Source organism: Pongo pygmaeus, chromosome 11, assembly GCF_028885625.2.
Source record: "Pongo pygmaeus isolate AG05252 chromosome 11, NHGRI_mPonPyg2-v2.0_pri, whole genome shotgun sequence".
Classification (NCBI taxonomy): Eukaryota; Metazoa; Chordata; class Mammalia; order Primates; family Hominidae; genus Pongo; species Pongo pygmaeus.
This window is the reverse complement of record NC_072384.2, coordinates 127431216-128007931: the sequence shown is the minus strand read 5'-3', so window position 1 is coordinate 128007931 and position 576716 is coordinate 127431216. Positions and strand designations below refer to the sequence as shown.

Below are 576716 nucleotides of genomic sequence, written 5' to 3'. Positions count from 1 at the left end.
AGAGAAGACTCCCATAAAGTGAATAGGAGTAGGAGTCAAAGACATTCATTCCTCTATTCCTTCGCTCCTCTGCAGGGAGAAATCCTACTTCGCATGGTTACTAGGGAGAATGCCTCACTCTAACTCATTTCTGTCTGGGTGGGAGCAGTGCCAACAGAAATAAGAGGTGGGTTTCAGGGGCTCTGGCCTTGATAGGCATATGTCATCCCACCTGGGGAGTCCAGTGTAAGGTCTTGTTGGTTTCTTTATTCCATAATAGTTGATATGCAAACTAGATTAGGCACTGAGAAATGCTTCTGTGTAGCCGGGCGCAGTGGCTCATGCCTGTAATCCCAGCACTTTGGGAGGCTGAGGCGGGCAGATCACTTGAAGTCAGGAGTTCGAGACCAGACTGGCCAACATGGCGAAACCCCGTCTCTACTAAAAATACAAAATTAGCTGGACGTGGTGGCACACACCTGTAATCCCAGCTACTTGAGAGGATGAGGCTTGAGAATCTCTTGAACCCGGGAGGCGGATGTTTCAGTGAGCTGAGATGGTGCCACTGCATGACAGCCTGGGTGACAGAGCAAGACTCCGTCTCAAAAAAAAAAAGAAAGAAAATAAGAAATGCTTCTGTGTAATGGAACTTCTGTTTGGGGAGCAACAGGTAAAAATAAAACCCTAGGAAATCCCCAGGTCTCTCTCAACGGGTTTGAGGTTAAGAGTTGGCAGGTTGGTTTCGCCTCTGCTTGCCTGTGGGCAGAAAACCAAATGAATCAAAAGGCACCCAGAATGGAATAACTAGCACCTTAAGATGACACCAGGAAACCTTGAGGGTTACGCAGGCCCTCGGGATCTAAGCAAACAATATGACTAATTTGTCTGTACCCTAGACTTAGCTGCCTGTCTTCCACACTTGTGGCTCTCCTGAAAGAGCAGGAATGGCTGTGTTGAGTTGTTGCCCTGCAAGGTTGGACTTGAATAAAATTCAAAACACTTCACATCTTTGGGACTTAATAATTTTTCTGAAGTAAGCTCCATACACTTTCTCCTGTATAGTCAATGGGAGGGAATAAGGAAGAAAGAGATATGTCTCCCTCCAAGAACCCAGACAACATTGCGTAGCATTAATAGACCCAAACAAAAGGATTCCCCTTCTTTCTCCAGAATCCCTCTTCAGCTGCACAGCTTGCAGCCACGAGAAGGTGAGTCTCTGTTGTGGAGAGAGACACATTTGGCTGACTAGGGGTACCGAGAATTGTCAACCTACAAATAAAGAATTCAGTCGGAAATTGTTAAACTCAGAAAAGCAGTTGAGAAATTAGTAAGGGTGTTACTACGTTAAGATTTAAAGAGCTGGCCAGGCACGGTGGCTCACACCTATAATCTCAGCACTTTGGGAGGTCAAGGTGAGTGGATCTCAGGTGACCTGAGGTCAGGAGTTCGAGACCAGCCTGCCCAATGTGGTGAAACCCCATCTCTACTAAAAATACAAAAATTAGCCAAGTGTGGTGGCACATGCCTGTAATCCCAACTATTCAGGAGGCTGAAGCAGGAGAATCGCTTGAACCTGGGAAGCAGAGGTTGCAGTGAGCTGAGATTGTGCCACTGCACTCCAGCCTGGGTGACAGAGCAAGAGTCCATCTCAAAAAAAAGAAAAAAAAAATTAAAGAGCAAAGCAAGGCATGTGCCTGTAGTGCCAGCTACTCTGGAGGCTGACATGGGAGGATGGTTTGAGCCCAAGAGTTTGAGACCAGCCTGTGCAATATAGCAAGACCCTATCTCTAAAACAAAATTAAATTTAAATTTAAAAATATTTATGGAGCTGAGGGTTTTTAGCAGCATTTTACCAACTTACAAGTTCTTACAATTTAGCAGCTCCAACACAGGCAGAGGGCAGATGCACAAGAATCGCTGCCACTCACGAGGCTGAGGAGAATTTCAACACTGGTATGCATCTATCTATTCCTGAGGCCAATCCCTTAGCAAGGAAATCAGACACTTCTTTCAGATGCCTAAAAGTATCAAACACAAATATTTATGCATCCAGGTATTAAAATTCATCAAAGGACCTTTCAAGTCGTTATACCAGCTGCTGTTGTTCTGTTCAACCCTAAGTTTCAGGAGCTTAACAAGTGTGTCCCAGACCCAGCCAATTCCCTAGACCACCTAATGTACCCCCAATGGCCAAATGTCCCCTCTTGGGGTGTGGCCAGTGAGATTCTCAACTAACTTTTCTTCTCTATCTTAATAACACAAGACCTTCTATCCCTCCATTTTTTTTTTTTTTTGAGATGAATCTCACTCTGTCGCCCAGGCTGGAGTGCAGTGGTGTGATCTCGGCTCACTGCAACCCCCGCCTCCCGGTTCAAGCCAGTCTCCTGCCTCAGCCTCCCGAGTAGCTGGGATTACAGGTGTGTGCCATCATGCCCGGCTAATATTTGTATTTTTAGTAGAGATGGGGTTTCACCATGTTGACCAGACTGGTCTGGAACTCCTGACCTCAGGTGATCTGCCTGATGTAATCCCAGCCTCCCAAAGTGCTGGGATTACAGGTGTGAGCCACCGTGCCCGGCCGTATTCTTCCAGTTTTAAGATCTGAGGCCCTTATCTTAATTTCAAAGGGAAATGACTAAGAGGTATAACTCAAGAAAGATGAGCTGAATGTTAAGGGACAAGAAACATCAGACTCCAGAGTATCCACAATGCTTCCAGAAGGATTCTAAGTCCAGTCACATTTCTGTTAGAGTGCTCTAACAAAAAGTCAACAAATTATCTAGTCTAGAATCAGGGCTTCAATTGGACCGACCATTCAATACATTGAATATATGTGTGTGTGTGTATATATATATATATATATATATATGCTTTCTTTCTCTCTTTTTTTTTTTTTTTCTTTTTTCTTTTCTTGAGATAGAGTCTCACTCTGTCACCCAGGCTGGAGTGCAATGGCATGATCTCGGCTCACTGCAACCTCTGCCTCCAGGGTTCAAGCGATTCTCCTGCCTCAGCCTCCCAAGTAGCTGGGATTACAGGCATGCACCACCAAGTCCGCCTCATTGCCTTGCTAATTTTGTATTTTTAATAGGGACAGGGTTTTGCCATGTTGGCCAGGCTTGTCTCGAACTCCTGACCTCAAGTCATCCTCCCGCCTCATCCTCCCAACATGCTGAGATTATAGGTGTGAGCCACCATGCCTGGCCACATTGAGTATATTTTAATGTATATTTAATATATTGCTTTTCGGAACTTACCTAGATTTATAAATTTTAAAAAGGTGCTCTCAAAAGGCATATGAAGACTATCTCTGCTAATTTATACAGAGACAGTCTCTAGAAAGATGTAAACCACTCATACCCAGGGTTGCCTCTGTTGAGAAGAACTGGGTGCCTGGGGAATGGAGGGGAAGAGAGTATGGAGTTTTTTCCATTTGTATGAAACTTTTGACTTTTGTACTGTGTGTATGTATTACCTACTCAAAAGTAAGTAATTTTTTTTTTCTTTGAGATGGAGTCTTGCTCTGTTGCCCAGGCTGGAGTGCAATGGCGTGATCTTGGCTCACTGCAACTTCCACCTCCCGGGTTAAAGAGATTCTCCTACCTCAGCCTCCCTAGTAGCTGGGATTATAGGAGTGTGCCACCACCATGCCCAGCTAATTTTTGTATTTTTAGTACAGACGGGGTTTCACCATGTTGGCCAGGCTGGTCTTGAACTCCTGACCTCTGGTCATCCACCTGCCTCGGTCTCCCAAAGTGCTGGGATTACAGGCTTGAACCACCGTGCCTGGCAAAAATAGGCAATTTTTAAATTATATGTGAAGAAAAATCTGTAAATGTTTTTGTCATAACCCCCCACCCCCAACCCACCACCACCATTTTTTTCCTGTAAAAATTTTTTCAAGGCCTGAGGAAAATGATGAATTAAACTTTTCCTGACAGGAAAGACAACATCTGAAAATTCTGCCTGATGGATAGAGAGAAGCATCCTGGCAAGAGACACGGAGCTGACAGATGAAGAGATGCACGTCTGACAGAATTGGGACTATTCACCCAAAGTGAGACAAAGCAAAATGCCAAGCACATTGAGAATCTCTTCCTCCTTACTGTCAACGGATTCACCTAATCAAAGCACCTTTTAGTCACTACATCCAATTTCTATCCTCATCCAACACATGGTGGGGTCTTTTTCTCGTTTCTTCTGAGTTGACACACACAAAACCCAAGAGTCCCACTTTTGGCGAGGAACGTGTTGCTGTCAGCTTGCATTTGTTACCGCACATTGGTTCCCCGTGTCCCAGTAATGACCCCCTGTAAAGGCCATTGGGCCAGAGAATTGCAAGATCCAGCGAGGCGGTGGGAATTACAGGAAAGGATTAACGGCAGAACAGCCTGTTGCGACAGCGAAAAACAGCCCCAGGACAGGGGCGTGCTCCCATCTGACAGACGGAAGTGTGCCAGGGTTTATATATGAGGTCACAGCAAGAAAGCTATTTTTGCTGTGCCCTCTGACCTTCTGTAGAAGGTGAGCCCCAAGATGCCTATGATACACCCCAGACTTTTGCAGGCTGCCCTGACTCAAGAGGGAAGAGCAGATGCTGACTAGTGCAGGGTCCTGTAGAGTTTGGGAATCCATCATTCACAGCAGGATGAAAGGATTTTCATGGGTGTTGCCATCTACTGGGTACGTGTGTTGGCGGCGGGGAGTCATTTACTAAGCAGATGCAGCCTTTCTGTTCCTCCTTCCTCAAACTCTAATTTAAAAAATAGCTAGTCCGGGCACAGTGGCTCATGCCTGTAATCCCAGCACTTTGGGAGGCCAAAATGGGAGGATCTCTTGAGCTCAGGAATTTGAGACCAGCCCAGGCAACATAACGAAATCCTGTCTCTACAAAAAATCCAAAGATTAGTTGGGCGTGGTTGTGAGCACCTGTAGTCCCAGCTACTTGGGGGACTGAGGTGGAAGGATCACTTGAGCCCAAGAGGTTGAGGCTGCAGTGAGCTGTGACTGCACCACTGATCTCCAGCCTGGGCAACAGAGTGAGACCTGTCTCAAAAAAAAAAAAAAAAAATCTAATGGCCAAGTAGGCTTTAGAATTCTAAAAAGCTGGCAGTGAAAGGAAACATGGTGCTATTGGCAGAGATTTGAAGTAGCAGTGGTCTCCCACAAAAGTGCTATGATGTACGGAGACTTAGAGGGGTGATAGTGTAACCCTGGCTAAAAAGATTGGGAAGGTTCCATGGAAGAGGGGCTGAGCATTGTTCAATTTGTTGAGTAAACCCAAAAAACAGTGCACTGAGATCAGGCCAAGTTACAGACATCTCTGTGGCAAACACTAAACACTTTTATCACCCCCTTTACATTTGGTAGAAGATTGTTGGAATCACCACTCTCCACAAACAGTCAGAAAAACGAACCAGATGGCATCTCTAAAAAAATGTGGCCCACAGCCATGAATGTGTGACTTGCATTCTCTTTCAGAATAAGAAAAGATGATGTAGACACTGCTGGTTTGGACTGGCTCAGAGAGAAAAGAAACAAATAGATGGGAGTACGTGCCAAGGGTCACTGATTCTTCCAGAGGGCAGCGGCCTCGGCTGTCTTACTCAAGGCTGAATTCTTAGCCCCTACAAGACTCATGCCTGGCATGTAACAAGTGCACAGCCAGTTTTCCTCCAATGAATGAGGGGCTTTCTCAGAATAAAGTTTTTGTAATCAGAGACCAAGACAGCCACTGATTCTCTGCAGCCTTGAAGTCTGTCTTTTCTGAGTATCCAGACAGAGGACAAGTCTTGATTATAACGATCATTAGCCTAGAGTCCTGCCCAGTTCAGAACTCAAGGATAAGAATCCCCACCAAGCTCCTGCCAAGCTGTCTCCACACTCTGACATCACATCCTGCCTCTTTGATTAGGTTTCACAGTAAATTTTGCCCCTCCCAAACACACTTTGTTAATCTTTTTTAGGTCTGGGATTTCAGCCAAAAATTCCTGAAGGATGAATTCCTTTTCCTCGGCCAGGTTGACATTTGAGCACATATCGCCCTCTTGTGTCTACGACACATTTGGCAACATAGTTTCCCGCAGCTGCTAATGCACACAGCAGATTGAAGCCTTGTTAACATCCCTTAAGCCTGCAGACCTCAGTACAAGGCGGAGGGAGAACAAACGCACCAATTTTCCCAGAATAGTTAAGAACATCCAGAAGAATCCAGAATTTGTGAAGGTGGTACTGGTAACTACCCAACCCAGAGCTTTGAAAGTTAAAAAATGTATAAGGCACCATAAAATTCATATTCAAGAGCTCACAGTCAGAAAATGTTTACCTTCTAAAAGAGCTGGACGTTTTCCGTAAAACGAAAGTTGGACTATACAATAGATACATGAAGATGTCCTCCTAGCATTTTCATATTTGACCTATTGACTTTTGAATCACCATTCATATCCTCTTCAATGTTGCCCATCCACACACCCACACCCACATAAGCCATGTGTGTAAATATGCCCATCTGCAGGTTTTCTGTTCTCAATGACAATTTCAGACTGCTCGGCTTGCTCCTACACCTTCTTATGGAGATACAAGAACTTTGGATCTCTGGCCTCTGTCAGTCCTCGTTCCTCCATCCCTGTAAGCAGGTGCAAGGCGTGTTTCTGGCACAGTCCACCAAACTCCTGAATCTGAAGCTCCCACAGTCACTGACCCAAGTGTGGCCTGGATGAGACTGGTGGCCCAAGCCTCTATTATGCTGTTTTTTTTTTTGTTGTTATTTGTTTGTTTGTTTTGAAATGGAGTCTTGCTCTGTCACCTAGGCTGGAGGCCAGTGGCGCAATCTCGGCTCACTACAGCCTCTGCCTCCAGGGTTCAAGCAATTCTCCTGCCTCAGCCTCCCTAGTAGCTGGGACTACAGGTGCGCGCCACTACACTCGGCTAATTTTTGTATTGTTTGTAGAGACGGGGTTTCACCATGTTGGCCAGGATGGTCTTGATCTCCTGACCTCATGATCTGCCCGCCTTGGCCTCCCAAAGTGCTGGGATTTCAGGTGTGAGCCACCATGCCCAGCCTTATACTGGTTTTTAAAGCAAAGAGACTAGAATAAAAGATACTTTCACATTGACACTATAAAAATCGTCCTTTGAACACTTAGTTATGTATTGTTCTGGGTTAGGTAGTATAGATAAAGACATACTTTGCCCAGTAGGAAGGGACTCTCTTCATCTACGTACATTTTATGCCTCTATCTCTCATACAGGTGGACCTTACCTTCTGAAAACTGCCATCAGGGTCTCTGCAGGAGGCCCTGGCTGTGATAAATGTGCATCTGTAGAGTGCACAACCTGAACATCCTTACCAAGAAGCCCTGACCAATATCTTCCTGCCTAAAGAGTGCCAATGCTGAGAGTATGCCTTTAAAACCCCATTTTGGCCATTTCTCAAGAAGTAAGTGAGACTTGTACTTCCCTATCTCCCCTTAAGGGGAGTTCCCAGTGCATTAGTGGTAGAGCTCTCCCTAAGGACTTTTGTGTGCATTTCCACCCTCTGCTATTCTAGGTGCATCCTGTTTTTAATGGGGCATAATCCCTTACCTCAAAAGAGCAAAGCTCCACTGGCAAACCTCTAGACCACGTTAGTGATCAGCAAGTAAGGGGGACATTTGGTGCAGCATCACATTTCTGACATCCGTTCATGCTTTTTATGTCTGACTCTGTCATCTCTGCTAAAAGAGGCCTCTCTTTTTATTTCCTTTTTTTCTTCTAGTTAATTTTTTTTTTTTTTTTTTTTTTTGTAGACGGGGCCTAGTGGTCTTCCCAGGCTGGTTTCAGACTCAAGGGATATTCCCACCTCAGCCTCCCAAACTGTTGGGATTACAGGCGTGAGCCACTGGGTCCGGTCCTCTTTTTTTTTTTTTTTTTTTTTGAGACGGAGTCTGGCTCTGCCGCCCAGGCTGGAGTGTGGTGGCGCAATCTCGGCTCACTGCAGGCTCCGCCTCCTGGATTCACACCATTCTCCTGCCTCACCCGCTCGAGTAGCTGGGACTACAGGCTCCCACCACCATGCCCGGCTAATTTTTTGTATTTTTAGTAGAGACGGGGTTTCACCGTGTTAGCCAGGATGGTCTTGATCTCCTGACCTCGTGATCCGCCCGCCTTGGCCTCCCAAAGTGCTGGGATTACAGGTGTGAGCCACTGCGCCCGGCTCCGGCCCTCTTTTTTCTTCTCTTATTCCAATATCACACACCAAAGAACACTCGGTCCAGCAGCAGGAAATAAATCTGACCCTTGCCTCTAAGGTCTTTCTTTGATCGCAGCAGTGTTCATCTTTGTCTAACTGTAGCATAGGAGGAATATGATTTGCTCTGACCTAAATTATTTTCATACATTTTTTTCTGATTTCCCATTAAATTGAGGCTAAGGGTAAAGGTCAGGGCCCCCTTGGTTTCTTGGTTTTGGATTGTAAAAGAGATTAGATTAAAAACATAAAATCTCTGCCGGGTGCGGTGACTCACGCCTATAATCCCAGCACTTTGGGAGGCCGAGGCGGGCAGATCACCAGGTCAGGAGATCAAGACCACCCTGGCTAACACGGTGAAACCCCGTCTCTACTAAAAATACAAAAAATTAGCCAGGCGTGGTGGCGGGCGCCTGTAATCCCAGCTACTCCGGAGGCTGAGGCAGGAGAATGGCGTGAACCCGGGAGGCGGAGCTTGCAGTGAGCCGAGATTGCGCCACTGCACTCCAGCCTGGGCAACAGAGAGAGACTCCTTATCAAAAAAAAAAAAAAAAAAAAAAAAAAAAAAAAAAAAAAATTCCATGAAATCTCACTGAGTTGTCTCCAGGCTAGTTCCTACACTGTGGAGCACCCAATTGGATCAGTGTGATTGGCGTTTCCAAGTGATTCCGAAGACACTTGCCTTTGTCTGGGGCATGAGAGTGGGTTCTTCTTGAGTGGAGAGAGAAGTCTATCTAAACATAACCGGCAGTCACTTGCTTCCATTCTAGTCTGGATCCTATCACAACATCAAAACTAAATCCAGTCCGAACTGACCTGCCCTCCACCCCCTTCCTGGGTTTCCGCCCACGACCCCGGCTCACCTCTTGCGACTCCAGAAGAGGCTCCTCCTCCTTGTTCCTTTTCTGGGTCCCAGGGCCAACATTCCAACAGCCTATTTGACATCTCTATGTAGATGATTCACAGGTACTTCCAGTTCTGTAGATGACTCACAGGTACTTCCAATTCAACCTGACTGAACCTTTTAAAAAATATATTTCTTTCTTTCTTTCTTTCTTTTGAGATGGAGTTTTGCCCTTGTCACCCAGACTGGAGTGCAGTGGAACGGACTCAGTTCACCCACAACCTCTGCCTACCAGGTTCAAGCGATTCTCCTGCCTCAGCCTCCCAAGTAGCTGGGATTACAGGTGCCCGCCACCACGCCCGGCTAATTTTTGTAATTTTAGTAGAGACGGGATTTCACCATGTTGGCCAGCCTGGTCTCGAACTCCTGACCTCAAGTGATTCACCTGCCTCAGCCGCCCAAAGTGCTGGGATTACAGACGTGAGCCACCGTGCCCGGCTGACCTGATTGAACTTAAGTTACAACCCTGCTTCAACCCAAACAACCCAGCAACCAAGCTGCTCCTCCGACCACCTGGTCACTCAGACCAGAACCTGGAGCAATTTTTGATTGTTCCCCTCCCTCACTTTCCTTGTCCAATCAGTTGTTAAGTCCTTTCTAAATATATGTCAAATCCATCACTTCTTTCTGAAACCACCTTTGCAAAATTAAGACTGAGACAGTGAAAGAGATCTAACTTAACCAGCTCCATCTTGCTTCTAACCTCCAAGCTGTCCTTGTTCATTCCTGGGCATAGGCTGAACTAACTTTGGGAGAAATTTAGTTTATAGCTTCAACAAAGATGGTAACAGCTCTTTCCCAAAACAGACCTCTTTCTTGTCTGGGGACTAGACTGCCTTTGTAGGACTAACATTAGCCACAAGATTAGAAATTATGGTTTAGGAGTCATGCAGCTGGAGGCTAAATTGCTCCAAGGATCAGTACTTGAAATATTTTGCAGACCTGCACTTGATGGATCATCTGGCACCATCCAGATCAATAAACTGGCTCATCTGATCTGGGCCCCCCACCTAGGAACTGACTCAGCGCAAGAAGACAGCTTCCACTCTCTATGATTTCATCCCTGACCAATCAGTACTCCTGGCTCACTGGCTTCCTCCCACCCACCAAGTTATCCTTAAACATTCTGCTTCCCGAATGCTAGGGGAGACTGATTTGAGTAATAATAAAACTCTAATCTCCTGCTCAGCCGGCTTTGTGTGAATTACTGTTTATCTATTGCAATTCACCTGTCTTGATGAATTAGCTCTATCTGGGCAGCGGGCAAAGTAAACCCTGTGGGTGGTTTACATTTCCACCTCCATTGCCACATCTAGATCCAGCATCACCACCCCTCTGCCTATTATAGCAGCTTCCTCCCTGGTCTCCCCGTCTTCATGTTCATCCTTTTCCAATCCCCTTCCACACTGCAGCAAAGGAAGCCCTCACTCTCCCACTTAAAGCATAGTCACTCAATCCAGGGGAAAGTCCAGAGTTACCTGCAAGTCCTACATTGCTGGGCAAGACCTGCCTCCCTCATTCCCGAAGCCTCCTTGTAAGCAATTCCCCCTTCTGTCTTCACAGCCCACATGCTCTGGCTTCCTTCCGATTCTTGGAATTCCAGGACGCCCTCCTCCCTCAGCACCACTGCACTTGTTCTAGTCTTTCTCTGGAATGTTCTTGTTCCCCTACCTTCATGGCCAGCTCCTATTCAGACTTCAACTCTTAGCCATGTTCTCTGAGCACACCTTCCCCACCCCACACACTAGGTCAAGACCCCTCTGCTATAATCTTCTCCTTCACAACACCTTTAACCATTATAACCAGGATATAGGTTTTGTTCTTCATAACCACAACTGTCTTCCAAGAAGGATGAAATCTATACAGTTTTCAATTATTTTTTTGGAACCAGAGTCTGGCTCGGTTGCCCAGGCTGGAGTGCAGTGGTGCGATCTCTGCTTACTGCAACCTCCACCTCCCGGGTTCAAGCAATTCTCATGCCTCAGCCTCCCAGGTAGCTGGGACTACAGGCATGTGCCACCACGCCCAGCTAATTTTTCTATTTTTAGTAGAGATGGGGTGTCACCATGTTGGCCAGGCTGGTCTCAAACTCCTGACCTCAAGTGATCCACCCACTTCAGCCTCTCAAAGTGCTGGGATTCCAGGCATTAGCCACTGTGCCCGGCCTGAAACCTATACAATTGAAGGAACTTTTGGCTGCTCAACATCTTAAGGAGTCTCATTGTGAAAATTTATGGGAAAACTAAAATGTTCTAGCAAATACAGCAGCAGGAAAACAACAACAGCAACAGCAATACTGGAATTCTTGGAGCAATCCCAGAATCAGGAGTGAAGCGGGGAGGTGGGCTGGGTGCTGTGGGATTGAAAGCTATAGAGAGGTCTCAAGTGGGGTGACTGGAAAGGACTTTGGAAGAACAGAGTTAACATTTAAAACAGAGAGTTCAGGCCGGGCATGGTGGCTTGCGCTTGTAATCCCAGCACTTCGGGAGGCCGAGGCGGGTGGATCACCTGAGGTCAGGAGTTCGAGACCAGCCCGGCCAACGTGGCGAAGCCCCGTCTCTACTAAAATACAAAAATTATCCAGGAGTGGTGGTGCATGCCTATAATCCCAGCTACTTGGAAGGCTGGGTTGAGGCAGGAGACACGATTGCTTGAACTGGGAGGCAGAGGTTGCAGTGAGTTGAGATCATGCTCCTGCACTCCAGCCTGGGCGACAGAGCAAGACTCATTCTGAAATAATAATAATAATAGTAATAGTAATAAAATAGAGAGTTTTATTTACTCAGGACTCTGTAAAAGATCCACTTGTCTATATGAAAGACCTATTACTGGGTAAGTCAATTCATTAAACTTGAGGCCATGAAAAATTTTTCTTCCAAGGAACACGAACATATTTGTCAAGAGAAATGTCTGTAGCAGCTGACAAGATCAAGACAGGATCTGGAGTGGTGGATCTGCTGTATCTGACTGCCCCACCTGCAAGGGTCCACCACAGCAGATATGGGGGCAAAGAGGAGCACCTAACAAGAAGTGAGAGAAAGAGCGGGGGATGACGAGGAAGGGACCAGGATGAAGAGGGAAGGCAGGCTGGGCTCCTGCCTGTGCTCCTTTTTCCTCAGAAAGAGCTGGGCCCCAGGCTCAGAGCAAAAGCTGTGGATAGCACCTTGGAAATTCCCCAAAGTCAATCATTAGCTGACAAGCCATACAATATTCCCAAAGAGGTGCAATTAAAAGTTATTTATTGGCCAGGCGTGGTGGCTATTTATAGGCCAGAACTTTGAGAGGCCAAGGCGGGCGGATCACCTGAAATCAGGAGTTCCAGACCAGCCTGGCTAACATGGTGAAACCCCATCTCTACTAAAAATACAAAAAATTAGCCGGGCGTGGTGGCGGGTTCCTGTAATCCCAGCTACTTGGAGGCTGAGGCAGGAGACTCCCTTGAGCTCGGGAGGCGGAGGTTGCAATGAGCCGAGATCATGCCACTGTACTCCAGCCTGGGCGACAGAGCAAGACTCCGTGTCAAAAAAGAAAAATAAATAAAATAAAAAAGACATTTATAGCTGATCAATATCTTCCCAGGTGCACCCAGACGGGATAAACTCTAGGCCCATGACAAGACCAATGACAGCATCGTTGAGGTGAGGCCTCCACCTCTCCCCTGCACCAAGACTGGCAGCTGCTCCACTGGCTTCTGGATCTCTGTTTTCATCAGCTTTTGGAAATCCTCCCTGAATGATAACAGTAAATATTTGTTCAATTAAGAAATAAAGTTTTCATTCTAATCAATCAAGTAAGCCATAAAACAGTTTAAAGGAAGTTAAGCCTACAGAGCAGAGTTATAAACTTTTCCTGTAAAGGGTCAGGTTATAAATCTCAGACTTGGCAGCCATCTACCCACTGTCTCTGATACATATCTTTCCTTTTCTTTCTCCTCGTTTTCTTTTCTTTTCTTTTCTTTTTTCCTTCCTTCCTTCCTTCCTTCCTTCCTTTCTTTCCTTCTTTCCTTCCTTCTTTCTTTTTTTTTTTTTTGCACAGCCCTTTAACAACATAAAAACCACTCTGAGCTCAGGAACAGGTAAAAACCAGACAAAGGGCAGATTGACCTGTGGACTGTAGTTCACTGACCTGACCCCTGCTTTAGAATACAGAGAAATAGTGATATTAAGATGAGCTCACACTTTTTGAGTTCTTGTTATATGCCATGCTCTTAATTTCTGTGCCTACCAATAGTTTGTAATACTCTCTCTTCAGAAATGTATAATAGCAGGTCTTGAAAGATAATCCTGTGGGTCTCTTAGGACCACCATAAGTGTATGTGAAAGTTTCATTTGTGGACCACCATTGAACAAAGTCTCCTGAGAACATACAGGGAGGAATGCAAAATTCACTCTTCTGACGGTGGGTCTATTATGCTTTGTCCATCATTGAAATTCACTTATAAATAATTTTACTGCCTGTAGAAGTCGGAACAAACTCTCCTAGACCTGGGGGTTGAGAGGACATGATCTTTATTGTGTTTCTACTATGGGCCAGGCCCTGTTCTGAGGGCAGGGACCAAAGCTGTGAGTGCAGGGACCACAGCTGTTGGTTCAAGAGAGCATGTGTGAGTCAGGGACCACCGTTGTTGGTTCAGGAGTGCATCCGTGAGTGCAGGGACCAGAGCTGTTGGTTCAGGAATGCATCTGTGAAAGCAGGGACCACAGCTGTTGGTACGGGGGTGCTTCTATCTGTATAATGTCTACAAATATGAGTACAGGGACCACAGTTGTGAGTGCAGGGTCTACAGCTGTGAGAACAGGGACAACAGATGTGAGGGGTTTGCTATCACTGCAATTATATACAGTAAGACAAAACAGAAAATAAGCAAGTGAATACATATGCTTATTTCAGGTACTAACAAATGGTGAGAGATGATACAGTCTTAGTGAGTATCTGGACAAGGGGAAGGAGGATGGGATTGAAGACCTCTGGAAAGAATGGATGTGATGATAAGGGAACAGCTTCTGGAAGGTGTGTGGCAAGAGCACTGAAGTAAAAAGAACAATTTTGTGTATTGGTCTATTCCCCCCATCCCCTTCCACCTCTCCCCTGCACCAGAAGCTAGAATTCTACCCCAGGGCCTAGAATCCTGGAATCTGAGTTTCTGATACCCCAGTGCTCTGGAGGCAGGGTACATTCTGCTCCCGAGACGTGGAGGTGTGTTAGGCGAGCAAGTACAGTGCAGATGAGTGTATGGGCTTTGGCAAAGGCATGACTTGGCGTTTTCTGTGCTGGTCATGTGGTTTCTCTGCTCCTCAGCAGAGAGTTCCTCCATTTTCCTGATGTTCCTGATTCCCTGGTGAGGCTAACAGCAACCATTGATTCCAGTCCTTTCATGTGCTTACATCACAGTCTCCAAATTAAATTCTTCTTTTCTTCAAAAACAGTTTCTGGAGGGGCATTTTTTTTCTGTTTCAAACCTGACTGATACAGCAAGTGCAAAGTCCTAAGGTGGGATTTTTTTTTTTTTTTTTTTTGAGACGGGGTCTTCCTCTGTCTCATAGGCTGGAATGCAGAGGCACAATCATAGCTCACTGCAGCCTCCAACTCCTGGGCTCAAGTGATCCTCCTACCTCAGCCTCCTGAGTAGCTGGGACTGTAGTTCTGCCACCATGCCTGGCTAATATTTTTTATTTTTGTAGAGACAAGTTCTCACTATGTTGCCCAGGCTGGTCTCAAACTCCTGGCTTCGAGCAGTCCTTCCACCCTGGCCTCCCAAAGTGCTGGGATTACAGGTATGAACCCCCCACTGCTGGCATGCCATACATTTATTGGAGCATGAGAAGGCTGGCCATGCCAGAGCAGGAAGAAAATGGTGAGTGAGTGGGAAAATTGAAACCAGAGGTCAACAAAAGCCACTGCTCCACCTATGACTGATGAAGGGCCACATAAATCATCTTAAGGGGTCTGGATTTTATTCTGGAAGTTCTGGAAACGCACCGAGGGGCTTAAGGTGGGGGAAGGAATTGAACAGGAAAGGGGAGAAATGAGCAAGACTGGAAAGATGAAACAGAACTAAGGAAGTATAAATAATTTATAATAAGGCCGGGCATGGTGGCTCACACCTGTAATCCCAGCACTTTAAGAGGCCGAAGCGGGTGGATCACTTGAGGTCGGAAGTTCAAGACCAGCCTGGCCAACATGGCTGGACATGGTGGCACACACCTATAATCCCAGCTACTTGAGAGCCTGAGGCAGAAGAATCACTTGAAACCGGGAGGTAGAAGTTGCGGTGAGCCGAGATCACACCACTGCACTCCAGACTGGGTGATAGAGCGAGACTCCGTCTCAAAATAATAATAATACATAATAATAAAATAATAAAGCTTACAATAACATGTTCTGGAAAAGAAAATAATGGCTAAAAGGTGACTTGATAACCATCAGCCAGCACTTGAAGGGCTACTTGATTTCTTATGTTTACTAGGTGTTTTCTATCAAATCTGAAGATAAAGGAGGACCAGCTTCAACCTATAGAAGCATTCAGCTTAGCTACATAGAAAAAAAAAAAATTCCTAACTGCAGAAAGAGGTTAAATAATTCCTTTTCTTGAGACCCTGTCACCCAGCCTGGAGTGTAGTAGTACAATCATGGCTCACTGAAGCTTTGAATTCCTGGGCTCAAGCAATCCACCCACCTCACTTTCCTAAGTAGCTGGGGCTCCCAGAAGCACATCACCACACTCAGCTGATTTTTAAATTTTTTGTAAAGACAGGGTCTCACTCTGTTGCCCAGGCAGGCTGTTGAACTCCTGGCTTCAAGCAATCCTTTTGCTTCAGTCCTTGAGACTTTAAGGATAAGATAGACAACTGTGGAGTGTACCTAGCATTTGGATACACATGATTATGGATAATTCGGTCTCATTTCTATATTCACTGTATGAGAAAGTGACCTTGATTCTAATGCCATATGTTGATTACCCTCTATGTGTTCAGAAAGTCTAGTTTCCTCAAAACACACACATAATATGCAGTCTTCATGTTAAGAAAACATAAAGTTTGGAAATGATGTAACTTATAACTTTATCATAAGTACTTATAACTTTGTCATAAGTACACTATGAACTGCATTAACAATGATGAGGTTATTCATCTATTTCCAGTAATAGAGTATTAAATAATCATTTACTGAACATGTGATGCATCTGTGGCAGGAATATGGGCAATGGAATCCATAGGCAGGAAATGATAAAGGGAACCAGGCAGCCACGACAAGCTATAACAGCAACCCCTCCCACTGACTCAGGTACTAAGCTGGCCAGGTCCAGGTATCAGCCTCAAGATAATCACAGTGATGTCACAGAAGCAGGATATGGGACATGATCTCCAATGCCCCTCGTCTGTCAGCTGTGGGCCCAGAGGGTGGCTGGCCCTTTCCAATCAGTCCCAGTCAGGGTATGGTTCTAATATGGTTTGGGTCTGTGTCCCCGCCCAAATTTCCTGTTGAATTGTAATCCCTAATGTTGGAGGCAGGGCCTGGTAGGAGGAGCTTGGATCATGGGGATGGTTTCTCACGAATGGTTTAGTGCCATCCCACTAGTGTTGTTCTTGCGATAGAGTTCTCAGGAGACCTGGCTGTTTAAACGTCTCTCTTCCTTCTTCTCTGGCCATCTAAGATGAGCCTACTTACCCTTTGCCTTCTGCCATAACTGTAAGTTTCCTGAGGCCTCCCCTGAAGCTGAGCAGATGCCAGAATCATACTTTCTGTACAGCCTGCAGAACTGTGAGCCAATTAAACCTCTCTTCTTTATAAATTATCCAGTATCTGGTATTTGTGTTTTTTCCTTATTTTTTTAAATTTTATTTTATTTTATTTTGGGATGGTTCTCACTCTGTCACCCAGGCTGGAGTGCAGTGGCACGATCTTGGCTCACTGTAACCTCGGCCTCCCAGGTTCAAGTGATTCTCCTGCCTCAGCCTCCCAAGTAGCTGGGATTACAGGCACATGCCACCACGCCCAGCTAATTTTTGTATTTTTAGTAGAGACGGGCTTTCACCATTTTGGCCAGGCTGGTCTCGAACTCCTGACCTCAGGTGATCCTCCCACCTCGGCCTCCCAAAGTGCTGGGACTATAGGCATAAGCCACCATGCCTGGCCTCTCTTTTTTTTAAATAGGCAAGGAAGGCATTTCTTTGCAGCAGTGTGAGAATGGACTAATATATTGTCTCTCACCTGGAGTTGTGAAGGGTGGAGCCTGAGGAAGAGATAGAGGATTTTTGCTTTCAGAGTGGAAGCCTGCAAAGCAAACTGAAAACTGGACCTCAGGTCCTGTGGCCCAATGGAGCAAGAGGCCAAGGTACAGGAGAGAGGGCTGAGAAACAAAAAGTGGAACAAGCAAAATAGAAAGTGGGCTTGCAAAATGCCACAGGTGTAGGCAGTGCCCTCTCTGGCTTTATGCAGGGGATGGACAGAGCCTGCTCCCTGGGATCACCAAGACCTGGCCTAAAACCTCAGCTCTAAGTCACCACTTGGGAAGCCTTGAGGAAAGCATTCAAACTCTTTGAGTATCAGTATCTTCATTTTCAAGAAGGAATACTGGAGGTCTTCATTATCCAAGGACCATTGGTACAGGTTTTAAAAAAAGAAAAACTTGAAGTGACTCGAAAGAGGAACTACAGTTTGAGATTAAATAATTCAGGAGTGTTTTGATTACAATCCTAGCTTTAAAAATGAAACTCAAAATTATAAATAGAAATCATTTTGTTTCATAGTTGAGAAAAACATAGGTTATCATTACAACAATGTGCTGATTTTTAGAACAAAGAATGACTCAGATTTACTTGCAGGGCACTGGCATAGTTTTCCCGACAGCATTCTCACGCTGGAGGACTTCATCCGTTTTCCTAAGGGTCTCTCCTGATGCTTTCACATGCAAAGAATTCTCTTTCCATGATGTGGCATCCTCGTGTCAATACATTTCATACGAGAACAGATAGGGAATGAACAAATATAATTGTTTTCCATTTTAATTTACTTTTAACTTTACATAGGTTTTAAAAAATTATAGAAATCATTTTTATTCCTGGCGATATGGTAGACTAGATATCTTAAAAAGCCTTCCGTTTCCACAAAACATTTAGGAATTCGGGATAAAATAGAACAAACACCCCTTTAAGTGTAGAGCTGGCTCAGAATAAAGGCAGCTCCCAGAAGAAACGGAAAAGGGCCACAAGCTAGAAGCTGCAGCTGCCTTGGGCTGGGCAAGGGCAGAACTGCAGCAGAGACATCTGCAGAAAGTGCCGAGCTGCAAAAGGCCCCCAGAGCTCCAAGGAGGGCTTGGAAAAAAATCCACCATGACAAAGTGAGATATTCAGTATGTCTGCTGCAGCCTGTGGTGGTGGGTATATGGTAAGGAAGTGGGAGATTTGCAGAAACATCGTTTGCTATGTATGTTTTCAGATATACACACACACACACATATACATAGCCATATTCAAATGAGTTTATATGGTTCTGCAACTTCTTTTTATTTCCTTTTCCTTTGTCTTTGAGATCTTTTGCACTACATGATTTGTCTCATTTTTTAAAAAGCTGTATAATAGCATATATTATGGATATGATTTCATTTGAAATTACAAAAAAAACCACTTTATACTTTCAATTTTCCTTACTTTGCTGACATTTATGGGTGATTTTTCTGTTTCCTGCAATGAGTGTGGAAGCTTCAAGGGGGAGGCATTTGTGTTGAGTTTTTTCACTGAGATATCCCATATGCTTAGAAAAGTGCTTATCGTCTGGGCCCAGTGGCTCATGCCTGTAATCCCAGCACTTTGGGAGGCCGAGGTGGGTGGATCATTTGAGGTCAGGAGTTCGAGAGCAGCCTGGCCAACATGGTGAAACCCCGTCTCTACTACAAATATAAAAATTAGCTGGGCATGGTGGCACATGCCTGGAGTCCCAGCTACTCTCCTCAGGAGGCTGAGGCAGGAGAATCGCTTGAACCTGGGAAGCAGAGGTTGCAGTAAGCCAAGATCACACCACTGCACTCCAGCATGGGCAACAGAGTGAGACTGTCTCCGAAAAAAAGAAAGAAAAGTGCTTATCACATAGTAGACTCTCAGTAAATATTTGCTGAATGAATTGAATGAATAAGCTGTACTTGAACCCATCCCCCCAGTGACTTGTGAGTTTGTGTGACTCTAAACAACACTGCAAACGTTGTCATGCACTGCCACATGCACAAAACCGCAGTCAAACATCCAAGTCTAAACTATGGTGGTCACTAGATGAAAAGCTGTATGGAAAATAACTTCTGCTGAGAAACAAGCAAGACAACTTGCTAGTTGGTTCGTGGTTATTTATTGCAGATACATAATACATGACTATTAGAATTGCTGCTCAGATGTCTTCCAGGAAGTTTCAATATTGCTCTGCCGCCGAGAGTGCATGGGACTCCAAAACAGCCCCACTTTCGCTTTCCTTTTGCTGTCGCCCTAGTTCATGTCCTTCCCAAAGAAGCATATTCCTTTTTCCTGTGGGATAAAGAAGGTAGAGAGGCCGGGAGCGGTGGCTCACACCTGTAATCCCAGAACTTTGGGAGGCAGAGGCAGGTGGATCACTTGAGGTAAGGAGTTTGAGACCAGCTTGGCCAACAGGGCGAAACCGTGTCTCTACTAAAAATTCAAAAATTAGCTGGGCCTGGTGGCGAGCACCTGTAATCCCACCTACTCGGGAGGCTGAGGCAGGAGAATTGCTTGAACCCAGGAGGCAGAGGTTGCAGTGAGCCGAGATCATGCCACTGAACTCCAGCCTCAGCGCAGAAAGACTCTGTCTCAAAAAAAAAAATTTAGAGAAAGTAAGCTCTTGGCTACTTCTCTTTCTTTTATTGCTTGAAGTTGAGCCTATGGGCAGAGCTGAGCATTTTGGAGAGATGGGAAATAATAAATGCCAAGATTCATGTGGAATTCAGATGGAAGTCAGCATTCCATAAATTAAAATAAATGTTTATTTTCAGTCAGGCAACGAAATGTGGAATGTGACATCAGATCAAAAGAATGACCACATAATAGAGACACAAGACCTGAAGGAGCTTTCGTTTGTTTGTTTTTTGTAAGCCGTGTAATGAGAGGGACCTGCACAAGCCAAACCCCTGGAGGGGGCTACTTTGCACCCGCTGTGCATTTTCCTAATTCACCATGACTCCCCTTCCAATTTCACATTCAAGAACATTTCCCCAACGGTATCCTACCTATAGCATCCCACGAACAACAGAAGGAAAGGCCAGATATCTCATTTTAAAGAATGTGCTCTCTTTTATCTTAATATTGTTCTTCCTCAGGTGATTTGGGGAAGGACAATAATCAGTTCCCCACACCACACAACCCCCCCTTTTTTTTTTCAAGACAGTCTTGCTCTGTTGCCCAGGCTGGAGTGCAGCGGCATCATCTCGGCTCACTGGAACCCCCGCCTCCCGAGTTCAAGCGATTCTCATGCCTCAGTCTCCCAAGTAGCTGGGATTACAGGTGCCTGCTGTCATGCCCGGCTAATTTTTGTATTTTTAGTAGAGACGGGGTTTCACCATATTGGCCAGCCTGGTCTCGAACGCCTAACCTCAAGTGATCCGCCCCCCTCGGCCTCCCAAAGTTCTGGGATTATAGGCGTGAGACACTGCGCTGGCCTGTTCCCTTTTTCTAAGGGCAGTGGCACCTCCTTACAAAAGTTAGATTTGAAATGGTCCTACCCAGACCCTACCTCCTATCCAATGACTGAAGGGAAATAGCGTCTCGAGGTTTCCCTCCTAGAAGGTGTGGTTTTGAGCATCCTAACAGACTTCCCTGCAGGAAGAACAGCTCCCCTGCTCCATGAGCTATTGGGATTTCCTCCCCTCTGTCTAAGTTGGCAGTGATTCCAGTCCCCCGGGGAAAAACACAAACACAAACATCTGAGAGCAGCTTTTGAGCCTCCTTCCTAACTGGCCTCATCTATCACAAGGCTCCTCCCTCCCCACTGTACTCCAGGTCCACCACCACACCAGTGTGTGTCCTGAGCATGCCCTGCTCTCTGAGCTGCTGGGTCATTGCATGCCTGGGCTCGGATGCCCTCCATTTTTGTTAGCACGTAGGCCTAGCCCCATCATTTGCAGGACTGAGATTTGAGTACAAAGGGAAGCCTATAGACGGGATGTTCAAATATTTAAAAGTGATGGATCATGTTACCGACTTTTAAATAAAATGTATTCTATGCTTCCGCCTTGTCAAATACACTTCATAACAACTAAATGAAAAACAATGTGTAGGCCCGGCACGGTGGTTCATGCCTGTAATCCTGTCAGTGTCACTCAAACCAGAGCGACTCCATTTTGAGTGAGAGCTGAAAAATGAGGCCGGAACTTGCTGGGCTGCATTTCCAGAAAGTTAGGCATTCCGAGCCTCTAGATGTTTATGGTTAAGGGAACAAATTAATAATGTTTACTCAACAGACCCAGACTTAGGAGTGTCTAGATATCCCAATATCTGGAGAACAAAAGCATTCCTAATTTTGCTTTAAAGATAATATTATAGATTCTTGCAAAATACAGTAATTGAGAAAATTAATCCTTTATCACAAACCCTTATAGCAGAGCACATCTCCCCATATACACCAGTACTGTACCTAGGGTGGACGTGTTCCTCCTCTTACTTTCAGGAACGTCCTACTCTGTCTATGGAGTAGCCGTTCTTTCACCACTTTACTCTCTTAATAAACTTGTTTTTACATTGCACTGCGGACTCGCCCTGAATTCTTTCTTGCAAGAGATCCGAAAACCTTCTCTTGGGGTCTAGATCGGGACCCCTTTCCTGTAACAATCCCAGCACTTTGGGAGGCCAAGGCCGGTGGATCACTTGAGGTCAGGAGCTCCAGACCAGCCTGACCAACATGGCAAAAACCCGCCTTTACTAAAAATACGAAAGTTAGCCAGGCGTGGTGGTCAGCACCTGTAATTCCAGCTACTCAGGAGGCTGAGACAAGAGAATCGTTTGAACCCGGAAATTGGAGGTTGCAGTGAGCCGAGATGGCACCATTGCATTCCAACCTGGGTGACAGAGCAAGACTCTGTCTCAAAAAAAAAAAAAAAAAAAAGAAAAGAAAAGAAAAAGAAAAACAGTATGTAAATCTGTGGTTTTGGGCAAAATATCAAAGACGGCTGAATTTAATCACTATTGTATTATGGCTAGATGTTCTGCTAATGGAGCAGGATGTTCAGATGAATAATAAAATAGAAATATACATAATTCATAAATCATTTATTTGTTTCAGAATATTTTTCTTACTGTCATTTCAGCAAAATTCTTAAATATTTATAAATAAAGAATTTAAAAATAATCTGTATTCTATTGACAGTGATTTAAAAGATTAAAAACAAAATGTTACAGTATTCTAACTATAAAATTTCAATATATCCCATCCCTGTTTGAGACATCAGCGTTTACAGATAACCTTTGTTGAGTGTTTAGCATGTGGCAGGCACATACTAAAGTGTTTTCCTTGCATTAGTGTATCTAATCTTCATAATTACAAAATAGGTGTCATTGTTATCCCCATCTTATAGCTGAGGCAACTGAGGTTCAGGGATAAAGTAATACAATTGCCTGGGGTCACCTCCCAAAAAATCTGAATAGATTTTTATTAAGAGAACAAAATAAAGTTAAAAGTAACAAACTTAAAAGTATTTTTCACATCCTTAAGAGTTAACTTTCTTTAAAAAAAGTCTCCAAAATTTTTTTAAATTCTTGAAATTTAAAGACATTAAAAGGCAAAATTCAAATTATAAAAAACGAACATCCAAGTTTTAAATAAAATTATTTAAAGGGAACTTCAATATTTATTGGCTCTTTAAACATGTAAGTGTATTTAAGAAAGTATATTATGAAAGTAAAATTATTAACAAGTCTGGTGTTTAATGTCCATTTATTGCCAACATAAAGAATCAGCCTATTTCATGCATGCTATATTTAGACCTACATGTAAACAAATCTAAGAAAAATACGAATTGTTTCATGGTGCAAACATTGCTCAGTGACGGCGTGCAATTTTTGTAAACACCACATGAGCACGTCAGGACCTCCAACAATGGGGCAGAACACAATGAGCAAGAAACTGGATTCTTGCCACTACTTACTGGAAATATTTTATGACACAAGAATATTGTTTAGTCATGCTGAGAAGAAGGATTTGACAAGTTAACCCATCTTTTCTCTTACTTAGGTATTTTCCAACAAATTCTTGTCACACTTTGAAGGAATCAATCCACAAACCTCTATGGCATGGAGAAGCTGGCAGCCCTTGTTTTGAAGTCGTGGGGCAAGAGACATGAAGAAGCAGGTCCCTGAGTGGTACTAGTCCCAGCTGCACATATTTAGGCTTCTGGCCTAAGCTCTGGGTCCTAAGTGGTGGGGGTGGTTTAGGGCTTGCGTTTTTTGCATAGATTTATTTTTTTGTACTCTTGTGATATGTGGGATACTAAAGTGCAGGTCCCAGGGCTGGGCCTAGATCTTGCCTAGATCTGAGGTTGGTACTGGGTGCATGGAAAACTCCTGTGATTATGATTATGATTATTATATTTGAGACAGAGTCTCACTCTGTCGCCCAGGCTGGAGTGCAGTGGTGTGATCTCGGCTCACTGCAGCCTCCGCTTCCTGGGTTCAAGTGATTCTCCTGCCTCAGCCTCCTGAGTAGCTGGGACTACAAGCACGCGTCACCATGCCCAGCTAAGTTTTTGTATTTTTAGTAGAGACGGAATTTCACCATGTTAGTCAGGATGGTCTCGATTTCCTGACCTCGTGACCCACCTGCCTTGGCCTCCCAAAGTGCTGGGATTACAGGCGTGAGCCACCGTGCCAAGCACAAGTTTTTCTAATACCGTTAACACTGTTCTCATTTGAATTAACTAGGTAGTTTTGATTTGTTGTTTAAAATGTTACATGTCATTCTAGAGTGACAAGCACAAACATGGTTCAGATTCTTATAAAAGGATCTAGATATTCTAGAGAAAGTTTTCTCCGTACCATTTAAATGAGATCATGGTGGTGGCTATGGTGAACTCTCTTGCTCAATAGCCATTTCCATGTCCCTCTAGTATTTGCTTTTTTTCCATATAGCAGAGGCTGAGATGATTAGAAATTACATGGCACAGAATTCTCTGCATCTGGGATCTGGATATTGCAAGAATTAGATCAACCCCTGAGGGGTATAAAAGGCAGAAATGAGGTGAAGGTCATTTTCCTCCACCTTTTATCTGTTGTTGCTGATAAGGAAGATTAGGGTGGAGGAGTTGAGTTTTCTGCACTGCAGCAATGTTCCTGGGTCCAGATAGCATCATGCAAGTTAATAACCAGTTGCAGAGGCAGCTGTAGTCAGCTGGGCACCCACCACCCTGCCCAGCTAATTTTTGTATTAGCTGGGCGTGGTGGTGGGTGCCTGTAATCCCAGCTACTTGGGAGGCTGAGGCAGGAGAATCACTTGAGCCCAGGAGGCGGAGGTAAATTCAGTGTTGTAGCATTCAATTACTAACCTGGGGTGTGCAGGGTGGTGATGACAACAGCGGCAATAGTTCCTGGACTGCAGCCGTACTGGGGTGTTTGTGAACTTAATCGTTCCAGAGGTGGCTTCTTGATGTCCCTGCCTTTTTTCTTTACAGAGTCTCGCTCTTGTTGCCCAGGCTGGAGTGCAGTGGCGTGATCTTGGCTCACTGCAACCTCCGCCTTCCGGGTTCAAGTGATTCTCCTGCCTCAGACTCCCAAGCAGCTGGGATTACAGGCGTCTGCCACCACACCCGGCCAATTTTTGTATTTTTAATAGAGACAGGGTTTCACCGTGTTGGCCAGGCTGGTCTCAAACTCCTAACCTCAGGTGATCCACCCACCTCAGCCTCCCAAAGTGCTGGGATTACAGGCTTTAGCCACAGTGCTCAGCCTTCCCTGCCTTTTTGGCTACTGCAGAGACAGCGGCATCTCCCGGGGCCAGTTCAGCAGTCAGGACCCGTGAAGCGTTTCTGCAGATAAGTCTAGAGGCTGCTTTTCTAGCCCTTCCAGCAATTTTGTACACATGATTCTCCCATTACATTTCTTCCCAATTCCATAGCTGGAATTTCAGTTTTCTGCAACTAACTGACACTAGTCTATGAAACGCCCTTCTATCTTTTATACCAAATTCTAGCCACGCTCCAAAGCTGTGTGGAATCCTGGCTCCCAGCCCTTCTTGATGTAATCTTCTTTTTTCTGAACTCTGAGGCTTTTGCTGTTTTGGCATGCCATGTGACAAGTTATTTGCATACTTTTCTATCCTTGGTTTTAGCAACTTTTAGTTTTAGCTTTTTTGGTTGCAGAAAAATAGAAACCCACTAAAAACAATATAAAAGGATAATAATATAGAGGCATCTCACAGAAAACAAAGACAGAGTCTGCAGTCAGTTTTCATAGGGTAGAAATTAAGATGTAAAATGCCATTGAGAAACCAAGCAGTCACCCTTTCTCTACCACCCTCTAAAGCTGTGTGGTCTCCTTCCTCCTCTTCCTGCATATTTCTCCTCTCTGTCTCTCCTCCTTCTGTTTGTATAGATTGGTTTCTCTGTTTCTCCCAGCAGCGTTAATGAATTCATTGTATTGTATTGTATTTTTATTATTTTTATTTATTTTTCTTTTTCTAGAGAAGGGTCTCACTCTGTTGTTCAGGCTGGAGTGCAGTGACATGATCATAGCTCACTACAACCTCCAACTTCTGGGCTCAAGCAATCCTTCTGCCTCAGCCTCTTGAGTAGGTGGGGATTTAGGTATGTGCCACCATACCCGGCTAAATATTTTTGTGGACATGGGGTCTCCAGGCTGGTCTCAAACTCCTCACCTCAGATGATTCTCTCACCTCAGCCTCCCAAATCACTGCCATTACAGGCATAAGCCACCGTGCCTGGCTGTTATTTTTATTTTTTGTAGGGATGGGATCTTGCTATGTTGCCCCAGCTGGTCTTGAACTCCTGGCCTCAAGCACTCCTCCCACCTCAACCTCCCAAGTAGCTGGGATTATAGGTGTGAGCCACCATGCCTGGTTAAGCTCATGAATTTAAATGTGGTAGAGACTTCTAGTTGCCTACCCAATACCCTTGGTCTCATTCTTCTCCCCAGTTTTAACTGGGCACAGATCACTTGGAATAAATACTACCTTTCCCATGCTGCTACGTGGCTACATTCTAGGCAATGAGATGAGATGGCTCTTCAAAAGAAAGAGGGTGAGCCTTTCTCTTCCTTGATCCTTCTTGTTTTATTTATTTTTTCTTCTTCTCTTCCTTTATCTTTCTGAGTGGGGAGCAGATATAATGGTTGGAGCTATGGTTGCCACATTTTGAACATGAGAATGAAGAGACCAAATGAAGAGATGCACTGAAAAGATCTCTGAGGAAGTGGAGCTCCCACTCCGACTCATGAGTACTGTATTAGTCTGTTCTCACGCTGCTAATAAAGACATACCTGAGACTGGGTAATTTATAAAGGAAAGAGGTTTAATTGACTCACAGTTCCACATGGCTGGGGAGGCCTCAGGAAACTTTCAGTCATGGTGGAAGAGGAAGCAAACACATTCTTCTTCACGTGGCAGCAGCAAGGAGAAGAATAAGCAAAAGGGGGAAAGCCCCTTATAAAACCATCAGATCTCGTGAGAACTCACTCACTATCAGGAGAACAGCAGCAGAGGGGTATCCACCCCCAAGATTCAATTACCTCCCACCAGGTCCCTCCCACGACACATGAGTATCATGGGAACTACAATTCAAGATGAAATTTGGATGGGGACATGGCCAAACCACATCAAGTACTTACCTCCTGACTTTGTGAATAACTTTCTATCTTAAGCCATTTTTATTTTAAATTTCTTTGTGTGTGCAACTAAGCTTAATCTTAACAGATACACATGCCCTCCCATTTCATGCATACTAGGGAATAACTAGTTTCTCTTGGTTTCAATTCCAAGCTCCTAGAGAGATTGGAAGAGCTTAGCTTCTGTATCTACCGGTATTCCAATCAACAACGGCCACGGGAGGAAATTTCCATAACACAAATGGGATACAGAGGATCTATGCATGTAAGTTATGGGGGGTTGTTTTTACAGAAACAGGCATGTGTGTTGGGCAGATGCTAAAAAGTGGTCATCATTCTCCTCTTCAGTTATAAGCTAATTCTCTTTTCAGCTTTATACTGAAATATCTTCCCCTTCATCACATACGGATTAAATTTCTACATTTTTACAGAATTCTTCAGATACTTCCTTTTAGCCACAAATGTAAGGAGTACCAAACCCGAGTGGAACTATGTTATGCCCACTAGCAAAAGCATGCGGCTTACTCAGTTTTGGTCAAATGGCAAAGACTCTGGAAATCAGACACTTGATTCTCATAGTCAGGTGGAGTCCAACCGATCCAGTTCCCTACATATAAAATGATTACATAAACAGTTCTTCAATTCAACATTTTATGAAGACAGCAAAAAGATTTGAAATGGCACAACTCACATTCTAAGGTAAGTAACTACCACCTCCCACTCATTCAAGTCAGTAATAAATATATAATTTATGTATTATAATATAGAGTTATAGAATGATATAATTTATATGACTTAGTGGGAGGGTAAATTTTAGTTGTTAATTTTTATAAAATAAAAAATATATATTTTTTAGAATATTATATAATTGTAGTAGAAATCTCAACCATGCAGAAGTATATAAACCATACAATGGAAGTGTCTCCTGTCTCTCAACCCAGTTGTATTCTTTCAGTTATTCTCGGTGTTTTGTGTGTTGTGTTGATAGGTGGGTGTTTTTTGTTTTTGTTTTAAGATGGAGTCTCACTCTATTGCCCAGGCTGGAGTTCAGTGGCGTGATCTTGGCTCACTGCAACTACTGCCTTCTGGGTTCAAGTGATTCTCCTGCCTCAGTCTCCCGAGTAGCTGGGATTACAGGCACCTGCCACCACACCCAGCTAATTTTTTTGTATTTTTAGTAGAGACAGGGTTTTGCCGTATTGGCCAGGCTGGTCTCCAACTCCTGGGCTCAAGTGATCCTCCCACTTCGCCCTCCCAAAATGCTGGGATTACAGGGGTGAGCCATCATGCCCGGCCTATAGGTGGATTATTTTTAATCCTTTCATACAAATCCTTTCATACAAAAGATTTCACATTTCACTGGGGTCCAGTAACTGGACCCCAAGTCTGGAGCTAATGTTTTGGTGTCCATTACCAGGCATGCCCCTTGTACCAGGCTGTGTGCCCCCTCCACGCTGCTGCAGGGTGGAGCGCTGCTCCCTAAGCCTACTACACCCGAGCTTTTGGCCCACACTGACTGCACTGCTGCATACATTATCTCACCATTCTGAACAGCACTCACTGAATCTATGCTCTGGGCTGAGCGGGGGATTACACAGAAGCAGAAGGAAGGCGCTGTAGAGATTAGAACTGCCTAATGTCCCAATCTTTTCTCCTAGACATATTGGTTTGTATTTCCACCCACTTGAACTCATGCATAACTGAGTGACTTTTTTGGCCAATGAAATGTGAACAGAAGTGATGTGGGTCGCTTCTGGGCAGAAACATATAGATCCAGTATGTGGCTCACCACATTTTTGTACGCTGCCTCTGTAACTGTGGAAGCCTGGATCAAGAAGCTGCCTCTGCCAGTCTAGGTCTAGGTCTAGGTCTTTCAGTAACTACCATGACCCTATTTAGATCAGGATGGTCAGTTAGCATAAGCAAGAACTTTTGTATTGTTTTTGTTTTTTGAGACGGAGTCTTGCTCTGTCACCCAGGCTGGAGTGCAGTGGTACAATCTCGGCTCATGGCAACCTCCACCTCCCAGGTTCAAGTGATTCTCCGGCCTCAGCCTCCCAAGTAGCTGGGATCACAGGTGTGTGCCACCACGCTTGGCTACTTTTTGTTTTTTTAGTACAGATGGGGGTTTTGCCATGTTGGCCAGACTGATCTCGAACTCCTGACCTCAGGTGATCCTCTCGCTTTGGCCTCCCAAAGTGCTGAGATTACAGGCGTGAGCCACCGCAGCTTGCCAGAACTTTTGTATTTTAAAGCCTATCCCAACTGACAGTCTTTTCTCGAGGAGCTCACAAGCTAGTAGGGAGGAAATGTGGAACCACAGTCTAGAGATGTAAAGTACTGCACATGGCCAAGTAAGTGTTGAAGGGCTTAAATAAAATATGATAATCTCCTTATCCAATCTCTCTCCTATTGCTATCTTTCAGTCTGGTAGCATTAGCCAAAGCTCTCACATGTCTTAGGTGGGCTATCTCTAAATGGGTTAGTCTGCAACACTGGAATAATATGACATAAACATTTTATTTTGTGTATGTGAGCATATGGCTTGAAATAAACTCTAATATTTGCAGCAGAGAAAATACTTTTCTCCGCATCTCATACATGTTCATTTTCTTGTTGAACAATTTCAAAATAAGAAACTTCCATAGCTGGTAATAATATCAATAGAACAGGAAAATATAGTTTAGCTGGATATTTTTGTTTTTACTTTTTAGAAGCCATACTAATAAAGGAGTATATTAAAGGAGCTTATCATAAGCCTATCTTCTTGCACAAATTTATCTCATAGATTTTTTTTCCGCTTTCCTTCCTTCATCCCATAATATAGAATTATTTTCTCATTTCTCATCATAGTCGTCATAATAATGTCCTACCCTATTGGACTCCGAACTATTTTCCACTATTCATTTTTTATTAGCGTTAAATTTTAACCAGAAGATTGGGATAAAAGGCAACATAGTACCATGCAAGAATAGCCACTTTGACAACGTTTCTAACTGAGCCAGGGGTGACCATGACCTGCTGCGAAGGATGGACATCCTGCAATGGATTCAGCCTGCTGGTTCTACTGCTGTTAGGAGTGGTTCTCAATGCGATACCTCTAATTGTCAGCTTAGTTGAGGAAGACCAATTTTCTCAAAACCCCATCTCTTGCTTTGAGTGGTGGTTCCCAGGAATTATAGGAGCAGGTCTGATGGTGAGTAATATTTATTTGACTTGATGTGGAGAAGGGCCTGCCTATTTCACCAAAATCCTAAAAGCTATCTTTCAGTCTTGCAGTTAACTATGTCTTGGCTTATGATAAAATCTGGAGCAGTGGTATGGCATTAATTTATATTGGTCATCAGTGAAAAATGGTAATTTAAATGAAGTACACTATGTGGTATAGGATAGAGAGCTGGGCAAAAAAATAAATACATTGATAGAAGTTGGCTGGGTTATTATCTCTTACATTTCTGCACAGGTAGGGCTGCTCTTCCAAGCTTTATGGTTAGAGTTAGGGGCCTTCTGAATTAATTCCTTCAACTTTCCATTGCTCCATACCAGTCTCTAAGTATTTACAGAAAATGCAATAGGAGTGAGAGGTTGCTTAATAGGGATGAGTAGAAACATTCCCATGTATGATGACTAGCCTGGGTGATGGTAATTACGAGGCATGAATGCTGCATTGCCTGTACCTGAAGGGAGTTGGGCTAAGAGACACGGACTTAAAATCCTGGGTCTCTGGCCTCAAGGAATTTTTGACTCAGCTATTATATAGATCCTAGGACATCAAGCTTGTTGAATAGTATGGTGATTGTTACTAGGTCTACCTTTGTTGAAATCTGCAGTAGAGCAGTGCAGGATGGAACTCCTGAATATAACTGACGTGAATCACCTGAGGCACTTGCAATAGTTAGATTTATGGATTTTCTCCTGAAAATTCTGGGTGCAGTAGGCCTGGGTAGGACGCATTTGTATAGGGAAAACTGCTTTCAAATCTGGCAGAATACCTCAGCTATGGTTCTGCCTCCCATATACCACTGCAAGCAAATCATTTATCCTATGGTTTTGTTTCCATACGTGTAAAATGGGGATGTGGATGTTGAAGTTGATAATTCAGCATCCAAGAGGCTTGTTTTTGTTTGTTATGCCACTAGGGGGTTTAGTTAGTGCCAAATAAATGAGTGTGTGCGTGTGTGTGTGTGTGTGTATAAGACAGAGAGAGAGAGAGAGAGAGAGTAAGCCGTAAGGACTGATATTATCAGTGTTTTAGAGATAATAAAACACGGAGGTGATTTTTTTAACTTTTTTTAACTTTTCAGTTCAGAGGTACATGTGCAGGTTTATTACATACGTAAACATGTATCTTGGGGGCTTGTTGTACAGATTATTTCATCACCCAGCTATTAAGCCTACTACCCATTAGTTATTTTGCCTGATCTTCTCCCTCCTCCCACCCTCCACTCTCCACCCTCCAACAGGCCCCAGTGTGTGTTGTTCCCTTTTATGTGCTCATGTGTTCTCATCATTTACCTCCTGCTTACAAGTGAGAACATGAGGTTTTTGGTTTTCTGTTCATGTGTTAGTTTGTTAAGGATAATGGCCTCCAGCTCCATCCATGTGCCTGCAAAGGTCGTGATCTCATTCCTTTTTTATGGCTGTGGAGGTGATTTTTAAAGAATCAGGACATAGTTTTCTACTTGAATCACTGATTCTGAATTATGATCAGTTACTGCTGCTGGTCTTATCCCCAGATTTACAAAAACACTCTTCCTTTACCATCACAAAGAATCTGTTCTCTGCTTTAGGTAGAAAGATCTAATTAAAGAAAAAGCTTTTGGAAAGTTTTGGGCTATTTCTTCACACTGCCGTGAATGCTCTCTTCCAGGCTGAGAGACAGAAAACACATTGCAACTCAACAGCATGAAGCAACCGTACATCCGTGTGTCTGTTTTCTTCCCTGTAGAAGGCTTCTCTCTACTTGAGTAGTAGAAGCCTCCTTTGCATTTGCTTACACCAGAAGCCAGGAGCAGCTGGCTGAGCATAACTTAACGATAGCAATTTCCATGAAGCTCCTAGAAGTTCCTGAGTTAAGACAATCCGCTTAGAATAACACATGCAGCTTTAGATATAAATTGGCTCTGCCACAAATCCCATGAGATTAAAAAAAAATGTATTAGCATTAAAGGAGTCTGAGGTGGCGATGACACATACCTACATCTCCTGTATTCTTCCTGTTAGGATGGTGGTGAGTGTGGCGGGGAGAGAAGAGAAAGAGAAAGGCAGAGACAGACAGGACATAAATGCTCATTTATTGGCCATCTGCCAAGGGCCGTCTACTGGGTTCATACATTACCTTGTTATCTCATTTAGTTTCCATAATAATGTGTGTATTTATTATCACTTGTATTTTATAGGCCAGCACACAGAAAGTTAGGAACGTTAACAAGGTCACCTAATGGATGTGAAATTCCAGATATATCTGACGTCAAAACTCTGTTTTTCCACCAGTGCTAGTACCATAGTCCTCAACACCTGTCTCAGGGCTGCCAGAGGTGAAAGATATAATCTATAAATTAATCCATAAAGTCAAGTGACCAGGAAACTGAGTCACAGAAAGATTATAGAAACTCGTGGAACAGTTTCAGAGAATCTGAACGTCCTTGTTCTACAGCTAAGTTTACTTTATTACCCTCAGTAAGTATTATCAAAGATATCAACACCAGACTATCTCTATTATTCAGTATTATTGAATGTCATTAAAGCATCAGACAAGTCTTTGAAAAGTCCAATATGAACTTTATAGACAGAGGCTATGCCCACAAGCAAACAGGTGGGTGGTAAAAAGGGCTCAGACTACAGGTATATTTTCATGATCCTCAGATAGATAGAGAATGTGGAAGAAAGTGTTTTTCAAAGGGATTTATTAATATGTCCTTTATAACATCCATGAAAATACTCACTAGTTCAAAATACTGAGCTTTCAATATACTTGTAACTACACAAAAAAGTTAATAGAGAAGAAATCACTGCCTGTGATAAGCACTTTGGTCATAGTTCTTGAAATCTTTCCAGAATTACTGTAGTGTTTCAAATTAGTATTGTTACCAAAAATGGGATTTTGCAGGAAGTAGATAATTATACAAACTGTGGAATTCATTATTGATTACATCATGAAATATATTCATTTTATGGCTTCATGACTTACTTAAAACGGAGGTGGACTTTTCATCTTCTAAAACCATGACTAAGTAAAAATGTGATGTACTTAATTATCTTTAACTTTAGATGGAAAAATCAATACAAATGTTATTTGTTCGAGTATTTTTAAAAAGATCTCAAAGTGTTTCCTTGAAAACATATAAACAGAAAGGCCATTTTATTTTATATGAGGTTAATTGTGAGCCTGATCTTAATCATGTTTATTCATTGAGTTCACTTATTAGATAATAGTAACTCATCAAAGTCAGTTATTGAAGTCTTAATGGAGAACAAATTGTTGAAAGCTGGCCAGGCACAGTGGCTCATGTCTGTAATCCCAGCACTTTAGGAGGCCAAGGCGGGCAGATCACGAGGTCAGGAGATCGAGACCGTCCTGGCTAACACGGTGAAACCCCGTCTCTACTAAAAATACAAAAAATTAGCCAGGCGTGGTGGTGGGCACCTGTAGTCCCAGCTACTCAGGAGGCTGAGGCAAGGGAATGGCGTGAACCCGGGAGGTGGAGATTGCAGTGAGCCGAGATCGCGCCACTGTACTCCAGCCTGGGTGACAGAGCAAGATTCCGTCTCAAAAGAAAAAAAAAATGTTGAAAGTTAAACAGATGAGAGGATATTATGCATGACAAACATTTGTAAAATATACTTTTGTGGGTTTTTTGTTTTTGTTTTTGTTTTTTGGTCATTGTTTTTGAGACAAGGTCATGCTCTGTCACCCAAGCTAGAATGCAGTGCTGTGAGCACAACTCACTGCATCCTCAACCTCCTGGGATCAAGTGATCCTCCCACTTCAGCCTCCTAAGTAGCTGGGACTATAGGCATGCACCACTATGCCCAGCTTACCTTAAAAATTTTTTTTGGCCAGGTGTGGTGGCTTATGCCTGTAATCCCAGCACCTTGAGAGGCTGAGGTGGGTGGATCACCTGAGGGCAGGAGTTTGAGACCAGCCTGGCCAACATGGAGAAACCCGTTTCTATTAAAAAATACAAAAATTAGCCAGGCATGGTGGTACATGCCTGTAATCCCAGCTACTCGGGAGGCTGAGGCAGGAGAATCACTTGAACCCAGAGGCAGAAGTTGTAGAGAGCCAGGATTGTGCTGCTGCACTCCAGCCTAGGTGACAGAGTGAGACTCTGTCTCAAAATTTTTTTCTTTTTTTTGTAGATAGGGTCTCACTATATTGCCCAGGTTGGGGTCAAACTCCTGGGCTCAAGCAAGCCTCCTGTCTTGGCCTCCCAAAGTGCCAGAATTACAGGCATGAGCCACCATGCCTGGCTGCAAAATATAGTTTTGATATTTGTAATGAGCTATGACTTTGTGTGTTACTCTCATGTTCAAGTTCTTAGAGGACTCCCAAAAGTCTGAATTTCATCACAGAATTTTTAATGGTCTGAAGTTTTTCTACACTTCATTTGTAAAATCATGTAACTTCTAAAACTAAATACAATTAGGGGTGTCTGTAAGAAAAAATGAACAACATTACTTTCCTTTTTAAAAACAAAAGACTAGCAAGACTTAATTTTACAAAAACTTAGGCATTCAAATATGCTTAGGAAATGAAGAGAAAGTGTGTTCTCATAATTACTAATTTTGGCAGGAGATTATCTGGAAAATTTATATATAATTCAGACACACACACACACCATTCACAGTTTTAGTATCTGTCTAAAGAGCCCCTCCAATTTCCGGAGCTCTGAATGGGAAAGTGGTTGAAACCACAGTGAGTTGTCAAATTACCAGTAACAGCATTACAAAGATGTGTTAACACGCCTTGAAGTCAGTGAGGTGGTGACTTATACACTGTAAGTAATTGTCCCTTTATAAAACCCCTTTGTAAGGGAATCATGAAAGTAAATATTTAGCAACTCTGAAATAAACGTATCTTCAAGAAAGTTAGCAGAGTTCAGTCTGCATCAACAAGGAAAATAGAACAATTTATCCATTTAAGTTGTAATGTCAATCCACTTTTTTTTTTTTTTTTTTTTTTAGACAGGGTCTCACTTTGTCATCTAGGCTGGAGTAAACTGGCACTTTCTTTTAAAAGAATAATTAATTTTCTAAATCTGTAGCTGGCAAATTGTAAATATTCAGCGAATATTTTAGGTTTACAAACCAGCCTCTTCCACATATTTTTTTTTTTTTTTTTTTTTTGAGACAGAGTCTTGCTCTGTCACCAGGCTCCTGGAGTGCAGTGGCGCGATCTTGGCTCACTGCAACCTCCGCCTCCCGGGTTCAAGCGAGTCCTCTGCCTCAGGCTCCCTGGTAGCTGGGACTACAGGCACATGCCACCAAGCCCGGCTAATTTTTTATATTTTAGTAGAGATGGGGTTTCACCATGTTGGCCAGGATGGTCTCGATCTCCTTACCTTGTGATCCGCCCACCTTGGCCTCCCAAAGTGCTGGGATTATAGGCGTGAGCCACCACGCCCAGCCTCTTCCACACAATTTAACTCTACTGTTAGTGCACAAAAGTAGCCATAGACAATAGGTAAATAAATGGATGTGACTGTGTTCCAATAAAACTTTATTTACAAGAAAGAGGTGGTGGGCCATAGTTTGCCAGTTCCCATTCTAAATGATTTGTCCTGTAAGCTCAAAAGGCAGTACAGCTTATGTGTACAATAAAAGATGTTTAGTGCATGAATACTGATACCTATTTGGGAGCTAAAATTTCTTTTCCCTTTTCTTCTGGGCTTTCAGCTATGCGCCAAGGTGGCTGGGCAGCCATATACACATGTGGCCTCTAAATAAGAAGGGTGGTGGTGTTCAAGGCAATGTGTAAGCAAAGCTTGATAATAACACAAAGTGACATGGAGGCAGTACATCATCAGATGGAGTGAGGTTTTTAGGAAAGCTGCCTTGTAAAGAGGCATAAACTTTAAACCTGTGCTGAAAGAATAAAGGCAGATGTGGCCTTAGATAAATGAATCAGAGAGGGAGTAATTGGAATGACAATGAGATGGGCAAGAGTGAAGGCAGCAAGGAAGATGAGAATGAACAAACTCTAGGTAGGAATAGGGGAGAATTGTAAGACTTGAGTCAGTGTGGAATAGGGATTAAGAGTCCCGGCTGAGCACAGAGGCTCACCTGTAATCTCAACACTTTAGGAGGCCGAGGCTATCACTTGAGCCCAGGAGTTTGAGACCAGCCTGGGCAACATGGCAAAATCCCCGTCTCTACAAAAAAATGCCCCCCAGAATAAATTAAAAATAATGGGGTGTGATGGCGTGCACCTGTAGTCCCAACGACTCAGGAGGCTGAGGTGGGAGGATCGCTTGAGCCCTGGATGGTGAGGCTGCAGTGAACCGTGATCATGCCACTGCACGTCAGCCTGGGTGACAGAGTGAGACCCTGTCTCAAAAAAACAAAACAAAACAAAACAAAAAACTATCTGGGCTCTGCACCCCAAATGACTAGTTTCTTTTTGTTGTTGTTTGTTTGTTTGTTTGAGACAGAGTCTTTCTCTGTCGCCAGGCTGGAGTGCAGTGGCGTGATCTCAGCTAACTGCAACCTCCGTCTCCCAGGTTCAAGTGATTCTCCTGCCTCAGCCTCCTGAGTAGCTGGGGCTACAGGTGTGCACCACCACACCCAGCTAATTTTTGTATTTTTAGTAGAGATGGGGTTTCCTCATGTTGGCCAGGCTGTCTCTATCTCCTGACCTCGTGATCCACCCACCTCGGCCTCCCAAAGTGCTGGGATTACAGACGTGAGCCACTGCGCCCGGCCAAATGACTAGTTTTGAATCCCAACCCTTCTACTAAGAAAGTAGAAGGACAATTTGAGTAATTTGTCTAAGAAAGACAAATTACTCAAACTTTCTATGCCTCAGTTTTCTCATTGGTAAAATGGGAATAATAATAGCACCTACCTCATAGGATTATGATGAGGATGGAATAAACTAAGGCACGTAAAGTGCCTGTAACAGTGCCTGGCATGTAGTCAGAGCTCGGGAAAATGTTAGAGAATGAGAGTAAAAGGAGAGAGAAAAACCACTCAAGGGCTGCTGTGCTGAGATGGCAAAAAAAACCTACGCCTAAAATTTCTCAAGTGGAAGGAAATAATTACATTCCACCCTTCAATGATACAAAACTCCTTCCAGTAAGAATTTCTAGTCATAGCTACTGCCTAGATATACTAAAAATTGAAACCCAAGTCCTGAGAATATGGTGTTCTTTCTTACAGCTTTCCTTGGCAACATGTATTTCCCTGAAGACAGAATGCGATCTATAGATTTCTGAGCATCAATGTATAAAGTGAGATCATTACATATCATGGATCTAGGAAGAGAAAGGAGAACATGGAACCAAAAATAATTCTCAAATATAAGTTTGGGGAAACCAGTAAGATAGCTGGGATCCTGGGAAAAGAAAGGCTAGTGGGAGTGGGTGGTGACAGAATGATTCGTTCCCAACTGCCAAGCAAACAAAACCATCAATTTCTTTTTTGCAGGTTTGCCAGAATAATTCATACAATTTCTGGGAAATTGGTTCAGGCGTGATGGTGCACATCTTTAGTCCCAGCACTTTAGGGGCACAAGGCAGGAGGTTTTCTTGAGGTCAGGAGTTCAGGACCAGTCTGGGCAACAGAGTGAGATCTTGCTTCTACAAAAATGTTTTTAAAATTAGCCAGGTGTGGTGGCCTACACCTGTGGTCCTAGCTACTCAGGAGGCTAAGGCAGGAGGATTATTTGAGCCCAGGAGTTCAAGGCTACAGTGAGCTATGCTCGTATCACTGCACTCCGGCTTGGGTAACAGAGCGAGACCCCTACTCTTTAAACAAACAAACAACAGAGTTTGGATAATGCAGCCAATTCTTTCAGAAACATTTCTTCCAAAAATAATGTATAAATAAGTCATCCTAATCTATTTAAAATCCAGTTCTCTGCAGATGACTCAGAGTGAACTAAGAATGTAGATAGAAGACTTCAAAACTCCTGTCTTAAATTCCCCCGTTCCCGCCGCCACTTTTAATCTTTCTGGTTGAAACTGGGATGACAAGGTTCACAAAACCACGGATATTGCCAAATTCCCTTTTTGTTCTTTGAGCCTTGATTTGCCACAACTGGTGGTAAACGGAAGGTGAAGATTACTATTTTTTCTTCTGATGAGAAGTAATAATACTCATCTTTCCTGTTGATGTCATTTCCAGGCCATTCCAGCAACAACAATGTCCTTGACGGCAAGAAAAAGAGCATGCTGCAACAACAGAACCGGAGTAAGTATGGAGCAGTCGGCAGGGAAGCAGAAGTGCATGAACAGTTATTGCTACCTAAGCAAAGCCACACTGAGTCACTCACATCTACCGAATCACAGTGGGGCTCCACTGACGAAGCCACAGCCTTAGAAACATGCTATTTTCATTTATTTATTTAGAGACAGGGTCTTGCTCTGTTGCTGAGACTGGAGTGCAGTGGTGCGATCTCGGTTCACTGCAACCTCTGCCTCCCGGGATCAAGCTATTCTCCTGCCTCAGCCTCCTGAATAGCTGGGACTACAGGTGCACACCGTCACGCCCAGCTAATTTTTGTATTTTTAGTAGAGATGGGAGTTTCAATGTGTTGGTCAGGCTGGTCTCAAACTCCTGACCTCGAGTGATCTGCCTGCCTTGGCCTCCCAAAGTGCTGGGATTACAGGTTTGAGCCACTGTGCCTGGCCTGAAACATGCTATTTAGGATGATTATATAGAAGTAGAAAAAGTGAGAAGGGTTTTTTTGTCCTACAAACATTTAGAGTCGGCCTTCTGTCCCTTCCTCAGTCTTCGGTGGATTGTCCTTTCCTCAATCTAAAGGTTTTCAAAGAAAGGAGATTTATAAGTCACGTCCACAGCTGCAATCAATTTCATAATACTCAGGTGTGATATTTTTGTGGCGTATGTAAAATACTCAGGGAAAATGTACTCAGTTCTCTCATGCAATGACAGACTGGTTTGCTAGGATTAGAATGACAATTGCTCTTATCCAGTTAAATTAAAGGAGCTGCCAGGTTTTTTTTTCCCCCAAAACATTTAATGCCTACCCACTATGTATACAGTCATAACGAAGTTAAAAGTAAATTAAGATTCATTAACCTGTGTGTCACTCTGCTCAGAACACTTTCAGATATGCTATTTCATTTAATTCTCTCAAAATCCTTAAGCGGGAAAAAGTAAGATGTGTGTTTTATTGACGAAGGAACGGATGCTCAGAGAAAGTAAATAATTTGCCAGTGTAGCACACTAGTAAGTGGATTTTTATCCAAACCCGCTGGAGCACCCCACAATTCACAGTCTTTATACCATGAACATGGCTATTAAGCAACATAAGGGCTCATAATTCCCTGTGGAAGGGGTAGATTGACAGCAAGCAGTCACAGTAGATCTGCTTGGCTGAGCTTGAGCTTTCAAAGCGATGGTTCTCAGATGGATGGGAACATTCGGCTGGGCACGGTGGCTCACGGCACTTTGGGAGGTTGAGGTGGGAGGATCACCTGAGGTCTGGAATTCGAGACCAGCCTGGCCAACATGGTGAAACCCCATCTCTACTGAAAATACAAAAATTAGCTGGGCGCGGTGGCCCATGCCTGTAATCCCAGATACTCAGGAGGCTGATGCAGGAGAATCGCTTGGACCCAGGAGGCAAAGGTTGCAGCGAGCCGAGATCATATCACTGCACTTCAGCCTCGGCAACAGATGAGTAAGACTCTGTCAAAAAAAAAAAAAAAAAAAAAAGACAGGTGGGGATGTTAGAATCATCTAAAGAGATTTAAAATACCAGCGCCTGGGTGGCCCCCAGAGATTCTGCATCAGTATTTTTCAAAAGCACTCAAGATAATTCAGCCAGGGGTTAGAACCACTGCTTAAAAAAAAACAAAACAAAAACAGATATTTCTATCCATAATGGAAGATTCATATTTTAAAAAATTACCCTTTTTCTGACATTTGGTATTTATCTAGGATTACAATAATTATGCTAATTAGTTCTAGTCTATTTTTTCTCTGAATATATTTTAGGTATTCAATAAACACCAATTTTCAGTCTCCCTTCCCTGTCACTTTTCGTTGTAAACGATAATAATTTGGAATTTGACTTTGTATCTTTTCTATATGGTGCTCACAACCTTCTTGACATCCTGAGACATTTCTGAATTCCTGAAATCAAAAATATCAAAACATTTATATAGGCTTTTCCTATAGGTGTATCCTCTAAGAATTGGCGTTTAAGTCGTATCTGGTGTCTTTGAAGCCTAGATAAGACCAAAACATGAGACAAGTGGCAAAGGCTACATCTTGGGAGGAAGGGAAAGGGTTGACCAAGGCTTGTCCCCTATTTTAACTGTTCTTTGCTTCTTCCCTTTTTCCAGTTCTTATTTTTGCTTCTGAATACAAAATGGTTTTGCTGAATCGTTTAAGTGAATCCCCTTTAGGGGAAATACAGATGCCTGGAATCACTTTCTAAAGCCAGGCCTTTTGTAGCAATGAGAACTCAAAGATAATATGGCCAGGTGCGGTGGCTCACGCCTGTAATCCCAGCACTTTGGGAGGCTGAGATGGGCACATCACTTGAGTTCAGGAGTTTGAAACCAGCCTGGCCAACATGGTGAGACCCTGTCTCTACTAAACATACAAAAAATAAAAAATAAAAAAATTAGCCAGGTGTGGTGGCGGGCATCTGTAATCCCAGCTACTTGGGAGGCTGAGGCAGGAGAATTTCTTGAACCCAGGAGGCAGAGGTTACGATGAGCCCAGACAGCGCCACTGCACTCTATCCTGGGAAACAAAAAAAGGCTCTGTCTCAAAAAAAAAATTATATATATATATATAAATAATAGATGGCAGCCGGGCGTGGTGGCTCACGCCTGTAATCCCAGCACTTTGGGAGGCTGAGGTGGGCGGATCACAAGGTCAGGAGATGGAGACCATCCTGGCTAACGTGGTGAAACCCCATCTCTACTAAAAATACAAAAAATTAGCCCGGCATGGTGGAGGGCGCCTGTAGTCCCAGCTACTCAGGAGGCTGAGGCAGGAGAATGGCGTGAACCCGGGAGGCAGAGTTTGCAGTGAACCGAGATTGCGCCACTGCACTCCAGCCTGGGTGACAGAGCGAGACTCCGTCTCAAAAAAAAAAAAAAAATAATAATAATAATAGATGGCTAAAAATAAACACCATGGCACTTCTTGATGAGTAAATTTAAGTAACTGCACAAGTCACAGTAGCATAGAAGAATGAGGATTTGAAGTAGTCTCCAAATCCATCATTCTGAACTTTTGGCTGGAAGAATAGTGATTAAAGTGTTTCCCAGCTGTGAGAGCCTGACAAGTTTTGTCCATCTCCATGATACACAGTTTTCTCATCTATAAAATGGAAATAATAATAGTATCCATCTCTTGGGGTTATGAAAAGAATTAAATGAGATGATATATGTAAAGTACAACATTCCTCAACACAACTCTATAGGGTAGCCACCTTATTCTGCACTCATAAAAGGCAGGTCTCAAGAATACAACACACAAATCCTGTGGGAGCTGCATTATTCCAGCAAAGGAAAAGAAAATGCTTTCCCTCGCTTCATTTCTGCTGATTTTGAAATAATCATCAGTGACTAACAACTTCACTGAAACAATACAAAAGTTTCCTTCTTTTTTTTTCTTTTAGAGATGGGATCTCACTATGTTGCCCAGGCTAGTCTTGAACTCCTGGGCTCAAGCAGTCTGCCCTCCTTGGCCTCCCAAAGTGCTGGGATTACAGGCATGAGCCACTGTGCCTGGCCTAAGAGCTTATTTTTGGAAAAACAAACACGAACTTTCATTCAGTTTCCTATGCCAAATTCCATGCCTTCTTCTGCTCTCATGACTGACTCATGAAATAAAGATGTATGCAATCTTTCTAACACAGTGGCTGTCAACCAGAGGGTTATTTTACCCACCCACCTCCACCCCAAGAGGATATTTGGCAATGTCTGGAGACATTTTTGTTTGTCAGAACTGAGCTGGAGGTGGCAAGGGGTGGGGGGGTGATATTGGCATCTAGTGGATAGAGATGCGGGATGCTGCTAAATATCCTATACTGCACAGGAAAGGCCCCACAGCAAAGTGTGCAAATATCATTGGTGCTGAGGTTGGGAAGTCCTGTTCTAACTCTATGCTGTTGACTGATCACTGCAGGATGTGGCCACTGGTCACTTAAAGCATCAGGGCCAAATTCACTTAAAGCATCAGGGCCAAACGCTTGGGAGCCAAGAAACCAGACATGAAGATAAAGGTAGTTAAGATCCAGTCAAGATTCTATGAAGTAGGAAGTACATAAAACAGGGAGGAACTAGATCTCAGTGGTCAGAATTAACAGATGAGGCTCAGGAATATGAAAGTTGAGATTTTTCAGAGACAGTGACAAGCCAAACCATCTTTTTTTTTTTTTTTTTTTTTTTTTGACAGACTCTTGCTCTGTCACCTGGCAGGAGTGCAATGGCACGATCTTGGATGACTGCCTCCCGGGTTCAAGTGATTCTCCTGCCTTAGCCTCCCAAGTAGCTGGGATCACAGGCACCCACCACCAAGCCCGGCTAATTTTTTGTATTTTTAGTAGAGAAGGGGTTTCGCCATGTTGGCCAGGCTGGTCTTGAACTCCTGACTTCAGGTGATCCACCCACCTTGGCCTCCCAAAGTGCTGGGATTACAGGTGTGAGCCACCGCACCCAGCCCCAACCATCTTTTAGTGAGCGTAATCAAATAGCAGAGCCTGCCCTCTGCCTTTTTGTATCATTCACACCTAATCAAACTGTGATCTTAAGATCCAGGATTTTAGGGTGACTGGATTAAAAAAAGACTGTATATGCTCCTGAAGCTTGAAACAGATCAAGAACATGTAATAATATGTGCAAATGGCTCTATTTTATTTTTCAGATGGTTCTTTCATCACTTTTCAGTGTAATCACAGTCATTGGTGCTCTGTATTGCATGCTGATATCCATCCAGGCTCTCTTAAAAGGTCCTCTCATGTGTAATTCTCCAGGCAACAGTAATGCCAATTGTGAATTTTCATTGAAAAACATCAGGTAAGTAACTTGATTTTCACAGGCTTACTGTCTCACACAGTTGAACTAGTTTGATTAGACCAATGCAGTACTGAAACAATGCCATGTTTTTATTTGATGCAACTGCCGGGACAGATTCTTAGGAATTTTAGTACATTAACGCCAGGTAGCACAACTCCACATCAAAATGGAGGAATCATTAGATTTACAGTGCTCTAAAAGGACTTTTAGATATTGTCTAAAAGGATTAGTTGATCTCAAATGGCTTATGCTTGTCTTTCAAAAATCTACAGTTACATATGTGTATGTATATTAAAAAATTATGCAAATATACACCAGAAACTTAACTTTCATCCTTGGAGAGTGGAAATAGGGGATTCCCTGGAGAGTGAAGAGAACATTTACTGTCTACACTTCTGAATTAATTAAATTTGTAAACCATGAGCAAATATTACATTTACAATTTAAAAAATTTAATAAAAACACAATAAATAAAATGCAGAGCCTTGCCTGTAAGCCTAAATGAAACACCGCAACCAATGGATTCATACAGACATGCTATAAATATACTGTATGCATGGGAATGAATCCAAAATTTAAGTCATGTAATAAATAATACTGGAGAGTTACATGTACTTAATAAGTGGCTCATTTTAGTCTTTTAAGATCATTCTGTGACTGAATCTAGACATAATTTGTAAAAACTGGAAGAAAAAAACTGTCTAATCCATTAGCTCTCTGTATAGCTGCTCAGTTTAGCAAATAACCAGAATTTACTTTTGTAGTTAAGTACAAAAAATTGTTTTTTTCTCCTTTTCCCTTACCTTGCTAAATTAAAAAAGAAAGTCCCTCAAATTTTGTGTAGCATATTTGTTTTGAATCAAAACCCAAGGAAGGCCAGGCACAGTGGCTCACGCCTGTAATCCCAGCACTTTAGGAGACCAAGGCAGGTGGATTGCTTGAGGTCAGGAGTTTGAGATCAGCCTGGCCAACATGGTGAAACTGCATCACTACTAAAAATACAAAAATTAGCCAGGCGTGGTGGCACGTGCCTCTAGTCCCAGCTACTCAAGAGGCTGAGGTGGGAGAAGTGCTGGAATCCAGGAGGCAGAGGTTGCAATGAGCCAAGATCAAGCCACTGCACTCCAGTCTGGGTGACAGAGTGAGACTCTGTCTCAAAAACAAACAAAGCCAAGGAAAGTCTCCTTACTAATAGACTTGAAGTAAAGGGTTAAAGATTTCTACCACAGATGCTATGCACATTAAATCCCCAGGGAATGATAACAGCCCACAATGTACCAGGCACCAGGCTAAGCTCTGCAGATAACAGCACTCAGATATTCTCAGCCTAGTTGGGGAGATGGGCTAGGCTAGCAAAGTTACAAGAGAGTGATCCTTGGCTTGCTACACATTTCACAAAACACTCACATTCCATGTGCTGAAAATACTGTTGTTTTCCCAGGTTGAATGTCAGTTGCTGATATCCAGCAATGCAAACTCCCTGAGAACATTCCATTTTACTCTACAGTAAACAAACAAAAAATCATCTTGAGATAGATGTGTTAGGGCTAAAAGTTTCTCATTTTCCACAGCCCCATAAAGAACAGGCACATATCACTTTAATCAGACATATTTAATCAGTAAAAATTGTACATCTGGTTGAAGAACGGACGCCACACTGCAGTTCTGCACTAAGAACTGAGCTCATTTAATGGGGGGTAGGGGAGGCTCCTTAGTTTTTATATCTAGCAAGTAGAAGAGTATCTGAATAAATAAAATAAATAGGTTGAACCACGAAAAACTGTTGACATTCAACTATTTCTGACATCCCCAAACAGCAATTTCATACCGTTCAACCTAAAAGATGTACCACAGAGATGCTTGTTAAATGATGGGCTATATAAGTAATAAAAGTTTTGTAACTAGTAGAGTATACGGACACATGCTCAGAAACCCTGATCTGTCAGTTCTGGGCACAGTATTTCAAAAGTACATTCTGTTTCACTAGTTCTTTTATGTGCACAATGCTATATTCCTTTGGTCAGGGATATTTCTGAATATCTGATTTTTATCTTTTGTTTTTCAGCGACATTCATCCAGAATCCTTCAACTTCCAGTGGTTTTTCAATGACTCTTGTGCACCTCCTACTGGTTTCAATAAACCCACCAGTAACGACACCATGGCGAGTGGCTGGAGAGCATCTAGTTTCCACTTCGATTCTGAAGAAAACAAACATAGGCTTATCCACTTCTCAGTATTTTTAGGTCTGTTGCTTGTTGGAATTCTGGAGGTCCTGTTTGGGCTCAGTCAGATAGTCATTGGTTTCCTTGGCTGTCTGTGTGGAGTCTCTAAGCGAAGAAGTCAAATTGTGTAGTTTAATGGGAATAAAATGTAACTATCAGTAGTCTGAATAATTTAAGAAGTACACTTGTTTTCAAAGTCATCTTTGAGATGATTTAAAAAATCAACCTTTCACATAGAAAGCATGTTGTAAATGCATCACACTCTCATATTGGTGGTTGATTTGGGAAAGGTGGAGAGAATTTTCAGTTAGTTTTGTATCGTACTATTCAAAGTTTTTACCTCTTCATTGTGTGTAGAGAAAGGAGAAGGAAAGGAGGATGAGAAGGAATGGAAGTCATCCTGAAAATAAAAGTATAGGACTTTTTTTTTTTTTTTTTTTTTTTTTTTTTGAGGCAGGGACTACAGGCGTGTGCCACTATGCCAAGCTAATTTTTGTATTTTTAGTAGAGATGGGGTTTTTCCACATTGCCCAGGCTGGTCTCGAACTCCTGGACTCAAGTGATCTGCCTGCCTCAGCCTCCTAAAGTGCTGCGATTACAGGCGTGAGCCATCGCACCCAAAGTACGGGACCTTTTTATTGTATTTATTTAAAGAATAAATATATAACCTGAATGCAATCAAGTCTTTTAGATCTAATTCTCAGCTTGCAGGGAACACTAGGACAAATCCAAGAAGTGGGTCAGTAGGCACAGAATGGCCCCCATTTTCAACAGGAAAATGTTATAGAATAAAAATATTTTTGAGGGAACTGTTCTAGGTTAAGAGAATAGAGGCATGTTTCAGCTAAACACATGTAAACTTTGTCAGAGATAATTGGGAGGATCATGTAGAAGAATTGGATTATTGTTAATTTTGGTAGGTCTCATAATGGTTTATAGTATAAAGGCTGATTACCCCTTATCCAAAATGATTAAGATCAGAAGTGTTTTGGCTTTCACATTTTTTTGGATTTTGGAATTTTGCCTAATGAGACATCTTGGGGATGGGATGCAAGTCTAACCACAAAATTCACTTATGTCTCATACACACTTTAAACACCTGGCCTGAAGGTAATTTCACACAATATTTTAAATAACTTTGTGCATGAAACACAATTTTGACTGCATTTTGACTGCAACTCATCACATGAGGTCAGGTATGGAATTTCCCACTTGTGGTGTTATGTTAGTGGCTCAAAAAGTTTTGGATCTCGGAGCATTCTGGATTTTGAATTTTTGGATTAGGGATGCTCAACCTGTGTACAGAAATGTCCTCATTTTTAAAAAAAGAAATGCATATTTATATGTTTTAAAAATACTTCAACCAAAAGCAATGGGAAGATATTTACTGTTATATTTAGGTGATAGGTACATGGCAATTCATTATACTCTTTTATTTTCCTATGTTTACATTTTTCATTAATTAAAAAACAATAACTAGAAAAACCCAAGTCTTTCAAAAGCTATTTTCTATATGTGCCAATCTTTAAAAAACAGGATAACAAGTATATTTATCACATTAAAATGTTGTAAAACAACAAAGCTAAAAATCTAAAATTTTCTGAATATTTCTATATTTCAATTGTTTATGTTTATTGGGCTTAAGGTTATAGAAATAATTTGCTGTACCTATATTATAGCTGCCTAAATAAATTTAGTAACATCGAGAGCTTATAAGCCTTTTTTTCTGAACATTTACTATATAAAAAAATTCTCCCTACACTCCTACAAATACTTACTTGTCCTTAAGGCCTAGCTTAAATATCTCCTACTTGAGGAAGCCTTCCCAGTGCTCATGATCCAATAAACCAAGTTAGCACTTACCCAAGCCTCTATTATCATTCCTGTCATAATGTAACATACATGTGTTTGTACGTCCATCACTATAGTATTTAGGAGCACCGGAACCACGTTCATCAGTCCTCTCCTCTTCAAGTCCTTAGCAAGGCCTCTCATTTCTCCACCCCCAGCCCCATTCCTACCCCCACCTGCCTTATCTCTGGCAGCACTCTTTATCCTTGACTTCAGCACAAATACCACTTTTTCAGAGAGGCTATTCCTAACCATCTAATGAAAACTAGGTTTTCCTTTACTCTTTTACCATGCTTTCATCTACAGCATTTATCACAATGATGATTGCATTTTCCTTTGTGCTTGCTTCTTAAATTTCACTGTCCCCCATTAGACTATAAGCTCCAGGGGTACAGGAACATGTTTATTCCCTCCTGGTATAAACAGTACTTAGTACAGTGCCTGGTACAAAGCAGAAACATTGTATTTAGTTGAATGAATTAATGAATCCTATCTTCAGTACCCAGCTTTCAGCGAAGACTTGATACTTATTCAATGAATTGTCAAACTGCTAATGGTCATGTAATTAAAACAAAAATAAGACAGCTCACTGTACTCTAGTGAACAAGGGTCAGCAATGGTGCTTACAAATTTTCTCATCACCCCCCAAAGTATTTATGCCATGTACTTTCCCCAAAATGTGACTTCATTAATTCAGCCAGTGACCAGGGTATCCTTACATCAATGAGTAAATATAAAAACTTTATTGGAATAGCATGTTAGCAGCACTGAACAGGGCATGGTGCAGAAGGTTTCCAAAACAAGTTTAGCATGAAGGATGCCATATGCTGTTGCCAACAACTAGAACACGGTGACTAAAGACACAGTTGTGAATGTCCAGCACAACCTAGGGCCTGCAACTATGTTCAGTGATGACAATAAACAAGGTGGTAACTTGGAAGGAATCCCTATGTCAAGTGAGAAAAAAAATGTCTGACCTCCTTATATATGTAAAAAATATACCTTCAGAGTCCATCAGTAAGCTGGAAGAAGTGGATGTTGAAGTTTTTAACATCGATGATGGGTCTCCAGTTGTTCATCAACCCATGGTGAAATAGCTGAATGGTTCCTAATCAAAGGTGATCATAATAGTGAAGACATTAACATTGCAGAAAAAGTGCCTACAGATTATACGGTGAAAATATGTGATGGGCTTCTTGAAGGACTAGAGCCGTGTGTATTCAAAACAGAACAAGAAATCACGTCAGTTTATAAAATCAAAGAGCAGTTTCTCAGACAAAAACATTGTTCATGAGGTAGATGACTCTGGAAGAAATATTTTAAAAAGCCACTGAGGAGAATGCCTCGTCTCTACAGGATCCACTTCTTAGCCTCTCAACTGCTTCTCATGTTTCTTCTCACCGAAAAAAATAGTGTCCAGTAATCTTTACTCCAACAGCACCACTGGTGGGGACAGGAAACCTGCCGTGGCTGTTGCTGGTTGCGGCTGTTGTCTAATAGCTGGTGCAGGTATCTGGTGATGCCCCTGTGCTGCTTAGTTACTTGAACGCAGTTTTTTCACTGTATTAATAGTGTGTCATTTTTTAATGTTAAGTATTTATGTGTGAAAAAGTGTTAAGAAAAAATGACTGTTTATTGGCAGCATATATACTCAGAGTCAGGAATGATGGTGATGGCAAAAAACCCGACTGTCCACATGCACGGCTGAGATACCACTGTGACATCTTTGCTTTTTGCTTTCTGATGGTTCAGCATACACAAACTTTGTTTCATACACAAAATTTGAAATATTGTATAAAATTATCTTTAGGTTATGTGTATAGGGTATGTATGAAATATAAATGAATTTCATGTTTAGGCTTGGGTCCCATCCTCAAGACATCTCATTATGTATATGTAAATACTTGAAAATCTGAAAAACTCTGAAATTCAAAACACTTCTGGTCCAAAGAATTTTGGATAAGGGCTGGGCAATCAGTATAGTTAAGGAGCTGGAAACACACATTCATGCAGGAAAGGAAGGAAAAAGGAAAGCTCTCTTGAAAATATACTACTTCTATGATGCTATCCCCTCAAAGTGTAAACAAGCTGCACATACTTCAACCACAATTACTAGAAGTGGGGAGAGGGGGGCACTTTCAGTAGTGCAACAATAACGTATTTGCTATACTTAGTTGTATGATACGACTTTGGCTCCTGACTGTATCCATTTCTCCCTCTATCACCTGCACCTGGAATATTTTCTTCTTCTTTCTCTGCTTGTTGAAAGGCTCAGCTCAAATATCTGGTTATACTAACCAGGAATGAATTTGTTCCTCTCAACTCCAAAATATATTTCAACAGTAATTAACAATTTTTAGTGGAAGTACACAGGTGTTTAATAGAGATCCTAACTTTGAAGTTAGAGAGATTCAAGCTTTTCTACTTCTAGATATGTGACAAGGTCAGGTAAGGCAGGTTTCTTGGTTGTCCCCTTTTGCATGGTAAACAGAGTTTTCATTCACCGTCTGTTGGGGTCCTAGCTTCATTCACGAGTCTCCTGTTACAGTTGTTGCCTGCCTGAGGTAGGGAATTCGATCTTCTACCCCTTGCACAATCATTAAGGAAGAAAGCTCCAAGTGTCCATTCTTTGGTAAGAATCATGAGGGAAAAAAACGGCTTCTGCACTTCTCAGTATTCCTGCTTTTATTTCATTTTTTGACCTTTGTGGAATCCTTTTCATGCCCGTTTATCAAAAGATACTAACCTTATCCATCATTTTTCATCATTTTTGTGATTTCAGTTTGGAGGATAACCACAGAAATTACCTTCTGGTATACATAAATCTAGAATTAATATAGTTGCATCATTACCAAAAGTCAGAAAACTTCTAAGTACACAGAAGAATCTTTGTCTTGATATTATTTTAGAGGGATAAGAAGTGAGAACAGAAATGTTAAATCTAACTCTATCCAAGGAATTTCCTCAACTGCCTTTCCCCAAACTCCCTGCCTTGGAAGACCAAAGATGTGTGGAGAATGTTGTACCTAACTGAATTCTACCCATTTCTGAACCAAAAATAGGGAAATGTAAGTTTTGAGAGCTAAAACTGTCTAGCACTTGGCTTCACTTGGTTTAATTCTTTTGAGATTTAAATTTTTAGTTTTTTTTTGAGACGGAGTTTGGCTCTGTCACTGAGGCTGGAGTGCAGTGGCATGATCTCAGCTTACTGCAACCTCTGCATTTTGGGTTCAAGTGATTCTCCTGCCTCAGCCTCCCGAGTAGCTGGGATTACAGCTATTGCCACCATGCCTGCCACCACACCTGGCTAATTTTTGTATTTTTGGTAGAGATGGGGTTTCACTGTATTGGCCAGGCTGGTCTTGAACTCCTGACTTCAAGTGATCCACCCACCTAGGCCTCCCAAAGTGTTAGGATTACGGGCGTGAGCCACCACACACAGCCTTAAGATTTAAATTCACCAGTATATATAATTAGCAAATAAATACTGCCATGAAAAAAGTATATACAACTCTGGCTGGGTGCAGTGGCTGTAATCCCAGCACTTTGGGAGGCTGAGGCAGGTGGATCACCTGAGGTCAGGAGTTCGAGACCAGCCTGGCCAACATGGTGAAACCCTGTATCTACTAAAAATACAAAAATGAGTTGGGTGTGGTGGCCAGTGCCTGTAATCCCAGCTACTCTGGAGGCTGAGGCAGAAGGATCACTTGAACCTGGGAGGTGGAGGTTGCAGTGAGCTGAGATCATGCCACGGGACTCCAGCATCAGCAACAGAGCGAGACTCCATCTCAAAAAAAAAAAGTATACACAACTCAAGGTATTTAAACCCGAACCACTTCATAGATATTATAAATTAGAAAACCACCTACAATGCAACCAACAGCCACCACTACCAGGATGAAGGTCTGAAAGGAAGCACAGCAAGTTCTTGCTACCTACCATGTCATTAATTGTATTACTTGCTCCTGAGACGGGAAGACTCATATAAGGTAATATGATACAAAATGTAGCTGATTGCACAAATGATGAAATAAAATCCTTCAACAGACAAATACTGCTTTGGTTGACAGTTTATTAAATACACTACATTTGTACCTTATTCTGTAGTTTTTTAAATTGTTCACACATGAACTGAGTAAAAACGTACTTTATAGAAAACCAAGTGCAAAACTAAAATGAAAGAATGCACATATTGCACACATATGAAACTGCTGGAATGTTAGAAATTAATCTGTACAAGTACCTAATGAAGAAGGTTATGAAATATTAGGTGGTTCGAGTTTCTTAAATCTGGCACCGGACCATGACTTTGAAAGTGTTAATGTTGATGCAAAAATGTCTATTAACAAAACTGCTTAACACTGTTTGAGAAACAGGACAAAATAATTGTTTTTCTTTCACAGACACTTTTCTGAATCAATTCTCTACAGACTCTCTCCCATTCAGAATCAGTTGGGTGGACTGATGAGGCAAAAAATAAATTCCTTTTAAAAAACAAAACTGGAGCCTATTTACAAAACATGCAAAGGGAGAATTTTAAGCAGGTGTTACTGCAGAACTGCTCAAACGTGAATACAGCTGAGTGACAGAATATACCTTTACTTCTACAAATATAGGTCCCTTCCTCCAGACTTTCTAGAAGAAATACATTTTCAGGGTGTGGACTATAAAATGGCATACAATGCAGAGACAGAAACAAAGAAGTTTGCAAATCTTTTATATTTCCAGCTGTTGAGACAATATTTTTGAGGGCTGATGTTACCTCTAGCGGCGAAACCAGAGCCAGCTATTAAGCAGCCAGAAAGCTACAGTAATTGAATACATGACCATTTCTCTTTTAGCACGTTCTTTGTTCTCCTCTTCCAGAAGTTGTAGACGTCTATTTAGTTTGATTATCTAAGTGAAAAACAAACACACAAAAAATATAATATAGAGGCTTTAATGAATAGAGTAATCAGATTCTTATAAAGTAAGTAGTATAATAATTTGTCAACAAAAGTATTATTACAAACATGGAAAGTTTCATTTGGAGCAAAATAAACACAACTACACATAGAAAAACATGTCATTCATGACAGCTTAAATTCACTTAAACATCCTTTCCTTTTCCCTTCTTCAGATTTCTGAGTTAGGAAGGGTGTATTTCCTTCCTAACCTGATTACACAGTGAGGTGAGGAAGCTGTTACCTACTGTTATTCTGGCAGAAAAGACTCAGTATGCATTTTGGCAGGCTTACCACAGCAGAAAGAATACGGGACTCCTTCCCCTTTCTATGCCTCTCCTATGAACTTCTTGTCACTCAACCTCAGTTGTTCATCTTGAACCTGGCGTAACTGCCTTCTCTGTCCACCTCTGAGTTACTGAGACAATCCAATAACCTACTGTAGGGGGCTTTGGAATATGGCACCCAAACCCTTCAGGCCTGAAGGCTAATTCCCCAGCTGCTGGAAATGCTGCTGACTGACAGTACCACCCTTCCTGTTAGCCCTTACTGTGAAAAGCCCAGGGCTGAACAACCGCCTGCTTAAGCTTGTGTTCTCCTACTGATCTTCACCTAAAAATATCTTATTTAATCCAATTTCCCTCTATATCTATTTGGCATACACACAATGAGAAAACCAACTAAGCCTTCTTCACATGTGTGTATGTCTGTGTGATACTCAAGGCTGTGGGAGTACATATTAAAAAATACGCATGTGCAACTGCAGTTCTAAGAAAGGATTTATTACAGAATACAAGAAATACGTATGCAGGGATGCTGTGCAAGCTGCAAGGAGCAGTTTCCAAAATGGAGTTATTAAACACAGTAACAAAGGTTCCAAAGTGATTGTTCCACATTTCAAAAAGCCAAACAAGCAACTGAGGACTGTACTGGTTTGCTAAAGATTCTTTGTTATCAGTCAGAATTACAGGAATCTATCTTGGTAATACCATTTTATGGTCATCAAAACATGTAAATGGTAGTTTAATATATTTTTAATCAAAATGAGAAAATAATTATGGCTTACTAGTTTGATAGATAAAATAGTTCAATTCATGGGTCCCACAGGAGAGAAAATGATAAAATGTTGAGAACTATCACTTTAAAATATTGTATGAATATAACTGAGAAATATATCTTATTTGGTACACTAAATACCTGTCGTCTTAGTGAAGCTGCATCTACAACAGTCAGGTCATCTGACGTTCCTTCAGTGGTTGTATCTATATTTGAAATGCCATACCTGCAGATAAGAGATAGAAATACAAATGAATAGTAAAGTAGAACTCAGAGTAACTGGCACGCCACGTCATGCTTTGTGTAATGCCCAAAGTAGTATTCAGAAAACTGGTACCTAATAATATGAATTACTAAAATATTTTACCACCTGAATTTGTACTAATAAAGCAAAGAAAAAAGCTTAAAATGACAACTGTCTACAATATTGAAAAAGGGCACTAAAAACTGGAGAATGAGAAAAAAATCCTGACTAAAGAAACAAATAGAAAATTCTCAAGCCAGAAGGATTGGCGATGCTAAAAAGGGTCCCTGGCTGAAAAGGTTTGAGAACTGCCACTTAGGATAGAACGAAATATAATTCTTACACAAACTTATGTAAGCCCACAGGCACAGACTTACTAGCAGGGAACACAAAGTAGACTAACTCTAACTAAAAAAAGAAAGACTCATCACCTCTTCTCATTGCCTCTTGTCTTGCCATTTTTATTTTTTACTTCTTGTCTTTTTTTTTTTTTTTTTGAGACAGAGTTTCACTTTTGTTGCCCAGGCTGGAGTGCAATGGCGCAATCTCGGCTCGTTGCAACCTCCACCTCCGGGGTTCAAGTGATTCTCCTGCCTCAGCCTCCCAAGTAGCTGGGATTACAGGCACCCGCCACCAGGCCCGGCTAATTTTTGTACTTTTAGTGGAGACGGGGTTTCACCATTTTGGCCAGGCTGGTCTCAAACTCCTGACCTCAGGTGATCCACCCGCCTCAGCCTCCCAAAGTGCTAGGGATTACAGGCCTGAGCAACCACGCCCGGCCTATTCTTTACTTCTTATTTCCAATTACTTATGCTCTACTGTGTTCTCCCGCAGAAACAATTATAAAATCTCCTGAATACATCTTGCCACTACATTTAGCTCCAGAATTGGCCCAATAATGAATAAAATGCTGTGTATAAAATAATACTGAAAAATCACTAAGACAAAATCCAGAGAAAGCATATTAAAAAAGTACTTTTGTTCCAAGGTAGTTACTTCTAAAGGGGCACTAATTTTTAGGTGAATGATACTAAACTTCTGAAAAACAAAGACAAATGCCATTCCTCTTCTTTGCCTGGATTTCCACATTTTAAAATTTAGTTTAATTAACAGCTTCATTGAGATACAACTTATATAACCACACAATTCACCTCACATGTATTTTATATCCTAAATGGTTATTTTAGTAAAATGGCATAGTACATTTTCTAAATGAGCAGAATATAAATAAACTAAATTAAAAGTTACTCCTGTGTAGTCCACAGGATCAGCACATGGATCATCTATTCTAATATCTATCCCGGCAAGTCCCCACTACAAAAAGCACATACCCACACAAAAGGATATGAAGCAGAATTATACTTTTCATCCAGACATGTTAAAGACAAGTCTACTCAGAAAATCCTTTTGTTTTAAATATTGTTAAAAGTAATAAAAATACTTTATAAAGTATGCAAAAAACCTTAAACAATAGATGGTGTGTACTGACTCTAGATAATCTACAACCATCTCCAAATATTCCTTCTATGGCTAAATTATCCTGCTTTCTCATTAACTGTCCCCTTATTTCATGAGAACACAGTAAACAACCTGGAGCACTTAGGGTAATTATACCAGTTAGAGAAGTAAACTTCTAAGTTAGTAGATGCTGGAACTATGGGTTTACAAATGATTACTGGAAAAAATAAAGGTTGAAGATTCCCTTTTCCGTCACTTCATCCTCAAAATAAAACTCTTCTCTTTCTCTGAGGCCACACAACAGATGAATAATTAGGAAAAAAATCAAACAGAAGCAATTGTTAAAGGGATCTGAACTGAACATAGAGAATGAAGTGCTCTATGAAAGTGATTACTCACAATTTATATCCTGAATTAACTAAGGTTTAGGTATCTGAAAAGGAAATCTCGATTTGCAAAGAAATATAAGGATATGACAAAAGATTTTACCTATATAATTCAATTTAAAACAAAAATATGTTACTTTACATTGTGTTTTAAACAAAAACCTGTATTTATTAGAACTAAAAAACTCTAATGCTAAGTTAGACCAGTAGCTGAAAATACTCTGACAGAAAGATAAAAGATCACAAATTTAGAGAAAAATATAAGGGCAAATGACAATGAACTGAACTAAGATTGCAAAAAGAAACAAGTCAGCAGAGTGGTAAGGGATTATCACAGGCGCGCTTTTCAATTCCTCCAACATGAATTCAGTTTTAATGAGCAGCTAATGTTTCCCTTTTCTCTTGCTTCAATGAATGTACCAACTTCTTCTAAGCACAGAAATGATGCTGCCAGTTTTAAATCTACTGCTACAGATAATACATTTCTGCTTAAATAAAACTGACTGAAAAAATTATACGGTAATAGCATCTGTGAATACCAACGAGTTTTTGATTTTGTTTTTCTAGACTATGGGAAAACTAAATGGGGATTTTGGCACTTAAGAACTGCATGTATCTGTATGTGCCATTCTGCCAGCCCCTGTGTGTATCAGGAAGAAAGGAACACTCAACCTACGCGTGTCTCAAGTGTAAAAAGGGCAAAAACAAGAGAGAAGGCCTTAAATCAACAGATGATAAAAATGCTTAAAACTAAATTTCCTTTCTAAATATGTGCCTTCCCAAACCGTGGAGTTGTTAATGCTGATTTCTCCCAACTTAAGATGATGCCTTACAAACAAAGACAGGTTTGTTCACACACTAAAAGCGACATTCCAGATAATTAACAACTTAAAAGGAAATGCTGGGCACAATTCAGGTAACTATTAAAATGATGTACATAAAATAAGATTTAAGACTTTTTTCTGTTTTAGCATGTAAATTATTATAAACCACCTATAAACTATTAACACTGCACTAAAATAAAATAGCTGTTCACATCATACCATAATTATTAAACATTTTCCCTCATACTAATTGGCCAAATGTCATGACTGATTATTCATTGTTCTTAGAGAGAAGCAAGATGTACTCATCGAGGAAAGCTGTAGAAAGAAGTTCACCTACAAACACAGGCATGGCTATGACATGCATCACGCCCTGCAACACACAAATTCCGCCGACCATTTACCCTGGTAATTACGAAGTCTCAAAATTTACCTGACGTTGTCATGATGAGGATTAGAAGTGGCGGCAGCAGACCCACCACGCAACACAGGTCTAAGGCAGGTTTTTGCAGGAGAAGGCACAAGACAGAATCAGGAAACAGAGAAGTAATAAAATAAAAGCAAAAACAAGACAAATAAATGTCAAATAGGATTATATTGTATATTTCAATACAATATAATATCTCTCAACTACTTTAAAAAATCCTTGTCTCATGTGTCCTCCATTTTACCATTTTCATAAGCTCAACATTACTATTGATCAAAGAAACAAAGGGAATCTATATTTACACGACAAAACAGCACCAACATATAAAATATTTTCTTGGTGCTTTACTTTATGAAATTTAAGACAGAGGACAACTCTGCTTAAAAAGTGTAATTCCTTTCTTCTAGCTGGAAAAAAAAAATCACTAGCACCTTTAAAAGCGTATCAGGACCTGGTTAGCTGCACCGGTATGACCATAGTTGCTCATCTGGTAACAGCTGTCTCAAAAACTGTATTCATAAATTTCAAGAAACTCCATTTCCCACACTTCTTCCCTCCCACCTCATTAATTTTGAGTAGTGCCTGATGTCTCATTGCAGCTGTGTCTCATTCAAACTCTCAGCTCTCCAGAGTGAAAATGCAAGCCTCCACTCGGCAGCTGAGATTAGGAGACGTGCTAGAGCACATTACAGGAAGTGCAATCCACAATTTGAGTCTGATCTTGAGACAACCAGGAGTGACATACAGGGCTGCTGGAAATGAAGACTAAAGTGCACTGGGAAACTTGGTGGGGATTTCCACTCATTCTCAGTATATACTTTGGCGCTAGAGGACAGTTAGCTTTCTACTTTGATAAGCAGTAACCTTTCCAATAAGTTTTATCTTTTAAAATCAGAACACAAAAGCTTCTACGTGTTCACTGGTCAATTCCCCCTAAAACAATCAGCAATATTTACTAAGCAGAGAAAGGAGACTGGAGTATTGGATCCATATAAAGATTTGAAGAATTATTAAATCCTATTTTGGATATCTCATTCTCTAAGTAACTGATCGGGTTTTACCTGAATTTAAGTATCAAGACAATAATTATATAATGGTAAATGTTTAATACCAAATGCACTAATTTTTTCTGTAAGTTGGCACAGCTGGGGATTTTTGACTACAACACAAATCATCATTTTCTGATAATTCATGTAAGAAAACTCTAATGTTTAACTTCTACATGTCTTAAAGGTACTACCAGTGCTTAAAGAAATTTCTGGAGCCTAGATGATAAAGGATTCAGAGACTTTTTGGGGAAACACGTTTGACTTTTATTTTACTGGCTAAAAAACATGGAGCAATCACATATGTTTGAGACAGGTCTTTAACTCATCTCATCCTACTAACATATTTACTCTGTGGCATTAGGAAACCTGTTATTTAACTACAAGCTTAAATTACACTAACATGAAAATGGTTAACTAAATGAAGCTATCACTGTGTGCTTCCTAAAGCTTTTTAAAATGCACACAGTATGTTCAAATGGGTCTGTCATATTCAACATATTCCACCACAGAGATTTCCCTTTTATAACGCAGAGCCAGAAAATAATACAGTTACCTTTCACAACGTATTTCATTTTGTCTTCTCACACTGGCAATTGATACATATAATATAAAAGTAAATTAGACAGGTATGTGGCAAAGTTAGAAACTTCATTCAAGTACCACTTTCTACCATAAGTATGATTTAATACATAAAATCTTCTCAACAGTATGTTTTGTAGAGTGGCAAAAGGGAAAGAAATCCAAGGCTACCACTAAGCTCCACCATTAACTTGTGTACTGACGTTTTTTGAGTAAATATGCTTTGACGTAATAGAACAAGTGTTTCTTTGCTATAAAAATGTAATCTGCTACAGAAAATAAACAGTTTAATTGGGGATCAGGAATTATACATTATTTTAAAGAGAAAAATTATAAATAACAAACATTGTATCCACTGCAACTCTGGATTTCTAGGTCTTCCAAGTTGTATATTTATACGGATACTTGCCAAAAATATAAATTATTCATACATTGGTTTCTTATTCTATTCACTCAAAGCTGGTACAATCTGTTAAGGAAAAACTGTATAAAAATAATCAAGCCCCTCCTAAAAATAAGAGCTAAGCATGACTCATCTATCAATATTTAAATAATGTTCTTACACAGGAACTAAGTTTCTTTTTTAAGATGCTAATATTTTACATTGTAAAATGAGGTACATAGCTCTAACAGACATAGGGAGAGACGGGCATTTTCTAACCAGTTAAGGACCAAATCATAATAGTATTTTAATTTCTGCTGCACCTGAGCAAATGACATACCTGGTGCTTTGGTAAATTTTCAGTATATCAGTTTTCCAAATGTGTAACACTCACCTGTGTAAATAAACTTTTCTAACATGTACCTAGGATTTAACTTGGTTTTCACGTTGAGCTTGGTTTAGATCATCTACACTCTTGTAAGAAAAAAATATATGGTACACAAAACTTTTGACAGCATCCTTTCAAATGTAAACTGAACACAGTTCTTATGTCAAGGAATTGTGAATCTGCATTATTTCATAGTGATAAAGCAAGCAGAAAGCTTTTTTCTTTTTCTGCCAAATAGTTATAGTTTAAATTAACTACACCTAATGTGATGGCATATGACCAAAGATAAGGTATTGCATTAGCATAATAGCCAAGAGTAATAAAATAGAAAAGAAAAAATCATCTACAGAGCAAGGAACATAGAAGCACTTAAAATTTTATAAGCAGTATTATTTTATAATCATGCAAGCAGAACATTATCCAAATTTCACATTCCTATTACTTATATCTGAAAAGTCATGCCAGATACTTCTCACAAAGGAAATAAAAACTGATTTGGCACTTAAAATTCTGATAAAATCTTGCTCAACACTGAGATCCTAAGTGAATACAACTTTAAAAAATCCTTTCAATACTGAAAGCGTCAATAATACTGATGAGAATCTAACCCTCCAGGCTCCAAGGTAACAACTAATGCTACAGATCTAGGAGCAAAGCATTATTAATATAACTCCTTCATGAACTTTTAAAAACTTACTGAAATGAATGAGAAAAGAGAATTCCTTCCCAGAAAAGGGATTTTAGAGTTATCAATTCATCACAATGTAAAAAAGTGAAATAAAATTTCACTTAAAGTCCAAAAATATTTTTCATTATTAAAAAAATACAAAGTTTATACTAATGCGATTTTTGATTTTATACATTTGACTCTGAGGCACAATTTTTTTCCATTATGGAGGAAAAAATCCGTATTTTTATAAGTTCCACATTATTGCAATGAACTGTGTGAGGCACAATTTTTTTCCATTATGGAGGAAAAAATCCATATTTTTGTAAGTTCCACATTATTGCAATGAACTGTGTATATGCTGGTAGGGGGGAGTTGGGACAAATAATTTTTTTTTCTTTTTTTACTTTTTGGGACATATAATTTTAATGTACTGTGACTTTGCCATCTAGCTATTATTACTTTTTATACAAGATTTGGAAATATCTCTCATTCAGATATTTTAAATGTAATAGCATTTGATATGATATACTCACACCTAATAATCTGGTCTCCACTAAAGACTTACTGTAATTAAAAAGTTAAACAAGTTAGCTGATGGACAATAAATCTGTTTTAAGGAGGGAAGAGAAAACACAGGCCCTTGTAAATATTAGTTCTTAACTGCCAGCTACTTTATATGCAATATCGTTTGAAAGATCTCCTACCATACTAAATAAAGAATTGGAGGCCATTATCCCTATATTATAATTAAAGGTGGGGGAGGGGAGAAGATCCTCACAAGAATTCAGAAAGCTAGATATTATTATCCTTCCTCTCTATTTTTCAACAGAAGAGAAAAGTGAGGCCAAAAGAAGCTAAGCAATTTGTTCAAGGCCATCATGCAGCTATGCAGTGGGGTGGATCCGGGTTAATTCTGACTGACTCCCTGAATCCATGCTTTTTGTTCTGAACCTTGCTGCTTCTTACAGCTTCCCAATAGTCCAAGAATGTCTTTGAAGCTTCAAAAAGCATAAAAGGGAGTCTAAACCCTTGGCGAAAAACAAACAAAACACATCTATACATATACATGTATATGTAATTCCCCTCCCCACACCCTCATGCCATGAGCTTTCTTTTTAAGCTCTTCTTAGTGCAGCTTTCAGTCCTTGGGCCCAAATGCATAGCACTAGGTCAACTCTGGGAAGGCTCAGAAAGGCCCTGGATTCAACAATGATAAGTAGCATGGACAGGTGCTTGTGAAGTATGGTGACACACCCAGGGCCTGTGTAAGGACTACAAGCACTCAATAAGAAAAAGTTTGTCCAGTGCAAGTCAGAAGTCATATTCATTCCTAAGGTAAGAAACAGGATTTATTAGAAGGGCTAGCTTAATTTATTGTGAAATTCTTCAAAATGCAAAAAGTAACAATTAAATAATCATGAAAATTCAAACCCTGACTACCAGAAGCCACTAGATAAATGTTCAGAGTTGAAATGAAATTGACTCTATTTTTCCCACACTATGCCAAAAAAGCTCCCCGAATTTCCTTTAAAACATTACGTAGTAATAAAGCGAGGACAAAAAGTACTTGAGATAACCGCAAAAAAATTATTTGTATGAATAAGTCTAAGTATACTACTGATGATTTTACTTGGAGATGTTCAAAAGTGAGATAAATTATCAACACTGAAAAATATCAGTATTATCAAAAAGATGATAGCACCTGGAATTTTCAAAACAAGCCTAGAAATCCGTAGCTGAGAGGAAAGGAAAAAAGTGTCCTGGCAGCTGCGCTGACATCACCTCCTCAGATTTGCTTTATCAATCCAATCATATTAGTAGCATAAATGATTACATCAAAAGACTGACTAACGAGGACTAGTAAGCTTCAGTCTAACACTCAACCCAATGGGACGGGGCCCCCTGGCATATCCCCAAGTGGAATCAAGTACTTAGAATAGGCTAGAAAAGCCTTTGAAAAAAATCACTACACTTTCTATGTATACTCTCCCTGACAGAAGGAAAGCTAATGTAATCTTGTGAAATGTGAATTTTGGACAATAATTTCAAATTAAAAGAAAGTAAAGCAAGCTGTTTCAAACCATTGCATCTTAGAAAGAGGCTAGAAGGTAAAAACAGAAAAGAAAGACACCACAGTCCACTAAACAAGAGGCCAAAAAAATATGCAACAAAGCTGTCAAGAGTCACGGATGGCCAATCACCTGCGATTTTCATCCAGCACATCCAAGATCTGCTGGTATGCCCTACGAGTAGAAGACTGGATAAGCGACAAAATGCCACGAGCAGAGGAAAGATTAGCTCCATCTTCAGGTAACATATGGGGAGGACAGACCCGAGCCTGTTGTGGCGATGGTGTCACACTGTTTACACAAGCACAGCAAATGAAGAGAAAAACACTCAAGTCAGATTTTTATAAAACTTCAGCTGAGCAGTCTTTATCTTAGTTTTCTTAGTGTTCTTGCCCCTCTTTCCCACCCTTCACTTTCCCTGCAAGAAAACAGTCAAAGAATAAACATTTTGAATTGTTTTCAAAAACTAGCTACAAGGCAGCACTTATAACTTTGTAACCCTAAACATCAAAATAAATAAACTGAATATGAAAGAACTGTAGAGAGGGAAGAGAACTACAGCAATGAATGTGTTCAACCCTCCCATTGGAGAAGCAGCATTCTTTACTTCGTGTTTATATTCCAATTCAATAAACCAAACTTCTAAGAAACAACACTGCTGTCGACTTACGGATGATTAGAAGAGTAGGACAGGGAATTCTCACATACAGATGTCAAAGTTTAAACACACGAATCAAAAGTGATTCCATAAAAACACCATTTCAAATACTTCGTACAGCCAATGAAGCAAGTTGAAGTTTATGACGAGTAAATGACACTGATTTAAGGATGAATTAGTCTTAGAAAATGGTAACAAAGCATTTTGATTGTTTAATTATAGTAAGCATATGTTCTCTAGTTAAATGACTAAAGCATAAAAATATTCCCGAATCTGTGAATACAGCACAAGAAGGCAAGGACACTTCTTAAATTCTCAATGGCTGATAACCATTTCTGGGCTTCTTAGTGACAATAATCTTAATCGTTCTTTCATGTGTGGGCTGAGATTCACAATTTCATTTGACTCCCCTGCCAGTGCTTTCTGAAAGCTGAATGAACCAATTCTTATGGTTCTAACCTAAACTCTTAAGATCTGTGTCAGTATTTTCAGGGAGCTGTTTAATGTTACAGCATGATTATCTATTGTGAGGTATTTAACTGACATACAGATTACAACAGTGGAATGAGGGCTCAACATTCTCAACATCAAGGCAAAACTAACATCAGGCTAAACGTCATCCAATGTGTATTACATCTGAAAGAATAAAAACAAAGCAGATGGTAAACAATTGAAAAAAGAAAATCTCTTATTTTGACTGTGTAATCTTTTCTAACAGCATGTATTTGTTTGGAAACTACAAAATAAGTGGGATAATTTTTTGACAGGATAGTTACAGTCATCTGATATTATTCCCAGAGTCCCAGAAAATTAAAAAACAAAATCTCCTCCACAGTTTTATGAATAACTTTGAATGGCTTGGTGATCCAAAGAGAGAAGTACCATAATATGAAAACCATGTTTTTCAAAGACTACTTAAAAGATCTAAGCCAAATCTTAACATATAAAGCAACTAATCTATCAAGCCTGATTCACCATAGGATTTAGGCCTAATGGTGTCAAGATAAACTCAAATTTTCAGATGCAGTCTCATGACTAGTGACCTTAAATGTCCGTTCAGAGACTGGCAATCTCTGGGAATACATATAAGCCAACATTATCTACTGATCCATGGTAATTGGCAAAACCCATACCAGGCATTCCAGAAGGGTAAAAACAAACAAACAAACAAAAACATCCTATCTGTGAAACAAAACTATATGTTAGTCTTACACTCAGAATTCTCTTTAGGCAGCACTGGGAAAACCTGAAGCTCTTACCGCTTGTGAGAATTAAAAAATGGCCAGTTCTGCATCAACATAAACAAACAATCCATCTTACACTCTTCTTGACAGAGCAGCCAGCGTAACTGCCTAAATTCACTCAAGTTTTAAAGGACAAATCTGTACTTTGTCTTTGCATTTGGGGGTTTAAATTGAACACTTCGTGTATCATTCTGTATTGATAAATAAACCAGCTATATATTAACATATTAAAGGCTACAATAATCAATATTTAGAATTATAATCTTGGGGCAACAGTATGAATGAACTAAACTCAAATCCATGAAAAAAACTTAATGGATTTTGGCCCATTAAAAATTAAAATAAAAGAAGGGTTACTTCCTCTAAGAGAAATCCTTTTGCCAGAAACAAACAATAATGAATTGTTTATTTAAACTGTAAAAGTACAAGTATTTTCTGTCCATATATAGGAAATTAGGAGGTCATCTTATAAAATAGTCAAACATAAACTTACTTCAGACTAACTGCAAAGAGTTCCTAAGATGGAATGCAGAAGGTTGGATTCTAAAACAATCTATAAGATCTCTCTCAATTCTAAGATTTTACGATCACATGAAATTGGAATACAATGAGAAAAAACCTTACATGATCCTCAGTGATAATTTAATATGAAAAATACTTATGTAGAAAGATAAAAGATGAAATTAAGTAATTAAGTTCTTATCAATACTAGTAAAGATATTTATTTCCTCAAAAACCAGCATCAAAAACATAACTTGAGGTTCTAGTTGTTTCTCAAAAGAAATTAACATTTCAAAGATTAGTAAAAAATTTAGCTTTTCATTCATGTGTATGGCAATCCTCCATAAACAGCAAAAACAAAATCGGGAGTATTTTTTTTTTAATTGATGACTACTTTTGCCAGTGTTGTATAGATTAAATGTCCTTGTTTGGTAACATTTAATTCCATCTACAGATGAAATGAGTCACCATAAGATCGCCAAAACTACATTAGTAATTAGAGGCAATAAATAATTTAGCAATTTTCTTTTCTTTTTAAAACTTTAAGCAGTCTTGTTGGTCTTTTTTACAAATAAATGTAAAAACAAAAAAGAACAAGCTCCATTTTAGCAATCAGTTTGAAAGGAGCTAAAATGTACTCCACAGGTATCAACTGTGGAGGGAAACAGCGCTTTCATCTCCGTCCACTCATGGACCCAACCAAGGTTTAGTGACTTTCTGTTTCTGTTGTTTTGACAAGTGAACTATTGTGGAAAATAAAAAAGTAAACATCCTGCAAAAGCACTGAGAAGATTAAGTAAATGGCATTATATATATTAGTAATTTAATAAAAATGCACTTTGATAAACTGATTCCAGTGACATTATAAAATAGCAAAGTCTCAACATTGCCTTTTTAAAAGAAAAGATTAGAAAATTTTGAAGAAAGCACTGACGTTTACCATGCTTCATTAGTAATAGCTCTACCTCATGCTTACATGAAATCTTATCACATAAGAATTACGTAAACAACACCAGGGCTGGGCGCAGTGGCTCATGCCTATAATCCCAGCACTTTGGGAGGCCAAGGTAGGCAGATCACTTGAGGTCAGGAGTTTAAGACCAGCCTGGCCAGTATGATGAAACCCTGTCTCTACTAAAAATACAAAAGTTAGCCGAGCATGGTGGCATGTGCCTGCAGTCTCAGCTACTCGGGAGACTGGGGCAGGAGAATTGCTTGAACCCGGGAGGCAGAGGTTGCAGTGAACTGAGATCACGCCATTGCACTCCAGCCTGCAAGTCATAGTGAGACTCCGTCTCAAAAGAAAAAAACAAAACAACCACCAAAAAAACACCAGCCAATTGTCAGAACTAAAATTTAAATAAAAATTTACTTGGCATAACTATGTCATTATTAAAAGTAAGTTCAAAGTCAAGTACCTCTTTGAGTTTTCATAGGAATAATGTTTCTCAACCTGTCAATTTAACCTCTTCGGTGAGTTATCACTCTTCCAAAAAAATAGGGTAAAACAATAAAGAGAAAAAATTTTCACTAAAACACAAATATATTAATTTCTCTTGGAATTTTAAATACAGAGGAAATTTTAATATATTGCCATTATCTATGGCAACTGAATAGTTCCTGGAAGCATAATAATAGAACCAGAATAAGAGGAAAACTGTTGGCTATCGGTGTAGTTTCTTCTGCGGCTTAAGAAGTGTATTAGCTATTGAATACTTGTATTATATACCAAAACGTTCTGCTTCATGAGTGAGTCATTCTCATACCTTATTTTGTCACATGGAAAGAGTGGGTTTAATAATAGCAAAAAAAATGCTTCCAAGCATCGTTTTCATCTACGGGATTATAAAATAAATGACAAACCACACTTATGCTCCATTCTCCTTCAGAAACAAGATAGAAGAAGAAAAGACAGTGTTCTGAAATTAAAAAAAAAAAAAAATTGGGATCACTGAACCAGGTGAAGTTGAATCTGTCGAGAACTATTATGCCAATCAAAGCAAAATAAACAAAAAAGGATGCTTGGTCCTTATGTGCATATTATATTTCATGTTCCTTTCACCAACACATGCAAAATCATATACAACTTCCTTAGTTGGTCTAGTTATTTTTTTCCTTAATAAAGCATATAATGACAGTTTGAGAAATCCTGAAACAGAGGTACTAAAAAGCCAAACAGGAAGATAATTAGGATAGCATATGTCAATTACCTGGTGAATAGATTAGTATTAACATAATCCTTCAAAATCAAAACAACTACTTGTCAAAAGCAGAGCAGATAAAATCTTACGTGTACTCCGGTGCAGAAATCGGTGCCTGGAACCTTGAAATTTTATTTCTTGGGGCAGAATCTGATCTGTGCCACCTTAAATAATAATTATGCTTCTTTTACATATTCAGCTTTTATAACACAAAGAAAAAGCTAGATCTGATTTTACTGTTTAGAATTCACTTTTGCGCTAATAGCTGACCACAATCTTATTGCCTCTTCAAAGTAATTAAGAAAACAAAGGCTAGTGCTCCTGCTCTCATACCCGTTTGCACTTTTATTCTTAAAGCCATGGAATAAAATAAAGTGGAGACAGGCAAAGTTTCATGCACTATGATGCACAACAATTTCATGTTACAAAGAAAACACTAAAGTAGGTAAAGACAGTAAGAGTTTAATAATTATTTTAAGAGAGGTATTATACCAATTGTTTTTTCCTCACTACATTAACAACACTGAATAATATGTTCATTATACAAAATTCTAAAGTTAGTAAGATGTAGATTCTTAAAGATGAATTGTAAATTATAAAATTAACAACAGTAGGAAAAGAAAGGGCAAAGTCACATTATCAACAAAGTACATATATAACATGGTAATATACTTTACAACCATAACGAAAAATATGGTTAAGCAATGTTAAGTGTTTCACTGTGAAAATGTATAAAGATTCATACTTTTACTATCAAAAATGAGATTTTCAGTTTTACTAAAAATTTAGAAAATGTCATTAAAGCAACTTAAAGAAAAAAAGAAAATCAAGTATTAGTTAATACTGTAAATCTTTTCTGTTATGAGGAACTTATGTTATTGGGTAAATGCAAAAATATCTATACCATCTACTCTAAGTTATACTTCACTGGACTGGTTTTCATACATAATAAAGGGGTTTCCTTTCTCTTCAGTTGAATGCAGCTATCAATAATACACACTTTGGGAGAAAAAATAAGAGTGGTGCTCTATTACGATAATCTTGTTTTTATTAATGTAAAATGTCGAAGTAGCTAAGAACCTAAATAGTAAGCCACATCTTTATAAAGTGGAAAAGCTTACTAGAAATCTTTGTTGCCTTAGGATAATGTTACAAAAAGAATATAATTAAAGCTCTTGAGTGTATATTTAATCACTCTAAAGCAGATCAAGAAGCCACCTTAGCCATAAATGATACAGCCTCTTTACCGTTTGTGTAATACATTTGGAAATAGTCTAGAAAAAATGGATTTCATGGGCCTGCTGACATCACTGCTAACCAGATACCTTTAGGGAAAACACAATAAAAAAATTTCATATTACTAATGGCTGAATCTTGCAGTAAGCATTCCCTGAAGGAGATACATATTCATTTTTACCTACTCTCTTCCTACACAGCCTTTCAGAATAATTTTAACTACCTTAGGAGATACTTCAATATTCTACAAGAAATCAGAGCAGTTTTAGTTCTCTTTTCACCTAACACAAGAGAATGGAATTTCAATAAGGCAAGCAAATAATTTATATAGAAGTTAGAACTTCCTTGTTCTTTCAAAGCAAGGATTTGAAAAAAAAAAAACCTCTCTCTACCTTGAATATCAATGACCCTAACCCCATCAAAACCCCTTCTGCACCCCAATACTCTTTAGAGAGGTCCAAACTAGAGATTAATATGCTATAATATAAATCACTGTATTGTCCTCTAGTTATTTTGTAAATAAAATTAAATGCTTTGCTTCTATCTAGATTTGCTAGCTCTCAGAAGAGATGTATCATCTCCTGATTCTTTCAGTTTCCACAGAAGCTTACATGATGCTTGCCATCACATGTGGTTCATGAGTTCACGAACATTGGCCAAAACATTAATGAGGAAGAAATATTAATCTATATAATCTATTTAAAAAGCCACTACTGACAATGACTTTCTGATTAAAATTCTGATCAGTTTTCAAGGAACATTTTGTTGTAAAAATCCATTAACTTTAATAAAAAAGTAAAAAAGCACTAACATTAATAATCTTGTGGTAGCTTTAAGATCAGAATTTGATAATACAACCAAATGAAAAAGAAAGGTTTAAACAAATAGTCTTTTAAACAACATACTTGTATGTTTTGAAAATGAAAAGGACCAAAAAATTCAATGAATCATAAGGGAGAAAGCTAAAAAATACTTCTGGAAAGAAAAAAAATCTACTTGTCTTGCTAGACTGTTTAACACAGCTCATTAGAAGCAAAACTGCAAAGGACCAGTTCACCATCTTATGATAACTTAATTAGCAAATCACACCACACAGGAAAGGATAAGGTTACTGAAAAATTCTCAGGACCAACAAAATGGCCAGATTTTAAGATTACAAAAAGTATTACAAAAATATAAAATTGATGTAAAACAAATTTTAAAAACTACACGAAGTAATTATTTAGAGAAACATGGGTACAGAAAATATCCTGAGAAAACTTACAAGAGAGATAAAATGCTAGTGCTTCTACTCACAGAGAATCATTTCTGACCAGCTGTCCATTTTGGCGAACAGCATTTTCACTCATAGACCGCTCTCTTTTTACTCTGCCAACTGCTCGGATCTGTTAAGGCACAAAGAGAGGGAAGGAAATAGAAATATTCTTAGTAGCCTAGTAGCTGCTTAGCATCAAAAGAACCTCGATACAAGGCTACTCAAAAAATTTACAACCAACTAAGAAAAGGCAACCAAGAATTGCTGCCAGGCAGTGTATTACTGACAGACTTGCCTTAAAAACAAAACAAGACACACACACATACACCCTACTTACTATAATGCAGATAAACAGGAATGCCTATTTACTTTAAGAACACTACTCTAGTTTCTTTTTAAGTATCAATTTTACTTGGTACAATTATTATTTGTTTAATCTTATGCTATATACTTATTTATAAGAACAATTTGTAAAAGTGTTTACAGGCACATACAGGAAACGGAGAGTATCTGTATTATAAATAAACGTTCCTGGCTTCTAGGGTTGTAACAAATTAAGATTTGGTTGAATATTTGAAAACTAGACTAAAAATGTATCTAGCTTAATGGTTTTGGCATTCCAGAATGGCTGCAATCTCTAATCCCACATGCTCTTCTTACGAAATGTATCTTTGACCTTCTTTCATTAAGAGACAGGATCTATTTCTTTCCCTTGAAATTCAGAGGGCTGGTGATGCCTATAGAAATGATGCAAAGTGACTTCTGAGGCTAGGTCATAACAGTACAGCTTCTGCCTTTCTTTCCCCAGGTTGTTCATATTTGGAAGAATGGCAGCATGATACAAGGAAGGCCAAGTAGTCACACAGTGAGGCCATGTGTAAGTGCACCTGCCGACAACCCTAATGGAGGTCCCAGACAACAGCTAGTACCAAGTGACACGTGAGTGAGCAAACCTTCAGATAACTGAAGCTCCAGCTGTTGAGTTATCCTTAGCCTTTGAGACTTCCTAGCTTAGGCCCCAGACATTGAAGAACAGAAACAAGCTTTTCCCTTCACGGCAACTGCAAATACCTAACCCACAGAATGCATGAGCAAAACATAGGCTTGTTTGTTTTAAGCCACTAAGTTTAAGATGATTAGTTACATAGAAATGGATAACTAGAACAGTGATAATCATTAACTTTTCTGCTTATTTAAAAATACCTTTTTTTTTTTTTTTTGAGATAGGATCTTGCTCTGTCACCCAGGCTGGAGTGCAGTCGCATGCTCATGGCTCGCTGCAGCCTCAGCCTCCTGAGCTCAAGTGATCCTTCCATTTCAGCTTCTGAAGTAGCTGGGACTACAGGCACACACCACCGCACCTGGCTAATTTTTGTATTTTGTAGAGATGGGGGTTTTGCCATGTTGCCTAGGCTAGTCTTAAACTCCTGAGCTCAAGTGTTCTGCCCACCTTGGCCTCCCAAAACAAAGTGTTGGGATTACAGGTGTGAGCCACCGTGCCCAACAAAAATACTTAAAAAAAAAAACAAACAAAAAACCGCCCACTAAAATAGCCATGGCAACATTATGGTTTTTTTGTTTGTTTGTTTTTTTGAGACAGGGTCTTGTTCTGTCGCCCAGCCTGCAGTGCAGTGGCACAATCTCGGCTTGACTCACTGCAAACTCTGCCTCCCGGGTTCAAGCAATTCTCCTGCCTCGGCCTCCTGAGTAGCTGGGATTACAGGTGTGTGCCACCACGCCTTGCTCATTTTTGTATTTTCAGTAGAGACGGGGTTTCACCATGTTGGCCAGGCTGGTCTCGAACTCCTGATCTCATGATCTGCCTGACTCAGCCTCCCAAAGTGCTAGGATTACAGGCGTGAGCCACTGTGCCCGGCCGACATTATGGTTTTTTTTTTTTTTTTTTTTTTTTGAGGCAGAGTCTCGCTCTGTCGTCCAGGCTGGAATGCAGTGGTGCGATCTCGGCTCACTGCAAGCTCCGCCTCCCGAGTTCCCGCCATTCTCCTGCCTCAGCCTCCTGAGTAGCTGGGACTACAGGTGCCCGCCACCATGCCTGGCTAATTCTTTGTATTTTTAGTAGAGACGGCGTTTCACCGTGTTAGCCAGGATGGTCTCGATCTCCTGACCTTGTGATCCACCCACCTCGGCCTCCCAAAGTGCTGGGATTACAGGTGTGAGCCACTACGCCCGGCCACTATGGTTTTTAAAAAATTAAACTTTATAGTAAAAAACAAATAGTGTGTGAATTAAAGGACTTGAAAATTAAGATTTTCAAAATATCAATCAATATTTATTGATGTTTTTGGTTGGGCACAGTGGCTCACACCTGTAATCCCAGGTGGATGTTTTTCTTCTTTTTCTTTTTTTTTTTTTTTTTGAGACAGAGTGTCACTCTGTTCCCCAGGCTGGAGTGCAATGGTGCTATTTCAGCTCACTGCAACCTACACCTCCTGGGTTCAAGCAATTCTCATGCCTTAGCCTCCCGAGTAGCTGGGATTACAGGTGCATGCCATCTCGCCCAGATAATTTTTGTATTTTTAGTACAGACGGGGTTTCACCATTTTGGCCAGGCTGGTCTTGAATTCGTAACCTCAAGTGATCCACCCACCTTGGCCTCCCAAAGTACTGGGATTACAGGTGTGAACCACCATGCCAGGCCTGGATGTTTGTTTTGTTTCAATCTGAGATTTTTTTTTTTTTTCCAGATAGGGTCTCATTGTGTTGCCCAGGATGGAGTGCAGTGGCACGATCTTGGCTTACTGCAATCTCTGCCTCACGGGTTCAAGAGATTTTCATGCCTTAACCTCCTGAGTAGTTGAGATTACAGGTACACACCACCAAGGCCAGCTAATTTTTGTATTTTTTGGTAGAGATGGGGTTTCACCATGTTGGCCAGGCTTGGTGATCTCTTGACCTCAAGAGATCCACCCACTTCGGCCTCCCAAAGTGCTGGGATTACAAATGTGAGCCACTGTGCCTGGCCTCAATGCAAAATTTTAAAATGTCTTTCAGAATCATCCTTCAGTGATTATGCACTTACTTTTATTCATCCCTGAGGCTGAGAAATAGTCTCCTAGGTTCTAGCAGCTTCCTGGAAGTTGGGTCATAGGGTCTAGTGCTACACAGTTATATAACATGTAGCACTAGACACTTTGCATGCCTGCATACAATTCTCCTTTAATATGCTTACACCCCAAGTTAAATTTGATTGTTCATAAATTCCTGGGTAAGTAAATGTCCTCTAGGCTTTTTGATGGCTGATTCTCTCAATCTGTTCAAAGCCCACCTCTTCTTCAGGAATCTACTCAGAGCCTTAGTGTTTTTCCTCTATACTCATCCCCATTTTCTGTGGGACTTTTATGCAGAAGGGGGAAAGGTACAAATTATCAATGTAGACTGAACAGTTGGGATAAATATCTTCCCTCCCCAACATGTTCGCTGTCCAAAGTTTAAAATCACGAATCATGGGGAAAACAGTTAAGCCAGTGACTGCGGATTTTGGGAAGGACACATAGCCCAATTTGTCAGGAGTGACGAGACCACGCTTGTGCTAAGAGGGCCATAAAACTGTAGCTGTACAAAGAATGCAAGTGTACATCTCTGAATTTTCCATGCATGAAATGTGTATACATATATACAATCCAGCTTTTCGTCTTCTCTCCAGACTTTCGCTCCATTCTGCTCATTGCAGTCCCAGCTCCTTTCCAGAAGTGATGAGGAAGGAAAAAGAGCTCAAGAAACCATCACCAAACTGTGATCAGACCCATATTCATGAAGTTCTTGATTTTCTAAGCTTCCACAGGACCCTTTTAAATATTCACTGAGTCCCTGGGAGCCCTTCTGCATTTGTTTTAGGATATGTCATATAGCTATGGTTTTTTGCTTCACATCCTTAGTGTTGTCATATCAATTGAACTGGGCACCAATAACCATCTGCTACTTCTTTACCATAGAATTACAGGTCTAGGGCCTTCTGCTAGACATTCATGGCTTTTGTGTATCCTTCAGATTCTCAGGCTGCTGCTTTCTAAGTATCATCTGTGTTAAGGGTGGATCTAGCTAGATATTTCTTCTCCTCCAGCTCTGACTGTACACTTTGGACATAACTGCTGTAGAATTTGGCATCCTGCAGAAGATGCCATTTTATGGCTTCTGTATAAAGCTGGCATGGCTTGGGGATAGCTCCATTTCTGAAACCACTCAATGCCTTTACTCTTCTCTTCCAAAATCAGGTCAGATTTTATATATGACAACTGATTTTGCTCCTTTCAGATTAATTCCTAACTATTGACAATTCTTGTGTATATCTGGGGTTCAGTGCTCTTCCAAAGATTTATTATACGAATGAATAGTATTCTCGTACTTCTCCTCTTTGAAGTAAGAGATGCCAACTTGGGCAAAAGCTTTTACTCTCTCTCTTTAGACCAGTCCATTTTTTTCTTCCAACTTCAATGGACTTCTCACAAAGCTCTTAGGGTTTATTGTGGCTGATTTTTTCAAAGCACATCACGGCTTGATTGATAGGATATAACGGCAGAGTTCACATCTTTTGACTTAGTCACATTGTTCAAGGCTGTGTCAAATCTTACAGGCAGCATTTTCCAACTCTTTCTTTACAGTTCTTCCTTCTGGTTCTCTGGAAGGTCCTTCCCCACTGACTCCAGTTTGTATTCCTTTTTGAGAAGAGGTGGTAATGTCAGTGTTACAGCTTCTTTCTCCTCATTCACACTGCCCAGTCTACTGTAGGAACACTGAAAACTGTCACGACTTGGGCATTTTGTATTTCATGCCCAGATCACATGGTTTATTGAACAGTTGCTTTGTTAGTTCCCGGCAGACAGAATCACCAATCAATGGTCTTATCTTAGAGTTGATTTCCAAATATTGGTGGAGATTAGGCATATTGAAAGTGTTTGTCAACTTCCTGTCTTCCAGCCAAGCCTCAGATTTTTAAACCCTCTTTGAGCTAAGGGATTATTTATGTTATGTTTTAAGCCCTCCTCAAGGGCTCACCTGGATTCTTTAAGCCAGTTTAAGAACTCGGGTACAATTGCTTTCTACAAATTTATCCCTTGCATCAATCAGGCTTTCAGACAACAATTTTATAGGCTTCCTCATAAGCCTTCTCCTGGTAGTCTCCTTTCTTGAGATAGGTCGGTGGTTTTCAGTAGGGGGTGATCTTGCCCTGTAGAGAACATTTGGCAATGTCTGGAGGTATTTTCTTTTTTATTTTAAAACACACATAACATATACAATTTTAACCATTTAACTGTACAATTCAGTGGCATTTAGTACACTCACAATGTTGTGTAATCATTACTATCTAGTTCCAGAATATTTTCATCAGCCCAAAAGGAAACCCCATACTGATTAAGCAGTCACTCTCAATTCCCCTCTCCTCTAACCCCCTGGCAACCACTGCTCTGTATCCTGTCTTCATTCATTTGGCCACTCTGGATATTTCATGTAAGTAGAAAAATGCAATACATGGCCTTTGCTGTCTGGCTTCCTAAACTTTACATGTTTTCAAGGTTCATCCATGTTGTGGCATGTATCAGTACCTTTTCTTTTTTTTTTTGAGAGACAGAGTCTGGCTCTGTTGCCCAGACTGGAGTGCAGTGGCGCAATCTCGGTTCATTGCTACCTCCGCCTCCCGGGGTTCAAGTGATTCTCCTGCCTCCGCCTCCGGAGTACCTGGGATTACAGGCGTCCACACCACCATGCCCGGCTAATTTTTGTATTTTTAGTAGAGACAGGGTCTCACCATGTTGGCCAGGCTGGTCTTGAACTCCTGACCTCAAGTGATCTGCCCACCTCAGCCTCCCAAAGTGCTGGGATTGCAGGCATGAACCACCGCACCCAACCAGTACCTGATTTTTTTATGGCTGAATAAGAGTTACTATATGGCTAGATCATGTTTTGCTTATCCATTCATCAGCTGATGGACATTTTACTTGTTTCCACCTTTTTGCTATTACAGACATTTTTGGATATCATGACTTGGAAGATGGTAATGACATCTTGTAGATAGAGATCACAAATGTTGCAAACATTCTACAGTGCAAAAAGATAGCTCTCACCACAACAAGGAATTTTCCAGTCCAAAATGCCAATAGTGCTGAGGTAGAGCACTATTGCTCTACCTCATTCTGGCATCCATTGCAGAACGATTACTACAGAGCAAATGTTCTGGGGATCTCACTTTATCGATTCTGAGTAACACCTGAATGAATCATCAATGTTATCAGCACTCAGGGCCTTATTGCTTCTCTATTTCAGTTGATTTCTAGAAGCTACTAGAACCCTGGCTCCCTTACCCCTTCCTCCCTTGCTCACTGCAGCTGAGTGCTTCTTGAAGGCTACTGGACCCTTCTATAAGCTTGTATAAACTTGAAGTCCAAACCATCATCTTTGCTTTCAATAGGCAGCTGGTATTAATCTCAGAAACTCCTCTTTCATTTTAGCATCTGGCTCCTGCCACAGGATTTTAACTCTTTCCTAACAATAACATTTATACATATTGAGCTTTTAACATGAATTAGAACATGCATTATTACATTTAATTCTCCTAATAATCTTATGCACTTGGCATTACTCTTATCTTTATTTCAGAGATAAGCCCTAGAACTGTTAAATAACTTGCCAAAGTTATGTGGTTAGTAAATGGCAAAGTAGGTCTTCAAAATTAGGTCTAATCCTCACATAAACTTTTTTACCCCAGTGTTATACACTCTGGACATCTATTACATTTGACTAAATATCACAATTAATGCAGGAATGAACCCCGTAGAGTCTTAAAGCCTGGGTCTACTGAGGGAAATCTCGACAAACTTTCTTCACTCACTCTTAAAATAATCACTCAGGGAATTGCTTGGGTTGCTTTCAATCAGGAGGAGCAGAAAGACCAAAAGAAAAACCCAAAGAATACAATAAGGAGCCTTTCTTTCCTGGCAAAATCGTCACTGTAAGACAATTATTTTCACAGGTATAATTCCCAAAGAACTTTGGGGAGTTAGAAAGCTGGGCCTCAAACTGGCAGCACACTGGATACTTTTGTTTTATGTAACCATCTTGGTAACTTTCATTATTTTCTGCTATTAAAGAATTTTATATCTTCTGCATGTGTTGATGTCTTTCCCTCACTCATATCATTGTCCTGCTGAAACCAGACAGACAGCAAACTTTTTGAATGCAGGAACTATGCCTCATTAACTCCTATACTGCATATAGTATCTCCGAGATAGAAGTTAAAATATGTTTGTTAAATAATACAATTCTGCAAGTATCTTAGAGCCTTTCTGTCATATAAAGGCTCAGATTTAGTGCTTTTCACCAAACAAATACCTAGAATATCCAAACTAACTGTGAGCATATTACCTCAATTATGTCAGCAGAAACTTACAATCTAAGAACCTAATCCTAGAAAATTGCATTGCCCTAGACAGTATGGGTGCTTTACCCTCTTTGGAAAGGATTACATGCAAAATGAAACCAGACACAAGCAGTACCATTATTAATAAAAACATGTTTGCACATTGCCTTATACTAGCTTCGTGACAACATGTTAGAAGTTCAGAAGCTATATGAAAAAGATGTAACTCCAGAAATCATCACGGCAAAGAACCTTCAAAGGTTAGCTGTAAGTCAATGGCAAAGGCAGGATTCGAACTGTTACTAACACCTTGTTAGTCTACACTGCTACATTTAGGTCAACTGGCATATTAACGTGATGCAATATAGTAGCTAACTCAGTAGGAACTTTTAATCAAGTAGCGAGAATGGGTAGTGTCAAGCGAAAAAGGGCTTTCTTTGCCCTGTTTGCTAGACTGATTTTATAACAAAGTGATACATTTACTTTTTATTGCTAAACTTCCCAACATTTTCTTATTATTTAATAAGTAACACCTACCCATAAAGGCTCTTTTTTCAAACCACAGGAACTTAATAATACTTTCCACAAAATTTACATTTTCCTAAAACATAACATTCAAATTTTAGAAACAGCATAGTAATTTATTTGGCACATTTGTAAATTAGAATTATTAGTAATGTTCCATATGGAAAGCTTTCATGACATATTGCTAAAGATATTGTAAAGCCTCTTCACTCTTCTCTTTTACCTTTGTCTACATTGTTTCAAATTCCAGTGATATTAAAGTTCTACTTACTTCTTCATTTTGAGGGGTTGTAGGAGGTCTTTCTAAATCCAGAAAATCTAGTGGTCTTTCACTCAGCGTAAGTACACGAGGTGGTGTTTTCAGTGCCAGGGATTTAAAGGGAGTTGACTGAATAAGGTCAAGATCCGCTGGTCTTGAAAATGAAACATCTTCATTATTTCCTAGGAGTTTTCAAGAAAAGAGACAAAGAAGAGAAAAGCGGGAGGTTTTTTAAAAAGACAGTGATTTTTGTTCAAATGTATTTACCTTCTTCTGCTTTTGAATTATACCTCCCAATAAGCATTAGTTTCTTTCAAAATATGCTTCCAGCGTATTGACATTTCACTAATATTTATCACTGTCATACAGAAATAAGAAATTATGCAATGCACAATATATGACCAAAAAACTGATATCTAGAATATATAAAACTCTTACAACACCCAATTTTTTAAACTGACAAAACATTTGAATAGATACTTCACAACGAATATATATAAATGGCCAAAAAGCACATGAGCAGATGTTCAAAATTATTAATAATCAGGGAAATAGAATTAACATCGCAAGATGGCACTACACACCCACTCAAACAGCTAAAATTAAAAAGACTGACAATACAAAATGTTGGCAGGGATGTGGAGCAACTGTAACTCATTCATCACTGATGGAATGTGACATAGTACAAGAATTTGGAAAACAGTTTAGCAGTTTTTCAAAGTTGAAAATAACTTGCGATATATAATCCAGCAATTTCACTCCTAAAGATATGAAAACATATGTCCTCACACAGACTTGAACCCGAATATTCACAGTGGCTTTAATCCTAACAGCTTCAAACAAAAAGCTCAATGAATGAAGATGAAGGAAAAACAAATTATGGTGTATCCAAACTGAAATATTACTCAGTAATAAAACTGAATGAACAACTGATATATGCAACAACAGAAGAATCTCAAAAACATTACACTGAACAAAAGAAGACAGATAAGAGTATATACTCTATGATTCCATTTACATGAAACTCTAGGAAAGACAAATCTAGTATCTGGCTATAGAAAGGAGATCATGGTTGCCTAGAGTTGAGGGGTAGGGACTGAGTGAGAAAGAGGCACAAAGGAACATTGTAGAGTAACAAAAATGGTCTCTATTTGGACTGTGGTGGTGGTTATATGGGTGTTCACTTTTGTCAAAACTCATCAAGTACACACTTAAAAATGTATACATTTTATGTGTGTAAAACCTCAATAATTAGTTGAATTACTAAAAAATACAGACTATATTTTCTATTACTAAATTACTAAAATTACTATTTTGTACTATTTGTACTATTACTAAAATTACTATTTTGTATTACTAATTACTAAAAAATACAGACTATGGTTGAAATTCAGACTATAATAATGGATAGAAATTTCAAAAGTATAAAGTTGCATTTTCCAACTCCTTTTCTAAATAACATTTAAAAAAAGTCAAAAGTTTTCATAGAAACATATGAAACAAAGATTTAACTGGCAATCTTCTAAGTAAAGGTGAAATACCTGCTACAACAATCCTCTCCGGAACTTGCATTATCACGCTAGCATTTGGAACTCCTTCTTGGAATCCTTGTTCCAGGTCAGCGTTTGGCGGTGCTACTTTTAACTTTTCTGGGACCCTCATTCGCTGACTAATGCCTTCAGTATATTCCATTTCGTACTGAATTCGACTAATTTCTGCCATCTCAGCAGCAGTGGGAGAAGGAAATGCTGCCCCGCTCACCCTGTGGGAGAAAAATTTAAAGACAGGGCTGACTGTTAAAATGTCAGTCTCCCCTACGTAGTGAAGTTAGAAGACAATACCTTATAGAAAGAGCGAAAGGAAATTTCTCATTTGCAAGTACTGAACACATACAAAGCAAAAATAAAAGATGAAAGAAAACGTCTTCCTTAACAAAATGCCTTCTTAATTATCAGCTGAAATTGTACCTTGAGGATATTGCTTAGGACCAAATTTTTAAAATTATTATAGAATTACAACACAGATGTGTACGTACACATACACACACACTCTTTCTCTGCGTAAATAAATATGCATGCTGCTTGTAACTAAAAAAATGCCTGCAATAAAATTTAAACTTAAATTTCCTCATCAATTTGAGGGAAAGCTGCTTGGACTTTAAAAATATAAAATTAAAAATTACTGTCATGCATGAAAAAATAAAACCTTTAAATGACAAATGCATCTGTTATTCAAAACCTTTAAATGACAGATGCATAATATTAACTCTGAATTTACTAAAAAAGAAGATGCAACTCCCTGAAAATCACATCATACAAATTAAAACTTCTCCTAATGACTGAGATGCAATGAATACCAGATTTAGAATTTGTAATAATAAATCCTCATGTGTGTATTCATTTTTGGAGGGATTGAAAGTCTTACACTATTAATTTGTATTTAATATCATATTTACGTGTGTATTTTTTTTAATGCAGTAGAAAGAATGTTGCCGCCAATACAAAAGCTGATAAAAATGTAAAAGAGCATGGTTAGCCTACAGCAGTAAGCTTTAAAGCCATTGTCTCTCAAACCTATAATACCAGCTCAACTGAATAAAATTTCACTGACCTTCCTAGTGATGTGTCACTGCTTGTTCCTTTACTCATTTAAATACAGTAAATACACGTCTATAATAGCTATTAAAATACTGCTGCCCTGCAGTTCAGTTTACTTTACACAACAATTCCCCTACACATTTGAACTTTTTTTGGAGGTGTACATAACAACACGGACACTGCTTTTCCAGCTGTAAAAAAGAAAGAATAAAAATCAGTATTTCAACAATTCATTTCATAAGAAAACTATGAATAAAAGTAAATATCTATGTAAAATGACTTTTGGATTTGAACATGGCTTAGGGCTTGATTTGAGAAACCAATTGTCAAATCTATCCTAAGAAGAGTTTTTCTATACCTCGAAAATCATAAAGACAGTTTTAAGCACAGTCACTGTCTTATGATTTTGCAAATAGGATACAGAGAAGCTGTATCAAATGTATATACAAATGTGAAGTCAGATTCGAAGAAAACAATACTGTCATAAAACTCCTCTAATCATTATACTCCAAAGGGGAAAAATCCTTTTTTAAGACTAAGCCCAAATGAATAAATCATGAAGGGAATACAAAGGGCAAAAAGTAAATGTAACTGAGGCAGCCTACATATTTGACGTGTAATGGTTTCTTTAAATAAATTTCAAAATTTAGTGTAAACTTGAAATGGAAATTACACTAAATTTTCAGCAAAGACACTATATATAAATTAAGGGCATAAAAAGTTAGACAGTATACATGACTTTACCATGGCTAAGGTATTTCCTAAACTCCATGCTGGAGACATAGCCCCATCCTAAGCCCCCGCCTCACTGAGATGCCTAGGAGAGCTCTTAGAGGTTGCTCAGGATGCTCAGCCCCAGCAACTGGTTTGACTATGACTGCTAACTCACATCTTTTATTCTTTATCAAAAAGTCTCTGGGGACATAGATCTTTAAGGATTTGGCATGCAGACAATTTAAAGACTAAGAAAGTAAGCCAAAAGTGACAATTTTTACTCACAAACGTGTACCAACTACTGCTTGCTATTTGGCACTATCTGCTTCTGTGCTTCATATTAAATCCTTTAACTTGCTTCAATGTGCATGTGCTGGATTGAGAGCCACTTTTGTCCCTGGGGAAGAAAAACAGGGGCTAATTGAGAAACTAGATGATACCACTACTAGGGATTCATTACTGGAAATTCTCCAAATAGTAACAGTCACAAAGATGCACAACCTGACATCAAGAGACCAGTGAGAGAATAAAGAAAGAAAAAAATTAAGCTTACCACCAATCTTAGTTCCACAGATGGGGTCCTACGACTGACTATTCATTAGTTAAGGCAATATAAAAGACTAGCTCTGTCATTGTTTCTGATTTGTATTTAGAAAAATATGGCAGATGAAAAATACGTAAGTTTAAATGAATCTAATACTTATGTGTATATATATGCATATAGGTACACATATATGTTAAAGAGGAACAAATGAATTGGTTAAATTTTTTTTTTTCGTCACCCAGGCTAGATTGCAATGGAGCAATCACTGCTCACTGCAGCCTTGATCTCAGGGGCTCAAGTGATCCTCCTACCTCAGCTTCCTGAATAGCTGGGACTACAGGCATATGCCACCACAACCAGCTAATTTTTGTATTTTTTGTAGAGACAGGGTCTTACTATGTTGTTCAGGCTGATCTCAAACTCCTAGGCTCAAGAAATCCTCCGGCCTTGGTCTCCCAAAGTGCTGGGATTATAGGTGTGAGCCACCGTGCCCGGCCTGTTTAAATTTTCATTCACTTACAATGTTAAAATTTTGAACCAGTAATGCATGTACTCGGTACAAAGTATACAAGCTACACAGAGAAAAGGAAGTGTCCCACTTCCAATCCTATCCTTAACCACCCAGGTTCCCACAGGCAACCTTTATAATCAATTTTTTGCATCATTCTAGACGAGATGCTCTTCTAATACTTGCGTGTATCTCAAGCATAGCAAAAGCTCATATTCAGAACTAACACTGAAAAGAGCTACCTCAAAAAGATTATAGCCTTTGGCCATTATAAATTGAAGTTTTATAATAATAAACGAGAAGCAAGTGGCTAGAACCTCAGTATCTCCTTGAAATGTGCTTTCTCTGCATTCCATTCATTGCATTTCAGTCTTCTTATGAACTTTCTAGTAGTACATCTCGTAAGTCTCACTAGTATATTTCATTCTATAGCAACATCTTTTCTTACGAGAATCTCTGAGTTTGTAAAAAACTATTGACTTAGAAAATAAAGGTGGATGCTGAAACGCCAACTTCTGGAAAAAGCCAAATTCTCCTGTAGCTAAACTACTTAAATTTAAAAAGTAACTGCAACTTTTCTACTAAGATTTAACACTGTACTATCCCAATTATTGGGTTTTCTGCTTAAAACCATCAAAATCTGACTTTTTCTCCCTCGTTAGATTGTGGCATTTCTGATAATATCTTTTGGCAATAAATAAACTTCTCATTTGGTGTTGATATGTTAATTCCAGAAGTTTTGTAACTTAGAATCCAGTAAGCAACCAGTACGTGATGCTGTTATATAACATAACAAACGAGGCAAAATCTCTCTTAGACTCACAGGTGATTTCAGATTTCTACTTTCTAAGCCCAGTGGTTCCCAAACACCAGTAACTAACTTGCCAACTTCATGGTTTTTTCTTTTCCCATATTCACAGAGTGCATTAACTTTTTGCTACAGTTAATTTTTTTAACTCGACTTTTTAAAATCAAAAAAGTATTGTAAAAGAAAATTTTGTATCACTATCTTAAACCATGGCTGTACATATATAAATACAGATTGCAAAAACATCCTATTACAAAAAAATCCTCATCCACATACCGCCTAGAGTCAAGTCACATGTCACTAGCGGAAAGTGTATACCAATTTTGGGACACAATGATTCCAGCCCAACTTTCTCATTTTCAGCATTAGAACACTGGAACCCAGAAAGCCTCGGAAGTCACCGAAACAACTTGAGTCAAACTGACTGTGGTTGCAAATGTTTATGTACTTTTCAAAAACAAACATACAAACAAAAACAAACCAAAAAAAAACCCTCCAGTTCTTTATCACCTACTGTGTGGACCTAGCTCACATAGATGGGCCGCTCTGCACACCCTGTTTCAGTTCTCTTTCAAAGAAACTATATTTAAAAAGTCACTGCAAACTTTGAAAACTATATATTAATGAACTTTAAAATAATGTTATGAACCCACAGAAAAGTTTCAATACCAGAAGAGAGGAGAGCGAAGACTAAAGTTTGCAATTCTGAGAGGAGGCAGCTCTATCAGACAGGAAGGGAGAGAACACAATTTCCTTTTGGAAAGAATAGCAAAACCAATATACAAGCCTTTGAAACCAAAAGATAGCAGGTCCCCCAAGCAATTTAATTGCATGGGAAAAGACTACTAAGTATAACTAAATCGTCCTAATTTTCCTAAGGGTTTTTCTTTTGGGATCTCATTAGCCAACGGAATTGAGGCAGAAAAAATGTTTTTCACGCAAGGAGAGAAAACATTCATGATCATTCTAAGTCTCTCGGTGGATGAGAGGCCTGAATACAAATGGTTCTATATTTGGGCAGAAGGGCCAGAAACCTTTTTTTTTTCCCCCCCTTTAATGTTCTTCAGTGAAAACATGTCACTTTTGAAAGGGTGCTCTTCCCTCGAGAATGCCCTTTGCTTCTAACTTTGTGGGAGGTAGACAGGGGTGTTCTTTTACAATAGTAATAATAATAGCACACGTCCTGCAGGGGAAAGTCAGAAGCTCGGCGGAACAGGAACCGCAGCTTTCCTCCGGCTTCCCACCTCCTGGAAGGAAACCCGAGAGCAACTGCCTGCAGCCACATCTGCGAGCAAGGATGCTCACAGACGGACAGGGTGGCCCGCAGCCACCCGCGATGCCACAACCGGGGCTTCCAACAAGGCCCTTCTTTTCCAAAATGTACTTGCCACAAAACAACACAAAAACCTCCTTTTAAACAAGGCAGGTTTAAGGTCATCCTGTAAGGTGTCAGGGCCTTGGCAGGGAACGATGAGTGAAGACCTGCAAAGCCCGGCGTTCACGCTCATGGGACTCCCGCTGCTTCCCAAATCCCTATTTTCCAGTCGGAAAAGTCCGGGTTAATCCACAAAAGGAGACGCCGAACCACAAAGGGTGAAGAGGTTCGCCCAAAAACACCTGCAGAAGGCGCTTCTCTCCCTCGCTCTCCTCGGGGACTCAAGGTCCCGGGGCGGAGGAAAGACCAGGGTTGAAGGCAAGAGGCCCGGGGACAGGACTTGGGTCAGGGAGACACTACCGGGGGGCCGGGGCCACCGCGGGTCCCTGTTGGCCGGAGGGTCTCGGCGGCGGCGATAGGCCTGGCAGCCAGCTCGGGCGGCAGGTCGCGGGTCGGGAAGACGTCAGCACTCACCCCTGGGCCCACAGGAGGGTCCCGGCGAGGACCGCCGCCCTCTGGCTCCCGGGGCGCTCGAGTAGGCGCTCTCCGAGGCGGTTGGCTGAGAGCACGGAGGCGCCCAGGGACAGCACCGGCGGAGCGGCCCGCAGAGGGCCAGGGCAGAAGCGCGAAAGGCCCGGGATGGCCCCTTCAGGGAGCCGTAGCGGAAGAGTGTTCGTGGTCATGTGACGCGGAAAAGGGCGGACGCGCGGCCCACGCTCTGGAACCGGTCCACGGTAAGCGATGCGCAGACATCTTTGTTGTGGGCGAAAAGAGGTGACCGTAGGTGACGGCTCTTGGGGTTAAGTTTAATTCACACTTCGGCTTTATTAGATTTTGTAATCTTTAAGAACTTGGTGTTTGCAAGGTAAACCTTTGGTAGCCAGTTAAAATAACTTTTTCAGGACCATCTGCATCAAAATTTCTATGCTGTGAGGCTTAGGAATCCTCATATGTAAATCAGCTCCGCCAGTGATTCCATGAGTTCCAATTTGATACTTCTTAAGCCCTCAGATGATCAGACCTTGTCTTCCATGAGAATTCCAGGAGAGGAGAAGTTAAGTTTCGCAGTAGTAGCATTTTTAGCTTTGGGAGAGCACTCTCTGCTTCTGAACACCCAACCACAGACTCTTCCCCCAGGAAGCTGTTGCTTAGAGCAAGGGGAAAAATGGTACCCTGCTTGTCAGTATGGGAATGTACTGAAGCCAAATAATGGAATGTTTTATATGCCTTGGTTTTCACAAACACCTAAAGGTGTACACATGACTTATGTACTCCCCTACGATCTAATTGATATTCTAGAGATGTTACCATTCTTCAAAATGATTTGGGAAGCCCTCTGAATTGCGTTCTTGGGTTTCTTAACACTGGTGTAGGGAAAGTGAAATATTTCCTCTTCCCTCTTGGGGTCTTGGCTGGGCCTAAGAATTAAACTGATGTTGAGGAAAAGAGTCAAACTCTGTAAAATATTTTTAGAGATTTATTCTGAGCCAAATATGAGTGACCATGGCCCGTGACAGAGCCCTCAGGAGGTCCTGAGAACGTGTGTCCAAGGTGGTTGGGGCACAGCTTGGTTTTATATATTTTAGGGAGGCATGAGACATCAATCAAATACATTTAAGAAATACATTGGTTTGGTTCAGAAAGGTGGGACAACTCAAAGCAGGGGCTTCCACGCTGTAGGTAAATTTAAATATTTTCTGGTTGACATTTGAAGACCTAGGACCCATAGAAAGGAAATGTTGAGGTTAAAATAAAAGATTGTGGAGACCAAGGTTCTTTTGAAGTCTTATAGTGGCTGCCCTTAGAGACAATGGATGACAAATGTTTCCTATTCAGATCTTTAAAAGGTGCTAGACTCTTACGTAATCTCTTTAGGATTGGGAGGACCTGGAAGAAAGTGATCTAGCTATGTTAATAGAAATTCTATGTAGATGCAGATTTTCCCCCAACAAAGGACAGCTTTGCAGAGCCATTTCAAGGTACGTCAAAAACTAAAAAAAAGGTTTGGGGTAAAATATTTTGATTTTGTTTCTTGTCTCGTTATGCCAGTGTCAGATTGGAAAGTAAGTCACAATATATAGGGTTAAATAAAACCCATCTGCTGAGAATTTATGGATTGTAGGGCATGAATCCCTAGACCCGTTAGCAATTTGAGCAAGATTAAAAAAAAATCAGAGCTTAGTCTCCACTGACGTAAAATAGAGACATAAAACATAACAGGAGGAAAGTATACAAACTTTATTTAGTAATTTTTACATTTACATTGGAGCCTTCCCTAGAAAAATGGAGACCCAAATTAACAGTTGGACCCTAAGTGCTTTTTGAGTGTCCATTTTTCCAGGGAAGGCTAAAAAGAGTAGTAAATTGTGAAAATGTGAGAAAACAAACAGATTTGGGTTAGTGCAGTTAATGCAGAAGTGACTAAGAAGATAAAGGTTGTTGTAACAAAGTGAAAACAAAAATTGGTAAGTTTGTGCAGATACAGCTCAGCTTTGACTCTGTGTCTCTGGTGTTGAGAACATCTCCCTTCCTCCTTATACAGGGAGGGCACCTTTCACATGGAAGTTTTATCTTCTGCTTTCAGGAAGGAAAAAGGAAAGCCACAGTGCACTTTTTGCATTTGCTTTTTTTTTTTTTTTTAAGTGCCTTTGACTCAAAAATAATCTTTATGCCAAAGTGCCATATTTTGGGTTGGCGTATCCTACTATTGACAGAACAGAAGCACTGCCATTTTAAAGTGTCCCTTTACATCCACCTAATCCAACCCAAAAACCACCTAAATCCAACCCAAAGGGCATCAGCCTAATGGCTAATGTCAGCATGACCATAAACCACAAATGACACCTCTGACCAGAAACATTCCAACCCTAAGATAAACCCTCTCCCACCAGACACATGCCAGCCCCAAGATAACCTTTCCTCTGACCGAGCGAAGGTAACCCCTCCCCTCTGACCAGAGACATTCCAACTACGTAATAAACTTCTCCTCCAAGCAGAAATATTCCAAGCCTATGATAAGCTCTCTCACCCTAAACCCTTAAATACTGTTAGTCTGTAAGAGAGAATGCTCCTGACCGAAATTGGCCAGAAGCCCCTCTCAGGTTTATTCTCCAAAATAAACCTATTTTTGACTGTTGAGCCACTTTTTGTGTTTCTCTCTTCTTTCTTTGATTCTTACAACTACCCTACAGAGACAAATAAGCCTTTAAGAATAGATTGATTTTAGGAATAATAAGTCATTCCAAGTCAATCTTTGGCGGGAAGATAGAGATCAAGTTGGGAGATCATGTATTAGGTTGGTTCTGAGGACTAAGCTCTGATTTTTTTATCTTACCCAAATTCTTATCTAAGGGGTTTGGGGAGTCATGTCCTCCAAACCATATATGCACATCAGATGGGTTTTATTTAACCCTGTATATTGTGACTTACTTTCCAATCTGACTCTGGCATAACAAGGAAGAAAATCAAAATATTTTACCCCAAAATATATTTCCTTGCCCTACCTTGAAATTGTCCTGCAAAGTCTCTTGTGGGAAAAATCCACATTCTGTAGAGAATCTGCTTTCCCCTTTGTTTTCCTTCCTTCTTTGTCTGGAATTGGTGGGTTCTTGGTCTCGCTGACTTCAAGAATGAAGCCACGAACACTCGCTGTGAGCGTTACAGTTCTTAAAGATGGTGTGTCCGGAGTTTGTTCCTTCAGATGTTCAGATGTGTCTGGAGTTTCTTCCTTCTGGTGGGCTTGTGGTCTTGCTGGCTTCAGGAGTGAAGCTGCAGACCTTCGCAATGAGTGTTACAGCTGTTAAAGGTGGCATGTCTGGAGTTGTTCATTCCTCCTGTCCAAAGTTATTTGTCCCTCCCGGTGGGTTTGTGGTCTTGCTTGCTTCAGGAGTGAAGCTGCAGAGTTTTGCGGTGAGTGTTACATCTCATAAAGGCGGCGTGGACCCAAAGAGTAAGCAGCAGCAAGATTTATTGCAAAGAGCAAAAGAACAAAGGTCCTACAGCGTGGAAGGGGACCCAACCTGGTTGCTACTGTTGGCTCTGGCAGCCTGCTTTTATTCCTTTATCTGGCCCCACCCACATCCTGCTGATTGGTCCATTTTACAGAGAGCTGATTGGTCCATTTTACAGAGAGCTGATTGGTCTGTTTTACAGAGAGCTGTTTGGTTCTTTTTGACAGGGAGCTGATTGGTGCATTTACAATCCCTGAGCTAGAGACAGAGTGCTGATTGGTGCATTTACAATCCTCCAGCTAGACATAAAAGTTCTCCAAGTCCCCACCAGATTACTAGACACAGAGCACTGATTGGTGCGTTTACAAACCTTTAGCTAGACACAGAGTGCTGATTGATGCATTTACAATCCTCTAGCTAGATGTAAAAGTTCTCCAAGTCCTGAATAGATTAGCTAGACACAGAGCACTGATTGGTGCGTTTACAAACCTTTAGCTACACACAGAGTGCTTATTGGTGCATTTACAATCCCTGAGCTAGACACAGAGTGCTGATAGGTGCATTTATAATCCTTTAGCTAGACACAAAAGTTCTCCAAGTCCTCACTAGATTAGCTAGACAGAGAGCACTGATTGGTGTGTTTACAAACCTTGAGCTAGACACAGAGTGCTGATTGGTGCATTTACTGTCCTCTAGCTAGATGTGAAAGTTCTCCAAGACCTCATCTGACTCTAGAGTCCAGCTGGCTTTGCCCAGTGGATCCCGTGCCGGGGCTGCAGGCAGAGCTGCCCGCCAGTCCCGTGCTGCGCACCTGCACACCTCAGCCCTTGGGCAGTCGATGGGACCAGGTGCTGTGGAGCAGGGGGCGGTGCCCATCGGGGAGGCTCAGGCTGTGTGGGAGCCCATGGTGGGGGAGGCTCAGGCTGTGCAGGAGCCCATGGTGGGGGCGGCTCGGGCATGGTGAGCTGCAGGGTCCCGAGCCCTGCCCTGTGGGGAGGTGGCTGAGGCCCGGTGAGAATTCAAAAGTGGGGTGGGTGGGCCGGCAGTGCTGGGGGACCCAGCGCACCCTCTGCAGCTGCTGGCCTGAGTGCTAAACCCCTCACTGCCTGGGGCTGGTGGTGCTGGCTGGCCACTTCCAGTGCGGGGCCCACCAAGCCCGCGCCCACCTGGAACTTGTGCTGGCCTGCGAGCACCACATGCAGCCCTGGTTCCCACCCGCGCCTCTCCTCCCACACCTCCCCGCAAGCCGAGGGAGTTGGCTCCGGCCTCGACCAGCCCAAAGAGGGGCTCCCACAGTGCAGCGGCGGGCCGAAGGGCTCCTCAAGCGTGGCCTGAGCGGATGCCGAGGCCGAGGAGGCGCTGACAGCGAGGGCTGCTAACACGTTGTCACCTCTCACTTCCTTTCCAGATCTAGGAGGTAATCAGCTAAGAGCCAGGCACCCTTTTAGTTCCGACAAGAAACAAAATTTTACAACCTACTCTCTCTCTAAAGTCTGCTGAGAGCTTCCTCTGCACAATAAAACTGGGTCTTCACAGTCCTTTATCTTAACCTGAACATTTCCTTTCTATGGATCCCAGGTCTTCAGATAAACTCAGCCAATTGTCAACCAGAAAATGTTTAAATTTACCTATAGCCTGGAAGCCCCTACTTTGAGTTGTCCCGCCTTTCTGAACCAAACCAATGTATTTCTTAAATGTATTTGATTGATGTCTCATGCCTCCCTAAAATATGTAAAGCCAAGCTGCACCCTGACCACCTTGGGCACATGTTCTCAGGACCTCCTGAAGGCTGTGTCACGGGCCATGGTCACTCATATTTGGCTCAAAATAAATCTCTAAAAATATTTTATGGAGTTTGACTTTTTTCATCAACAGTGCAAAGGTAATTGCAGTTTGCCATTACTGTCAATGGGAAAAATCACAATTACTTTTGCAGCAACCTATAATTGTAACCTTTAAAACCTTTAGAAATGATGTTCCGCCTGCTTCACTAACCTTTCCACTTCTTAATTACTTACAATTTGGCTTTTAATCCTGTACTCCCCTCAAAGAAAAACATTTTGAAATAACTTTCAAATAAAGATTGTGATCCAATTACCAAACCCGATGTCTTCTTCCATAAACCTCATTGTCCTTTATCTTCCTGCATCATTTGGTTTTTGTTAAATTAAATGAGACAGTGTTCCTCAAAGTACCTAACACTGTCTAGTAGACAATTCTCAGAGAAAAGGCGTTTTCTCTTCCTTATGTGGGAACTCTACTCCCTCATTTTGTGTAATATATATTTATATTTAGTATATATACAATGAATATGTATTCATTGCAATATATATTTCTTTTTTCACCATTAATGTGGACATTCCTGTCTTATGATTTAATCCATCATTGACTGTTTTTGCAACCATGGTTGCCTCAAATCCTTTGTTGGAAAGGGTGCTATATAAATCTAAGTTATCTCATCCATCTAGTCTTATCCTGTTGCACTGGTTCTAGCCAGTTCTACTTAAGTGTCCCCTTGGAGCTTTGATCCCAGCAGGGTTTCCAACTCAGATTTTTTCTACTCTTCTCACTCCAGATACCATCTTCTGAATTCCTTTTTTTTCAGTTAATGGCCAAGTTATTTCCCCAGTCATCAGGGTTCAAAGACTGAAGTTATCTTTCACTGTCACCCAAGTCCCACGTGATGGTTAATTTTAGGTGTCAACTTGACTGTATTAAAGGGTACCCAGATAGTTGGTAAAGCTTTATTTCTGGGTATGCCTGTGAGGGTGTTGCTGGAAGAGATTGACATTTTAATCAGGGGGTTGAGTAAGGAAGATCTGCCCTTACCAATGTGGGCAGGCACCATCCAATCAGCTGAGGGCCCGTATAGAACAAAAAGGCAGAGGCAAGACAAATTTGCTCTCTCTCTTCTGGAGCTGGGACACTTCTCTTGCCCTTGAACATGAGATATCCAGATTCTCCAGTCTTTGAACTCCAGGACTTGCACGAGTGGTGCCCACCTTCTCAGGCCTTCAAACTTGAACTCAGCCATGTTACCAGTTTTTCTGGTTCTCCAGCTTGTGGATAGCATATTGTGGGATGTTTCAGCCTCCACAATTGCATGAGCTAGTATCCCTTCTCATAGATCTATCTATCTTTCTTTCCACACATACCTTTTTTTTTTTTTTTTGAGACAGAGTTTCACTTTTGTCACCCAGGCTGGAGTACAACAGAGTGATCTCAGCTCACTGCAACCTCTGCCTCCTGGGTTCAAGCAATTCTCCTGCCTCGGCCTCCTGAGTAGCTGGGATTACAGGCACCCACCACCACGCCCAGCTAATTTTGTGTGTGTGTGTGTGTGTGTGTGTGTGTATTTTTAGTAGAGATGGGGTTTCACCATGCTGGCCAGGCTAGTCTTGGACTCCTGACCTCAGGTGATCCACCCGCATCGGCCTCCCAAAGTGCTGGGATCACAGGCGTGAGCCACCACACCCGGCCACACCATCCTTTCTTTCTTTTTTTTTTTTTTATTCAACTTTTATTTTAGATTCAAGGGGTAAGTGTGCAGGTTTGTTACATGGGTATGTTGTGTGATGCTGAGGTTTAGGGTATGAATGTTCTTGTCACTCAGATAGTGAGCATAGTACCCACTAGGTAGTTTCTCAGCACTTGCCCCCATCCCTCTCACCCACGTCTAGTAGTTCCTAGTGTCTGTTTTTGCCGTCTTTATGTCCATGTGTACCCAATGCTTAGCTCCCACTTCTAAGTGAGAACATGTGGTGTTTGGTTTTCTACATCTGTGTTAATTCACTTAGGATAATTGTCCATCTGCATCAATGTTGCTGCAAAGGACATCATTTCTTCCTTTTTTATGGCTGTGTAGTATTCCATGGTGTGTATGTACCATAGTTTCTTTAATCCACCATTGATGGGCGCCTTGGTTGATTCCCTGTCCTTGCTATTGTGAATAGTGCTGTGATGAACATGTGTCTTTTTGGTAAAATGGTTTATTTTCCCTAGTATCCTTCATCCTTTAGATTCTCCTTCTTCAATGCCAGCTTTCTGCTTTATCCATTCTTTTCCTACTCCTAGATGATCAGCCATCATCTGGGCTGTTATCCTTTTAACTGGCCTCCTCATCCCCAATATTTTTATTTCTCCAATTCTTCTTCGACATTGGGTCTACATAGAACCTATGTTTACAGATTGTGGCATCTCAAATATGAAGCCCCAGTTTCAAAGGAAATTGATGATTTATAGTTATTTTCCAATTCAAAAGTTCATAACAGCAATCCAGTAATTTTTAAAAAACATTTGAAACTATAAAATAGCCTAGCAAGTACAATATATTAAATATTGGATCTTCCAGGTTATTGTTTATATGGTAATTCCACTCTTTTGCTCAAAATCTTCACTGACTCTCTAGTAGCAATCAATGAAGTACAAGTGCAACCTGGTATTCTAAACCCTGCCCAACATGGTCTTAACCTCCTGCCATGCTGCTTTATTTACCACTCTGTATGTATATAAATATATATCATATATTCTTGGCCATTAATTGTTCCCTGAGATTGCCTCATCTTTTTCTAACTACTTAGCTTCATCCATGCTATTTCTGCCACGTGGAATGCCACCCTGCTTCTGACCATCTTCTGCTTCTTGAAATCCTAACTGCCCTTAAAGGACCACTGAAAATATCCCTCTTTTTATGAATTCTTTCCTGAGGCATCCAACTTTTGAACCAGTATTGTTGTCCCTTAGAGCACTTAATCATGTTCTGTCTAGTATTAAAGTTATCCATGTATTTGTCTTATTTTCCCCTACCAGACTGTAAACTCTATGCTTGAGACCAAGGTCTGTGTCTCACTCATCTAAGTATATGCTGTGGAGCCAAACATATTGTAGGTCTACAACAAGCCAAGCATATTGTAGGTCTTGGATATAGAATAATGAGACCTAGCTCCTTGTTTGGCTCAAAAATTGGAATTGAAGATATTATAATTCCAAAGCAATCATTCTAAAAATGTTTTGAGCAGTTAGTATTTTTAGAAAAAGCATGGAGTCTGCAAAATCCTAGGAAGGATCATATTTATCTAAATATTTAAGTTTAGCCTGGTTGTTAAAAACCAATTACATTTTCCTCTGTGTTTGCTTATCTGTTAATTTCTAATAGGTAGAGCTGGGATTAGGGTGAGATGAGTTAGATGCCAATGGCACAAATTGAAGGAGGCAATCACTTTTTTGTCAGTCTCCTGCCAATAGATTACTAAGAATCCATTAGGGCTTAATCAAAATTTTTCTTCCCAAACGAGCTTATAAGTAGAGAATGTGCTCAAACACAGCATTCATTGTTTGACATACTCGAAGTAAAAGTAAGTTCATTGAAAAGGATTAGTACTTTTTTACTCAAAGTCTTTTCAAATTAGATTTTTTTGGCCCACCTATGACAATAGGTGACAGTGTTTCTGAAGTATTTATGTGAGCAACAGTTTTCTTGGTCTTCTTAGAATTATTACCTCAGATCACTATTCATTCCATTTCTTCCCTTGATTATATCATTATTGCCATTTAATGCAGCCTGAAAGTTCCTTCTCTATGATATTTCATATTTTGCATGTATATGTATTTTAAGACAGAGTCTCACTCTGTTGCCCAGGCTGGAGTGCAGTGGCGCGACCTTGGCTCACTGCAACCTTTGTCTCCCGGGTTCAAGCGATTCCTCTGCCTCAGCCTCCCAAGTAGCTGGGATTACAGTGTCCGCCACCATGCCCAGCTAATTTTTGTATTTTTAGTAGAGATGGGGTTTCACCATGTTGGCCAGGCTGGTCTCGAACTCATGACCTCAAGTGACCCACCCACCTAGGCCTCCCAAAGTGCTGGGATTACAGCCACAAGCCACCATGCCCAGCCTATATTTTGCATATTAAAAACCTTTTTCTTTACCAACTCTCCACATCTGAAATTTTATGAATTGTTTTCCTTGAATAAGGAGTATTTGTATTATAAATGGTAAACATGTATCAAAATATATGACCCATAATTTCTGTAATCTATATGCTTTTCTTAGTGATTTGTAAAGACTCCTTAAATACCTCAATAGAAAAATAAGCAAAGATATGATTAGGCCCTTCACAGGAAAACAGGCAATCATCAGAATACTTCTTTAATTAAAAAAAAAACACTAATTAAAAGTGACAAATATTCTGCCTCACTGCAATGAGATAGGCAAAGATGTAAAAAAAATCAATATTCTGTATTGGTAAATTAATAGGGAAATGAGTGTTTTCATTACATGGTTGACACAGCTGAAAATTCTAGCAACCTTTCTGGAGAGCATTTTTGTATATATATCAAAAGCCTAAGATTGTGTGAGACCTTTGACTGTATAGTGTTCCTTCTAGAGATTTATCTTGAAGAAATAATTGGACAAACTTGTGGTGACATAGGTACACTATGTCTATAATATAACTCAATTAAATGTCTGTCAATTGGGGATTTATTATCTTAGGTTATAAACCCATACAATGAACTGTGGTGCAAATGATGATTAATTCTTGTCTGTTGGTGTGAAAATATGCCCACTTTGTATTAAGTTTTTAAAAACCTGGTGACAAAAAAGGCCGGGTGTGGTGGCTCACACCTGTAATCTCAGCACTTTGGGAGGCTGAGGCGGGTGGATCATGAGGTCAGGAGATCGAGACCATCCTGGCTAACACGGTGAAACCCCGTCTCTACTAAAAATATAAAAAGTTAGCCAGGCGTGGTGGCGAGCGCCTGTAGTCCCAGCTACTCAGGAGGCTGAGGCAGGAGAATGGCGTGAACCCGGGAAGCAGAGGTTGCAGTGAGCCAAGATCATGCCATTGCACTCCAGCCTGGGCGACAAAGTAAGACTTCATCTCAAAAAAAAAAAAAAAAAAAAAAAAAATCCTAGTGACAAAATAGCATACTTTTATCTCATTTTTGTTTAAAAATAGATTTATCACTTATCTTGGATGGGAGCGAGGATTAGATCATGGCCATTTTTATATTCTTCTTCATAACTTCTGTATTGTCTATTCTTTTTACAGTGAACATCTGTTATTCTTACAATCCAAAAAAATTTATTTCCATTTTGATAAAAAAGGACCAGCTCCAATTTAAAAAATGTTTATTCTTAGGCAATACAATAAAATAATATTTTAGATATAATTACAGACATATTAGTACATTAAAATATTATAATCTTGTCAGGATATAACAATATAAAATATTCAATATATTTTAAATATATTTCATTTGGTTATAGAGTAAATATTAAATTAAGTTTAGTAGCAGTAAGTTACATTTGATACATAGAAAATCTTTGTAAGTTAGCCATCAAATTCAAATGTAAGCATTTTAATACTTTCATAAATAAGTTACTTAATAATGTTTATCTTGCCGAAAGACTTCTGAGAAATCTGTTATTTTAGCACACTGTGAAATTCCAAAGTTGAAGCCCCAATTTTAAAGAAACAGTTTACATTTTATCTGTAATATTTAATCTTCATAATTGTATAAGCTACTCATAAGCTAAGTTATCTGGAAAATAATGCACATGAGCTATAATTTAGTGCTAAGTAAAGTCTTAGAAGTGCGACTGAACAGCTGTTAATATGGCTTCATTGGAATTTCAGGTTTTAGCATCACTTGTCTTCCTCAGAAGTTAAATACTGGTAAGAGGGCATGAGAAGATGGAGGCCTGAGTGGAGGCCAGCAGTTTGACATTAGCACCAGTCTAGGGCTTTTACTTATGAGTAAAAGTAGATAACCTTAGAGTCACCTTTAGAGTCACCTGTGAGTTTGAACTTTAAAAAGAGGCACGGATGGAGCAGTTGTAGCCAGCCGTACTGGGTAACTGCCTGTAGAGTTGTTGCTTGGGTATTTGTCTAGAACAGGTTTTCTCAGTATTTAGAGTACATCAGAATCATGTGGTGGGCTTGGTAAAACATAGATATTTCGGGCCCTCCCCCAAGAGTTTCTGATTCTGTAGGTCTGGAGTGGTCCCTAGAATCTGCATCTGTGACAAGTTCCCAGATGATGCTGATACTGCTCTTCCAGGGACCACACTTTGAGAACTACTGGCCTACAGAGGGTTTGTAGAGATTAGCTAGCTCTATATGCCGCTATAGTACACTTGGGACAATAAGACATTTTTAAAGCAGAAAAACTTATTTGTTAAGTGAATCTAAATAAGTGAAATGCTGCACATCTTAGTTTAGATGTAAAAATGGCTTGACAACAAACACATGAGCAGTGAAGGATGTAAACCATGTGAGCCATGGCCATAGTCTGTGCTGTCCTCTGGGTCACGTTTTTCACTTACAAAGCAATTGAGATTGAAGCAGTAGCCTGCATTTAAATATCAGCACTACCAACTCCACCTAGGTAGATCAAGAAGCATCTTCAAAGCTTTATCTCTTTGTGTCTGGACTCTAAGACTCATCAAATAGTGTTATCATCAAGTATAACACTAGTTTAATGTTTTGTAGATGTTGGTTTTTCTGCTATTATTCAGACCTTATCTTCTCTTAGCTTTTCTAAGAGAAACTAGAAGCCCTGGGTTTCCCTAGGCATAGACCTTATTTTTAACCCTTACTTGGGCCTGCTGAATTATCATGATGAAATATAACAGCAGTGAAAAGGAAGAAAAAACTAGAGGGGAGGGAAGCTACTTGTATATGTATGTGAGATTCTTAACAGAGCAATAAGTTACTTTTTCTGGGATATTAGATCAGAAACAAGTCTCTTTTTTCTCTTAGCATCTCTGTAGGTTAGTACAGTGCCTGGGACATGCTTGGTGCTGAATAACATGATTGTTAAGTTGAATTAAGTAACCTTGGGAATGTGTCAACACATTGAAAAGCAGGTTTTAAGACATACAGTGGCCAAATTATACAGTTTGATACATTAAGATTTTTAAACAATGGACTCTTTAAATATGGTTTGTAAGAATATATAACATAAAAAGTCTTGCTTTTTTTTTTTTTTACAAAGGAAGAATTAGAGAAGTAACAAAGGAATAAATCTGTAAAACCTAGAGTGATGACATATTCAGAGCAATGAAAAAATAGATTCCGAGTCTGATAAACCAACAAATGCCTTAAGTTCTTTCATGGATTATTGAACTGCTCCCTTACATAAGGTATACACCAACATTTATGGAATGAGGATAAAGTGCACATTTCATAAGTAGTATTCTTGTTATTTGTGTGGGTATGCTGGTAAAAGAGAAGTTAAAGTTATACATATTTCATAGTATGTATATAACAATATCATTTTAAAACTAATTCACTAAGGGGGAAATTTTATACGCTTTGAATACAAGCAGACTTTAGAGCTACAGTGAAATGAATTCAATAAACAAACAAAAAAGTCTTTAAAACCCAACAAAACAAAACCATACAGTATTTCCAAAGGTATTATGGTTCCATCAGGGAATCCCCGTTTTGCCCTTAGCAGTGGGCATGTTTGAAACAGTCCTGGAAAATCCATGAATCTCAGTTCAGTTCTGTGTTCCATCAGGCCTTACGGTCCTCAGCAGGTCTGAAAGTCCAGTTCTATACACGATGCTCCAGGATACCACTTGCCCCCTTCTCTTCCCCTACCCAGGGTCTGAAGTTTCAGGAAAGGGTAGCGGGGCAATCAAACACTGATTTAGCCTCCCTGAGTCTTAAAGACAGGAAGAAGACAAATGTGGGAATCCAGTGGGCCAAATATTTCATAACTTGTAGCATTCAAACTTCATACAATCACGGTAGTGACAGTGCCTTGGATGTAAGTGGAATAGGTTTTTGGTGATATTTTATGAATAGTTGCTGCTTTGCCACAGAGAACTTTGAAACAGCACAGATTAGAGACCCAGATCACAGAACTGACTTGAAAGAACTGCTTTGTTTTGTGGGGAAACAAATTGAAACTTTGTACTAAGTCATCATGGAGCAATATTGTTTGGTTAAAGACAAATACCTAAATAAAAGCATGTTCTGTCATTACTTTGTTCTTTAGGATGAAAAATAGCAGTTCTGCTGTCTTTTTTAGCTTCAGTGTCTTTTCTTCATGCACACCTGACAGCGACTTATTATTTTTTCTAATTCCCCAGCTTTCACAGTTGATGGTATAGGCTTTCTGAAATAAAAACAAACCAAAAAAATCTCATTTATTTATGCATAAAAGGGAATTTTTGCTGAGTTTGAGTTTTATTAATTAATATTGTTGCTATTTTGAAATTTATTACAGGGTCGGGCGTGGTGGCTCACGCCTGTAATCCCAGCACTTTGGGAGGCTGAGGTGGGAGGATAAATTGAGGTCAGGAGTTTCAGACCAGCCTGGCCAACATGGTGAAACCCAATCTCTACTAAAAATACAAAAATGAGATGGGTGTTGTGGCATACGCCTGTAATCCCAGCTACTCGGGAGGCTGAGGCAGGAGAATCACTTAAACCTGGGAAGTGGAGGTTCTAGTGAGCCCAGGTCATGCCACTGCACTCCAGCCTGGGCAACAGAGCAAGACTCCATCTCAAGAAAAAAAAAAAAAAAGAGAGAAATTTATTATATTAATGGACTATTTCTCTTTATGGAAGAAGTATATTTCTGAAAAGGTATATATGGTGGCATTTTATAATTTTAGTCATATTTCAGCAGCATTAAAGAAACACAGGCCTTGATGAAAACTTACAGATCCTCTTTTTGGTAATAAAAACTACTCCCACCCTTTAAGTTGTCCACATTATTCACAAATCTTTCAATACAGTAAATTCAGATGAGAGATCATTTTGTGATTGTATCAAGTAATTTACTATAAATTTGTATACAAATGTTAAATGTGTTTAGTGATGACAAAACCCATATTTTGTCTTTATTGGCACAGTAGTACAAAATCATGGCTACTCGTTGACTCAAGAGCACAGGCAACCTTTGAATAGTTCTGCAATTGAGTCAGCAGATTAAGCTTGATGGTGAATAGTTACCTGAACATTCTTTCTGGGTTTAATGAAGCCAGCCAGAAACTGTAGGAATTTGAATAGTAGTTGCACGTTCCTCTTCCATGACATTCTAGAAATGGGCTGGCTCGGAATTCTTCCAGGCAGGAGCCAGGGGAGGCCAGTGCTTGCCCGGTGCCCTCAGAACCTGCACTTGTGAACTACCACAATTTAAAAAATCTGAATAAACACTCTGTCCATTGGGGTTCAAATTTTCAATTCTCTACTTTTTTTTTTTTTTTTTGAATAAATGGGCAGCTGTGAGTAAAGAAAGGGGAGGAATGATCATGAGCGATGCTACAGATTAGAAATAACCACCTATGTGGCCAGGCGCGGTGACTCACACCTGTAATCCCAGCTCGCTCTTTGGGAGGCCTAGGCGGGCAGATCACTTGAGGTCAGGAGTTTGAGGCCAGCCTGGCCAACATAGTGAAATCATGTCTGTACTAAAAATACAAAAAGTAGCCGGCATGGTGGCATGTGCCTGTAGTCCAAGCTACTCAGGAGGCTGAGGCAAGAGAATTGCTTGAACCCTGGAGGCAGAGATTGCAGTGAGCCAAGATTGCACCACTGCACTCCAGCCTGGGTGACAGAGGGAGATTCTGTCTCAAGAGAAAAAGAAAAAGAAAAAAGAAAGAACCACCTGTGTGCAGCTATACAGTTATCACAGTCACACATGGCCAATCCATAAACTTCTTCACTAGCATTTACATCTGAAAGCTTTTTCTTTAAAAGACTGTTTTTCTTTGCTTTTATCTCCATATGAATGTCAAAAAGGGCACAGATTTTGGAGCAGATAGACCTGGGTTCAGATCCTAGCTTTTCCACTAAATAGTTGTAAGACCTTGGGGAAAGTACTTCATTCTTATTTGTAAAACTGTAAATGATAGAAATTACCTATCAGCGTTTTCATAAAAATTACAGAGAATGTATATAAAGCAGTTATCTTATAAAAAATAGTCATTCCAGGCTGGGTGCAGTGACTCATGCCTGTAATCCCAGCACTTTGGGAAGGCTGAGTTGGGCAGATCACTGGAGGTCAGGAGTTTGAGACCAGCCTGGGCAATATGGTGAAACCCTGTCTCTACTAAAAAAATAAAACAAACAAAAAACCAAAAATACAAAAATTAGCTGGGCATGGTAGCACGGACCTGTAATCTCAGCTACTCAGCAGGCCAAGGCAGGAGAATCACTTGAACCCTGGAGGCGGAGGTTGCAGTGAGCCAAAATCACTCCACTGCACTCCAGCCTGGGTGACAGAGCAAGACTCTGTCTCAAAAGATAAAAATAATAATAAAAAGAGGCATTCCATTATCAATAAAAGGCAGCTACTATTCACCTAAATTTCATAATAGAATTTGGAGGTAATCCCCTCCTGAGAAGTCTTTTTTAATACTCCATTATTTACCAAAAGTAAAAAAAAAAGTCTATTTGTAGATTTTCAAGGAAATGTCTATGGCATGTTGCACACACGGACAGCAGGCAGCATTGACCCTGGGAACCACATTTTACCCAGCACAATGTAACATTCTACAGGTAGTCTTTACTATAAACCTCCTGTTCCTTTTCTCCTCACCATGATGAATGAAAATCCTTTCCAGAGAGAAATCCAGCCGTGAGGACATGGAGGAATGTCAGTGCTTTGGCTGTGAACGGCTATGGCGATCGCAGGACCTTCACAAACAGTGCATCTGTAACATGAAACAAAGACTATGGTGGCATCGCCACTTTCTGCACTGTGATGTGCTGCCTTACATTCCATTACAAGGGAAGTGATTCACTTGGTCCCATTGTAAAACTAGGGGATTGGATTTTTACCTGCTTATGTAAGGCTCAAGGGCCCTGCCAGTAATGGGAGCCATGTCCATTGGCATCAGAGCTGGTGTTGACAGCCAGTATGAATAATCATTTCGAGATGCGAAATTACATACATCATTGACATTGCAGAATAAGAATGGCATTGTGGTAAATCGCTGCAGGCAGCTGCCAAGAGTTCCTAATGAAACATCAGACTGAGTATCACTTTCAGTAAGTTAAAGTTATTTTCAGCATCATTACTAGAGAGAAGCTAATTTAAATGTAACCTGCAGCAAAAGCTGGACAAAGACAACACAAAAGAGTTATCTGCAAAGTGTAGTATTGAAAAGTTTTCATACTGATAGAAATCAAAGATCCAATAGGCAAACAAATCTTGTTTCTCCCACCTTTAATACTTCCTGTGGCTCTTTCTAATCGATTTAGAACATGGGGGCTAGCATAGGTCAGTTGGGATAGTGTTTTTGCTTCAAAGTATTCCCACTTATTCATATGTACATAATAGCTAATAACCAAATAAAGGTTTGGAAAAGCAGTTGTTTGTGAGATTAAAAAGCAAACGGGTGGGCTGGGCATGGTGGCTCACGCCTGTAATCCCAGCACTTTGGGAGGCTGAGGAGGGAGGACTGCTTGAGCTCAAGAGTTTGAGACAAACCTTAACAACATAGCCAGACCTCATCTCTACTGAAAATCAAAAAAATTAGCTGGGTATAGTGGCGTGTGCCTGTAGTCCCAGCCATTTGGGAGTCTGAAGTGGGAGGATGGCTTGAGCCTGGGATGTTGAGGCTGCAGTGAGCTGTGATTGCACCACTGCACTCCAGCCTGGGTGATGAAAGTGAGACCCTGTCTGAAAAAAGAAAAAGAAAAAGTGCCAAAAAGATAAATGCAGACAGGTGGTTTAGGGGGTTTTAGGGGCAAATTGTTTGCACTGAATGGGAGGAGCTAGGCTGGCGTTCCTGAGCTAGGCTCCTTCAAGCATTTTACATTCCAGAATGAAAATTAGACAGGCCAGTGTTGTTTTATTTGCCCTCTTTAAAATGTGTCAGGAGACACTCAAGGTTGTTTACACTTAACTTCAGAGGGAAGCATCCTAGGCTATAAAGATTTACAATCTGCATGTGGAACAGCACAACTGGCAGCTGGGACTGGGTCATTACCAAGGTCTTGTCCGTGGGCTCGTTGATTTCCTTGTACAAAAAGAAAAGAAAACCCGCTGTAGAGTGGCACTGTCCCCTCTGGACATGAAGGAATTGCTGTGGTTTGACTGTGTCGGGTGAAGACAAAGCCTCTCGTTGTCCAGGTTGCAGGTGATCCACTGTCTCCACGTTTTCCTTTCAAACCTGGCAATCCATCTGATCCAGGTGGTCCTTCAAAAAACACATTCTAAACGTTGCAACACACACAAACGTCTTAAACTCGTTTTTTCAAAGTACTAATTTAAATATATGTATATATATGTTGAGCCCCATATATTGAAAGAAATCCTAGAGAAGAGTGGCTTATAAAAATGGCCAAACAGTATTATTAAATGTTGAGCAGTTTATCACACAGTGCCTCTTCTTATCAATGTTTGTGTGTATTTGATGCGTTTTTTGAGATCAAGTCTTTATCTTTGAATTCCTCTGTGAGGCCTGGCACAGTGGCCTGTCTGCATCTGGTAGGTCTTATGTATGTTTTTTATGAATAAACGAATGAATCCTCCTACAATGTGATGGGGGGAAAATCAAATATCTACAACTTAGTCTATTCAAGTAGATAATAAAAATTACTTATGGTTTTGATAAATACACAAATTATTGCAACATTGTCTACAATAAACAATTGCAGAAAACATTGAAAGCTCTTTTTAAAGATTCAAACTTCAAGAAACTTTTGATCAATTTGTAAGTCAAGTAAGAAGAGAAGGCTTTTTTTTTTTTTTACTGTAATAAGGGTTAGTTTCTTTTATTTATATGAGTTAAAAACAAAGTAAATGGTTTCTGTACATTTTTCTCTCTGTGGAGAAAAACTTTCTATACGTTGGAGTATGGAGTTGGACAAGGCTAATCCACACTTGTCATGTTCTAGATGAGGACCAGTGAGCTATCCTCTCTTCCATTCCTCTTGAACTTCCTTCTCCTTTCTTTCATTGAACGGCTATTATTTATGGTATTGGCATTGGCTACCACTTCCTCACCCCCATCCATTTCTGCTGCCACTGTATCCTGACTCCCTCCCCAACCAGACTTGGGCCATGGTTCTCTAGGGTCCTAAGGAATCACAGAGAAAACAGCGACAGTTAGACTTTGGGCCTACATCATCACAGGAATTAGTTTTGTTGCCCACAAACATCCATGCCCCTGGGAGTCAGGCAGGGTCACAGTTTAGTCCTAACTCAGAAGTCAGGACTTTCCTCAGAAATTTGTAAAAGCCCCAATATTATATATTTTTTTCAATTTTCTCTGAATTCTGCCCACTCTTGTCTCCTCCAGGGACCTTGAGTGGTTTTTTTGAAATTAAAAATAGGCCACATCCAAATTCTCTGGTCTGATGTCTTACTTGAAAAATCCAAGTTGCCGTGGTTTTAATATATTGGGGAGACACATTTTTCTCTTTTCCTAACCCCTGCCCTCATTCAGAGGGGACTGTAGTTGGCCCCAAACAAAAGATATCTCCTGATCTCTGCACAGGAATTTAAAAGTGATTAGCTGAGCAGGGCAGGAACTGGAAGTGAGCTTTTATACAAATGTGTGATATCCAAGGCATTTCTGTATCTCCAAGAAAGGGGCCAGGACCGTCAGTTTATGCCAGTGCAGTTTGACTCTTAGATCCCTTTGTCATTCTTGTGAGGACTCCATAGCATTGAACTGTCTACTTGCTAATTAATTCTCAACAAAATTTATATTGCAGTGCCCTTGCTCTTGCTGTTGCCCCATTCTTAGGGCATTAAAGCCTTGGTCATTAAAATTTTTAAATTAATAGAATTATTAATAAGAATGGTTTATCACTTCAAAAACCACACTTTAAGGAAAGTTGAATGATTAATAGCACTGTACTGTGCACCCATGACAATATTAAATCGTATGTAATTATGCAATTGGTATTATAATATTAACATCATATTTGAATTTTTAAAAATTTAAGTCTACAGTCTTTGCCATTTTAATATAGTAGATCTGAGCATGATATATGTCAGTAAATTCAGAAAGCACATTTAGAATTTTTTCTTGCTTTAACAAAGTCAGCAATCCTAAAAATAGAAGATTTGGACATCGAGGTAGTTTCTAGAAGAGTGCTTTGAAACATTTGCAGAAGGTAGATGTTGATCCAGGTATCAAACTGACACATACAGCATATGTTCAGAAAAAACACTATATTTAAGAGGCCCCTTTTCAGGATATGCATGAATTGTTGAATTCTATTCAAGAATGGCTTTTTTTTTTTTTTTTTTTTTTTTTTTTTGAGACAGAGTCTCTCTCTGTTACCCAGGTTGGAGTGTGGTGGTGTGATCTTGGCTCCCTGCAACCTCCACCTCCCAGGTTCAAGCGATTCTCCTTCCTCAGCCTCCCAAGTAGCTGGGATTACAGGCACCTGCCACTATGAAGAATGGCATTTTTAAAAGATGGCTTTCTTAAAAAAGGATACTAAGTTGCTCTTCTACTCATACCAAGGTAATATTTTTCTAGCTACCTACTTATGTACCACTCCTATAAATAATAATTATTAACTGACAACTCCTATAAGTTATTAAAAACAGGTATTGGCCTTTTTGAAAGAAGAATACCCATAGGACTTATTAGTTCTATTTGTCCTCGGGCTAAACTGTGCATCAGTTTGGAGCCCATCTGACCAGCTAAGAGGCCGGAAAAATACTGTGTTCCAAAAATTCTTGATTCTCATCTTCCAAATGAACATTTGATCCTTGGCCTTTTGTCTGATCTGAACAACATAAACTCAAAGGCCTAGATAACTCATATAGTCACCCACTCGAACAAGACTTCTCTGTACGTTGAAATAGCACTTCTTCAGTGAGGAAACAAGCTGGGGGTTTACCTGGCTCTCCTTTAGAACCTTTGTTGCCTTTTTCTCCAGCTGGTCCAGGAGTTCCTGGTTTTCCATCCTTGCCTGGCTTACCTCTTGGCCCACAGGGTCCTAGGCAAAAACCAACATTGTATTGCATTTTATCATACAGGATGAAAGGTAAGGTGGCCAACCATCCCATTAACCCAGGACTTTCTCAGTTTCAGGAATGAAAGTCCTGCATCCTGGGAAGATCCTCAGTCCTGGGCAAGCTAGGATGATTAGTCACCTAACTTGTTAGCCCCACTTCCCAGAAAACAAGACTCTTGAAAATGAACTATGAGGATACTAAATGCAGCAGTTTAAAATTGTGCTGCAATTTTGATTTATGTTCCTCCAGAATTCACTATGTCCCTGAATTGATCAAACTAATAAGTAATATCTTTATCTCCCAGGTGATTCAGACAAACTTAAGGTATAATCATTCCATTCAGAAGCCTATTACGATATGCTGTGCTTATGTAGAGGGGTTAGTTCAATTTCCAAACACCAGTATTTTGAAAAGATTTCTAAATCATTTTTTCCTAATACTTTGCTGTACAAAGTGTTAGAAAAGTATAAATTCACAGAACTCAGGTATATTCGGACAATCATTTAGAAATAGAGCCCAAGACTGACAGTTGTCAGAGGAGATAGACATACCTTTACCTTAATAAAAAATAATAAAAAAAACATGCTGCCCTAAAGTGTATTTGTTCAAGTTATACTATGTACAACCGCTTTCAATAGATTCCAAGGTCTTTTATTTGCTGGTCAAGGGTAAAATGAGCTCAATCCTAAGACTGATTGTGAAAACCACTATCATGTTCAACATTTTCTGTGAAGTTGTATCAGCTGTTTCCAAAGTAGTTTACAGGTATTTTGGTTCAACCACTTCCTAGTGATCCAAGTCAATGCTGCCAGTCCCACACCTAGGTTTCCAGGTGGCCCTGGTGGCCCAGGTTCTCCCTGCATCCCTGGTTCTCCAGGTGTGCCAGGTGGCCCTGGGCTTCCTGGAAGGGAGATAATCTTAAGTGTGCCAGGGTCTCCACGTATACCTGTTGACATAAACATAAGAAGAAGATGATGGCTTCACGGATGCATTACCTTTCTTCATTGAGAGCAATAGTAAGGACATTTATTTACCAGGTGGTCCTTTTGGCCCAATTGGTCCTGGAGGTCCAATGGATCCTAGAAATCCAGGATTACCCTTTTCTCCTAAAAACAAACAAACAAACAAAAACACAATGTGATTCCACTTAGATCAATGGGTTTCCTAGTTCTTCAGGTTGATGATTGACTCTAAGGACAAATACTAGAAGTGTGCCTGGAGGCTCTGTCCCATGGGTTCTGTCACAAGGGCTACAATTTCATTTTGTTCACATAGGTTTTGGCATGTCACTGGGACCCAGTAGGTCATGCTTAATGAGTCTGTAAAGAAATATATTCCAGAAGTAGGCATTAAGAACTTGTATTTTAACATTGAAGGGGAAGGGTCCCTAAGAGTCCACTTTTTGAGTTCAGAAACCAATTTGATATTTACGGTAAGATACAAAGTCACATTAAAACCTGTTTTACCATGTGGTGAATTATATTGCTTGGTTGTTATAGTTACTTACTTTCTCAGCTTATTACTCTAGCTTTACTAATAGCCTAGAGTTAGTTATGTTAGGAGTTCTCTTCAGCACATAGAGAATATTAGCTTTGATGTGAGCTAATAAAGTGGTAAGATTTCTCTTCCAATCACGGTCTTTTACACAAATAAAAGAAGGTTACCAAGAGCCATTGATTTGGAGAATACTCTATTTTAAAGAATCTTGAAATAGTGTAGTGGAGCCTTCCTACTTCACTCATATTGAGGTCCTATTTGTACTAACCCCAGCTGTCTGTACTTCAGCAAACACTTGTGTGCCCTAAAATATGAATTGAGGTTATTGTATTTGCGTATAAAGAGCAATGCACAAAAACAGTACCTGTCACGCCTGGAAACCCCTGGAATCCAGGATCACCTCTAAGTCCTGGAAGACCTGGAGTACCTGGTGCTCCCTATATTTCAAATAAAAGGAGCAGAACCAAAACAAATTTTTAAAATCACTAAATTCACATCAGGTTTTAAAAAATGCAAATAGGGTATAATATTATGTTGGGTGAGAATAAGCTGAAGTTAGCAGACATCATTTTTATCTTTCAATCAAGACTGTAACTCCTCTGGCCACTTAGAACCTTTCCTTAGGACTATCATTTTAAAAGTAAAATAAAAGCTTCCCTTAAGCCCAAGAGCAAACATACCTTCTAATGTTGGTGTATGTTGTTTTAGTATTGGATTCAACTGGATATTCTGTGTCCTAAATGGAGTAGCCCAGTACTGCCAGAATAATTTTTTTTTTTTTTTTTTTGGAGACAAGAGTCTTGTTTTGTTGCCCAGACTGGAGTGCAGTAGCATGATCTTGGCTTGCTGCAACCTCTCCTTCCCACATTCAAGTAATTCTCATGCCTCAGCCTCCCAAGTAGCTGGGAATATAGGCATGCACCACCACACCTGGCTAATTTTTGTATTTTGAGTAGAGACAGGGTTTCACCATGTTGGCCCATCTGGTCTCGACCTCCTGACCTCAAATGATCTGCCCACCTCGGCCTCCCAAAGTGCTGGGATTATAGTAGTGAGCTACTGTGCCGGGCCCAGAATGAAAATTATAATCTGTATTTATAATTGTTGCAAAGACAACAAAACCGTTGTTGAGTTACAGCACCCAAGCATCATTCTAACTAAGCCAGCAGAGCCATAAATTACTCTTGATCATGATGGTAGGAGAAGTGATGTCCAGGGATGGGAGTGTACAGGAGTTGTCAAGAGATGGTATTTGACAGGCATATTTGACAAGGATGCAATAATCTAAGCGGGAAGGAGGTGCTCTCTTCTTGTGGGGCTCACACGAACTGGTCTTATACTCAGGAGATGCTCAAGCAAAGCCATAGAAGGAGGGAGGAGGGAGCAGGGCTTCTGAAAAGAGCTATTTGTCAAAATGTATGCTAAATCTACTTTCATACTGTCCATATGAATTGAGATAATGCTATTACCTGAGAATAATGGTCTTTGAAGGTCATGAAATTGCCAAGAATAAAACTGGCTTTGAACCAGCTATCTTTGGAGCAAGAAGACCAAAGAAGGAACCATCTGATTGCTTGGATAAAGTGTTGTTAAAAAAGGAGAGAGAGAAAACAGAACCATCTGGCCAAGGACTTGCTGGCTTCTGATGTCTGCCTGTTCTCTTGAGGCTAAGGTAACTATGAAAAAGGGCATGTTGCCAGGGTTATCCCTGGCAGCAGGAGGGAGCTGTTAAAGGCCCCAGGCCAGTTGAGACACCCATCAAGAAATATCTTTCAACTGTAAGTGTAGAAGCCTATGAATGACCACGAAATCACCAGAGGAGTTAAGTAAGATCATGTTTCCAAACCAAGCTTTATACATCCTAGTGTCCTTGGAAGGTCTTTAGATGTAACCATGGATCAAACTGGCAACTTTCAAAGCATCATGGAGAACATGAGAGACACCTACAGACTGAAGATGGGCAAATATGTAATTTTTCAAAAAAAAAAAAAACTTTTAAAGTTAGATTCTGGAAATCAAATACCAAGAGCGATTCCTAACAATGAGCTATGGCAAAGTACCTCATTACGCATCACTGATGAGGTTAGTAGAGGACAAAATGAGTTATACCATAAATGTTCTGTATTTACATATGAATTGTCAATGTATTTACATTGACAATTTACAGGGTAGAGAGAGCTGTGCCATGTGCCATGGTAGCTCTCTCTACCATATTTTTGTGGACAAAATGGCTGCTGCATAGAGCAACAAGGATAGATTTAAAGCTTGGTGAATAGCCACATCCAAAGGCAGTTCATTAAGGGATTAATTCCAGCTGGTAGAGGGCAAACTCTGGGCACAAAGGGCTGCTTTGTAAGTGTTTCTTGGATCAGCAAGTGATGTCCTCCCTCTTCTTAGTCTAGAAAACCAGACCTCCATTACCTGCCTCCTGCTTAGCCCTCCAGACTCCTCCCAAGGTGTCCTCATTCCTACCTCAGCTCCAGTGATAGAGTTGTGTGTGTGTCACTCACACACACCCATTGTCATTTTGCTTAGAAAGCTCCTTTCCTCCACCGGACCCATATCCCTGCTTTTCCTATTTTCTTGGATAACTCCTATGTATCTTTCAAGACTCAGGCCAGGAATCAATCTCCTCGGGGAGGGACCTTTCCTGAGCACCTTCCCTCTACAGTCTGGATTAAATACCCTTCCTCTGTGTCCCCACAGCCCCCTGCATTCTTCCTACCACACGGTGTGAAAATGGCCGTCTCTGTGTCTATCACCCTCACCTTATTGTGGGCTCCTCTACGGCAAAGGACTGTAGCTTTTTGTTTTTCTATCCATTGGTACAGAGTAGACACTCAGTTATGATCCCTGAATCACATTCATCTATTCAACATCTGTCTCCAAGGACTTGATATAAACAGAGGGGTCAGCTTGTCTAATACGCTGCTAAGAGAAAGCTAGGGACGACGGCTGTGGTGTTGAGAGAGAGAGTATGAATTGAGAGGTTGCAGGCTGGGTACACAGGCTTAAATGAATAAGATGATGTCTAAGATTGATAAATGTAAAAGTTCTACACTTAAGTCCCAAATAAACATCAACAACAACAAGCTAGGCAAGAAATAATGGAGAAAACTTAGTAGCAGTTCATGAGGAAAAGGCCCATGGGCTTTAGTTGATTACAAGCACAATGTGCAGACAGGCAGGTCAGCCCAATGGCCCAAGTGGAATTTTAGGTCTGATTCCTAAAATGGTGTAGTTCCGGACAGTAGACCCTTCTGTCCTTTAGCCACTCACTGGGGTATTGACTTCTTACTTCTGGAGGGCGTTCATTCCAGAGGCTATATTTTTTAGGGTGATACTGACAAACTAGGGTGCATTCAGTATAGAGGCAAGGCTGATAAATGGTTAAACTGAATTTGAAAGAACCAAGTATTTATCCAGGAATAAAATAATTGGAAAGAAATGGCAGTTATTTAGAAACATTGGCAGGCATCTGGGGGGCAGAAAATGAATAGGCATTTACAGGGGAATGCAGAAAACTTCAGAAGCACATAAGTAGAGGAAAAAGTGACAACGTCATTTAGAGTGATTCTGAACTCCCAGCTGCTTTTTGAAGATTCAATCACTGGACTTGTTCAGGGTCTAAATAAGCAAGGATCTGGAATGCTGTAGAGGTGAGTCCCATACAGACCAAAGTTTTGGAGGCCTCTTAGAGGCCAAATCATTCCAACTCTGAAGATTTTTTGATTTTCAGAAACTTCTGGACTGTGTTCCCTTAGGCACACTGCACAGATGCATCAGAAATTGTAAATTTTTGCTGCCTCCAGGCCCATCTGATCTGGCAATTAATTTATAAGAGTATAATAGTACTCTTGTACTAACGATAAGTCAATGTTGATGATATGGTTTGGCTGTGTCCACACCCAAATCTCATCTTGAATTGTAGTTCCTATAATCCCCACATGTCCTGGGAAGGACCCAGTGGGAGGTAATTGAATCATGGGGGTGGTTTCCCCCATGCCATTCTCATGGTAGTGAGTGAGTTCTCATGAGATCTCATGGTTTTGTTTGTTTGTTTGTTTGTTTGTTTTGATGGAGTCTCACTCTGTCACCCAGGCCGGAGTGCAGTGGTGCTATCTCGGCTCACTGCAAGCTCCGCCTCCCGGGTTCACGCCATTCTCCTGCCTCAGCCTCCTGAGTAGCTGGGACTACAGGCACCCGCCACCGCGCCCGGCTAATTTTTTGTATTTTTAGTAGAGATGGGGTTTCACCGTGTCAGCCAGGATGGTCTCGATCTCCTGACCTCATGATCTGCCCGCCTCCACCTCCCAAAGTGCTGGGATTACAGGCGTGAGCCACCGCGCCCGGCCGATCTGATGGTTTTATAAGGGGCTTCCCCTTTTGCTTGGCACTCATTCTCTCTCCTGTTGCAGTGTGAAGAGGTGCCTTCTGCCATGATTATTTTTTGAGGTCTCCCCAGCCATGCAGAATTGTGTCAATTAAACCTCTTTTCTTTATAAATTACTCAGTCTCGGGTATGTCTTTATTAACAGCATGAGAATGGGCTAATACAGTTAACAACATCAACAATATACGATATAATGTACAATATAAAAATAATTATAAGTTGATATTGAATTAATAATGAGTCAAAATAATTATCCATACTCACCAGATGACCTGGTGGTCCCATGTCTCCTACAGTTCCAGGTGGACCTTTCGGGCCAGGGTGGCCCATAGACCCTTTGTCTCCTTTTATGCCTATTACGTGACTCCCTGGAGGTCCAGGGGGACCAGGCTCACCTGAATTCATGAAAAGTCTGTTAGTACTGCCAGCCAGGGAGCTTGGAAGGTTCTATCTATCAGTGATTGTTTCTAATGAAGTATAAACCCTTCACTTAGCATTACCACAAACATTCTTTCCCCTGGGGCATGTGATGGGATTGTGGTAAAGACAGGATGAGATGATGCCAGCGAGGCACCTGGCACTCACCAGCAGGATCTACTTCTCCCCAGTTAGGGTCTGTTACAGCAGGGTCTGTGCCTGCTTCCCTAGAGCCTAGCCCAGCTCTAGGGATTCAACAAATAGAGTTGAATGAATGCATCACTGTCTTTTAGGCTAATTATTTTTTTTTTGATACAGTTTTGTTCTGTTGCCCAGGCTGGAGTGCAGTGGCGCAATCTCAGCTCACTGCAGCCTCTGCCTCCCAGGTTTAAGCGGTTCTCCTATCTCAGCCTCCTGAGTTGCTGGTATTACAGGCATGCACCACCAAGCAAGACTAGCTAATTTTTGTATTTCTAGTAGAGACAGGGTTTCACCATGTTGGCCAGGCTAGTCTTGAACTCCTGACCTCAAGTGATCCATCTGCCTTGGCCTACCAAAGTGCTGGGATTACAGGTGTGAGCCACTGCGTCCAGCCAGGCTTGTTAATTTATTAACTATGCATCCCTCAAACAGGCTACCTTGCCTTGACAACTGCTGGGTGTGGGAACCACGGGTAGTGGGGGAATGGAGATGACCACAGGGAAAGAAGAAGCAACAAGGTAACATGAGGAGGAGGAGGTTGAAAACTTTTGAGGTCAAACATGATTTTTGTTATTTTATGCTATTTAAAAGTAAACCTTTTACCTGGGCTTCCTCTTGAGCCTGGTGGACCATGATTTCCTTTCTGGCCAGGGATCATTGCACCGGGCAGACCTGGTGGCCCTGGGAATCCTTCTATGCCTGTGGGCCCTCGAGGCCCAGCATCTCCCGTGACCCCTTTTCTGCCTGGGAGGCCAGGAAAACCTGGGGCTCCCCTGTCTCCTTTGGCTCCTGCAAAGAAGAAGGCTTAACAAGTTTCTTTAATGCCCGTATGGTTGGGTTAGAGTTCTTGGCTATCTTTAATAATGTAGGTACTTTGCTTAAAAGTGTTCAGATTCAGAATATATATTTCTAAAATATATATTTTATAATATATTGCTGGTAAATGCAATATAGAGCTACAAAAACTGAGTTGAGACTCAGTCTGTCTCCAACTAGCTGTCAGATCTTGGCAAAGTCACTTCAGATTTACTTACTATTACAAATTTTGATTTTCTTATTTTAAAAAATGAAGGTAATACCTGTTCTAGCTAATTCTTTCAGATCAAGTGAGATAACATACAGACATAAAAGCATGGTGTAAGTTCTAAAGTGTTATATAAATATAAGACAGTTATTATCAGCTGATGAACTTAGTCATGTTGACATTGTTAAATCACTGATAATTCATTAGAGTATAAGAAGCTAAACTGCGTAGCAGTGATGTGTGCATTTGAAGTATTATCCAGCTAAACCCAGACAAAGGAGCAACAAAATTGCAGTCTTTATTTTGTCCTTTAGTTAACTTCCCCACACATCCCCCATAATAGGAATACTAGCGGCAGGAGGTTTGGATTTACCAAAGACCCCCCAAAAAGGTCACAAGTTAATACTAATATTTTTCATCTTAGAAAACCTTCAAGAAATTGTGCTTTGACATTCATGAATAAAAATATTGTGTGAATTGCAAATAATGTCTCCCTCTTCTCTTCCATCTCTGTGTTATTCTGGAAGCAGTAAATGGCATGAAAACAGAAGATAGATGTGCAGAAGGAGAGGGAGAAGGAGAGGGAGGCTAATAGCTCAGGGGAGGGCTTGGGGAGTTATTACATACTAAAGACTTATAATGAAAATAAAATGGATGAATATTGACGATCTAGCCCTATGTCTATTCACTTCCTTTAGCTTTTTAATGCCTGTAATTTATGCTTTTAAAAGAAAGTGCTTAGATGACTTCAGTTCACTCCAAGCTTTGTAATACTGTATTTGCATGGCAATGACCTGAAGCACCAAGATAGCTTGGATTATATATTTCATGTTCATTAAAATGATTACATGCTCTGCAATATGATTTCTTTTTAGGATTTGGGAGAATGAACTAATTAAAAGGATTCATACCTTCCAAGTCTCAATGAACTCTTCTCGATATTTAGTTATCCTAGAGGGATTGAGGTGCATAATCATTCACTTACATAATTAGGCTATTTGTTAGTTTTAAGGCTTCTAAACCTAAGGTATGATCATTTTTTATACCAAATTTTATTTCCAGTTAAAAGCTAGTGTTCTCATTCCAAATGGTTAAACTGTGAGTCAGCCTGGGAACATGAAGAGCAACTCTCCTTTTGACCACAATTCTAAAGCTACACTGTGGAACAGGAAGAGCCTTCGTGCTCATTGGGAAAGGAGAGGTCTGAGAGATGTGGGAAGACTGAGCTCAACCAAAAGAACAATCAAACCAGTAAGAAACAAATGAGAGAGAACAGCTCTTGTCTACTTTTATACTTTAACTGTTTTGTCAAGAGGTGGTTCCTGCCCGACTGAGTTTCTCATTGGCATCCAGCTGCTCTTTGCTGGTTCGCATGAGCATCAATAGCTAGGGCCCTTCAGTGTGCTAGGCCTCTTTGCTAATGAAATGCTCCCATTCATAGGACGCGTGGCTGAGATGGGTCAATTAAATGTGCAAACAATCTGATTTTTCTCCTGGGAGGTTTGACTAGAAGATGGAAAAGAGTTAAAAGAAGCTGTTTATCTTGTAAAGCACTGACGTGCGAAATCCAGACTTGCGGCCTGCCAAACAAAAAACTTGTAAATACTCTGAATGACATGTTCAGTAAACTGCCATGTCTGAGATGTTGAGACACTCTCTGGGTTGCCTTTAATAAACAATAGCATGGACCGCAAGCTGGATCTGGGAGTTGGAATCAGACCTGTGAAGATACAGGTGGGAAAGGATTCGGATTACTCCTGTGTCTCAGAACAGCAGGGACAGATGCTCACTGAGAACCCATTAGTTCCACCTTCACCTTTTAGGAGGTGGTATCTTTAAACCATGCTAACAACAGCAAGACATATACAGAAGAATCCTTTTTACTTTTCAAGACTTTCTTAGTAGGAAATTCCAAAATTGAATCACAGTTTCTAATTCATTCCATTTGTTGTGATGGTAATAATTAAACATTTTAAATTGAAGACCAAGATGAAAAATATCCTGTATTACTATTGGAACATCTTTAATTCACTAGGTTAAGCTTACTTTATATTTCAAGCATATTCAACTGCTTTCTCTCCTTGAAAATGTGTACATTAGGACAGGGAAGAACTGCTTACCTTGAGCACCAGGGTTCCCTCTTGGGCCTGGAGGGGCCCCCAATAAACCTGAAAGATATAATCTTGGCATGTTAATAGTTGGTCAATTTCATTACATTATATGTCTATGACAAAAGTTTAGTACACACCGAAAACATGTTAAAGATAATCAGTTCTATCAGAGAAAGATCTTTGGAGCAGCAAAGGATTACACTGTTACTAAAGATTCTATCCAAAATAAAACTAACGGATCATAAGATAATGAGCAAGTTGTACCCGTTTCTCCCTTTTCTCCGGCTGGACCAGGAATTCCATCACGTCCTTGGTCACCTCTTATACCCATTGGTCCAGGAGATCCTGGGAATCCTGGAAGACCTGAAAAAATAAAAAAACCCAAAAACCCCAAACTATGGTATACAAAAAGAGGATTTATTTCTTGCCAGTGGCCTAATGGGAATACCAGGGAGATGTGTGGAATTGTGTTAAACAGGCTATTTTTCAGAACTGTAGCTATGTGAAGCTATGTTCCCAGGAAAAACCACGTGCAGATTACTACTATCATGAGGATTATCAGTTTGGAATAGGTTGCCAAATATTTGAATTAAATAGAAATGTCTAACCCCATTTTTTTTTTGCATTTTTGTCTGGATACTGAGTAACTAGGAGCTACCTTCTATAGAGTAGTAGGTTTACAGAAATCCAAACCTCAGGAGAAAATGTGCCTCCCACATGAAAAGGAAAAAGAGAAAGTACAAAAATGAAACCTGGAGGGCCTCTGATTCCTGGAGGGCCCAGGAAGCCTTTGATTCCTTTAAAACCCAAATCACCATGAGGACCTGGCTTTCCTGGAAATGAAGAGAGGGGAAGGAAGAAAAAAGATCACCAAAAGATAAATGATTACAACAGTAACTGAAACAGTCTGTTTTTATAGTCAACCATGCTCACGCTGGCCTTAAGGAAGCTCTCTTGTTGCAAGGTCACCCCATGGTTTTGTCCAGGCTGCTATTTTCCTGGAGAACCACTGCAGAGATGTGTCTAATCACTTTCAAAGATGTGTGTACACCAACCACAAGCACCACTCAATATGCAATTTTATTTTAATTGAGAGTTAAATGCAAATTTCAATGCAAATTTACCTGTATTTTTGAACAGGTAGTTTATTGTATTTAAGTAAGACCTGAATCTGCAACCCAATAGTTTCACAGTTGTTTTTAATAAAACAAAACCCTAAACTTGAATTGTAAGCTAATAAGCCAGAAAGCCAAAATTCAATCCAGAAATGGGTTCGAAAAAGAGTCACAGCACAGTGTTGTAGTTTGAATTGTGTTGTCCCCAAATTCATATGCTGAAGTCCTAACCTTCAGTACTTCGGAACGTGACTCTGTATTTGGGGATAGGGCTGGTAAAAAGGTAATTAAATTAAAATGAGGTCAGTAGGGTGGGCCCTAATCCAATGTGAGTGGTGTCTTTATAAGAAGATTTAGACACTTGGAAAACACTGGAAGAAGATAGCCATCCAGAAGCCAAGAACAGGGGCCCCACAAGAAACCAACGCTGCCGACAGCTTGATCACAGACTCGGAGCTGCTGGAACTGTGAGAAAATAAACATCTGTAGTTTAAGCCACCTAATCGCTTCTTGGCTAAAATCAAGTGTAGTTTAAGCCACCTAGTCTGTGGAATTCACTGTGGAAGCCTGGACAAACTAATACAAACATGACGATTGTACAATGGCTAACATTTTGTATCCTTGGGCTGAATTTGTTGAGGCAGTTCTTCAAAAGTGTTTTTTATAGGAACATATTTTTATATTTCAGTCCAAATGGGCTGATTAGTAAAATTGGACTCTCTTAATGAATTCTCTTAGTGTGTTAGAATTTGAAGTTCAAAGTTGAATAAAAGCAACTGCAGCATAAAAGTATAAATAGCTTTCTGTTTACCACAATGATTTCAGGAGGGCTATACTCTGAGTAATGCTTCCAGCTTTTAGAATTGTAAACCCAAGCCTTACCTGGGAGGCCAGGACTTCCAGGACTTCCAGGGGCTCCCTCAGGTCCAGCAGGCCCCAAATGTCCAGGTGGGCCAGGTTGCCCCATTTCTCCTTTCTTTCCCATATCACCCGGCAGTCCTGGATCCCCCTTAAATGTAGTCAAATACCTTTAAAATTCTCATATAAGCAGGATATGTGGTTAGAATTCAGCATAAACTTTATTCACTAATTTTTTTATTCATTCGTCGATTCATATTTAATATCTCCTGTCTGTCAGCACTGTGATAGGTGCTGGGAATAAGATGGCCACATGGTTTATGGGGCCCAGTGCAAAATGAAAATGCAGCTTCCCTTAAAACTTTTTAAAGCGTATATGTGCCACATTTTCTTAATCCAGTCTATCGTTGTTGGACATTTGGGTTGGTTCCAAGTCTTTGCTATTGTGAATAGTGCCGCAATAAACATACGTGTGCATGTGTCTTTATAGCAGCATGATTTATAATCCTTTGGGCATATACCCAGTAATGGGATAGCTGTGGTATATATTGAATATGTACAGCTTTTTACATGCAAATCATCCCTCATTAAAGTGGCTTACCAAAAAAAAAAAAAAAAAAAACTTTTTAAAGCGAATTTCAAGACAGCAACAGCATAGCATCAGACCAAGTGTGGAGGCCCTTCTTAGCACAGGACCTCTGTGACTGCACTGGTAGCATACCCAGGAAGCCGGCTTTTACCAGGATATAATGGTAACCTATATAGATTTATGACATACACAGTCCCTGCCTTCATGGAGCTTCAGAGACCAGTAAGGAGACAGATATTAAATAATCACACAAATATATAATTACAAATTGTGATGAGTAGCTGGGAGTAAGAAAGAAATAGACTAAATAAAGATGTATCCTACAAATACTATGCATGCAAATATGTCAATCACATGCTTTATAAACCTTCCAATGATTTAATGTTCATTAAATCTTCACTTCAGTTTTATGACAAACCAGAACATATAGGTTTGATAAAGATTTACAAAATTTCTATGGTAGCCAATTAAAATATACTACTCTGTTACTCTCATTTGCTGACAAGATAAAACCAGCTCATTTTGTGTTGAATGCACAGTTCTAAAAATTTATTCTGGTGGTTACCTGTGAAAACTTTAAATCTAAATGAAACTACCAGTTAACTGAATGTGAAGTCAAATAGGATTTTTCGTTGAGCAAATATCTCAGTGGAAGCAATCTCAGGTTTTCTGAGGACTTAATCTAAATATAAAGAACAAAGACATTTGTCTGTGCTCCAAGTAATAAACAGTTGCTTTCTTGGGTATGTGTAGTGTCTAAATTTTTTTCTTGTTTTAGCATTTACTACTGGAGACTATAGCTGGTGGAAATATACAGGAAAGGTGGTATTTTATTGTCTCCAAAAAGAGGGAGAAGTTTCCCTAATAATTTTTATATGTTGGAGTCGTATACTGTTGAAAATCTAAAAATCTAAATCAGAAAAATAGACTCTCCCCTACAAAAACATTTTCAAACATTTTGCGTTTAGTTTCAAAAGGTTGCTGTGCTTCTTGGGATCCCATAGATTTTCCCAGTGGTCCATGGAATCCCATGTTAGTAACCTCTGCTTATAGGAACTTCTATTAATCGTTCTCTAGTGGTCTATCTCTGGCTTTTAGCATGAGAGCTGTACTCAGAAAATTGGGAAGAGAGTAAACCTAAGAAAGCAGCCGAGCCCTATTGAAACGTCTGGTTGCTGCTTTGTATAATACAGTAGTAAGGGCTTTAACATCCAACCTCAGTTTGACAAAGCACAAACACTGAAAACACTGAAACAAGATTAAGTATTTCCATTCCATTACACAGAAAAAGTTCTAAAACAAGAAAGATAAATGTATGTATCTTAGGATTTTGTTCATTTTCTAATGATGCTGTAAAGTTATTTTATTTTGTATCTTTTGTTAGTCTTAGTAAGACAAGTGTTTTTTATTAGAAGGTTTGGAAATTTATTTTTCTAAGTCTGCATGAGATGAGTACAGCAGAAATGGGCCACTTTGTATCACAAGAAAAAACCCACTGTCCCATCTGATTATATGGGCCTGTAATCACTGCCTTCTTCTGGCAGCACACCTAAATTTCAGGGACAGTGTGAGAAATTCCTTGGTGACTGAAAGAGGCTTTCAGAAGTTGACAGCTCTGTGACAGACAAGCATCCTCAGTTGTGGAGATAGGATTTTAATAATCCAAATAACTGTCTGAAAGTATAGTAATAGTTTCAATTTTCTCTGCCCACACTGAATCTGGGTACTTGTTGATATTTTTCAAGGCACTCACTCTACCACCGAAATGTAAATATTTCAGTAGCCTATATACCGTTGGTCCCGGTGGTCCTGGCCTTGTACCTTCTGAATAACCTGGCTCTCCCTTATCTCCCTGGAGACCGTGAATACCTGGGAGGCCTGGTCTTCCTGCTCGACCTGGGAATCCCAGAGTTCCCCTTTTTCCTTTAGAACCTGAAATTAGGGGGAAAACATTGAGTAAAATAGATAAACATGAGGATCTTGAAGTTTTCTACTTTTCACTTTTGCATAAGCTTTCTCCCAAGAATGGCTTTTTCAGAATTGCAAATGCATCAGGTAGTTAAAATGGATGATTATTATATAACATCGATATTTATTTTGTTCTCACCCATTTTCTAGTTGCACACTGTATATTTGTCTAATAGCAACTCTGTTTTTTTTGTTGTTACTGGTTTTTTTTTGAGATGGAGTCTCACTCTGTCGCCCAGGCTGGAGTGCAGTGGCGTGATCTCAGCTCACTGCAACCTCCACCTCTTGGGTTCAAGCGATTCTCCTGCCTCAGCCTCCCGAGTAGCTGGGACTACAGGCGTGTGCCACCACGCCCAGCTATTTTTTTTGTATTTTTAGTAGAGGTGGGGTTTCGCCATGTTGGCCAGACTGCTCTCAAACTCCTGACCTCAGGTGATCCGCTTGCCTCGGCTTCCCAAAGTGCTGGGATTACAGGCATGAGCCACCGTGCCCGGCCCCGCAAATCTAGTTTTTTAATACAAGCTTTCTACCAAGTGGAAAACCAAAACAGTACACAACACAGAAAATCTGGAGTCCTCACCCATCATGAGCTTGTGGGCTCATAACATGCATTACCTGGCATGCCCCTGTTCCCCATGCTTCCTGGTATACCACGCAGTCCTAGTTCTCCAGGATTCCCAGTGCTGCCCAAATCTCCTCTGGGGCCTTGAGAACAAATAAATAGTTATTGCCCTGCACAGTTCCTTGACAAAGTATGTGTTTAACAAATACTTGTTGCTTGCATGCGTGAATGAATTCAGAACAGCCAGACCAACTGGTTTAAGCACTTGTCTAGCTGTCCTTTTTCCTTCAAATAAGAGGGAACTAGGGACCCAGAACATGTAAAACTAAAGAAAGTTAGATTCTTGTTAGCAGACCTGGGTTTCAAACACTAAAATCATCCTAGGACCAACACCAGCGGGAAAAAGTAGGCTCCTGCAACCATATGGTAATATATTTCCAACTGCATCCTGAAGTGTTATTGCCATGTAATATATTTTGTCACTGAGGTGGTTGTAGGAATGGTGGGATAGTTTAATTATTTAAAAATTATTTTGTAAACTCAGTTACTTGTTTTAAAAAAGAAAGATGCAAACCTGAAAACTTCTAAGGCATTCTCTAATTTTCATCTCTGATATGTGATATAGTGATAAATTATAATTTATGATACATATCAGCAATTTCAGAATGAAATTTTGAGGACAAAATGGAACTATTTGTAGGTTAATATATGTTAGTTAACGACACACCAACTATCAACACCTTCTTGTTAGTTAATTTAGTAGCAAATTTCTGCTGGAACACTATCAGAACAGAATTGATATTTAAACCCAGTAAGCCTAGAAACAACTTTTATTACTTTTGATGTAGGAAAGTGTAAAATGTGATATTTTTCTATTTGAGAATCAGCTGTACCTGGTGGTCCTGCTGGTCCAGGTAGTCCTTTGAGGCCTTTTAAACCTGGCATCCCTGGAATGCCTCTGTTTCCTTTCTCACCTGGATTTCCTGTGAATCCTAAAGTTAGAAACCAGGTATTAACAAGAAAATCAGCCGGGTGTGGTGGCAGGTGCCTGTAATCCCAGCTACGTGGGAGGCTGAGGCAGGAAAATCACTTGAACCTGGGAGACAGAGGTTGAAGTGAGCTGAGATCGCGCCACTGCACTCCGGCCTGGGCGACAGAGTGAGACTCCATCTCAAAAAAACTCCCCAAAACAAAAAACCAGGTATCAAAAATGCATGTTAAAATTTTGTCAGACCCATCCACATCCTGGTTTAAACCGATGGCATATTATTGTAGTACAGCATAGCATATATGTTAAGAGCATGGGTGGATTTGGGCTTCTATCTTTTAAAGAAGAGGATTAAATGAAACAATATGTGTCAAGCATTAGCAAAGTGCCTGGCATAAGTTATTCCTCAATGAACACTAGCAATGATCTTAATATGTACTCTTTAAAACAACATTTTAAGAATTAGCAGCCTAAATACCTCTTCATTTTTTAATAGTAAAAAGTTTTATCCACTACAGTATTCTCATCTAGATGATTCTATTCTCAATCCATGTATTAAAATTATAATTTATAAAGTATTAGGTAAGTCAAAGGCCAGAATCACAGTGTCAATCAGTTAATAACACTTGGATTTGAATCCAGTTCTGCACAGCTGGAAAGCTCATACACGTCCCAGGAAACCATTCTACTTTCCCTAAAACATGACTTTGACCATACTCTTCTCCTGTTCATAAACAGTCATTGGGCCAGGTGCAGTGGCTCACGCCTGTAATCCCAGCACTTTGGGAGGCTGAGGTGGGTGGATCATTTGAGGTCAGGAGTTCGAGACCAGCCTGGCCAACATGGTGAAACCCCATCTCTACTAAAAATATAAAAAGTAGCTGGCTTGGTGGCACACACCTGTAATCCCAGCTACTTGGGAGGCTGAGGCAAGAGAATCACTTGAACCTAGGAGGTGGAGGTTGCAGTGAGCTGAGATCACACCATTACACTCCAGCCGGGGTGACAGAGTGAGACTCCGTTTCAAAATAAATAAATAGTCACTGGATCTCTATTACCTGCAGAGTAAATTGCAAACTCCTTCGGCAGCATGAAGCATTCTGCAATCTGTCTATGGCCTGCCTTTGTGCTTTTTCTCAAGCAGATTCACTCCCCTTGGCTCTTTTCCTGCATATGTACTTATTCATTCACATATGTTGGAGCATCTAATTAATAAATAGGTTTCGTGCTGAGCACCGGAGAGATACATCATCATGTTCTCTTTCCCCAAGTTTTTAGTGTTTAACTGGGGAGACAGCCAAGTAAACAAATAATTATCATCCAGGCAGATAAACTCTATACTAGAGTTGGGCACAACATGCTACAGGGAAGAATTTCTGGAAGAGGTGGTATTTTTTAGTTCAGTCTTGAAGACCAAATGAAAACTAATTGGGTGAAGAAGGTCTGGAATGAGACAGGATTCCCAGACAGTAAAATAGCATGTAGAAAGGAGTGATGAATATCAGGGAGTTAGATTGTTTTGTTTTACAACCTTCGTTTTTTCCTTTTATGTCATTGATTGCAATCTAAAAAGATACATAATGTTTAGTCTGTTTGTTTACTTCAGTTTTTTAGGGGTTGGCAAAATACAGCTTTCAGGCTGAATTTGGCTTGGTTTTGTATGGCTTTAGAGTTAAAGATGAATTTTACATTTTTTTTGAGACAGAGTCTCGCTTTGTCACCACGCTGGAGTGCAGTGGCACAATCTCGGCTCACTGCAACCTCCGCCTCCCAGTGATTCTCCTACCTCAGCCTCCCAAGTAGCTGGGATTACAGGCATGTGCCACCACACCCAGGTAATTTTTGTATTTTTAGTAGAGTCGGGGTTTCACTATGTTGGCCAGGATGGTCTCGATCTCTTGACCTCATGATCCACCTGCCTCGGCCTCCCAAAGTGCTGGGATTACAGGTGTGAACCACCACGCCCGGTGGTTTTTACATTTTTAAAAGGTTGTTAAAAACAAAAGCAAAGAAGAATATGCAACAGGGACCATATGTGAGCCACAAAGCGTAAGATACTTACTACCTAGCCTAAATGGAAAATGTTTATGGACCCATTATGTCTCTTTCCCCCACTAAACCGTAACTTTCATCATGACTAGGAAACTAAAGTCTGCTTTGTTCACCTCTATATAATCAAGACATAGCAAAATGCCTAGTCCATAGGTATTATTAAGTAAAAGGTAATTACTGAGTACATAAATGTCATGTGGCTGGAGAGACAGGCCAAGTGCGAGTGGTGAATAAACTTATATGTCAGTCTAAGAAGTTTCACTTCTCAAAGCACAGGGAGCCTTGGAAAGATTTTAAGCCAAGAATTTTATTTGTTCATCTGAATCTTATTCAACATTTAAGTCCTCTTTCATGGAGGTTTCACTGACTATCTTAGTTGCTGTATTTTCTACTTCCCTCAACTCCTACAGAGCTCTGGCAGCACAGTGAGGAGGCCAAGAGTGAGGCCCATCTCTGCCATTTCCTATCAGAGTGACATTGGGCAAGTAACTTGACCTCCCTATTTCCCCATATGTAAAATGGGATGATTGCAATAGTAGTACCTACTCCTAGGGTTATGTATTTATTTATTTTTTGAGACAGAGCCTCACTCTGTTGCCCAGGTTGGAGTGCAGTGGCACAATCTCAGCTCATTGCAACCTCTGCCTCCCAGGTTCTAGCGATTCTCCTGCCTCAGCCTCCTGACTAGCTGGAATTACAGGCTCCCCCTGCCCCCGGCTAATTTTTGTATTTTTAGTAGAGACGGGGTTTTGCCATGTTGGCCGGGCTGGTCTCGAACTCCTGACCTCAGGTAATCCACCCACCTTGGCCTCCCAAAATACTGGGATTACAGACGTGAGCCACCGTGCCCAGCCTACTCCTAGGGTTATTGTGAGGATTAAATGAGTCAATAGTTGTAAAACTTGGAACAGTACCTGCACATGGTAAATGCTACTTAGGTCGTTGTTAAATAATATAGCATACTAATTTGCACCTTGCATTCTTTATTATCTTTTTCTACATATGCCTAAGTCTGCCATGCAGCCTCCTTGTGGAGAGGATAGTGACTTGTTATTGTGCTTCTCTATATATTCAATATCTCTTCCACATTTGAAGTGAATAGCTTTAAGTCAGAAATTCAGATTTAGAAAAAAAAATGGATCATATTGAAATTAGGGAGGCCTAGATACAGGTTCTTTTTTTCTTGTTCTTCTTCAATCTGTGTCTCTTGGTTATGCATTTGAAAAGCCTAAAGAAAACATACAGAACATCCTCGATGCATACTCTACTTAGGGTGAGTAAAAGAGTTTTGTTGGAAGCATAGAAATAGCCCCATAGCATGTGTCCTTCTGTACTTTACAAAAGGAATTCTTCAATTGCAAATTAGTACCCACTGTGCATTTGTACTGTGAGCGCCAAATTTCTGCTTATGTAGGCAGAGATATGCTATTCATATTTTTTCCAAAATGTTTCTAACACTACTTAAATAATCTAAAATAGTCTAGTGAAGTGGTGTCTATGCAGACAGTTTATGAGGACTGGAGATTGGTGCCAGCATTTTTTTTTTTTTTCATATCTTGGCTTAGACTAGTCCTAGCAGAGTTTTATAAAAGTCACATTACTTTCTTTTTCATTGCTAAAAATGAAATGCAATATTCTTGTTGTACCAGAACTAAAGTGTCTCTTCAACACCAGGTTAGATGAGGACTATGTACATAGAAGGCCTTTACTTCCTAACTTGCCAGTTAGTCAGGCTTTATATTGTGATCTACAGCACCCTGTGCAGAATAATTTTTTTTTTTTAGGTTTGGCAGTACATATGAAAGTTTGTTACATCCTTATGTGCCACGCATATAAATATTTGTTGAATACAGTCTCATTTCTCAAAAGCCATTTCAAATATCTCAAAACTTAACATGGTTTTGCAACTACAAACACATTTTTATTTTTTCCTTTCTTGCTATGATACATTTTTCTTTTATTCCTTTCCTGCTATGAGAGTCTGATCTGCAAATATAATATTTTACCCAGCAGTTCTCTGTTTTTCTAAAGTTGCTTGGGATTACATTTGGTCAAGAAGAGCCCAAGGGAGGGCTTCTGAAAATTTGGTTTTATATTGGTTGTATTGATCATATCATGAAAACTGCCATAAAAAGGGCCCAAATAACTTGAAATAATGTGAATGGGTTTGAATTTTAGCCTAGTAGCCACATCTAACAACAGTCTTTCTAAAGGGTTAAATTTTCATTGAAGCATTTCTTTTTAGTAATTATTCTCCAAAGGATTTTGAACAGGAGAAGAAGTTTTTAGATGGAATCAGAAAATATTATTCTGGTAGTTTACAGAATAAAGTTGAATTTGAGATGGAGGTTTCAACATCAGCCAGAAAAGTTTTCTAATGTGGAATTTTTTTAAGGGTTTAATTTTCCCCATACTTGGCAAAGAGGGAGTTTTGAGGCTTATAATTTAAAAACTGACTGCTAAGGATTTAAATATAGCAAATCAAAATTCAGAATTAACTTAGGAATAAAAATGTTACGCATCGAGGAGGCAACATATCATGGAAGGTGACTCAGTTCTAGTGCCTGCTCAGCCACCAACTGGCTGTGTGATGGGCAGGTAACTAAACACTGGCCCTCACTGTCCTTATTTGTCAACTAAAGGGATTTGCCTGGATAATTTATTAGCCCGAGAATCAGCTCTGATGTCGTCCTGATTCCAAACAAGCAATTCTTTACCTTTGAGACCTGGTTCTCCTTTGTCCCCTATTACGTGGGATATCTCAGAAGGCCCGGGATTTCCTTTATCTCCTTGTTCCCCCTTGGCTCCTGGGGTTCCTCTATGGCCTTTTACTCCTGGAATTCCAGGGCTCCCTGAAAGACAGGAGTAATAACATCAGGTCCTTAATCCTTCAAGTAGTTCATAGGGATTAAAAAGTTGGCAGTGTTTACGATAAAACAGAACAAATCAAACAAAAAAGGCTAACAGTGCTGAGAACTTGATAAATAGTTTTCCCAGGCAGGCAGCCTCATAAGGGTAGTGGTGTAAGCCTACAGAAAACAGGATTCCCTTCAAATGGAAAAAAGGAACACAGAAAACAGCAAAATCAAATACTGTTGCTCTCTCAGAACGATTTTCCTCTCCAAAGAAACATAACTTTTTTTGCTACAAAATAAATGAACATTGTTTATGCTTCCTGCTATTTAGAAAGACACTCCATCACTTACCCCTCTGCCCTGGCATGCCTGGGTTCCCAGGGGGCCCCGGAGGACCAATGGCTCCAGGAAAGCCCATCATCCCAATCACTCCATCTTCACCTATGGAAACAAATTAACACAAAGCAGCATATGTTGTACAGAGTGAGAAAAGCAAAATATTCCACATACTAAAATAAATTATACTTAGAAGTAGAGATTGGGAGTTGAAAAAAAGGCCTCTGTACATAGTACAATTACTGTATTAGTCTAGGAGATGGGTTGGTAAATGGTCTTTTAAACTCATCTATGTGGAAGTGATTGATAGCAAATCATATTCATGGATGAGGATGGAATATGTGGAAGTTTTGGAGCATTCCATCCTCCCAGCCCCTGACCAGTCACTTTCTATTCTATCCCCTCACTTTATTTTCTTCATAACACTTGTCTCAAATTGAACTTAGATTTTAAATATTTCTATTATTGCTCCTCTACTATGAGAAGGGGAGACTTGTCCACTGACTGATGGGTCTCTAGGGCCTAGAAGAATGCTGGCATGTGATAGTAGCCCAGTAAGATGAATGAAACGATAATGTGTCAATTAAGTTGTTTTAGGCTCTTTTCTGGAGGGGAGATCAGTGAGGTCCTTATGCCATGAGGGAACAGAATATTCTCCCCAAACATATAAACAAACATAGCCATGAAATTAAAACAATTATACAGAAATATGATGAACAACTCTATGGCAACAAATCAGATAACTTAGATAAAATGGACAAGTTTCTAGAGAAACAGAATACCAAAACTGACTCCAGAAGAAATAGAAAACCTGAATATACCTATAAGAAGTGAAGAGATTGAATTAGTCATTTAGAGACTTCCCACAAAGAAATGCCCTGACCCAGATAACTTCACTGGTGAATTCTACCAAATGTTTAAAGAGCATCAATTCTTCACAAACTGTTCCAGAAAATACAAGAGGAGGAAACACTTCCCAGCTTGTTCCATCAGACCAGCATTACTCTGACACCAAAACCAAAGATATCACAAGAACACTACAGACCAATATCCCTTCTCAATATAAATGCAAAAATTCTCAACAAAATACTAGCAAACATATTATAGTAGTCATATATAAAAAGGATTACACAGCAAAAATAGCCACATTCGGGGTAATTGTTCATCCTGCCACCACCATTTCCCTGCACCATGGCCCCTGGTTTCTTACAAATAATTTAGAAGGAAAACCTTATATTAAGTAAAAGCATAGAGTCAAAAGCGTATGCCTATGTACAATTGACAGAGCCACCTTAAGAGGAAGAGGAAACAAGAAGAAAAATAGAAACACAAAAAAGGATACCTGGTGGCCCTAAAATTCCCGGATTTCCTGGATATCCTTTTTGACCCGGTGGTCCCATCTCGCCTTGATGACCTGGCATTCCTGGTGATCCAGTTTCTCCAGGAAATCCTGATCTATCCAAGCCTGGAATTCCTGGGTCTCCCTTTGACCCTGTTTTACCTATTCTGCCTGTGTATGAATAAATGAATGAATGAATGAATTAACCCACAAATGCTTTCCCTTACTAACTTCAGAAACATATATACATTTTTAAGATGGAGTCTCCCTCTGTCTTCCAGGCTGGATTATAGTGGTGCAATCTCGGCTCACTGCAACCTCTGCCTCCCTGGTTCAAGTGATTCTCCTGCCTCAGCCTCCCAAGTAGCTGGGACTACAGGCATGCACCATAATGCCTGGCTAATTTTTGTATTTTTAGTAGAGATGGGATTTTGCCACGTTGGCCAGGCTTGTCTCGGACTCCTGACCTCAAGTGATCCGCCTGCCTCGGACTCCCAAAGTGCTGGGATTACAGGCATGAGCCACTGCGCCCGGCCACTTTAGAAATATTTTATGGCTGTAAATATTTAGCTTTGTGATTCGGGGTAACTGCACACTTACGCATGCGTGCGTGTGTGTGTGTGTGTGTATGTATGTATTTAATGTCCCCTCTGTAAAATTTCTGAGCTCCCTTCTGGCTCTAACATTCTCTGCTCCAATGACTCATGCAGTAATACAAGTGTAGTCTTTATATCTATTTTCTAGTCCTGCAGACACATTCTGGGTCTGCACCTTATGAGTGTTGCTCATTCTGTATCCTGCAGAAGACATACAGAGCTGTTCACATAGAAGTAAGCCACTGGACGCCTCTGGAAACAATAATAATACCACTGTAACAGTTAAGGTCTTGGTCAAAAATTTATTTGTGAATATATAAGCAGTATGATAGACCACAGACATTAACTGATTTCTAAATAAAGTTTTCCAGGAACAGTTCATCAGATCTGATGGAGAGGATCCAAAAACATAAAGTAAGTTTTCCATCATCTGGAACATCTAGCCTGCATCATTTAGATTTATTTTCATGTTTTTTCTTTTATATTGTGTGTAAAACAATCAACTATATATTTTAGTTTATAAGTTTTTAAACTGGTATCATTGCATACATTTACCCTATTTTAATAATAAGGATAAATTTACCACTTTAATATATTTATGAAAGTATTAAAAGTAAAATATTTTCTGGGAATTTAATATGTATATAAATATATGTAAACACACCAATCTCTGTCTTCAGCATTCATATTTTTCTTGCATAAAAGACACAAAGCAACTCACTATATTAACTTCAGGTTTCTTCTTTTATAGGTGGTGCGCACTACTGTGTGCAACAAACCCATGACAGCAAGGTTTACACTTCTGAACTATTTCTCATTGAACAGTGGTCAGGACTTGTTGCTGGACAGTTCCCATGTTAAGCAGCAAAGCACAGAGCAGGAGTCTCATGTCTCCTGCCCTTCTGGTGGCCAGTTTTGAGGCCCTCCTCCTACCTTGTTGCCCTTTCAATCCATTTAAGCCTGGAAGTCCTTGGGCTCCCCTGGGACCCTCTATGCACCTTCCTGGGGGTCCTTGTTCTCCAGGTGGTCCAGGCTGCCCTGGATCTCCTGCAAAAGAAAGCACAAGTATATACCCAGGTGCTAGAACTTAAGGTCTTGGTATTGCTGTACCAATCATTCTTCTGTTAATTTTTTTTCCACCTAAATCAGATCTATATTTACTACCATTAATATGCCTTTTCTAGAGGGCACTCATTAAAAAAGAAGGAAGGAAGAAGGAAAGAAGGAAGAAAGGTAGGGCAGGAACATTGGATGGGAAAATAATTAGGCTCCACAGATTCTATTTCTTGAACTAGAAGTTTTATTTGAGAATTCTTCATCCCTAGAACACCTTCACATTCAGTTTGCTGCATTTTAGCAGAGCTCACAGTGGAGAAAAGTAATGACATTTGCTATTGTACCTCGTGGTCCATCAAGCCCTTCATTTCCTGGAGTTCCAGGGAGACCTGGAAGTCCAGGGAGTCCAATTTCTCCATGTTCCCCAGAATTGCCTCTTTCTCCTGGAAAACCTGGTGTTCCTGGTCCTCCAGGCATGGCTACTGCTGGTTCTCCCTATAGCACAGAAATTGTGTTATTACTATATAGTGCTTCCAAATCTTCACTGATAATTGACTGGTCTCTGTTATGGAGGCTGTAAGTCCCTGTTGCACAGCCACCACCATGCCATCAACTTTCCTTTTTGAGCTCTAGTTGCTGACTTTTCTATAAGATTATGTTTAATAATACTTCAGGACATGTAGCCTCCACTTTTTCAGAAGACTGTGGGATTGTCTGCAAAGAGAAAAATCTAGATGTTTTTACTTTTGATAGTTTTTCTCATAGCTAACCACATTTCTTTCTAGAGTTGTCCCATTTTAAATACTCTGAGTGTTTATGAAACCATTAAAGATGATATCAAGATGAAATCTGCATTCTGACACCTTATGTTTTCCTTTCTAAAATGGAAGATGATCCAGAGAAACATTAAAAAAGTTTAATATCTTCATCATCTACAAATATATTGATAATTTCTACATCTAGAGTGCTCTGCCAGGTAGGTGCATACAAACTGGCCAATTAATGGTTACCTGCCCTCTCTTCTGTGACAGTTTGAATTTTTGCATACCTTGGTTCCTGGGAGGCCTGGCTTTCCAGGTAACCCAGGCTCTCCCATTTTTCCAGGACAACCCAGTGATCCTTTTGTACCCGGAAAACCTTGGTCTCCTACAGAGAAAAAACAGTAAACATTGTTGTAGGATTAGTCTTATTGAAATATTCTGAGCAGTAACTCTCTTATCTCTCAACCAGCTAGAGATGCTTTTATGAAAATTTAAATGATAATAAAACCAACGGATAAATTAGCAATTTTTTAAAAGTTCCAAATCAAATTACATTGGTTCCCATTTGAAAAAATAACTTTCTCTATTTTGTTGTTTAGTAGGGCTATGATTTTGATTCAGCAATTCTTCAAACCACTGATGCTGGTTGACCATTTGACTTTGTTTTTGAAGTATTTTTTACATACAGTGTACAGGTAAGTGGATTTTTATATATGGATATATTCATGTAAGCATGACCTAGATTAAAATACAGAGCTTTTGACCAGGCACGATGGCTCACACCTGTAATCCCAGCACTTTGGGAGGCCAAGGTGGGTGGATCACCTGAGGTCAGGAGTTCAAGACTAGCCTGACCAACATGGAGAAACCCCGTCTCTACTAAAAATACAAAAAAAAAAAAAAAAAATTAGCCAGGCATGGTGGCGCATGCCTGTAATCCCAGCTACTTGGGAGGCTGAGGCGGGACAATCGCTTGAACCCAGGAGGCAGAGGTTGCGGTGAGCTGAGATAGTGCCAATCACACTCCAGCCTGGGCAACAAAAGCGAAACTTCGTCTCAAAAAAAAAAAAAAAAAGATATAGAACTTTTTCAGCACCCCGGGTAGCCTTTCTCAACAGGGGTTGCTTAAGAGAATTTCAAATCTTAATGCCCTATAGCATCCATTGCATGCAAGGAATTAACTTCTTATGCATTTATAGTAGATGAGAAAGGGGTCAACACAGTTTCTGTGTTCTCTGGTTCAGAAAAGGAAGCCATGGTGAAGCAAGGCTGCATTCAGAGAGTTCCTTCATACCCTAATTTGACCAATATTTAATTTGCAGTTAGTTCATGGGATTCATTAGGTTTAATTGTGAAATTGTAAATCTCCACTTTCAAGGAGTTCTTGGGCTAGTTCTGATTCCCATAGTCAATAGTCTTCTTCCAGAGAGTCAATACCTAGAGTAACAAAGTAGGGATGTAATTTATTAATGCAGGGTCCAAGAAGAATGAAGTACAAATGTGAGCCAGGCTCCCTTACTTCACAGATCATTAGGAAGAAAACCAAGAAATTGGACTCAAAGCCATTCTTGAGACTCCATGAGAAATGTGATTATGTTTTCCATTTCAAATACTCATAAATTGAAATCAATATTCTCATATTTGGGCAAAATTAATGTATAATAAACACTGATGACATACTAATCCAAGAGCTGAAACACCAAAACAAGGATGCTATTTTTGACAAACATTTTAAATAATATTGTAACAAACATGAAATTGTCATAAAACTTGCAGTTCTATTTGAGAATCCAGGGACTCAGGTTACTCATATGCCATCCTGGACAGGACTTTCATGTACTTGTCAGTGGGCAGGCTTATGTGATTGTGTGAGCTCTCAGCGTCTAGATTTTTTTTGGAGTGTTTCCTCTTTGAGGGGAAACAGCATTTTTTTCCTAAAGGAAAATAAGTTCCGTAATTTATTTTGGAGTGTATGGGAAAATCAGCTATTTGTGATTTAATAGTTCCTTTCTTATTAAAAAAAAAAAAAGAAATGTATACATGTAAAAGGTGCAGGCATTCACTGAGAAGTATAAAAAATGTCTTTAAAATCCAACAATCAAGATTCACTATTACCATTTTGGTGAATTTCCTTCTAGTTGTTTTCTCTGTGTTTTTAAAAATACAGTTAATTCACCTAACATTATTATAAGATTTTTTTCCATTTATGGCTCTTGGAAAACTTTTTTTTTTTTTTGAGACAGAGTCTTGCACCTCAGCCTCCTGAGTAGCTGGGATTACAGGCACACGCCACCACACCCGGCTAATGTTTGTATTTTTAATAGAGACGGGGTTTCACCATGTTGGCCAGGCTGGTCTCGAACTCCTGACCTCAAGTGATCTGCCTGCCTTGGCCTCCCAAAGTGCCGGGATTACAGGCGTGAGCCACTGCGCCTGGCCAGAAAACATTTTAAAGAGTATTATGGATATTTCCTATTTTACTCATTTTATATCTTATATCCTATTTATATCTTTATATTATATTTTACTCATTTTATTTATACATATGAACATCTTCTAAATATCCACAACAAACTTTGTGTTTGAAAAAATTTTAAATTTACCTTTAGGTCCAGGAGGCCCAGGAAATCCAATTCCTGGAATTCCTGGTTCACCATCAGGCCCTGGAAGACCAGGATCTCCACATTTCCCCAGGGATCCAGGGATACCTTAGAAACAAATACACATATGCATCTCCACATCAGCAACTTTCCTTCATCTTGTTTTAAAAGAAAATGTCTAAGTTCTCTGTGTCGTCCTATCCCTTTTGCACATTAAGATTTTTTTTTCTTTTGATGGAGTTTCGGTCTGTCGCCCAGGCTGGAGTGCAGTGGCGCAATCTCAGCTCATTGCAAGCTCCGCCTCCTGGGTTCACGCCATTCTCCCGCCTCAGCCTCCCGAGTAGCTGGGACCACAGATGCCCACGACCACGCCCGGCTAATTTTTTGTATTTTTAGTAGAGACGAGGTTTCACCGTGTTAGCCAGGCTGGCCTCGAACTCCTGACCTCGTGATCCGCCTGCCTCGGCCTCCCAAAGTGCTGGGATTACAGGCGTGAGCCACCGTGCCCGGCCAAGAAAAAATTTTTAACACAACCCCAATCATATGCTCCCCTCCCTGTCCCTATCCAATGGACTAATCTTTAGGAACTGCAAAGAATTTTGTCAATATAATTTAATTCCTAGCAGGAAATATTCTAGATGTCTTGAACTATGTAAGTCTCCCTCCATGCATGCAAAACTCAGTTTTAGATCACGTTGGCAAAGACAATCAGTTTTCAAATGAAGATGCTATGGAAAATATCCTGATGAATTGCCAGTGGGCAAACATCACTTGCTCTCCCACTAAAACTCCATAAAGATTTTTCTGCTCTAAAATTCGTCTTAAGTAGTTACATAGGTTCTCTTCTGGAACCTTTATATTAGAAGTACCAGTGAGAATAATTTGGATAACCTCAGAGAACTACAGCAAGTCCCCAGCCTGCTTGCTTATCAGGTAAGACACTGCCCTGTGCTCTCTTTTGGAGTCAATGAATACATTTTTTTCCTTATAATGGGGACAGTATTTTTCCAAGAGAGTCAGGGTGTTGTGTGTGTCTAATGCCATGCACCAGATTTGGCAGAGGGTACTTACCAGGTGGACCTTGGGGGCCAGGATGGCCAGGGGGCCCTGGAGGTCCTGGTAGGCCTGGAACTGGTGTTGAAACACTGAGCTCTCCCCTAGGGCCTTAAGGAAATTTGTGGTCATAAGATTGGGGTATGTATTGAAGCTTGTCTTAGATGATAGGGGAAAATACAATTATAAAGGGTTTATAAACATATCCCAAAGAAAATAAAAAATAACCTCTGTTTTCACAGGCTTCAAAACTAGCTTAAGGATGACCAGCCCATAGAAGCTTTCTTATTGAATCAACAAATATATTATAAGTTTAGACAATTGTCTAAACTTTGTTTTAACCCGTTTCCTGTTTACTCTGAGATAACTCACAGATGACAGTCCTAACTTTACCCCCTTACATTAGGATTAGAGACAAGTTCTGTTTAGAAATAACTCCAAGAACAGTTATTGTATTTTATTTCACACTGAAAATCAGATTTGCTTCAGCCTCAAAGAATGTGTTTATGTAAAATTAAATGAGTGCTGGCAGCGAGCTGCACTTTTTTTTTTTTTTTCTAAAAAAGAAATTAATAGCCCAACATGCTGGTCTATTGAAAAGAGCCTATTCCAAAAAATTGATAATATGGAATTAAGTTTAAACGTTGGTGAATACTGATAGGATACTTATTTATTGGGTGGCTAGTTTCCACAGGAAGGCTGTTGAACAAAGCAGTAAGTTTTGATATGGGCAAGGCTGACATGGGTTTGTGAACTTGGACACTTTTCTTAACCTCTCTGATAAGTTCCTCATCTGTCGCAGGGGAAAAAATGCCTACCTAGCAGATAAGGACATGAGATAATATTCTGACCACAGTGGGCAAACATTAAAAACATGTTTAGTGATAAGTGTTGTCTATATAGTCATTTATTTATAGAAAAAATAGGTTTACAGTATGTGATGGGACAATTTTGATAATAATATGTTTTATGACAATGGAGTCCTTTAGTAAAGATTCACACTTAGAAGTAACAGAAGAGGCCGGGTGTGGTGGTTCACACCTGTAATCCCAGCACTTTGGGAGACCAAGGCGGGTGGATCACTTGAGGTCAGGAGTTCAAGACCAACCTGGCCAACATAGTAAAATCCCGTCTCTACTAAAAATACAAAAATTAATCAGGCGTGGTGGTGTGTGCCTGTAATCCCAGCTACTCAGGAGGCTGAGGCACAAGAATCCCTTGAATCCAGGAGGTATAGGTTGCAGTGAGCCGAGATCACGCCACTGCACTCCAGCCTGGGTGGCAGAGCAAGACTCCATCTCAAACAACAACAACAACAACAGAGCATTTGGTGATGGATTAGAACAGGGCTAAATAAACTTTTGCTGTAAAGGGCCAGATAGTAAGAAATTTAGGCTTTGTGATTCAAATCTACTCAACTACTCAATTCTGCCATTGTAGCATAAAAGCAGCCAGAGACAGTACATACAGGAGTGCAGCTGTGTTCCAAGAAACTTTATTTATGGATACTCTAATTTGAATTTCATATAATTTTCATGCATCACAAAATATCATTAAACATTTTTTTCTATCATTTGAAAATGTGAAAACCATTCTTAGCTTAAGGATCATACAAAATCAGGCAGTGGGCTGGACTTGGACTGTGGGCTGGACTTGGACTGTGGTCCACCACCATTTGCTAGTACCTGGATTAGAACAGCAGCCTCCTTCGGCCGGGCGTGGTGGCTCATGCCTGTAATCCTAGCACTTTGGGGGCTTAGGCAGGTGGATCACCTGAGGTCAGGAGTTCAAGACCAGCCTGGCCAACATGGTGAAACCCCATCTCTACTAAAAATACAAAAAATAGCCTGACGTGGTGGCAGGTGCCTGTAATCCTAGCTACTTGGGAGGATGAGACAGGAGAGTCACTTGAACTTGGGAGGCGGAGGTTGCAGTGAGCCAAGATTGCGCCATTGCACTCCAGCCTGGGCGACAGAGCAAGACTCCATCCCAGAAAAAAACAAAACAAAACAAAACAAAAAACAAAAAAACTCAGCAGCCTCCAAATTAAGGTGCAGATAAACATAAATATTTGTTTATTTAATATATAGAGAAAGTCATAAAATAAGATTTACATACATGTGTGGACAGAAATGGTGCATACATTTATAACATATAATGTAAGGTTGTGCACTCAAAAAGTTTTACCGATGAGGGAAGACACTATAAAATGATTTAGAGGTTTACGGGGTCTCACCCTTTAAAGTGATTTTATTTATTTATTTATTTATTTATTTATTTATTTTTGAGACAGTGTCTCAGTCTGTTGCCCAGGCTGGAATGCAGTAGCATGATCTCGGCTCACCGCAACCTCCACCTTCTAGGTTCAAGCGATTCTCCTACCTCAGCCTTCCAAATAGCTGGGACTGTGGGTATGTGCCACCATGCTCAGTTAATTTTTGTATTTTTAGTAGAGATGGGGGTTCACAATGTTGACCAGGCTGGTCTTGAACTCCTCACCTCAAGCGATCTGCCCACCTTGGCCTCCCAAAGTGCTGAGATTACAGGTGTGAGTCACTGTGCCCAGCTGAAAGTGATTTTAGAAGTAAAACATGACCATGGTGGCATTATTTGCTCAAAACTGTCAGTAGCATGCTATTCTGACCTTCAGCCACACTCCTGAATCCAGAACTACGGCCAGTATATGTATATCCCAAAAGTTACCTGGACTTTTAAACTATTATCAGACCATTTTCCTTCATTTGTCTTAGATATTTTAAAGTTTTATTTGTAACCTGCCTATTGAGTTATGGATCAAAATCAACAAATTTGTGGCTGGGCACAGTGGCTCATGCCTGTAATCCTAGCATTTTGGGAGGCTGAAGCAAGGATTGTTTGGGGTTGGGAGTTGGAAACCAGCCTGGACAACACAGCAAGATCCTGTCTCTACAAAAAATAAAAATAAAATATAAATTAGCTGGTCATGGTGACACGCGCCTGTAGCCCCAGCTGCTCGGGAGACCAGGCAGGAGGATCTATTAAGCCCAGAAGTTTGAGGATGCAGTAAACTATAATTATGCCACTGCACTCTAGCCTGGGCAACAGAGTGAGACCCTGTCTCTAAAAAAACACAAAAAACAAATTTGCAATAACACTAAGATCTATTCATTTCATATATATATATATATATATATATATATGTCATAGATATAGAATATGCTAGGAAATTTCAGTTGAATTGCCCAGTAATGGAGAAAAAATGAGTTTTCTTTAACATACCCTACATATTCTTTCCTGGTATCTGTGAGTTGACATATTCTATTCGTTAGAAGCAAGTTTCTATATTTTCCTTAGTCTTGGAGAAGCTTCGTTAGCTCTAGAAACCATCAACCCACTCCATCGGAAAACAGGACTGGAAAGAAAACTAACCAACCGGCTTCTCCGGGTGGTCCAGGGTCTCCAGGAGCTCCTTGCGTGCCCTGAGGACCAGGTTCTCCTTGGGGTCCGTAGCCAGGTGGTCCAGCTGGTCCTGTAGGTCCTGGGGACCCAGGGGAGCCAGGATCCCCTGGAGGACCTTGGTCCCCCTTCTCACCACTCAGAGCCTGTGACAACAGGAATGTGTTTGAATCGTGCTTCATTCCAGTATCTTCTTCCACAACAGGTTAATCATCCTCCAAATGTGAATACCAGTTAGGCTGTCATTGAGATCTTAAATTAAAAGCATTTGGCATTTGATGAGAATTATTACTAAAATAAGAGCACTGCAGGTTTCTGCCGTTTTGTGTCCTTTGGAGTTTAGCAACATTTTTTGAACTAGGAACTGTCTTGAGTCCCACTTGAGATATCTTACAATGACGGGTCTCCCATATGGTAATAGCCACTAAAACTATATTCAAATTGACCAATAGTTCAAATGACTTTAGCAGTGATATTCATGATAATGTTACATTTCTGAAATAAAATGAGCACAGCAAACCTTTATTTCTGGTTTCACCAGGTATTTTCATGGCAAAGGGGATTTCCTACCTCTATTTTCTCTCATAAACTGTCTAGTTTTTAAATTTTCTTATGCTATAACCTTGAAAATGATTTGTAGATTTAAAAGAAGTTGAATTTGACAAAATAATTTAAGCACTCTTCCTTCCCAACATGGCCCTCCAAAATAAATTTGACTCAATTTTTCATTGTTCAATATAATCAGATGGCTAAGTGGTCTGTCTCCTTTTTTAATGACAGGGTGTAAGACTCAACAAATCACCACCTTGATTTTTCTCTCATTTACTTTATGGAGCATCTTTACCAGAACTTATAAAGAAAAATTAGTGAGATGCAAGTAGGGACATCATACAAATGTTCTTAATACTAGACCAACAAAATTCTGGCACTGTCACTTTATAAGCATAACCACCACAAAGTGAACAGCCTGGGACTTGGCCAAGGCAGGGTTTGAGAACTGCTGGCCCCAGAGAAGCTGCGAGCCAAAAAGGGTTTTGTAGTCAGAAGCATTTAGGAAAGACCAGATAGCTTATCTTCATGTGGAAGACTCACAGTTCATATTCTGATATTAAAGGGTCTGTAAATGAATCTTTAAATTTGTTTACCAAGTTTCTCCAAACCTCTTTGAGGTAAGATCTGTTTTACTGGATAACACAGGTTAGCCCTGGGAGAAACTGGTATTTCATAGAATAGTTTGGGCAGCATCCCTTGCAAACCTCTTGTAAATACATTATGATGACAGGTGCTCACCCTCTCACTCTATGACATTTTAAAATAAATCTTAGGGCTGGATGCAGTAGCTCACACCTGTAATCCCAGCACTTTGGGAGGCCGAGGTGGGCGGATCACCTGAGGTCAGGAGTTCCAAACCAGCATGGCCAACATGGTGAAACCCTGTCTCTACTGAAAATACAAAATTAGCTGGGTGTGGTGGCGCATGCCTGTAATCCCAGCTACTCAGGAGGCTGAGGTGGGAGAATCGCTTGAACCTGGGAGATGGAGGTTGCAGTGAGCTGGGATTGTGCCATTGCACTCCAGCTTGGGCAACAAGAGCAAAACTCCATCTCAAAAAAAAAAAAAAAAAAAGATCTTGGTAGGTATTACCTCAATTAAATATGTGAGAAATTCTTTCATGAAAAGGGATTAAATTTCCATAAAATTAAATAAATGACAAAACATTTAATCTCTTTATATGACTACCATACCCTTAAATATGCTGTCTTCTTATGCATTTGTTTAAAAATATGGACATTACTCCAAAATATTTACTAAACTTTCCACTATACATCATTTTCTGAACTTTTCCATAGACTCATTTGATACAAATATGGAACTGTAATTTGTGTATGAGATGGGGTCATTATCAATATAGAATTTTGATTGGTTGAAATCGCTGAATGCTACCTATTTATTCTGTCAAAATACTGTAACTATTTGCTTGGGTTATTCCTGCTAATTTGAAGATGCTTCATTCTGCAGTTAGAGCGATGAACTGTGCTGAGCAGCCAACCATTTTTGGAAAAGAAATCACTTTATCTCTTAACTTCAGAGTACTTCATTTATAGGGAGGGTAAAGTTGCTAAATACCAACCAGTTCGCCTTTAGGTCCTGGTAATCCTTTCACTCCCGGAGTTCCAGGAATTCCATCCAAGCCCTTTCTCCCAGGTTGGCCTCTGAGCCCCGGGTCACCTGGGGCACCCACTTGCCCCTCAGGCTGAAGTGTTTCACCTTTTTCTCCTTTAAGTCCTGGGTCACCCTGGGCACCTGGGAAACCCTAGGGTAGTACACAAATGAATCTGCATTGTATTTTGTTAGAATTCTTCTTGTGTCAATCTTAAAAACAGTGTGGACAAGAACTTTTCAATTTTAACATGAATTTTTTCAACACACTCTTTGGTCCACAACTATTATTTCAAGCATTTTGTTTGTTTTGCTTTGTTGTTAACTTCCAAAACTGAAAAATAATTCAGTTAGATAGTATAATTCAAAACAATACACACAATAATATAATTCAATACCATAGAACAATCACCATAATTCAGGTTATGTTTGAATGTTGGTAAATTTTAACAAGCCTCTCTGAATAATTCAATCTAAGTATATTTATCTATAACTTTTTGATTCACTATGACAGTCAAGATTCTAATTTTTAGCAGACTTATTGAGGTATAATTTACATACCATAAAATTTCTCCTTTATAAGAGTACAATTCAATGATTTTTAGTAAATTTATAGAATTATGCCACAATTCATCACAATCGTGTTCAAACATCTCCATCACTCTCCCAAATTCCCTCAAACCTATTTGCAATGAACCTTTGTTCCCACTGTCAGCCCTAGGCAACCACTAATCTGCTTTCTGTTTCTGATACCATTTCAAACTGTTTATAAATTCATTGACTCATTCACTTAATCAGTCACAGATTTATTCATTTAATCAACAGGTATCTATTAAATGCCTACTGTTTGCAAGGCACCAAACTGATAAGTGTGTTGCAACCATATTTCTAGAGTGTGCAATTTTTCAAATTGAAGCTAAAGATTTAAAAACATGAAATCTTACTGGAAATCCTGGAAGACCTGTATTTCCTGGGGACCCTGGGCTTCCTTTCAAGCCAGCTGCACCTTGTCTTCCTGCAAATCAACAAATTATTAACTAACTCCTCATTGAATGCCAACTCTAAGTAGACAGGGTAATACAATGTATGAAGAAAATAGAGTGTTTTCTTGTGGGGAAAGAAAGACAACTTCTATCATAAAACATAAATGCAATAAGAGAATGGGAGTAAATAACAGAACAAGACATCATGTAAAAAGTAACTCAGATCTTAGCTTCTTAAAATTTTATCTTCATAATTTTAAGAATATATTTTTATTTTTTGAGTATATATTACTTTTAAAAGTAATATATGCTCATTACAAGAAAATTATGCAGAAAGAAGAGACTAAAAATCACCTATATATCTACTACTAGAAGATAATATTTGCCAAAGTTTAATGTAAATTAATGATACATTTTTATATCCATAAGCGCATAGGACTCATAGACACACTATTTTGGAATTATAGTATACATATGTCAATAAGTATGAATTTATAGCTTCATTTTAAATGGCTGCATGCTGCCTATTGTGTTGGCGAGCCATCATTTATTTAGCTAAATGCTGTTTTTAGACATTTAGACATTAGGTAGACATTTTTCAACTTTTAGCTGTTGTAAACAATGCTTTGAAAAATGTCTCTGGGTATTTAGCTCTCCAAATTTATCCAATTATTTCCTTTATAATAAATTTTTAAAAGTATAATAGCAGAGCCAAATGGTCGCTTTTCTAAGGTTTTGAATGTCTCTTGCCAAATTGCATTTTATTGTACAATTTTATACTTCCCATAGGTATTTAAATATCTCTGTCAAGATGATCCCTTTAAATGACTTTCTGGGTGGGTCTTTGGTCAGTTAATCAACACATATTTATTCAGATTCTATTTTTTGCAAGATATTGAGCTGGGGTGTCTTTTTATAGTGATCCAAACCATTTTACTGCTTACATATCTTCTTTGAGCTGCACCTGGATAGGCCAAATGTAGAGAAACTATGGAAAATGCAACAATGCAATGAGTGATCAGCGTCAGTGAGCTGCTCACCTGCTCACCTTGAGCCAAAGAGGAGACTCAAGGAGAGTATAGGAAAATAATGATTTTTTATCTTTTATTATTTTTCCTCCTTATTTCCCTCCTTCATTTTCTTCCTTTTGGTTTTTGTTTTAATAGAACATTTCCCCTGGGTATTTGGATACTGAACAGGAGTAACATGAGGAACAGCTCCTACCTCCCCTCTGCCTCTTCCCTCACAAGCCTGTGAGTCAGGGCAGGGGCAGCCACTGAAAGTAGCAGAGGCCTTCTTAAAGGAGTAGTGAGTGGGATCTGAGGGGACAAAGGATCCCTGCCCAAGTGCATGTCATCCAATCATCCAGTGGCTGCCCACAGTGTCCACGGCTGCCACCATTAGTCTTTCATCTTAGGATTGAGACCCTATGCCAATGCAAATGGCTACTGGACGGTGATCATGTATAATATTCCCTATCCAGGTTGCCAGGTAGACCTTTGGATTAACTCCCCAAAAGCAGCCCCCTAGGAGACAGGCGACAGCACCGAAGTCAGGGGATGCAGGCGTGGAGGGTAAGAGCACGCTTGAGGATTTAAGTTCAGTCTCTACCACATTATTAGCTATGCCACCTGATGCCTCAGCTTCCTCATCTGTCAAATGGGGTTAATTATAACACCAACCTCTAGGGTTGATGTGAGAAATAAAGGAATGGAGGCACATAAGACCCTTAGAACAGTGCCCCCAACACACAGGCCAAGGGCTCTGTAACTTCAATTCTTAATGGTTAATGATACATAATTTGATGACATTGTCTGAAGACCAAGGTGCTGGTGGCAGAGTCAGGACTGTGGGTGGTAGCAAGGGAGAGACAGGCTCTGTGTAGACAGGGGAGTGGCACAAGGGGCAGAGGAACCCAGTCAATAAACAGAGATGTTTTGTACTTCAAAGTTTTGCCCATAGGCAGTTCCGTAACTGAAGACGGGGAGGTCAAAAGCAGAGGTGGTGACAGCCAGGAGTAACCGCGTGGTGCGGAGAGTCCTGGCTTGGCACAGAGTTGTCAAGAGAAGGCTTGTGAATCATCCTTTATTTAAGCCTCAGGATACTGGCTATAAAATGTTTTTTTTTTTTTTTTCTTTTCAAAATTTGACTTAGTGGCTAATTTTTTTTTTTTTAAAAACACCATGAGATTTTAAATAAAAATTCCAATTCCTTTCTTCTCATGAAAACTTGGAAGATTTATTAATGCAGGGCCTGACATGTTGCACAGTAACAATGGGCTGGAGCCGAGCGCCCGCTGGCCCATTCAAATGTGCCCTCAGTTTGTTTACTGCAGTTCTGCAACTCTCTTGTCCCCAGCACTGAGGATGTTGCAATTTTTTAAATAGCAGTTGCATCCTTAAGAAGAAAGTGAAATACCGCATTTTTCTATGACTCTTTTAAAAGTAGGAACATGAAAAAATGGACTGAGTAGGGTTGTGTCTTTTGAGAAAAAAAGGGAGAGCATATTTCTTCATGGAAGAGAAAGAGGGTGTGTGTTTCATGCAGCTGCTTCACTGCCTTCAGTTAACTGCTGTTCTCTTGTAGGACTCTGTGTTGACAATTCCTGCCTAACACAATACTTTGCTAGGGGTCAGCAACTAAAATGGAACAGGGAAAAATACCAGCTTTTCTTGGATTTTGGCTGACTTTATGTTAATAGAATATATGTTTTTGAAACTCTCCCTCCAAGTTCATCTAAACCACGTTGTGACATCCACCAATATAATGCCTTTATTTTCTTGCAGTGTATTCTTTTGTACTTGCAAAAACACTTGCATGCAAATTGTTTGTACCTGGGATTCCTTTTACACCATGTAACCCTGGCAATCCTGGGAGACCGGGAGGCCCTGGGATATAAGGGCACTGTGTACACAGGAGGCCTGGTTCTCCTGCAATGAGAGTATACTAGCATTACTTATAAAGCTACATCGAGTCCTCAGAAAGAACAAATATTTTCCAACCACACTGTCATTTATTACATTTAAACATTTTTATGTAGTGAAAATTATCTAGGACATTATACATATTAATTTAAAAATTCATGTATTATAGATCTGCTTACTTTAATGTTCTGAGCTATACAGTTCTTCTGAAAGGGAAAATTCCAAGAGTCTAACATAAAACATCTATTTCAGTGTTTCTTTCCTTGCATGCAGGCGAAAACTCACATTTTAGGGATATCCAGCAATTTATTGCATGGGTGCCAAATAAATTATTGATTTACAGATAAATGAATACTTTTAGCTAAGGGAAAAGAAGTCATCACTGACTGGTAGCTATTTGGGATCATTGTTATCTCAGGAGGAAAAATCAGTGATAATAATGACGATGAAAAAGGCTTATCCTAATACAACATTATTGATTGAACCAACCTTTGGGCCCGTCAACTCCTGGGATTCCTGGAGACCCTAGATAGCCTGGCAGTCCACGATCTCCAGGTGGACCCTTGCGAAAAACAATACCACCTATAAAAATACAGCACCAAAGACAATTTTTTATTAGTGTTTTTTTCAATTTAGCAAGTATTGTAATATATGTATTATTTAAAATGCATCTCTCTCATCTTTGTATTGGAAGTCTAGTCTTTAGAAGTTTATCTGCAACTGAGAAAGCATGGTGACCAGCTCTTCCCTTCATATTACATAGATGTGGTATTTTTAAGGTAGTTGATCTTTGAAAGCTCATTGTATAATTTTTTTTGTCACAGAATCAACCTGTTTTATCTTACTTAGTTGTTTCCAATTATTCCAAGTTGATATGGTTTGGCTGTGTCCCCAAATCTCATCTTGAATTGTAGTTCTATAATCCCCATGTGTCATGAAAGGGACCTGGTGGAAGGTAATTTAATCATGGGGGCGGTTACCCTCATGCTGTTCTTGTGATAGTGAATGAGTGCTTATGAGATCTGATGGTTTTATAAGGGGCTTTTCCCCATTTTGCTCAGCACTTCTCCTTGTTGCCATCCTGTGAAGAAGGACATATTTGCTTCTCCTTCTGCCACGAGTGTAAGTTTACTGAGGCCTCCCCAGCCGTGCTGAACTGTGAGTCAATTAAACCTCTTTCCTTTATAAATTACCCAGTCTCGGGTATGTCTTTATTAGCAACATGAGAACGGACTAACACACAGACAATCCCTTTAGCATCTTGAGGCAAAGGATCAACTCTTATTCTGGGTATTTTTGTATACATCGTATTTTCCTGATATACTGTAGATGCTTAATATATATTGAGTAAAAGAAAAATGGATTCTGACTCAGGATATCAACTGTTTTCTCTTTGTTGCTTGTCCACATCAATTGAGTTGTCCTTAAAGCAGGTCTCTAAGAAAGCTCTTTTCAGCTTCCACATTATCTGCTACTGTAATGTTGCAATGAGCAGCTATTTCTCTTAAACTGGTTAATTATGTTCAGTAATATAATTTTTGGCTTTGTCATTTCCATTACAGGTTGAAGGCAATGGTGATGAAAGTAAATATTTAAAAACAGTACCATAGCTGTCCCAAATTTAAGAAAAACAAGGTACCACTGGAAACATTAAATTTCATTAGAACACAGAAGAATGACCATTTTGTGATCAGTTTTCTGCATCTTTAAAATGCCTGGAAGGTCATCTTTAAATGGTACAATCTGATAAAAGTTTAATACTTATTGTAGACTTATATGAATACTTCTACATTCATACATTTTTGTATACTTATACATTTTCATATTCAATGAATGCTTAATTCAAAAAATATTTGAGTATCTGCAGTGTTCCCCATGCTACATACTGAGCTTAAACGGTCAAAAAGACACAGTCTTTGACCTCAAAATACTTTGATTCTTGTAAGAAAAACGGACAAAGACAAAGATAAGGCAATGTGAAAACTTCTACAGTTGGAATAATCTTGGAGGTTACAGGATGTGGACTCACTGAAAGCTTTCTGCTGGACTTGAACTTGAAGCTGCAGTCTGAAGGACAGACGGGTGTTGCTTAGAGAAGGGAAATTAGGAAGCAAAGACCCCTGGACAGAGTGTAGCAGGCACAGAGGGAGCATGACACCTCCGGGAGAGAGCCGCAAGCACCTAGGCCCAGATCCCAGCTTTAGCTTCATTAGCCCTGTGAACTCTGTATGTCAGCCTTGACATAGAAAAAAAGAGGATACTAAACCTCCATCTTAAAAGAGACTTGGAAGAAGCTGGGATTATAGGCACACCACCACACCTGGACCTAGAAAAGGTATGTTAAAATATAAAGTGTGATCTATATGTTCGTGAGGACCTATTGTACCTATGAGCCAACACAGAATGCTAAGTGGCTCTGTAGAGGGATGCGAAGGAAAGGCTCCCTGTGTCAGAACCTCTGAGCACCACTTCAAGTCCATTGGGCCACACCTCTGTCATCTCTGACCCCTTTACCTCATAGCATGTTGCCTTACACCCATGCGGCACACCTCTGGCCTACTGTCCTGGGGCTTCCCTGCTGATGCCAAGGCGTGGGACTTCCTGGGAACCATGCAGACACAGCCTGGAAGTGGGAGGATGGGAGGTGGGGGGCTGCTCCTCTCTTGGGGGGAAATCTTTGACCCATGGGAACTAGGAGCAAATGGATAAATTCTTGCCTCTTTCTCCCCTGGCACAGGCTTCTTAGAAGATAATCTCCAGGGCTGAACAGGCAGTTGCATCTGGTCAAGGCCAACTTGATAGCCACCCATCCTTCCCCGCGTCACTCTGTTTGTCCCTGCCTCCTGCTCTGCTCTCTGGGAAACTCAGGCTAAGACTTTGCTGCATTTGTTGAGTAGTCATTGCATCAGTTTCTTTCATAGACAGTTAGTGAAATGAAGACCATCGGAAAGGTAACTCATAAAAACCACACAGTCTGATGGCTAAGCTGTGAGGAGGGTTTGTTGCTCCTGGTTTGCACACATCTGTCATTTGATGCTATACACAAAAGGGGTCCCCTTCCACATCTTTACCTGGTGGTCCTGGAGGTCCCGGTGATCCTGGAAGGCCTGGTGAACCAGGACAACCTGGGGACCCAGGAGTCCCCATGGCATCCTTTCCTGGGAGGCCTCGTTCCCCTTTACTTCCTTTCAAGCCTGGCCATCCAGGGGCTCCTCTGAGGCCAGGCCTTGAAGATCCTTGGAGAAAATAATCATTTCTTGTATTTTACATTTTTTCCTGATTAATACAAATTTATTTTTTAATTGCAAGTGATATAATTTTATTTATAAAAATTGCACAATGTAGAGGTACATAACACATATAAAATAAAAAAGTGAATATCCTTGCTTTTTTCATCTGTGGCCTTGTTAAATAACCACAGTACAGCAAAGTGGAGAACATTCCATTCCCACGAGAAAATTTATTACAAGAAACTGAAACAGAGTTTGGGATGCACTGTAGTCTTTTTATCTAAAAGGAAGTGAGGAATACTTCCATATATGCTACTTTGTAGATATTTTTTTATTAGAGACTAGAGGATGCCCCCAGTGCCCAAAATGAGAAAGAGAGAAAGTTGTTAAGTGGACTTTATTCCTGCCAGTGTCTTACACATAAAAGGGTGTGATGGGGGATAGACATCTCCTGGGAAAGGAGCCGTGCCTGGTGGTACAAACCCCACCCTAATCTTAAAATGGTGAGGATGTGAGGAGGGGACAGTCTCAAATTTCTGTCCCACAAACAGTTTATTAAGAAGAGAGATGCCACCAGCAAAGGGCTGAGAAACCAGCTGGGGTAATATCTGATTATGTCCTATTATTTGAACACAAAGACAAAATCTTCTGATTGACATCCGTTTCAGAGCTTTGTATTTTTTTAATCATATTTTACTTTGGCATATTATATTTGTACTAATTTATGGGGTACATGTAAGATTTTGCTACATGTATCGAATGTGTAGTGTAATGATCATGTCAGGGTATTTTTGAGTATCTATGACCCAAGTATTTATCATTTCTGTGTTGAGTACATTTCATGTCCTGTCTTCCAGTTAATTTGAAATATACAATACATTGTTGTTAACTATAGTCACCCTACTGTGCTATCAAACATTAGACTTTATTCCTTCTATCTAACTGTATGCTTGTACCCATTAACCTCTTCACCCCTAAGTCCATCAAAAAAACTCTTAGAACCGATAAACAAATTCAGTAAAATTGCAGGACATGACATCAACATACAAAAACCAGTAGCATTTTTTATGCACCGATAATGAAATAGCCAAAAAAGAAATCAAGAAGGCAATCCATTTGCAGTAGCCACATACACACAATAAAATACCTAAGAATACATTTAACCAACAAGATGAAAGATCCCTGCAAGGAAAACTATAAAACACTGGTGAAAGAAATTGAAGAGGACACAAACAAATGGAAAGACATCCCATGCTCATGGATCAGAAGAACTAATCTAGTTAAAATGACCATACTACCCAAAGCAATCTACAGATTCAATGCAATCCCTATCAAGATACCAATGCCATTTTTCACAGAAACAGAAAAAACACTCCTAAAATTCTTCTGGAATTAGAGCTTTGTAATTTTCCACTCATTGGCTTCTTAAAGGAGCCTGTTTTTTGTTTGTTTGTTTGTTTTTGTTTGTTTGTTTTTTACTTAGGGGCCTGGCAGGGGGAAGGAGGTCTTCCTTAATGTCAGAGCTCTAAAATATCTTTTTGCCCCATTCTAACTGTAAGAGATATCTACTATTAACAGTTTGAGGTATATCTTTCCATGCATATTCAGGTACATATAATATTTATCCATTTCTGTATCTATTTTTTAAATAATGGAATTATAGTATACTTATAGTTCTGCAGTCTGCTTTGTTGATTAATTTTCAAAATTATGAAGTAGTATAATATACAACATCATATAGAGAAAAATATGATTGGTGGCAGGGCACTTGCCCAGTAGTTTATCAAATTTTGCTCTTTTTTCTTAGTTTTGTTTTCGTTAAAAAGAACACACTACAGTTATACTTGATGAGTACCTGTGGGCCATCCCTGATCCAACTCTTTTTCCTCTCTCAAAAGGTAAACACTCTAATGAGTCACAGATGAAAGTTTAGAACTTTACAGAAAAAGTATAATGTAGGTATCCTTATGCAACTTGTGATATGTTATGAAAACTATCATTTTCAACCAACCTCATTACCATGACATTGTTTTCTACTTCTGTACCTCCTCTGAGTTTCAAGGCCCCTGCTCATACTCCAAAGTCACTGTAAAAATCCTGTACAATAAGGCTTTTACAAATAGTTAAAACGGCTGAGAAGAGAAAAAGAGCATTTCTGTATCAGTTTGTATCAGCTCCACTCCTTCTTCCACTGTAAATTGCAAAGATGACAATTTAAGAAGCTGAAAACACTGTTCTATTTTATTTTGAGATGGAGTTTCACTGTTGCCCAGGCTGGAGTGCAGTGGTGCCATCTCAGCTCACTGCAACCTCCGCATCCCAGGTTCAAGTGATTCTGCTGCCTCAGCCTCCCGACTAGCTGGAATTACAGGCATACACCACCATGCCCAGCTAATTTTTTTGTATTTTTAGTAGAGACGGGTTTTGCCATGTTTGCCAGGCTGGTCTCGAACTCCTGACCTCAGGTGATCCACCTGCCTTGGTCTCCCAAAGTGCTGGGATTACAGGCGTGAGCCATTGAACCTAGCCTGGAAACACTTTTAGATCAGTTAATGAAACATTTGTCTTGTGTAAAGAATGCAAACTTAATAGAGGACAGCTTATTTTCCTTTGTAATAGCATTTCTATTTGTACTCCAAGAAACATGGACCTACCAGGACTTCCAGGAACTCCGGGGGGACCACTGGGACCTGGGAATATATAACATAAATCAATTGCTTAGAAAGATATAAATGCTATCCCATCCACTTTTGAAATCTTGGGTGACAATATAATGATAGTTAATAATACAGAGTTTTCATATTTTTTTCCTACTCTCACCTAGACAAATATTAGAAATTTTCACTTATTTAGACAAGAGAAAACTAATCTTAGAAATCTAACACTGAAAAGTAAATCATGCCACCATTATCATTTTCACGTAATTCAGCAGAGATTTACTAAGAGCCTTCTCTGTGTTCAGCACTTTGCTGGAAGTGTAGACGCCAGAAAATCAAACAGTGCTGAAACATCCAGGATAGCAGTTTGTCTTGGTGTTCCATCTTAGATTGCTTCCACCTGTAATATCCTGGGGGTTATAATTCCTTTATATATACATGTGAGTGATTTACAGTAAGTGTACCAGATTTTAAAGAAAATCTATATCAATGTCTGTATTCATCTGTCCTTTTATTTAAATACACTGGGAAATTTTATTCTTTTAAGTAAAATTTTCCTTTGAAATCTTCTTCATATCAATAATTTGTCTAGATCAGTGGCTCCCAGTCCTGGCTGCATGTTGGACTAGTCCAGGGAGTTTTTCCAATCTTTCAGTGTCCAGAGCCCTCCTCCAGACAATGAAATCAGAATCACAGGGTGGGACCTTGACGAGGCCATTATAGAAGTTCCCAGGGTTTTCAATATGTAGACAGAGATGAGAGTGATTGGCCTAGAACTTTTGGATTTCTCCAAAGTGATACAGTATAAGTACATGTGACAATAATTCATGTCATCAAAGACAGATCATTGTTCCAAGAGTCAGGAAACCAGGGTTTCAGTTCCCCCTTGCAAATCTCTGTGAGTTTGTTTGTGGTCTCCATTTTTCCCTTCGTAATCCCACTGAGATTGCCAATGCCTTGCACTCCCTCCTCCTGCCCTCCAGCAAATGTTTCCATGACAGACTTGAACTTTATGCTTTGCTACATAAAGATAATTTAATTACCTTCCTGGTATACCACCTATGAAATAAAAATATGAAGAGTAGGGGACATCAAAAAATAACACCTCTATGAAAATGAAGAGATCTCCATTCCCTTTCCTCGCCCATGTCAATTCCATAAGCACATGCTATTTATTACCTTGAAAGAAAGCCAGAAATATGTTCAGCAAGTGCTTTGGGAAGAAATTTATTCTTACCTTGTGGGCCACGAGCTCCTCTGGGCCCTGGTGGGCCTGGAGTGCCTTCATCTCCCTTTTCCTGGTGTGTGTCATAATATTCTGTCTTAGAGGAGAAAGAAACAAATACAGAGAAAGGATAGCTATTTATGGACAGCTCACCAAGCATCATTACTTCAGTTTCTTCATTTTGGCCCAAAGATGGCTTCCTTATGTTCCTGAATTCATAGGTTTACATGTTAGCAGGTATATGATAGTCATGCAAATGTAGGTGGAAAAATTTAAATAAGTAGACCTTTGTGGTATCACAGTATCAGATATTTTATGGGCTTTCAATTAGAAATACATTTTATGATGTGACTCAGGTTACACACCCACATTTATATGTACACATTCATACATACCTATGTATGTGTGTATATGTATAGAAAAATTAAAGTTTCACAAAATAATGACTTATTATTACAACATATGATCAACTCTGATACTTTTTATTCTATTCTACTTCACTTTTCAAAAATGCTGGTCCCGGTGGACTGAACTTATTTCCATTCTGGAAGTGTATGGAACCCACACATCAAAAAATACTGTATTTATTGTTTCTTTAATTTCCAGGGAACCCTTGACCTGCAAGAATCGAGGAATATTGTTTCTGACATGCTCAGTGGACCTACTGCTGGTGTCCTTAACCATTTCCTTCCTAAGTGGAACTTCTTTTGAGGTTAGTAGAAGCTGCAAACAGAGTTATATGGAATTGAATCTAAGAAAATACACAGTGAGGAGTGCTAAGAATTCCTCTGAAATGTAATGAAAAGGTAGATTTCATTTAGCATTCAGTATATTTATCTTGAAGGAAAAAAGGTGGAAATATCAAAAGTTTAAAAAAAAAAAACCCTCTTTGCTTTTTCATATGCTAGATGGATCAATTACTTTGTTGACTTATTTAACAAGAGCCTTGTGGTTAAGCAATATATATAAAATCACAAAAGTATTATATTAATAATATAACATAATAATGTCCACCATGAAATCTGTAATGATATGCGTGCACCTACCAAGTGTTGGGCACAGTGCTAAGTGATTTCACAAAATAGTTATTTAATCTTCCTGGCAACTCCACTAAAGTATTTTGGGACTGCTATAGTTTGAATGTGCCCCCTCCAAAATTCAGGTGTTATCAATGTGATAGAAGTAAGAGGTAGGGTCTGTAGGAGGTGATTAGGCCATGAGGGTTTCTCCCTCATTAATGGGATTAAGGCCCTATTAAAAGAGGCTTTGAGCAGCCTCAGGTCAGCTTGCCCTTCTGCTTTCTTCCACGTGAGAATGCAGCCAAAAGAGCCCTCACCAGACCAAGGGCCAGCATCTTGATTTTGGACTTCCCAGCCTCTAGAACTGTGAAAATAAATTTCTGTTCTTTACAAATTACTCAGTCTCAGGTATTCTATTGTAGCAGCACAGAACAGACTAAGACAGGGGCTCTATGCACCCAGATCATTTGCTTTCAGTGTAAAGATGCAGATTTCCAGGCCCCACTCCAATTCCTGAGTTACATTACTGAGCATGGGGATCTGAGAACTGCATTTTTAACAGGACACCCTTTCCCCTCATGACCCTTTTGCCACCATGTGCCATTTGGTTTAACCTGCATGACCATTCATGGCAGCCTTGCTTGGCACAAAACTGAATGTGAGAACCACTGTTTTTTGAGGTAGGAGATGAATGGACACCAGCACTCAGAGTCCGGGTCCCCTTTCTCCTTTTCTTCAGCTGCAGAGTCACAGAATATAAAATGTGGCTGCTCTGCAGTTAGGAGCTGACATGAAATACATGTCCACTGGGAAGGGGAGCACTGCCTGCTACCCAGAGCTTGGGCTGGAATGATTGCTTTTTGCTGACCATATATTAAACCCATAGCTTAGCTTCCTCTAAGGAGTTGTCATAACTCGGGCCCAGGTGGAGGGGAGGAGAAGCTGACTTCTTCATCCCTTGTTGCCTCACTGTCCTCCTTTACCCTGAAGGTGCAGGATCACCTTGGGCCTGGGCTGCTTAGACAAAGCTTTTCTTGTCTTCCATAGCCCAGCATGGGCATCACTAGTGCCTTCCAGGGACCAAATAGAAATATTTACCCATGGTCAAAGGGACAAATAGTGACCAGCTATTTTATGCCCTGGTTTGATAACAAGGTACATGTTACAATCTCTCTCACACAGTTAATGAGAGACACTGATTCAAAATTTCCTTGCTACTTTAAAGAACTTGATCAAACATAGCATTGATATTGTCTTTAATCACACTTACTGGACCACGAAATCCTGGAAGGCCAATGTCCCCTTTCTGTCCCTACAGAGAAAGACAATTACAAATTGTGAATATGGTCACCCAAAGTATTTACATATGAAAAGCAAGATGTACAGTTAAAATGAGCAATAGATTGATGTTTAGATGTCATGTACAAACCAAATTAAAGTTAAAGGGACATTGACTTTAAATTATTTTCCTGGAGAGCCCATATCTGGGTAAGGATTCCCATCTACAAGGTTGTACAGAAGTAGTTATTGCCCTGGTGGTTCTCCAGGTTTCTTTCACAACACCATCTGCAATGCTTGTTCATGTTCATTGCACGTTCCTGTGTTCTCACCCAGGTTAGAGGCACAGGAATATCAGACAGTGGCGTGTATGCATTTCCAAGTGTCCCAGCTGTAACCAACCCCCTTTCCTTCAAGAAAGCATTTCAGAATTCTACTGGAAGTGATACTATTAAAGGGTAAATCTTGATTCTGCACATATACCTACATATATAGCCATGTGCCACATAACAATGTTTGGGTCAATGATGGACTGTGTATATGATAGTGGTCTCATAAAATTATAATATCATATTTTTACTACACATTTTCTATGTTTAGATATACAAATGCCCACCTTTGTGTTACAATTGCCTACATTATTCAGTAAAGTAACGTGCTGTGCAGGTTTGTAGCCCAGGAGCAACAGTCTCTGCCATCTAGGTTTGTGTGAGTACACTCTATGATGTTCACACAATGACAAAATCACCTAATGATGCATTTCTCAGGACATATCCCTATCTTGAAGCAACACATGACTACACATGATTTGAAAATGTTTGTAACATATTGTCATAAGGGAAGAATACAGTTCACAACTAATTGATCACAACCTTTCAATGTATCATGACTCAGATTGAGACTCGTGAACTCTAGCCTATGCTTGATCTCAAATAACCAAAAACTTCCTACAGTTGTAGGATTTTTTCAACCTCTTCCTCGTGGGAAGCTTCACTCTCACTGGTCCTAAGTCAGACAGCTTCAAGTACACAGTACAAGTTTAATACCTTTTCCTCAAGAACACCCTTCAAATGTTTAAGTAAAGTTGCCACATCTCTCTTTTCTTCTTAACAGACCGAGGGTATTTGAATGAAGTCTGTTATTGTAATTCCTTGTACTAAGGTCCAGGGTTGTAGATAAAAGTAAAAGCATAGGCAAAATCCAACCTATTAAAATAGGATATTAGGGAGAGGATTACCTTAATGCCATCTTCACCCGTTATCCCAGGGAAACCCCTGTTGCCCTTGACTCCCTAAAGAAAAGAACAAAAGGAAATGGGTCAGAAGACACAGGAGCCAACTGCTTCTGGGGGAGCAGGTGCAATTTGAACTCCTCTGAAACAGAAGAATGTGCTCAGATGATCTCTCTTCACAATGGAGATGTAAAACTATGATTCCCAAATGCAGTTTTTAAAAGCTGTAAGCTTTTTGTTTGTTTATAACTATTTAGTGACTTTAAAAAAATCCTTCTTCAGCTAGTAGGACTGACATTTTTACTACCTCCGTGGGCCAAATCAAGTCTATACCTCACTTCCAGGGAAGCCAGGAACACCATCTTTTCCGGGTTTTCCCTACAGGAAAAACAAATCAAAAACATGAAATTTAATAAATATGGCTAACTTTACAAATATGGAAATCTTAAGTGATATGATCATCTCCTCTTGACCTCAGGCATAAAAAGTCTGAGTAAAGATCTTCACCCAGGTGTTAGAAGGAAAAACTATTAACCACAGAATACACAATGGCCCTCTCTTTCCAGGGAAAGCAGAAGCCAGTCAGAATGGGAAACTGGAGAAAGTCAGAGAAGGAAGGAAGGACATTAACAGCCAAACTTAAATTAGAGCTGATGCTGTTCATCTTAAACTTGGAAGGGAAAAAAAACACATACACTGGGCAGAGAAGTAAATAAGGAAGCCCAGAAAAAGGAAGGTATTCACAGTCCATTTATTTGAAATATTGGTAATTCCTTGGACCCCAGGTGTGCCTATATTTAAATATATATATAAAAGGTATAGTGTGGTATCTCAACCGGCAGTTTGGATTGACTTTTATGGTATTTGCCCTTCCTGGTAAAATGTAAAAATCATGTTCATTGAATATTTTTTCTTAGGCCAAAAAATACATTCTTTGCTTATGTATAATTTTTGTAGATTTTACTTTTCCAAATGTATAACTTTTAGATATTTAACACAATATGTGGATTTAAATCTTTCTAAAATGGATCTGGGTGGGGTAGTGGGGGCACCTGCTGCTTCTGTTTTTCCAGCCGCCCACTTCTGGTCACAGATTGCCCTATTTCCTTTGTGAGGGCTGCTCTTCCCTCCCTCTGGGTGATTCTGATGGCACTGCCAGTCTCAGTAGCCCACGGCCCCACTGGCCTGGCCAATCATGGTACCCTTTTCTCTTGGTCACAGCCTTTTTTCCAGAGTGAGACGTATGACCAAGCTGGGCCAATGAGATGAATTCCCTGGGATTTTATAAATGGACACAGGGAGAAAGATGCTCTCTTTCTCCTCTAATGCCATTAGCCTGAAGTTGTCTGCTGCAGGGTAGCTCTTTCTCCCCATCTCCCCTGACATGGGAGATCATCTGCCAGAGGAGAGAATGAGGCTGATATGCAGAGAGAAGCAGAAGTGAGATGGAGAGGGAGTCCTGCCCTTGTGTTTTCAGGCTCTGAAGTCCTTGAACCCTGTTTTAGCCTTAACGTCTTAAATACTTGAGGAAGTAAATCCTGCCTCCCAAATCTTAAAGAACAGAAATTTTTAGCTTGAGCTAGTTTGAGTTGGGCATCTTGTTCCTGTAACCTAAAGAGTCCCAAGTCCTGACTAATCAAAACTGCACATGACACCGAATTTCCAAATTTACCTGTGGGCCAGGGTCTCCAGGAGCACCCTTTTCAGATCCATATGATTCTCCAGGCAGTCCCTGTATTAATTAGAGCTATGTCAAGTTTTATGAATTACTGATTTTTTTACTTACATTGATTTTTATTAATTTGTCCCTTTTGGTTATTCTGCCATTTAAAAACATGTTTAAGTGCTGAGCCATCTAAGAGAGAAATCTTATTGATGAATAGTAATTAAAAAACAGATGCCAAAAAAGCTGATGCTGAAGATAAGTCATAAGATGGGCGGTATTGGGTGCATGTACAACAGTGCAAGGATTTCAGCTAGGAGTGGCTGTAAAATAACTCTACTGTATTCATGCTCTCTGCGGTCAAATGTTATTGTATTTTAGCCAATATTAAGACTTAAAAGCAATAGCTTCTCTGCCTGTGGAGTAGCCATTCTTTTATTCCTTTACTTTCTTAAAAAAAAACAACTTAAGACAAAACACACATCAAACTAAATACTAAGGCTCTGCTTTATGTGTTATGGGGACAATATAACTTTAAATAACCTACTGAGGGTCCAGGAGGTCCAGGCTCGCCCATTGCTCCCTTGTCTCCCTTTTCCCCCTTGAGGTCCTGCCAAAGAAACAGTTCAACTTGTTTCAAATGGATGAAATGACATTTCACTGATTCAACAGTGGGACAAATCCTCTATCTGTTCAATAAACTGGGTTTACAAACTGTGAATGTGCCTCATGTTAACACAACCCAATACACCTTCCATTTCTCACATTTCAAATTTTATACTTGCGAACTCACGAACTCACTGAAACTACCTGCAAACTTTTTTTTTAAGTATCTTTTTTTTTTTTTTTTTGAAATGAAGTCTCACTCTGTTGCCCAAGCTGGAGCTTCAGATCTTCCGTGTGTAATATTTCCAGGATTTATGAATAAAGGACGGTAAGGAATAAATACTGGAGGTTCTGGCTGGCTGAGGGAGCTGGGCTGAGCTGGGCTTAGGTAACAAGAGCTTGTAAAAGAGGTACAAGGTCACAAGGACTTCGTCCTAGACACGGTAAGGCACAACACTAATCATAAAATTGCAGAGTTACCGTTCTGTTATCTGGGCCAGTTAGGGTCACAATAACTGTTCCTGGTGGTCCCGGGGGTCCTGTTAACCCTTTCACACCCTAAAGACAAAAACACTCAGGAGTGAGAAAATAAACAACAGCATCAACATTTCAATGTTACTACGTTTGAAAGGTCTACTTTTCCCCTCTAGTGCTTATACGGGAAGACAGAACAAATGAAGGCCCATCAATTTCAGCTTGGCCAGTAAGTAAACGGTATAGGCTGATATGCTCCGGGACATAAAATATCTTGCCTGCTAATAAAACATAGTATTTAAATTACCCGCTCTCCTTTATGTCCTATCACTCTTTCACCCATGTGACCCTGTAAGAAAACACAAAACCAAATTATTTTATAAAAATAAATTCGAATAAACAGTCTAAACCCATCAAAGTTCCAATATTTGTAACTGAGCATTTATATTTTAACTTTCATTTTAGAATGATAAATTATTTTAGCTATTTCTTAGAGAAGAGCATTGATATGTTTCTTTTAAAGGAGGAGCTCTTGAGGTGCAGAAAGCTTAAGGGATTTACCTAACATGGCAAATGCTGACACGCAGTGGTGTGGGGGAGGGAAAGGAGCCCAGCTCAGAGCATATTTTTCTGGCTCTGCATCAGCCAGTTTTAATCCCACTGGCTGGCTACTTAACTTCCTGATACGCTTGTTTTCTTGTTTTAAAAATAAGAATGGGTAGCTGCATTTCAGGATTCTGAAATTCAATACTTAATAGAGAATCTACGAATAGAATTCCAGCTACCCGACTTCACTAGTAATTTAGTGACATGAGTCTAATGCGAATAGTTTCTTCACTAATGATGGCTGATCCATCATTTCAACTAATATCTGCTTGCTTTTTCACCACTGAGTATGCAGATCTTCCCCTTGTTAGACCAAAGCTAGATCAAAACACTTTAAACCTCAGCTCTGCCATGTACTGTCCATTGGACAATTCACTTAACCAGAACCTATCCATCTCTCAGGGTGCATGCATGCGTGCGTGTGTGTGTGTGTTTGTGCATTTGTGTGTATCAATGAGATAATAAATATGAAAGTATCTTGGAAAATACCTCTTATAAAAGGCTACCTGAGCCAGGCGCAGTGTCTCACGCCTGTAATTCCAGCACTTTGGGAGGCTGAGGCGGGTGGAACACCTGAGGTTGGGAGTTCAAGACCAGCCTGGCCAACACGGTAAGACCGTGTCTCTACCAAAAATACAAAAATATTAGCTGGGAGTGGTGATGCACGCCTGTAATTCCACTTACTCGGGAGGCTGAGGCAGGAGAATTGCTTGAACCCAGGAGGTGGAGGTTGCAGTGAGCCAAGATCGCACCACTGCACTCCAGCCTGGGCAACAGAGTGAGACTCCGTCTCAAAAGAAAGAAAGAAAGAAAGAAATAATAAAATAAAAGGCTACCTGATAGTAGGAGATACTGTGTTTAGGACTAATTTCCTGTTGGGGCTCAGCCTCACTCAACATTTTTATAATTAAACTAACAGTTGCACTTCTGTTTTTTTGTTTTGTTTTGTTTTTGGTTTTGGTTTTTTTTGTTGTTGTTGTTTTGAGATGGAGCCTCTTTCTCTCACCCAGACTGCAGTGCAGTGGTGCTATCTTGGCTCACTGCAAACTCTGACTCTCGAGTTCAAGTGATTTTCCTGCCTCAGCCCCCTGAGTAGCTGGGATTACAGGCATGCACCACCATGCCCGGCTAATTTTTGTATTTTTAGTAGAGACAGGGTTTCATCATGTTGGCCAGGCTGGCCTCGAACTCCTGACCTCAAGTGATCCACCCGCCTCGGCCTTCCAAAGTGCTGGGATTACAGGCATGAGCCAATATGCCTGGCCTGGTCTTAACAGAAATGCATGCAAGACCCTGTGTAATGAGCACACAAATAGTCGTCTTTTACTTACTAGCATAAGACCAGGTTGGCTTTGTGAAGCAGCACGCTACAAAAACTCAGAGGATAATGTGCTGTGTGAGATGATCAGAAATGGAAAACCTGTGGATTAAGAATCCTTGCCTTTTTCCTGTTAAGTAGCTTCTCATAAATTGAATTAAGACTCTTTGTATCAGGGATCAAGGTACTGAAATGCAAGGAGAAAAGAGGTGAGAGCAGCTAGCCATGCTCTTCCCTGCTAGGAATCCTTGTGAGTTCCAGAGAGGTGCCTAACAGTGACCCACATGAAGAAGCAGACCAGGTTTGGCTTTGAGATTGAGTAGGGTGTGCTAGCTGTTACATCATATGAACTGTAGTCTACCTTAGGTCCTCTAGGTCCCATGGCTCCTGGAAAGCCCTAGAAAAATCCACAAATGAAAATCACAGCAGGAAATGCATCCAACCAGAAAAATTCTTTTAATAACTTTTTAATAATAAATAATGAATCTATTAGTTGACAGAGTCTGTAGCAAGGATTACTTGATACTCACAAAGAATCCCGGAGGACCAGGTGGGCCAACAGGCCCAGGAAAACCTGGAGGGCCTGGCAAACCCTTGAAATTGAGAGAAGAATAAGAGTAAGTTTAAATTTACTTCTCACTTAATAACAATGTCCATTAATTAAATGCATTAAAATATTTTAATAAAATCAGAAGAGCATAACACCTCCCTTTTCAGTGGCTGCAGCTAATGATAACAAACATCAAAAAGTGTTGCCATGTGTAACAGGCTGGCAGGACCATCTGGACGATAACGTTTCTAAAATGACCAAAGTAGTTGCTTTACTTCAGACGTTTCAAAATTTTGCTTTTCTCTTTCTTCCCACCTCTTTTCTTCTCCCTTTTCCTTTCTCTCTCTCATTTTGGCCAAGCATGCTCCTACGTTAGGGCCTGCCACCTGCTCTCCTTCTGTCTAGAATCCCCTTTTCCCAGGTATCTGTATGACTCACTCCCCTTTCCTTTTCTTGTCTTTATGCAATTGTCATCCTTTCCATAAAGCCTTCCTGCTTATCCAAAGTTGTAACCCACCTTCCAACCCAGACACTTCGTATCCTGCTTTCGTGCATTATTTTTAGCATTTATTACTCATACACCATAGAGTTACTCATTTACACTTTTTTGTCTCCCCCATGAGAATATGAGCTCTATGAAGGCCATATATATATGTATGTTTTAAGAGACTGGGTCTCGCTATGTTGCCCAGGCTGGCCTATAACTAGGCTCAAGAGACTTTCCCGTCTCAGCTTTCCCAAGTAGCTGGGACTACAGGCACATGCCACCATCCCTGGTTCATAAAAATTTTAAATATCTATCTATCTATCTATCCATCTATCTATCTATCATCTATCTGTCTATCTATTTTTTTGAGACAGAGTCTCATTCTGTCCTCAGGCTGGAGTACAGTGGTGCGATCTCTGCTCACTGCAGCCTCTGCCTCCCAGGTTCAAGTGATTCTTCTGCCTAAGCCTCCCAAGTGGCTGGGACTACAGGCGCATGCCACCACACCTGGCTAATTTTTGTATCTTTAGTAGAGATGGAGTTTCACCATGTTGGCCAGGCTGATCTCAAACTCCTGACCTCAAGTGATCCTCCTGCCTTGGCCTCCCAAAGTGCTGGGATTACAGGTGTGAGCCACCGTGCCCAGCCTTAAATCTATATTTTGGCTGATTTGTGCCCTGCAGTATTCCTAGAGCCTAGAAATAGCCCCTAGCATGTAATTGGCAGGTAAAAAATATTTCTTGTATAATAGTATGTACCATCATTATATCTTCAGCATCATCACAATGACTAATACATAGATGATAATCAATACACATTTAAAGAATGTATCAATATCTCAGATTACTATTATCTCTTCTTCCTGGATCCCCTGACTTCAGCATCTGGACTCTTAAATGTTTTCTGAGCAAAAAAGCGAGAGCCGCCGTATCTTGCATCTCTTCTCAGAAGCCTATAATAGCTCCTAATTGCATCATTCTGCATTTTTTGCAGCTCCTAATCTAACTTCACATCCTCAGTTGGGATGGCTCACCATACAGGATTTCAACAGCCTCAACTCAAACTCACTTAGGCAAATATCCCATCTCTACTGAGGAATTTCTACATATAATTCTGAACTAAGTTAAAATAATTCTGGTTAATTGGCTGGGCGTGTTGGCTCATGCATGTAATCCCAGCACTTTGGGAGGCTGAAGTTGGTGGATCACCTGAAGTCAGGAGCTCAAGACCAGCCTGGCCAACATGGTGAAACCCCATCTCTACTAAAAATACAAAAATTAGCAGGGCATGGTGGCCCACGCCTGTAGTCCCAGTTATTCAGGAGGCTGAGGCAGGAGAATTGCTTGAATCCGGGAGGTGGAGGTTGCAGTGACCCAAGATTGCACCACTGCACTCCAGCCTGGGCGATAGAGCCAGACTCCTTCTTAAAAAAAAAAAAAATGTGCATATACACATGTATATATATACATATATATGCATATATAACTAGTTAATTTTGGTTATATATAATTATAACCTGAAAGTTAGCACTTGTGGTTTAGGTCTATGAAATGGTCTTTTCGAATCACAAAGTAAAGCACACGCAGCACCAAAGGCAGTTGTGTCTCTTTCTATCCCTTTTGGATCATACTCAGGCTACATACATATAAATCAGAAAAGCAAACACTTCAACTGGAGAGAGTTGCATTTAAATAAAAACCTTTCTTTTCTTTATTATCTCAACTTCAACTGGAGAGAGTTGCATTTAAATAAAAACCTTTTATTTATCATTATGCAAATTTTAAAATAGGGCTGTTATTTAAAATTACAGATTTAAATGATATTCAATGTGTGATACAAATCTACCCTTATTTTCAACAAATACAAATTAAGTGGAACATAACTATTCCTGTTAGATTCAGGCAAGCTTGGTGACTGAGAGTGAAGAAGAGGATGAAAAACATACTCAAATCATCTTTGCATATCAGCATCGTGTAGTTTTCCAGAATAGGGTGAAAGCTTTAGAATGAAATGAGGCCAGATATGTAAATAGAATAAATAGGAATTTATATTTAAAATCTTCTTAAGAGAGTGAGAGGGACCTATGGGGGAAAAGAGAGATAGAGGAAAGAGAGGTGAAAAGAGAGAGAGAGTGAAAAACTGAGAATAATAGGGACCTTCTCTGAAGTGCTGTACCTGGGGTCCTGGAGCCCCTGGCAACCCGGGGTCGCCTTTTGCATCAAGTTCTATATCTTCTCCTTTAGCAGGAGCACCCTTGAAAATGAAGAAGTTCATCAAACATCATCAATGTTATATTTTAAAAACCCCTTCAAGTGCTTATTCAAAGTTATACTTCTTCAAAGATGAAAGTGCTTTTCAAGATATATACTCAGAGAAATGATTTATGATTTTGTAATTATTCTATTGTGAAGAATTCAAAGCATTTTCATATTTTCTAAAATCAAAAATTTACAGTGGGCCCAGTACAGTGGTGCATGCCTGTAATCCCAGCACTTTGGGAGATCAAAACGGGCAGATCATCTGAGGTCAGGAGTTCAAGACTAGCCTGGCCAACATGGCAAAACCCCATTTCTACTAAAAATACAAGAATTAGCTGGGCGTGGTGGCATGCATCTGTAATCCCAGTTACTTGGGAGACTGAGACAGAAGAAACGCTTGAGCCCAGGAGGTGGAGGTTGCAGTGAGCTGAGATCGTGCCACTGCACTCCAGCCTGGGCAACAGAGCAAGACTCCGTCTCAAAAAAAAAAAATTTACAGTGGAAAGAAGAAAGACGCAGGGGTAATAAATCATTTCCCAAGATACCAAAAATAGTGACAATTCCTGCCCTAGAATGTGGGGCCCTGAGCGTGAGGTCAGTTTTCTTCTCCAAGACCCTATTTCTTTCAACAATGATACAAAACCTGTATCCTTAGGACTCTTTATGACAAGAGCCAGAAGGAGCTATTTAATAGGAATAAATATCATGTCCCAATTATTATTGTTTCTGAATGATTAAGGTCTGGATTATGAAATCTTATTTGTAATGACTTAAGTCTCATTATTTAATAGAAGTCCTTTTCATATGTACAGTTAGAGATTTTCAGTGATAGCATTCCACCAGTGACTTACCTTTTGTCCTTTCAAACCAGCAGCACCCTAGGAAAAAAGCAACCTGTGAACAACTAGAGGAAAATCAAACGCACACACTCCTACTCGGTCTGCTCTGCCCTCTCTGCTATTGTGCATCCTTTCCCCACCATACACCTCTACGGGCTTACAAAGCAAAGTCTTCCCTTAATCTTTTACCTCCCACCATATTGTCCTGTCTCTCCTTCGTCTCACCTGTGAACTTCCCATTTTGTTCATTTCCCACCCATTCCTCAGTTCCAAATCTGCCCCCTGCTCCATCCTGCCATGGAATTGTCCCTTGCTAAGGTCAGATGTGATATTGATGTTGCTAAAACCAATGCCAACATGTCAATACTCCTCTGACTGGACTTTGCAGCAGCATCCAGCAGCTGTCTGCCACTCCCTTCTACTACAATAGGTCTTTCCTGGGCCTCTATAATACACCCCTGCTGGTTTTCTTTCTCCCACCAGGGCCACTCCTCCTTTACATGATCATTGTCCTTGATCTCAACATCACTGCTGGAGCTAAGTCTCAGTTCTAAGCCCCTTTTCTCCTCACTCTGACTCCGTGAGTCACCACCAGCTGGGACCTCTTCTCTGAGTGAATCCAGGTACCTCTCATGCATCTCCACTTGGATGTCTCAAAAGCAAAACAAAGTCTCAACGTCTAACCCTACACTCATGATGCATGTATTCACCCATTCCCTAACTATTAGTTGAATGTCTACTACGGCTACCCCAGACTTCCCTAAAGTCATGACAGATTTGTGTATACGGCCATATGGAGCAGACCACTGTTATTTATACTTTATGTCTTTGATGGGGAATTAGGCATGAAAACCTACCGGGATCCCTGGGTAGCCCAGTGTCCCTGGGAGTCCTGGAAACCCCTGCTCACCCTAAAAGACATACAAAGTTTGTTATTATTCTTAGTTGTTCTAGAAGAGCCTATTCAGATATTTTTCCTGTTTCTCGCTTCCAACCTTGCAATGGTAAATCTAGACAAAGTAACCCGAATTCCTTATGGCTACTGGGTCATGAGGCTGAAGACCAAAAAACCATTATCTTAATTAAAAACAGGATTAGAATACTGTTTCTCAAATTGTGCATAAATGGCAAAGTCTAATTGCGCCAAGAACTTTTTAATTGCTGTTTCCTTCAAACTTGAGTAATTAGTTCATTCATGGCCACCATTCTGGAGAAAAGGAGAGCTCAGTTCGAAAACAAAAGGAGGTGAGTGAACACTGAAAAGCTCAGTCATTCCTTCCCCAAAACTAATTCTGCACTCAAAGCTTTGGTTTCTGATTTATATACACAGCCTCAGATGAAAACAACCAGTTGAGCTCCAAGTTTTCTTTCTGTGGGAGAACTTTCCTTAAAAGACAATTAGAAAGCAAGGAATGCGAAGAAAGAAAATGGGAAGTTTCCTGCCTCCAAATTATGCTGTTGGTTCTGGCCTAAAGGAATGTTTCAAGGGAAGCCTGTCTGCCTTTCATTGCCATTTCACCTTGATTTAATCATTCAGCAAAGCATTTATTAATCATCTTCTGTGCGAAAAGTACTTACCTTAGAACCATTGCATCCTGGTACACCGACAAGTCCATAAGGCCCAGTATTGCCTGGGGTGCCCTGGAAGAAGAACAAGTCTCAATGAGGAGGGTCATCCCAAGAAAGAGCACTGAATCCAAGGGAAAAGATGGACTGATTTAAATAGCTCTTGAAATATAAATGATCGTTTAAATGGTTAAGTAGTAAATGTACATTGTGGTTTTACATATAATTTCAGTAGCAACAAACTAAACAGGCTGACTGATATGAAGACTTATCAAATGAGATGTGGATATTTCAAATAAAGCAAATGCCTTTTATCCATAAAATAAAAGAGTCCCTTAACATGCTGTTTTAAGCTGGGGAGAAAGGAAGGGAAAAAGAAGGGGAAAGTATGCACAGATGCAACTATTTTATTATTCTGTGCTATTAAATACAATCATTTCATTCTACCCTGTCCTATGCTATTCTATCAGCTTGTAACATAGAGTTTCCTTCAGCACCTATGGGGGTCAGTTCCAGGACCCCTATGAGTACCAAAATCCACAGATACTCAAGTCTCTTATATAAAATGGTATAGTATTTGCACATAACCTATACGTATCCTCCTGTATGCTTAAAGTCATTTCTAGATTACTTATAATACCTAATATGATGTGAATTCTATGTAAATAGTTGTTATACTGTAATGGTTTTTAAGTTTGTACAATTTTTATTGTTATTTTTTAAAAATATTTTTGATCTACAGTTGGTTGGTTGAATCCATGGATGTGGAATCAATGGATATGGAGGGCCGGCTTACCATATAATTTACTAATTATCCTACCCTATCCTATCCTGTCCTGCTTGTATTTCAGGAAGTTCATTTTGACTCATATGTCACATAAATCCACACACTAATATAATATACCATCCTAAGGTGCTATTTTCTTCATGTAACAAATGCATCAGAACACATTTTCTTGCATGACTGTTTTAACATCTTTATTAAAATGAGCTTACTTTTAAATTCTCTAGCTACGGATTTTTCCCATTACTTACTGGAAGTCCAGGAGAACCGGAAAATCCTGGCAATCCAGTTATTCCCTGAAGACATAGAAAAAAGGAGGGGGTGGCAAAAAAAGACTTAAAAAATCTTCAATCTATAAACATAAATTTATTTACCATTGCAATAGTCTTTTTCCTCCACTATAACTGGAAATAGCTCGAAACGATTGGGAAAACAAATACTAAAGGTTTAACAAACTTTTGTAAATCTCACATTTATGTAGCTCTTAAAAAGATATCATTAAGATTATTTTTGGCTTTTTTGGATAGATTACTAAGGTACAATTTGCATGCAATGAAGTGCTCCAATCTTTTGAGAACCGCTTAACTGAACAGTTTAACGAATGTTGACCTACATGCAGTTTTATATACCATCATCTCATCAGACACAGAGCATCCTTATCACTCCAGAGGTTCCTTCATGGCCTTTCTTGGTCGGTTTAGCACTTGCCCCTAATGTGGTAACCACTCCTTTGACATCTACCATTACAGATTAGTTTTACCTGTTCTTGAACTTCATCTGTGGAACCATACACAGTGTACTCCTTTCTGACATTTGTATAACTCTTACGGTGAAATGCTGATCTTTTAACGATCAGGATGGACTGGTTGGACTACTAACCCTTACACCTTTGGAACCCGTGAGTCCTGGAAGTCCTGGAAAGCCCTAGATTCAAGTGAAAAAAGAAAAAGTAAACACTCTGAAAATTATTTGGCACTAAGAAACCCATACATCAAACCCAGTCTTAGTCACATGCCAAGCTATTTTGCCCTTCTGATTATTTCATTGTTAATAAGATTCAATTGCTTGCTTATTTCATTGCAGCTAAATTGTTTATCAGAAAAGACAAAAATTCATTCAAACCTTTGCTACTCAAAGTGGGGTTTGGGACCTGCAGCATTAGCATTACCTGGAAGCTTATTAGAAATGTGGAATCTTAGATCTGCCTCACCTCCCAGGCTATTGACCGAGAATCTGCATGTTTAACATGATTCTTTAGTGATTTTTGTGCACATTAAAGTCTGTGTAAAAGTCCTAATTAGCCTCACAGCTGCTGAGGTCTGATAAAAATGAATGACATAACTACAATTGTGGATGAGAATGGCAGCCAGTATTTCAGTGCACAAGAAACACTCTATTAACAAAATGTGCCTGACATGTACAAGGAAATATATAGCCAAGTAAGGACTGCCTGAACCAGAGATAAACTTGCTTTGGGCATGTAATGCATTCAGTTTCAACGTCCTATTTCTTGGAGAATAACCTTAAATGGTGACTGTTTCAGCTAGGCCACGTGGTGTGAAAGTTTCATTGTCCAAAAGCCATTTTCATCATTCCAGAGAGTTTCAGTATGTTTTGATTTTTAATTTTATTGTTATTATTTGAGAAAAGGGTTGTTACAGAATCCTCTGAGATTGCACTGTCAAGGCCAAAGTCAGTCTCTCCCATCTATGGTGGAATTCCGGGGTGCATGGCTGTGTTCAAGGCCATTCCCCTTCCCTACAGAATTCTATTCATGTGATGCTGAGAGCAGAAGGTTTTACTTTCTCATTGTAAACTTTTTTCATGCAGAAAACATTTAAAATTAAGATAGAAATCTTGTAAATCTAAAACATCTTTTTGGTCAGGTTTTAGTATTCTCTAACTGTCTGCCTTTGATTGTATTATCTTTTGTAGCTATTCATATGTATCTGTAAGCCTTACATGCTTTAAAATATGAATCTATGACAACATGGTACTCAGGTTTTCTGGATTAATCTTCTGCAATGCCTGCACTCACGTAACCCATACTAAGTGCCATGTGTTTATGACTATTTTAATGAATTTCAGCATCTCTAAAGAAATGCTGAAGCGAATGAAACAGAGTAGGCTATAGATAACAATTTTTTTAAAAAAAGGAATTGGCATTAGGCTGATCTAAGTCCAGGGTTGAAGTGGCAAACTTGTTCTACCAATAGAAATGGAAGAAAACCTGGGTCCATGCCTTAGAGGAAGTCAGTGTTCAGTTTCTGCCCAGAATCTGAATGACTTTTTCAAAATTAGGATCAGAAGAAGGAGAAATGGACAAAAAGAACACATACATGAATATGGTAGACAGGGAAATGGCAGGAAAACAGCAAGATTTTGCATTTTACTTGTAAGCTGTGGGTGTGGTTTCAAGAGTTTGATTCTGGTATCATGTATGTGACATAAGAAATGCATATTTGTTCTGTGCCTTTGGTTCCTGACACAGAGCTCCTAAAACCCTTATAATATTCTGAGTGACAGGGGAGTAACGAACATCTTTTGTTCTAATATTTGGTGTTTGACCTCACTTGGAATATGCTGGATGATAGAAGTGTCTTTTGTTCTAAGGAGGCAACTCTTGGTGGGCTCCCAGATGGGGGTTGGTCATCAGAAAGACCAAGCCATGATTAGAAGCTTGAAACTTTCAGCTCCAGCTGCACCCTTCAGTGAGGGAAGCGGAGCTGGAGATTGAGTTTATAATTGATCCTGCCCACATGATGATACCTCCATAAGAATCCCTGAAGCATGGTGTTCAGAGAGCTTCTGGGTTGGTGAACATTCACGTTCCAAGGCGGTAATGCACCTTAAGTCCATGGCGACAGAAGCTCCTGCACTTGGGACCCTTCTGGACCTTCTCCTGTGTATCTCTTCATCTCTCGTTCATATCCCTTATAATAAACTGGTAAATGTTCCCACGAGTTCTGTGAGGCTCTTTAGCAAATTATCAAAGCGGAGGAGGAGGTCATGGGAACCCCTGATTTATTTGTAGCCAAGTTGGACAGAATTATGGGTAACTGAGGACCCACTACTTATGACTAGTCCTGAAGTGGGGACAGTCTTATGGGACTGAGCCCTTACCCTATGAGGTCTGCACTAACCCCAGGTATTTAATGTCATAACTGAGCTGTTGGGTACCCAGTTGGCATCCAGAGAGTTGGAGAATTGTTTGGTTTGAGGAAAATCCCACACACAATGAGTTTCAAACCAGGTTTGAACTCTGATTTTGCTTCCTGTGAGCTGCGTGACCCAGGAAAAATTACTCAAGTGCTCTGTGTCCGTTTTCTCATCCATGTAGTGGAGGTAATGACGGGAACTACGTTATAAATCACCACAGTCATGATTTGTGGGATTGATGTGAGAAGTAAATGAGATCCAGGGAGAAATAGATGGCCCAATGACTGGCACAGAGTACATATGCAGTAGGTTGGCTTTGGCTTTGATTATCATTTAGATATTCTGTACATGATTCTAGTACGTATATATGTTTTTTTTTTTTTTTTGACAGGGTCTCGCTCTGTTACCCAGGCTGGAGTGCAGTAGCATGATCATGGCTCACTGCAGCCTCTGCCTCCGGGGCTCAAGCAATCCTCCCACCTCAGCCTCCTGAGTAGCTGAGACCACAGACATATGCCACCACGCCTGGCTAATTTTTGTATTTTTGGTAGAAACTAGGTCTCCTTATGTTGCCCAGGTTGACCTCAAACTCCTGGGCTCAAGTGATCCTCCTGCCTCAGCCTCCCAGAGCAATGGGATTATAGGCATGAGCCACTGTGTCTGGCCTCTAATACATATTCTAATATATTATGAAATTTGTAAAAGACCTTGTATAGATCAATTATAATTATTTTTCATAGCTCATTAGTTGCTTTATAGCTTGCTGGAGGTCAGTAGTAAGGGGATTGAATGTGTGGGTGCGTGAGAAGCCAGGCTTAAGTCTAGCTAATGTCCACAGCAGGAAAGAATACTCAGCAAATCCAGTGGTTATTCAGTTATTTAGTAAATCCTCAGTATTTATTTAAACAAAGCCCTTTGCTGTATCACAGACTTTAGGATAAGAATGTGTGATGAGTGTGAAGGGTCGTAGACTCTGGATGTTTAAGGGACCAGAAGGAAAAGAGAAACCCATGAAGGAAGGGAAAGATAGAGAGACAGCAGAAATACAGAAACAAAGACAGACAAGTGTTCAAGGAGGGGAGAGCGATCCACATAATTTGAAACTAAGCAGAGGGGTTCAGGTCAGATTAAGACACAAAATTATGTATTGGCATTGGCCACTTGAAGGTCATTGGTGATCTTTGCTGGAGTGTTTTCAGAGGACAGGTGGTAGAAGGCAAATTATTGCTAAGGATTGAATAGTAGATGAACTACAGGCAGCATGTTTGACTATTCTTTTAAGAAGTTTGACAGAGAAAGGAAAGTCAGGGAGAAGATGGCAATCCTTTGGTCACAAGACCTAAAAGATGGAGAGGAAGTTTTGTATTATCATGGGAAAATATTTGCATGTTTAAGAACTGAAAGAGAAAAGCCAATAACAAAAGAAAAGCTGGAATGTCCGGAGAGAGGGGAGGCACCTCGTGGAACAAGAAATCCCAAGGATGAGGCACAGGTGGTTGGACAGGTCTTGAATAGAAGCGAAAAGAGCTCTGATTTTTCATTGTAGGAGGAATAGAGGTAGGAACAGATGCAGATGCAGACACTGTAGGTTAGGGAGAGAGATGAATTGGAGCCACAGACTTGAAGCTAATGATGATCATTTGCAATAGTCTTGGAACAGGTTGTGGTTCTATGTGGCCCGCTAATACTGGGGACCAGGAGTTCACCATGCACCTAGCAGTTGGCTAAGATGTGGAATTCTCTCCAGGTTTGCAACAGCCCAGGAGGTAGGCAGGAAGAGGGTTAGGTGGGTTGGGGATTTTCCAAGCTTGCAGGATGACATACCTTGGGTCCCTGTGGTCCAGGTAAGCCTTCAGGACCTGTGAATCCTTTCTGGCCAGGAGAACCGGGGGGTCCAGGAAAGCCTTTCTCCCCCTGTTAAAACCAAAACGAGGTGAGAAACACACAGAACAGCAACTACCCAACAATAAACACACCAATAACCATTATGTTCTCTTGTTTATGACTTCATGATGACTCTTTGCATATGTTTTCCTTGGATTAAAAAAAATCATAATTAGCACTCAGGAGTGACTACATAGGTAACCGGAAAGCTACCAGTCGTTAGTATTTGTCTACAGGCTTGAAAGTGGTGGCTCTTGGTCTTGTAGAAACTTGACTTTCCCCCAAATGGTAGGGCTATGTAGAGCAGAGCTTAAGGGAGACGGAATAAAAAATGAAAGGGAAAGCCCAGGTAGAAGCATCAAGGTTAGTGGAGTGTTTGTTGTGGGATGGAGAGACAGTGAGGGTCAGGTGCAAGAAGGTGTCTGGGGAGTGTGCATAATTACTACATAGCTTGAAAGAACGCCACCAGGCAGGTTATGAGTCTCAGCCCTTTCTTTAACACAGGAGTTAGTAATTTAATCTGCTATTCGTGTAGGAGATGCAGGAGAGGTAGCAAGGTGGCATAACCAAAAAGGTGTGAGCTCAGTAATATTTTAGAAGGAGTCGGATAATATTAGGGGAAAGTACCTAGTAAAAGTGAGTGAAAGTACTTTAAGCCCAAGGCTTGACATGGTTCTACCAACAAATAATTTTCCCATGGATGAGTATCTTGGAATTACGTTTGTCCCTCAGTGTCGGTGGGGGATTGGTTCCAGGACCATCCCCCCAACACAAAAACCTGTGGATTCTTAAGTCCCTTATACAAAATGGCATAGTATTTGCATATAACCTAGAACATCCTTCCATATACTTTAAATCTCTAGGTGACTTATAATACCTAATACAATGCAAATGCTTTGCAAATAGTTGTTATAGTGCATTTTTTATTTGTATTATCTTTTATTGTTGTATTGTTATTTTTTATTATATCCCCCCAAGAATTTTCAGTATGCCATTGGTTGATTCTGAGGATTCAGAAACCGTGGATAAGGAGGGCCGACTCTACTCTTCAACAGTAAAGGCCACCGGCTGATTTGGTTAATTGGGTCAATTTAGTTACACAATTGGCAAATTAAAATAAAAAAGAACAAGTCAGCTATTTTACATTGTGTGTGTGCACACACACTCAATAAGAAGAGAAATAAAAGAATGTGCTAGACCCCTCTCGCTACTCAGTTACTTTCATACACCCTAGAATAGCATCTTGCAAATAGTAGAAACTCAATAAATGCTTCTTGAATGCAAGGAGAATCACAGATAAAGTGCTTCTCAGTGGGAACCTGAATTTTAATACATTCACAGATTCAAGAAAAAAACCTAAGTCCAACTACATGTGAATTATGAAATAATTTAAAATATTATTATTATAATTAGCATACACATTATATAGAAATTAGTTTAGATAAAGAGCTTAAATATATTCTTAAAATATTTTAAAATAGTCATCCTTCAATATTGTTAAACAATTAATTAGTGTCTCTGAGGAAAGGGTTTGGTAAACAAAGAAAAAAACTTTAGTTCTGCCTCTATCTTAATTATCACAAATTGCAAGTTAATGGAGCGAATTAATGAGATTTCACGGCATTCCTTTTTTTCTTGAATTCTGCAATGGAGCTACTTCCCTCTGCTAAGTTTTGCCTCAACCAGTGTGCTGCTGTGGGATTTCTCCACCAGGGGGCGAACTTGAACCAATGCTGCAGGACAAAAATCTGTCAATTTCAATGTTTATTTTCTGTCAAAGTGAATGAATCAAATCGTTTTCAGTTCTCTTATGTCAGCAACATTGTAAATAGTGTATACATATGGAGGCTTGTCATAAACTTTCTTTTTCTTTTTCTTATTTGCTACTTATTCTTTAGAGACCAAGAGAGTTGTAATTTAATTGCCATTGTATATACAAGGTATCTGAAGCTTCCTAGATGACTTTTTTTTTCTTTTTTTTTTAGGTTAATGTTTATATACAATTACTTTAACATTGGATTTGGGAAATGGAACAACATGCTGTTGATCTTTCTGCTACTGATGAAAGAAGAAGGTGAGTTTTTACCTGCTAGAGCTTTACAGTGTAAACAAGCAGTATTAGGTTTTGTTTTTACCTTCTCCCCTTTGGCCCCATCACAGAAGCACTGGCCTTTGTCTTTACAGACACAGCCCTAGGAAGAGGGAAAGAGAAAGGGTTTTGTTTAGAAACAGCTGAATAAATCCCAACGGGCAGGGTAAAAGCAAATGCATTTCTCTGTTCTTCGAGTATTGGACACTATCCGTTAGGAGCCAGGTGACCTTGTAGCAATATATCAATAGAAATACATCAATATATGAATAGCAATAAAGCAGAAAACTGAGACATGTTGCATAAGGGAGAAATGTCGGATAAGAATACATCATTTGTATTGTACTTGGGAATTTTAAGTGTTAAAGTAATGGCCGTTTTTGCCATTACTTTTAATTACCTTTGTACCAACCTAATAACTTATATATGGAAACAACAATGCTATCCTTTTTTTCAGGATAATATCTAATTGAATCATAAGAAATTGCTGCTGTCATAGTTAAAAAGTGGTCAAATACTGGCAAATTCTTAGGTTCTACATAATGTTCATATATGTATATGTGTATATACGTATAATGTATACATGTATATGTACCTCTTATGTAGAACACAATGTATTTGTTTAGTGCCATTACTTGGACGATTTTTTGCCATTACTTTCAATGGCAAAAGCCACAATAACTTTTGCACCAACCTTACATATATTTGTATAGATTAATATGCAATATATTCCATAGGTGATATTAAGGTTTGATTTAAATAATGTTTAAGACTGAGAAGAGGATCAATACCCATTATGCATCTTTAAGGAGAATAAACTAACTAATTAATGCTAGTATCAGAATGTTCTTTCTTTTTTTTTATTCTCAAATATTTTGAACAACAGAATGTTCTTTCTTATAAAACCAAAACCAAAACAAAAAATTCAGCTGTGAGTTAGACATACCTTATCCTACCTAACTAGTCACTGTGACACACTTACCCCCCAGCCCTCACACCTATGCACATTCCAGCTCCAATGGACATCAAATTTTTAAAAATTTTCTCTGCCAGCAGAGGAACAAATAAAGAAATAGTTTCAAATAATAGACTTAAAATGTGTTTTGGCTGGGCACAGTGGCTCATGACTATAATCCCAGCACTTTGGGAGGCCGAGGCAGGCAGGTCACTTGAGATCAGGAGTTTGAGACCAACCTGGCCAACCTGATGAAACCCCGTCTCAACTAAAAAATATAAAAATCAGCCGGGTGTGGTGGTGGGCTGCTGTAATTCCAGCTACTCCAGAGGCTGATGCAGGAGAATGTCTTGAACCCGGGAGGCGGAGGTTGCAGTGAGCTGAGATCATGCCACTGCACTCCAGCCAGGGTGAAAGAGTGAGACTCTATCTCAAAAAAAAAAAAAAAAAAAAAAGTGTTTTGATATATATGCTACATATTGTATGGTTAAACATTAATTCTTTGCTTTATTATTTTTTCTTCAGGTTAATATTAACTGAAAATTAATTTGCTTTCTCCAGAAAATATGTTGATAGCAGAGGCCAGGCACATCTAGGAGATATACTGGATGGTTAGTAGGAAAAATAAAAAAAGAAATGCTAGATATTCCTAAGGTGGAGAATTCTACTTATGCAACAAAAACAAAAAAACCCACACAAACAAGAGTATCTTTAACTGAATATCTTTCCTTAGTCTTGGGCAGTAGGCCTTGCTGTCATTCCAGGAAGGGAGCGCACAGTAATTTTGAGACATTCATGATTTGTCACTCATCATGTTTATATACATTGTAATTTATAGGAATGGAAAGTAACTACTGGGTATCTACCCAGAGGAAAATAAGTCATTATATGAAAAATACACTTGCACACTCATATTTTTAACAGGACTATTCGCAATTGCAAAAATCTGGAACCAGCCCAGATGCCCATCAATCAATGAGTGGATAAAGACAATGTGGTATATATACCATAGAATACTACTCAGCCATAAAAAGGAATGAAATAGGCTGGGCACGGTGGCTCACGCCTGCAATCCCAGCACTTTGGGAGGCCAGGTGGGCGGATCACCTGAGGTCAGGAGTTCAAGACTAGCCTGGCCAACATGGCAAAACCTCGTCTCTACTAAAAATACAAAAATTAGCCAGGTGTGGTGGCAGCCATCTGTAATCTCAGCTATTCGGGAAGCTGAGGCAGGAAAATCACTTGAACCTGGAAGGCGGAGATTGCAGTGAGCCAAGATCGCGCCATTGCACTCAAGCCTGGGTGACAAGAGCAAAACTCCATTAAAAAAAAAAAAAAAAGGAATGAAATAATGGCATTCGCGGCAACCTGGACGGAATTGGAGACCATTATTCTAAGTGAAGTAACTCAGGAATAGAAAACCAAACGTTGCATATTCTCACTTAGAAGTGGGAGCTAAGCTATGAGTACGCAAAGGCATAAGTGATACAATGGACTTTGGGGGAAGTGTAAAAGGGGTGAGGGATTAAAGACTACACACTGGGTACAGTGTACACTGTTTGGGTGATGGGTGCATCAAAATCTCAGAAATCACCACTGAAGAACTTATCCATGTAACCAAACACCACCTGTTCCCCAATAACCTATTGAAATAAATAAAGAGAAAGTAACCGACTGAGAAGGAAATTCTATAGTCTCCTCAAAGTTGCATATTTCATATTTCTAGAAGACTAACTCATTGCAATTTTCTTCCCAGATATTTGGGATCGTGAAGTTGTGTCTTGACTTTATGAGTTTAATCTTGTCTTTCTGGGTTTTTAAATTCTAATGCTCATTTCAATCACATCTTTTAAGTATATTCTACTAAAACTCAAAGTGTGGATTCCCAGACAGCAGCATCTCCTGGAGACTTGTCAGAAATGCAAGTCCTCAGAAATGCAAGTCCCCAGTGCCCCCTCCCACACCCGAGCATGCTACTCCCTCACAGCATCTGGAAGAGGCAGCAGGGCCTCCGAAAGGAAAGCCTGAGTCCTATACCCAAGGGTACAAGATACTGGGTAAGGAAGCTCAACCTGGGCATGGACCTTGGGCTCAAGTGTGCATGGATGAAGCTGGCCACTGTTTTCAAATGGGCAATGATCACCTCTGATTCTTCTGCCTCCCAGATGCCACACAACACCTGGATTCTGAGCCTCTAGGGCTAGAGGGAAGAAGAGCAGATTGGCAGTTCTCTAATCTGTGAGAAGGTGTGGGGGCCTTGAGACAGGCTTAATTTTATTTCTTGGAGTAAGAGTCATGTTCACCATATGCTACTGGAAATCTTTTGGTCTTAGCTTAAGCAAGTGTTTGTTGATCTTCTCCAGACTAGACTGGCCCCCTTTGCCAATACACTCCCATTGAGCCTCTGCAGTTAGATATTCAATGCCTATTTTTTCTGATGACTGTTTGTCCCAGGAGAGAAGGAATTGTGCAGTCATATTCACACTGGTATCTTTGGCATATAAGATGTCCTAAACAAGTGTTTATGGATTGACTGGATGAATCAATGGATGGACAGCTGGTTTATTTGCATCCAATTTGAAGGCATATGAATTGCATGGCTATTTGATGGGGTGCCATGATGCAGATATTTTCTGTATGTATGAATTATGAATAACTATGATCAAAATGGCAAAAAATGGAACCAGAGGCTTTGGCTATTTTAACACATGTTAAAATTAACACAAGGCTAATTATTTGTTAGTTGCTTGGATTAAAAGAAATTCTTTTGGAAAAAGTTTAAACCCAACCCTCAGAAAAGCTGACAAACAGTACCGGAAACACTGATATCTCCTCCCACCTAAGTTCACCAACTATTAAATTGTCCCACCTACTCCATCTCTCTGTCTGTCTCTCCTTCTCTCTTTCTCTCTCTCCACACACACATACACCACTTTCCCCCCAAATCATTCAAAAGTAGACTGCACACAACATGACACTGTACCCCAAATACTTCTGTATGCCTCTCCCCCATCCAATTACAACCCTTATCCCCAAAACTAAGAAATCAATGTTGATACAGTAACTTCAGGATACCAGTTTTTAAATTAGATCTTCAGCCTTATACAAGGTCCTCAATGACCATAGAAAATGGAAAACTGCTTGATTTTTAGCAAATCCATCATTTTGTGCCAGAGATTTTGTCAGTGCTCTCACCCGCAATCAGCACCTGAGGCTTGATGTCAACAAGTGGCTCTCACAGTGGCAAGAATCCGTAGGACCCACCCGGGTGCTTAGCAGTCAGGTGTGAGGCTCTGATGTGAGTGTGCTGTTCCCATGAGTCCTCCCTGCCTGGTGTCTGCCTTCCCGTCACCACCTGCCACCATGAGGTGCCTCCTTTGTTGTCATCAAAATCACAGTTCTTGATTTTTTCTTTTTGATATTGTCCCTTAGTTTGGGTCTTGAACTTTTAGTGGTAAAATACTTCGTTTTTGTTGTATTTGGTTAGTTTGCACATTAAGGTAGAATTTCTATTTGATAGTTGAGTACCAGCTTATTAGCTAATTGAAAAAGTTGAAGAGTCGAAAACAAACAAACAGAAACATGAACACTAGTTAACTTAAAATATATAAATGCTCATGAATTCTGTAATCTAGTGAGATAGGGTCCAGGTTGTTCCTTTGGGAATGGGTCTGCTGTTTAGAGTTCAGTGGCATCATTCCTGCTAAATCACACCCACAGTGCACCATCAACAAATTCCAGTTTTAGAATTTTTTTTTTTCTTTTTTTTTTTTTTTTTTAACAGGCCAATTGCTTGTAGGGGCCAGGCATGGTGGCTCACTCCTGTAATCCCAGCACTTTGGGAGGCAGTGGCTGGTGGATCACTGGAGGTCAGGAGTTTGAGACCAGCCTGGCCAACAACGTGAAACCCTGTCTCTACTAAAAATACAAAAATTAGCAGGGTTTGGTGGTGCATGCCTGTAACCTCAGCTACTCAGGAGGCTGAGGCATGAGAATTGCTTGAACCCAGGAGGCTGAGGTTGTAGTTAGCTGAGATTGTGCCACTGCACTCCAGCCTGGGTGACAGAGCTAGACTCTGTCTCAAAAAAATAAAAAGTAAACAAATAAAATAAAAAATATAAAAGATGCTTGTGGAACAATCTGACTATAGAGTCCTTCTGGATATTAATCCATATTTTTCTCTAACTCTTTAAGTGCTAGCTCAGCCACATGTAATTGAATAGTTTTTCTCTTAATTTCATTTTATCAAATCTTTCAACCTTATTTTTACATAAACAAATGTCTTTTTATGCATTCATATTTAATCACTTAGTTATTTAATATTTAATTAAATTACTTCATTAAAATAGTAATTCTAACCATCAGGAATTAGAGTGAAATAGCTAATTTAAAACCATCTGGTCAAAAAATGGGCAAAAGATTTGAATAGACATTTCTCAAAACAAGACATACAGATAGCAAACAGGCATATGAAAAGGTGCTCAACGTCACTGATCATCATAGAAATGCAAATGAAAACTACACCGAGATATCATCTCGCCACAGTTAAAATGGCTTATATCCAAATGACAGTCAATAACAAATGCTGGAAAGGAAGCAGAGAAAAGGGAACCCTTGTACACTGTTTGTGGGAATGTAAATTAGTACAACCACCATGGAGAACAGTGTGGAGGTTCCTCATAAAACTAAAAATTGCACTACCATATGATCCAGCAATCCCACTATTGGGTATCTATTCAAAAGAGAGGAAATCAGTGTATCGAAGAGATATCTGCACTCCCATGTTTGTTGTAGCACTGTTTACAATAGCTAAGGTTTGGTAAAAGGTGAAAGATTTTTGCAATCTGAAGAGAAAACAGAGTATACTATAGCTAAGATTTGGAAGCAATCTATGTGTCCATCAACAGACGAATGGATAAAGGAAATGTGGTACATATACACAATGGAGTACTATACAGCCACAAAAAAGAAGATCAAGTCATTTGCAACAACATGGATGGAACTGGAGATCACTATGTTAAATGAAATAAACCAGGAACAGAAAGACAAACATTGTATATTCTCACTTATGTGTGAGATCTAAAAATCAAATCAACTGAACTCATGGACATAAAGACTAGAAGAATGGTTACCAGAGGCTTAGAGGGGTAGTGAAGGGTTGGATGGGAGGTGGAATGATTAATGGGTACAAAAAAAAAATAGAATGAATAAGACTATTTAGTAGCACAGTAGGGTGATTATAGTCAATAATAACTTAATTGTGTATTTTAAAATAAAGAATGCAGCCAGGCACAAGGGTTCATGCCTGTAATCTCAGCACATTGGGAGGCCAAGGCAGGTGGATCGCTTGAGATCAGAAGTTCGAGACCAGCCTGGGCAACATGGAGAAACCCCATCTCTACAAAGAAACAAAAACAAAAACAAAATTTAGCTGGACATGGTGGTGCACACCTGTAGTCTCAGCTACTCAGAGGGCTGAGATGGGAGGATTGCTTGAACCCAGGAGGCAGAGATTGTAGTGAGCCAAGATCATGCCATTGCACTCCAGCCTGGGCAACAGAGTGAGACCCTGTCTCAGAAAAAAAAAGTAATTGGATTCTTTGTAACTAAAGGGATAAATGCTTGAGGGGATGGATACCCCATTCTTATGATGTGCTTATTTCACATTGCATGCCTGTATTGAAACATCTCATGTACCCCATAAATAGATATACCTACTATGTGGCCACAAAAAATGTTTAAATAATATAAAAAATAAAAGAAAACTGATTGGTGTAGCAGACATGTGCTGGTATACTAGGGGGACACCTCCAGCTCTGAGCTGCTATTGCACAGAGGTATGGAGAATTCTGGTCCATCCAGCAGTCAGATAAATGAAGAGCCATTGTGAAAGGCTTGACTGTACTCTCTTGTTGACTGTACATATCTCAGATGATATGGCAGACATGTACCAGTTATACATGTCTGCCATATCATCTACTTGCCTGTGGTCTGCCCTGCAGATGAGGCTCCAGAGCCAGGTCTAGAGCTGTGTTTCTATGCCTGAGTTAGTGGAACTGCTCCAAAATAATTCCAGCTTTAATTCTCAGTTAAATTGGCAAGGCGTGGCTTGCCCGTGCAGCTGCATAATTAAGCTGACTAGGACTTCAGAGCACATGACAATGTTGCTGACATGTAGATGCTGCACCTGATTGTGTGAACTCAAAATTATAGTTAGGGCTGCTCTCTGGCTGCTGTTCAGCTGCTGCTGTAGAAACAAGCCCTGCCTGTATGATATTGCAGAGACCCCAGCACAGGGGCACTTGAATACTTTTGGATGGTGATGACAGTAGCTCAAGACTCAAGATATTAATTTCTCTCACTAATGCTGTTTTTTCTTAAATACATTTTCAATTAGCAAATGTTTCAATAATTCAAAAATTCAAAGGGATTATTAATTAAAAAGATACAGAGTCCATATTTTTATTCTTACTGATTTTAATCCATCTACATTGTTGGACCTGTTTTTTTGAGACACTATGGTTACTTTAATAGTAATAACCCATTCATTACTATTCAACTGTTAAATCACTTAAAAAACCAGGATGGCCAAAGGCTAACTATTAAGGAAGCATAACTAATGGATATTTCTTAAGCAACATTTTTATGATTTTTCTCCTTTCAACAATAAATTACCCCATAGTTTCCTCATATCTTAATGGAATACAAAATCATTTGTCATGAACAGAAAGCTCTTAATAATAATATTATGACTTTTAAACCCCCTCCCACCATCAGGAAATGACCTGAGATTACATGGTGTTTTAGCACTTTTGAATATTAAGTAGTTAAACTTGTGGAAATCATTCTTTTTCACAGTTGCATTTATGTTTTACGGCCTTACTTAAAATGCAAAATAAACTTTCATTGTAGAGAATCCAAAAAGGTTTGGAATTCCAGAAATCATAGGCCATGTATGTATGGACCTACTGAATATATACGGACCCATCTATGTAGAGTCTACTCCCAGCATTGTAGCTACAAACTGGAGCTTTGGGAAATTTCTTTCTTTTTTTTTTTTTTTTGACGGAGTCTCGCTCTGTTGCCCAGGCTGGAATGCAGTGGCGCGGTCTCGGCTCACTGCAAGCTCCACCTCCCGAGTTCACGCCATTCTCCTGCCTCAGTCTCCCGAGTAGCTGGGACTACAGGCGCCCGCCACCACGCCCGGCTAATTTTTTGTATTTTTTTTAGTAGAGACGGGGTGTCACCGTGTTAGCCAGGATGGTCTCGATCTCCTGACCTCGTGATCCACCCACCTCGGCCTCCCACAGTGCTGGGATTACAGGCGTGAGCCACCGCGCCTGGCCGGGAAATTTCTTAATCTTTCCAAGTTCCCCCATCTGTCAAGGGAGATATTAGGATGTACCTTGCCGTGTTTTTCTAAGGAGTTGAGATGCTGTCACTAGCATGCCTGGTACCCTGCACTCCATAAGGACTCAGTCATTGGGGCCTCCCCTCTCTCTTTTTTGGCTACAAGATCCCAAGCCAAAGGACATCCACAACTATTGTTTGATCCTTTCTTCCATCAGTCTGCACTAGCCACCTTCCTCCTTGACATTTCCTCTTGAAGTCCCTTGTCCAGTGCCAAAGAACTAGTGTTGAATCTAAGAGCAAGGGTGAGAGACTGCTGTTATCTATCTCTAACAAACAACAAATGAATTAACTCGTATTTGTTAATAGTATTATTACAGTACACTGACTATATTGGTTGATTCACCAAATATCATTTGCCTAAGAGCACAGACACATTACAATGTTTTATTTAACAAAATATTGATTAGAGACCCCAATGGTACTTGATGCTCATCCAAGAAAGGTGCCAGATCAAATATATTACACAAAGGCAGCAAGCCTTCCAGGAGTGCAGATGAATTGGGTCTCACACTCTTCTCTTGATCTCAATTCTCGCAGTGCCCGTGTGCCACCCATGTCTCACCTGCACATCGCTTTCTCTTATGAGGCAACGTGGTACAGGGTGAAGGGCACCAGTTCCAGAGACAGACTTCCTGGGTCTAAATCCCAGCTCTGCCACCTCACCTCTGTGAGTCTAGGCAGTCTCAGGTGACTCGGTTTCCACATCTGTGAAATGGGGTCAGATTGGTTAGCACAGGTAAGCCCTTAGAAGAGTTCATAGGATACACTGAGGGCTGTAAACTGTAGGCTGTTACTAACTCATTGACTTGATAAGGATCGTTAGGTGCTCCTGAGTTGAGGGTTTATCACTTTCCCTAAACTGCAGGTGGGAACTGTGTCTCACAATTCTTTATATCTCCCTAGCACTGTAAACAATTATCTTTTTACCCTTAAAACTCATGAAGGATCTCATTAAACACATCCATTTTTATTGTTTATTAAAAGGACCAGGAAATATGCACATGCATTCTTATTAATAGACCAGAACATAATTTCCAAATAATCTTGACTATTTCTCTCTCTACTGTCAACAGCCAGCATGCTCATTCCTGTGCATGCTGGTGAAACACACGTGGCCTGCCCTGCCTTTCTCCAATCTCTTTCCCGCAGCCCAGCTCAGCCCAGCCTGGTTTAATAGCAGGGAGAGTTGGCACTGTTCACAGCTGGTTAACACCCTACTGAGCAGGTCTGTTGATTTTGCATTATGATTACTGACCCTGCCAGTCCCTCTGCCCAGCCAATAGCCTGAGGGGAAAGTTTTTGTGTGTGAAAAGAAGAGCTGACCAAGTATAGCCAAACCGTGCCAGACAGACACCACGAGGTATCCTCTGCAGGGCCGCCTCTGTCCGTGTCTGCCTTAAGCAACCAACCATGTGCCCTGGCAGCATGCCCTCCAGTGAAGGAGGATGACACCCATGGACTGCTTTGTGGGATGCCCCCGCCTGCCCCGCCCTGAAGCTGCTGTCACCACCCTTGGACATCACAGAAATCTCACTGCAGCTGCCACTTCTTATCCCTCAACTCCTGTCCAGAGACACATCACTCGTCTAGACATCTAAGCCAGCCACCCGTTTTTGATTTTCTGGATGACAGCAAGCATACAGATTACTAACTCTGACAAAGAAGGTACAATGAGAGCTCTCTGGTACATTTGAGAATAAACAATATGGTAAGAAAATTTTGCCCATCTTATGCAATGCAGAGAATGGTAGGTATACCTATAATCATGAACTCCAGGTTCCTTTTTTCTTTCTTTTCTTTTTCCCCCCAAAAGGTTTTGAATGCAGAAAGACTGAGAAACCTTCGCTATTCATGTGAGAAAAATAGGCTCCACAGGATCCCTTGATCAGGATAGTAGTGATCAGCACTGTAATGATCTGACTGTATGTTTTGAGCACTTTCAGTGCTGGCTGTCTTGTATTATCTCATTATATCTTACAACAATTCTGTAAGGGAGATACTATTATAAGCTCCATCTGATAGATGAGAAAACTAGGATTTTGAGAGGCTGAGGATAGTAAGGAACACTGGGAGTGAGGATCTGAATTCAGGTGAGACAGTCTGACCCAGGGTCGGTCATATTCTCAGGTGCAGTGTTGCATTTCTTCTTCTTCTTTTTTTTTTTTTTTTTTTTTGAGATGGAGTCTCGCTCTGTCACCCAGGCTGGAGTGCAGTGATGCAATATTGGCTGACTGCAACCTCCACCTCCCAGGTTCAAATGATTCTCCAGTAGAGATGGGGTTTCATCATGTTGGCCAGGCTGGTCTCGAACTCCTGAGCTCAAGTGATCCACCCACCTCGGCCTCCCAAAGTGCTGGGATTACAGGCGTGAGCCACCGTGCCCGGCCTGTATTTCATTATTGATGGGCTCTGCTGGCCACAAGGCACTGGGGAAAGAGGGTTATGTTTCTCCCCCTCTCACCCTATCACGGTGCCCCTCATGATGGGATGTAAAATCCCAGTGATAAACATAACTTGGTAGCTCATGAAATTAGCTGTATAATGCAGGAGTTGGCAGACAGCAGCTTGCAGGCCAAATCTAGCCGTCTGCCTGTTTCCATCTGGCCTATGAGCTAAGACTGGTTTTTATATTTTTCATGGTTGAAACAAAATCAAGAGAGAAATAACATTTTGTAATGTGAAAATTACATAAACTTCAAATCTCAATGTCCGTAAGTTTGCATTTCATCAATACAAATTTTGTGGATATTTATTTTCTCTCTTGTTATATAGGTATCTGCATAGTAGCCTTCATTTTGCCTCTTGGCTTGCAAAGCCTAAAATATTTACTACGTGGCTCTTTATGGGAAAAGCTTGGTGATTCCTGGTGCAAATTATCTTCATTATATTTTTTCTATGGCAATATAAAAATTGCATTAAAAATTAAGATAGAGGCCAGGTGCGGTGGCTCATGCCTATAATCTCAGCACTTTGGGAGGCCGAGGCAGGTAGATCACCTGAGGTCAGGAGTTCAAGGCCAGCCTGGCCGACTGGGGGAAACCCCATCTCTACTAAAAATACAAAAATTAGTTTGGCATGTTGTTGAGTGCCTGTAATCCCAGCTACTTGGGTGGCTGTGGCAGGAGAATTCCTTGAACCTAGTAGGCGAAGGTTGCAGTAAGCAGAGATTGTACCACTGTACTCCAGCCTGGGCAACAGAGCAAGACTCCGTCTAAAAAAAAAAATTAAGGTAGAAATTTAAAGAAGAGATCAGCTGTGAGTTCCAGTGAGAGATGGTCTTCTACCTTGGAATGGCAGACTGGGACCTCCTCTTCTTTCTGTCCCCCCACCCCCATGTGCTTCCCCTTCTCCCACTGGGCTTGGGGGACACAGGGAATACAATTTGGGGACTGGAAGAGCCCAGCAGATCCTCTAGTCCAAAAGTTCTTCATGTTTTGAACTTCACAGGGCAATAAAATAAATGTGTCTTAAAAGGAAGACAAACAGAAGACTGTCTTAGTGATATTTTTCAATATAAGAGCAATGACCACCTCCAAACACAAACAAACCAACACAATCTCCCACCTCCCAAACCACAGCAGACCTCTCATCTACTGTCCTCATATTCCAGAGAAAAATTAAGATACCATAAAGCAAGTAAAATGCCCACAGAATAAAAGATGTTCCTGGCTGGGCATGGTGGCTCACGCCTGTAATCCCAGCACTTTGAGAAGCCAAAGTGGGTGGATTACTTGAAGTCAGGAGTTCAAGACCACCCTGGCCAACATGGTGAAACCCCGTCTCTACTAAAAATACAAAAGTTAGCCGGGCATGGTGGAGTGTGCTTATAGTCCTAGCTACTCGGGTGGCTAAGGCAAGAGAATTGCTTCAACCTGGGAGGTGGAGGTTGCAGCGAGCAGAGATTACACCACTGCACTCCAGTCTGGGAGACAGGGTGAGATCTGTCTCAAAAAAAAAAAAAAAAAAAAAAGATGTTCCCTTAAAATGGGAACTTGACAAAAAGCTCCCATTTTAATTGATTAAAAAAAAAATCTCTATCTTGTTCTCATTTTTCTCATTTGCTTTGGCCTGGTGCAACCCTCTACTGGGAAGCACTAAATTAGCCACACCCGCCTCCACTCTCTCTTGTTGGTCACTCTTTGCTTTGTCACCGGCTGCTGCAGGGTCTTCTGTCTGAGAGGTGAAAGTAAGTTAATCTTATCGAGAGACATGATGCTAATGGGTTAATTTTTAAAAATCCACCTGGGAACTGACACATTTTTCAGAAAATATTACCTCTTAAAACAAACAAATAAATAAGACAGAAAGCTGCCACCAGTGCCACAAGTGATGGAAAATTCGAGCTGCAGGCTGGCAGGTGGAGACGCATATTAAGGCGGATGGGACTTCTTAGGTCATATGCCTGGTTTGTCTATTCATAGGACCCTTAAAAAAAAATCTTCGAAAATGTTATTTACAAAACCAAAGTTTAGGCCAGGTGGCTCACACCTGTTATCCTAGCATTTTGGGAGGCCAAGGTGAGAGGATTACTTGAGCCCAGGAGTTGGAGACCAGCCGGGGCAACATAGTGGGACCCTGTCTCTATAAAGAAATTAGCCAGGTGTGGTGGCACAAGCTTGTAGTTCCAGCTACTCGGGACGCTGAGGCGGGAGGATCGCTGGAGCTCAGGAGGTTGAGGCCACAGTGAGCCGTAATCGCCCCACAGCACTCCAGCCTGGGTGACAGAGTGAAACCCTGTCAAAAACAAAAACAAAACAAAACAAAACTAGATTATTTTTTCTAAAAATAAAAATTAACAACAAAAAATTCATTCAGAGCAATAAAAAGACAGTTCATCTCAAAAATAGAAATTTAAAGTCCCATAATTTATTAATTGTTTTCTCAAACTATAATCATTCATCTTTTTTTTTTTCTTTGAGATGGAGTTTCACTTTTGTTGCCCAGGCTGGAGTGCAATGGCATGATCTCGGCTCACTGCAACCTCCGCCTCCTGGGTTCAAGCGGTTCTCCTACTTCAGCCTCCTGACTAGCTGGGATTACAGGCACCCACCACCACACCTGGCTAATTTTTTATATTTTTAGTAGAGACGGGGTTTCACCATGTTGGACAGGCTGGTCTTGAACTCCTGACCTCAGGCGATCCACCCGCCTCGGCCTCCCAAAGTGCTGGGATTACAGGCATGAGCCATCACACCCAGCAGCATTCATTTTAAGTAATGTTTTTTGTTTGTTTGTTTGTTTTTTCAGTTTGGAAAACTACTAACTTAGTTTTTACTTCCTGGTAGGAAAAAACAAAGTCAGAATAAACATAGGAAAATTTTAAAGAACAATGGTTGAAACATTTGATGAAGAAAGCTTAGTGCTGACAGTTATCTGCAGACACAGGGAAAACCCAGAGGTCACCTGCGCTTCCACTGGCTGATGGTGGGAGAGCTACACTCTCTATTGTTTTAAGTAATAGAATATTAAGATTGTAAAATGCCTTAAAGTTCATCTGTCTCATAGTCATTACTCCAAGGTCAGTCCAGATCTTATTTGGAATCTGGAACTTCTAATTTTCCCTTGGACAGATGAGCTGACTGTGTTCGGAGTGATTGCGTGCAAACTTTAAAGCACAGAGGCTCTGCTGCATGTTAACTTTTCTGCCCAGTGGTCTGGCCTGCTTGGAGTATCAGAGCCCACACCTAAGGGCTTTGTCTCGGAGGAGCTCATCATGGAGAAGAGTAACTTCTTAGGGCTGGCTTATTTGCTCACTGCTATACAAAACATCTTCTCCCTATAAGTGGAGGACAATAGACACTATCTAATTAATACTTTGATTGGGGCTGGATATAAGTGAGATAAATCATGACTATAACTCTCTGTAAAGGATAAGGAGAAAATCTGATACCAGAATTTGCTTGCTTTATTTATTTATTTATTTATTTGAGACAGAGTCTCATTCTGTCACCCAGGTTGGCGTGCAGTGGCATGATCTCAGCTCACTGGCACCTCCACCTTCCAGGTTCAAGAGATTCTCCTGTCACAGTTTCCCAAGTAGCTGGGATTACAACCACGCCCGGCTAAGTTTTCTTTTGTATTTTTAGTAGCGTCGGGGGGGGGTCTCACCATGTTGGTCAGGCTGGTCTCGAACTTCTGACCTCAGGGGATCCACCCACCTCGGCCTCCTGAAGTGCTGGGATTATAGGCATGAGCCACTGTGCCTGGCCTGAATTTGCCTTCTAAAGTATATGATGTAAATGTTTGGGATATTTTTTCCCCGTTTGTTATGAGTAACACACTTTCTTGATAGTATCAGTTCACATCAAATTGTGATTAGGAAAACTATCTCTGTATAGTTTCATGATATTCCAACAGAACCTTAGGACAGTGGTTCTCAACTTTTCATGCATACGACTTATTTGAAGTCTTTAGTAACCTTACTTTTTCCCTCGAGATCCTATCCTCAGTGAGCAGGTCTGAGGCCTAGAATCGGTACTTAAAACAAGCAGCCTGGGGGGGGCTCAGTTTCAGGGGTTCCCCAGACCACACCCTGAGAACTTCCTTAGCATATCAAGTATTAAGAAGGAACTAAGATTCATCCCCAGAACTTTTATACCAATCTCTTTGATATTTATGAAATAAAACAGCAGTTATTTGTAGAAATACAGGATAGTTGAGATTAATGATCAATCCTAAATAAATTCCCCAAATTAGATGATGTTACTTGGTTGATTAAAAGTATTTAGACCTGGCCATCTGTGCTGAGTCTGAACTCCTGGTCATGGTGTAGGAGGCTCTCTGTATTCTGTGTCCCCTATATCCCTAGCAGAGAGGCCACTGGCCCCCATGGGGCTGCCGGTGTGATTCCTGCCCACTGAGACCGTCTGCTTTCTTTCAGATTCCTGTGCTTTTCCACATGGTTTTTTGGCCTGACATGCCCACTTCTCACTGCCTCTGACCTTGCTTGGCTGAGTTTTGCTGATTCCAGAGCAGTTCAAAGTTACCTCTCTTGGAAGACTACCTCCCTCAACCCGCAAGGTGGTTAGTTGCTCCCTCATTTGTTTTGTGCATAACTGACTTGTAACGCATACCTAATTGCACTGTAATTATTTGTTTACATGCCTTCTCCACCACCCCACAAAGTTTCTCATAGGAAGCCACATCTTACTCATCTCTACATTCCTAGGAGGGGGGACTAGTTCACAGTGTCGGGGAGAGGAAACTGTCCTCTTAGTTGCCTCCTGTGACTTCAAGGGCCCATTTGATGATAACAGGACACCCTCTGGACAAAGCCTGCATGTGGGTGTTGACCTGAGAACAGGCGAAGAAATGTATAACTTTCACTACGTATAAAATGAACATGAATCAGGCAGAACAGAAACAGTGCCAGAAAAGGAAAATGTGCAAGGAAGCTTGAAAGATAGCAAGCTCAGGGGCAGGGGGCTGAAGGACTGCAGGAGCAAGATTGGGCACTGTGTGTCAAGGGTGCTTAAGGAGCCTTTTATTATTATTATTATTATCATTATTATTATTACTTGAGACAGTGTCGCCCTATGTTGTCCAGGCTGGTCTCAAACTCCTAGGCTCAAGCAATCCTCCCACCTCAGCCTCCTAAGTAGGTGGGACTACAAGCTACTTAGGTGCACCACTGCACCTGGCTTAAGGAGCCTTTTAAACACAAGGATGCTGAGTTAAGTGATCTACTGTGCTCAGTGATAGGATGGGAGGCTTTCTCACCCTAAAAGCCATTTTCCCGCAGTCACTTTTTTTTTTCCTAATGTCCAACTTCAAATTTATATTCAAATCTAGAAGTGGTATCATCTATTCATTCATTCAAAAAACATTTATTATGTACTGTTGCACCAGCCACTATTCTAGATACAGGGGACACGGTAGCTTATGTTCTAACAGGGGGAAGAAAACAATAGATAAGATAAATATAAAATATATGTATAATACACACATGTTAACTAATTATAATTGCCAAGAAAAATTAATGCAGGAAAGAAAGAAATGAAATGTCAGGGGTGGGTTGTAAACGTTTAGATAACATGGCCATGAAAGGGCTCACCTGAGGAGGTGACTTTTGGAATAAAGACTTGAAGGAAGGAGGGGAGGCAGCGACTGGGTTGCATAGACACAGTCGGATTTATGAAGATTTGTGGTTTTTCCAGATGGATTTGATCAAGCAAGAGAGCTGAGGATGAATGCAAAAAAAAAAAAAAGTGGTCATGATGGCTCCTTGACCATGAAATAAAGGTCATCAGTGCTCCTGGAAACTCCAGGAGCACAGAGACAGCGACAAAGCAATGGATAAAGGAATTGTGGGTACCAGTGAGGTGGAAGGATTATGGGATTTGGAGTCCTAGGGACAAAGATGGAAAGACTGGAGGGTGCTTGGAGAGGAACTGTGATTGGTAATGTCAAGATCAAGAGTACTGTCTTGCAGGGGAACAAGTGACAGAGGTCAAGAAGAAGATGAGACCACTGCAATGGTAATTTCATGATATGTACAGGTGTTGATAATTCCTTTGTGCTGGACAAGGTAAAACAAAGAGGGGTGATGACTTTGAAATGTGCTTAATAAAAAATTCCAGCAATAACATCTGTCTGCAACTCACTGGACAAAGGCATCTGCTCCTCAGAGCATCTGACATCTTTTCTGATAACATGAAGATAAAATCATTATCCATTCTGAGTTATAGGACTCTCCACTGACACATAAAAATTTTAAACTATTCTCCATATATATGGAAAGGTATCAAGAATAATGTAACAAATACTCCTGCAGCTACCACCCAGCTCAGAAATAGCACATTATCAATATAGTTGAAATTTCCTGTGTTATCTCTGAATCTTCAATACAGTTTGTCATATAAAACTGCCTTATGGCCAGGCGTGGTGGCTCATGCTTGTAATCCCAGCACTTTGGGAGTCTGAGGTAGGGATCACTTGAGGCTAAGAATTTGAGACCAGCCTGTGCAACGTAGTGAGACCCTGTCTCTACAAAAAAATAAATAAAATAAATTAGCTGTGCATGGTGGTGAGTGCCTGCAGGTCCAGCTACTCCAGAGGCTGGGTGGGAGGATTGCTGAAGCCCAGGAGTTGGAGGCTGCAGTTGGCTCCACCATTGCACTCCAGCCTGTGCAGTGGAGCAAGACTCTGTCTCTGGTTGGGCACAGTGGCTCACGCCTGCAATCCCAGCACTTTGGGAGGCCAAGGCAGGTGGATCACTCGAGATCAGTAGTTTGAGACCAGCCTGGCCAACATGGAGAAACCCCGTCTCTAATAAAATTACAAAAATTAGCTGGGCATGGTGGCAGGCACCTGTAATCGCAGCTACTTGGGAGGCTAAGGCAGGATAATCATGTGAACCCGGGAGGCAGAGGCCGAAGTGAGCCGAGATTGCGCCACTGCACTCCAGCCTGGATGACAGAGTGAGACTCTGTCTCAGGAAAAAAAAAAAAAAAAGACTTTGTCTCGGAAACACACACACACACACACACACACACACACACAACCCGCCTTATTAAACAAGAAGCTCTGGTCCATTAATGGAAGAATCATTGTGGAAACTGAGATGTGGGTAAGATTCAAATCTTCAGCAAGTACAGAAAATCAGAAGAAAATGCAGGCCCCAGGGAAGGTGAACAAATCTTGGGGCAGAATTTGGACTTCCTACAGGTCGAGATGGTATTCAAGGAATTTCATGTAGTTTTAAACCTCAAAGGACAGGATACCTCTAGACAGCACTGGGGTTACAATTGCAAACAGAAGATGCTCAATACATACTGACTATATGAAAAGTAAATCACAGAGTACTATATACATAACATAGGTGATAGGTGTAAATTATTTAACTATATAAAATATATAACTGTGGTAAAAACAAGAAAAGAAGATTAAAAATTAAACCGGGAAAATGTCAAGGATACAAGACTGCTTCACGGCACTAAAAACAGACTACAGGGAGATAAGCATGTAAATACAATGACAGCTGGAGTGAGACGTCATACAAAAATAAATAAGAAAATGTCAGCTACATCTCTGGGAAAACAAACCTTTGGATATTTTAGACATTTTGATGATTGACTGAGTTTTTCTTCTCATCCAGATGACTAATACCAAGTAAATAAAATCTTAGAAGCAGATAGGCAAGAAAGCCAAGGGGGAATTAACAAAAGTCTTTAGGATTGGCTCTGCAAAAACAACCCACCCTGCTGGCACAGTGTGTAGTGTCATAAGTGGAAAGGGCTCTAAGAGAAGGGTGAGTGCAGGAGCCAGGTGGCAGAGCAAATGGAAAAGCCAAAGATGGGAGAGAAATAATGGGACTGAGGGGCCTGGCGTGGTGGCTCACGCCTGTAATCCCAGCACTTTGGGAGGCTGAGGCTGGCAGATCACCTGAGTTTGGGAGTTCAAGACCAGCCTGACCAACATGGAAAAACCTCCGTCTCTACTTAAAAAAACAAAAAATTAGCCGGGCGTGGTGGTGCATGCCTGCAATCCCAGCTACTTGGGAGGCCGAGGCAGGAGAATCACTTGAGCCTGGGAGGTGGAGGTTGCAGTGAGCCATGATTGTGCCATTGCACTCCGGCCTGGGGGACAGAGCGAGACTGTCTAAAAAAAAAAAAAATAATAATAATAATAATGGGACTGAGGATAGAGACTTCATGTTAGGCTATTTTATTGTAGATTGGAAGACAACAAATTCCACACAATGGCAACATCTGTTTTGTAGAAATACAAAAGGATATGAAAAAAGAATTTTTATTAATTCTGCTTTTTAGAACCAAAATACAAATAGACAAATATAAAATAATTTAGAATGCAAAACAATTGAAATTCAGGTCACAAGATTTCTAAACGTTAAGCATCAGATATCTTTTATAAGTTTCCAAGATGATTCTATTTCCACCTTTCCTAATATGTGCTTTACTTTTCTTTTAATATTAAAAATATGTTTTTCTTGTTGCTAAAGTAGAGTTTGATTGTTCAAGTTGGATCAACAGAGCAGGCATCTTGATAGCTTGCTTCACTGTTAGTTTTGGAAGGAAGACTACAGAAACAACAACAAAAGTGCATTTAAATTAGTTTTCCTAAGACAGAGATGGAATCATTATCATATCCTAATAAAAAATGCAGTATTTTCACATGACATTTTTTCTTTTCTTCTTTTGGGACAGAGTCTCGCTCTCTCACCCAGGCTGGAGTGCAGTGGCACAATCTCCACTCACTGCAAGCTCCTCCTCCCGGGTTCACGCCATTCTCCTGCCTCAGCCTCCTGAATAGCTGGGACTACAGGTGCCCACCACCACGCCCGGCTAATTTTTTGTATCTTTAGTAGAGATGGGATTTCACCGTGTTAGCCAGGATGGTCTTGATCTCCTGACCTCATGATCCACCCGCCTCGGCCTCCCAAAGTGCTGCGATTACAGGCGTGAGCCACTGCGCCCGGTCCACACGACATTTTTTCAAATGAGCAGTCACATTCAGAAAACCTTAAAAAGGGGTTTAGCTATTTAAAATAACTATATGTATATATATAGTTATTTTATATATAGTTATATATAGTTATAACTATATATAACTATATAGAAATAGTTATAAAACGTTTAGAAAACCTTAAAAAGGGGTTTAGCTATTAAGGCAAATTTAAAATAGCTATATATATATAGTTATTTTATATATAGTTATATATAGTTATAACTATCTATATAACTATATATAGTTGTATGGAGTTTGAATGTGTATTTTAATGGAAGAATCTGACTCTTAAAGCAATGCTGAGAGTATCTTCTGCCCTTGTACCAGCACTGTCTTGTTTGCAGAAGCATTTTGTAAAACAGAACAAGCAAAACCAGTAATGTCCAGAATAATGTTAACTGTAAGTCCTCCAAATTTCATTACTTTTTCTCCAAAGAAAAATATTTAGACCCCATTACAGGTGATGGTAACCAAGAATTCTGTATGAGCACATTTTTCTTGAACAGTTATCATTACTATTGAATTCAGTTGCTGAAACCACACATTTTACTTCCAAATTTTCACATGATAAATAAACTGCTAGATGGCATATTGATAATTTTGCAATTTATGGCTTCCCTGGAGAAAGGGAGAGATATTTTAACAAACTCACCATCCTATAGTGATGGTACATCATGCGTTATTTTGTTCTGCTCAATATCAGCTTTTTCTATAGCCCAAATCTATAAACTGTGGCTATTGGTACAAACAGTCAAACAAAACAGGACTACAGTCAGGATAACACTGTGGCTAAAATATGTCTTTGTTAACAAGCACATACTGCTGCTTGGTGAAGAATGTGCTTACAAATTGTTTGCTTACTAAAGAAGCAAGGTGGTACAAGTCCATGTAGATAGGTAAGGTCCCTGATATGGTTTGGCTGTGTCCCCACCCAAATCTCATCTTGAATTGTAGCTCCCATAATTCCCACATGTTGTGGGAGAGAGTCAGTAGGAGATAACTGAATCATGGGGCGGTTCCCCCATACTGTTCTCATGGTAGTGAATAAGTCTCATGAGATCTGCTGGTTTTATAAGGGGAAACCCCTTCCGGTTGGTCCTCATTCTCTCTTGTATGCCACCATGTAAGACATGCCTTTCACCATCTGCCATGATAGTGAGGCCTCCCCAGCCATGTGGAGCTGTGAGTCCATTAAACTTCTTTTTCTTTATAAATTACCCAGTCTTGCTATATCTTTATCAGCAGTGCGAGAATAGACTAATACAGTCACTAAAGCATATACAATTATTAAACAGGATACCATTTGGACACAGGATTTTGGGAAACATGAGAGTCTATAGAAGTACAATTTCTAGATAACTGAAGTTTACCATTAAAACCCAAACTCTGACCATCTGTGATTGTATGACAGGCTCTGCTGCCTTGTAAACAGACTGAAAGTGACATAATCCTCCTTTCCTGAACAATATTGCTGTCACTGTGAACACTTTTGGGCCCTAAGGGATTCCTGGTACATAACTGATACTTAAGAAATATTTGTTGAGTGATGCTATTGCATACATAGAGATATTTATTTGCATTTATATCATTTAATTGCAGGATGGTATATGGTTTTGATTTTTAAGTATGTTTTTTTTTTTGGAGGGAGATTCTTTTTGTGGTATTAGGCTCTCTACCTTCCTTTCTTTCTACTGCTGCTTCCTTACCTATAGCTCTCTCTGATACCTCTTCTGTATTTCTAATTGTTTAATATATGCTACTAATTAAGAAATCAGTAACTAAAACTTGATTGAATTACTTATAAATTCAGAATAAAGAGATGCAGTAAGGTCTGAGGGCCTCAACTACAAATGAAGTGCAGAATCTTTGTAGTATTGTCCTGGTTTTTGTTTATCTTCTAGATAAATGAAATTGATAGGCAAGGGTGGTGTTTATATACCCAGTCAGTACATTTTACAATAAAATACACACGGTCATATTTTAAACATCCTCTGATTTTAAAAAATTTAATTGTGGAAGAAGGCACCTTGCCAAATTTACCTTCTTAGCCATTTTTTAGTGTGCAGGTCATTGGTGTTAAGTACATTCACATTGTTGCACAATTAATCTCCAGAATTCTTTTTATCTTGTAAAACTGAAACTTTGTACCTATTAAGCAGCAATCTCTCATTCTCTCCTCCCTCCAGCCCCTGACAAACACGACTCTGTATTCTGTTTCTATGAATTTGACTACTGTAGGTACTAAATACAAATGGAATCGTGCAGTATTTGTCTTTTTGTCACTTGCTTCTTTCACTTAGCATAAGGAACTCAAGGTTCATCTATGTTGTAGCATGTAAACACCCTCTTATTTGTTTCATCCTAAGGAAAATTTTTAATATCAAAAGGGTAGTACAAACATCTATTAGTGAAAGCTAAGACTATGATACGCTGCCTGCACCTATGATGCTAGGGAAAACCGAGGGAGGATAAATCTGCACATAAAACAAGCACATAGGCCTGGCGCAGTGGCTCACCCCTGTAACCCCAACACTTTGGGAGGCCGAGGCGGGTGGATCACCTGAGGTCAGGAGTTTGAGACAAGCCTGGCCAACATGGTGAAACCCCATCTCTGCTAAAAATACAAAAATTAGTTTGGCATGGTGGTGGGCACCTGTAATCCCAGCTACTCGGGAGGCTGAGGCAAGAGAATTGCTTGAACCCAGGAGGCAGAGGTTGCAGTGAGCCAAGATCATGCCACCACACTCCAGCCTGGGCGACAGAGTGAGACTCTGTGAAAAACAAAACAAAACAAAACAAAACAAAACAAAACAAAACAAAAACAACAATATGGAGGTGGTTATATATATCGTGCCATATCAATACAGTGGAATATTATGGCAGCTCATAAAAACATGAGACAGATTTATATGATCATATTTTTGTAAGAACCTATATATGCACAGAAATTCTGGAAGTAAATACATAGAATGATTAAAAATGGTTACTCTGGGGATTATGGTGATTTTCCTATTTGACTTTATACTTTTTTGAATTGCTTAAAAAATTTTGCTTGTCCATTATTTCATAATGAGGGAAAAACAATAATGACTTTTCATTTAAAGAAAAAAAGGAAATGATGATGATGAGACTGGTAGGCAGGCTCTTGACCTATCCACAAAAAAGAAAAATAAAAATGCATTGCTAGAAAAGTCTATGTTTTAGGTTTAGTTGATTTTAATTTCTGATTTTAATCCCACATTCTAAGCCTAGTAAACAAACCAAAAAGTATCCAATATACGTTTCAGACATTCAAGAATGAGTCAGTCCGAAGACAAATATTTTCAGAAACACTTTTCATTTTTGTGGAGTTGGTAAGTAGTGCCCTTTGCAGCCCTAAGGTAATAATGTGATAAGAAAGTTCTTAAACCAGACACCCAGACTGTCAAGCCCTAGGAGTTTATGAGAAGGCTCTTCAAAATATGGGACACAAAATAAATGACAAGGAGGTTAACAATATCCAGCTGACCGTATTTCAAAGGACTAGGTAGCGATTCTCAAGTTCTCCACACACAAATCTTTGAAATTGTTTTCATTTGACACAGCTAGTGCCTATAATTCACAATGGACAGGTATTTGAAGAATGGAAAGCCAGTAACATGCCCAGAGATAGCAATAGGACCTGTGAAGTGTTTTAATAGGCTCTGGCCTAAGGAATAAAAACATGTAAAAAGATAAAACTGTAGGCACACTCTATAGTGATTTGGATTTAAAGCAAAAAATATAGAAAAGGTTATGATGCTAAGCTGTTATGAAAATGCAACTTCATTTGTGATGTTTAAGATACAAACAACATGTTTAAATCAGAGAATATACAAATGACAAAATTCACATCAAAGAAGGCTTCTCTATATAGAACACAGGAAAAATTAATAGCATGTCTGATATACTCAGTTATAATATACTTGGGTTTGAAGGCTCTCTAAGAATAACTCAACAATGACTTTTAATCTTTAAATGGAGAAAAGGTATAATATATATAAATAACCTTATTTCCTCAGAATGCATATTTAGACTCTACACAGACATTGTACCTTATCAAATTACTGAGAATTTTTGTATCAATGATCATTCTTAATTTTGTGATTTAGTACCAAGAAGTTCCTGAGGCATAACAGACTTTTCAATATGTGGAGGATAAAATGAAGTGGACTCCAATTTACTTCAGCTATCTTCAGAACTAATCCTCAAATGCATACCATATAGCATTAGTTTGTTTCTGGGAACACAATTTCACCTCTGCTGGTTCCTAATATGCATTGTAATATTTGATCTGTAATTTTCTTTATATGTACGGTGTTTTTTCTTTTTCTTTTCTTTTTTTTTTTTTTTTTCTGAGACAGAGTTTTGCTCTGTCGCCCAGGCTGGTGTGCAATGGTGTGATCTCGGCTCACTGCAAGCTCTGTCTTCCGGGTTCATGCCATTCTCCTGCCTCAGCCTCCCGAGTAGCTGGGTTTACTGGCACTTGCCACCATTCCTGGCTAATTTTTGTATTTTTGGTAGAGACGGGGTTTCACCATGTTGACCAGACTGGTCTCCATCTCCTGACCTCGTGATCTGCCCACCTTGGCCTCCCAAAGTGCTGGGATTACAGGCATAAGCCACCGCACCTGGCCATTTATATGTATGTTTTTAATCGTCAAAAAAGCAGAAACAAGAATGTGTATCTCTTACATATGGTTTAGAGCCTGGGTTGAAAACTACAGCCTACAGGGAAATCTAGTCCACCCCACTGTTTTTGCAGGACCCTTGAGCCAATAATGGCTTTACATTTTTAGATGTAAAAGGAATATTGGTCTTTCCAGGGGAACAGTGGCTAGAAGAATTGAGGACCTTGCCTCTTAGCCCACAAAACCTAAGATATTTACTCTTTTACTCTCCAAAAAAGTCATCAAACACCTAGTATAGAATAGAAAAAATTGGAACAGAGAGCAAAGAGGCTTGAGTTTTTCAGACTGTGTGACCTTGGGCTGGTTAAGTACCCTCTCTGGATCTCCACACTCTTATACATGTGGTCTCTTTTAATTTAATTCCAGTTTATGTTTCAGCCTACGCTTCAGCTATTTAAGGCATCCTAAGAAACTTAATTTTCACTGTACCCTAAAATAGCACTGTGACCTTGATTTGCCTTGGAGGAAGCCAAGTTGGGTCAGGATGAAAGGAAGTAGCTATTATGTTTACAAGGTTTTAAATGTCAAACCAAAAAGTCTGACCAAAACAGGTTTGTTTATGAATGGCCAAGGCTATTATTGAGTCAAGAGCAAGGGTCTTTAGTTTGGCTTTAAGGGTTTAGTGCAAGGGTCTTTAGTTTGGCTTTAAGCAGGTTTATAGTCTCCAACTAGTCAAGAAAGGCAATGTTGTGTCTTGACTTTGAAACCTCTCAACTGCTTTCATTAAATCATGGGTGTTCACCCTACATTGTGGCCTCAGAGTGAGAGCTAAGAATGTTCTTTTTGCTGTAAGACAAGAGGAATAACGTGCACTGGGGATGTCCAAGAGTCATAAAAAATGTAAAGCACCCTTCTAAAATGTATTTGGAAGTGCAATGGGAGGGACCCAGGAGGGAGCTTGCCCTTCTAGATTCCAGCACTTACAGTATAAAATTATAGTAATTAAGATACTGTGGTGGTGTTGTACAGATGGACAAATGTACCAATGGAACAGCATAGAGAACCCAGAAATGGGTCTTCCATATATAGAAACCTCATATATGGCAGACCTGGCACTACAGATTCCTGGGGAAAGGACAGTTAAAGAGGCTGAGTGCATTGATCATTCATATAGAAAACAATGCAAAGCTTCTCTAACTCATAAAAGTTCAATGCCAAATGGACTAAGGACTCAAATGAAAAAGGCAACGTTTTAAAACCTTTAGGGGGAAGTTTCAGAGGGTATCTTTATGACCTTGGGGTAGGGAAAGATATCATTAAAAAGATGCAAAAACATAAACTATAAAGGAAAAGATGGATAAATTCTACTATACTAAAATTTAAGAATTTGTTTCTCAAAAGATATCATAGTTTACAAACTGATGTATTTGCAATATCTATAACTAACAAAGAATTAGTGCCCAAGAATCAATAAGAAAAAGACAAAAAAAAAAAAAAAACAAAAACAGAAAAGATACGTGCACTCATTTTTCAGAAGAGGATACACAAACAATCCATAAACATATAAACACATGCTCAATGTCATGAGTATTCAGAAAAACTGCACATTTAACCCAAACTCAGGTATGCCTTCACGCACATCATTTTGGCAAAAGCTAAAAGTGGGTTCCAGACTGGCAAAAATCAAGTCTGGCCGGGCACGGTGGCTCATGCCTGTAATCCTAGCACTTTGGGAGGCTGAGGCAGGCAGATCACCTGAGGTCAGTGAGGTCAGGAGTTCAAGACCAGCCTGGTTAACATGGTGAAACCCCGTCTCTACTAAAAATAAAAAAATTAGCTGGGCATGGTGGCACACCCCTGTAATCCCAGCTACTTGGGAGGCTGAGGCAGGAGAATTGCTTGAACCTGGGAGGCGGAGGTTGCAGTGAGCCGAGATTGCACCACTGCACTCCAGCCTGGGCAACAGAGCAAGACCCTGTCTCAATAAATAAATAAATAAATAAATAAATAAATAAATAAAAATCAAGTCTGACAGCACCAAATGTTAGTGAAGGCGAGGAGAAACCAGAATGCCTATGTCCTCCAGGTAAGATTGTGAATTGATTTCCAGCATGAATGTAGCACTTGCTAATAAACATAAACGTATATGCATCCCCAAACTTACAGCAATTCCACCCTGGTATATTCCCTGGAGAAACCCTGACATACTTGCATCAGGACAAATGTGCAAATGTGTTCACAGCGGCTTTGTGATAGTAAAAACTGAGAAACCCCATGCATGCCCCAATGGTAGAATGGAAAAACAAATTTTGTTACATTCATAGGATGGGATGTTATACAGCAGTGAAAATGAATAAACTACAGCTTTATGGGGCTGGGTGCAGTGTCACACACTTGTAATCCCTGTACTTTGGGAGGCCGAGGTGGGCGGATCACGAGGTCAAGAGATCGAGACCGTCCTGGCCAACATGGTAAAACCCAGTCTCTACTAAAAATACAAAAAATAGGAGGGTGTGGTGTCATGTGCCTGTAGTCCCAGCTACTCAGGAGGCTGAGGCAGGAGAATCGCTTGAACCTGGGAGGCAGAGGTTGCAGTGAGCCGAGATCGCACCACTGCACTCCAGCCTGGGCGACAGAGTGACTCTGTCTCAAACAAAAATGAAAACGAAAACAAAACAAAAACAAAAAAACTACAGCTTTATAACTAACATGGAAGATGAAAATAAACACACGTACACTGAAAAAGTAAGTCACAACAAATGCATGCAGTATGATTCCATTTTTATAGAGTTCCCCCCAAACAGGTGAAACTAATATATGACTAAGTATTTATGGGGAGACACTGCAAAGAAAAATAAGAAAATAGGTAACATGAAAGTCTGAATTGCATTTGGTGGTGGGGCGGCTGTGAAAAGGGAATGCAGTTGTGGTAGATTACACTGGAGTTTTACTGCTTCTGTTCTCTATCTTAACGCTGTGTGCACCTGCGTGCATGCGTGCATGTGTACATGTGTACTTGAGTGTTTATTTTGTATTCTTTTTTTTTTTTTTGAGATGGAGTCTCACTCTGTCACCCAGGCTGGTGTGCAGTGGTTCGGTCTCGGCTCTCTGCAACCTCCGCCTCTCGGGTTCAAACGATTCTCCTGTCTCAGCTTCCTGAATAGCTGGGACTACAGGCGTGTGCCACCACACCTAATTTTTTATTTTTAGTAGAGATGGGGTTTCACCATGTTGGCCAGGCTGGTCTTGAACTTCTGACCTCAGGTGATTTGCCTGCATCGGCCTCCCAAAGTGCTGGGATTACAGGTGTGAGCCACCATGCCCAGCCTATTTTGTATTCTTTACACTGTGCATATATAATATGTACATCATTTCATGGATGTTGTACTTTATAATGTAGGATAGCTTTGCAATGCTTGTTAAAGACACCTACAAAGATGCTTTGGAGCCTCTGTCCTGTTTCTGCAACAATATTTAACATCAGTTAAGGTTTGGTTCAACAATGTCCCAAAGGTAGTTAGACTCATAAATAACACAGATAGCTTTTACTATGTGCCTGGCACTGTATTAAGAACTTTACTTACAGGAACTCATTAGATCTTTACAATCTTATAAGTGTGTTGTATTATTATTCCCAATTTACAGACAAGAAAGCTAAGCAAAAAAAAAAAAAAAAAAAAGAAAAGAAAAGAAAAAAAAATTCAATAACTTGCCTAACATTCCAATTATCCAGTTCATTTCATCAGGCATTTGAGAGTTGGTCAGAACACATCCATATAAAAAGAAACTGAACAGGACAGAGTAAAGGTCCCATCTTTTTTGTTTGTTTGTTTGTTTTTGAGATGGAGTTTTGCTCTTATTGCCCAGGCTGGAGCGCAATGGCACGATCTCAGCTTCCTGCAACCTCTGCCTCCCAGGTTCAAGTGATTCTCCTGCATCAACCTCCAGAGTAGCTGGGATTATAGGCACCTACCACCACACTCGGCTAATTTTTTGTATTTTTAGTAGAGATGGGGTTTCACCATATTGGCCAGGCTGGTCTCGAACTCCTGATTTCAGGTGATCTACCCACCTCAGCCTCCCAAAGTGCTGGGATTACAGGTGTGAGTCACTGCGCCCAGCCTAGGTCCCATCTTTTAATGTTCTAACACAGAGGAGGTGGAGTTCCCAGAAGACTGGGACACAGAGGCTTCACAGAAGACATGGGGCTAGAACTGTGTTAACAGAGATAGCAGGATTCAAAACAAAGAATCCGTTGGGGAATATATACCAGGCAGGGAGGATGACAAACAAAGTCCAGAAGTAAAAGGTTCAGGCCTGCTGAGGACCTAAGGCCACTAGGCCAGTCTGGCTGGAGTGAAGGGAGCAAGAAGGGACGTTCTAGATGATCCACTGGAAAAGCAGATGCATCTGAATTGGACCATCTAGAACCAGCTGGACGCAACATAGGCCACATACTCTTAGGGAATCCCCGAGATTATCCTGGGATGACCTTCCAAGTACCCCTGTTTGGAACAGGAATTAACATTGTGCTGGTGATGTATGACTATAGTTGGCAGAGCCACTTTTTCTCAAGTCATGTTTTGTGTCGTTCAAAAACATCTGGCTTAGGCAAAAAATGAGGTTCCAAAAGTTTGCTTGTAATGCTTCCCTTTCCTTCTGCTTTCCCTTGGGAATTCCTCAACTTGTATTCTCTTCCCTTTCTTTCTTCCTTCTTCCTCTTGCCATTTAAGATAAAAATTCCATGAAAACTTCAGGAAAATTTTAACATATTTGAAATATTTGCACACAGCATAATTTTGTTTCTCTCCCTCCTCTATTTCTTTCTTTGTTTTTTGCTTCTCTTTCTAGAACTTTGTACTTACCTCCTTCTATATATGCGTGTGTGTGTGTGTGTGTGTGTGTGTGTGTGTCTAACTGCCCAGTGGGTTCACCTTGCTTGCTGCCTAGACAAAACTGATTTATCCAGATAGGGGAATTGCAATGGAGAAAGAGTAATTCATGCAGAGCCAGCTGTGCAGGAGATGGGATATTTATCATTACTCAACTCAGTCTCCCCAAGCATTTGGGGATCAGAGTTTTTAAAGATAGTTTGGCAGGTAGGGTCTTGGGAAGTGGGGAGAGCTGACTGGTCAGGTTGGAGATGGAATCTTCAGGGGTTGGAGTTAGGTTTTCTTAATGTCTTCTGTTCCTGAGTGCGTTGGTACAACTGGGTTGGGCCAGATTACAGGTCTGGGTGGGGTTAGCTGATCCACTGAGTGCAGGGTCTACAAAATGTCTCAAGCACTGATCTTAGGTTTTACAATAATGATGTTACCCCCAGGAGCAATTTGGGGAGGTTCAGACTCTTGAAGTCAGAAGCCGCATGACCCTGAAACTGTAATTTCTAATCTTGTAGCTAATTTGTTAGTCCTGCAAAGGCAAACGGGTCCCCAGGCAAGAAGGGGGTCTTTTTGGGAGAGGGCTGTTATCAATTTTGTTTCAGAGTCAAACTATGAACTGAATTCCTTCCCAAAGTTAGTTCGGCCTATGCCCAGGAATGAACAAGGACAGCTTAAGGGTTAGAAGCAAAATAGAGTTGGTTAAGTTTGATTTATTTCACTGTCATAATTTCCTCAGTTATAATTTTTGCAAAGGTGGTTTCGTGTGTGTGTGTGGTGGGCGGGGGGTGAGAGAGAGTAACCAATACTCCAATTTTTCTAAGAAGAGAATGCATTACTATTTTTTAATTATTTTTCTTCTCTTTTCTCCATTTCTCCCTATTCACCACTTTCTACTTAGCCCCTTCAATTATAACCCTTTACCTCCCCTTCACCAGACACTCCCTACAGGGCAAGTTTATCCAACTATGGGCTTAGAAGCTCCAGAGCAGAACTCTCCCCCACCAGGGGACTGCTTTGAGAGATAACACTCAATTTACAATCCAAAGTATGCCTGCTGTGAAACTCTGTCTCACCTGGAGAGTTTTTGGCCACATTTACAACCTATTTCTGCCTATGAAGACACCAGCTCCAATGCCCGGTAGATAAGGCACCAAAGTGCGTATGTGAACCCCTAACTAGTCACTTCTGCTGCTGCAAACCCCCCTGCCCTTTAAAAGCACCTGCTTTCTGTTCCAAAAGCGAAGCAGTACCCTTAAGGTGGGAAGCCTGTACTGTACTCCTTCCCGTAAGCTAGGTTTAGAATAAAAAGTCACTTTAATTATACCAAACCACATTCTTGTTAACTGGATTCTGCAAGCAGTGGGCCACTGAACCTGTGTTTCAGCTACGAGAGAGAGGAGCGAGAATGTAGGCAAATAAACAAGAAGTGAAGAAGAGATAAATATTTGGAAGATACATTTATTTTTATGTTATACTAAAATGCATTTTTTAAGTGTGTGTTTTATTTTTAATGTGGTGACTAGGTATTCCATTTCTGTGGGGTTACTAACTTTCTTGTTTTCCTAGAACTCTTTTTCTAAGGCACCGAGAAGTTCTCTTAGTTTAGAAACCTGGAATGAAAGGCAAGAGATGACGAGTGGAAAGGGTTAGGGGTGCCTTTTCTGGGCTCTGGCTTGGAGGGTAGGACAGGGCCCCCTCATTCACAGACCTGCTCTTCCTAGCCCAGGACTCAGGATTTCCTCTGGAGTACATATCAGAGCCCTCCTCTTCCACTCCAGGATGTCTCCTGGGCTTCCTCTTAACCACAAAAGTGGTGACACAGTACAAGTATGCAGTGCAAGTGCTTTGTAGCAGTTAGGGGTCTGGGTTTGAATCTCTGTTCCATTACTTTCTAGATGAGCAAACAAACCTGAGTTTCAATTTCTTCATCTAGGAAATGGGGTGATGATAAAGAATACTTCCTTATGGGTTGGTATGAGGCTTAGCTAAGACATGTAAACCTGCATATGAGTGTGTGTCAGTGATTTTCATCATTATTGCTACACTGCGATCAAGCCCAAGCTTCTCAAACCTCCACGTGCACACAAATCACCTGTGAGCCTTTTTAAGACAGAGATTCGGACTCATTAGGTCTGGGGCAGGGCCTGAGAGTCTGCATTTCTGACAAGTTCTCAGGTGATACATACCTCTTGGTATGAGGTCATGGGCCGAATTTGGAAGGATCCAGCCATTTCCTCCTACTCTTCAGTGTTCCCACAGTAACTCACTTTTTGCTGCTCAGCTGGCTCTCTTCCTGCTGTCCTTCCTTCCCTCTCCTCAGTTCCCACCTGAGTCTATCAAAATCTCATTCAATCTTCAGAACCAAAGTCTAAGATGATTTTTCAATTTTTCTGAGAACTTCCTTGCACATTAGAATCACCTGAGGGGGCGGGCCACAGTGGCTCAGGCCTGTAATCCCAGCACTATGGGAGACCAAGGCAGGTGGATCACTTGAGGTCAGGAGTTCGAGACCAGCCTGGCCAACATGGTGAAACCCCGTCTCTACTAAAAATACAAAAATTAGCCGGATGTGGTGGCAGGTGCCTGTAATCTCAGCTACTCAGGAGGCCGAGGGAGGAGAGTAGTTTGAACCCAGTTGGTGGAGGCTGCAGTGAGCTGAGATTGCACCACTGTACTTCAGCCTGGGCAACAGAGTGAGACTCCATCTCAAAAAAAAAAATCACCTGGGGGAACTCTTAAAAACCCTAATGCCCAGGCTACACCCCAGACGTGTTGAATCAAAACCCCAGTCATCAGTATTTTTGCAAGTTTCCCAGATGATTTTCCTTGTAGAGTCCAGAGTGAGAACCATTGCCCTAAAGCCTCAGCTAAGCTGCTCTTGATCTCCCCAGATACGATGCATCAACTTGCCAAGACACTGCTCTTATGACATTTGGCATCATGCTGCTTTATTTAGTGGCATGGGTCCTTGTCTTTTTATACCTAAGAAAACAGAAGTTCCTTGAAAGTGGAGACTGTCTTAATAATATTTAAAGCTCAGGAAATGTTTAAGACAGTATTTTGAACTTAGTAGATTTCAAAAAAAAAAATTTGTTGAATTAAGTTGTATAGTCATATGGGTTTTAAGCATTGTGGGAAGGAATGTAATACTATTATTGATAAATATTTTTGAAGTTATTTACTTGTTTCTGTGTTATTTTAATTTAATCAATTATAATTTTAGCTATAAATATTATCAAGAAAATGCTTACATGTCTGGGATCATGTACAATTATAAAAATAATTTCTAATATAAAATATTCATCCTATAACTATGAGATATTATAGAAGCATTGTATGTCTCAAGGCATTGAAAGCAAATTCTATGTTATAAACATATCATAATGTTTGTGCCTTGCAGAGATTGGCAATCTGGAACAACATACTCTTATTATTGATCTTTATCAAAAGTTAATTTATTTTATTTGATAGAACATTGCATATACACTATTTCATATACAACCTAATATTTTGAAATATGTATACATTATGGGCTAGCCAAAATGAGCTGAATAACATATGCATAACCTCACACAACCTCATAACATTTTTTGTAGTCTTTATTTTTAATATACAGATAAGATTATTTTAAACTATGAAATAAAAGAATATATCAGCTCTTGGAATTTCAAGATTGTATATAGAAGTATGCTAATTTCTTTGTAAAGTAACCACATTTACATTTCTCTCTAAAGAAACTTCTGCTCCTTATTTGCAATATAATCAAATGTTTCCATAATTTTCACTTACCCATTGTAAAAGATGAATGGAAAAGACATACGAATCCTGTTTTTCATCACTGCTGTTGCACCTGCACACAACTTCATGTATTATGTATGTGCCCATGCATATGACCAGTCATTAGTCATGTACATTGGAAACATTAAACATTTGGAAGATTGTGATTATGTGTGCACACATATTCACAAACACACTTGACATTACAGGTTTTGTTCTGAGGATCCAGATACACAGTAAAGGAACATTTTAGGTTTCCCTGACTAAATATGGAAGCTACGCATGAAGGGCTTAAGAGCTAAAGTGTGGCTGAGGCAAATCTGGGGATAGAATTTGAAAATCCCTGGCTACTTGGTAGTTGTGTCCAGCTCGGCAATTGTTGGCTAATAAGATTAAGCTAAGACAGAGGCATTCGGAAGGAAAATGCCAACAAGGAATTCTGTTAGCCTGTCTTTAGAATCCCAGACAATCTGTCCTGCTGAGCCATCATTTGCATGGGTCCCTTTGTATATGGTGGAGTCTAACCCTGAGCATCATCAGAAAGGTTAAGCAATGTTTGTGAGAGTCACTGGCAGAACTATAGTAAAGGATAAGTGTGAAGCCTAAAAAGAGAAGAAAAAATAGTGAGAACATAAGATAAAGAGAAAAAAACAGAAGGAAATGAAGAAAAGAGAGCAATAGAAGCAGTATCAGGTGGCAGCTAAAAGTAGCAGCTTAGATGTATTGAATGCTCATATGACAGACATTGTTCTAAGTACATTATTTCTAATAACTTATTTAATCCTTATTGCATATTACAAATGAGAAAACTGAGGCACAGAAAGACTAGGTAATTTTCTTAAAGTTACCCAGTTAGTAAATGCTGGATCTTGGATTCTTGGAGTTGAATCCAGGTAATTTAGGTCTACTATGAATTATTAAGATGCCACTTAATATTAGTGCTGTTCATTGAATGTAAGCACCATACTATAAAGGTTCTTATCATTTTTTCCACTTCTGCATCCCCAGATTCTATCTAGGCTGAATGTTAGTCAATGAATATTTATTAAGCCCTGGTACTGGTCTGGGAGCTGGGAATCCAGCAATTGACATTAGACAAAATTCTCATGCTCAAGAGGCTTATAATTTAGGGGAATGGGCTTGATATGTGGTAAATATTTGTGGATTATTATTGCTGAAAATAAAACTAACTAGGAGATAATAAATGACTTTGCTACTGTAGCATTAATACATGCATACCAGCATTATCAGTTCACTCCAGGTAGTCAACTTTGGATACCAAAATAAGACAGCCATGATTATTTAGGGCTTCAAGAAACACCTGTAGTTGGAAATGGTAACATTTGATAGGAAGAACAATGAAACATGGAAAAAGGCATGGGAACAGCCACAAGGAAAATACAGACAAGTGTAAATTACATAGCTCTCCGAATACAGGTGAATTGCATACCACAGGCAAGCTAGAACTGGTGTGCTCTTATAATATTGACACCCTACAATGTTACAATACATTCAAAACATCAAGTTCTAATGAACCTGTACTTAATAGTATATAATAGCAAGAATAATTCTGGAAGGGAATTCTGCACCTGGATTTTTGTGTTGCTAACCAACCTTGAAATCAAACTGCTAAACAGGGCTTAGTGTACTGGAAAATCATTTGAAGTCCTTTTACCAGCATTCAGGTTAATGGTTAAAGGTTGGTGTTTAAATTGTACTATAGTTTCCATTTAATACTTTAGTTAATAATACATCATTCCATGGTGTTTGAAAAATACATCAAAACAAGTAACAGCAAATTAGACAAATGCTTCATTTGGGATCAGGAGGTGCTTAGAAAAAAATAAATCTGGCTATCCATTTCCAATAGACAAGAGTAATTAATTTCAATAGGAGAAACACAAACAGTTGAAATGCTTGAGTCCCATAGATGGTTTTAAATCTCTCGTTCCATTCAGAATCCTTTCTGTTTTACAGTTGAAAAGGATTTGGTAGTTTCTGATTGGTGTCTATAGTGACATCAGGTATTTCTCAGTTTTTAGAATGAACTACTTGTTTCTCTAAACACACGACCCCACACCTTGGATTTCACAGTCTATTGAAATCAAGGTCAACTGGAAACGAATACATTGCTACTATTCTTCTTTCTGCGCCTTCAGACCTTAACAAAAACCATTGACTGAGAGGACAGTGGCAAATACAATGTAAGCCTGGGATGTGACAAATTTGCCTTTTCTACCCACAATGTAATGGGCTTTTGCATTTTGCTTTTTGATTCCACCTAACTATGTCAACTCCTATTAAACTACTGTTAAAATTTTAACAACAGAGGAATTTTTTTCCTCCTTAGTGGAAAAGTTTCAGGTCCTAAAACTATTCATGAACTTGTAAATAAGACCATTTTTCTCACAGAAAATCTCCTCTTGCTTTTTACACAGATGCTAAGTAAATACTGTTCAGCTTTTACTATCTTGATTCTTTCTTCTTGAGCTGATTAGCTGTAAAAAGAGAGTCATTAAGGTAACATAATCTAATAAGAATAAATGTATTTGTTAAAACCAAACTTTTTAAAGATACTTAAGGCACATCATTATTATATTAAAATTAAATGTGAAGAATATAATTTCTAATCTAAACTTAATTTAAGAAGAACACTTCTTCCCATTTTCTTGAATGTTTAAAAATTTTCCTAATAACATTTTGGAATAAATGCAAAGCAAAACCAAACAAAACATAAGCAGAGAGTTGAGGAGATCTGACATTTGTAATTGAACATTTCATTGTAATTGAACATGTAATTGTTCAATTGTAATTGTACATGTAATTGAACATGTAAATGAAGCCATAAACTTTAACGTAAATTAACATCATGTTACTCATGACAGAAACAAGTTTACAAGTACAAATCACAGACAACTAAGATGCTTGCTTTTGGAGTCTGTGCATAAGTTTCTAGAATTTGCAATTGAGACCCAAAACATTTTAGCCCTGCTTGTACTGCTGAAGAGTCAGCTATGAATGGCTTTGTGAGTCTGGGCAGATTTTTGAGTCCTGCCTCCAATGCACACTAGAAACATGCATCAGCGCCTTCCTTGTTTTCTAAAATAGGGCAACTATTAAATCTACATGCATTCTTTAGGCATCAACTATGTGCTATAGCTGTACTTGGGACAATGGAAAATTTGTGTGGGCTGGCCTTATGCAGAACAGAAGTGAGATGAGAGCCAATAATTGAACAATCAAGAGTTGAAACTCTGCGTAGAACCAGCATGACGTGGGACAATGGGGAAGAGTGTGGTGCTTTGGGTTGCTGGCACCCAGGAAAGACTTTGTGAATGCAGTGGATGTTCAAGAATGTTCTAATGGAAGGTCAGTGTAGATTAAAGGAAAAAAGTCCCTTTCTTCGAATTGTGTCTACACATACACACTATGTAAAGATACAAACTTCGTTCCTGTTCTTTCTTTTCCATCTACATCCAGATCACAAAAAGAAATATCATAAGATGGTGAGGTGACAGTCAGGCTCTGCCAGCATTCAGCTGTGCACCTGGGAAAAGCTTCAGTCTTTCTGGTCTTCAGCTTTCTTAGATTGGGCAAAGCTATCTCTATGTTTTTTTCTACTTCTAGCTTTCTGTGATTAGGTCAAACCATACATGTCTACAGAATGTGGTACCTTCTAGACTGTGAATAAACATGCAGTATAATTTATGAGTTAACATATATAAAGATAAGCTCTTGCTGCAGCCTTCCTATTAACATTGGGAGGCATGACCCATCCTTCAGACTAGTTTTTTGTTTGTTTGTTTGTTTTTACATTTTTATATGCACAAGAACTATGCATGTTAAAAGCACAAACCCTTCTGAACTTGCCCTTCTCCCAACAACCTGTCTTCATTCTGATTCATTGAATTGGGGCTGGGGCCACAGATATGAATGTTTAGTCTGGTCTGGGCCCAAGAATCTCAATATTTAAGATCTCAGGTGATTCTGATGCTTGTGGGTTATGGACGACAATGCAGAAACACTAAAGTAAGGGATTAATCCTGACCTTGGGTCATTTCTCAAGCTGAAGACTTTCAGGGACTTTAGGAAAATTTCAAATCAATCTCTTTGGAATGCTTCAGATTAGAGACAAATCCCTTAGGTCTGTTTGATCCAGTCGTAGTTGCAGACTGAATGAGCCGAAGTGAACTACAACAGGGCATTGATTACCTGGTTATATTTAAATCTCTAAAATACTTATTTTCTAGGATGATAGTATGCCAGGGGCAAGAATTTTCAGAGGTAAAGATTGCCAAGTAGTATCAGAGATAGAAACGACCCAATCCTGGGGGAGGAATGGGGGTGAAATAGACAAGGAAATTCATGACTAACTCTGCTATAAAACTACAGAGGTTGCAATTACACAGGTAAATCCTCCGGAAGAAAGTGGAATTTTTCTTGTGATAAACATCTCACTCAAAGGCCCCTTGCCATGCTTACCAACCTTCACTTACTGGTAATACGTTCCTCTGAGCCTAACCTGAATTTTTTCATTCTTCAATTCAGTTTGCTCCTAATCTGTCCTTAGGAGTGAAAACAGCTGTTACTCTGCCCTGGAAAATAAACCAACAAAAAGAAAAAAATATTTTATATACTTGGAAAATATTAAGATATAACCCTTCAGCTAGGTCATTTTATTTTCAAGTGTTGTATGCACTATTTTGAGTCTCCTGTGAACATTCTTATATTTTTAGAGAGGGATATCCCTGCTCAAGGCCACATCCTTACTCTCGACCAGCTTGGATGCAATGATGGGTTGATGGCGGGTAGGATATTAAGTCCTACATCCCCTGCCCTAATTCCTGTGACTCAGCAGAGCCATCTCAGTTGCTGCCATTTCTAATTAATTCACCTCCCTTTCCAGCCATCCTTCACTTCATCCTGCCTCTAAAAGGATCTTCTTAAGTACAAATCTCTGTTGATTCCCTGCTAAAAACCCTATACTGCTTCCCCATTGCCTTCAATACAAAATTGAAATGATTTTTAATTGTCAAAATTTAAATAAATAAAAGAGGGTCTTTCATAAATATGGAATACCTTTTCCTTTTCTACAGGCTCTTCTCTCTCAACTTGTTAAAACTTACCTCACTGTAACAGATAGACAATTGGCTTTGAAACTTTTAAAACCTACCACCATGATGGGAATTCCTTGAGGTCAGGGAATTTTTTTCCCATTCATTTTCATTTCTCCAGCAGTAGTACATGGTATGGAGTGTTTGTTAGATGAATACATTTTTAAAAAAAGACTGGACGAATAAAGAAATTATTTAACGTGATTGTCTAAAAACGTGTCTAACCATGCTTCATTTGAAGTGATGACATAAATAAGGTATTTATAACAATATATTCAACTTAATTTTGTTCATTTGACACACAGCTTTATTGACAGAATGGTTTATGTTCTTCATAAACAATATACTGTATTTGAATTTTTAAATAAGTATTGCTACAATTTGGAAAATCGGCATTTGAGGTTAAGAACCTGGTTCTAATCAGACTCTGATGGCCATTCACAAATCCAAGCTTGATTAAATCTTGATACAGAAACAAATATCCTGGCTCCAGTCTTTGGTTTCAATGGCACGAGTGGTTACAATCATGAAGTTAGCTGCCTCCACTATCACTTACAGAAGATGACCCACATAGATAGCTGAGAACTGAATTAAATCTATTCCAACCAAGAGAAAAATGCAACAGTCCTTAGAGCAACAAGCTGGCAAGCGCGGCCTTGCTAAGAGGGAAGAGTCGAACAGTGGCCACTTCCAAGGGATTTGGCATTTTGACTGTTCTTCACCTCTGCGTAAACACGATTTCCACAACTTACAGAGAAGGCAGGAGAAGCAATATATTGGAGGGGTCACCCCAGAGTTCTAGAGCGAGACTGCCAGGCTGACTGCCCAGTTCTACCACTCACTAACCTTGAGACACACCTTACACATTACTTCTCCTCTCTGCCATTTCCTTGTTAGTGAAATGAGATAATTGTTGTAACCTACCTCATGGAGATGTGGGGGAACCCTCACCACCATGCCTGGCACAAAACAGTGGGCTCAGAGAGTATTAACTACTATGCTTATCCTCCTGTTTCCATTTCCACTTTTCCAAGATAGGTGTGTATGTGTTGTGAGAAATGACTGGAAGTTTTCCCAAATGCTTTCTGGTAACCTTAGGGATAAGGTTATGTCTTTCTCTTTTGATATAAACATGGTCAATTTTATAAATACAAGTGTTCAACAACTTTGCATTTCTGGAATACTACTACTTGGTCTTGGTGATTTTTTTTTAAGTATACAGTTATGTGTTACTTAAAATGAAGATATATTCTGAGAAATGTGTCATTAGACAATTTTGTCATTGTGCAAACATCATAGAGTGTACTCATACAAACCTAGATGTATAGCCTACAGTATTAGTCTGTTTTCAGGCTGCTGATAAGGACATACTCGATGGCACACACCTGTAATCCCAGCTATTCAGGATGCTGAGGCAGGAGAATTGCTTAAACCCAGGGAGGTGGAGGTTGCAGCGAGCTGAGATTGTGCCACGGCACTCCAGCCTGGGTGACAGAGCGAGACTCCATCACACACACACAAAAAATACCTGAAACTGGGTAATTTATAAAGAAAAAGAGGTTTAATTTAATGGATCAACAGTTCCAAGTGGCTGGGGAGACCTCACAATCATGGCGGAAGGCTAAAGGCACAGTCTTACATGGCAGCAGGCAAAAGAAAGCTTGTGTACGGAAACTCCCCTTTCTAAAACCATCAGATCTGGTGAGACTCACTCACTACCATGAGAACACCATGATAAATACCTATCCCCCACGATTCAATCGCCTCCCATTGGGTCCCTTTCACAACATGTGGGAATTATGGGAGGAGCTACAATTCAAGATGAGATTTGGGTGGGGACACATTCAAACCACATGACCTACTATACGCTTAGGCTATATAGTATACCTGCAGTCTGAAACAAACACATAAATAGATAACTGTGTTTTATATATTACCTACAACTATATGTAGGTTTATTGGTTCAGATCAAAAGTACATAACAGATGTGATTCCTAGGCTATAAACCTGTATATTGTAGGCAATTGTAACACAATTGTGTTTGTATATCTAAACATAGAAAAGATAGGGTAAAAATACAACATAAAAGATAAAAACGGCTGGGCGCAGTGGCTCACGCCTGTAATCCCAGCACTTTGGGAGGCCAAGGCAGGCGGATCACGAGGTCAGGAGATCGAGACCATCCTGGCTAACACGGTGAAACCCCGTCTCTACTAAAAATACAAAAAATTAGCCAGGCATGGTGGCAGGTGCCTGTAGTCCCAGCTACTCGGGAGGCTGAGGCAGGAGAATCGCTTGAACCTGGGAGGCGGAGCTTGCAGTGAGCTGAGATCACACCACTGCACTCCAGCCTGGGTGACAGAGCGAGACTCCGTCTCAAAAAAAAAAAAAAAAAAAAAAAAAAAAGATAAAAATATGGTACACCTATATAGGGTGTTTTTCATGAATGAAGCTTGTAGGACTGGAAGTTGCTATGGGTGAGTCAGTGAGTGAGTGGTGAGTGAATGTGAAGGCCCAGGACGCTATCGTCCACTCCTGTAGACTTTATACACACTGTACACTTAGGCTACCCTACATTTATAAAAACTAATTTTCTCCCTTCAATAATAAATTAATCTGAGCTCACTATAACTTTTTTACTTTATAAATTTTAATTTTTAAAACGTTTTGATTCCTCTGTAATAACAGCCTAAACCACAAACACATGGTACAGCTGTACAGAAATATTTTCTTTCTCTTTATCCTTATTCTATAAGCTTTTTTCTATTTTTAAATTATTTATTTATTTATTAACTTTTTAAGCTTTTTTTGTTAAGAACACAGACACAAACACACACATTAGCCTAGGCCTATACACAGTCAGGATCACCAATGTTACTGTCTTCCACCTCCACCTCTTGTTCCATTGGAAGGTCTTTAGGGCAATAATGCATGGAGCTGTCACCTCCTATGATAAAAATGTCTTCTTCTGGATATCTCCTGAAGGACCTGCCTAAGGCTGTTCTACAGCACACACACACACACACACACACACACACACACACACACACACACACACACACACACACATATATGTGGCATAGGCTCTAAAATAATAATAAAAATATATTATGGTAAACAAATTAGTAAAATATTTATCATCATTATCAAGTGTTATGTACTGTACATAACTGCACGTGCTAGACTTTTACACAACTGGCAGGGCAGTAGCTTTGTTTACACTAGCATTACCATAAACAGGAGAAATGCATTGCACTGTGGCATTGGGACTGCTATACATCACTACTCTATAGGAGTTTTCAGCTTCATTATAATCTTACGGGCCACCATTGTACATGTGGGGTGTGTCTTTGTTTGAAACATCGTTATTCAATTGAGTTTTTATTTTATTGTTTTATGTTATTTTGCTAATGCTTTTTCAAGATTTTTTTGTCAGAATACCTACATGATTTGGGATTATGATTTTATTTTTCTGCCTTATGTTGCTCAAGTTCAAAATCTATTCATAATGACTTGTAAAATAACAAAAATGGAAACAAAATGTTAGGACCCCATCATTTTTCTCTATGCACCAGAACTGTTGAATAGCCTAACAGTCATTTCTGGACATAATGAAAAAAATTCACTTATAACAATTTTAGGGTAGGAATTTCCTCAAAGGGTAATTAATAGAAAATTTTCTTTTTTTCCCCAAGATTACTGGATTATTTAGACTTTCTATCTCTTAATTTTGGTAATATGTACTCTAATGGGAAATCATTTAAGTTCATTCATGTTTTCAAATTCATTAGCATGGCAGGTGCAAATTATTTTTACTTTTGCCTGTATGTGTCTCTTCCATATTCTCATTTTGTGTATCAGTGGTTTTTCTATTTTTCTTTGATTAGAAGAGCTAGTATTTTTCTATTTTCAAGTATTTTCCAAACACTTAGCCACAATATTTATGAATTTACAGCATTTCTACTTTCTTTTGTATTCACTTCTTTTTACGTTTTTGCTTAATTTCCCCCTTTGATTTAATTTTTTATATTTGAATTTAAGAAAATTTTTTTGAGTTGATTGCATACTGCATTTATCTTCTTTATTTTATTAAGAATGTGCTCACAGCAATGCCAGATAATTTTCACTCCTCCTTCCAGGCCTGCTCCTTGTCTTAAGGGGCTGACCATGAGGACCACAGAAAGGGGCTCCCACAAGGGGGTCCTGAGCTTTTAGGCTTCTGGCAAAAGATCAGAGAGAGGGAAGGAGCAGAGTGAGGTCAAGGCCTCTACTTTCCTGGCTCCCTCCATGCAGGGTTACCTTGAGCAACTGGTGCCTCCCTCACAGCCCCTCACCCTTCATGATTATGGCCAACTCAATACCACTCTCTTTCTTAGATCCAGGAAAGGGAGTAGTAGTGGAAACAATTTGACTGTTGAACTATCTCAGACGGTTTACCTGAACATCACCTTTGTAAACAGTGTCTCTATAAATAAACTGTTCTCAAATTATCTAATTGTGAGTGTGTCATAGGTTTCTTATTGGGATGCTGATGATATAACAGGTATGCATTTTCTTCAGAAGACTCTTTGGAACATAACCCATAGGACCCTCCCTCCCTCCCTCCCTCCCTCCCTCCCTCCCTTCCTCCCTCCCTCCCTCCCTCCCTCCCTTCCTCCCTTCCTCCCTTCCTCCCTTCCTCCCTTCCTCCCTCCCTCCCTTCCTTCCTTCTTTCCTTCCCTTCTCCTTCTCCTTCTCCTCTCCTTCTCCTTCTCTCTCCTTCCTTCCTCTCTCCTTCCTTCCCTTCTCCTCTCCTTCTCTCCCCTCCCTCCCTCCCTCCCTCCTTCCTTCCTTCTCTTCCTCCCTTCCTTCCTTCCTTTCTTTTTTTGTCTCACTCTGTCACCAGGCTGGAGTGCACTGGCGCGATCTTGGCTCACTGCAACTTCAGTCTCCCTGGTTCAAGAGATTCTCCTGCCTCAACCTCCCAAGTAGCTGGGATTACAGGCATGCACAACCATGCCTGGCTAATTTTTGTATTTTTGGTAGAAACGGGGTTTCATCATGTTGGCCAGGATGGTCTCCATCTCCTGACCTTGTGATCTGCCCACCTCGGCCTCCCCAAGTGCTAGGATTACAGGCGTGAGCCGCCGTGCCCAGCCAGGATTTTATTTCTAATCTTTGCATCATCAATATTTATTTAAACATCCCATCATTGTGATCTTGAGTCCTTCCTTAAACTAAGAGTTATTTAGGAAAAAGATTTCAAATGCATAGGTAGGCTTTTTGTTGTCGTTGTTTTAAATTTTATTGCATTGTAAACAGATTTTGATTCTTCATCCAATTCCACAAGTTTATCTAATTTGTAGAATTCCTTCATTGTTTCTTTGTGGTCAAATTATGGTCCATTTTTATAAATATTCTATGAGCACTGGGAATGAAGATATACCCTTGTAGGGAGGAGATGCACTTAGTCATATCAGGTAAAACTTTTTAATTGCATTATTCAGTTTCTCTAAATTAGTGCACCTCAAAGCATGAGTCTCAGTTTCTTACCTATGACAAGGTAAATATAGAAATTGAAAGTAAGCATTTAGAAAGCTTAGAGTGATTTGATAGAGCGATTTTATGCTGATTAAAATAAAATATTTGGACTTATATTTTATATCTTTTAATTTCATTTTCTTTTAATTTATTCTTATATTTTAAGAAAGTATTGGCTCACAATATAATGGAAATGTGAAAACAAAACAAAACTTTCTTCACTATAGAAAGTTTGAGAAACACTGTTCCAAACTCTTATTTGGGTTGACTCGATTTGTCAAGGATTGTTCATTCATGATTCACTCTCACTCCCCAGGGGACAATGAAACCTCTCTCCCTGCCCTCCAGGCCACCCCTAACCTTCTCCCCACCCTTCACTACAACAACTACCACAAGCACACACTGAGCAAAGTCCCAAGGGACACTTGCAGAGATTGAGGACTTGCGGCACATGAGACCGTCAAGTGATTTCCATACAACCACCATTGTGGTGGGGTTTGAAGACTTTCAAAGTCCCAATACCAAGGGTGGGACAGGGGTTCACATTTATGTATACAGTATCATTTGATTCCACAATTAGCTGAGATGAAAAGAGGGTAGATGAGGAAACTGAAACCTGGGGTTGGTTTTCATCCTGCCCTGGTCAGGTTCTGGGGAAAATGAAATGAGCAAGTCAAATATGATAGTGTGTGCTAAACCACATCTAACATTTCAAAGCATTATGTGCACATGAAGAAATTAAATATTTAATAAAATGGTAGGGGAGAAAGACAACAACCAGACACAAACTTAGCCTTCTTCACAATTGTATAACTAGGTTTAGACAAGCTGTTCAAGACAAAATAGATAGTCAGAACCTGGAGTAATAATTGTTTGGGATTAATTAACCATCTGTTTTTCAATGACATTTTGCAACTGGGTGGTATAATTACCATTTATACTCTGTGTCAAAAGCAAAGAGAGATAAAAATGAATACTTGAGCACAGAGAGATAAAAATGAATGCTTGAATTTAGCGCAAATTCTTCCTTTTAAAAGATTTGCTTTAGAGATGAAGAAATTCACTGTACACATTCACGGTTAGAGAAATTTAAGGAAATATGAATTTCTTTCCTTCAATAATTTTTTTCCCCTTTCCACAATTCTCAAGTGTCTGTTTTTGATAAGGGCACTGCTCTTGAAGAAATTGCCAAATTTATTCCAAGGTCTTTGTGTTCTGTAAGAGAATCTGTAATATTCTAATTTCTTCTTGTTATTAGCGTTCCAGAAACTAATTATGAAAAAAATCTTTATTTTTAGCCTTCATAATTACAAAAATAAGAAAATGATTTTCATTTAAGGTAACCTGAGATATTCTCAGTAGTTGTAAACACAGTTGTCTTTTATTAGAATAAAGTTTCTTGCAGGCCATAATGTAAAATTTCAGCTACATCTGTCTCCAAGATGAGTTATTTGGCCGACTTTGAAATCTGATCATCCTGATTTGCTGAGTCACTGTAATCTCCCATTGCAGCCCCTTGGCACGTTCTTTGAATCCTTGATGCGGGGAATGGCCAACAGGGGAGCTCCATAAATGCACCGTGGATGGAGCCATTCAACATTTGTATGTGGCTGGTAAAGAGTGATTTTGTGAACTGCTTTTCAAAACACTTCTTAGCTTTCTTTATTGTACTTCCTGCCCCCTCACCCACTTAAATTTTTTGTTTTTGCATAAAGTCTGAATTCAGAAAATAGGTCTTTTGTATATGCCAACAGTCTTAAACTTTTGCATCCTTTACAAAAAAATAAAAATCCATTTCTGGGAATGTGTACAAGGAAAGTACTTCCAAATCAAGCAGAGTGTCATCGGCATGATCGTAGCAGTATTACTTATAATAATAAAAATTGTTATTCCCCAAGTATCCAATAACAGCAAAGTGGTTGAGAAAATTTAAATGTTAAAAATTGTTTCCATGGCCATATACATATTATTTATGTAGCCTATTTTTAAGAGAAAAAAGACATAAAATTTCATATATAATAACCTTTACATCTATTTTTAAAAAAATTCTATACATAATAGAATTGCTAGAAGAAGATGCTAAAAACATTAATGATATTGTCCTTAAGTAGTAAACTATGATTTGCTTTTTTCGTTTTAACTTTTCAGAATTTTGCATTTTCATTAGTTATGACATATTACTGTTACCCAGTCTGGAGTGCAGTGGCGTGGTCTTGGCTCACTGAAACCTTCACCTCTTGGTGTCAAGCGATCCTCCCACATCAGCCTTCTGAGTAGCTGGGACTACAGGCATGTGCCACCAGGCCTGACTAACTTTTTAATTTTTTCTAGAGATGAGGTTTCACCATGTTGGCCAGGCTGCTCTCAAACTCCTGAGCTCAAGCAATCTGCCTGCCTCGGCCTCCCCAAAGTGCTGGGATTAGAGCCATGATGCCCAGACTACCTATTACTAACAGAAAATAATTAATACAGTTTGTTTTAATTAGTGATACATTTCAACCTCAAAGAATATACAAAGTCCCTCTTCTGTTACATATTTTGATCTGAAATAATAAACTGATATGTATATTTTCCTAGATAATATATAAAACCTATCTATTTATGTGTTTGTTTCAAACTGTAGAAGTGTTTCCATTTTAGTTCCTCAGGAATGGGTACAGACTGTTGTGAGAAGCATCATGCATGTCCATATTTTAAAAGGGAGTCAGGATCTGCAAGAAATGGAATTCGAGGCATGTTTGCAGAGCCAGCAGAGGAAATATAGTATCATGGAGCAGGCACGCCAAGATGGCAATAAGGGAGAAGCATCACTCTCTTGAGTTACCTCCAGCTCTTGAGGGACCTGCATGTGCCTTGCATTTAAAAAATGAAAATTGATCTCAATGTATTCTTGTTCGATGAATCTTTCAACTCATTTATGAATAGTGACTGCAGCTAAGATGCATCAGGGAATGTGCTGAATGCAGGGGATGTTTGCTTTTTTTTCTTTTTTTTTCCACATGACATTCTTCCTTTCTCTTGGTAGAAGCACATCCATCTCCCTAGCCACTGTGATGGCTTTAGAGCATGCAACTCCAAAGTTTTTCTCTGACGATTTCTGGGAAAGGAAACTTCCTGATTTGGGGGGAAGAATTACTGGTAGAAATGGCTTGTCTTCATAGCAGACATAACACAGAGAAGTATATGACTGAGACCACGAGGGAAAGCAATCTTAGGATGAAGCACACATCATGTGAAGACAAGGGGCGAAGGATACCTGGTCTTTGATGATATCTTTGAAATGCTAGGTCCAGCCTCACCTGAAACCTCCATGACTTCTAAATTTTTAAATTATGGAAGCAAATAAATATATGTAAAATGGTTTACTCTATTTTGAATGGAGAGTTTTAGGTTACTTACAATTTCAAGCCTGCAAATTAGTACTCTCGGTTATTTAGGTCTTACTTGATAAAAGAAATGCATACTAATATAGTGAAATGGACAGGTTTTTTACTGATACTAACTTGTAATACGAATGTAGCACAAGTCTCTGGGTGAGCAGTTCTTTGATGCTAAATTTGGGAGGGTGCAGAGTCATCTATCAGTCATCACCACATCATGTTGATTAGACCAAAAAACTCACAGATCTGCTTGCTTCTTTCCACCCTCTTGGTCATTGTGTTTCTTTTGGCCACCTCCTTTTCTCACGGGGATCACCGCCACACCTTGCCTCTGCTTCTCCGTGTTCTCCCCACCTCCTCTCTTGCTCACCTGTAATCCATTTCCCACACCACAACCAGGGTCTCTTTCCAAAGCACAAATCTCATGATGTTTCTGATCTGCTCAAGATTTTTCTGTGCTCTCCATTCCTCTAAGGATCAAGGTAAAACTCCTTCTTATGACCCTACAGGATGGAGCCCTGCCTGTCTCCCCAGCTCCCTTTTCCTTCCTCCTCTGGCCTCTCTCCCTCCAGACACTCACCTTCTCTCTGGTGCTCAAACAGAATCCCAAGCCAACATGGGCTGTTTTCTGTATATGGAAGAGTCTCTCCTCCCATCCTTCCTGGCTGGATTTCAGTCTCAGTGTGGACATCATTTTCTCTGGGAAGAGTTTTCTGACACCCTTCTATATGCTCCTTTGGCAGGCATTCTCTGTCACTGCATCCCTGTCCTATCATGTGACATTAAAATTGCCCATTTCTTGGTCCATAACTCTTACTATACTGGAAGCTGTGAGGACAGGTCCATCATGCTCAGTCTCATGTCTTCAGCCATAACACAGCACCTAGCACACAGTAAGTGCCTTATAAATATTTGTTGAATGAGTTAATGAATTAGGAAATGATATGGCAAGCCCAACACATAATACCATATACATGTCAGTGAAAAAGTTATATTCTGCTTGCATATATATGTGTCTAATTCAGAAAGTTATTTATTTGGTAGTGTAGCACATTTAAGTGAAAATGGTTCCTGTTTTAAACAAGTTAAAAACATTTCATTTGGGTTTTGATTCCATGAGTCACAGAACCTGAGCCAGTTTTCTAAGCAAACTGCTGTAACTCTGTTACGTGAGATGGAGTGGGGGAGAAGTGCTTTAAAAATAGCTGACCTGACCGGATATCCCTCTCGGTGGCCTGGGTTATGTAAAAGTATTTTGTGTTAAGCCAATGACTCACAATGGCTCGCTGAGCCTTGAAAAGACTATCTGGGGTCCTTTTGCAGTGTTAAATATCTGCTTATAAAAGGATCAGACTAAAACTCTCCTAGAAAAAAGGATACAATGTCCAAATGTTACCACTTTCTAACTCCAGATACTTAAAAAGAATTCTGATGTTGATACTAAAAGTGATTTTTTTTTTTTTTTTTTACAAAGTCCTTTAACAATTTAGTGAAGAAGCCAGGATTCCTCTAAATAAGAGTTGCTAGATTTGGGTTTAACATACTTTTCTACTGGAGTAGAACAATCAGATAATATCTGGAGTTACTAACATTTATTTTAATTTTTTTAAAGTAGTAGTTCGGGGATGTCGTTCTTCTAGCCCTCATAAAAACAAAACAGTGGGGGCTGCTATTTGTTTGTTATAAACTATATTCTTCGGTACAGCTGACTGGACCAAAGCAGGCAAGTCTACTGTGCTATGATATGCCCTGACTCAACAGCTCTATCAAGACAAAGATGAAGTGATCAGCTGGACCAATCCTATTCCCTCTGGAGAATGGGGCATTAGATGCTTGGTAGTGGGAATGGAAGCTGAGATAAACAGAGAGAAGGTAGAAGGCAGACAATCTGGAAGGAGAAGACATGAATGAATAGAAACCATGATGTGGAAGCTGAGTAGGCAGAAACCATGAGCTAGGACATATATGGGTTGGTTGTCTGGAGCAGGAATGGTAGAACTTCTACTGCGTTGCTATAATTCGCACTGTTGAAGGGCCAATGGGCCAATGAGGTCAATAAGCCTGCATATTCCTAAAATAACTTCCATTATCTATGAGACCTGCCTCAAGAACTAAATTCCTATTTATCCTATTGTTAAGGGTGTATACTTACAGAAAACTCAATTTCTTGGGTCTTTGCCCCAACCTTCGTCCCTTTCAAGAAACCCCATCCAGATGTATATGTGCAAACCAGCCCATGGAGCCATTTGGATCATACACAGCTCATCCCTGCTGCTGTACTTCTCCCCTGCCATGATCACACCATCAAAGTCAATTTCTACTCAAAGGCATCCCTGGAGCAACCATTCTCTTCTTAGTCAGAACTGTGTGATTATCAGCATCTCCCCATCCTCACCCTCATCCTCCCTCCAATTTTCTGTTTGCAGAAGACCCAGTCCAGCAACTTTGTAAGTCAATATCCGAAAGGTTGCTGGAATCTAGATTCATGAAGAAGATGGAAAAATTACTCTATTATCCTGAGTAGGGTGCTTTAAACTTTTAAAGACAGTGTGTCTTCCTGCATACAAAGATAGAAGAAATGAATTACTGTTCATCATGTATGCTAAAAAATCTGGAAAATCTCTAATGAGTGAGGAGAACACCATTGAGAGGAGCTGTTTCAACTAACTCTTTTCTAAATGAATGTTCCAGGAAGCAGATCAGTGCCCTTATTAAAGAGTCCCAAGGGAGCTTGCTCACTCCTTCCACCACGTGAGGACACAATGAGAAAGTGTTATCTATGAACCAGGAAACAGGCCCTCACCAGACACCAAATCTGCCGGTGCCTTGATATTACAATTCCCAGCCTCCAGAATTGTGAGAAACAAATGTCTGTTATTTATAAGCCACTGAATTTATGATGTTTTACTAGAGCAACCTAAACAGACTAAGACCAAAACCTTTTCTATTCTTCACCTGTCCTGAAACAAGAACATTTAATGTGATAGAATACCCCCTCAAAAACAGATGATCCACACTCTGCCTCATGGCATCCCAATCCTATTAACATCTACAGATGGTGGAGCCCACTTACCCGCTTAATAAAACCAAACTCAGCATCCTCCAAGGTTGGCCTAAGGGAAGAACTTCCTCGTGAAGAGGACACTGGCTGAACTTTGTAACTCTAATTTCAAGTCAACCAAATTCAAACTCCTTTTGTGCTGCTCTCACTATTAGCTGTTCCCCACACTAGCCTGGCCTCGGGAGAGCAGAGATGATGATGCCACTGTCAACACCGGCCTTGTGCAGCAAGGGTGACAGCAGAGTCTCCCCTTAATTCCCAGTGGGACACCCAAGACAATAGTGTCATCATAAGCCTCATTATTGGACAGTCATCATTATCACACCAGCACAACAGCTGTTTGATTTTTATTTTCTTGGTTTCTTTGACTTCTTATTATGTAATGCGCGTTATCTCATTCAACAGTGCTGTGATAGAGGGCATGATAGAAGCCTGAACGTATCCGAAAAATCAAACCAAATCAAATAATCTCCCATTCTCCAACCACCACCCCAAGGGTGGGGGGCAAATCTTTAGAAACAGAAGGCGTGACTAACACACAACCAGCTATTCTAGTTAACAAATTACAGTCCACTTTCATGCTGTTGAGTTCTCCTTCCCTGTAGGAGATGCTGACTCCTTCATTATCTGGACACTTCCAGTAGCCCATGGGTCTGGAATTCCAGGTCCAAAAGGGTGATGCCCAGAGAGAGGCAGGCGTTCCCTCTTCTTCCTCAGTCTGAGGCAATGTTTCCACATGAGAGTTCAAAGGACCATTTGCATCAGAATGAACTGAGATGTTACAACTGCAGGTTTCCAGGCCACACCACAGACTTATTGAGCCAGAATCCCTGGGGATTTTGCCAGGAAATCTGCATTTTCAAATACGCTCCCTCTCATGCACACTGAAGTTTGAAAACCAGTAGTCTAAGGCTTTCCTTCTGAATTTCAGTTCTCTTTTTACTTCTTCCCTATTGACAAGGAATGTTTTCTCTCTTCTGTGGGGATTACAATTACACCAAATAGCTACATGGTGATGGGAGTAGGGGAAAATCAGTGGACTATATAACAAATTAAATAGATATTCTCTTTATATATGAAGATGAACACACTATCTTAAATCTACATTTGTCATTGCTTTTTTAGTAGTAATGACTAGCTTACCTATGTTCAAGAGCAAGAACAACGTGTACAATTGCCCTTCTTCTCGTACAGCTAAAAGGTAACTGGTCCATATAGTGATTTTATCGGATCTTGGCATGTTGTCTAGCAGCACTGTGCACTCACACTTGGGGTAACTGACAAAAGCCCTGTGTCAAAGCACCTCAAACCACCCATCCTTTGTTTGATCAGACCTTGCACTTGGCCAGAAACTTTTTGCTTTTTACAATTTGGCCAACTGAATCCACTCCTAAGAAAAGAATTGCACCCTAATGCCAAAAGTCCAGTGAGGGCCGGGCGTGGTGGCTCACGCCTGCAATCCCAGCACTTTGGGAGGCTGAAGTGGCAGATCACGAGGTCAGGAGATCGAGACCATCCTGGCTAACACAGTGAAACCCCATCTCTACTAAAAACACAAAAAATTAGCCGGGCGTATGGCGGACGCCTGTAGTCCCAGCTATTCGGGAGGCTGACAGGAGAATGGCATGAACCCGGGAGGCAGAGCTTGCAGTGAGCCGAGATTCCACCACTGCACTCCAGCCTGGGTGACAGAGTGAGACTCCGTCTCAAAAAAAAAAAAAAAAAAAAAAAAAAAAAAAAAGTCCAGTGAGGCAGCCATGCAAAGGAGGGGTCAAGAATGTATACACAAGTTTAGAGAGAATTTTTCTAAAATGCACATAGTAAAAAAAAGATGAGTCTTTCTATATATTTAAAATGCTCTATTTGGTTTATCTGGTTCGGGTATGAACTTTAAGCATAATCAAATTTTGTTGTTATGTTTTATTAACTTGATACCTCACTATTTTATAATTTGAGTAATTTGAAACAGTAAAGTAACATTTTAAGTTATTCCTGGTGGAAAAGGAAACATGATCCCCAAAAAAGTAAAAGGATATATTAATAATGAAAGACTTGGAGTGAATACCAAAATGTAGTAGCATAGCAAAAATATTGACCAGATCTTTTTTGGTACAAAAAATAAGAATTACCACTTTTTGAGGGGCATCAATGAGCAAGGCAGAAGCTGAAACCAAGCTGGCACTCAAGGTCACCTAAGGACTGATATTTCAATAGTTATCATTTCTTTTAGAGACTGATTGAGTCAATCTTAATTTTAACAGGGCTGACACTCATATGTCTGCAAAAGTTGAAGTGCCTCACAGTTTGCTGATAAGCAATAATTAACCAGCAACTCAGTCTCCACATTCCCTTGTCCATCTTGGGTAACTGCCAGATGAGTTTCCTAGCCAGGGTTCACCTATGTGCACTTGCTGGTCTCCATTTGTTGATCCTGAGGGTACTTCTCTCCTCACTTGTTCATATAAGAGGCTTCTTGGCTGAGGTAGAAGGTTGCTGAACCACCAGTTCTGCTGGCCAGACTACTGTCTGGATTCCTGATGTCTTGCCAGGGTTTTGAGGTGGCAAGCAACAGAAATGATTTAGGCTAATGCAATGATCAAAAAGGAATTTGTTGGAATGACATGGGTGCAGCACATAGAAATTGAAGAAAAGTTAAATAAACACAACTCAGAAAAAAACAGCCCCAGGGCTGTTGTGAGAATCAAGGTACAAGAACTGACGGAGAGTTTTTGCAAGGCACTGCTGTCAGGATGAATGACCTCCCTGCACTCTCAGTTGAAGATTTAAATTCCTGGGAGAGGGCACTTGACTGGCTTGGCTTAGGTCCTGTGCCCAATCTTTTGACTAAGGGACTGACAAGTAAGGAGGAGAGGGTAGTTCTCTCAAGTGAAATTGATGTGCTACAACCAGAAGTAGGAAAGAATAATTGTCAGGGGAAAGTAGCAGACATCCATGTCACTCTGTTTTCTGGTGTCCATGACTTCCATAAGCCTGCCTGTTGACCTTGGACGTACTATCTCATCTTGGTTTGGAGTCCTTTTGGCCAAGTTTGGTAACTCCACCAAGTTTGAGTCAATCTTCTACCTGTATGCCCCCTAATGCCTGGTCTAACCTAAAGTCTTAAGTCAAATGCAATTCCAGTGAGCCCTCTGATTTGTATTTTCCTCGTTTCCACCCACCACTTTGTTCTGGTCTCTGGTTCTGGTCTGCACTGCTCCTTGGGACTTTTACATATCCCTGAGCACCATTTCTTTTTTCTAATTTATTTTTCAAAATGGGAATTAATCATCCCTTAGTTTTATTCTAACTCATAGCTTGTTCCTCCTTCTCCCAGAAGCCCCAGAGTGAGAGTGTGGGAGGTCATCTCTTATGGGACATGGTTTGCCATGGTGGCCATGAAGAACGTAATCATTTTCAATTTGCTTATAGAGTGAGGAACTACCATTCTGCTTTTAGAAACAAAAAGTACTGTCCTTCTTTACTTTGAATAAACAGGAAAATTAGAGGCCAAAAAGAGCTTATAACAACATAGATCAGCCCACTCTATTTAGATCAATTCAATGATTTATCCAATTGAAAAAGCGAAAAAGCATAGCAGTTTCACATGTAAAAACAAGTCTGACTTCGGGGAAGCTTCTCTAAATGCTGCTTTGTGAAGGTGAACTTTATTAAAACAGACTCCTAAGTAAATCATTTACAGTATGTTAGTAGATATTAGAGTAGTTCGTATTAGTTTTCTGGTTTTATATCAGAACATATTAAACACATTACAAATGTTAATTTGTGTCAATAATTCTTGAATTGGATATATGTGTGATAGCTCAAGAGGGGTTTGATTGATATTCTGTTTCAATAGAGGCTGATTAAAATTGTTAACATTTTTCCCCAATAATTGTGGGTGTTAAGGCCTTTATTACAGATGTTTTTTTCATTATATTTGCTTCTGAGATAATAATATAGCTATCATATAATCTATTTCTGAGATTATAATGCACTATAATGTTTATCAAGCTACTGCTCAACTTGATATAAGGAAGTCAATTTAGTTTTAATTTTGATGCATGGTTTAAGCCAGATCAGCCTTTAAGAAACCTAGAAAAAAGTCTAATAGATTTTATTCACAAATATCCCCTGCTGGGAGGTCATTAAAAATGAAAGAGAGAATCAGGAGGGGATGGGATGAGTAGAGTGGTCTAGAAAAAGAGGACATTGCTCTTTGATGCACTGACTCAAAATTGTCTTCCAATGATTGAATGATCTTGAGCCAATGTGCATGTTTTATGGTGTTCACGAATGGGAGGTCGCTGAACCCACCTCATTCCAGATTCACAGCTGTCGTGAGTGGGCAAAGGGGCACAGAAGTGGTGAGCTGACTGTGGCTGGAGGCTTTAAATCTATCAAACATTTGGCTGACTCCTGGCCTATAAACAGGAAAACAACTGGTAAATTCCATGTTTATTTGTGGCCAAAATATTCCTGTGGTTCATTTTTGGTAAGAACTGAGACAAATCAATGGGGAATCAGTAGGTTATTCTAGAAGTAATGCTGAGAAAATTGGCTATTTGGGGGAAATTTTTAAAAATTAGATCTTCAATTTATGGGAAATCATATTTTAGATTAAATAAGAAAAGATAGATATATATCAAAATGTTAATTCTAGTTATATTTACAAGATAGAATTTAGGGTGATTTTATTTATGTTTTTGCTCATTAGGATTAAAACTGTGTCTATTATTTGGAAAGGAGAACTTGCAGTATAAAAAAATTATACCCATTACTCTAATTAATAATTCTACTATATGTCCGTTATGAAAAAATCAGATATGTAGGCAAAAATCATCATAGCCTTGTTAAAAATATAAAAACTTTAGGTTAGATTATGGTATATAAACATCATAGAATATTATGCATTCATTTTTAAGGGATATGTACTGATGTGAGAAAATACAATATAATGTCAAAAAAGCCGGATACGTAATACCATATGCCATATGATCTCACTTTTATGCAAATATACCAAAATATTCTCACTGGTTATCCCCAGGTTCTAATACGAGGAGTTATTTTTGTTTTATAGTTTTATCTATATATCTCAAATATTCACAAATGACATGCATTACATGTATAGTTAGGGAAAAAAAGATCCATGTATAAAGAATAGTTATGTTCAATCCAGTAATTAGTTGCAGTGACTTCATTTTGAAACTTCACAAGGATTCATCCTCTGAAGGATATTTCAAGAGTTTCTGTAAAAGAGTGAATCACACATAAGTGCTCAGTAAATGTGCACAGAACGAATTTACACTGCGGACCCCGATGCTGCCAACTACGCATTAATGGAATTTGAGGGAGGCTGTGTACCAAAGCTGGTTCCACGCCTTCTCTTTTAGATACATATCAAAGAGTTCTCTATTTTAAAGACAAGAAAGGCAGAAATTATTAATATTAAATGTTACCCAGAAATATTTCCATACCAGGTATTTTTTCTCTATTAATAGGTATTTTCATTGAGGTATCTGATAAAGTCATCACAAAAGTGAAGTCATCACTGGCTGAGTTTTAGCGTCAGTATTTACACAGGATGGTGTAAGGTAAATACTCTGTTCATTTTTTAATCGGGATAGTCCTAAGGGAGGATGCCATTTGTGCTGATGTTTCAAATAATGTTATTAGAAAATACCAGCAGCAAAGAATGCACTGAATAATATTTTCAAAAACAAGAAACTCCTTAATGCATTCCAGGAAGTTGATACTAGGTCACAAAATAAAAGGAGAATTAAATGAGTATAAAAAACATTTGGACTATTGCTTTTCTGATATTGAATCTCATTCCTGTCTCAGTAATACTTGGCATTTGTGGAATGCTTGACTGTGTGTAAAATGTGCGATTGTATTATTTCAGGAGATAGGAGGGGAAGATTTTATGTGCCACATCTTGTGATTCAGGAAACAGAACCTGAATTTGAATTTGAGTGGCCTTGGAATTTTAGTGACTTGCCCAAAACTGTCACAACAGTGTCTTTCTTCTGGACCATGATGAAGGGTTCTTACTGCTGCCGGGCACTGCCTCTTTTAGATCCCAGGGTGCCTCAGATGTCCTTGCCTGCATGACTGCCCTTGTAGGGTGTGGGGATGCTGCTCATTCAGGTCACATGGGCTCTGAATGTTCCGTCTCTGAAAGGCCTGAGCAGGTCACAGCGAGTAGAAGCTCTGAACGGTTTCGTGGGCACAGTCCCAGGCACAGACACTACTCAATAAATACCCATCTCAGTCTTCTGCCTTTCTGCAGCAATTAGAGAGCACTGGCACCTGCGTGGGACACGCAGTCTTGCTTCCAATCAGTTGGAACCTCATCTCATAAGATTTCAGAGGCTGCCCTGTGCTCAGTTTTTATTGCTTTTTGGAAAGGATTGCTGATCTGCTTTTGCGTAAGATGGCAAAATAAGAATCTAGTCCATGCCTCTAAAGCTTGAAGCACTGCTACTAATCGGTGACAAGGGCTTGATCTGGGGCATAAACTAGAAGACAGTAAAATCACCACCCAGTAACTCTACTTGTTGCTTTCTGAATTCATTACCAACAGTTTTAAGCACTTTACTTTGAAGATAAACTGTTTTCAAGCCACTGAAATCTTACTGTAATACTTTCTGGCTCTGTTGCACTTACACATTTGCTTAATATAATGCCTGCAAGTTCACTGTTCAGTACATTTATCAATCTTATTCCTCCTCTCAACTCCACTCAAAGTTTGCTTTTCCATATTTACCTTGTTATAGCATGCATAATTTTACTATTATTCTCTGCACACGTATCTAAGCCCCTCACTTGATTGCATACTCCATGAGGACAGAAGGGACCACATGAGTTTTATCTCCCTTTGTTCCCAGCATGTAGCACTGTACCCACCACATGGTAAGATATGGAAAAGTATTTGGTGCATTGTTGAATGAATGAATGAAACATTCAATATTTTGTCCCAAAATAATGTTTCATTCTTCTGTCAAAGGATTAAAGAACTACTAATTATTTATTGACTTTTTAGTTTTGGTATCTAATAAAATACCAAGTGTGATGTCAAAAGCTGGAACCACAAAGATGGATGAGACGTGAAAACTATCTTCAAGGAGTTGAGTAAGGGAAGCAACATGGAAGTAGGTTAAACTATTTTTAGATTGCCGTCAAGTAATATTTCAGTAAATAAAAGTAATTAATTGATGCTTTTTTTAAGTCTCATGAAGCATTCATCGTTGATAACCAAAGTATTTTAAAACTCAAATTTATCTCATATATTACTTAATTACTTAAATGGTAAATACAGTGGCATCTAACAATCATTTTTAATTATCTGTGAAGTTTTTGGTTGGAAAGGGCCGTGGCCAGGCACGATGTCTCATGCCTGTAAACCCAGCACTTTGGGAGGCTGAGGCCGGCCTATCACTTGAGCCCAGGAGTTCAAGACTAGCCTGGGCAAAATAGAGAAACCCCAGTCTACAAAAAATACACAAATTAGCCAGGTGTGGTGGCATGCATCTGTAGTCCCAGCTACTTGGAAGGCTGAGGAGGGAGGACTGCTTGAGCCTGAAAGGTCGAGGCTGCAGTGAACCAAGATTGCACCACTGAACTCTAGCCTGGGCCTCAGAGTGAGGCCCTGTCTCAAAATAATAATAATAATGATTTTTTTTTAAAAAAAGGAAAAGGCTCTACCAAATATCCTTATAACCAGAAATCCCAATTATAAGCCCACTTTCTCCACTAACTTGATAAACATCATTGGATCAGTCTCTCACCTATAAATCAAGAATGACACCCAGCACTTTGGGAGGCTGAGGTGGGTGGGTCACCTGAGGTTGGGAGTTCGACACTAGCCTGGCCAACATGGTGAAACCCTGTCTCTACTAAAAATACAAAAAAAAAAAAAAAATTAGCTGGATGTGGTGATGTGTGCCTGTAATCCCAGCTACTTGGGAGGCTGAGGCATGAGAATTGCTTGAACCTGGGAGGCAGAAGTTGCAGTGAGCCGAGATGGTACCACTGCACTCCAGCATGGGCGACAGAGTGACTCTGTCTCAAAAAAAAAAAAAAAAAAAAAAAAATGACATTACCTCATCATCTAAATCAGACATTTGGTAAGAAAGCATCTGCATACATAAGCATTTAAAATATGATTTTAATAAATGTCAGAGTGTATGGAACTCTATATATACTATACACAAATTTCTTTTATCTTTTCTTTTTCTTTTTTTTTTTGATACAGGATCTCACTCTGAGGCCCAGGCTGGAGTGCAGTGGTGTGCTCTCAGCTCACTGTAGTCTCCACTATGCGGGGCTCAAGCGATCCTCCCACCTCAGCCTCCTGAGTAGCTGAGACTACAGGCACATGCCACCATGCCTGGCTAATTTTTTCAATTTTTGTTAGAGAGAGGTCTCATTACATTACCCAGGCTGATGTTGAACTCCTAGGCCTGGGTAATATAGTGAACTTTTAGCCCTGGCCTGCCAAAGGGCTGAGATTCCAGGTGTGAGTCAGCATACCCAGCCCGATTTTCTTTTTCCTTCTTCACAATTTCATGAATAGAAGATTTGTTCTTACTGTAGATCTCAGCAACCTCAGCATACAATTTTTCCCTTTCCTTATTAAGTTGAGAACTTCCACTTTTTCACTTAAAGGATGCACTTTATGGCTTTTCTTTGGCATTTCCCAATGGCCAACATTCCAAGTCTTGTGTTTGGAATGATTGCTAAGTAAAATAAGAGCTATTTGAACACAAGCATTGCGATACTGTGACAGTCACTCTGATAACCCAGAGGGCACTCAGTGACTTGCGGGCAGGGAGCATAGACAGTGTGGATCTGCTGGAAAAAGGGATGATTCACGCCCCAGTGGGACACAGCAGGATGGTGTGAGATTTCATCATGCTACTCAGAACGGCGCACAATTTAAAACTTATGAATCGTTTATTTCTGAAATTTTCTGCTGAATATTTTGGAACCCATTGACCACAGGTAACTAAACCCTCAAATAGCAAAACAGAAGATAAGGAAGGACTACTGTATTTCTAAATACATAATTGGAAACGATCAAAATGTTCAATAAGAGGGCATTACTTAAATAACTTATGGTACCAATCTACAATAAAGTTCTCTATAGACATTTAAAAATTATATTTAGAAAAATAGGCCAGGCGCGGTGGCTTAAGCCTGTAATCCCAGCACTTTGGGAGGCCGAGGCGGGCGGATCACGAGGTCAGGAGATCGAGACCATCCTGGCTAACACAGTGAAACCCTGTCTCTACTAAAAATACAAAAAAAAAAAAAAAAAAAAATTAGCCGGGTGTGGTGGCAGGCGCCTGTAGTTCCAGCTACTCAGGAGGCTGAGGCAGGAGAATGGTGTGAACCCAGGAGGTGGAGCTTGCAGTGAGCCTAGATGGCACCACTGCACTCCAGCCTGGGCGACAGAGCAAGACTCCATCTCAAAAAAAAAAAAGAAAGAAAGAAAGAAAGAAAAACAAATGACACAAAAATTTTCACCAGTCTGTTATTAGGAGGAAAAAGCAGAGTGGGGGAAAAAAATATCTGGAAGGAAACAGACTAACATGTTAGCAGTAATCCTCTTTGGGTAATATGATTATAAATAGTTTTAATTTTTATGTTTCTTTTCGTACTTGTAGACATTTTCCAAATTTTGTGCAACACATATAACTTTTTTTTTAAAGCCAGCATGCAAATTCTTTAGCTTTCCCAATATCAGCGTAAACAAACAGCATAAAATTATCCTATCATCCTGGTTCAACAAAGAAAATAAATATCTGGCCTTGTTGCCTTGGGTCTCTCCAGACAAACTTGGTCATTTGATACAGAGAAAGAATATTGCAGATTTGCCAACTTCCCACTTGTGGAACTTTTTTCCTTGAGAAGTTCATGTAACAACCAAAATATCCCGGTGGGAAAAAAATCCAATGACCTGACTGTTTTGTCTACATAACGACAAATCTCTCAAAGTTTCTAAATACACTTGAACTCATTTTTAAACACTGGGATCACTTCTCTAAGAAACCAGTTTGGAGAGACAATCTAATTAACAAACATGGATCTTAAAGATTAAACATGGAAAACTCCTAACTTACCCTAAAACTACTGCTAGAAAATTAAAAGATTTTTATATGGCTGTGTTTCAAATAGCTCTGAAGGTTACAAGTTTTAAAGTCATGATCTCACTGCAATAATTAATACCAAAATGCTGAGAATATATTATTTAAATATACGTGTGTGCAAATATACGTACACACTCATGTCATACATATACAATACCAACCATGTTATGTGGAAATATATATTTTTATACCCTAGGAAGATTCAAGAAACATTTTTGATAGTCTGATATTGTATGTACTAAGCACTAGAAGTGGGGTGGATTTTTAACCTTCCATATGTATACATAAATAATTATCAAATTAATGGCACCAAATCAATTAACCAGGACAGACTGAGCAATTGCCATGTTGATCTAGACTGGTTCTCTTCCCCTCCTCTTTATCTGAGGAGCTCCTCACTTCTTCCAGATCCTTAACTGGGTTTCATTTTTCTCTGTGCTAAAGTCCTCTCTGGCCTGGTCCTGTGTCAGGTGGGATAAGGACTCTTGGGCCTAGCTTGGCATTCTTGCTCTGGGCTTCACAGCCACATTTGGCAAATTCACACCTATCCCAATGAGATTGAAGAAAGACAGGCAGAGATATGTCAACAGGAATGAAAGAAGAATGTTTCCATCACACCATTTTATATGTGGGCTGATTCCCAAACCACACTGTCATTTCATTACTAATGCAAATGTCTTGGGAATAGCATAAAAACACTGCATTATATCTCTTTTGCTAAAATTTTGATTTGTTAAACGTAAACATTAAAATTATACCATAGGCAGCCATGTAGAGGCCTGTGGACTTATTGCACCCTATTCATCCAGCAATGCTCAACCCTCAATTAGCATAACCATGACAGACCCACCTCCTCTGTGGTACCCTGACTCCCTTGTCCCACCCCCCACCTCACCTGTAGCAAAATACTCAGCATGTTCCTTCAGGGCCAGGAATTCCCTTTGTGATCAGCAAATAAACTCAGCTTTTAAAATTTCATGTTATTTCTTTATTTCAAAAGCTCTGTTGGTCTTGGTTTTTTTAGTTTCATTTTTTGAGATGCAGTCTCGCTCTGTCGCCCAGGCTAGAATGCAATGGCGCGATCTCAGCTCACTGCAACTTCCGCCTCCCAGGTTCAAGCGATTCTCCTGCCTTGGCCTCCTGAGTAGCTGGGGTTACAGGCGCCCTCCACAATGCCTGGCTAATTTTGTATTTTTAGTAGAGACGGGGTGTCACCATTTTGGCCAGGCTAGTTTCGAACTCCTGACCTCAGGTGATCCGCCCACCTTGGCCTCCCAAAGTGCTGGGATTACAGGGGTGAGCCACTATGCCTGGCCTGGTTTTATTCTTTGACAACGCAGGAGTGGTAAAACGGGCAGCGACTGGCCTCTCTCCACTTCTGAGAGGCCCTGTCCTGGACCACATCCGTCAGTGCTTCACAAGGTTGTCATCATGTCCAGCCTCAGTCTGCTTCCCTGATCACCTCTACCTAATGTTAGAAAGTCTCCTTCTCCATCACCACATCCCGTCCTCTCCTGCAGCACCACAATCTGATGTTACACATTTGTCTCTTCACTGGGCTGCTGGCTTCTAACTCCATCATGGCTGGGGATTCAGACTATTTTGTTTACCAATGAGTCCCAGCACCTAGCCCAGTGCCTATGTCTTCTATCCTAGCATCTGGCATTGAATAGTAATGATAATAAAATAATAGTCGCTAGGCCGGGTGCGGGGGCTCACACCTGTAATCCCAACACTTTGGGAGGTCAAGGCGGGTGGATCACTTCGGGTCAGGAGTTCAAGACCAGCCTGGCCAACATGGTGAGACCCCGTCTTTTTTAAATTTAGAAAAATTAGCCGGGCGTAGTGACAGATGCCCGTAATCCCAGCTACTCGGGAGGCTGAGGCAGGAGGATCGCTTGAGCCTGGGAGGTGGAGCTTGCAGTGAGTGGAGATTGCGCCACTGCACTCCAACCTGGGTGACAGAGCAAGACTCCATCTCAAAATAATAGTAATAATAATAATAATAATAATAATCACTAGACTAAAAACGCTAGATATGCATTCTGTACCAGGCACTATATGGAGCACTTCTGTCTGCTATAAATATGCTGTCATCATTTTCAGACAAGAAAAAGAGAGACCTTTTTGGAATTTACTTGGCCAATGTAATACTAAACCTCTTACCTGTCTGGATGCTGGTGATAATTTGATTTCTAGTTTAAAATGAAAGGCAAGGTGTGGTGTGTTGGTTTTCAATATATTCCCCTTGCCCCATTCCTTTTTCCAATTATTTTCTGTTTTGTGATGTGTTTTCAATTTTTCCTGTACATAACTTACAAAATTACAATGCTTGTCAAATTACAATGCTAATTTGTATAGATTTAAACATTGCAGCCAAGGCTAACTATCTTAATTTTCTGGAGAAAAAGATGCACAGATATTTAGGCACAACTCAGCCTGATTTTTTGCCTTCAATTAAAGTGTTTCATTTTGACAAGTATTTATTTCTTATGGGAAATAATCAGACAAAGTCTATTCTCGCCACAGAATGACATGGACTGTATTACCTCCTCTCCTCTGGATGCCACTTACATAGACACATGCTGTCCAGGACAGTGGCTATGTATGGCTATAGATGCTTGAAAATGTGGCTCATTTGAATTGAGATGTTCTGGAAGTAAGTACAAAATACACACCAGACCTTGAAGACTTAATAGGAAAAAAAAGTCTGTAAAATATCTCATTAATGTTTTCAATAGTGATTACATATTAAAATGATAACATTACAGATGTATTGGTATAAATAAAACATATTAAAATTAGTTTCATCCATCTCTATTTTTTAATGTGGCTACTAGAAAATACTAAATTTAAAATGACATATAAGGCTTGTAGTCATGGCTCACATTATATTTCTATTGTATAGCATGGACACAGATGTTTACCCGAAGTTTTGTAGGTGTGTGATGTTGAAAACTATCGCAGTAATACAATTTAATTTAGTCTCGGTTAGGAAACGGACCTGAAATCGGAGGCCCTAATTAGCATTTACATGAGGAACACCTGGAAGAATGGAAAGGCTGACATGGCTACCTTGAGAAAACCAGAGCCAGGGACTTACATTTTGGGAGATCAACGTGGAACCTGGAGTAAGGTGCTTTCTTACCAGATTTGTACTTATTTCGTCACCATAAAGTGAAGCTTCTGTCTAATCCTTTTTGCTAAGAAGAGCAAAGAGTTTTCTGTTGTATTGAAAGGTTTTTATTAATAGTTCCTAATTCCCACTGATGTCTAACACTGAGAATTTTTATTATAGAAATGACATTAAAACTAACATTTTAAACTGTGATTGTCACAGGTTAAGTTTACCCACCGAGCTTCCTTTGCTTCATTTAGTAGCTTTGCTCTAACTCATTTTTTCAGTTAAAGAGTTTTAAGGCCTTCTTTATGTTTGTAATACATCTTGAGACCAGGGGCAGAATGTTACGGACTGAAAGTTTCTGTCCCTCTAAATTCCTAGGTTGAAGCTGTAAGCATAGGGTAATGGTCTTTGGAAGTGGGGCCTCTGAAGGTAATTAGGTTTAGATGAGGTCACGAGGGTGGGGTCTTCATGATGGGATCTGTGCCCTTATCAGAAGAAACCGGGCCAGGCACTGTGCCTCATGCCTGTAATCCCAGCCCTTTGGGAGGCAGAGGCGGGTGGATCACTTGAGGTCAGGAGTCTGAGATCAGCCTGGCCAACATGGTGAAACCCCATCTCTACTAAAAATACAAAAATTAGCTGGGTGTGGCGGCCTGTGCCTGAAGTCCCAGCTACTGGAAAGGGTGAGGCAGGAGAATTGCTTGAATCCGGGAGGCAGAGGTTGCAGTGAACCAAGATAGTGCCACTGCACTTTAGCCTGGGCAACAGAGCAAGACTCCATTCTAGAAAAAAAAAAAAAAAAAAAAAAGAAGACAAAGAAGAAGATGATGATGAAGAAGAGGAAGAGGAAGACGACGAAGACAAAGAAGAAGGAGAAGAAGAAGAAACCAGAGCAGTAGCTCTCTCTCTCTCTTTCTCCCCACCCACCCCTGCCGAACTACCTTGTGAGGATATAATGAGAGGTCAGCAGTCTGCAAGCCAGAAAGAGGGCCCTTACCAGCACCCAGACATTTTGTTACTGTAGGTAGCTAGTCAGGCATGAGCAGGGCAGGAGAGGGCCCCCGCCTCACCAGGAATTTCAGGCAACTATCATATGATGGTCAGGCGGTTGTTGAACAGTCTTTGTAAAGTAACAATTGAGGATTGCAGCCAGTGCCAGGGAAAGGCAGTCTCCCAAGAAATGAAAACACCTGAAGGTGGTGAGCAGCATCTTCCCGATAAGATCTCAGGAATTGGGAGAGTGGGCTCCAGCATGCACATTAAGAGGCAAAATGGCGGCGTTTAACTGGTATACGACCTTCCAGGGACATTCCACCGGTAAAGGAAGAATGCCTCAAGTAAACAGGCATACAACGCCAGTGAACACACTGCGCATGCTCCCCTCTGAAGTGCTGGCAGGCCACTGCGCATGCGGACAGCCCACCCCAAGGGGAGAATCAGGAGAGAAGGGACACTAGACCCCAGAAGTATGCCAACGTATAAAACCCTAAGTTAAAGGTGAAACGAGGCACTTGCCTTTCAAGTTGCCCGCTTGGCCCTCTTCCAAGTGTACTTTCCTTCCTTTCATTCCTGCTTTAAAGCTTTCTAATAAACTTTCACTCCTGCTCTAAAACTTGCCTTGGTCTCTCCTTCTGCCTTCTGCCCCTCAGTTGAATTCTTTCTTCTGAGGAGGCAAGAACTGAGGTTTCTGCAGACCCACACGGATTCACCACCAGTAACAATTTGGGGCCCCGATCTTGGACTTTCCAGCCTCCAGAACTGTGAGAAATAAGTACCTGTTTAAGCCGCTCAGTCTATGGTATTTTGTGATGGCAGCCCAAGCAGACTAAGACAGACGCCAACAGCTTCATTCCAGAAAACAACGCACATGTGGATTTCGTTCCATCATACACATCAGTTATTTAAGATCTCAACTTTCCTGTTTAGAGGTGTCAGCAAACATATGGCCATAGTGTATACGTCTTAGGTGGACTCTCACAGGCGCCCACTCCTGTGTTAGCTACATTTATACCCTGAGCATGGCACTAGGAATTTACATACGCTATCTCAAACTGTGTGAATCTACGTACATAAAGTTCAGAACAGGCAGAACCAAAATACAGCACTTGGAATAAGTATTTAGATGATAAAGTCATTTTAAAAAGCGAGGAAATGATTATTAGAAGTCAGATTCTAGTTTCTTTCGGGGAAAAGAAAGGGGATTGTGGCTGAGACAGATGCAAGGGTGACTTCTGGGTGCTAGCAGTGTGCTGATCCTTGACCCGAATGGTCTTTATGTGGGTATTCAGCTAATAAGCCATTAAATGCTACATTTGTTAATTCACTTTTCCATATTTGTGCCACATTTAATAATAGTATATGTTTTAAGAAAAGCCATTTTGACTAGACTTTATCCCACAGCAATAAAAGGATGGTTAAATATTTTAAAAATAAATTAATTTGCTACCGTGACTAAAGAATATATAATTTTCTTAAAATAGATAAAGATGAAATAAATGATAACATTAACATCCAGTCATTAAGTAGAACAATGACAATAATATTAGGGAGTGAAACTGCCTAAACTGATGAGGAGAATTATTAAAACGCTACAGAAAAAATCATAATAAAATGTTAAAAATATTTCCTTTAACTTCAGTAATGAAACAAAAATATATACTATTACTGCTTTTATTTAGCATTGCCCTGAAGTGCTGGTGATATGGTTTGGCTGTGTCCCCACCCAAATCTCATCTTGAATTGTAGCTCCCATAATTCCCATGTGTTGTGGGAGGGACTCGGGAGACAGTTGAGTCATGGGGGTGGTTTCTTGTGGTAGTGAATAAGGCTCATGAGATCTGATGTTTTATAAGGGTTTTCCCCTTTCACTTGGCTCTTTCCCTCTTGCCTGCCACCATGTAAGATGTCCCTTGCTCTTTTGCCATGATTCTGAGGCCTCCCCAGCCACGTGGAACTGTGAGTCCATTAAACCTCTTTTTCTTCATAAATTATCGAGTCTTGGGTATGTCATTACCAGTAGCATGAAAACAGACTAATACAGCTGGTCAGCACAGTAATACAAGGGAAAAAAGGCATAAAGATTAGAAAGGAAGAAAAACTATTCACAGACAATGTGACTAGTTACATAAAAAAATCTAAGGGTATCTACAAACTGTTAGAAATAATAAGAAAATTCAACATATTGCTTGACCCAACATCAAAAATTAAAAATCAGTAGCATTTCTGTGTACCATCCATGTGTTTATACTTCAACAACAAGCAGTTAACCTACCTATATGTTCAGTGCAATACCAATTAACATCCCACAGGAATCTTTGATGGACCTTTGACATGCAGATGCTAAAATTCAGCCAGAAGAGCAAAGAGGAAAGAATACCTGTCATAAATTTAAAGAATATAATAACAGGGATAACTGTTCTATCTTTTACTTGTCCTACCAGACATAGATTTAATATAAACATAGTGATCAAAACAGTGTGGTATTGGTGGAGGGACAAAAAAAAATTGTACCAATGGAATAGAGAGTTTACAAATAGACCCACATATGAATGGTATACATGTTTGCAGCTATAACACTGCAAAACATTGAAGGAAAGAATATACTATTTGATTTAAAATGTTGGGACGATTTGTCATCTACATGGAAAAAGATAAAGTAGATCTCATAAGTAGAAAATAATTCCAGGATTAAGAGATCTAACTGTAAAAGAGTTAAACTATGAAACTTTTTTTAAAATGTAGGAGAACATTCCTACAGTCCCAGGAAAGGAAAAAAAATTTTTGACAGGGTAAAAAAGACAAAATGTCAAAACAAAATCAGTTTGAGATTATAGTGAAAACAGTATTATACATTAAGTCACCAATAACTCAAAGATAAACCAAAGACTGGAATAAAATATTTGCTATACACTTTGATGACAAAAGTTTTGTATCCAAATATATAAATAACTTCTAATTAATTAGCAAGAAAAAGGCAAAGTTCACAATAGAGAAACAGGCAGAAAGCTGTACTATGCAGTTCACACTGAGGGAAATATAAATGGCCAATTAAAAAAGAAAAAAGTTTACAAACTCACTAGTCAAAACAAGATCTCATTTCACACCATCAACATCTAAGCACACCAAGCTTTGCCAAAGACATAGGGAAACAGGCACTCTGGTACGTTATTGGTACAACCCTTTTGCAGATGAACTTGTCAATTCCTAATATATTTAAATTTGTTTTCTCTATGAACCACTTAGGAATTAAATTCTAGTTGTCACAATGGTGCATATACCAAAATATGCATTGCAACTTTATAAAATGAAAATATAAAGACAAGCTTACTTTGTTTAGGGAGATGGAAAAATGAACCTACTTTATATAACTAGATACTATGCGGCAGCTATTACTACAAATACATCATATCTATATGTACCAACATGGATAAAATCCAAAAACATAATATGGAGTGATAAAAGCAAGCTCCAATAGATACGTATAATGTGAAACTATTTATTACATTTGAAAGACCACAAAACAGTAATGCTTACTTTTTATGGAGAACACACACACACACACTACAAAACTGTGCAGGGAAATTACATACATAAACTTTTTGGGATAAAAGAGGGTGTAAAGAATGTTTGTATGACTTTCTGTATTCAGATTTTTTTTTCCTAAAGGTAGAAATCTGAGAACAAACAATTCAAAGTATATTAATACTTGCTTAATCTCAGGGATAGATAAGTTGGTGTCTGTTGCATTACTTTTTGTTTTCTAATTTAACTGAAAGTGCTTAAATTTGAAAATGAAGTCCTGTGAGAAAGCATCCTCCCCAAATGTAGGTGTTTTTCAACTTTTGATATTTGCTTCTCATATTGCTGCCCTGTCTGGAATGCTAAGGCAAGAAGAAGGATAAACCATGATATCTTGATGTGTGAACATCACCTTATCCAGAAATCAAAGACGGGGCTTTCTATACCTCCACTCCCAGCTCTATTGCCTGAGACAACAACAAGGTGCCTCCCTGTTTCAAGTGGGTGAGCTGGGCCCTGACAGCTATAAAACCTGGGGATGCACTGGGCAGCCAGCCTGGAACTGGATGCCTGTGCAAAGTAGCAGAGGTATTTCATTCTGGGCACATCAGTTCAAATTGTGTGGGTGGACAGTTCCACCCTATCTAAACAAACAGCATGTAGAGTCAACACCACTGCTGTTTCCCTGTTTTGAGAAATGTGAAAGTAAAACTGAAGAAATTTAGTGTGAAACACATCCTTAACTAGAGTAGAACAAAAATAATAAAATATAATGGCTCCAAAGTTACATTTAGCTCTCACTTGTACGTTGTTTGGCCCACACTATGTTTTTGTAAAGTTTTGGCTTAGTTGCTAATATTTAGAATTTGAGAAGTTTCTAATAAAAACTGGATTCCCAACTTCTCTCTTGAAGTGAAGCTGGCACAATTGGGCTTGAATTCCAGCATGCTAACAACTAGGCTCTGCAGATTGTCTGTTACCCCATTGCCTTACTCCTTACTTCACCTGCTGGTCTCATTGGGGTCTCAACTCTCTCATTTTGCAGATGAGAAAACTGAGGCTCAGAGTGGTCAACAGCCTTGCCCAACAGCAGAGTTTCTCTGTGAAGGGAGCCATGTTGGTTCACGTTGCCCAATTATCAGTGAATGTTGTGATTCCTTTTTCTACAAGATTAAGGCACATTTCATAATTTTACTGGCATATTTTCTCTCTAACCCAGCAGGTACACTGGAAATGATAATCCTGAAAACTTTTTAATGAAAGACTTACTTCAAGTGATGAGAAAAACAATACAAATGGATTAATTTCAGCAAGAAGTCACCAAGATCTGGCCAAACTCAAAACAGAAAAGTTTACATGTAAAAATAATAAAGGAATGTAACAACAGAATTGAAAATGGTATAACTAGAGTTTGCATGGTCCCCAAGCATTACTTTTTCAGGCTGATCCTTACACAAGTACAATTCTTCCACCCCTTCCCAATCTCACTCCTGTTCTTCTAAATTCAGAAACATGTGCAAACCCTGCTCTGGATCTCTTCTCCAGGCTTCCCCACAAAATACATTTCCTTTAGGATTTTGCTTTTTTGGATTTATTTGTCCCAGTTAAAGCTGGTAGAGGATCCCCACTGACTTGCATGAGTTTTATCTATCATGCCTGGTAGCATTTAAATACCTGGGCTGGGAATTCCTAATGTATGCAAAGTGCATTTTTGTTAGAACCAGCTACACAAACAGATTACACGGATTACAAATGTCCTTTAGAATGTGAAACAGTGAATAACCTAAATGTAAACTGATAGGGAAATGGTTCAATTAACTTTGGCATATTGTGAAATACTGTGCAACAAAGCAAAAAGAAAAACAGGAAGATCTTAAATACTGCCATGGACTGGTCTACAGGCTGCAAAGGAATACAGCACAGTATCATTACATTAAAAAGCCAACAAAAACATACATATATGTTTGTGGGTTCATATGTGTGTGTGTGTAAATTCATGGACAATGTTTGGAAAACAACATCAAACATGAAAGTGGTAAAAGTGGATACCTCTTGGAAGACAGGGAAATGGGGAGAGGTATGGGGGTGTCAGAGAGGGCTTTAGTTTCACCTATAATGTCTGCAATGTCTTCATTTAATTCAAGTAGGAAAAATTTGGATTGTATGTGACCATAGATTCTAAAATTCTTTTCATGTAACATATATAAATATTTCTGTGACCGTTAATTTCCAATCATAATCTCAATGATAACATTTGTAAAAACATCTGCTCATCCTTGGAAATGAAATTTCCTATGCCACGTTATCACCCAAAACAACTTTTTAAAGTGTAAAAATAACAAGTATCTGAAAAGTTAAAGTTTACTTTCACAAGGTAAGATCAAGTGAGTCAACTCTAGAAGGCACAATCGTTTCGAGGACAATCAATTTCTATTTAATGGCAAAGAATAAGAAATATGGGATGGATTTAAATAAATCCAGTTGCACTCAAATTCCAAGTCAAAAATCAAATCAAAGTGTCAGATTGCTTAATTGATTCTAACCTGAGTTCGATTTCTAAGGTGTTCTTAATTTTTCAGTGATAGCACTTGCTTTTCCCAACAATAGCAAAGGATAACTGGAGGACAAGTTTTGCAAGGAAGAAACTGAGCCCCAGAGAGGTCAGGGTTTAGTGTGACGTCCCAGCTAGGAAGTAGCGGCTGGGACTCCCTGCAGGTGTCTCCTGCCAGCCCTCTGTGCGCTGGGCCAAGCTGCTTGATTTGATTCACCAGCGTGACGCCGTGCATCTCCACATCCGGTGTTCTCACGTATCATCCCTGGCGATTATCTATGTGTCTATTTTTTAATTTACTGACCTCTGGAGGCCTGTCCCCGCCATCCCTGACTCCTAGGCACTGGACAAGCCCCCTCCTCGCCTCTTTCCCCAGCCCCGCGCATTCCACCTGTTCCAGGGCATCCCCGCTTGCTCCCTTCCGCACGCTGCCTGTCCCGGGACCTGCGTGAAGCCTGCAGCCCCGCCACTAGCGCGGCAGCCGCTCCACTACCGCGCCGCTGCGGGTGGGGCCAGCGTGTCCCCCGGACGCGTGGAGGGGGGATGGAAGTGCGGGGGTGGGGGTCGCGCAGCCCCCACTCACCTTGCTGGCTGCGGGCGCCGCCGCCAGGAGCACCAGCAGGAGCGGCAGTAGGAGCACCTGCGGCCTGGGGGCCGTCCGGGGGCTCATGGTGGGCGCGCGCTCAGAGCCTGGGCGAGTCCGGGGACCCGCAGGTTCTCAGGCCACCGCGTCTCCTGCGCAGCGCGGCTCTGGGAGCCCGGCTGGAAAGCTCGCCTCGCCACTCGGCCGGGGCGGGTTTTGTAGGGCTCGGTCGCACTGTTCGTCCCTCCCCACCCAGGCTTTTTGGTTGTGGCTCCAAGGGAGGAAAGACGTGGCTCAGGTCCCGCCCTCATACCCCCGTCCCTCCCAACTTACCAGGCAGTGTCCCTTCTACCCGGGCATCGTGCCCAGGAGGCGAGAAAGGGCTGGGCGCCTGAGGGGCAGGTGGGCGCGGATCCAGGGTAAGGGGTTAAGGAGGTGATGCTCCCAAGGTCCGGGGGCCCAGGCGGGGAAGTGGGGTGCGGGTCGGAGGTGGGGAGTTTGGGGGTGTGCAGTGGGGAGGTGGCTGCGCAGGGTGGAGGGAGTGGCCAGCGGCCCTGCCCAGATTAAGCGGGAGGCGCGCCGGGAGTCTGCACTCGGGAGGCCTCGCTTGCTCCCCGCGCCCGCGGCGGTCCGCGTTCCCCGCCTCCAGCCCGCCTCCAACTTGCTGCCGCCGGGCTTGGCTGCGAGAGCGCCGCGAAGAGGCAGCGGGGCGCGGGTGGATTGGGGCTGGAGGTGCGCCTCCCGTGGGCGGGCAAGGTGGCGTCCCCACAGGTAAGGCGCTCATAGGTGGGGCAACCGCTGTCCCAGGGCCCCGGCACCTGCCTGGGAGGGGCAGTGGAGGGAGCATGGCATTCAAGGGGTGGTGGCGGGCCCGGCTGGGGAGTTGTGGCCCTGGGGTCACCAGAGGAGAGCGCGTCTGGCTCCTGGGTTTGTCTGCCTGGGCTTTAACTGGGTGCTGTGTGTTTTGATTAATTTGGAGGCTCGAGTTACCGGCCTGGCAGTCGGGGCACTCCAAAATGCCAAGAGAAAGAGGCAGCTGAGGGGAAAGAGAAAGCCCATCTTATTCTCCGCTGAGTTGAACTGCTTTTCAGGTCAAATCTTATCTGCGGAAATGCAGGGCAAAACAAGACTCAGCTCTGGTCAGGGTGCGCTCTTCCTGGGGGTGGCCTGCGATGCAAATGTGCCAGGGCACCGTCCTCCAGCAGGCTCTCTCCGTTTCCTGTGCCACAGACCACACTGGCTCTGGTAAAGCAATTAGACTCTTTCTCAGAAGAATGTTGTGAAATGCATAAAATACAATTAAATCAGAATCAGTTTTATTGGAATGCAATTATGGAAGTCCTCAAGTCGTGATATAGTAACTAATACAGGTGCATCATCATTATTGCATTAAATAGCTTGATTTAACAGCAGGCCGATTAAGCAACAGTAATGTCAAAGTAGTGATGACTGCAAATGGTATTTTGGGATAATAGCCCAAACTGAAATGTGACATGAAAATACCAGTGGGTGCAAATTATCAAGAACTGCCAATACTACTGTGCTCTGTTGCCTGTGCTCATAAGGGAAGGACATGTTGAACTTCTGTGACATGTTACTAAAAATAAAGATGCAACTTATTTTCCTATATGAGTTTCCTATACAGATCACCTGAATTCCATCCTCAGGTTAAGAATCTTTGCTTTGGAACAGTGTTGCTGATATTTGCTGCAGTTGGTTTCAGACACCAAGTATGATCATGCAGTTGGTTACCGATTGTAGGGAACCACTTGCTTGCAGTTAAATTTGGGATCTATCGGTATCTTAGATCTTTGTAGCCATGCAGGTAGGCAAAACCCTAACAGTGAATGAAGACACTCCTCCCGTTCCTTTTATTTTGACTATAGCATGAATCTTACAGTCTTCTTTCTGTTTTTTATGCCAGTGATTCTCAACTATCGTTGTGCATTAGAATCTTTGGGAGGATCAAACAATGTTGCTACCCAGACCATTCCAAGCCAATTTTATCAGACTCTCTGGCTGTTTTAAAATTTCCTGTACATTCCCATGCACAATCAAGTATGAGAGCTCCTGTTTTCACGAATATGTGAAAATTTCACGCACATGTTGAATTAGGATATATTCTTAGTAGAATAATAAAAAGCACATATATTAAACTCTTCATTACAACTTGGGAACACTGCGGAATTTATGACCATATCGCAGATGTTGCCGTGTGGTATACAGTAGCTTCTTTCCATTGGTAGGGAAGGTTCTTCTGGAAACTTCTGCCACTCTTGTGGAATGAAACAGCAGGTGTTCTGTTGATGAAGTGACAGTGTCCAAGAGTTCTGAGAGTCACATGATTATCTTTCACAAACTGACAGTATTTCATTTTAAAGAGTACAAACAAAAAAATCTCAATGCTAATGTTAAATGCTTCTTCTCTTTGCCAAATTCCAGAAGATTCCTCAATTTGAATTTTAATTGCCTTTTCCTGAAACCAAGTCATTTTGTTGGAGGACTAGACTTGGTTTTATCAATTTTGGAACAGGAAGTAGCAGTCAACTGCAAGTCATTTCTGTTGCAGATACAGAGCCGGAAAGAAACTTGTGATGTAAATACAGCCAGAAAGAGGCAATGCTGGAGAGCTTGACCTCTGGAGTAGACTCTGGAGTTTTGAATCCTTTCCATACTTACTAGTGTGACCTAACCTCTCTGGGCTGGAGTCTTCTCTCTATAAAATAGACATACTCACCGTACCCACCTCAGGGAGTTTTTGGAATCTAATAAGCTAGCAAAAACCCTTTGTGCAGGATCTTCACACAATAGTCACATAGTGAAATTTGATTCTTTTTTTGTACAGAGGAAAATAGGTGGCCCTGATGAGAAATGGTGGCATGTGGTAGAGATGCTCTTCTGAGCTCAGTACTAAAACAGCAGGAGGCAAGCATAGCCTGTGAACTCCTTTGAGGTTAATACACTTCCAAGGCCTCTAAAACCTTGCCTTGGCATCCCTTGGGACCAGCAGCATTGGCCTCTCTGGGAGCTTGTTGGAAATGTAGAGTCTCAGGTCTCACTGTGGATCCACTGAATCAGATCCCACATTCACCAAGATCTCCAGGTGATTCGTATGCACCTGGTACTTAAAACTCTGGGAAGTTGCTTATCTAAAAGCCACATTTAACCACCCATTCCCCACCTGCCACCTTTAGAACAGTGTTTGACAGGCTCACCTGTCAAACATAAACAGGTGGTGTTAATTAACTGGAAGGCTTGATTGTTAAAAAAATTGTCTTTGGGTCAAGAGAGTTGATTTTTCACAGTTGGTTCTTTAAATGTAAAACAGCAAGAGGAAAGGAGGATGGTTCTTTTTGTACATTCAAAGGACACAGAGGTCTCTATTTTTTTACTTTGATGCCATGTAGGAGTTTTAAACAAAATGAATGGTTATTGTCTTTGACAAGTCCTATGTAATTTGTTATCACGGTATCATGTCCGTTTTCTACACAATGTTTAAATAGTTGTGTCTGCTTCACTGCGTTTCAATGTAAGCCCCATTAGGGCAGGGGCCATTTTTGTGTTCTTTACTAATGTTGAATGAATGAATAAGGCTGTTACTGCTTCCTGAATGAATTAATGAAAGCACAAATGAAGTTGAATGACTTGTCAAATTCACCCAGCATTCACACTTAGTCTGGTTTCTTCCTAAGTTCATGATCTACCTCTAGCTTTCATTGCAGAGGGACGTGCCTCTGCTTTTAATGAGATACGAGATACACCTCTTATGCTGCCCATAGCTGCTTCATTAATCTTGTTTTATTTCATCTCCCCTCTTAGCCATCCTTTTTCTCTCAAGAACTTTCTCTTTTCCACACCTCTAAAACAATTAGGCTCTTGGGTGCTTTTAGAATCTGAGTGATTACCAACTCATGTCATTTCTTGCCATTGCATCTCTGGACTCCTTCTCTGCTTCTCTAAGATCATGGCTCCTGCCTTGCACTATCATCTGTGGATTATGGTAGCTATCTAGCTAGTTTTCTGTCCTGCAGGCTTTCTACTCTGAAACTAATCTTCTATGTAATTATCAGAGTTACCAATTAAAATTGCACATTATGCTAGCAAGGACAGGTGACTTTAGAGGCAGTTACAAACAATCCCCCCAATCCAGAGGCTTATCATTATGGAAGCTTTCTCATCATTTCTACTACATGTTCATTACAGGACATGGGGAGTTGGGAGTGGGGTGGGGGTCCTCTAGTTTATTGTAGCCACTCAGGAACCTCCTGGAAATTCCCTCAACATCTTCTCTAATCACTTCAGAAGGGGAAGAGAATGTGCTAAACTAAAACTACCCTTCAACCTTCCTCCTAGATGTGACACAGGCTACTTCTACTCACATTTCACTGGCTAAGTGGATCATGTGATGATGCTTTATTCTGTAAGGGGCAGGGAAATGAAATCTACCACATGCCTGGAAAGAGTGGGAAACAGGTGGTAAATGTCAGTAATACTCATCACACACATTGTGCCACTTGTTTGTTTAAAAGCTTCCAGAAGTTCCCCTTTAACTTCACAACGGATTTCACATTTCTTGGAATAGAATAGTGTGGTCTCAAGTCAACTTTTTTGTTTTATCTCTTGTGTCATCCCAAGCTTTTTATGATTTCTCTGGTTCACTATACAGACTTCCTCATCTCACACCTTCATATTTACTATTGCCTCTGCTCACAGGGACCTCCTCCTTAGTCTGTCTTCTACAACTACCTGTACTTTAAGATCTAGGTCAAGGATTAAAGAGCATGGTCTCTGTGAACACCTTTGTCCAGAACTTTATTATATAGCACAGAAATAATGTGTGTTGATTTATTGTTCTATATTACAAAGCCTTTGAGGGAAGGCTCAGAGATTGTTTGTTAAGTGTATTAGTCTGTTCTCATACGGCTATGAAGAATCACCTGAAACTGGGTAATTTATAAAGAAAAGAGGCTTAATTGACTCACAATTCTGCATGGCTGGGGAGGCCTCAGGAAATTTACAGTTATGGTGGAAGGCACCTATTCACAGGGCAGCAGGAGAGAGAATGAGTGCTGAGCGAAGGGGGAAGCCCCTTATAAAACCATCAGATCTCATGAGAACTCACTCAGTATCATGAGAACAGCATGTGGGAAACCACCCCCATGATTCAATTACCTCCCACTGGGTCCCTGCCATGACACATGGGGATTATGGGATTAGAATTCAAGATGAGATTTAGGTGGGGACACAAAGTCAAACCATATCATTAGGGAATTTAAAAAGTACATTTCTTGAGGTATAATCTATGTTCCATAAATTGCATCCACTTAAAGCATGGAATTGAAAAAGTTTTACCGATGCATCCACCCTGTGAAACCACCACTGCCCATCAAACTACAGTATTTTTCTATCACTCCCAGAAGTTTCTTTCTGCCTCTTTGCTATCCATCCCTCTTTCCACACCCCATCCTCAGACCACTACTGATCTGCTTTCTGTCACTGTAGACTTCATTTTAGTTGGCGTTTTCTAGAATTTTGTGTTGATGGAATTACACCGTGTATACTGTCTTACATCTGGCTTCTCTGATTCTGCATAGCAATATTCAGATGCATCCGTGTTGTGTGGATTAGGAGTTTGTTATTTTCTATTGCTGAATAGTATTCCATTGTGTGGAGATCACACTTTGAAAAAAAATCCATTTGCCTATTTTTGGGCATTTGGATTGTTTCTAGTTTGGGGCTACTACAAATCAAGCTACTATGAATATTTTTCTACAAGTCTTTCTGTGGGCATGCATTTTCATTTCTCTCAAGTAAATACCTAGGAATGAAATGGTTGGGTCATATGGTAGATGTACATTTAATTATAAAAGAAATAGTTTTCCAAAGTAGTTTTATTCTACCTTCTCAATGCAAGGTAGAATATAATGCATAGGAGTTCCAGTTGCTCCATATATTTATTTTGCTGTTAATTTTTTAATTTTAGCCATCCTAATGTTTATACAGAGGTATCCCAGAGTGGTTTGCATTTCTCCAATAACTAACGATGTTGAATATCTTTTAATGTACTTATTGAACATTCATGTAGCTTCTTTTGTGAAGTGCCTATTCAAATCTTTTTTCCACTTAAAATTTGGCTTTTTATCTTCTTATTATTGAATCATAAGAGTTATTTATATATTGTGGATACAAGATCAATGTTAGATACAAGTATCGTGAGTATTTTCTCCCATTCTGAGAATTGTCTTTTCATTTTCTTATTATTTTTAATAAGCAAAAGTGTTTTTTTGATGGAATATAATTTATAATTTTTTTCTTTTGTGATTTGTGCTTTTCTTGTTACCTGAGAACTCTATACCTAGGCCAAAATTGAAGAAACTTTCTCCTATGTTTTCTTCATGTGTAGTATTGTTACTTTTACCTCAGTGATCTCTTTTAAGTTAATTTCTGGGTATGGTATGAGATAAGGATTCATTAAATATTTTTTCCATGTGAATATCCAGTTGTTTTGGCACCAGTTGTTGAAAAGACCTTTTTCCCCCACTAAATTGCCATGGCACCTTTGTGAAAAATCAATCAATCATCATGTTTGAGTCTTTTTGTTCCATTTATCTACATGTCTATTCATCCACCATCATTCTTATGACTGTAGTTTTTTAGCAAGACTAGTGTAAGTCCTTCAACTTTGTTGCTTTTCATAGAAATTGCTTAGGCTATTCTAGGTCATTTGCATCTATATATATATGGATTTTATTCGTTAATATTATGTTAAGGAGAGTCATGTTTATATTCACAAGATATATTGATGTAGTTTTCCTGTAATGTCTTTGTCAGTTTTGGTATCTGAATTTGCTAGCCTCATCAAATAAGTTGGCCAGCATTCTCTTTTTTTTATATTCAGAAAGAGTATATAAAAAAACTGGTATTATTTCTTCATTAAATATTTGATAGAATTCACTAGTAAAGCCAACTAGCCCTGAAGTTTTCTTTGGGGAAGGTTTTTACTTACAAAATTCATTAATTATAAATTTAATTGCTATAGGGCCATTTAAATTTTCTATTGTTTCTTGTGTCAGTTTTGATAATTGATGTCTTTCACAAAATTATTTATTTCCTCTACATTGTTAAATTTATTGACATATAATTATAAGAAGATTATCTTTTTAATCCCCTTTGTCATTTGATACTGTCATAATGTCATTTTTAATATTCCCAAGTTTTCAGATTTATCAATTGTATGCAGAACCAACTACCAACGTTGGGTTTCATTGATTTTTCTCTACTGTTTGAATGCTTTCTCTTTTGTTAATTTCCTCTTTAATATTTATTATTTTCTTCATTTTGCTTCAGGTTTAATTTGTTCTTTTCCTAGTTTTCTAAGATAGAAGCTTAGGTAATTGATTCTTTATTTTTTTTCTTTTCTAATAGGAACTTTTATACCTAGAAGATCCTTTTCTGCACTGGGTTAGTTGCATCCTGTAAATTTGGATATGTTATGTTTTTATTATCATTCAGCTCAAAACATTTTCTGATTTCTTGACTCATGGGTTATTTGGAAGTGTGCTGTTTAATTTCCAAATATTTGGGACTTTCCTAGATGGCTTACCATTGAATTCTAGTGTAATTCTCTGCAAGATTTCAGTTTTTTGAAATGTGTTGAAACTTGTTTTATAATCCAGCACATGATCTATCTTGGTGGATATGCCATGTTCGCTTGAAAAGAATATATACTATGATGGCTTGGTATAGTGTCCTAGTATGTATTAAATTAAGTAAAGATGGTTGATAGTGTTGTTCAGATCTTCTGTGTCTTAACTGGTATTATACTTTGTTCTATCAATAACCAAGAGAAGATTATTAGTTCCTAACTATATTTTAGGATTTGTCTATTTTTTCCTTCAATTTTGCAGTTTTTCCTTCATCTAATTTGAAGTTCTGTTGTTAAGCACATATATTAATACTTATAGCTTTCTGCAATATTAATTTTTAAATCATTATCAAGGGTCACTGCCTATCCTGAAGTCTTTTTTATGTGCTGTTAATATATCCATTATAGGTTTCTTATGCTGACTGTTTGTGGTATATCTTTTTCCAGTCTTTTATTCTCAGAGTGAATTTATGCTGACTGTGATTCTACCTAGAATTGTTCTTCTGTATATCTCCTTCTAAGTAACTGAAAAATTTATCCCTTGTAATTTTTCTCTCCTGATGTTTAAAAGATACTTTATAAGGTACTGTCATAGCTTATTCCTTTTTTTTCCCTCATTTCCCCAGATCTTCCTTCCTTCCTAAATCAAGTCTTGTCTGCTTTCTGGGGTCTGCCTGGTGTGCCCTGGTTTTCACTTTTTTTTTTTTTTTTTTAAAGACAGGTTTCACTCTGTCACCTAGGTTGGCTGCAGTGGTGTGATCTCCACTCACAGCAACCTCTGCCTCCTGGGCTCAAGCGATTCTCCCACCTCAGCCTCCCACATAGCTGAGACTACAGGCACGTGCAGCCCAGCTGGCTAATTTTTTTTTTTTTTTGATAGAGATGTGGTTTCACCATGTTGCCCAAGCTGGTCTCAAACTCCTGGGCTCAAGTGATCCATCCACCTTGGCACTCCAAAGTGCTGGGATTGCAGGTGTGAGTCACCACGCCTGGCCGGATTTTTATGTTTATTGCTTTTTCCCAATATATTGTGAGCTCTTTTTTTTTTCTCCATGGCAGATTAGAAAGGAAGGAAAGAAACATTTATTGAGCTGCTCCTACATGCCAGGCATTGCGGTAGGCACCAAGTCCTACTCATTTAAGTCCGTTAGGTATTAATTTACACACTGAGAAATCAGGTGTTCGCAGGGGCTACAAACTTGCTAAGGATTACATGGTGAAGTGTAATTTTTAGTTGCATAATTAATTAATTACTTATATGATGGGAGTCATCAAGATCTGAACACAAATCTTATTAACTTCAAAGCTCTACTTTTATTCACTAACCATGAGCACACAGATAGCAATGGAGGGAGGCAGATGGTTTCCATGGAGGGGAAGTGGCAGCAGAGGTGAGAAGTCATCGAAAGCAAATGCTAGCCTCACATTGTATTTGGGAGTGGGCCCTGCCTAGTGGAATTGTTGAGTATTACCGCTGGAGTTCACCCCCAAGGCAATTCTGGGAGGTTTGAAAGGTCCAGAGAATTCAGATAGAGTCTCCAGCCCTACTTAGGGGGAAAATCATAAAGCAAAACAAATGTGGGGGATTAGTGGTTTTGGCAAGAGACTTGACAATACTCTGAATCAAGATGTCATTCTTAACTTGGAGGCAAAGGGCTCCTCTGATTTGGAAAGTCAGTTGTATAATTTTGGAACATGTATTACCTTCGTGTGGTTCCGAGAAGTGACATTATTATGGTTGCTGTCAAATTTTCTGTTGATATTGGGAGGAGACCTCAAGGGGAAAATGATAATAAAAGCCTATATTGCCAGATGGTGGGTGAACTGAGATCTGGTCCAATTGCACTAGAAAACTCAACTCCAGTGTCAACTGAAGACTCTGCAGCAGTCTCAAACAGTTCAGCTGAATCTGGAGGGAAGGAAAGGTGGGGGTAGGCTTGGCCATAGTCCAGCACATTCTGATCAAGTTGGAACTCCGAGTCATTCTCAAGAATTTAGTTGAGTAATTGTCCAGTTTCCCTTGCTGCTTCTCAGAAAACATGAAGCTCCATCCACATTCCGGTGGTCCATGGACCACACAGACTCATGACCCACTTTGAAAACCTTGGGATGTGGGATGAGAGTGACTGTTTTGCTAAAGAGCTCAAACCAACCTAAATTCTTTGAAAGTCTGAAGGTAGGGTCAACCCCAAAAGGTGGGATTTTAGAAAGAGCAAAACCAAGTAACCAGCTTGTATGTTGGGAAATGGTTAGGTTGACTCTGAACAGAAAAAAATGTAGCCCTCCAAAGGAAGTGTCCAGGTGGATGGAGGTGAATAGGACATGTCATTCTATTTCTGGGAACACTTTCATGACCTCTGAGATCCTTTGCTTATTTCTCTACAAAAGCTGAATATTCGAGAATTCTATTTTAGAAAGAGAAATGTATATAGAAACAGGTGTTCAAGCAGTCACAAAAATTATTTCAGAAAGAGAGTATTCAGATGGCTCAGCGTCAAAAGGCCAAAAAAGAAAGTATGTGCAATCATTAAGTTAGTAGTAAATTATTTTACTGAACCAATAAAAAATTATCATTAAACAGAAATCAAAGATTTAATGTTACTTTGGAAGAGGAGAAAACATTTTTATACTTCTGTTACCTTTCTGTGACCGGAAGCATCCAATACTCAGTGTTCTGTTTATCTGGTCCCCCAATCTTAGACATTCTCCTCCCCCATTCGATGAGAACCCCAGCAGGGTGTATTTGTTTTCAAGATTGGGTTGCTGAGAAAATAAATTCCCTGTGGTAGAGATAATGATTTGGAAGATCTCAGATCTTGTTCCCAAACCTGTCATTTGGAAAGCATTGGGCAGAGACTCATAAGAAGTCCCAGGGGAACTGGAGTTCAGGAATTTTCATAAAGGAGTGAAGTGGGGAGAAAAAAGGCTCATGGAGTTAGAGGAGGATAACAAAATGGTATTTGCTCAATGTACATGCTGGAAATTACTGCCACTGGGAAAGAGGTTGTGGATCTTGCTTGGGTTGGTGAGCAAGGTGGACGTCAAAGGCCCAGGGTGCTTATGTTCCATTTCCCTCTTGGAAGAGAGGAGGAGGAGGAGGAGGAAGTGAGCTGCTTCCTGTGGTGGTGGAGCTTTGGACCCAGCTGTGAAGGGTGGGGCCGTGCCTTCTGTCCAACTGGGCTGCAGAGGTCAGTTTGCTCAAGTAAATTGACTATAAGACTTTATGTCAGGAATGGGGCAGCTCTCAGGAGTAAGCTGATCATTTATCCTTTCATGAAACCATCTGTCCTTCTCTTTTCACATTTTCCTCTTTTGAAACAGGTTTTTATGCTTACTCAGTGTGTCCGTTTTCTCTATATTCAGTTTTGCCCTTCACTTTGGCCTGCCTCAGCCATCTAATGTCCAATTCTACCTCAGGGTATCTCCTGATGCATTTTTCTTTCTTCATCTCTCTCTTTCTCTCCTCTCTCGGTTTCCTAGTTTCAACTCTCCTAAAGGAGTGATCCACATTCTGTCTGTACCATCCTCATCCCAGAGTCAGTTCTCTGTCACTCAGCCAAGTTCTGAGTTGGGCTGCTTTGGGTCAGTGGCTTATCTCGAGCCTTTCCGTGTGGCTGGGGAGACAAAATCAGGTGATAGAAAACCTGGCCATGCCTCCACATAGCTGAGCTGAAAGTGGGGCTCTGACACAACTGTAGAGAATGCTCCCTTCTTGAGAATAACAGCAAAATACAGCATGCCCTTTAAAAGGCACAGCACCTCTGCAGAAGTTTCCTGTAGAGGGAATCTTCTAAAACTGTTGTCTGCAATGTTAGCGCTATAACACTTTGGCTTGTTGCTGTTACGATATGTTTTGGCTGTGTCTCCACCCAAACCTCATTTTGAATTGTAGCTCCCATAATTCCCAAGTCTTCTGAGATGGACCCAGTGGGAGATAATTGAATCAATGGGGTGATTTGCCCCATACTGTTCTTGTGGTGGTGAATAAGTCTCATGAGATCTGGTGATTTTATGAGGGATTTTCCCTTTCGCTTGGCTGTCATTCTCTCTTGCCTGCCGCCATGTAAGATATAACTTTGCTCCTCATTCACCTTCCATCATGATTGTGAGGCCTCCCTAGCCATGTGGAACTGTGAGCCAATTAACTCCTTTCCTTTACAAATCACCCAGTCTCAGGTGTGTATTTATTAGCAGTGTGAGAACAGACTAAATACAAGTTATGTGTTTTTTGTGATAGTGATAGACTCGAACAGAAACACATTGCTTCATCTATTCCCACATGATGACACCTATTCATTCGTGAGAAGGTAGATGAGTGGAATGCTCTTCTGAGTGATGGGGTATTTTTGTTTGGTGCAGTCAAAAGCTTTGTTGAAACAAAATATTTTGTGCTCTTAACACAGGTGGTTGCAACAAAGAAAACCCTCTTAGATTGTTGTGGACAACATGTGGCTGCACTTTGCAAACTGCAAAGCACCAGGCACACTGCTGTTTACAGTGTCAGGCCAACAGCAAGATGGAGGCTCTGCTCAGCTGTGATCTAGCAGTTGCATCTTAGGCAGGAGAACAGTCATAGAAGTCTCTGCAACTCTTCTGTGGCTGGTTTTAAGGCCTGCTTCTGGTGAAACAGTGGAAAGGGCAGTTTTTAACCTTTAGCAGCTCATTCAAGACAGAGATCTTCAAACTGAAGTACATGGACCCTTGGGAGACAAAACGATTCTCAGGAGTTATGCAAGCAACTTGGAAAATTCACTAAAGGATTCCATTTCCAGATTCTCAATTGTCATGTATATCCTTTTGTAGAATTGCTCTATCCAAAAATGGGTGTTTCTTCCAAGTTTTCACTTCCTCTTTCACAATTGCCCTGCCTTTCAAAAGGAAGGCAACCCCTCAACCACCAATTTTTCCCAAATATTACCACCCTGCTTTGTCCCAGGGTGTAAGAACTGTCTGGGGGCTGAATGAGGGCCAGTGCATTGGCTGTTGTCAAGAACAGGAACCTACCAGCTCCACAACTCCTGGGTCAGGGTGTTTCCAACTTTTTGCTTTCATCATAATGGAGGGAGGACTTGTCAGCCTGGAAATCATTCAAATTAATTCTAGATGATAAATTAGTATCTCGCTCTTGGTATATATGTTAGTTTATTCAGGCTGCTACAACAAAATACCTAAGACTGGGTGATTTATGAACAACAGAGGTTTATTGCCCACAGTGCTGAAGGCTGGGAAGTGCAAGGCCAAGGCACCAGCAGATTCAGTGTCTGGTGCGGGCTGCTTTCTGCTTTACAGATGGTGCCTTCTGGCTGCATCCTCACATGGTGGAAGGAAGGGGCAAACAAGCTCTCTCAGTCTCTTCTGTAAGGGCACTCACCTCATTCTGGAGGGCTCAATCCTCAAGACCTAATTGCGTCCCAGATGCCTCATCTCTTAATACCAACACATTGGAGGTTAAGTCGCAACACACGAATTGGGGGTGCAGGACACAAACATTCAGACCATGGCAGTTTACTACTCAGAGGAAGTTAAAAGAATTGAGTGACATTTGTGTAGCACATTTTTTTCATTCACAACTTCTTGTTTATATTGAATAAATTTTATTAGTACCTACCGTTTTGGAAACTAAAATGGAATAGGATTGTTGCTAAACCTGTCTCATTTCAGTAGAAAGTATCATTGATCTTGAGCTAAATAAGCTAATAAGAAATAAAAAGGCCCAATTCATTCACTAACAACTACATTTCCCACAAAATTTTACTTTCGATATTCGGTAATTGTTTATCAAGATTAAAATTTATGTTTTTGATGAATTATATACTACTAATAATTATAATGAAAGCCAATTTTGGAAAAAATTTTAAGAATTAGAGACTTATAATCATAAGTATTTTGTTGCAGAGAAATATAATAGTGTGATCAATATATTATTTTCAAGTATGGAAATACATTGCATTAGGATATATGTGGGGGAATGGAATGGAAATACGAATTTAAAAAATAGCAATGTAAAATTCCTGTTAAAGAGCTTGTGTGCATATATTTTAAGCTGATGCTGGTAAAAATCAGACTGCTGTGACATTATGATTTATTGGATGCATCTAAAATAATGCTGCAGTAGTTTTATTTTAAAGGTCATCATTTATAATACTCCAGAAATTACATTCTTTGTAGCTATTAAAAGAGAAGATGAAAGTTTTAAGATGTTAAAAAAAGGAGGGCTGATATGGTTTGGCTCTGTGTCCCCACCCAAATCTCACCTTGAATTGTAAGAATCTCCACATGTCAAGGGTGGGACCAGGTGGAGATAATTGAATCATGGAGGTGGTTTCCCCTATGCCGTTCTCATGACACTGAGTGAGCTCTCAGGAGATTTGATGGTTATATAAGGGGCTTACCCCTTTGCTCAGTACTCCTGTCTCCTGCTGCCCTGTGAAGAGGTGCCTTCTGCTATGATTGTAAATTTCCTGAGGCCTCCCCAACCATGCGGAAATGTGAATCAATTAATCTCCTCTTTTCTTTATAAATTACCCAGTCTCAGGTACTTCTTCATAGCAGCTTGAAAGTGCGTAGTTTAAAAATTTTTATTATAAGATAATTCTTACAGTAAGAGAATTCTTAGTAGAAGAGCAGAGAAGTCCAAAGGTAGCTAAGCTGGAGTGTCACCAGGGAGAAGGGACACATACTGGAGTTAACAAACCGGTTCTGCCACTTACTAGCCTTGTGACTTTGCATAATTACTTAAATTGATTCACTTTTTTTCCTGCACAATGAAAATATTAATTTCCTTACTAAATCATGGTAAGAATTAAGTGACTTGATATCCTACAAGTGATCAAAGGGTCAGTTTCTCTCCACTTTTCCCAAGGCCAGTTATCCCTCATTCTTCCTTCTTTCACGCCCTCACTTATAGTCAAAGTTAGTCTCCTTTCATATCCCCTATTAAACATACTTGATTTATATTCAGAAGGTCCCAAAGTATCTTCTATATGTTCATTTACCAAACCAATATATATTGAGAACTTAATACATTCCAGGCACTATGATGGCACTGGGGATACATCTGTGAATAAAAAAAGACAAAATCGCTATTGTCATAGAGATTATATGGTAACCAAGGACATGTGATGAGAATGCATTGGCTACTCCCAGTGTTCTTTCATTGTTTTGGCTAGTGAGAGACCAGTTATGTTTCTGCAAATTGGCCCATCCATCTGTTGTCTGTCCATCCATCCATCCATCCATCCATCCATCCATCCATCCAATTAAAATGTACTGAGAAACTCCTAGGTGTTAGGACCATAATCAGGCCTTCTTTCTCTGGAACGTGACCACAACAACACTCCATTTTAATAAAATTCTCCTCTGTACAACCTTTATCACAATACATGTGAATTTTATTTGTATCATATATTTTGGGATTAAAATGTAAATACCTCTGATTTTTCTTTAATTTTTGACTGTGTTTCCTATTTGTTAAAAAATATCAAATGCAATTTAAGTATTCAAACAATTTGCGTTTTCCTTCCAAAACAAGAATTTGTTTTTATTGAGATGTGCTTTAGACAAGCTTGTCCAACCTGCCTTATTTTGTTGTTGTTCTATTTTGTTTTGTTTTAGGCTTTTAGCAGCCTGAAACCATGATTTTTAGTTTCTGTCTCTAGTGATAAGCAGGAAAGAGAGATGAGGAAGGGGCTTTACTGGCCCAACCAGAAACGAAAACCAGGAACCTATGACTGAATTCTCTCCCTTGGGCACCCCTGAGTTTATAACTAAAACAAATTTAAAATTATGGATTTAGGGGTAGGAAAAGATGTGGGTGTTCAAAGTGATTCGGTTTCTGCTTGAAACTTTATTATAGAATGTTGTTCTACCACTTACTTGGGAAACAAGTCTTCCACACATACAGCATTGAATTAATTTACTCAGATTTTACCTAGAAATTTAAAAATAGTTGGTAATGGCCAGGTGTGGTGGCTCATGCCTGTAATCTCAGCACTTTGGGAGGCTGAGGTGGGCTGATCACCTGAGGTCAGGAGTTCAAGACCAGCCCGGCCAATATGGCTTAACCCCGTCTCTACTAAAAATAAAAAATAAATAAATACATAAAAATTAGCCAGGTGTGGTGGCACACCAGCTACTCAGGAGGTTGAGGCAGGAGAATCGTTTGAACCCAGGAGGCAGAGGCAGCAGTGAGCCGAGATCGCGGCATTGCACTCCAGCCTGGACAATAAGAGCAAAATCCCCGTCTCAGAAAAAAAAAAAAAAAAAAAGTTGGTAACATTGATCATTCCTGGTTTCCTTCTCTCTACCTAATTCTCATAGAGACAGGTCTTTTAAAGAAGCCAAAGTTTTTTAAATGATATGTTTCAATTATTTGAGCCAAATATATCTTTTATCAAAGTAAAGACTTCTTTGAGTCAAGTTTTAAAATATTTTTTCTATTTTATATTGATAAAATTAAATTTTATCTCAATAAAAATATAATTCACAAGATAAAATAAAATTCGGCATTTTAACTTTTTTAAAGTTTACTATTCAGAGGTTTTTAGTATATTCATAATGTTGTGCAGCCATAACCACTGCAATTATATCATCCCAGAAAGAAACTCTGTACCTCCCAATTCTTTCCTCTCCCAAACCTTGACAACTATCAATCAATTGCCTATCTATCTGTATGGATTTCCTACTCTGGACTTTTTATATACATAGAATCATAAAATATGTGGCTTCTTTCACTTGGCACAATGTTGTCGAGATTCATTCATGCGGCAGCACATATCAGCACTTCATTCATTTTCATGGCTGAATAATACTCCATTGTATGGATATACCATATTTTCCTTATTTATTCACCCACTGATGGACATGTGGGTTGTGTTCACCTTCTGGATGTTATGAATATGCTTCCATGAATAGTCATGTGCAAGTTTATGTGTGAACATGTGTTTTCAATTATTTTGGGCATATGCCCAGGAGTAGAATTGCTAGATCATATAGTAACTCTATGTTTAACTTTTTGAGGAACTGCCAAAATATTTTTCACAGAGGTTGTATCATTTTACATAAAAATACTTTTATATGTATTTGCTCTATGTGTACAAATATACAAAACTCTATATTTGTATACTAGAAGTTTCCTTTTCTAGTTTCATAAAGTAAAAGAAGGATTTGAGTGAATTTTAACTTGGATGTTCAAGGGAAAAAATTAAACAGAAGAAAATTCCACATAGCAAAATGAAGCAATTATTTATAAATATATAAAAATATATTTTATATTTAAAAATATATATTTTAAAAATATAATATATACACATAATTTTTCCATTTATCAAAAATATATTCATGTTATAGAAAGGGTTTGAAGATTTTTTATTTCTGAAGATAAAAACTGATATTTATTTGGTTTCACCATCACTAAGGAAAGATTGTTGAAGTTACCCTTTAGAAAACATTTCCATAACTATAAAAAAGAAAGTAATTATTTTCAACATTATAATGCATGCTGTGTTTTAAGTGATATATTTATATCTAACAGGAACAGACTTTGACCCAGAGCACAGAACCTTACTTGTCAACTAGAACCTTCTGGAAGAGAAGACTGGCAGAATATTTTTTAAGTACTAAGACGTGCGTGTGATGTGGTCTCTGCACATAGTACTAATGAGGTACTCCTTCGGATTGACCAAGTCCTTGGCCACAGGTCCCTGGTGAGTTTCCTCAGTGTGATTGCCTGCTTTTGTTTAGTAATTTCTACTCAATGTTTGTTCTATGGATGTAAATCATCTGAATGCTTAATATGTCAAAAAGCCAAATCATTCCAGAAAGCTAAAGGTATGTCTGCCATTTCGTGACTCATTTTTATTATTGAACACCAACCCTCTCAATTTTCCCTGAAATGCACCCACATAATCACCAAATGGGAAGTTGCACAAGGAAAGGCCCCAGATTCTTGCTCGCTTACTCACTAGGTTTGAATAGCAAAAGACTTATATGCCCAAAGTTTCAGGGTCCCTATAACTAGAAGACTTAGGACAGACTACTTCACAAGTACAGATTAATAACACCCCCAGCCCCCCACAGATGTCCACATCTTAATCTCTGGAATCTGTGAAAATGTTATGTTACATGGCAAGATGGCAAGGGGTAATTAAAGCTACACATAGAATTATGGTTCCTAATCAGCTGACATTGAGATAGAGGAGTTGACGTGAGCCTGACTATCTGGATGGGCCCAATATAATGACAAGCATCCTTGGAAGTGAAGGAGAGAAGCAGGAGAGCAGTCGGAGAAGGAGCTTTGACTACAAAAACAGAGGCCAGCGGGATGCAGCAAGAGAGATGCAACTGGCCATTGCTGGCTTTGAAGGGCGAAGGGGACCAGGAACCAAGGAATGTGGGCAGCCTCTAGAATGTAGAGAAGGCAAGGAATCAGATTCTCCCCGGGGACCTCCAGAAGGAATACAGCTCTGCCAACACCTTGGTTCTTGGCAGTCAGACCCATTTCAGACTTCTGACCTCCAGAACCGTAAGATAGTATATATGCATTGTTTTAAGCCTCTGAGTGTGTGGTAACGTATGACAGCAGCAATAGGAAAACAGGAAACCAATATGAGATTGTTCAACGAGACTCAAAATGACATTGGGAGTTAACACAGGGAAATGTTAAATAGTGAAAAAATACAAAAAGTTCTGAGGATGATGAACAAGCAATTATGTGGAGTGAAAGAAGCGAAGGTGGTGGGAAGGAATACAGTCCAGTCTTAACTGATTTGGAGTGGACGTAGAAGAAATGGAAAGGAATCTTAATTGTGGATTTTTTTTAAAGAAAAAAAAAGGAATGATCTTATTTTTTAATATCTACAGTGGCAGAAAGAACAAGTCCAGTGCAGGATAAAGAGACTACGAAGGATCTTCGGACCTGGCCCGAGCTGGCAGGGCCATTCTGTCTGCGATCTTTGGAGCATATTGTCCAACTTTTCTAAGTCTGTTTGCTCTTGTATAAAAGGTTTAAGAAACATGCTGTGCCTACAATCCTTGATGAGATTATATAGAGAGAAGCGACAATTGCTATAAAATGCAACATATCCTATTTAAAAATGTCCAGTGATAATAACTCATTTAACAAGCAAGAGTTGTAAATACATATTCAACCTGATTTAAAGCAGTTGATTCCCAGTGTTTAACACCTCCTTTATATTTTTCTATTTATTTATTTGGTTACTACAATGAAAAGCCAACCTGGCTTGTATTGGAATTATCATGAAAACAGCTGGGGAGAGAGGGAATTTAGTGTGGGAGCCATTAAGTATGGGCTGGACCCAGTTACTCATCTTCCAGATCCACAGCTCTGTAAACATCTGTAGTGTCTGTTGGCATCTCAGCAAAAGAGGAAGAAGTAGAGGGTGGAGAACAAAGGCTCACTTAGGACGTGAGGTTTTAGAGAGGAGAAGGCTCTACAGAGAATGAAAGAACAAGGATGGCAGATAAATCACAGCCCAGAACTGAGCCCCAGTTCTCCTACCATCCTTTGGAATGGTGTGACCTGAAGTTCTAACCACAGCTGTTTTAAGCATTAAATAAGATGATGGATCCAGAAGCTGTTTGACAAATATAAGGTCTAGAAAATATATGCAAACGTTTAATGGGTGTTTTGTTTTGTTGTTTTGAGACAGAGCCTCACTCTGTTACTCAGGCTGGAGTGCAGTGGCACGATCTCGGCTCACTGCAATCTCTGCCTTCCAGGTTCAAGTGATTCTCCTATCTCAGCCTCCGGAGTAGCTGGGATTACAGACATGCGCCACCATGCCCAGCTAATTTTTGTATTTTAGTAGAGATGGGGTTTCGTCATGTTGGCCAGGCTGGTCTTGAACTCCTGACCTCAGGCAATCCGCCCACCTCGGCCTCCCAAAGTTCTGGGATTACAAGCCTGAGCCACCACGCTTGGCCTTTTAGTGGTCTTTTAAAATTGCATATGTCCTCTGTTAAAATTTGTTTGTAATAATGAAGTTACCCCAGTTGGATTTCTGCCTCACTTATAAGGCCCTGGACTACATAACTTTTCCCTAAATATTCCATATTATTTCCTTTTTTCTCCAAACCATCCTCCCAGTCCAGTTAGGTTTCCTTCCACCTTCCCTCCTTCTAGTTGCTTCCACTAAATGGCATTTGGGATACACTGGTCTCGGCAATGTGTATGTCTGAACAAAGCTGCCTCCTTCCCTCTCTCCTGCAGTTTTCATTCTGAGAATCATCTTCTTTCACTCGTCTGTCCCTCCAGGTCTCACTTTCAGAGGGTCCTCACAGTCCCCAGCACAATGAGGACCACACAAGGGGTTCAACACACACTTCTTGGCTGATTAAAAAGAGGAAAGGCAATGATGGCAGCCAGAGAGAGGAAAGCATGGATCTTGTCACTGATGACAAGTCGGCTAGTAGGAGCAGCCTCATAGAAATAAAAAGTAGCTTTCTGGAATTAATTCCTTTACTCTTTTCCTTTTTAATTTGTTTCACATGAAAAGAAACTGTTTAAATTAATCTGCATTTTTGTTTTTCTGTAGGTCACTTATACTCATTCTCTTTTCTGTACAATATGTATATGGGGTAAGTACATTCACTAGCTCTGGTTGCATTGTGAAAATTCACTTTATAGAATGCATAATTTTTGTTATACTTTCAAAGAAATCACCCTCTGGGACTCAGTTTTCTTACCTGTAAAATGGAGAATAGGACTAAATAAACTCTAAGATTTCTTTTATATTGTATAGTCAAGACTGCTTTCTCAATTGCCTAGGTATTGGGAATTTCTTTATTTTAATATGAACATAACCCTTTCTTTAAAAGTTTTTTTTTGGAGGCAGTCAAGAGGCAGCTGGGCCATTTCAAGATTAAATCAAGAAATACAAGAATAATTTGAACATTTTAGCTCAGAAGAAAAATAAGACCAGAACATTCTGTAATAAGCTATCTTTCTTCTGCTTCCTCACTGAAGAATCCCAGTCATTAAACTCACCCTCAGATGTGTCTGGGAAATCCCACTGTGGCCTGCCTGCAACTCAGGTTGATCTTGAGACAACTGACTTGGTTTAAATCACTCTAGTGAACACATCCCTATCTGTTCATACTCTCCACCTTGGATTTACCCAATGCAATTTCAGTGAGCCAAGTTATTGTAGGTCTTTTCAAAGCAAATCAAAGTGCAAAATCACCTTCTGTTCTCCTTTTCCTACGAGTTGGGAGCAGAAAACACCTGTGTCAAAGAATGAGGAGCCAGTGGTTCTTGGCTCTGCCAAAGATTCATTTCTTAACTTATATAAGACTCAGTTATCTCCTGTATTGAGTAGGGATGATAAGACTTGCCCAACTTTGTTGACATGCATTTGAGAGCACCACCTGAAATAATGAGTGGAAACAATACTGTGATATATACATGTCACAGTATATAGAAAAAATAGAAAATAGAAAAATACATGTAAATAGTACATGTGTTTCTCTTACCTGATTTTTAAAAGTTTATTTTTGTGTTATATTCTTTTTCCTGTTATAAAAGTCTGCAGAGTCCTAGATTTGCTTTTTTTAAAATATTGCATACAAGTAAATATAATTTCTGAATCAAAGATTTTTCTATCCCAGGCTTTCTACCAGCTTGTGGTGTGCAGAGTCTAGAGATTGCACACAGGGAGTGGCCATGCTATCGTTGGGTTTTAAAGGTAGCAGTACAAATTGATGCAGTGTCTGTGGGAAGCAATTCGGTATTACCCATCCGGATTTTGAATGCGTGTACCTAAATGCGTGTACCTATTGACACAGGAGTGTGTCTTTTTGGAATTTGTCATACATGTTTATTCTGATTCATGCATATTGATAAATATGCCCAAGAATACTAATTTCAGGATAGTGTTCGGTATAGACAGAAGGGAGCTCCGTAAATTTCCTTCAACAACAACTGGTACGTGGTCTGATGGATAGGCATATGTATTACTTTGGAATGATTTTGAAGACTTTCAATTATGTGAAAACAGCAAAATATAGAGCAATCCACCATTTGGATAAAGATAAAACAAGTGCAAATCACCAAAAGTGTGTTTGTACACATCTATGCATGTGTGCCCATGTGCTTATCTGCCTCGGGGTGTGTGTGTGTGTGTGTGTGTGAATGAGGTCATTGTATGAATATGCTTATTAATGCCCAGACACTTATTTGAAAAAAATTATCCTATATAGGAGGGAACTTGGGGCCAGTGTTGAAAGAGGGCATTTCTTTTCCTGTTATACTCTTTGGCACCATTTGAATTTTTAAAATTATGTGCCTATATTATTTGTTTTTGAAAAAAGAAGATGGAATTACAAGTATAAGATAGTAGTAACTTCTTTGTTTGAACTTTTTTTTTTTTTTTTTTTTTTTTTTTCTGTGTGTGTGTGTGAGACAGGGTCTCACTCTGTCACCCAGGCTGGAGTGTAGTGGCACGAGCTCAGCTCACTGCCACCTCTGCCTCCCAGTTCAAGTGATTCTCCCACCTAAGCCTCCTGAGTAGCTGGGATTCCAGGCATGAGCCATCACACCTGGATAATTTTTTTGTTATTTTTAGTAGAGATGGGGTTTCACCATGTTGGCCAGGCTGGTCTTGAACTCCTGGCTTCAAGTGATCTGCCAGCCTTGCCCTCCCAAAGTGCTGGGATTACAGGCATGAGCCACCGCAGCCAGGCTTTGAACTTTTCTATGTGACAAATATATGTTTAACAATATCTGAGATAAGACAGGTACTGACTTTTCCTTTTCTCTCTTTGAAGAAGAGTAACACTAGTTTCCGAGAGTGTGAATGTATTCCCAGTGAATGTGGTTCATACTTTGAATGTTTAATTGTCTGAAATGTTGTGTTTATCTTTTAAAATGAATTTATGCAATCTATTTTTGAGGTGCAGACCTCTATAAATTCACCCTCCTCTTTTAAATGTTTATTGGGGAATGTTTACATAGAATAACTTTGCAGAGGCTAAAATCACCTCTTGCTTTTTCCTTTTACTGATCCAAGTCAAAGCTTGATATGTGACTAGACTATTCCTGTTTTTTTTTTTTTTTTTTGAATCTACTAATCTATTTTAAACTGATTCTTTCCTGAAACATAGTTTTGCTGCAAACATCTCAGTGATGTTTGGCAAAAATAAGCAAAGAAATAATAATAACAAACTTGCCCTTATTATCAAGCCATCTAATCAACTGACCTTATTTTTTTTCCTCTAGTTGTTTTGATATTTCAGTGAACACATAGTAATGAAACCCAACCTTAAATGAACCCAAGTATTCAGTCTAGTTACTTTAAGTGCTTTCATGCTGTCCTGACCTGGGCCCGGGCATTTAATTTTTTTTTAACCTTATCAGGGTGTTTAACTTAGTATTTCTGCATTTATAGATAACAACATTACTCAAAACTCAAGAGGCATATATTTCTGAAACTTCAAATACATTTTTAAACTTAAACTATCTAATCGCTTGACTCTCGTCAAGCTTCAAATTCTTGTATGCTTTTAATGATCCATGAGAATATTGTTTACAAAGATGTCTTTTTAAAATTAGTGCTTAAAGATATTTTCTTTTGGATTGTGTCTGAGCATATTTTTCTCCAAAAAATAAGCCTAAACTGTGTGAGTGAGAAGAAAAATAATATATGCTGATTAGACCCTTTTTCCTCCCATACACATATACCTGTTCATATATATGTATATATACATGAATATTCACATATACACATATATATTCATATGCATTCACACATATATGTCTTCCATGGGACTATAAATATTAGTTTTATTGTTTTATGTTTTCCCATCATACAATAGTCTAAAGGCTTGAGTTTACAGCCTTAAGTTTAAAAAGGTTGATCAATCATAAAATTGTACGGCCAATGTATAAATGTTGCAATGATGGCTAGGCCAGATCATGAGCCAGGCAAACCTTTTCTCTGACGCTTTCTTGATATTCCTATCCATGCCCTTGGGTCCTAGCACCTAGAGGTGCTTTGTCCACTACACAGGGGCCTAAACCACCACTCCCTCCCCACTGGCAGGCCCAGCCTGGGAATGCACGCTCAGTGCTCATGTTCATTGCAGGGGCATCGTGGTGATTGCTGTTAAGGGATCTGCTTATGGAAATAGTACTCTGGGACTATGCTTTTGTATGGAAGTGGATGATGACTCTAGATATAGGTGATTAGGATTCATGAGAACAAGGAGCTGATTCTTCCCAAAGGGCGTGTGTGTGTGTGTGTGTGTGTGTGTGTGTGTGTGTGTGTGTGTGTGTGTGTGATGCTCTAAAGAGGGTGTTGGAAAGTTTGCTAAAAGTGGGGAAAAGGTCCAAATTATTCAAGTTCAGGAGTTTCTGTTTGAGAAACACATTAGAGAAACCATCTTGGAGTCTCAGCAAATTGTAGGAAGAACAATTTTAATTTTAAGCTCAAGGATGGGACAGAAGAATTGTCCTACGAAGGACAGTTTGATGAGGGAGGAGATACACTGTAGCTGATCTTGAAGATAAAGCAAAACAGGCCCCGAAAAAAAACAAGCTTTTCATTTAAACTAGACTCCATTGTCTATGCATGGATTGCCTAACCACATAGTTTACACTCTAAGACTGTTCACAACTTAATAAATTAAGTCTTACCAAAAGGGAGAAATTGCAGAAGATTCCAGTTAAAGCCAAATGACTTTAGAAGGATACTTATTTTCCTTCAGCATCCTCAGTTTTGGAAGCTTCTTGCTCATATAATCAACCCTCCTTATTATTAAGCTACTGTGTAAGTTATTCATCTTTTTATATATCATGATTAGTCTTTTCTTCTCATGGAGTCAAAGGTAAACCAAGAGTACTTGTTATAATGTATGTGTTATTCACCTAGTTAAACGATGAGTACTGATATACTAAATAAGATGCTTCACTTTCCAGAGTGGAAAGAAATACGTTGGTCCTTGCGGAGGAAGAGATTGCTCTGTTTGCCACTGTGTTCCTGAAAAGGGGTCTCGGGTAAGTGATGTAAAAACTGACATGGGCAGCATTCCTGAATTTTGAGAACTTGTGAATATTTAATATAAAGTAATCCCAGATTCTTGGCAAATTTTAGTCCTCGATAATGTTTATGTATTTCACAGCCGATGTTTTTCACATTCTAATAGCAATCTCAATTATATTAGACAGTCTGGGCTTAGAAGACAGACTAGGAAGCTGCGATTCACCCATTGTTTTATACGACACTAGTCTTGTGAATTGCCCTATGGAGGAAGGGTCCTGGTGTGAAATGGTACATACTGGGTCACCATCCTGAAATATGGCATTTTAAAGGCTCTGAGAAGTACTGAAGTTGGTAGAAAAAAATCCAAGTTTGTTTGGTCTTTCCAGACAGTTGACCATAGGACTCTTTCTTGGATTGTCGCTATTGAAACAAGTGGCACAGTGTTCTAATGAAGCGATAGCTGTATTTTTTGTATGCTTATTATGTGCCAGGCACTGTTCTATGAGTTTAAAATGCTTCTGCTCATTGACTTCTCATAAGAACCTTCTTAGGATACCACGTTTGCAGTGCAGGAGACCGAAGCCCAGGAAAGTCAGTGTCTTGCTCAAGTCCACCCAGAACAGCCGCATTGATGACCACGCTAGATCCTCTGTTCTGCAAAGCCAAGAACCTCTTTTGTTACCGTCTGTCAGGTCTCTTGAACATTTGTTAACGTCTCCCTCACGTTCTGATAGCAGCCCACTAATTCATTTGTGATAAAGTATTAGATCAAACAATTCTTTAATTACAATTACTCCCACAATCTCACAAGAAAGTAGTGTGGTATAGAAGTTTGGGACAATTTTTGAGTCAGATCAATGATTCTTTTGAAATGTGTCCTCATCCATTCTCGCTGCTGTAACAGAATACCATAGACTGGGTGGCTTACGAGAAATTTATTTCTCACAGTCCAGGAGGGTGGGAACCTCAAGAACAAGGTGCTGGCAGATCCAGTGTCTTGCTGAAGGCCTGCTTCCTGGTGTGCAGATGGTGTCTTCTCATTGTATCCTCATATGTGGAGAGAAAGAGCACTCTGGGGTCCCATTTATAAGGGCATTCATCCAATTCATGATGACTCCGCTCTGATTAATTACCTCCCAAAGACCCCAGCTCCTCCTACTATCACCTTGGGGGTTAGAATTTCAACATATGAATTTTGGGGGCCACAAACATTCAGTCTGTAACAGTGTTCAAGTCAATCGTAGGGGGCTGTGCATGACATTCAAAAAGCACAGTACAGTAAAGAGGAGTCTACAAGGACACAAAACACTACCTTCCTGAGAGAAGGGACGACATATTTCTCTCATGGTATTGCTTCATTTTTACACAGCAGGTGTGCAATGGGTTCCTTTGTTGGCCTATTTTACTGGGAGCAGCTACCTTATTGAGCATAAGTTATGACAAATCCACTGATGCTTAAACTGCTTTGTTCCTTCTTCAGTACATCAAAAATTTTGTTCATCAGAATTTATCTTGAGTTTTTCTTTTTTTTTTTTTTTTGTTTTGAGACAGAGTCTCACTCTGTCACCCAGGCTGGAGTGCGGTGGCTCGATCTCGGCTCACTGCAAGCTCCGCCTCTCAGGTTCACGCCATTCTCCTGCCTCAGCCTCTTCAGTAGCTGGGACTACAGGCACCCGCCACCATGCCCAGCTCATTTTTGTATTTTTAGTAGAGACAGGATTTCACCATGTTAGCCAGGATGGTCTCGATCTCCTGACCTCGTGATCCGCCCGCCTCAGCCTCCCAAAGTGCTGGGATTACAGACGTGAGCCACTGCGCCAGGCCAGAGCTTTTTCTTTTCTATTCTTTTTCTTTTTTAGACAGGGTCTCACTCTGTCACCCAGACTGGAGTGCAGTGGCGTGATCTTGGCTCACTGCAGCCTCAAACTCTTGGGCTCAAGTGAGCCTCCCACCTCCACCTCCCAAGTGGCTGGGCCTACAGGCACATGCCACTACACTAGGCTAATTATTTTTTTGATTATTATTATTATTATTTTTTTTTTTTGTAGAGGTGGGCTCTTGCTGTGGTTCTCAGGCTGGTCTCAAACTCCTGGCTTCAAGTGATCCTCCCTCCTTGGCTTCCCAAAGTCCTGGGATTACAGGCATGAACCACTGTGTGCAGCCAGTCTTGAGCCACTTCCATAATATAATTTTAAAAGTGAAGCCTCAAGAAAACAAAGTCCTTAGCTTTTTTGTGTAAATGTGCACGTTATATAGAAAAAAAGCCTGGCTTTTTTGTGAGGTTATTAATGTAAATATACCAAGATCGTACAAATGCAAAAAGGAAAAAAGACCTCAGTGCCTCTAAATTTTATGACTTTGAGCTTCAGGACCAAGATAAATAGATTTGATCAGCCCTGTGGCAAGAAAGAGATGAGCCGACCCCAAAACGAAGAGGACCAGTTGCTTTGATAAAGGCACCTCAGTGGGTCTCCCAATGTGAATGAGGCTGAGAGTTGTTTTAGCAGAAAAGGGGATGCTACTGGGTTCCAGCAAGTAGAGGCCAGAAGTGCTGTTCAGCATCTTACAATGCATAGGACAGTCCCCACACCAAAGAATTATCCATCCCAAATGCCAACTGTGCCAAGATTGAGAAGCCATGTTCTAATCTCACCTCTGCTCTGTGATGCAAGTATTATTATTTCCACCCTTCAGAGCAAAGAAACTAAATTCCCAACAGTTCTAAATAATTTGCTAGGATGCGGGAGAGCCAGGAATCACACCCAGGTGTCTGGCTTCAACCCCAGCATTTGCTCCATGATTGTGGAAAGATCATTACACAAAGGTACCAACTGCTGGGTTGTAGCATCACTTTGTAAACTTGGGTTGCCACTTGACTCTGACCAAGCCTGGGTTTCCTTGCGTGTACCCACATTGGTCCTTCTCTTCCATGTCCTTGGGCTGTTAAACAAGCACAAGGCATTGCATGTGTAGATGGTACACTTTCCACCCTCTAAGCAGTCTCTGGATAAGGAAGGCTCCCGGTCCTGAGCGGCACTCTGCTGTGTGTGTCTCTGTGTCTGTGTGGTCAAGGAGAGCTGTGTGTGCCACGACAGGGAGCCTCTGGTCTTCCTGAAATGAATGGGTTTTCCATGGGAAGGATGCAAGTCGCTGTGACATCTTCCAGCTGAGGATTTGGGAGTGTGGCTTGTGCATAATGGAAGGTGGTTTGGGAAGGCAGCACCCTCAAGTCCTCAGCAGCCGACCAACCTTCTGAGCTGCAGTGACAGCTCACGGGGGGACTATCAGAATAGGAATACACCAAATTCCTGAGGCTTGAGGGATCTGTCTGAGGCTGCACAGCCCTCGAGTGGCATAGCGGGCTATTCCTAAGAAGGAAAGTGTTCCTCTCTTATAGGTTAATGCCTGTAGTAGTAGTAGGTAGTAGTAGGTAGTAGTTTCATCAAACCCCACATCAAAACTGCTATGTCTAAAGCAATCGTTGACAGACAAGGCTGGTTCTGTGCTGAAGAACAGCCATGGTTCGCAGTGTAACTAGAGAGGAGAGCTAGAGTTAGAGGTGGAGATGGAACGATCTAAGGTGGAGAACCAAAGGGGGCCTCCTTAGATGTCTACAGAATAAAGTCCAGCCCCATCACCGTACTGCTGGAGGCTCACAGTCTAGCCCCAGCATGAGTTTTCATCTGTAATCCCCGTTACTGCCCCTTTGACCCTTTCCAGCTGCAGCAGTTGGGCCACTCATTCACTCTTGAAGATAATCTGAATATTTCCACTTCTCTGCCCTTTTCTGAATGCCTTCCCACTTGCACTCTGCCTCTGTCTTTCCTGTTCTTCTCAAAGGAGCTCAGTGGAGACACCAAACCACAAGGCCTTTCTGCTCATCACAGCCAGCGTCGATGTCTCCCTGTCAGAGCACCCTCACAGGCTGCTTACCTGCTTCTCTTTTGCTGTACTTGTCCTGCCCTGCCCTGTAGCTCTGGCTGGATTTGAGTGTGAATGTGCCTGACTTTATTGATTAGATTGCAAGCATACACTTCTTGAAGGTGGTCATGAGAACACAAGTAAAGCATTGATCCTGACTCCTGACCCATTGTAGACACCCTTGAAATATAGTTTGCCTACCTTCACTTCTCCCTTTTGTAAACTGGGGGTCATTTTTTGTACTTTGAGATTATTACAGTAGATAGCACACAACAGGCAGTTAATACACATAAATTAAGAAACTAAAATTCTTCAGGGGCCGGGCATGGTGGTTCATGCCTATAATCCTAGCACCCTGGGAGGCTGAGGTGGGCGGAGCACCTGAGGTCAGGAGTTCCAGACCAGCCTGGCCAACATGGTGAAGCCCCATCTCTACTAAAAATACAAAGAATTAGCAGGGCGTGGTGACAGGTGCCTGTAATCCCAGCTATCTGGAAGGCTGAGGCAGGAGAATTGCTTGAACCCATGAGGTGGAGGTTGCAGTGAGCTGAGATTTCACCATGGCACTTCAGTCTGGGTGACAAGAGTAAAACTCTGTCTCAAAAGAAAAAAAAATAGATTCCAGCCTGGACAGGATTTGGGAGCTGAGCTGGTGGTCAGGCCAGCATGCAGGGGCTCTGTAGGGGGATCTCCCATACCCAAGAGATGAGGGGGACAGAATTAGTGGGGAGTCTCTTCCCCAACCCTAGACTTTCTCCCCACACACTAGCATTTAAGCCTGTTATGAAATGAATAATCTCACATAGTTCAAATTCCCTTGTGAATTTCAGGTAGGATCAGAAATAAGCACTTTGAGCAGCAGCAACAAATAAGAGGGTTGCAGCTCTTGAATCTTTTAAGGTACAGTGGCACCCTGGTAAGAGCTCCAGGCTGAGGGGAGGAGACTGGAGCTTACCTCCTTGATCTTTTTCAGGTTCAGAGCCCTCACCTGGGACATGAGAATTTTTTGTCCTAGATGGGGCTGGTTGGTCCCTCTAGGCTCTAGCAGCCCATGGTTCTGTGATGTGGGGCGTGGGTTTTCACATATGACAGCTATTTACTTGGTTTCCCAAATGACTTGTGACCAGGCCCTAACATTTCCCTGAACCTCACTATGGCCCGTCTTTAAGGGTGTGAATGAGGTATATCAGGCAGGATTTTCTATTATTCCTTATCAGTTTCAAGGGAGGAAGCTCTCTGTGTATAATGGTGGGCTCCTTGCAGTGAAAATTACACGTCCTTACAAATTAGAATGAGGACCTTTTATAAGTTATACTTTAGTAACAAGGATGATAATAAAGACACTGTCCACAGTTTTTCCCCATATTGTTTTCTATTCAAGGGAGTATAACAATTGTGAAATTAACAAAATCTTATGATGTGGTGGTTTTACAAACACGGAGGTCAAATGACTTAAAGGTCAAGAATTGTCTTAGTCTTTTTGGTTTGAAAACCAAGATCAAACATGAGTGAGTCATTCTTTCTTCTGAGAATTTCAAATCACTAAAAAACTGCAAGTATTTTCCCTGCGATCTCATTCACTCATCCCTTATACTCCTAAGAGCTTGCATTCCATGATAAAAATGGAATTTACTTGGGAAATTTTAATTACTGTTAACATTTTTCATTTCATTGAATTACTTGCACTCGAAGTTCTAGAACTCAGTCTCATTATCACTCACACAGCTGTGTTTTAGGACATTTTCTACCTGTAGCCTGATACATGGTTCGGAACAATAATTTTTGTGTCCCCAAAGTTCACTTAAGTCAATTGTGTTCCATTTTGATGTAAACAAGCTCCAGTGACAATTGGAAGTTGGCAAAGGTGGTCTTTTTTCAACCCCTGAGTTTGTTGGGTTTGCTTTTTTGTTCTTCTTGCTGTATCTTCCTCCTCCAAGAACTCTCCGGCTCATTTTGTCACTACTGGAGAATTCCCTGGTAAATGAAGTCCCTGTCAGAGGTGGCAGACTCAGATGTCCTTGGGGAACAGCTGGTGACCTGAATGTGGTAATGGGGAGAGGACGCGCTCAGGACGGGGCTACTAGGAGCTGGACGGTGCATTTGTCATTTAAAGGCATCAGAATTCAGAATTTTTAAAAAACTCAGTGCCTAGCAATTAAACACACTCCCCAGTAAAATTCAGCTCACCAGCTTCCAGTTTATAATTTGGGCTTAGCTTGTTAAAGTATCCCCCCATGTCAAGAACAGGAACTTTGATTTCTGAAGAATAGAAAACTTGCAAAAGTTAAAAGCTGAATCTTCAGCTATAGGATGATCTGTGTAGGTACTTGAGTAAGGATTTTTTTCTTTTTTTAATTCTTTTTCTTTTTTTTTTTTTTTGAGATGGAGTCTCTCTTGTCCAGGCTGGAGTGTCGTGGCGCTATCTCAGCTCAATGCAACCTCTGCCTCCTGGGTTCAAGCAATTCTCCTGCCTCAGCCTCCCAAGTAGCTGGGATTACAGGCACCCCCACCGTGCTTGGCTAATTTTTGTATTTTTAGTAGAGATGGGATTTTGCCATGTTGGCCAGGCTGGTCTCAAACTCCTGACCTCAGGTGATCCGCCCACCTCAGCCTCCCAAAGTGCTGGGATTACAGGCGTGAGCCACCACGCCTGGCCTTGAGTAAGGATTTCTGGACAGGGTTTGGGAGGCCTAGAGAGTAAGGAAGGATCCCTGCCTATCATTTAATACTATTTGGCCTATTAATAAATTATAGTGGTAGAAGTAGCAGCAGCAGCTGATGTCTACATGAGAAAATAACTCCAACTAACTAACATCATTTCAGTAGGCTGAGAAATATCTCTTTAAATCCAGCATCCGTGCATGAGAAAAGAGAGAAAAGAACCTTTCATCTGCCTACTACACTGTAGAATGTATTACCTATTTTCCAAACAGACCAAGTCTACGTATAGAGCTAACATAACAAGACTTTCCCCTGGGAATCCTAGTTGTGGTTTGGGTCTGAAGGCAGGTTTGGGCACATCTGCCCTGGTCAGTCACCTCATTAACTTGTCAGTGATTTGCAACAGGGCCTTTGGTCTCCTTATGTGGAGTTCAATTCCATAGCAACAACTGCCAAACTGTGTGACCCAGCATGACCCAGGCCAGGCTGGGTGCAGAGCTCAGCAAATGTGGGGCCACACTGAACTTGTTATTGGCAAGAAATAAGGGCTAGCGATACAGGTGCACTCAAAAGCAGGGCACAGTTTGGGGGAAATACTCTACTATATAGGAAAATAGAAAGCACTTAGTATAAGAATACCTCTTTAGTACAAATGTAACGTCTGACTAATTAGCTAAGATGAGGAATTATAATGGTTTTAGGAAATAGAAGTAAATTTCTCCTTTCAAACAACCATATTCAATAATTTGCCAAGAAATCCACAAACAGCTGTCTCCAAGGTGCTTATTTCTCTATAACACAATCTTTTTTTTTGTTTTGTTTTTGTTTTTGTTTTTAGACGGAGTCTTGCTCTGTCGCCAGGCTGGAGTGCAGTGGTGCAATCTCTGCTCACTGCAACCTCCACCTCCTGCGTTCAAGCGATTCTCCTGCCTCAGCCTCCCAAGTAGCTGGGATTACAGGCACATACCACCATGCCCGGCTAATTTTTGTATTTTTAGTAGAGCCGGGGTTTCACCATGTTGACTAGGCTGGTCTTGAATTCCTGGCCTCAAGAGATCTGCCCATGTCGGCCTCCCAAAGTGCTGGGATTACAGGCATGAGCCACTGCACTTGGCCTCTATCACACAATCTTAACTGCAACAAATAATAATACCAATAATAATAGCTTTCCATTCATTTGGCAAGTAACCATTGAGCACTTGCCACATGCCAGGCATCCAACCAGGCCATGGAGGCCTCAGTCATAAAGAAGAAAGTCCCTGCAGCCTGGAGCTCAGAGCCAAACCAAGAGACAGACAAGACTCCCCTCCGGCCACTGTTTCTGGCTGCCTGACGAGCGCCAGGCACTGTTCGAGGTGCTCAGGTCACATCAGGGAAAAGACGAGACAAAAAATCCTTGCTCCCTCCCCAGGTGGACAATTTGGTGCTCTGGCTTGCTTTGCATGGGAGCATATGGGGATCAGGGCACAGGCAGATGTGGGTTAGCATTTGAGCTTGAACCGGGTGGAATTAGAACTCTCCTAGCCACAGTCTGGAGGAGGAGCCTTCTTCAGTTGCTATGGCTATGTAACAAATGACCATATACGTGGTGGCTTAATACAACAGAAGTGTATTCTCTAGAGGCCAGAAGTCCAAAAGCAAGCTGCTGGCACTGCCAGGCTCCCTCCACGGCTCTGGGGGAGAACCTGCTCCTCGCCTCCTTCCACTCCTTGTGGTGTCAGCAGTCCTTGGCATTTCTTGATTCCTGGCGGCCTCACTCCAGTCTCTGCCTCTGTCTTCACGTCACCTGCTCCTCTGTGTGTCCACATCAATCTCCCTCTGCGTCCTCCTTATAAAGGTGCATGTAGTAGCATTTAGGGCCCACCTAAATCACCCAGGAGAAACTCTTCAGCTTAAGACCCTTCACTTTATCAGGTCTTTTGCTGTCTAAGGCAATAGTCACAGGCTCTGGGCTTAAGACATGTCGTATCTTTTTTTGTGGCGCCATTCAGCTCCCTACAAGTGTTCAGACAAAGGGAACAGCCTCCTCTCGGGCCCTGAAGTGGGAAGGAGACAGGCTGGCATGTTTGAGGGACTGAAACGTGACTAGAGAGAGGTTTGATCACAGTGGGTAAGGAACCCGGCAGCATGCAATGCAGCTTAAAAAGCAGACAGGGGCAGGGTATGTTGGCTCATGCCTGTAATCCCAGCACTTTGGGAGGCCAAGGTGGGTGGATCATGAGGTCAGGAGTTCAAGACCAGCCTGGCTAACATGGCGAAACCTTGTCTCTACTAAAAAAATACAAAAATCAGCTGGGCATGGTGGCGGGTGCCTGTAATCCCAGCTACTGGGGAGGCTGAGGCAGAGAATTGCTTGAACCTGGGAGGCGGAGGCTGCAGTGGGCTGAGATCGCGCCACTGCACTCCAGCCTGGGTGACAGAGTGTGACTCCATCTTAAAAAAAAAAAAAAAAAAAAGAAAGAAAAGAAAAACAAAAAAAAGCAGACAGGTTTTCCTGCGTAATAAGAAATTTTTGAAAGATTTTTAAGAAGGGAAGAAGCAGATTGGATTTATGTTATAAGATGATCTGGTGCTGTTTGGAGAATGTGGCTGGTGGCAGGTAGGTAATGTTAGGGAAAACCTGTTACAAGGCTGCTGCAGTCATGCAGGTGGGAAGTCTTGGTGGCTTAGCGAGGGGGTGAGTGTGGAGGGTAGGGAAGTGGATGGGAGGTGGACATATTTGGGAGGCAGACTTGATAGGAATGAGGAGACTCACCTGGTGCAGTTGGGGCAGGAAGTTAGAGGCATGCGGGACTCCCATGAGAGGTGTAAGCTGCTGTGTAGACAGTGGTGCATGCTCAGGAAGCATGTTTCAGGGGCGATCATGAGTCCAGGTTTGGACTTGCAGCCCTTGTGGTCAGTTGGATATGTGACTGGCGCTCAGAAAGAAAGGTCTGGGTTAGGGAGGGACACGGAGGGATTGTCTGACTGTGGGTGAAGTTGACCCCTTGGAAATGGATGCTTTGGCTGGAGAGAAAGTGACAAGAAGCCAGGGCAGCCCCAAAGAGCTCTGGGGGAGACTCCAAACAGGAGGAAGAGGGGGCCACAAGACACAGGTGGGAGCAAATCAAGGCAAGGCCAAGGGGCAGGGATGCTGGAGAACAAGGCAGACAAGAAGGAGGGAGAGTCGACTGGATTAGAGTTCATCAGGGAGCTCACCAGGAGCCCTTAGCCTTGTTTAGGCCCCACAGCAGATGCAGATGCCATATTTTAAATCGGGAAAACCCTTCTCCAGTGGCCTGGAGTAAGGGGTGACCTTGTTGTTCAGTGGCAAAGCCACGTCTCCTGGTTCTCAGTGCAGAGTTCTTCCCACTACACCATGCTGCCTCTTAAGAACAAGTGAAAATCTCGAATGAGTGTTACTCCAGGCTAAATTCCTCAGTTTACCCCTATTTCATTGTGAACAAATGCAGTTACTTTAAGGTATAAGAAAACAGTCTGCCACTGCAGTCCAGTCTCTGGATTGTCTACTGTTGATAACACCTTTTGTTATTTATTTTGATAACTCTTCCTGATACCCAACGGGCCTTTTTTCCTGCAATAGGGGAGGCCCCTGGAGGCACTGCCAAAGCATTTGTGAATGATGTTGTAGTGTCACCCAGTGGCTGACTGGTTGAATTACAATCAAGCCTTAAAAAGGAGGAAAGCATTAGAAAAGAAGGGAATGATAATAATAATGGATTAAGAATAATGAGACTCATAAAAAGGATGAATATATTTAAAAGAATGTTTATTTGTTAATTTTAATTGTGAAAGTTTTAATTGATCATGTAATCCATGAGTATATGTTTAGAATTTATACTGTGCAAGACAGTGGCCAAGATGCTGGGGTGGAAATAAAAACGTACATGGATCCCTGGCTACAAAAACTGTACCAGAGGCCGGGCGCAGTGGCTCAGGCTTGTAATCCTAGCATTTGGGGAGGCTGAGGGGGGCGGATCACTTGAAGTCGGGAGTTTGAGACCAGTCTGGCCAACATGGCTAAACCCCATCTCTGCTAAAAATACAAAAATTAGCCAGGCGTGGTGGCCGCCTGTAATCCCAGCTACTTGGGAGGCTGAGGCAGGAGAATTGCTTGAACTGGTAGGCAGAGGTTGCAGTGAGCTGAGATTGCACCACTGTACTCCAGCCTGGGTGACAGAGTGAGACTCTGTCTCAAAAAAAAAAGTATACTAGAAGACATCACCCCAAGCAGATATTAAGCAAAGTAGCATGCGCAAGGCAATAATGAAAGATAGGTGATGACGTTATTTAGTCATTAATTATTTTAGGGTAGATGTGGTAGTTTGGAGGGGAGTGAAATTGATGAGGACTACGGTTAAATGGAAGCAGAAACCTTGAAGTCAGAACTGGACAGCCTCAGGTCCTTTGTCTCATGTCTTTGAGTCTCAGCTTCCTCCTTTGGGAATGAGGTCGTAGGTACAGGGATGACTTTCCGCTTTACAGGGTGGTAAGGATTCCATGAGAAGAATGTATTAACACACTGTCATGTTGTGTCTAGATTTGTACATGGTGGCAGTTATTACTGCTACTGTTATGATTATTATATTTTTGGTGGAGGGATGGCAGAATTTGAGCTACAGGTAAAGAAAGGCTACTCTGACCTCACGGAAACAAGTGTGATTGGGGCAGAGGGTGGGGGTGTGGAAACTGCAGGGAATAAGGTTGGCGGGTGTGTGGAAAGGAGATTGTCCCCATTGGAGGTGTTGGTGAAAGCAATGACACCAGGAAAGGGGCGACTGAAGAAGATTCATTGACGGTTGCATGGGGCAGTGGGGAGAAGATCAGGGTTAAGGAGACGAGAGATACTGGTGCTTGTGGAACCCGTGCGAGAGATGACAAGACCATAGGCAGGTGCTTGGCAGTGGGAGGAAGGTAAGATGGGAGCATGAGATTTGGATTTTGGTTCAAAGCGAGATGTGATCAACTTGGTCATGAGAAGGATATGGAGAATGAGGGAAAGGGCTGACAAGGCTGGCAGCTGGATGGCGAGCTTAGATGATGCCAGGAACAGAGTTACTCTCTTCAGTGACAGGGAAGGAGGAGGCAGAGGGCTGAGCTCAGCTTTGACCCAATGTGTGAGATGAATTAACAGGAGAAGAGGATGCAAGAAAGTTTCTAGAAAACAGTTGGGGATATAGGATAGGACCAGAAAGTTAAATTTGAGAACCACAAAAAATAGAGGTCTTCAATTAATTCAATTAATAACATTGTGTCCTGAAGAAATTTTATAAAAGAACATTGAGTATATCTGGATAGATTGTTTTTAAGTGTAAAAATAAGAAGAGGCTTGAAGGGATTGAAATGTCACTCCAGGCATGGCATGAGCGTGATTTAGTGGATGAACCCTCCATTGTGCTAGGCTCAGGCTCAGGTAGGAGGAAGAGGAGAGGTTTAGGTGAGAGACTGACTTGTCCAGGTGTGAATTTGAGCTTGCTAGGTGTGAGAGCCTGAATAAGTTACAGCTTCCTTCATCTACATGGGGATCATAGCCTACATTTTTCAGTGTGCTGGTTGCATTAAATAAGGTAAGGTATGGAGCATGCCAGCCACATAATCCATAACCAAGCCTAATAAATACATTCCTTCCCCTTCCTGTGACATTTTTGATGATCAGCATCATGGTCTTAGAGTTCAAGGGTGATTTGGAAAATCTGTATAATTAGAATAACAAAAGCATCTTTCTCGTTTGTTCGGTTATTCGTTTAATTATACTTTGCACTGATTTAACTTCTGGCTGAGAAAGAGCAGGAAGTCATGGCAGAAAAAGTGTGGCTGTACATATATTTGTAGTTGTTTATTTGTAGTGTTTCTCCTAGTGCTTCTACTGATAAAATGACAAACGATTTCTTAGATTTTTGTTATTCCCCATATGTTTCGGTCCCTGGGGCAACCAGATCATTGCCAGCCAAAAAGGCTGATTTGAAGATTTTGGTTTTTGAAAAGTACAGTACATATCCTCTTATCTTTTGGTCTCTTTTACTAAGTTGTTACGAAATAAAAGTAATTTTATCTTAGCCCTGTTCAAGAGACATTCTAGACTTAGGCAACTGACAAGGGACAAAATCCTAAAGGAATGCCCTGGCCTCAGAAGACAGGGAGGCTGGCGATTCTGTGTCTGCTCTCATCTCCTTCATCCTTTATTTGTACAGCTGGCCCGAGAGCCTACTGCTGCTCTAGGGAGGCGCAAATAACAGGTTTGATGACACGGTGTCAATTTGGCCTTTGAACCAAAAGAAAGAAAGAAAGAGATGATCTAGTGGCTTCACATGGCATGCCAAAGTTTCCTCAGCTGTCAAGCTGATTGTCATTTCTGGATTCACTGGCTCTGTCTTCTGACTTCACCGTCTCACACTGAAATTCAGAAGCTGCAGAGGCAGTTGCGTGCGCACGGTAGCCAAAAAAACCCAGGGGTGCTGTGCATCTGAAAGCCAGTCATTCCACTGGGTGGTTTTTCTCTTTTTGCTAGACTGAATCTGGCACAGCAACTTGTTTTATAGCAGATTATTGTTGGTGGTGGAGAGTGCAGGGTTAGGACTGGGTGAAATATTTCTTTAAAGATTTTTTTTTAATGATGCAAAATTCATGTGATATTTAATGATTCTCTAGTTATAAAAATGTCTTTTATGGGCCTGCTACTTATGTCTATTTGTCCTGAAGTGAATTCTATTATAACCTCATGAAAAAGTAAGCCTACATATTTACTTGTAAGCACAAGTTCTTTTACTGACCCGTTCTTTTACATGAAACAATTTAAAGAAAATAGAATTATTCTCTGTATGCTGTGAATAAATTATTTACTCAAATTAGGTGAACTAACAAATGACTATTTCAAAGATTGGTGTTTGGGAAATTTTGGTGAGCAGCTTTCTGACAGATTTTGTGCTGTTTATTCAAGGTTTAATGTATTTCCTTTAAAAATTTATCATGTAGCAAAATACTTATTAAAATACGAAAAAACTGCACTAAATACAAAATCACAAAGTCTTAATGGTTGTAAAAAAGGAGAAATTTATGTTAGTTTTTCCACTTGCAAAGTAGGAGTAATAGTTGCCGTTGCATGTGTTTGAAATAAAGGCATAACAACACCTACATTATAGCTCAACAGCAAAAAACACCAACATCCCTGTTATTCAGAGTCATTGCTCATGGTGTGAAGTTGTACTCTGCACAGTTTGCTGTGGAATCATTGCCATTTTGCATAATTACTGTTAACCAACGTTCTAGGAATGACAATTCAGAGACATAAGACAGCATTTACACTTATCCCTTTGCATCCATGAGGAATTGGTTCCAGTTCCCCTGTGGATACCAAAATCCATGGATACTCAGGTCCCTGATACGAAATTGCGTAGTATCTGCATAGAACCTATGCACATCCTCCCAAATACTATAAATCATTTCTAGGTTATTCAGAATTCTATGTAAATGCTATGTACAGTATACAGTTATACTGTATTTTAAAATTTTTAATTTTTGTTGTATTGTTCTTTTCTGTTGATTGATTTTTAATTGATTTTTAAATATTTTCCATCTGGATCAGTTGAGTCCTCAGAACGGAAGCCAGGGATGTGGAGGGCCGCTTGTCTTGCCTTGGGGTAGAAGTGGGCCACCTTATTATTTTATGAAGTGTTCGTTGTTCTCTGCCTTTCTTACCGTCATGACTTTGGGCACTTAGACTCGGCCTTCCCCTCCAGGAGCAGAGGTTGGGTAGCTGTGGGTTTGGGAGGGACAGACAAGTGAAGAGAGTATGGTAGTCACGGGTGAGAGTGTTACTGCAGAGGCACCTTGGAGAGGCATCTCCTTCTCCAGAACAGGGGCAGGAGATCAGGGGAATCTTTACACTGGAGCCTTGAGAGATGCATCAGCCAGAGGCAGAGAGGGGGCGCTCCCGGCACAGGATAGCCTGTGCAAACGCTGTGAAAGAAAAGAGGTTGTTTAGAAATCTGGTGCAGGGAGGCCAGAGTGGCGGGCTGGGAGGAGGGAGGAGATGGTGACAGAGAGGGGTTAGCATCCTTCAATAATGCAAATAACAATTCCCTGCTTTACTTTGTTTTTCCCCCAAAGTATTTTATATGGGCAGGGTGCAGTGGCTCATGCCTGTAATCCCAGCACTTTGGGAGGCCAAGGCGGGAGGGTCACTTGAGGTCAGGAGTTTGAGATCAGCCTGGCCACACAGTGAAACCCAGTCTCTACTAAAAATACAAAAATTAGATGGGTGTGATGGCGCGCGCCTGTGGTCCCAGCTACGGGGGAGGCTGAGGCAGTAGAATCGCTTGAATCTGGGAGGCAGAGGTTGCAGTGAGCTGAGATCACACCACTGCACTCCAGCCTGGGAGAATGAGTGAGACTCCATCTCAAGAAAAAAAAAACAAAAAAAATAAAGTATTTTATATGGCATTTTCTCAAATCAGCACACATTTCTATACTAAATGGAGTTTTATTATTCTTACTGTTGTGTTAAACATTTCCACTCCTTTTTTTCCCTTCTGCAAACTTCCCATTAGCTCACTGGATTCAGTATTGCATGCCTAAAATGAAACACATTAAAGAGATTTATAGTCAGTTAATCGGCTGTCTCTTTTTCAGTTACCCTTTTACATTAAAGCATGCATTTTGGTATGTATCTAAATAATACATTACTGTAAAGTACTGCATTCACAAAAGATAATTTGGGGAAGTTTATGTATAAATTGCATGCAAGATGAAAAGATAATTCCCAAACTTAATGAAAAAGCATTTATTTCCTGAATTTTGTATGTAGAAAACAAGGGAGCTTTTAAATTATGTTAATTAATCTTATTTCAACACAGGTTAGACAGAAAGGTGCTCTGAAGTCATTGTTTGTTTTTACTTTTAGATTGTAGTTTAGAATTTGCGCAGTTACCTATTGTAAGTTGATAAGCCCCCACAATGCCCCAAATGGTTTGTGCTCACATAATTACACTTTGTATTTTATTGTTGTCTTTTTCATAATACATATTTATGTATTTAAGTTTCCTTTAAAATTCTAAGCTTTTAGCATTTATATGGATACTCAATAAATAGTAGCTATTTAACAATGATGAATGAGCATGAAGAAAAGGGAAAATGCATATAAAATATAGTTTTGATTTGTAAAATTTAGGCAGATGTTAAAGGTTGTCAATCATGTTTGTTGAGTTAATGACTTAATGGTGAACAAGAAGTGGTAATTAATCTTTACTATAAAGTCACTTCTGCTGATGGTAAGATGTACACAAAGTATGAGGTTGGTGAAAAAGTTAATTGCGGTCTTTGCCATTGCTTTTAAAAGGCAAAAACCACAATTAGTTTTGCACCAACCTCATAGAATGTAAAATTGCCCTGGCTTGTGTTTTCACTTCTGAGACATGCAGTTTCTTTTATGTCCTAGAAATGTTCATTTATAAACATCTATTTAGGGAAAGTGTCTGTTCTTTTGTTTCTCTACTGGTGGGATTGTATGACATACTATTTTGTGCCTTGTTTTTCTCTTTAACAATTATCCATTTATAATAATAGTAATATATAATAACAGTAGTTAGCATTTGTTATGCCAGGCACTATGCTAAACGCCATTACATGCATTATTCTTTTTATGCTCATAAGCCATTGACAGATAAAGACGCCGAGGAACAGAGAGGTTAAGAAACATACCCAAGGCCACATAGCCAGTCAGTGTGGTCCTGGGCTTCAAACCCAGGAGGCTGACGCATAGCCTGGGTGCTCAGTCCCTCTGTTTCTCCCTCATGAGCATGGGGAGGATGTTCTATGTCGGCCTGGACAGATGGACTTTGCTGGTGGCTTGCACGTGCTGTTGGGGTCCCACACGTCTTCCTCAGACCTATTGTTTCTGTGCTTGGGCTCTGGGGGACTTCAGCTGCTGGCATCTGCATCTGTCAGGGCTTTTTTCGAAGCCCCAGAGGCTCAGTTGGCAGGCACTTCATACCCATCACTGGGGCCCTCAGCCAAGGAGATAAATACCCCCACTCCCTTCCCCTAGGGTGGGATAACACTAAGATGTGGGCTCCCCTCAGGGTTAAGTCCCAGGTACCCACAGCGTAACTGACCTGAAACTGCCCCTTTCTTGGCTGCCTTCATTTCCCTGGGTCGCGCTCTGTTCCTGACTTGCACCTCCTTCACTTCTCAAATGGAGAAGTTGGTCTCATTGACTTCTTGTCCTCTGTGTTGCTCCTGGAGCACCCCAATGAAGTCAGACTTGAGGGGTTTCGCTGTTTGAAGGCACCCTAATTTATTCACTGAGTCTCAGGTTGGTGCCTCTCCCGTGGATTTCCAGTTTCTCTTGCTATTGCATATAACACTGTGGTGAATGTTCTTGCACTATTTTTATGGGGCTCCTGCCCCATCTCCCTCCTGGTGTCTGGGCCTGGCCAAGGCCAGCAGCACTATCTAAAGTGACATCCCAGCCGGGCACGGTGGCTTACACCTGTAATTCCAGCATTTTGGGAAGCTGAAGGCAAGCGGATCACCTGAGGTCAGGAGTTCGAGACCAGCCTGGCCAACATAGTGAAACCCAGTCTCTACTAAAAATACAAAAATTACCCAGGTGTGGTGGCATGCAACTGTAATCCCAGCTACTCAGGAGGCTGAGGTGGGAGGATCACTTGAACCCGGGAGGTGGAGGCTGCCATGAGCTGAGATCACACCACTGCACTCCAGCCTGGGAAACAGAGTGAGACCCTGTCTCAAAAATAATCATAATAATAATAAATAAAAATAAACAAAGTGACACCCCAAGTGTGGATCAGGACCAGGTGGGTCTTGGTTACCGTTTCTTCCCGTCAAGGTGCTCTCTGACCTTCTACCCAATGTGGGGTTGACCACATGAGGAGCTCTGGCCTTCATGCTATGGGATTGTCTGGAGCCCTTTGGTTGAGCCCTGGTTTTGGAGGGTGGCTGCCTAGCAGAACACTTCCATTTGCCCATGAAGCATTTCCTTCATGGGATTGCATGACATTGGGTTGCCGCAGTAGGGCTGGCATGCTGATTTCGGGTGACTCCAGTTTTTATTATAGATGGGACTCTGCAAGAAATATTTTGCTCAGGGCCCTGCACTCCCAAGAGGTAACCCTGTATTAGCCCTGGAGACCTAAGACATCTGATCTGAGCAGATATCTCCTAAATCCTGCCAAGCTTTTCTGTCCATATATCAAGACTTACTTGCTTATTTAATGCAGTCATCCATGCTGTTTTGTGAAGCAAGAAGTTATAAAATAATTTTTCTTAAATCTTTGCAAAAACTTTGAGAGGTATGAAATATTGCAAGTCGAACTCTTGACCTCAGGTGATCCGCCCGCCTCGGCCTCCCAGAGTGCTGGGATTACAGGTGTGAGCCACCGCACCTGGTCGGGATGTCACTTTAGATGGTGCTGCTGGCCTTGGCCAGGCCCAGACCCCAGAAGGGAGACGGGGCAGGGCCCTGAGGCATAGGTTCTGAGGTAGGAGGCCCCATGAAGCTTCTTCGCTTAAAAGAAGAGGTGGCTTTTCATTCATGGAAAGTTGGATTACATAAATTTAATGTGACATGGAGACTAATTCCAAAATATGACTAAGAAATTAGACAAAAGTAGCCAAAAAAGAAATGTTGTCCTTCAAAAGGGCAGGCAAATCATTAGTTATTTGAAGTAAATAAAAGATCTGGCAGTTTCCCTTACTCTATTTGTGTCACAAACATAAAGGTAAATACAACTTTGATTTTTTAGTTTCTTGCTTCATTAAAAAGCCCAAGATCTCTAAATTTGATTGACAGAATCAAAATAGTAAGACAACTATAATCAGTTGATATATGTGTTTCTGTGCACACACATACACACATATTGCACACATACATACATACATATACACATGTGCAGTAATTGAAATTTATCATATAGCTTAATTCAGATTGAAAAGGGCAATGCCACTATTTCTTATGTTTTAATTAAATCAATCATTTTCTTTTCTTGTCTTGTCTTTCCTTTTCCTTTTCTCTTTTCTTGTCTTTCTTTTCTTTTTCTGAGATAGGGTCTGTCTCTGTCACCCAGGCTGTAGTGCAGTGGTGCAATCAGCTCACTGCAACCTCTGCTTCCCAGGCTCAAGTGATTCTCCACCTCAGCCTCCCGAATAGTTGGGACTACAGGCGCACGCCACCATGCCCAGCTAATTTTTGTATTTTCTGTAGAGATAGGGGGTCTCACTTTGTTGCCCAGGCTGGTCTTGAATTCCTGAGCTCGAGTGAACCTCGTGTCTCGGCCTCCCAAAGTGCTGGGATTACAGGTGTGAGCCACCAACTCCAGCCATTTGTTTCTATTATTAGAGTTGTGCAAATCTAATTTCCAAGTCTTCTGTAGGCCTGAATGACTATATGTTTGTGTTAGAAGACAGTAATTAAGAATTGCACCCCCATTTCTTTTTAATCTTCCTTCTCAGGGTCCACCAGGACCACCAGGGCCACAGGGTCCAATTGGACCCCTGGGAGCCCCAGGACCCATTGGGCTTTCAGGAGAGAAAGGAATGAGAGGGGACCGCGGCCCTCCTGGAGCAGCAGGGGACAAAGGAGATAAGGTAAGCCACATCTTATGTGGAGATTCACATGAACCACTCACCAGCACTACTGCACTGTTTTTTGTTTTTGTTTTTTTTAGACAGTCTTGCTCTGTCACTCAGGCTAGAATGCAGTGGTGGGATCTCAGCTCACTGCAGCCTTCGCCTCCCAGGTTCAAGCGATCCTCCCACTTCAGCCTCCCAAGTAGCTGGGATTACAGGCGCATGCCACCATGTCCAGCTAATTATTGTATTTTTTAGTAAAGATGGGGTTTCACCATATTGGCCAGGCTGGTCTCAAACTCCTGACCTCAAGTGATCTGCCTGCCTCGGTCTCCCAAAGTGCTGTAATTACAGGCGTTAGCCACTGTGCCTGGCCAGCACTGGAGTTTTATAACCATGAGTAGTTTATACTTGAACCTTATAATAAATGAAGTCCCTGAACTCCTCTGCAATAATTCATCCTCATTCTTGGCCCCTTTCCAGAGGAGCATGCCCTTCTGGACCTTTAAATACATGTGTGTACCCAGTGAGAAGTTACATTGTTTCATGGCTTTTTAAAAAACCTACATGACATTAATTATATGAATCACACTGAGTTTTCTCTTTTCACTCAACAATATGTCTTAGAGACCATTCCTTATCAGGCTATGTAGATTGAACTTATTCCTGAAAAAACATTGTATAATATGCCATAGTATGAATAAAACTATAGTTTATTCCCTGTTGATGAGCACTTGAGATTCTATCCCAACTTTGGGTAGTGCAGACGTGCAAAAATAATCCTATCAATTGCATGTGTTCACAGTTAAGGGTTTGTTACTCTAGGATCGAGACTCTGAGTGTTAGATTTCTGTTCACAGCATGTTAAATGATTTACTTAAATCAGTACTGCTAGGTTGTTTTCCCAAGTACAAAAGAAAAACGCAAGAATTGATTCTTCAGTGTTGGCTTTTAGACTCATCAATGTAAAAAATAGGTGACAATGACTGCTCAGCATGTTTAAAGCTGAGTAATTAATTGTTAATATTTTCAAGTAAATCAGCTTATTAATTTAGAAATTTTTATCTCTTTGTTTTATTTTCTGGGATTTTAGGGTCCAACTGGTGTTCCTGGATTTCCAGGTTTAGATGGCATACCTGTAAGTATCCCTAAATTTTCTCCACTTTTTTTAAAAAGGCAGAAGTACTCATCAAAATCCTTAAAACCACATGTATATATACATAAAATATATATTTATAGAAACCACAAGATATATATTATATATAGCAAATATTTGCTATATATACCACAAGCACCATAATATATATATATCTTTCACCATAATATATATCTACATATATAAAAGATATATATTAGATATACAAGATATAGAATACATTAGGTTGGTGCAAAAGTAATTGCGGTTTTTGCTGTTACGTTCAATCCCCCACAATTACTTTTGCACCAAATATATTGTATATATAAGATATATATAGTATGTACACTATACAATATGTATCTTATATTTTACATATATAAAATCTACAGTATATATGATATATATCTTATATCTTACATATATTTTATATAGTATATATCTTATATCTTACATATAGTTTATATATCATAATATCTGTTAATTATGTATTATATAACATAAAATATGGTGCAAGATATATATAATATATATGTTATGGTGCATAGTATATATTATACATAGCAAACTCTTTTTATATTTTCTCATTTTAGTACATGAAAGGGTGTTTACATTTAAATTTTGTACAATAACTCCCAGAGCAAAACACTTTACTTGGAAAGCAACGTTTTCAAACAGGTTAGAGAAAAAATTCCAAAATATGAGCTAGGTATACTTGTTATGTCAAGTACAATGTTCTTGAAATTAATGCATACTCATAAGGAATGTTTTTATTTGCTGATGAGTCCTAATATTTGTAGTAAGCTTAATACTCTCATTTCTCATATGAAAATGGAATGGAAAAAAAAAAGAGGTATGGAGGGGCTTTGTAGTTCATTATAGTATTTCTAAGAATTTTAAGGATGGTCCCCTCCTCAATTTCCCAGAGTACTGCAAACTAAATTAGTTTAAATTTGTTATCTTAAAAAAAATTTAGGTTTTATTTTTACATGCTACATAGCCTTTTGGGGTAGAGAGAAAGTTTCACAGAACTAAACAGTAAATGTGTGAATCACAATTGCCATAATTTGAGTATTCATATTGCATAAACTTTATGTTATGATATTTTTGCAAAAATGCTTCACTTATAATTTTGTTTTCTGCAGGGGCACCCAGGGCCTCCTGGACCCAGAGGCAAACCTGGCATGAGTGGCCACAATGGCTCAAGAGGTGACCCAGGGTTTCTAGGAGGAAGAGGAGCTCTTGGCCCAGGAGGCCCCCCAGTAAGACACCCACAGCTCATCTTAACAGGAATCTTAAGTGAACAGGCTCTATGGTGGAACAGGCTTGATATATTCAAGAAACAGAGTTAATACAAGTGTGCCTGGAGCATTGTCAACAAATGGGAGTGGCTGGGGGATAAGGACAGAGAGATAGGCAGGACTTAGAATATGCAGGACTTTGTGGATGATGGAAGGAGGCTAGATTTTCTCATCCATGTTAGGTAAAGGCACTGGATGGTTTTAAGGAAGGAAGCAACATGATCTGATTGATGTTTCATTAAGATGTCTCTGGCTGCTGTGAAGAGAACAGATAGTAGGGAAATAGAAGCAGAGAGACCAGATAGCAAAATGTAAATTGTTTATCTTTCAGGGTTAATTGCAGAAACATAAACCTACTAGGTATTTTGAATAGAAAGGAATCTGATACAGGGAGTCTGGCACTTATTGTAATAGTTGGAATAGTAAAACTTAGGACCACACGAGACCACTGATTTCAAAAGTTCACAGCTAGCTGAGATCCAGAGTCAGGAAGCTGTAACTGCACTGTAACCACTGCCTGTCACCCCATGTCTAGACACTAGCAAACAACACTCAAGTTTCTGCTTTCCTGCTTGGCAGCAACAACAGACCAGGAAGAGAATCTCTTCCAAACTTCTGCCTTCCACATCTCCTAGGTGGAACCTAATTCACATCCAGCTATAAAGGAGTCTGAGCAATGCAGTTTTTATCTTTCTAGCCCCTGTAATGCAAGAAAATACATTAGAAAAGATTCAGAATGGATGTCCAGCAACAGTTGATAGTATCCAGCAGTTGGGGGAAAACTTACGGCTCTTGGCTTTTTCTTTTTTCTTCAGAATTTTGGACTTTTATTTAAACACAACTAGAGCAAGAGCTACCCCCCATATTCCCTTTCTTTCTCTCTTTTTCTTTTTCTCACTTAAATAAAGATCAGAGATCATTTGACCTTTCCAAATTGTTTTTCTGTGATTTTTTTTTTTTAGCATTTCTCCCTTCCTTAATTAAATATCATTTCACAAGTTTCTTTCTAGAAAGTTTTCTTAGCATGACCACTATAATCATTCATTCTGCTGTCATTCATGAGTCTTCCTTTTGCTCCAGATCCTAGAGCAACTGATCTGAACACTAAACTCAAAAAGAATTTTCCATACTCACATTTTTTCTTCTGGTATCAAATAAGAACAACCACCACCTTTCATTGTTAAGTTTTTCAACCATCCTTTACTTTCAAACTCAGCCATTTGAAAACTCAAGTGCAGTCTGGTGAATGCACATTTATTAAGCTCCTCAAATCAGGCCAAACCTCATTCTACAGATTCATGAGCATTCAAGAGAGCAAGGGTTCTCAGTTTTAGCTTTAACATAGCATGTAGTACCGGCCACAATCCTGAAGTTTGTCATAACGGTCTCTTTGCAAAGCAACCAACTTCCCCTTGACTCATTTACTATACAGACACCCCTCACTTTGCACAGTAAAGTAAGAATGACCAGGCAAGCTAAAAACCACACAAAGAAACCTTATCAACTGATGAGAAAATTACTATTGTCCCACGACCTTTAAAATGTTTTGTTAAAACATTAGAAACTTTGCCAGTTATAAATATATAAGGAAATGAAAGAACTAAATATTTATTTAATATACTGTAATTTGAAACATTGAGAACCAAGGTGTTTTATTTCTTTGTAAAAACTTATCAAGAGTAGTTTCAACAGTACTTGCCTTTTTCTCATCATGTAACTTGTGATACTAAAGGAATATGTCTTTTATGTTTTGATGAAGTATGATACTCCTTTCTAAGTTTGGATCTGTTTCCAGTGTTGTGAAGTATCTCTAAGGTTTCCTTTAATATGAAGTTTTCATCTGTGTCACTTTACCTAGGACGCTGTCATCCTTTTCATCACAAGCACTTTCCTGGTTTGTCTTTACTAAGTTCCTCTGGCTGCAAATATAGTCTCTCAAATGACAACAATATCATTATTCCCATGATCAGCTATTTCTTCTATAACTCCACTTATGTTTTATTTGAATTTCATTTCCAGCATTACCATTTTCATTTCTTTGCTTCATTTTCATCATTATTGGCCAATTTCCTCTTCCAACTATCCATTTTTGTAAAATGTTATTTGGGTTTATTGCTGGGATAAGGAGGCAAGCCAGCTACAAGCTTTGCTGTCTGTGTCTGTGTGTGTGCTCTGAATAATACGTGTGCAGGGGCCAATCACAGACAGACTTTGACAGAAATCATTGAAACTGACCCATTAGTCTCATAGATGTTCTTTGGATCAACATAGAAATGGATCCTTCTGATCTTAAAGTTTGAAACCTATGTGTTTTATCTGAGTTCCTTCCTCAGGAGAGGACACCCAGGCCTCTCAAAAAGTATCAAAGAACTGAAACTCACCAGATCATGGCATCCAGACAATGAGATGCCAGACCCCTGATTTTGTTTCCTTACCTAGGTCCTGTTTTCCAATACATTGTTACATTTCTTCCCTGCTATGTGAACCCCTAATTTTAGTCAGTCCAGGAGATGGATTTGAGACTGATCTCCCATCTCCTCAGCTGCAGCACCCAATTAAAGCCTTCTTCCTTGGCAGTAGTGGTCCTCTCAGTCACTGACTTTCTTTGCAACATGTTTTGGTAACATCATGTGATCATGCAGTAATCACAATTCACATCTGTTATTTATATAGCAATTTGTGGGCTGAGAGGATAGCAATTAAGTTTGTACGTTATGCAAGTACTCAGTTAATATACAATGGTGACTGAAATTTGAACCATGTTGTTGGAGAACTGGTGTTGTTTAATTTAACTATGAAACTGAAATTCATTCAGACTGGAACTGTGCAAAGCCAAAACTGCAGATACTACCAAATCTGATTTCTCAAGTAAATTGTTGATGCAATTTAACCTTCTGCTGTTAAATATCTCCCATCAGAAGCCAAGTGAAGCACTCCTCTAAGAGAGATTAACTTTGAAATATGTATATCTTTCATATGAGCTTGATATAGAAAGATGGTAGGATTTTTATGTGGTAACCAAGAGAAGATATATTAAGAATTGAAGTAGGGGCCAGGCGCGGTGGCTCACGCCTGTAATCCCAGCACTTTGGGAGGCCGAGGCGGGTGGATCCCGAGGTCAGGAGATTGAGACCATCCTGGCTAACATGGTGAAACCCCGTCTATACTAAAAAATACAAAAAAATTAGCCGGGCACGGTGGTGGGTGCCTGTAGTCCCAGCTACTCGGGAGGCTGAGGCAAGAGAATGGCAGGAACCCAGGAGGCAGAGTTTGCAGTGAGCAGAGATCGCGCCACTGCACTCCAGCCTGGGAGACAGAGCGAGACTCTGTCTCAAAAAAAAAGAATTGAAGTAGGATATTAAGATGTTAAGTAGGAAAACCTTGGGGAGGGGGGAGAATACACTGAGGTATTTCATTCACTTTAAAAAAATATCCTAAGCAAACTAGCAACTATATACAAAAACCTTCTGAAAGGAACATGTTATGTTTTTTAAAATAATTCTTAGGCCTATTTTGAATACAAGTACTGAAATGGATAAAATCTCTCTCTGTATATATATACGTTTTACTGTTTCTAGGGCATAGATTAACAATTGCAAAATTAGTTATTTGTAGGAAAAATGCATGTGTTTTATATTGTGAGGAAATACGAAAATTTTCTGCTAAATAGCTATATATGAGTAGATATTCTGTCTTAGAAGATTCCTTAACAGATCTTAACTGAATATGGAGTAAATATATGTGAGAACCTTAGGGTGATAATAATATGGAAGAGGATAAAGAAATGTCTGCTTGTTAATCATGTCAATAATGGTAATTTTAACTGATGAGTAATATTTTATATAGAAAAGAAAATACTGAAATGGTAATATGCTATTTTCCTCTTAAGTACATAAATATTTTATTTTCAGGGCCATCCTGGGGAAAAGGGAGAAAAAGGAAATTCAGTGTTCATTTTAGGTGCCATTAAAGGTATTCAGGTAAGTATTATGATCATGATTGGTTAAAAGATTTTTTTTTTTTCCCAAATAGGTAAGCCCATGCAGGAAATACTCAGACAGGATTTTTCTTCAAAATGTCCCTGAATACACCAATTTTTATCATTACCTTGACCCTCAGGGATGGCATCATACTTTTGTGTGAAGGCACTGGCTTTAGTTGCCAGTAAAATTCCAGCACTGCAAAATTCCAGTACCTCTGAACTAGTCAGAACTGCAAGGGATGTATTTATTTCAAGGTTTCTCAACTCCTGACATTTTGGGCCACATATTCATTTGGTGTGGGGCTGACTTGTGCATTATAGGATGTTGAGCAGCATCCCTGGCCTCTGGCCTCTACTCATTAGATGCCAGTAGCATCCCCTACCTCTGAACTCCCCAAAGCGTATATCCAGACATTACCAAATGTCCCCTGGGGGGAAATCACCCCAGTGGAGGACCACTGATTTATTTGTAATTAAAACATTGTAATATTAGTGCTTGCCATCCAGTACAGTAAAAGTCACCATTATTGAACTTGAAAATGATGTAAACCTTATAGCACTTTGCTTGATACATTTAATGGTGTTGTGTTTTCAGCAGGGAGTGATGTACAATTGTTCAGAAATAAACTCATGAGTGACCACCTCATCTCTCAGATGAGAGGCCATGGATGAGTGATAGGGATCAGTGGAAATGATGCATTAACAGGAAAATACAGCCCATTTTCAAGATGTGTGGTCATTTCTTTTAAGGAAGAATATTCTGCAGCAATTAGATAGAACTAGTCCTAGATTGCTTCTATCAGACCCTAGGTTCTGTGCCACCCAGAATGGACACACCTAAGCAGTGATCCCTTTAGTGAGCTCACCATTTATGTGTGTAGCTTCTGTGCCTATTTGTCTTTCTTAAACAGCAAGAACAATGGGTTTGTTTATAGCTTAAGTGATATATTAATAAACTAAACGTCAACAGCAGGGTCATTATAGGAACCAGTATGGTGTATTGGAAGGAGAGAACTGAGGCTTACTCTCCACTGTGACTTTAAACAACTCCCTTAACCTCCTCAGTCTCATGTTCGTTATTTTGTGAAAGAAGATTAAAATAATATTTACCCTGCCCCTTTCTTAGTGTTGTTAAGACTGTTATAATAATTTATATTGCAGCACACTGTAAATGGTAATGTCCCATATCATATTAGTTATAGTGAGCATTTTTTTGTAATTGTGGTAATAGAGAACGTGTGACATACAAAGGGGGATGAATATAGAGAATTCCTTATCTTAAAGGGAAACAGAAGATCCCTAATAAAAATGATCTGTAGATCAATAACCCTTGAGTGACAATGCTCTTGAGAGTCTATATCCACTTTATACCCATTCTAATGGCTATTATTAAAAAAAAACCAAATCTAGCAATTGTTGGTAATTACACAGAGAGTTGGAGCCTTATGCATTACCGGTGGGAATAGACAATGGTGCAACCACTGTGGAAAATAATATGGTAGTTCCTCAGTAAATTAAACATAGAATTACTATATGATCCAGCAATTCCACTTCTGGTTATATACCCCAAAGAACCGAAAGCAAGGACTTGAATGGATATTTGTACATGCATGTTCATAGCAGCTTTATTCACAGTAGCCAAAAGGTGGAAATAATCGTGTCCATCAACAGATGAATGGATAAACAAAATGTGGTATATTCATCCAATGGAAGACTGTAGAAGCTTTAAAAAGGAAAGATGTTCTGACACATACAACAACATGGATGAACCTTGAAGATATAATATTATGCTAAATGAAATAAACCAGTCAAATATCGTATGATTTCACTTATATGAAGTTTTAAAAATAGTCAAATTCATAGAGATGGAAAATAGAATGGTGGTTGCCAGTGGCTGCGGGGAAGAGGGATGGGGAGTTAGTGTTTAATGAGAACAGAGTTTCCATTGGAGGAGACGTAAGAGTTTTGGAGATGGATGGTGGTCGTGGGTGAATAACAACGTGAATGTACTTAATGCCACAGAACTATCTGTACACTTAAAAATGGTTGAAATGGGCCGGGCACGGTGGCTCACACCTGTAATCCCAGCACTTTGGAAGGCCAAGGTGGGTGGAGTACCTGAGGTCAGAAGTTCGAGACCAGCCTGGCCAACATGGTGAAACCCCCTCTCTACTAAAAATACAAAAAAATTAGCTGGGCATGGTGGCGCATGCCTGTAATCCCAGCTATTTGGGAGGCTGAGGCAGGAGAATTGCTTGAACCCAGGAAGTGGAGGTTGCAGTGAACGGAGATGGCGCCACTGCACCTGGAGATGGCGCCACTGCACTCCAGCCTGGGCGACAAGAGCGAGACTCCATCTCAAAAGAAAAAAGGTTGAAATGTCAATTTTTTTTTTTTTTTTGAGACGGAGTCTCGCTCTGTCACCCAGGCTGGAGTGCAGTGGCGCGATCTGGGCTCACTGCAAGCTCCGTCTCCGGGGTTCACGCCATTCTCCTGCCTCAGCCTCCCAAGTAGCTGGGACTACAGTCTCCCACCACCATGCCCGGCTAATTTTTTGTATTTTTAGTAGAGACGGGGTTTCACCGTGTTAGCCAGGATGGTCGCGATCTCATGACATGATCCGCCCGCCTTGGCCTCCCAAAGTGCTGGGATTACAGGCTTGAGCCACCGTGCCCGGCCAAAATGTCAAATTTTAACTTACATATATTTTACATTTAAAAAAAGGAGCTTTCCTTCAAGAGAATATATAGCTTTTGATCTTTTAAAGTAGGTTGAGTCTCAGCACAGAGTCACAAGGCGATAGAGGTAGACAGAAGCTGGTGAGAGGCAATTTCCACCTGAGTTTCTTTTCTGTCCACTCTAGGGTAGTCAAGGGGGTCAAGATGTTTATAAAGCATAGCAAGGTGTGGAACCAGACCAGCAACAGGTAAACTGTGAGGAAACGGGACCACTGGATTGAGAATTTAGAACAATTTAAACAAAGACAAAAATCTCATTTTGATTCCATGTCATTACTTCAGCGACCTTTCTCTGTTGGGTAGAAGGAGAATTCAGAGCTTAAGGAGAAAGAAAATCGCCTCTGCATATCCCTTCCTCAATTTTAGTCAACACCAAAAAAATTGAACAAACTGCACAGTTAGAGGAGTCCAGATAATTTTGTGTATATTTCTATTTTTACATAATCTGTGTTTTAGGAACATTGTGTGGACTTAAAGCAATGCATTCTTATTTTTGCAGGGAGACAGAGGGGACCCAGGACTGCCTGGCTTACCAGTAAGTCTCCTGAGCAGGCTCTATGCTTCTATTTCCTCCTCAAATAGCCTATGATCCACGTTTTAATCCCAGCAAAGCCAGCTACATAATTTGTGTGGCTCACCTAGTGCAATATGAAAATGTGGGTTCCCTGTTCAAAAATTATTAAGCATTTCGAGATGGCAACTGCAGAACATGAAGCATGGGGCCCTGTGTAACTGCACCAGTCTCATGCCCATGAAGCTGTACTTGAAGCTCATCAAGCTCTCTCCTGCCTTCCTCTTCTGTCTTCTAATGATCTTGTGGCATTACTCAGGTATGTGCAGCCACTTAATATTTAGGAAAGTGAGTCCACTTAGCAACTACATACATAATATATACCAGGTAGAATAATCTTGCATTGCCTCTTGCTACCATTTTGCTTGGTGAATCAATATTTGTATATTATATTTAATATTTTGCCCATCTTCATCTCTCTGATGTTTCTGATGTGAGAAAGTTTCACAAAACTAAACAGTAAATGTGTGAATCACAAATGCCATAATTTGAGTATTCATATTGTGTAATCTTTGTGTTATGATATTTTTGCAAAAATGCTTCACTTATAATTTTGTTTTCTGCAGGGGCACCGAGGGCCGCCCAGACCAGCAATTAAATTATCATATTAGTCTTTCCAGTTTTTCGATGTTTACAAGATTAAAATTGAGAGCAGTTTTGCCGGCCAGGCGTGGTGGCTCATGCCTGTAATCCCAGCACTTTGGGAGGCTGAGGTGGGTGGATCACGAGGTCAGGAGTTTGAGACCAGCCTGGCCAACATGGTGAAAGCCCCTCTCTACTAAAAATACAAAATTAGCCAGGCATGGTGGCGTGTACCTACAATCCCAGCTACTCAGGAGGCTGAGGCCAGGGAATCACTCGAACCCGGAAGGCGGAACTTGCAGTGAGCTGAGATGGCGCCATTGCACTCCAGCCTGGGCAACAAGACTGAAACTCCATCTCAAAAAAAAAAAAAAAAAAAAAAAAGACTGGGTGAGGTGGCTCACGCCTGTAATCCCAGCACTTTGGGAGGCTGAGGCGGGTGGATCACGAGGTCAGGAGTTCAAGACCAGCCTAGCCAAGATGGTGAAACCCCGTCTCTACTAAAAATACAAAAATTAGCCAGACGTGGTGGTGCATGCCTGTAATCCCAGCTACTTGGGAGGCTGAGGCAGAGAACTGCTAAAACGCAGGAGGCGGAAGATACAGTGAGCCAAGATAGCACCACTGCACTCCAGCCTGGGCGACAGAGACTCCGTTTTGCCTTCCAAAAGTTAAGCTATAATTTTGCCCTGTAACTTCTGGCTAGTGATGGAACGACTTTCCTGGGTTGGTTTCCTTACTATGATTGAAGCTCAGGTCCATGTAATAAATGTGATACCTCAATGTTGCTGTTAAGATAAATATCAGCTCATCCTCCTACACAGAGTAATTTCATTATACACTCCCCAATCATTTGATTTGGGCAGAGTCAGCAGGAGCCCAGGGAACATCTCTCCACACTTCCAGGCTAGCCTGGCTGTAACCTTTTCTTGGCAATTTGTGTATATTTGTATTACAACTTACATGTTGTAGAAAATTTTGTATGGCTGACTCATCTTGATCTCAAATTAGGGACTATATTTCACCAATTTGAGATCTTGCAGACCATGTTTTAAAAATATACTAAAAAGTATAAATACAATAATAATGCTTTAAAAGCATCCTGATGTATATCAAAATTGTAACACAGAATTTAGGAGTAAGTAGTAATGCATTTTCTTTGTTCTCCACTTTTGTTATTACAGGATGTATTTGTAAATAGATAGATTGATCTCTGGGTCTTAACTGGACCCTAAATGAAGGAATTTATCACAACTACCAGAGTGCTGCTACCTTTAGCTTGGTGCTTGTTTTGTTTTGTTTTGTTTTGTTTTTTTGAGACAGAGTCTTGCTCTTTCGCCAGGCTGGAGTGCAGTGGCGCCATCTCGGCTCACTGCAACCTCTGATTCCCTGGTTCAAGTGATTCTCCTGTCTCAGCCTCCCGAGTAGCTGGGACTACAGGCGCCCGCCACCACGCGCATCTAATTTTTGTATTTTCAGTAGAGACGGGGTTTCACCATGTTGGCCAGGATGGCCTCGATCTCCTGACCTCGTGATCCGCCCCACTTGGCCTTTCAAAGTCCTGGGATTACAGGTGTGAACCACCATGCCCAGTCTGCTTGGTGCCCTTTTAGGGCTGCATCAAAGTTGCTGTTGAAAATGTCCTAGCAGACCAGATGTGCTGGGGGCTGTGATTTCTTTAGAGGTTTTTATCCACATGGGATCACACGCAACTCTTTCTGTGAAAGATGATTACAATTTTGGGTAACAGATGCACTGATTTTTCTCATGTTATAGGGATTTTGGGGTGCAGGAGGACCAGCGGGCCCCACAGGATATCCTGGAGAGCCAGGGTTAGTGGTGAGTACAGCACTGCTGATGTGATCCCTTTAAAAACCAGATTCTACATGAAAATAAAGAAGCAAAGTTGCCATTTTGGATCAGACACAGGTGGGCAGTTTGAGAGATTATAATCGATGAATCAGTGAAAACCCACCATTATCAGTGGGACTCCATCTTGAAGCACAGGTCCCCTGCGGATGAGACACTGACATCATCTTCACAGAAAACAGCCCATCCATGATAGAAACTCCATCATTGCATGTTTTAAAATTAAGGGTTTCCTAAATGGGACCTTGGGGTAACAAAAGAAGGCACATTCTGATTTCTATGTCTGATGATTGATTTGTGTTTTTTTCTCCCTCGATTTAGGGACCTCCGGGCCAACCAGGGCGTCCAGGTTTGAAGGTAGGCAGTCATGAGCAGGATATATCAATAGAGCCCCGAACAATGAAATAATTGACCACTGATATTTGTCAGATGATGGCTTTCCTCTTATCAGACTTCCCAAAGTATTCCATAAACTGCAATAAATTGTGTAGCCAGAAGTCTTAATTGCTTTTAATTACTTTTTTAAAATTCAAAAGCAGTTAGATTCTTTTTCATTTCTTTCTCAGGGAAATCCCGGTGTGGGAATAAAGGGGCAAATGGGAGACTCGGTAAGAATTCCCTCTTGCTCTGAGGCGCAGATGGTGAAGTGTGTGTGCTGCTCAGGGGTGGAGGCTGTTCTGATTATTTGAACTTGTACTCATTATCTAGTCCCTGCCCAATTTTATGGCTGAGAACTTTTCTTTGCTGAATTATTATGGCACCATTACCCTTGACTGTAAAATGAAAGCTCTGACAAAATTTAACACTACATTCAGGTTAATTTGTGTAACATGTTTCACCCTAGCAAACAGATTGAACATTTTTGACAATATATTATGTCCAGAGTAACAGTTTTGTCAAATCACGGATTTGTTTTGCTTAATTTCACATAAGTCCTAAACTCCACCCTTAAATATGCATATAAATACAAATATAAATGACTGGAACCAAGAGCACTGAGCAATACACGATCTCCAACCCACTCTTTTTCTACACCCCTCCTCCCCGTCTCCTCCCCCTGCCATTCACACCCACTGTCCTTTTTGGCTGAAGCATAAAACTTAGTAAGAATAAGCTTTAGAAAAGTGATTTAAGGGCTGGGCACGGTGGCTCACGCCTGTAATTCCAGCACTTTGGGAGGCCGAGGTGGGTGGATCATGATGTCGAGTGATTGAGACCATCCTGGCCAACATGGTGAAACCCCATCTCTACTAAAAATACAAAAATTAGCTGGGCATGGTGGTGCGTACCTGTAGTCCCAGCTACTCGGGAGGATGAGGAAGGAGAATTGCTTGAACCTGGGAGGCAGAGGTTGCAGTGAGCCAAAAAAAAAGAAAAAAAAAAAGAAGAGTGATTTAAGAAGGCAACCCACCTGGAAACAATCTGAACGTCCAGCAGTAGGTGAGTGGCTCTTTCAACAACTGAGGGCAAGTCAATATTAAGCATCTGCTCCATGCCAAGCTAGGACTGACACTGGGTGTGGGGATTTAGTAAGACAGACCTGATCCCTGCTCTCATGGAGTTCCAGTGTGATTGAGTAAGTCATGGTATAGTCATTTAACAGAACGGCACAAGAATCAAAAATATGTATGACGACTTCATGATGTGGGGAAGTGCCTGTGATATAATGCTGAACAGAAAGTACAGGTTACAAAAATATAAACTCAACTTTGTAAAAGCAACAGCAACAAGAAAGACATTAAAATATACACAGAGAGGGATTTCTCAACCTCAGGCTGCTGCTATTTCATTGTTGTGGAAGCTGTCCTGTGTGTTACAGGAAGTTTAGCCATATCCCTGGCCTCTCCCCACTAGATGTCAGTAGCATCCCGTCCCTCCAATTGTGCCAACTTAAAATGTATCAAAACATTGCCAGATGTCCCTGCAGGAAGGGGTTGCCTAACTGCTTTCCCCTTCCCCCAACCTTGAGAATCTCTGGCCTATAGAAATGACTGAATGAAAATATACCAAAACAATGTTTTTCAAGTTCGGGAAGCCGTGGAGCTCTGGAATATGTTCGTCAAAGCCACAGAAGCCCGTGCGCCATTGCAGAGTCCAGCAAGCATTGGCATCTTAGTGACTTTCTGCGCCAGTCCAATCAGACACATTTGCAAACTCAGGCTGTGGAATAACTTGGAAGTATTTGGCTATGAGGTGGCCATTCAAATGATCTCAAATGTGCTTAGATTAATTCTTTTAGATTGTCAGGTGAATGAACACATAATTTTACAATTTTGGGCCAGGCCCAGTGGCTCACGCCTGTGATCCCAGTACTTTGGGAGGCCAAGGCGGGTGGATCACCTGAGGGGTTAGGAGTTCGAGACCAGCCTGGCCAACATGGCGAAACCCCGTCTCTGCTAAAAATACAAAAATTAGCCGGGCATGGTGGTGCGTGCCTGTAGTCCTAGCTACTTGGGAGGCTGAGGCGGGAGAATTGCTTGAACCTGGGAGGTGGCAGTTGCAGTGAGCCAAGATTGTGCCATTTCACTCCAGCCTGGGTGACAGAGTGAGACTACATCTCAAAAAATATAAATAAATAAAATAAAATAAGATAAAATATTGATGCAGAATTCTCAGATGTTCTAGAGTGTGTTTGCCCACCTCATTTTAAGAAACACTGCCCTAAATGGTTGCTGCTATTTATGCCTACATGATATAGTTATGGACCTTTTACATTTTAATTCTTCATAGTTTTCCTTCTTTGTACTTTTGACTATACTGAGTATATGATACTTTTACAATATGAAAAAAAAATAGCAATATGACCAATATTTTGAAGAAGCCGGCTGCTTGTCCCTTTTAAGGGTTTTGTTACGGTTTATCTCAATTACAAGAATAAGAGTGGCTATCTTTACCAATATATGCTATGCATTTACTCATGTTTTGTTAATGTGCTCGTTCAATGGTTTATTCACACAGCAGATATCTTTAGGGCAGGTGCTACACCAACACTGTGTTAGGTGCGTAGATAAATCAAGGAAAAAAACAAAACAAAACAGACAATGTTTCTAATCTGGCTTTTCTGCAATTTCCCAGGTTTAGGTAGAAATTGAACTCTTTTTTTTTCTATTTAAACTTGATATTCTTCTAAAAATTCCACCTATCAAAAGCATTAGTAGTTTTAGTAATGATATATTGGGGAATTTACTTTGTTACCCTCAAGACAGGAAGCATTTTATGTGTATTATCTATTCAACAGAATAGTTTGAGATAGGTAATATTACAATCTCCATTTCAGCAGAGAAGAGAAATGAGGTTTCAAGGAAGTAAGGAAATGAGGACTGAGAGAGGCTTTAAGGAACTTGTCTCAAGTGACAGAGCCAGTAAGGGCCTGGTTTGCAAACATGGGTGACCTATAGCCTGTTCTTAACTATGGCAAAGAGGAAAGATCATACTAAGTGTAGAATAATAGTAATACCCAGAAAAGCACAAAATATTTATCTTCTAATTAATGGTGAGAATTTATGATTGTGGCAAAATTCATTCAAGAAACATTCTTTTCTTCAGTAGAAAAACATCTATCGTGGCATAAATAAAAATTGTGGCTATTATTTTACAGTTTTAAAATATTATTGAAAATAAATAGAAATAATCCAATCTAACCAGAGTAGGATGGCTTAATACATTACAGTACATTCTTATGATAGATTATTGTATTGGCATTAAAAATCAGGATCGTTACGTGAGGCCAGGAGTTTGAGACCAGCCTGGCTAACATGGCGAAATCCCATCTCTACCGAAAATACAAAAATTAGCTGGGCATGATGGTGCATTATCTGTAATCCCAGGTACTCGGGAGGCTGAGGCACAAGAATCGCTTGAGCCCGGGAGGCAGAGGTTGCAGTCAGCTGAGATTGCGCCATTGTGCTCCAGCCTGAGTGACAGCGAACACTGTCTCAAAAAAAAAAAAAAAAAAAAAAAAAAAAAAAATCAGGATCCTGAAGAGCTTTTAGTATAATAGAAAAAGGCTCACAAAGTATTGTTGTAAGGAAAATATAAAATTATTTAAAAATTTAATAAAATATGCTGTATATTTTAAATCATGTTTATATATTTATTATATAGTATTCTGATTATATTTTTGTAAACATAAAACAAATTGTTTATTCACCTATATACACATATATGTACATATATACACATATACACACACACACCACAAAAAGTTATATCAAAGTTTTAATAGAGATTACCTCTGGATAGTAGGATTTTTTATTTATTTATTTATTTTTTGAGATGGAGTCTCGCTCTGTCACCCAGGCTGGAGTGCAGTGGCACGATCTCTGCTCACTGCAAGCTCTGCCTCCCAGATTCACGCCATTCTCCTGCCTCAGCTTCCCGAGTAGCTGGGACTACAGGCGCCCGCCACCACGTCCGGCTAATTTTTTTTTTTTTTTTGTATTTTTAGTAGAGATGGGGTTTCACCATGTTAGCCAGGATGGTCTCAATCTCCTGACCTCGTGATCCACCCACCTCAGCCTCTCAAAGTGCTCGGATTACAGGCGTGAGCCACCGCACCTGGCCCTGGATAGTAGGATTAAGAATCATTTTCGTTTTTTAAATTTATTTTTAACAATAAGTGTGTGTTAAATTTTTATAAGAAAAACAGTAAATATCCTTTTATATTCTATGATGTACTTGCCACAACTTGTATTTTAAATCCATGACACATAGGATTGGAAGCATTATACCACAATACATGGGTGAAAACCTTCAAAACATAAATTAATATGAAATTTTTATTATCTTCCTTTTTTTTTTAAGGGTGAGGTTGGTCAGCAAGGTTCTCCTGGACCCACCCTGTTGGTAGAGCCACCTGACTTTTGTCTCTATAAAGGAGAAAAGGTAATTCCCAAATCCATATGTCACCTTGGAAAGTAGCAGTAGAAAATATTTTTTGAACATGGATCTGTGGCAGCAAAGTACAGAGGTCTTTCTATGCATCACTGCACTAGTCTCAAACCTACTTTAATAGGTTGGTACTACCATTGGCCCCATCATGCGGCATTGAAAATGAGGCTTGGAAGGTTCCCAGTGTTCTCAAGTTTACCCAGCTGCTGAGTGGCAGACCTAACTCAGGCTGCTAAATTATGACGTGTGCTTGTTAATGTTTTGATGTGTGGATTGAAAACACCACCGGAAGCCCAGTTGTCCTTTAGATGTTACAGATGAGTTTGATGTCTTGATAATTGAGAAGATAACAAATGCATAGAACTGGGCCATAATAGACTCTTGGCAAATATTAATTCCTCTGTCAGCTACCAGTGCTGATACTACTGGTGCCACATGCAGATTCTGTTGTTGCTTTTCAGTTGCTGGGTTAAATTTCTTTACTTTGCTCAAAATGAGCCACTTTTTCAATGGCTGCATTCCCAAATTATATCTGCTGTCTGGCTCCATGGTGGTCCACCGTGGTGTCCCATATACCTCTCACATAGAGAACTGGCTCAAATAGTGTCTGGTTTATAAGTGTGCTAATTAGAACAGGTGAAGAGTAATGTCTTAAGGTTTTTTTTTAAAGGTGAAACAGGTTGTAAAAAGAGATGATTTCTGAAGGAGATGGGATTCAGTATGTTACATAATAAGAATAGACCAAATTATATTCATTGTAATTTTTAGGGTATAAAAGGAATTCCCGGAATGATTGGACTGCCAGGACCACCAGGACGCAAGGTAGTTTATTTAAGTATCTTTTTTTTTTTTTTTCATTTGTGTGATGTACTATCTTAACTTAAAATGTTATTTCTCATGGTCTTTATCATTGCTTTAAGTGCTAATATGTATTACCAGAATTTTTCACTATCTTATCATAATCCTATAGAGCCTCTATTCTAAAGTAGTTGTTTTCTTTAAGCTGCTGACAATAATTTTTGTTTCTCATTTTGTTTTTGCTTTCCCCATTGCTGAAATATTGTTGCTTGAACCCCTCTAAATGTTGTCATCTCTTAAAGGGAGAATCCGGTATTGGGGCAAAAGGAGAAAAAGGTATTCCCGGATTTCCAGGGCCTCGGGTAAGCATCATTTGCTATTAACATCAGTGAATTTGGAGATATTTCTCTTTCATGTTTTTATAAAAGCAGGTCAGTAGTCCCACAAGCTCAAAAGTGAAGAATAGCTCATGTAAGAACAAAACGTTTTGAACAAGAATTATGGAATATCTAAATATCCCAGAGCATCCTTCCATTGACATCATCTAGATAAAACAGGCAAGCAAAAGATAGAAGGATTTGGGAAAAGTAACAGGATTGTGGCATCTCTTGTCTGGCACCTCAGTGCCAGTATGAAAGTAGCTTGGAATAGTTAATTTAAGTCTATTTGAGGAAACTTGGTGATCTAGGGGCAGTAGCTAGAAAAAAAGTACAATATTAAGCTCCAAACATCACCACGTGTCACTAATAGAAAGTCCATTTGTAGAGTCACCATGGAGGCCAAACCGCATCTGGCATGGGCTTTGAGTTTATTTGGTTCTAGATTTAGTCCTGAATGGGGCAATATTGGTTTCCATGGTCATTTTTATTGCTAATGATGCACAGAGCAACTATTAATTTCCAGGCAAATTATATTGCAGAGATTTTAAAGATATTTGGCCCAGTGCAAGCACTAAGTTAAGTAAATTAAAATTGGAAAAGCAATGACAACAAAAATACATTCTTAATTAAAACACTGGCAATGACATGGATTTTTGGAATAAGACTAAAGATCACTTCAAGTAGCAAATGCTATAAAGAAATGGAATCTATTTCCTTTTATTCAGCTAGCTTTGCAAACAAGACCAAATATCCATGGAACAATTTGATAAGGTGAAAAATGATGCACTGAGCTGGTTAATGCATTCTGATTTAATTCTGTTTATCCTGATTTTTGTGAATTTATTAGGGGGATCCTGGTTCCTATGGATCTCCAGGTTTTCCAGGATTAAAGGTAAAGGTACCTCATTATGGAGATAATAAATACATTTTCATTAGTAAATGCAATTTAGTATAATTCAGAAGTTGTACTGTTGCGTGCAAACACAGTAATTAGGAAGGCAGAAACATTCATTTTATGGATTGAAGGATTTAACTGTGGGTGCAAAAATTGAAGCACAAGATTGTCTGATGCAGCTGACGAACAGTGTTAAGACTTTGCATGGTCTCAGTGGGCAATGCGTTGCTTAAATTAAATGAGAATGAGATAATTTGTCACCCAGTCACTTTTTTTTTTTTTTTAAGGCATGTTTGTGCTTGTTTGTAGGGAGAACTAGGACTGGTTGGAGATCCTGGGCTATTTGGATTAATTGGCCCAAAGGTAAAAAGTGAGCCTATTTTAATATATCCTGATAAAAGTTTATATCCTTAATATTATGTAATTTATTTTTAAAAGTATTGCCAGGAATCATTCAAGAATGTAATTTTTAGAAGAGATACAGTTAATTTTTTATTCAATTGTTACATTAGTCTGTTTTTCATGTTGCTGATAAAGACATATCCAAGACTGGACAATTTACAAAAGAAAGAGGTTTAATGGGCTTACAGTTCCACGTGGCTGGGGAGGCCTCACAATCTTGGAAGAAGGCAAGAAGGAGCAAGTCACGTCTTACATGGATGGCAGCAGGCAAAGAGAGAGCTTGTACAGGGAAACTCCTATTTTTTAAAACCATTATCTTGTGAGACTCATTCACTATCACAAGAATAGCGCAGGAAAGGCTGGGTGTGGTGGCTCAAGCCTGTAATCCCAGCACTTTGGGAGGCCAAGGCAGGCAGATCATGAGGTCAGGAGATCGAGACCATCCTGGCTAACACGGTGAAACCCCGTCTCTACTAAAATACAAAAACAAAATTAGCCAGGCATGGTGGCAGGCGCCTATAGTCCCAGCTACTTGGGAGGCTGAGGCAGGAGAATGGCGTGAACCTGGGAGGCGGAGCTTGCAGTGAGCAGAGATCGTGCCACTGCACTCCAGCCTGGGTGACAGAGCGAGATTCCATCTCAAAAAAAAAAAAAAAGAATAGCTCAGGAAAGACCCACCCCCACAATTCAATTACCTCCCACTGGGTTCCTTCCACAACAGGTGGGAATTGTAGGAGTTACCATTCAAGATGAGATTTAGCTGGGGGCACAGCCAAACCATATCAGTTGTCCCTCGTTGTCTGTGGGAGATTAGTTTCAGAACCCCTAGGCTACCAAAATCCTCAGATGCTCAAGTCCCTGATGTAAAATGATGTAGTATTTGCATAATACTTACACGCCCAATCTTGTATTTTAAATCATCTCTGGATTACTTATAATCTCTAATACAATGTAAATGCTATGTAAACAGTTGTCATATTCTATTGTTTTATTATTTTTATCGTTGGATTTTTATTATTTTAAAAATATTTTGTATAAGAGTGCTGACTGTATATTACTTTAATGCATGCTGTGCGTTATGCATGATTATCATATTATCATATCCATGTCATATTAAGCATTATTATGTTCTACATTTGAGAAGTGATCCTTTTGAAGATGAATAATCATGAGAATTTAAAAAAATGCATGGGCTTATTGAGATTAGAAACAGAGGGCCTCTTAGAGAGTTTTCTGCTTTTAACACCACTGCATTTTTTCTTTCCTTTTTAACTTCTGTGATCTGACATCTGGCACTTGCTCAGCATGTGCAAGGGAATTGTGTTCCCTTAAAGCCATGGTGGCATTAAAGGGACATGATTTAGGGGGACACTATTTGCTGCTAAAATAAAATGTAGATTCAGACCTTGTTAGGTGAATAAACTATTTGTCATCGATGCCAAGTTAGACGTTAATGCTCATAGTATATCTAAGAAACTTGGTGACATCAGAGGTATCCAATTTATAGGCATAGAATAATTTCATTGGAGTTAAATTTCTTTTCTTTTGTGGAAGCTTTGTGACTTGCTATTTACTTCCACTACTTGTAGGTAAGAGATTATATGCATCTTTGCTGCTCCTAAAACTCCATGGATGCTTCATTTCTCTATTCAGCCCATAATCTCTGCTTCTTATATGAATGGGCACATGGTCATTCTAATATTGGTTTAATGCCAGGCAACATGAGTAAAATTAATATTCCTTTAAAAAGTGAATGAATGAATGATTTCAGGGGGATCCTGGAAATCGAGGGCACCCAGGACCACCAGGTGTTTTGGTGACTCCACCTCTTCCACTCAAAGGTTTGTGTTCCTATTCAGTTCCTCCATAAATTATGCAGAAATAGGAGTTGAGTGGCCAGGACAGAAGAGTCTGGCCCAGTATTTCCATAGCTTGCACACTAGGCAGGCTGAATGCGTGAACTGTAGCATGAGTGTATAATTATACATGTGCCTGAGGTTTTTTTCAGTACATATACTGTATGCTGGGATTTTTATTGTCATCTTTCAGAAAGTCTTTTTTTAATCGCTAAAAATTGTATGAAACTATTTTACTGGCTGGGTTCAGTGGCTCACGCCTGTAACCCTAGTACTTTGGAAGTCCGAGGCAGGCAGATCACTTGAGGTCAGGAGTTCGAGACCAGCCTGGCCAACATGGTGAAACCCCGTCTCTACTAATAATACAAAAATTAGGTGGGTGTGGTGGCACATGCTTGTAATCCCAGCTACTTGGGAGGCTGAGGCAAGAGAATCACTTGAACCTGGGAGGTGGAGGTTGCAGTGAGCTGAGATCATGCATTCCAGCCCAGGCAACAGAGGGAGACTCCATCTGAAAAACAAAAACAAAAACAAAACTATTTGACTAACACCTATCAAGATGCTGCCACCGAAAGGAGTAGCCTAAATCAATGACAAAGAGCCCCATTCAAAGTTCACGTGTCTGAGGAAGAGGCACAGCCAAGGGGGTTCACATTTAAGATATTTAGTTTTAAATGTAATGAGAAGCTGCAAAAAAGTCTCCTAATTATACTTTACTGAGTCTCACAAACAGTAATTGTTGTCTGAATTTTAAAATGCACATATCATTTGTTTATTCTCATGTGCCATTATCTTTGGCAGGCCCACCAGGGGACCCAGGGTTCCCTGGCCGCTATGGAGAAACAGGGGATGTTGGACCACCTGGTCCCCCAGGTCTCTTGGGCAGACCAGGGGAAGCCTGTGCAGGTACGGATGCCCTGATGCCCTGGCTTTTACAGGTCAGATTTCCTGCATCATCATCAGCACCAGTAGCTTTCAACCATAGCTGATATTGGAATCACCTTAGGATTGTGTAAAATAATACTGATGCCTGTGCACACCCCAGACCAAGAATGTTGGACTCTTGGGAGATGGGCCTGGGGATCTGATACTATAGAAGCGCTCCTGTATTTGTAACATATAGCCAAGGTTAAGAACCACTGAACTCAAACCAATTAATCACTTACTTGGGAGGAATACAGGTTTCTCAGTTGCACCCCGGAACATTCAATCAATATCACAGGGGTGTTGTAAGGAATATGTGTGTATAACAACAGGCCTCCCACAAAGTTATCGCATGCAGATAAGGCTTGGAAACCACTGCTAGGATTAGTGTTTCCCCATGTTTTCCCACCCTTCTGGAAGGCTCTCCCTGTTGACATCTACTTGTAAAATTTAGTACATTCACCTAATCCCGCGCTTAAATCTCCTGCATGAAAGGTGGAAGTAAAAATTATGATTAAAAAAACTTTCATTTGTAATTACTTTGAAATAGTCTTCTTCCCTCGCCTCAAAAACAAAAATAAGAAAATGATGGGCCACACTGGCATTTGGTAAAAAGCCTGGGAAACAGTCCTGTTGTCATAAGGACTTTGAACTCCTTCAGGTGCTGCGCTGGTTAATATTCCTAGTAAGATTAGGAATTGAGGTTTAGAGGGTATTTGCAGTCTGTGAACCCAGGAGAACTGATTAAACCTGTGAGGAGAAAAGTCTTGAGTAAATGTAGTTTTACCCAGCCTGTGTCTCTTGTTATATTTACCGAGAAGAGGTGAGAAGTTTTCTGAGATGTTCGACTGCTAACTACAAAACTCTTGTTTAATCTTCCATGCATCTAGCTTTCAGTTTGCAGGATTCAATAACCACAAAGGTGGAAAAGCCTTGTCTAGTTCACTTAACCTTCAGATAGCACAGCCTTAGCCTAACTGACCCAGGAGTATATAAATAATGTAGAGTATTCCATTGGTCAGAAAGCACTGGACTCTGGTCTTTGAATTCTCCAATCAGGCTTGTTTGCAATAGAATAGTGTCTACAGTGATTAAAGTGAAGATCTAATAGTAAGTAACAAGTGTCTCTAGTGGATTCAAACCCAGGAAACCTCTTAATTCACAAGGTTTTAAAAAATAAATTAACCCAATAGCTTTCAAATCTAGACTATGACCCATAGTAAGAAATGCATTTGATTTTACATTACATTTATATGCAAAACATATACATTTACATTACACAAACATGTATGTATCCATATGTACAGGTGATTCAGACAAAAATATACAAAAGTATACATTTTTGGTATGTGACACACTCTTCTATCCCATTCATTTCTTTTATAATAAAACAAATTTAATGCTGTCACAACTTACTCTATTGACTTCATGCTCTACAGTTGGGTGGACAGTACTGCAATATGCCACACACTGTAGCCCATTCTCCCTGTTGGCAGGTGGTTAAGCATTCTTCCTGGCAATGGGACAAGGCAGCAGGCAGCACCCAGGTTCATCCAATGACTGATTGTATTGAGTCCACATCAGGTCTTAGAAATGGCTTGAAGACAAGATGGCAGCCAAATCCACAGGAGCTCATTTTCATTTTGTTCTAAGCACAGGAGTGTATCTAGTCCTATTATATACTTGTATATATAATTTGTAGATAATTATAGATATTATTGTTAATATCTATAGTATTTACTATATATACAATGTATACAATATCTTATAGATAATTTGGTAATTATCTACAGTATTTACCATGAGATAAGCACAGTTTCAGAGTCAGACACTTGTAATCAAATCCCACCTTAGCATTTAGTGAAAGCCATATAGTATAATGTGGTACAGTGAAATACTTAATGCATTTGCACTATGAGCTAGAAAAGTTCCAATTTCTCCTACTTGCAAGCTGTGTGATCTTGGACATTTATTAAACCTCTCTGTACATCAGTTTTCTTATCTGTAAAACAAGGTCTTGGGGTTGAAAGAAATAATACGTATACAGCCTTTAGACTGCAGTCTAGTGTATAGTAAAGACTCAATATATTAGCTATTATTACCACAGATATTTGGCCTAAACTTTCTGTGCCTTATCTATAAGGTATAAACTTTGCAGGATTGTTCGAGGAGTGAATATGTTTGTAAGTCTACTGAAGCCCAGCACATATGGACACAATAATGACAGCCATTAATTTAATAAACATGCTACATTACTGATTACTGACAGGGTTTCAGTTATCTCTTGCTGAAAAAATTTCCTAAAACCTAGTGGTTTGAAACAATAGCAATCAGTACAGTACCTCTCACTCTTTCTGCAGTTTAAGAGTTCAGGAAGGGGGCTGGGCCTGCCTGGACACCTCTCTGATTTCTCTTGTGTAGCCTCAGGAGCCTCCCTGGGTGGGCTCTGTACTAAGGCTTCCTTACAATATGGTAGCTTCTTATCGTTGCTTATATGGTAGCTCAGAACTCCAGTCTCAAGAGTTTTGGCTCACAAGGCAGAAGCTGAATCATCTTTTCTAATGGCCTCATTCAGAGGGAGGGAACACACCCACCTTTTGATAGAGACATGTCAAAGTTCAACCAGAGGGTGTGGGACAGAGCTCCCGTGATGGCCATCTGTGAAAAACGCAGTCTTCCACAGAGAGGATCTGGAGCCAGACACGCTTAGGAAAAAAGCTGTGAGAGGTGGTCACTCTCACAGAGGCTTCCAGCTATCTTTTTTTTTTCTTTTTGAGATGGAGCTTCGCTCTTGTTGCCTAGGCTAGAGTACAAGAGTGCAATGACACGATCTTGGCTCACTGCAACCTCCGCCTCTCAGGTTCAAGCGATTCTCCTGCCTCAGCCTCCCAAATAGCTGGGATTACAGGCACCTGCCACCATGCCCAGGTAATTTTTGTATTTTTAGTAGAGATGGGGTTTCACCATTTTGGCCAGGCTAGTCTCAAACTCCTGACCTCAGGTGATCTGCCTGCCTCGGCCTCCCAAAGTACTGGGATTACAGGCGTGAGCCACCGGGCCTGGCCAGCTTTCAGCTATCTTTAAGCCAAAGACAGCAGCAAGGGGAGTAGGATGTCAAGGGGAAGCAGGATTTCCTGCTGTTGCATTATTCGTTTTGACCTCATCTGAGCACACTGAACATTCACTGAGCATGTGCTCTTGCTGGATATTACACTAAGCTTCTTACATGGATTATTTTATTTAATCCTCATAACAAGCCTCTGGAGATATATACAGAATACTCAATAAGTTAAATAACCTGCTTAAGGTCTCCTGGCTAGAGAGGGAAAGGCTAAGTTCAAATCTGGCACCTCCATCCTTCCCCATCAACCTGGACTGCTGTGATAAGTACAATATTTTATGTTCTACGTAGATGATTATGTGAGTCTATATTTTTACCCACTAAATATGCTAATATGTTTATTTGGATTATTTTTACCAAGTTATCAAGGTAGAAAGATTGAAAAAGTAATCATTTTAATTAAATCAAATATGTTTCTTCCCCAATAACCCTAAAGAGTGGGGAAAAGATAAGAAAATCTGATTGTCTAAACCCATTTCTTTCCACTGTGTGCTTATTTCAAAGGAGGCAAGACATTTTAATGGCTGGGATATTGTCTTTATTTTTGAGCTATGTTTTTTTCTTTTAATGCAGTTTATTCAAATTATTATAACTCCTGCTTTATGGCTAGTAATCTGTTCTGTGGAAAAGCAAACTTTATACATCACTTTTTTTTTTCTACTTCTGAAAGTTGTCATCTAGAGCATTAGCAAATAGCTTTATGGAGATATCACTGACATATAAAAATTGTTTATATTTAAGATACACAGCTTGGTGTTCTGATATATGTATACATTGTACAATGATCACCACATTCCAGCTAATTAACCTATTTGTCACGTCTACATAGTTATCATTTGTGGGAGGTGGTGAGAAGATTTATTTTAGATCTAACCTCTTAGCAAAATTCAAATATAAGATACAGTATTGTTAACTATCATTTTCATGCTGTACATTAGATCTCTGGAACTTATTTATCTTGCATGACTAAGACTTCGTACCCTTTGACCAACATCACTCCATTCCTCTCTTCCCCCAGCCCCTGGGAACCACCATCCTACTCTCTGCTTTTATGAGTTTGACTATTTTAGATTCCACATATAAGTGAGACCATGCAGTATTTCTTTCTGTGTCTGGCTTATTTCACTTAGCATAATGGCCTTCAGCTCCATCTCTTTCCCTTTAAAAAATTCGACAACCTAAGCAAGTGTGTACTGATCTTGATTTCTTCTACAGAGACATTTACTCTGAGAGTATATGTAATTTTCATTCTTGATTTATCTTGCAGGCATGATAGGACCCCCTGGGCCACAAGGATTTCCTGGTCTTCCTGGGCTTCCAGGAGAAGCTGGTATTCCTGGGAGACCTGATTCTGCTCCAGGAAAACCAGGGAAGCCAGGATCACCTGGCTTGCCTGGAGAACCAGGCCTGCAGGGCCTCCCAGGATCAAGTGGTAAAGTACTCCTTATTTGTATTCATTAACATTTATGCTGCTTTTGATATTAGCAGTGTCACTAAGAAAGCATAGTTTTTAAAATATTTTAAAAGTTATATGATGTTTCATGAGCTAAGTTGGTAGTCTTTTACAAACAAATAAACTGAAGTTGGACTTTCACATCAATTAAAGTATGTGCAATCATTTGGTTAGGAGTTTCAGTGTAAATGATAGAACTTTGTAAAATAATACCAGTTTTTTTAAAATGTAGTTTTAATTTTCATCAGAGTTATATATGGGCTTGGTTTGTGACTGCCCGGTGGGTTTATTTTGCCCACTGCCCAGGGAGAGCTGATTTGTCGAGAGAGGGGAATTGCAATAGAGAAAGCATTTAACATACATAGAGCTGGCTAAATGGAAGACTGGAGTTTTATTATTACTAAAATAATAAATGAAATATAAATAAAAATAAAAAAGACTCTCTGAAAATTTGGAGGCTAGGGTTTTTTAAAGATAGTTTGGCAGGCAGGGGGCTGTGGATGAAATCATGGGGATGTGGAAAATGGTCCTCATGTGTTAAATCCACTTCTGGGTGGGGGCCACGGGACCCTTGAGTCATGAGTCTTGGGTCTAGGTGCAGCCATCCAGTCATCAGAAATGCAAAAGTCTGAAAAGACGTCTCAAAAGGCCAATCTTAGGTTTTATAATAGTGATATCATTTATAGGAGTAATTGGGGAGATTGCAAATCTTGTGATCTCTGGAATAATAATGCTGCTAATTATTTAAGTATACCTACATCTTAGCAGAATACAGGCCCTTCTTGTTTTGTTTTGTTTACCTGGTGGTCTTTTATTAGCATTATGAAGGCAGTTTAGTTTTGGGAAGGGCTATTATTATTTAAACTATAACTAAATTCTTTCAAAGTTAGCTTGGCCCATGCTCAGAAATGGCCAAGGGCAATTTAGAGGCTGAAGACAAGGTGAAGTTATTTAGGTCATATCTCTTTCACTGTCGCCATTTTTTCACTGTGAGAATTTTTGCAAGGGCAGTTTCAGGTTTAAGACTCAAACTGTTCTACAAGGTGTGGTATGGATAACTGAAATCCCCCACAACTCCTTCTCCTAATCCTTCCTCTCCAAGGGCAATCATTTCAACACATGTTGCTGGATGTTTTGTTATTTGCCTCTATACTGACATTCAATGTACTTGTATTGCTATTTCTCAATTTTTCCAATTCAGCATTATCTTTTGACTTTCCTCTACGGAAGATGAAGTTAGCTTTCTTTCACCAACCCCTCAGCTGACACGTGCACATTTTCTACTCCCACAACTACAATACAATTATTGTCATAATTTGGTTACATAAATATTCAGAGTTTACACTGAATAGTTGGTTATATAAGGGCCATTCACCAACTGAGCCATATAATAGTATAAATTATTGCTTTTCCAGAACATCTTGTCAATTGTCTTGTTTCCTTTGTCTGTTTGCTTGGTTTTCAATATACTTATAATTTAACCTCAAACTGCCCAGAATTATCTAAATTTCATCATTATACACTCTAACTCATTAACTATTCTATTAGTATTAGCTCTTTGAATAAATCTCCCCTGTGGCTTTTTCAGTTGTTCAGATTAGGTCAGGTTGCATTTTTTAATTTGTTGCCAGAATACTGTCTTGAGATCTTCCTTTACCAATATCCTGAGACTTTCTTTCCTCCATCCTCTCTCTTTCTCTGGGGCCCTCTATTTCCCATATATTTTTTAATGCTTTACTACCTCATTATATTTCCTGGGGAAAAGTGTAAATAAAAGGGCAAAGCTGGGAGATCTTGCTTGTCTGAAAATGCCTCAATTCTGCTGTGGACTTTGATTGCTAGTTTGGCTGAATATAAAATTTTAGTTAGGAAATCTTTCTCCCTCAGGATTTTGAGGGCATTTTCTATTGTTTCCTAGCTTCCAGTGTTGGCTACTGAGAACTCATAACATTTAGATACTTGATTTTTTGGTTTTGAAATCCATTTGCCTTTCTGGAAGCTCATAGGAGCTCTTTTTTTTGGTTTGTTTTTGGGGTCTTAAATTCCACTTGATTTGCCTTAGTGTGGGTACATTTGTACTGGCTTGCACACAGTCAGTAAGCAGTTTTAATCCAGCATGTAGCCTTCATGTCTTGTCTTGTCTTGTCTTGTCTTGTCTTTCTTTCTTTCTTTTTTTTTTTCTTCCTGAGACAGAGTCTTACTCTTGCCCCGGCTGGAGTGCAGTGATGCAATCTTGGTTCACTGCAACCTCTGCCTCCCTGGTTCAAGCGATTCTCCTACCTTAGCCTCCTGAGTAGCTGGGATGGCAGGCCCATGCCACCACACCCAGCTAATTTTTTGCATTTTTTTGGTAGAGACAGGGTTTCACCATGTTGGCCAGGCTGGTCTCAAACTCCTGACCCCAGGTGATCTGCCCCCCTTGGCCTCCCAAAGTGCTGGGATTATAGATGTGAGCCACCATGCCTGGACCTATATCCTTCATTTCTGAAAAATTTTCTTCAAGTGTTTCTTTGCACTCGATCTTAGCCAAAAGGCTGAGAAGAGATCAAGTGTCCTTTGAAAACATTGTCTCCTCCATTTTTTCCTTCTTTTTTCTCTTTCTGGACTCTGTCAGAAAATCAATCCTACATGTCTTTTTTTTTTTTTTTTTAACCTTTACTCTATTACTCTCCAGCTGTTTATTTTTCTGTAACACTTTCTGGGAGATTTCCTCAATTCTACATTACAACCCTCCACCTGAATTTTTAAATTTCTGCTCTCATGATCTATCTATATCTATATCTATATCTATATCTATATCTATATCTATATCTATATCTATTTTAATTTCAATGATTTTCAATTGCTGTTGTTCTCTTTTAATGTTTCCTTTTGTAGCAGGCTGTTCATGTTTCAGGGATGCAATACTCTCCCTCATCTTCTGTTTTAATTATAAAATAAATTAAAATAGCTTGCTGTGATGCGTTTTTCTTCTACGTTTTTTTGGCGGGGGTAGTAGGGGGTCTATTTTCTTTCCCGGCTGCCAATTTCAGGAAGGGGATCTTTGGTCTGTTTTTTTTAAACAAATCATCCTGTTTTGGACCTCACTGTTGTTCTTATTCCAGAGGTACAGATTCTTGAAATTTAGGAGACATTTCTGGGGTAAATCAGGTTCTTTCTCAGCTTTCTAAGCTTCCTGCTTCAAATTCAGCTTTTTTTTTTTTTTTTAAGGATCTGCCAAATTCTTTTACTCGTTGTTGCTGGTTCCTCTCCCTTTTTCCTTGTCCTGTGGGTTTATGCTTATTTTTATTTATTTATTTATTTTATTTATTTACTTACTTACTTATTTATTTATTTTGAGACGGAGTCTCATTCCGTCGCCCAGGCTAGAGTACAGTGGTGCGATCTCAGTTCACTGCAACCTCTGCCTCCCAGGTTCAAGCTATTCTCCTGCCTTGGCCTCTCAAGTAGCGGGGATTACAGGCACGCACCACTGCGGCTGGCTAATTTTTGTGATTTTTGCAGAGACGGGGTTTTTACCATGTTGGCTAGGCTGGTCTCAAACTCCTGACCTCAAGCAATCCACCCACCTTGGCCTCCCAAAGTGTTGGGATTACAGGTGTGAGCCACCGCACCAGGCTGGTTTATGGTTTTTTATAATATTATTTTTCTCTACTGTGATTTGGGGAGGATGCCAGACTGTTTGCATTTTATCTGTCATCTTTAACTGACATCTCTGAAATTTTGTTTTTATAAGCTCTGATTTTCCATTTTCTTCATTAGCTAATAATTGATCGCTGAGTGGGGGAATATCTTTGCCATACACTGAATCCATTTTTTTGTTTTTTTGTTTTGTTTTGTTGTACATTATCTTGTTTTGCAACCCATTAATTTAAGGTAGGGCTGAGATTAGGGTTGGCTTTATCAATGGTTATGGTAGCAGAAGCATGCCATAACCACTGCATCATCTATATGTGTGTATATTCTTATTTCAGACAGAAACAATCCTAGGAAAACAAGGGAGCAAAGAATGGGGTTGGTAAAGGAAGCACGTGGGGGAGGATGTGAGTGTAAAAGTCACTTGTTCTATAGAAGACAGTCAGAAAAATTATGTGATTCTCTCTACCCACCCCCTTACCTCCTCGACAGCGACATACTGTAGTGTTGGGAACCCTGGACCACAAGGAATAAAAGGCAAAGTGGGTCCCCCAGGAGGAAGAGGCTCAAAAGGAGAAAAAGGCAAGTAGGCACCAAAGGTAGAATTTCTAGATGACAACTGTACATGGACGATCGGGGGGCATTTCTGAGATGTGTAATGTGGCATTTCATTCAGATTTGTTACTCACCTTAGTCACCCACTAGAGTACTCCATTAAGTGCTATGCGATTACAAGTCACTGAAAAGTCAAAGCCTTGTGTCTTATATATTTATAAAGCCTTGTGTCTTATATATTATAAAAGTCAAAGCCTTGTGTCTTATATATTTATATATATATATATATAAAGGAAACATTTGCCTGCCATGAATTTTGCCTGCAAATGGTGACTTTGCTCACAAGGTGCTCTTGATTCCTTGAGAGTGGCAGTGATAGGACAGTATTGATGTTTGATTTTTGTGGGACCTATATTTCCCAGACTCATCAATTGCCTGTCTCTCTGTTTCTCCACTCTAAATTGTTTGGAGTTGTTTTGGGCAACTGAGTCAGGTGGGTGTGACAGCATCAACACAGATGAGGAGTCTGACTACCCTGAAGACATTTGTTTAAGACAAAAAGTCCTGATAATTGGAAAATACATTGTGGTGAATTATCAATTATAATATTCAATGCAATCAAAATCCTTCTTCATGTATTATTTCGTCTCCTTAATTGTTTAGGGTTTGTGCACTCACCAATTAATTTTTTTAGTTTTTTTCAGGAGGAACCAAAGGACAGGCTTTTAAAACTTTTAAAAATAAAAAAGTTGAATTATTTTTAACATTTCTTCAGTAGAATTGGATATCAGCTTTTCCCTAGAATTTGTCAGGATAAATTTATTAAGGAACAAAACCCTCCATTTGTTTAGAAATGTTATGCCCACCCTACATCCCATGCCTAGGCACCCCACACAGTGCCCCGTGCTACACCCAGCCCCCACAGCACGTGCTCTCAATTGTCTGCAATAAGTGCATATCAGACTCTTTGTTCTTAATTTAGGCTATTGGTTTTGTACAGTGAAGCCCTTATTGGGGATTTTATTCAGGAAATATGACAAATCTGCCATTGATCCTCTGTCTAGGAAATGAAGGACTCTGTGCCTGTGAGCCTGGTCCCATGGGCCCCCCTGGGCCTCCAGGACTTCCTGGGAGGCAGGGGAGTAAGGGAGACTTGGGGATCCCTGGCTGGCTTGGAACAAAAGGTGATCCGGGACCTCCTGGTGCTGAAGGACCTCCAGGGCTACCAGTGAGTACCTCTTACCAGTCATCTTTCTAGTTAAAAGAGACACTGTATTAGTCTGTTTTCACACTACCATAAAGATACTACCCAAGACTAGGTAATTTATTAAGGAAAGAGGTTTAATTGACTTGCAGTTCTGCATGGGTGGGGAGGCCTCAGGAAACTTACAATCATGGCAGAAGGGGAAGCAGGCATGTCTTACATGACAGCAGGTGACAGAGAGCATGAACGGGGAAGAGCCCTTTATAAAACCATCAGATCTCATGAGAACTCACTCACTATTGTGAGAACAGCATGGGGGAAACCCTCCCCATGATCCAGTCACCTTCTACCAGGTCCCTCCCTCGACACATGGGGATTATGGCGATTACAATTCGAGATGAGATTTGGGTGGGGTCACAAAGCCAAACCATATCAGACATGTAGAGATAAAAATCGAGGTGCCTCTTTCTAATTTATAGTGTGATATATGATTTATGTTTTGAACCTACAAACATTATGCTAATGACTACAGAAACAGTATATTTATTCATCCATTCATCCATCATTTACTTATTCAACTAATTGGTATTATTGAGTGCCTACTATGTTCTAGGCCTTGTTTCAGGTGCTGGGGATACAGCAGGGACCAGAGCCCAGTTTCTGCCCTCCTAGAGCTTCAGAGAGGACACAGACCATCTAACAGATCAGCAAGTAAATATCCAGCATGTCATGTGGTGATAAAAGCCATCACCATCAATTGTAGCTGGAGAGAAGAGAGAGGGGCAGAGCAGGAAATGAAGTCAAGGAACTGGCAGGAGGTTAGGAAGGGCTGCAGAGCATGGGGCTTTACAGATGGGTCAGGTCTGAGCCTTTACTCTAGACTACATGAAACAGCCAGGGGAGAGTTTTAAGAAGAGCGAGACAATAGTTTTAAATGGATCACTCACTCTGGTTGCTCTGTGCAGCATAGACCATAAGGATAAGGGACATTGGCTGGGAGATGAGCTGGGAGGCTGCTGTGTAATCCTGGTGAGATATGACAGCCAATGCCTTAATGTGGTCGTGCTGGATGTGGTGCAAGGTGGTCAGATTCTGGATATATTTTGAAGATAGAGCCAAGAGGTTGGCTGTTAGTTTGGACATAGGATATAAGGAAAAGAGAAGTAAGGGACAGAACCAAGGTTTTTTGTTTGAGCCACTGGAAGAAGGCAGTTGCCATGTACTGAGATGGGAAGGCAATGGAAGGAGTGGGCATTGGGTGAGGAAAGAAAGCAGTACTATTTGAGACATTTCAAGTTAGAGATGCCTATTATACAGTCCAGTCAAGAAGTCAAGTAGGCAGTAGGATGATATTCAACTTAAGGATTCAGATGAGAGGTTTGGGCTGGGGTTATAAATACTGGCTTTGTCAGAGTTTATGTGATATCGTGCCAGAGAGTGGGTGAGATTTACCTCAAGATGGTTCTCATTTGGTGAAAGTCACAGATGAAGCGGGTTGAGGCAGAGCCTCTCAGCTGTCTGATTCCTCATAATAAAAGCACTGCCCACTGGGGTACTCCCCTGGAGACTGGAGAGAGCCGTCTGTCCCCTCCTTATTAACAAGGCTCAATCCTGGGATGGCCTGGAACTTGACCATCAAGCCCCAAAGGACTTTTTTCCATTTTCCCTGGAAAATCTCATGAAAATAAGGTTCCAACCTGAGAGACTTAAGTGAAGTTAATGATTAAGGTGTCCCAGCAGTACCCATGTCACATGTGCAAAGCCCACTGGCCACCTCTGCTCAATAGGACGCTAGGTCCTTAATGCATGTATGTGCGTGAGCATGGCTGCAATTGTTAAGTAGTTTGCATTTTATTGTCTCCTTTTTAAATTCAACATTTTACTGTAGTGATTTTTGTGTGTGTTGGTACTTAATCTTCTTAGTGAAGATTTATTGGCTCTAAAATATTTTTGTGGCTTCCTGTTGAGTTGCTACTTAGGGCTAACATCTTTGAGTGAGGACTGCTTGTTTATCTAGGGTTATCATGGCTAAGGTTTACTTAATTCAGTTGCTCTATGAGGCTTTACTTTGTAGGCTGGCCACGTTTCTGATGTTTGTTGTGTATATGATTCTGTCCGTATGGCTTCTCTGCATTAAATTCATTACATTGTGGTCATAGTCAGGGACCAGGGTCATACCATGGGGCACTAGGGAAGGAAAGGGTAGAGAAGGGAGGGGAGGGGGAGGAGAAGGGGAAGGGAGAGAAGAAAAGGAAGGGAAAGAAAGAAAGGAAAAGAAGGAGGGAAGAAAAGAAGGGAAAGGAGGAAGGGAAGGACAGACAGAAGAGCATGAAAGACAGTGCAGACTATGGGGTGCTCTCGCTCATGGGGGCTCTCCATCCTCCCTACATCTCCTCTCTCTGGAGATGGTCTGCTGGTCTCTGGCCCTAGCAGCCACAGATTGGTAGGAAAGTAGAAAACAGAAAATTAGGCTTAAGTTCTTTGCAATTGTTTATATAATTGAACCAAGTCTTTGCATTCATTGCCTTAGCCTGATGGCGCTCCCTAGGATGGGATTTCCGGCCAGGATGCTCTAGTGCAAGGCACTAGGGCCTAGGAGCAAGTGGACCAGCTTCAGATCCCATCTCCGACATTTGGGAGCTCTGCAGTCTTCTGAGTTTTACTTGCAGCATTTATAAAATGGATATAAGAACACCATCTTAGAGGCTTGTTGGTAAGAATTCAATTGAGTCATGTGTTTTGCACACTGTATAAGATACATACCAGTGAATTAAAGTCCAGGAGGCTGCAGAGCGAACCAAAGGTCACAAACTGTCACAGGCTGATAAAGTTGGGATGTGTGCCCCCTCCAAATCTCATGTTGAAATGTAATCCCCAGGGTTTGAGGTGGGGCCTGGTGGGAGGTGTTTGGGTCATGGGGATGGATCCCTCATGAATGGCTTAGCTCCATCCCTTTGGTGATGAGTGAGTTCTTGCTCAGTTAGTTCACAGGAGATCTGGTTGTTTAAAGGAGTCTGGGACCTCCTGCTTTCCTCTCTTGCTTCCTCTCTCACCATGTGATACACTGGCTTCCCACTTCACCTTCTGCCATGATTGGAAGCTTCCTGGGGGCTTACCAGAAGCTGAGCAGATGCTGGTGCCAGGCTTGTACAGCCCGCAGAACCATGAGCCCCTTTTCTTTATAAATTACCCAGCCTCAGGTATTTCTTTATAGCGACACAAAAATGGACTAATATATGGGCTATTTCTGACCTGCTGGAATATTTGGTTGTGTCCTCATGGTGTTTGTTTTTGAGTTATTAATGTGAGGTTTATGGCTTCTCCTGAGATATTAGAAGTTTATGAACACAAGGTTATTGCGTTCCCACTGCTGCTGTGGCTGTGGGCTGATTCCCCCCAAGCCTACCCACCTGTTCCCCTTGGACTGGACAGGCGCCACCCCTGTAGGCATCTGCAGTTGATGTCCCTTATCTAGACTGAACAACTAGGATATGCCTGGCAGAGAGGAAGTGTTTTTTTGTTTTGTTTTGCTTTTGCTTTTTTTTGGTGGAATTTCGCTCTTGTCGTCCAGGCTGGAGTGCAATGGTGCAATCTCAGCTCACTGCAACCTCTGCCTCCCGGGTTCAGGCGATTCTGCTGTCTCAGCCTCTTGAGTAGCTGGGACTACAGGCATGTGCCACCATACCCAGCTGATTTTGTATTTTTAGTAGAGACAGGGTTTCACCTTTTTGGTCAGGCTGGTCTTGAACTCCTGACCTCAGGTGATCCTCCCACTTCGGCCTCCCAAAGCGCTGGGATTACAGGCATGAGCCACCGCACCCAGCCCGGAGAGGAGTTTTTGTTGCTGCTGGGCTTCTATTGTTAGAGTAACACAAGTGTTTGGTGATCTCAGGTCTTAAGATTGTAAAAAGTAGCTCTCTATCAGAAGCTGCTGAGAACCTTTGCCCCAGGAATCTCTTAGGTTACACATTTATTTCACTAGTTAACTGCTGTATTCTCAGTACTCAGAGTAATGCTTGGTTCTTTGTAGTTTTCAAAGAAAACTACAGTAATGGTTTTAGTAATGTTTAGTAACATTTACTAAACAACGGTTTAGTAATGGTTCAGTAATGTTTTCAGTAAATGTTTCTTTAATGAAATCCAATAACAGTTTTCCTTACTAGCTCAAATAAGTCTATGATCTACTCTAGTACTTAAAATTCGACACCTGCAGAGCATTAGAGCAATTCATCATACATTTGAAGTCTCCAATGTGCTGAGTAATAAACTGCTCAGACTCCTGGGATGGGTTCATTCTTCCAAAGTACCAAAGTCTTATTTATTAAGCATTCCACTTTTTTCTCTTTCTGGAAAGAAATTGGTCCAAATGTTATGTGAACAGTTTTCTGTCCTGATAATTTATTCATCAGAAGGGCATTTTCTTTATCCATTTCTTGGGCAGGATACCATATGACGTACACTTTGGCCAGGCCACATTGCTACTTAGGACTAGCATATATAGTAAAAATAAGAATAAAAGAAAACTCAACCTACATTAGTACTTTATGATTTCTAATTCTTTCTAATGTATTGATTTATACTAAGAAATTGGTTCTACGCACCTTTTTGATGGTTCACAGACATTGTACAAACAGGATGCTATACTAGAGTGATATCAGAGATATTGAGTTATGTGTGGATATATTTTTTTTCTCTGCATGAAATGGCTTCCAACCCTTTTGTCCATTTGAGTTTTTATGCCTGTTGTTTGCATTTTTGGCTTCCTCTTCACTGTTACTGCCTGATGATTGCTGATGCCACTGTGCCCATCTCTACTGGTACTCTCCTCCCCTCTATAGTTCTCAGCTTATAAATTAGTACAGCCAGTTAAAAAAAGATAGTTAAGCTTGTTTGAACACATCGTTAGATTGTGTGAAAATAAGACAAGACCAGGTATGGTGGCTTACTCCTGTAGTCTCAACACTTTCAGAGGCAGCAGGATCCCTTAAGGCTAGGAGTTTGAGACCAGCCTGGGAAATACAGCAAGACCTCATCTCTACACACAAAAAAGTAAAATCCAATTAGCCAGGCATGGTGGCATGCGCCTAAAGTTCTAGCTACCCGAGAGGCGGAGGTAGGAGGATCGCTTGAGCCCAGAGGTTTAAGGCTGCAGTGAGTTATGATTGTGCCACTGCACTGCAGCCTGGGGGATGAAGTGAGACCGTGTCTCAAAAAAAGAAAATAAATAAAAAGAAAATACGACAAGGTAGTGGCATCTGTGTGAGCAAAGCAACTGACTTGCTCAGTCATTTTTACCTCCCTCCAATTTCTTTGCTGTGGTTTTTTGATTATTGATATCACTAGGTAAGTAACCTTGGGCTCTGTATGATGTTTCTATAATGGTATTTGAAATGGTGCTTGGCCACCCTAATATTCTGACAATAGGTTCATATATATATATATTTTGACACAGAGTCTTGCTCTGTCACCCAGGCTGGAGTACAGTGGCACGATCTCAGCTCACTGCAACCTCCGCCTCCTGGGTTGAAGTGATTCTTATGCCTCAGCCTCCCAAGTAGCTATGACTACAGGTGTGCACCATCACATCCAGCTAATTTTTGTATTTTTAGTAGGGACGGGGTTTCACCATGTTGGCCAGGCTAGTCTCGAACTCTTGGCCTCAAGTGATCCGCCTTCCTTGGACTCTCAAAGTGCTGGGATTGTAGATGTGAGCCACTGCGCCCAGCCAGGTTCCCATATTTTTGACATGGTTTGATATTCAGTAATATGTAACACTTAAAAAGTATGACTCAAATTATTTAGTTTTTGAGCAATGTTGTAGTTAAGAGATCATGAGCATGTCAGCCAAAATTAGCTATTTACCTGTTATACAGAATAAATATATTAGCTTCAGAAAAGGTTCTTAATTCCTCTTCTCCTGCTCATCAACTTTCCTTAGCAGCACATCACTTTCATGCCTTTTTTTGTCCCAAACTTATCCCTAAACCTCTACCTTCAGCTCTGGTGGCAGCTCTTGTGGTTATCCCACTCTCTTCTTTCCTCTCCATTTCATATTACAAAGCCCATGATAATTACAAAAATTAATTATAAATTTTAATTTGAAGTAGTTGACTCACAAGACGTTGCACAGTCATAAAGTTCCCATGTATGCTTCCCCCAGCTTCCCTAATGATACATACACATAACCATATTTACATAACCACAGTACACTGTCAAAACCAGGAAATGGTCATTGATACAGTCCTCTTAACTCATGTACAGTCCTTATTCAGATTTCACCAGTTTTACATTTCACATGCAGTTCAAGAGCCCCAGTTTTGCAAGATAGGACTACCTTGGAAGGCAGGGAAGTGGAAGAGACCAAGAATGCCAAGCTAGAATCTTTAACAAGAGATTTAGGAGGGAAGGAGAGAGAGATTCAATATGTACAGATGTAACTGTTGACCCATCACAATTAATCTAACTTGTTGCTCTTATTTTTCACCAAGGGAAAGCATGGTGCCTCCGGACCACCTGGCAACAAAGGGGCAAAGGGTGACATGGTTGTATCAAGAGTTAAAGGTGAGCATAATCAATCACTTAACTCCCTGCCATTTTATGAATGATGTATGGACCCTCCTCTTGCAGTAATTTCCCCTGTGACCATAGATCAATTCTATACAATTTAGGATGGTTGCGATTACTTAAAAAAATACTTCCTGCACTTCATAAGATTGTATGAATGTTGAGCCAAATCCCCTGTCTCTTATTTGAAAACATAAATATTCCTTTAGCCACACATTCACATCTTCATTATGGTGAACTTGGGTTTAACTCAAGCCCTCCTTTGGCTTGGCTGGTGTTTATTCACTGCATTACAGTATTCTATATTAGTCACTAATATTTTAGTTGTAAATGAAAGAAGCCCAGCTTGAAATCATTTTTTTAAGTAATTTATTGACCTAAACAAAATGTGAAATATTAAAAGGTAGGGGTTTTTTTTATTAGTAAGAGTTCCCCAGGGACAGAACTAATAGGATATACATATATATGAAAAGGAGTTTATTAAGGAGAATTGACTCATATGATTGCAAGGTGAAACCCCACCACAAGCTGTCTGCAAGCTGAGGAGCAAGGAAGCCAGTAGTGTGGCTCAGCCCCAAAAGTAGTGGCTTTCCTACTTTTGAGTCCAGAAGCCTTAAAAGTAGGGAAGGCTTTTGGCTAACAGTGTGGCCCTCAGTCTGTGGCTGAAGGCACAAGAGCCCTAGCAAACCACTGGTGTAAGTTTAAGAGTCCAAAGGCCGAAGAACCTGGAGAATGATGTCTAAGGGCAGGAAGCATTCAGCACAGGAGAAAGATGAAAGCCAGAAGACTCAGCAAGCCAGCTTATCCCACCTTCTTCCACCTGCTTTGTTCCAGCTGTGCTGGCAGCAAATTGGATGGTGCCCACCCACATTGGCAGTAGGTCTTCCTGTCGCAGTCCGCTGACTCAAATGTTAATCTCCTCTGGCCACACCCTCACAGACACACCCAGCCACAACCCTTTACCAGTTATGTAGGCATCCTTCATTCCAATCAAGTTGACACTTAATATTAACCATCACAGGTTGGCATTAGGACAACCAGATCTGGGCCTCCAGTGGCATCAAGAGGCTCTCCATGTAGCTTTCATCTCACATTGTACCATCTATATTTTCTCCTATCAGACCGATTTTCGTACCCCCAGGCAGCTCCAAGTTCTTACATCCAGAGATGAAGAGAGCCCTGCTTTGTCAGCTCCAAATAGAAAAATAATTTCAGAAAGGACTGATTAGCTTAGGGCAAGTACCCAACTGCAGACCATTCCCCCTTTCCCATGGCCAGGGATAGAGTGCTGTGCTTGGCATCCCAGGTAGGAGAAGATTCTGTGATTGGTACCTTCACACACACCAGCTCCTTGTTGGAATGGGAAAAGGAGCTTTTCCCAAGTAAAGAGATTCAATGGTTCTAGCAATTGTCATTCTCCCCTCTGGCTTTGGCATGTTTTATGTAACTTGGGCAATTGAGATACACAGGAAACTGTACCAACCCAGAATCAAGGTCATTTCTTTATTTTTTGTCCTCTCTATCCTACTTTACCCCCTGCTGATAAGAGCTTGAATATCTTTTGACCTCTATTCCCAGGGCACAAAGGAGAAAGAGGTCCTGATGGGCCCCCAGGATTTCCAGGGCAGCCAGGATCACATGGTCGGGATGGACATGCTGGAGAAAAAGGGGATCCAGGACCCCCAGTATGTAGAATTCTTCTCTTGCTATAGAATTTCACTTTCTTATATGGTCATATAAGCAACTATTTCCCCTTTCTCTATTTGCCAAGCTGAAATTCAGTAAAATATCAACATACTACAAATCAGAGTCACCTTTGGCACCCTGACACGGAAAGATGATTGTTATAAAAGGTATAGTATCATTGGAGATGGTCTAAAATCCTCAGTGGCAGTCCAGTCCTAGCAAGACTTTCGGCCCTTTGTCTTTATATCATTCTCGTGGTGTTTATTTTCTTCTGAGAAACTTGTATCTTAGAAGGGCCCCACTGATTTAGGTGTATTCAGTTGACTCTGTGGGGTGGAGGATGGAGCTCGGGTCCCAATGTTTAGCATCAATTCTGTTTCCTGGAGAAGATGCACACAGGGGAAGTAGTGAGCATGAAAGGGTGAACTTGTGCAAACCCACAGAGTCAAGGCATTGAAAATCTCACTGATAAAGGATGTTGCTGCATTTTTCAGACATGCTTTGGGTGGATAGCATGTGTAGGTAATTAAGGTCGTAAAAGAAGAGGATGAGATGATCCAATGCTTAGGAACTTAAAATATCTTAAATATGTGCAGTATTTCTGAATGCTTACAATATCACAGAAACCGGGCTAGATGGTTTCCTCAAAACAGCAGTCTTCTGAAAAGCAATACCTTTCCAATTTTACAGTAAGAAAATGGAGGCTTAGCATCTGATATTCAAGGCTACCCATCTGCCAAATAGGCAAAATAGGAGTGAAAACTTGTCTGTCTTATTTCAAAGTGCATGCTGTTTCCACCAACCTGTGCTGCCTGCCATATATAATGGGAAGCCATTGAGAGTGTTGCAACAGGGAAAGACCATGTCCTGATTCTACAGGAAACCCTTCAGACAGAATCCAAGTGAATAAGAGAGAGAAGCCTGGAAATTGGCTTAGATGGTGTTTATAGCTTTCTGACCTTTCTCCTGGTCACAAATATGTGAATGATCTCTGCTTTAGGCTTGGTTAATTCTCTTAATCTCTGCTTAATTCATTCTCTAATCTCTGCTTAATTCATTCTTCCCCTTAAGGAACTACTTAGAAATCATTGTCACTGAGTGGATATTGTCATAAAGTACTTATCTAATTGTGAAAAAGCAGTGTCTATATAGATCAAACTGGGAGAGGAATTTCAGTGTTCACTGAGGTCTTCCTAGATGCATTGAAACAATTCAGATCCATAAGACTGTTGTAGACCACATTTGAGACCAGGCCACATAGGAGGATAAAAGGTCACTCAAAATGCCAGCAGGACAGTGTCAGATATTCCTTGCATTTGAGAGTCCTTGCAGCTGTTCAGTCAGGTGCGGTGCAAGAAGGGATGAGACCCACATATGGTGGGCATGGAGGCAGCCCTGACTTGAAAGCCTCATTCCCCATGGGAGCTGTTATCCACTGCACGGCTTTTGAGGACCCCACCAGGGATTGCCAGTGAGGGAACCCTTGATGCAGGCTCCCCACAGTTCTTCCAGACCAGATGCAAATTTTGCAACTGGGGATTGATTTTACTATAAGCAACACTGCCTAGGAATGTAGTTGACAATCTAATTTTTATCAGAGGATCAGAACCAGAGAGTTAACCAAAAGTTAAATTCTCATGCAGGAGGAGAAAGGACTTGCTAGGCTTTTACCCACAGGGATGGAGGATGATGGAGTCTATCTATGTATCTTCTCAAGGGAATACATAAGAATGTATTTGATTTGTAATCCCACCACTTCCCTTGATCTACTTATTTCTATATTCTGTGACATATGATATTAGAGAATGGTTTGACATAAAATCTCTTATTCTGTATTTAAGGCATACCACACACATTGTTTCCAGTATTTGAAGCATAACACACATGCTTATATTATACATATATGTATGTAAAGATGTAAAATGTGTATGTTGGCCTGGCGCAGTGGCTGACGCCTGTAATCTCTGCACTTTGGGAGGCCAAGGCAGGTGGATCACTTGAGGTCAGGGGTTCGAGACCAGCCTGGCCAACATGGTGAAACTCAGTCTCCACTAAAAATACAAAAATTAGCCAAGTGAGCTGGTGGGTGCCTGTAATCCCAGCTACTCAGGAGGCTGAGGCAGGAGAATCGCTTGAACCTGGGAGGCGGAGGCTGCAGTGAGCCGAGATAGCACCACTGCACACCAGCCTGGGTGACAGAGAGAGACTCCATTTCTATATATATATATTTAAAATATTAAGACGTATCTAAGTTATTTATTTTAAAATTACATTTGCTTAAGAGTAACTGTCTCCTGAAATTATGGACTTTTACATGTGTTTCTGTAACCTACAATGACTGCTTTGAGTTTATGGACTTTCAGTGGTTGGTAATTGACCCATGACGTAACATTCCCAGGGGGATCATGAAGATGCGACCCCAGGTGGTAAAGGATTTCCTGGACCTCTGGGCCCCCCGGGCAAAGCAGGACCTGTGGGGCCCCCAGGACTGGGATTTCCTGGTCTACCAGGAGAGCGAGGCCACCCAGGAGTTCCAGGCCGCCCAGGTGTGAGGGGCCCTGATGGCTTGAAGGGTCAGAAAGGTAATTTAAAAATTTTTTTATTTATTTCAATAGCTTTGGGGTACAAGTGGTTTTTTTTTCTTACATGGAAGAATTATATAGTGGTGAATTCTGAGATTTTAGTGTACCTGTCACCTGAGTAGGGTACATTTTACCTAATGTGTAGTTTTTCATATCCCTAGACCCCCTTCCTCCCTCCCCCTTCTTTTTTTTTTTCAGTATTCAAATGTTTTTCTTTTTCTTTTTTTTTTTTAATTTTACTTTAAGTTCTGGGATATATTTGCAGAATGAGCAGGTTTGTTACATAGGTATACATGTGCCAAGGTGGTTTGCTGCATCTATCAACCCATCATCTAGGTTTTAAGCCCCACATGCATTAAGGTATTTGTCCTAATGCTTTCCCTCCTCTTACCTCCCACCCCCTGACGGGTCTCGGTATGTGATGTTCCCCTCCCTGTGTCCATGTGTTCTCATTGTACAACTCCCACTTATGAGTGAGAACATGTGGTGTTTGGTTTTCTGTTCCTGTGTTAGTGTACTGAGAATGATGGCTTCCAGCTTCATCCACATCCCTGCAAAAGAAAATGTTCTCATTCTTTTTTTATGGGTGCATAGTGTACCACAGTGTATATGTGCCACATTTTCTTTATCCAGTCTATCATTGATGGGCCTTTGGGTTGGTTCCAAGTCTTTGCTATTGTAAATAGTGCTGCAATAAACATACGTTTACATGTGTCTTTAGAGCAGAATGATTTATAATCCTTTGGGTATATACCTCGTAATGGGATTGCTGGGTCAAATGGTATTTCTGGTTCTAGATCTTTGAGGATCCTCTCACCATGGTTGAACTAATTTACACTCCCACCAACAGTGTAAAAGTGTTCCTATTTCTCCACATCCTCTCCAGCATCTGTTGTTTCCTGACTTTTTAATAGTCTCTATTCTAACTGCTGTGAGATGGTATCTCATTGTGGTTTTGATTTGCATTTCTCTAATGACCACTGATGAAGAGCTTTTTTTCATGTTTGTTTGGCCACATAAATGTCTTCTTTTGAGAAGTGTCTGTTCATATCCTTCATCCACTTTTTGAAGGGGTTGGTTTTGTCTTGTAAATTTGTTTAAGTTCCTTGTATATTCTGGATATTAGACCTTTGTCAGTTGGGTAGATTGCAAAAATTTTCTCCCATTCTGTAGGTTGCCTGTTCACTCTGATGATAGTTTCTTTTGCTGTGCAGAAGCTCTTTAGTTTGATTAGGTCTTATTTGTCAATTTGGCTTCTGTTGCAACTGCTTTTGGTGTTTTAGTCATGAAGTCTTTGCCCATGCCTAAGTCCTGAATGATATTGCCTAGGTATTCTTCTAGGGTTTTTATGGTTTTGGGTTTTACATTTAAGTCTTTAATCCATCTTGGGTTAATTTTTGTATAAGATGTAAGGAAGGGGTCCAGTTTCTGCCTTCTGCATATGGCTAGCGAATTTTCCCAACACCATTAATTAAATAATTAAATAATAATTAAATGGGGAAAGGAGTCCTTTCCCCATTGCTTGTTTTTATCAGATTTGTCAAAAAGCAGATGGTTATAGATGTGTGGTGTTATTTCCGAGGTCTCTGTTCTGTTCCATTGGTCTGTATATCTGCTTTGGTACCAGTACCATGCTGTTTTGGTTACTGTAGCCTTGTAGTATAGTTTAAAGTCAGGTAGCTTGACCCCTCCAACTCTGTTCTTTTTGCTTAGGATTGTCTTGGCTATATGGGCTCTTTTTTGGCTCCATATGAAATTTAAAGTAATTTTTTTTCTGATTCTGTGAAGAAAGTCAATGACAGCTTGATGGGAATAGCATTGAATCTATAAATTACTTTGGGCACTATGGCCATTTTCATGATATTGATTCTTCCTATCCATGAGCATATAATGTTTTTCCATTTGTTTGTGTCCTCTCTTATTTCTTTGAGCAGTGGTTTGTAGTTCTCCTTGAAGAGGTCCTTCATATCACTTGTAAGTTGTATTCCTAGGTATTTTTTTCTCTTTGTAGCAATTGTGAATGGGAGTTCACTCATGATTTGGCTCTCTGCTTGCCTATTGTTGGTGTATAGGAATGCTTGTGAATTTTGCACATTGATTTTGTATTCTGAGACTTTGCTGAAGTTGCTTATCAGCTTAAAGAGTTTTTGGGCTGAGATGATGGGATTTTCTAAATATACAATCATGTCATCTGCAAACAGAGACAATTTAACTTCCTCTCTTCCTATTTGAATGTGCTTTATTTCTTTCTGTTGCCTGATTGCCCTGGCCAGAACTTCCAATACTATGTTGAATAGGAGTGGTGAGAGAAGGCATTCTTGTCTTGTGCTGGTTTTCAAAGGAAATGCTTCCAGCTTTTGCAAATTCAGTATGATATTGCCTATGGGTTTGTCATAAATAGATCTTGTTATTTTGAGATATGTTCCATCAATAACTAGTTTATTGAGAGCGTTTTCAAGAAGAGATGTTGAATTTTATTGAAGGCCTTTTCTGCCTCTGTTAAAATAATCATGCGGTTTTTGTCATTGGTTCTGTTTATGTGAATTACATTTATTGATTTGCAAATGTTGAACCAGCCGTGCATCCCAGACTTGATTGTGATGGATATGCTTTTTGATGTGCTGCTGGATTCCATTTGCCAGTATTTTATTGAGGGTTTTTGCATAGAGGTTCATCAGGGATATTAGCTTGAAAATTTTTGTTGTTGTGTCTCTGCCAGGTTTTGGTATCAGGATGATGCTGGCCTCATAAAATGAGTCAGGGAGGAGTTCTTATTTTTCTGTTGTTTGGAATAGTTTCAGAAGAAATGGTAACAGCTCCTCTTTGTACCTCTGGTAAACTTCGGCTGTGAATCCATCTGGTCGTGGGCTTTTTTTGGTTGGTAGGCTATTAATTACTGCCTCAATTTCAGAACTTGTTACTGGTCTATTTGAATAACCAAATAAACCAGATTTGAATTCTTCCTGGTTTAGTCTTGGGGCATCCTCCCTTTTCTGAATCTCTGAAGTCCATTATATCACTCTTACACCTTTGCATACTCATCACTTACCTCCCACTCATAAGTGAGAACATACAGTTTTTGGTTTTCCACTCCTGTGTTACTTCACTTAGAATTATGGCCTCCAGCTCCATCTAAGTTGCTGCAAAAGCCATTGTTTTGTTCCTTTTAATGGCTGAGTAGTATTCCATGTTTTTTTATACCACATTTTCTTTATCCACTCAGTCAATAGGCACTTAGATTGGTGCCACATCTTTGCAATTGTAAATTGTGCTGCTATAAACATACATGTGCAAGTGTGTTTTTCATATAGTGACGTCTCTTCCTTTGGGTAGATACCCAGTAGTGGGATTGCTGGGTCACATGGTGGATCTACTTTTATCTCTTTAGGAAATCTCCACACTTGTTTTCTACAGAGGTTGTAGTAATTTACATTTTCACCAGCATTGTATAAGTGTTCCCTTTTCTCCACATCCATGCCAATATCTATTGTTTTTTGTCTTTTAATAATGGCCATTTTTTGCAGGAGTAAGGTGATATCTCATTGCAGTTTTAATTGGCATTTCCCTAATGATTACTGATGTTGAGTATTTTTTCATATGTTCGTTGGCCATTTGTATATCTTCCTTTGAGAAATGTCTATTCATGTCCTTTTCCCACTTTTTAATGGGATTATTTGTTTTTTTCTTGGTGATTTGTCTGAGTTCTTTGTAGATTCCGGATACTGGCCCTTTGTCGGATGCATAGTTTGCAAATAGTTTCTCCCATTCTGTGGATTTCTGTTTACTCCACTTATTTATTTCTTTTGCTGTGCAGAGGCCTTTTAGTTTAATTGGGTCCCATTTATTTATTTAGTTTTTGTTGCATTTGCTTTTGGGGTCTTATTCATGAATTCTTTGCCTAGGCCAATATATATATGAGTTTTTCCAATGTTGTCTCATAGAATTTTGATAGTTTCAGGTCTTATATTTAAGTCTTTGAATCATCTTCAGTTGATTTTTGTATAAGTTGAGAGATAGGAATCCAATTTTATTCTTCTAATACATGTAGCTTGCCAGTTTTCCCAGCATCATTTATTAAATAGGGTGTCCATCCCCCAATTTTTTGTTTTTGTATGCTTTGTTAAAGATCAGTTAGCTGTACATATTGGGCTTTGTTTCTGGATTCTCTGTGCTGTTCCATTGATCTCTGTGCCGACTTTTACACCAGTACCATGCTGTTTTGGTAACTAAAGCCTTGTAGTATAATTTGAAGTTCAGTAATGTGATGTCTCCAGATTTGTTCTTTTTGCTTAGGATTGCTTTGTCTATTCAGGCTCTTTTTTGGTTCGATACAAAATTCAGGATTTTTTTTTCTAATTCTGTGAAAAATGATGTTCATATTTTGATGGGAATTCCACTGAATCTGTAGATTACTTTTGGCAGTATGGTTGTTTTCATAATATCAATTATCCCAGTCCATAAACATTGGATGCATTTCCATTTGTGTCATCTATGATTTCTTTCAACAGTGTTTTGTAGTTCTCCTTTTTGAGAACTTTCACCTCCTTGGTTAAGTGTATTTTTAGTTATTTTATTTTGGTTTTTACAGCTGTTGTAAAAGGAATTGAGTTCTTAATTTGATTCTCAACTTGATTGTTGTTGGTGTATAGCAATGCTACTGATTTATGTACAATGATTTTGTAACCTGAGAATTTACTGAATTTGCTTATCATATCTAAGAGTATTTTTGAAGAATCCTTAGGATTTTGTAGGTGTACGATCATATTATTGGCAAACAGTGATAGTCTGACTTCCTCTTTTCTAATTTTGATGCTGTTTATTTATTTCTCTTACCCAATTGCTCTGGCTAGTACTTCCAGAACTATGTTGAATAGGAGTGGTGAAAGTGGGCATCCTTGTCTTGTTCCTGTTCTCAGGGGGAAAGCTTTCAACTTTTTTTCTATTCAGTATGATGTTATCTATGGGTTTGTCATACATAGTTTTTATTATTTTGAGGTAGGTCCCATCTATGCCTCATTTGTTGAGAGTTTTTGTCACAAAGGAATGCTGGATTTTGTTGAATACTTTTTCTGCATCTATTGATCATATGGTTTTTGCTTTTAATTATGTTTATGTGATGGATTACATTTATTGACTTGCATATACTAAACCATCCCTGCATCCCTGGGATGAAACCCACTTGATCATGATGAATTCTCTTTTTGATATGCTGTTCAATTCATTCAGCTAGTATTTTGTTGAGGATTTTTACATCTATGTTCATCAAGGAAATTGGTCTGTAGTTTGTGTGTGTGTGTGTGTGTGTGTGTGTGTGTGTGTGTGTGTGTGTGTCTTTTCCTGTTTTGGTATCAGGATGATACTAGCTTAATAGAATGATTTAGGGAGGATGCCTTCTTTATCAATCTTTTGGAATAGTTTCAGTAGGATTTGTACCAATTCTTTTCTTTGAATGTCTAAGTAGAATTTAGCTGTGAATCCATCTGATCCTGGGTTTGTTTTTTGGGGGATTTAAAAATTACTGATTCAATCTCACTGCTTGTTATTGGTTTGTTCGAGGTTTCTATTTCTTCCTGATATAATCTAGTAGGATTTTATGTTTCCAGGAATTTGTCCATTTCCTCTAGATTTCCTAGTTTGTGTACATAAAGGTATCCATAGTAGTCTTGAATGGTCTTTTGTATTTCTGTGGTGTTGGTTGTAATGACCCCAGTTTCAGTTCTAATTGAGCTTATTTGGATCTTCTCTCTTCTTTTCTTGTTTAATCTAGCTAATGGTCTATTGATTTTGTTTATTTTTTCAAGGAACCAGCTTTTTAACCAGCTTTTTGTTCATTAATTTTTCATATTTTTTTGGGTTGCATTTCATTTGGTTCACTCTGATCTTTGTTATTTCTTTTCTTCTTCTAGCTTTAAGTTTAGTGTGCTTTTGTTTTTCTAGTTCCTTGAGGTGTGACTTTAGGTCGTCAATTTGTGCTTTTCCAGACTTTTTGATGTAGGCATTTAGCACTATAAACTTTCCTCTTAGCACTGCTTTTGCTGTATTCCAGAGGTTTTGATAACTTGTGTCAATATAATCATTCAATTCAAATAATTTTAAAATTTCCATCCTGATTTCATTGTTAACCCAGATATTATTCAGGAGCAGATTATTTAATTTCCATGTATTTGTATAATTTTGAGGGTTCCTTTGGGAGTTGATTTCTAATTTTATTCCACTGTGGTCTGAGAAGATACTTGATACAATTTCAATTTTAAAAAATTTATTGAGAGTTATTTTGTGGCCTATCATATGGTCTATCTTGGAGAACGTTCCATGCTTCTGAGAAGAATGTATATCCTGCAGATCTTGGGTAGAATGTTCTGTAAGTGTCTGTTAAGTTAATTTGCTGTAGTGTGTCACTTACATCCATTGTTTCTCTGTTGACTTTCTGTCATGAAGATCTGTCTAGTGCTGTCAGTGGTGTATTGAAGTCTCCCACTATTATTGTTTTGCTGTCTATCTCATTTCTTAGGTCTAGTAAATTGTTTTTTGAATCTAAAAGCTCCAGTGTTTGGTGCATATAAATTTATGATTGTAGTATCTTCTTGTTGAATTGATCATTTTATCATTATATAGTGACCATCTTTGTCTTTTTGTTTTTACTGTTGTTATTTTGAAGTTTGTTTTTTTCTGATATAAGAATAGCTATCCCTGCTGCCTTTGGTTTCTATTTGCATGGAATACATTTTCCTACCCCTTTATCTTGAGTTTACATGAATATTTCTGTGTTAGGTGAGCCTCTTAAAGACAGCAGATATTTGGATTGTGATGTTTTTGTCTATTTTGCCATCCCGTATCTTTGAAGTAGAGCATTTACACTCAACATGAATATTGAGATGTGAGGTATTGTTCTTTTCATCATGTTAATTGTTACCCAGATGGTTGTTTTTCATTGTATTATTGTGTTATAGGCCTTGTGAGTTCTAAACTTTCAAGAGGTTCTATTTTGGTGCATATCAGGCTTTGGTTTCAAGGTTTAGAACTCCTTTTAGCATTTCTTGTAGTGCATGTTCTGTAGTGACAAATTTCCTCAGCACTTGCTTGTCTGAAAATGACTTTATTTCTCCTTCATTTATGAAATTTAGTTTTGTGGAATATGAAATTCTTGGCTGACAGTTGTTCTGTTTAAGGAGGTTGAAGATAGGACGCCAATCCCTTTTGGCTTGTAAGGTTTCTGCTGAGAAGTCTGCTATAAGTCTGATAGGTTTTCATTTATAAGTTACCTGATGCATTTGTCTCACTGCTCTTAGAATTCTTGCCTTCATTTTGACTTTAAATAGTCTGATAACTATATGGCTTGGTGAAGACCTTTTTGCAATGAATTTCCCAGGAGTTCTTTAAGCTTCTTGGCTTTGGATATCTAGATCTGTAGCCAGGCCATGGAAGTTTTCCTCAATTACTCCCTCAAATTAGTTCTTTTTTATTCTCCCTCAGGAACACCAATTATTCTTAGGTTTGGCTGTTTTACTAATACCATATGTCTTAGAGACTTTGTTCATTTCTTTTTTTCTTATTTTTGTCTGATTGGGTTAATTCAGAAGCCTTGTCTTTGAGCTCTGAAATTCTTTCTTCTATTTGTTCTAGTCTATTGTTAAAACTTTCCACTGCATTTTGTAATTCCCTCATATGTCTTTCATTTGTCAAAGTTCTGATTAGTTTTTCTTGATGATGTCTATCTAGAGAATTTTTTTGTTCATATCCTGAATTGCTTTTTAAATTTATTTATGATGTTTTCACCCAGAAAGGTAATTTTGAATATTTTTGTGGCAGAATGTCACATGAAATCATGGAAGCTAAAATGAGTCTCTTCTGGGCAAAATTATTATAGCTATGGCATAATAGCTAAATAAAATTTCATCCAGGCACTGTTCAAACCTTGTACCTTGTTAAACAAATAAAAGCATTATAACACAATCAATATTTAAAGTAAATCCTTAAGATGCTAAAATATCTTTGTTGTTTTATTTATCTGACATACCAAAATTGCTTTTCCTTCATTTCTCAGTATGAACTCATACAATCTGACTATATTAAAATTACATAAATGTATATATATTATATACACATACTCAAAATATAGAATTATTTTTATGGTCTTTTGAGATAATACTATATGTTTTAATTTTTAAAAACTAGTATGTCATTTAAACTATCATTGTCCATGAAAAACCATTTGTTGGCATTCTAGTGAGAAAAAAGAAGGTATTTTACATATATTTTACAGTTATGTGAATTTTAACAATAAAATGACTTTCAGGATTATAGCTGAAAACTCTTAAGAAGGTGGCAAAAAAGGGTTAAGTTTTTTTCTTTTGTAATATGTGTATATATATATCTTGAACTACATTGCTAATTGTGAAGTTTTAGAACAAAGTAATATCCTTAGTTCTTGTTTTGATAACATAGAAAGGCAAGCAAGTATCTTGGTATTTGATAAGGTATAATAAATTCATGGTCTAGAACCCAACAAAATCTGATGTCATTTTTATTCATCTGATATATCTTAGATCTGAGAGCATATAAAGAAATGCATTATGAGATATTATTCCTATTATAAAAGAGAAACATTCCATTTTAGGAGACAGGAACTGAGAGGCTCAAACTTTGGTGTTTTATTGGTGATATCTATCTCTCTAGAAAATTTTTCATTCAGACCCTGAACTGCTTATTAACTTTCTTTAAACATTTCTTTAACATGGGGGATGATGCTACTAGATTGCGAAGTCATTAGAAAAATGAGACAATATATTTGAAGCACCTAGCCCTCAGTAAATGGTAGCTATTCACATTTAGCCCGGCCTCTTCATTTGCACAATTTCCCCATGTTCATAGTAAGAGTCAGATTTTCTGAACTCAGCATTGGACACCTGCTGCTATTTCATGATTTATCGAAACTTCCCGTTGTATGGTGTTAGATATGCATGTAATAGATCTCCATTACATTATTATTATTATCTACTACCCAAGTAGTTCATCTCCATTACATTTTTATCATCTACATTGCTTTTATAGATTATTGAAACTTATACTTTTTATAATCAATGTGTTTCTTTTCTTCATTATGTTTATAACTCTTCTGACAGTTGAAATTCAGATTTCAGGAAAAATCTAAAAATTCTGTATGAAAGCAGCTTAAGTGATCTAATGATACTTGGGAGTCTTCTTTTTCTTTGACTTCTACATATACTATACAGAAAAATATCGTGAGGAAGTTGTCATTGAGACAGACTCACATTGCACTGGGCTATCAGTTATGTGAATGCTGCTTTTCTTTTCTCATTCCAGGTGACACAATTTCTTGCAACGTAACCTACCCTGGGAGGCAAGGCCCTCCAGGTTTTGATGGACCTCCAGGTATTATCAATGAGAAGTTACTGTCTTGTATACCTCCCAGAGTAAAAAAAAAAACTAGCCAGACAGATAAACCAATAGTGAATCCTCAGACTAGTTAGGACATTTCCAAAGTTTTGAGGGACCGTGGATAGGGGAAAACAGCATTTGTAGTAATTTGTAGTTGGGCCTCTAGTCTGCTGGCTTGAGAACACTCCAGATGGGCTTTTCAAATCTTTGTGCAACAAAATTTACCTTGATTTGCTCACATAACAGTTAAAATGTCTGTCCCTTGAAAGTTTTTTTTTTTTTTTTTTTTTTTTTTTTTGAGACAGAATCTCACTTTGTCTCCCAGACTGGAGTGTAGTGTTGTGATCTTGGCTCACTGCAACCTCCACCTCCCAGGTTCAAGCAATTCTCCTGCCTCAGTCTCCCAAGTAGCTGGGACTACAGGTGCCTGCCACCGTGCCCAGCTAATTTTTGTATTTTTAGTAGAGATGGGGTTTCACCATATTGGTTAGGCTGGTCTTGAACTCCTGACCTTGTGATCCGCCCACCTCAGCCTCCCAAAGTGCTTCGATTACAGGTGTGAGCCACCGCACTCAGCCTGAAAGTTTTAAAACTGTATCTTCTTTCCTTTCCTGTGCCTCAAGAGTGAATAATGATCATTTGTTAATGACTGTAAGTTTTACTTTGTTTTACTTTCCAAGACAACCAACATTTGATCAGAAACATTTGAAAAAAATGCCCAAATATCTGTCCCTGTTTGTACATTCGTGCAACAGCTTCATTTGAATCAATCACTTATTTTTAGATGAATTAAATCCAAAATCCATCTAAGATATTTTGCCTAACTCTTCTTTGTTTCTTTAGAGTTCCCTACCCATTCATTACTAGTATGAATAATGACTGACTGTTACTCTCTCTACCATCAAATTTTATGACAATAATGTGTAAATAATCTCAAAATCTCAGTGGGCTACAACAAACACTTATTTTCTGTCTTATGGGTCTGCAGGTTGGTTGGGTTTAGCTGATCTAAGATGGTCTCTGTTGGCTTAGAGTGTAGCTCCAAGTTAGGTTTGGGGTTGCAACATGCATCTCATTGCAAGGCCATGCTTTTCTCATGTGATTGCAGAAATGCAAGAGGGCCGGCTCAGCTCACAGGCTCCCTCCACACCTCTGATTGGATCATGGGCATTCATTTCCTATTGCCCATAACAAGTCACATGACCAAGCCCTGGGTAAAAGGGCAGGGAATTACACTCCGCCCGCCACAAGGCAATGGCAAGAGCGCAGAAATATAATTCTGTATCAGCGGAGTGGAGAATTGCAGGTTGACGGATTGAACGTTCATTTTTACTTTTACTGGTCATGGGTGGATAAAAAAAAGTTTGATTACTTTCAGCAGCTGTAACTTCGAGAGAAGTGAATACTCACATTTTAATTTGACAGTTGTGCCTCTATTGAAGTTTATGATTTATAAGTTATTTTAGCTGAGATAACTCCTTGGGGAAAATCACAGAAGGTTTAAAATAGATTCTCTAGGCTGGGCGCGGTGGCTCATGCCTGTAATCTCAGCACTTTGGGAGGCCGAGGTGGGCGGATCACGAGGTCAGGAGATGAGACCATCCTGGCTAACGCGGTGAAACCCCGTCTCTACTAAAAATATAAAAAATTAGCCAGGTGTGATGGCGGGCACCTGCAATCCCAGCTACTCGGGAGGCTGAGGCAGGAGAATGGCGTGAACCCAGGAGGCAGAGCTTGCAGTGAGCCGAGACTGCGCCACTGCACTCCAGCCTGGGTGACAGAGCAAGACTCCGTCTCAGAAAAAAAAAAAAAAAAAAAAAAAAAAAGAGATTCTCTATTACTTTTTGCAAGTGCTTTTTGCCTATACTTCATTTAAGGGCAAATTCAGTAAGATGCAGGGAAATAGATTTTGGTCTTTAATCTGATCCTTTCTTTTCAAGATAGACACTGGCCACCACCTCTTTACCCCTACAAGGGCAGACAATGGTTGCATAGTCGTGTTTCAGACCTAGCATGGGAAGACACCAAAAAAAATCATCTGAATGGTGGTGCAAGTTCCAAAGGCTTTCAGGAAGAATCCTTCACAGGATGGCTTCTGAGAAAGTGCCTTAACAAAATCACTCCTACAAAACATTTATTTGGAGCATGTGACTTGCAATATATTTTTGTAAATCAGGATAGGCAACATCCTTACTTCCATAAAGTAGAAATATTTTAGAAAGACTTAACATAGACTTTTAAAAAATCATCTCATTTTGTTCACATTAGATTTTGTTTTATTGAGTCTGTGTTTTGTTGTTATTGTTTAGGTCCAAAGGGATTTCCAGGTCCCCAAGGTGCCCCCGGGCTGAGTGGTTCAGATGGACATAAAGGCAGACCTGGCACACCAGGAACATCGGAAATACCAGGTCCACCTGGTCAGTGAAGTTTTTTGTTTTTGTTTATTTCTGCTTTGGTAATATCTATCAGGAACTTTTTAACATTTCTACCGATGAATAATTTCATTGAGGAAATGGTCTAGGGATCCCTAGATAATAGGGAAATGGTGTTTCTCGATAGGCCCTTAGCTATATTGTGATAAGTTTCAGATTATAATTCTGCAAGTTGCCAAGGCTCCTTCCACCTTGCAGTGTAAGTTATGGGCTATTATTTGTCTATTATGTTGTTGAAACTACTCAGTCCAGCCAGAATGTTTGCCAGAGAAGGAAAGTAATTAGGGAAACATCATTGGCATATAGGAACGCAAAGTTGCAGTTTCTCTCTCTACAAAAGGTGGCAAAACAACATTACCTGTTAAACTGCTCTTAATTTTAGTAAGTACCCCTGTATTTTTAAGAAAAGTGTTTTTATCAAAGTAAGTCTTATATGTATTGGTTCTATACTTGCACATGTTATCATTAAAAATATATTTTTTTGTTGTTAAATAGGTTTTCGTGGTGACATGGGAGATCCGGGTTTTGGAGGTGAAAAGGGGTCCTCCCCTGTTGGGCCCCCAGGCCCTCCCGGGTCACCAGGAGTGAATGGTCAGAAAGGAATCCCGGGAGACCCTGCATTTGGTCACCTGGGATCCCCAGGAAGGAGGGGTCTTTCAGGAGTGCCAGGGATAAAAGGACCCAGAGGTGATCCGGGATGTCCAGGGGCTGAAGGTATGAGGGCTTTGCTGTCCTTTTGGTGCACAGAGCTGGCTCAGTTTTGGAACAGGTCACTGAAGAATGTTTAGATTATTTTGCTTTAGGCATGTAGAATATAAACAGTTTACCCAGGTGTTTTCCCTCATTTGGGGTGCTGGTTACATTTCAAATAACCTGAATCTCCAGGCTTGCCTTTGCATTTTATTGGTTGTTTTCAAATGCAGGGCAGCTCACTGTGGTTCCTTCAACTCAATTTGATTCCGTAGCTAGTATGTTGGTGCCGCAAAGGCCAAGAGCAGGGACTGTGTAACCTGTCTGGGGCTGTTGCCAGGTGGAAGGTAGGCAGGCCTGATTGTAAGAGGAAGAGTAGCTTAGAGGCTGGAGCGGTGAGCTGGCATCTGGGAACACTCTGTGGGAGAGCCGGGTATGAGCTGAGCCTAGAGGACAAGCTGTCTTCGGACAGGAGACAAGGTAGAGGGAACTTCATTCCATTTGGGGTGGCAGGCAGGGCATCAAACGCAAGAGAGGAAGATGGCCCGGACACTGATTCATATCCTTTTCTGAAATCAGTAAGGATCCTTCAGGATCCCCAGTGGAGTTTTTCAGGTTTTAAGGTACTTAAAAATAACCAAGTTGGGGTGGGGCAGCTCATTAAAATTATTGTCTTCAGGACCCCAGTCTGAGGAATTCTGATTCATTATTTCTGGGATGGGGCCCCACATTCTGAACTTCAGTGGCCCTCTTGGGTGATGGTGATCAAGATGTGGACCACAGATCAGTTGTTTACAAAGAACATTCTGGTTCTTTCCTAAAAGTCGGTGGGCCAGTGTTTATTAGGCATCCACTAGAGTATATTAGCACAGGACACTGTTTATTAGGCATCCACTAGAGTATATTAGCACAGGACACGTGGAGGAGAGGAGGAGAATTAGCACCCTCAAGGAGCTTGCATGGAACTTTGTAAATAAAAATATTCATATTCAAAGAAACAATTAATTGGAAATTAACAGGTGAAACATGATGTTAAGTCAATAAAAATAATGACCCAGTAATCCAACTATCTCACTTGTGAGAATATATCTCAGGGAAGTGTTCAATGGAAGAAGGTTATAGATATGAAAATGCCCTTGTAGTAGTATCCACAGCAAAGGAATAATTGGAAAGAACAAAGACACACACACACATACACACACACTCTATCTCTCAAAGGAATACCACCCAGCCATTAGCAATTTAAATCATATTTGTAAAGACTGCAACAAAATGGAAAACATTTGCAGATTAATATGCAATCTGAAGCGCTCCAACAACTGAATTTGCACTGTGATTACTATTTTTAAATGTAAACATATGAACCAACATGTAAAGAAAACATAGGAAAACAAAGTAGATTTTTGGGTTAGGGTGTGGAATTATGGGGGATGTTCTTTCCTGAAGATTATGAGACTGTCTTTCCAGTAAGTAGAAATTTGAGAATGCAAGTGATGAAATCTCTCATAGAATGCAAATTCATACAGTGCAAACTGGGTTTGTAAATATTGTAGAGATTTGGTGTAAAGCCTGATGCAAAGTTAGAGGTTAATTAAAAGTAGGAAGAACGAAGTGGTTTCTTATTTGCATAGGCAACTGCAGTCCACATAACCTTATCAAGTAACTCACTTAGCAACGCGTTGTTTCTCTGTTCATAAGGAACTCATTACATCTATGATAAGAAAATCCATTCAAAGACTTAACCCATTTGAGCACTGATTCAAGATGAAAATGTTCACCTCCAGTATTGATATGCGTGAACAATTCATCGTGGGCCATCTGTATAGTTTTTTGTCATGAATGTCATGGATGCATTTTATCATTTCAGGGCCAGCTGGCATTCCTGGATTCCCAGGTCTCAAAGGTCCCAAAGGCAGAGAGGGACATGCTGGGTTTCCAGGTGTCCCAGGTCCACCTGGCCATTCCTGTGAAAGAGGTGCTCCAGGGATACCAGGGCAACCGGGACTCCCTGGGTATCCAGGTAGCCCAGGTAAGTGTCAAGAACTGTGAAGGGTCTGGGGCTTACCCTACTTACAATTAAATAAGCTCCCCTTTTACTCTTTTATGGATGCTGCCAGAAGCAAGAGTCCTGAGTCAGAGACAAAGGACTTCGTTACTCATGAGTTTGATGTTGGTTTGCATCACTTCCCCATGTCACCCAAGTCTCATGGGGCAACATAGGGGGCTAGTTGGCCACACACACAGTGGGTTGCATTATATGAGAGGAGCCCTGAGACAAGGAACCACTGCTTTATAGCAACCAGTGAGAAAGCCTGCTTTTCCTATTGAGGAAAGTGCTATATCATCTATCAAGGGTGCTTGCTGCAAACACGAGCTTGAGAAGTTTCTCAGGTAAAGAGCATCAGGATCTTGCATTCTTGGCATACCCAGGAAGACGTAGGAACACAAGAGACCCCTGGAGTGTCTCCTAATACAAGGTGCACGGAGGCTGCCTTAGTCCATTCGCACTGCTCTATCAAATACCTTAAACTAGGCAATTTAATTTCTTATGGCTCAGGAGGCTGGGAAGTCCAAGATCAAGCTGCCAGCAGATCTGGTGTGTCTTCCTTGTGTCCTCACAGGCGGATGGGGCAAACAGCTCTTTTGCACCTCTTTAATAAGGTCACCAATCTTATTCATGAGGGCTCTGCCTTTATGACTTAATCACCTCCCCAAGTCTTCACCTCTTAATACTATCACATTGGTGATTAACTTTCAACATATGAATTTTGGAGGGACACATTCAGAACATAGCAGGGGCTATTTTCAATATGATCTTCATTTCACTATTCACATTGTTTACTCTGTCATTTAAATCCCATTGCTTTTATCCAAATGCAGTAATATAAACACTTGAAAAATTAAAACCAGATTGACACAAAACTTTCTGCTACAGCCATATTTCTAGCACCAGTAACGCTAGATATTGGCTCTGACTTCTGCTTGAAGTTCACTCGGCTGTAGAGCTTCAGGAAAAACCTGGAAAGTTTTCTTCTATTGGTTTCCCTCCACCAAGAGGAAATACAAATACAATGTTTGTTTTTTCTTTTCGTTTTCTGTTAAAAATATTTTTATAATCTTCATTCATCCCTACTGGGAAACATTTACTCAAATGATCTGCCCTTCTATTTATGGCATCTAGAAAAATATATTCTTAGATTGATGGAAAGTTGCTACTGTTATTTTAGCCAACAAATATTGTTTTACTGTTTAATGCATGTTTAAGCTACTGTATGTTTTTCCTGCTGTGTGTGAAGCCAGTGTTCAGCCTTCACACACTGTGGTCACTGTGGTTTGTCTTAGGTGCTCCAGGTGGGAAAGGACAGCCGGGAGATGTGGGGCCTCCCGGGCCAGCTGGAATGAAAGGTCTCCCCGGACTCCCAGGACGGCCTGGGGCACATGGTCCCCCAGGCCTCCCAGGAATCCCAGGTCCTTTTGGGGATGATGGGCTACCTGGTCCTCCAGGTCCAAAGGGTATGTAGTGCTTTTCCATGATGTCCTCCCATCTTAGAAACATGAAATCCACTGCCAAGTGAAGACTGGAAGATGACCACACGAAAAGAGTTGACTGTTAGTCTGGCTTTGTCCTTCCCTTAATGATGCCTCCCTTGCTCTTCTCCTCTGTATCGTTATTTCCAGTGGCAGAATGTTTCTGTGCTGGTCGATGGGAAAAGGGGTTTGAAGGTGTTGGGGCCACGAATTCATGAGGACTGGGTAGCACGGTAAACCCCTAGGGTCGGGAAAGGTGCATTTTCATTATGGATGGGGTCCCCACTCTCATCCCTACCCCCAGTTAGGGGATTAGGACTCAGACACATCAGGGCCCACACTTCAGGTCTGTAGGTAGGAAACTGAGGCCAGGGCAGCAGAGCATGGATTTTTTTTTTTTTTTTTTTTTTAGGAGACAGAGGCTTGTTCTGTAGCCCAGGCTAGAGGGCAGTGGCAGGATCATAGCTCACTGCAGCCTTGAACTCCTGGGCTCAAGTGATCCTCCTACCTCAGCCTCCTGAGAGGCATGTGCCACCATGCCTGACTAATTTTTTTTTTTTTTTTTTTTTAGGAGACAGGATCTCGCTATTTTAGCTAGGCTGGTCTTGAAATCCTGGCCTCAAGAATCCTCCATAGTGCTAGGATTACAGGTCTGAGTCACCATGCCCAACCGATCCCAGCTACTAAGTGCAGTGAGGTTGACAATTGTTTACTTTGAATACAAACTCAGTGTTAGGCAGGAGTTTGCATCTGCAGATGAACTACGAGGAACACAATATATAAGAATCATACTAGCCTGTAAAATGTTTTCCTAGGGCTGGGCACAGTGGCTCACACCTATAATCCCAGCACTTTGGGAGGCCAAGGTGGGTGGATCACTTGAGGCTAGGAGTTTGAGACCAGCCTGGCCAACATGGTGAAACTCCGTCTCTACTAAAAATACAAAAATTAGCCAAGTGCGGTGGCTCACGCCTGTAATCCCAGCTACTCGGGAGGCTGAGGGAGGAGAATCGCTTGAACTTAGGAGGCAGAGGTTGCAATGAGCCGAGATCGTGCCACTGCACTTCAGCCTGGGTGACAGAGTGAGACTCTGTCCCCCTCCCACCCCTGAAAAAATAAATAACAAATAAAATATTTTCCTAAAACTTTATGCTCTCATTTCACCAGGACCCCAGGGGCTGCCTGGTTTCCCAGGTTTTCCCGGAGAAAGAGGAAAGCCTGGTGCAGAGGGATGTCCTGGCACAAAGGGAGAACCTGGAGAGAAGGGCATGTCTGGCTTTCCCGGAGACCGGGGACTGAGAGGAGCCAAAGGTAAATAAAATACAGCCACGCAACATGCATTTGTTTCTGGTATTTGATCCAAACCTAGAAATGTGATCTCTGAAAAATAAAATAGGACTTGTCTGAAGCTTGGATTCCTCCTCCTTTTAGTTCTATGGTATTTGTTTTAGAATTTTAAACAAAATTCATTTTCTTTACCTCTTAATCTTTTTACATATAGGTGGCAAATGAATTGCTCTATTAATTGAAAAAGAATTAACAAGTGGTTCTTAATGCATTGATTTATAGCTTCTAGGTTTCAGAGAACTTTCTCACCTTTTGGGAAAGGGAGCTCTTGTTCTCCAACCTCTGTTTCAGTTAGAACAGAGGTTGGTAAGCTCTTCCTGTAAAAAGCCTGATAATAACAATTTCAGGTTTTGCAGGCCATCTGGTCTCTGTCACAACGACTCAAGTCTGCTTTTGTAGCATGAAAGCAGACATAGACAACACAGAAACAAACATAAAATACAATTTTCAGTAAGATGGTATTTATGGATACTAAGGTTTGAATTTCATATAATTTTCACACCATGAAATATTACTTTGTTTTTGAGTTTTACCCCTCAACCATTTCACAGTGTAAAAACCATTCGCATCTCATGTGCTGTACAGAAACTGGCAGCAGGAAGGATTTGGCCCATGGGCTGCAGTTTGCCAACTTCTGAACTACCATGAGTCCACTTTCATCTGGGCCACGAGTAGAGTTTCCCCAAGCTTCATTTGAAAAAAAAGTTTTCTGGCCAGGTGCGGTGGCTCACGCCTGTAATCTCAGCACTTTGGGAGGCCGAGATGGGTGGATCACGAGGTCAAGAGATCAAGACCATCCTGGGTAACACAGTGAAACCCCGTCTCTGCTAAAACTACAAAAAATTAGCCGGGTGTGGTGGCAGGCACCTGTAGTCCCAGCTACTCGGGACGCTGAGGCAGGATAATGGCGTGAACCCAGGAGGCGGAGCTTGCAGTGAGCAGAGATCGCGCCACTGCACTCCAGCCTGGGTGACAGAGCGAGACTCCGTCTCCAAAAAAAAAAAAAAAAAAAAGAAAAAGAAAAAAATGTTTTCTTTACTATGAAAAATAAGTTTTGAGACCAATGGTTTAAATATTATGTCCCCATCCCTGTTAAATGTTTACTCCTACTCCTTAGTCCTGGGACACTAATGGGTGAAGGGTGGTATTTCCTTTCCAGTGTTGAGAAAAAATGCTTGACAATTTTCAGACCCAAGGATTTTTGCCCTTAAGGCCTTTTGGGCAAGTAGCCTCATATTGAATTAAAATTACCTTTTCTTCTTAGTTGATTGATTCTACCACAATTTTTTGTTTTACTAGCTTGTAAATTATTTATGTGGAATCAAGGATTCCACATAGATAAGTGATGTTTGCTGTGCTATTATGCTACTATACAATTATCCCACTAAAAATTAAAATTTGGACTAACGCCAGTGATGGGCTAGTAAACTAGTTCTTTGAAATAATAATAAAAAGCACCGTGGTTTATAGTGTTTGCTGAGTGTCATGGCATAAATACTCCTGCCACGGCTGATTTAAAGTTAGCAATGGTTTAACAACTGGCTTGCAGGGTTCTTGAATTGTGGTAACTGGCACTCGTCAAGCTGGTAGGAGCCCACGCCTGCACACTGCTACAGCTGGGCAGTGTTTGCAAAATCAGGCAGAAGTACAGTATGCCCTTCCTACCTTTCAGAAGTCAGTGTGAGGAGTGCCACACTGAGATAAGTGTCTGTTCTTTTAATATAGGGAAAGTAAGAGAGGATGGCTAGGAGGAGATATGGAACTGGAAATATGAGATGGGCAAATTCAAATTTTATAGAACAAAGTGACATTTTTTGTAGACTGGAACTTTTCAAATCTGTCTTAACCTCAGTGAGGACCCCGACCAGTTTGGTTGAATTTGGCAAACATTCAGTGAGCACTCCTGGTACACCAGACTCTGTGGCTGGACAAGTGAGGTCAGGCATGTAAAAGATGACTGACCTTCCTTTAGGAAATCAGCCAACGATGGTGACATTTTGTGATCTACATAAATACAGCTTCGTAGGTTAAGTGGGAATTTGTGATTTGGGAGTGAAATGTGGTAATGGATAAATTATGTGTGCGATGTTCCTGTTCATTTTGTTCTTTTATAATTAATATCCATAGGAGCCATAGGACCTCCCGGAGATGAAGGAGAAATGGCTATCATTTCCCAAAAGGGAACACCTGGGGAACCTGGACCTCCTGGAGATGACGGATTCCCAGGAGAAAGAGGTAAACACTTAGAGTTTTTAACCATATCAAATAAGTTGACGTCTTTACAGATCACATGTGTTAGGCAACTTTCCCCAATAACAGAGATTAGAAAAGACTTTTTTTTTTTTTCGAGATGGAGTTTTGCTCTTGTCGCCCAGGCTGGAGTGCAGTGGCACCATCTCGGCTCACTGCAACCTCTGCCTCCCAGGTTCAAGCGATTCTCCTGCCTCAGCCTCCCGAGTAGCTGGAATTACAGGCGCATGCCACCACGCCTGGCTAATTTTTGTATTTTTAGTAGAGATGGGAGTTTCACCATGTTGGCCAGGCTGGTCTCAAACTCCTGACCTCAGGTGATCCACCCACCTCAGCCTCCCAAAATGCTGGATTACAGGCGTGAACCACTGTGAGAAAAGGCCATTTTTTTTAGTTATAAATAAACACAAATAAACCTTGTGGTACATTTTTTGCTTCTCTGTCCTAAAATTTAGCTGAAGTTCCTGTGTATTCCTAGATTTGGATATTCTAAGCTAGGATCAACCTGAGCTATACATAAAATACTGGTTTCAGGTTTGGTAGTTGGTTTTAAAGTGAATAGCACAATGACTGTTCAAGTCATTATGACCAGTGCCTCTCAAACTTCAGAGCACATTAACCACCTGGAGAGCTTGTTAAAATGCAGATTCTGATTCAGCAGCTCTGGGGCAGCCAGGGATCCTGCCTTTCTAACAGACGCCCCAATGCCCATGCTAATTGTCCACAGAAACATTGCAGAAAGAGGATTTTTGACAACCCCATTTGTGTGCTCCTCCAAAGTCAGACTTAGTCTGCATGAGGTGCTCATCTTGGCTTCTCTCAGCTAGTTGTTAGAGGGCAAATATTTTAACTTTTCTGGGTAAGTGCTTCTTCATTTGTAAAATAAGCAGCTGAAGCAAATAATCCTGTGTGCTCCCTCCCACCTCTGATAGTCCTTAGATGTTCCCAGGCAGCTTCTTTCATCAGTGAGGTCACTGAAGCCAGAAATGATCAGGAAGCGGCTTGGGGCAGGAATCAGAATCCTCAATACCTTTGGCTTTATCTCCTAAAAGTAGGACCAGGTCCCTCAGCCTAACTATTACCTAGCTCAAAATTTCAGCAGAAACCTGTAAAACTTCCAACTTCATTAGGTGATAAAGGAACTCCCGGGATGCAAGGGAGAAGAGGAGAGCCGGGAAGATACGGACCACCTGGATTTCACAGAGGGCAACCTGGCGAGAAAGGTCAGCCAGGGCCTCCTGGACCCCCAGGCCCTCCAGGCTCAATGGGTCTAAGAGGGTTCATTGGTTTTCCAGGACTTCCAGGTGACCAGGTGAGGGGCTACTGCTTTGTGGGGGAAGAGACAATAAAACCTTTCTGTTCTTAGGATGTCTGTAAGGAGCTATAATTTGCCAGCGAATATACCATTGCCCTTTCACTGGCTTTTAGAATGTAAGGTGTAGCCCAGGGAGAAAATAGAGCCTTCTAGAAGGCCATGATGAAACTGACATTTCTGACCAGTGCTCCTGCCTGGTTCCCCTAACATAGAGGACCAAGTCACATAATTGCTATCTCCCAACCTGGTTTAAACCACCCATGAAGACTTGCCCCATGACCACTGGTTTACTGGAATGAAAGTCGTCCTGAAAAATCACCCAAATCCTGTCTTTAAAGTCTTCCAGTTTCAGATATCGCAGATTTTGCTTCCAATATATTTCGTCTTCACAACCATGAGTAAAATACCCTTTCAGAATCCAGGAGGTACAATATGTGTAGTTGCCAACATTATACTTCTGGAAAACGCGTAACCCACTATCCATCTTTTGGAATGAAATGGATTTGCAAAGTCTTTCATATGCTATGACTTATAATACTATTTTATTTAGTATCAACTTATTTATTTGTAATTTAAAATTCAAATTAGTAACACAATTACTGTTTCACAACCAAGTGTAGAGAATGGGATGCTACCAGTTGTGACTGAGAACCCTAATTCTGGAGGAGCTATATCAACTTTGAAAAACTAGATACATGTAGTGGGAGGCTTGCAATGTGTTTCAATTTTCATTACCACTGCAAATTACAAAAACCAAATTAGTTACAGAAAATTACAACTGGATCATGTTGTGCATGTGCCATTTGTATTTGAAATCTGATTAAGGCCTTTTGTTTCATTAAACTCTCAGGGTGAGCCAGGTTCTCCAGGTCCCCCTGGATTTTCAGGAATTGATGGAGCAAGAGGACCTAAAGGTATGGTTTGGAGATACAGAAGCCATCTGTCAAATGCATAATCCCGAGTGTTTATAACATTGTAAACAAGTGCCTTTTACATGATAAGCAAAGTGTATCAAAGAAACTGCAACACCCAAGGGGCTCTTCTTAGACAGTCAAACACTCAAGATCCAAATATTCTACAGTTGTCACTCAGATCCAAGGGTATCAGATAGAAAACAGCATGCCTGCAGGCTCTTCGTGTCTTCCTCCTCCGTGAGAATCCCAGCAGCAGTCCATGGAGTGACTGCAGCCCCTCAAGTAACAGCTCAGTTGCAAGGACAACAGATCCATGTCAGTGGGCAGTGCCCACCTTGGCTTAGAAACCCTATGTCCCACAGGAGCCAGTATCTTTTCTAAGGACTCCATAAGTACAGCTTTTAGAGTCCCAGTTAGGACATAGAGGCTAAAGCCATGACTTTCCAGCAGGTGCTAAGAGTTCACTTAAGAAGTCCCAAGATAGGTGTAATTTACAATTGGGTTATTTTTTTTTTATTTTTATTTTTTTTAATATAAGTCAAGGTCAGCAAAATATTTTTTTCCTAAAGGGCCAGATCATAACAATTTTCAGCTTGTTGGGCCAAATGGTCTCAGTCATAACTATTCAACTGTGTTGTTATAGTGTGAAAGCAGCCATAGACTATATGTAAACAAAGGAGTGTGGCTGTTTTCCAATAGAAGTTTATTTACAAAATTGGCGCAGGCTAGATTTGGCCACATGGGCCTTAGTTTACCTTGCGTCACAAACAGCGCTGTATTGTAACACACCTAACATTCTAGTAAAAGAGAGGCTTCATTAACCCTTTATTCAGACAAACAAGTAAACAAACAAAGAGCAGGATATCTTAGTTGCAATGTTTGCATAAAACCTTTAATAGTTTTACTATCTTGGTATACCATTGGGTTAATATTTTTCTTTAAATGTACTTTAAAATGATTTACCTTTTTAACCTTAGCCTTAGCCTAACTAGCTGTAAATTCACAGGTTAACATGCAGTTATCCTTTATTTTGATATAAGTTAAAAGAAATTTAAAATATAAAATACTAATTAATGAACCACCTGCAATCCTCTGTCTTACTACTTTGAGAGACACTCTATAAATAATATGCTAAATGCTGTAAGAAACATGACCTGTGTGGGCTTATTTCTTCATTAAGAATAATATAGATCCCTTCTTGGGAAATGGTTACAAATGGAAAACGTTTTATATTTGATTTTGATATTTTATAACTTCAGGGTTCAGAAGTCACTCCTTTTCTGCTTACCTATACATTTATTATAGTCTCTTTACCATTCTTTCACAGTAAAAACCTACCTCTTCTCACTTCCTTCATGCTTGTATTGGGCCATGCTTACAAGGAATTGAAATGCACTCAAGATACCTGGAGTCAAAGATGTCTCATGGATCCCACAGATAGGAGACATAGTTCTGCCAAAGCTAAAGGGACACTAGCCCTTAGGCAATCCATGGTTTCTCACTTTTTCCCATGGTCTATTTTTTTACTTACCTGTCTACCAACTGGCTTCATCTCCCTCTACACAGTATCTTTTCTAGATATTTCTGGATATGTTGGGTTGTACTCCAATATGTTCTACATCAGGACAACTCATGATAATGCTTTTGGTTTCTGCTCCAGTAGCCAAGGACTTCAAATTCTCACTTTCTTATTCCATCTTCTCAAGGAAAGACTTGTTTGACCTGGAATGGGCCAGAATCCCACTCCTCAAGCAATTGGCCATTATTATGAGTAAAATCAGATAGGAGAAAGACTTCCACAAGGTGCTGGTGGAACTCCTTTAGAAAGGGGTGTAAATGGGCAATTACTATAAGATACATCTAACTTACCTCTCTAATTCTCTTGAAACCCCATCTATTTTCTTGCCTTTCCTCCCACTCCATTTTGAGTCCTCCACTTCAAACTGGCTCCCAACCATAATGTAGGTCCTTGTGCCTGGAAGCATTATGGAGTGTCCAGTAGCTTTGTGGGACTGTGGGAGTCATGGCCTACAGTGGCTTTTGAATGTGCCATCTCTTGTCATCAATGCAGTACGCCTTTGTGATTTTCTTTTTGCAAGGACACTGAGTTGAGCTGCCTTATAAAAGAGCTTGAAATATGATTGCAGCAGCCAAAACAGTTACAATTTTTGCTTTTGGTTTCTCAAACATAAGGATATAGTCACTCAGTGCCAAATAATTTCTTAAATAGAAACCTGAATTTGAAAACTTCTTCAGGACTTAAAAACTCAAACTTATCAATACCTGGAGATCCTTATGATTGTGATGTATTCTAAAACTGTGTGTGTGTGTGTGTGTGTGTGTGTGTGTGTTATGTAAATTGCATCTTGCATCTATATTTCTACTTGTTTAGAATAAAAGTATTTAAAAATACTCTCCTAAAATATCTGAAGATAAGCTATACAGACAAATACCATAAACGTTATTGTCACCTGTATGAGACCAAATTAAATTGTCTAAAATAATGTCACATGCATTTTATCCCTTTCAGGAAACAAAGGTGACCCTGCCAGTCACTTTGGTCCACCTGGTCGAAAGGGTGAGCCAGGTAGCCCTGGATGTCCAGGTATAGCTGCATATTTTTCTTACTAAAACAAAAAAAAATAGTTTAGTTTGAAAAGCAGAACAATTACTTCTAGCTGGCAATGATCATATCGATATTTTCTTCCCCCTTTATGCATTAAGGTATAGATAAAACGGGTTATATATAAACACTTCCATAGCATTTCTTGCCTGGCCTAGAAGAGCACCAGGGTTATATACTAGGGATTCACAATCATTTTTCCATCATGGCTCACGTGACCGATGATGTTGACACAATAATAAACTCCCCAGGCATGCCCACATTTTGGCAAACTCAAAAATGAATATTGCAAACAATTAAAATCTGGACCATTTTGCACCGTCTATCATTTAAAATGATGCAGTCGCAATAATCACTCACAATGACTACAGCTGCAGATTGTCATTCCAGCTCATTCTTTCTACTGAGAAAAGCACATGCCAGTGTAAGTGGTGCGCCATTGTTGAGCTATCATTGAATCTATTTTAATTTACTAAAAATCAAACCAAATCAAGCAAACATAAACCTCATCACCAACAAGAAATCTAAGTCATTTTAAACAGTATTTTGCTTCTCAATAATAATTAACATGGAATCCTTCAGAATGGATTGTGATGCACCATTGAGTTCTTGTGACAGTTGAGGCCACAACTGGCTATATTAGATGACCCACAGCAGAAGGGGGGTGCCAGTGTTATGCACAACTCCATGCTTTACAGGGAAAGGGAAACTATTTGAGTTCAAGCCAACAGAACAGGACACCTAAAGGGGAAAGTAGCCTTAGGACAGATGCTCTATTGATTTGTACTCATATATATTTATGTTTCAGAAAATGTTGGAGATATTAATTGGTACTCCCTTTCTGGACCCTATAGAAATGCATCAATATTTAAAATATGCATATCGCTTGACTTAGGAATTCTCCTAGGAATTTATCTGGAGTCAATAATCAGAGAAGTATACAAAGATGCATGCCCAGGAATATGCATTGTTTGACTAGAATAAATGTCCATCCACAGATGCCTGGTTAAATAAATTATACCCCAGGGCATTCAGCCAATAGTGGTCAGGTTAGAAACCAGGTTTGTGTTTAGATGGGTACCTTTTAAGTTAAAACACCTCATATTAATAATTTTGTGCATTACCTTAAAATTCCCTCTGGCAATAGCTGTGTTTCATTTCATATAACAGAAAGAATATTAGATTTTTCTGAGCAGAACTATATGAGAAATTTTATTTTCTTTGTTTTTATACTGTAGGATTACTAAAATGGAAGTCTAACAAAAACAAGTTAATACAGTGGCACAAACTACCTTTCCCACCTTCTTCCCACTCTTTCCTATGGGTCTTTCACCTCTGACATGAACAAATATATTTAGATAGCGTATATATATGTATATATGTATTTTTTTTTTCAGATGGAGTCTTGCTGTTTCACTCAGGCTGGAGTGGAGTGGCATGATCTTGGCTCACTGCAACCTCCACCTTCCGGGTTCAAGCAATTCTCCAATCTTAGCCTCCCAAGTAGCTGGGACTACAGGTGTGCACCACCACACCAGCTGATTTTTGTATTTTTGGTAGAGACAGAGTTTCGTCACGTTGGCCAGGCTGGTCTCAAACTCCTGGCCTCAAGTGATCTGCCTGCCTTGGCTTCCCAAAGTGCTTGGATTACAGGTGTGAGGCACTGTGCCCAGCCTAGATAGTATAATATTTTAACTGAACGGTATAACTGAAGTATACATTTGATGGGGAAAATAGTTTTGAGGTCAGCATTATGGGAGTTCATTACAGATATCAAAGTGAGAATCCTCAGAAGGGAAAAATCAGTGGCTCAAAGTCAACCTCCATTATTACTTCACTTGTGGTCTTGGGTAAGCTGAGAGTATCTTCTCTGAGCGTAGTTTCCTCACCTGTAAACTGGCCCTGTGCATGCTGCAGGATTGTCCTGAGGATCAAATGAAAGAAACTGAAACTGAAAATAACTATACAAATATAAAGTGCAATGATCATCATTGTCATCATCATCATCATCAGTCAGCAAAACATGAAGACATTTTCCCATACTTACTGGTATTTTTATGTAAACCCCAAAGATAGGAAGATTTTATAAGCTCAGGGTAGTCCAAAATGGGGGCCTGTGATGTTACCTAGTATTTTTAGTTAAAAATCGTAAACCTGAGTGATTTTACACTTAGGCTGACTTTTTCAGAAAGTTTGCCTTGGCCGAATTTGCCTGTTCTCCTGTGGTTGCCACCATTTAAATTGGCCCCTTTCCCATATGCCATGGCCTCAGCTTAGAAATTTTAAATTATATTATATGTTATTCACCAGCACAGAGTTTACTTAATACACTATTTCCATTGACTGGAGAAAGCTGCATTGAACTTGAATGAGCATCATGAGAAGGCATGGATCTGCAGCTGGTCTTGGGATTATATGTGATTATCCTGGGTTCAGTTCTACCTACTCTGCACTCTATTCAGAGAGAAAATATAGTGCAAATTAACTCAGAAGTTCTGTTCTTAACACAACCCCACAAAATTTGGGAGACAAGATTTTTTTAATATTTCAGTGTTTTCATTTGTAGATGAGAATAATGCTACTTTACTGTAGGAATGTTTTCAGGATAAATAAGATAATACATAGTGAGACTAATAGATGTTAAATTCAATCAGGGAACAGGTACAGACTAACAAAAGCTTGTTTCCTGTGTGCTATAATAAATGATGACTGTAGCCCCCCCCAGCATGGTTTGTAAATACAGAGACATATATTTTATGTGCAGATTCAACCATTGATTTTCAGCACACACTATTGGTTTATCCCATAAACATGCATTAAACTCATACATTGTAAATAAACACATGGGGAAACAGTCATCCTCTTTAGTAATCAAAGAAATGTAATTTCAAGTGTCTGAAATATCATTTTATCTTTAATAAATTAGCAAGAAAAGAGGCCAACAAACTAAAATGTCCTCAGTAAGAACACGGCATGCTCTTGGAGCTGTGTGGGTGGGTTCCAGATGGTGGTGTGAGTCAGTGCAGCACTTACTCCAAACTACTGGCAACCTGTATCAAGAAACAAATGTTGAATGGTCTGTTCTAGAAAACTAGAGAAGAACTGAATTGTGCTCTGCAGCAAGTCACTGTCATAAGAAAAGGACAGTTTTAAATTTTTAGAAATTGAAGAGACCTGTCCATTAGATGTCATGGGTGATTCTGGGGTGGAACGTGGTGTGGACAAACCAACTGTGAAGGACGTTAAGGGGAGAATTGGGGGGATTCAAGTATAGGATGAATGTTTGATGGTATTAGGAATTTGCTATTAATTTTCTTGGCTGTGAAAATGTTATTTTGGCAATGTAGAAAAACATTCTTATTTTTCAGACTTCTTACCTCCTGAAGTATTTAGGGATGGAGTTACACTACGGTGTGATGTACTTTAAAATACTTCAGCATTTAAAATGCATTTGAAAATACCAAAATATCATGCTATTTATCCAGAAATTCTACTCCTAGGAACTTTTCCTAAGGAAATAATTTAATAGGAGAAAAAAATTGACAAGAGATGTATAAAGAGCATTATGGATAACAGCAGAGTGAGAGATAACTTAAATGGCCAATAGTAAAAGAAAATTGAATTAGTTAATTTAATTAAGATTGACTCAAAAAGCTGTTGGCCATTTACTGAAAAATGATAATTAGGAAAACCAATATAAACTTGGAAAATTACTTATGATACAACACTAATTTTAAAAATCAGAATATAAAATTGTGGGTATTATCTGTACATGTATGTACATATGGAGAATTGTGTTAAACTGGTGGGATTATGGGCATTTTGTTATCAATTTTTCCTTAATGTTATTTTCCTTTCCAATAGAAACTATTTAAAACCAAAAAAGTAAGGATAGAAAAGAATAGGGTGGGCTGAACTTGGTGATTTTACAGATTCACTGTCTCAAACAGCAACTCAGATGTTTGATCTTTCCTTCTTTAGGGCATTTTGGAGCATCCGGAGAGCAGGGCTTGCCTGGCATTCAAGGGCCCAGAGGATCACCCGGAAGGCCAGGGCCACCTGGCTCCTCTGGACCACCAGGGTGCCCAGGTACCTTGAAAGGAAATCTGGAGACTTCCTGAGCACTCTTCTGTCTCAGAGTGTTTCAGAAACAACCAGTCTTTAATTAGACCTAAATTCAGATATGGCTCTGCCATTTCCCAGACCTGTGACTTTGGATAGGTCACTTAAGCTCACCTATGCCTCACCTATAAGCTAGTGGGTTTCACTGAGTGACTTGGAGTAGATTAAGACAGCACCTGTAAAGTGCCTAGCATGGCACCAGACACAAAGGAATGGTCAGATAGGTAGCAACTCCTTTCTTTTTAGTTTTTATTTTTTTAGAGACAGAGGGCCTCACTCTATTAACAAGGCTGGAGTATGGTGGCACAATCATAGCTCACTGTAGCCTCAAACTCCTGGCCTCAGGGAGGCTGTCTCAGCCTCCCAAAGTGCCGGGATTACAGGCATGAGCCACTGTGCCTGGCCCAGATAGCAGCTCCTTTCTAGCCCTTTGCATTTCCCTTGCCATTCACAATGCTGTTTTGTTTGTTTGTTTGTTTGTTTGTTTTCTCCTCCTTTAGACCTAAGGCAGATGTCACACTTACAGCACAGTATTTTAGTGGATACTTCTCCTGCCAATTCAGAAAAAAAAGAGAAAGTTTAAAACTACAATTGGCAACTTCATTCATTTGGAAGTGTATTTTCTCCTCCTGAATTTAAATGTATTTTTCTCCCTAGAGTTAAGATAAATAGGAAGAAAAAGTAATGAGACCCATATATTAAGAACATAGATGACTTTCACAGTGAATGTAACTCATTTATTATCTGGCCATCTGCAAAACTTCCCTGTCATCCTCAGGTGATCAGGGGATGCCTGGGCTGAGGGGACAGCCAGGAGAAATGGGAGACCCTGGGCCAAGAGGCCTCCAGGGGGATCCAGGGATACCAGGTCCTCCGGGAATAAAAGGTAAGTCAAAAGGAAGCCCATCCCACAAGAAAGATGCAGCCCAGTGAGGGCAAATTGATGGTGTTTTTTTCCTGTACCAGTGAGTGACCCTGCTCTTGGTCATACCACTCTTTTCCGTAGGTGCCATTAGCATCTTCCTACTCTTCCTTAGCCAGGGCTGCAGGTAGTGCCCATACAGCCAGCTGAACTGCCTTCTACCAGGGAGAATGGTAGTGCTACCATTTTCTTTCTTTTTCTTTCTTTCCCTTCCTTCCTTCCTTCCTTCCTTCCTTCCTTCCTTCCTTCCTTCCTTCCTTCCTTCCTTCCTTCCTTCCTTTCTGTTCTTTCTTTCTCTCGTTCTCTCTTCCTCTCTCTCTTTCTCTCTTTCTTTCTTGCTTCCTTTTCTTTTTTCTTTTTTCTTTTTTTTGATGGTGTCTTGCTCTGTCACCCAGGCTGGAGTACAGTGGCGCGATCTCAGCTCACTGCAACCTCCACCTCCCAGGTTCAAGCAATTCTCCTGCCTTAGCCTCCCAAGTAGCCGGGATTACAGGTGCGCACCACCATGCCTGGCTAATTTTTGTATTTTTTAGTGGAGACAGGGTTTCACCATGTTGGCCAGGCTGGTCTCAAACTCCTGACCTCAAATGATCCACCCGCCTTGGCCTCCCAAAGTGCTCGGATGTGAGCACCCGGTTGCTACCATCTTATTTCTGAAGGCATTTAGCCAAATGATTTTTATGATGTTCAGGCCCATTATTCATGTATTCTCTTCACCTATGGTTAAGCTCCTACTATGTCCTAGATTCTGTGCTAGATGCTGGGTGCACAGTTTTGAAGAAAATAGACCTGCTTCATGCCCTCATGGAGCTGTGACAGTAAGGCAGGAGAGAAAGACATTAATAATATATATGGAAATGAATATATATTTACTGATCATGATAAGTGGAAGAGAAAACAATAAGGTGCTACAGATATAGAGTAATTAGTGTTCATCATCTCTGTTCGATCAAGAATAATTTTTTCTGGGTTGAATTTCTTGGTCTCTAAAGGCAATAGTGGACTGGTTATAAAAGTCTGGTTGTAATATAATATAATGCAATACAATATAATATAAAATACTTGTCATTAACAAATCTTTATGCCCTCACATTCATCCATGGTATCAATCCCTCTTCAGTCCATTTCTTCTGCTTTAGAAAAAGTACTTTTTTGGCCGGGTGTGGTGGCTCACGCCTGTAATCCCAGCGTTTTGGGAGGCTGAGATGGGCGGATCACTTGAGGTCAGTAGTTCGAGACCAGCCTGGCCAACATGGTGAAACCCCATCTCTACTAAAAATATAAAAATTTGCTGTGTGGTGGTGCATACCTGTAATCCCATCTCCTCGGGAAGCTGAGGCAGGAGAATTGCTTGAACCTGGAAGGTGGAGTTTGCAGTGAGCCAATATCATGCCATTGCACTCCAGCCTAGGCAACAGAGTAAGACTCCATCTCAAAAAAAAAAAAGAAAAAGTATTTTTTCTATGGGTATTTTTGGGCTTATCTTTAGCATAACCCTTACGTTGTATCACATTTGTTTGGAGGTTTTTCTCATCAAATGTAGTATGATTTTTTAAAAAGCGAGGACATTTCATATACCCTTGAGACCCAGTCAATAACAAGTATATTGGTTGGTGGTATGAATGAATGGACAAATAGGAGAATGAATATCTGAGCTAGTAGCTATGAGGTTGCAGTCCTTATCTGAACCAACAGCTGGTGGTTCCAGCTTACTTGGTAGAGTCTTGTAACCAGGTTTCCTCTATTTCTTCTTCCCTTCTCCTTCCACCTGCCTTTGCTCATTGACTCATACATATACGAAATCCTGGTAAAATAAAAAGTACCTCCTTTCGGAAGGTACTGAGTTGGAAACCCCTTCTTCCGGGGTTAATCCTTTTATTGTTTTGAAAATTCAAATACGATTTTCCCACACTTTGCCCTCTTCACTCATTGGATGGCTTTGAAATAATTCTAATTTTCCAGAAGTTATAGTGTGATAGGTATTACTTGGTGCAATTCTGTGGAGACAGGAGCCATTTATGTTGAAGAGTTGGTATACGCATGTATTTTCATGCAATCACATAACTTGATAGGAAAAGTTCCCTTCACAAGACATCTTTGTACTGTTCTCCATCTTCATTGACACTTTGAGTAATGTGAATTCCAGCAATTCATGATAAATTTAGGATTTCAGGCAAAATGATCATTCTGTTATTTTGAAAGTTTCTGTGGTGATTGTGGCCATTTCCTGTCTCTGACCATCTCTACAGCCTCCATGGCGTATTCTTTGACACTTTTTTGTGTCTGGAAGACAGTTGATAAAGAACCAAAAGAAAACATTTGTCATCATTAACCACTCCTACTGCATTTTCACTTCTTCCTACCCTCCCAGTTCAGTAACACAGCAAGGATTTTTAAGTGTCTTGGTGGCTTAACAACATACACCCAATTTGGTCAAAATGACAGGGCTCATGCCACTGTTGTTGATTCTTCTTTCCCTTGAATTTGTTTGCATTTATCACATAACTTCAGTATGGCATGCTATTACAAAACTAATAGCTGGCCGGCGTGGTGGCTAATGCCTGTAATCACAGCACTGTGGGAGGCTGAGGCAGGCAGATCAGCTGAGGTCAGGAGTTCGAGACTAGCCTGGCCAACATATAGCGAAACCCCATCTGTACTAAAAAAAATACAAAGATTAGGTGGGCGTGATGGCGGGTGCCTGTAGTCCCAGCTACTCGGGAAGCTGAGGCAGAAGAATCACTAGAACCCAGGAAGCGGAGGTTGCAGTGAACTGAGATTGCACCACTGAACTCCAGCCTGGGCGACAGAGCAAGACTCCATCTCAAACAAAACAAAACAAAACAAAACAAAACAAATAGCTAATAAATTTGATCCATAACAAAATCACCCCAAAATTAATCTCCAATCACATCATAATTCTGTGCTATGAAATAGTGTGTTAAAAAGAGAAGGTGAGGAAATGAACATATTACTTCGCATGTTCATACCACCTACAGACAGATGTTGCAGTGGTGCTCCATCACCATACAGTGACACTGTTTCACTTCAAACAGCTCAGAGAACAACTGGTCTTTAAAAACCACAACACAAAACAAAACAGTGAAATACATTCCGAAAAGTTAAAACATCTGCAGTATAAATTCATTGTTGCAGCTTATCATGCTGATATAAAAATGAACCACACTCCAGCAGAAACACTTTGAACTGAGAAACTAAATATTTGCAGTATGTTCTAACTAAGTCAAGGGGACTGATTATCTTGTTTGAACAAACCAGCTGCTGAACTCAAAGCTGTTTGCTCTGCTAGAACAGGCCATATGGATTTTGCGTCCTGCTTGTGTTCAATCAGATTTAAACTTTAACTTAAACATATGCTAAAAATGGCTTGATTCCAGCTACCATTGACTTTCTTCACAGAATTACAAAAAACTACTTTAAATTTCAAATGGAACCAAAAAAGAGCCTGCATAGCCAAGACAATCCTAAACAAAAAGAATAAAGCCAGAGGCATCAGGCTACCTGATTTCAAACTATACTACAAGGCTACAGTAACCATAACAGCTTGGTACTGGTACCAAAACAGATATCTTGACCAATGGAACAAAACAGAGGCCTCAGAAATAATTCCACACATCCACAACCATCTGATCTTCCACAAACCTGACAAAAACAAGCAATGGGGAAAGGGTTCCCTATTTAATAAATGGTGCTGGAAAAACTGGCTAGCCATATGCAGAATACTGAAACTGGACCCTTTCCTTACACCTTATACAAAAATTAACTCAAGATGGATTAAACACTTAAACATAAGACCTAAAACTGTAAAAACCCTAGAAGAAAACCTAGACAGTACCATTCAGGACATAGGCATGGGCAAAGACTTCATGACTAAAACACCTAAAGCAGTGGCAACAAAAGCCACAATTGACAAATGGGATCTAATTAAACTAAAGAGCTTCTGCACAGCAAAGAAACTGTCAACAGAGTGAACAGGCAACCTACACAATGGGAGAAAATTTTCACAGTCTATCCATCTGACAATCTACAAGGAATTCAAACAAATTTACAAGAAAGAAACAACCCCATCAAAAAGTGGGCGAAGGATATAAACAGAAATTTCTCAAAAAAAGACATTTATGCGGCCAACAAACATATGAAAAAAAGCTCATCATCAGTGGTCATTAGAGAAATACAAATCGAAACCACAGTGAGATACCATCTCACACCAGTTAGAATGGCAATCATTAAAAAGTCAGGAAACAACAGATGCTGGAGAGGATGTGGAGAAATAGGAATGCTTTTACACTGTTGGCGGGAGTGTAAATTAGCTCAACCATTGTGGAAGACAGTGTGGCGATTCCTCAAGGATCTAGAACCAGAAATTCCATTTCACCCAGTGATCCCATTACTGGGTTTATACCCAAAGGATTATAAATCATTCTACTATAAAGACCTATGCAAATGTATGTTTATTGCAGCACTGTTCACAATAGCAAAGACTTGGAACCAACCCAAATGCCCATCAATGATAGACTGGATAAAGAAAATGTGGCACATGTACACCATGGAATACTATGCAGCCATAAAAAAGGATGAGTTCATGTCCTTTGCAGGGACATGGATGAAGCTGAAAACCATCATTCTCAGCAAACTAACACAGGAACAGAAAACCAAACACCGCATGTTCTCACTCGTAAGTGGGAGCTAAACAATGAGAACACGTGGACACAAGGAGAGGAATATCACACACTGGGGCCTGTCAGTGGGTGAGAGGCTAGGGGAGGGATAGCATTAGGAGAAATACCTAATACAGATGTTGGGTTGATGGGTGCAGCAAACCACCATGGCACATGTATACCTATGTAAAAAACCTGCACATTCTGTACATGTATCCCAGAACTTAAAGTATCATCATCATAATAATAAAATGGCTTGATTCCTAGACTTAAAAGTTTAAGTACATATGCCCTTTAAAAGGAGAACACCCAGTTCCTAGTTGGAAAGTAATATAAGATTGAAATAATGAAAACCTAAAGAATATTATCTGTAGCATGACAAGAACTAGAAAGAATATGGATTTCATATCCATATTTACTGATAGCAAGTAAAACGTTTCATAAGAAAAAAGAATCTGGAAATGGCTTTCCTCAGAAAAGAGATGCCATGTCCCTTAGAGCTATGAACATCATGGAAATATTCTCCCCCCCCCCTTTTTTTTTTTTTTTTTACTAGATTACTCCCCTCCTGCCCTTCCCCCACAGCACTTACCACACTGGATGTAATTGCCTGTTTGTTCTGTCAAGTCAGGGACAGACTTGTCCCGCATCATCTTGACAGCACCTGCCAGGAGGCACATTTGGGGCAGACTCTCTGTGCATTAGGGAACCATATCTTATACCCTTAGTAGGCACTCACATATTTGCTGATACAAAAAATATTTAAATCTTATTTCAGAATCTTTGTTAATAAGAATCTTCCAGGTTTTTCAACCATTACTTATAGTCACAAAGATCTCTCTTCCCATCAGCTTTAAAGTTAGGGTGAGCAGCTGTCCTGTTTTGCCTGGGCCTGAGTGGGTATTTCAGGATGTAGAAATTTCAGTGCTAAAACCAGGAAGAAGTCCCAGGCAAACAGGGACACGTTGGTCACCCTATGTGTTAAAAGTATGAACCCATATAAAAGCTCTTGGGTGTGTAGAGTAATGTTTTCAGGCTTTAGAACAAAATACAGCCTGAGAGTCGGAATGCAGTCATAAAGAGTTCGCTGGCTAACAAAGATGGGAGCCACAATTCCGGCTGGATTGGCGGTTACATTCACTGACTAGAGAAAGAGCACCCAGCCTGAAAGTGCAGTGTGCTGCAGCCTTAAATGATGGTTGTTTAGCAGGAGGACAACCAGAGAGGTGAATAAAAATTCCTCATTACCCAGAAATGTGCTTTGTTAGCCTAATTGCCTCTCATCTGCACTGTATATATTTTATGCATGAACAACTTTCTGATTTAGAGATGGGATTGATAAAAAGCTTTCAGTAAAAAGGAAAAATTACCCTTACAACCCTACTCAGATGTAGCTGCATTCAATTTAGAACGATAACATTGGGTCAGATAAGGGTCGGCCAGTTCAACAATGGCGAGAGGCTGGGACCGTGACAACCTAGGATCTGGATGTGTTGATGTGACAATGGAGAGCTGGCAGAAGCAGAGACATTCCACCCCAGCCAAGTCCCCAAGCCATCAATCTTGGTGACTAAAGCTGGAGATCAAAACATGTGGAAATAGTGAAGTGGTCCCCCCGAAAATTTATTATCATTTCAGATAGACTGCAATAAATATCCAGATTTGGCAGATAAAGAAGGTCTGTGTGTTCTTTTGGTGCAAACTTGAAAGGCTGGCTCTTAAAATAGGGAAGAGGATTGGAGAATAAACTAAGCCAGAACTGTAAAAAGTGGTTAGGAATAAGAGTTTTAGGGAAAATAAAGATGCATTCCCATTTTTTTTTTTTTTTGGTGCAAGAGAATATGGCTCATTTGAACCAATCTAAAGCTTAGATCTTAAAAGAATAATGACTGTCTGTTTCAAGTACTGATGATAAATAGAATGGAAGCAACTAACTGTGCCAGCTTCTAATAAGAATACATAGAAGACTTGCTTAAAATGAATAGACAATAATTAGCACTTGAATTATTTATATGCAAACTGATACCTCTAACTTCTGTAAATTATATTTGTCCTATAAATCTATTAAAGATATGGCATACAAATAAAAATTCTTCCCTGCTCCTTTTTGTAGCTTTCTCCTTCATCCACCTTGTTCTGTATTTTTTCATTCACTCACTCAACAAACATTTATTGAACACATCCATAGGACCTAGTCTTGAACTCTTATTTACCCTTGAGCAGGGGAGACAGTCACCCAAAGACATGATTGTTTCACAGTGTGGGGTGGACATCAACAACCAAGGGGGTCCTATATCATGGGGGTAGGTGAGGGGCACCTTCTGTGTTCAACCTTATAAGCTGATGGTATTTTTATCCCAACTTTGAGAGATGTGACCCTAAACTAAGTAAACAGGCTGGCTGTGCACTGAGAACCTCTTGTCTTGGATAAGAAAGAACAGCTACTGGGTGGAGGATCTACTGATGAGATAGGAAGTTTTCCAGGGTTGACCAGAGGCTGGGGAGAAGCTTCAGTGCTCATAGCCATCAGTGGGACAGGACTTGTGAGAAGGCACCCAGCAGATGGCTCAGTGCCCTGGAGATGCTCGATATATATTCCTTACCTGCTTTCTTCCTTCCCTCTCCTCCTCCAACTTTACCAAGGGCCATCAAGAAGTGTCATTTGAAAAGGCTCTCGTTCAGACCACTTCAACACAACTCAACATACGTTGATAAAAAACCTTAAAAACAATTTTCCACTGGAAGTGTTTAGTGACAACTTCAGTCAAGCCAGGCTGGTGGACGGCTCTTTGGAGAACTAAACAAAAGGTTCTGAGAGAAGGCACAGGCATCAGTGGGGTAATGTCTATTTACAGAGACGGGAGTTTTCAGTGATCATCGCAAAATAAACTTAGGTTCCGCAGAAAGGCATCAGAATGGTTATGAAAGAAGTGACTGCAAAGCAATAGCTGGAGCCACACTCGCCATGTAGGCCTGAGCATCGCAGGGCAAGCATTTGCCAGCATGCCACAGATGCCATGTGTCCTCTCGTCTGACTGCATCTCCATGAGTAGATCCTGAAGAAACCAGAGCCTGCAGCCCCTGGGAGGGTGCAGTGACTCCAAGCCTGGGAGGTGTGAGGCATGGATTTGCTCCCATCTGATCTCTTTCCTCATCTAGGGTGATTTTATTGTCATAAAATCAAAGGTTACTTCCTATGCCAAGATTCAGTAATTCTAGACCGTATCTGGTGATGATAGGATAAGAAACCAACAGCAGTACTTTAAAACTAAAGAAATGTTTGTGTTAAGCTGTCTTGGCAGAAAATCTTTATCCGATGAATGTGTTAAATAGTCCTGGGCCTGGGTTTCCACCCTGATGATGAAGTCCAGACGCTCAGAGCTGCTTGCTGGCCCCAGCAACGCGCCCTCTGCTGGGCAGTGCCTGCGGTTGTGGCTAGAGTAGGTTCCGGTGGCTGGTCTTCCTTTGGGTCACAGGCCTGTGGTGTGTTTCAGGTCCCTCCGGATCACCTGGCCTAAACGGCTTGCATGGATTGAAGGGTCAGAAAGGAACCAAAGGTGCTTCAGGTAAGCACCTAATCGATTCGTAACAGGCTGAGCTTCAGTCAGTGGTTCATGAGAGAAAGTGGTACCCTCCCCTGGTATTTCTGCACTTCACGAGATTTGGAGGCAAAACTAAAAAAACTGACTTAGGTTAGAGACACACTATTGGAGCTATTTTTAGTGCTGAAAATGACATATGAAAAGGACATTTGAGAAACCCCTATTTAAGAAGGAATGGTTGGTTAACAGTGTCTTTTGTTGGTATTGCTTGGAATTTTCTGTCTACTAAAAGTACTCTGAACAATTGCTTTAATGGAGCCAGATTTCAAAATGTTATCCTAACAAGTAAATAGTTGGAGATTTTAGAATTTTTGTATTGTTTGAAGTATAGTAATGCTATGTTTGACCACATGGTTCAAATTAGTACTAATAGCATCCTTTTATGGCCACTGCTAAAACAAATTACCTCCACAATTTGCTGTTATTTTCATACCACAAATAGGTTAATCTTTGACAAGTGTATTTTATCCTGTTCTGTTAATATAATGCACATTTGTTGTGTTACTTTCTCAGAAAAACCGCTTATGATCAGACAAAGTAGCTGAAACCTGACATGCAAATTTGAGTGACCCTGGGGAACAGGAATTGTGCTGCTAGGTTTGAATTTATTGTTGGAGAGAGGTGAAGTCTTTCTAGTTTGGAAGATCCAGTAATATAGTCACTTAAGATTCCTTTAGTAGCTCCTCCAAATAGTCAGATTAAATGTGTGTGCCTTCCAAGAAAACACTGATGTCCTTCCTTCCCAGTGTGAAATTCCACGATAGTTCTAATCATGCTAGTTTCCACCTCAAATTTCAAAGCAACTTATGCATAATTACTTATTGTATCTCATTTGTTTTTACTCTTTCCATTGTAGAGGTGGGAGTGTTGGTATTGCCTCTAAGTTGTTGTTTTTTAAAATCTGGAAAATAACTATAAAAGAAATAAAACTTATGGCTGACCAGTGTGATAGGTCCTAAGAGAGAAATGGTGCAGACATTTGGATCACCACTGCAACCAGTGGTTGGTGTCTGCAGAACCAGCCACTTCTCTGCCGCTATTGGGAAGTGGTTCCTTTTCAGGCACTGTAACAGGGACAAGAAAAGAGAAGATATAGTATTAATTCTATTTTCCCATTAAGGTTTGCATGATGTGGGGCCACCTGGTCCAGTGGGAATACCTGGGCTAAAAGGGGAGAGAGGAGATCCTGGGAGCCCAGGAATCTCTCCTCCAGGTCCTTATGGAGAAAAAGGTCCCCCAGGTCCCCCAGGTAAGCTGCAGCATGCTTTGCCCTTCCTTCAATAACTAAACCAAAACCTTCCAAATGCAATGAGGATAACATGTGAACATGTCTCTTCTTAGGGAGATCAGGACCACCTGGTCCTGCAGGTGCCACAGGAAGAGCTCCTAAGGACATTCCTGACCCGGGTCCACCTGGAGATCAGGGACCTCCTGGTCCTGATGGCCCAAGAGGTATGAGAGAATCATGACAAAGGATGGCAGTGCTTCCTTTGTTAGATGCTGCCGGCTCTGGAGGAATTCTGCCAGAGAGTGGCAGAATAGAAGCACTGAAGCAGCCCCCCATCAGCTTGGCAGGTGGATAAGTGGGACACAGTTAGGGTGGGACTTTGGGTAGTGGTGGGCTCTCAGGACCATATCCAGGACCAGGACTTGGCCCTCTCTTCTATTTCAGCTCTGTTAGACCCTCTTCTCTTCAGGGTAGAAATTGACAAGCAAGTGTTTCTCATCACCAGCTTGATGCTGACCAAATGTCTTCAGAAGCGGGTGGCAAGTGGGAATTGCACCCTCCTTGTTGATTTCTAGTAACTGTCACATAAACCACTGGCACTAGCCCAGGGTGACAGGATGCAGGCCTGTGGCACACAGGAAACAGTCTCTTCATGTGCTGCTGACAGTACATGTTGTTTCTTTCATCACTTCACAGGGACAAACTTTGGTAAGGAAAGATGTTGGAAGTCATTACTAAGCTGACCAAGTAGGTTTGGGCTAGAGCTGGGTTGGGAGTTGGGAGAAGAGTGTGGCTCCGTGTGGTATCTTGCTAAATGCAGGCAATTGTATTCATACAAGCTCTTAGAACTCTTCCATAAAGACACATGCCCATCATCTTTGAATCTTTAGGATTTTAGGGATTGTACACTGAAAATAATAAAGCTCTCAAAAGTGTGCTAAGAAGTACAGAAGCTAAGTAGGAATATAATTGGGGTCAATTTATTCCTATTTGTGGAAACTTGTTTTCCATTAGGATTATAAATTTAATCGAGTGAACATTCCTTTCCCACCAGACGTATTTCCTCAAATGCCTGTCTATCTGTCCATCAATCTATCCATCCATCCATCCATCCATCCATCCATCCATCCATCCATCTACCAATCTATCTATCCATTCATCTGTCTGGTATTCTATTCATCTATGCATTAATCCATCCATCCATCTATCTTATCTATCCACCCAACCATCTATCCACCTATCCATCCATCCATTCATCTATCTTATCTATCCATCCAACCATGTATCTACCTATCCATCCATCCATCCATCCATCTTATTAAAGCAGTGAGATGGCAATGCAAACAAAAACCCAAAACGATATTTTCAACAAGAATGACTTTGAAGGGAAGAAAGGTTTTGCTTGGGTTCATTTTGTCTAACAGTTACCAACCCATTATCTACACTATCTCAACTTGGTATTATGATCCATTTTATTTCATTTCTGTTATCACTGACTTTCTTATTCTTCTAATTCTCTTCATTCTTTGCTTGCAAATCATTGCATTGTTTTTCTTCAGAAGCTGTCAAGCAGCCGGTATACACATTTGTCTTTGACTAAAAGAATATTTTTGTCTCTTCTCTGTGGTCAGGAGCACCTGGGCCTCCAGGCCTCCCTGGGAGTGTTGACCTTCTGAGAGGGGAGCCAGGTGACTGTGGTCTACCAGGGCCACCAGGTCCCCCTGGCCCACCAGGCCCTCCAGGATACAAAGGCTTTCCAGGATGCGATGGAAAAGATGGCCAGAAAGGTATGAATGTTGTTCCATTAAGTAGTATGTGAACACCTTGGTTATCTTGCCCTTGAGGGTCTGGGTACTTTGCCGCCATTTCTGTTTCCTATGCAAACAAAGTGACTACTTTCCAAAATGTCCTTATTTCCCTAAAGAGTCCTGAAGTTTGCGTCAAAGTTGGACAAGTAAAAGGAAGAAACACAGGTTCATCTTTAGCCCCTAATAATACTCTTGATAATCTTCCAGGCCAGAACTGAACAGTAGAAATGTAATGCAAGCCACATGTGCAATTTAAAAAGATAGTAGACACATTTTAACAAGTAAAAACAAGTGAACTTTCATACTTTATGTGATTTAACATAATATATTTAAATATTTTTATTTTAACATATAATTAATATACATTTATCACATAAGATAATTGAGCTGATTGTGCAAACCTAGTTCCTTTTGCAAATAAGCCACTCCTTCTTCCTGCTTTTGAAATCCCATGTGTGTTCCATGCTGACAGCACAGCTCAGGTTGGACTGGCCACATTTCAAGTGCTAACTAGCCGTGTGTGGTTAGTAGCTTCTGTATTGGACAGCTTAGTTTTAGACTGCTGACTTTGCTTTTTTATATTCATGCAAATATCCCCAATCACTGAATTTCCCCACTATTTGATGTTAAAATATTATTTAAATTAATTTTTATCCAACTGCTAATATTTGGGGAGATCAGTTTTTGGTCACCAGAATTTCAGAGAATTTTTAGGTTCAAAGAAGCTTTTTTTTGAAAAAAGATGACTAATGAGTATCCATTTTAACTCCCCTATTTCATAAATAAGGAAGCTGGATATCAGAAAGGCAACAGTTGAAATTTGCAAAAGGAGCCCAATAACGAGCACCTTGCCTGAGTTCTGAACCAAGTGTGAAATAAGGCAAAAGATTAGGTCACAGATAAAAATCACTGTGAGGCTGCCATGCCCATAGTGCAAATGGCATCTGTGGAATTGTGCAGTGCACAGCCTGTACAGCAGTATGGAGCAAGCCTGTTCATCTATATTAGCAATGAAATCAATTTTAGAGAATGTGGCTCAAATCTACGGGTAAGTAGGCTTCCAATTATTGAACTTCAAAATTGGACTGACGTGCTAACACTCTAGTCACCAAGAGGAAGGAGGAAGGGGCTGGTTAACACTCCTCCTCCTTAGTTACCCTAGGGAATAAATCTCTACCTGGACATGAAGTTCAGGACTGAGGAAATAACACACCATATGAATACCAGTGATCTACATAAGAATACACAGGGAGTTAGAAATATTGGTGGAACCACTAATCATGCTTCTTGACTCCCAGTCCAGAGAATATAAAGGCCAAACAGTGCTTTACTATAAAGAGAGTGAGTTTCCTCAGTTTACCTTTTATGACTTACACAGTGACAAATATCTGTTAGGCACCTGCAGGAATATAGCAGTGAACAAATTTAAGTAGAGTTTCTAATCTTATAAGGACAGAGTTTCCACCTGACTCAGTGGTTCACACTTATAATCCCAACACTTTGGGAGGCCAAGGCGTGAGGATCCCTGGAGGCCAGTATAGTTCAAAACCAGCCTGGGCAACACAGTGAGACCCCCTCTCTACAAAAAAATTAAAAAATTATCTGGGCATGGTGGTGTGTGCCTGTAGTCCCAGCTACTTGGGAGGCTGAGGTGAGAGGATCCCTGGAACCCAAGAGTTGGAGGCTGCAGTGAGCAATGATTGTGCCACTACACTCCAGCCTGGGTAATGGAGCAAATAATAATAATAATAATTTCTTTTATAAAGAGCATAGTTTCATGGAAGACAGACTTGCACATGAAGGGATATGTCAGTTTAAATCCAGTTAAGTGTCCTGAATGAAGAGCTTATCAAAAAGCAACTAAACTTCAGTTGGGATTCCAGGAAAGGCTTCCCTGAGAAAGTGAGACTGGGTCTTAACTCTAAAACATGAGGAAGACATCATGGATGTGGAAGAAGTAAAGGAACATCACGTATGAGGAACTGAACTGTTGTGCCTAAAACTAAGAGAGTGAGGAGGAGAGTGGTTTGAACTCGCCTGGGGAGGCACGTTGTTCCCGGATATTGAAAGCTCTTTCCTGATTTTCCCTTCAGTTCCAGTCCTTTGTCTCCAGAGAAAGTTTAGGGTTATAGGACTTCTTTTCATTGTAATTTAGTCTTGCCTTGATCACGGAACCATTTCCTTAGTTCTTTTGGCCGATCATGTGTTTCCTAAAGAGGCAACCCGTCTAAGCCTCACAGAGGAAAGCGAGGCTAATCTTGACTCTCAGGCTAGCTATGCCCTGCGTTTTGTTGGAGTAAATCTCTGAATTCAGTCTCTCAAACTGTCATTGTTTTTACCTTGTCTCATTCCAGTGCCTTCATTTTTATGTTTTGTTTTTTTTTAAGGACCAATGGGATTCCCGGGGCCGCAGGGACCACATGGATTTCCTGGGCCACCTGGAGAGAAGGGTTTACCTGGACCTCCAGGGAGAAAAGGGCCCACTGGTCTTCCAGGTGAGCCTCCAACCTACATACAGCATTTTGTTTAAACATTTACTAAAATGATCATCATTCAGAAAGTAGTTAATATTCTGAATTACTAGCACATTCTTATTATTTAAGCCCTTTTCTTATATTAAGAGTACATTTCTTTCAGGCCACACTACAAAGTCTCATGTTTGGTAAAGTAATAATTTATTGTCAGAATGAATAAGTTTGAAAATTAGGAGTTGATTTTTTTTTACTTTATTTTTAAATTTTTTTTCTATATATATATATTTTTTATTATACTTTAAGTTGTAGGGTACATGTGCACAACGTGCAGGTTTGTTACATATGTATACATGTGCCATGTTGGTGTGCTGCACCCATTAACTCATCATTTACATTAGGTATATCTCCTAATGCTATCCCTCCCCCCTCCCCCGACCCCACGACAGGCCCCGGTGTGTGATGTTCCCCTTCCTGTGTCCAAGTGTTCTCATTGTTCAGTTCCCACCTATGAATGAGAACATGCGGTGTTTGGTTTTTTGTCCTTGCGATAGTTTGCTGAGAATGATGGTTTCCAGCTTCATCCATGTCCCTATAAAGGACATGAACTCAAAAAAAAAAAAAGGAATTGATTTTATATACACTTTTTTTTTTTTTTTTTTTTTTGAGACAGTCTTGCTCTGTCACCCAGGCTGGAGTGCAGTGGTGTGATCTCAGCTCACTGCAGCCTCTGCCTCCTGGGTTCAAGTGATCCACCTGACTCAAACTCAAGTAGCTAGCTAGGATTACAGGCGTGTGCCACTGCACCTAGTTAATTTTTGTATTTTAATAGAGACAGAGTTTCACCACGTTGGCAAGGCTGGCCTCAAACTCCTGACCTCAGGTGATCAGCCCACCTCAGCCTCCCAAAGTGCTGGGATTACAGGCGTGAGCCACTGTGCTTGGCCCACACAGACTGTTTCTAAGGGAAATAAATATGTGTTCCTTCATGCAAGAGGCAAAGACTGATTTGATTATTATTTGTTAGGATCATATATTCAATTCCGATCCCTGAATTTTCATTGATTTTCCTAGATGTTTCATTTAATTTTTTTCTGTAAATTCCATTCGTTCCTAGGAAGGGAAAAAGCTATTCAGTTTAACTCTATAGGCAACACTTTTTAGCCATGGGGTCAAATTACGACAAGGAAGAGTTGGGGAGAGAAGGGGCAAACAGACATGCGTATTTGAGATGGGCAGAAGTAATATCTTTCAAGATCCTAAATCAATATTATGGTAATGTGGCATCAGTTCAGAATATTTCACAGTGTCCTAAATTAGCACTCTAGTCCAAAGAATAAATAAATAGCACTGGTTTATGATGTATCATAGTACAGGAGGAACAAGGGCTTATATGTTGATTCCTTTTTTTTTTTTTTTTTTGAGACGGAGTCTCGCTTTGTCGCCCAGGCTGGAGTGCAGTGGCGCGATCTCGACTCACTGCAAGCTCTGCCTCCTGGGTTCATGCCATTCTGTCTCAGCCTCCTGAGTAGCTGGGACTACAGGCGCCTGCCACCTCGCCCAGCTAATTTTTTTGTATTTTTAGTAGAGACGGGGTTTCACCGTGTTGGCCAGGATGGTCTCGATCTCCTGGCCTCGTGATCCACCTGCCTCGGCCTCCCAAAGTGCTGGGATTACAGGCGTGAGCCACTGAGCCTGGCCTATATGTTGATTCTTTTCATATTTCCTTTCTATGCATACCCTATACTTGGCAAATTAATATGAAATTTTCAGAAGCTTTTAAATGGATAGAATTCCTACGTGCATTAAATTAGGGGCTATTTGCCATAAGAAATCAATTATAATTTTATATTGCTCAAGAGAGTTTCATTTCAAGTCATTCTAGAGATGAAAACTCCATTACTACATCATAGCTGCTCCTGTCAGTCACATTGATGTGGACTTTTTATGTAAATAAGATGCTGCCATTCTGCTTGTCATTGATGCTGCCTCAAATTATTATGTATGTTCTCAATCTATTTCATTTTTGTCCTAATCCACAAATTTAAAATCTCTTTCCACCCTGTGAAAATCATGGACTGGCCTTGTTTGTTGTCTTTGGATCCCTCTAGGTCCCAGAGGTAAGCTTTGCTATAAAATTGGTATTTTTCCCTCACTCTGGTTTCTAGTCATTTCTGTACTTGTCCTTTTTCCTCTGTATGTGTGAGCTAAAGTTTGTTACATTTTTATAGATGGGGTGCCGTAAGGATATTAAGCTGCAGTGCTTTGCTTCCTTGTTACAGATATAGTAACCTCATATTAGAGCATCCTAACACTCAGCCTCATTATCGTCAAGGCTGTGTAGATCCTTAGCTTATATAGCTTATATAGTTTCAATTTGGGCATGAAGTATATGGGCTTTCTCTGTCAAAGGCTATAGTACATACCAATGTAAGTTCCTTTTTTAAATTCTACAATATAAATACATAGAGCATCCCTAAAATAAATGGTATATACAACATTAAAAAATGGGGCCTCACCTCCCAGTAGGGGGCTGTGACAAGCCTTTCCTATCACACCCTGAAGTCCATTTTCAAGGAGCACATTTCTTTGTGTATTAAAAGGAAAATGTTCACTTAATGCTCTGCGATGCAAAAACAATGTGTTATTTTATGCCTGGCGTTTTCAAAGAAAATAAAAAGCATTTCTCAAAAGAGAAAAAGAAAAATTGTGAATGCCTGCATTTGTTCTTTCCAGGCCTCTGTTATTAGTCCTAATGAAAATTGCTGTGAATACAGATACCATGTATAATTTTTAAGGTCTTTAGAAGAGAGGCCTCAGCTCCTCCTTTTTATTTTTCTGTTTCTGACTTATTAAAAAGTAAAGAAAAGCAAAATCAAAAATGTAAAAAGTCCTGGTATTTTCAATGTTTATATTTAAAAATCAAACTGTATTTGATGTTTTCAATCCTGTCTCTCTGATTGTATGTATAAAGTCATTTCAAGAGAACATCAAAATTCTAAATGCGAAGCACCAGCCACATGCTCTCACTTTCTGAACTCCGTTCCCACTGGGAAGGGCCAGACATTACTCAGGGAAAACAGAAGATGCCTCTATGCATCTCTCTCAAGTCACCCATAGTAGAAAAGCCAAGTTTTACATTAAATTGTACTTATTATAAAAATACATTCGGCCCTGTGTTGCTTGTGGTTTTATGCCATATTTTACACGGGGTTAAATTCCAAATAGCTCATAAGAATTCCACGTCATTTTACACAGGCCTGGTAAGTATTAGGAGACTAAAATTTTGTTGTTATGCCACATTTTGTTAAGGATTTTCTTACTGCTTTATGATTGATGTTCCTGAAATTATTTCACACTTTTGCATACATTTGAAGAACACCATAGCTAATCAGATGATATCTTTTATTTTTATTTTGTTTTTTTGGAGACAGTCTTGCTCTGCTGCCCAGGCTAGAGATCCCACCACTGCACTCCCAGGTTCAAGCAGTTTTCCTACCTCAGCCTCCCAGGTAGCTGGGATTACAGGCATGTGCCACCACACCTGGCTAATTTCTTGTAATTTTAGTAGAGATGGGACTTCGCCCTGTTACCCAGGCTGGTCTTGAACTCCCAAACTCAGGCAGTCCACCCGCCTCGGCCTCCCAAAGTGCTGGGATTACAGGCGTGAAACACCATGCCCGGCCAGATGATACCTTTTAAAATATGTTTCATTTCTTAGAATTTGTTACCCAGATATTGAGAGTTCCTGATGCAGTCTGATGAGGTGGTTAAGAACATGGGTTTGGAGCCAGAATGCCCTGGATTGCAGTCCAGACTCTGCCATGTGTAAGCTGTGTCACCACAGAAGTGTCACTTATTTGCCTGAGCCTGAGTGTTTTTTTGTTTGTTTGTTTTTGAAACAGAGTCTTGCTCTGTCACCAGGCTGGAGTGCAATGGTGTGATCTTGGCTCACTGCACTCTCCACCTCCCGGGTTCAAGCGATTCTCCTCCCTCAGCCTCCCAAGTAGCTGGGACTGCGCACCACCACGCCCGGCTAATTTTTGTATTTTTAGTAGAAACAGGGTTTCACCATGTTGGCCAGGATGGTCTCAATCTCTTGACCTTATGATCTGTCCATCTTGGCCTCCCAAAGTGCTGGAATTACAGGCATGAGCCACCGCGCCTGGCCAAGCCTGAGTGTTCTTGTCCGTACCCTTCTCATAACAGTAGCACATAACACAGTCTTGTCAGGAGGATTTAATAGTAAAAGCATTCAGCACAGGGCCTGATACATGATAAAGCATTCAGTGAGCCTTAGCTGTTATCATTATTGTTCAGTGTTATTATTTCTTATCCCTGTGTAATGTTTGCAGGATGACTGAATGAAGCTTTAGAAAAAATGTCTTAAAGATGTGAAGGTAAAAGAAAAAAATGTCACATCTTTAGTATAGTGGTTTTCTTTTTTCTTTTTTCTTTTTCTTTTTCTTTTTTTTTGAGACGGAATCTTGCTCTGTCACCCAGGCTGGAGTGCAGTGGCACGATCTCGGCTCATGCAACCTCCATCTCCCGGGTTCCAGTGATTCTCTTGCCTCAGCCTCCTGAGTAGCTGGAACTACAGGCACGTGCCACTACACCCAGCTATTTTTTTTTTTTTTTTTTTAGTAGAGATGGGGTTTCACCATGTTGGCCAGGCTGGTCTCAAACTCCTGATCTCAAGTGATCCACCCACCTTGGCTTCCCAAAGTGCTGGGATTACAGGTGTGAGCCACCATGTCCAGCCTGTGTTTTTCAAAGTGAGATTCCCAGATCAACGCCATCAGCCTCCCTGGGAACATGTTAGAAATGTACATGGCCCCCACTTCAGACCGCCTGACTCAGGAATTCTGGTTTCTAACAAACTAGTGACACGATTCTGATGTGCTACAGTCAGAATTATAGCTTTCCAACGGTGCTTTTCAGCCCTAATGGACACTGGAATCACCGTGGGAGTTAAACAAACAAACAAACCAAAAACTACTGACACCCAGGTCCCACCCCCAGAAATTCCTATTTAATTAGTTTAGATGGGGCCCCAGTATTCATAAGTACTTTTGAAAAGCTCACCAGCTGAGTTTATTTTGCAGCCAATGATGAGGACACTGCTTAGGCCACATCCTATTATCAAGTAAATCAGTATTTCTGGGAGTGGGACCCAGACATCAGTATATTTCCATGACTCCCCTGAATAAGTCCAACGTTCACTCGAGGTTGAAAGTCACTGCTTCTGAGCCTCTAGCAATCCTGAAATTCTATGTGAGTGACTGACACTATGGAAACCCATGTGGCTGCAGTGTAGAGTAAGGACTCAGGGACACATGAAGCTGAGCTTTAGGAACCCACCAGTCCCTCTTGCAATGCTACCTGTGGCTGCTACTCCAGTAAAACATGGCCCAGAGATTGGGCAATCCTGTGAGGGTTATCATGTTGCTGCATCATCCGACCTTCACTATTTCATACTTCTGCTTCCTCTGATACTCCATTCACTCATTCGGTCAGCCTGACATTCTGGAATTTTTTCATGTACCCTCCAGGGCATCAGACAAATTCCTGCCTTCATGGAACTTATACTGGATTGTTGAATCTTTACAAACATTTATACTGAATTTTGTACTAAATTTGTACTAAATTTCAGTATAGTGTCAGAAGTCCAACTTTAACCAGAGACTGTAGAAGGAGCTTGTTCATAAGCACGTGCATCCATTACACAAGCGGTGATTCCAATTTCAGGTGAACCAGGGCCACCTGCAGATGTGGATGACTGTCCCCGAATCCCAGGCCTTCCTGGGGCACCAGGCATGAGAGGACCAGAAGGAGCCATGGGGCTCCCTGGAATGAGAGGCCCCCCAGGACCAGGTATGAGCCACATGCTGATTGTTCATTATTTTCATGATATATTGCTGAAATGAAATTCTAGGTGTTTTATTTTGTAGCTTTTTATATGGAGCCTAAACAACTAGTGAGGAGAAAGCATGTCTTTCCCTTTGCGATTTGTTTCTACCTTGATCCAAAGTACATCAATCATGGGCTAACTGGATCCACACATCCCTTCTATTATTTTATTTTATTTTTGAGATGGAGTCTTACTCTGTTGCCCAGGCTGGAGTGCAGTGGCGCCATCTTGGCTCACTGCAAGCTCCGCCTCCCGGGTTCACGCCGTTCTCCTTTCTCAGCCTCCCGAGTAGCTGGGACTACAGGCGCCCACCACCACGCCCAGCTAATTTTTTGTATTTCTAGTGGAGATGGGGTTTCACCGAGTTAGCCAGGATGGTCTCCATCTCCTGGCCTCGTGATCCACCCGCCTCGGCCTCCCAAAGTGCTGGGATTACAGGCATGAGCCACTGTACCTGGCCCATCCTTTCTATTTTTATGTGGAACTCCTACTTAAATCTTTCATTCTTGGCCAGCTTTTGGATGTGGAGTTTTGAAACCTCTTAGCACAACACAGTAGATGTTCCATTAACAGTCATTAATAGCTGCCTACTTGATTTTGAATTAAAAACAATTGAATTGGGGCTTGGTGGAGTGGAAACAGAGCCTGCAAGAAGGAAGAAGGAGCTGTTAGAGGAGGGATGGGGAAAAATAGGGTCTTGCTGTACGTTTTGGCAGTTACTACATGGTTAATCCCTAGAGCATTGCTCAGTAACTGCGGGGGTTGCAGGATCCTTATTCAAGTATTTAAGCGAAACCATTCTTTTAAAAAGTGTTCTCCATTTAAAAAGTGTTCTCCAGCCAGGTGCGGTGGCTCACGCCTGTAATCCCAGCACTGTGGGAGGCCGAGGCGGGTGGATCACCTGAGGTCAGGAGTTTGAGACCAACCTGGCCAACATGGTGAAACCTTGTCTCTTACTAAAAGTACAAAAATTAGCAGGGCTTGGTGGCGGGTACCTATAATCCCAGCCACCTGGGATGCTGAGACAGGAGAATCGCTTGAACGGGGGAGGCAGAGGTTGCAGTGAGCTGCACTCCAGTCTGGGCAATAAGAGTGAAACTCCACCTCAAAAAAAAAAAAAAAAAAAAAAGAAGAAAAAAAGTGTTCTCCAAATGGTTTGTTTTCTTTCCACATATCCCCACTGCATTGGGTAATTTACAAAGATATTAGGGAACCCAGGGCTGGGCATCTAGAATTCACTGTTCTCTTTAGACCCATTGATAGTAGCTATGAGTCTAGAAAACTCATGAGCAAATTCTTTGAAAAGGAGGAACCAAGATGTTCTCTCTCCTTTCACCCCCCCCACTGCCCCACCGTGATTTGGACTTTTTTGGTTCAGGGACACAGTAATTGGAAGCAGAACTGAATTTTGTACCACTTGTTTTACTTGTGGTTCCCCAAAACCAAGAAGTTAAGTGCCCAAGAGATGTTCCTCTCAACAGGAGTCAGACTCATTCTTAGGTGGTGACCAAAACAGCCCTGGAGCCTTCCTCAAATTAATTTGGGTTTTCGTTGTGTGTGTTTATTGCATTGCATCTGTGTTTGTGCACCAGGTTAATTGGGTGTTGGTTGTAGCAACTTCTTTTAACGGCCCGTGAGAACTGGGAATTGGGCCAGTCTTTGTTTAACTCATCTTTCTTGATACTCCTTGCATACATAAAGTTCTGTCAGTCGGTATTACTAGTCACTCAACCTCATTTTAAAACCAAGCTGCCTTGTTATGTATATATTTGCAATATCCAGAGCTGGGTCCCTCCAACTTAAAAAAATAACTTCCAAGTTGAAGATGTGACCTATAACTGGGTTCTGCAAATTCAATTCAGTAAGTACTTCCAGACTCCCTCTACTCTTTGTAAAGTATGCTACTAGGTGGTGTGGGTGATACAAAGATGAGTAAGATGTGTTTTCCCCCTCCAGGGTCTCATAATCCCATGAAAGAAATAGCCAGCAGAATATAAATAAGTTAAAGTAATGGTAGATTATTACACAATTCATGTTAAAAAGGAGTTGCAGGCCAGGTGTTGTGGCTCATGCCTGTAATCCCAGCACTCTGGGAGGCCAAGGTGGGCAGATCACCTGAGGTCAGGAGTTTGAGACTAGCCTGGCCAACATGGTAAAACCCCGTCTCTACTTAAAATACAAAATTAGCTGAGCGTGGTGGCAGATGCCTGTAATCCCAGCTGCTTAGGAGGCTGAGGCAGGAGAATCGCTTGAACCCAGGAGGCAGAGGTTGCAGTGAGCTGAGATCGCACCACTGCACTCTAGCCAGGGCAACAAGAGTGAAACTCTGTCTAAAACAAAACAAAACAAAACAAAGAGTTGCAAGTCAAGGGTATTGGGAGAATGGGATGGTGAGAGGTTAATTCCAGTGTGGAGAACTACAGGACTGCTAGGACCCCAGTAAGAGCTGGTATTTGACCAGAGCCTTAAGGAAAGGTTGGGCTTTGAGGAGCCAGAATTGTTCAACAGAGAGATGGCAGGAGCACAGACTGGGCTGGTTGGCCTAATAACCAGGCATCTAGGAGTTAGCAACATCCTTGCTACTGTAACTGTGGTCCTGGTCCAGCAACTAGCAGCAACTTTGGTCCCGCCCCAGACCTACAGAATCAGAATCTGCATTTTAACAAGGTCCCCAAAATAGTTGCATACATATTCAAATTTGAGACGCCCTAACTATTATATGAATGCACTCCTTAAAGATTCAGCTAAGAGTAGAACATTTCTTAGCAAGGCAATCCTAGCTGCAGGTTAAAATCACCTGGAGGATCTTGAAAGAATATTGGTGCCTGGGCCTCATCTCAGACCAATAGAATGTGGAAGGTGGCAGAGCCTGAATGTTAACATTTTTCAACGCCCCCCAGGTGACTGTAGCAGGCAGCCGAGGTTGAAATGCACTGCTCCACCTCAACATCAAAATTGAGGCCAGAGGGATGGTTGGGGTCACCCACTGTGGTGGCTTTAAAAAAATAACCAAAGAAAGTAACTAGGAAGAGAAAAATATGTGAATGGGTTAATTCTTTACACTGGAACATGATAGTTATCTTTGACATGAACAAGAACAAGATTCTCTCTCCATAGACTATGAGCTTCTGAAAGATGGTCTAGTGCTTATGTGGCCCAGGTGTGCTTGCCTGTGATGTCTAATTCCCCTGACTTAGGGTTTCATGGGCTCATCCGCTGCACATGGCCATAGGAGGGCCTTCCCTGGGTTCCTGTGCCCTCTCTTTATTGGAGCCACTGACCCTGCCTGCTGGAAGTGGGGACACTCCAAGGCCACCTCTCTAACACCTACATGATTATGATGTTTTTAAAAAAGTGCCCCATCTTTCTGGTGAAGCATCGCCTTCTCTTCCTATGTTCTCACCATGTGGCCCAGCTTCCCTGGGGCTCCTTTTTGTCCTGTGCACCCACTCCCAAGCCCTTGCTTTCTTCTGGGGCCCCTCTTCTCTGATAGGAGCCTCTGGGTTCCTGTTACAAAGGACCTCTCTTCCCTGCCATGTATTCCTCAGCCTTGTCTATGCCCGCTGGGCACACTGGCTGTATTGGTCATCCTGTCCAGTTACTAAAGAGTGACAGGTATATTCTAAGGGCCTAATGCCAAACCCTGGCTGACCTGGGCCATCTGTAGGCCATGTTGCTCATTCTCTAACATTTCCTGAAGGCATTTTTTTCAGCAGGGTGTGAGGGGCCATATATACCACTCCAGCCTGGGCAACAAGAGCGAAACTCCATCTAAAACAAAACAAAACAAAACAAAAGAGTTGCAAGTCAAGGGTACCGGGAGAGGTTAATTCCAGTGTGGAGAACTGCAGGACAGCTAGGACCCCAGCAAGAGCTGGTATTTGAGCAGAGCCTTAAGGAAAGGTTGGGCTTATATACCACCACCACATATACCACCCTCAAGATTGGGTGCCGAAAAGAAATGGCTGCCACTAGAAAGAACAATGTTCACTTAAAATGATGTTGTTGGTATCTTCCTGTTTTCCCTTCAGAATCTTCTCTTTTCTGCTCCTCTACCTCCTCCTCCCCCCCACCAGCCTCAAGTAGACAAAAAAGACAACTACTGAGTACTCTGCTTAATTCCTGGGTGATGAAATAATCATCAGTACAACAAACCTCCATGACATGAGTTTACCTATGTAACAAACTTCACACGTACCCCTGAACCTAAAATAAAAGGTAAAAAAAAAAATTTAAAAATCTTTTCTTTCATTGCTAAGCTGATTTTGTAACCATGTGCTACAGCTGAAACTTACATAAAAATGAACAAACTTCTGGCTCTTTCCTGCCCAATATGGGTGGATGACAGCCACACGAAGTGGGTCGATTAGTCCACCACAGGAGGCCTAACGCTCTTCTACACACAGATCTCTTTGATCTACAACTTTTCCTTCCAGGGTGGCCCTCAAAGGCTGAAGCTTCCTACAGTGAACTCAAAAGTGTTATCCATTTTGTTTTGAACTGTTCCTGCCTAATGGACGTACCCATACCCTGTTAGGGTTGTATTTCTCTTCTAGGCAACACTTGCCCTCTCAGGAGGTCATCCATCTAACACTGGAGGGTTTTTTTTGATGTTTAGTTTTATTCCTTAAAACTAGTTCCAAGTAGGGAACAAGTCTGTAAGGTGGAAAGCTCTGAACATAGAGCTCAGGTTAATAAGAAGAGCCTTCCTTCCTGTTTCTCAGGAAATGTCTTCCGCCTGACAATTTCTCTACCTCACCCTAAAGGGAGTAAAGCCCACGTGATAACATCTGGTGTGAGGACTCTTTTTCCCAGATCTACAGTGATCTCACCGTGAGTCTATACATCAGGAGGAATGCCTGCTGCTGCCTGTTCAGTGGAAGGGAGAAACTCCTAACCCATAAGCACTAAGGCAGCCCTTTCTAGAATATATTGCATGTTGGAGTCATCTTGTTGGATGAGACAGAGAAAGGAATGCTCTGAGCTCACTGTTGGGGCCCCATGTTCCTTCCAAGATAACTGATACTCTCTTGGAAGGTGGTGGAGTTCCAGATTCCACCAGCAGTGCCACCCCAGGGAGAGGAGGTTTCTGCCCAGTCACCAGGAAGGGCAGGGCTCCTGTCACCTAGATGGGGAGGTGGGGATGTTTCCTTTCTCACCTACTGAATGGTAACCATGTACAGCATGCAGTCCAGGATACTCTGAAATAATTCGTTTCTAATCCTGGGAGCACAAAAGCATAACAGGAGCATATCGGACACTGGGATGTCTACACGGAGTGTAGCTCAACCAGCACAGGGCATGGAGGGGAGAGACTGGCTGGTTGTAGGGATGTAAGAAAAAGAAGGGGACACTCTCAGGCAGGCAATATGAGGACTCGACTTTACAAGCAGTGGGGCGTGTGGAACCGAGGGCAGGGAAGTGAGACATCTACCTCATTACCCAAACACTTCAATCCCCTGCTTCAGCTTTGGAGCCAGATGATCTTTGCTGCGACCACTCAACCCTGTTGCTGCAGCATAGCCGTAGATAACACATCAATGAATGCATGTGTTCCACTGTAACTGGGGTTACTAAAATGGGCAGTAAATGGCCCACAGGCTGTAATTTGCCAACCACTGTTATGGAGACTGTAAGAAGCTTGAGGGCAGGATATTCTTATTCAGTGTGATATCCATATACAGGCCTGGGTCATGGAGGGTGTTTGGTAAACATTTGGTGAATGAACACATGACTCTTGAATGTAGCCTTGGATGTGTGGAGTGGTTTCTCAACCTCAGTGCTGCTGACATTTGGGGCCCGATCATTCTTTATCCTGGACGGCTGTTTGGTGGATTCTAGGATGTTAAGCAGCATCTCTCACCCCTATCCTGCTAGATGCCAGTAATGACCTCTTCCTCCATGTGAGGACCAAAAATGCCTCCAGACATTGCCAAGTGTCTGCTGGAGTGAGGGGCGGGGTGGGGTGGTGCAGAACCACCTAATGTTGAAGACCATTTATGTAGGGAGGGATGTGGTAGGAGATGGGAGATGTACCTTTAGCCTATGGGGGAGGCATTTGGTGAAGGGGAAAAAAAAACTTTCTTACGAAAGAAAAAAAAAGGTAACTTAAAACTAAACACACTTTTAAAAGACACAGTTGCCTGTATATTTTTCCAGTTTTATTTCTGCATGATCATCCTAGGCATACTCGTTGGCAAACTGTTTTTAACATAACCTTACTTCTATGTCATTACATATTTTCCTACAATATTATCTGTAGTAGCTGAGGAATGTTGTCTTACCTGATTGTGCCATAATTTATTTAACCACTACCTTCACCAATTATTGATTGGTTTGCTGCCAGCTGCTCTGCTAGAAATAAGTTAATCCAACAAGGCCCTGCTTTTTGGAGCCACAGGCTAGCAGAAAATGAAGACATTGAGCAAGTCAGTTTGGACATGTTGAGTGTTAACAATGGGTAATGTGGGAATTTCTAACAGGGGAGGTGAACCTGGGGGTAGGGAGGGGGTGTCACGAGGAACATTTAAGGCTTTGGTTCTCGAGCTTCATGAACCATCAGAATCCCTGAAGAGCTTGTTAAAACACAGCTCGCTGAGGCCCACCCCAGACTTGATTTGTTAGGTAAGGAGAGGGCTCTGAGAGTCTTTATTTCTAACACGTTCCCAGGTGCTGCCGCTGCGCTGCTGGTCCAGTAACTACTCTGATTTAAGGAGTTTCTACTTTCTCATTATGATAAGCAACTGGTAATGATATCTTACTTATATGCATCCCTGATTATCATGAAGAAATAGTGTAATGGATAAGAACAGAGGTTCTGGAAATAAGGGCTGGGTGTGGTGGCTCACGCCTGTAATCCCAGCACTATGGGAGGCTGAGGTGGGCAGATAACCTGAGGTCAGCAGTTTGAGACCAGCCTGGCCAACATGGTGAAACCCTATTTCTACTAAAAATACAAAAAAATTAGCTGGGCTTGGGTGGTGCACACCTGTAGTCCCAGCTACTTGGGAGGCTGAGGCAGGAGAATCGCTTGAACCCAAGAGGCGGAGGTTGCAGTGAGCTGAGGTCATGCCACTGCACTCCAGCATGGCCAACAGAGCAAGACTCCATCTCAGAAGAAAAAAAAAAAAAAAAAACCCAGGTGTGGTAGCCCGTGCCTGTAGTCCCAGCTACTTGGGAGGCAGTAACTTTAGCCTTTGCGGGAGGCAGGAGAATCACTTGAACTGGGAGGTGGAGGCTGCAGTGAGCCGAGATTGTGCCACTCCACTCCAGCCAGGGCAATACAGCGAGACTCCATCTGGAAAAACAAACAAAACACAAAAGAAATGAAAGAGCAGAGATTCTGGAAATAGATGACATGTGTTCATAACTCTGGCTCTACCACATAACCCATGACTCAGTTTCCTGATCTGTAAGAAGGGCTGATTGTGAGGGTTATGTGGATTCACTAACATAAAAAGCACTTAGAACACGGCCTGACACAGAATAAACAGTACTTGTGTTTGCTATTATTGTTGTTGTTTCTTTAAACTAAATTCCCTGAGTAGAATTTCTGGTTTCAAGAATAGGCAGAAATGTAGGATTTTCAAAATATGCCTCCAAGGTCATCACCGGAAAGAGTTTTAAAGTTAAATCAAATAGAGCACTGGTTCTCAACGTGTGGTTCCTGGGACTGGCAGCATCAGCATCACCTGGGGACTTCTAGAAATGCAGATTCTTAGGCCTCACCCTGACCTACCAAGGCAGATGCTGATTTCTACCAAAGTGTGAGCCAGTGTTCCAGAATGTCACTGAGGTTCTGTTCTCAGGAGCAGTAGTGACTGTGTCATTGCGCTGCTTAGCCCTGTGTTTCCTATTGATGTTGCTCAGGTGGGTTGAAGGAGGAAGATTAGAGTCCAGGGTTGCTCTAGGCAAGTTAGTTACTCTACTACGTGTGGACGCACAGTCGGGGCCTCACCTGGAGCCACAGAGGGGCAGGGAGGAGCCTGTGTGGGAAATCTTCGATTCCTGCAAACTTGCAACACCAAGTCAAACCTCCTTAAACCTCCATGCATCCTTCTCATGACAGGGTTGCTGCTTTAAGGGTAGAGGGTTTCGGTCAGCGTCTGTGTTAACACACTCATTTAATGGTTATCAGGCAAGGCTGGTCCCTCAGTAGGGTGGGGGAGGGAGGCTCCATGAATTCCTCAGTTGACTGGCATCCTCAGCTTTGTCATCATCCCACAGTCACTGGAAGGCGAAGGCAAGACGCAACAGTGAAAGCCACTTAAGCAAGCCCCTTTGACTTAATGTTTGATTTTAGGCTATGTGTTGGTCTGCTCGGGCCGCCACAACAAAGTATCACCGACACCATGGCTTAAACAACAGACATTTTTTTCACAGTTCTGGATGCAGAAGTCCAAGATCAAGGAGCCACGACAGGGCTGGTGTCTCCCAAGGCCTCCCTCCGTGGCTTGCGGATGCCACCATCTTCCTGTGTCCTCACGTGGCCTCTCCTCTGTGCCATTCCAGGGACATGCATCCCTGGGGTCCCTTTCTGTGTCCAAATTTTCTCCTTGCATAAGGAGACCAGTCAGCCTGGATTAGGGCCCAGCCTAAGAGCCTCATTTTAACAGAATTACCTCCTTAAAGGTCTTATCTCCAAATACAGTCACATTCTGAGATATGGGAACTAGGACTTCAACATATGAAATTTGGGGGTAGACAAATCAGCCCATACCAGGCTACTCTGTGGGAGAGAGAGAGAGAGAGAGAGAGAGGGAGAGAGAGAGAGAGGAGGAGAGAGAGAGAGAGAGAGAGAGAGAGAGAGAGAATGAGAATAGAATAATAAGTAGAGACTGGAAGCCTGGAGAAGACTAGTAATTCAGGAAATTAGGTATAATAGCAATAAACTTCCTCAAAGACAATGATTGTGCCTGCTCCCCTGACCGAAGGGAGATGGTGGCTAATGATTTGAGGCCTTGACAAAAAAGTAACTGCATACTTAAAGAACCCCTTAAGGATTAACGCAATTGCTGCCAAGTCCCCCAGGTTATATCCAGAGCTCTGCAGCTTGTTAGGGGCAGAGTCTGGTGGTTGATGGCCTCTGCGCTTGGCTCCCTTGGGCCTAAGTTTCCTCTCCACATGTGACTGCTCTGTGACCTTTATGAGCACCACTCTCTTCACTGGTACAACTGGCATGTACTAGTACCTAGTCATATGGCTGCTGGGAAGACTGAACTGGACAATCCACATAAAGGGATTAGCATGGTACCTAGCACATTGTAAACACTCAGTAAAAAGCTATTTTAAAAAACTGCTGCACCTGTCATGCTCCGGATTTAACGTGACCCCAAATGAAACCGATTAAGTTTCATTCATTTCTCCATCTAGGCTTTTAAACAATCATTATTAAGGAAAATATTTATTATAAATGCCATACATGTTCAGTAGTTTTTTTTTTTTTTTTTTGAAGTCAAATATATGAAGACTATGAAGAAAATGTGAAAACCTGTCTCTCAGTACCTCCCTGGTCTGGCTTCAAATCCTGGCCTAGCCCTTTATGGGATCACTGACTTTAATTAAGCAAATTATTTGACCTCTCGGGGCCCCAGTTACCCCAACTGCAAGTGGAGATAGTAAAATCCCAACTTCATGTCATCGCAAAGACTAAATGAGCTGATGCATGCAGTCAAAGTGGGAAGGGAGCCTGGGGCTGGCACATGGCTGGCACATGGTATAAGCACGGTAAATGCTAGCAGGTGTCATGGTTGCTTTCACCACCAGCATCATAAACTTTTGTGCAGGGTGCAAAGGAGAGCCTGGGCTGGATGGCAGGAGGGGTGTGGATGGCGTCCCTGGGTCTCCTGGGCCTCCTGGACGTAAAGGTGACACAGGAGAAGACGGCTACCCTGGAGGACCAGGTAGAGTTTCAGTCACTCCTCTTTTCTCTGACACTGTAAACCTTAGAGTTGTATACAAAATCTCTGATCTCTCAAGTGGCTTTCCAAACTGGATCCTATTCAGATCATTTGCCTTAGATGCCGACTCACCAGGTATCAGAGACAGAAGCAATGAGAACAGAGTGGGATGCATCTCTTATGTTCTAACTGATGTTAAACCATCATAAAACCTAGACAAGGCCCTGCATCCTATTCAGTATTTTCCCAAACTGCTATACATCATCATCAAACTCTTGCCGATTTCTGCGGTTCACTTTTCAAGGTCATGAAGGGACGGTCAGCCTGGTGGCTGTGGGATCACCCTTAAGAGGCTGTGATGAAGGCCTCAGGGACGATGTGTGTGTTCTCACCCTCTACAAGTGGCCAAATCGCCTGGTTTCCTGAGTTCACTTCATCTTATCATATAGCCATTAGTACACTGATGTAGAAAACAGGGGTCTTTCTTAAAAGAAAAAAAATGGGAAGTGGTGTTGGGAAAGGGGACATAGGACTCTTCAGAATAGAAGTGTGAAACAATGCACCAGGTAGCTCATTAGGTGCATGGATCCAAAGAGCCCGAGACACAATCCTATCTCCAGAGAGTACCTGGCCAGGGATGCAAACTCCTGTACCAGGCTAGTAGTGAGTAGAAATGAATGAAGAGGGCTGGGTGGGGTCTGTAGCAAAATGGAGCTTTGGCTAAAAGCTGCAGCTCAGCTCCAGCCAATTATAGTCTACAGAAATGTGGGCCTACACTCTATACTCTTTTCAAGTTCAAAATATCAACTTGTAAAATCCTTACAGGTCAAAACACGAGCAGGCCTGATTCAGTCCACAGGCTACCACTTTGACATCTCTGGTTGACAGTGTAGATGGGGAGAGCCTGCCAGTCTTGCAGAACCAACGGTAGAACACAAAAACAAAATACCTTTTGGTTTCAATGTCTAACTTCACCTTTTGCTCTTGGCAATTAGAAACAGCTCCTGGCCTTCTGCAACAGTTCAGCCCCTTAGAGGTGCTGAAGGATACAGACCCTGCTCACGTTCTCTAGAACTGTTGATTTCCCATCTGCCAACAAGAATGCTAGAACGAGGCCTTCCTTCCATTTCCCTCTCTTCTCAAAGAAGAGAGCGAAACTTGTAGATGTGGATCCCAAGCCTTTGGCTTTGTCAGAATGGAACTGACAATATGCTGGAACCAGGGAAGAGGTCTGGGAGGTGTAAGAAAGACCGACTTTGGGGAGCACTTGCTAAGCAGTTCAGTCTGGGGAGTCCACACTTGGAGTGTGTCATTACACTGTTCTCATTCTTTTTTTCCTAGTGTATTTCATAACTTACCTTTTTGTTATGCTTGTTGTTTCTTATTTCTCTTCCTCAAGTGTAATGCAAGCTCTATGGGGGCAGGGATTTTCCTCTGTTTTCTGCCTTTATGCTAATGTAGCCCAGGCACCTAGGAGTTGCTTGGAACAAATACTTGCTGAATGAGTTGTTGCGTGAACTGCAGCTGTGTAGCTGTGTACATTCCAGAAGGTGAGGAGGGGCTGAGTCATGCTCCCCTCTGCTCCCTGAGTGCTGAGCACAGTGCCAGAATAGAGGTGCTTAATGTATTTGTTAAACCGAACCCCCTAACCTGCCTTCAATTTTTTTCCTTTGTTCCTCCAGGGCCTCCTGGTCCCACTGGGGATCCTGGGCCCAAAGGGTTTGGCCCTGGATACCTCGGTGGCTTCCTCCTGGTTCTCCACAGTCAGACGGACCAGGAGCCCACCTGCCCCCTGGGCATGCCCAGGCTCTGGACTGGGTATAGTCTGTTATACCTGGAAGGGCAAGAGAAAGCTCACAATCAAGACCTTGGTATGGATACAGGATCGCCCATCTCCATTGCCTGAAGAGTAAAATTTGGGGTTAATTTTACTGATTCATCAACACCTTAAATGATCACTAACCTTATATGGGATTATTCTTACTTTTTAAAAAAAAACACTAGCATGGTCATTCTCAGCTAATCCTTTTTAAACTTATGATCCTATGAAGTGTCAAAGAAGCTCATTCTGGCTATAATTATTATCTGGCTATAATAAGTATATTATTATTATCTGGCTAATAATATTAGTTTTATAAAAATGATTCTTCCTCAGTAAGTTAAATGTAACTCTGTTATCAAATGTACTTTTTGCTTCCAAATGTAAATTAACCAGAATGTGGTCAGTTCCTGTACTTATATGTAAAATGGTGCAGCCACAGCACCCTGATGGTTATGTTACGACACTTGCCAGCATCAACTCCCTACCCTACTCCAATTTAAATTACAGAACTTTATTTTAAGGGTCATCTTTTGGTGCTCCTTGTCACTTCTCTGCTCCCCTCCCTTCCCCTCCCCTCCCTTCCCCTCCCCTCCTCTTCTGTCTTTCTCTCTTCTCTCTTCTCTTCTCTTTTCCTCTTTTTTTTGAGATGGAGTCTTGCTCTGTTGCCCAGGCTGGAGTGCAGTGGCACAACCTTGGCTCACTGCAACCTCCACCTCCAGGGTTCAAGCGATTCTCCTGGCCCAGCCTCCTGAGTAGCTGAGACTACAGACTTGTGCCACCATGCCTGGCTAATTTTTGTATTTTTAGTAGAGCTGGGGTCTTGCGGCCAGGTTGGTCTCGAATACCTGACCTCAGGTGATCTGGCCGCCTTGGCCTCCCATAGTGCTGGGATTACAGGTGTGAGCCACCGTGCCCAGCCCGTCAATTTTCAATAGTAGATTTGCAAGCTGCAGGGACTGATTTCAAGTCAAAGGCTTAAGGACCTGGCTGCTGGGAAACACTGTCTTTCCAAGAAAATCATAGTTAGAATGGAAGGTGCAGGAGGGGACAGTTGACGGTGAGGTGCTTGCCATTGCTCTCACTAGGCAGTGACCCCAGCTGTTAAAAAGGGTAGTCAAAGAGTACAAGTCTGGGTTGGCAACTACTTGTACATCCCCTGCATTTCTCCCTTGGGTTTGGCTATGGCCTTTCCCATCACAAGGGGCTAGTTTCTTTGAGCACAGGAGAAAGGAGGAAGTGATGTTTAATATCCGGAATCTGTTTCCTTCTCTCCTCCTCTCCCTCTGTCATCAATTTCTTTCCTGCCTGGTCTTTGTACCATCAGTCTTGCTTCTGCCCCCTTGGTCTAACCAGAGCACACATCTTAAAACTCTGCAGAACTCTTGGGATAAAGTCCAAACTCCTTAACGAGATTGACAAAGGCCACATCCAATGGTCTGATTTATCACTGGACACCCCTGAGACAGACAATACAGACACCCTCTCCTCACAGTCCCTGCACTGAACATGTCTGAGTTCTCTGAGCTCCACGATCCCTTATCTCCAACCCCCTCTGACGCTATATCTCTCTTTTGAGTAGTCGCTACCACCATCTCCAAGCCTGGCTAAATCCTCTTCATATTTCAAGTCCTAACTTAAAATCACATATTCCAGTTATCCTTCCTTGAGGTCCTGGAACCCCACACTTCTCATTCTTAGGGCTTGTTGTGCTGTAGTTTCATTGCTTGTTTGCTCCTCCAGTTCCCCGCTAGGCCATGAGCTTCCAGAACACAGAGATGTGCTCAGCGCCCACCTCCAGCCCCTGGCCCCCTGCTTGGCTCATGAGTAAGGGATGAAAGGATGAGGGCTGGCCCGCAGGACCAGGGAGATGTCAGAAATGGCTTCCCCATCACAGAAGTAGGCTTTGGTGAGGGCCTCCAGATTCCAGAACACATATCTGCAAAGGCCAGATGGAGGAAGGAAGGGTCTGGGAACACCTACATGGGGTACTTGGACACCAGCTGTCTCTTCTTCCCTCCCAAGGTCTGGCAGGTTCTTGCCTTCCCGTGTTTAGCACACTGCCCTTTGCCTACTGCAACATCCACCAGGTGTGCCACTATGCCCAGAGAAACGACAGATCCTACTGGCTGGCCAGTGCTGCGCCCCTCCCCATGATGCCACTCTCTGAAGAGGCGATCCGCCCCTATGTCAGCCGCTGTGTGGTATGCGAGTCCCCGGCCCAGGCGGTGGCGGTGCACAGCCAGGACCAGTCCATCCCCCCATGTCCGCAGACCTGGAGGAGCCTCTGGATCGGGTATTCATTCCTGATGGTGAGTCCCGTGCCCTTGAAAACCCTGGCTTATTCACCATTTCCTAACACCTTCTCCTGCCATTTCTCTCTGGATTGGACAGTAATTCTGAGCACTCTGCACTTAGGACATAAGGTCACGGGGGCTGTAGCAAACCATAGCCTGTTGGGTTGCAGGGCCATTATCTTTTAAAAACACTTGTGATTGATTTTGATCACACTGGTAGAATTTAGAAGATGAATTTGCTTCAGCCATCGGTGAAACTGGAGCCAATTTGTGTGCATACTCACCATGCTGACTACTACTCCTTTTCAGCGCTTGTATTTTGTTCTTTATGGAATAATCTAAGGAAAAATGTTAAGATCAGACCCAAACCTGGGCGTGTCCCTGATTGGGTCTGGGGTTGTCTGTGTGTGTCTGAGCCCTAATTCTCTCTTGTTTTCTGGGTAGCACACAGGAGCTGGGGACCAAGGAGGAGGGCAGGCCCTCATGTCACCTGGCAGCTGCCTGGAAGATTTCAGAGCAGCACCATTGCTTGAATGCCAAGGCCGGCAGGGAACTTGCCACTTTTTTGCAAATAAGTATAGCTTCTGGCTCACAACAGTGAAAGCAGACTTGCAGTTTTCCTCTGCTCCAGCACCAGACACCTTAAAAGAAAGCCAGGCCCAACGCCAGAAAATCAGCCGGTGCCAGGTCTGTGTGAAGTATAGCTAGAGAGTGCGAAATTCACTAACACGTGGCCATGAGAAACTTCCTAGGGGTCTAAGACTTCCTAGACTGTGCTAAGGAGACGTACGTCATGGTGCTCATTTTGGACTCCTTTTCAGTGGTTCCTTCTGTTTTGTCGTGGTTATTCCCAGAGTCCTCTGGTTCCTTACACATTAAGCAAATGCTGCACGGATGGATTTGTTTGGACCTCCCAATCTAGATGGAACCTAGGTACTCTTATTTTACTGAGGATGATGGAAGAACTGGCTTTATTTAAAAATATGCTAATTCTCAGAAAGGCAAGTAGATGATAAAGGCCAGATTACAAATTACATTACTGAAAACTTCATTCATGGGTTAACAGTATCTCAAACAATTGAAGTCAATTACTCTATAATACAGTGGGCTTCTGGATGGATTTTACAGGAAAAAATAAACAGGTCAATGAATGAAACTAGAAAGCAGAGATTTTCAACATTTCAAAATGATTTCCTCTGTAATCTATTTTTCCATATACTTTAAATAATGCTAAAACCATGACCCAAAGAGATTTTTTTTTAAAGAAGAAAAAAAAAATTCACACTGCCAGTGTTAACAGTTCATTTCAAAGGAGAATGAATCATGATGGCAGGAAGGCCCACAGTCGCTGTATTCCAGAGATGCGACATTAGCATAAACACATCACAGATGAATATAAAACATTATGTTCTCTTCTGCATTTTTCACAGAATAGAAATGCCTACTTTGGCAACCCTTTTGAAAAGTAGCAATTATGGAAAAAAAAAATTCAATAAGAGATTAGGAGCCTAAAAGCTATTAGTGAATATTAAGGTAGTTATTCACAAAAATTGACTCCCCGTTGCAGTGAACTTCCAGACAGACTGCTTTTCCCCAGTCGGGGGTCCGGCGTGTCACCGGTGCGTGCGTGCTAACGGGACTGGCGCTACATGGGGCTCACTCAGGCAGGCACGCGCTTCATACAAAGCATCTCACTCCCCTCCCCAGGAGAGCCTGCACAGCTTCTTGCACTCACAACTGACACTTTGCTCCACACACATAATGGCAGCTCACACGGGGACGTGACAGAGCTATCATTATGCACTTGGGAGAAAATTAAGGGCCGACTTAATTAAACTTAGGTAAGAAGATTCATTTAAGTCAGGGTTACCCCATCAGGAGGACATGGCACTATCTTTAAACGAAACAAAGACAATTTATAATTCGAATTTTATGCTCCCGTGGTTGGCTGTTACAGGATCATCCCATTTTGCCAGTTTTAAAGACATTCTTATATTTTATATCAGTCTTGTACCAAGGCAACAGTTTGACATTTGGCATTAGTATTTTCTATAAAAGTTTAGAATATGTGTCCATTTATAATGAGTATTTTTTCTGTAAAGCAAAAGAAGATCCCTTTTTCTATTTTGCTAGGAATTTGGTGATCTAATCCTAAATTTAAAAGATTTGTTGGAAAAAATTTTTAGGAAACTCACCTTCCTCATCTAAAAGAAAAAGGCATTTTAGAGAAAACTAAAGAAATTTCTCATGAGCGTGACACTCATTTTAGTGCTTAGTTTCCATGCACTTAAAAATAATTGAGAAGAAAAACTCAATTAAAATTTTGTTTATAAGAAATGTTTTCCTTGCCAAACTTTGATTTGTAACGAGCTCTTATATGCAGAACACATTTCAAATGAGTTTTGCTGTGGGCTGCCCCCAGGGTGGCAATTTATTTTAAGAGGAGTATTTTCTGGTAAAAAGAAAAATGTGTATTTTAAGATGAAATATTTTCTTGATGTAGCAGAATATTTCCTAGTTCATTTGACCCATTTGATATTTTTTAAACCATGCTCTGGCATGTTGAATATTTTTGTGCACCTAAAACTTAAGCCAATTTCAATCTTATTTGTGATTACCTTTCTCCTTCCAAAAAAGCTTTATCTATTACCAAAAGTCAACCCTCCTAAAAGTTCAACTTGTTCATCTTGAACTTGGCCTGAGAACATTTTCTGGGAAGAGGTAAGGGTGACAAATGGAACATCAGAAACGTATCTTGCTTGCTAATTATTTTAAACACTTTAATGTTGGTATTAGAATATTATCTTCATAAGTTAATAAATAAGTGAAAAAAAAAACCCACACAAACACAGGCTAAATTATGTAGACAGTTTACTCCACAGTGAGCTTGGGAAGGTATCAGACTGTTCAAAATGTTAGTATTACAAGAGCTGTCTCTAAATGCAGCATTAACACTGCCCTCTAATTTTACAAAAGTATTTTAAAGGATCAAAAGGGCAGAAAAATAGGAAAAATAACTTCTTGGAATAGAAGACCCTGTTATCTTAAACCATTATTTTCTTCACCTGGTTATATATCAATGTGCCTTCAATTACCCTTTCTCTGTGGAGGTGATGAACAAAGCTTTTAAGTTGTTCTCCTAACCCATTATTGGAGATGATCCTTATCAAACCCTCCTCTCTCTGTCTCCCCACCAACCTTGTAGACTGGAACGTGCCTAGATTGCCCTAATGGGAACCGTTCTGTGCCCGTGCTAGAAATCTGGGATGCTTACTTCTGGGTTCTGATTCTCAGTGAGTGGAGCCCATTCATCCAGGCAGGTTTCCATGCTATGAGTGGCCCTTTCGTTCTGCTCTCACACTCCCAACATTGAAGGCTGAGTCATCGCTGCTTTGGATGGCTACCTCCTCTTTAGCCCTGTGCCCGTCTCACACAGCCTTTGTCTTCCACCTCCACCCTTGCAGTAGACATCTCCCAGCTGGTGCCTTAGTTTCAAATCCCAGTTGCCATCTAAGATCCACCCAAACTTGATTTTGTCACCCTCTGGATTAGAATCCTTCTATGACTCTGCTGCCCATGAAGTCCAAATGACTTCCTATGAGGTGAAAGGTCCAGTGGGGACTGTTCGAGGGTTCCCTCTAGGAGTATTTCCTGTCAACGATGAACTGTGTGCAGCTCTGCAGACACTCCCAGCACCTCTTCGACTTTGCTCCTGCTTCACCAGTGATGTCCTCCCTGGGGTCAGTTTACCCTGTGTGGGAGGTGAATTCACTGGGGGGAACTTAGGCTCCCTTCTGCTGCTCTTGTGCAGTGCATGGGGCTGTCCTCATTTTCTCCATTCCCCATTGCTTCTTTAACGTCTCAGTGCACTTCCTTCATTCCATTGCCAAAATGCAAGCCCCTTGAGGGCAGGGACCATGCTTGACTCGTTTTTGTATGCCTAATGCCTAGCACAGAGTTGAACGCATTACTGCCAATTCTTTTTTTTCAATGAAAATTCCATAAACATCATTAGGCATTAGGTGTTCAGCTCTGCATATAAGGTCTTCATCAGCAAGATGGTTACAAGTATAAACCATTTCCTACTTCAGAATATTTTAATATTCAACATATCTGTATACCCACATTCTCGTTATAATTATTGCCAGAAAGCCAATTGATAAGCTTTCAAATCACACCCCTCCAAAAATAGATTTTTGTTTTTTCTATAAACAGAAATTTCAGAAATGAGATTTGAGAGATCCGACTGAGAAGACCCTTCAATAAAATGTGACATGACTTACCTTATGCTGTAATCTGTATTCCCTCAGGATTTAAGAGCTTCCTAGCATAAAATCTTTGCTAAACGTTTGTATACATGTTATTGGTGCTCCGAAAAATAGTCAATGGAATGGTGCACTACAATTGGGCTTTATCATCTTATTTTGAACCTCGTGTAGATTATAGTAAAGCAAACCATTCAGTGTGTTCCAGGAAATTATATTAGATCTGTGTTTCTATCAGCTCACTGGAATAATCTGATAATTGTTACTTTTACTTGGTATGGCTGCAAGAATAGCGGAAAGAAGAGGACTTGAGAGTTGGTCGAACCCAGGTTTGAAATCTGGCTTAGTCATTTTTCAGCTTGTTATCCTGGGTGAGTTTTGCCAACTTTCTTAGCTTCATTTCCCTCATTAATACGGTGGGACACAACAGCTACTCTTGCATTGAAAATTAAGTTAGATTACCTGTCTAGCATACCCATCATTATACACTTACTATGGTCACATTTTGTATTTAAAATAAACTAATATGAAAAATATTTCTTGGTTTTTTTTTTTTTTACACAGAATTATGATTCTCACAGGGTATATAAATTACTGATTAGAATTATTTATATGTGGCCAATTCTTAATGTCATTGGGAATGCTGTTTCATTTCAATCCTCAAAGTTACTGTAGCACAGAAAATATCACAATTTCCCGCAGGGACATTATCAGTAAGTTCTGCAGGGAACAAACAATTGACATTAAAAATCAGTACTCTGCAATTGTCACTGTTATTATCTGCTAGAAACTCTGCATAATGCATTTTAAACCACCAAGGCTGGCTGCCACATCCATGTGAAATGCTTGAATTTTATGGTGCTTAAATATTTAATGATTCATGGGAAAAATGTGAAATGTGTCTAATAAATTGCATCTGTTTCTCTAACCTCTGGTTGTAAAGTTAAAGACTATCAGCATGTAACTTTTGCAAGATGCCTGGTCTGCCATTGGCACTTAAATCTTTGTTGTATTATGATTTATAATATGGTTCATTATATATAAAATTCTGTGATGACTTCCAAAAACAACTGTGTTTTATCTGGTGCATTTATTTTCTTTCAAGCTAATGCGGGTTTACATTTTTTTTTTCTAGCTTACACTGTAATGTGGCTCATACTTGTGGAAGTGTGAACTGCAGAAGGGAAGAGTGTAGGCTGGAAAGGATGGGATTCGGAGGCTCTTGGAAACACTGTTCTATGCACAGTGATGGGGCACAGAAGAGAGATGAAAGCACGCCTCAGGGGGAAGGTCTGTATCAACCCCGGGGGAGCTGCTTGGGCAGTGGTCAGTGGGCATGGGGCTTACACCCTCTTGGCCTCAGCTGTCTCATTAGTTGAGTGAGAATAAAAGACCACCTGCTTCACAGCATTGTTGGGAGGATTCAAGGTGTGAAAGTCAACTACGAAGAGATTTATGAAACCAAAGATATTGTTACTTTTAACCACGGTGACTTGAAGTCAGGAATTAGGTATTGATTACATTTCTCTTTATAGCCAAACATGGGGATAGGTGGAGTGCAGCTATTCAATAACTGCCTTGTGGACTTTTTTTTTTTTTTTTTGAGACAGGGTCTTGCTCTGTTGCCCAGGCTGGAGTGCAGTGGTACAATCATGGCTCACTGGAGCCTTGACCTCGCAGGCTCACGTGATCCTCCTGCCTCACCCTCCCCAGTAGGTGGGCTACAAGCATGTGCTACTGTGCCTGGTTAATTTTTAATTTTTATAGAAGCAGGGTCCTGCTCTGTTGCCCAGGCTAGTCTTAAACTCTTGGCTTCAAATCATCCTCCTGCCTCAGCCTTCCAAAGCATTGGGATTACAGGCACGAGCCACTGCACCCAGCCTTGGACTTACTTACTTTTAAGTAGAAAGGAACTTCATTGGTATTTGGGCCAGCCTTTTACCTGATAGAGAAATAAGGGTACTCAAGTAACAAACATTCCCTGACCATCTACTATGTGACAGCAGCAGTATTGGCTCTGCTACATATGCTTCCTCTCAACCCTACAGCGGTCCTATTTTGCAGACAAAAACTGAGCTTTAGAGAGAATAAGTAACTTTTTTAAGGTCATACAGTCACCATCTAGTAGAATCCAAACCCTCGTCTGTCTGTTCTACAGATAATACTTTTATCCGTTACTCCATTACCTCCCAGCGGCTTTCCCCATTTGTGAATTGGTTAGAAAATAGAGGGTCTCACATAGAGGTGTCCTGGATTGCTTCTGTCACTGCAAAGCCCCTTGTTTTACGGGTTCTAAGGTAGCCCATCCAGCTCAGCTTGGAGACTGTCTCAAGCTGTTCTGGAAGAAGGGGGTGAGGAACCCATGAGGACAGAGCTATTTTGGGGGATCCCACAGGCCTATATCTCAGGGTCAACTGAAAATCAGCCATGTCCGAGGTGGGCAGATCATGAGGTCAGGAGATGGAGACCATCCTGGCTAACATGGTGAAACCCTGTCTCTACTAAAAATACAAAAAATTAGCCAGGCGAGGTGGCAGGCACCTGTAGTCCCAGCTACTTGGGAGGCTGAGGCAGGAGAATGGCATGAACCCAGGAGGTGGAGTTTGCAGTGAGCCAAGATCGCACCAATGCACTACAGCCTGGGCAACAGAGTGAGACTCTGTCTCAAAAAAAAAAAAAAAAAAAAAAAAAAGAAAACGAAAAAAAAGAGAAGAAATGAAAACCAGCCATGTCTCCTGTATTAGTCCATTTTCATGCTGCTGATAAATTTTCATACCTGAGACTGGGCAATTTACAAAAGAAAGAGGTTTATTGGACTTACAATTCTATGTGCCTGGGGAGGCCTCACAATCATGGCGAAGGTGAAAGGCACGTCTCACATGGTGGCTGACAAGAGAAGAGAGCTTGTGCAGGGAAGCTCCCCTTTTCAAAACCATCAGATCTCGTGAGACGTATTCACTATCACAAGAACAGCCAGGAAAGACCTGCCCCCAAGATTCCATGACCTCCCACCGAGTCCCTCCCGTGACACGTGGGAATTCAAGATGAGATTTGGGTGGGGACACAGCCAAACCATATCACCTCTGGAGCCCCTAGAAACCCAAGGTCAGTCATTTAGGGCAACTGCTCTGAGCTGGAGAAAGGAGGATCTGAAGGCCCTTACTTGATGCTCAGTCACTGCAGCACCAGCCAACTTAGTCATTTTTGTTCTCCCATTTGCCAGCAAGGCAATTCCTTCATACATTATCTCTAGGGGGTAGCTTGCATCCTCAGTGATTATATACTTAGTGGTTATAATTTTATCAGCCACAGATGAAATTCTCAACCTGTAATCATTTTTATGTTTGATAAAAGTAGGGAAAATTGTATAATGAGGAGTAAAATGTTCTTCTGGTCCCCAAGCAGTCAGTCCACTTTACGTGCAATAAGTGGTGTAAAATGCACTTGTGCGCACTGAAATTTGAGAAGTACTTTGGTGCCTATAAACCACAGGGGACCTGTTAAAATGTAGATTCTGATCATTTGGTCTGGGGAGCAGGAGTCTGAATTTGTAGAAGCTCCCAGGTGCTGTGGGCCCTGGGTGCACACCCTGAAGAGCAGAGAGGTTGGCCTTGGTGCTCCTCTATAACGAGTCTGAAGACCTTGTTCAATTGCATTAATAATTATCTGCTACTAAGGATATGCAAGATAGATTTAAATTGTTGAGGGAGAGGATCTTGTAAAGAGACAGCATCTCAAGGTCAGAGGCAGGCAATAACTTGCAAGAATCTCAAATAAATATCATGAATCTCTAAAGTTACAAACTTTCGTTTGATTTTTCTTTTTAGAATTTTCATCCAGGCACTAAACAAGTTATCTAAGGGGGAAATAGAGTGAGAGAAAGAAACAGTAATTTCACAACTTCCTGGCAGAAACCCTCACTGGAGGTGGCTGAGCAGTGTTTTTCAAAATACTTACTTAGAGAAGGGATCCAGTTTCGCATCCAGAGAGCCACATAGCAGAAGTGTTGTTTCTAGGGTTTTGCTTGTGTGTGTCCCAGATTCCAAGAGTCTCTTTAAGCCACATGATGCCATTGATTTTATGACACTACTCTCTTCCCAAGCAGAAATACGTATTATGACCAAATTTAATGATTTCTATTAGCAATATTTTAGTTTTTCTAAAGTATAAATCATATATCTAAATCTGCCAATTCATCTGTCATCTGATCGAGATGTCAAGATCATTCTCTCTCTGCCCCTAAACACCACAGAAGGAAAAAATGTTAGCACAAACACATCCAATGCAGACCTGTAAAAAGCACATGGCCAGATTCGGTACTATTCACAGGGACTCCTTAGTGACACTTCTTGCTGTGGGAATCTTGAGCTTTGTATACCAGGTCACAGCATTCGATGCAGTGGGACATGTCTTAAGACTGACAAAGGCCCCGAAGTCTCTATCTCTACCAGCAAATGCTTTCCACTGTTCTTTCCTTGATGTGATTCAAGGGGAAAAAAAAGACCTACAATGATATCAGTAAGCACCAGGCACTAGTGTTTATGTGCGCCACTGGTGACAGTATAAACGAGCTTCTCTTTTTGTTTCAATCCACAAGTATTTATTGGTTCTGACATTCCAGACAACGCACTGCTCAAGGCACTGTGAGGAGAGACAGAGAAACAGATGGTCCCTGCCCTCATGAAGCTTACAATTTAAAGACAAAGACATTCTCTCATTGCAGCATAACCAGCAATTCCAAGTGGTATGTGGAAACTGTGTAGATGTGGTTGTGTCTGTTACAGGATTCAGATGGGGGCTGGATGAGGAGGATCTGAATGGGCCAAGAGAGAGGAAAGAGCTGTTCCATGTAAAAGCACAGCACAGAATGTCACAAGATCAGGAACACTCACAGCCTGAGCAGTGAGACTAGTTACCAGCCTCTGTGATGGATAAATGGGGCTGAGGTCCAAAGGCTGGTTGGAGCCCACTGTTGAGGCTAATGACTTTGACCTTTATCCTTTGGCAGCAGAGAGCCAATGAAAGGTATTTGAGATGCTGAGTGGCATCATGAAAGTGAATTTTGGAAGATTAAGCTGGAGTTATGTAGAATTGAGAGAGGAGGTATTGTAGGTATTGAACAGAGCAAATAATTGAGATATTGAGACTCTCTAAGCTGAGAGTCTGTGAGTCTAAAATAAAATACTAGCAGCCATGAAAAAAAAAAAAAGAGAAGAAACTTAGGGAATGACTGCAATGATTCATGGGAAGGGAAAGGAAGAAGTAATATATATATTTTTTGACTAATTGAATACTGTTCTTTACTGAATACTGAATCTCTCAAGAAAAACTAAGACTGGGAACAAGGAGGCCAGGTCTGCCAGCTACCCCATTCTCACCCTGCCTTGCAGTGCAATTTCCAGGGTAGGGGGAGGTGGTCTTTCTCATCCCTTTAGCTTGCTTACTCCCCAGGCAGCAGAACATGTGCCAAATAGGTAGACAGGCTCTAGTTCTACTCAGACTAGTTATTTACTGCAGCAGGCAATTTAAAAGGATGGAGGAGGTCTGAACAATTATGTACAACTTTGGAATCACAGGCAATACATTCAGAGTCATTAAGAGGAAGCAATTTTAACGACTGCCTCCTCTTCAGAACCAAGTAAAGATTCTGCATTAAGAGGTCTCTTAAGTTGACTGACCACACCAAACTGTGGGAACCAGGGGCTTAACAGACAATCAGGGAGCTACTAGTAAATAAACCAAATTAAAAAATTAGCTCTAAGTGCTTATTCCCTACTAGAGATAATTAGTCTAATACACTTGGCTCACTTGCTTTTGTCTTTCTCAATCCAATTCCAGTTTGTTGGCATAACTTTAGGGATTCCTTATTGTAGAGGAAAATAAAATAAAGTGGACATTCCAAACAATAAGCAGTTGTTACAGGCAAGTCTGTTAACTAAAATAATTATAATAATTTCCAGAACATCTTTATTGTTGTGCTAAAGTAATTGGTTTACATTTATAACTAAAATGACCTTTCTCACATCACTAAGATGTTCCACTTCATAAACAGCCATGCGTATCACAATTTTACCACCCAAAATCTAATCCTGTGTCTTTGTATCTGACAAGTCAAACAGAGCAAGGAAGTACTACTAGTGGACTCAAGTGATATATATAAAAAAAAAATAAAGTGCTTCCATATACAGTGACTGGACTCTTAATACAATGGAAAAAATGCTTTGGTGAAACACTGACATTTAATGAGCCCCTATCGTGAGCTTTGGGGTTGGAAAGGGGAGATGAGGAGTGAGTGGAAAGATAACTAAGACTCAGGCCTCATTACAGACTCATTCACAATCCATGCTCCCACGTAGAAGGCACACCTTTGTGTAGCTGTGCACAGTTAATAATAGGGGCAAGATATAAGTGTTATAGCAGAATTACCAAATGCTATAAAAGTGGCATGAAAGAAAGAAGTTACTTCTAATTGGGGTAATGGGAGTCAAACTTACAGAATTTGGGAGAGAGCAGTAACATTTAGCTTGAATATTTTAATTTAAACACATTTAAAGCTTCTAGACTCACAGGTACAATTTATATTATAAAGAAGATGTAGTTTTACATCAGTTATAAATTAACCAAAGGAGCTCAGATATTACTGGGCCAGCCAGGAGGCCAAAGAGCTCCCAAGGCTCCAGTGGTTTTCTTAGCTCATTTCCATGCAGGTGTCAAGGCCTCTTCCAGGTAAAATCAAATTGGATTTGGATACAAAACTCCATAGTCAATATGCTCCAAATTTGCTGAATGTATCAAAAGAAAAATTGAGAAGACAATACCACCAAAATGTGAACCCTGGGTACCTCTAAGGGTAGGGCTACAGGTGACTTTAAAATTGTGTATGTATTTATTTGTATTTGTTTATATTGTGAATTTTCTCCATGGACACACAGTATTCATTTTTAAGTCTGTTTTCTTGACTATATATTTCTTATTATATATGTTTTCCTGACTGTAAAAGTAACACACACACATAAACACATCTTCCAAGACAGTAATATAAAATTATAAAAATGAAGAAAGCAAAATCCCATGTACTCCACTCCCAAAGATAAAACCTGCTAACATTTGGGTATATTTCTTTCCAGATGTTTGCCTTATGCATCTGGAAGGCATATCTATTATGTGCATAATCAGAAAACTATATAAATTGTAGATCAAAAAAGGAAGATCTTTTCCTGCTTCTCTCTTTTAAAATATCTCTGTTGACAGTAAGACATCAGTGATCTTCTGACTTTGTCCTTTTACTCATGGAACACAAGCACCAGGAAATGCCTTAAACGACTCAGACAGACAATCTGTGGATTGTAACGTGGCGGGGCCCAAGGGCGTGTTTTGGACATTTGGCTACGACAAGTGGCTGGTACAATGGCCAATTAAGAGGCACTTTTATGAGGAAAAACATACTTTCTGCAAGATAGATCTCTAGTGACCGATCCACCAAATGCCTTCGCTCTACTCTGTGGCATCTGCTGCTACTTTGCTAATGCGTTAAATGACGTCCTATCTCCTGGGCACACAAGCTGCCACTGGGAAGGGGCTGGGAACCCACATTGCTGGTGTCACTGATACTAATGGTGTGTGTAGGAGTCTTCCCCACCTTAGGTCTTTCTTACACTTCTTCAATAAGACTTTCTATAAAGGCAGAGCAATACCAGAGCAGAGCGAAAGCCCTGCAAACACCAGCCAGACACAGGGGCCTGAGGAGCTGAGGAGCTGAGGAGCCGAGGCGCCGGGGTTGGGGAGAGTAGGACAACATTCGGCCAAGGCAGCCACATCCTGTTCCTGGACAGCCGCAGTGGCAATGCGCCAGGAGGACGCGGGGATGGCTCCACACCCACTGCCAAGTCAAACACGGGGCACTCCAGGCAGAATGAGGGACTAATCTTCCCGACTGGTGTAAGTAAAACCTCCTGGTGAAGGTCACAGTCTTCAAAAGCAGACCGAGGCAGAGGCGTCGCTGAGTCAGCAGTGAGAGAAAGGAGAGTGGAAACTGGTCCCTTCCTGGAGGAAGTGACCTGTTTATGAGCAAGAACAAGGCCAGGAGAAGGCCCACTCTCTGCAAGCTGCGAGTTGACTCATAGGGGCCATGGGACCGTCCCAGGCGATGTGAGCGATCTGGAGCAATACCGGTGTACTCTGCTTTTGTTTAAAATGAATTAAAATGAATTAGGGGCTTGGGGAATGAGCCAAATGGGCAATAATTACACGAATAGGCCATGTCTTCCCAAGACGCCACCTCACTGGCTATCGAATCTGTGAAGCCGCTGTCTCCTCATTTCTTCTTCTGGTGAGAGATGAAACCCGTAGGGTGGTGGGCTGTTTCTGGTATGTCCTGTAGTGAGAAAGCCAAAGGAAAAATCAATCATTCTGATGTGACAAGGCATGTGTACCCTAGGATTCCAAGGGAACAAAGTGATAGCTTGGGTGTCATCTTTATTTTAACACAAAACAGAAATATAACAAAGATTTTTCAACTTCAGCTGTCAGTACTAGATTTCAACATCAAGTAAATATTTTTGGAGTGGTTCAGCCATGAATCTTATTTGACTCATTTTGAGGCTTCTTGATAATCTTCCCACTTGTATTTTTCCTTCCATCATGTTCCATAATTTGCATCATTTAGGCTTACATAGTATCTCAAGGGCTTATTGTCTTTTTTTTTTTTTTAATGCCCATATATAACTTGTTACCACCTTTACTAACTTCCCCACCAACTAGGCTGGTTTGGCTTCTTCTGATCAGCCTTTGGGTGCTCCTTTTCTTCCCTCTAACGTGCTGCCTCCTGCCCCAATGTGGCCAATCATAATCATGCGTGATTGAAACACACAAGCAACCACTGGGGCAGAGTTACCATACTGATCAATACCTGGGTAGGTAAACAAAGATGTAGGCATCATATTTCAAGATCATATGAAGGACTGTGGAAATCGTTACTGAAAAGAGTTTCTTGGGGATGCAAACTTACCAAAAACACAGTTTGTAATGATACAAGAATTTCAATCACTACATAAGAAAACATTCTCCCAGGCATCATGAGTAGTATTAAAGGGAGAAAAACACATAGTCCTTGATCTCAAGGAACCAGCAACCTAAAGCTAATGAAAGAGCTTCAATATTCCCCATGAGGAAACCAGGAAGACGCATCACTGATAGATATGGGTAAGTAGAGGTTTACTTCTAAGAATGGGGACCAAAAAGGCTGTACCTTTTCACTACTATAGCTCTGCTAACCTTGATAATTTGCACTGAAAGGCTCTCTCCCATCACCTACATCAATCAGAAGTCTTACTCACTCTTGTAATGCTAGGTCAGCCCCGATAGAACCAATGGAAGAACTCTTCCCAATTCAAACTCTTCAGCTTTCGGCACCTTCCATTTGGTTGTCTTCATTCAATCATCACCACATCCTGCCAGATGTGTAGGCATTTCTGCACCACTCTGTTCTCTCCTACCAGGATCATAAGCTCTAAAATGGTAGGGGACCCCCTGACATATCTCCCTCTCCCCCACGTCTGGGACAGTTCTGAACACATAATAGCTGTTCAATAAATATATGGACTTGACTCAACAGCACCTGCTTATGACTTCCAACGCTGCCCAGTGAGGTTCTGACACAACTCATTGCCCATGAAGGGAACTGCATGGAGGAATTAGAAGAGGCAGACTGGGAAGGTGCCCGTAGTCCAGCTCTCAAAAGAAGCAGCCAGCACACACGGCCTTGGACCCATTTGCAGAACCCAAATGTTCTGGCAGCACTGGCCTGGCTGGGAAGGGAGGGTGGGCAAAGCACAGTTAAGCCAGGAGGGAAAGCAAGTAAACAAACAGTAGATCCCTCTTGCTCATTGCACAAGAGTGGCACCTTTTCAAAGATGTGTCCATTTATGCATAAGCTGACATGGCAACTGTTAAAGCCATAGTGAAAAGATGTTAGAGAAAGCAGTGGGAAACGGAGTCCGTCTTTTCAATCCACAGCTGAAGTTTCTGTTGTTAAAGAGAAATTCAAAAAAGTAGTCAAAGCCAACTCCTTTTTTATATTTTTGCTTCTCTACTGATGAAGATCCCAATGCTTCCCCATAACTGATTCTCCTTTCCTGTTGAGAGCATGGGAGAATTACACCTCCCCAACCCCTGGTACCCTTCCTGACTAGAACACCCCAAAATAAACAGGGCAGGCCTAGCCCCCACACTCACTTCTGCTGGATAAATCCCTACTTCAAGTCATTTTGATACAGTGAAAAATAGGCCAATTTGCTAACTTTCATTAACGATGATACTCAAACATATTATATAGGCTTATAAAACTTTTACCATAAAGATTTTATGAATACTGTAAGATTAAAAGTTAAAAACCTGGATACTGTTTTTGCCATATGTATTTGTAAAGGAATCTCTCTTTGTTCAAAATGGTAAATGCTTTGAAATTACATATTCATGAATCAAATCACCATTAGTTGATTGCTTAAAACTGTTTTATATGATGAGATCCAAATTCTCCTTTGCCTTTAACAGTTGTTTTTAAAAAGACTGGTCTTAATTGCACTTGTGAGTGCAGGCCAGGACTTGACACCTCATTCCAGATGGCCTGGGAACTCTGTTAGAACTAGCTGAGGGCAGAGTCAGAAGCAAGCTCGACGTGGCACCCTGACTCTGGGCCACAGGGCAGAAACCCATGGAGGCTGAAAGACTGCTCAGACTCCCAGAGGGAAACACAGAGTCCTCTGATGTTTTCTTTAGCGTTTCTTCAAAAGAAAAAGCCCGCAGATTAATAATTTCCATGAAGGGAACTGCATGAAGGAATTAGAAGAGGCAGACTGGGAAGGTGCCTGAGGTCCAGCTCTCAAAAGGAGCAGCCAGCACACACGGCCTTGGACCCATTTGCAGGGCATTCGAGGAGAACCAGGGCTGAGCCAACCAAAGAAATGCCACATGCTGAAGTAGAAAACTCACGTCAGGAGAAGAACAATCATCATACTCTTCTTTATAAAGCCCTTTCAAGATGCCCTTTTCCACTTAGCTTTTACTCCCAATAGAATCATCTCAGTTTTGCAGAAGAGGAAACAGAGGCTCAGAAGGTGTTAGGGACATATCTGAGGTCACTAAGCTAGCATGAAGAACAGCGAACCTTCTGAGTCTCTTCCCACTTCCCCACGTGGCCATCGGTTCTCACATCGAAAGTGTTCGGGGTTGCACCTCTCACCATTCCCGCCCTTCCTGCCCAAACCCAGTGTCCCTTTTCTTCATGGATATGGACATGTGGGAAGCTCACTGCTATCTGAAAACAGAAAAATAAGAGGTTCCAGTGTAAGTTCTCAATTCTGTGGGACTCTGCTGATATCAAAGACGTAACTCTAAAGTTCCCATGTGGGTCTCCTTAAATTCCACTGGCTACTAGCATGGTTCAGCTTTCTAGAACCAAGAAGACCTTGGGTATAACAATACAACAACCCAAACCACAATAATGCCTGATTTGTAATCATGCCAGCTCTTAAGGGTATTTTAAATCCTTCCAACTCAGTGTTTTTGATACAAAAGCCATCTTACTCTCTGAAGAATGGCCTAATTGCTTTGTTTCCAGCTCTGAAAACTACACTGTTTTGAATATGAGTTGATCTGGGGAGAATGTTTTTAAGTATAAAAACTTATTTCGAAGAGAATCACAAAGTTGATTCAGCCACTAACCTACACCGACTACTGTGTGTGTGCTCTGGGTTGGAGCCACACTCGGCACAAGGCTTCCTGGCTGTCCACTCAGTCTCAGGTAAGCTCTGTCTTCTACTTCCCCACCTTTGCATTCATGTGTCAAGTTGTTTCTATAGTTTCCACTTGTGTCATATGATCTACCACCTCTCTTCTTAACCTCCAGCATCCTCTGCAGGCTTTCTCGAAAGGTCTTATCTTTGTGTTTCTGATATGTACTCACATTTGTTCAGCACACAGGAAAGAATCTGGACAAGCTTCCTTGGGGTGGTAGAAGGAGGTGTCCCCATGAGTGTAAAGGAAAAAGTGTTAGTAGGGACTTAGGAGATAGTTTCCCAGCTCTGCCTGGGACTCGTGGAGACACCCTTCACAAGATGCTTCATTTCAGCAGTCTCCAGTTGACTCATACGTGAGAGGAAGCTACTGAAAAAGGGGACTTCCAGGGTCCTTTCCATGACTCTGAAGTTTGACAACCTGTGATTAAATCCCAACTCCTCCGCTTTTTAACTACGCATCCTTGAGCAAGTAGGTTACCCTCTTGCTCTTGGTCTTAGTTTCCTTATCTATAAAATGGGAATACTGAGTAGCTCCTTTGTTGGGTTGTTGAAGGATTAGAAGAGATGATGCATATAAAATGATTAGCTGAGTGCCACATGACAGTAAATGCCTGCTGAACACTGGATGGTATGATTGTTCATCTCTAACGTCATCAAGAATCATGTGCTAAATGTCTACTTGTTCCTATCACTAACTAACTCTGTATAAGAGATATACAAAATGGGCTGGGTGTGGTGGCTCGTGCCTGTAATCCCAGCACTTTGGGAGGCTGAGGCGAGCGGTTCACCAGGTCAGGAGATGGAGACCATCCGGGCCAACATGATGAAACCCCGACTCTACTAAAAATACAAAAATTAGCTGGGTGCGGTGGCATGGGCCTGTAATCCCGTGCTACTTGGGAGGCTGAGGCAGGTGAATCGCTTGGACCCAGGAAGCAGAGATTGCAGTGAGCCCAGATCTTGCCACTGCACTTCAGTCTGGCAACAGAGCGAGACTCTGTCTCAAAAAAGAGATAAATAAAATGACAAAACCAGTGACTTCTTAAAATACAGAGCTCAATTGTTTGCAAACCCTTTGGCGGTGTTTTGTACAAAGCGTTGAGTTGCTAGTTACTAAATATCTGTCTTCTGAGAAATAGATATAAAAAGGTAATTAGTGACTTTCATTAAGCAGCACGCTTTTGTCACATGAAGGAGCCTCTGAGTGACTGACAGAGCTGGAGTGTCCAGCCAAGATCTTCTTTTTCTCTGCTTAGTTAAATCATGCATTGGACATTTACAGGCCTGGGTGAAAAGGCCCTGCTCCAAAGAACTTGGTAGAGAATATGAGTATTTATGAGCCTTGCCTCTGTGTTCTTGTCAATGGAGGTCAGCCCTCAATTTTACTCAAAGAAGCAGTGAGCATGCTTCAAAAAACCTCAGGAACACTGCCCGTGTTAAGATGATTTACCTCAATTACAGCACCAGTAGTAAGATCATAAAATTTATTGATTTGTGGTTCTTGATGAAAAACTGTTCAGTCCTCTACCCTTATGTAAAATGCAGTAGCCTCTGCATTTTACATCTAAGGGAAGAGAAGCAATTTTGTCCAGATAAGAATTGCTAAAAGGAACACGATGAGTTGATGGCCATTTTCCCTACTGTTCGCCATCCGTGTAAATGGAGATGTTTGATTTGCTGGTATTCACAGATCCTGCCCATGATCTGATGAACGCACGATGCCATGCAGTGAAATTATACTGAAGTCGCAGGATAGCATAGTATCTCTCCCTTAAATTAGGGAGCTAAAGAGGCAATCACTTTTTTTCTAAACCAGGAAACCTCTAAATAAATCACCAGTGTTCTCTGGGATTTCTATTGTCAGATGAGGGCAGCAGCATGGGACCCATGTTCTCTCTTTCAAGAATGTTACTTTATTAGCATTCCATGAACTGCAAAGCTTCCAAAACGCCTCCTGAAAGGATGGTTGTTAAATCATTTATCGTCAAAGACTAAAAAGGCCTGGAAGGGACCCCAGGTCTAACAATTTAGCAAGACATTCTTGGAAAAGGGGAGATGCTTAAAGGCAGTAACCACACTTTACTTTTTGAGTCACTAATTATAATATTCTCTCTTTATAAATAGTATGAAATTAACTTAAAATGGTATAACTTTCATACAAATGGAAAATTCAGTTTTGGCTTACGAGAAAGGTAATATTTAGATGTGACTTTAGAGAGAAAACATTCGCATTTCTATCTCTTCAATCAATCAAGACTGCAACAGTGGAGATTCCCTAATTCTGAAATAATATCTGGAATCTCAAAACAAGAAGCCTTGAAATGGAGATCTCTGTGATTTACAGTGGTCAGCACTCTGCATTGTGAAACAGAGATCAACTCAGCCCCTAGTTTACCACTTTACCTGTTGTATTTTTCTCTCCCCACCAGTTGGTTAATGAACCCTTAATGAACACCTTAATAAACACCCTTAATGACTTAAAATCAACAGGCTATAATCCAGTTAACAATCGAGTAAGCTATAACATCAGGTCCACTATGTCAGGTCAGTGTTTCCTACAATATAGACAAGATATGGTCTGACTTCTATAATTCCCCTACCTCCTAAAAAAAGAAAGAAAAGTCAAAGGGAGACAAAGAATATTTGTGGGACAATTGCTACATGCTCACTCTGTTTACTGCACCCCCGTACCCCTACACCTTGAAGTGTATAACTTGATTCATTTTCACAAACTGGACATGTGAGACCAATATCCAGATCAAGATACGAGGATATTTCTGAAAATACCACAATATTTTCTGCACTCATAAGCCACCATATGCCCCCTTCCAGTTACTATACCCCGATACCCAACAGTACCCACGATCCTGATTTCTAAGTATAGATTTTTTTCCCTATTTTTGTCCATAAGTGGATCCATACAATATGTACGCCTTGTGAGTGGCTTCAATTTACATTATGCTTGTGAGATTCATCCACATTGTTATAAGTGGTTTCCATCCTACTTATCCCTCCAAGTAAAATTTCCTTTTCTATTTTATAGGTGAGGAATCGAGGCTCAAAGATTTTAAGCAACTTGGCAAAGCCAAATAGCTGGTCAGTGGCTGAGTCAGGAACTCAAACCTAGATCCCTGCCTACTCTCCTTCAGACATGAGATGTTCCAGTTGTCTTCCTCAGCCCCTACATCAGCATGTGTAAACCTCCAGAATGTATTATTGCCTTAATTACGACTTGGAGACAGGGTCTGTTTAAAAGACAGCAGAAACAATGCATCTTCTGCCTTAAATAAGGCTCACTGCAAATAGTAAGGCTTTATTTTGGATAACTGGATGCATCTAGAATCAGGATCTCCTTTGACAAGGAGTAAGGTTTGGCAATAGATAGGTCCAGCTGCAAAAGTCAGCCTTGGTAGTTAACTCTCAAGTATTTTCTAAAATAGAGAACAGTTTATAACTTCTTACAGGAATAATTCTCTATGCTCGTTCTATCTCTTAATATATCTATATCTATGTATATGAGGTCTGTAAAATGATAGAAAAAGTATGAAAATCCTTCGAAATCCTACCTTCCTCTCAGAAGCTCCAGGGCCAATGTGTCTGCTCGGAGGGGCAGCTGGAGCCCCCGGCCTCTTCTGATGTTTCTGATACAGATTCCACACCAGTCCGCGGAGAGGGCCAGCCTGGCACAGTGCGGGCAGCCACTCTCCACCTCGCACAGCCTCAGTATTTGCTCAACTCCACTTTGAGGACCCTGCAGCCTCAAAGGATTCCTTAGGTCCAAACTGCGGCCTGCTTCAGGCTTCCCAGGCATCTGGGTCCTTTGCCTGTTCTGACCTTTATCTTGGGGTCCAGGAGACTTGCCATTGTCTCTTTATGACCTAGTTTTCCTGAAGATGTTCAGGTGGGGCATAGTGGAAGGGAAAGACAGGGGAAGAGACTTACAGTGGCCTCCTCAGGGCCCTGATACGAGTCCCACTCCCAACCTCTTGCTTCTTGATCTTGAGATTGTCTTTGGGTAAGTTTTAATTTCATTATTTTAAAAAGAAAAGAGTAGTGAGGGCAAGAGTGTTTAAATGATAATACACTGAGCTCAAAATAGAATAAAATATTGCCTCCTCCTGAAACACACTGGGTCCTGACCCTGCTGCTTGCCACCTGCTATGACTTTCATCCTAAGAGAATGGTGGCAGCTGGATTCTCCCATTCTCAGATTTTAGCAGCCCTGGCCCTATGCATAGAAGTTTTCATCAAACAGCAACCGTTGCCCAGTTTGCTGCAGTGGTCCTTAATTTGAAGTGTGCACAGAAATGAAGAACCTGTTCAAAATGTAGATTATTGGATCCCCTCCACCCCCTCACCACAGATTCTGATGCAGTAAGTGGTGGTTGGAGCCCAGGAACTTCATTTTAACGAGCACCCAGATGACTCTGTTGCAGATAATATATCAAGTCACTGAGAAATGCTGTGGCAAATGAATTCACTTCAACCAGATGTGGGTTCATATCTGGGCTCCACCAGGATCTGGCACAGGTCACTTCCCTCCCTGGGCCTCAGGCCCCTCATCTGTACCCGGAGGGGGGCCTGGACCTCTGACTCCCACACAGAGGTTCGAGTGTCCATGATTGTTTGGTTCCCAGTGAGACACAGGGGTCGGGTGGCGGAGAGATGGGAGAGTGCAAATGTGTCACACCAGCAACCCGTCTCATTGGCCAGTTGCCTGGGCAGCTTCTCTGGAGACTGTTGCTCGTCCTACCAGCTATAGCTGCTCATGACTTTTGGCAGCTGGGCAGAGAAGCAGCCATGCTATGCTCCTTGGTAATGTCCTCCAACACATTTTGTCTCTCTTCAGTGCCGTCCTCCCATCCCAATGTTTAAATTTTTTTTTTTTTTAATTATACTTTAAGTTCTGGGATACGTGTGCAGAACGTGCAGGTTTGTTACATAGCTATGTATGTGCCATGGTGGTTTGCTGCACCCATCAACCTGTCATCTCGGTTATAAGCCCCAGATGCATTGGGTATTTGTCCTAATACTATGCCTCCCCTTGCCCCCACCCCCCGACAGGCCCTAGTGTGTGATGTTCCCCTCTCTGCGTCCATGTGTTCACATTGTTCAACTCCCACTTATGAGCGAGAACATGCAGTGTTTGGTTTTCTCTTCCTGTTACTGTGCTGAGAATGACGGTTTCCAGCTTCATCCATGTCCCTGCAAAGGACATGAACTCATTCTTTTTTATGGCTGCATACTGCATAGTATTCCATGGTGTACATGTGCCACATTTTCTTTATCCAGTCTATCACTGATGGGCATTTGGGTTGGTCCCAAGTCTGCTATTGTGAATAGTGCTGCAATAAGCGCACACGTGCATGTGTCTTTATAGTAGAACGATTTATAGTCCTTTGGGTGTATACCCAGTAATGGATTGCTGAGTCAAATGGTATTTCCGGTTCTAGATCCTTGAGGAATCACCACACTATCTTCCACAATGGTTGAACTAATTTACACTCCCACCAACAGTGTAAAAGCATTCCCATTTTCCACATCCTCTCCAGCATCTGTTGCTTCCTGACTTTTTAATGATTGACATTCTAACTGGCGTGAGATGGTATCTCACTGTGGTTTTGATTTGCATTGCTCTAATGACCAGGGATGATGAGCTTTTTTCCATATGCTTCTTGGCCACATAAATGTCTCCTTTTGAGAAGCATCTGTTCATATCCTTTACCCGCTTTTTGATGGGGTTATTTTTTTCTTGTAAATTTTTTTAATAAACTTTTTATTTTGGAATAATTTTAAATTTACGTAAAAGTTGCAAAGATACTACAGACAAGTCAATTCCCTAAACGTTAACATCTTACCATACATTTGTCGAAACTAAGAAACCAACATTGATACATTCCTCTGAACTAAATTCCAAACATTTAGATTTCACCAGTTTTTTCACTAATTTCCTTTTTCTGTTCGGGGTCCAATCCTGGAGACCACAGTACATTTTGTTACCAAGTCTCCTTAGTCTCTTTTGGTCTGTGGCTCTGAGTCCTTTCTTGACCCCCATGACCTTGACAGTCTTGAGTGGCAGCGGACAGATATGGTGAAGAATTTCATTCGGTCTGGTTTGTCTGCTATTTGTCCTCATGGTTAGACTGGAGTTATGGGTTTTGGTGAAGAATACCACAGAGGTGAAATGCCCTCATCACATATCAACGTGCTGTCAACATGACTTATCACTGGTGACGTTAACCTTGACCACTTAGATAAGCAGTGCTTTCATCAGTTTTCTCCACGTTGAATTTTTTCTTTTTAAAATGAGTTCCAGGGGAATAAAGCTTTGGCCTTTGCCACTAAGAGTTACCTGGATAAACTGGAAAAGGCAGGGGTGGGCATCTCAAGGTGGCTTTGTCGCTCTTGGGCATGAGTAGGATATAATGGTTTGGAATCATCCCTAACCTTGCTGGGTTCTGCACCCCTCATTCCAGGTGAAGTGGGATCTGCTAACATTGGTGTGGGTGTGTGAATTACCAGGAAGGCTGTTTAAGAAATAGTTGCTGATTGGGTGGGCTTGCCACAGAGCCCAGGCCGCTGTAGCTTTAATGAGCTCCCAGGTGACTCTGATGTACATCAGCCTTTGAGAACCACTGAGCTACAGCTCAGATTTTTCTTGCAACTGAAAATATCCACCCAAGTTTCATTCTGGTATTTATATCTGCCAGCAGGTGGAACCAGAGGCCTATGACATTAAATCTGCTGAAGAAAACTAGGACAAATTCCAGTCAACAAAGCATTCCGCATCGTAAGCAGAATTAGGGTTATTTTGAAACAGATGGGCGCTACAGAGGCTGCTGCACTGAATATTATGGAGTTTATTGTCTAGATGGCCCGAAACCCAGGAATTATTTGCCAGCATCTAGCAGTTTCTATGTCATATCAGAATTCTTCCAGAGCAGAGGAGACTGACAAGGCACTGGGAGAGATATAGATACAGATATGGATAGGAATGCAGATAGTTTAACCAGTTCTAATTCCAAATTTCCTCCTGCTATTGTGCACGCTGCCTTGTGTTAGTGAGTGCTTTGCAGGAATGATCCAGAGCCTCCTAAATATGCTAACTCCAAATCAGAGGAGATAAACAGACACAATCTATGGTAATAAGACAATCAATCCTGGATGCAGTAATACTCAAAATGATCTATGTTAGGCCTAACCAGGTGGTACTGGTTACTGGCCCACATTTTCACTCAAGCCCCCCACTTGTACTTGCCCCCAATCCTGCTCTTTGCTTCTGCCCCTCCTCCCCGTCCCCTGCCCCAACCCCCAGGAGAGCATCAGAAGGGCGGAAGTGAGATAAAAGGCCCATCTAGCTCTCATTCTGACTGTGCCTGATGCCTGATTCAGAGTGCACACTGCTGTCTAAGGACACTCAGAACTTGGTTTGCCTTGGGGGTTTCTCTGGCCTAACACTGAGTGTACAAATACAAGACCAGGGCTTATAAATTGAGTATCCCATGAGTTCTAGGAATCTGCAAAAGTCTCCAGCACCAGTGGTTCCTTTCAGGAGAATATTTCTAATTCCTTAGCCTATGACCCCAGGGCGTTAGCCGTTGCAGTTCTGCCTGGTCCGCCTAGGCTCAGAGAGGTCACGAAGACTGTCATGGACTCAATGTTTGTGTTCCCTCGAAATCCATATGTTGAAGTCCTAACCCTCAATGTGATGGCATGTGGAGGTGGGGCCCTTGGGAGGTAATTAGGTTTGTATGAGGACATGAGGGTGGAGCCCCCATGCTGGCACTGGTAACCTTATCCAGGAATGAAGACGCCAGAGCTTGCACTCTCTGCCAATGTGAGGTCGCAGTGAGAAGGCGGCCATCTATAATCCAGGAAGAGGGACCCCACTATAACCTGATCATATTAGTACCTGGAACTTCTAGCCTCCAGAACCGTGAGAAATAAATTTTTGTTGTTTAAGCCACCCGGTCCATGGTAGTGTTTTGTTAAGGTGGCCTAAATTGACTAAGACAGCATCTTTGAAGTTGGCAGCTTGGCAACTGGTAGTTCAGCAGGTGCTGGCTGTCACAGCTGCCGGGCAGGCCCCCAGTGATCAGAGGGGTGAACAGATGTGCTTTCTGGTGGAGAAGAAAGCACATCTTTCTTGGGACTCTGTCCTAAGCGGTGGCTTCATAACTGCCTGGGACAGCAGCTCGCTCCCTCCAAGGGACACAATGCCAGCTGCATGGCTCACCCTCCTATATGAGCAGGGGCAGTTCCTCCATTCACAAATAACAAGATCCCCCACACCATTGCGTTTTGCCCAGGCTCTCAAATCTCCTGTTCAGATAAAGGTATAAAGAAGCATTTTTGATAATATTTAGACCTGTTTTGTTTTTTTCTCACTCCCTTCCACTTGAGTTTCAAGCCAGAGAGATGGCCCAATTTCCAGTCCTTCAAACCAAGGATCAAGAGAATGTTTTCATTGACTTTTGAAATAAAAGACCATTTGAAATTAGCCAACATTTCCCTCAGAAACCTCAATCTTCTTAAAACACTCCTTAACCTTTGCACATGAAAAAAAGTACAAGTAAACATCATCCCAAGCATTCAAGGAATAAGGAAAAAAAAAGCCAAGCCAGTGGGAAAAGAACTTTGAAAAGGGACAAAAAGTTGGCAACTTCTGCTGAGAACAACCATCCCCGAGTGGTCAAGTTTAGGTCACCCCTGGACAACTACCACAGATAACCATGTGTCTCATAAAACAAGGCTGTTGGGCTTGGGAAAAGAAGTGGATTGAGGTGGCTGGCCCCTAGGCTAGGTGGCCTGACTGACTAGCAGCAAATAAAGTGAACCACGTAAGTGGCCCCAGGTCCCACACCTACCCAATACTTCCGTGCCACATTCCCGCAGAAAACACAGCATGCTTCGAAGGGCTAAAGACTAGATGCCGGATCTAGAACAGTGATTCTCAAACTCATGTTAGAGAGCTTGGTGAGAGGCAGATTCTAGGGTTCTAATGGAAGATTCCAGATCAATGTCTGTTGGAGGACCCAGGAATGTGCATTTTTTAACACGCACCTCAAGTGAGCTGAATGCCCACATGCCCCACTTTGAGAAACTTTGATCACAGGAATGCCATACTGTGTTTTGTGGTTATGTTTGCCTTTGACCATTTGCACTAGCATGGCATTTGGTTTTGTACAAGTAGGTTTCTGGTGACATTTATTATAAGTCAAAGACTCTGGTAGTTTCCTAGGTTATGCTATGCTCAACCTTGGATGACGTAGATTTTAAAAGATACCAGTGCAACCCAACTATCCTGAAACACACAACAAACACAATTGTTAGTTAAAATTCTATTTGTGATGACACTAGAGTAGAAGAAACTGGCCCAATGTCACTCACCCGGTCCTAGGAACAAAGGAATTCACCTCTGGATCCCTGGTGTCTGGTACATAGTGGGTGTATCATAAATGCTTGAGCAATGAATGAAAGAACAAGCTAACACACCATTAGGGCAAATTTCTATTTCTGGCCTCAGCCACTAAATAGCTCTCAAATCCTGAGACACAAATAGTGAGGAACAGGTGAGTGGGGGCTACAAACCCATAGACTTTGGAACGCAATCCAGTCTATTTGTTTTCTCTATGAAATTCACAAGCTTTGCCTGGGCTCTGGGGTTCTGGACACATTAAAGAACATTCAGTAGCTAGAAATAGGCTGAGATATGAGATGTATTACATCTATTGATGCTGAATGCTGTCTTAAATGTTTTAAAAGTTCAAATTATCTTTACTTTTTAACTACCATAAGCCTGATTAGTACAAAACTACAGGTCCAGAAATACCAATATCAATGCATAATTACAAAAACAATCCCTGACCTAGGAAATTGTCCCTGAGATTATCTGCAGCCTAGGAGAACACAGTGGTCCAAAGCCCTTATTAAAGCTGACAGCCACCTGGCATCCATCTTTTGCAGGTGGAACTAGAGGAAGACAAACTGCTCTGAGAAAAACCTGCAATTAGAATGAGTCATGGCTGATATCAAAGGTACCCAAATCATCAGGGACATGGCTGAGGGAATCACTGGGAACCTCCCAGCCCAACCCTAACAAATGTGAGGCCTGTGGCCAGATGTGTGCTTGCTGGGCAAGAAAAGAAAAGAGGGCGGGGGGAAGTTGAAAATATGTGAAAGAGGAACGATATACTTATCAAAAGTATGACAGCCATGAATTTTGAGAGGTAGCAGCTTGTGGTTTAGGAAACCAGGGTGGGCTTCTCCACAAAGGTCTAGATAACTTGGACCATGAGGGCAATGCAACCTTTATCCGTTTGGAGTGGATAAGCTCCAAGAGATACGTGGCAGTGAGAAGCCATCTGGAGAAATGCACAAACAAGCAGGAGCCCTTGCTCTCTGCACCCCAGAGCTGAGAAATTCTTATGTGGGTCAGAGTTAGCCTAGAATTGTGGTGGCTGGGAAGCCAGTTTCTGTGATGTGAAAAACTGTCTGAGAAGTATGATGGTCATTTTAAAACCATGCCTGTTTCTGTATTTGATGGCATTTAACCCTGAGTCTAATTAACCACTTTTTGTGGTTCTTTTAGGTCTGATTAACTCATTATCCCTCTCCCAAATCCTAATCTTGTGCCCCATTAGAGAAAGTGTGTGTGTATGCGTGTGTATGTGTGTAAATGTGCATGAGTGCATGGATGTGTGTGCCTGCATGTGTTTGCATGAGTGTGTGCTTATATGTGTGTGCTAACCTACAGAGGCAGGAGGCAATTCTGTGACTGAAACCTAACATCTTTTTTTTTTTTTGAAGTTCAATGAGCTCCTTTATTTATTTATTTATTTTTTATTATACTTTAAGTTCTAGGGTACACGTGCACAATGTGTGGTCTCATTACATAGGTATACATGTGCCATGCTGGCCCGCTGCACCCATCAACTTGTCATTTACATTAGGTATTTCTCTCAGTGCTATCCCTCCCCCTATCCCTCACCCCATGACAGGCCCCAGTGTATGATGTTCCCCACCCTGTGTCCAAGTGTTCTCATTGTTCAATTCCCACCTATGAGTGGGAACATGCGGTGTTTGGTTTTCTGTCCTTGTGATAGTTTGCTCAGAGTGATGGAAACCTAACATCTCTTACAAACAAGCCAATCCAGCCTCAGGAAGGCCAAGGAGTGTCTCAGACTGGTTTTACACCCTTGAAATGGCCTGCCTCAGTCTGAAACTGAACTAGAATTAAACTCAGAAATTATTTTAAAATGGTCTCTGCTATGGAGAGATATTCAATAACAACAAAAAATGAGTTATTCCTACATGCCTATTAATAGACATTAATTATTAATAAATTCTAGTAAAATAAAACTTATTTTATGAACAGAAAAAGAAAATCCCAGAACTAAATTTTTTAAACATCAATCCCAAGTTAGGAACCTAGAATTAGGCTAATCTTGGGTAACTGAAGATTTAGATAAGGGAAGACGAATATGTTGCTCTCTGAACTTCATTGGAAGTATCTAAATATGTGCTTTGGCCAGATAAAAAGCTAGCAGAGAAAGGACTATATGGTTTTAAGACCATATAGGAGCCCTATATGGTTTTAAGACCACAAGGAGCCCTAAAGATTTAATCAAGTGTGGATGGGAGACTGTGTATGAGATGCATCCAGGATGACATCATAAAAATCATGCACTTCCAGAACACGAGGGGTGTCTTCAGGATGGTAATCTGACTTGCTCATGTCAGAGATGGGAAATGGAAGTTCAGAGAAGGTAAATGGTTTTCCTAAGAGCTAAGAGGCACAGAACCACACCCCAAATCTCCTGTTTTCTCTTCCAGGCATTTCATTCTGCTTAAAACCTTGCTTACCAAATCTGGAGTGGATACTGGTGTCTTACAAAGCTGCCCTTCTGCTACCTGGCACTGGTGGGGAACGAGAGTAGGGCATGGGTTCTGAACCAGAAAGAGCTGAGGTTGAATACTGGCTTTGCCTCTTATTTTGTGCCCTAGGATGTGTTACTTTACTCACTGATCCTCAATTTTCTTATCTGTAAAATCTAGCTCATGGGTGTGTTGAGGACCAAATGAATTAAAGGATGTGAGCACCTGGGTCAAAGCAAAGAAAGGTAAGTGGTGCTGACTGTTACACTAATGACCCCCTTTCTAGGCTGCCCTTCTCAGAAATGCCACCACTATCCCTCCGGTTAGTCACACAAGCCCAGACCCTAGAGTCTTCCTTGACACCTTCCTCTTCCACTCGTCCTGCCCCCAAATTCAATCCATTAAAACCTGTCATTTTAACCTGAACATTCCCAAATGTGTCCATTCTTCTCTATCTGTCCTGTCACCGACTCTGTTTGAGTCACCTGTATCATGGGCTTAGACCAGTGCCTGAACCGCTGTGATGGTTAATGTAGGTGTGAACTAGACTGGCTTGAGGGATGCCTAGATGGCTGGTGAAGCAGTGCTCCTGGGTGTTTCTGAAAGTTGCAAGAGACTGACTGACATTCAAGTCAGGCGACTGAGAGAGGAAGATGCGCCCCAATGTGGGTGGGCACCATCCAGTGGACTGCCAGTGTGGCTAGAACAGGGCAGACAGTAGAAGGGTACGCAGCCTGCTGAGTCTTCTTGCTCTTCCTCTCTCCTCCTGTGCGGGATGCCTGCTTCCTCTCCTCCTGCCTTTGAATATGATGAGCCAGCCAAGTAAAAAGGGATCCCAGAGAATCTCCAACTGACCTGTGCAATGGGAGGATGGGGTGGGGTCTCGGGAAGTTCCAGCCATTTGCAGGGGGGAGGAGCCTGGCCCCTCCTGTTCCTGGGTGGTGACCTGGGATTCAATTGGTGAGATGGGGACCTGTTAACAGGAACCATCTTGCTTTGCTTTTTTCCTTTTTTCACCCAATAAATTCTGCTTTTCTCACCCTTCTATGTGTCCACGAGCCTTACCTTTCCTGGTTGTGTGACAAGAACCCAGTTTTTAGCTGAACTGAGGAGAAAGTCCTACAACAATAAGACTGCAGTTTCTTCAGTCTTTGGACACTGGGACTTTCAGCAGTGGCCTCTTGGGGGCTCTTGGGCCTCAGGCCTCAGACTGACGGCTGTGCTGCAGGTTTCCTTCGTTTTGAGGCTTTTGGACTGGGAATGAGCCACACCAATGGCTTCTCCCTTTCCCCAGCCTGCAGATGGCCTATCATAGGACTTTGCTTGTAATCACTTAGCTGATTCTTCATAATAAACTCTTTTTTATACATACCTACATCCTATTGGTTTCTGTCCCTCTGAAGAACTCTAACACAACCCTAAACCATTTCCCCGCACTCGCTCCTGTCTTCCTACCAGCCATGCTCCACACAGTAGCTGGGAGAGCTTTTCAAAAACAAACATCGCTCCTTGCTTCACGTCCTCTGGCTCTTGGCTCAAACACAACTTCTCCAGGGAAGTGACTGTGTCCTCTGATCACCCCCAATGAGGGTCCTTTGCCTGAAGCTCTCACAAGATCCCCTCTCTTCACAGCACCTGATGCCATGGTTAGTGATTATTCGTGAATCTAATCATTTTGACAGCTTACATTCTCACTGGGTTATGAGCTCCATGGGGGCAAGGACAGTGACGGTTTATGTCCACATTCTATGCCTGGGGATGAATAAATACATGAACAAATGCAGGAACGGAAGGAGGTGTAGAGTGCTAAATATTGCCTTCATTATACAGATGTAAAGACTGAGGCTTGAGGTAGGTGGGCAGTTTCTTGAGGTCTCACGCCAGAAAACGGTATGGTCCATATGTCCAGGGGTCAGATCCAAGCCCAGTGCTCTTCATATTCCACCAGTTTGCTTTGGACACCAGTACACACATCTTTCCCTTTACCATCCAACCTTTCTCTACTCCAACTAGTGGCTTAGCAAAAAATTAGAGATTTTTAATGGGGGGCTAGCAGGCTATAGGAAGGGTTGTAATTGGTACATGGAGAAAAAAGAGTGCAAATTGAATATTTGAATTAAAAAAAAAGATGATCATGAAAAGGTACAAAATGTGTTGCTGTTTAGACCAAGTGTAACAGTGTTCTAGAATTTTTTCTATGGATCTGAAGACAGATTAAGGGCAAGTGACTTGGCAAAAGGCCTAGACCTGTTTTCAGGTAATTGTCTCAGAGTAGAAAAAAATAAGGGCAGTACAAGCTCCAGTGAGGGCACTATACCAACATGATGGATCTAAATGGAACATACTTCTATGAGTCATTTATAGCTTTAAATACTATAGAGAAAAGAATGCATAAAACATGCCCAAACAGCCTCTTTTTGATGTGGTGAACTCTTTTAAAACCACATTGTTCAAATTTACGTTAAAATGCAAACTCTTCATGTTTACGATGGTACTGTTGGAGGAACTCAATATAAAAGTACAACTGCTACATTTCAAAGACAAGACTTAGAACAATAGGCCAATTCCCAGTGTGAATTTATGAGCTGCTAAACCTCAAAAGATTTCTTCAATTAGCAATGAAGACTCTTGACATATTTGCAGCCTGATACAGGGGCTGCTCTTTACATAATTTGGGGTGTATCAGAACTTTTCCTTACTTTTATTTACGTTGGATGACAACTATTATGCTTCTCCCTCTGCAGCGTTTGATCCTGCTAATTACGCTACAGGGCCAGGGTGGTGTTTCACAGTTCACCATTGCTCCTGGGGCAGGCTACAAATTATACATAATGCACTGCATTGTAATTGCTGCATTGTGAACTTCACTCGCCTTTCCAACACAAAATACCGACATCTAAGTTGTTTTATTATTAAAAACCATAAGGGATTCTTTTGGATTATAAACATCTGAAGACATAACATTCTCATGAATTCCAGCCAGCTATTTTGGACACTCAGTGGGGCAGACAAGGCTGAAAAGCAAAGCAAATACCCTTCATATTCGTGTTTACAGAAAAAAAGGAGGCGGCAGTCATGAAGGCAAGACTGTGTTAAATGCAAAACTAAAGGGAGGGGGAGCTTGCCGAAGGGGAGACACAAACTGAACTGGGAAACCAGAGACGCGAGATATCCAGTGATGCTCCTTGACTTCTCTGGGCCTCAAGTTCCTCATTTCCAGAACAAAGGCACAGAAACAAATGACCAAAAAAATCCCTTTTTCCATGAAGACAGGCATTCAGGAGAGCAGTGGCTTGTTTCTGAGTCTCACTCATAAGGCCAGCCTTATCCCAGCCTGAAGGGTAAACCAGGAACCCGAGTCTTGTGCCAGACAAGAGGCCTCTGCCATCCACACTGTTTGGGGCCTCTAAGAAATAGATAATGGCTCTTTCAATGGGAGGAGGGGGTCAAAATAAATGAAGCCTCAGTTTTATATATAAAATGCCACCAAGTGGGGAAAAATATCAGAGCAGTATTGTGGTCACTGAAATTTATCACTGCCCTTGTGTCCCAGGGCCAAGAGGCCTCACCCCAGACACCTACCCGATAGGCCCAAGTCATAGTACCTTGTGCCTGCAGCACTTAGAAGCCACACCCAGGCCCCGGTAAGGTACTCCTAACCCTCCCTTCTCTCCTCCTCTCAAAATGAGACAATAGCCTGATGTGTGAAGTTGGACTGGGGTCTCTTCTCTTCCTCTGAGTGTTCTAGATGAGCTTAAGGTAGCGGCAGCACCACACGGAACTGTGTGGATTCTTCATCAATGTATGGTGGTGAGTCTCCTACACAGTGAAGATGGGATGGTCAAAGAAGAGGAAAAGGCAGGGGAGGGTTTCCAGGTAAGGACGCGTGGGTAAAGCTCACACATTTTGATAAGTTACAACGAATTGTTACTATATTGGGATACTGCTCCTTTGATGTAGCTGCATGTCAAAGCAGCTGAAGCAGACGTTTTGACTTGGACTTGGGAAGTCACTGACTAGGCATCCTCATTTCTCTTTGTCTAGTGGTGTCTCCAGGGGGGTGGGCATATCCAAGATCTAGTATGACCAGAGGACGCAGACAAGGTGACAGAGGACTTAAGTGATGATGGACAATAGCTCCACACCTGGACTGCCCCAGAAGCCCTGCTTGGCTGCTAAATTTGGGCTGGCCTTGAGGGAAGAGCAGGCTGTGCTCTCACACCTTCCAAGTGTCCGTGGTACCAAAAACTTGGGGCTTTGCACCTCTGCTCCAATGCATACTGCACATAGTCTCCAAACCAAACAGTCAGGACTTGTGACCAGACAGGCCCTGCTATGCTAATGGGGGCAGGAGACCTATTTTCAACTGGAACCATGAGTGTGACTGTTCCCCAGATCTAGATACAGAACACAACAACCCTGGGGCCACTTACATTACTCCTGCAGCCAAATGCACTCAATCAGAACCCTCAGAGGGACAAGGTAATCTTGCTTGCGACAATGAAATCTTGCTTTGTGTATTATCTCTTTTCAAATATTTTCTAAATAATATATAGTTCCTAAGCATCATCATAACTTTTAATATGTCAGTACAGAAGGCAATACTTAAGGAGTTTATGTGTAGATCATTGCTGAAAATTCCCAGCCTAACAGATTTTAAAGAGTTCCTTCTTTGTGTAGAAATAAATGTATTTCCCTGCATTGGACAATAGTTTGACGCCATCTTTAAATCCAAGCAGATTCCCCTCTTCTGTACCAAACTGCCCATTTCATTAGGAGGACTAACAAGGTTTTCTATCATTTGAGTAAGGACTGGCCTGGCTTCTGGGTGGCCCCAGGGGGAAATAAGAAAGAAAGGAAAATCAAGAAGTTGCTCCCTCTAGGAGCAGGGTCCTCCCTCACCCCATGGCCATTCTGAGGAAAGCAAACTGTCATTGAGTTCGGGCCTCCCTCACCTCCAGCTTTATTGAGGTCTGACAGACAGATAAAACGGTATAAGTTTAAGGTGTACAACGTGATGATTTTATATATGTATTTATAGATATGTGTGTGTGTGTGTGTGTTTGTGTGTGTAGTGAAATGAGTACCACAATCAAGTTAATTACCTCACGGGCATTGATTCCACCTTTTCTACATGGTCCTGTTATGAAGAATTTCTCTTTATTCTCATTTATCATTCTGGGGCACCATATTAAATCTTGGGAGGCCCTAGGAGAGCTCAGATCTGAAAGATTTTATGTTAGAAATGGAACTGCCAACTAAATGGAAGGAGGAGCTGGTGGTTTTAAAAACGTAATTTCCTTGCTACCCACTAAGAGTCCCAGTTCTCTCCACGTACCAAGGAGTCACTGCTGCTGGTTCATGTGTGGCCATCAGAGCAGTGGAACTAGGCCTCGTCTGTGCCACAGGAGCACAGCCTGGAAGAGATACACGGCCCGAAAATGGTAATGGGAGCACCAAGATCTCCAGGATGTGCCTGAGCCATGCGCTGGCGAGGTACCTGAAAAGAGTGATCTCCAATTATACAATGACACCATGAGCACTGTACGGTTCACGACTCTCAGCCTGCAGGGAGTATCCACCCTGCTCTTGGGTGCGGGACACTAAAGAGGATCCTGGTGCCTGGAAATCTATGCAAATCACTTCCACAGGTACATTCCCATTTATTTTAGAACCAAATCAGAAGAATCTAATAACTAGATGTCTCTTTTGTACATCCTTGTTCAATGAAAGAGTGACTCTAAAGAAGTTAATACCTTGACACTCAGGACTCAAAAGAGCAACACCCAGGCCGGGCGCGGTGGCGCACGCCTGTAATCCCAGCACTTTGGGAGGCCAAGGCAGGTGGATGATGATGTCAGGAGATAGAGACCATCCTGGCTAACACGGTGAAACCCCGTCTCTACTAAAAATACAAAAAATTAGCCAGGCGTAGTGGCGGGCGCTTGTAATGCCAGCTACTCAGGAGGCTGAGGCAGGAGAATGGCGTGAACCTGGGGGGCGGAGCTTGCAGTGAGCCGAGATCGCACCACTGCACTCCAGCCTGGGCGACAGAGCGAGACTCCATATCAAAAATAACATAACATAACATAACATAACACAACATAACATAACATAACATAAAATAGGGCAACACCCATACAACACTCTGGGCTCAAGTCCCTCTTCAGCAGAACCTCCCCACATTCTATGAACAGGGCAGAGAAGACTCAGAATGCTAATTATTTGTTTGAAGTGTTACACTGAGTGCTGTGTAAAAAGGAATCGCAGGTGAGACAAATGCCGGCCATCTGTCAAGGCCTGTGAAACTGGCTAAGGAGGTAAGCATGTGGAAAGGTGGTGAGGGGCGCTGGGCCTCTTCCCCACAAAACCCTCAAGCTCATTGCAGAGAGGCAGCCACTCTGCTATCAAAGAGCCCATGCAAACGAAAAGGAGATTGTCAGGGGTGGGCAGCCAGGAGGATGAACAGGCAGAATCACAATTCTAACACACAGTAGCCTTATTCATGGGCTCCAGAGTTGTTCTAACACTCACAGGAATGCCGCAAGAAAGATACGATCTACTTCACTTCTGCTAGTGAAGGAGGCAGGTCAAGGCTCTTCTCATCTGGTTTTCACTTGCTCCGACAATAACAATGATAAAAAATGCTTGCTGCTTCTAAGAATGAACGTCTCCATCTGTTTACTCTTGATCTAACTTACCTTTGTCTCTGGAAGAAAACAATTCAAACAAAATGTTAGAGAGGTCCTTGCTGAAGGGGACTAGGCAGGGAAGAGAGTGAATATTACATCTAGGAATCATTTTATGAAATACTCCTAAGGCAGTAGAGCTTTGCTCTTGATCAGTAAGCACCACTCTTAGAATGGGGGCAGTTGGGTAAATGGCAAAGCCAATGAGGAAGCAGAATGGAAAGGGGAACAGGCAAATACCTGCTTCCCAACTTGCCCAGACAATGAGGCCAGACATCTCCCCCAGGCACCCACTTCGTGGTCACCAGCATCTCTAGCACAGGAAAATGTCTTACACAATTTTTTTGAGTGATGATTTCCTTAACTTGATGCCAGGCAAATCTCATTCTTTCTCTGGGGAGGATATACTTTGGGATTCCTGCTACAAATTAAATGGTTTGGATGAGTTTAGAAGAAGATCATTTAAGGACAATCAACATTATATAGTTTTGTACACACACATATACACTGCAAAAAGGAAATACTGAAAGTGAACAAGAACCCTGAGGCTGAAGTCCAGGGAGGAACTTCTGCGAGGAAGGATGGCAGCCACAGAGCACAACCCAAACTCAGGTAGGGCTCTGAATCTCTACTTTGAAGTCCAGGCCTACCAAGAAATTAAAACATAAATATAGAAAATCATATAGCAGTGGGGGGAACCTGCATTTTTTTTTTTTTTTTTTTTGCTACAGGCTTCCTTCCTTTCTTTAACTTCAGTTGATAAATGGAGGGATTCGGCCTTCTGAATACACGTGGTAACTTGTGTACCTACCTATAACCCAACCAAAACCTGACAAAAACCAAAACATTTCAAATAGACGTCATGAAAGACACCCTTAAAGAGCAAGAGCTTGGCCGAGTGTGAGCAGAGAGCCCTGGACTTGAGAGACCAGTCTGTGCCATTCACTGTCGTGTCACTATCATAGGTGTCCAGTCATTATTTGCTGAATGACAGACTCAAAAAATTTCATAGATAGAGGGCAAGTTCCACCATTTCCAGCTCCTGCCTTGACCCAGAAGCTCTGCCCATGAAGCAGCACTGCAGGGTTTTGAGTGTGGCTCGTGTCTGCCCTGGTGCCATCTAGTGACCCTGGGAGTCCAGATGAACTGGGTGGAGCAGGCTTCCCAGGCCCACTCATATGGGCAGACCCCTTTTTCCAGGGGGCATAGCAAGGCTGAGAAAGAGGAGGATGGCTCTGCTCTTTAGGTAATCCCCATCTCTCTCTTCTCTGCTGTCATTTGCACCTTTGTGTTTCTTTCTTAAGAAGTGGGCTTTTTCCATCAATGATTGACTGGATAAAGAAAATGTGGCACATATGCACCATGGAATACTATGCAGCCATAAAAAAGAATGAGATCATGTCCTTTGCAGGGACAGAGATGAAGCTGGAAGCCATCATTCTCAGCAAACTAACACAGGAACAGAAAACCAAACACCGCATGTTCTCACTTGTAAGTGGGAGTTGAACAATGAGAACACATGGATACAGGGAGTGAAACAGCACACACCAAGGCCTGTTGGGGGTTAGGGGGCAAGGGGATGGAGAGCATTAGGACAAAGACCTAATGCATGTGGGGCTTAAAACGTAGATGATGGGCTGATGGGTGCAGCAAACCACCATGGCACATGTGACCTACGTAACAAACCTGCATGTTCTGCACATGTATCCAAGAACTGAAAGTAAAATTAAAAAAAAAAAAAAAAAAAGAAGTGGGCTTTCACTTTCTCTCTAGTTTTCTATCATGTTCAATAAGTTCCTTGCCACCAAATTCTAGAGCTTTGAAGAAAGGCCACAAAAATCCACCTTTGGATTAAAAAAAAAATCATATCTCAACAAAACACACAAATCACATGACAGATAACTTAGAGCAAATGTCTAGTATTCTAAAGAAAACAAACCAAAAGAAACAACAGGCAAAAAACACTTCTCTAATTTTGTCAAGAAACTTTTCTGAATATTTGAATATTAGTAGCCATATTTATCCCATATTTGCAAGGCAAAAAAATAAACTATAGCAACTAAACAGAGAGAAAAGAATGGATTATGACCTGAAAGTGGCTACTGCTGCTTCATGAAGCTATCAAAAGTCAAATAACCTGGTAGTCTATTCTTTCTCATGCCTTAGCTGTAACAGAGAAGAAAACTGGCTTGGAACAAAACAATGAGAAATGGGGAGGAATACACTTTGATACACAGCTTGAAGATGCCAGTTCTGCTTCACTGTGATGACAGTGCAAAGGAAATGAGCCCGCAAAGGGTTCAGACGTCCTTCGACACTAGACTTTGCCACTTACTTGTACTTCACTTATTCACTTACTTCTTCTATTCCTTCTCTCACTCACTTGGGCATTCACCAACAAGTATTTAGTAAGCACCTGCCTCGGTTCTGCCACAGGTGTGAGGAGGGAAACAGGACTGAATGAGAGCAAGAGGCAGCTTCAGCCACTGTAGGGACAGCACTCAGGGAGGGTGAGTTTTTTAAAGGCCCATGAAAATGTTCCAGACCTCAAAATAATTAGTTGGTTCCAAAATGAAACAGAAACTATAAAATTAAAAGTAATAAACATTTAATTAAGTGTCTACGAAATGTACCATCTCAACTATTTATAACTCAACTCACATATATGATGATATATATTATACACGGGATCTGTGGGACAGATAAGAGACTGCATATGTTTTAATACACTTGAAATGATGTGGGGCAGGGCTTTCAAAAGTAAAAGTCCCCGAAGGTCCTCAAATGTCCCCACATGATGGGCAGGACATCCCTCCTCTCCGAGGCACACACCAGCTGCCAAGATTGCCTTGTGAAATACTGAAGAAAGTCGCATCCCTGAGCCTCAATTTATTTATGAAAACAAACAAAAACAATGGTCCTCAAGGCAGTTTCAAGAACCAAATAAAAAAAGTACATTGGAAAATATTTCACAGGCTGGCAGAGATGAAAAGTAAAATTGTTAACTCCTTACATCTTTATTCCTCCAGGTGGTGAATGCCTCTCACTATGTTTGATGCTACACACCTGCTGCCTGAGCAGGCACTCAGAAGAGAAACGGACCTCTACCAGTGCCTAAAAATAAGGCTGCTTCCATGCCCTCTGGCAGCCAACAGATGTTCACGATGGACAAATTCACACACAAACCAGGATGCTTCATGTACAGATAAAACTTGGTCCACATCATAAGACTCCAAACAGACAAAGGTTAAAAAGGGGAAAAAAAAGCTTATTTTAGTAAAAAATGAAACCATTTTTCAATTAGTTTCAGTTCTAAGCAGACACCATCTTCTGTTTGTCCTAAAAATGAGAAGCTAGAGACTGCTCCTCAATTCAGTTTTATTTCTCTCTTTTGTTGACATTTTAAGAAACACCTTAATTCTCCCAGCTAGCAACAACAGTAGGTAAAAGAGGAAAATACATTCAATTCTGGGAAGAAAGGATCACATAACACAGCACAGAAATATATCCTAGGAGGCCATGTGATTTTATTCTTTGTCATTTTTCTCTTTTCCCTTTTCTTCTTCACGCACAACCATTTGAGGAATGGGGTGGGAGAGGGCTGGGATGATGATGTGACCAGGTTAAAAGTAGCCCAGGACATAAAATTAAAAATTAAGTGGGGGGGGGGGGAAACAGTTGTAAACTTCTGAAAATAGAAACTGCCTCAAATGTGTCAGTCCAGTACACCGACCCTCCTTCTGAGTTCAAGATTCCCTTTGTGCCTCACCACAGGATGTGTTAAGATGATATACAGTGTGTTTAAATAAAACAAGAAAACAAACCAAGAAAAATTTAGCATATGAAGAATGAGAGTCTACTAAAAATACTCTAAAATGACTTCAAACATGAAATCACATTTAAAAAATAACTTTTTAATGACTTAGGCATAAGTGACTCAGGAACATATGGATTACATTTCCTTCAAAATGCATATGGCTTTAACAATTGGGGGAGATTGGTTTGTAGGACACAGCTCTGAAAAGGAAAGAAGTCTGTCAAACGGGACTCACATTAGCATCGTTTTCTGGTGCTTTCTTTGGTGACGGAGTCAATTGGCCATAATGGCCGTTACCTAAGAAACTTGGAACAGCTTCCCTGGATGTAGTTTAACTTCCTTTCCCTATTTAGGCAAAGTATTCAACACGTTTATAATAAATGACTCTCCCTCACCCCTAATATCTCAAGCATCAAAAACAGGTCTACTTCTTTAAAAAAAAAAGAAAAAAAAAAAAAAAAAAAAAAGGCTGAGCTGTCTTAGCCCACAGCAGATGGCTATTGCCTCTTTGTGACAGTTGGGCACAGACTTATATACAGGGATGTTTTTCATTCTTTTAGCCCTTTAGGTCTAAACTAAGGTCAAGGAATGTCACTTTTTTTTTTTTTCTTAAAAACACAAATTTTAGACAAAGCCTGCAACAATCAGGCTCTGTGTTACCCGCTGAGCCTTTGGTTTTTATCACACCAACCTCACACTCTCAGCAATGCTACTGTCACCACCACCATGACTATAAAACACCTCAGTGTTCTGACATGGGAAGAGTAGCTTCTAGTTGGTGGAGCCCATCTCACATCAGCCAGAGACAAAGCAACCCCTTGTTTATCCCAGCTTGGCTTTTGGCCTGTGTCCATGCCTGGTCCATGCCTTGGACACATGGATGGTTAAAGAAAGAAAGAAAAAAAATCCCTTAGCATTCATAGTGTCTACTGTTTCCAAAAGGCACCCTCAAATATCATCTCCTTCCACCTTGGAGGACAGTTATGACAAGTACTAAACCCACTCCTCAGATGAGGAAACTGAGAGCTGAGGTTCAGCAAAAAGCCACATAGCAACAACTAGCCATTCTGCAAACACCGATTATACTTTCATGCCTTGGCTTCTTTTATTGTTTCCTTTGGTTAATTTTTAATAGTCACCCCCTCTAGAATGCCAACTGCCCCACTTAAAAATTTCCCATTTTCAAGGGTCAGAACAAATGCCACATGTTTCAGAGAGAGTGCTCAAACATTCAATCTCCAAGTGTGATGCTCTTTTTTGACAACAACAAGTGGGCTAAGCTACCATCTCAGGTTATTCAATTAACCACTAATCAGGGTGCTGCTGTGAAGGCATCTGGTAGATGTGATTAAAGTCCATAATCAGCTGACTTTAAGGGAGATTATTTTAGATAACGTGGATGAGCCTGATTCGATTGGTTAAAAGGCCTTAAGAGCAGAGCTGAAACTTCCCTGAAGAAGAAGAAATTCTGCTTGTGGACTGCAGCTTCAGCCATGCGCCTGACAGTTCCTGCTCACCCTTCCTGAAGGCCTGCCCTACAGATTTTGGACTTGCCTGGTCAGCCTCCACAATCATATAGGCACTTCCTTGCAATAATAGCTCTTAATATATGTCTCCACTGGTTTTGTCTCCTGGTTGAACCTTAACTGAAAAACCAGGTAATATCCCCTCTGTGTTCCTCCAGTTTATACAACTCTTACATCATTTCCAGCTTATTGCTGGTACTGTAACTTCTTTGTAGGTAGGCTCATGTCTCCTATCTTTGTAAACTACACAGCACTAAATATTTGCTGCAAGAATTAAATTATGTTATGCAAGAGCAGGACAGAGGGTGCCTCACCCTCCTATGAGATAAGTAAAACTCATAAAAAATGCTCATGAAGAGATATAACTAGCAGAAGAGAGTCATGGCCTTAGAAGTAATTTTACTGAAGAAATATTACTGTCACCTACCAACAGGTTACAGAGTTTCTCTTCATGGTACAGGACAGTCCTGTGCATGCAGGGTATTTAACATTCCTGGGCCCCTGGCACTGAATGAAAATTGTACCCCCTTTACCCTGACTCCCATCATTTCAACAACCCAAAAGCCCTCTCACACACACATTTGCAAATGCCTCTTCGGGGTGTGGACATACTACACCCTTCTCTAGTTAAGAATTACCTTCTTTCCACTATAACAATTAAAATTTATCAAGCTACAGAGAGAAAAATTACTACAACAATGACTTCTACAACGAGTTGTAGAATTACGGATCAGAAAAGTGGAATTCCACTAATAGGTTATCATGAAGGCCAAAAAGCCATCACATGCAGAAAGTTATAGGTGGGATATAGGTGGGAAAATATCAACTTCAGATATTTTATTCAGGCTAGTTTATATAATCTCTTTAATAATTCAACAAGTACTTAACAGCCCTCCTATGAGCCAGACACAGTTTGTTACCAGATCACAGGAAAAAAGCTAGGAAGATTTTCATCAAGTATGGAGGGTATGCTTGGGAGATCCTGACTTGAAATATTTGTTATGTGGGATTTATGCAATTTACTCTTGGGAACTGGGGCCACCTCACAAAGAGTTGGTCCATCTTCTATAACAGGTTCTCAGATGATTTCCAGATCTGCATCACAGCATCATCAGGGAATTTGTGAGAAAAGCAAATTCTCAGACCCCATCCCAGAACAACTAAATCAGGAACTCTGAGAGTGGGACCCAGCAATGGTTCTCGAATTTTACTGTACAACAGAATCACCCACAGAGCTTATTAAAACACATAATCCCGGGTCTCACACGCAAAGCTTCTGGTGCGGTACATCTCCTATGCTCCCAACCTCCCCACAACCCATCCTACTCCCATTTCTACCAAAAAAAAAAAAAAAAATTAAAAAGAATGGGTGGCCTATGCCTGTAGTCTCGGCTGGCTATTCAGAAGGATGAGGTGGGAGGATTGCTTGAGCCCAGGAGTTTGAGGTCAGGGTCCAAAAATATGCATTTCTAACAAGCTTCCAGGCAACACTTTTAGAACAAATGCTCTAGATCTGCACTGATAAAATGGCCAGCAGGCACACATAGCTATTTACATTTATATGAATTAAAATTATGTATAGCTGAAAACTCAATTGCTCAGTGGCACTACATTGTACTTATTTCTACATCCTCACCTCCTACTATCCATTTGTAAATACATTCCACATGCTCAGCACTTGTGGCTAGCGGCTACCATATTGGATAATGAAAACACAGAGCACGTCGTTACTGCAGATACTTCTACTGAACAGTGTTGCTTTCGGGCTACTGAGGAGGCCCCCTAGGAGAATCCCATCTATATAGTTAGGTACCATAGGCAGAGAAAACTGATACCAAGGATGAGCCTTATGGTGAAGAGTGCAAGGACAGATGGTCCAAATTGCTGGCATTTTCTTGTGATTGACTTGCTTCTCACCTGGGGAACTCTCCATAGCTCCAAGATGAGTAGCATCAAGGATCTATTTATTTAACACTAGTTAACTACTCTCCTAAATAATGATGGAAAAACTAGCAATTTATTGAGACAATCATATGGTTTTTGTTTTATGTGGCGAGTTACATTTATTGATTTGCGTATGTTGAACCAACCTTATACCCCAGGAATGATGCCTACTTGATCATGGTAAATTAACTTTTTGATGTGCTGCTATATTCAGTTTGCTAGTATTTTTTTGAGGATTTTTCTGTCTATGTTCATCAATGATATTGGCCCGTGTTTTTTTTTTTCATTGTGTCTTTGCTATAAACTTCATGCTTTTTCAAGCAATTGCGGTTCTCCTGTCTAGGCCGCTGACACTGGACTATGCTGTAAGTCCTCTCTATAAACTCTATGTCTTGTTCACTGGCTCTGGTCTCTTCTGTAGCCTCTCAAACATGGTGCCATCCCTAAAAGTCAACAGGGGTCCAGGATGATGGCACATGGAGCACTACTAATTCTCTCAATGTATACAACTCTGAGACTGAACTCTAATTCCTGTAAACCTGAACTACTTCCAATTTTCCAGTGGTTTTGGCCAAAAACCTTAGTCATTCTTCACTTCTCTCTCTCACAATTGCAAGCATTCTGTCAAAAAATCCTTTTGTTTTACTGCAAAATGTGTCCAGAAGCTGACCGCTTCACACCTCCTCCACAGCTACTACCTAAGTGGAGCCGCAGTCCTCTCTTGCCTGGATTACTGCAATGGACTCCTAACTGGCCTTCCGCTTTTACCCTTGCTGCTTGTATCAGTTTCCTAGGGTTGCTATAACAAATTATTGCAAACTGAGTTCCTTAAAACAACAGAACTTTATTCTCTTGCCATTTGGGAAGCCAGAAGTCTGACATCAAGGTTGTTGGCACGGTTGGTTCCTTCTGGATGCTCTGCAGGAGAACCCATTCCATGCCTCTAGCCCAGCTTGAGTGGTGCTGGCCATCCTTGGTGTTCCCTAGCTTGTGACTGTTCTCCAATCTGTCTTCACATGGCTCATTCATCTGTGTCTGCTTTCTCCATTTCTGTCTCTTATCAGGACACCTGACCCTAACCCAGGATGATGTCATCTTGAGATCCTTACCTTAATTACCTGCAAAGAGCCTTATTTCAAAGGAGGTCATACTTGGAGGTTCTGGGTGGTCATATCTTTCGGAGGATAACATTCAACCCACTATGCTGCTCTACAAATTATTCTCAATACAGCAGCCACAGTGGTCCTTCTAAGTTGAGTTAGATTATGTTACTCCTCTGAGCAAAACCCTCTAATGGGTCCATCTCATTCCGAGAAAAATCAGAGTCCTAGATGGCCTAAAAGGCCCTGTGTGACCTGGCTCTTATTTCTACATCCTCACCTTCTACTATCCGTTTGTAAAGAACAGTGGCTTTCACTAATGGATGTAAAAAGAAGTGAAAGGATTTGAGATGTATGTTGAGTTACGATCAAGAAGGCTTGGTTACTCACTACGTCCAAAAGGCCAAAAGGAATGAGTTGCAAAGGTATAAAAGAATTATAAATTCAGTTTGTACATGATGCATCTGAGATGTCCTTGAGTATGTTTATATGCAATTTTAGAGGCTCAGAAAGAAAACTGGGCTGAAGAGATAAATTTGGAAGTTGCCAGCATATAAATAGCAACTAAAGCCTTGGGAGAAGAAAAGACGACCTAGAATTAAGTCATTAGGAAGGCTGATATTCAAAGGTAAAGTGGAGGTGGGTGGGCATGCAAAGAAGACCCAGGAAAGAGACCAGACCATAGTAGGAAAGCCAGGAAAGTGTGACATTGGGAAAACAAGAAAGAAAAAAGGTATGGTTTCAAGGAAGGAGTAGTTAACTATGTTAAGTAAATTTGGGGAAGGAAAGTGACTCCAGGCCTTAGCAACATAGAGGGTGTAGGGGAACTTAGCTAGAACTGTTTCATTGGAATAATGGGAGTAGCAACACGACTGTAGTAGTACAGGCAAGATTCAAAGTTGAAGAGGACAATATGAATGTAAATGGAACGGGGAAGGATGGTTACTGAAAGGCTGCTGTGTGTTATTGCATATTCACTTGCTCTCTTCCTCTCTCTCTCAAGATAGGAGAGGAGAGAGACTAAGAATATGTTTCAGTGTTGATGGAAGGGATCCAGTAGAGACTGAGAGGCTGAAGACACAAGGGAAAAGGGGATAATCAATGACAAAATATTTTTCTGAGAAGCTGGGGTAGGTGAGTGAAGGATTAGCTTTTGAAAAGGGAAGACTTCCCTGCTCAGGTGTCAGGAAGGAACGAGTAAAGTAGGGGGTGGTGAGTACAGAACAGGTTCGTTTGTAGTTTTCATGATGGGAGGTTGGGGGCATTACTTAGGGGTGGATTCCATTTTCTTAGGGACGTCTAGGATAGTTGAGAGGTTAATGTGCATGTATAATAGGCTCAGTCTGCTCTGCTGAGTCATGTTCTCTAATAAGGCTTAGCTGCCAGATCCACATTCCAAGAAGCCTACTGGCCAGGCTCACTCAAGTCTGGGATTTTTCCAGGTAAGTGGAAGAAAGGCTGAGAAGCAAGGGCATGGAAGGTATTTATAAGGACCAGAAATCTAAGCAGTGGAGGGAGGAGAGCAAGACCACAAAGTAAGGAATCAATGAACTGGAAAGGAAGACAAAGAACACTGGGAGTTGATTACTCAGAACATTGGGGTCACCTGCAAGTAATCAAAACTTCAAATGTTAATTCCATGAATGTGGAGAGCCCAGTGTATCTGCTAACAAAAAGAAAAGTAAAAGGGTTTTAGATAAGCTACTTTACTGCCAAGCACAACTCTACTTTCTATCTAAGAGGACCAGAGGGAGCTTAATGCTGAAAAAATAGGAAGGAGGTATTGTAATTCAAGGAATATCATTCCAAATCTGGGTTCTGTACCATGATGCCTGGTAAATGATTCCAAGAAAAGGTGCTTTACTGATTTTGCTACAGCTGCTATAAGTGTTCTATATAGAAGTTTTACTGGATTCTTTTTTTTATCTTAAGTTACTCTGAAGCATAGCGGTTCTCAACCAGGGGTGATTTTGCTCCCCAGGAGACAACTGGCAACATCTGGGGACACTTTTGGGGGTTAGAACTAGGGGAGAGGTGCACTTGCATCTAGTGGGTAGAAGCCAGGGATGCTACTCAACACCGCACAATACACAGGGCAGTCACACTCACCTCGACAAGGAATCAAGGAATCATCCAGCCCAAAGTTCCAATAGTGCCAAGGTTGAGAACCCCTGCTCGAGAACAAAAGCACTCAAAAAAGTAGGCGATTTACATCCAAGAGAAGAGGGCTCAACTTTGGATCAAAGTAACCAACCATCTTCAAATTTTTGGTACCATAAACCTACCAGTGGCCTAAATAAGACTATCTTTATTTTCAGAAAAGGCATCAAAATAGGTAGAAACGTACAAACTTTACATGTAAGAAAGCATATGGTATGTACTTGATGCCCTCCTCCTCCCTTGTCTGCCTTTTCTCATTTTCTTGTTTCTTTCCAGAAAGATTAGAATCTGTGTTCTTTACCAGTTCCTGCATACTGGAAAATTAAATTGCAGCCACAAATTAATTTCAGTAAAATCCTCTTGCCAGAAGTAAATGTAAAAGTCTGAAGAATTTAGTAAGATGGCCTTTTGCCCATATACAGAAATGATTAAAGACTAGACTGCGATTAAATTCTGAGCAGAGTAACATAATTAGCAAATTTATGAATGGGTCTCCTTTTCACAGTTCTGTCAGGGCTAATTACTTGTATTAATTAGAACTGTCAACACATGAATATGCTTGTTGAAGCCACTTCCTATGGTAAAATATGAGACTTGTAAATATCAAGGCACTTGGAAAGACACAAAGACTTTCATTTATTAGCAACTCTAAATGATGCAGAACCACTGACTGCACAATGAGCCTTGGGAATTGACTGTAAATAGATTCCTAGTTAATGAAATTGCTATTTTTTCTTTCTTGCTTAGGCATTAGTCTCAGTTCAGCCTTTGGATGAAATGTCCAACATATCACCACTTTAGAAAGACTGCAGCAAGGATAAGGAAAGAATTCTACAGGTTACTGGAAAAAGTAGTTGGGATGTCTAAGCTAAGCAGGAGGGAGTTCCCATTTCTTCTCTGATTGGTCTGAAATGGGCTTAAAATGAATTTCAAGAAATGATGCAGTGATAGGGCAAAGACACCTGAGGCATTAAGAATGACAGACTGAACATCAATTGTAACTCTATGTGAACCTGAGTAAGTGGGCAAGTTACTTAGCCTCTCTGCACCTTGGTTTCCTCACCTAAAAAATGGGGATCACAAAAATGGGGACAGCAATAGAACCTGTAACAGGTTACAGTGAGCCTTATATGAGTTAATATGTGGAAAGCAGGCAGACCAGTGCTCCGTACAAGGTATGTACCAGCTATTACTGTTTTCATTATCATCATCTGGATGGGGGTGGAAGCACAGAGAATTGAGCATTCCTAAAATTAGATATAGGGGCAATATACACAGTGATTAAGAGCTCTGGAGTCAGCTAGGGCTGGGTTCACACCTTGACTCCATCACTCATTCAGTTTCCTCTCTGCCTTAACTGTAGCTTACTTCATGAGTTCTTGTGAAAAGTAAATGAAAAAAAATGCATGAAATGTACTTGATATTCCTGGTACATAAAAGGGACTTGCTAAATGTTACTGCTTAAGTATTCATTACCATTATTATCTTTTTGGAGAAATCTCCAAAATTGATTGCAATGGAAGTAAAAAGAACGATTTCTATAAGTGACCTAAGATAAGTGATGAGAGAAAACATGTGGAAGAGGAGAAAGAGAAAGAGGTAAGAAAAGGAAACAGACCCAGTGCCTTCCTGGTGCCAGTGCCCTCCATCTCCTATCTCAGGTAGGCATCCCAGCTGCCCCACGAGGAGGGTATAATATACCTTCCTACCCACAAAATACCCATAATCCCTTATGACCCCATTCATGGAGAAGGAGAGACAGAGCTGGGATTCCAACTCAGACCTGAATGACTGCAAAGCCCATGTCATGTTGAGGTTGTGAAAGCAAGGCTTGCAAAGGGCTTCCTTCATCACAGACTGAGGGGAATACAGATTCTAGGCTCTTTCTGCCTACTCCCCAACCCCTTTTTACACTTTACATATATTTAAAAACACCGCAATGAAATTCTTAACAGGGAGTGCATGTTCTGGCTGGCTAAATCTCACCTGATAACTACCATCAAGTAACTACTATAAAACAATTTCAAACGAAGGTCAGTTAGCAACAATCTACAAAAGCAGAATTTTTCTTGTTGTATGCTTATTGTACAAGGTCCTTCCAGATACTCCAATCTCTGACAGTGGAAAGATGAACCCCCTTATGAGTGCTGCAGGGGGCATGAAGGGAATGGCTGAGGAGAGTGTCTGCTAAGGTCCCTCCCAACTCAAACATCTTATTTCTGAATATAGCGAGATGTCAATATTAGAGCTTATTTCAACTGGAAATCCACTTCTGTATATATATTCATTTACAGAATTAGACATCTAATAAAATAAGTTGATAACTCCTAATTTTGCCTTGAAATCAGGCCACACCTTAAAAATTAATTTGGTCAAAATTTTAGAGCATCGAAATAACCTAACACATACAAAGAAAATTAAGTTGGAGGATGTTCTGGATCCTTTCACAAACATGCCCAGTTAAATATAAAGTAACAGAAAATCCACAGTTGTTCCTAATGACATGTTGGTCAGCATTCCAATGCAATCAGTTAAAAGAGTGAAATTCTCTTATGCACAGAGTAGGCTGGATGTGAAGTGATGCCAAAGTAACAGACTTATCAACACAAGAAAAGATGTTCAACGTAATTATTCATTAGGGAAACATACATGAAAATCACAACGAGATGGCACTACCCATCCACTTGATTGGCTTAAGTTAAAAAGACTGACCATAGCAAGTGTTGGGGAGGATGGGGAGGACCTTGAACTCTCAAACACTGGTGGAGAGAATGTAAAATAGAACCAGCACTTTGGAAAACAGTTTGACAGTTTACTAAAACATAAATGTGGCTGGGCACGGTGGCTCATGCCTGTAATCCCAGCACTTAGGGAGGCCGAGGTGGGCAGATCACAAGGTCAGGAGTTTGAGACCATTCTGGCTAATACGGTAAAACCCCATGTCTACTTTAGAAGTACAAAAATTAGCCGGGCATGGTGGCAGGCGCCTGTAGTCCCAGCTATTCGGGAGGCTGAGGCAGGAGAATCGCTTGAACCCAGGAGGTGGAGGTTGCAGTGAGCCGAGATCACGCCACTGCACTCCAGCCTGGGCAACACAGCCAGACTCCATATCAAAACAAAAACCAACCAAACAAACAAACAAAAAAAACCGTAAACATACACTTTCCACACGACCCAATGATTCCACTCCTAGGTATGTACCTAACAGTAATGAAAGCATATGTCCTTACAAATACTTGTAAATGAATGTTCATAGCTGCTTTATTTGCAATAGCCAAAAACTAGAAATCCAAATGTTTATCAGGTGAATGGATAAACAGATTATGGTATATCTGTACAATGGACTACTACTTGGCAATGAAAAGGGATGAACTATTAACACACATAGTGATATGGAGAAACTCCAAAGTAGCTATGCTGAGTAAATTAACTCAGACAACAAAAATATATGTGGTATGTTTCTGTTTATAAAAAAATGTATAAAATGCAAACTAAACCATAGAGACAGAAGACCAGTGGCTGGTAGGGGATAAGGGTGGAGGAAAGTAGGAGTAAATTCCCAAGAGGCAGAGGAATCTGTTGGGTGTGATGGCTATGTTAATTATCTTGATTATGGGTTATATATCAATCAAACGATAAAAATTAATCTTTACAAATTTTTTGAGAAAAGAACAGACTTCATTTCACATCCAAATTAATAACTGTATAGCTCGCTACATGTTATACGGTGCCTTCTTAAACACCATCTCATTTGATCCTTACAAAAAGAAGGTATCATTATTCCTAGAACAACCTGTGTACTACAACCCAGATTTCAGTTAAGAAACCGAGACTCAATAGGCCCCACAATTCGTCACTGCTTTAATGAGATTTATTGGTTATCTGTTCGGCTCCTGAAGACATTTAGATTTCTGAGACTGCTCTATGCTAAAGAGAACTATTACCAATCGGATAAGGCGGCTCTGGGCATATACATTATGATCCTTGAGGTTTATCGTGCTAACCAGAGTATGGTTTTGTAAAATCTTAAAATCCTTTAAGAGATCTCAAAAGAGCAGAAAGGGGAAGAAAAAAAGCCTTATGTCTAGCTCTAACTGAATCAAGGGATTGAACTCAAAGAGGGATTGGGGACTGGGTATCCAACTCCTGGAGTCTGTGAAAAAGAAGATATGTCCCAAGAATCTGGTGTCTTTAAAATTTCAATATCCCAGCTTTACACACACACACACACATACACAAAAGTCCTTCATCCTAAACTCAAACTGCTCAATTCGGAATACCACACAGTAAACTTCAGTTTTTCTCCTCTATTATTAGGATGATATACCTACTTTAAGAAAAAATAATTGCTTCATTGAGATTTTACGCAACAGCTTCATTGAGATTTCATTTCTATACTACACAATTCGCCTATTTAGAGTGGACAATTCAATGCTTTTTATGATATTCATAGAGGTGTATAATCATTCCCACAATAAATTTTAGAACATCTTTATCACCCCCAAACAGAAACGCTATGCCAATTAGCAATCACCCTCTATTTCTTCTCTCACTGCCCACCCACTACCTTTAGCCCTTGGCTCCACCAATCCACTCTCTGTCTTCATGGATTGCCTATTATGGCCACTTCATATGATCGAATCATATAATGTGGCCATGTGTCATTGGCTTCTTTCGCTTAGCATAATACTTTCAGGTTCATCCACATTGTAGCCTGTATTAGCACTTTATTACCTTTTAGGGCCAAATAATATTCCATTGTATGCATATACCACATTTTATTTATCAATTTGATCAGCATTTGGGTTGTTTCTACTTTTTGGCTATTATGAATAATGTTAAAGTAAATGTTCATATACAAGTTTTTGTGTAGGTATATGTTTTCATTTCTCTTAAAAATTGGTGATTAATATATTCAGGTTAAACTGTATGTTTAACCTTCTGAGGAACTGCCAGACTACTGTCCAAAGCAGCTATACAATTTTACAATCCCATCAGTTTTGGGTGAGGGTTCTAATTTCTCTTTATCCTTGCTAGCCTAAGATTGCCTTTAAAAATAATTACCATAGCCATCCTAGTGGACGTGAAGTGGTATCTCGTTGCGGTTTTGATCAGAATTTCCGTGATGGCTAATGGTATAGAGCTTCTTTTCATGTGCTTATGGGACTTCTGTACATCTTCTTTGGAGAAATGTCTATTCAGATCATTTGCCCCTTTCTGAGTGGGCTGTCTTGTGGTTATTGAATTGTAAGAGTTCCTTATATAGACTTGATAAAAGTCCCTTATCAGATACATGGTTTGCAAATATTTTCTCCTAATCTGTGATGATCTTTTCACTACTTTTTTTTTCCTTCTTCTTTTTTTTGGGGGGGTGGTAGAGAGTGGGTCTCACTTCAAGACTCAGGCTGGTCTTGAACTTCTGGCCTCAAGCAATTCTCATGTCTTAGCCTCCCAAAGTGCTGAGACTGCAGGCATCGTGAGCCACTGTGCCCAGCCTCTTTTCACTTTTTTGATAGTACCCTTTGTAGCACAAACATTTTTTAACTTTGATAAAGTTCAATTTATCTACTTTTCGTTAGTTGTTATTCTCTTGGTGCCTAATCCAAGGTCATGAAGATGTCCATCTATATTTTCTTCTAAGAGTTTTCGAGTGTTAGCTCTTACATTTAGATTACTGAGCTGGTTCCACACCTGATCCTGCACGTTACTCACTGTCAGTAGTAGCAAACCATATCAAGTGCTTGATGTGCCTTCACATCGGGCCCTTTGGTTATTTGTGCTTAAAACAAGACTGGAATCTGGGGTGAATTTCATCCTGCCTTTCTGCCCCCATGGGCAGTATCACTAAAATGAATATAGAATTGATTTTTGCTAAGATCTATTACAGATGGGAAATTCCATAAACTTCAAAGATACCTCACTGAGATCACCAACCAAGAAGTATTCTTATCTTTTTCAACCTTGAAGTGGTAAGTAAACAAGAGCACAGAAGCAGGTGTGGAGGACACACACAAGCTAGAAGGACAGAGGAACACAATAAGGGCTGATTTGGCCCTGGAACATCACATTGCCAAAGAGCTGGTCTAACTGCCAGAAGCCACGCAGGTCAATGACACCATGATCCCTCTGTCTCTGTGTCATGCTTAGGATTCCTGCAGCTCACTGCCTCTGGCTAGTGTCCTCTCCTTTATCACTTGCTGCAGCTTGTGTCATTTGTCCTAATGTTTCTGAGCACTGGGGAGGCAGATCTTTCTGCCTTCTGGGGGAAGAGGAAACCTAATAATTAGAAGATTCTGGGCCCCAAGTCATGTCTCCACTCGGAATTCTAACAAAGATGTCAGAGTACAAAAGATGTAGCCCAAACACAGACGAACAATCACAACAACAACAACAACAACTTTTATCTTCCCAGAAGAATGTGTGACCTGCACCCTGAAATCATGAGCAGGAGAGCTTGGGGACTGGCGATGATAGGTAACACCTGATAACACCAGGCTTACATGTCTCCTGGGGAATGAGTCAAATATGGAACCTACTGCTGCAGCTATTACTAAAGACACAAGGGCAGGGGGGTTGTCTGGAGAGGCCAGATGACGGCTAGCAGAGGGGACTACATCAATGCTAAAATGTGACTCTAGGGAGAATGCTGAGTGGGACTGTGCGCCTCAGGATGGAGGCAGGCACGGCTTAGTGGGGCATGGGAGCAAGTGGAGCAAGTCCCACTCACTCACAGTGGGACTCCCAGAGGGGATGCCAAGAGATTGAGAAACAGTGTGAGGTTCGATGGTACTTTGATAGCACACAAGTTGAATTCCACTCACTAATCATACAATCTGTGCATCTCATTTCATCTTTCTGTGTATTAGTTTCCAAATTTCTGAACTGGGACTTCATAGGGCTGTCACAGGGATTGCAATATGTGAATCCAAGTAAAGCACTGACCCTGGCATCTGCATGTGCTAAGCACTCGGTAGATAATTGTTACTTCTTAGGGACTGAATTGTGTCCCCCCACCAATTCATTTATGGAAACCCTAACCCCCCCTAACCCCCAATGTGACTGTATTTGGAGATTCGGCCCTAAAGAGGTAATTAAGGTTAAATGAGGTGGTGGGGTGGAGCCCTAATCCAACAGGACTGATGTCCTTAGAAGCAGAGGGAGAGGCTCCAGGGATGTGTGTGCACAGAGAGAAGTCCAAGTGACGACACAGTAAGAAGACAGCCACCTGCAAGCCAACAGGCAAGGCCTCAGGAGAAACCAAGCCTGCTGGTGCCTTGATCCTGGACTTCTAACCTCCAGAATCATGAGAAATAAGCTTCTGTTGTTTAAGCCACCCAGTCTTTGGTATTTTGTTATGGCCTCCCTAGCATGCAAATACATTACTGTGAACAGCAAAACCAAGATGGGAGGACACAGCTGGGCTGACATGACATTGTGGTCCCATTCTCAAAGATCAGTGACCCTAGATGCTAAAAAGCTGCATATTGTACAACAAAGAGTAACATCAAAACAACATTCAGAAAAGCTGTATATGCCCCTGGGGCAAGGTGAGAATGCTTAACCTGCTCTAACAACTTTTAACAAGCTTTAATGCAAAACACCGCAAACTTTCTAATTAATGACTTGCTACCTTAAGTGGTTCCAGGATCTTGCAAAACAAGCACATGGATCCCTTGACTGAGGTTTGGGAAGGGTGTGCAAACAGGGCTCCTGTCTCCCACCTTCTCACACTACAACTGCATCTCCCTGATGATGTCATCAAGATCTTAGGCAGAGCCAGGCAGGGCATCCAAAAGAAGAGCTCATAGCCCCCTCAGCCAAGTGACCCTCCCTGAGCCCTCAAGGTCCTGTGAGTTCTTGGCCCCAGTCTACTGCCTGACTCACTGCTTGGCAACTTCTTCTGCTTTCAGTACCCTCAAGCACACCAATCTCTCCCCTACCTCAATACTGTAGGAAGGCAAGTCCCTCTGGGTGAACGCTCCCCACTGTGCCTGCCCCCACCCCTAACACATCCCGCCATACGTATATGAACATGTATTATATGAACATACTTTCTCCTTCTCCCTAAGCACTGCCCCCCTTCACTCCTTCTCATCTTTTAGGCCTCAACTTAAATGTTAATTATCATCTCCTTAGAAAGGTCTTTGGTGACCCTTCACCCCCCTAGTTTCCTCTCCGAATCCCATTACTTTTTCAACCATACCGAATTATTTTCTTCATAGCATGGCCTCCAAATTTAACTACCTTTATCAATCCATCTGCCTATATATCCCTCTGTCCATCTCTTCATCCTCTCTCCCATCTCTCTCTCTTTTTCTTTATTTTTGGTTGGTGGGGGCAGGGGTGGGCAATGATATTTAATACCAGATGAAAAGTTGAAAGAACAAAGCAATTTGTTTGCTAGTGGCTAGAAATCATTATTTTCTTCTAATATTTTTATTGTCACTAAAGTCTATTTGTATCACAGGAAAGCTAAAAACTATTACCTTGTTATAAAATAATAAAAACAAAACAAGGGATTATTAAATCATGGGTTCTTAAATCTACAAGCACATTCTCTTGATCATAGTAGGTACTCCGCAAATTCTTGTTGAAAAAAATGAACCTATGGTCTAAGAAATATCAATATTCAGAATTTAAAAAAATCAATCACCCTCACTATTAATAATTAATCACTTCTTTCCCACAAGGGAAATTATAGATGAGAAAAACTCATCTATGTATCTCTGTTTCTCTCTTTCCTCTCCCTGTCTTCTTTACTGTCCAGTTTCTCCACTCAGGGTTTGAGTGCTGTCTGTTTTATTTACCATCCTCTCAGCACAGCACCGGAAGCATGGTAGGTATTCGATCAACAGTCGTTAAATGAATGCAAGCTATGACCGCCTAGGAAGAAGAGCAGTTGACTTCCGTTTAACCTCATCCTGTGCTTCAGAGGCCATGGCGGGAGGAGGATGGTGCCACCTACACTCTTCCCGCATGTGAGAGCAGCCAAAATAACCAGGTAACTAATGTTAAATGTAAAATGGCAGAGATGGCCTGCTGCAGTCTTCCAACACCTGTTAGGTTGCCAGCTTTCATAATTTGGGTCTTAAGAACACATCACCAAAATGATCACTGGAACCCATTAAAACTTAAAATAAGTTTTAAAATAATGATCTTCCCACCTCTCTGTAGTTGTTCACAAGATGCTTCTCAAAGCGAATGTAAGTACCAGAGGATCTTACCGACAATCCTCTAAGGTAGCTGGAGAACAGCTCATGATGGTCAGAATGTGCATTACTGCTTCCTGAAGAACTTAACTTTTTGATTGTATATTATAGTTAAAACAAACTTAGGTGATAAGGTAGAAACAGCTTTGAATGGGGAGTGTAATGATATAGATTCCAGGATAAGCTCAGGGATCGTTAGGCCATGTAGCTCTAAGCTCATAACAACCTCTCTTTCTAGAGTGCAGAGTGCCAAGGCAGTCTGGACCAGGCCATTTCTAAGGCCTTAGAATAAGTATATTACTGAGAACTCTGTGTAATTCTTATAAGGCCAAACCGCTGCCATTTGGCTCTCAAACTAACATTTTTCCACAATTTCAAAAAGTGTCAGCTGAGCTCTCCTTAAATGGCACAACCACGCCGTCGGGTTATAATCATCTCTAATTGGTGCTCATGTGAACTGCAACTTTCCTAACCACTAAAGACCTGAAAAAAAAAAATTTCATTCCTCTCTAATAAGAAACATGTTAAAAGGCAATTTTTTTGAAAGGAACACAAGCAGTAATCATTAAAATTCACTGTATTGTGTTAACATTCCACATAAGTAAAGACTCAAGACTAAAGAATACACAAAAAACACGCTATTTTACATTTTCTAAATTGCATCAATTCCAATAAGAATTGGAATGTGACGAAAGTTGGTCTTAATGGCTTCTTTTTTCATCATGGAGACAAATTAGGAAACCATTACCACTTTCCTTTCATCCATCCATCCACCGTCCCATCCCACCCCATCCCTAAACATTCCCAACCATCTGCTGCCCTTCTCTTTGGTTAGCATTAGTTTATAGGTAGTAGCTATTTTTGTTGATGCCTTACTAGTTCCCTCCACCCACTCTCCCTCCCTCCCTGTCTCTCTCTCTTCCATTTGACCACATTCCCTGAGGGCAGATAATTTGGTTCTTATCTTTCTTTACATGAGGTGGGAGTTGGGGAGGGGAAGAAGCTGTCTTGCTCATACCTGGCACAATATAGGTTTTCTATATATTTTTAAATTTATGTATATAACATGGAGGACATCCAGTGGATGATACTATGTGTACCTTCAACTTAAAAAGAAAAAAGAAGTCAGGCTGGGCATGGTGGTTCACGCCAGCACTTTGGGAGGCCAAGGCGGGCAGATCACATGAGGCCAGGAGTTCGAGACTGGCCTGGCCAACATGGTGAAACTGAGTCTCTACTAAAAATACAAAAATTAGCTGGGCATGGTGGCATGTGCCTGTAATCCCAGCTATTTGGGAGTCTGAGGCATGAGAATCACTTGAACCCAGGAGGCAGAGGTTGTACTGAGCTGAGATAGTGCCATTGCACTCCAGCCTGGATGACACAGCCAGACTTTTTCTCAAAAAAAAAAAAAAAAAAAAAACAAGAAGCACCCACTACCTTCTGCTACAGCTTCTTGGGAGATACAAAAATAAATGAGGGCCTCTCCCTTTGATTCTCAGGGAACTCTTCTCCTAAGAGGAGATAAAGACCTGTTAGTATCACCTGGGGAGCTTATAGAGCAATTCCAATGCTTGGGCTGCACGCTGCCATCTCTGTGCACGCTCCCTCACCCCAACCCCACTAGCTACAGATTCTGATTTGTTCTGGGGCCATAGCACTGGTAACTGTACAAAGCTCCCCAAATGATTCTAATAGATAGCCAGGGTTGAGAACAACCAAAATTTCTTAGCGAAACATCTCCTCTAGTTATTTAAAACTATTAGCAAAGTATATCTTTGGTCTTTCTTGAATTGTAGTCCTTGGATACATGCACAATCTCCATTAATTCACTGAAACATGTCGGACAACAAAGGTTATTCTCTTTTGCTCAGAAATCACCTGAAGACATTGCAACTATGAATATATTTAGTTCTTGATGTGAGTTGTATCTTACATAAAAGTTCACTCTCCTTTATTTATTCTTAACATCATCTTTAAATTCTACCTTTCCATTGAATTGGAAGATTATATAGACAGTTAGCTGTTAACTGTGGGTTGGAAAACATTTAGGATTTCATATTCCCTGGCCTTTCCCAGATATCCACTGAAGACCCTGAAAATATTCAATCATGAACTCTACAGTAGAAGTTCCCATAGGAAGCTTAAAGTTTGACCAAGAAGTCATTAATAGCCAACACTTTAAAAAATTAATTTGAAACCTTTTCATGAATATTTTACAAACGAAACTCTAATTTGCTAAATTTTCTAATTTCACTTTAATAGGAATGAGTATGAGAACAAAAAATACGACTTAACTAAACTATTGAAGTATTGGTAGCATTTAGCAGAATACTAATATTAATAATAGTATTATTATGTTATTGTTATTGGCCGAATTGTATATCCTCAAAATTCACATGTGGCAGCCCTAAACCCCAGTACTACAGAAAGTGACTGGATTTGGAGATAGGGCCTTTAAAGATGTGATGGAGTTAAACGGAAGCCATTAGGATACCCATATGCACAAGAGCGGTATTAGACTTTTATCTCACACCATGTACAAAAATCCACTCGAAATAGATTTAAGACTTAAACATAAGACCTGAAACTGTAAACCTACTAGAAGAAGATGGAGGGGAAGAGCTCCATTACAATGGTCTGGGCAATAATTTTTTAGATATGGCTGTGAAAGCATGGTCAACAAAAGCAAAAACAGACAAACAAGATTACATAAAATGAAAAAGCTTCTGCACTGCAAAGGAAACAATCAACAAAGTGAAGAGACAACTGATGGAATGGGAAAAATTACATGTCTGCAAACCATACATCTGATAATGCATTAATATAAAAAACATAAGAAACTCAACTCAAAGGCAAGAAAACAACCCAATTTTTAAAATGGACAAAGGACCTGAACAGACATCTCTCAAAGGATGACATATGAATGGCCAACAGGTATGTGAAAAACGCTCACTAAACATCAGGGAAATGCTAATTGAAACCACAAGGTGAGGTATCACCTACCTCACACTTGTTAGAATGGCTATTATCAAAAAGATGAAAGATAAGTGTTGGAGAGGATGTGGAGAAAGGGGAACTCTTGCACACTGCTGGTAGGAATGTAAGTTGATACAGCCATTATGGAAAACAGCATGGAGTTTCCTCTAAAGGAACTGAAGTCAGTAGGTTGAAGAGATATCTGCACTCCCATGTTCATTGAGGCATTATTCACAATAGCCAGTAATCAACCTAAGTGTCCATCAACAGGTGAATGAATAAATAAAACATGGCAACATATACACAATGAATACTATTCAGCCTTAAAACAGAAAGAAATCCTCCATGTTGTCATTTCCAACAACATGGAGGAACCTGGAGGACGGTACATTAAATAAAATAAGCCAGGCACAGAAAGACAAATACTGTATGATCTCATTTATATATGGAATCTTAAAAAGCTGAACTCACAGAAGCAGAGAGCAGAAGGGTGGCTACAAGGCTGGAAGCTGGGGAGACCCTGGGTCAAAGGGTACAAAATTTCAGTTAGACAGAGATCTATCTATGACACAGTGACTGTACAACAGTGACTACAGTTGATAACAATGTATCATATTCTTGAAAATCATTAAGAGTAGATTTTTAGGGCTCTTATCACAAAAACTAAGGATGTGAGATAACTTATGTTAATTAGGTTGTTTAGCTATTCCATAATGGATATACATTTCAAAACACTGTGGAGTACGTGAAAAACAGATACAATTTTGGTCAACTAAAATAATTAATTTTTACAAATAAGGCCATTAGAGTGATCCTTAATCCAATCTGACTAGTATCCTTATAAGAGAGGGAAATTTGGATGCAAAAAGAGACACCCAGGACATGTGCACAGAGGAAAGAGCATGGAAGGACACAGGGGAAAGGCCATCTGCAAGCCAAGGAGAGCAGCCTCAGGAGAAGCCAAATCCGTTGGCACCTTGATCTTGAACTTCCTGCCTCTGGAGATGTGAGAAAATACATTTATGTGTTTAAACTACCCAGACTGTGGTATTTAGTTATGATGGTCCTAGCAAACTAATATAATTATTAATCAAATTATTAATACAAATATCACTATTATTATGTCCTACCAATACAATATGAAAGGCAAAACAATGTAACGATAAAATACATAGACTGTGAAATGAAACTGACTGGGTTCCATCCAATCTCAGCCCTACCCTTTATTAGCTATGGGACCTATGTCAGCCTCCCAGCCATGTCCACATGCATGTACACACATATACAGGTCACTTACAATGCTGCTGGTATACATGCTGTGATTCACTTAAATTCCTTGCCCCCACCTTCCTCTAATCTAACAGAGTGGTCTTAAAATGCAGATTTTTGCTTAGGATTGTCTTGGCTATACAGACTCTTTTTTGGTTCCATATGAAATTTAAAGTAGTTTTTTCTAATTATGTGAAGAAAGTCAATGGTAGCTTGATGGGGGTAGCATTAAATCTATAAATTACTTTGGGCAGTATGGCCATTTTCACGATATTGATTCTTCCTATCCATGAGCATGGAATATTTTTCCATTTGTTTGTGTCCTTTATTTCCTTGAGCAGTGGTTTGTAGTTCTCCTTGAAGAGGTCCTTCACATCCCTTGTAAGTTGTATTCCTAGATATTTTATTCTCTTTGTAGCAATTGTGAATGGGACTTCACTCATGATTTGGCTATTATTGGTGTGTAGGAATGCTTGTGATTTTTGCACATTGGTTTTTGTATCCTGAGACTTGGCTAAAGTTGCTTATCAGCTTAAGAAGCTTTTGAGCTGAGACGACAGGGTTTTCTGGATATAGGATCATGTCATCTGCAAACAGAGACAATTTGACTTCCTCTCTATTTGAATGCCCTTTATTTCTTTCTCTTGCCCGATTGCCCTAGCCAGAACTTCCAATACTATGTTGAATAGGAGTGGTGAGAGAGGGCATCCTTGTCTTGTGTTGCTTTTCAAAGGGAAGGCTTCCAACTTTTGCCCATTAAGTATGACACTGGCTGTGGGTTTGTCATATATGGCTCTTATTATTTGGAGGTATGTTTCTTCAATACCTAGTTCATTGAGAGCTGTTAACATGAAGGGATGTTGAATTTTATTGAAAGCCTTTTCTGCATCTATTGAGATAACCATGTGTTTTTTGTCATTGGTTCTGTTTATGTGATGAATTATGTTTACTGATTCGTGTATGTTGAACTAGCCTTGCATCCCGGGATGAAGCCAAATTGATCGTGATGAATAAGCTTTTGATGTGCTGCTTGATACGTATATTTCAGAACTTGTTATTGGTCTGTTCAGGGATTTGACTTCTTCCTGATTTAGTCTTGGGAGGGTGTATTCCTGTGTCCAGGAATTTATCCATTTCTTCTAGATTCTCCAGTTTATTTGTGTAGAAGTGTTTATAGTAGTCTCTGATAGTAGTCTGTATATCTGTGGGATCAGTGGTGATATCCCCTTTATCATTTTTTATTGTGTCTATTGGATTCTTCTCTCTTTTCTTCTTTGTTGGTCTGGTTAGCAGTCCATTTTGTTAATCTTTTCAAAAAACCAGCTCCTAAATTCATTCATTTTTTGACAGGTTTTCATGTCTCTATCTCCTTCAGTTCTGCCTGATCTTAGTAATTTCTTGTCTTCTGACTTCAAACTATACTACAAGGCTACAGTAACCAAAACAGCATGGTACTGATACCAAAACAGATATATAGACCAATGGAAGAGAACAGAGGCCTCAGAAATAACACCACACATCTACAACCATCTGATCTTTGACAAACCTAACAAAAACAAGCAATGGGGAAAGGATTCCCTATTCAATAAATGATGTTGGGAAAACTGGCCAGCCATATGCAGAAAACTGAAACTGGTCTCCTTCCTTACACCTTACACAAAGATTAACTGAAGATGGATTAAAGACTTAAACATAAGACCTAAAACCATAAAAACCCTAGAAGAAAACCTAGGCAATACCATTCAGGACATAGGCATGGGCAAAGACTTCATGACTAAAACACAATGGCACAAAAGCCACAATTGATAAACGGGATCTAATTAAACTAAAGAGCTTCTGCACAGCAAAAGAAACTATCATCAGAGTGAACCGGCAACCTACAGAATGGGAGAAAATTTTTGCAATCTATCCATCTGACAAAGGGCTAACATCCAGAGTCTATGAGGAACTTAAATAAATTTACAAGAAAAAAACAACCCCATCAAAAACTGGGTGAAGGATATGAACAGACACTTCTCAAAAGAAGATATTTATGCGGCCAATAAACATATGAAAGAAAACTTATCATCACCTGTCACTAGAGAAATGCAAATCAAAACCATAATTAGATACCATCTCATGCCAGGTAGAATGGTGATCATTAAAATGTCAGGAAAAAACAGATGCTGGAGAGGATGTAGAGAAATAGGAACACTTTTACGCTGTCGGTGGGAGTGTAAATTAGTTCAACCATTGTGGAAGACAGTGTGGTGATTCCTCAAGGATCTAGAACCAGAAATACCACTTGACTGAGCAATCCCATTACTGGGTATATACCCAAAGGATTATAAATCATTCTACTATAAAGACACATGCAAATGTATGTTTACTGCGGCACTACTCACAATAGCAAAGACTTGGAACCAACCTAAACGCCCATCAATGATAGACTGGATAAAGCAAATATGGCACATATACACCATGGAATACTATGTAGCCATAAAAAAGGATGAGTTCATGTCCATTGCAGGGACATGGATGAAACTGGAAACCATCATTTTCAGCAAACTAACACAGGAACAGAAAACCAAACACCGTATGATTTCACTCGTAAGTGGGAGTTGAACAATGAGAACACATGGACATAGGGAGGGGAACATCACACAGTGGCGTCTGTCGGTGAGAGGCTACAGGAGGGATACCATTAGGAGAAATACCTAATGTAGATGACAGGTTGATGGGTGCAGCAAACCACCATGGCACATGTATACCTATGTAAAAAACCTGCACATTCCGTACATGTATCCCAGAACTTAAAGTATAATAATAATAATAAACTATTTCTTGTTTCCACTGTCCTCAGGATTAAATACAAAACCTTTAAACACATCATACTGAGCTCTTCACAACTTGATTCCTACTTATCTCTGCACTCTGATAAATTGCAATCCTGTCCCACAAATCTCCCCTTGAAAAATACATTGCAGCCACAACCGACTTAGTTCCTCCAACAGACTATCTCCCTATTCCTGGGCTTTTATCTATTTTCATTGCTCCCCTCAGTCCTCTATGAAAACCCTTCACTAGGGTCTCATCACATTCAAGGGGAAACCAACATCCATAGATAGGCCATGGCCAGGAACTCACTAATTCAAATTTGGCATCAATACCCAGATTGTCCAAAACTTAGACTTTAGACATTGATTTATACAACAAAGGATGTTCACTACCTAAGTATTCTGTCTGTCAATCTTGAAGCCAAATAAGGTGACAGAAGATATTATAATATCACTACAGCCACTCAGGAGGAAAATGCATGAATTCTGAGTTTACAGTGAATGATATCCCATTTGTATACCTCTCTTTCCTGTTTGCTGTAGGTATAATTTTCATTGTATTTTTTTAAGTGTTAAGTAGTTGTCTATTCATGTAGCTGCAAACAGCAGAGAAAGACATGCTTTTCAGAAAACACAAGTCTTGGCATTTCTAAGGAGAGTGCTCCTGTGGTCTCATTATTCTGCCAGTTAATTGACAGGAAAGAATGTCCTAATTGCTTATTAACTCTGACAGTGTCCCCCTAGCCTGGTGGCAAGGTCTAAGAGATACAGAATGCACAGCAATTGTACAACCGCTGCTCCTCCAGGGGCACAGAGCCTCGGGTTCAAGCAGCTACAAAACAGCAGACGTTTTTATTTTGGTTTTAAAAAATCCTATCTACAATAGAGTACAATTTGGTAGTAGGTTATTTTCTCCTCAGAGTAATAAGATGAACCACATTGCTGATTAAGTATTATTTTCTTGGGCCAAAACATCCTTCACAGCCATTGCATATGGAAGTCATCCTTGGTTTAGATTGAATCTGCCAAAATGACAACTGATTTAAGAGGCACTCAGTGCTCTTTCACTTCCACCCACCCCTGTCACTACCACCAGCAAGACTAGACTGAGCAAAGGCACAACAGAAACAAGCCATCAACACGGGCCAATGGCCTGTCAACAATGGCCACTCGGATCCCTTCCTCAGAGCACACAGAGAAGTCCACTGCACAGGTGCGCCTACAGACCAAGAAGCACTGTTTATGTGCTTTTGTAATATATAAAACTTTAAAATAACAATGAGCAAATAATGAAGGCTACCAGTGGGAGAGGAAATGCGGCATAACCTGACAAACGTCACAATCTCAAAGTTATACTCAAAATAGGCCTTACTGGGCCTGCGCTATGTAAGTCAGGGACTTATTTCCCTCCTCTCCAAAAAGCATGCTCTAGACAATAGTAAATTACTTGAGGTTTAAAATTTATCTTTGTCATAGCACAGTGTGCCAAAAGAAGGGCCTTACTAACCCCCAGAGACCCAGCTTATTTAAAGACATAATGAAGAGAGTAGGTGTTCTATATCGATGTTACTTCTAGAATACACTTATTAAACACTACCTCCTGCAACGTCCATGGGCTAGCTACATTTTATTTTAGCATCACGCTAGCCAGAAGCAAGTGGTTCCCTTTTAGACTCACTGAGTTGAAAATTAAAAACTACTGGGCTTTGGATTGTTCTGGTTTGATCTGTAAAGAATCCCGATGCAACGATTCAAGAGTCAACTCATATAATGATTTATTTCACCTGTCTCCTATGACTGCACACTGAGGCCATCTGCAATTTTTCCAAAGCAAATAATTAGTGTAATTTTAATCAGTTTAATATTTATAGTAATCTTTATAACTTTGCACAATTTGGGCCAGGTATCTATTAAGATCTTTGGTCTTCTGATTGAGATTCGTGAAGATACACAAATACATGACTCTCACATCTGGCTCTCCATAACTAAGTACAACACGATTATAGTTTTGAATCACTGGAGAACTGCCATGAGATGACACTAGACCACTTTGAGGCTGTTTGTGACTGTATAATAAATGGAGACTAACATATGACTCTTGGTTTTTCTCACCAGCAACACAACACAATATAATGGATGGGAGAATGGGTATAACTGTGAGTAAGATTGTTTAAGACAGGCAGAGCGGACAACAGTGGAAATTCTCATGTGAATAATTCCCACTAATAAGTAACTGCAGTAATGGGAAATAGCTCAACATAAAATTGTGATGTCTTAAGGCACACTTAATGCAAGCACATTTATTGTTTTCTATTACGAATCATTTCTTTTCTAAAAGGAAAACTATTAAAGACAAATTAAGTTCTATTTAAATTAACAATGCAAATATCCTTAATTCAAATGTCATTACTATTTAAAAATTAAAAAAAATCCAAACCAACCAACCAAACAAACAAAAAAAACTTAGCCAAACATATATGAATAGATAAAGACAAAAGTAAGATAATTGTCATTGCTATCTCTATAAATAATGCAGTCTTTTTAATTTAGCAAAGAATTATCAATAGTGGCCACACATACCTCTGAGTTTTCAGTTTTCTGAATTCAAGATGATCACAATGGCTGGGCACGGTGGCTCACGCCTGTAATCCCAGCACTTTGGGAGGCCGAGGCGGGTGGATCATGAGGTCAGGAGATCGAGACCATCCTGGCTAACACGGTGAAACCCTGTCTCTACTAAAAATACAAAAAATTAGCCGGGCATGGTGGCGGGTGCCTGTAGTCCCAGCTGCTCGGGACACTGAGGCAGGGAGAATGGCATGAACCCGGGAAATGGAGCTTGCAGTGAGCCGAGATCATGCCACTGCACTCCAGTCTGGGCGACAGAGCGAGACTCTGTCTCAAAAAAAAAGATCACAACAGCCAATCTAACTCCAAGAATACAAAACATCCTCCAGCTAAGTTACATGGGCCAATTATATGGCGGGCTACAGACTTACAAGAAAACCATGTTAATCTCTACTTAGTTAACTGACAATTCAGTAGCAGCCTAGATTTTCTGAGGAGGCTATAATATTGTACAACGTAAAAAGTGTCCCAACTAGGAATAGAGACATCTGGTCCTCTAATCTGATATTTACCACTTAGAATGTGACCCTGAAAAAGTCATTTGATTTCTCTGTGCCTCTGCCTCACAATCTAAAACAATGAAAATAATTTAAAATATTTATTTTATAGAGTTCTGTGTGGGTATGTGAATCTTCTCAGCATAGTCATTACCACCTAATACTCATTAACCTGGAAGGAATTTCACCAAAATATTTACAGTGCTTTCCTCTAGGTGCCTGTGTTATGGGTATGTGCATGGATATAACCCAAATGCGAAGTGGCTTTTCTATGTTTGGTGAAATTATAGATTACTTTTTTGACTTCTTGCTGGTTTGTATTTTCCATAGTATATAAATATTACTTTCATAATCAAAACAAATGCTAGACAAAATCTAAAAGACCAGAATAGATGAGCTCAAGTACCATTTTCATCTCTCTCAGGCTCTCAGCATGGTCCACCTTGGGACCATTTAGAATTCAGGTGGGATTTCTAGAAAAGTCAATTCCCATAGCAAAACAAAACCCGAACTGCACACTCATCACAGCCCGCATATAACAAGTGTTAACACACATCTATCAGAACTGTTTCTCACACTTCAACACCTGCTTGTCTCCTATACCTCCAAAGGCCAGGTGGACTTCCCCTTGCCAGCAGGAGGAGGGCTGAGAGTCCACTTGCAGTCAAGCCCAGAAGGCTGAAGGCTGACGGAGAAGTGCACTTGAGGTTCAGCTCTAGGGAGACTCATGGGAGCCCTAGAAAACGTGAGTCTAGGCTGGTTGGGGTGACTCACGCCTGTAATCCCAGCACTTTGGGAGGCTGAGGCGGGTGGATCACCTGAGATCAGGAGTTTGAGACCAGCCTGGCCAACAGAAACCCCATCTCTACTAAAAACAAACAAACAACAAACAAACCAACAAACTACAACAAAAAAGCCTTGCTGGGCATGGTAGTGCATGCCTGTAATCCCAGCTACTAGGCGGGCTGAGGCAGGAGGATTGCTTGAACCTGAGAGGTGGAGGTTACAGTGAGCCGAGATCATGCCACTGCACTCCAGCCTGGGCAACAGAGCAGATCCCATCTCAAAAAAAAAAAAAAAAGAAAGAAAAGAAAATGTGAGTCTAATCTAGCACTTTCCAGAGAGGTTCTGACTCCCAGGCTGCCCACAGGCCAGCCTAGGGAACCAACCTACTTCACATCTGTATTCCTAGGGCAGGACACTGTCAACAGTAATCCTGACTACAGTTAATGGGCCAGTATACTGTGACAGAGAATTAAGCCTCTTGTTTTCTCTGTTTCCTGATCTGAAACCAACGTGTCAGATATGATGACCTCTAAGTTTGCTTTCAGTGCTAGCATATTACAGTTCTATTTGAAAACGATACTGCCTATCTCATTCTCAATCATCTATCTACTTTAGAAACAATTTGAATTACTTTTTAATTAAAATTTTTAATGAATTATAATAATCATATACACTTGTGGGCATATAATCATGTCATGAGATACACACACACACATACAAGCAAATAAATTAAGCAAATGATCACAGTAATATATCCCTTCCCAAGACTTAAATGGCAGTTACACACCTAATATTTTTTAACAACATGGCTCTTTACAAACACCAAAAGAGACAATTCATAATTGAAGATATAAATGTTAAGACAAAGCCTTTTAAAATGTTACAGACATGTTTGATGTGCACAGTTAGATAGTTTCTTTTGGTGTGCAGAAGCTCTTTTAGATCCTTTTTTCAAGTGTCGCTTTTGTTGCAATTGCTTTTGGCATCTTCATCACGAAATCTTTGCCCATAACTATGTCCTGAATGGTATTGCCTGAGGTATTGCACCAGCCTAATCGAATCCCAACAATTGCCTAGGTTTTCCTCTAGGGTTTTTGCAGTTGTTGGTTTTATATTTAAATCTTTGATCCATCTTGAGTTGATTTTTGTATAAGGTGTAGGGAAGGGGTCCAGCTTTAGTCTTCCACATATGGCTAACCAGTTATCCCAGCACCAGTTATTAAATAGGGAATCCTTTCCCTATTGCTTTTGTCGGTTTTGTCAAAGATCAGATAGTCGTAGGTGTACACAGTCTTATTTCTGGGTTCTCTATTCTGTTCCATTGGTCTATGTGTCTGTTCTTGTGCCACTACCATACTGTTTTGGTTACTGTAGCCCTGTAGCATAGTTTGAAGTTGGGTAGTGTGATGCCACCAGCTTTGTTCTTTTTGCTTAGGATTGCCTTGGCTATTTGGGCTCTTTTTTGGCTCCATATGAATTTTAAAGTAGTTTTTTTCCAGTTCTGAGAAAAATGTCAATGGTAGTTTAATGGGAATAGGATTGAATCTATAAATTGCTTTGGGAAGTGTGACCATTTTCATGATATTGATTCTTCCTATCCATGAGCATGGAACGCTTTTCCATTTGTTTGTGTCCCCTCTGATTTATTTGAGCAATGGTTTCTGGTTCTCCCTGTGGAGGTCCTTCACTTACTTCCCTTGTTAGCTGTACTCCTCGGTATCTGTAGCAACTGTGAATGGGAGTTCATTCGTGATTTGGCTCTCAGCTTGTCTGTTGTTGGTGTATAGGAATGCTAGCAATTTGTGCACATTGATTTTGTATCCTGAGACTTTGCTGAAGTTGCTTATCAGCTTAAGAAGCTTTTGGGCTGAGACGACGGAGTTTTCTGGATATGGGATCACGTCATCTGCAAACAAAGATAGTTTGACTTCCTCTCTTCCTAAATACCTTTTATTTCTTTCTCTTGCTCGATTGCCCTGGCCAGAACTTCCAATACTATGTTGAATAGGAGTGGTGAGAGAGGGCTTCCTTGTCTTGTGCCAGTTTTCAAAGTGAATGCTTCCAGCTTTTGCCCATTCATTATGATATTGGCTGTGGGTTTGTCATATATGGCTCTTATTATTTGGAGGTATGTTTCTTCAATACCTAGTTTATTGAGAGTTCTTAACATGAAGGGATGTTGAATTTTATTGAAAGCCTTTTCTGCATCTATTGAGATAATCATGTGATTTTTGTCTTTAGTTCTGTTTGTGTGATGAATTACGTTTATTGATTTGCAAATGTTGAACCAGCCTTGCATCCCAAGATGAAGCCTACTTGATCCTGATGGATAAGCTTTTTGATGTGCTGCTGGATTTGGTTTGCCAGTATTTTGTTGAGGATTTTTGCATTGACGTTCATCAAAGATATTGGCCTAAAATTTTCCTTTTTTGTTGTATCTCTGCCAGGTTTTGGTATCAGGATGATGCTGGACTCATAGAATGAGTTAGCAAGGAGTCCATTTTTTGTCTTTCATTTTTTTGTAATAGTTTCAACAGGAATGGTACCAGCTCTTCTTTGTACCTCTGATAGAATTCAGCTGTGAATCTGTCTGGTCCTGGGCTTTTTGTGGTTGGTAGGCTATTTATTACTGCTTCAATTTCAGAACTTGTTATTGGTCTCTTCAGGGATTCAATTTCTTCCTGCTTCAGTCTTGGAAGGGTGTATGTACATGAATTTATCCATTTCTCCTAGATTTTCTAATTTATTTGCATAGAGGTGTTTATAATATTCTCCGATTATTGTTTGTACTTCTGTGGGGTCAGTAGCAATATCCCCCTTATCACTTCTGATTCTGCACAGCAAAAGAAACTATCAACAAAGTGAACCAACTACAGAATGGGAGAAAATTTTTACAAACTATGCATCTGATAATGGTCTAATATCCAGCATCTATAAGGAACTTAAACAAATTTACAAGAAAAAAACAACCCCATTAAAAGGTGGGCAAAGGACATGAAAAGACACTTTTCGAAAGAAGACATACATATGGCGAAAAATCTATGAAAAAAACCTCAACATCACTATCATTAGATAAATGCAAATCAAAACCACAAGACACCATCTCACAGTCAGAATGGCTATTACTAAAAAGTCAAAAAACAACAGCTGCTGGCGAGATTGTGGAGAAAAAGGAACGCTTTTACACTGTTGGTGGGAAAGTAAATTAGTTCAGCCATTGTGGAAGACACTGAGGTGATTCCTCAAAGACCTAGAAACAGAAATACCATTCAACCCAGCAATCCCATTACTGGGTATACACCCATAGGAATATAAATTGTCCTATTATAAAAACTCATGCACGTGTATGTTCACTGCAGCACTATTCACAATGGCAAAGACATGGTATCAACCCAAATGCCCATCAATGACAGACTGGATAAAGAAAATGTGGTACACATACACCATGGAATACTATGCAGCCACAAAAAAACCGAAATCATGTCTTTTGCAAGGACATGAGTGAAGCTGGAGGCCATTATCCTTAGCAAACTAACGCAGGAACAGAAAACTTAATACCGCATGTTCTCACTTATAAGTGAGAGACAAATGATGAGAACACATGGACACATGGAGACGAATAATGCACAGTGGGGCCTATTGGAGGCTGGAGGGCGAGAGGAGGGAGAGGATCAGGAAAAATAACTAGTGGATTATAGGCTTAATACCTGGGTGGTGAAATAATCTGTACAACAAACTTCCATGACACATGTTTACCTATTTAACAAACCTGCATTTCCTGCACATGTACCCCTGAACTTAAAAGTTAAAGAAAGGAATTGGAAAGGTTCAAATTAAAAGAGAACAAAATTTTATTCACTGAAAAAACTACTGAGTTTATAAAACAAAGTCTGGTGTTTTCAGCTCAAAAAAGCGGGTACTGTTTTATTTTTCAGTACAGATACATAGTATAAAAACTTGTTCACACCCTCAATTTTTGTTGAATGAGAAGGTAAGATTGATTGCAATTTTAAAGTACTGTCTGATGTATCTTTTCCAAATTAATAAATTTTTATAAAAATGACAAGAGTTTGTGAATCAGGCCTAAAAAGTAAGTCTTCTTCAATTATATGTGATCTCATTAAATACAGAATATATACATCAAAAACTTCTGAGGATAAAAATTATATGAATAACTTGAGTATTTAAATCATTGTATTATAATCAACTTCATTTTCTGTAAATTCTTTCATAACTTAGGGAATCATGGTTGCTGAAGTAGAGAATGTCACATATTGATAAGTAAAGCAATACCTCACTTGAAGCCAAAAGTTACTACATCTCTTTCCTAAATCTAATATATTGCTTAGCTTAACTGAAATAGGTCATTTAAATCGCTTGTCCTTTGGCAGAAAGAAGAATATTTTTACCTCGATAGTAATGAACAAGATTTATTCATTTCTATAGCCTACAGTGCTTAACCGCCTAAAATGCTGACACATATGAAGGGCTCAAATAAGGTTCTGTTGAGTAGCAGAATGAATGATGATACTGAGCAACATCATGAGTGTGCAAAGAAATATTTCTGAAATCATTAAGATTTCGTAGCCCAAAACGTAGTCTCCATCAGTTGTGGGGGATATGGGTAGAATTAATTCATTATGGTTTTGTTTATGCTTTTATTGTTAAATTTTCTCATCAGCATCCAAATATATGCCTTTCAATAAATGATTATTATGGGGGTAGGTGGCAGAGAAAAGATTACATATAAATTAATTCACAGATAACTATTAAGGTCAGTTTCCCCAAAATTTAAATTCCATGTATCTCTCTCTCTCTCTTTTAAAGCAATGGCTGGGCTTCAGTTAATATTTTAAATTATTGAACATAATTTCATAGATTTGAAAAAGTATAGGTAGATATAAGTACAATCTGAGATATAAGTACAATTTTATAGCACTGTAAATGTAGATATAACCACAATCTAGATATAAGCACAATCTCTTGTAAAATTTCACATCTGGATACATTCTCAAATATCAAAATTTATTCACTGAAATGAAAACCTTCAATACACACAGCAGCAAGTAAGAATCAGTAATCTAAAGCAAGTGTTGTTTTGCATTGAAATTGCTTTTAGACAGTCTGGCAGATGGTACTTTTTTATTACATAGAAAATTTTCCTGGGGGAGAACACACCAAATTACTTTTTTAAAAAAAGAAGTTAAGTGGTCACACAGAATTAGTCGTACATCTCTGTCCTGGCTGTAATGTTTCTGCTATGCCAAGCAAGGCAGCAGTGAAAATTTGCATACATTAAAAATTGCCAATTGCATTATGCCTGCACTGGGCCAATAAAGGCTCGTATAATCACGCAACTGAATAAGGTACTACCATCTAATACATGTGTTTATCAAGTTAGATATGCTTTGTATAGCTGTTTGAATTTATCTTTTAGAGATCTTTCATCTGTAAGCCCTGAGACCTATATGTCAAAAACTCACATTCCTGACATCTCCCAAAACTCCCATCTCTTTTTAGCTATGTTCTCCTCAGAATAACGGAACTGGAAGAGACTCTGAAGCACAACCAATTCGATTCCTTCATTATAAAAAAAATAAAAATAAAACTGAGATCTGATCAGATTCAGTGACTCACAGCACAAATAAAGTTAGTTAATGGTTATGCTAGGAATGAAACTCAGGTCACTGAAATTCGCATCATTTTTTCTTTGTAACACACCATCAAAGATGAAAAGAACATCAACATAATTTATCCAATTTTTCACAAAAATTTCCATACAGTAAGACAAATAAATGTTACTTTTACATACCTTGATGTTGCATCAGAAAAAAGAAAAATGTACAACTTAATTAAATAAATTATCTCCCCTTTTTAACTTAAAGTGTATCTCAATTGGTCCCTATGAATATATGATTGCTTATAAACAGGATTCAAAGGGATCATTAAATGCTCTGTTAACAAAGCACTACATATTAATTTGAAATCTAAACATTTTTTCTAATATGGCTTTCCCGGTTTTTACATCTAGAGACTAAGAAACAAAGCAGCAATCAGTTTCATTCTCAAGCCAAGACTTTTGTAGTATATTCCAGCATAGTTTCATATATGCTACCCAGCAACCTCAACTGTGTAGTGCAGGGCTGGGGGTGACAATTCTGCTTGATTTTTTCACAAGACAGCCAAAGTGTGATTGTGGCCATTTGCCTTTCAGAAGAATCTAAGAAAAGAACCACAAGTTACTCCACATGTCAGTAAGGATTTCCAGCTTCAACCAGTACCCATGCTGCACGCTGGCATACAGAAATTGAAAAGGACAGAGCTTTGTACCCAGCACCAACTTAACCTGGTGTCAGGCTATTTAAAAAAAAAAGAAAAGAAAAAGGCACAAATTATGCATGGGGGGATGTGGGGTTGGGGGAGAAAAAAAATGCAATAAGCTAATGTTCCTAGTTGGCATCTGTCTTTTGACTCAAAGAAAAACATGGCTCCTTTCCAAAATTTTTCTATTACTGTGGTATCAGCTGCCTCTTGGATTCATTTATAAAAGCTGAGACTGCCAACAGAACAAGACAAGATTTTTGTTAGTAGTAGTAAATGTTCAAGCCCCTTGAAATAATAGAAATTTCAATATTTCTTCTACAAAGGCAACTTAGGCATTATTATTCCTGGCATGATCTTTAGGACTTGTAATTATGGCCAGGTACTATTATGAAATACGATAATAGCAAATTCTGAGGTTAAAAGTTGCTACCTTGATTTTTCAATGTACCCTTACAATTTATTTAACTAAAGAAAAGTTTGAGAGGACAGTCATGCATCACTTAACCACAGGGATATGTTCTGAAAAAATGTATCATTAGGCAATTTTGTCATTGTACAGTCATTATAAAGTATAGTTACACAAACCTACATGGCATAGCCTACTACACATGTAGGCTATATGGTATAGCCTATTGCTCCTAGGCTACAAACCTTTATAGCATGTTTCTGTGGTGAATACCATAAGCAAGTGTAATGCAATGGTAAGTATTTGTGTATCTAAACATAGAAAAGGTACAATAAAAATATAGTTTTATAATGTTATGGGACCACTGTCACATATGTGGTCTGTTGCTGAGTGAAACATTATGTAATGCATGACTATAAATAGTACTGGATGTTTCTCTGGGGTACTGGCATGCTTTCTACCAAATGAGCTTGTTAGTGGGTCTTTTCAAAACTCAGTATTATTGGTAACTATTACATTAACTCCTTAGTCTAAAACCTTGGAATCCAAGAGAGATTTACCCAGACTTTTAAAAAGAAACTATAGTTTCAATCTATTTCATGATGGAAAAATCCTCTTTATGTAAGAAAACAAAATTGGTAAATAGTATGCAAGAAATAATAATTCAAACCCCAATGAAGAATAAGGAATGTTCCTAGCTTCCTCTTGGGATGTAGAAAGCTGGAAAGGGCATCACTTTCATCCTTATAAAAAACATAAACGCTACATAATCCATAAATTAATTTGTTTTTTTTAATTGGGCAGCCTCCCAAGCCAGAGTAGGCTCAGAGAGACTACCTAATAACTTTTCTTGAACCCATCAAAGACCTGAGGTAGTAGATCAACCAACTAAACAAATGTAAATCTAAAATGATACATGAGCACTTCCTCACCTAGGACAGTCTCTGCTGGACACCAGTGAAAAAATTTTGGCCAGATTGTAAGAAGACTGGTAAAGGCTGACTGTAAGCAAGCAAGGGAACCCAGAATCCCCGGGGGGCTATGATATAAAGAAATTCACACCCGCTTTCAGGCTCTTCTCAGAACCTCATCTGGTCTCACACGAGAGACTAGTGAGAGTCCAGAGAAAGCATCCTTGGTCATTATGGTACAGTCCTGTGGGAAAAGAACAGCACCCACTCCAGGAAATTTATGAAAGGCTGCCCAGATCCTTCTCCCCTAGATACCCTATGGAATAATGACTTAAATGCCTGAAAGAAGAGCAAAAACCACTGATAGGGTTTGGATGTGCCCCCACCCAAATCTCATCTTGAATTGTAATCCCCATAATCCCCACGTGGAGGTAATTAGATCACAGGGGCGGTTTCCTCCATGCTGTTCTTGTGATAGTGAGTGAGTTCTCACGAGATCTGATGGTTTTATAAACCTCTGGCATTTCCCCTGCTTGCACTTAACTCTGTCCTGCCACCCTGCCGAAGAAGGTGCCTGCTTCTCCTTTGCCTTCCACCATGATTGTAAGCTTCTTGAGGCCTCCCCAGCAATGTGGAACTGTGAGTCAATTAAACCTCTTTTCTTTATAAATTACTCTGTCTCAGGTATTTCTTCATAGCAGTGTGAGAACGGACTAGTAGAACCACCATTTCCCTTGGGGAGCTAGTGAAAACATATGACTACTTTAAGAAGGGAAAAGGAAGAAAAACAAAACATACCCTCTAAATCCGGGGGAGGGGCAAGAACACTGAGAAGGCCATACTGCCAAACCCGGGGCACAGTAACTGCTTAAGACTAAGGCTTAATCAGGACATACCCATAACTTGCCTCTCACCACCAGACTACAAAGCATAGAGCAACAAGTAATTGCACTATACCACCGGGAGAGGGACAAGGGAGTGGAAGGAGAACCTATGTGAGTCACAGCACAAAACGAGGACCTGAAACTGAAGTTCAAGCAGGTACCGAGAAAAACCCTCTGGTAAATCAGGCCCATCCTTAAAATAAGGTGGTGGTAAAGGAATTTGAAGTCTTTGATGTGTCCAGAGTAACTATTGCAACAATAGGTATTCAATATTACTCATACTTATCGCATGTAATTCAAAATACTCACAGAATTCATTAAAACAAGTAGACAATCAGTAGGGATATAGAAGACCTGGAAAAAACTATCAGCTAAGTTCATCTAAATAACATTTAAATAGAACATTCTATCCAACAGCAGAATACACATTCTTTTCAGGTGCACATGGCATTTTTGCCAGGATGAAGTGTAATACAGCACAACCAGGTGAGATTTATCCTGGGAATGCAAACCTGTTTCAGCTTTGAAAATCAAAGTAATAGAGTATGCTAATAAAAAAGAAAAAGTATATAATCATCTCAACAGATAGAGAAAATATTTTTAAAATAGGAAACCTCATCCTACAAAAAAACATAAAATACTTAGGTATAAATCTAAGAAAACATATGGAGGATCTGCATGTTCAAAACTATAAAACACTGGTCAAAGAAATCAAAGAAGACCTAAGTACATGGAGAAATATACCATATTCATGGATTGAAAAACTCATGGTTGTTAAGATGTTAATTTTCCCCAAACTGAGCTATAAAGTCAAAATCTTAGTAGGATTATTTTTTTTAGTAGATATCAACAAGCTTCTTCTGAAATTCATGCAGAAAGGCAAAAGATCTAGAATACCCAAAGCAATTTTTAAAAAGAACTAAGAGGATCCATGCTATCTGATTCCACAACTGATTATACAGCAAAAGAAATCAAATCATTTAGTACTGGTGAAGGACAGATTTCCACATAGATCAATGAAAAAAATACAGAAAGTCCAGAAATAGATTTTCATTTTTTTTTATTTCAATAGCTTTAGGGGTACAAGTAATTTTTAGTTACATGGATGAATTGTATAGTGGTGAAGTCTGAGATTTTAGTGCACTCATCACCCATGTAGTGTACATTGTATCCAATATGTAGGCTTTTTAATCTCTCACCCCTTTCTCACCCTTTCCTCTTCTGAGTCTCAAAAGTCTGTTAAACCACTCTGTATGTCTTTGCATACTCATAGTTTAGCTCCCACTTATAACTGAGAATATATGGTATTTGGTTTTCTATTCCTGAGTTATTAATACTTAGAATATTGGCCTCCAGCAGCCCCATCCAAGTTGCTGCAAAAGACATCATTTCATTCTTTTTTATGGCTGAGTAGCATTCCATGGTGTATATATATCACGTTTTCTTTACTCATTGGTTGATGGACACTTAAGTTGTTTCCATATCTTTGCAACTGTTAACTATGCTGCAATAAACATATGCATGCAGGTGTGCATAATGACTTCTTTTGATATAATGACTTTTCCTTTGAGTAGATAATCAGTAGTGGGATTGCTGAATCCAATGGAAGATCTACATTTAGTTCTTTGAAGAATCTCCGTACCGTTTTCCATAGAGGTAACTAATTTACATTCCTACCATCAGTGTATAAGCATTCCCTTTTCCCCACATCCACACCAATATCTATTGCTTTTTGACTTTTTAGTAATGGCCACTCCAGTTGGGGTAAGGTAGTATCTCATATTGTGGTTTGAATTTGCATTTCCCTGATGATTAGTGATGTTAAGCATTTTTTTCATATGTTTCTTGGTCATTTGTATGTATTATTTTGAGGAATGTCTATTCATGTCATTTGCCCAGTTTTTGACAGGCTTATTTCTTTTTCTTGTTGATTTGTTTGAATTCATTGTAGATTCTGGATATTAGTCCTTTGTCAGATACATAATTTGCAAATATTTCCTCCCATTCTGTGGGTTGTATGTTTACTCTGATAATTATTTCTTTTGCCATGCAGAAACTTAATTTAACTGGCTCCCATTTATTTATTTTTGTTTTTGTTGCATTTGCTTTTTGGGTCTTAGTCATAAATTCTTTGCCTAGGCCAATGTCCAGAAGAGTTTTTCCTAGGTTTTCTTCTAGAATTTTTATGGTTTCAGGTCTTAGATTTAAGTCTCTAATTCATCTTAATTTTTTATGTGGTGAGAGATAGGGATACAGTGTCATTCTTCTGCATGTGGCTATCTAAGTTTTCCCAGCACCATTTATTGAATAGAGTGTCCATTCCTCAATTAATGTTTAAGTTTTGTTGAAGATCAGCTGGTTTTAAGTTTTTGGCTTTATTCCCGAGTTCCCTATTCTGTCCCATTGGTCTTTGTATCAACTTTTATATCAGTGCCATGCTGTTTTGGTTACTACAGCCTTGTAGTGTAATTTGAAGTCAGGTAATGTGATGCCTCCAGATTTGTTCTTTTTGCTTAGGACTGCTTTGGCTATTCAGGCTCTTTTTTGGTTGCATATAAATTTTTGGGTTATTTTTTCCATTTCTGTGAAAAACAGTGTTAGTATCTTGATAGGAATTGCATTGAATATGTAGATTGCTTTAGGCATTACGGTCATTTTTATGATATTGATTCTTCCAATACTTGAACATGGGACATACATTTGCTTGTCTGTATCATCTATGATTTCTTAGAGCAATATTTTATAGTTTTCCTTGTAGAGATCTTTCACCTCCTTTGTTAAGCTTATTCCCAGTTTGTTTTGCTTTTGTTTGTTTGCAGCTATCATAAAAAGGGCTGAGTTCTTGATTTGATTCTCAGCTTAGTGGCTGTTGGTGTATAGCAGTGCTACTGATTTGTATATATTAGTTTTATAACCTGAGACTTCACTGAATTCATTTATAAAATCTAGGAAGTCTTTTGGAGTCATCTTTTGGGTTTTCTAAGTATACAATCACATCATCAGCAAACAGAGACATTTTGACTCTCTTCTAATTTGAACGTCTTTTCTTTCTCTTGCCTGACTGCTCTAGCTAGGACTTCCAGTAATGTGTTGAATAGAGTGGTGAAAGTGGGCATCCTTATCTTGTTCCAGTTCTTAGAGGGAATTCTTTTCACCTTTTCTCCCATTCAGTATGATGTTGGCTGTAAGTCTGTCATAGATAGCTTTTATTTTGTTGAGGTATGTTCCTTCAATTCCTAGTTTGTTGACATTTTTTATCATAAATGGATGCTGGACTTTAGCAAATGCTTTTTATGCATCAATTGAGATGATCATATGGTTTTTGTTTTTAATTCTGTTTGTGTGATGAATCACATTTATTGACTTGTGTATGTTGAACCATTCCTGCAACCCTGGGGTGACACTCATTTGTTCATGGTAAATTATTGTTTGGATGTGCTGTTGGATTCAGTTTGCTAGCATTTTGTTGAGAGTTTTTGCATCTACGTTCATCAGAGATATTTGTCTGTATTTTTCTTCTTTTGTTATGTCCTTTCGTGGCTTTGGTGTCATGGTGATACTGGCTTCATAGAATGAGTTAGGGACAATTCCCTCTTTCTCAGTCTTTTGGAATAGTTTCAGTAGGACTGGTACCAATTCTTTGAACGTCTGGTAGAATTTGGCTGTGAATCTGTCTGGCGCTGGGTTTCTTTTGTTGGCAATTTTAAAAATTACGGATTCAATCTCACTGGTTGTTATTGGTCTGTTCAGGATTTCTATTTCTTGCTGATTAAAGCTAGGTGGGTTGTATATTTCCAGGGATTTATCCATTTCCTCTAGATTTTCTAGTTTGTATGCATAGAGGTGTTCACAGTAATCTCAAATGGTCTTTTGTATTTCTGTGGTGATGGTTGTAATGTCTCCATTTTCATTTCTAATTCAGCTTATTTGAATCTTCTCTCTTCTTTTCATGGTTAAGACAGCTAACGGTCTATGATTTTGTTTATCTTTTCAAAGAGCCAACTTTTTGTTTCATTGATCTTTTTTGTTGTTGTTGTTGTTGCAATTTCTGTTAATTCTGCTCTGATCTTTGTTATTTATTTTCTTCTTCTAGCTTTAGGTTTAGTTGGTTCTCATTTCTCTACTTCCTTGAGGTGTGACATTAGATTGTCAATTTGTGATCTTTCAGACTTTCTGATGTAGGCATTTAGCCCTATAAAGTTTCCTCTTAGCACTGCTTTTGCTGTATCCCAGAGGTTTTGATATCTTGTGTCACTATTATCATTCATCTTGAAGAATTATTTAATTTCCATCTTGATATCATTGTTAACCCAAAAATCATAAAGGAGCAGATTTGCTTAATTTCCATGTATTTATACAGTTTTGAGGATTCCTTTTAGAACTGATTTCTAGTTTTACTCTGCAATGGTCTGAGAAGATATCTGATATGATTTCAAGTTTTTTACATTTTCAGAAATAGACTGACATAAACATATTCAATTGTTATTTGAAAAAAGTACAAAGGCAATTCATTGGAGAACTGATAGTCATTTTGACAAGTGGTGCTGAAATATTTGGAAGTTCACAAGCAAAAAATGAACTTTGGTTCATACCTCACATCTTACATAAAAACTAACTCAAAATGGGCTATATATCTAAATGTAAATTTTAAGACCATGGAACTCCTAAAAGAAAATGTAGCAGAAAATTATGGTCTTGGGTTAGGTCAAAAGATTCTTAGATACGACACTAAAAGCTTGACACATTGATAAATTGTGCTTCATCAAAATTATAAACTTTTGTGCCACAAAAGATACTTTTAAGAGAACAGGGGAAAAAAGCCACAGACTCAGGGAAAATATTTGCAAATCACCTATCTTATGAAGCGCTTTTATTCAGAATATATAAAGAATTCCCTAAACTCAGTGATAAGAAAACAAACAATCCAATTAAAAGTAGACAAAATAATGGAACAGAAACTTCAGCAAAGAAGATATATAGGTAGCCGATAAACAGAAACATCATTAGTCATTAGAGAAATATAAATGAAAACTACAACCTCACATCTATTAGAATGGCTAAGATAAAAACAACTAAAAATACCAAATGCTGGGAGAACCGAGAGCAACTGGAACTCTCATATACTGCCGGCAGGAATGAAAACTGGTACAAACACTTAGGAAAACAGGCAGATTCTTATAAAGTTAAACATAAATTTACCATATATAATCCAGAAACCCTACTCCTATGTGCTTACCTAGGTGACATGAAAACTTATATTCACACAAACTCCTGTATGTAAATTTTTATAGCAGCTTTATTCATAAATATCAAACCTGGAATCAATCCAAATGTCCTTCAACTGGTAAAAGGATTAAAAAAAAAAAAACAAACTTCTGGTATATCTATACACTAGAGTATAATTCAACCATAAAAGAAAAAATAATTATCAATATAGTTAATAGAAAGAGATGAATCACAAATAAACTTTGCTAAGTGAAAGAAGTACGACCCCTCAAAGCTAAATATTGTGTGATTTAATTTATACGGCATGCTGGAAAAAGCAAAGTTAAGGAGATGGAGAAGAGAACAGTGCTTGTTGAGGATCAAGGGTCCAGGGAGGTTGACTACAAAGGGAGAGTGATGGGTAATTTTCTGGAGTGATACAACTGTGCTGTATCTAGATTGTTATGATAAACCACTCCAAAGCTCACATAGGTGTACACCACAAGGAGTAAATTTCACTATAAATTTTAAAGAATAAAAATATTAACAAGGAACCCAAAGAAATAACTGACAGATGATCAGTTATTATACAGAAGTGCATAATACAAGACTAATATTTAGCCTTGTAAAAAAAATCACCAAAGACTACAAAACCCATTACTTGAAAGGTTTTCAAGTAATTTTTAGGAAACAGGATATTCATATGGTGACACAGTATCACTTCATGTGGAACTTGCAAAGAGCAAAGGGAAAAATGTACCTTTGCAACAGAGAGATTTGTCAGTCACTTTCTGAAACTAGTAAACAGGTATTCGTGGGATGGCTTGACACAGTGTATCTTCTGACCTAATGCAATCTGAAGAACACAGCGTTACTTATGACATTTTCTTGCTAAAAATGTGTAACCCAAATCCAATTAATCAAGTCCTCAAATGTAAGTGCCAATATATACAGAAATACAGAGAACTAACTATTTAAGTACATCATGAAGAAATAATCAGACACCTACCATTCAATGAGACTGGTGTCCTGAAAAATTAAATCATAAAAAGGGCACAGTATGGTTTTTATATTAAAAAGAAATAATCAAATGCAACATCAGAACCTTGAAAACCTGACTATAAAAGATACTCTTTGAGAAAATTAGAAAATTTCGTATTTGGACTAAATGTTAGGTGTTACTAGGGGATTCCTGCTAATTTTCTTTGATGTGGCCATGATGTTGTAGATAAGTAGCACAATGCCCCTTATTTATTTTTTATTTTTTATTTTTTTAGTAGAGACGGAGTTTCACTGTGTTAGCCAGGATGGTCTCGATCTCCTGACATCATGATCGACCCGCTTTGGCCTCCCAAAGTGCTGGGATTACAGGCGTGAGCCACCGTGCCTGGCCAATGGCCCTTATTTTTTAAAAGATACACATTGAAGGATTTAGAGGCAAAGTAACAGGATGTCTCCAACCTGTCAGAGGGTTCAGCCCAAACAATTCTAGTTTCTCTCTTCTATCCTCCCTCCCTCTCCTCCTCTTCCCTTTCCCCTCTCAAACACATATACACACAAACACGCAAACTCTACATTCAAATAAATTTGGGAAATACTGCAAACCATACCTCCTTGAATATCCACAATGACACTGGTATGCTACTTATGAGTCTAATTAGCTCTACAATTAAGAAACCAATTAATTACATATTTCCCAAGCTGATTTGACCACAGAATTTTATTTTGAATGAATGTTTTGAACAGCACACGAAACTAGTTTCAAGGAAACAGGTCTAAAAAGACTCTTGAAGTGCCTTATACAGTAACTGACAATGGCAAAGGAAGCAGCTTTATAAAAATTTATATTAATTTGAATTTTATTTTCCTTTAAAACCATTGTAATTGTCTAAGTGTAAGAATCAAGAAGACATTTGTCAAAGGCTGTTTTCATTTTTTTTTCTTATGGAAAAATATTTGGTTTGAGTTGGCTTATTTTATAAATTTCCGGCCATATGGTACATACTATTTTGTGCCTTACTTTTTTTCATTCAGCAATTATGTTGTAATCATATTTTCATGCCACTAAATTTTTCAAAAATGTTATTTTTAATAGATGCCTAATATTTCCATTTTACAATGAAACCATAACTGATTTAACCCTTGCACACATTGTTGTGCAAATTTCAATGTATTTAAGTCTTTGTTATTAAATTTAATTAGGGAATAAGTAACTTAAAAACAAATATTGGACCATCTCTCTATTATTTCCTCAGGCTAGATTCCTAGTCAAGGAATCACTGAAGGTAAGCCTCTTGATTATACATTTCCAATGTGTTTTCCAGAAAGGTTATATCAATTTGCATTCATATCAGCAGCATATAGAAATGTCTGTTATCACTACCAACATTAAATGTGGTGAGATGGAGGGAGGTGGAGCAAGATGGCCAAATAGAAAGCTTTACAGATCATCCTTCCCAGAGGAACACCAAACTGAAGAACTATCTGCAGAAAAAATCACCTTCATAAGAACCAAAGATCATGTGAATGATCACAGTACCTGGTTTTAACTTCACAACACTGAAAGAGGCACTGAAGGGAGAAGAAAAGACAGTCTTGAATTGCCAATGCCACTCCTCATCCATCCCCTGGTGGCACAGACAGAGAATCTGTGTACTTGGGGGAGGGAGAGCACAGTGACTGTGGACATCCCATTGGAACTCAGCACTGCCAGAAAGCAAAACTGGGCAGAACTTAGCCAGCACCCAGGGAGTGAGCATTTAGACCCGCCTAGGCCAGAGGGGAACTGCCCATCCCAGTGGTCAGAACCTGAGTTCCATCAGGCCCTGACAGCATGGGCAAAAGTGCTCTGGGGTCCTAAATAAACTTGAAAGGCAGTCTGAGTCACAAGGACTGCAATTCTTGGGTAAGCTCTGGTGCTGTGCTGGGCTCAGAGCCAGTGGACTTGGGGGACATGCCTTCCAGTGAGACATCAGCTGGGAAAGCCAAGTCAGTGCTTGTGTTACCCCTCTCCCAACCTTAGGCACTGCAACTCGCAGCTCTGGAAGACACTATTTCCCAGTGCTTGAGGAGAGGAAATGGAAGAGTAAAGACAAATTTGTTTTGCGACTTGGATACCAGCTCAGCCACAGTAGGATAGGGTACCGAGCAGAGTCCTGAGGCCCCTATTCCAGGCTCTAGTTACCAGGCATCATTTCTAGACACACCCTGGCCAGAAGAAAACCTTCTGCCTTGAAGAGAAAGACCCAATCCTAGCAGGATTCATCACCTGCTAACTAAAGGGCTCTAGGGACCTGAATAGGCCACTGTGGTAAACAGGTAGTACTTACCCCGTGGTATCTGGGTGAGACTCAGAGACATGCTGGCTTCAGGTGTGACCCAAGCACATTCCCAATATGGTGGCTTTGGGGAGAGACTCCTTCTGCTCGAGGAAAGAAGTGAAGAAAGTAAAGGGAACTTTCTCTTGCAGCTTAGGTACGAGCTTGGCCACAGCAGGGTAGAGCATCAAGCAGGCTCTTGGGGTACCTGATTCCAGGCCTTGGCTCTTGGAAAGCATTTGTGGACCTGACCTGGGCCAGAGGGGACCCCACTTCCCTGAAGGGAGAGATTCCTATTAGATAAATTTGACAAAGAGATTGAAATAATTAAAACAAATCAAGAAGAAATTCTGGAGTTGAAAAATGTAATTGACATACTAAAGAATGCATCACAATTGACCAAGCAGAAGAAGGAATTAATGACCCTGAAGACAGGCTATTTGAAAACACACAGTGAGAGGAGACAAAAGGAATGAAGCACACCTTCAATATCTAGAAAATAGCCCTAAAAGTGCAAATCAAAGTGTTACTGGCCTTAAAGAGGATGGAGAGAGAGAGGGATAGAAGTAGAAAGTTTATTCAAAAGGATAATAACAGAACTTTCCAAACCTAGAGAAAGATGTCAATATTCAAGTACAAGAAGTTACAGAACATCAAACAGATTTGACCCAAATAAGACTACCTCAAGACATTTAATAATCAAACTCCCAAAGGTCAAGGAAAAAGAAAGGATCCTAAAAACAGCAAGAGAAAAGAAACAAATAACATACAATGGAGTTCCAGTAGTTCTGACAGCGGACTTCAGTGGAAACCTTACAGGCAAGGAGAGAATGGCATGATACATTTAAAGTGTTGAAGGGGAAAAAAAAAAATTTATCCTATAATAGTATATCCAGCAAAAATATCCTTCAAACATGAAGGCAAAATAAAAAATTTCCCAAGAAAAGCTGAGAGATTTCATCAATGCCAGACATGTCCTACAAGAAATGCTAAAGGGAGTTCTTCAATCTGAAAAAAAAAGGATGTTAATGAGCAATAAAAAATCATCTGAAGGTACAAAACTCACTGGTAATAGTAAGCACACAGAAAAACAGAATAAAAGGACACACTGTAATTGTGGTGTGTAAACTATTCATATCTTGAATAGAAAGACTATAAGATGAACCAATCAAAAATAATAACTACAACAATTTTTGAAACATAAACAGTATAATAAAATATAAGTAGAAACAAAAGCTAAAAACCAGGGGGACAAAGTTAAAGTGTAGAGTTTTTATTCATTTTCTCTTTGCTTGCTTGCTTGTTTGCTTATGCAATCAGTGTTAAGTTGTTATCAGTTTAAAAAATAGGTCATATTAATTTCAAGCCTCATGGTAATGAGAAATCAAAAAATATACAACAGATACACAAAAAATAAAAAGCAAGAAATTAAAACATACCTCCAGAGAACATCACTCACTAAAAGGAAGACAGGAAGGAAGGGAAGAGGAAAGGGAAGACCACAAAACAACCAGAAAACAAATAACAAAATGGTAGGAGTAAATCCTTACTAAACAATAATAGCATTAAATGAAAAAAGACTAAATGACACAGAATAGAAAGAATATAAGGTCCAATGATCTGTTGCCTACAAGAAACACATTTCACCTACAGAGAATGAAAATACATATAGAGGCTGGGCACAGTGGCTCACACCTGTAATCCCAGCACTTTGGGAGGCCGAGGCAGGCAGATCACAAGGTCAGGAGATAGAGACCATCCTGGCTAACACAGTGAAACCCCATCTCTACTAAAAATACAAAAAATTAGCCGGGCGTGGTGGCGGGCACCTGTAGTCCCAGCTACTTGGGAGGCTGAGACAGGAGAATGGCGTGAACCTGGGAGGTGGAACTTACAGTGAGCTGAGATCACACCACTGCACTCCAGCCTGGGCGACAGAGTGAGACTCCGTCTCAAAAAAAAAAGAAAATACATAGACTGAAAATAAAGAAATAGAAAAAGATACTTCATTCCAGTGGAAACCAGTAAAGAACAGGAGTAGCTATGCTTATATCAGATAAAACAGATTTGAAGATAAAAACTATAAAAAGAGACAAAGAAGGTAATTATATTATGATAAAGGGGTCAGTCAATTCAGTAAGAGGATATATTAATTATAAATATATATGCATCTAATACTGGAGCACCCAGATATATAAAGCAAATATTATTAGAGCTTAAGAGATTGATCGATGCCAATACAATAATAGCTGGAGACTTCAACACCCCACTTTCAGCAATGGAAAAGTGTTCCAGAAAGACGCTCAACAAAGAAACGTAACACTTAATCTGCACTATAGACTAAATGGACCTAATAGATATTTACAGAACATTTCATCCAACAGCTGCAGAACACACATTCTTTTCCTCGGTACATGAATCATTCTCAAGGACAGACCATATGTTAGGCCACAAAAAAGTCTTTTAAAAAGTTCAGAAAAACTGAAATTATATCAAGTATCATCTCTGACCACAATGGAATAAGATTAGAAATCACTAAAAAGAGGAATTTTGGAAACTATACAAATACATGGAAATTGAACAATATGTTCCTAAATGACCAGTGGGTTAATGAGGAAATTAAGAAGGAAATTCAAAAATTTCTTGAAGCAAATGATAATACAAACACAACATACTGAAACCTATGGGATACAGTGAAAGCAGGACTAAGAGGGAAGTTTATAGCAATAGGCGCCTATATCTAAAAGGTAGAAAAACTTCAAATAACATAATGATTCATCTTAAACCACTGGAAAAGCAACAGCAAACAAAACGAAAAAATAGTAGAAGAAAAGAAGTAATAAAGAGTAGAACTAAATGAAACGAAAAAAAAATACAAAAGATTCATGACAAAAAGTTGTTCTTTTGAAAACATAAACAAAATCAACACACCTTTAGCCAGGCTAAGAAAAAAAGAGAGAAGACCCAAATAAAAATGAGATTAAAAATAGACATTAAAACCTATTCTACAGAAATTCAAAGGATTGTTAAAGGCTACTATGAACAACTGTATGCCAATAAATTGGAAAACCTAGAAGAAATGAATAAATTCCTAGACACACACAACTTACCAAGATTAAACCACGAAGAAACCCAAAACCTAAACAAACCAATAAAAAGTAATGAGATTGGTGCCATAATAAAAAGTTTCCCAGCAAAGAAAAGCCCTGGACCCAATGGCTTCACTGCTGAATTTTACCAAACATTTAAAAAGGAATGAATACCAATCCAACACAAACTATTTTGAAAAAACAGAGGCAGAGGGAATACTTCCACACTAATTCTATGAGGCCAGTATTATCCTGATACCAAAACCAGACAAAGATATCAAAGAAAACTACAGGCCAATATCCCTGATGAACACTGATACAAAGATAATAGCAAATTGAATTCAACGTATTAAAAAGATCATTCATTACGACCATTTGGGATTTATCCCAGTGATGCAAGGATGGTTTAACAGAAGCAAATCCATCAATGTGGTACACTATATCAACAGATAAAAAACCATATGGTCATTTCAATTGATGCTGAAAAAGCATTTGATAAAATTCAACATTCCTTCATGACATAAAACCCTAAAAAATGAGTATAGAAGAAATATACCTTAACACAATAAAAGTCATATATGACAGACCCACAGCTAGTATCATGTTGAAAGGGGAAAAACAGAAAGCCTTTCCTCTAAGATCTGGAACATAACAAAGATGCACACTTTCACCACTGTTACTCAACATAGTACTGGAAGTCCTAGCTGGAGCAATCAGCCAAGACAAATAAATAAAGGGCATCCAAATTGGAAGGGAAGGAGCCAAATTATCTTTGTTTGCAGGTGGTATGGATCTTATATTTGGAAAAACCCACCAAAAAACTATTAAAACTGATATATAAATTCAGGAAAGTTGCAGGATACAAAATCAACATACAAAAGTCAGCAGCATTTCAATATGCTAACAGCAAACAATCTGAAAAGCCAAGAAAGTAATCCCATTTAAAATAGCTACAAGTAAATACAAGTATTTATTTACAAGTTTTTATTTATTTATTTAAATACAAATATTTAAAATAGCTACAAGTAAAATACCTAGGAATTAACTTAATCAAAGAAGTCAAAGATCTCTACAATGAAAACTATAAAATATTGATGAAAACATTGAAGCAGACACAAAAAGTGGAAAGATATTCCATGTTCATGGATTGGAAGACTCAATATTGTTAAAATGTCCGTACTACCCAAAGCAAACTACAGAATCAATGCAACACCTATCAAAATACCAATGACATTCTTCACAGAAATAGAAAAAGTAATTGTAATATTTACATGGAACCACAGAAGACCAAGAATAGCCAAAGCTATCCTGAGCAGAAAGAAGCAAACTGGGAGGATCACATTACCCCACTTTGAATTATACTACGAAGCTATATAACCAAAAGACCATGGTACTGGCATAAAACCAGACACATAGATCAGTGGAAGAGAACAGAGAACCTAGAAACAAATCCATACATTTATGTTGATCTCATTTTCAACAAAGGTGCCAAGAGAACACATTGGGGGAAAGGACAGTCTCTTCAATAAATACTCCTGGGGAAACTGGATATCCATATGCAGAAGAATGAGACTAGACCCCTATCTCTCACCATATACAAAAATCAATTTGAAATGGATTAAAGACTTACATCTAAGACCTCAAACTATGAGTCTACTAAAAGAAAATGTTGGGGAATCTCTCCAGGACATTGGATTGGCAAAGATTTATTGAGTAATACTCCACAAGCACAGATCAAAAAGCAAAAATCAGCAAATGGGATCACACCATGTTAAAAGCCTTCTTTACAGGAAAGGAAACAATCAACAAAGTGAAGAGACAACTCACAGAATGGGAGAAAATACGTGCAAACTATCCATCTGACAAGAGGCTAATAACAAGAATATATAAGGAGTTCAAATAGCTGCTTATATATAGGATAAAACCTAATAATCTAATTTTTAAACTGTGCAAAAGATCTGAATAGACATTTCCCAAAAGAAGGCATACAAATGGCAAAAAGGCATATGAAAAGGTTCTCAATATCATTGATCCTCAGAGAAATGGCAAATCAAAACTACAATGAAATATCATTTCACTCCAGTTAAAATGGCTTTTATGCAAGAGACAGGCAATAACAAATGCTGGCGAGGATATGGAGAAAAGGGAACCCTTGTACACTTTTGGTGTGAATGTAAATTAGTACAACCACTATGGAGAACAGTTTGGAGGTTGCACAGAAAACTAAATGTAGAGCTACCATGTGACCCAGCAATTCTACTGCTAGGTATATGTCCAAAAGAAAGGAAATAATTATATCAAAGAGATATCTATATTCCCCTGTTTACTGTAGCACTATTCATAGTAGCCAAGATTTGGGAGCAACCTAAGTATCCATCAACAGATGAATGGATAAAGAAAATGTAGTACTTATACACAATAGAGTACTATTCATCCATTAAACAAAATAAGATCCTGTCATTTGCAACAATGTAGATGGAACTGGAGGTCACCATGTTAAGTGAAATAAGCCAGGCACAGAAAGACAAACTTTGCAAGTTCTTATTTATTTGTGGGAGTTATAAATTAAAACTGACTCATGGAGATAGAGAGTGAAAAGATGGTTACCAGATGCTGGGGTGGAGGATGAGCAGAAATGAAGATGGTTAATGGGTACAAAAAATAATTAGAATGAGTAAGATCTAGTATTTAATAGCACAACAGGGTGACTACAGTCAACAATTTTTTTTTTGTACATTTAAAAATAACTGAAAGAGTAGAACTGGATTGTTTGTAACACAAAGAAAGGACAAATGCTTGAGGTGATGGATACTCCATTTACCCTGATGTATTATACATTACATGCCTGTATTAAAATTCTCATGTACCCTATAAATATATATACCTGCTATGTACTCACAAAAATTAAAAATAAAAATAAAAAATAAATGTAGTGAGATAAAGTAAGTAACTCTCTGCTAATATACAGCAAATTATTTTTAGATGCACACTGGTCACTTATAAGTCTTTGGATTATATGTTAAAATTATTTTCTATTTTCCTAATAGGAGTTAGTATTAATTACTTCATTGCATGAGTTCTTTACATGCTGATTATATTAATTCGTTGTCAAAGTTTTCATTGGTCTATCTTCCACAATTTTTTCATTACTTTTCTGTTTAGAAAGTCCTATATTCAAAAATCATCAATTAACTACTAACTTTTATGATTTATTTTCTTTTTAAAATTATTTATTTTTATATTTTATTCACTGTAATTCAAAATCCTAACCAAGACCACTCTGTTTCAGATGTACTAGGTGGCCATTTGAGAGACAAACAAGTTCTACATACTTTTGTGATTTTTCATGAATGGAAAGAAGAGACTGCTTTAAATTCTGAAAATACATGTGTAGGAGGAAGGAAAAAAAGGGAAGAAAAAAACCTATGATTTTGTTAAAATAAAAGGTCAGATAGCAAAAATAATTCAGCACAAACTCTGGATCATTTAGTCCTAGCAATCTTCTACTGTGAGGAGTTTTAGAATTTAGCTCCATACTCACAAAGTAGAAGCTAGATTTTTTCAGACCAAGCAACTAGTTAGACAGAGGTAGAAACAAAACTCTTGGCTTCAAAGTAATCCCAGAAATACTCTTCTCACCAAGCAAGTCTTACAGCATCTGATGTGTAAAAAAATTTTTTTTAAGTAAAAATAATTCATTTCTTAACTTAACTGAAATGTTTTAAGGATAAGAAGAAAAAACATAAAATAATTTAAAATAGGGGTAGTAAAAAATTTTAAGTTGTTTCTATTTCTGTTCAGTATACTCTCGAGTTATTTTTACAAGAAGTTTTTTTAAGAATAAGATTTAAATTTATGAAAAATCAACACTACTATCAGATGACTTTCTGAAATCCCTCAAGGTAGCCGGTGTCTTTTTTTTTCTTTTTGCCTGTTAGTATATATTTCAATACCATTTATTGTTAAACAGGAAAAATTAATATTAATGACTTATATTAACTTAATAATAAACACATTCTTTATTAAGGAAACATCTCAAAAATCTACTCCAACTTTCTTCTGACTCCCAAAATGTAAGCCCTTCCTTTGTACCTAGATTCAAGTCTATAAAACTGCTCCAAAATCACCAGGGCCATCAAAGGATGCTTTCATCTACAGATCTTCCATGCTCATGTCTCTGAGCCCAAATTACTGAAGGAAGTCATTATTTTCTTTCTCTTTCTAAAAAAGACATCTGTACTACTAGTACTAACTTCCTGTATAATTACTGATGGGGGCATATAGCAACCCTTTAGAAATAAAACTACCAAAGGTAAGCTTGTCTTCTTGCATTTCCTTTCTCTTACTACATTTAACACAGGAGGTTTTCTATGTCTCACATTCAAATATTCTCACTCGGGCTGTCTAATTTTTCCCTCTGATTTTTCATCACTCTTTATGAAGGCTTGCTACTTTAGAATACACATTTTCTTAATAGAAGATAATAATCAGATGATGTCCCCCAAATATAAGTCCTATCTTTCCTATCATGCTGTGTTCTTTGGCTCTTTTGACTTTATTTGAAGTCAGCCTAGAAGGGGATAGAGATAGGCTGTATGAAGTCCATGCTGAGAAGTTTTGCCCTGCCCTACTTGTCCCGTAATGTTTCATGGATAGCCCAGTGGTGATTAAATCCCTGTGTGTACAGGAATAACCATGAGAATTTGTTTAAAAATACAGGCTCTGGGGCCCTTTCCCCAGATTTCAGGATTCTATGGCTAAGGCATGCTTTTGAATGACTGTGATACTGGCAGTCCACTGACTATATGTGATATAGTGATTACAAAAATGGCTACAATTCTCCACCTCTCCCTCTATCCATAACCATTGCATGTGACTTTGCTGTTCCTCCAAGAGGTGGAGACTATCTCCCTATCCCATGAATCTGAACTGGTCTTGTTACCTGCTTCAGTAACAGTATACAGAATACAGTGGAACTGACATTGTGCCAGCATAAGACTTGTTTATTTCTGCACTCTCCTGTAAACCTTATGCTGCGGCCTGGTGAATAAGCCCAGGCTAGCCTGCTGGCTGAGGAATGAGGCGTGGCGTAACACCACCATCAGTCAGGCAGGCATGTAGAAGAAGCCACCCTAGAGCAGCCAGACCCCAGCAGACCCGCGCAGACACCTTAGCTCGCTAGCAAAAATCAGCTAAGCCCGGCCCAGCTGCTTCACATACTCATGAGCAAGAATAAGTGTTTACTGTTTTAATCCACGAGTTTCAGGGTGATTCTTAACACAGTGATAGATTATTGATACATCATCACAGTTCTGAAACTCTTCACCTGAGAAATACAGATTTATGCCTTCCTCTCCACTTCCCCGCCACCTTCATAATTTAGGCTTTCCTTTCTTGTTCAGGTTACTGCAATATAGTCTTCCAACTTGTCTCTCGCTTGTTGTCATTCCGCACCTCCATGCACACTGTTGCTACTAAGACTGTATTCCTTAAAGTCAGAAATTATATTGTCATAATTTATGTACTCTCATCATCTAGCATAATGCTTGGTACCTGACTGGTGCTCAATCTTGTTTGCAGAATGACTGCTACTACCAGATTCTTATAACAGAGCTCTGACCACATCAGTCTCCCATGCAGAGCTCTATTGGCATTTATACCACACACTAAATCCACTTTCCGCTTGGCCTATTTAATTCTAGGACTCCTGTGATCCGGACCCAGCCTAGCTTCCCACTCTTCTTCCCTTTCTTCTCTTATTGTCCATTCAAAAGTGAGGGCTGGTGGAACATGACCCTAACTTCTATGCTGATATTCAGACTTCTGCAGAGAATGCCTGTCCACAGCTCTTCAAGTTCTACACGTTCTTGAAGGTCCAACTCAAACGCTATCTCCTCTGTGAAAATCTGATAGTTCTAGGTATGAAAAAGCTCACCATCTTCTCCCTACCTCTAACACTTAGCTTGAGCCTCTCTTAGTCACCTGATGCTAGGGTTACCTGTGTGGTATCACATCTAGTAGGCATATGCCCAAACACAGATTGTTAACTTTTTGAGGGTAGGTTCCAACTTTTACCACTCAGTGCTCCCTATTGTACCTACCATCGTACATGAAACATAAAACTTTAACAAATGCCCTTTAAATGAATAGTTGATTTTTAGTCGCTACTCAAACAATAAAAACAGTAATACCCAAACTCATAATCCAAACCTAGAACAAACATGGCAGAATATATACAGTGTTTTTTCAGATATCATTTTATAAAAGAATCTCCTGGAAAGCCTGCTCAAAATACAAATTTCTAGGCTTTACCCCCAGACAGATTGGTTCAGCAGAAGTCAAATCTGAGCTTGAATTCTTAGCCTATGTGATGTTGAGGGAGATTTGTGGGAGGTTTATGGGCAATATTTTGATACTTAGTGACATTAAGCCTTCTTTACAAATATGAATTCCAAAGAAAATCTTTTTTTTTAATCATGCATCTAAGAATTTTAAGTTTCTTGACTTTAATGCCAAAGCATCAAGTACAGCAGGCCTATAAAAAGAACCACTTTAACAATACATACACAGCCTGGCACCTTATTAGCTTAGGTTGCTGGGAATATGGCATCATACCCCATTCTTTGTAATCACAATCTGCACACATTTTTCATCTACATATCCTTTTTTCTGAACTATTTAAAATTTAATTTACTACAAATAGCCCTTTTTCAGGCTACCTTACCACATGAGGTATGCTTTAAAATAACTGAAGGGCGCAAGACTCCTACCTCGGTCCCAGAGGCTGGCTTGTAATGCTCTCTCGAGCTGTTCTTCTTCACTCAGTCCTGCTGTGTACATGTCATAGTTCCTGGGTGCTTCTTCATAGTGATCCGGCCTGCCATGCGGATAATAATCCTGATATCCAGAGCTGCCTACAGGCACAAGGAAAAGGTTCTAGAACACAGCTATGGACTGTTGTTTTATACTTCCTGTTTTGTATAAGCAAAGACAAGCGAGCAAGGCATAACATTATTTTAGGTATAATAATTATCCTCAAAATAAGAAAAGATGCCAAATGGTGATCGTCTTGTTACTGTATCCTCAGTGCCCACCATGGGGCTGGACATGAATGAGTCCTTATGTGCTAATGAGGAAAGGAGATATTAATTCAGAGGGTAGTCAGACGTCCTGGGGAAGAGACTGGAATGAGCTATTGACATATGGATTGGATTCTTTCAGCTTAGAGCTATTCAATACTTGGAGAGTTTTCAGTGAAGTCCTGGCTCGAGTCAAGAGAATGGTGGAAACAATAGCTAATAAAGCCTTATTGTCTTGTTGCTCTGTACAATGAGGGGCAGACCAATGTTTCATACAGATCCCACAGAATACTTCAGACAATACCAACATTAAGATGCAGCCAATTTCTCTGTAATTGTAATTCTATGTCAGAGATTATAGTTCCCCCCAAAAAAATGGTTTCTAGATAAAACAAGAAAGAAGAGACGACTTCAAAAAAAATGGTTGCTAGATAAAACAAGACAGAAGAGACAACCTGGTCATTAAATAATGCTTTAGGTACCAAACTTAGGTACACCATTAATAAAGGTCAATAACAGGGAAAAGTTCATTTTTGCAAGATATTTCCATTGATCTTTTCAGTTTGAGGTTATTCCTTACATTTTCTTTAACCGCCAATAGTTAGAGAATTTGTTTGGAAGAGATTTTTGTTCCCCACAGAAGGTTACCAATCTCATTCTGGCATAAAGAGAGAGAAGTAAAATAGTCTGTTTGATTTTTTCTCTTCTTTCCTGCCATTATTATATTCTTTGAAGTTGATGTTTCAAATATTTAAATAATGTGGTTTGGGTTGTTGATGAAGATTCCTAACCTTTACTATGAGTCTTTGTGACAGATCTCCATATTATCCCACAGAGTATAGCAGTACAGGCCTGAGTTGGAGCTTTAATAAGGCTACAGAAAAAAAAACACAATCCAGCCAAAAGAGGAACACTGAATGGCAGAATCTCATTAATTGAGATTTCATGCTCAGAATTTTTGATAGTTGGTCCTGAGGCTATTTTAAAACTTACTGTTGTATTCTTTATGAATATTTTCCTAATATGCAGGATTAAAAGGGAAACTGTAAATCAGCACTCTAGTAGACTTCATTTTCATATAAACAACGAATGACAAAACACATTAGTTTTTTTATATGAATATTGGTCATGAAAAGTAGTTGTGTCTATTGATATTTTTAGAACAGCTTTATTGATATATAATTGACATCCATACAATTTATCAATTTAAAGTGTACAACTCAGTGGTTTTTAGTATATTTTAGAGTTGCACCATCATTACCACAATCTATTTTGGACATTTTCATCATCCCCAAAAAGAAATCTGTACTCCTTAGCTAACAATCCTCACCCTCCCATCCTTTCTCCAGCTCTAAGTAAGCACTAATCTACTTTCTGTCTCTACAGAATATGCCTATTCTGGATAGTTCATATAAACAAAATCATGTAATATGTGGCATTTTGTGTCTAGCTTATTTCACTTAGTATATTTTCCAGATTCATCAATTTTGTTACATTTATCGGTACTTCATCTTTTTTATGGGCAAATAATACTCCACTGTATGGCTTATACCACATTTTGTTTATCCATGTGTCAACTGATAGACATTTGTATTATTTCTACCTTTTGACTATTACAAATAATGCTGCTATAAACATTTGTGAGCAAGTTTTATGTGGACATATGGTTTCATTTCTTTTGAGTATATACCTAGAAGTGGAACTGCTGCATCACATGGCGATTCTGTTTAACTATTTGAGGAATTGCCAGAATGTTTTCCAAAGTAGCTGTACCATTTTCTGTTCCTACAAGCAGTGTATGTGGGTTTCAATTTCTCCACATCCTCACTAACACTTGCTATTATTTGCCTTTTTATTCACAAACATCCTAGGGCATATGAAGTGGTATCTCACAGTGGTTTTGATGTCTAATAATGTTAAGTGTCTTTTTATGTGCTTATTGGCCATGTGTATATAGTCTTGGAGAAATGTCTATCCAGATCTTTTGTCCATCCTCAGTGATTGTGAAAAAACTCTTCTAACTTGATTCTATTTTACTGAACGTCCTTGAAAGTAAAAGAAAAAGGAATGATTGAAATAAACATTAAATAAAATGGTTTAGGATTTTGGAGACTAATTCTGAAAAGCTTTGCCCCAGTGCAGTAAATATTAATTAGGATTTACTAAATACCTCCAATAACCTAACTTTCATATTTTCTCTCACCTGTTTCCCATGTCAAAATATTAACATTATTGATATTTAAAACAGGAGAAGGACACAAGTACATTTTCCAAATCCTCACAATGGCTTAAAACTGAACTTGGATCTTACCATTTTAAATATGAACACTTATTCTTAAACTGGTCTCTATCCAATAGAATCAGAAATATTTAGCCCTCATTGCTGCGTTGGGGAACACCAAACCAGCCAGTTTCAGACCTTGAGAGTAAAGGAGACTGTGGTAGTGTTTTTACAAATCTTACTTTTCATTCCTTATAAAAAAAAAAAAAAAAAAAGAACTTTCACATGAGGACAAATGGTAAAAACATAATTAATACATCTTCTCCACAAAGAATCAAAGAAAGTGGCAACCATTCTGCAACACTAATAGAATATTTATACAGACGTCACTGAATAGCATGGGATGCTTCAGCAATCCCTGCTTAGAGAAACTGCCCAATTCCCTATGAATGCCAATTATTTTACTGGAATACAAAAAGTATATTGGGTAATTTCCCACATGGCTCATTATCACTTTCAAACCCATGTGGAAAGCCATTCTGTTATGTAAGATCTAAGCAGCATTTCTACCTATCCACCCCCCAAAATGCTCAGTTAATTCAAAAGCCAAAATAACCCAAGGTCTCTGAATATTTGCTCACCACATAGAAATTGTATATCTACCTAGAGTTTTAATTGCCAGAAACACATGCGATGATTTGAGGCAACATTTTCTTGATGTAGAAAAACATTTTTCTTCATGCTATTTCTTATTTTAAAATAATCTGGCAGTTCTTCAATGAAATAAAGTCAACAACTCTAAACATCTGAATATTATAAAAATGAATTTGGTACTTGTCAGACAAAACATGGGGAAAGAAAATGGGAAAGTTTTGGTGCCTTAAGTCAGAAAGACCAGTGTGGTTAAACGTTCTATATCATCAATCATAAATCATCAACAGGACCCAAAATCTCATCAGTGTCTATTATAATGAGAACAGGTCTCCTCCGGTAGGACCAAAAATTTTCTATGGATGTTTCACTGGCCCAATCAGATGTTTTAAAATCTTCATAATAAACATTCCTGGAAAGACCTAGCAATCAAACAATTAAGATAAATAAATTTAAATTATGTCCTGAGAGGAATACTAGTTTAATTTTTTTTTTTTTTTTTTTAGTTATACACTTAGGCTCTGTAGTAAAAGAAAATCTGGTTATCATTATTCTATTAACCACTCCATCTGTTCCTTATACACATACCAGGATTTCATGGCAAAGGAGATCAAGAAACACCACCAAGATTAGAAAAATTGGTAACAGCTTTTTAAACATTCATGAGGTTCTTTGACCTATAAAGACTTTTCCAGCTAAGGACAGCCATATTAAGAATAAATCATTACTTGTAAGATATACATATGCTCTCATAAAAGTTCCCTAGATGACCATTAGCATAGCCACCTGGCCTTATGTAGCTCTGCCTTTGAAGAAATCCAATCACTTCAGAGAAAGGCATGTAACTATGGTAATTTTACAGAGGTTAAAAGATGTAAAAAGGGCTTTTTATTATTTTCGCCCTTAATTCTCTGGTCTGTGTGACTGTGCTTCTTCCATATAAGAAGGAAAGAAGCTGCTCTTTTCAGTTCTCTTTTTTAAAAAATAGAAAATAAATCGAATGCAAAAGAGAGAGAAGACAGTAAGTAGAACTGCCCTACTTTGTAAGGTTAAATTGGCAGAGTGCCAATCTCATATCCTTACACAGTAGAAAAGGCAGGAGCTAGGAATAAGATTCTATTGGAACACACCTATACCCACTTGTTTACACATTGTCTCTGGCAGCTTTCATGCTACAAGGACAGGTTCACTAGTTACATCAGAGACTATATGGCCAATAAAGCCCTTATTGCCTGAAATATTATCTGTCCAGTCCTTTAAAGAAAACGCTGCTAGTCTCAGCTTTAAGCTATAGTGGTCCTCAATTAATATAAACAGAAACACATCTTAGTCCATTTGGGATGCTATAACAACAGACATAGACTGGCTGGCTTAAGCAACAGAAATTGCTCACAATCTGGAGGCTGGAAGCTTGCGATGCCAGTGTGGTCAGTTCTGGTGAGGACCCTCTTCCAGGCTGCAGACTGCTGACTTCTTGTATCCTCATGTGGCAGTGAGGAAGCTAGAGAGCTCTCTGAGGTCACTTTTATAAGGATATTAATCCCATTCATGAGGGCCCTACCCTCATGACCTAATTTTTTCCTCAAACTCCTACCCTACTAAAATCATCACATTAGGGATTAGGGTTTCAACGTATGAATTTGGGGAGAGGCACATTCAGTTCACTGCATTAAGACATGAGTGTTCCAATGGCCATGGCCAACACCCGGCTGCTGGGCCTGATCTAAGATACTACCGTGCAGCCACCCCAGACTGGAATGCAAAGGCTTTAGCCTAAAATAGGTTTATGCTTTTAACAGGAAGTCCTTTCTATCTATTTACACAGATACTTAGAAAAATACATTCTTCCTCATTAAGTCACATGGCATTTGTTAGAGGCATGCCTATTTTAGCATCTGACGGTATGCAAGGGTTCCTGAATATACATGGGATGGGCCGTGGAGAACTATACACCTAAAACCAACTTCTAACACTTTCCCAGCGGTAGAGTCTCAGACTGAGACTCAAAGCACCAAGGTCTAATATGAATCTTATCACACATGAGAGACCTCATACCAATCATACCATGTTTTCATGCCTGAGTTACCGCCTTCCCTGGACTTCCCTACCAACCCCCACAGATATGCTCCCTAGGCTACCCCTCCATCTGGCTTCCAGGCATGTTAGAGGCACAGCTACATCACATGTGAACGACCCCACCACAGCATAAACTAGTAGTATCCTAAAGTACTCTGTAGAGCCGAACACTATAATTTTAAAAATAAGTTAAAATTTATTAAATGAAATAAAGTGCCTACCTGAACTATTAAAGTAGTATTGCTGTCCTGGGTAACCAACACTGGAGGAAAAACCACCTAAACCTAAAAGAAACAAACATTTTAATGGCAGCCATAAAGCTTTAAATGCTAATTGTTTCAGTAATTAGGAAGTTCTCTGGGACAAAGCCCAAGGTCATTTCAAATGATTTCTAAACACTTATTAAAATAAACTCCCTTTTGTTTGGGGGCCAGCCCTAACGGGAAAAGAGTGTGTGTGTGTGTCCCTACAGGGAAAAGAACGTGTGTGTGTGTGTGTGTGTGTTTGGGGATAGGGAGTGGAAAATGAAACCCTAATTTACACTCACTGAAGTTCCTTAGTCTTTGCCTGCCAAAGTACCAAGCCTCGGCTTTGATGTCTCTGTACAAGCAGAGACACTCTGGCTAAATGGAGAACCTTCCTCAAACAAGGTGTTAGGAGAGCCATCCTCCTTACCCTTCCTAGGGGACTTCACTCTTTCTTGTCCCTACAGAAGGCAGTAGGACTTTGGCACGGCTGAATGAAGTGAGGGGAGGGCCAAGGGCCACACCCTCAGGGTGACCCTCCTCTTCCAGGAGGCATCAGACAGCAGCTTCCACATGCTGGGTCGTTTTCCATGGGGTTCCTGTGTCCTTCAATTCTCAGCTCGCAGAAAAAAGGCCGAGTTCGCAGGCTATTTGCAAATTGCACTGAGCGTTCTAATTTTCCTATTTAATTTGCTGTTGTATTTATTACTTTGAAAATGGAGTCGTGTAGAAATAAGTCTCCACTTAATTTTTAAGGCTTTTAAAACTAAGAGTTTAAATATTATAATTATGGGGAAAATCCTCTTTAAAAATTAAACAAAGCACTTGCTTAAATTTCATAACATGTCTGCAAAAAGCTTTACTAACCGCTTCATCATGAGACACAGAAAAAAGAAACAAGACGTTAAACTCCCGAGAATCCTCTTTTATCAGTACTAATGAGTATTAAATTGTATTGAAAATATAATAAAACTGGACATTTTCAATAAATGAAGCTCCCACTGCCTCCTCTAAGTACATACAGTGGAAACACATTAATAAGCAAATGCGGGAAAATGAGAATCTGCTTAGATGCAACACAGCCTGTAAAAATCAACCAAAAGTGAACACGACCTGCTAATAAAGGTGCCAGTGCAGTGCCTGGAAAGCTTTCTAATATCATGAATATTATATGGTTCTCAAGAATACCAGTCATCAGCACAAACTGTGAAACAAATTATTTATGGTTCAAGAAAAGGTAAAATAGTCTCAGAAGACTTCCCATGAATAAAAGATGAAATAGTGGAACTCAGTCTATAAAACAAGTGTTTGCAAACCAGTTTTCTTACAAGTCAAAATGAGAATCGCATTTAAAATTAAGAGGTCTAAAAAATACAAGTATTTCTAAATGAAATATTTTCATTGAGTATCAATTTGAAGGGAAAAATAAAATTAAAAAAAGCAGGAGCTAAGCTTCAAGCAATAACAGACTTGGTTTGGCCATGCATGAATATATGGCTCATCCACCAAGGACCCGGTCATCAGTCTGAATTCTTTAAAATATTGGCCATGCACTTCAGTCCAGGCTTCGTTTTCTTTTTCAACTTTGCCTTGCACGTATATTAATTCATGGACTATTACAGAAGAATGCATTATTTTAAACGCACTTTAGTTCTCTGCATTCTTTAGGAAATCGTGGTTTTCTGCGGGTAGCATTAAGGTTGAGGGTATAAATATATACTGATATTTGTCCCCTAAGAAAGTGTCAGATTCAAAATTTAAGTTTGCAGCCTCTTTTGTGGAGCAATGTAAGGAACTGCACTGGTTGTTTTACCTTTTGGTTTAAAAAGAAAAACAGGCATATTAGGGAATTCTTGAGCTGAACCACAGGGAAAGTTGGGGTTGCTTCTGTTCACATTAAAATTAAGATGAACTTCCAACCTGTTGTCATGCCAAAGGTGTTTTATTCTGTACCTGCACATGCTTCCATGATTTTCTTCAGAGGCCCTTGAGTGTACATTAGTCCAACAAGAATCCCAGCCAGATGCCCAGCGAAGGAAGTCCTAGGAGGGAAGGAGACCCTTTGTGAGTGTTTGTTCTGCTGCTGATTAGAGACATTCTGTCTTCTCATTAGCCCAGTGCATGTCAAATAGTCACAGTCTGCAGGCTTTGTTCCGCATCACATCTTTTATGCTAAGCAGCATTTAACTCAGTCCAAAGAACAACATCTCCTACCTTAAAAAAAAAAAAGTACAATGAATAACAACCACCACATGTTTAAAATGCAACACCCCTCCTTAACCAGGGGAAGTGGGTTGTCTCCTCCAGAGCAGTGGAAGCATTTGGTCAACACAAGTCATTATATCGCTTTCTGTTTTTTTCTGTACCTCTTATCACAAAACATAAATGAAATCAGTTTTCTCTGTTTGGCATTAAATCTGGAATTATCCAGCCATCGTGAGGGATGATGTCTATCTGTGTTACGGCAGGGCAGACTGCTGCAGTTTTCTACACCATGGATGAGTGAAGAAGAGAGCAAGTGAATCTTGGCAAAAGGAACTGAGACGCCCACCTGCATCCACCAAAGTTGTCTTCATGTGTATGTTTCAGTCACTCAGAACAAAGAAACACAAATTTAAATTTCAAACTTGAAAGATGAGTTAGGGCATGAAAGTGTTTGCGTTAGGGCATGACAGTGGTTTAACTCTTCTTAAACTGGCATCTAAAACCGGCAATTACTTATAAGATTTATTTTCAGAGTTCTACTTTGACCCAAGTGGCAACACTCTTTGTGGAGTTCCCTGGCTGAATGACCTCCCACCCAGCCTGAGTTTAAGAAATTACTGGGGATTCTCAAAAACCTCTGCATGTTACCACAAAGGGGGGATCCTACACAATGAGTTGTTCTTTAAGCACTTGACCTCAATTTCCAGCTGCCCGCCACCCTCTAGACACCCCCGCGCACACATGCACACATCCACTGACACCTTAAACTAGGCTTTTCTGGGGTGCCACTCCCACTTCCCGTTTGTAATGCCTCTCATACCCCTCCCAGCCTTCCCATTCCTACTGTCACAACCATGCTTACTGCCATCTGGACTATTTGGAAACGCCCAGTGTTGGGCACAGAGTGAACCCCAGATGAATGTGTGTTGAATGAATAAAATAAATGAAAGAAAATCATCCAGCTGGTCTCCCTGCAAGCCAGCTCTTGCTCTCCAGTGCATCCCACACATGGCCATCAGTTATCCTCCTGAGGCAGAAGGCAAGTGGTGTCATTGCCATCCTCTGAAATCCATTGGCTCTCACAGAATACTCTGGTGTGTGTTCAAGCCCTTCCAACACTTGGCCTTGCCCATCTCTGCAAAGTCAGAGGGTGGAGACCTCATCGTCTACTACCTCCATTCCCACACGCCCCACTGTCACATCCCCCAAGCACTCTCTGACCACAGGCTAAGCCAAACAGCACCTCTGTCAAAAAAATCCCACCCCAGTTGAAGAGTCGCTCTTTCCTTCTCCTGCCTCCCCTCAGAGCCGAGGCTCCTACCTTATTCTGGCACGAAGCCAGTCTGCTGGTGGCACAGTACTTACATGTCTGTCTGCCTGTCCGTCTCTCTCTGTCACACGCAAACTCCCTGAGGGCAGCAATGGTGTCTCATTCATACATTATACAAAATTAGAAGCTTAAAAAAAAAAAAAGCCAAGCAAATGAATGCATTCCCACAGCCTGGAGTAGTGACCTCTCATTCCAGAAGGTGGGAAACTGAAAGTTATGAAAGAGCCTGATGGAGACTCCAAGAGCACAGCCTTTATGTGGCTTTCACATATGTATTCCAAACACCCAGGACAGTGCCAGGTACATGAGAGGCACTCAAGGATATGTTGAGTAAATGGCTCAAGTGTGCCAGGACCGTTTCACCAAGACCAACAGGAGGTAAGTTAAAATCACTAGATCTTCAGCTCAGGGTGCTTGCTGAGCCACGGCAGTCACAGAGCTAAGAATCCGCCATTTGGTAACCTACACGAGACTCAGAGTCAAAACCAACACATTGCGCCTACTACGGCAGCAGCCTAGGGGAGAGTCCATGAAACACCACAAGCAAGATGGTTCTGAGTAATTTTCTTTGTCTCCAAGCTATGAAAAGACTCGTTGGCTCTCAGGAAAAGAACATGCAATGAGGAACACTTGAAAGAAAGAGACAAACAGGAGCCTTGTAAAGAGAACAGCATTGATGCTTGTTCCCATTAGCTGACTAAATGACACTATTGCCCAGACAAGCCCTTACATACATGCACACGTGCTAAAAGTCATGGCACATGCATGCACGCACACACACACACAGACACGCACACACACCACATACACGATCATTCCCTCAGGAGAGCATTATTTTCATCAAATATATCTACTGAAACAGGAGTTCCCTGACCCCCCCCTTGCAGGATGTGCCACAGTGCTGTGACTTGTCTGTTTGGTGGCCGTGCATGCTTAAACCCCTTACGGGAAGGGGAGCACACAGATGGGCAGGTGCAGGAGCTGGGACGAGTGCCCCTAGGCTTCAGCCCCACGGCAACGTCCAGGGGTGTGTATCTGCGACTCCTGAAGCCCAAGTGGGTGTGTGTTACCGTGCGCTCTTTTAGCCTTGTGGTCCACAGGCAGCTTAAGGGTTAGACAGCTCAGTGAACCCTCTGCTTTTTCACAAAGGCAGAGGGCCAGTGTGAAAGTTTTCTGTTTCCCTGTTTCTTCTCTGGCATCCAGGAAAAATCAGGTCACACATGGACTTGAAGGATGAATGTGGGGCTTTTATTGGGTGATGGAGGTGGCTCTCAGTGGGATGGTTGGGGAGGTGGAAGAGGGATGGAGTGGAAAGATGGTCTTCCCCTGGAGTTTGGGTGTCCAGCGACATATCTCCTCTCCGATCATGCCCAGGTAAACTCCCTCTTGGCGTTCAGATGCTCCTTCTCTTCTCTCTGTTGCGCCGTTCTGCTATTCTGCTCTTCTGTTCATCTCCTTGCCTCCTTCTGGAGCCTGGGGTCCCAGGTTTGTATGGGTACATGAGATGGGGGCATGGTGGGCCAAAAGGCAGCTTTTGGATGCAAAAACAGGAATGCCTGTTCCCATTTAGGGCTGTAGGTTTCCAGGCTTGAGGGTGGGGCCTTTGCTGGGAATTGCCCTCTTCTACCCACTGTTTCTGCCTCCTGTCCATGTCACTACTTCATATAATAAAAATATGGGACTGAACATTTTTTTCCCATTTTCTGGCAAGAATAGTAGGAACTATGCTTTTAGCTCCCCAACCAAGCTAAACAATTGCAAAGTCACCCCCCATTATCTGCAGACCCCCAACTGGATGGCTGAAACCACAGATAGTACTGAACCTTATATATACTACGCTTTTCTGATCTCATAATCATAACAGCTACTAAGTGACTCACAGGTGGGTAGCGAGACAGCATAGACACACGGGGCAAAGAGATGATTCATGTCCCGGGTGAGACGGGGTGAGATTTCACCACGCTACGCAGAGCAGTGTGAAATTTAAAACTTATAAATGGCTTATTTCTGGAATTTTCCATTTAATGTTTTTGGATCAAGGTTGACTGGGGCTAACTAAAAATGCAGAAAGCAAAATCACAGATAAGGGGGACCACTGTACTTATTTTATTCTATGCTCAGGCTCAGTACAATCAGCCACCTATTAATAGTCCTAAAAATGACAAAGAAAGTGGCAGTTTGAGAGATACAAAGAAGTGGCTAGGACCAGTTAAAAAAATAATAATAACTTCAATTTAGATGAAAAGCATATAATAATATTGGTATTTCTGAAACTCTGGTTTCAAATCAACCTTCATGGTGAAGCATATGTGATATAAAATAACATAGAAGGAAATTTCAATTTAAAACTTCAACCTATTAAACAATTAATCTTGAATCTCATTTACAATTTAGAGTACAATACAGTGAAATGAATTTCTTATCTATCTCTAAATGGTTTTCAGAAGTTTGAGTTACAATCTAATTGCCCTAATATAATTTCAAATATCTAGGGAAGGGAGGCTGGCAGTCCAGAGAACTCATTGCATCATCCTCCAACATTTAGCATTTTCCACAAAAGTTCCATCTCAAAACATTTAACTGTTCTTGTTTCATTTAAGCTCTATACAAGTGTTCAATTTTAAAATAAAAATGAGATTATGACCTTATTCAGTCAAAACTGAGACTCTCTCAACATTACACACACAAAAAAACAGGAGAATGAATTTCACTAATGTAAAAGGAATATAAAAGTCATTTTAAGAGGTAAATTAACTTTCTCCATGCCCTTGGTAACCATTTGACAAATCACTTCCCTTCACCCTCTAAGAGATACCCACATCCTGAGCGAGAAGATAGATGGACCTGCAGACAGGGAGAAAACTGAACTGGGAAGGTGGTTCTCACCAGTCCTAGGTTAGGGCACTTTACCCCTGAGCTGGGGGTGCTGTGGAGACAGAAAGAAGCCCTGGGCTTTGGGGGAAGATGATCCATCTGAATGCTCTGATCAGTGGCTGGGATCTACCTTCAAACATAACAGCATCAAAACCAGACTGTATTGTTACAATCATAATTAGACGTGTTAAACAGAAGTTGTGAAGCTTGTGGTCTCTGAATAAGCCCGTGGCTTCATTCTGTTCTTAGCTCTACGTGGAAGCTGCCATCCAAAGCAGGACTCAGGGACAATCCTGTGACTAGGAACAACTTCCTCTTGACCTTACTAGGTCTTAGGCTAGGACTGGGGATTTGGTTATGACCTACCACCCTCTATCCTATTCAGAGTAATTCCTTCTGGGACAGGACCACCACCAACTCTACATCCATGACCACAGCAACTACAGTAAACAGCCTGACACTAGCACTCAGTACGTAACTATCAGATGAGAGGAAGAGTGGAATTTCAATTACACATAAAATACATGTATCTAAAATACACTGTATTAAAAAAATCACAAGTTACATTTGTATGTCTTTTTTAGAAAAATGTCAAGTGCTTTACTCATTTTTCAATTGGGTCATTTGTTTTATTGCCAATGAGCTATAGTTCTTTACATATTTTGGATATTAGTCCTCTATTAGATATATGGTTTGCAAATATAGTCTCCGTTCTGCAGGATGCCTTTTCGTTTTGCTATTTCCTTTGATATGAATGGGCAACAGATACATGAAAAGCTGCTCAACATCACTAATCATCAGGGAAATGCAAATCAAAACCACAATGAGATATCACCTCACATGTGTGAGGATGACTATTATAAAAAATCAAATGATACAACAAGTGTGGGCAAGGATGTAAAGGGAACACCAATACACTGTTGGTGGGACTGTAAATTGGTTCAGCTATTATAGAAAACAATACAGAGGTTCCTTACAAAATCTAAAAATAGAAATACCATATGATCCAGCAATTCTACTTCTGCTATATACCCAAAGGAACTGAAATTAGTATTTCAAAGAGATATCTGCACTCCCATGTTCATTACATCATTATTCACAATAGCCAAGATAAGGAAACAACCTAAGTGTACATCAACCGATAAAGAAAATGTGGTATGCATATACACACACGCATACACACACAATGGAATTTTTATTATTCAGCCTTAAAAAATAAGGAAATCCTGCCATTTAAGACAACATGGACAAATCTAGATGGCATTTTCCTAAATGAAATAAGCCAGATACAGAAAGACAAATACTGTATGATCTCACTCATATGTGGAATCTAAAGAAGTCAAACTCATAGAAACAGAGTAGAACAGTGGTTGCCAGGGACTAGGCATGGGAGAAATAGGGGGATGCTGATCAAACGCTACAAACTTTCAGTTATACGATGGATAAGTAAGAGAGCTAATATACAGCATGGTGAGTAGAGTTAATAATAATACATTACATTGTACACTTGAAATTTACTAGGAGAGTACATCTTAAGTGTTCTCACCATACACACAAAAATGCTAACTACTTGAAGTAATAGATATATTAATTAGCTTGGTCATGGTACTCACTCCACAATGTGTATGTACATCAAAACATCACATTATATACCTTAAACATATACAACATTTATTTGTCAGTGATGCATCAATAAAGCTGGGGGGAAAATACAAGCTGTACATGGTCACCAGTTAATACTTCTTTTAGCAGGAAATCTCACTGGTATAGATAATGACTGAACACAGCCTCCCCCGTCCACCCCACTACACACACTTGGACAGTGTATTACACAAAATATATGTTCAATTAACAAAACAATAAATATATTATTATATCCTAAAATTGGTAACTTAAAAGCTTTATTTCTTCCGTTAGCTTAATAGTGACTCTCTTTAGAAAAATCATAACTATAATCAAATACTGACTGTGATACTGACATACAGTCACAGGGGCCAGGCACACCACTGCTGCCTTTAGCCACACAGATCATACAATGCACAGTCAGACTACAATGAGAAGAAAAATAATTTTTCCAGGGTCACAGTGATTCTGCAAGGTAACCAATAACGTCACGATTCAAATTCAGATCATGTATCTCAACTTGAGAGCAAGGTTAAGTATTGATGTAATTTCACTTTAATAAGGAACAATAACTTAATCCAGTAGTTCTTAAACTAATTAAAATTCTAAGTACCTTTAAGTGTCTGATGAGAGCCAACAAGCCTGTCTTCAGAAAAACTGTGTATACACAAAGTGCATTACCTGTAATTTTAGGATGTTCATAGATACCTTGAACTCCATCCATGGACCCCTTCTTAAAAACCCTTGATTGAGGTGAATAATTCATCACAAACAAGAATTTCAGACATCAGCACTAAACCAAAGTAGTTCTATATTTAAATGGAAAACATCTTGCTAGTACTCAAATCATGGCAGCACAGAGGAAGCCATTTATTCTGATTACTCAAGTTCATTAACTTATTGTCCAAATTCCTTGTTGTGTCATTGCTTCTGTAATGGTGCAACCTATTTCTGGGTTCAGTTTCCTCCTTGGCAAAATACAATGTTTCATAGTTCTTTCAGTTAATATTTGAGAATAAAAAATTATCCTAGTCTCTGTATGTCCTAAAAGGTTTTTATTTCAGCATCCTATTTTGATGACAGGTATAGGATCTACTGCTGCTGATAATAAATGTACTGTCAGTTGGAAAGACATTCCTCTGTAGGCAATCTGTCTTTTCTTTCAGTTTTCAAAGATTTTCTCTTTATTTTGAACATACTGTCTTTATACCACAATCATTGTAGCTAGTTGTAGATTTATTTAACCTGCTAAGATGTGCTGTGTTTTTCAACATGAGGTCTCATGTGCTTTTACAATTCTGAAAATCCTCACCCATTATTTTTTGTCCAGTGGACCTCTAGATAAGCAGCACTTGTGTATTTCCTGACACAGAGGGGGTGCTCAATATATGTTTATAGAAAAAAAAATTTTAATAAAATATGAAAGGGTTACAATCAAATCAATGTTGCTATACATTATTTATGTGGGATAGTGATAGCAGAAAGGCACTTTTGGAGCAAAACTAAGATTAAGCTATTATTGTGGATCTAAGTTATGCAAACTAAATACAAATATTATTAACACCAACAGACAGTGTTCTTTCCTATCAAGCCAGCTTAAGCTGCTCCTCATTCATTTAAGAGGCTGTTGTAAGGCTGAGTTAAGTGGTTATGCAAAATGTTCCTGCTCTCATGTGCCACCGTGACAGAATCAAAAACTGGATCTGTGACTGAAAGCTGTGACAAGCTATAAAGGCCCTCCTCTATTAAATGGCAAATTCTTTCCACAGTTGAAGAGGTTGTCCTCTCAAGCATAGCTCAGAAAGCAGAAAATGTAATACTCTAAGACATAATCTCACAATGTATGCAGAGCAAATGACCTCATTAAGGACGCAACTTGGAGACACAATGTCGGACAAGGTAAAGGAACAAGGTAAGGTTAAGAGGCAGTCAGCTAGAAGTGGCCTATTGTACTCTCCACGATTTCTTCCTGTAAAAGCAGTTAATAGCAGGTAGGGGCTGCACTGATCAGAAGCTCTGGTGTTTGGGGATCTTAATAAATGGTCCCAGATTCGCAGTACTAGCAATGAGATGTAATACAAATTTTTCAGGTTTTTGAACACTAATGCCACTAGGAAAGATTTTGACAGGATTGCTTCTTAACAGAAACTGTTTTTAAACTTCTTGTTTTCTGTCCTTGATGCCTCCTTCAACCATGATACCAGCATGATTGAATGACCTGGTCTACATGCTCTGTACCATGCATCCCTTGCTCCCTTTACCTTTGTCCTCAGAAGTAAAACCTAGCCATCTTCCAATATTATGTCCCCCAAAGGCAGCTATACTGACAATGCACCCTCTACAATCCATGATGATTTATTAAACATGGCACCAACTGCAGACACGGGGATGGAAGCTGACCACTGACATTTACTTGAGGTCCAGACAAACAGAAACTGGACAAAAACAAGGGTATTGCAAAAGTAGCAGAAGCCTCTTTTACAAAAGAGCTTCCAAGATAACAGACAATGTTTAGCAATTCCTTGGCTCTCAATTCCATGTCCCTATGCCTGCTAATAAGACAATTCCCTGAGCTGGTTCAAGTAGGTCGCATTCTGCCATGGCTTCGAGGTTTGTCCCCTCCAAAACTCATGTTGAAATTTAATCCTCATTGTAGGAGTAGAGGGAGGTAGCGCCTAATGGGAGGTGACTGGGTCATGAGGGCAGATCTCTCATGAATAGATTAATGTCCTCCCTTGCGGGTGAATGAGATCTCACTTTTAATAGTTCCCGCCAGAGCTGGTTTTTGTTTGTTTGTTTTGTTGTTGTTGTTGTTGTGTTTTGTTTTTTGAGATGGAGTTTTGCTCTTGTTGCCTAGGCTGGAGTACAATGGCACAATCTTGGCTCACTGCAACCTCTGCCTCCTGGGTTCAAGCAATTCTCCTGCCTCAGCCTCCCGAGTAACTGAGATTGCAGGTGCATGCCAACGAACCCAGCTAATTTTTGTTTGTTTGTTTGTTAAGTAGAGACGGGGTTTCACCATGTTGGTCAGGCTGGTCTCGAACTCCTGACCTCAGTGATCCACCCGCCTCAGCCTCCCAAAGTGCTCGGATTAAAGGCATGAGCCACCACGCCCGGCCCAGAGCTGGTTCTTAAAGAAAGCATGGCACTGCCCATCTTACTTCTTCCTCTATCGCCATGTGGTCTTTGCCCAAACTGGTTCCGCTTCACCTTCCACCATGAGTGGAAGTAGCCTGAGGCCTTCAGCAGAGGCTCAGTTTTGAACTGTCCAGCTGGTAGAACTGTGAGCTAAATAAATCTCTTCTCTTTATAAATTACCCAGATTCAGGTATTCTTTTATAGCAACACTAAATGGACTAAGACATATTCATTCACTCATCAAATATTTAGTGACTATTATATGAACAAGACAAACATGGTCCTTGCCTCCTGGAGCTTAAATTCTAGAGTGGAGGAGACAGATGGACAGACAGAGAGACAGACACACACAAACACACACACACACACACCCCTCAAACTGTTAGTGTAAGAAAGCAAGTCTACTTTACCCAGAACTGTCTGGGATGGCTTCTCAAGGAGGTGTCATTTAAGTGGCACTGCAGGATTTGGAGCTAGCATGCTCAGAAGTGGGAATGGAAGATTCAGGCAGCTACAAGCACATATGTAGCAGCTTGAAGCAGGAAGAATTTGGTATTTTAAAACATTCAGATGGCCAGGCACAATGGCACACACCTGTAAACCTAGCATTTGGGAGGCCGAGGCAGATGGATTACCTGAGGTCAGGAGTTCGAGACCAGCCCGGTCAACATGGTGAAACCCCATCTCTACTGAAAATACAAAGATTAGCCAGGCATGGTGGCACGTGTCTGTTGTCCCAGCTACTTGAGAAGCTGAGGCAGGAGAATCACTTGAACCCCGGAGTCAGAGGTTGTAGTGAGCCAAGATTGTGCCACTATACTCCAGCCTGGGTGACAGTGGGGACTCTGCTTCAAAAAAAAAAAAAAATTGAGATGACTAATAGTAAGCAAGAAATATGGGCACAGGGTGCTGCATGGATTTAGAAACTCACAGTACATAGGCCTGTGTGCCATGTGCCTTATGTGCCATAGTAAAGAACTTGAGTTGTTTTCTAAGTACAATGGAAGGCCACTGGAGGATTCCAAACAGGAGCATTTTTAGGAGTGATCTATTCCACCTGCTGAGAGAACAGACCCTAGAGAAGTAAGAATGGCCAAATTAAGCAGAAGACAGGTAAGGAGGATAATGTAGTCCTGGTAAAAGATGATGGCAGCTTGGAAGAAGATGGTGGCAGTGGACTACAGAAATATTAATACTACCAGAACAGATCTTGATAGGACTGCTTCTATCCCAGGGAAGGGTAATAGATAGATCTGGGATGTATTCTGCAGGCAGAGATAAAAGGACTTGCTGATGGACTCAGTGTAGAGGGTGAGGGAAAGGAAGAAATCTAGGCTTCTGGCTTGTGCAACTAAATGGATAGTGGAAGCATTTACTGAGATGCAGAAGACTGGGAAAAGGAAAGGTTAGCGTGAGAGACAATGCAAGAGCTCAGTTGTTTTCTTTGCTTTGAGAGGCCTATGATGAGACAACAAAACAGAGACATCTAATCAGAAGGTAGCTAGGTTGCAAGTTGGAAGCTGAGAGGGAAGAATGATTCAAAATGTTGCTCCCATATTTCATGTGTTGATTCCTAGAATAATTGTATACAATTATAATGCTACATATTTATACACATAACATATTATACGGACACACAAATATACATAAACATATCTAAAAACAAGATTTAAAGGAAATACATAAAAATATTGATAGGTAATATGCGGGGAAAGTAACATCATCCCCCTTATTTTCCAAACTTCTTATAATCGTATTTCAGTAACTTCATTTATTTTTAAATGCAAAGGGAAAAGACATGGAGCAAGGCTCTCATTTTAAGAACAGTATTTCTCTCATCAATGCAGTAGATAAACAAATAGTTTTGCTATTGCTGGGGTGAGTTGTTAAGGACACCTTCCTCCATTTGGCACAGGCAAATGTTTCTAAATAGTGCTCTGGATGAAAGTCATAATCATTAGCTTTGCAGTATTACTAAGTTTCTTTAGGATCTGTGTTGTTATTCAAATCTTCAAAACAAAATGACAGGTTGCGCTAAATTAAATAAAAGCAAAGGTAAGTGAAATCACACAAAATAACTGGACAAGAATCTCCCCCGACTCCCTTAATTGGGCACAGAGGTTAAAGAGTCAGTGAGATTCTGTGAGGCTAGTGTTCTTTTCCTCAGACACTTCATGTAACCAGACACATCCTAGAGTTCCTACCCTGTATCTTCTATATTCCATGCTGAGTAGCTCCCACTGACCACAATCCTCTCCATTTTCTCTGCACCACCCCTTCCCACCCACACTCCAACCTCTTAGAAAAGTGGTCAGGAGACAGCTACTGGGGTGAGACTGCAGGGCTGACTGCTGCTAGGCAGCAGGAGAGCTCAGAAAGGTTCACATGGCCTGCAAAGGTGTCAGCCCAGCAGTCTAACCCATGGTTGCCTAGCTCAGGCTTCGCCCTGGCTCATGTAACCATACCCTCATCTAGCCCATTTTCACCACTGTGACAAGCATGTCTGTCTAACCAGCAAACCTGATCCTAGCCCAGAAGCCCTTTGGTAGCTCCCCAGTGTCTCTACAATAAAATGCAAGCAAGGCTTGTTAGGCTCTTCATGACTTCTGTCTGCCTCTCCAGCCTTCTCTCTCCCCTCTGCCAGGGCTCAGCCCTACCACAACCCGGGCTCTAGCCACTCACCAACGCTAAGCATCCACCCTTCAGGACTTTGTATGTGCCATTCCTTCTGCCCTCCACATCCCCCAGCTCCTGCTCATGCCAGGCCAGTGTGACCACACTCCCTCAGGACTTGGCAGAGGCTGCTCCTCTGGATCCTGCAGTGGCCTCTGTGCTCCTCTAGCATGCTGAAGTTTCCCTGTCCATTGATTTGTCTGACATCACCCTGCTACTTAATCCAGTGACTTTCAACCCAATCACACCCAATACCACCTTATAACCTAAATATTTTGTAATGTTCCTTCTTGAAATAAAATTTATGAATAACACATCTTGTACACTTTGTGTACACAGATACATATACAAACACACAATCACAAGTCAACATAGTATCCTAGCTAAAAAATAAGAATAAAAAGTAATAAAATAAGATATTATGAATTATAGGCTTGGCGCAGTGGCTCATGCCTGCAATCCAAGCATTTTGGGAGGCCGAGGCAGACGGATAACTTGACCTCAGGAGTTTGAGACCAGCCTGGCCAACGTGGTGAAACCCCATCTCTACTAAAAATACAAAAATTTGCCAAGTGTGGTGGTACACACCTGTAAATCTCAGCTACTTGGGAGGCTGAGGCAGGAGAATCACTTGAGCCCAAGAGGCAGAGGCTGCTGTGAGCTAAGATGATCTCAATGTACTCCAACCTTGGCAACACAGTGAGACTCTGCCTCAAAAAATAAAAATAAAAATAATATGAATTACAAATGCTCAGGCACACCACCAGCAGGAGACATATAAAGTAGCCCTTTGCTTGCACATATGTATGGAATCCCCATAAATATGGGAATAACAAATGCAGGTGGTTACAGATGCGGCTTTTTGTGACTCAAGTATCACATTCAAGGTTCCATGGGTAATGTGAGTTTACGTGAGGTTAAAAAACTCTTAATTCCAAATAAAGCAAAGTACAACTTTCCCTCACTTTACATTTACAATTTAATTTATTAATATAATTTTCCTGGAAAAGTCACTGTATGTTAAATCCATGTCCCCCCAAAAACTGCTCTTTATATGAAAAGCACACTTAGGTTTTAGGCTCAGATAATCATAAACAGGTTTTTCATTTACAAGAATGTCCTTTTGACAGACCGGGTGTGGGTAGTGCTGTGTGTAGAGGACCATTTTTATCATGGAGGTCTGTCCTGTAAGCTGCGAGACAGCTAGTACCTTTGGCCCCTGCACCCGAAATGCCAGTAGCACCCTCGCTAATCATTAGGATTACTAAGAACAACCCTGCAAATTTCCAAAATCCCTCCTGGGGACAAAGCCACCCATCCCAGTGGAAAACCACTGGCTTAGCACACAAAATATGCTTATTAAATGTTTGCTGAATTGATGACTTTTAATCATGAGGCTTCGAAACTATTTCTTTTCAAAGTACTTCTCATGTGACTATACTATGCAAAAATTCCAAGGATTCCAAGTCAATCTACAACATATTGAACTGATATGCAAGGAAAGTTCCCACCACAACTGAAATGCACATGGGGAGTTGAATATTTGAAAGAGGCCATGATCACTTCCACATTGCACTGTGGCAGAATAAATGCGACTTGGCACATGAGAAATGCTCTGCCATCTGCTATTACTATAGACAAAAATATTTCTGGATACCACATGAATGATAATTTGCATATTACCTCCAGAAAGTAAATATAAAATGAAAGAGAATTTGGATTGTTTATAGCCTGATTTTAACATGTGCTACTGGTATGAAGCAAATAGATATTCCCATGAGTTCAGTCTTTTGGAGGTATTTTCACAAGCAATGCCATAGCTAGAAATTCCACGGCCCTATGGTAGATGGACTCTCTAAGGTTGCATGAAAAGACTGACTTATTGATCTTTGTTAAAGAAAGTTCATCATACAGACACATGAAGAAGAAAAGATGGCAGGAAATAGTCTCAAGTGGAACTGTGGAAATGCTGTCTACTGTATTTCCTTGTACACGTCGTAATATGAATGAATGCACTGCCCTTCCCAGGTTCTAGTCTTGATCTGCTGTTTCTCAATCCTGGCTGCACTTTAGAATCCCTTAAAGAAGTTTTAAAATTTACTGCTCCTTGAGCCCTACTCCCAGAAATTACGCAACGTTGCTCTGGGCTAAGGTCCTGACATTGTTTTTTTTTTTTTTTTTTTCCGTTTAGTTATTTTTTTGAAATGTTGTTTAATTCCCCAGGAAATTCCAGCGTGTTCAGGTTGAGATTCATTGATCTTAACCCAAAATGTGAGTTCTAATGGTGAGATTTCAGTTGCCATATTGGGCCAATAAGAAAAACATTTCGAGAGTAGGCAAGACCACACCTCACAAATTACCCCACAGAAGTGGCATCTGTTTCCCTTCTTGGTAAGTTGGTCTTACTTATTCTATTCTACTGCAATGCTGCATAAGAATGAAGTATAGCTTTGAAAATGCATGCAAGGAAACATGAACTTATTTCAAAAGATTCACAAGTTCTTTGTACTTATAAAAACCTGATACCTCAAGTCAGTGTATCGCATATACAAAAAGTCATATGCACATGGCCAAAGATGATGAAAGTAAAAAGTTAATATAATCCCTGAATTCCTAGGGCCAACATCAAGATTAGGACAAGAACTGCATTGTAAAGTTAGCCCATACTTTCAGAAAAAGTAAATTCTGCTCGTGGTTAAATCTGGTATGAATAAAAATTCTGACTATGAAAAACAGACATGCCCCATCTACTACATGACTCAGAGACCTTAACATGCCATCAACATCACATACTGCTCTGTAGCAGCTTTACTGGTATGCCTGTAAGGCACAGTTAATGTTAAACAAAGAGCATAGAACCACTAGCTAGAAAGTTCTAAAAGCTGCCCATTTGAGCTGAGTCTGCTTATGCAATACAAGCTGCTAGGCTGAATATTTGCGGACAAAAGTAACCCTAGTGAAGCCAGGTGACCGACCCCTATGGGCTCATCTCAGAGCAGTGTCACAGTCAAAGAAACACAGCCCCACCTCCAGTGGAGGCTCAAGAGGTGCAGATAGTCCCTCGTCTTCCTGGCAGCCAGAGCACAGGCATACGACCTGCACTGGCCAATCAGATACCCTTTGTATCTAATACAAAGTCTAGTGATGACAGTCCAGTGAAGCAGTGACCAATGGCAACAAGCATACCGCCAGTTCTTACAGGTTCTTCCAGCCCAGGTCTTCAGTATTTTCAAAAATTCTAGAAGCTATCTGATATCCTTCCGATAAGTCTTTTTATGGTTCAGTTTGCCAGAGTTTATTTCTAGGGTTTCCAACCAAGAATTCTATTGGTCGGGTACAGATACTTATACAAATCCCAGGGAGGCAGTAGCTGCATTTTCTCTAGGATTGCTAGCATTAGGATGTAGGAGCTGCTGGTGTCAGCTCTGTCACCATGTGGAGAGAACTCTTCTGAGAATAAAACTGGGCAGACAGACTTTCAGATGACCTCTGGTGATCTCTGATTCCTGGGTATTCACGCCTTGGATAACCCCTCTGCCATGAGCATAGGTGGAACCTGTGACTTGTTTCTAATCAACAGAACACAAGTCACTTCTATGATTATGCTATTAATATTACATAAGACTGTAATTTCTGCCTCACTAGCAGACTCTTCTTTGCTGAAGGAAGGTACCATATTGTGAGCTGCCTTAGGGAGACAGTCAAGTGGCAACGAACTGAGGGCAGCCTCCAGCCAACAGTGAGGCTCTTAGTCCAACAACACAGAAGGAATTGAATTCTTCCCACAACCACAGGAGCTGGCATTGGATCCTTCCCCAGTCAAGCCTTCATATGAGATTTCTGTACTGACACCTTTGTTGCAGTCTTGAGAGAGCCCGAAACCAAGGACCCAGATAAGCCATACCTAGACTCCTGACCTATTAAACACTGTGAGATAGTAAATGTGGTTGTTTTAGGCTACTGGATTTGAGATCATTTGTTACATAGCAATAGATGACTAATATAAAAGCCAAAACAGGCATTGGGGGTGGGTGGTTAGTGAGATAGAGCCAGGAGGGAGAAACAGAATCCTAATGACAGTAAGACTCAGAGTTTCATCATATCTGAAGCTCCTGGAACCTTCAAGTACACCATTGGAAATTTTAATAGTGTCCTTTTCTTTGATCAGGTTTGCTTGAGCTGGGTTTTTTAGCTTTTTAAAAAATTTTCTTTTAAATTTTTATGGGTACATAATAGGAATATATATTTATGGAATATATGAAATATTTGGATACGGGTATATAATGCTTAATAATCACATCAGGGTAAATGGGGTATCATTCATCCAAGCATTTTAAAATAACTGAAAGAGCATAATTGGAATGTATGTAACATAAAGAACTGGGTTTCTTTAAATTGCAACCAAAGGACTCCTAGCCAAGCTGACAAAAGATGACAGAGGCATTATAGAATCCAGCAGGCCTCAATCTCTCAAAGAGAATTTGGCTAAACACTCTATTTCAGCTCCAGGATAGGCAGACCACAGGTGGAATGGAGGACCTGATGATTCTAATAAGAGTCAAGAAGAATGTTACCACACTGAAGAAATACTAATGCAGATGTTCATCACTGAATGAATTCCCAGAACCTTCTAACAGATACAGCTCCATTCCTCATGTGCAGGAGATAATAAAAATATTGTAAGAATTAAAAGAGAAAATACATACTAAAGAATCCTGTAGAATGGCTGACACGTTGCAGGTAAACAAAATGTGTGTCAAAACTCAAACATCTCACTGTTTTAAAAACAGACACACTATTTTTAAGTACTCATTTATTAGGTCTTTTAAAGGGCTCTCTAAAATCTGTAGTTATTTTATTCAGTAAATTGTTAGCAAACACTTTCAAGGGGATTCCATGATTTACACAGTTCTGGAAGACCTGGACATGCTCTGACTGGCTTGAGCTTTAGCAACCCTCTCCTTGTACCTGCAGGTGACAGGTCAGGGACACGGAAATGCTAGCAGCCTGCCCATCAGCCAGACACAGACTTCAGCATTTGTCTTGTGCAATCTTTTAATTTTCCCAACAAGTCCATGACATGAGTACTATTATTGGTCTCATTTTACAGATGAGGGACTGATACTTAGAAAAGTAATTGAATCAAGGGCCTAGGACTATGAAATACAGAGCTAGGAGGAAGAGGGAGTGGCACTCAAAAAAGGTGTGCTGAAAGAAGGAGAATTCAGTAAGGAAGCCATTCCCAGTACTTCATCCCTGATGGATATACCTTCGGCTGGCCTTTGTTCGGCATCTATATGTCTGGAAAAGTATAATTAGGGTTTATAATCTGTAATGCAGAACATGAGAACAAGCAAAAGTCTGACTAGAAGCCATATAACTGTTTATGGAAACACAAGTCTAACAATATGTTTTGACCCACAAAACACTTTGAGAAAATGAAATCTACTGATTTCTAATTTGTATTCCTCAACAAAACTTTTCCAAAAACACTACATGCCTTCAAGTCTGCTAAGAGGTTTGTTTCACCAGATAGTTTTAATCTCCTTTATTATTTTCTGAGATCTTTTGTTGTCCTTTTCCTCTTCAACCCTTATTTTACTGTTGGTTCTTAGCTGAGCTTTAAGAAAACTCAATTGCAACTAACATGTGAAAATGTATAAAACCCAGATCAAAGGGGGACCTCAAGCCATTGTTAAAAATAAAGATCTCTGAAGAGGACCTTGAAATAATGCAGAGCACATAAAGAACACCTCTCTCATTACTTGGGCAGTCCACCTCTAGCCGAATGGGTGACAACAGCTCTGATGAGTCCTTTCAGACTGAATAAGCAGAACAAGTCAGTCCAGCAGCATGGGAAATACCACGACAAACCATGTGTGTTAAACAGTACACAGTCGGCATGCTCAAGACCCTGGATAGCAATCACAGGCAGTGCACTCAGCGATGCTGAAGTGGAATTTATGAATTTTAAATGAACTTTTACAGTTTCTTGGGGCAAATCTTTAAAATTACTGCTGCAAGGTAAAAAGCTTTGAACTTAATGTTCCAGACATGTTTTCAACCTTTCTGTATCCAACTACAACCCTCTCTGTGGCTGTAACTTCAGCCATTTCCCAATTCCTGCAAATACACCTTAAATCACTTGCCATGGAAGTCGTTTAATTCCTAACGTGCAGATTCTCAGACCAGAGGTTTGATAACTCCTGATCGTGACTAACACAATTGTTATTCATGTAAAATACCTGATTGAGGAAAACAAAACCAAATTGTAGACATAACAATAATGATAAAAAAGAAAATGTTTCTCCCTTTAGAAAAACCAGAGTTCTTCACTGCCCTTTGGCAAAGAAAGAAATGTACACAGTATTATGCTTTACACATAGCCTTTTCACAAACCTAAGTTTTTCCCTTGCTATACCTTAAAAAGAAAAAAAAAAGAAACAAGACAGAAAGGTCAGGATAAAGATGAGAATTAGGAAAAATGAGTCAATGAAAAATGTGGTAAGACTCATAATAGTCTGATGCTTAGGTTTTCACTCCCAATTAGACTCTAGACCTTTTTTACAGATGTCACTGGTGGTTCGGATTTTTAAGTTTATAACTAATATTATTAAAACTGAATTTTTGAAAAGAAAACCTCACTGAGATTTCATGATCCAAACAGTATTTAATACATAATTTTTTAAAGTCTGAATTTTTGATGTTCTAATTGCTGTAACACTATTGCACCTGAAGTTGTAGATTTTATTCAGTAAGTTCTTACCCAGAGAACACTCAATTATAGCATCCGTTTGTCGAGGGCTTATGATCCTGTAACTTTTGAGGGAAAATTCCTCAGTGTAATTAGGGAGGGAACTTTAAATATTCCATCAATGCTGCTCACCAACTATCTGGCTGGATGGGCAAGCACTAAGGAATCTAACACTTACTCACTAGAAGTAAACTATCTTCCATGTCTAATGTGTCCTCACTTCCGATTCAGCAGCTCACAGTAGGGAAGAAAAGGGAAGGAGGCCACCCTGAGTCGGCCATCGAGCTGTATAAACCAGATAGGACTTCTACTAGAAACCTACTTCACCATCTGTATACATGTTGTATCTGTTGAAATGACTTTAAGGTTATTCTTTAATGGAAAAATGCCAAACATTAGTAAACAGTAAATTTTCATCAACACTACATTGGTTATTAGTAAAAAGATGGATCAGATAGTATTCATTTTTAATTCATAGACTCTACTTGTACATTCAACACACAAGAGCATTGCAAGTTTATAAAGTCATTTTTCTGCCGCCTGCATAGTACTGAATTATTTAAAACTCATTTGAAAAACACACATACACCTGACAGTTTTTAAAATACTGTTTGACAAGAGCATTTTCAACATCTATAAAAATAAGTGCTAGAAAAGCAGATTCTGTACACACTGTCTTTCATTAGCAAGTCCTAAAGTATTTTTACCTACTGGTGCATCACACTTCACAAAACTGCCTCAAAGAGGAGGAAATGTGACCCTCTGTTGAGAGTTCAAATTACTTGGTATATATCACGCAGTGAATTTATACCACCATTTAAGTAAAATTAACTAGTTCGTCAAAATCTGTTCAATGTCAGTTACACTGAGGAATTCTCTCTCAAAAATTACAGGATCATAAGCCCTCAACAAACTGACACTATAATTGAACTTTCTCTGGGTGAGAACTCATTGAATAAAATCTACAACTACAGATGCAATTAGAACACATCAGAGAAACTCAAAGACATTTTAATAATTATATTATGAATACTGACTGGATCATATCTCAGTGAGGCTTTCTTTTAAAAAGAAAAGTTTTTATAATATTAGTCAACAACTTTTAAAAACTCCAAACCAACAGTAACTCTTTCAAAACAGTCTTAAAACAGAAAAAGTTAATCTCTCCCAAAATATACATCATCCTCAAAGTGGACCTAGCCTCCTCCATATCTGTGGCTACATCTTTTTCAGATCTACTGTTTTAAGTATTCTTTCTAATTTTCTCAATTAAACCTGCCACAGGCTTGTCTACTTGTTTTTTCAAAGATATAGCTCTTCGTTTATTAATTCTATCATTTTTTCCTTTTTAGTTGATTAAAATTTACCTTTATCATGATCAGTTCCATGTTCCTCTACTTATTTGTTCCTTTTCTAGTTCTTTAAATTAAAGACTAAGCTTACTTACTCTTTAAAATTTTTTGGTATATAATAAAAAGCATTTAAAAGTTTGCCAAAGCCCACGGGTTTGATATGTAGTATTCTCAATGTTTATGTCTAAAGTATTTTTTTAAAAAAATTCCCCTTAATTAGGGAGTTAGTTCTCAAGTGATTATGACTATTGTTTTGCCTTTTCTTCATGTTCAGTTTTTAAAGTCATTATTACCTTGTGCTGAGAATATGCTCTATAAAATTCTGTATTTTTAGAGAAGATTGAAGTTGCCTTTGTAGCCTAATCTTATCATCTTTGTGTGAGACGAGGCAGGGCCGTGCCCTGCACAACACTTGTAGGAGGAGCTTCCACTGTCCTACTCCAGTTGCTCAGCCGCATTTTCAAGTCTTCTACATGCTCCGTTTTCCCTTTTCTTGTTTGAATCCCACACTTTGCCTTCTAGCTCTGTGCTCAGATTTTGGATCTGACATCTTTCCTTGCTGCCCACTCCAAACTTAGGGACTTGGGTCCCTAACTCAGCTATTTTTACACTTTGCTATTTATCTTTAGCTGGGCCAGACACCCCAAACGCTGGCTTCATTCAACAAATATTTATTGAGTAACTACAATGTACTAAGCACTGTTTTAGTCACTGAGGATAAGCAGAGAACAAGACTAATAGAGAATATCCCTGCCCTCTGGAACTTGGAGGAGACAAATAAGTTAAGGGTTGTAAAAATAGCATGCTATGGTAGTCTCCACTTATCTGCTGTTTTGCTTTCCACGGTTTCAGTTACCCATGGTCAATCTTGGTCTGAAAATATTAAATGGAAAATTCTATAAATAAACAAGTTTTATATCACACGCTGTTCTGAGTACTGTGATGAAATCTCACGCTGTCTTGCTCCATCTCACGTGGGACACAAACCATCCCTTTGTCCAGTGGATCCATGCTGCATACACTACCTGCCCATTCATCACTTAACAGCCATCTCGGTTATCAGATTGAAAAAACACAGCGTATATATTGTTCTGCACTATCCATGGTGGTTTCTGGCATCTACTGGGAGTCTTCAACAGTATCTCCTGCAGATAACAGGGGAACTGCTGTATATATTTATGTTTTAAGAACTAAATTTTTCCACTATAAATGATGCATCCCTGTAGAAAATTTGGGGGGAAACATTTAAAGAAAAAGCTATAAATAATACCAATAATTCCACAACCTTGAGTTAACCACTATTAATATTTGATGGGTTTCTCTCTAGTCCTTTTTGTATGACTATTTTTACTTTGAAAAAAATTGAAACCACTTTATATGTAATTCTTTGTATTCTTCTTTCTACCCTTATTTTATCGTGTTTTCTAAGCCTACTAATATAATCTCTGACAATACCATTTTAGTAGCTGTACAATATTCTATCATGATGTACAACATGATTTATTGAGTCATGTACTATTGGATGTTTAGGGAGTTCTCCATTTTCTGATACATCATGACAATACATATGCTGATATCAATCTTTTTGTGTATTTCTAGCCATTTATACTTTAGATAGATTCTTAGAAAGTTAATTATTGAATCAAAGGGTATAAACCTTTTTACAAATCTTGATACACATGCCCAAATTACTTTTCAGAATGTTTATACCAATGTACAGCCCCATCAAAAGTTTATGTAAATTCCCATTTAATCAAAACCTCAAGAGTAACAATTTTAGAATAATTTAATTTTCCATTATTTAACTAATAATGAGCTTTTTGGTTATCCAGTGTTATACAGAAAAGAAAAAACAAACAAAACTAAGCTTTTATGTTAGACATTTATTAGCCACTGATAGATTTTTTCTATAAATTGTTTATTGATAGCCTTTGCCAATCTGCCTGCCAGTGTTTTTCTTGTAGTTAGTATTGTTCATCCTAAAGATGTAATTCATTTTTTTCTAATTTATTTCTGATTTTTGCCCTTTATTTTATCAAAAACAGCCTATTATTTTTGTCTTCATTTGAAACTATGTTCACTGTTTTTGTGCTTAGAAATTAAAATTTTCCTCACACATTATTAGATATTTTTCAGATCTGGCTTATTACACATTCTAAACATCAGCAATTTGTTTTAGAGTCTAGTGAGGCAAAGCTCTAACTTTAGTTTCTTCCAAATGGTTAAAAAAATTATTTAAGCAACATTGTTTAAAAAACTCTTATTTTCTCTACTGATTTTTCATGTTATCTTTATGTTATGGCCAATTATGTCATAAAAAAATGTGTGTCTTAGAATCAAGAAACTATGGCAATATAAATTACCGAAGTGACATATATTGCTAGAAATAAAACTTGTTATTTATTTGACCCGTGTGTTATAAATGACTACAAAATTAAAATGCTCTCCTCTTGAATTCAGAGAGGAACAATGTCCATTTAAAGAGAGATAAATTAGAATCAAATTATTTTATCTCTCATATAAGGTAATGAGAAGCCAACTTTAAATGGAGGGAACATTCATTGCAGGCTGCAGCCTGTTCTCAGCTGGTTATCACAGAATAATTGATGTACTAATGATTTCAACTCATAGCACCAACTGTCTTCATTTTACATAATTTGATCCAAACCTGAATGTAAATGGAAAACAGTCCTCATGCCTATTTAACTCCCATGACTTTTAACTAAAAATCACTTAATACTGCAGAAGCAGAAGAGGAAAGAGAAATTAGCAAATAAAAAGAACTCTCTATTTTAAAACATTCCTCCTTATACTGAAATGGGAAGAATTAAGTAAACATCTTATTAGTTGAGAATGAATATTTAATTGTATAACGTTTATCTCCAATAGTGTCTCCTACAAAAATTCCAGACAGGCCAAAGTGCACATTCTAAATACTCCAAAGGGAAATACATTGCTTTGGCGGCTTCATGACTTTTATAATGAAAAAATATTAGTCAGAAAAAACATCGAGTCAAAATAATTGCTACATTTGTAATTAACTTCTCATATTAAAAACACCCTTTTCCTGTAAAATACAGTTAACAGAGCTCCTCAATTGAATTAGATCCATTTATTGATTATCACCTACTAACCCATGACATAGGCCCTTTCTTTAATTTTTTAAAATTTTACCATTTTAAAACAACCTCCAGTCATCATTATCTGGGACATCCAACATAGTACTCAAGTCTCGCACCTGTCATCAAGTCACCAAAATTGATCATTAACAAGCCTAGTTAGTTAAGTACAGATTAGGTAGGTATTAGCATCCACACACCCACAATTATATCCCAGCATGATGGCCAATTAGTTTCAACCTGGGTAGTGAACCTTATTCCAGATAACTCCATTCAACTAGAAAAACAGCTGCTTCCTTGTTTCTACCTACCGCTCTTCTCTGTTATTCTGAGCAGGCCAGTTGGGTAAAACAGACCCTAAACAAGGTCTGACTAATGTATAGACAGCAGGAGTCCTCCGTGGCCTCTGGTTGGTATAGAAATGTCTCATATCCACGTGGTTTAATTCCACCTCTGTGTATGACGTGTACATTTTTAAATGGAACCACAGCAGGCCTGTCTAATTACAGAAGACAATATGTGTTCATGCACCTAAATTAAAACTTGCTTAGAAACCACGCCATGTGGCTAATTGAACACTGTTTCTGAAACACATGAGGGTCAATGAGAGTTAATAACACGCAGATGTTCAGGAATGATTTTATAACTCATTAGAAATAAATAAAAATAAGTGTCACAGCCAAGAGGAACTCTTATGGACCGAACTGTGTCCTCTCAAAATTAATATATTGAAGCTCTAATTCCCAATGTGATGCTATTTAGAGATGGGGTCTTTGGGAGATATTTAGATTTAGATGAAGTTAGGAGGGTGGGGCCTTTGTGAAGGGATTAATGCCTTCGTAAGAAGGGACATAAGAGAACTTGCTTTCTCTCTCTCTCCTTGCCACATGAGGACACAGTGAGAATGTAGCCTAGAAGAGAGGCTTCAACAAGAACGAACCATGATGGCAACTTGATCTCAGACTTCCAGCCTCCAGAAGTGTGAGAAATAAATTCCTGTTGTGTAAGCCACACAGTCTATGGTATTTGTTTATGGCTGACTAAGACAGGAATCTAAGACACAAGGACTAACTACTACGTGATATCCCAGATGGCACCCGGGGATAGATAAAAGACATTAGGTAAAAATTAGGAAAGACATTAATAAGAGGTAAAATTAGGTGCGGGGTTCGGGGCGGGGGGCGGTTTCCATACATCTTGGCAATTTTTCTGCAAATCTAAGTCCAGTTTAAAAAAACAGAATTTACTTAAAAAACATAAGTAAATAATAAAGCCTATGTCTTCTATCTCCCACAAAAAACAACCCATCATATCATTTCTTTTTTTTTTTTTTAAGGCAAAGTCTCACTCTTGTTGCCCAGGCTGGAGTGCAATGGAGCGATCTCGGCTCCCTACAACCTCCACCTCCCGGGTTCAAGCAATTCTCCTGCCTCAGCCTCCCGAGTAGCTGGGATTACAGGTGCCTGCCACCAAGCCCAGCTAATTTTTGTATTTTTAGTAGAGACGGGGTTTTACCATGTTGGCCAGGCTGGTCTCGAACTCCTGACCTCAGGCGATCCACCCGCCTCGGCCTCCCAAAGTGCTGGGATTACAGGCGTGAGCCACTGTGCCCGGCCCATATCATTTCTTTACTTTCAGTATAAAACACTTTCTGTTCTTAGCTATGATGTATGATAAATCTGTATCCATTAATGTCAACAAAAAAGAAATTATTCATAAGCATCATCTATGCTATTACTTATAGAACCTAACATTGTACTGTGTAGTTAACGTCTATTACTATATATAATCTAATAAGAAGAACTACTTGGTATTTGTGATCACCACTCATTAACACTGAACAATCACAGCTTCCTGAAAATATGTAAAGGACACAAACAGAAAAATCACAGACAAGAAAATAGAACTGGCTAAAAAGGAAATGTTAGAAATGTCCCATTTCACTAATAAAGAACTGTAAGCAACAGCAGTGGAATAATTTTTGTTATTAATACATATCAAACTCCCAAAAAACTTATAGAAAATATTCAAGCTGGCCAGGATGGGAAAGCCAGCACTTTCATATGGTGCTGATGACCTATAAACTAGAATAAACATACAGAAAGTAAGTGACAGTGTGTATAAAGACACATGAAAATAGTTTCAGCACTTCACCTTGTTCTGGGAATATACTCCAAGGACATACTCGGACCTGGGAGCCAAGACCTACAAATAATGCTCTGACAGATATCCTCACTTATAATCTGAATGATGAGGCAGTAAAATTAGTGTGTAAAATTAGTGATTCAGAAAATAAGCTAAGGAACTACAGGAGAAATCATCATGCAGTCATTAAAAAGGAGGCTTCTCTATCTGTGCTTATAGCATGTTAAACGAAAAAATTGAAAATACAGTTGCATACAAGGGTAGGGGTATGTAAGAGAATAATGCTACTAATTTTCTCTGGGTGAGAGACTGGGCAGTGATATGGTTAGGCTTTGGGGCCCCACCCAAATCTCTTCTTGAACTGGAAGCCTCATAATCCCCAACTGTCAAGGGAGAGGCCAGGTGGAGGTAACTGAATCATGGGGCTGGTTCCCCCCATGCTGTTCTCCTGTGAGTGAGTGAGTTCTCAGGAGATCTGGTGGTTTCATAAGGGGCTCTTCCCCCTTCTCTTGGCACTTCTCCTTCCTGTAGCCTTGTGAAGACGGTGCCTTGCTTCCCCTTCACCTTCCACCATGATTATAAGTTTCCTGAGGCCTCCCCAGCCATGTGGAACTGTGAGCCAATCAAAACTCTTTCCTTTATAAATTACCCAGTCTTGAACAGTTCTTTATAGCAGTATGAAAATGAACTAATATAGGCAGTTTGGGTTCCTCATCATATATTTGTATATCTGCAACTTTTCTACAAGGAATATGTTGTTCTTTCAATCAGAGGTTCAGAAATAAGGTTACCTTTTCACTTAGCCACTACTTTCTTTTCGGCTTATTTATGTAATTCAACCAGTTTTTAAAAGAAGTTGTTGCACTAAATCTCTTTGAAAAGAATACCTAAAGAAAACTCAGTAGTCAGATGAAACTGTCTTTTCTGTTCTCAATGTGTCCCCAGTTGTGCTCTAAGTTCTTCCCACGGCGGGTCAGGGAATGGGAAGATCATTGTCCAGCTGTTCAGGACAGGGCTGGGGCTTCTCTCTCTCTCCACAGAATTGGACTTCAAAGGCAGAGATGATTAATACACCTCTGTTCCCTCAAAGAGTTCCAATTGTAGTGGGAGGGAAAGTCCATTGCCTCAAAATTTCTCCTCATCTCATAAAATCTAACTCAAGGGAATCATTGTTTTGGGTTAAATATTGCTCTCACCTTGAGTTCTGCTCAATTGTAAGCCCTGCTGGGAGGCAGGACAAATTAACTCTTTCTTATGACTCAAATAACTTTCCTTTAAGGGAGTCTGTGAAGAGGAAAGGGAGGAAACATATAAACGAACATCTAAGAAATACAGAAGAAAAATTTCCCCTACTTCACCAATCTGCTTGGGACAGTCCGGGAATGTTGATTTAAACTGAACTCTAGCAAGCTAGGAAAACATGTTTCTATGAAATGAAACAGGGTATCATTCTATATACACTTGTCATCCAAGCTTATTAGAAAAATGCAACAGTCCAAGTAGATACAAAGACAAAAGATGTAATCCTACAATATAAACAGAAAACCATGCTTCAGAAAATGCTCATCCTTGACAACAAACAAATGTGTGTTTATACACACATGGACATGCACACACAGGCCAATCTGTGCTCAACTTGACCAAAATAACACAATAAATTGACATAACTTCTTGAAAAATAACTTAAACCTTCCTTTAGAAACCTAAATCTGAGACAGCCACTCTTCTCCCCTCTCAAAGAGCTGCCACAGACACCAATCCAACTCTGAGAAGACCAAAATTCATTCTGGAGTCCTTATCCATCAGGTTATTTCTATCGAAGGAGGTTTCTCTTCTAAGAATGACTAATTTGGGTATTGCTGAATTTATATATTTGTCAGTTGCTTATTTATATGGACTCCCAATGTATCTTTTGACCCTATATCCATTGGTTTTTATTTTCTACTAAGCTGTCAGAAATACTTTTACATTTCAAACAATTTAGAAAGGAATGTTACACTTTCATTTGGGAAAATGTATTAAATTTTATACCTTACTTTCTCCTTTGCTCTAGATAACCCTTTCTTTTTGCATTTTTAAAGGGTTTTATTAATAACTTTGTTTATAACTGAACAACTGTTATTAGCATTTCTGGCTCAGGTGAAGTCTAAATCCATGAGCACACATTTCCGTATACAGACAACTATCTTGAGAGCTGGCACACTCATTAGTAAGCCTCATGAACAAACAGTACTTGTTCTAACAAAAGACGATAAATTAGCAGAAATCTATGATCATGGCCTGTTCTCATTGCCACCAGAGTCCTGGCAATCTAATTTTCTCTTCCACTGAAGGCAATAAATGATGCTGAACCCATACACATATTTAAATCCAGCTTAAGCAACTAGTAGCCGGTTTAAAGCAGCATCTCTCAAAATTTTTGTACTGTGTCCCACATAAAAACTTATTTTAGACTTCACCCACACATACACAAACACAGCTGAAATCAAAGGTCCTTGAAATAATACTTACCCTTTCTATATGTAAGACTAATATTTCTATGTCTTTTTTTTTTTTTTTTTTTTGGAATGCCAGTTGTGACACACTAAATTGATTTCACATCTTTTTAATGAGTTAGAACCCACAGTTGAAAACCATTGATTTAAAACTCTGTTACTTGATGGGTGCTGTTGTTAGGACTCACAGTAGCACAGCAACTCAGTATGGATCTGTCCCCAAGACTCTCTCACTCTCTTCTTTTCACTCTACTCTCCCCGACTCAACACTGTCCTTTGCACACTTTTCATTCTACTTTTCCTATATTCAACTCATGGTTGCCATTACCACTTCCAAAGAACAAGTCTCCCCAAATCCAGTGGGACCAAAGAAACGTTTTCTTGGACTCACAGATTCTGTGGGTCAGGAATTCAGAAGCGCACGGGGTGGTCAGTCTCTGCACCATGATGTCAGCAGCCTCAACAGAGAAAACTGGAGGTAACTTTGTGCCTCTATCAAAGGCCACACACTCCCATGTCTGGCTTTGATGCCACTGATGGCTGGGCCTCTTCCTCACAGCCTGGTGACATCAGGAAAGCTGCATGCTTTTGACATGGGCTCCAGAGACAAACATTTCAGCTCACAAGGCAAGAAATTTCTTGTTTCAGAAGCAATGTGATACTTAACACTGGATTCTATTGGTTACAGCAAGTCACAAATCCACCCAGCTAGCAGAGAGGTGAACTGGACTCCACCTCTTAATGGCTGAGTGGGAAAGTTTGAAAAGAACACGTGGGACTGAAGCTATTGTTACAGTTATCTTCTAAATTGCTATTAGCCATTCTCCTTTATACAAAGAGTTAACAGTTCAAGTCCACAGTTCTTAACCAGCAATTTCAGTGATTCTGTATAATTTTACATACTCTACTGCTTCCCTCTCCCTCCCATCCCTAACTACATGAAGCTCCCTTGAAAGCCCCCAGGTTGCAAATAACCATCTTTCCTTTCATACAAGCTAAGCAGTCTTCCTGTGATTAGAGAGGTAGCATCAGAGTTTAAAGCAGCAATTCTCAAAATGTGCTCTATGAATCACTAGCAGCCCCTAAGACCCTTCCAGAGGTTCACAAAGTCAAAACCATTTTCACAGCAACATTAAGACATGATCTGCCCTTTTTTTAAAAAAAAACATGTTGACATTTACACTAATGGCACAAAAGCAAGGAGACACCTGCTGATGCCTTAGCATGAGTCAAGTGAATCAAGGCAGTGGCCCCAAACAATACCAATAGTCATTGTACTCTTCACAGACACATATTCATGGTTTTTAGGAATATCTTTGACAAAGCGGTAAAATTCCTAATTTTATTAAACACCAAGATTAGTCCACATCTTTTTAATACACCGTGTGATGAAATGTGAAATGAACATAAAGCACTTCAGCTGTATAGCAAAGAAAGATGCTTGTGGAAAAAGAAAAGCACTTATGGGTTTGAGCTGTGAGATGAATGAGCCGTTGTTTTCATGGGTCCTCCCCACTTTCCTCTGCCGTGTTTACTTAAAAGAAAAACTAATCAACTACGGTTAAAAAAAAAAAAAAAAGGAAAATGGCTCACATTTTCTAAAAAATAAAGCAAGCCTTTAAGGAAAACAACTAATGAATTTGTTGTCAATGATAAGATCTGAGCACTGAAGTGAAAATTAGAATTTTGGAAAACTTCTATCTGGCTCTGTGAGCTTGACAGCTTCCCAATACTTAAAGAGTTTTCTGATGAGATCGGTGGTGACATAAACAAATGTGATATTTTGATATTGTATAATTAAGTCAATATTTACAAAGTCTACATAATCAGTAAACCAATATTTCCAAATAATCAATGCATAATATTAGAAAATCATATATGGGGAAAAGATCTATTCAAACTTCAAGACAGATCAACAGATTTTAATGTTACAGAACGTGGTCAGGTTCACTGATATGGTTTCAGGTTCCACCTTGGAACTAACCTTCAAGAAACCACCACATGCCAAATTAGTAGTGCAAAGAGCAATACCCACGATTATCTGAAAAAGCTACTACAACAATCCCTCTTACCCTTCCCAAGTACATATCTGTATGAGGCCAAATTGACCTTCAATCAAAATGATATAGCTCTAGGAGTTAACACAGAAGCAAATATGGAAATCAGACTTCTTTTTAATTAAGCCAAACATAAAAAGTTTTGCAAAAATATTTCCATTCATCTCATTTTTTGTTTGAAAACATTAATTTTTCATAAACTTATTTATGTGAACACATATTGTGCTTACTATTGATATTTAAAATGAATTATTGATAAATTATGTTATGTTAATGAATTATGATATTAATTTTTTAATTCTTAGTTTTAATTTCCAATATGGTAAATATTGATAGATATAACCCACATAAACCAAAACTCTTTGAGGTCCTCAATAATTTTCAACTCTAAATGGGTTTTATGACCAAAAGTTGGAGAACCACTAGTTCAGAGTATGAATTTCGGGGCCTGATTGCTGAAACTTAAATATTGACTATCCAATGGTCTAGCTGATCTTTAGCTACAATAAGTTAACTTCCTGTGGTTCAGTTTCTTCATCTCTTAAGTGGTGGAAGTAATAATTTCTTCTTCACAAAGTAGGTGTAAGGATGATATGCGATAACACACATAAAGCGCTTAAATGGTTTTTGGCATGTAGGAAGTTCCCAATACACCAGTCATTCCTATTACAGCCCATGAACTGTCACTGGGCCTTGGAAACTGCTCTCCCACGAGGCTGCTCTTTTCGATTCTCTCAGTCACTGCACTAGTTCTAGCCTTCAGTTTCTTCTCTTGTCTATGTCAACAGTGTAAATGGACACCTGCCACCAATTCTGCAAATCTTTATACTATTCCTGGTCTCCTGTCCTAAACCACATATTCATTCATGGCTTTTCCTTCTCAGAAACCAAAGCCATGTGTCCATTCTGACTACAAGCATGGCCTAAATTTATTAACCTGCCATCCAAAGCCCTCTATGATTTGGCCTCTTCTCTATGGTTTGGCCTCTTCCCAACTTGGAGTTTATAAAATGTACCATGAAGAACATTTGTTCTGTAGATTGCTTCATGCCAGTGCTAAAACAAAAGGGTACTATCGTCAAGTAAATTTAGGAAACTAATTGGCAAATCCAATTTCCATCCTGCAGTCTTTTCAGAATCCTTCACATGTTCATGTGCACTGTGCCCTTGCAGGAACACAGAACACCACATGAGCTGAAGTTTACTGACCAGGAAGCCCTGTTTCAGGATATATCTCAAGGAACTAGTGGTCAAAAGAACACATTTGAAGGAACACCACTAGCTTTATCTCCCAGCATTTGTGGATAGATTGTGATTTCATAAATTTGCCAAGCTTCCTAGTATTTGTTCTTTCTCTTCCCCTTTCAAAGAGCAGTCTATCTCATCATCTGCCCTATTATTTCCAAACACTCAACATACATACCCCTGTCCTCTGCAAAGCCTCCTAATTTCTCAAATCAGAGTTACTTTCCTTTTCTGTTCCTCTATTTTTATTGAACTAACGTTCCCACCTTCTGTTTCGGTTTGGTGGGTAGTTAGTGTTTCTTTTGCTAAACTGTGAAGTCTCTATGGGTAGGGAAATAGTGTACTGATTTAGGTCAACATTTAACAAGGATCTCAAAAGCACAGGCACATGAGGGAATAAACATTCTCTTTTACTAAAGATTTAATTCAAAATTGTTCAAGATTACTACCTCCTTACATTTAAGTGAGATACCAAGTTCTAAAACAATGAGATATCAGTCCACCTTATAATGGAAAGAATAAAGTAAAAATATCTGAGAGTTCATAAAGCAATCTAGCAAGCCATTTCAAGCCAAACAGCAACCATGGAAACAACTGATGCTCTTTAACTTATGTCCATTCAATAACAAATATTTACTAAGTGCCTACTTTGTGTCAGGCAGATGGTTAAGATACAAAGGTAAACAAGAAACAGCCCCTAAAGAAGCTTATAGCCTAGAAAGAAAGTGAAAAGCACAGATAAATTATGATGGAGGAAGTGCTTATGGTAGATAAATCTACAAACACTATAGAAGCAAAGACAAAGAAGTAATTAACACTGCCTGGAGGAATCAGGGGAAGTAGCATACAATAGATACTACGTGATTTGGGTTTTGAATAACCAGGAATTCACAAGGAGACAATAAAAGGCATGCCAGGGAGAGGGAAGAGAGGTGCACTCGCACAGGCTGAGACACATGGGATTGGCATTCTGAGTCTGAATTTCCACCACTTTCTATTTTTTGTTTATGCTGTAGTAGGCTGAATAATGGTTCCCCAAAAGACATCTACATCCAAATCCCTGGAACTGACGAACGTAACCATATATGGCAAGGATTTAGCAAGTGTGATTAAGTTAAGGATCTTGAGGTACAGAGATCATCCAGGATTACCAGGGTGACTCCTAAATGCAATCACAAGTGTCCTGATAAGAAAGAGACAGAGGGATATTTAACACAGATAGAAAAAGGAGAAGCCCACGTGACCTTGGACACAGAGATAGAGTGATGCAGCCCCTAGCTAAGGAATGCCAGCAGCCACCAGGAGCTGGAAGGAGTAAGGTAATAGTTTCTCCCCTACAAACTGTTCTAGAGTCTAGAGGGAACTCCACCCTGACAACAACAACTGTAGAAGGAATTTGTGTTATTGTAAGCCCCCAAGTTTGTGGTACTTTGTTACAGCAACAATAAGAAACTAATAAAGATGCTGTCTACTATCTGCCTCCAAGACCATTTCCTGACATCCATAGAGAACACCGGAGTAGCCTCACACTCTTTGTCCCCCAACCCTACCTCCTACAGTCCTCCTAGGTAATGTCAATGTCCATGCAGATAATCTTCCTGATATGATTTGGCTCTGTGTCCCCACCCAAATCTCATCTTGAATCATAATCTGAATATACTCCTCATGTGTCAAGGCGGGTCCTGGTAGGAGGTGAGTGGAACATGGGTGCAGTTTCCCCCATGCTGGTCTCATGATAGTGAGTTCTCACGAGATCTGGTTGTTTGATAAGTGTCTGGTACTTCCCCTGTGCTCTCTCTTACACCTGCCACCATGTAAGATGACCTTGAATCACCTCCACCTTCTGCCATGACTGTAAGTTTCCTGAGGCCTCCTCAGCCATGGGGAACTGTGAGTCAATTAAATCTCCTTGGTTTATAAGTTACCCAGTCTCAGATATTCTTTATAGCAGTGTGAAAACAGACCCACCCAACACCATAAACTCACAACCCCTTGAACAACTCCTTGACTCCCAGGACCTTTTCCTCCTCCATGTCTCAATTTCATACCACCAGAGACATTCTCAGGGCCATGTCACCAGCAAAACCAACTCCAGCATCCTCTCCTCTGACTGCCAATTTCTATTCTCACAGCTTTCTCCATTTTCAAACTTGACAAAACCTCCTATCTCTTCATTCCTCCATTATCCTGCAGTCTACAAGGCTCTTCAGCTCCATTACTTTCCCTTCCCCAGAGTCATCACTGCACCAACCCTCTCTCAACAGAAACATGCAGATTTGCCAAGAAGCTCATGAGGCATCAGGTCCCTCACTTGCCTGGGCTCCTTCAGAGCTCTGGGAGGGGTCCCAGCAACATGCTCACATGGTCATATTTCTTTTATACTTGTGAAAGTGAGATATCTTAACCACAACCTATTAAAACTGCTGTCTCTTTCCATTCTAACTCCCCCTCTGTCACACTTCCTCCCATATCAGTTGTCACTGGAGTAGCCCCAGGCATTTTTGGGATTCAGCTAAAGGGACATTAAGTTGAAGATACATTTGGTTTGGGTTCGGCATGGTATATTTATGTGGTTTGTGGTCACTTCTGTGCATAGCTGAGTCACTGCCAGTCTTCATAGTGCAAAAATGGCTTACAGAAATACTCTTAATGCCCACTGTGCATTTGTAACCCGGATAATAACAGGAGATGCAAGAGCAGCGGTCCCACAGCACTCTCAAGTGTCCTGTGGCAGCCAACACTTGCAGCAAAGCCATCATGCTGGAATCAGGACCCAGTGTCTGGAAAAATCTTCCAATCACCGAGCATGTAAAACTGTAAGAAGAGGACTCACTTCACATTCATATAGTCAAAACTGAAATTAGAGGCTCTCCCACATCAGGAACATATATGATAACGCAGTATATGCAATTATAAATGTACCATGTTCCTTTCCTTTTTGGAGAATCCTGCAAACTAACTTTATTAGAATTCCTGTGTTTATAATTCTCAAACAAAATTATATGCAAATCACATCAGAAAGTGTAAACAAATAATCAGTAGGACTTTGGCTTTCTGGCAATTAATGAAGAGGAATGCATCATAAGAACATCAATAAAGTACTTAAATTACTTGCTGATTTAAGAACAAAGTAGATCAATGAAGAAAACTAAAACCTGCACTTTGCCACTAAAGGTCAATTGACAACATTTGATTCAATTCAAAAAACATTTGATATTGATCATTTCACAAAAACTTGAAGAGTACTGAAATTTTATAGCTTGCCTGTAAAAAAACATTGATAGAGGCTTTCCAAAGTTGGACAGTGATTCTAAAAATTTACATGATGAGCTGTGAAGAAAGCTCTTCTAAACTCTTAATAATAGAAAACTAATTTTGAGCCACCATGATGTTCTCTCTGTGGAAATACTATTACCAGATTATTTTCATATGAAAAAGAGATCAAAAAGCATGCAGCAAAACCTGTGGGGGAAAATATTACAGAGGTGTGTCAGGGAATTAATATTATATTATTTGTATGGATTTAATAATGTTTATAATATTTGTCAGCTCTTAAAATTTTATGAACTATCTTTCCCTTTCTCATTTAAAATTTTTACTTTTTTGTGCAATTTTGTACTTTTTTCCTAAGGAGAACCCATAAAACCAAATAAGCTTGAAGTCCGTAAAACTAAGACCAACCTTTGACAAACATTCATCTTCCTCAATTCCTTGCCTTGGGGTCTTAACCCCCAACTCTGGATTAATCTCATCAAACAAATATAAAAAGAATAACCAATGAGGAAGTCATCCTTTATAACTCCCCCTAAAATAAACAGACAAGGATAACCACTGATCTAGACAAAAAGTTACTGGTAACAAGTTATCTGCATGATGTCCAAGTGTCACCTCATATAGTACTTGCTAATTCCAAAGGGATAAAGGTGCCCTTATAATGGAGACTACCTTAACCAAGTAATTAAACTTGTAATTCCTAACATAGGAGCCACCTGGCACGTATGTCCTTCCTGATGTAATGCAACATGTATCATCCCTATGGAGTATTATTGCCAAAAAAGAGCCAGTTTAATCTGAATCTAATTAAGCTTTAGACCTAACTTTCAGTTTCCAGAAATGCAAGGGATAGAGGGACAAGTTAAACAAGCTCCAAAGGAAACAAGCAGACAAGTCTAGAGTGTGGGATATTCTACAAAACAAGAGATCTGATTATCTTTAAAATGTCAATTTCATGGAAAAGTAAAAAGGTGGGAAGACCGTCTTAGAATACAAGAATAAATAAATATAATAATCAAAGGTAATATGTGAATTTTGGATCCTGGTTCTCCTTCGGCCACAACAACAGTTATTAAAGACATTTTGAACACTAGGAGAATCTGAACATGAACCAATTACTAAACAACATTAAGGAATTACTGTTAATTTTCTTTTGCATGACAATAGTAATGTGGTTTTGTAAAATTATATTTTTATGTTTAAGAGATGCCTGCTGAAGTTTTTAGGGGTGAAGTTATTATGTTTACAACTTACTGTCAAATGGTGCATCGACTTTTCTTTATGTTTGAAAATTTATAAATTTATAAATATTTTTGAAAATAAAAAAATTGAAACAAGTAGAAAAATAAATTGAAAATAAAATTTAAATTGAAAAATAAGTAAATTGAAAATCTGTATAAAAAAAAATTGAAACAAGTAAAAAAACTAAATATATTTTTCTCTCATTTGATCAATCTAGCCAAAGAGTTTCTAGTTGGGTCAAAGTAATTTTATTCTTGTCAAATATTAGCAATGAAGCAGTAACTAAAGCCTAGCGAGTAATGCTTTCAGCTGCCATATTTTACCAAATACAGTGGATCCTTGAACAACATGGGTTTGAACTATGTAGGTCCACTTACATGAGGATCTTCTTCCACCTCTGCTACCCATGAGACAATAAGACCAACTCCTCTTCCGCATCTTCTCCTCCTCCTCCTCAATGTGAAGATGAGGATAAAGACCTTTATAATGATCCACTTCCCCTTAACAAATAGTGCATACATTTTCTCTTTCTTATGATTGATCTTAATAACATTTTATTTTCTCTAGCTTACTGTAACAATACAGTATATGATACACATAACATGCACAATGTGTGTTATTTGACTGTGTATGTTATCAGTAAGGCTTTCAGTCAACAGTAGGCTATTGATAGTTAAGTCTTTAGGGTGTCAAAAATTATACACGAATTTTCAACTACATGGGGGCTCAGCACCCCTAAACCCCAAGTTGTTCAGGGGTCAACTGTAATACCCCAGGGTCCAAATGCAGCCAAGGCTTGCTTATTTAGTGTTTAAGAGTGGCTTATGGGCATTTTTAGACTGCTGTCATTCAGGATGAAAAAAGTCAAGTAGGAGCAAAGGGAAGTACGGAGTGTAAGTCAAACAAACAAAATTAAATAACAGCTGATTTATTAATTTTAGAAAGAAAAAGAAATTAGGTGTGATTCTATTTAGGAACAGTGTACACATCCAGTTATTTATTTCATAATAAAAGGGTTGAGTACTTCTTATTGTTTACAAAGAGGTCATTTGCATATGACTCCTTAAAACTGACTTATTAAACTGAGAAGGTAAGTAATATCCCATTTCACAGGTGAGGAAAATGAGGCTCAGAGAGGCTGTGTACCTTGCCCGAGGTCCCACGGCCAGTATGTGAGCCTGGCCCCCTCACATTCAACCGCTTTCCTCTAGCATAGTCGCTGAGTGGCTGTCTTACTCTGGGTGATGTTCATGATTCTCCACTTTGGTTTTCTGTCTAGACAGCCTAAGGCTCAGAGGAGAACACACAGAGGTTCATAATCTGGCTAGAAGATAAAACCAGGCAACATATCCCCCTTCCTCCCATCAACAGAATCTTTGTGGGGGTAGGAGGTGGGAAGGGACAGGAGCCCGGTCTAGGAAGGAGGCACCAGAGGTGGCCTGCACATCTCCCTCCTGGGACACCTCTTCAGACACTATCACCTATCAGGGTCCCAGGACATGAAGGAAAATGGAAAGCCGGATGTGAAGCAGAGCAACCTCTGAAGTAAGTACACACAGAGACTGTGAGAAGCAAAAGCACCACGTGAATGAGGGAGATTGCTTCACTCTGCCATCAAGTCCACACGCCTCATACTCCTCACGATGCCTATTTGGGGTGACTTTCCTTCATGAAACTCTGTAACTGGGGGAAATTACTAATTCCGTGGCTTTCATAAAACACAGAGGTCCACCAAATGTTTGCTTTGGCAGATTTTTTTTTTCCTCCCAAAGGGCAGCCCATACAGTCCTGCAATAAAGCAAGCTTTGTTCTAAAGATTTACAGTGTTTTCCCAATGAAAATTCTAATTGACAACCATCAGGCAAATAACAATGCATTGCAAAGAGAGCTCTAGTTTCAGCCATTCTTCCAAGATCCGTCTCAAAGAAGCATTCACTGCTTAGGTTTCCTGGGCCAGTGTCTAGCGTAGTCTTTATTTGGATACATGCATAAGTAGATGCTTGTATATTAGAAGTGTATCATTCAAAGCAGTCAAATCTTAAAAATCAAAAGACTTTAAGTTCAAAGACAGGAAATTTCATTTACTTCCCAAGCTCAGAATTACCCGTGCCTCCACACAATATGCATATGACACAAAAATGCAACCATGTCTTTTCCATGTAAGTTGGGGGAACCCTAAAAAATGAAATGCATAAAAAGCACTTCAGAAATAGTTACATAAGAATATTAAATGCACTGTTATTCAATGGATTCATCACAGGATAAAAGTTCAAATAGCAGAGGGAGTGATTTTCATATGAATGTTGGGTGTTGCCAGTCACATACAAGAGCCTATCATTGACACAGAGAACCAAGTCACATCAAGCAAGTCAGGGGAGCAGTGAGTGACAAGGTATAGAGAGGGCTGTTCAGATAAGGGATAGACATTACTGGATGCTTTCTCAAAGAAAACTTGGAAGATTTTGTTAGGCTTTCTTCGTGGAACTGTCAAAAGTAGCAATACAATTGTAAATGAGTGGTACTCAGGGGCCACGTCACTGTCATTTATAGGCCAGCTGCCAGTGGCTGCCCGTGATGGGAAATTAGCATTAAAGAAGGACCTGGAGTTATCGGGCTGACACACAGCCCCATGAGAATACTCTCAAATAAGGTAAGACACCCAGCAACAGTCACACAAATCAAAACCAAAATAAAAACTGTCTGTAAAGAACAGTAGCAAATAGAAATCTTCCTTCTTTCTGAACCTTCCTGAATCTCACCCTTCACCAACGCCCAGTCCCACAGTAAAAACAAACATTATGCATTTCCAGTTGTACAAGGCAAATTAAGGAAAGTGACGCTGGTGGAAGAGGTGGAAAAAATAACACAACTTATCCTCCTTTTTCTAAACAAAAAGCAGAGAAAGGAACCAAAGAAGAAAGTGCAGCATCAATGGGCTGGAGCCCCAGACAGGAGTCAGGGGGCCTGAATCCTCACAAGGCTGGTGTCTACCACAAACTGTTTGTTGGTAAGTCTCTTAACCTTCCGAATTTCAAAGTCCTTCTCTGTAAGGGAAAAAATTCATCTAGATCAGCAGTTCTGAAACTGTAGTTCCTGGAGCTCTAGGGTTTTGTGGAGGTGCCTCCTCTGAGGAAGCCATAGCAACATGCGAGTAGGGTGAAAGGGGCCCCATCCCACTTCTCAACCCAAAAGACTTCAGAGCTGATCCATTTCACATTTTGAGCGTTAAGCTGATCCATTTCACATTTTGAGCGTTAAGTAAAGCCTTTTGTTTAAAAACTTCTACTACCATGACAATTGACAGCTAAAATGGCTTAAAAGCATTAGATCGGCCGGGCGCGGTGGCTCATGCCTGTAATCCCAGCACTTTGGGAGGCCGAGGCCAGCGGATCACAAGGTCAAGAGATCGAGACCATCCTGGCCAACATGGTGAAACCCCAACTCTACTAAAAATACAAAAATTAGCCGGGCGTGGTGGCACACACCTGTAATCCCAGCTACTTGGCAGGCTGAGGCAGGAGAATTGCTTGAACCCAGGGGGTGGAGGTTGCAGTGAGCTGGGATCACGCCACTGCACTCCAACCTGTGTAACAGAGTGAGACTCCATCTCAAAAAATAATAATAATAATAATAATAATAATAATAAAAAAAAGCATTAGATCAACATACCTTATAGCTTTTTAATCTTTATAGTTATGTGGTTTCTATGTGCTTCCTTGGAATATTGCTTTCAGAATTAACCAGCTGATTGGCCGGTTAATATTGATCCTCAAATCTGTATAGCAGGTTCTCCTACTTAAAAAAATGAGGAATCTGCAACTCAGTTAAGACAAGTGACCCAAAATTATACAGCTCAATAGTTGAAAAGATTCAAACCCAGAAATATCTGACATTAAAACTATTAAGCTTGATTCTGTCCTAATAGATAAAGAATAAACCTCACTGTGAAAAACAATTGGTTACCTCATTATTATTGCAATTTTTTTTCTCCACGGAACATCAGGTCCTTCAACTGTATTCCCTAAAAGAAAACACTTACCCCAGTGAGAATAAATGAATAGCCACAAGTTCGACCCAACAAGCAAATCTGTTCGGTACAGGAAAGCCCAAAATGTTGACAAAGCCTCCAGGGCAATAATGGTTGTTAAGAACTTTCAAAGCAAACAAAACTCCTAAAAGAGAATGAAGAACATGCAAATATCAACAATCCAAAAGTATGAGTATCGACATTTACAAAGAAAGCTAATTAAAAGTGAAAATGATTATTCGATTACATCCAACTTTGTGCTTCAAAACATACCCTATTCCTTACAACCCTGCATTCAGTAAAAAGACAACGCTAAAGGCAGTCACTCCTTTGATGTTTCTAAATATAGAAGTTCATATTGGTGTTCAGTATGCTACTAAATACATAATACCTAACATGTGAATAAAATACTATCATTAGTATTAAATGCCAGTGAACTGTACACTATAAAATAGTTATGCTATATAAATTTTAACTCAATAAAAAATACCAGTAATATGTATTTTTCTAGCCTCTATGGAAAAACATGTTGAAGGGAGGGCATATATTCTTTCTTCTCCCACAGTTAGATGCATAAGGATGCAAACTGGAAGGAAAGGGGAAGGATGTCAGGAAAAGCAGAAGGAAGGATTAGATTTCCTTGTTTCAGGACTACTTCTCTCCTCTCCTTCACATTCTAATATTTAGAACAGCTAATTTAAATTCTGCTGGCAATTTTGGTCCCATGAAATATCTGTAAAAAGGAACTAGTGAGGAAGAAGGTGAGAGACAATGCATCACACAGCTAATCTGTAGACTGGACTCAAGTCCCGGCTCCATCGCTTCCTAGCTGGGTAACCTTGTGCTAGTAACCTCACTTCTCTGGGTCTTGGCTTCCTCATCTATAAAATCAAGACAATCTCTCAACAGTCAGCAGGTGGTCAGAAAAAAAAATTACAAATAAAAAAAGTAAAATAAAATCAAGGCCGGGCACAGCGGCTCACGCCTGTAATCCCAGCACTTTGGGAGGCCAAGGTGGGTGGATCACAAGGTCAAGAGACAGAGACCATCCTGGCCAGCATGGTGAAACCCTGTCTGTACTAAAAATACAAAAATTAGCTGGGCATGGTGGTGCACGCCTTGTAGTCCCAGCTACTCGGGAGGCTGTGGCAGGAGAATCGCTTGAACCTGGGAGGCGGAGGTTGCAGTGAGCCGAGATCACGCCACTGCCCTTCAGCCTGGCGCCAGAGCGAGACTCCATCTCAAAAAATAAATAAATAAATAATAAAATAAAATAAAGACAATCCCATCTCCACGTGGATCTGCTGCATAAATTAAATTGGTTAGGTTATGCAGAGTGACTATCATGGCTCCTAAAATATGGCCAGCATGCCATGGCAGGGTGTGGTGCATTTATTAACGAAGTCATCCAGAGGCATATGCAGGACAGTTCTCCAGGTGGCCTTGGACCTATGTAGTTCTCCCCAACCTTTCTCGCTTGTACTTATCAAGAATAACTGTGGAAATGTGCTGGAAATCCAACACCCTGAGATGAAAGGGGGCTGGTTGAAACAGCCTAATCCTCTCCCGAATAGCATGTCTTTCAAAGCTTTGCCCAGTGATTCATGTGATTCCCAGGTTTGTACCTGGCTGCCTCTTCGGGGTTCCTTATTTGCATGCAAGGAACACACACAGTGAAGACTCCAACAGCCCTGGGCAGCTTTTTGAGCCTTGAAGGACGGGCTCACAATGAATCCTAGGCTCCTGTTGTCCCTTGCTGCCTAACTGTAAATACTAAATCTGCCTAATGTAACTTGTTGCAGATGAGTGTGCTGTCTTACCAGGTGCAGACAAGTTGGTAATCAGAGACAGCACACTGAGCCTACTTCACAAGCACAGTCATCTTTTGTGAGAACTCCCTATTACAAATACACCTGTGGGTCTTTCTGTGACCCTACCATAAGGAGCTGGTGCATATTGCCAATACTATGTCTTCTATAAAACCACCTTCCAGCAGGTCCTAGTGCAGACTAAGAGTGAATGATGCAGCATAATGTAGAATGGCAAAAACTAGTCCCTGCATGCTCCAGCCTCCTCTTCAAGATGCAAAGCCTCAGCAGCCCTTAACCACTCAGAATTTGATCCTCTCACCAACTAGGGACCCACACTTCATAAAATGACAGCAGCCACACCTCCCTTGCTTCCTTTATGCATGCAACCTCAAAATTTTGTCTCCCTTACCTGAGAAACCTACAGCACAGCTCCTTTTGAAGTCAGGTTCATCCATAAATTCGGCAACAGCAAATTGCAAGAGCAGGTATACCACTCCAGTAAGTACAGAAAATGTGGTGATAACATAGGCAAACCATCTACTTCCCAGTCTTCTTTCTAGATTTATTCCTTTCCACAGCATGGATGCCATATTGAAATACAAATGCCAATCATCAGCATGGTGAAGGGGAGAGAGCAGTAAACGCTGCCAGTCTCTTTGCTGGTAACACTTCTCCACGCTAAGGCAGGAGCTATACAGTGGCTTCTGAGGGTTCAAGAAGAACCAGATGTTGAGGGCCAAAGTTGCTAGGGTGACAGGTGGAATATTGTTGATCCCAACATGGAAGATTTGAGAAAGGAGTAGAATAAGTCCAGTATTTATCCCTCTTGATCTCCGTTGCATGGCCAGATATCAGGGAAACAGCTCAGCAATGGGAAAACGTGCTCAGGTGGTCAGTTTTAGGTTATCTGGGGAGATATACAGATGGCTGAACCTAAAACACAAAATGCATGTGAAAAACCATCAATTAAGAATTAGTACATATATAAGACATATTCACTTCAAGACAAACTCCCATGAGGTAAATGCTACTTCTCATTCTAACAGAAATATTTATGTTCAACATCTTCAAGAGTAATATCGAGGATGCTGACTGACACCGTTCCTTCATTTTACATTCTAGAATAGAAATGTTATCCCAAATCCCAATGAATCAGTTAATGGACAGGTATGTTTTTCTCTGACAAACACACCACGAAATTAACTTCACTTCCAAAACAAACATGTAACCTCATGAAAAACCTACAAAGATAGTGTGCGAGTATTAAATGATTTCTACTCAGAATCCTGGCCAGGATTCTTTACTCCCTCCATTTTTTTCAAAGAAATATTTGATTTTGATATGTTAGAATGAGTTTGCTCCGAAGTTTTTAAACATCAACAAGCGAGTTTTAAGACACAAGCGTACATTATCTTTAATCCCAATTTCCACGCTGCCAGATATCAGTGGTCTGAACTCTACCTTCACAACAACTTCAGCTTTTCGTTACCTACTTTACAAGCCAAATCCTGGGTTGAAACACAGTCCTTGTTTTTAAGAGGCTCACTTTCCACCGAGAAATAAACCAACAGCGGCCACATAATGTTCTAAATGCAGTGAGAGAGGGAACCCAGAGCGCAGGCACACAACACAGCCTGAGGTGGTGATCTGACTACGGTCTTCAAGGTGATTTGGGGTTGACAATGAGAAGTTCCGTGGCTTACTAGCCCGCTTCTCCACCCCGCTGGACCTGGGCTGGCATTGTGACATGCTTTGGCTAACAGAATGTGGAGGAAGGGATACTACATGAGCTCCCAGCCTATACCTCAAGATGATTTATAGGCTTCTGTCTCTTGAAACCCTCTCAAACAACCATGTGACAACTTTAGGCCAGCCTTCTGGGTAATGAAAGAAAGGCACAGACTCCAGTCACCCTGAAGGTCCTCGCCACCGGTCAGCTACTACTCCAGAGGTGAAGCTGTCTAGCTGACCACAGGTATACAAGTGAGTCTAGCTGAGCCCAGCCTAATTTGCTGACCCACAAAACAGTGAGCTAAATAAATGGTACTTGGTTTACTTCACTGAGTTTTGGAGTGGTTTGTTATGCAACAATTACTAACTAATACAGAAGGTATTGCCTTTGGCAAGTGCTATGGTTTAGGTGTTTGTCCCTCCAAAACCTCATGTCGAATGAATGAATGAATGAATTTATTTATTTATTTAGAGCCAGAATCTCACTCTGTAGCCCAGGCTGGAGTGCAATGGCATGATCTTGGCTCACTGCAACCTCCACCTCCCGGGTGCAAATGATTCTTATGCCTCAGCCTCCGGAGTAGCTGGGATTACAGGCATGTGCCACCATGCCCAGCTATTTTTAGTAGAAACTGGGTGTCACCGTGTTGGTCAGGCTGGTCTCAAACTCCTGACCTCAGGTGATCCGTCTGCCTCAGCCTCCCAAAGTGCTGGGATTACAGGCATGAGCCACTACGCCCGGCCTCATGTTGAAATGTGATCCCCAGTATTGGAAGTGGAGCCTAATGGGAGGTGTTTAGGTCATGGGGGAATATCCCTCATGAAAAGATGAATGCCCTCCCTGGGGTCAGGGGGTGAGTGAGTTCTCACTCTTATTAGTTCCTGCCAGCGCTGGTTGTTAAAAGAGACTGGCACCTCCCCACTCCCTTACTTCCTCTCTCACCACAAGATCTCTGCACAAGCCAGCTCCCCTTCACCTTTCACCGCAAATGGAAGTGGCCTGAGGCCCCCACCAGATGCTCAATCTTGAACTTTACAGCCAGTAGAACTGTGAGCTAAATAGACCTCTTTTCTTTATAAATTACTTAGACTCAAGTATTTATAGCAACCCTAAACGGACTAAGACAGGGAGGGACTGTTTTATGCTCATGGGAAGAAGCTGGTAAGGGAAGAGATGCAGGCAGAGACACAGACTAAAGATGCAAGAGATAAATAAAAAGGATCAAGTGCTTGGAGGGAAGAGCCTTTTCCTCTTAACAGAAAGAAAAGAAAAATCAGGTGTAGCTATTAGGGGCAAAATGTTGAAAAAGTTCTCATCTAATGGTTTCTGTTTTCTCTATGGAGATTAATTGGCCCCCAACCAAACAGGTAACTCACTCTTATACCCTAAGGATTCTAACTTGGAATGTACACTGGACAACGCTTGAGCTTTAGAGTAAAAAAAAAAAGGCAGCATTCTCCTATCTTCTAGCTCTGTGACCTGGGGCAAATCATTTAAACTTTCTGAACCTCAGTTTCTTCACTTTAAGAATCATAAAACCTCCTTCCCAGGATTACTGTAACATGCTTGCAACAAAAGAGATGCAGAATAAACAGTAGCTACTACTTTCATTTCTATAAAGTAAACTTACTTATGTGAGAATTAATTCCTTTGCAAATGGTAACATCCTAAAAAGACTCAAATGTACTCCTATGCCCCCATATGGATTCTTATTATCAACATCACACCAAAACAATGTTCAGAAAAAAATTATGCATGTGTATATATATGTGTGTGTATGCATACACACACACAATTAGCCATATACATACACGTGCATGCACGCACACATTATTGGCACAACCCCATGTATTAGCACAACCCGTTTCTATATTGTTATTATTGTATCTCTGTAGCATTCTTATGAACTAGAGAATTTAATGAAATTTAAACTGAAATGCTCCCAAATAACTTTGGATAAATGGCCTATATTTTTCACATTAGAACTCAAGTCAATTTTCAACTCTTTACCTACTGTGACTTTTTTGTAATTCTCCTAAATTTATCAATATGTGTGCACACATGTGCGCGCACACACACACATAAATATGTATATTATATATATCAAACATTATTACCTTTAATAGGAACAATGGAAAAACTGGCCTTGATCATTGATCAGTAAATAATCAGCTTACAAGAAATCACAAAATAAACCCTTCAATATCATTGTCAAGAGTGTCTTATGATGCTGGGCTTTATGTAGCAGAAAATCAAAACTAACTACATCTTTGCTCAAGAAAAACTTGCCCCTCAATTACAATCATTAGTAATTAAGAATATAGATAAAAGGACAGAATTCCCAGTCTTACTTCACACTGTGTCCCAGGCTCTGACTGCACTTTCCTAAGTTACTTCTGGCCGGATGAAAAGGTGTCTTTCTGTCTGCACCCCTTCGCACCTCCCAGCTCTCCACTGTTGACTGCTCCTGCTTCTGTGGGACACCTTGCTCTCCTGAGGCTTCACTCCTCCTTCCAACCCATTTCTCTGCTGTTCACTTCTCCTCTATCCCTACTCTCTCCTGCACACACTCAAGGGCTTCCACTTTAATGATTTTTGTAATTCTTTTTATCAGGATGATGCCCAAATTTCTATTTTTCAGCTTTGATTTCTCAGCAGGTTTCAGGGACATAATCTTAGAGGAAAATATAGTTTGTCTGATGTCTTGGTTTCTGAAAACTGAATTATCCTTTCTCACAGAACGATGATTCAGCCATTCCTTCTTTCACTCATGTATTTTAATAAATATGTATCAAGTGCCATATGCATGCCAGTCCCTGTGCCAGGCACTGGAGGTACAGCAAATAACAAAACACTTATATTCCCAGCCTCTAAATGGCCTACTTCTATTTGTTGAAGGAAATAAAAATATTGTCCACAGGAAATCAAAAGAGAAGTAAAATTGTGTGGCTTGGCTTCTCAATAAATGCATACTTAATGCGAAAGGAGATATAACCATAGCCGATGTGAGAAGTGCACATCTTTTGGGCTCCACCTTTGTAAACAAAGGCCATTAGAGTCCCAGTGTAGGTAGAACATACGTTTTGAGTCTTAAGTAGTAGCAAAGACAAATCAGTCCTAGTTCATAACAACTCTAGGGCAGTTTCCTTCCTAATCAGTTACCACGTCAGCCATCCAAGGTGAGGGAATGCAGCCTGTCACAAGACAACTTAGAAAATCCAACTGATCCATGTAAAGATCAAATCTGTAACCTGACGCTGTGGGCCAGGGAGGCACGGTTCTAGGAACACCAAGGAAGACAGATCACAATAAGTGAGCACTGACTATAAAATGAATATTGTTAATGTCTTGCCCATCAAACACATAGAAATTTTTTAGAGTGCTGCGCTATCTGAAAGACCACAGAGGCATCATCAATTATAGCAACTTATCTGTGAACTGAAAACCTGTAAAATCTGTTGGGTTTTGGAAATGGTTTATGTATTCTAACTTGTACCCTGACCACAAGCCAGTTACCAGAGTTCAAGAAAGGCCAGTCCCTGTGCTCCCTTACCTTACAAACACACCCTCCCCACCAGACTCAACATGCCCCAAGCTGAACACTGGACCGTCCCTTCCAAATCAGCTCCTCCTCTCATGCTCCCCACCTCAAGACATGGGATTTCCATCTATCCAGTTGTTCAAGCCAAAGACATAGAAAGATCCTTGACATGTCCTTTGACCTTAACCTTATCACCCTGCTACCCCAAAATCCTATCCATCAAGTTTTATTAATTGTTCTAAACAGCTTTTATCAATCTACTTCTTTCTAGCTCTAGGGCCACTACTCTAGTCTGGGTCACCATCATAGCTTGCCTGATTATCATAAAATCCAACCAACTGAAGTCTCTGCTTCTCCTCTGATACCCACTATTTTCCACCACTGCTTAGAGTAATCTTGCATAAAACCGAAGCTGGACTCCCCAGTAGTAAGCCTCTGATGGCTTGTCATCACAGCAAGAATAAGTCCAAACTCTTCCCCATAACTGTATGCTTATATCACCAGTTCCCTGCCTGCCACTATGGTCTAATCTCAAGCTCGTCTCTGCATCGGTCACTATGCTCCAGTCACATAGGTGCTCCCAAATCAGTAGCTCTAGGATTATAGCATAAATGGCCAAGGGCACGAATAACCTTATACGTTTTGATCACCAACAATACCCAGAGCCAACATAGGATCACCACAAATACACAATGACTGGCATATGGTCCATGCTTAGTAAATGCACTCGTCCCTGGGTATCCATGGAAGATTGGTTCCAGGACCTCCAACAGATACCAAAATCGATGGATGCTCAAGTCCTTTATATAAAACACTGCAGTATTTGCATACAACCTATGCACACCCTCCCATATACTTCAAATCATCTCTAGGTAACTTATAATATCTAATACAATGTAAATGCTATGCAAATGGTTGTTTTATTGTATTGTTAGGGAATAATGACAAGAAAAAAAAAAGTCTGTACATGTTCAGTACCGACACAATCATCCGTTTCCCACCCCACCCCCACCAAAAATTTTCAATCTGTAGTTAGCTGAATCTATGGATACAGAATCCACGGATGTGGAGGGCCAACTGTATTTCTCAAATGACTGAAGATTAGTGTATTTTTAAATGTGTCTACATTATATGATAAATGAAACTGATTAAGAAGGTCTGAATACCTATGGCATATTCATCTTTAAGTATTTTTCCTGCAATTGTAACAATTTTTCCCATAGCACTATACATATTATTCCAGTTAGCATTTTTAGGTCCACAATAGTATTTATAACATTAATCTCAACATTATAGAAATAAATCTCTGATCCATTTAAAATGTACTGATAAGTTGCTTTGCCAGAACTATTTGACAAAAAATAGCATTTTAATTATGTAATAATACAGACTAGATAGTACTATATCAAGGTTGTGGCAGAGAGAAATGGAAGGTTTCTTGAAATATTGATAGGAAAATTAGCCATATTTACTTTTAATGAGAAATTAAAAATTAAACAGGTATGTAATAAGAAAGACTAAGCAGCTAGAACAAACAAAAGAAACTGAATTCATAACTTGGGAAACCAATGTGTCTCAAGGGGGAGAGAAAGGAGTAAAAAGGGAAAAGAAACTAATTTCAGTGATTTTCAATTCTACTTACAAAGCAGAAAATATTTCATCATTATCATTTACTAAGGCAGTATATATCTCAATTTCCAGATTTAAATGTTCAATAAGAATTGAGACCATTAAATTGCAAGAATATATATCAGTTATAAATTCTATTCCCAATTTGGTGTCTGCTACCAGCCAAATTAATTTCACAAGAAAGACAGGAACTACAGAGTCTTAATGGGAGTAATCAAATGCTGTTCTGAAGACTGAGACTTCCATATTACTAAAAGTATAACAAATTCCAAAATTATTCACTGAAATATTCTTAAATTGTATGTTTTTTTCCCCTTTAAGATTCAAGAAAAGTCTGTCACTATATAATTGAGATATATTAATGCTATATCATTAGCACTACTTTCATGCCTTTGGTAAGTTTCATTTAACAGTTTTGAATATTTGAAGTGTATGTTCTAAGAAATAGGGGAAAATTTAGGTTTGTTCAAGTCATTTGGCAAGAGCCCTCTTATCACTCAAACTCAGCACTTTGCTAATATCTGACCTTCCAGATGCTTAACCCATTTATGATGGAGTTTGCAATTTTTTTGTGTGAAAAATCAGACCTTGGCAATGACCTTAAACAGTAGGATATAAATAACGCCCACAAGCTTAGCATTCCCATAATGGAACACTAGGCATAAATGGGATTTAGCATTCATCTTTAAAAGCCGAAATATAACTCACATACCATAAAATTCAATCTTAAGGAGCACAATTCAGTTTTTTTTTTTTTGTATATTCACAAGGTTGTGCATATCTAATTCTAGAATTTTCATGACTTCAAAGACAGACCCCATACCCATTAGCAGTCAGTCAGTCACTTCCCACCTAGTGCCTGGCAACAATTAATCTATTAATACTTTCTGTCCGTATGAATTTGCCCATTCTGGACATTTCATCTACATGAAGTCACACAATACATGGCCTTTTGTATTTGGCTTATTTCCCTTAGCATAATGATTTCATAGTTCATCCATGTTGTAGCAAGTATCGATACTTTGTTTCTTTTTATGGTCAAATAGTATTTTGTTGTATGAATATACCACATTTTATTCATCCATTCATCAGCTGATGGACATTTGTTTCCACTTTTTGACTGTAATGAATAATGCTTCTATAAACATTCATGTACAATTTTTATGAACACATGTTTTCAGTTCTCTGGGGTATATACGTAAGAGTGAAATTGCTGGCTCATATGATGACTATATGTTTAACTTTCTGAGTAACTGTGAAATTTTTTCCAAATTTCTACACCATTTACATTCCCTTCAGCACTGTACAAGGGTTCCAGTTTCACCACATCCTCAACAATGCTTGTATTTATCCATCTTTTTTTACTGTAGCCATCCTGGTGGATGTGAAGTAATACTGATTTTCATTTCCCGAAAGACTCATGATACTGAGAAAATGCTTAGATTTTCATTGCTTAAAATACAATATAAACACACACATGTTCACAGGCACATGTGTACCCAAACACACACACACACACACACACACACACACACTCACACTTTCTGCAGAAAATTATTTAACAAGCTCAGGTCAAGAGAAATCTTCAGAAAGAAAGGTGAAACCACAAAGAAACTGTCCTGGTTAAACCACAAAGACTGCAGCTCTACCATTCCCCTGTGATATAACATGTTGGAAGGGAATGAGAATGTACTTCAATGGTAAAATATTGCTTAGGCCAACACATTTGACTGCAAATTCTGTGCAATTATTTAGAAAAAAAAAGGGTTAGTGTGTTTTATTACTGCAAACAAAGCAAAAATGCTATGAAAATAGCAAATTATTTATACTAAACATAAAAACTTCCTCTGCTTTTTTAATTACAAGAGCTAGACAGCAAATTAGTGCATCACAGAAGCGCATTAACGTGGTCAAAATATACACAAACACTACATGCATTTTTTTTCTCTCTTATTTTGTTTCATTATAGTCATCTCTCTCCAGGAATAAACTGAACTGGAGCTTTTCTTCCAACCCCTGTAACTCTCTCAGGAATCTTATTCATTCACGGCTTCTCTAGTCCAAACCTGTGAAACTGTTTGCTCCACTTGTTACTGTTACTATAGAGCCAATGGATGAAAACATTTTAATCCAAGATAATAACAATAAAATTCTTTGTTCTTCCAATAAAACTTCTTGGCATAATTTTATTTTTCTTAAAAGCTTTAGTTTCCTTAGGTTCCAAAAGAATCCAGTTACAAAATGCAGATTTTCAAGACAGTTTTGAAAATAAGAAAATGGTATAATATATATTTGCATTTAGTGAAAAACAAGAATTTATTAACTGAATACTCGCAAAGTAATCTGTTTTCTCTTTTCAAATACATGAATGCATTTCAAAAAGCTTTGCTGTATGCAAAACATAGTTGTTTGAATAAGATGTAAATTGTGCTTTTAAAATTTAATATTTAAATATTTAACATAATAGCAGATGGTATGGCTTCACATCATTACACCATGTTCAATTTACCAGAATGCATATTCTACCTGAGATGATTAGTAAACAGGGAGTCCTGGGGGTATAATGTGGAATCTTAGTTAGACAGCATAATTATTTGATGACTAGTTGCACATAAATGACATTTTTTTCCAGCTATCTAATCCATTAAATGTCTTCCAGAGCTACATTAATGATAAAATCAGAGGGGATTAGAGTAGGGATCTCTGTTTCCTTCCTTCACATTAATGGCAGAGATACAAAGAAATGAAGACAATCGAATGAATGAAAACTGACTTCATGAATAAAAAATAAAAACTGGAATCAAATTATATTAGGATGGTAATGGGAATCTCATCTTTATGACTACTGTGACATTCTCTCAATAATTATATTCCAGTATCTATTCACAGAAATATCTACAACTTAGACTGTGTTCCAGAAGAAATTGGGAACTGAGAGCATTTTCTCCTTTTGAAGCCTACTGAGACCTTTAATACAACGGTTCTCCAACTTCATACACTTTATTGTTATAATCATATTAGGAAACTGTCTCACCCAGCTTGACACAACCATTAGACTATCTCTCTAATGACAATTGGCTATATCTTTCCGACTTTAATTTATCAAACCTAGAGGGTTGTTTTTTAGAGACAGGGTCTCATTCTGCTGCCAGGCTGGAGTGCAGTGGTACAATCATAGCTCATAGCAGCCTTGAATTCCTAGGCTCAAGTGGTCCTCCCACCGCAGCCTCCCGAGCTGGGACTACATGCAAGTGTCACCACACCCAGCTAGTTTTTTATTTTTACTTTTTGTAGAGATGGGTTCTTGATGTGTTGTCCAGGCTGCTCTTGAGCTCCTTGCTTCAAGCAATCCTCCCACTTTGGCCTCCCAAAGTACTGAGATTACAGGTGTGAGCCACCACACCCGAGCTCAAACCTAGAGTTCTTAAGATATAAATGCTTCTCCTTCCTTTTTTCCTTCATACACCATCTCCCCAGATGAATATGAATACAAAATTTCTGATCCCTTAGTGGGATAATGTCCAGAAGTCCTTTATAATCGCCTGCCTTTAGTATCAGTGCCACCCATGTGGAAGGCACGCATAGGCAAAATATGTAACCTCTGAGGAGTTGGGATTTAAGACCACTAAATGGACACATGAAGAATGTTCTAGACAGATAAGCCATTAATAAGAACACATGTTATATGCTGAAAGATCTCAACAGAAATCAGGCCTTTATCACCTTACACTCTTCCCCTAGTCTACTTACACAGCACCTGACTCAATTTGCTTAAAATCCAATTTCACTATGTTGTGCCCCCACCTCAATCCACCCAATGGCTTTCTATATTCATGGTTAAAACACTGCATAGTGTCTCAGACAGTGATACTCTTTACAGAAGAAATATCTTTAAGTAGATTAAAAAAATGATGAATAGTGTCATAATTAATGGAATGGACTCTGAAGTCAAATGACTTAAGTTCAAATCCTGCTCAATTGCTTGAGAGCTACATGACATTAGGTAAGCGCTTTTTTTTTTTTTTTTTTTTGAAACAGAGTCTTGCTCTGTCACCCAGGCTGGTGTGCAGTGGTGCGATCTTGGCTCACTGCAACCTCCGCCTCCCAGGTTTAAGCAATTATCCTGCCTCAGCCTCCTGAGTAGCTGGGATTACAGGCGGACGCCAGCATATCCCAGCATATCCAGCTAATTTTTGTATTTTTTAGTAGAGACAGGGTTTCACCATGTTGGCCAGTCTGGTTTTGAACTCCTAACCTCAGGTGATCCACCCGCCTCAGCCTCCTAAAGTGCTGGGATTACAGGTGTGAGCCACCACACCCGGCCCTTAGGTTAAGTTCTTAATCAATCTCTACCTCAGTCTCCTCATTTATAAAACAGATACTAAGTAATAATAAGGACCACCTCATAGAGTTGTTGATGAGTAATATAGGTAAAACACTTAGAATAATGCCTGAAACCTAAGTACTATGTAAGTATTAGCAGATATTAAATATTTATCAACATCACCTGATCAACTTCAAGCTATTCATCCCAGGAATCAAGGTCTTATAATATTTACATACCTCCCAATAATAACTTTTATGCAATTATAGTTTAAAAGTAATTACATATAATTTGCTTCATTTCACTTAATTCTCACAATCCTGTGCAGACGAAATTAGTTCCACCTTATCTATTAGCAGGTCTACCCACCACCTGCCAAGAAAATCACTTAACTGTCCAGCTGCCCATTCTAAAGCACACTCCGTAGAGTTGCCCACGTGAGATGTACATCCATGGAGCTTCCGCCCTTCAGACCTTCTGGAGATGCTGAAATTTCAGTCCTTCACTTTCTCTGTCTAAGGTGCTTGATAAGCAAGGCCATTCCCACAGATGGGCAGTCACATGGACTCTCTCACCACAAGAGGGGACGAAAGTGGTGCATGCATTTTACATGCATAAATTTTACATGCATTCCACACATTACATCTTGTGCCCAATTTAGTAAAAGTCCTTCCAGTAGTTTTGGTGTGAAACCATGAAAGACAGACAGAAATTCCACTTTTTTATTACACAGATAAAGAAACCAAGGTGATGATGCCCAGAAGCTGGAGTATAAGGACTCAAACTCAGCTCTTCCCACCACACAGTGCTGCTCTGCCGTGAAGCCCTGCAGTTTCCTGCCTCCCAGCTGTGACCCTTGTGGGGGCCCCTATGCCTGTGAGCCGCCCCAGCAGCCTGGCCTGCCTCAAGAAAGCCAAGGTCCACATTCTGCACTTCCACAGCATGTACCAGATGCCTCAAATGGCTATAAGTAGTTAAATAAAAATCTTCTAAAATTCTAGGCTGTGATCTAGAGGCATGCCAGGAAATAGTTCAATGTTCTCCTTCGTGGCCAATATTTTTTAACTTAAGTCACTAGACCAGGAGCCTTTAGAAGAGATGTCAGTGACTTTTCTTTCACATAAATGCTTCCTGGAGGATAAGCTGAAGTTTGAATGTTTTAAAAGCACTAAAAGGGACCAAAACAGTGCTTCATTTTAGCTCAACCTCCATCTGTAATATGCAGTGTAAAATTTAATTAGAATTTAATAATAAGAAAAGAAAATCTGCAGGCTTGGCTCAGTGGCTCTCGCCTATAATCCCAGCATTTTGTAAGGCCAACATAGGAGGACTGCTTGAGGCCAGGAATTCAAGACCAGCCTGGGAAACATAGCAAGACCTCATCTCTACAAATAATAATAATAATAATAATAATAATAATAATAATGAAATAAAAATTAAAAATTAGCCAGGTGCAGTGGCACACACCTATAATCCTAGGTACTTAGGAGGCTGAGGCAGGAGGATCACTTGAGCCAAGGACTTTGAGGCTGTGGTGAGCTATGACAGTGGGCAACAGAGTGAGACCCTGTCTCTAAAAATAAAATAAGATTAATTAAATTTAAAAAATAAGATCTTACTAAAAGAGACAAGGTAGAGCGATAAATTTTGAGTTAGATATTGATTCTGGCAATTGTCTTAGTTCAGGCTGCTATAACTAAGTACCATAGACAGGATGATTACAAACAACAGAAATTTATTTCTCACAGTTCTGCAGGCTGCAAGTGTGACATCAGGGTACAAGAATGGTTGGGTTCTGGTGAGGGCCTTCTTATGGGTTGTGAGCTGCTTTTCCGTTATATACTCACATGGTAGAAAGAGAGCAAGAGAGCTCTCTGGGGTCCATTTCATAAGGACACTAGTCCAATTCATGAGGGGTCCACCCTCATGACCTAATAACCTGCCAAAGGCTCCACATCCTTGTACCATCACTTTAGGTATTCTAGAGTCACCAGAATTTCTGGAGCCATTGCACACAGACATTTTTATAAAATTTATTTTTGTAAACACAAAAATTACTGTGGCAAAACAAAGGTGGCAGCTATAAAAACGGAAGTTTAAATTAACTATGGGAAAGTGATTTCAAATGATACTCTATCATCTATTCTAAGCCACAGAAATGCAGGTCCAAGGCAATAAATAGAATCACCAAAAGAAACTGTCAAGTCAGGACTTGATCATCAGTTCTATCCTATGGATTCAACAAAATTCAAGAAGCAGTAAGATTGATTCAGAGTGTTTATGGAAAGGCGAGATCAATTTCACTGAAGAGGAAATATGGCAGGGTAGAAAGTACACATGGCTAAACTGAAGACTTCAGCAACCGTGCTGGCCTTGCCACTGAGGAGGAGGATAGAATGGCTGAAGAACTAAAAGGTAAAACAAGCCAACAAAAAGCCACCAACACCACCACAACAAACACCAAGCTTTACTACACTGACAACTGGCTGTTGAGGGTAAAAAATCCAAAGGAACTACATGAGCATTGGTTTCAGGTAAAGGAAAAAGGCTGAGGAAGGGAACTGCAGATTTAGGAAATGCTCTAAACTACTTTCAACAACAATAGCAACAACAACAAAAAGGCTCATGTGTCAGTTTAACTAAATTACACAGAGTGAAGGTATAAGATTCACAATTCATTCATTCCAAGGGACTAGAGACTTTTGCCAAAGTGAGAGGAAAAGATGAGGCCTTGGTAGTGGTGAGCAAGGTGCAGGGGATCCCCAGGCAATTTGGAAACTTGAGGTTAAAAAAAAGCAAAGATGATAAAAAATAACTGGAGGGACTATTTCCCAGAGAGGTGAGGCTTCCACCTCTACTTTTGCCAGTTGTCCTTGTTCTGCCCATCCTAATTTGGGCTCCTAGATTTGTAGTCCTGGATATCCAAGGTCATCAACCTCCTGAACAACTGGTTTCTTTAGGCTCAGTTGGATCATCAAGTTGCTCTGCTGCACATGGAGCTCAGGAAGTCTAATTCTAGTCTTAAGACTGAAAATCTTTCTCCATCTATTGTCTCTGCATTTGGGGGGTATGTTTGGAACCCACACATACCCCAAATGCAGAGACAATAGATGGAGAAAGAGACATGGAAACACACAGAGAGAAATGGAGAGGAATTTATCACTTCTCCTTGATGGAAAAAAGTTTAGCTTCTTCCTTCCTGGAAGAGGCTAAATGTTAACAAGGTCATCAATGGGACCTAAAACAAATAACACACTGACCATCTTCCACAGGTGAGGCAGAGTTATTAGGCTCAGAGAAAAAGAAAAAGAAAGGCATAGGGCACACTTACTGTTCCTTGTTTCAAAGGAGTTAAGTTGCTTTATTTCCTGAACATAATCAGAGAGGAGGCAATGCTTCAACCCCCTAGGGTGACTAAGGATGTAGATTTAGAAAAACATATGTAATAGAGTTGTACAGAATTACCCCAGCTTTCCTTTTCTCGTGGTCACCAAAGAAGTCTCACAGAAGATTCTGTAGCAAATAGGAGTCCTTTCATGCATACAAACACTTTTATTCATTTACTGTTGCCCATTTGCTGGGTGGATTTCACACAATCTTAGTGGAATCTACATAGGACCTCAGAAAATCATACATGTGCACAGAGCCTCTTAAAAATCACTCTGTCTTAGATTTCCTATGGATTAGAATTTCTGGAAAGGGGGATAGTGTACGGTCATCTTCCCTATAGACACCACCTAGAATCCTGCATGTCCACATTTGAGACCAGGATGGCACCATCTTAGAAGGGCAGCTAGGTTTTGCTCCTCTCTATACTTTCCTAACTGGGAAAAACAAGTTCAAAACTCCAGATTAACTGGGGTCATTCGGATGCCATAAATCCAACCCAAACAGTTTTAAAAGAATGAAAAAAATAAAATGAAACCCTTTGTGCATTGTTGTAATGGCAGGATAGAGGACCCTTGCTAAAAGACCTCTCTGAAACCGCAGAAATTAAACTTAAAACACTGAGTATTTAACCTTATTTTCTATTACTCTCCTACGACTGGTTTCCCAATCAGATCATGTTTGTCTTTAGGTGTTTGCTCAGTGCCAAGAGGTGGTTAAGATGGCTGACTAGCATAACCCACTCTTGACTCAAGGCCACTTGGCCAGTCTATTCATTGTGTTACCTTGAGCAAATTATCTCATCAACCCCCGTCTGTTTCCCAATCTGTAAAACAGGCCAGTAGACATTCAGTTAGCACGCCCTTAACAAATGCAGCTCTTCATTGCTGATATTATTATTGTGCATTACTGTTTTAGTCTGGGCTTCCCCAAAAAGCAGAATGTAAGACAAGGGTCCCTGTGGAAGTCACTTATTTGGGAGGTGACCAACACACTGACTGGGGAGTAGGGAAGCAAGACAGGAATGGCAAGATGTAAAAAATAAATAAATATCTACACATATATATGTAGAGAGAGAGATAGAAAATATACATATTCTCAAAAGAGCTATCACTGTGAATGACTGGAGCTTAATCTCACTGGGGAACTCTGAAAGCTAGAATAGATATAGATATAGATACAGATATAGATATAGATATAGATATAGATATAGATATAGATGATATAGATATAGATATAGATATGACTCAGTGTTATGCCCACAGGGCAAGGGAGTCTGCCTTGACTCTCTGTCATTGCTGCGTTACCATAGAAGGCAAAGAGGACATCCAGGGCCAGAGAAAGCACTTGATCGAAGAAATGCAGGGTCTGGAGGCTAGAAGCCTGCTGGAATGCCCCTTAAGGGCAAGGGGATGTAGGCGGAGCCTGAGGGCAATGCTACCATCACAACTTAGCCTGAGACACACACCTGCCTCCACCAACCCATTCAATTCCTTCCCAATCCTCAAAGCCAGCTCCCGACCTGACTCCCCCCGACAGGCTCCCTGCCCATGCCAGTGCTCACTGACCTCCCAAATGCTTCCTGCACATATGCTCGCTCCACCAGTACCAGCAGGATGTCACCAGGGAATCTTCATCATCTCTTCCAAATAGTGTTTTTTCCTTATACCTTGGAGTTTAAGAGCATACAATCTGGAATCTAAATTGGTCCTACTGACCGGCTTTAGCATTAAGAGCTATGTGGCCTTGCCCACATCACTTAATCTAAGTCTCAGTTTCCCACCATGTAAGATGGAGTAATAATAATAGCTAAATCTGATCCTAAAGTTCTTATACAAACTAAATGATCTAAAACATTGAGATTCTTAGAATAATGCCAGGCATACTCAATAAATCACAGCTATTTTTTAATGACTGAAAAAGAAATCCCATTTTGCTACTGTTTGATAGTTATTCTAAAACACAAAAAGTCAAACCACCAGCCAAAGTGACATACAACCACACTACTAGTTAATCTGTAGTAGAGCTGCTCTCAAACTTTACATGATTACCCTATTCAATCCTCTAAACTTTATAAAGTAGGTATTATTATTAACCATTTTAAAGATGAGCAGGGATTTTAATCAAAATAATCTAGCTCCCAAGGCTCTGTCCTTAAAATGAAATTGTGGTCTGGTTTGTCTGCAGAAAAGAGTTCTTAATTCTCAAGCTAGTCTACACTCAGAGTCCAGCAACTCACCAAAATTACCATTTAAGAGTCCCTACTGGTTACTGCCTTTAGTGGCTTCCGGTAAGTTGATCTTGGCTGATTCTTTACATGAGCGTTTCAGATTTCAGAGTGGTAATTTGACTTGTGACCTCAATTATCTGAGGGACCTAAGAAAAGTATTTGATTTTCAGTTTGTCCAGCTTTTTTCTCATTGTGACAATGACTTCCAGTATCTTTATGTGTCACAGCTGAGACCAGAAGTCACCCCCAACTGTCTACTAGTAAGATACAACACTCTGACTACTAAAAAATTAGTGAGGACATCATCTTGGCATAAGGAATAGTCTTTCCCAAGAAAGGTACCTGGTGACTTCCATTACACATGTTAAAATATTCATGCATTTTTAAAACATTTCAAATATAGAAAATCTCACTATGTAAAACTTATATTCTACATCAATTGTAACTGTTTTCTTTTTTTTTTTTTTTAGTGGTTTTTCACTTTATTTTACAGATGAGAAACTGAAGCCCAAAGATTTCTCAAGGTTACATAGCCAGTTAGCTGCAGAGCCAGGAGGACAAGTCAAATTGCTACATTCCCACCTTCTGTACATTTAATATACTGTATTTCTTTTTCCCTTTGATGGTTATTAGTTTATTTTATACATGCTGGTGGCAGTGAGAACACCCTATGTCTGAATAATAGTAAATTTTTCTTGGTTTTAAATTTTTAGTTCTGGGGTACATGTGCAGAATGTGCAGGTTTGTTACATAGGCAAACATGTGCCATAGTGATTTACTGCACCTATCCACCCATCCCTAGGTATTAAGCCCAGCACGCATTAGCCATCCTTTCTAATACTCTCCCTCCCCTAACCCCAATCCCCGACAGGCCCCAGTTTGTGTTGTTCCCCTCCCCATGTCCATGTGATCCCATCGTTCAGCTCCCACTTATAAGCGAGAACATGCAGTGTTTGGTTTTGTGTTCCTGTGTTAGTTTGCTGACGACAGTGGCTTCTAGCTTCATCCATGTCCCTGCAAAGGACATGATCTCATTCTTTTTATGGCTGCATAATATTCCATGGTGTATATGTACCGCATGTTCTTTATCCAGTCTATCACTGATGGGCATTTGGGTTGATTCCATGTCCTTGCTATTGTGAATAGTGCTGCAATGAACTTATTTATGTATCTTTGTAATAGAATGATTTATATTCCTTTGGGTGTATACCCAGTAATGGGATTGCTGGGCCAAATGGTATTTCTGGTTCTAGCTCTTTGAGAAATAGCCACACTGTCTTCCACAATGGTTGAACTAATTTACTAATTTACATTCCCACCAATACTGTAAAAGAGTTCCTATTTCTCTGCAACCTCACCAGCATCTGTTTTTTATTATTATTATTATTATTATACTTTAAGTTTTAGGGTACATGTGCACAATGTGCAGGGTAGTTACATATGTATACGTGTGCCATGCTGGTGTGCTGCACCCATTAACTCATCATTTAGCATTAGGTATATCTCCTAAAGCTATCCCTCCCCCCCCCCCCCCCCCCCGCCAGAAAACTGGCTAGCCATATGTAGAAAGCTGAAACTGGATCCCTTCCTTACACCTTATACAAAAATTAATTCAAGATGGATTAAAGACTTAAACATTAGACCTAAAACCATAAAAACCCTAGAAGAAAACCTAGGCATTACCATTCGGGACATAGGCATGGGCAAGGACTTCATGTCTAAAACACCAAAAGCAATGGCAACAAAAGCCAAAATTGACAAATGGGATCTAATTAAACTAAAGAGCTTCTGCACAGCAAAAGAAACTACCATCAGAGTGAACAGGCAACCTACAAAATGGGAGAAAATTTTTGCAACCTACTCATCTGACAAAGGGCTAATATCCAGAATCTACAATGAACTCCAACAAATTTACAAGAAAAAAACAAACAACCCCATCAAAAAGTGGGCGAAGGACATGAACAGACACTTCTCAAAAGAAGACATTTATGCAGCCAAAACACACATGAAAAAATGCTCATCATCACTGGCCATCAGAGAAATGCAAATCAAAACCACAATGAGATGCCATCTCACACCAGTTAGAATGGCAATCATTAAAAAGTCAGGAAACAACAGATGCTGGAGAGGATGTGGAGAAATAGGAACACTTTTACACTGTTGGTGGGACTGTAAACTAGTTCAACCATTGTGGAAGTCAGTGTGGCGATTCCTCAGGGATCTAGAACTAGAAATACCATTTGACCCAGCCATCCCATTACTGGGTATATACCCAAAGGACTATAAATCATGCTGCTATAAAGACACATGCACACGTATGTTTATTGTGGCACTATTCACAATAGCAAAGACTTAGAATCAACCCAAATGTCCAGCAATGATAGACTGGATTAAGAAAATGTGGCACATATGCACCATGGAATACTATGCAGCCATAAAAAATGATGAGTTCATGTCCTTTGTAGGGACATGGATGAAATTGGAAATCATCATTCTCAGTAAACTATCGCAAGAACAAAAAACCAAACACCGCATATTCTCACTCATAGGTGGGAATTGAACAATGAGAACACATGGACACAGGAAGGGGAACATCACACTCTGGGGACTGTTGTGGGGTGGGGGGAATTATAACTGTTTTCTTGAGGACAAGTCAATTTGTAGATCTATATAGCATAGAATACTATACAGAATATTACCAAGTAATGTTCAAATACCCAACTTCTTTTGGTAATTGTTATCACAGTCACAGCTTAAAAAAAAAAAAATCCGTTTTAAAAATCAAGTTTTTTTAAAAAAGTAACAAGAATTCAAATTTATATTTTTCTCATCTTAGAATGTATTCTATATAGAGAAGCTGAGGAACAAAAGCACCCATACCTTCTCCAACTTTCTCCTACCAGGGCCAGGCATCGGGCTGGCTAGGATTCTGGTTGGGAGGACTTTAGGGGATTGGGAAGTTGCAAGGCATTCCATGCTTGGCTTTCCTTCACCCCCAAGCCCTATCCTGCAAAGCAAGGTTTACTCTGAGAGAGAATTCACAGAGAGGCGAAAACTGCTTTTCTACCTTTTAAGAATTTCTAGTATAAAGGATCACTATCCCTGTGTTTTGCCAGATCACTGAAAGCTGCATGGTCAGTTCACGTCATTTTGCCTTTGTAGAATGACGTTTGCAGATATAATCTAACATTAGAGGCCCTGACATAGGTCTCACCCAAAGAATCATCTTCATATTGTTGTGAAGCACCATTCAGACAATGTTTCTCATGCAAAATCTCATCAGAGCTAGAAAAAGCTTAAGTTTGCCTAATAAATGAATATGCTTTCCTCTGCTGAGAGCCACTCAACCATTTGGGTTTGCTGTTTTCTTTCTTTACTACAAGCTTGTGTCTTATGTCATCTAAAGCAGATACTTTTTGGAAATGGGCAAATAATGTAAAAATATATGTCAATATTGAAAATGTTAAGTCAATGTAATTCAGAGAAGACCTTAGGGAAGTTTCTTCACCCCAGCCAGGCTTTGAAAGATAAAAAGTGGATGAAAGAAAGGTATTTTAAAGAAAGAAAATAGCATGCATGTGCTGTTACCATAGAGACATAAAATACGATAATGTTTAGGGAAGTAGAAGTAACTAGTATGCTCCATTCTGCTCTACTATAATGCTTGTTTTGAAATGAAAAAATTTGCTTGCTCGAATGCAACTTGTATATTAGGGAATAATTTGAGCAGAAGTGCAAATTTCACTTTTGATGCATGCAGAAAACTGCACCCTGCTGAGGCAAACTGCATAGAAATTCACAAAACGAACAATTTTATACATTTCAAACATCTATCAGTTACCCCAGTTCACAGAGTACATTATGAGCTATACCTATCTACATGTGCAGTTAACAACTTTCCACTCACTACTTGACAAAACCCTCCTTCCACCACTTGATAAAAATTCATAAGCTGCAATTCTGACAACTACTTCCACAAGCAAAGGTCAGGACTTTTGAAGGTAAAATGCCACATTTACTTACATATATAGTACTTACATATTTTTTAACCATTTAATAATGGCTGATTGTCATTCATTATTATCCCACTTCTACTCCATGTTCTCCATGTTTTACTCTTACACTTCCATTTTTTTTTTTTTTTTTTTTTTTTGAGATGGCATTTCAATCTTGTTGCCCAGGCTGGAGTGCAATGGCACGATTTCAGCTCACTGCAACCTCCACCTCTCGGGTTCAAGCAATTCTCCTGCCTCAGCCTCCTGAGTAGCTGGGACTACAGGCACCCGCCACCATGCCTGGTTAATTTTTGCAGTTTTAGTAGAGACAAGGTTTCACCATGTTGGCCAGGCTGGTCTTTAACTCCTGACCTGAGGGGATCCACCCGCCTCAGCCTCCCAAAGTGCTGGGATTACAGGCATGAGACATTGTACCCGGCCTACACTTCCATTCTTTAATCAAACCTACAAAAGTTAGAAGTTTTCATTACTCAAATATTCAAAATACCACACGCTTTTAATTTTCTCAGACAAATCAGAATTAGAGGGGATAAATTCTCTATCAAATATGCCCCTATTTTCCCTTTTCTGATTTCTCTATCAAAAGTTGTTTTACTATCCTTCATACAAACTTTAAAAATGAGATTCATTTAATTTTGGCATTTGTTTACTTGACTGCATGTCTCAAATGTGCCAAGGTTTCAAGTCTGATTATAGTTATTCAAGGACACAAGCAACACTGCGTTTGGCCAGATGCTTTTAGTAAGATAAATAAGTATAATATTCACTGTGAGTATATAACCCTGACCACCAATTTCAACAAAGAAGTAATGGAAAAATAAAAACAAGAACCCAAGATCAGATGTTCTGACAGCACATGCAGCTCAATGAACAAACTGCATTTACATTCATTGTGCATGTTTCACTTCCAGACAGCACACAAGGTCAAACTACTAACTGTCAGTTACAATAGGCTTCTAAACTTCTGGTCAATTACCTGGTTAATAACAAAAGACAAGGCTATGACATCATTATGGTTATAATTAATTTACACAGATCAGCTTCCTGTTAATCAAATATATCTTTAAAAGCATTTAATTATTTTTCACCTAGAAAGCAACATTCAGCTTTGTTAAATGAAAAGCAATCTTGCTGAATTCAACACGAAAGGCTGTCAGGCTGCTCTAAGACATAAAGAACAAACGGCTTCACAGTGCACACTGCTGCAATACAGGAGCTGTTGCCACATTCACAGCAACAGAAGCACAAGATGATGGATAATACAACACATTTTAACAGTTTCAGAATATAAAGAAGTTGTCAGGGAACTGAAAGTAAAGAGATGGGCTTTAGGAAAAGAAATGTCCCAGTGCTTTTTGCCAAAATTATATACAAGGGTGGCAATATTAACATATGCAGTATAGGACAGCAGTTAAGGGCATGGTCCTTGGCTCTACGATACACCAGCCACATGCTCTTAGGAAAGTTAACCTTCAGAGTTTCACTTGTAAAAGAAGATAACATAGGCTCATTTGGTTTCACAAGGATTAAATGGGATTTTATACTTATATATATGTATTTATTACACAAAATCACAAATTGTGACAAATAAGACTTAAAATAGTTTTAAAATGTTTTTGTGATAACATAGTAACTAGCATTTTCCATGACTTTCTGGGACCCTATATTTTAAAACTGCATAATGTGATTAAATTACACATACATTTTTTAAAAAGTATAAGAAATATAAAGAAACCTGAAAGCAGAAATTATGTTTTTCATTAAAATAAACTTTATGTAAAATCTCAAACCAGGATCTCTGTCAAGATTATCTGATGATTTGAGAATTTAATGAGCCTCCATTTTAGGAAGAAAAAAAAATGTCAGCATCAGCTGGCAAAATTCTTTCTCCACCTTTTAAAAGTGTTATATAGTATAAACGAAAATGATTAGACTATATTTATACATAAAAAATGATGGCTAAAACAATGAAATTACCAGATTTTGTATATAATCTTAAATTTTGCTCCACTGCTAGGTGAATTAGTGCCAACTCCAATTCTGACCCATCACCATTTATGATTTCCAGTATCAATCATAAGCCAGCTTCTTCTCTCATAGACCACAAGGTTTAGTGTAATGAGGGCTCATTAAAGTTCTCCAACTGACAGCCCTTCAGACCTAGGTTTTTAAACCAGGAGGCACACAGGGAACAGCAATGCCAGCGTCCCATGATCGCTGCTTCAACAAGATTTAAGTAGTTCCATTTTCAGGTTCACTCTGCACCAGATTTCTTTGTCTACCTAAAGTCAATGAGAAAATGAAAGCTACCACCATTCCCTGCTCCCATTTAAATTAATCTGTGTAAGAAGTGTTTGTGAATTATTTATGTAACTCAAGTCTTCCCTGCACAACAACTAGTGAAAAGGGGGAAAAGCATGCCATGCTTCAAATATATGTTATATTACCACAAACCACATGGGATGTCCACAAATTATTAAGTGATAGGGAACAGCTTAGGGCTTTTTGCCTGCATAGCGTCAATACTTTATTCTTTCAGTTACAGGAATCTGTGTCCCACTCCCATTGGATGTGGTCTTTGGCGGGGGGGTTGGGGGGGCAGCTATCAATCAAGGGTGCCATTTCCAATACTGATCCAAGGTGACAGTGACCAAAGTTGGAATAATAACTATTTCCCTGGAATTTAAAAGTTGTGCTGAGAAACTGTGACCAACAACTTTTGGAGCTGGTTCTCAGAGCATTAATTTGAAGAGTTTTCCAGATCTACCAAGTCTCCCCAAACCTCAAGAGCTCACTTAGCTGCTGATCTTTATGCACATAAACCAGAAAATCTAGAAGAAATGGCTAAATTCCTGGACTCATACACCCTCCCAAGACTGAACCTGGAAGAAACTGAATCCCTGAATAGACTAATAAATGAGTTCTGAAATTGAGACAGTAACAAATAGCCTAACAACCAAAAAAAGTCCAGGACCAGATGGATTCCCAGCTGAATTCTATCAGGCTACAAAGAAGAGCAGGTATCATTCCTGCTGAAACTATTCCAAACAATTGAAAAGGAATGACTCCTCCCCAACTCCTTCTATGAAGCCAGCATTACGCTGATACCAAAACCTGGCAAGAGATACAACAACAAAAAGAAAACTTCAGGCCAATATCCTTGACGAACATCAAGGCAAAAATCCTCAACAAAATACTAGCAAACTGCATCCACCAGCACATCAAAAAACTTATCTACCACGATCAAGTTGGCTTCATCCCGGGGTGCCAGGTTGGTTCAACATATACAAATCAATAAATGTGATTCATCACATAAACAGAACTAAAGACAAAAACCACATGATTATCTCAATTGATGCAGAAAAGGCCTTCGATAAAATTCAACATCCCTTCATGTTAAAAACTCTCAATAAATTAGGGATTAAAGGCACTTACCTCAAAATAATAAGAGTTATATATGACAAACCCACAGCCAATATCATATTGAATGGGCAAAAGCTAGAAGCATTCCCCTTAAAAACCAGCACAAGATAAGGACGCCCTCTCCCACCACTCCTATTCAACACAGTATTGGAAGTTCTGGCCAGTGCAATCAGACAAGAGAAAGAAATAAAGGGTATTCAAATAGGAAGAGAGGAAGTGAAATTATCTTTCTTTGCAGATGACATGACCCTATATCTAGAAAACCCCATTGTGTCAGCCCAAAAACTTCTTAAGCTGATAAGAAACTTCAGCAAAGTCTCAGGATACAAAATCAATGTGCAAAAATTGCTAGCATTCCTATACACCAACACCAGGCAAGCAGAGAGCCAAATCATAAATGAACTCCCATTCACAATTGCTACAAAAAGAACAAAATACCTAGGAATACAGCCAACAAGGGAAGTGAAAGACCTCTTCAAGGAGAACTACAAACCACTGTTCAAAGAAATTAGAGAGGACACAAACAAATGGAAAAACATTCCATGCTCATGAACAGAAAGAATAAATATCATGAAAATGGACATACTGCCCGAAGTAATTGATAGATTTAATGCTATTCCCATTAAACTTTCATTGACATTGTTCGCAGATTTAGATAAAACTATTTTATGGAATCAAAAAGAGCCCAAGTAGCCAAGACAATTCTAAGCAAAAAGAACAAAGGTGGAGGCATCACACTACCAGACTTCAAACTATACTAAAAGTCTACAGTAACAAAAACAGCATGGTACTGGTACAAGAACAGATACACAGACAGATGGAACAAAATAGAGAACTCAGAAACGAGACCACACAACTACAACAATTTGATCTTTGACAAACCTGGCCAAATCAAGAAACAGAGAAAGGATTCCCTATTTAATAAATGGTGCTGGGAGAAATGGGTAGCCATATGCAGAAAACTGAAACTAGACCCCTTATATTACATACAAAAATTAACTCACAATGAATTAAAGACTTAAATGTCAAACCCAAAACTATAAAAACCCTAGAAGAAAATCTAGGCAATACCATTCAGGACATAGGTACGGGCAAAGATTTCATGATGAAAACACCAAAAGCAATTGCAACAAAAGCAAAAATTGACAAATGGGACCCGATTAAACTAAAGAGCTTCTGCACAGCAAAAGAGACTATCATTAGAGTGAACAGACAACCTACAGGATGGGAGAAAATTTTTACAGTCTATCCATCTGACAAAGGTTTAATATCCACAGTCTACAAAGAACTTAAATTTAGGAGAAAAAAACAACCCCATTAAAAAGTGGGCAAAAGACATCAACAGACACTTCTCAAAAGAAAACATAGAGGCAGCCATGAAACACATGAAAAAAAGCTCAACATCACTGATCATTAGAGAAATGCAAATCAAAACCACAATGAGATACTATCTCATGCCAGTCAGAATGGCTATTATTAAAAAGTCAAAAAACAACAGATGCTGGCGAGGTTGCAGGGAAAATGGAATGCTACTACACTGTTGGTGGAAGTGTAAGTTAGTTCAACCACTGTGTAAGACAGACTGGCGATTCCTCAAAGACCTAGAGGTAGAAATACCATTTGACCCAGCATTCCCATTACTGGGTATATACCCAAAGGAATAGAAATCATTCTATTATAAAGATACATGCATGCATATGTTCAATGTGGCACTATTTACAATAGCAAAAACATGGAATTGACCTAAACGCCCATCAATGATAGATGGAAAAAGAAGATGCGGTACATATGAAATATTATGCAGCCACACAAAGGAATGAAATCATGTCCTTTGCAGGGACATGGATAAAGCTAGAAGCCATTATCCTCAGCAAACTGACATGGGAACAGAAAACCAAACACTGCATGTTCTCACTTATAACTGGGAGCTAAATGATGAGAACACATGGACACATAGCGGGGGGCCACCACACACTGGGGCCTGTCAGGGAGGTGTGGTAGGCAGGGAGGAACAATAGCTAATGGATGTGGGGCTTAATACCTAGGTGACAGGATGATCTGTGCAGCAACCCACCATGGCACATGTTTACCTATGTAACAAACCTGCACATCCTACACATGTACCCTTGAACTTAAAAGCTGAAGAAAAAAAAATTAGCTGGGTGTGGTGGCACATGTCTGTAGTCCCAGTTACTAGGGAGGCTGAGGTGGGAGGATCAACTGAGCCCAGGAGGTCCCGGCTGCAGTGAATCAAGATCACACCACTGCACTCCAACCTGGGTAACAGAGTGAGACTCTGTCTCAAAAAAAATCAATAAATGAATGAAAAATGAATACACCTTGAAAGGAAAAAAAAAGAAATTTCCTTCAATATGTTAGGATGAGGGCAACTACATGGGCAGTGTGTACAAAATTCATTCCTAGATTTGTTCAAATTTAGAATCATAACTGATTGATTGCAACACATCAGTAATATATTTTTAAAAAACGTAGTGAAATTTTTTCACAGTATTGCCCAAGAGACTTTTTACTCAAGAAAAAAAAAACCCAAATTACATGTAGTTGCCAAAACACACATATACACACACAAGTCCACACACACATGCCCCTATATATTATTTATAAAACTGAAGTCATTGTAAGTAACATTTATATTTATTTCATTCATTACTATCCTGATATTGTGACTTTGCATTAAAAATGCATAAGCAAGTTAACACCTGGAGAAATAGCTGTTGGTGTAATGACAACATTCCTAGAGCTAATGCCAGAAGATCTGGGGTCGAATATGGATGTCATCATGTACTAGTATGTGGCCTTGGGCAAATCATACAATCGGTACTGTAGAGCTTCTGTTTCTTTATCCATAGAAGGCAAAAAATTCCACTTACATCCTAGAATTACCATCAAGAATAAATGAAATAGGGTATTATGTTAAAGCGTGCAGCACATCACCAAGGTTTTTCACTCTCCTTTCCTCTCCTTAATGAGCTTTTCCTGCCCTTAGAACTAGATTCTATTACTGTGTAATTATGAGGTGCATGTAACAATGTCCAAGAAACTAGACAGTAAATAACCCCAACATGCAAACCGGAATGCACACATTGTTAGTTGGCCATCATGTAGATCCCAAAGGGCTCTTGCCCATTATCTGTTGCTTCCCAGAAATTTGATAGATTTTCTTTCCTGAAACAGCCAAAGTTATCTATGGGCTTTGAAATATCACCATCATGATATTGCCACAAAGCAGCTGGTTGATTGAAAGTAACTCCCTCTCCCCCAGGCTCCAGCTGTCACCAGGAAACCCCCTTCCATGTGTGAAAAAGACAATGTAATATCACTAACTACCACTACTAGTAACAATCTAACAAATACTTAGCATTTGAAATTATTTTTCTTATGAAGGCTCATTATTAACTAAAAATTAACTCTCTAAAAAACTTTACTATATAAATATAGAGTAGTTGCTTCCATACAACAAAAAAAATGATAGGGCTATAAACACAAGTAATACATTTCCTTTGACTCCTTGTTTCTTTTTCCCTGAGTCATTTGTAATCCTAAACAACAGTCAGTTAAAATGCCAAATAGCTTTTAATAGTGATACAGCTGTCACAACTTGGAGGGATTTTTTTAAAAGCTAATTCCTCAAAAAAAGTGCACAGAATCCTACTTTGTAAAATACGGGTCAGGTGGATTTTTTTTTTCTCAATAATCACTCACTCCCCTGCATGAGAAGCCATCTATATGGTGACATGGCTGACAACCTTGGAAATTGTCTTCAGAACAAGTTTGTGAATCCCACTTACCAGAATTCTTAATACCATTACTTTTTAGGTATAGCTCATGCCCTGAGGATTTCTATTCCACCACAGAGTTTCACGTCCAGCTCCCCAGAATCCTAGGTTCCCTAGGCACGCCTCCTAGTATCGCTGCCAAGGACGAAGAGCCTGTGCCCTTCAACCTCACTGTTCTTAAAGCTTCTCGGCTCCTGAGTTTTACAGATAAGATTCTAAGAGGCTCCCCGTTGAAAAAAGATATGAGGTCCACTGCTTACATGGCTATGACTGCAACATAAAAGGAAATCTACCTTTTAAAGAATCGCTTCCGTTTTTAATAGTTTTTTTAAAGAACGTTTACATATACATGTATGTATCTAATTTTACATAAATATACAGAAAATTTCCTTTTATACTTGGTCCCCACCCCCATATTCCAATATACTGACAAATAAACAAAATTATGACCTAGTGTGAGTCAAGTATTTTCTGCACTCATACATTCATATGCAATATAAACACACAGAACTTACATGTAAGAGATTTTGTTATCCCTTATTAAAAAATGGAATGTAAAACTTTTCACTTTGCTATTAAGAATTCGTGTTTTAAAAAAATATTAGCAATTTCAGGGCTAACAGCATTTTCTCATCCTTTGATGCATACCTTCAATGAGGTCTCATTTCCTGTAACACTGTCCCTTTCTCTAGCTGACTGTCCCCATTAACTAACAGAAGATACTTTATTACTCATCCCCCGACCTTTGGATGTTTACCTTGCTGTAAACAACCAAAACAATTTCTAGAAGTTGCTCTGTTACAGTGATAAAACTGAAGATGGTGTTTTTTCACGTTAAAGTTTCAACTTTTTTCAAGTGTTTGTTTTTTCTCATTCACAATAATGTGAAAGCTTTGACTCCATTTCAGCATTTTATGGTTAAAAAGAAAAGCAGTGCAGTTAGGTAATAAAATTACCTCATTTATAAAAATATTATAAAATAAATGGCATAAAGTTAGGTTTGAGGTAACAAATACCTTTTTTCCCTTTGTCCGACACACAACATTTACTGAGCCTCTGTGCCTAAAACAAGGTGGACACGTTTTATGCGTTATTTCATTTAATTCAATGGCCTCAAGTAGCACATCCTATGACTCCTACTTTACAGAAATTCAAGTGGGGAGGATGTTAATTTGTCTAATGTACACAATCACTAAGTAGCAGAGGCAAGATTCAGAGCAGGGCTTGTCTGACCTAAAACCACGGATAGCGATTTGCCTTTCCGATAAGGAGAACAAAAAAAAATATTTAATGCCTTTGAAAAATAAATATTTCATGATGGGGCAGTGCCAATTTGGTGGCAGAGCTAACGAAATTATTTCCAGAATAATCCATTCAAAGTGACTTATGTTTATCTGAAAACTCTCAATATCCAGGAGCCATGGTGTAGCCTTGGGAGCAGTGTGCTCTCATCAAAACGACATGTGTAGGCCACGGTTTGGCACTGACCTTCTCAACTGCAGTGAATGTAGCCTTTAGAGCAGCTGCTTTAAATCCTGAATATTTCTTTCTCCCCCTACAGTGGACCCCAGAAAGAGGTAAAGTTGTAAGAAAACACTGCGGCTAAAAAACACAGCAGGTTGAGGGCACTCCTGTGATCCTTCCTGAAAATGGAGGTATCTAGAGTAGACATGAAATCTTTGCTACCGTAGAGTTCTACGACATATTGGAAACAAAGATAAGGACAGAAACATATTCAGCCTTGGCTTTTGCTTGCAAGTCACTATGTTACAATAATTCTCAACTCTAAAACTAGTGCTTACCTCTGGTCTTTACCAAATTCTGGGTCAAAGAAGGTATAACTAAACTGAAGACGAGGCAGGTGGATTACCTGAGGTCAGGAGTTCGAGACCAGCTTGGCAAACGTGGTGAAACCCCGTCTCTACTAAAAATACAAAAATTAGCTGGGCGTGGTGGCAGACGCCTGTAATCCCAGCTACTTGGGAAGCTGAGGCAGGAGAATCGCTTGAACCCTGGAGGCAGCGGTTACAGTGCGCCAAGACTGCACCATTGCACTCCAGCCTGGGTGGCAGAAAGAGACTGTCTCCAAATAAACAAATAAAGCTGAAGAGATCAGAAGGCCAAAGAATTAAAAACTACTCTTCAACATAAATACTAACGCTATTCTTAAAGATCCTACAACCACAATAGCATTAGTATGCACTTTTACCTGAACATCCTGCATCCAACAACTTTGACTACACAGAATTGAGAATCCCGAGGTAAACAAAATACCCTCTAAGCAGTGGTCCCAATATCCATGCACTACAGCTCATATCTACCCCGCTGAAGAATTCTTCCAGCACAAACCACGTACTTATTTTATGCAGTTCTAATAAGTTACTTAATAACATCTTTGAGGGTTTTCTATGTGTTTTGTGTTAAACATTTTTCTTGCATCTTCATATTCCAGCCCTGTGAGGTAACATGTCCAAAGTTTTTCCATCTAGGAATTACTTCAATACAAATTCCACTATATGTGACTCCACAATGGGTGTTATCACTATGCCATTAATTTTCAAACTTTAGCGTCCAGGTGCATTGGTATCAACTGGAAGGCTTGTTAAAATAGATTTCTGATTCAGTAAGTTTGGGGTAAGACCCCAAAATGTGCATTTCCAAGAAGTTCCCAAGTGATGCTGATCCTAGCGTCCTGGGATTATTTAGAAACCAATGCACTTCTATTTTTCTTTGAAAGAATACTTGCTTTCCACAGCGATGGCAGGCCTGCAGCAAACCAGAAGCCTTTAAAGTTTATTAGAACCACCTCAAAAAGACACACAACTGTGAGAAATTAGATAAAGCCTTCTAATAAGCAATTTCAAAGGGAAAAAAGAAAAGCCTGGGAGTCACTGAGTGTACTGTAAAGAGACCTAAACACCTCGATAACTGAATTATAACTAGGAAGGCAATCATTCATTTTGACAGTAACGCTGAGTCTTCAAAAGAGTTTATGCTCAGTTTAGAAAAACAAATAAGGCTGTGATCCGTTTATTGCAACGTTTATCCAAAGGTTTCTAGGGTTTGGGCAGAACGGGTTTACTTTGGCGGATTTTCTGTCCTCTAATAAAAGTTATTACTGCGGTGAGGATTAGACTCGTTCTGAGAAACTGAAAGCTGTCCCGAGAGCACCTGAAACTGCATGCTCTGTTGCTGATGCAACGTCACTTCAAACTTCCTGCTTTCAAAAGGAACCCTTTAAAATCGCTCAGCGCCAACCCCTTCCTCCGAGTGTGGGCACGTCGTTCCCGTGCGGTCCGGCGGAGATGGGGCAACTTCGACAGGACCCCAGGTGGAGTTACCCCAGAAAACGCCCTCCCCGCTCTCGGACTTGCCCCGGACGGGGAGGCTGTGCCTCCAACTCCGCCATGCCTCCCTCGCCCTAGCCCCCCGGGAGGCGCCGACCTCCGCCCAGCAGCCCCAGCCCGGCCGCCAGCTCCCGCAGCCCGGGGAAACGGCGAAATATGCCGCTCTGAACCGACGACAGGAGTCTGACCAAACAGACGCGGAAACTCACGCTCTCTACGACCCGCCTGCGTCCACACGTCTTCGCGCGCACGTGCGTCATCACGCACGTTCCCGATCCCGGGTGCTCCCGGTTCCTGGGGGCCGGGTGCGGGAGGGGAGGGCCTTAAAGCAGAAGGCTCGGCCGCGGCGCATGCTTAGTTGTGCGCGCCCGCGCTTTGCTGTTTGCGGACCGCGTGCGACGGCAGTGGCCCCGAGGGGTCCGCAAGGGCACAGCGGGGCGGGACCGCGGCAAAGCGCAGTAAGGAGAGTGTGGACCTTCGCCCTGTCCTCCAAGTTCCATGTGAAATGTGGCTAATATTCCTTACTGCCATAAATAGCCACTGGCCGCTCACGACGCGTAAAGCAAACGAGCGACCTGCGTTCAACGGACCCGACGACGAGGGGAGAAGCAGCGAGCGGGTCGCGGCCGCCTACCCCAGCGGGCGCCTCTGCCCAGGTCCTCTGCCTGGAAGCTTCGTCCTTCCGGGCCCCAGCGCAGCCGCAGGCTGGGGAGCTGCTACCTGAAAGGGTCAGATACTGCCTGTTAGGCGGAGGGTGGGAAAGACACTCCCGCTTCAGAGCTATCTGCAAACAGCCGGAGGGCGGCTTATCGCAGTCCCAGAGCCAGCCAGCAAGGCAAGGTCGCGGGTGCACCTTTCACTCCCAGAAGCTTGGGTCTGGGACTGCACCACGCAATGTTTGCCCATTTTGAGGGCTTTAGGTGTTTCGTATTTCAGTTAATAGAATTTCGATTAATAGATCATTTGATACCATTTTAATTGTTTGCGACTCGGGAGCAAGTTTTATGTTCAGCTGTAGGAATCAGGCTAAGTTAAATGTTGCAATGCTATATTTATTTAATATGATAAGAAAAAACTGTCTTACAGCCGGGCACGGTAACTCACGCCTGTAATCCCCGCACTTTGGGAGGTCGAGGCAGGAGGATCGCTTGAGCTCAGGAGTTTGAGACCAGCCTGGACAACATAGTGAGACCTTGTCTCTATTTAAAAAACAACAACAGGCCTGGCGCGGTGGCTCACGCGTGTAATCCCAGCACTTTGGGAGGCTGAGGTGGGCGGATCACCTGAGGTCAGGAGTTCAAAACCAGCCTGGCCAACATGGCGAAACCCCGTCTCTACTAAAAATACAAAAATTAGCCAGGCATGGTTGCGGGCGCCTCTAATCCCAGCTACTCGGGAGGCTGAGGCAGGAGAATCCTTGAACCTGAGAGGCAGAGGTTGCAGTAAGCCGAGATCACACCCCTGCACTCCAGCCTGGGCGACAGAGGGGGACTCCATCTCAAAAAAAAAAAAATCTTACTTTTTGGTATGGAATTTTCTGATAGCTAGGGTAAAGATGCTCTTTTTCCAAGAAGGAATCCGAATATCCGAATACAGGTGGTTTAGTGTTGCTCTTTGTTTATTGGAAGTCGTAGCAGCTGTGTTTAGATAGTCTGCTAAAACAAAAACTGCCTAAACCAGAAGAGTTTATCTTTTGCCATTGTGTATTAAAACTCTTCATAGAAATATTTATTTTGGAGTTTGAAATTTCAGTGAAAATGTGGCTCATGCATAGGTGTGGGTGTACATATGACTTTCAAGTGACAAAGAAGATTCTTAGCAATTTGTATGTGTTCATTAAGACTCATAAGTTACCCCTTTCCTAGAAAAACAATATACTCCTCCAAAAGCTCAGCTGACAATGAGAAACTGCATTTCTGGAAATGAAAAGTCAAATGAATGCAGAGAAAAGTAAATTGCCTCTAGAGGTATTTTCTGTATTTCCCTAGAGGGGGAAATGTGTAATTTCTCAAAAGGAAGAAGTCCTCATTTATCCTTCTGAACCACAATCATATGAATCCATTCAATTAATATTAATCTTATCTTCTATTCTCCATCACTCTCTACATCTTTCTATAATTGCATGATTTTCTTGTCCGTATAATACATCAAATGCAGAGGTGATTTTAAGGGAGCCACAAATCAAGAAGTCTCAATTCAGTAATTTCATTAAAATGTAGCAATATATAGGGATTAAGAATATTCTTAGGTAATTATGTTCTGTTTCAAATATCAGTGAAAATTTTCATAGACATTTAAGGGGTAAAAGACATTTAACAGATAGAAAAAAATATCTACCTTTTAAAAAAATGACCTCTTTTGTCCTACGTGATTTGTTGAGCAGACTGGGTTTTTTAAAAGTTTCTGTTGAAATGAGCATGTTGTAACATGCTCATATCCCATTTCAATTGACAAACATCACTTGGATAATAATTGTATATCTTAAATATTAACATATGAGGCAATCAGCAGCAGCATCCTTTCACTGAGCAAGTCTTAAAAATACCAAAGAATCAGTGCCAGAAGAAATTCTTTAACTTAAAATATATGTAATCACTACATTACCATATAAAACAATGATTTCTAAATGCTCGAAAGTATTACCATATAAAACAATGATTTCTAAATGCTCGAAAGTATGTATCTTAATCATGAGACGAGGCAGCACTATGCACATTGTGCATAATATGTGAGACATTGAATGGTATAAAATAAATTTTAACTTTAAGGTTTACAGGAAAAGCAGCAATACCTATGATTAAGCCACCTGACTTAAATGAGTGTTTTTAAGATGTGGTGCTTGCACATAAGTGAAGGAGTGGTGGTAACAACCCTTGTACAGTTCACAAATCCAGGACTGGAACTGGCAGGAAGGTAGACAAGTGTCATTCTCAGATTTCAGAACCCATCCTGAAAGTGAGAGGATGTCAGGCAACAATACCATGCAACAACAGCATGCAACAAATACACAACTGGATTATCTTTTTAAGGGAGAAGCTTGTTTGGGTTTCTAATTGCTTTTAATGAACCAAGTATTAATTACTGTTTTACCCAAAACTGTACCAAAATGTGTATAAAACTGATCAAATAATTTATAGCTTTCTAGTTATAGAAAAACTTGCAAATTAAATAATTCAAATCTCAATTTAAGAACTGTAAAAGTGAGAAATTGGTTCATGTACCGTAATGATGATAATGCCAACAATACTTAACAGTAGACTATGCGGACACTAACCATAAGAGATATGTAGTGGCTATACTAATATCAGATGAAACAGACTTTAAGAAAGAAATTTCTTTTTCTTTTTTCTTTTTTTTTTGAAGTGCAATGGCACAATCTCGGCTCACTGCAACCTCCGCCTCCCGGGTTCAAGCAATTCTTCTGCCTCAGCTTCCCGAGTAGCTGGGATTACAGGTGCACGCCACCATGCCTGGCTAATTTTTTGTATTTTTTTAGTAGAGATGGGGTTTCACCATGTCGGCCAGGCTGGTCTCAAACTCCTGACCTCATGTGATCCACCCGTCTCGGCCTCCCAAATGGGATTACAGGCCAGCACACCTGGCCGACAAGAAATATTTTTAGAGACAGAAATTCCATACTGATAAGAGGGTCAATACATTGAGAAGATATAACAGTTATAAATGTATATGCACCCAGTAACAGAGCCCTAAATTCATGAAGCAAAAATTATTGAATTGAATAGAGAAATATACAAACAACAATAGTTTGATATTTCAGTATCCTACTCACAATAATGTGTAGAATAACCAGGCAGAAAATCAGTAAGTATATAGAAGCCTTGAACAAGACTCAACCTAACTAGTATGTACAGACCACTGTACTTAATGACAGCTGAATTTATGTTCTTTTTAAAAAGTATACTCTCCAGGTTAGCCCTATGGTAGGCCATAAATAAGTCTCAGTAAATTTAAAAGAATTGGGATCATAGAAAGTACATTCTCTAGTTACAATGGAATTAAATTAGGGATTGACAATAGAAAGAAATTTGGAAAATCCCCAGATGTTTGGAAATTAGATTACTCATGGGCCAAGGAAGAAGTACTAAAGGAAATTAGAAAGTATTTTGAAATGAATGAAAGTGAAAACATATTGAAGTCATGCACTGCGGCTAAAACAGTGATCAAAAGGGTATTTAGTCCTTAGACACCAAGAAAAAGAGTCTCAAATCTACACTTCCACCTTGAAAACTAGAAAAAGAGGAGGAACATAAACCTTTAGCAAAGGGAGGAAATAATGATCATATTGCAAATCAATGAAATAAGTAACAAAAATAGAGAAAATGAAAAAAGTTTGTTTTTTTGGGAAAAAAAACAGTAAAATTAATGAACCAACATTAAACTGGCCAAAAAATTAAAAAGACCAAAATTAGGAATCAAAACAGGTACATCACTACCAACCCAAATTAAAAGGATTGTAAGAGACTGTAAATAACGTTGTGCCAATAAATTAGACAATGCAGATGAATTGGACAAATTCCTAGACAGACACAAATTGCCAAAACTGACTCAATAGAAAATCCAAAAATACTGTGTTTTCTATGGTGGTTGTAAAAAAAAAGAAAAAAAAAAAAAGTATTACAAACTAGGTGGCTTAAGACAACAGAAATTTATTATCTCACGTTCTAGAGACATGAAGCTCAAGATCAAAGTGTTGGCAGGGCTCTGCTCCCTCTGAAACCTGGAGGAGAGAATTCTTGTCTCTTTCCCACTGCTGGTGTTTTCAGCAATCCTTGGCCTTTCTTGGTGCTCCTTGGTTTTACAACTGCAGCACTTCAGTCTCTGCCAGCATCTCCACATGTGCTGTTCCCTCATGTGCCTGTCTCCTAGAGGCTGAAGTGCCCAGCCTACTCCAGTGTGACCTCATCTTAACAAATTACATCTGCAATGACCCTCTTTTGAAATAACGTATTCTGAGATACTGGGGGTTAGGGCTTCAACACATCTTTTTGGATGACACAGTTCAATCCATAACAGACATGTAACAAGTACGGAAATTTAATACTTTCCACAATGAAAATCTTCCCACAAAGAGAAGCCCAGGTCTAGATGGATTCACTGATGTCAATTCATCAAATATTTGAGGAAGAAATTATACCATCATACACAAACTGTTTCTGAAAATAGAACAGTTCTCCACTTACTCTGTGAGGATGTTATTACCCTGATAACAAATTCAGACAAAGACATTACAAGATCAGCATCCCTTGTGAACATACAAAAATTCCCAATAAAGTATTAGCAAACCAAATATGGAAATATGTATGAAGGATAGATCATATACCATGAATGCAAGTTTGGCTTTCCATCAAAAAAGGCCAGGTGCAGTGGCTCACACCCATAATCCCAGCACTTTGGGAGGCCGAGGTAAGAAAGTCCTTGAGCCCAGGAATTTGAGACCAGTTTGGGCAAGATGGTGAGATCCTATCTGTACAACAAATTAAATAAGCCAGGCACAGTGGCACACACCTGTAGTCCCAGCTTCCCAGGAGGCTGAGGTGGAGGGATCACTTGAGCTCAGTAGTTCAAGGAATAGCGAGCTGTGATTGTGCCACTGCAGTCCAGCCTAAGTAACAAAGGGAGACCCCATCTCTTGAAAAATAAAAAAAAAAATTCATATCTGGACACTGTGGTATGCACCTGTAGGTCCAGCTACTCAGGATACTGAAGCAGGAGGATCACATGAGCCCAAGAGTCTGAGGGTCTAGTGGGCTATGATCGCATCTTCGAATAGCCACTGCACTCCAGACTAGGCCACATAGCAAGACCCTCTTAGCAAAAAATTAATATAAAACCACATTAATAAGCTAGAGGACAAAAACCACATGATCATCTGTCTTAGTCTGTTTGAGCTGCTATAACAAAAGTTCCATAAATCGAGTGGCTTATAAGCAACAGAAACTTATGTCTCAGTTCTGGAGGCTGGAAAGTTGACAAACTAAGCATCATGGGCAGATTGTGTCTGATGAGTGCCTGCTTCCTCATAGACAGCACCCTCTTGCTGTGTCCTTACATGGTGGAAAGGAGAACTAGCTCTCTGGGGTCTCTTATAAGGGCACCATCTCATTCATGAGAGTTTTGTCCTCACGACCTAATCCCCTCCCAAAGACTCCAAATCCTAATAACATCACCTTGGAGATTAGAATTTGAACATAAGAATTTTGGAGCAACACATACATTCAGACCATCATCTCCATAGATGCAGAAAAGCACTGTTCTAAATCCAACACATATTTGTGATAAAAGCTCTCCAGGAAGTAGGAATGGAAGGGAACTCCCTCGATCTAGTAATAATAAAGGGCATCTATAAAAAAAAACCTACAGTCAATATCATAGTTAACATAAAACACCAAAAGCTTTTCCCCTAAGATTAGAAACAAGAAAAGAACGTCTGCTGTCATCACTTACGTTGTACTGGAGGTTTCAGCTAGTGTAATAAAGGAAACAAGAGAAAAGGCATCAAATTGAATAGGAAAAAGTGAAACTCTTTATTCACAGATGACCTGATATGTAGAAGATCTTAAGGAAAATACACACACACACACACACACACACACACACGCACACAGATAAAACTACTAAAATTAATAAGTTTAGCACAGTCTCAGGATACAAAATTTTTTAAAAAACATATTTCTCTATACCACAAATCAGCAGTCTGAAAATAAAATTGAGAAAACAATTTCATTCCGGGTAGCATTGAAAGGATAAAATACTTAGGAATATTAGAAACAAATTAATAAAAGAAGTGTAAGGCTTGTACACTGAAAAATACTTAACAGGGCTGAGATAAATTGACATTTCACATTCATGGAACAGAAGCCTCAATATTGTTCAAATGACACCCCTTCTTAAATTAACCTATACATTCAATACACAATCCCTCAAAATTCCAGCAGGCTTTTTTGGGGTACACACTTCACAAGCTGGTCCCTATAATCTAGAATAAAAGACCTAGAATGGCCAAAACAGTTTTGAAAAAGAAGAATAAAGTTGAAGGAATTATACTACTTAATTTCAAAAAGTGTTATAAAGTTATAGTAATCGTGACAGTGTGCTATTGGTGTAAGAATAGGCATAAAGATCAACAGAACAGAATTGAAATAACTCCCTATGTGGTCAGTTGATTTTCAACAAAATTGCTAAGGCATTTTTGGGATAGGATAGTCTTTTCAACAAAGAATGCTGGCAGAATTGGATGTCTGTATGAAAAAAACTATGAACTTGGGCCCACACAATACACAACAATTAACTCCAAAGGGATCATAGGCTTAAATGTAACAGCTAAAACTATAACATTTCTAGAAGAAATCACAGAAGAAAATCTTTGTCATCTTAGATTAGGCTAAGACATCTATATATGACAGGAAAAGTACAATCCACAAAAGAAAAAATTGATAAATTGGACCTTCTCAAAATTTAAAAAATATACTTAAAAGACGTCATTAAGAAAATGAAAATCATGATAGAGGTTGGAAGAAAATATTTGCAAATATTATATCTAATAGAGGATTTTTCTCTGGAATATTTAAATTACTTTTACCAGTTAAGTAGAAAACAATTCAGTTAAAAAGTGGGCAAAAGATTTGAATATATTCTTCACCAAAGAAGATATATGAGTAATAAACACATGAAAATATTCTCAGCATCATTAGTCATTTGGAAAATGCAAATTAACACCACAATGAGAAACCACTCCACATTCCCTTAAGTTACTATAATAAAAAAGACAGAATTATGGCAGGAATGTGGAGAAACTGTGATGCTCATACATTGTTGATGGGATTATAAAGTGGTGTGGCCACTTTGGAAAATAGATGCAGTTTTTTAGAAAGTTAAACACACACTTACTATACAACCCAGCAATTTCACTCTTAGGAATCTACCCAAGAGAAATGAAACATACGTCCACAAAAGACTTGCATGCTAATTTTATGACAGCATTATTCATAATAGGCAAAACTATAAACAATCCAAATGCTCATCAACTGTTAATGATTAAGCAACGAAAAACAAACTACTGATTCATCCTATAACACGGATGAGCCTTAAAAACATTATGTTAGTTGAGAGAAATCAAACCCGGAAGTCTACATACAGTGTGATTCCATTTACATGAAATGTCTGGAAAAGGCTAATCTACAGAAACAGAAGACAGATCCATAGTTGCTTAGGACCAGGAGTGGGAGCAGGTTAGCTCTAAATGAGCATGAGAAAACTTTTTGGAATGATGGAAATGTTCTAAAACTGGATAGTGATGATGGTTGCGTATAAATTTATTAACACTATAAATTTATTAAAAATCACAAACTATACATAAATAATGCATGAATTGTTTGCTATGTAAATTCCACCTTAACAAAGCTATTTAAAGAAGATAACCAGTCTGTACACGTATGGTCACTTATGTCCAAGGCCTAGTAAAGACTGACCATGGAAGTTCTACCCAGGCCCTACCCATCCACATGCTATGCTCAAGAAATTATTCTTTTGATGAAGGATAACCATCACATGTGGATCTCACACTCTTAAGAGCTTCTAGCCTTGTAAAGAAACCAAGGGATCTACATTACTATCAATGAAACTGGATAGAAACAGCTATCTGCTTTAAGTGAAGTTGAAATTAACTTGGGAGTTTATGGGATAAAGACATTGACTAGAGCTGGAGAGATGGGAGAATACTTTGTGGAGCTGGCATTTCAATACTTAATGTGTAAATGGGTGGGACTGGACTTACTGAGTTAAATGGAAGAGCATTCCAGGCCAAACAAAAACAAAACAAAACAAAAAGGCGAAGTGAGAACAATATTTGGAGGAATCATTATGGTAATTTATGTTTTATGTAGTATTTTAGCAGGGTATCATTTTGATCAACAGTAAGGAATAAGAGGCCTAAGTATGCCATCATGTGCAATATTCTAGGTGTGTGAGCATTACAATGTGGACACTGGGCTACATGGAGTAGATAATTTATTTGGGATAATGGAAAGGTTATCTGTAGATTATGGGTATAAAATATGGAGAATATTAAATCTTACTTTTAAAAACACCATTAGGCTAAGCGCAGTAACTCATGCCTGTCATCTCAGCACTTTGGGAGGCCAAGGCAGGTGGATCGTTTGAGCTCAGGAGTTTGAGACCAGCCCGGAAAATATGGCAAAACCCTGTCTCTACAAAAAAATATATATACAAAAAGTAGCCTGACATGGTGGTATGCACCTGTGGTCCCAGCTACTCGAGAGGCTGAGGTGGGAGAATTGCATGAGCCCAGGAGGCGGAGGCCACAGTGAGCCATGATCACTCCACTGCACTCCATCCTGGGCAATAGTGACACTGTCTTAAGAAATAATAATAAAAAATTTTAAAAATGTAATCTATTAACGTGTCTTAGAAATTCTTATAATGATCTTTTCTTTGAGTCTTTATATGGAAATGTGTGCTTTAGAACTCAAGTGGTTTTTCATTGGTGTAAAAGAAGAATGTACAATTAAGAATCTATCAGGCCGGGTGTGGTGGCTCATGCCTGTAATCCCAGCACTTTGGGAGGCCGAGGCGAGCAGATCATGAAGTCAGGAGATCGAGATCATCCTGGTTAACCCGGTGAAACCTGGTCTCTACTAGAAGTACAAAAAATTAGCTGGGTGTGGTGGCTCCTGCCTGTAGTCCCAGCTACTTAGGAGGCTGAGGCAGGAGAATTGCTTGAACCCAGGAGGTGGAGGTTGCAGTGAGCCGAGATTGTGCCACTGCACTCCAGCCTGGGCAACAGAGTGAGACTGTCTCAAAAAAAAAAAAAAAAAAAAAATCTATCATGATTGTTCTACAGCCAGGAGAATCCTGTCAGTAATAAGTTGTTACCAAAACTACAAATAGGAGCAATGCATTTGCAAGTAGACATGCCAAAGTTAATTATCCTGACATATTTATGGTCATTATTATAATTGCATATCAGTTTTCACTAATCAGCTCTCAATCTAATGGAACTGAGAAGAGCTAACAATAAAATAATTTGTGTTATACTGCAAGTGTTTTAATACTTAAATTTTAATGCTTAAACTCCTGCCTCTAGATCAGCCATTCCCTGATTTCCCATCTCACCATAAATAGATCATTCTATTTCCTATTTTGGGGTGTTAAACCAATGAAACCTCATTCTCTACTCATGCATCGTCTACATGTTTTCCTAAGAAGTAGATAAATAAGTCAGATCTCTTTGATTTTGTTACAACTCATTATTATTTTAGATTTTAAAATTTTATCACTCCTCTATCTAACATCCTATAAGAGCTCACTGTTAACCAGCAGTATAACCCCTACTAGCTAAAAACGATAATCCATTTAGAGTTTTTATCAAAGTGCCTGGCACACAATAAACTCTCGATACCTGATAACTGTTATTTTCTTAATAATATTAGTGACCATTTTTCAAGTGTCTGCTGCATGTGAGGTACTTCGTCTCCATTTCACAAATGAGGAGACAGAGCGTCAGAAAGTCTTTTGCCAAAGCTCATGTAGCTAGTGGGCAAAGGGATTCATGATTCCACCTTTCTTTCTAATACATTATTTCTGCTTCTGAATATTAAATGTCTAGTAGTGGGTGTCCTTGGATGCAACGTTGGTCCATATAAAAGCTAATTTTGTTTTTACTCGTGCATGTTTGCATTAAGTTTCCTTTGTTTTATTAATTATCTAAACTATCAAAATGAAAATAGCCATTTACTGTCTATTTCAGAATTATTTTGAATGATGTGTTCCTTTCCAGTTTTCTATATTTTTCTATTTTAGGAAGTATTTATCAATTGAGTGTTTTAGATAAATCTTTCTTAATGTTATTTTAACTCATTGTGAGTATTTTCTAAAAATTAAATTTGGTTTACAGCTGTCCAGTTGTTCTTATGGTCACAGGATAATAGTAAAATATTGTTTGAGTGTTCTTGTTTCCTTCAAATAGTAAATCTCAAATAAGCAGTTTATTTTAATAAACATTCCTTTTAATTTTTTTTTACATCTGCAACTGCCACTTCTGCTTTTTTTAAATCAACTAAAATTCTGATGCTTCCATGATTATAATGAAAAATTTCACCACAGCTGTCAAATCATATTCTCTGTGTGCCATTGGAGACCTCATAGGAGACTTTCTAAACCACCCCTCCTAAATTCTGGCAAAATATTTCATGAATGCTGTGTATGTGCTTGATGAAAAACTAATGTAGATAATGAACTTTCAGAAAAGGAGAAGATATTAATGTTCTGCTAGGAAATAAATGTCCAAAAATGAACTGGCATCAAAATGTGGGAAATCAGTCTGTGATAATAACAGTAGCAGATGACTCAGGCATTTTGGCTTAGCTTTCCAGTGTGCCTGTAGTCTGAAAGTGGTTTTAGGACCTCCTTTGTGCACATGTATGCACATCCATAACCTCATAAACACAGCTGTATCTCTGCCACTGCTTACTAATGATTAAAATTCACTTCAAAAAGGCCTTTACATCCACAATTAGACATACCATGTATACAACGCAGGATGAATTTCAATTAAAGGTCAATCTGTTCAGCCCTGATGGTGACTGGAGGGAG

General features: G+C 40.1%; 5 protein-coding genes, 2 long non-coding RNA genes and 1 other non-coding gene across 45 annotated transcripts; 4 read left to right on the top strand and 4 right to left on the bottom strand.

Moving 5' to 3' along the window:
• Window positions 1–16487: 16487 nt before the first annotated feature.
• Window positions 16488–45561, top strand: TM4SF20 (transmembrane 4 L six family member 20). The gene is made up of 7 exons (XM_054478395.1): window positions 16488–16543; window positions 27087–27197; window positions 27364–27631; window positions 29850–30128; window positions 38279–38344; window positions 43007–43158; window positions 45224–45561. Exons 4-7 carry the CDS (start codon window positions 29946–29948, stop codon window positions 45510–45512), a joined length of 690 nt encoding a protein of 229 aa, XP_054334370.1. The 5' UTR covers window positions 16488–16543; window positions 27087–27197; window positions 27364–27631; window positions 29850–29945; the 3' UTR covers window positions 45513–45561.
• A 5726-nt stretch (window positions 45562–51287) lies between these two features.
• MFF (mitochondrial fission factor) lies at window positions 51288–84184 on the bottom strand. 20 transcript variants are annotated; one of them, XM_063648014.1, is made up of 12 exons: window positions 83865–84118; window positions 80555–80666; window positions 79569–79746; window positions 78500–78720; window positions 76971–77140; window positions 68844–68932; window positions 66401–66475; window positions 61840–61998; window positions 58173–58205; window positions 56577–56636; window positions 53373–53457; window positions 51288–52128 (listed from the first exon to the last, which is right to left on the bottom strand). In XM_063648014.1, exons 3-12 carry the CDS (start codon window positions 79604–79606, stop codon window positions 51997–51999), a joined length of 1062 nt encoding a protein of 353 aa, XP_063504084.1. In that variant the 5' UTR covers window positions 79607–79746; window positions 80555–80666; window positions 83865–84118; the 3' UTR covers window positions 51288–51996. The 20 variants fall into 20 exon arrangements, with proteins under 20 accessions (XP_063504084.1, XP_063504083.1, XP_054335321.1 ...); XM_063648013.1 differs by having other exon boundaries at window positions 83979–84016; XM_054479346.2 differs by lacking the exon at window positions 61840–61998.
• A 10382-nt stretch (window positions 84185–94566) lies between these two features.
• COL4A3 (collagen type IV alpha 3 chain) lies at window positions 94567–242796 on the bottom strand. Of its 6 annotated transcripts, XM_063648005.1 has the most exons (53): window positions 242676–242760; window positions 208837–208935; window positions 171244–171300; window positions 169049–169138; window positions 164945–164989; window positions 164317–164361; window positions 163294–163356; window positions 162573–162626; window positions 161728–161754; window positions 160794–160871; window positions 158112–158174; window positions 157943–157978; window positions 155965–156006; window positions 155664–155741; window positions 155125–155187; window positions 154587–154646; window positions 153248–153292; window positions 152921–152974; window positions 151676–151717; window positions 149399–149483; window positions 148159–148194; window positions 145346–145510; window positions 142764–142856; window positions 142185–142280; window positions 139312–139382; window positions 138339–138521; window positions 136185–136353; window positions 132791–132883; window positions 131723–131827; window positions 129407–129504; window positions 128703–128853; window positions 128236–128349; window positions 126710–126877; window positions 125383–125472; window positions 124894–125028; window positions 120030–120128; window positions 119190–119279; window positions 118399–118538; window positions 116042–116168; window positions 114797–114877; window positions 114309–114407; window positions 114054–114101; window positions 111513–111698; window positions 110556–110686; window positions 106263–106335; window positions 105436–105507; window positions 105222–105347; window positions 104284–104382; window positions 101409–101618; window positions 100255–100432; window positions 100013–100127; window positions 98425–98597; window positions 94574–97582 (listed from the first exon to the last, which is right to left on the bottom strand). In XM_063648005.1, the coding sequence occupies exons 12-53, from the start codon at window positions 157961–157963 to the stop codon at window positions 97498–97500; spliced, it is 4389 nt and encodes a 1462-aa protein (XP_063504075.1). In that variant the 5' UTR covers window positions 157964–157978; window positions 158112–158174; window positions 160794–160871; window positions 161728–161754; window positions 162573–162626; window positions 163294–163356; window positions 164317–164361; window positions 164945–164989; window positions 169049–169138; window positions 171244–171300; window positions 208837–208935; window positions 242676–242760; the 3' UTR covers window positions 94574–97497. The 6 variants fall into 6 exon arrangements, with proteins under 6 accessions (XP_054335311.1, XP_063504075.1, XP_063504076.1 ...); XM_054479336.2 differs by lacking the exons at window positions 208837–208935; window positions 242676–242760 and adding an exon at window positions 242343–242540 and having other exon boundaries at window positions 94567–97582; XM_063648006.1 differs by lacking the exon at window positions 208837–208935 and having other exon boundaries at window positions 242676–242796.
• On the top strand, window positions 129043–146639 carry LOC134737715 (uncharacterized). Its single transcript, XR_010122893.1, has 4 exons — window positions 129043–129334; window positions 129719–129814; window positions 143837–144609; window positions 145012–146639. It is a non-coding gene; the product is annotated as an uncharacterized LOC134737715 (long non-coding RNA).
• On the top strand, window positions 242669–399482 carry COL4A4 (collagen type IV alpha 4 chain). Of its 6 annotated transcripts, none has more exons than XM_054479330.2 (47): window positions 242669–242761; window positions 259520–259691; window positions 262542–262584; window positions 266921–266998; window positions 286035–286169; window positions 287245–287289; window positions 288432–288548; window positions 292499–292567; window positions 295807–295842; window positions 298237–298299; window positions 298651–298686; window positions 298896–298937; window positions 303133–303213; window positions 303988–304041; window positions 304320–304379; window positions 305245–305289; window positions 305602–305655; window positions 307466–307535; window positions 308352–308456; window positions 312863–313027; window positions 317177–317266; window positions 318304–318467; window positions 324932–325004; window positions 326586–326692; window positions 329092–329275; window positions 338600–338668; window positions 340984–341091; window positions 341602–341820; window positions 343664–343825; window positions 345139–345309; window positions 346492–346635; window positions 348799–348906; window positions 350052–350233; window positions 351087–351150; window positions 353681–353755; window positions 357755–357862; window positions 358674–358781; window positions 366991–367062; window positions 368219–368347; window positions 368440–368550; window positions 369958–370113; window positions 372522–372629; window positions 378354–378479; window positions 388302–388418; window positions 390098–390286; window positions 392260–392546; window positions 392976–397866. In XM_054479330.2, the coding sequence occupies exons 2-47, from the start codon at window positions 259621–259623 to the stop codon at window positions 393237–393239; spliced, it is 5064 nt and encodes a 1687-aa protein (XP_054335305.1). In that variant the 5' UTR covers window positions 242669–242761; window positions 259520–259620; the 3' UTR covers window positions 393240–397866. The 6 variants fall into 6 exon arrangements, with proteins under 6 accessions (XP_054335305.1, XP_054335307.1, XP_054335304.1 ...); XM_054479332.2 differs by lacking the exons at window positions 242669–242761; window positions 392976–397866 and adding exons at window positions 242908–243113; window positions 397932–399482; XM_054479329.2 differs by lacking the exon at window positions 242669–242761 and adding an exon at window positions 242908–243113.
• LOC129032160 (uncharacterized) lies at window positions 281120–289869 on the bottom strand. Its single transcript, XR_008501207.1, has 3 exons — window positions 289722–289869; window positions 282059–282136; window positions 281120–281522 (listed from the first exon to the last, which is right to left on the bottom strand). It is a non-coding gene; the product is annotated as an uncharacterized LOC129032160 (long non-coding RNA).
• A 1891-nt stretch (window positions 399483–401373) lies between the features above and the next one.
• Window positions 401374–565787, bottom strand: RHBDD1 (rhomboid domain containing 1). Of its 9 annotated transcripts, XM_054479326.2 has the most exons (8): window positions 565295–565453; window positions 534069–534592; window positions 531861–531993; window positions 492250–492338; window positions 490273–490335; window positions 484795–484938; window positions 474948–475039; window positions 405126–405170 (listed from the first exon to the last, which is right to left on the bottom strand). In XM_054479326.2, the coding sequence occupies exons 2-7, from the start codon at window positions 534499–534501 to the stop codon at window positions 474969–474971; spliced, it is 933 nt and encodes a 310-aa protein (XP_054335301.1). In that variant the 5' UTR covers window positions 534502–534592; window positions 565295–565453; the 3' UTR covers window positions 405126–405170; window positions 474948–474968. The 9 variants fall into 9 exon arrangements, with proteins under 9 accessions (XP_054335297.1, XP_054335293.1, XP_054335298.1 ...); XM_054479322.2 differs by lacking the exons at window positions 474948–475039; window positions 565295–565453 and adding an exon at window positions 565720–565787 and having other exon boundaries at window positions 401374–405170; XM_054479318.2 differs by lacking the exon at window positions 474948–475039 and having other exon boundaries at window positions 401374–405170; window positions 565295–565592.
• LOC129032265 (small nucleolar RNA SNORA48) lies at window positions 431721–431854 on the top strand. Its single transcript, XR_008501280.1, has one exon. It is a non-coding gene; the product is annotated as a small nucleolar RNA SNORA48 (small nucleolar RNA).
• Window positions 565788–576716: the final 10929 nt, after the last annotated feature.

Excerpts from the sequence above, each read along its gene's own strand:
- TM4SF20 (XM_054478395.1), top strand. The coding sequence starts at position 29,946 with ATGACCTGCTGCGAAGGATGGACATCCTGCAATGGATTCAGCCTGCTG. Across the intron at positions 38,345-43,006 it reads GCTGCAACAACAGAACCGGA|ATGGTTCTTTCATCACTTTT; the intron begins GTAAGTATGGAG and ends TTTATTTTTCAG. Across the intron at positions 43,159-45,223 it reads TTTTCATTGAAAAACATCAG|CGACATTCATCCAGAATCCT; the intron begins GTAAGTAACTTG and ends TTTGTTTTTCAG.
- MFF (XM_063648014.1), bottom strand. The coding sequence starts at position 79,606 with ATGAGTAAAGGAACAAGCAGTGACACATCACTAGGAAG. Across the intron at positions 61,999-66,400 it reads ATTTCTGCACCGGAGTACAC|TGTGACACCATCGCCACAAC; the intron begins GTAAGATTTTAT and ends TTGTGTAAACAG. Across the intron at positions 56,637-58,172 it reads AATGAAATACGTTGTGAAAG|ACCTGTGTTGCGTGGTGGGT; the intron begins GTAACTGTATTA and ends AACCTGCCTTAG.
- COL4A3 (XM_054479336.2), bottom strand. The coding sequence starts at position 242,429 with ATGAGCCCCCGGACGGCCCCCAGGCCGCAGGTGCTCCTACTGCCGCTC. Across the intron at positions 169,139-171,243 it reads ATGGGGCCAAAGGGGAGAAG|GGGGAGAAAGGCTTTCCTGG; the intron begins GTAAAAACAAAA and ends TGGTTTTAACAG. Across the intron at positions 125,473-126,709 it reads GGGAATTTTAGGGCCACCAG|GTGAAGATGGAGTGATTGGG; the intron begins GTATCCTTTTTT and ends TTGTTTCCATAG.
- COL4A4 (XM_054479330.2), top strand. The coding sequence starts at position 259,621 with ATGTGGTCTCTGCACATAGTACTAATGAGGTACTCCTTCGGATTGACC. Across the intron at positions 368,551-369,957 it reads TGGTCCTGATGGCCCAAGAG|GAGCACCTGGGCCTCCAGGC; the intron begins GTATGAGAGAAT and ends CTCTGTGGTCAG. Across the intron at positions 388,419-390,097 it reads CGGCTACCCTGGAGGACCAG|GGCCTCCTGGTCCCACTGGG; the intron begins GTAGAGTTTCAG and ends TTGTTCCTCCAG.
- RHBDD1 (XM_054479322.2), bottom strand. The coding sequence starts at position 534,501 with ATGCAACGGAGATCAAGAGGGATAAATACTGGACTTATTCTACTCCTT. Across the intron at positions 492,339-531,860 it reads ATTCATTTATTCTCACTGGG|GACTTCCTTCGCTGGGCATC; the intron begins GTAAGTGTTTTC and ends CTTCCCTCCTAG. Across the intron at positions 405,171-484,794 it reads AGCCAGCCTCTGGGACCGAG|GACATACCAGAAACAGCCCA; the intron begins GTAGGAGTCTTG and ends TTCTCACTACAG.